A 542,083-nucleotide genomic window follows, 5' to 3' on the forward strand; every position below is an offset into this window, starting at 1 on the left:
AACCTTGGGAAGAGCTCGGAAGGCCACATAATCATCACGTGTGATTTGGGCCTCTAGGCAAACGAAGCAGACATGTGTGTCTCCTCTTCAGGGAGTCTTCGTGCACACATGGTTCACTTCAATATTCATTCGCCATCATTACATTCCACTGTCAGGAGCTTTCTCGCTGAGTTGAAAAAGGAGAAAGTGCGGCGGGTGCTTCCCGCCTTTATAGGAAGTGGACTGCCCCCTGCTGGGTGGCGAGTTCATTAAGCTTTCTCAGAGACGAGGCGGTGCCTCGGGGTAAACCAATAGCGAAGCCGTTAGAGGGCGGAGCACCAATGACGTAGAACAAACCAACTCACATTTCAATTTTCTCCTTCTTCTGCTGTGTTCAATAACAATAACACAATTAACATTGATTGTTGGCTCACTGCTGTACGTATTAATGATCTTAACCATCCTCTCTTCCTATTTCACATTGTCAATTGATCAACTCACAATTGGTCACATTGAGTGTAACTTTGTTGTTTTGTGTTGCTAATACTGCTTATCTAAAACAAGTGTGTCACTGACTGCTTGCACGTGTGTACGTTTGTTGATATCTAGTTCCTGTTTTCTCTTCTTCTTCTCTCAATTTCTGATCTTTGGTGTTGTATTTGATATGCTGCCCCCTGCTGGTTTTCTCTTTGCTTGATCCTTAATTGACTTTTGTTCTGACTCAATTGGTTTAATTATTTAATTATTAATTAATTGAATCAATTGCAGTTTATTCTGTTTTCTTAGTTTTTCAATTATTACTTTAAATACATTTTATTATTTTAACAATTAGTCATAAATGTACTATTTTATTATTTTTAGTAAATTAGGGATTAGATTTTTATCTTTTTAATTATTGGAGGAATATTAACTTATGTGTTGTATTTGGTCTTTAGACAGTCACTCTTATTCCTCTTTGTCAATTGTGCTAAATATATATGCAACTAATTAGGAAGTTAAATAAATAAAAATTAATTGATACTAAGTTGTTAATTGACAATTGTTTTGACTTGAATAATTGTAATTGATTAGTATACATTTGATTAGATCTAATTGAATTTATTATTTTCAAATTATTCCATTTTATTTTTTTTATTTTTTATTATTAATATCTTAGTTTACTATTTGTTTTATTTTTATTATTATCTCGGATTTTATAATGGATTTTAATTAGTTAATTGAAGTTTTGGTTCTTAATTTAGATTTTTAAATTCTTCATCTTTTATATTTTCATTTAATTTTTTTTTGATAATCGCTTCTTTACTTATTATTATTTTTAGCATTATTATTAATATTATTAATATAATTATTAATTTGTTCTATTCATTTATTGACCTCCTCTTTTTTAAGACAAAGGTAAGTTTTACTACAGGTGACAAGTTAAAGCTCCTGACAGGGAAGAAAATAAGAAACTTTAAACTCTGTTTTTTAATTTAATGGTAAATCTTATGAGTGTGTTACTCACATCAATGATTTATGAGAATTCATAATAAATAAAATAGTTAAACAAAGTGCTCTTATTGAGCTCTTGAGCTAGCTTGATACAGCTAATTAGGATTCAACTTAAAGACTTAAAAGAGCTTCTCTAAAAAATAGAGAAGATGATAGTTGATGATAGTTCTAGGGTCCTATCATAGCTCCCTATTGGCCACTGGCTGGAGTGCATGGGTGTGGCAGGAGAAGAGCACGAGGGGATGGAAACAAACAAAGAATTTTGGTCAACAATGGCACATTTTTGGCTTTTAGTCCAGGAACTTTGGTCCAGTTCCCTATTGATGACACCTACAGTTGAAGCAATCTTTCTGAGCTGAACAAACAAGAACTCAACCTCAACAACTCTCCACCAAGAATGAACTTCTGCTCCAGAGAGGGAGGAGCTGTACTGGTTCAACGTGATTGAACATCTGATTTCTCTGATCTTGAAAAGACTTTTGAGACTTCATTCCTATGATCCACCTTTGGACCCCCCACGCTGCACTAAGAACTATATCTGGGATGATGATGAACGTGATTATGAAGACAAATGGCACGATCTGGTCGCAAACATGAACTTGACTCTTGTCTGCGGTGACATTTTTGTGGTCCTGATGGTGAGGCTGCAGAACTAACAAACGAACAAGGTTCTCTATGCTCTCTGACACTTCTGTCCCTCGTGTTGCTCTTGCTGTGGTTGCTGGTGGAGAAGCTACGGCCCTGAGACACATGATTAAGAAATGCAAAGTTGTTTGCGATTTGACGAAAAAAGCATACAAATCTAGCCTGTTAGAGACATGATATCTTAAGATGTAACAGTAAAAAATTAATCCCAGAATAACATACTCTGATTGCTCCACTCAGAGCTATGATGAAAGCAGCCATAAGAAAACAAAACGAAAACGTGTGAGGTCGACAGAATTTTATTTAAACTAATTAAAAGTGACTCTGTCTAGAGCTGCTGACTTGTCACCTCCAGAAACTAGACTATAGAGAATAGACAATAAAGAATATACTATAGAGATTAGACTATACTATACTAAGCCACTCCATATTGATGCGAGTGAAATTTATGTTATTGTTCTTTGGTAATTAGACTTAAAATAGTGAAAATGGAAAAAATAGAGACTAAAATACTGTAGGAGGAAAGGTCAAAGAAAAAAAATAGATTAAGAGATAAATTAAAAGAAACACTGAGAAATATTAATATGACATTCTTCTCTCAAACAACTATAGACCAAGAGGAAATCTCCTTGAAGTGAATATTGATTAAAGAAACTAGTCAAGATAAGCAAAATAGTAATCTAGAATAGATACTGTATTTCTGTTGTGGGTAAATAATCAAAGAGGTCTGACTGACACCTGATCTAATTAACTATAACATTCATAAACAGATTTGAACTCACACAACACTCTCAGACATTCACATAGATATTACAAATAACACACTGATCTCAGAGACAAACAAAGAAACACATGACTTACATTTTAAATTGAATAAGATAAAAAAGTGTCTCTGCTACGACCTGCTCCCTGTGTGTGTGAGAGAGTGAAAGAATTCTCTCGAACCTCCGCCTCTGTTTCTCTCTTCTCCATGAAGTCAAAACATTCTGATCATTTGAACTCTGCTAACTTCAAGGTTTATTCAAATAAAACACATGACAAACTTTAACAGACATCCACAGATCAAAGTTATGAATACACAACTCATGACACACACACAATATCCTCATCACCACCTGAATAGATGCATAACTGACCTTCTCATAACTTCTGATCATTCTTATCCTGTTAGAGGTGGTGTTGAGAAGCTCCAGTGAGGGAGAAATAAGAAGCCACTGTCCACTGCAGACTTAAATATATCAAAAGATCTCCTTCTTAGAAGGTGAACAAGAAACATGAGCCAACATGAGTAAAGCTAAAAACTTGACTAGCATACTTTTAAATATATATATGAACAAATGTAGTTTTAGGAAACTACTCTTTGGACATGTGGTGAAATAGATAAGATGTTTAAATTACCAAACACAAGAAATCATGATTTAAGATAAATACAACTTCCCACAAACTAATAAGACTTTACTTAAAGCTAAAAGAAGGAACATATTGGTTTTATATATTTAAAAGGACAATCAAATGGGCTGGAAAATGTCCAAACATTGAGGAAGTTTCAAAGAACAGAAAACATATTGTTATGATTAAACATATTTCTCAGAATTAATCATTAATCAATTTAAGAAGATGTATTTTTTAAATAAATTAAAATAGAATACTTTTATCTACATCAATAGCAGCCAATGATACAATAGACAATATGAAAAGTGAAACTTGAAATTAAAAATAATTAAATTGATTTATTGAAAAAGTTCAATAAGAAATGGAAATATGTTTCTAAAGCTGCTTCTAACGTTCTAAGACAACTATAAACATTAAACAAAATATAAAGCAGGGAAAATAATTGACTTTGAAAAATATAAGACCCATCAGAAAAAATAAATAAATGATGCCTTCAGGAAAGAAAATAATAAATAATCTATTTAGAAATTACAGAATCATATCAATCTTTAAATTAACTTTGTTAAAGATAAATATACCTTAAATCTAAGTTGAAGAAAAAAAAAGAACTAGAGCAAGAGATTGATAGAAAATAAACAAGTTGAATTCTAAAATTGACAACATATGGACTTGCAAGTGTAATTTATTGAAGGAATTGAATTACATAAGCATTGAAAATTACTAGTCTTCATCTACATAACAAAATTAACCTGAATAAACCTAAAATAAATACCAATTTGAAATACTAGAGTTTAACAGTTATTTGGGGAACTTTAAAATAAAGATAATAAATTGGTTGTAACGATAAGACACTTAAAATTAAATTAAATTGAATTGGTTAATAATTAAAAATAAGGTTACAAATTTTAGTGGAGTTCTATATCTAACAAAGGAGAAGAAAAGAAAAGAAAAGAATGAATCATTATAATTATAATCGGAAAAAATATTTTATAGAGTAGATTTTTACTTTTTTTATTTTAAATTTTAAATTTTTAAATTTTTAAATTATTCATAAATTAAGTCTTGGTTAGTCTTTTATTAATTGGTTAAACTTAGGTCCGGAAATCCAACAATAGAAATGCTAATATAGAAAAAACAAAATTGAATAAATAAACGGATGCAGAAATGGTCACTTTTTTCTATTTGATATTATCCATTTACTTTAGCAATAGACTTTCAAACCAAATCTAAGAGGAATAATAAAGATTAAACAAAGCTTAGAATATTTTTTTTAGCTAATAATGTCATATATTTTAATTTAATTAAATTAATAATTAATTAATCTAATTTAAGAGAGTTAATACAAAGAGTATTATGATTTATTAAATGATTTGACAATAGATTTGGATATAAAGTTATTCAAGAAAACATTTTTTAAATACAAATAAATAAGGTTGTTTATTTGTCCCTCAGGGGGAGGACTTAGATAGATACTTAGCTGGATAATAGGTTTGTTACGTGATGGTGATTCTTGTTGCACGGTTCTGCCGATCAACACTGCTGAAGGGAGCTCTGTCCAGATTGCATTCAATTAGTTTAAATTTTTGGTGTAGAAAACAGCTCGAGAATAAGGTACGACTGTGTTTGACTATCTCTCTGACTTGGGTAGTAAATAGGAAGGGGTTAATTTTGTCTGCATGAAGTAGTATGAGTCAATTCTAAATAAAAAGCATGATTTAAAGATGTATTGTTTCTCATTTGTCTCAAGAATGCGATGCTGTTCATGTCTTTCCTATGTTGCAGGACGAGCTCAATGATGCACTGTTGACGGGGGAGTACGTCAACAACACCTCACACGAGCCCACATCCAAGTCGCCGACAACAGGGCTGCTGCTTTCTTTTTACCTCGTTAAAGAGGTTTTTCAAAGCAGTGGATACTGGCTCCATATCAATATATATTTTATCAAAATCTCTACTTCAAAATAGACTTATTAGATTTGAGTTAGTTATTGTGAATATGTTTTTTGATGATTTGGCATTCTATTACTTCAGTTTTAATTCATAGCATAATTAGGAATTATTATTATTATTATTATTTTTTGGATTTTTTCTTTTTTTTTGTGATTTGAGAGAAATGCTCATAATGTATAATTGTTTCCATTAAATGAATCTGTGTTTCCTCTGTTGCTTTCTCACCATATGTAATCTTTGTGTGGCACTATACGGATGATAGTTTAGCATGTTTAGTTTATAATCAGATTCGCGATTATTTTGAAATCAGACTTGTCTTTGTTTTATTGCATCATTAGTTCATGATGCAATCAGGGGGAATGTAAGGAAATGACAACTTTACTGTAATCAATCATCTAGATTTAACACACATTTCAAATAGTCACTTGATTAACTGATGATCTTTCATATTTAATTCATATTAAATCATCATTGTCTTGCAGTGCATTCACTTAAACTGAACTCAGGTTCACAACTCAAAGGCCGAGGTCACAAACCCTCACACACACAGAAAGATTAAACAATCCCAGATTCCAGGAAGTCTGGACACCTGTCTGAGAATTCACTCTGAAGGACACAAGTCGCTGGGAACAGATTCGAGAAGAAAACAACTTTGGTAAATTTCCACTACGATCACGTGCGACCGGCCATTTTAGAATCAAGTGTTTACAGTTACTGACCAATCCTACATTCACATTTGACTAGAGGTGTTAACCTGAATATTCTACTATAAAGATCCACCATTTTGTCTTATCTTTGTGTTCACGTAAGTTTGTCTCTGACTTTTGCATAATTCACTAAACGAGCATTTTTCTTAAACTCATCCATGTGTCTGTCCTTCATTCCATCACCACGTACGAGGCTGGGGAGGGGTCGGTTCATCGGAACACAAAAAAAACCCTAACACTATGTTTAATAATGAGATCGGCCTGTCGTCTTCACACTTCTCACTGGTTTTCTTTTTTGGGATAACTGAGATGATAGCTTCGCTCCAAGACGGAGGAATCACACCCTGTTCAAGAGTGTAGTTAAATGATGTGTGTAGCATCGGGGTCAGCTGTTCATTGAATGTTTTATACCATTCAGACGGTAAACCGTCACTACCTGGTGATTTATTTGATTTGAACCTTCCAATTGCTCGCTCTATTTCCACTTTTGTTATCGGTGTTGTTAGGAGGTCATTTTGCTTTGTGCCGATGCATGGTAGATCTAGTGAGTTAAGAAAAGTTTTGATTTGACTTATGTCGGCAGAAGGTGGTTGTTTATACAAATTCTCATAATAATTTCTAAATTTAGTTTCTATTTCCTCTAAATCAAAAGTGGCTTCATTTGTTAAAGCATCTCTAATTTTATGAACGGAGCGGTCGATCTGCTGTTTTTTAAGTCTTCTTGCCAAAAGTCTCGTTCTCTTGACCCCATCTCGTAATATGACTCTTTTAAATACCTAGTTCTTTTTTCTACTTCTGAATTTAATTGTCTTTTTATGTTATCCCTGGTTTCTTGTTGGTTGGTTTCTTGGATTCTGTCATGTGTATACAATAACCTTATATGCAATCGCCCCAAAAAGTATAAAAACACACAGAACAATGAAAAAAAACCTTAAACAAACATATAACACACTGACTTCAAAAGGATGGGGTGTAAAAGCCCATTCCTTGAGTTCCCTGTTGGAGGGAGGAGGGAAGTGAGCCCCAGAAGTGTGGGGGGCCTCCCTAGTAAAAGAAAAAGACAGAATAACTGCTATTCCTATACTAGAATTGTCCAACATTAGGTGTTTAGTCGAGCTCCTTCCCCGTCTACTTTGTAAACATTGATCTACATTTGGTGAAGTCTTATTTAACATGTGATCGTTAATAACCCAGTGAAGTGTTTCAAACGACATTATTAGAATGTGCCGAACATGAACTTAAGGAATAATAGTTTTAACAAGAACTATGATTTACACGAGTTCCACTTATCTCTTAAACCGTGGCGAAGTTATTGCTGAGATGCGTGTCTGAACTCGCTCAGCCTCTCTCGTGCGCGGCGCGTTGTTTCTCTGGCGTCGACTGGTTTCCATGGTGACGGGGCTGTCAATCGCTGCTCCGCTGTGATCAGGGGGCGGGGGGTCTTCGTCACCTTCACCTGAATCCCGCGTCCGTTCAAAGCCTCGGCCGCCTCCTCCGCGCTGTCGTAGATGTGTAGTCCCGAGTCCCAGAAGATGTTGATTTTGGTGAAGGGCGTCTGGTACCTGATCCCCCTCTCGTCTGGTACCTGATCCCCCTCTCGTCTGGTACCTGATCCCCCTCTCGTCTGGTACCTGATCCCCCTCTCGTCTGGTACCTGATCCCCCTCTCGTCTGGTACCTGATCCCCCTCTCGTCTGGTACCTGATCCCCCTCTCGTCTGGTACCTGATCCCCCTCTCGTCTGGTACCTGATCCCCCTCTCGTCTGGTACCTGATCCCCCTCTCGTCTGGTACCTGATCCCCCTCTCGTCTGGTACCTGATCCCCCTCTCGTCTGGTACCTGATCCCCCTCTCGTCTGGTACCTGATCCCCCTCTCGTCTGGTACCTGATCCCCCTCTCGTCTGGTACCTGATCCCCCTCTCGTCTGGTACCTGATCCCCCTCTCGTCTGGTACCTGATCCCCCTCTCGTCTGGTACCTGATCCAACTCTCGTCTGGTACCTGATCCCCCTCTCGTCTGGTACCTGATCCCCCTCTCGTCTGGTACCTGATCCCCCTCTCGTCTGGTACCTGATCCAACTCTCGTCTGGTACCTGATCCCCCCCTCTTCCTTGTGCAGTATTGAGAGGAATATGATCAGAGTGGTTGTGTTGTCAAAGATAAATGTACACTTATCAGACAATAAAATAGTTTGAATGAAGGTTTATTCAACATGTAAATTAAAAGTGCTCACACTCATTTGTTTCAAGGTGAGATGAGACATCAAACTTTTCCATACATTTGCTATTGGGTGTCAATCTTTCATTTGAAATAATGTCACAATATGTTTTGCATTTTTTTTAAATGAAATGTTATTTTTAAAATGTTTTGTATGTTTTATTTGTATCTGTATTGCAAAAACAAAGCAGGAGTCATTCATGATGAAGTGGAAAAAGCGAGCCATCTGCGGCGCCATCTAGATGTTACTAATGAAGTCCTGAGGTCGTCAGTCAACAAGATGTTTGCCAAGATTGTTCGATGGTCTGCTAGTGTTTAGTTTTAGTCCTCTTGACTCTTTTGTCTCAAAAAGGCACAAATCCACTTATTAATCTGATCAACAATTAAATTGATTATTGTTGTGGAAAATAATAAAAAATAAGTTTTTTTACATTTGTTGTTAAAATGAATATTATTTTCAGTTAAATGACATTTGTATGTATTGTCTTCTAAAAAAGTAAAAAAAAATATATAGAAAATTGAAAATATAATTTTACAGGAAAAAAAACTGAGATTTAATTATATTGTAAATGAAATTGTAATTTATTAACGTTTTGAACAGAACTCAAATCAGAAATAATATGCTTCAATTTTATTTTACTTTATTCCACATATTTAATTTAAAATATTTTAAAGCTTGACTAATGTAACTAACGTTTTTTATTTAAACATGTTCATTATAGAATCATATTATTACTACTATATACATTAAAATACATCAATGACAATTTCCACTTTTGGCACAGTCTCGTTTCAAAATAATTATGTCAAATGTAGAAAAAAGAACCAACCTTAATATTATTCCACAACATAATTTATTATTTGTATTGACCATTAGTAATGTATTTATTCATAGTTTCAGTTTTCTTTGAAGAAATAAATAACTATTTCTACATTCATATAGTTTTATTTTGTTATTATATAACAATTTACAAACAAGTAGATCAATCGCATTTTTTAACACTAAAGTGTTTATATTAACAATATTTTATTGATCAATTGTGACAGGACAATATTTAACTTATCTGAAATGTAAACGCCTTTAAAAGAGTCGTTGAAGTTATAAATTCCAATATTGATCCAAGATTTCAAGTAAAATGGCATCTTGCTCGGACGGTACAAGCTTGACAACAGCGCCACCAAGCGGAGAGAGGAAGAAAGAAAAAGACGACTACCATTCTCCACTTTTCATGCACTTCTTTAATATATCAGTTTTCCATATTCACAACAAATACATTAAGCTCTTTCTCCGTATGATACAGCCTTAAATATTTGTACACGCAACTGTTTTTCTTTTGCCTATCAAAATGTCTCTTAAATTGAACATTTTATAATTTGTTACATTTGTAGTTTCCATGCCTTCTAGCAAACTTGACAGTATTTCCTTTGTACAACTATTTACAGGTGGAACGAAACAAAAGAGAAAACGTCATGATCATTTTCAATTGAAAGGTTTTTGTGTTTGTGTGCGAGTGTAGGGAGTTTAAGGTGCAGGCAACAGGTCGAGAGAGAGGGAATGTTCCAGAAGAGTTGGTGACTGGAGCAGAGCTCAAGAGATATACAAGTCAAAAAAAAAGATAGAATGAGGCCGATGTGCGTCTAGCCCTGCACAGGTAGATATCCCGGCTGATACTGATGTGTGGAGGAGGCGACCACTTTCTTTTCAACTCATGTCAGCTCGTGACAACTTGGCTGTGACTTATGAAACATGAGTGATATCAGTGAACACGACCCAGGCCAGCTTCTCCCCGTGAGTCCAGGATGAACATGTGACCCGACTTCATCCATATGTGTATCCGACAAACCATTCATTTTTACATTGAATTGTTTTTGTGGATTTTTGCGACACTATGTCACGATGAGTTTCTTTCGAGAGGAACCTTTTGATTAGAGCTCCAATGTATTTGAAAACCCATTTAAATGTTACAAAAATGTGATTAAAAATATTGTTTTAGGTGTTTGTAAACTTTTGATAAAGTTGAATTAAAACAAACACAGAAGGTGTCGGAGACGTTTCTGATTCACTTTGATGATTCATAATTCAACATTTCATTTCAAAGTCGACCGAATCATTGTCATCAATCCATCAAAATATGAATCACACATCTTAACAAACAAAGATCACTCATCATGAATGTGCGAAAGGTAAACTTGCGATGTTGCTCAACCGTAAACACAGTAGCCATGTCACGATACTTGGATATGAAAAACTTCACCGGAAGCAGCGTTCATGGATCAGCAGCCAAGAAAACCCTGAAAGGACGTGGATGTTATTTTCCTCATCTTGACTTGTCATCTGAATTCAATTGAAGGGAACTCTTGTTGTGTATGGTTTTGGGCGATGAATATCAGTGGACGACGCTAAGACAAGTGTAACTTTGAGGTGTAAACTTCAGCAGGATAAGAGCTGATCATGCAACAACCAGCAGCAGCCAATCATTGAAGTAAGTGACAACAAAAAGACCTTTTAAGAAGAGAATATCTTACTTTCTTTCTTCATGTACACACACTTTCATCTGTAAACCTTTTGCTGATATTAAAAAAAAAAAAAAGTAAGACTTACTGTTGTTATCAACTGATTGTTTAAATGAGGGTAGAAAACATAGTTAGCATTCAGTCAGCTAAGTGCTAAGCTACGCTAAGCTAAGCTGAGAGAAAACAAGAGTGTAAAACTCCACACCAGAAGCAAAATATGTCGTAATGATGTTGCAAAGGGGGTCAAGGTAGACGTGTACGATGGACGACCACCTCTCTGTCCGTGTTTGAACACCTCTCATCAAGCTAGCAGTTGTTTTAGCTCTCATTGCTGTAGGAATGTTCACCCTCCCTTTTAAAAAAACAAGAGCCTCCTCCGGTTCATCATCAGCTCTTCGTCTCGGGACTCATGTTCCGATCAAAAAGGCTTCAATGCATTTTCTACAAAGTGCAAAGTACACAAGCGTCCAAAAGAAAGACTTGTTAGCTTAGATTCTGAAAGATTAGCTCATAAAACAAACCAAAAAAGTCACTTTAAATATGTAGGTATCTGCAGGCCTGCCTGTACAGAAAAAAAGGCAAAAATAAAACAACAGGTGGATTCTAATCAGGACACATGCCGGGATGAGCAACGTAAAGAAGTGTGGACGATAGAGAATGTTTCAGTGAGTAGCAGAGTGCAATATTAAAGCCATGTGATCCAAGAGAAGCTTTTCTCGTCACATGAAGTTAAAGGAGGCGAAGCAGGACTCGTCAGTGCCACATTTTGTGCTGCACAGAACCTTCTCTTGAAAAGGCAAAACACAAATTGAAAGATGAAGGAGATTCAAGTCATAGTTACAGGGTGAACCCCCCTCGCCGGGTCTCAGGACATCCGCCTCCGACAGACGCCGTCGTCATCGCCGTGCAGGCTCTGTCCTGAGTCGGCCTCAGTGCAGTGGAGATGACCGACCTTCGACCTGGCCCGGGGAAGAACCATCCCAAAACCTCTTTTCTGCCGTCTCCCGTGTCCTTCTTCAGCGGAGCGCTCCAGTCCTCCTCACAGCCTCGACCACCGGTCCTGTGTCTGAGTGTGCTGGGCGGTGTTCGGTGGACGGACTCCTCCAGCAGGTGGTCAGAGGGAGGAACACATTCTGCTAATATTCACTTGTTGGTGATGAATGGATCCACCGAAGGGACTTTTGAGAGGTGAAGAAGAAGGAGGGATGAACTGGTGTGAAACAGCACACATTACTTAAATGCCGAAAACTCCCCTGGGAAGGTAAAAAACAAAGGAGACAGAATTTTAGTGATGGATTGACGAGCATATGTCAGCAGTTATTCAGCTGGTTCTTGAAATAACCCAATAGACATTTTGAATTGTCAGGTTTGGACAAAACTTCTGAGATTCATGGCAAACTGAAGTGAACATGTAACATTCTGTCGTAAGCTTGGGACAAGAGACAGAGGACACCCTGGACAGATCTCAACTTCTATACATTTAAACCATCACACGGATATCAAATCATAAACACTTCAATAATCCGCCATTAAGTGACGCTAACCTGCTGTTGACCAATGGCGTTTGTGTTTCTGTCATGTGACGTGTGACTTACCTCCACAACTTTATCGACACCACAATAGAACAATTTAATTCGTACAAGTTTTATTTATTTATTTTTTAATTCACAAACATTTTAAACCTTGTACAATTACAATTAAGTGCAGCATCGTAGTATATCTCCATGAGGTGCATTATTATGGAGCCTCACATTTTGACCTTATTTTGAGCAGCATAATTCATTAATAAAGCTTTAAAGGAACTCTGTCGATTTATGAGAAAATGTATGTTATTCAAGTTTGCCTTATAGTCCCAAAAATATGGTACACTAGTTTATGTGAGTCATTTGTTAACTTAATTTAGTACCTGAAATGGGTCTACAAGAATAAATCATTTTGGTCTGGTAATTATTGGAAAGGCTTTGCTGTGATGGGATTAGTTTTTTTTTATTAAACGGATACAGAACAGTGGTTATATAGGGCAACTGCAAGTAACTAGTTACACATGCCTCGACTGCGTAGAAAGAATAGTGTGGTATCTAGAGACTAGGGGTGTCGATGTTTGCAGACACGCCTACAGTAAGAATCAGTTACGAACATGCTTCTCTGAACTGTGGGAGGAAAGTCGAGTGCAGAGACGCAAATAAAACCTACCATAGCCACCGGCCTGTATTGGGGTCTTGGGTGACGCGCAGGCATACAAGCTGAAGTCCTCCGTCTGGAAACCAGCTCTGTTTAACGACGGCTCCGAGGCGCTGCGGTGGATTTTGGGGAGCGAGCGAGCCAGCAGCTCGATGGACGCCAGGATCTCAAAAGAACAATGAGACTCACAATAAGTCTTACTTCCTTGAACTCCTTAAGGAGCTACTTTCTGTCACAACTATTGTGACATGGTCAACATCACTTTCAAAAATACTGATATAGCTTGAACAAGTGTGTGATCCCACCTGGGGGAAAAGGGGGCGCTCTTCTCTCTTCTTCTTCAGGCAGTCGGCCATCAGCCTCTTCATGGCCTTGGGACAGTTGCTGCGCACCTTGCTGAGGTCCGGCGACAGGTAACCTGGACCCACCATGAATATTATCTGCAGCAGAAACCGTTTCATTACATCTTTGAGAGGACTCTGCTTTATTATAGAAAAAGACTGGAGTGTGACGAACAAACATCTGACCTGGTCTCGGTTGTTGATGTTGGAGTAGGGCAGAGCTCCGGACATGAGCTCATACAGCACGATGCCGAAGGCGTAGACGTCGGACTGGAAGCTGTAGGGATTCTTGTCCTGCAGTCTGATGACCTCAGGAGCCTGAAAGAGCAGTCCTGTCAGGAGGGAGTTCAGGTGAGTCGCGAGGGGCAGCTTCACACTCACCATCCACAGGATAGACCCAGACAGCTGCTCAAACTGGTGTGAGCCGCTCCAGCGGGACTTCACTGTGGCCAGACCGAAGTCACCGATCTTTACCGTCAGGTCCTCGTGGAGGAAAATATCTGGAGGAGAAGTCGTCAAGGACACTTCCTGGGAAGAATGCTCTTCATTTCTGGAGAAAAGATATTCTTACAATTGTAATTCTTTTGTTAGACGTTTGATAAACCAAAGATTATTCAATAGTTATCCACAATCAAAATGGGACACCTGTCACTCAAGGAGCTAATGAGTGATAGGAATAACACGAGTTTCAATGCTTTTGATTTTTCTTTTAAAGTAGTTTCATGTAACTTTCAATAACTCCAGACTGGTTGATCTCTCTTAGGATACTGTTGCTCTTCAGATCCCGGTGGATGATTGATTTGGCGTGAAGATAACTGTTCAGGAAAAAACACAAAGCAACATAAGCGAGAAGCACAAACAACAACAAACAAGTGTAGCGACTCACTCCATGCCCTGAGCCGTCTGCCGGGCAATGTCGATGAGCTTGATCATCTCGAACTTGGTCTCCATGATGTGCAGGTGATGGTAGAGACTGGAGCCTTCGCACCACTGGGTGACGATGGCCAGCTGGGGCTTGGTGGTGTAGCCCATGAACAGCAATATGTTCACGTGACGCGTTTTCCTGTCGCACACAAACACAGATGTTTAAGTCCAAGGCAGAGGTCAAAGGTTCGAGTTAGTGACATGAGCTACCTGAGGACTCCCACTTCATTCTTGAAGGCTTGAAGCTGTTGAGGGGTGGGTGCCGTCACGTTCAACATCTTCACAGCAACATCGCCTGAAATTGAAGATTAATAAAATAAGCTGCTTGTTCTAATTCACATGTGTCACACATTCACGGGCAGGAGGGGCCAATACATGCTCGTGTTGATATGTTGACTGATAAAGATGACAGTAGTTAAGATGAGGAATAGAGATTATCAAAAATAAAAGCAAAATTGAGGATGATGAAAGGTTTGTTTGATTAAAATGTAAAAATAAAAAGATAATTCAGACATGATCCTAATCAGAGACATGCTTACTGTTAAATACAGCAAAATGTTAATATTAAAATAAAATAAAATAAAATCGTTTCCTGACTCCCATCGTATATATATGCAAAAAATACACACAAAAAAAGGGTGTGTCGTCCACGTTGTCTGGTACAACTTTTAGCCATCATGAAACATTTTGGCTAGAAAAAAACTCAATAAATTCACACTTTCCCATAATGCCCAGAGACAATTTCTCTTAATGAAGTTTCAACATAAAGCATGTTGAAGTAGAACCTCAATGTAAATCAGCTCTGATAGTCCCTGGTTCAAATTGTATTTCAATGCAAACAAAGGCCTTATCATTAGATTCTTGAATGTACTGTAGTACCTTTAAATACTTTTTAAGGATTCTAGGGAACCCTAGCAAATCTACATGTTGTTAGACCCACAACCTCAACTGCTAGAAGATTTGTGTGATTGAGTTTGACACCACTTCTCTATTGAGTCTGGTCGAACTATTTAAGCTCGTTTTTATCTTCCCTGTAACATGTTTACAAAGGACCAGGGATTAGTAAAGACACTCGCCACGATAATGATATAAATGGCAGTTACCAAACAGTGTTCGGTTTTGCTGCCATTTTCTTTCTGATTTTGTTTAAAATATATATATTAGGGATAAGGATGTAACGTTCCAAATGTATCCTATTAGTAACAATGTCATAAAAATCATTCACATTGGTATAAAACCTTAATAATCTCCATCCCTTATAAAAGAAACGTCATTAACACTAGTCTGTAGACTCTAGCAGCGTTAAACTAAACTATTTAGACCGACTCTTACCGTGCCACTTTCCCTTGAAGACCGTTCCAAATGAACCAGATCCTATCCTCTGACCCAGAGTGATCTGGCCCTCAGATATCTCCCAGTCGTTGCTGGAGTCCCTCCTCCCGAGAGTTTTCTGTTTCACGGCACATCACCATCACCTTCATCATCACCACAGCAACGTTCATCAAAGCACAAAGACGGTCTCTTACCATTTTATTGCGATCTTCAGACGAGGACGACGACTTGCGCTCTCTTTGTGGACACGGGGACTTCTGCGGGACCTTGACGTTGGTCAGAGAGCCGGGTAGAGATGCAGGAGGAGTGGCGGACAGACCTGTGGTGGTACCTGGACAGCAGGGGAAACAGAGAAAAAGCATTTGGAGCTTGAAAAAGTGAGTTAAGGCAGAAGAGGAGAGAAGAAGAAAGTTGACTTTAAAGAGTGCGTTTGCCGTTTGAATGTGCAGAAGAGGTCATGCAGTGGCAAATAATGTTTGTTACCCTATGATTTATTATTTTTTCATTTTACATCATGAATGAAACTCATTCGTACTTTGACTCTCAATTGTGAATACTTTCAAGAATGATTTATACAAGTTAAAAGCCTTAATAATTACAAATCTAAAACTAATTATTTTATTGACTTGCAGTCACGTTTATGCAATTCGATGAAAGAGGTCATATATATATAAATAAATAGCTCAGTTAGACTATTCTTATTTATAAGGCCAAATATTTTTTAATGGAGCTACACTGGTAAATGATACATGGACATTTTAAATACTACATTCATTATCAAAAGGCTTGACTTATCTAAGGAATCTCTTAAAAACAGCATCATTTATTTGCATATATTTACCATACAATGATGAAGAAAACGACTCTTTTGAAGTCTGTGTGTAACAAAAGTGCATCACAGTGTTTGAAACAGTAAGATTGAAGTGAATCCCACAACCATGAGAGAGAACATGTGAAAACATAAAGAGGGAAACACACACAGTGGACTTGACACAAGGTAAAGGGGCTGTTGTGCTGGGGTGGAGGTGTAGGTGAAGGAGGAAGAGGATGGGGGAAGAGAGGAAGAACACAGGAACACACAGAGGCCTAACTACCTCGGAAAACAGGCTCGGGCTCAAAATCAAAGACTATGTCATTGGGGTAGGAGTATAATGAGGAGTTTGAATGAAAATCCTTAACAGGTTATGGGCCCAGACAGCTTCGGTCACCGCTAGTGACTAATGACGGACAGAAGTGGCAGAGAATGAGAGCCACCTTGAAGATAAGTACCGGGCAAAGTTACGAGGAGCGTCGCGACGCAATACGCGAACGCTAGAGCTAAGAGCTAAGTGCTAACAAGCTAGCAGAAGAAAAGACCGCAAAACACGTGTAGAGATGACGGACAGAGGAGCCGCAGGGATGCTATCGCCGCAACTGTTTTTTGACGGAACAGATGATAAGCATGACCTTTGGGAAACGAGATTGCTTGGTCACTTGCATATCTTAAACCTGACAGAGACTATTTTGCATGAGCCCACGGATGCTAGTGAAGAGCAGTTAGCTCTAGACGGAAGGAAGAATGCTGACTGCTATGCCGAACTGATAAGACTGATAGATGATAAAAGTCTATCTCTAATCAGACATGACGCTGCTGATAAAGGCAGGGAGGCACTGAAGTTATTGAAAGAACATTATTCTGGAAAAAGCAAGCCAAGAATAATAAGTTTATACACATCGTTGACCAAGCTGCGGATGGCAGACAACGAAAGTGTCACAGGCTATATTATAAGAGCGGAAAATATTATCACTGCTTTGAGAAATGCAGGTGAAGCTATGAGTGATGGACTAATCATAGCCATGATACTTGGTGGACTACCGGACATGTTCAGGCCTCTAGCTGTCCATGTGACACAAAATGAAGACCAAGTTACATTCACAGACTTTAAGAGGAGGCTGAGAATCTATGAAGAAGCTGAAAAGATGAAAACGGCTGAATCAACGGACAATGTAATGAAAACACACATAAAACATAGCAAGCAAAATATGAATAAAGAATCCCTGTGCAAGAAAAAGGGAGATCAAGATGGTGCCAGAAAAGTTGCAGAGAAAGAGCAAGAAGGTGATGACGACCATCTCTTCATGGCGAAACATACAAAGACTGAGAGACCAGCTGACAACATAAAGATGAAAAGCATCATGGTGGATGGAGGAGCAACCTCTCACATCGTGAACGACATGAGCAAGTTTGTGAGTTTCGACGCCACATTTCAGCCAGAGACCCACGCAGTCGAGCTGGCAGATGGGACCGAGTGCAACGGAATCGCCCAACGCAGAGGGACCGCTGTGATTCATCTCCTGGACAGCACCGGACGACAACACAGAGCACAGCTTCGGCAAGCACTCTACATGCCAACGTACCCCCAAGACATCTTCTCAGTGGTGAGAGCAGCGAATGGAGGAGCAACAGTCAGGTTCAAGAAAAAGAACAGTCACATGATCACAAAAGATGGCAGCAGGTTTGACATTCATGAAAGTGGCAATTTGTATTATTTATCAACTGTTGAACAGAGTGTTGATAAATGTAAAGTGTCCCACGACATACAAACCTGGCATGAGATTATGGGTCATTGCAATTATGAAGATGTACAAAAATTACAAGGTGTTGTAAAAGGCATGGTGATAAATGGGAGTGTGGTCAGACCAACACAGACATGTGAAGTGTGTACGAAAGGAAAATTCACACAGAGTAGAAATAGGGAGCCAGACAGAAAAGCTACAAAACCATTACAGCTAGTCCACACTGATCTAGCAGGTCCAATGCGAACCCCGAGCATAGAGGGACACAGATACGCTCAATCTTTTACAGATGACTACTCAGGTACAATGTTTGTGTACTTCCTTAAAGCTAAAAGTGATGCAGTTCATGCCACAGAAAGATTCTTGGCAGACATAGCACCTTATGGTGAAGTCAAGTGCGTCCGTTCAGACAACGGCACTGAGTTTACAACTCAAGTTTTCCAAGAACTGTTGACCAAGAATAGGATAAGGCATGAAAAGTCAGCGCCCTGTTCGCCACACCAAAATGGCACAGCAGAGAGAGGTTGGCGAACTCTCTATGACATGGGCAGGTGTTTACTGTTAGAGAGTAACTTACCAGATAAACTATGGAACTATGCTGTACAGACAGCTGCTTACGTTAGAAACAGGTGCTACAGCAGACGCACAAGAAAAACTCCATATGAGATGTTTACAGGCGTGAAACCGGATGTTTCCAAACTGCAGAAGTTCGGGTCCATCTGTTTTGCCTACAAACAAGAGAAAGGGAAGTTGGATTCCAGGTGCCAGCAAGGTGTTTTTATAGGATATGATAAAAACAGCCCAGCTTATCTGGTGTACTATCCAGACACAGAAAAAGTCCAAAAGCACAGGTTAGTGAAATTCACAACCAAAACAGCAAATGAAAAAGAGACACAAACATCTGAAGCACACATTGAGTATTGTGATAGAGATGTACAGCCAAAAAGTCATGACAATGGAGAAATGGTTGATGAAAACAAAGAAAATGCATCAAGTCATGATAAGGAAAGTGATGTTTCGGAGACTGCTCCAAAACAGACTGAAGTGTCTCAGCAAGAAGACGATGCTGAGAGAACAAGGCGGAACCCAAAGAGGGAAAGAAAGAAACCAACTTACCTACAGGACTTTGAAACGGAAGAAAAGGTAGACAAACTACAAACATGTATTGACTTCTGTTACAGAGCAGTGTGTGACATTCCTCAGACTTACAAGGATGCCATTGCTTCAACCAACTCAAGGCAGTGGATCAATGCTATGAAGGAGGAGATGCAGTCACTGGAGGAAAATGAAACATTCAGCCTCACCCATCTTCCACCAGGCAAACGAGCAGTGGGGGGCAGATGGGTGTACGCACTCAAGAGTAACACTGATGGAACAGAAAAGTACAAAGCAAGATACGTAGCAAAAGGCTACAGTCAAAAACAAGGAACTGATTACGAAGAGACATTCTCACCTACTGCTGATATGACCAGTGTGAGGGTGATCATGCAGAAGGCAGCGCAGGAGAATCTGCTGCTGCATCAGATGGACGTTAAGACAGCATATTTACATGCACCTATTGATTTTGAACTTTACATTGAGCAACCAGATGGTTACGAGACATGGTCAGACACAGGTGAGAAACTGGTGTGTAAACTGCATAAGTCTCTCTATGGTCTCAAGCAGTCCGGAAGAAACTGGAATGCTATGTTACATGCATGTTTGATCAGAAATGATTTCACACAGAACCCTGCTGATCATAGTGTGTATACAAAAGAAAAACATGATGAAAAGGTAATCCTCATTATATGGGTTGATGATTTGATAATAGCAGCCAGCAATGAAAGTGTATTAACAAATGTGAAAACAATGCTAACTGAAAAGATCAAAATGAAAGATCTGGGAAGACTCAGACATTTTCTGGGAATAGACTTTGAGCAAACAGAAGGCCAAGTTGTTATGTCACAGAAAAGATATGTGAACAAAATACTGAAAAGATTTGAAATGGAAGACTGTAGGGCAAGAGAGACCCCATGTGAACCAAAACTTGACTATTCAGAAAATGCTGAAAAAATGACAAATTCAAGAAAGTACAGAGAGGCAGTGGGAAGTTTAATATATTTGTCCACATGCACTAGACCAGACATAAGTTTTGTGGTCAGTAAACTCTCACAGCATTTTGATGATCCAACTGAAGAACACTGGAGCACTGTAAAACATGTCTTTAGGTACCTTAAAGGTACAGCAGAACAAGGTTTATGCTTCAAAAGAAATGACACAAGTAAACTAGGTTTGAAAGTGTACAGTGATGCAGACTGGGCATCAGAGAGAGCAGACAGGCGCAGTATCTCAGGTTATTGTGTCAGTTTATGTGAAGGAAGCTCTCTAATTTGATGGAAATCAAGAAAACAACCAACGGTTGCACTTTCTACATGTGAAGCAGAATACATTGCCTTAGCATCAGCTATACAGGAATGTATATATTTGAAACAGCTACTTAAAGGAATGGACAAGTACCAGTATGCACAAACAAAAGTGTACGAAGACAACCAAGGTACTATTGCACTTGCCAAGAACCCTGTAAACAGGCAAAGATGTAAGCACATAGACATCAAGTATCATTTCATCAGGGAGATTGTAAACACTGGCAAGATACATCTGGAGTATTGTCCTACTGAGCAAATGCTTGCTGATGTAATGACAAAACCAGCAACTAAACTGAAACTGAAAAGGTTTGTCAAAGATATGTTTGGTACATAAAAGTACATACAATTTTGTGTTCTCGGGAAACCCATTAAGTGTATACATACATGTGTACCAATTGTTATTATAGTTACATATTTAACCAAGTAGCTGAGTGTGTAGAAGCTGTTGGATGAATCATTTTATCATATTTGGTTGTTCAAGCAAAGCAAACTACACAAAATTAAATGTATATGGTATTGTCTTTTTCAACATTCCATTTATATTCATATTCATTATTGGGTCTCACACAAACACACACACACACACACACACACACACACACACACACACACACACACACACACAAAAGACTAAGAGCACGCAGACGCGGAATGGTTGGAAAGAAAGCCACAGGATGTTTGGGAAATGTTGCGTGTTGATCTTCATAATAATAATAATAATCTCTATTTATATAGCGCCTTTATAGACCAGGGTCACAAAGCGCTTTGACAGCCATTCACACATACTGATGGGAGTAGGCTGCACCACATGGCACCGAATCTGCCATCAGGGTAAAGTGTCTTGCTCAGGGACACAACGACACAAGCTTGTCTGGAGCTGGGATTGAACCTGCAACCTTTTGGACTGCAGGCAACCACTCTACCATCTGAGCTATGACGCCCCTTATGACCTCCCTCCGACCTCGGTAAGCACTGATCACGAATCAGATCCTGTATAGAATCAACATTTGTGTTACTATTATTATAGATAAATAGTTTAAGGAAAGAATATACAACGTCGGATGAAATCATTTGAACATTCATCCATTTTTTTCAGATGCAGGCAGAACCTCTGACTACTTGGTTTCACATTCTTACATCAAAAATCAAGTCATTTATATCAACAACTGTTGCATCTCACATCAATGTTGACAGGCTCGATGGTGTTGATATGGACGTTGGGTGCGGACGACGAGCGGTCCCGCTGCCCAAACTGGTTACGGTGGTCTTCCTCATTGGGCCGGAAACTAGGTGGGATGGGTATGGACTTGGACGGGGACACAGTGGCGTGGCATATGGATCTGGAAAGGTTTGAAGCCATCAATAAGAGAGAGCACAGAGACGAACACGCAGAAAGGGAGAGAGCGGGGATTACCCTGTGGAGTCTGATGGGGGGAGTGAAGGACAGACTTCGGACACGGGGGTCGTCCCTTCTGAAGAAACTTCCTCCTGAGTGAAGGGGTGGTGCTCGAAGAACTTGGAAACTAGCAATGAGCTTGAACCACAAAAGAAAATGTTATTAAAATCAAGTTTAAATGAAGGTTTTTTACTGAATGTTATCCTGCTTATATATTAATCTATAACTGCACACATGTTTATAGATGCATCAGGTTAAAAACAATACTTTCTTTATATTAAATTGTTAATTATTTAGACGAGCTTAAACTGATCATGACCTCAGTGAAGAGTCAACACTTTAAATCACAGCTTAATTTAAGATTTTGTACAACTTCTCAAGTGACACAACTTACTGTAACTGGTCGTAGTTGACACACATAAGAGGAACCTCGGTGCTGCAGCGCTGGTGGAACTTGTACCCCCATGTCTGGCAGCGGAACCCCTGGAAAAGCAGCTTCCTGCAGAAGTCGCAGAAGGCCAGAGTGAAGAAAGTCTTCCTCACCTAAAACTGATCAACTTTAATGCCTAAACAATTTAGAGTCATGAAGATGGAGGAGAACTTAGGTCTGTATCTGATGTGCTGATAAAGTACAATTTATAGTAATAATACCTTTCATTCTTAGTCATTATTATTAATGATTTGAACTGATAAACATGTACAGATTCCAGTCAAGCTGCTTTTTTACTAAATAGATTCATATCATATAAAATATAAGGAATAAGTTACTAACACACATTGGACAGCAGGTGGCAGTGTCATTTCAGAGATTGCTTAAACGACATTATATTGTTTAGGTTTTATATGATACAACTTTTAAAATATATAATGGAATATAACAAAAAAAAGTGTACCTTGCTACAGACTTTTGTGTTTTTAGTATTAATATGGAACCTTGCAAACATAAGTGAAGTCAATCGCTCACACACGACTGACCACAATGCATCTGATTACAATAATTCAATAATGCTGTTTCACTTTCAAGGGCCACAAACATGTTTTCAATACAAAAATAAACCTTTACTTTGGGATACTTTTGTGTTTTTATGTGTGTAATTCATTGCTTCTTGGACAGATCCGTTTAGTCTGTCAATTTCAACAAAGACAAAGACATATGAGCTTCAGTCTTTACATTAAAATGAAAATACTTTTGTTTCTTTTTGTTAAAATTTAAAAAGACAATTACAGTAAAACTTTCCTTGATAGTTTATTGTCTTGAACACAACAACCACTCTGATCATATTCCTCTCAATACTGCACAAGGAAGTAAAGAAGGATCATCAATGACAGAGAACATATGAAGTGAATCATTATTCTCTGTCTGCTTCACACTCAGGAAGGAATATCACAACTCTTCATCATGGTTAGTGACACCAAACACTTTACAAACACATTTCTTAAGTTAAGAACTATAGAAACGATCCCTGAAAGTATAGTCTTAACTTAACTCTGCACCAACATCACACTCCATCCTCACACCAAACTACTAAAGTGATGGTTAATTAAAAACATTTTTCATTCATTAAATTGCAAGTATATGAGCAACAAAAGACTGTGTTTTAGAGTAAATACAAACATGAATGTAAAATGTATCTAAAAATGTAACTGACACTCCACAGTGACATTTACAGGAAGACTATACATTCATTAAAAAACACAATCAAGAAATACCTCATGAGAAGTGTTTGTTTATGAAACAAATTTAAAAAAGGTATTTGAATATTAATTTGGATTAAATTATATTTTACAAATAATTTTACTTTCTTTCTTTCTGAAATATTGTTCAAGTTATATTTTTGTCCATTTTTAGTGTCTGTATGAAAAAAAAATCCAACAGTTGATCTTTGTCTTTTGTTAAACTGCACTGCCAGTGAAGACATGTGACCATGTGATGTAGTTTCATTCTTTGACTGACAGCAGTTAAGACTATACTTTCAGGGATCATTTCTATAGTTCTTAACTTAAGAAATGTGTTTGTAAAGTGTTTGGTGTCACTAACCATGATGAAGAGTTGTGATATTCCTTCCTGAGTGTGAAGCAGACAGAGAATAATGATTCACTTCATATGTTCTCTGTCATTGATGATCCTTCTTTACTTCCTTGTGCAGTATTGAGAGGAATATGATCAGAGTGGTGATTGAATGTCAAAGTTAAACATAAACAATTGTCAGGAGCATCTGGGTGAACATCAATGTGATGTTGTGAAGAAGCTCTCAATAGAACCGGATAAATTTACTAAATAACCCCCACAAACAGAGACATTTCTAAATAATTCACATTTTAAACAAAGGGGTCAAGCATTCTTCCGTGATTTGGACCCGAAAGACGTGTTTCGAAGGACAGAGAAAACACCTGTAGCGGCGCAGACAACGAAGCTAGGAGCCAACATGGCCGACATGGATCTCATCCTGCAAGAACTGAGAGGGTTCTGACAGGAAAGTAAAACTCAATTTCAATCATTAAAAGAAGAGATGTCGGAGCTAAATACAAGGATGGAAGAGGCAGAGGGACGGATGGTGACGGCAGAAGAAAGGCTTCAGAACGTTGAGGAAGTTTATACGGAGATGCTAAAGCTACACGCGAGAGTCGAGGAGAAGATGGTGGACTTGGAAAGTCGATCTAGAAGAGAAAAGAAGAAAAGAATACGGATCTATGGCGTTCCGGAGGAGGCTGAGGAGTCATCCTCCATGATAACTTTTGTGGAGAACTTGCTTCGTGAAGGACTTGGGATGACAGAAAGCAGAGGAGCTGAGGATGGAGAGAGCGCACCGGTCCACTAGACCTCCATCATCGTCAAGTTTCTGAGTTTCTCAACGAAAGAGTCGATTCTTCCCAAGGTGTGGCAGAGCAGAGGATTCTCCTGGAAATCTAACCAAATAAACATGGATCAAGATTATCCTCCAGCCATCATCAAACAGCGGTGCGAGTATGCAGAGGTGCGCAAAGTCCTGAAGGAAAACCAAGTTCAATTTCAGACTCTCTTCACGGCCAGACTACGAGTGAAATACAAAGACGGAACCAGAACCTACGCTACAGTGGAGGAAGCAACGGAGGATCTGAGAAAATGGAGATACGACGTCACACTTGCATGTCAGTTCCTGAGACCCTCCTTTGAGAGTCACTCAAGTTGTTTATTAAGTTGAATGTAATATTGAGTTTGTTAGATTTTCTGGCTTTGTTTATTTGTTTTTGGTTTTTGAGGGGGGAGGGAGCATACCAGTTTTGTGAAATTGTTCAAAAAGGACACCAGTAATGGATAAAAGATCAATAAATATTGTTTTGTTCAATATTAACAGCGTACTCAACGCAGTTAAAAGGGCGAAGATATTGTCAAAACTTGAGAAAGATAAAATGCACATTGCTTTCTTACAAGAAACACATCTTGATGACATAGAACATGGTAAACTGAATAAATCAGGATTTAAACACGTCTATTATGCTTCTCACAGTTCAGGAAGAAGGAGGGGAGTGACAATCCTCATAAATAACACAGTCAATTACCAGCACATCTCAGAGTATAAAGATAATGAAGGTAGATTTATAACAATTACAGGTAAAGTTGAAGATGATTTGGTGAGTTTCTTTAACGTGTATGTTCCACCTGGGAGTGACTAGTCCTTCTTTAAACGTTTACTTGAAATAATGACAACAAAAAGCCAAGGGATGTTGATTTGTGGGGGCGACTTCAATCTTCCACTTAACCCCAAAATGGACTCATCTAATGGCAAGTCAGACACAAGAAAGATCAACAATAAGTTCAACAATATTATGGAAGAAGTGGGAATTATTGATACTTGGAGAGAGTTGAACTCAAAAAGTCGAGAATATACACATTACTCAGCAGCTCATAATGTTTACTCTCGTGATCTGTTGTTATCTGTGAAATAGGCCCTAGTAGTGTTTCTGACCACGGTCAGAAATCAGCTCAGGAGAACCAGGACAACAAAGGCCCCTGGACCAGACGGCATCGGTGGCAAAGTACTCAGGACGTGCTCTGACCAGTTAAGTGAAATTGTTGGACTTCTGTTCAACATGAGCTTGACCCTGGGAAGAGTTCCACTACTGTGGAAGACGTCCTGTGTGGTACCGGTGCCGAAGACTCAGCACCCTAAGGATCCCAGCTGCTACAGACCTGTGGCCTTGACATCCCACCTTATGAAGGCTCTGGAGCGGCTGGTCCTTAGTTACCTGAGTCCTCTGGTGCGCTCCTCCATGGATCCGTTGCAGTTTGCCTACCAACCTGACATCGGCGTGGAGGACGCCATCATCTTCCTTCTCCACCGAGCACTTTCTCACCTGGAGTCGCCTGGAAGCACTGTGAGGATCCTTTTCCTGGATCTAAGCAGTGCTTTCAATACCATCAGGTCAAACATCCTGAGGGACAAGCTGGAGCTGTCTGGAGCGGACACTCACCTCTCGACACCGTTTGGTGTCCGGGGGCCACTCCTGAAGTCATTCTATGACTCAATAGTGGCCTCTGCCATCTTCAACGGTGTGGTCTGCTGGGGGAGCAGCATGACAGCAAAGGATAGGGCTAAACTGGACAGCCTTATTAAGAAGGCCGGTTACGTCCTAGGGCGCCCCCTGGATCCTGTGGAGGAAGTGACTGGAGGGAGGATACGGAGCAAGCTGGGCTCCATGAGGAGGAACTTGTCTCACCCTCTCCAGCACACACTGAGGGCATTGAGGAGCTCCATCAGTGATAGGATGCTCCATCCCAGGTGTGTGAGGGAGAGGTACCGCAGGTCCTTCCTCCTGCTGCCATCAGACTCCACAACAAGAACACACCAAGATAACTATTTAACCGCACCTCTTGTTATTTATGTAAATATGATTGTATATATATTATATAGCGCAGATGTATTTCTTATTCTATTTAGATTTTCTTTCTCGTTTTTATTTCTGGGTGTTTTTATTTCTCTTGCTGTTGTTAAACCGAATTTCCCCTCGCGGGACTAATAAAGGTTTTCTGATTCTGATTCTGATTCTGGTCCTGTCTATATATATGGGATGCTCTAAACAAAGGCTGTGTTGAGGAGTAAAATAATTTCTATCTTTTCATAGGAGAAGAAACTCAGACTCAACAAGAACTTATGGAATTAGAAGACAAACTGAGGACAACTCAAATGAAACACTCTCAGTCCTTAGATGATGACACTCAATTGAAAGTTCAAAAACTAAGAAAAGAAATAGATCAAATAAATACACATGAAATACAAAAAAAACTACTTTTCACCAAGCAAAAATACTACGAGGCTGGTGGAAAATCTATGAGCCTCCTGTCCTACAAATTGAGAAAACAGCAAGCTGACCGGTCTATACACAAAATCAGAGACCCCACAACTAAAAAAGTGGAAACTAATCAACAAAACATTCAGAAATGTTTCTTAAAATGTTATGAAAAGCTCTATTCTCAACCTCAAACAGCTAATGTCCACCAGATTGACAAATTATTATCCCATATTGAGCTTCTAATGGTTAACAATGAACAAAACTAAAAATTAACATAAAAAATGAACTTTGATCAGCAATTAAAAGATTAAAAGGAGGGAAATCCCCCTGAACAGATGGATTTACCTCCGAGTGGTGCAAAATAATGCAAGATCAACTAACTTCTACACTCCTGAGAACATTTAACTGGGTTTTAGAACATAAAGTTGTACCTCATGGAGCGAGGCGATCATATCTGTCATTCCCAAAGAAGGGAAAGATAATATGTAATCTGGGAATTACTGTCCAGTGAGCGTTTTGAACATTAATCATAAACTGTCCACCTCCATACTAACAAGAAGAATTGAACCAATCTTACCTAAATTAATTCATGAGGACCAGACAGGCTTTGTTGGAAATAGACAAACTCAAGATAGCATCAGGAGAGCATTACACATTATAAGACAAGCTGGGAATCAAAACTTGGAAACGCTGTTACTGAGTCTGGACGCAGAAAAGGCGTTCGACTCAGTAAGTTGGTCATTTTTATATTAAGTTTTAGCAAAAATTGGATTTCATGATACTATAATTGATACTTTTGCAGCATTGTACAAAACACCAATGGCTCGAATTAAATGAATTGAGATTTAACAAAATCATTTGTTCTGAAGAGAGGAAACTGACAGGGGTGTTGTGCGTCACTATTGTTTGCCATTTTCATAGAACCTCTGGGTCAATGGATAAGGCAGAGGACAGAAATCCAAGGAGTCATGATGTCCACGGGGGAGCAAAAGCTTGCGTTGTTTGCTGATGATTTATTGTTGACCATAACACAACCTTCTCAGACACAAGTGATGGAGATGCTAAAAGAATACGGTTTACTATCAGGCTACAAAATTAATATTGATAAAATCAAGTTCTAACACTGAACTATGACCCACCATGAAAAATCAGGAATATGTATAACTGGAAATGGGATGCAAAATTCGAATATTTAGGGGTGTCACTACCTAGAGACTTGCTGAGACTGTATGACATCAACTATGGACCTTTGAGTGAAAGAATTAAGTTGGATTTACAAAGATGGGCAACTATACCATATTTAAATCTTCACTCAAGGATAGACTCCATCAGGATGAATATTCTGCCACGAATATTATATCATTTTCAATGTCTCCTGGTCAAAATTCCACCAAAACAATTTATAGAATGGGACAGATTAATTTCAAGATTTATGTGGGAGGAGAACAAACCCAGGGTCAGATATAAAACACTGCAATTAAGTAAAGAGAAGGGAGGTATGGGCCTGCCCTGCCTTCAACATTATTACCATGCAGCACAGTTGAGGCCCTTAATCTGTCTCTGTTCAAGATCTTACACTGCAGGTTGGAAGAACTTGGAAGGTTCTAGCGTAAATGGTGTTCCATTGATTGCTCTCATAGCAGAGAACAAGCTACAGGATGAAATGAAGGTTGCAGATCATACTTTTACTACTTACTCCTTTTTTACTACTATACTTTTTAAGGATTTTCCTAAAATCTTGGCAAGAATTGGTCAAGTCCTGCCACCTAGGGCTTCCCCGAGGATCTTGAGGTGGTGTGCTTTTGACTCCGATTTTGTGCCCAATAAAAGGGACGGCAGATTTAAGACTTGGATCTCAAAAGGTTTAACTGATTATCAATCATTTATTCACAAAGGGAATTTTCAGAGTTTTGAAAACCTTAAGAAAAAGAGGATTTTTACAGATACTTACAAGTCAGAAATTATTTTAATCAAAATTTGAAAAAGCCAATTGATGCATGTGGACAAGGATTACTAGAGATTTTCATTTCATTATTGGAGGCAAATAATAGCAATAAAATAGTATCTAAATTGTACAAAGGAATTCGACAATCTAAACAAGAGAACACAGGATATATAAAGCAGCGATGGGAAAAAGATGGAGATATATCAATCACAAATGAGAGCTGGGAAAAAAATGTATCATCTACAATGGTTTTCAACAAGATCAAATACATGGCGGGAGTTCTGTTGGAAGAATATTATTCCATTTTTTATCACACCCATTCAAAAATACACATGGGCACGGATGAAGCATGTTGGAGACTTTGCGGGTATAATGGAGCAAATCACTGGCATGTGTTTTGGAGCTGCAGTGGAATCAAAGCTTTTTGGACAGAGATCCACAGCCATTTAAACAACATTTTTGGTGTGAATCTTCCCTGTAAAGGTGAAAACATGTACCTGGGTGACTAACCAATAGAAAACTGTAATAATGGAGACAAGAAATTGCTTTTCATATTGTTGGCAGCAAGTAAAAAATGTATCACGAGGAAGTGGTTACAAGTTGAACCACCCACGACAGAACTGGATAGACATCGTTTACGACATCTATAAGATGGAGAAGTTTTCCTTTGCACTCCAAACAGATATGAACAAGTTCTACAAGATATGGACCAAATGGACAGAATATGTCAAACCAATTAGAAGCAATTTAATTAAAGGAAATATGTCATTTTATTTTCCATATTTGCCCTGCTTCAATGCATTTATTGATTTTCTTTTTCTAACTCTTGAAAAATATAAGTATTTTGTAAAGTAACTAGTTTGATGGGTATGTTCCCTGGGGTGTGTTTTTTTTAAATATATTTTATTTTATTATTATTTCGCATTTCTTCATATATTTCATCTTTCTTTTCCACTCAATACTTTATACTTGAATGTACCATTTTGTTCTGAAAAATTAAAAAAAAGAAAAATCCATTAGTATCGGTGGATCCAGATGGTAATGCACAACAAACTCCAACAACAACAAAACCTCATAGGCAAAGATTAGAAGAAAAAGTTCAAGTTAACACTTTATTTCTTTAAAAAAGTTTAAAATCAATCATTGTGGACAACTTGTGTTATAGTAGCTCTATTTTACAAAGTATTTCAGCACCAACTGTATTTAAATTGATGTCATGTCATTTCCCAACTTTGAATGAACGACTTTAGAATGACCTTCAGTGGAGAAACAACACAAACTTTCACCAAGGAAGGTCACATTACTTCTTCCCAAGTATTTTATTTAAACAGAAGAACTTTGATGTTTCTTTAGCTGGAGTCGAACCCACAACTGGATCACAACCACCAGAACAATTGTACTGAAAGCAAGAGTGTTCTGAACTTGACAATCCTTGAGCAGTTCTATCTAGATTACATTTGAAATGGTGTCTCAAAGCATTTGTTTCGTTTCTCGACAATCGATTAAATGATTTGTTCCAAAAATTGATTTTTTTTTTACTCATGAATTGAGCAGAGTGCAGGAGCAGAAAATTCAAATGCCAAACAATTCATATACAAGGGCCTTAAAAGATCTCCATGATCCAGAACATCACTAGAACTAAATGATAAAAGTTGAATGCAAACTTTTTTATTTATTCAGATTAAGACCCTGTAAATATTTAGAATTGGTTTAATCTTCAATCAACATGTTCATTTAAATTACAAGGTAAAGCTCTGTCTAAATACAGCAGTGATACAGGAGGGATTGATTTTGTCTTGACCTTTATTTTTCATTGTTTTATGTGTTTTTTTTGTTTCTATATGTACACTCTGTTGTTGTTGTTTCTTTGGTATTGCAATAGATTATTTTTCTGAATTTACTGTCTCTTGAAAAAAAAAGAAAAAAAAAGAGCATATACGTAACATTGCTGTGTCTGCATATTTACATAGTTGCCTTTACATCAGACCAACATTGCCTGGAATGCCTGTATTGCATACTTGTGCTCGATACAAATATTTTAAATTTAAAAAGTAATATCACGCTCCTCAAGAATTTATCAGCAGGATTCTACATACATAGAACACATTTAATACTTGATGGTCAGACAAAACTGAGTTCTGAGGAGAGACATTTGTTGTTTTAACTTCAGGTCTGTTTGCTAGAACAAGATCTAAGGTGTGGTTGAAACAGTGAGTCAGGGCCAAGAGATCCATAAAATCCTCCTATAGAGAGTGTCACATGTCTTTGTAGAACCATGGAAACAAAAATAACCTGTTGATTTTGAAACCGTGTGAAACGTACAAAGTATGTTTGTCTCATATATGGGCAATAAAATCAACCGCTATCAGTGAAAAAATGATAATGCAGAGAATAATGATTCACTTCATATGTTCACTGTCATTGATGATCAGCGCTATATAAATACAAATTACTTACTTCTTTACTTCCTTTAGGAGTATTGAGAGGAGGAATACGATCAGAGTGGTTGTTTGTTCTGCTAAATGGTAAAAGCAATTTAGTTCAGGTGAAATACTAATTTTCTACTCAGCCTCATGTTGTTCAACAGTTGTGATTCATTTTAGAATAATGGGTTCCTTTTCAGAGTTATAGTAAAAAAAATGATGTTCATTTTAAAGAAGCAAATGACGCTCAATGGTCTTTGTCCACATCTTGTTCCAAAATGACAAACTTAAAATATCCAAATACTAGTGATGGTCTGGTGAAGCTTCATGAAACAGTGTCTTTTCATTTTTCCAGAACAATTGTTGTCGTCAAGGCTTCAGTACAAGAGAGATGTTACAGACGAGCACCACAGAGGTTTGGATATTTTTTAATATCAATTTCAACAAAGACAAAAAGACCTACAAACTATAGTCTTTACATTAATATGAAAATACATTTTTATTTTTGTTAAAAGTTATAAAGAATTACATTAAAAATGTCGCTTAATAGTATATTGTCTTGAACACAACAACCACTCTGATCATATTCCTCTCAATACTGCACAAGGAAGTAAAGAAGGATCATCAATGACAGAGAACATATGAAGTGAATCATTATTCTCTGTCTGCTTCACACTCAGGAAGGAATATCACAACTCTTCATCATGGTTAGTGACACCAAACACTTTACAAACACATTTCTTAAGTTAAGAACTATAGAAATGATCCCTGAAAGTATAGTCTTAACTTAACTCTGCACCAACATCACACTCCATCCTCACACCAAACCATTACAGTGACGGATGCATAGTTTTTGAATTTTAAAATGTTACTGTCATTCATTTGATTGCAAAGAGATGAGACTAGAAAACATAATTGTAGTTTCATAGTTTATACACAACATGTATTCAAAATCACTACGTTCAATTCCATAATTCATCTAAACTGTGATTATTGATCACCATGACATTAAAACAACTATATCAGGTTATTTTATTATGCATTACAAACAATTGTAAACATTAAACAATATAGTTTAATACAAGGGAAAATACATTTGAACAAGAGTTGTGTTTGATGTTAAAATGAAAACGTTTTTTCAATTATTAACATTCTGACTTAGGTGAGCGACTCACAGCTAGGGGGCGATCTAGGTGGATTGTTGTGGTGTCCTCTTCCACGCTGCAAACAGAAAGCAGTTGAGTGCAGTGAGGGCGTGACACACAAGTCTCATAGAGGCACACCTGACTGGTGCAGGTGCTCGGGGGGCGGAGTCAAACATCCACACTGGGCGTCTCACCACACCTGTCCAAATGTGTCGTCAGTGTTGCACATTTGAGCTCTGGCGGGATCTAAGATGGCGGCACAGGTGTGGCGTGAGATCGGCGTCTCATGGTTGTGTAACCTGATGAAGTTTGACTTGAGAGAAGCAGGTCAGAGAGCAAACCTCCACAAACACATTCAGCCGACTCAGCAGGAAACTTTGAATCAAGTTTCTACATGTGAATTGTCGGCACAAGCTCTTCTGGATTTTTCTTCTACACAAAAGTGGACACAACTTATGTGCACCTGTTCAGCACAAGACGAGTTGATCAAAGCAATACAGTCATATTTAGGACATGAGTTGATCAGGAAACAGAAGGAGAGGTCAGAGATGTTGACCTTTCATAACAGCTGCACAAATGGATTCTTTCTGAGCCTCCACTGACCCTCAATGACAAGTGACTTTACTGAACATTTGGAGTCCAAACACATGTGGACGTTTTCTGTCCATTTATTTGAAGATCAAAACACACAAGAAATGAAGCAGCAGTTCAACTATGTTTGACAAGATTCTTCACCTCTGACATCACAACTGACGCTTCATTAACTAGTGTCTACACACCAGGAAGAAAACACAAACTATTACATGAACACAAAACTGTCTGTGCGTGTACTTGTGTGTGTGTGTGTGTGTGTGTGTGCGTGTGTGTGTGTGTCTACACATTCATAAATTTGTCACTGTGTGTCTGATTTTTTTTCCATTTTGGTTTTTGCATGTTTGTACTTCTGTTTGTTATTTGATGTGTAAATACATGTGTTTGTTATCTTTTTATTTGTGTGTGCGCCTATTTTCAGGTTTGTTCAACTGTTTCCGTGAGTGTGTTTGGGTATGTGTACCTGATTTTGTGTGTCAGTACCTGTTTTTAGACTCTGTTTGTCTGTATATATTTTCCGTGTGTGTATCATTTTGTCTACAGAGACATGTGTGTGTGCGTTAGTTATTGTGTGTTAGTGCTTTTGTTGCGCCAGAGAAGCATGTGTTTAAGTATTTATGTGTGTGCATTTCTGTGTAGTAGTAAAGCACATGTGTGTGTGTTTGTCATTGTGTGAGATTGCTTTTTTGTGTGTGTGCGTGTTTGTGCATTTTTTGCTTTGGTAAAGCATGCGTGTGTGTGTTTGCAGTTGTTTGTGAGTGCATTTTTGTGTGTCAGAGATGCATGTGTGTGCATCCTTGTGTGATGGTGAAGCATGTGTGTGTTTGTGTGTGATTGTGTGTGATTGTGAGTGAGTGCATTATTGTGTTTTAGAGAAGCATGTTTGTGAGTGTTTGTGTGTGTGCATTTATTTGTGTTAAAGTGAAGCATGTGTGTGTGTGTTTGTGTGTGTTTGTGTGTGATTGTGAGTGAGTGCATTATTGTGTTTTAGAGAAGCATGTTTGTGAGTGTTTGTGTGTGTGCATTTATTTGTGTTAAAGTGAAGCATGTGTGTGAGTGTTTGTGTGTGTGAGTGTATTTGTGTGGTACAGAATCGTGTGTGTGCATTTATCTGTGTGTGTGTGTAGTTTTCATAACGGCTCAGATCACATGACATCCTGATGTGAGTTTCAAACACATTTCCAGTGAAGGAACAAAGATCAGCAGCTCTGACGTCTGCAGAGTCTCAGAAGAAAAAGACGTTTCTTGGTCGATTCCTCCTGAAACACGGAGACAGAAAAATGTATCAACTTGTAAAATCATGCGTGAAGTGAGTCTTGAAGAAAAGTGACAATTATCATCCACTGACTTTAGTCTCTGTCCACTGGCGGATCCTTCAGATGGTCCAGCTCCGAGCTGGGGGCCGCTGTAAGATCACAAACCCTGTTAGCTTGTGTGCTTCTCACCAGCAGATGAAACTAGTGTCAACACTGATGCTAGCATGCTAGCACTCTGTCACATGGTCAACATCTGAGCTGAGACAAGATCATGTACTTACAAGACGAGTCAGAGTCGCCTGAAATGGAAAGAAAGAGGACAAATTACACCTGAAGAAGATGAACATAGAAGAGTTCCTCTGACCTCTTCTCATCTCTGCTGACCTTCTTTGACCTTCTATTCTTTCTCTCCAGTATCTGGAGATGATCTGGATCAAATCACAAACTCTCACCTTTCTTCTTCTTCTTGTAGATGAAGTATCCAACCACTGTGAGCACCAGAGCGGAGGCAGCGACGGCGGCCATGATGATGTACAAGGTCAGGAAAGTCCTGGCTGTGGATGGAGAGCAAAGTAAGTGGAGACATGATCAGGTGACCAGTGTTAGAGACGTGGTGGGGCCTCATTCAGCAGATCCATGCTGACCACACCTGGACTCTCATCTGGATGAAAGAAACCTCTGGAGACACCAAGAAGGTTCTGAAGACTCTTACCATTGGTCAGGATGTTTGACGGATCCAGTTTGGTGACCACGTCTTCCGGAATGCCGTCCAGTTGAAACACACACTCGTACCTGGACCAGTCGTCAGACGGGAGTTTCAGGTCCACCATGTTCTGGAAGGTTCCGTCAGGGTTGGGGAGGATCTCTCCGTGTTCCACGTCCTCGTGCAGCTCCTCTCCGTCTTTGGTCCAGAACAACATGGCTCTGTCGGGGTAGAAGCCTGTAGCGTGGCAGGTGACCGGAGAGCTGGCTGTCTTCTGGAGGAGAGACACTCGTGGACGCTCTGAAGGGAGAGACACCACACTTCAGAGAGAAAGTCAAAGGATGGACAGAGAATGAAGGAGAGGAGGAGGAGGGAGGACAGGGGTGGAGGTGAGGAAAAGAAGGTAAGAGGAGAGAGAGAGAGAGAGGACATGAGGAGAGAGAGGAGGGAGAGAAGGAGGAAGGAGAGCAGAAGGAGAAGAAGGTCATGGAACTACCTGTTCTCATCAAGGTTTTGCTCCCAAACTTCACAAACTTCTTCAGATCATTTGGACATTCCTGGGTGTAAAAGAACTTTTTCACTTTCTTCATGCCTTCATTCTGGTCCCACTTGTGTTTGGTGATGACGGCCTGAGGACTCGGAGCGACCCAGGTCAGAGTCTGAAGGTCAAACACGATGAAGTCTTCTCCATCATAGCCGTACTGTAGGTAACCTTTGACCTCTCCAGTCTCATCGTCCCACTCACAACCGTCCATCGTCTGAACGATGTGAACACCTGAGAGAGAAACCAGAGTGAGACCTGATCTACTCCACTGTTTAATACTCCACTGTGATCTACTCCACTGTTTAATACTCCACTGTGATCTACTCCACTGTTTAATACTCCACTGTGATCTACTCCTCTGTTTAATACTCCACTGTGGTCTACTCCACTGTGATCTACTTCACTGTTTAATACTCCACTGTGATCTACTCCACTGTTTAATACTCCACTGTGATCTACTCCACTGTGATCTACTCCACTGTTTAATACTCCACTGTGGTCTACTCCACTGTGATCTACTCCACTGTGATCTACTCCACTGTTTAATACTCCACTGTGATCTACTCCACTGTTTAATACTCCACTGTGGTCTACTCCACTGTGATCTACTCCACTGTGATCTACTCCACTGTGGTCTACTCCACTGTTTAATACTCCACTGTGATCTACCTCACTGTTTAATACTCCACTGTGATCTACCTCACTGTTTAATACTCCACTGTGATCTACTCCACTGTGGTCTACTCCACTGTTTAATACTCCACTGTGGTCTACTCCACTGTTTAATACTCCACTGTTTAATACTCCACTGTTTAATACTCCACTGTGATCTACTCCACTGTGGTCTACTCCACTGTTTAATACTCCACTGTGGTCTACTCCACTGTTTAATACTCCACTGTTTAATACTCCACTGTGATCTACTCCACTGTGGTCTACTCCACTGTTTAATACTCCACTGTTTAATACTCCACTGTTTAATACTCCACTGTTTAATACTCCACTGTGATCTACTCCACTGTGATCTACTCCACTGTGATCTACTCCACTGTGATCTACTTCACTGTTTAATACTCCACTGTGATCTACTCCACTGTTTAATACTCCACTGTGATCTATTCCACTGTTTAATACTCCACTGTGATCTACTCCACTGTTTAATACTCCACTGTGATCTACTCCACTGTGATCTACTCCACTGTTTAATACTCCACTGTGATCTACTCCACTGTGATCTACTCCACTGTGATCTACTCCACTGCGATCTACTCCACTGTTTAATACTCCACTGTGATCTACTCCACTGTTTAATACTCCACTGTTTAATACTCCACTGTGGTCTACTCCACTGTTTAATACTCCACTGTTTAATACTCCACTGTTTAATACTCCACTGTGGTCTACTCCACTGTTTCATACTCCACTGTGATCTACTCCACTGTTTAATACTCCACCGTGGTCTACTCCACTGTTTAATACTCCACTGTGATCTACTCCACTGTTTAATACTCCACTGTGGTCTACTCCACTGTTTAATACTCCACTGTGATCTACTCCACTGTTTAATACTCCACTGTGATCTACTCCACTGTTTAATACTCCACTGTGATCTACTCCACTGTTTAATACTCCACTGTGATCTACTCCACTGTTTAATACTCCACTGTGATCTACTCCACTGTTTAATACTCCACTGTGGTCTACTCCACTGTTTAATACTCCACTGTGGTCTACTCCACTGTTTAATACTCCACTGTGATCTACTCCACTGTGGTCTACTCCACTGTTTAATACTGCATTGCGATCTACTCCACTGTTTAATACTCCACTGTGATCTACTCCACTGTTTAATACTCAACTGTGGTCTACTCCACTGTTTAATACTCCACTGTGATCTACTCCACTGTTTAATACTCCACTGTGATCTACTCCACTGTTTAATACTCCACTGTGATCTACTCCACTGTTTAATACTCCACTGTGATCTACTCCACTGTGGTCTACTCCACTGTTTAATACTCCATTGCGATCTACTCCACTGTTTAATACTCCACTGTGATCTACTCCACTGTTTAATACTCCACTGTGATCTACTCCACTGTTTAATACTCCGCTGTGATCTACTCCTCTGTTTAATACTCCACTGTGGTCTACTCCACTGTGATCTACTCCACTGTTTAATACTCCACTGTGATCTACTCCACTGTTTAATACTCCACTGTGATCTACTCCACTGTTTAATACTCCACTGTGATCTACTCCACTGTGATCTACTCCACTATTTAATACTCCACTGTTTAATACTCCACTGTGATCTACTCCACTGTTTAATACTCCACTGTGATCTACTCCACTATTTAATACTCCACTGTGATCTACTCCACTGTTTAATACTCCACTGTGATCTACTCCACTGTGATCTACTCCACTGTTTAATACTGCACTGTGGTCTACTCCACTGTGATCTACTCCACTGTGATCTACTCCACTGTTTAATACTCCACTGTGGTCTACTCCACTGTGATCTACTTCACTGTTTAATACTCCACTGTGATATACTCCACTGTGATCTACTTCACTGTTTAATACTCCACTGTGATCTACTCCACTGTTTAATACTCCACTGTGATCTACTCCACTGTTTCATACTCTACTGTGATCTACTCCACTGTTTAATACTCCACTGTGGTCTACTCCACTGTATAATACTCCACTGTGGTCTACTCCACTGTTTAATACTCAACTGTGGTCTACTCCACTGTTTAATACGCCACTGTGGTCTACTCCACTGTTTAATACTCCACTGTGATCTACTCCACTGTTTCATACTCCACTGTGATCTACTCCACTGTTTCATACTCCACTGTGATCTACTCCACTGTTTCATACTCCACTGTGGTCTACTCCACTGTTTAAAACTCCACTGTGGTCTACTCCACTGTTTAATACTCCACTGTGATCTACTCCACTATTTAATACTCCACTGTTTAATACTCCACTGTGATCTACTCCACTGTTTAATACTCCACTGTGATCTACTCCACTATTTAATACTCCACTGTGATCTACTCCACTGTTTAATACTCCACTGTGATCTACTCCACTGTGATCTACTCCACTGTTTAATACTCCACTGTGATCTACTCCACTGTGATCTACTCCACTGTGATCTACTCCACTGTTTAATACTCCACTGTGATCTACTCCACTGTGATCTACTCCACTGTTTAATACTCCACTGTGGTCTACTCCACTGTGATCTACTCCACTGTGATCTACTCCACTGTGGTCTACTCCACTGTTTAATACTCCACTGTGATCTACCTCACTGTTTAATACTCCACTGTGATCTACCTCACTGTTTAATACTCCACTGTGATCTACTCCACTGTGATCTACTCCACTGTTTAATATTCCACTGTGGTCTACTCCACTGTGATCTACTCCACTGTGATCTACTCCACTGTGATCTACTCCACTGTTTAATACTCCACTGTGATCTACTCCACTGTGATCTACTCCACTGTTTAATACTCCACTGTGGTCTACTCCACTGTGATCTACTCCACTGTGGTCTACTCCACTGTTTAATACTCCACTGTGATCTACCTCACTGTTTAATACTCCACTGTGATCTACCTCACTGTTTAATACTCCACTGTGATCTACTCCACTGTGGTCTACTCAACTGTTTAATACTCCACTGTGATCTACTCCACTGTGGTCTACTCCACTGTTTAATACTCCACTGTGGTCTACTCCACTGTTTAATACTCCACTGTTTAATACTCCACTGTGATCTACTCCACTGTGATCTACTCCACTGTGATCTACTTCACTGTTTAATACTCCACTGTGATCTACTCCACTGTTTAATACTCCACTGTGATCTATTCCACTGTTTAATACTCCACTGTGATCTACTCCACTGTTTAATACTCCACTGTGATCTACTCCACTGTGATCTACTCCACTGTTTAATATTCCACTGTGATCTACTCCACTGTGATCTACTCCACTGTTTAATACTCCACTTTGATCTACTCCACTGTTTAATACTCCACTGTGGTCTACTCCACTGTTTAATACTCCACTGTTTAATACTCCACTGTTTAATACTCCACTGTGGTCTACTCCACTGTTTCATACTCCACTGTGATCTACTCCACTGTTTAATACTCCACTGTGGTCTACTCCACTGTTTAATACTCCACTGTGATCTACTCCACTGTTTAATACTCCACTGTGATCTACTCCACTGTGGTCTACTCCACTGTGATCTACTCCACTGTTTAAAACTCCACTGTGATCTACTCCACTGTTTCACACTCCACTGTGGTCTACTCCACTGTGATCTACTCCACTGTTTAATACTCCACTGTGGTCTACTCCACTGTTTAATACTCCACTGTGGTCTACTCCACTGTTTAATACTCCAGTGTGGTCTACTCCACTGTTTAATACTCCACTGTGATCTACTTCACTGTTTAATACTCCACTGTGATCTACTACACTGTTTAATACTCCACTGTGATCTACTTCACTGTTTAATAGTCCACTGTGATCTACTTCACTGTTTAATACTCCACTGTGATCTACTCCACTGTTTCATACTCCAATGTGATCTACTCCACTGTTTAATACTCCACTGTGATCTACTTCACTGTTTAATACTCCACTGTGATCTACTCCACTGTTTCATACTCCACTGTGATCTACTCCACTGTTTAATACTCCAGTGTGGTCTACTCCACTGTTTAATACTCCTCTGTGGTCTACTCCACTGTTTAATACTCCACTGTGGTCTACTCCACTGTTTAATACTCCACTGTGATCTACTTCACTGTTTAATACGCCACTGTGATCTACTCCACTGTTTCCTACTCCACTGTGATCTACTCCACTGTTTAATACTCTACTGTGATCTACTCCACTGTTTAATACGCCACTGTGATCTACTCCACTGTTTCATACTCCACTGTGATCTACTCCCCTGTTTAATACTCCACTGTGGTCTACTCCACTGTTTAATACTCCACTGTGGTCTACTCCACTGTGATCTACTCCACTGGGATCTACTCCACTGTGATCTACTTCACTGTTTAATACGCCACTGTGATCTACTTCACTGTTTAAAACGCCACTGTGATCTACTCCACTGTGATCTACTCCACTGTTTAATAATCCACTGTGATCTACTTCACTGTTTAATACGCCACTGTGATCTACTCCACTGTTTCATACTCCACTGTGATCTACTTCACTGTTTAATACTCCACTGTGGTTTACTCCACTGTTTAATACTCCACTGTGGTCTACTCCACTGTGTAATACTCCACTGTGATCTACTCCACTGTTTAATACTCCACTGTGGTCTACTCCACTGTTTAATACTCCACTGTGATCTACTCCACTGTTTAATACTCCACTGTGGTCTACTCCACTGTTTAATACTCCACTGTGATCTACTCCACTGTTTAATACTCCACTGTGATCTACTCCACTGTTTAATACTCCACTGTGGTCTACTCCACTCTTTAATACTCCACTGTGGTCTACTCCACTGTTTAATACTCCACTGTGATCTACTTCACTGTTTCATACTCCCCTGTGGTCTGCTCCACTGTTTAATACTCCACTGTGGTCTACTCCACTGTTTAATACTCCACTGTGATCTACTCCACTGTTTAATACTCCACTGTGGTCTACTCCACTGTTTAATACTCCACTGTGATCTACTCCACTGTTTAATACTCCACTGTGATCTACTCCACTGTTTAATACTCCACTGTGATCTACTCCACTGTTTAATACTCCACTGTGGCTTACTCCACTGTGATCTACTCCACTGTTTAATACTCCACTGTGATCTACTCCACTGTTTAATACTCCACTGTGGTCTACTCCACTGTGATCTACTCCACTGTTTAATACTCCACTGTGATCTACTCCACTGTGATCTACTCCACTGTTTCACACTCCACTGTTTAATACTCCACTGTGATCTACTCCACTGTTTAATACTCCACTGTGGTCTACTCCACTGTTTAATACTCCACTGTGATCTACTCCACTGTGATCTACTCCACTGTTTCACACTCCACTGTGATCTATTCCACTGTTTAATACTCCACTGTGGTCTACTCCACTGTTTAATACTCCACTGTGGTTTACTCCACTGTGATCTACTCCACTGTTTAATACTCCACTGTGATCTACTCCACTGTTTAATACTCCACTGTGGTCTACTCCACTGTGATCTACTCCACTGTTTAATACTCCACTGTGATCTACTCCACTGTGATCTACTCCACTGTTTAATACTCCACTGTGGTCTACTCCACTGTGATCTACTCCACTGTTTAATACTCCACTGTGATCTACTCCACTGTTTAATACTCCACTGTGATCTACTCCACTGTTTAATACTCCACTGTGGCTTACTCCACTGTGGTCTACTCCACTGTTTAATACTCCACTGTGATCTACTCCACTGTTTAATACTCCACTGTGGTCTACTCCACTGTGATCTACTCCACTGTTTAATACTCCACTGTGATCTACTCCACTGTTTAATACTCCACTGTGATCTACTCCACTGTGATCTACTCCACTGTTTAATACTCCACTGTGATCTACTCCACTGTTTAATACTCCACTGTGGCTTACTCCACTGTGATCTACTCCACTGTTTAATACTCCACTGTGATCTACTCCACTGTTTAATACTCCACTGTGGTCTACTCCACTGTGATCTACTCCACTGTTTAATACTCCACTGTGATCTACTCCACTGTTTAATACTCCACTGTGATCTACTCCACTGTTTAATACTCCACTGTGGTTTACTCCACTGTGATCTACTCCACTGTTTAATACTCCACTGTGATCTACTCCACTGTTTAATACTCCACTGTGATCTACTCCACTGTGGTCTACTCCACTGTGGTCTACTCCACTGTTTAATACTCCACTGTGTTCTACTCCACTGTGGTTTACTCCACTGTTTAATACTCCACTGTGATCTACTCCACTGTTTAATACTCCACTGTGATCTACTCCACTGTTTAATACTCCACTGTGATCTACTCCACCGTTTAATACTCCACTGTGGTCTACTCCACTGCTTAATACTCCACTGTGATCTACTCCACCGTTTAATACTCCACTGTGGTCTACTCCACTGTATAATACTCCACTGTTTAATACTCCACTGTATAATACTCCACTGTGATCTACTCCACTGTTTAATACTCCACTGTGATCTACTCCACTGTTTCATACTCCACTGTGATCTACTCCACTGTGGTCTACTCCACTGTTTAATACTCCACTGTGATCTACTTCACTGTTTAATACTCCACTGTGATCTACTCCACTGTTTCATACTCCACTGTGATCTACTCCACTGTTTAATACTCCACTGTGGTCTACTCCACTGTTTCATACTCCACTGTGATCTACTCCACTGTGGTCTACTCCACTGTTTAATACTCCACTGTGATCTACTCCACTGTTTAATACTCCACTGTGATCTACTCCACTGTTTAATACTCCACTGTGATCTACTCCACTGTTTAATACTCCACTGTGGCTTACTCCACTGTGATCTACTCCACTGTTTAAGACTCCACTGTGATCTACTCCACTGTTTAATACTCCACTGTGGTCTACTCCACTGTGATCTACTCCACTGTTTAATACTCCACTGTGATCTACTCCACTGTGATCTACTCCACTGTTTAATACTCCACTGTGGTTTACTCCACTGTGATCTACTCCACTGTTTAATACTCCACTGTGATCTACTCCACTGTTTAATACTCCACTGTGATCTACTCCACTGTGGTCTACTCCACTGTTTAATACTCCATTGCGATCTACTCCACTGTTTAATACTCCACTGTGATCTACTCCACTGTGGTCTACTCCACTGTTTAATACTCCACTGTGATCTACTCCACTGTTTAATACTCCACTGTGGTCTACTCCACTGTTTCATACTCCACTGTGATCTACTCCACTGTTTAATACTCCACTGTGATCTACTCCACTGTTTAATACTCCACTGTGATCTTCTCTTCTTCTCTGAACTTGTATGATCTACTCCAGTTTCCTCCTCTGATCTACTCTGTATACAAGATTGATGGTTCAGGATGTAAAAAGGTTGAACATGATTCAGTTTAAGGTCAAACATTGATTTTAAAGACAACAAACCTCCAGTTTGGTTGAATCTCTGTTTTACTATTTCAATGTTGTTCTTGTGGACCTGCTGATGGTTATTTAAGATATTTGTGTTTCTCTCCCAGTACTGAGGATCATCTGCTGTGACCTGGATCATCCAGTCTTGTTTGGGTACATTTCTCCTGGTGTTGCTGTCGTAGTGTTCCACTTCAACTCCGTCCACATAAGTGACAAAAACAAACTCTGGGAAGTTTTTAACTCCAGCAGACGCAGTGATGAAAAACTGCATTGTGTGAATCACTGTGAGACACAAAAACAAAGTTTAGATCTTCTCTGGTTCTGATGACACAACGTTGTGATGCAGCAGAACAATCACATCTTCTACAAAGACAAAGAGGTGAAGAACAGAGGGACAGTCAGCAGTGACACAAAGTTCACGTCCACACACGGACACCAGCAGAACATCCTTCACACTTCACTCTCCAAGAACCCTGGCTAACTGGGACACAACTATAGAAGAAGAAGAAGAAGAAAGAAGAAAAAACGATTAATATTAATAACAATCTGAAATGTAATAAATATTTATAATAAAACAAATAAGGAATAAAGAGAATTAAAAGAATAAATGGATGAATTAAGAAGAAACAGGAGCAACAATGTTGAAAAAGATCAAACAACTAAATTGAAATTGTTTTTAAAAAACGCATAGATAATAAAATATTAAAACCAAGTTCATGGAACAAATCTAAGAATGATTGATAGAATAAAGATCATTGAAGGACATTAAGGTTAATGATGAACTTAAATAACATGAGTTTATATCAGTTTATAAATAACATGTTTCTGAAGATTACTGTTCAACATGATTGTAAATGTTTCATTTAGATATTTTAAGTCCAAACACAAGTTCAGAGCAGCTGCTTCACTGAGTTGCTCCAATAAACTGTGAGATGTGATAATATGTTGAAGTGAGCTGAGCTACAAGGTTGTCTGAACATGCGCACTTAAGAAATGCGACACTTTCTTTGTTTTTATTTCCTCATTTTAGTTCATGATAGACTTGTTTACTAAAGTCAAATCAATGAAAATTGTAAAAGCTCTTCTTGTGAGTCAATGAATCTCCTGATGGCAGCATCGTTTAAAAACAAGTGATCAGCTCATGAAGCAAAACTCTGGAGTCACTTTCTGTTCAGCGTCAAACAAGTTCCTCCGTCAATCAACAGAAGTGACTCAACAGCGCCACCAGGTGAGCACCTGACATTGAGCTCGGATCTACTTTTCTGTGTACGACTTCTTCACGGTTCTGAGATGAAAAGTGAATCAGTGAAACACTTTGACTCCTCTGAGAGTGAAAAGGTCATGAAGGTTGTAGTGAAGAGTATTTGGAGAAATAAAAGGTGACGCAGGTGTGAACACATGAAAGTGGAGGAAGGAGACTCACTCGCAGTTGAGCTGTGGATCCACACAACAAGCACAAACAACACCTTCTTCATCTTCAGCTCTTTTCTGGAGACTAGGATCCAACAAGTCTTCAGGTCGACGAACGAAGTACAAGTGAAAGTAAACAACAGACGCAGGAAGAAATATCTGAGCCAATGAGGATTCAGTGTGACGTCACGTCCAGATGGAAAGTCAAAGTAAACCAAACATGTTATTACGACTATTTTCTGTGACAAAAACTCCACTTTAAACTTTATTATTATTTCTTAGAGTCGTTCTTCTGAACCTTAAAGTCACGCAGAATGTGAACTATGGAATACCAGGAGTGTCAAATTAAAGTGAAGAGAAATAAAAGTGGATTGAATTACTTTTTATTTTGACATATATACGTATAAACTTTCTTTCCTTCCTTTCTATTCTCTTTTATTCAGAAAAAAAAGTTTTTCTAAAATATTACTATGAAAGTAAAAAATAAACGAGTTTTTTGTGGAGACGAGAAAAGCTTCTAGTTCCCTCTAGTGGTTCAAACATGACATTGATCCCAAACAGTAAGTAAGTAAGTAAGTAATGTTTATTTATATAGCGCTTTTAAATACATTTGAATGATTTTCAGTCATTTTCATCAATTCAAGAACCATTTTTATCATTATTTTATGGACAGACTTTCTGTAGTTAAAAAAACACTTGAACTATCTTCAGTTCCCTCCTGGTCAGTGAGCTCTTGGTGCTCTACGATCTCTCCAACATTGTATGGTCTCACAGGAAGTAAAACTGCCTGTTCTTGGTACTATTTACCCACAAACCTTAGCATGAACTGGCCCTCAAAAGTAAACCTGTCAGAGAAAGTAAAGGTCTCAGGCAACAGCAGGTTGAAAGTGGGGATATAAGCAGTGGAGAAAATAAAAAAAGTAACTTTCAGGTTGAATTATAGAATTAAAATATATCATTTTTACTTAAAGTATACAATATTTGATTGTTTTTTTAGTTGATAAATCTCATACAGAAATAAAGTTGTGTGATGAGCTACATTATTTAACTTCATCAAAATGTCTTTAAATCCATTTTAATTAACATTTTCAATCAGGTTTTGTTTTTACACACAAATAAATGTGATCAGTATCCGTTCATGGTGATTGTCCTTATCTGCCACAATGATTCTTCCCTGACTGAATATCTTTTGAGCGTGTTGTGTTGAGTCTGTAATGCTGCCAACAAAGTTATGAATCTACAAGTTTCCTGACACACTTCGACTAGAAATTGTTCTTGATGATAGTTTATTGAAAATAATTCTTCTCACTTTTGTTTCTTTGTCAAGATGAAACATTAAACATTTCCACATGGTTGGTTTAAACACTCAATGTGAACATTTTGGTGCATGTGTTGAACTTTCATTTGGATTAATATGTAAGTTCACAGTATTGAGGGGAGGAATATGATCAGAGTGTTGGTTTTCCATTTTAAAAGTGTAAATATTGTCTCATTCTGCACTTTGTCCAGGACGAGAACACAGTCTTCTCTTTCAGTCAGACAAGCCTACTCTTGGGATGAAGGTTTTTGATCATCCATTGTGCCGACCAAGGCTTTTCTATGGTTTTCCACCAGTGTTTCCTCTTTCCTCTTGAGAACAGTGAGGCTCGAGGGTTTGAGGTTGATTTTAGTGGCACCAGAAGCTCCAACAAATCACTGGTTCCTCAACTGGTTGGCTCTACAACAAACTGAAGAAATGCTGACTCTGCTCTCTGTTCTAATGTTGACCACAAACTGTTCTTTGTACTGTAGTTCACAGAAATAAATAATATTTTACTCAACATTATTCATTAAATGACATTTGTTTCTTATAATATTAACTTTACTCCATGTTTTGTAATAATGTAGGAACTTACTTTGAAAGCTTTATGGTTCATGTGTTTGATATAAACATACATTTCATGTTGTGTGTTTAATAGTGATGTGTTGATAAAGGCAAATGAAACAGTGTCATGTTGTTTAGAGGTCAGTAGGTGGCGCCATCAGTTTAAAAATGATGTAATGTTTCATTAGAAAAATTGTTCAAAACAATGGAGAATAGTGCAGAGACCGCCATCTAGTGGAAAAATAATGACACTGCTTCATGAAGAATACTTACAAAGTATATTATTAATTGACATTTGTTTATTCTAATATTGACTTTACGACGTGTGTTTTTTAAATAATGTAGAAACCTAGTTTGAAAGTATTGTGGTGCATGTGTTTGATTTGTAAATACATTTCAAGTTGTGTATTTAACGTGAATCACACAGTATCATGTTTGTTCAACTAAAATAAAAAATCAACCATCACTATAATAGTTTGGTGTGAGGATGGAGTGTGATGTTGGTGCAGAGTTAAGTTAAATTAAGACTAAGTTAAATTTCTATAGTTCTTAACTTAAGAAATGTGTTTGTAAAGTGTTTGGTGTCACTAACCATGATGAAGAGTTGTGATATTCCTTCCTGAGTGTGAAGCAGACAGAGAATAATGATTGACTTCATATGTTCTCTGTCATTGATGATCCTTCTTTACTTCCTTGTGCAGTATTGAGAGGAATATGATCAGAGTGGTTGTTATGTTCAATACAATATATGAAAACATTTGTATCTATTAATCTACATCTCTACTGTCTCCTTGAGCAGATACATACAACTCTCCACTGGAGGTAGATGCTCTTGCTCATTCATTGTGGTCACTTTAATCTTTTCCACTACAGTGTTTCCTCCTCCTGCTCTTGAGGAGAGTGAGAGGTTTAAGGTTCATTTAGTGGCTCCAGCAAAAACAAGCCCTCATCTCTGTGACAGACTGCTTTGACCAGAAGAGTGGTGAAGGTCTGATGAAGCTTCATGAAGCAGTGTCATTATTTTCCACTAGATGGTGCTCTCTGCAATATTTTCCTTTGTTTTGAACAACTGTTTTAATTAAACATCATTTTTTTTCTTCTTTCGTTTAGACAGTATTTATATTCTTACACAATTGACACCAGAGAGTTTAGTCTGAATAATTTACTAGTTTACTGTAAATCTATTGAATTCCTAAAAAATCAGGCATCCTGGAGAAAAAAGTTCTGTTCATAAACAATGCATTTATTTATCTGATTAATTTCACAACAAAGTTATCAGCAAAAATATATCTCAACAACCATATCAGTAATAGTTGTACGTGTGTTTAAATATTCAGGTTTTTAACAAAATACAAACACATATCTCTACTAGTCTCACAAATCAATGAATCTGACAAATAAAAGTTTCTGCTTCTGTATCCTTTAAGCAGAAATGATGCCAAACTTGATGGTTTGTTAGAGCAAATGAATCCTAAAGCTTTAGTTAAGGATGAACTACTCTAATGGAAGTCTTCAGTGGTTCATGAGGCTTAATCTCACCATTACTGCTAAACTCATAGAAACGTTTGAAATTTAACCATCTTGTTATGAACCAACAACCACTCTGATCATATTCCTCTCAATACTGCACAAGGAAGTAAAGAAGGATCATCAATGACAGAGAACATATGAAGTGAATCATTATTCTCTGTCTGCTTCACACTCAGGAAGGAATATCACAACTCTTCATCATGGTTAGTGACACCAAACACTTTAGTAACACATTTCTTAAGTTAAGAACTATAGAAATGATCCCTGAAAGTATAGTCTTAACTTAACTCTGCACCAACATCACACTCCATCCTCACACCAAACTATTATAATGACGGTTGAATCATTGTTTTTTTTCATTTCACAGTTTATAAACAACATCTATACAAAAACAACAGGTTACCTATGTAACCTTGGTTCTACAAATGATTGTGACACTCTCTATAGGATGATTCTATGGATAACCTCTCTTGGCCCTGACTCTGAAAAAGAACAAAGCACTCACCACCTCTTTACATGTGACCTGCACTGAAACACACCAGCAATATATTCGTGCCTCTGACTTTCTTCACCGTCCTCAACTAGCAGACAAGTGGACACACTGGACAGAGTAGATGAAGATTCATCCACTCTGGACCAGAGTGAAGGGGTGGGTAGAAAGCCCAGAAGGAGACCACTCTGGTCCTCACAGTGCAGGTATGAACCTTCTAAAGAAAGAGGGTTCAAACATAGCATGACAGTTGCAATCCGTCTGATGGACAAACCAAACATGTCATCAGTACAATTAGCTGACACTGACGTGAGCAGCAGAAGCATCTTGAGGGACAAAATGTCCAAATGTCATCTGAGGCCAGAGTCTCAGTGGTCCATGAAGAAAACACTTCAGCAGTGGTAAGTAGTGATGGTCTGATGAAGCTTTATGAAGCAGTGTCATTATTTTCAGAGAACACTAGATGACGGTCTCTGCACTATTTTCTTTTTTTTCAAACTTAAGTTTTATTAGAATTTTCCACATTAAGGCAAACACACATACATCACAGAAAATAAAAAACCAACAACGCAAAAACACAAAACAAAAATAAAAAAATAAAAAAATAAAAATGGGGGTTGTTCATGTTTCTTACATGCATCTTTCAATATATAAAGTACACACTGATACAGTCCAAGTATTTCACAGGTGTCGTTGTTGTGTAAACAGAGTCCACTTTTTCCATTTTTCTATAAATTTGTCTTCTTGTGTCCTTATCCTGTGGGTTAAAAGTTCCATTTCAAAAACTCCTTTGACAATGTGAGTCCATTCTTCCACTGGTTTTCGTATTGTGCCATTTTTTGGTAATGGCCTTTTTAGCGGCTGCCACTAGTATTTTAAATAAATATTTGTCTTCCTTGTTTACAATGTTTGAATTTAAGCCCAGGTACAAAATTGAACATGCAGGTGGAATATTATAGCCCAAGATGTTTTCAACTGCTTCATGCACATCCTTCCAATATTTCCTGATTTTAGAGCAATACCAGAAAACATGAGCATCGACATTGACTTCGTTACAATCTCTCCAACACGACTGGTCCGATGACAGTTGTCTGCTTTTAATTTTTGGTGTAATGAAATATCTTATTACATTTTTCCAGCAGTGTTCCCTCCAGATACGAGAAGATGTCGTAGAATGCTGCGTCTTCCAAATATGTGACCATTCTTCTTGACTTATACTGATATGGAACTCTTTTTCACACTTTTCCTTTACATCATTTGTTGTCTTTCCCTTAGTTTCCATCATTTGCTTGTATAATGTTGAGACAATTTTACACTTCTTGCCGTTATAGGTTCCAATCAAAGTTTGGATTATACCATTTCTGTTTTCATTCATGTTTGGTTTAATTTGTTTGTCATAGAAATCCCGTAATTGTAAGAATCTAAAGTGGTCTCTGTTATTTAGAGAGTATATTTGTTTCAGTTCTTGGAAGCTCATCATTTTGCCATGTTTTGTGTCTGTGCATATTGCAGTTAAACCTGGATCCACTGCCTGAACTGTAAATCCAGATTATTTGGAGTGAAACTTTTATTGTATGCTATCCAACTGAATATTTTAATTTCATTTTCCAATTTGTGTTTTCTGACCACCTTGAACCACATTTCACGTGTGAATTGACTTATTGTATCTAATTGGTTACTATATTCCTTCATGGTTTTTCTGTCTCCAATTAGACTTCGAATTTCCTGATCTCTACATTTTTCTTCTAGATTTTTCCATTTTGCGTCAAAGTGTTGGTCACACCAACTTATAATTGGTCCTATCTGGGCCGCAAGATAGTATCCTCTCATGTTTGGTAAAGCCATCCCACCTCCCTCTTTACTAATCTGTAAGGTTTCAAATGTTACTCTCGGGTTTTGTCCATTCCATATAAATCTAGAGAACAATTTGTCCCACACTCTGAATAGAATCTCTGGTACCTCAACTGGTAATGCTTGAAACAGGTAAAGTAATCTAGGTAGGATGTTCATCTTGATTGTATCTATTCTTGAACTCAAATCCAGTGTAAGGGGACCCCACTTTTCTAGGTCAGTTTTAATTTCTTTATGTAGTTTGCTATAATTTTCTTCAGACAGTTTCTTGTATTGCTTGGTCAAGGTGACCCCTAGGTATGTTATTTTTTTGGCAAACCAATTTGTGTTTAATATTATTTTGAGATTCTCAGATGGAGTAAAATTCATTGCCATAATTTGCGTTTTTGCTCAATTTAATTTGTAGCCAGAACAGGAGCCAAATGCTTCCATGTGTTGTATTACTTTTGGAATACTAGTTTCTGGTTCTTGTAAATAACATATTATGTCATCTGCAAAAAGTCCAATAATTTGTTTTTCGTGATTCATTTCTATACCTTTAAGTTCCTTGTTTTGTCGGATTGCTTGGGCCAATGGTTCGATACAAATAGCAAAAAGAGTTGGTGAGAGGCAACAACCTTGTCTTGTAGATCTTTCTAAGGTAATAGGGTCTGATAGACTAGCATTTATTCTTATTCTTGCGGTCGGCTTTTGATTGAGCGATCTAATGCATCGTATTGCTTTACTATTTAGTCCAAATTTCTCTAGTACAAGATACAGGAATGACCAATTAACGCAATCAAACGCTTTTTCTGCATCAAAGCTTATGAGGACAGCTGAGATGTTGTTACGTTCCACATGATCTATTACATGCATAGTCCTCCTAATATTGTCATGCGTTTGACGGCCCTTGATAAATCCGGTCTGATCCTCATCAATTATCTCTGTCATGAATGTGCTGTATCTTTTTGCTATGATGGAAGTGTAAAGTTTATAATCTATGTTTAATAATGAGATCGGCCTGTCGTCTTCACACTTCTCACTGGTTTTCTTTTTTGGGATAACTGAGATGATAGCTTCGCTCCAAGACGGAGGAATCACACCCTGTTCAAGAGTGTAGTTAAATGATGTGTGTAGCATCGGGGTCAGCTGTTCATTGAATGTTTTATACCATTCAGACGGTAAACCGTCACTACCTGGTGATTTATTTGATTTGAACCTTCCAATTGCTCGCTCTATTTCCACTTTTGTTATCGGTGTTGTTAGGAGGTCATTTTGCTTTGTGCCGATGCATGGTAGATCTAGTGAGTTAAGAAAAGTTTTGATTTGACTTATGTCGGCAGAAGGTGGTTGTTTATACAAATTCTCATAATAATTTCTAAATTTAGTTTCTATTTCCTCTAAATCAAAAGTGGCTTCATTTGTTAAAGCATCTCTAATTTTATGAACGGAGCGGTCGATCTGCTGTTTTTTAAGTCTTCTTGCCAAAAGTCTCGTTCCTCTTGACCCCATCTCGTAATATGACTCTTTTAAATACCTAGTTCTTTTTTCTACTTCTGAATTTAATTGTCTTTTTATGTTATCCCTGGTTTCTTGTATCTTTGGAAGTAGAGTGGGGTCCTGGCTGTTTTTGTGTTGTCGTTCTAACCTTAGTCGTTTTTCTTTCTCGTCCTTATATGCTGCTTCTCTTGTTTTTTTCAGTAAAGAGCACTTTGCTATAATATTTCCCCGCATAACTGCTTTAAGAGCATCCCACACTATTGCAGGGTTAACCTCACCATTTTCCTTTTCTTTTTGATATGTGAAAATATCATTTTTGATTTCTTCAACTATTTTTTTCTTGTTCAGAATACCAATATTCAACCTCCACATTGTTTTTTTAACTCGTGATTTTAGTTTAATTTTGAATATTACTGGGCTGTGGTCAGATATATCCGCTTCTCCTATTACACACTGTTCTACTTTGTAAAAATCTTCTTGATTTAGAAAGAAATAGTCGATCCTTGCATAGCTTCCGTTAGGTGCAGAGTAGTGTGTGTAATCCCTGTTTTTTGGATGTAACCTTCTCCATAGATCCATCATACCGTAGTCTCTTAACATGTTTTTCATTGTTTTTGTAACATGGTTCATATTTCTTCTATTGTTGGATGGATCTAATGTACTGTTTAATACCACATTGAAGTCTCCTCCACAAATAAGTGTCCCATTCATTTCTGTTACAATATTGTCAAATACCTGTATATATATACACCAATTATTATCTTTTATATATACATATATATACTTTATATGTGTATATATAAAATATAATAATATAACAACAACAACACTTCATCAATGCTGAGGCATTATAGAGCCCTGCATGAGAGCTTGGAGACCAACGAGACAATTGAACCAACGTCAGGCAAGCTAGATGGCTTCTTTCAAATTCATTTATTTACTATACTACTGTTTGTTATTTATTTTATGTGGTCACTTACATGCAGCTTTTCTGTTTTAGGAAGCAAACTCTGGCATCGTTTAGATGCCACAGTACAGCAGACCAGGCCGAGGAATGAAACGGTTGATGCTACGGTGGCGGTGAAGACCTACCTCAACGAACACAATATTCCTAGAAACGAGGACCCCCTACAGTACTGGGCGAAATGTAAAAATATACACCCATCTCTCTTTCAGCTGGCCATGAAAATACTGTGTACCCCGGCTTCATCCGTCCCCTGCGAAAGGATTTTTTCCAAAGCCGGGGAAATAATCAGTAAAAAAAGAAACCGGCTAAAGCCCAGTACTGTGGGAAAATTGCTTTTTTAAATAAAAAGGAATAATTATTTTAAAAAAACAAGGTTGTCAAGCACATTTTTTAATATCAGAATCATTTGCGCACAAATATGCAATGCTCCCAATTGTCCACGTGATGGCATGGTCGTGCAAATGAAGCCTCACGAGGCTTTGCTCCAAAGATGAACTACTCGGCTGGGAGGCTTCGGTGCTTCATGAGGCTTCATCTCACCATCACTACCATAGGATGTTTATATTAAACTTTGACAGAACCAACAACCACTCTGATCATATTCCTCTCAATACTGCACAAGGAAGTAAAGAAGGATCATCAATGACAGAGAACATATGAAGTCAATCATTATTCTCTGTCTGCTTCACACTCAGGAAGGAATATCACAACTCTTCATCATGGTTAGTGACACCAAACACTTTACAAACACATTTCTTAAGTTAAGAACTATAGAAATGATTCCTGAAAGTATAGTCTTAACTTAACTCAGCACCAACATCACACTCCATCCTCACACCAAACCATTACAGTGACGATCCAAAGGTGACCTTTGTGTTGAAGGAATGGCTTCATAAAAATCATTGTAAGGACCTGGAGTCTCTTAGTCAGTCTCCAGATCTAAACCTCATAGATCACAGATGTCAAATAAGTCCAGAAAAGTGCTTGTTCTTTGTAGTGTAGTTCACAGAAATAAAGAATTTTTTACTCAAAATGATTCAATAAATGACATTTGTTTCTTATAATATTGACTTTACTCCATGTGTGTGCAAGCTTTATGGTTCATGTGTTTGATATAAACATACATTTCATGTTGTGTATTTAATAGTGATGTGTTGATGAAGCCAAATGAAACAGTGTCATGTTGTTTAGAGGTCAGTAGGTGGCGCCATCAGTTTAAAAATGATGTGATGTTTCATTAGAAAAATTGTTCAAAACAATGGAGAATAGTGCAGAGACCGCCATCTAGTGGAAAAATAATGACACTGCTTCATGAAGAATACTTACAAAGTATATTATTAATTAACATTTGTTTATTCTAATATTGACTTCACTACGTGGGTTTTTTAAATAATGTAGAAACCTAGTTTGAAAGTATTGTGGTGCATGATCTGATCCAGCCTTACACCCCAGCTCGGGCTCTGAGGTCTGTGGATCAGAATCTACTTATGGTTCCACGCACACGGCTCAGGACCAGAGGAGAGAAATCTTTTCAGGCTGTTGCTCCTAAGCTTTGGAACGATCTTCTCTCTCTTTGCGCTTGATGGATCTACTGATCTCCTTTAAGAAACATCTTAAGACGTTTCTATTTGTTCAGGCTTTTCCTTGAATTTCTCGAACTCCTGTGTTGTTCTCAGTATTATCTTGATCTTTAAAGTATGTACTGTTTTGAGTATTGTTTTGATTGTTTAAGCGCTTTGTGACCCTGGTCTCGAAAAGCGCTATATAAATAAATATTACTTACTTACTTACTATGTGTTTGATTTGTAAATACATTTCAAGTTGTGTATTTAATGTGAATCACACAGTATCATGTTTGTTCAACTAAAATAAAAAATCAACCATCACTGTAATGGTTTGGTGTGAGGATGGAGTGTGATGTTGGTGCAGAGTTAATTAAGACTATACTTTCAGGGATCATTTCTATAGTTCTTAACTTAAGAAATGTGTTTGTAAAGTGTTTGGTGTCACTAACCATGATGAAGAGTTGTGATATTCCTTCCTGAGTGTGAAGCAGACAGAGAATAATGATTGACTTCATATGTTCTCTGTCATTGATGATCCTTCTTTACTTCCTTGTGCAGTATTGAGAGGAATATGATCAGAGTGGTTGTGTTGTCAAAGATAAATTACACTTATCAGACAATAAAATAGTTTGAATGAAGGTTTATTCAACATGTAAATTAAAAGTGCTCACACTCATTTGTTTCAAGGTGAGATGAGACATCAAACTTTTCCATGCATTTGCTATTGGGTGTCAATCTTTCATTTGAAATAATGTCACAATATGTTTTGCATTTTTTTTAAATGAAATGTTATTTTTAAAATGTTTTGTATGTTTTATTTGTATCTGTATTGCAAAAACAAAGCAGGAGTCATTCATGATGAAGTGGAAAAAGCGAGCCATCTGCGGCGCCATCTAGATGTTACTAATGAAGTCCTGAGGTCGTCAGTCAACAAGATGTTTGCCAAGATTGTTCGATGGTCTGCTAGTGTTTAGTTTTAGTCCTCTTGACTCTTTTGTCTCAAAAAGGCACAAATCCACTTATTAATCCGATCAACAATTAAATTGATTATTGTTGTGGAAAATAATTTAAAAAAAGTTTTTTTACATTTGTTGTTAAAATGAATATTATTTTCAGTAAAATGACATTTGTATGTATTGTCTTCTAAAAAAGTAAAAAAAAAAATTGTAGAAAATTGAAAATATAATTTTACAGGAAAAAAAACTGAGATTTAATTATATTGTAAATGAAATTGTAATTTATTAACGTTTTGAACAGAACTCAAATCAGAAATAATATGCTTCAATTTTATTTTACTTTATTCCACATATTTAATTTAAAATATTTTAAAGCTTGACTAAAGTAACTTACGTTTTTTATTTAAACATGTTCATTATAGAATCATATTATTACTACTACATACATTAAAATACATAAATGACAATTTCCACTTTTGGCACAGTCTCGTTTCAAAATAATTATGTCAAATGTAGAAAAAAGAACCAACCTTAATATTATTCCACAACATCATTTATTATTTGTATTGACCATTAGTAATGTATTTATTCATAGTTTCAGTTTTCTTTGAAGAAATAAATAACAATTTCTACATTCATATAGTTTTATTTTGTTATTATATAACATTTTACAAACAAGTAGATCAATCGCATTTTTTAACACTAAAGTGTTTATATTAACAATATTTTATTGATCAATTGTGACAGGACAATATTTAACTTATCTGAAATGTAAACGCCTTTAAAAGAGTCGTTGAAGTTATAAATTCCAATATTAATCCAAGATTTCAAGTAAAATGGCATCTTGCTCGGACGGTACAAGCTTGACAACAGCGCCACCAAGCGGAGAGAGGAAGAAGAAAGAAAAAAGACGACCATTCTCCACTTTTCATGCACTTCTTTAATATATCAGTTTTCCATATTCACAACAAATACATTAAGCTCTTTCTCCGTATGATACAGCCTTAAATATTTGTACACGCAACTGTTTTTCTTTTGCCTATCAAAATGTCTCTTAAATTGAACATTTTATAATTTGTTACATTTGTAGTTTCCATGCCTTCTAGCAAACTTGACAGTATTTCCTTTGTACAACTATTTACAGGTGGAACGAAACAAAAGAGAAAACGTCATGATCATTTTCAATTGAAAGGTTTTTGTGTTTGTGTGCGAGTGTAGGGAGTTTAAGGTGCAGGCAACAGGTCGAGAGAGAGGGAATGTTCCAGAAGAGTTGGTGACTGGAGCAGAGCTCAAGAGATATACAAGTCAAAAAAAAAGATAGAATGAGGCCGATGTGCGTCTAGCCCTGCACAGGTAGATATCCCGGCTGATACTGATGTGTGGAGGAGGCGACCACTTTCTTTTCAACTCATGTCAGCTCGTGACAACTTGGCTGTGACTTATGAAACATGAGTGATATCAGTGAACACGACCCAGGCCAGCTTCTCCCCGTGAGTCCAGGATGAACATGTGACCCGACTTCATCCATATGTGTCTCCGACAAACCATTCATTTTTACATTGAATTGTTTTTGTGGATTTTTGCGACACTATGTCACGATGAGTTTCTTTCGAGAGGAACCTTTTGATTAGAGCTCCAATGTATTTGAAAACCTATTTAAATGTTACAAATATGTGATTAAAAATAATGTTTTAGGTGCTAAAGTTGAATAAAAAAACAAACACAGAAGGTGTCGGAGACGTTTCTGATTCACTTTGATGATTCATAATTCAACATTTCATTTCAAAGTCGACCGAATCATTGTCATCAATCCATCAAAATATGAATCACACATCTTAACAAACAAAGATCACTCATCATGAATGTGCGAAAGGTAAACTTGCGATGTTGCTCAACCGTAAACACAGTAGCCATGTCACGATACTTGGATATGAAAAACTTCACCGGAAGCAGCGTTCATGGATCAGCAGCCAAGAAAACCCTGAAAGGACGTGGATGTTATTTTCCTCATCTTGACTTGTCATCTGAATTCAATTGAAGGGAACTCTTGTTGTGTATGGTTTTGGGCGATGAATATCAGTGGACGACGCTAAGACAAGTGTAACTTTGAGGTGTAAACTTCAGCAGGATAAGAGCTGATCATGCAACAACCAGCAGCAGCCAATCATTGAAGTAAGTGACAACAAAAAGACCTTTTAAGAAGAGAATATCTTACTTTCTTTCTTCATGTACACACACTTTCATCTGTAAACCTTTTGCTGATATAAAAAAAAAAAAGTAAGACTTACTGTTGTTATCAACTGATTGTTTAAATGAGGGTAGAAAACATAGTTAGCATTCAGTCAGCTAAGTGCTAAGCTACGCTAAGCTAAGCTGAGAGAAAACAAGAGTGTAAAACTCCACACCAGAAGCAAAATATGTCGTAATGATGTTGCAAAGGGGGTCAAGGTAGACGTGTACGATGGACGACCACCTCTCTGTCCGTGTTTGAACACCTCTCATCAAGCTAGCAGTTGTTTTAGCTCTCATTGCTGTAGGAATGTTCACCCTCCCTTTTAAAAAAACAAGAGCCTCCTCCGGTTCATCATCGGCTCTTCGTCTCGGGACTCATGTTCCGATCAAAAAGGCTTCAATGCATTTTCTACAAAGTGCAAAGTACACAAGCGTCCAAAAGAAAGACTTGTTAGCTTAGATTCTGAAAGATTAGCTCATAAAACAAACAAAAAAGTCACTTTAAATATGTAGGTATCTGCAGGCCTGCCTGTACAGAAAAAAAGGCAAAAATAAAACAACAGGTGGATTCTAATCAGGACACATGCCGGGATGAGCAACGTAAAGAAGTGTGGACGATAGAGAATGTTTCAGTGAGTAGCAGAGTGCAATATTAAAGCCATGTGATCCAAGAGAAGCTTTTCTCGTCACATGAAGTTAAAGGAGGCGAAGCAGGACTCGTCAGTGCCACATTTTGTGCTGCACAGAACCTTCTCTTGAAAAGGCAAAACACAAATTGAAAGATGAAGGAGATTCAAGTCATAGTTACAGGGTGAACCCCCCTCGCCGGGTCTCAGGACATCCGCCTCCGACAGACGCCGTCGTCATCGCCGTGCAGGCTCTGTCCTGAGTCGGCCTCAGTGCAGTGGAGATGACCGACCTTCGACCTGGCCCGGGGAAGAACCATCCCAAAACCTCTTTTCTGCCGTCTCCCGTGTCCTTCTTCAGCGGAGCGCTCCAGTCCTCCTCACAGCCTCGACCACCGGTCCTGTGTCTGAGTGTGCTGGGCGGTGTTCGGTGGACGGACTCCTCCAGCAGGTGGTCAGAGGGAGGAACACATTCTGCTAATATTCACTTGTTGGTGATGAATGGATCCACCGAAGGGACTTTTGAGAGGTGAAGAAGAAGGAGGGATGAACTGGTGTGAAACAGCACACATTACTTAAACGCCGAAAACTCCCCTGGGAAGGTAAAAAACAAAGGAGACAGAATTTTAGTGATGGATTGACGAGCATATGTCAGCAGTTATTCAGCTGGTTCTTGAAATAACCCAATAGACATTTTGAATTCTCAGGTTTGGACAAAACTTCTGAGATTCAAGGAAAACTGAAGTGAACATGTAACATTCTGTCGTAAGCTTGGGACAAGAGACAGAGGACACCCTGGACAGATCTCAACTTCTATACATTTAAACCATCACACGGATATCAAATCATAAACACTTCAATAATCCGCCATTAAGTGACGCTAACCTGCTGTTGACCAATGGCGTTTGTGTTTCTGTCATGTGACGTGTGACTTACCTCCACAACTTTATTGACACCACAATAGAACAATTTAATTTGCAAGAGTGTTTATTTATTTTTTAATTTAATAATATTTTAAACCTTGTATAATTACAATTAAGTGCAGCATCGTAGTATATCTCCATGAGGTGCATTATTATGGAGCCTCACATTTTGACCTTATTTTGAGCAGCATAAATCATAAATAAAGCTTTAAAGGAACTCTGTCGATTTATGAGAAAATGTATGTTATTCAAGTTTGCCTTATAGTCCCAAAAATATGGTACACTAGTTTATGTGAGTCATTTGTTAACTTTAATTTAGTTCCTGAAATGGGTCTACAAGAATAAATCATTTTGGTCTGATAATTACTGTAAGGGCTTTGCTGTGATGGGATTAGGAGGTTTATTAAACGGATACAGAACAGTGGTTATATAGGGCAACTGCAAGTAACTAGTTACACATGCCTCGACTGCGTAGAAAGAATAGTGTGGTATCTAGAGACTAGGGGTGTCGATGTTTGCAGACACGCCTACAGTAAGAATCAGTTACGAACATGCTTCTCTGAACTGTGGGAGGAAAGTCGAGTGCAGAGACGCAAATAAAACCTACCATAGCCACCGGCCTGTATTGGGGTCTTGGGTGACGCGCAGGCATACAAGCTGAAGTCCTCCGTCTGGAAACCAGCTCTGTTTAACGACGGCTCCGAGGCGCTGCGGTGGATTTTGGGGAGCGAGCGAGCCAGCAGCTCGATGGACGCCAGGATCTCAAAAGAACAATGAGACTCACAATAAGTCTTACTTCCTTGAACTCCTTAAGGAGCTACTTTCTGTCTATTGTGACATGGTCAACATCACTTTCAAAAATACTGATATAGCTTGAACAAGTGTGTGATCCCACCTGGGGGAAAAGGGGGCGCTCTTCTCTCTTCTTCTTCAGGCAGTCGGCCATCAGCCTCTTCATGACCTTGGGACAGTTGCTGCGCACCTTGCTGAGGTCCGGCGACAGGTAACCTCGACCCACCATGAATATTATCTGCAGCAGAAACCGTTTCATTACATCTTTGAGAGGACTCTGCTTTATTATAGAAAAAGACTGGAGTGTGACGAACAAACATCTGACCTGGTCTCGGTTGTTGATGTTGGAGTAGGGCAGAGCTCCGGACATGAGCTCATACAGCACGATGCCGAAGGCGTAGACGTCGGACTGGAAGCTGTAGGGATTCTTGTCCTGCAGTCTGATGACCTCAGGAGCCTGAAAGAGCAGTCCTGTCAGGAGGGAGTTCAGGTGAGTCGCGAGGGGCAGCTTCACACTCACCATCCACAGGATAGACCCAGACAGCTGCTCAAACTGGTGTGAGCCGCTCCAGCGGGACTTCACTGTGGCCAGACCGAAGTCACCGATCTTTACCGTCAGGTCCTCGTGGAGGAAAATATCTGGAGGAGAAGTCGTCAAGGACACTTCCTGGGAAGAATGCTCTTCATTTCTGGAAAAAAGATATTCTTACAATTGTAATTATTTTGTTAGACGTTTGATAAACCAAAGATCAATGGTTGTCTTATCCACAATCAAAATGGGACACCTGTCACTCAAGGAGCTAATGAGTGATAGGAATAACACGAGTTTCAATGCTTTTGATTTTTCTTTTAAAGTAGTTTCATGTAACTTTCAATAACTCCAGACTGGTTGATCTCTCTTAGGATACTGTTGCTCTTCAGATCCCGGTGGATGATTGATTTGGCGTGAAGATAACTGTTCAGGAAAAAACACAAAGCAACATAAGCGAGAAGCACAAACAACAACAAACAAGTGTAGCGACTCACTCCATGCCCTGAGCCGTCTGCCGGGCAATGTCGATGAGCTTGATCATCTCGAACTTGGTCTCCATGATGTGCAGGTGATGGTAGAGACTGGAGCCTTCGCACCACTGGGTGACGATGGCCAGCTGGGGCTTGGTGGTGTAGCCCATGAACAGCAATATGTTCACGTGACGCGTTTTCCTGTCGCACACAAACACAGATGTTTAAGTCCAAGGCAGAGGTCAAAGGTTCGAGTTAGTGACATGAGCTACCTGAGGACTCCCACTTCATTCTTGAAGGCTTGAAGCTGTTGAGGGGTGGGTGCCGTCACGTTCAACATCTTCACAGCAACATCGCCTGAAATTGAAGATTAATAAAATAAGCTGCTTGTTCTAATTCACATGTGTCACACATTCACGGGCAGGAGGGGCCAATACATGCTCGTGTTGATATGTTGACTGATAAAGATGACAGTAGTTAAGATGAGGAATAGAGATTATCAAAAATAAAAGCAAAACTGAGGATGATGAAAGGTTTGTTTGATTAAAATGTAAAAATAAAAAGATAATTCAGACATGATCCTAATCAGAGACATGCTTACTGTTAAATACAGCAAAATGTTAATATTAAAATAAAATAAAATAAAATAGTTTCCTGACTCCCATCGAATATATATGCAAAAAATACACAAAAAAAGGGTGTGTCGTCCACGTTGTCTGGTACAACTTTTAGCCATCATGAAACATTTTGGCTAGAAAAAAACTCAATAAATTCACACTTTCCCATAATGCCCAGAGACAATTTCTCTTAACGAAGTTTCAACATAAAGCATGTTGAAGTAGAACCTCAATGTAAATCAGCTCTGATAGTCTCTGGTTCAAATTGTATTTCAATGCAAACAAAGGCCTTATCATTAGATTCTTGAATGTACTGTAGTACCTTTAAATACTTTTATGGATTCTAGGGAACCCTAGCAAATCTACATGTTGTTAGACCCACAACCTCAACTGCTGGAAGATTTGTGTGATTGAGTTTGACACCACTTCTCTATTGAGTCTGGTTGAACTATTTAAGCTCATTTTTATCTTCCCTGTAACATGTTTACAAAGGACCAGGGATTAGTAAAGACACTCGCCACGATAATGATATAAATGGCAGTTACCAAACAGTGTTCGGTTTTGCTGCCATTTTCTTTCTGATTTTGTTTAAAATATATATATTAGGGATAAGGATGTAACGTTCCAAATGTATCCTATTAGTAACAATTTCATTAAAGTTATTGACATTGGTATAAAACCTTAATAATTGGAATAAAAAAAAAAATCCATCCCTTATAAAAGAAACGTCATTAACACTAGTCTGTAGACTCTAGCAGCGTTAAACTAAACTATTTAGACCGACTCTTACCGTGCCACTTTCCCTTGAAGACCGTTCCAAATGAACCAGATCCTATCCTCTGACCCAGAGTGATCTGGCCCTCAGATATCTCCCAGTCGTCGCTGGAGTCCCTCCTCCCGAGAGTTTTCTGTTTCACGGCACATCACCATCACCTTCATCATCACCACAGCAACGTTCATCAAAGCACAAAGACGTTTTTTTTTAATCATAAGGCCAAATATTTTTTAATGGAGCTACACTGGTAAATGATACATTTTAAATACTACATTCATTATCAAAAGGCTTGACTTATCTAAGGAATCTCTTAAAAACAGCATCATTTATTTGCATATATTTACCATACAATGATGAAGAAAACGACTCTTTTGAAGTCTGTGTGTAACAAAAGTGCATCACAGTGTTTGAAACAGTAAGATTGAAGTGAATCCCACAACCATGAGAGAGAACATGTGAAAACATAAAGAGGGAAACACACACAGTGGACTTGACACAAGGTAAAGGGGCTGTTGTGCTGGGGTGGAGGTGTAGGTGAAGGAGGAAGAGGATGGGGGAAGAGAGGAAGAACACAGGAACACACAGAGGCCTAACTACCTCGGAAAACAGGCTCGGGCTCAAAATCAAAGACTATGTCGTTGGGGTAGGAGTATAGGAGGGGGCTTGAGGTCCGTGTTCGGTGCTTCCTCAAGCAGCGGGCGGGGTGGGTCGGGGGGGCTGCAGGGCAAAAAGAGACAGACACACCATCACTGCTACTCACCCGGCCCCTCTAACCACCAACTGTCCATGGTTTTGCTCATGGCTTTACTGGAGCATTCATCTTACAACTATCACAGTTCACTTCATATTTTTAAACATTACCAGTTCAGTGAAGACGATTCTCTGAGACCAATCGTGGCAGAAACTAATACTGGCAACTCTTGATCCTTCTTAACATTTATAGTTAGAAAAATAAGTTTTTCACATTTCCATATTTTTATATTGAAGCAATCATTAACTGTAATTACATCTGTTAAGCAATGTCAGAGAAAACTCCTTTACTCATTGTGTTATGCACAGTACTTTTATTTTGAAGGATGTGTATTGTTCGATCCCGGATGTGATGTGTGACTTGCTCTGGGAAAAGTTGATTAACGCTTGTGTGTTCCAGCCGTTGTTTAACGAAGAAAATAAAGCAATGATTGAAGCTGTACTGAAGTGGAGTTTGAATGAAAATCCTTAACAGGTTATGGGCCCAGACAGCTTCGGTCACCGCTAGTGACTAATGACGGACAGAAGTGGCAGAGAATGAGAGCCAACTTGAAGATAAGTACCGGGCAAAGTTACGAGGAGCGTCGCGACGCAATACGCGAACGCTAGAGCTAAGAGCTAAGTGCTAACAAGCTAGCAGAAGAAAAGACCGCAAAACACGTGTAGAGATGAAGAACAGAGGAGCCGCAGGGATGCTATCGCCGCAACTGTTTTTTGACGGAACAGATGATAAGCATGACCTTTGGGAAACGAGATTGCTTGGTCACTTGCATATCTTAAACCTGAAAGAGACTATTTTGCATGAGCCCACGGATGCTAGTGAAGAGCAGTTAGCTCTAGACGGAAGGAAGAATGCTGACTGCTATGCCGAACTGATAAGACTGATGATAAAAGTCCATCTCTAATCAGACATGACGCTGCTGATAAAGGCAGGGAGGCACTGAAGATATTGAAAGAACATTATTCGGGAAAAAGCAAGCCAAGAATAATAAGTTTATACACATCGTTGACCAAGCTGCGGATGGCAGACAACGAAAGTGTCACAGGCTATATTATAAGAGCGGAAAATATTATCACTGCTTTGAGAAATGCAGGTGAAGCTATGAGTGATGGACTAATCATAGCCATGATACTTGGTGGACTACCGGACATGTTCAGGCCTCTAGCTGTCCATGTGACACAAAATGAAGACCAAGTTACATTCACAGACTTTAAGAGGAGGCTGAGAATCTATGAAGAAGCTGAAAAGATGAAAACGGCTGAATCAACGGACAATGTAATGAAAACACACATAAAACATAGCAAGCAAAATATGAATACACACTTTAATAACAAAAGACATGAAGATGTAAGTGTGACATGCTACAGGTGTGGAATAAAAGGACACATAGCAAGACAATGTACGCGAAAAGTGTGGTGCAGTTACTGTAAAAGCAACACACATAAAGAATCCCTGTGCAAGAAAAAGGGAGATCAAGATGGTGCCAGAAAAGTTGCAGAGAAAGAGCAAGAAGGTGATGACGACCATCTCTTCATGGCGAAACATACAAAGACTGAGAGACCAGCTGACAACATCAAGATGAAAAGCATCATGGTGGATGGAGGAGCAACCTCTCACATCGTGAACGACATGAGCAAGTCTGTGAGTTTCGACGCCACATTTCAGCCAGAGACCCACGCAGTCGAGCTGGCAGATGGGACCGAGTGCAACGGAATCGCCCAACGCAGAGGGACCGCTGTGATTCATCTCCTGGACAGCACCGGACGACAACACAGAGCACAGCTTCGGCAAGCACTCTACATGCCAACGTACCCCCAAGACATCTTCTCAGTGGCGAGAGCAGCGAATGGAGGAGCAACAGTCACGTTCAAGAAAAAGAACAGTCACATGATCACAAAAGATGGCAGCAGGTTTGACATTCATGAAAGTGGCAATTTGTATTATTTATCAACTGTTGAACAGAGTGTTGATAAATGTAAAGTGTCCCACGACATACAAACCTGGCATGAGATTATGGGTCATTGCAATTATGAAGATGTACAAAAATTACAAGGTGTTGTAAAAGGCATGGTGATAAATGGGAGTGTGGTCAGACCAACACAGACATGTGAAGTGTGTACGAAAGGAAAATTCACACAGAGTAGAAATAGGGAGCCAGACAGAAAAGCTACAAAACCATTACAGCTAGTCCACACTGATCTAGCAGGTCCAATGCGAACCCCGAGCATAGAGGGACACAGATACGCTCAATCTTTTACAGATGACTACTCAGGTACAATGTTTGTGTACTTCCTTAAAGCTAAAAGTGATGCAGTTCATGCCACAGAAAGATTCTTGGCAGACATAGCACCTTATGGTGAAGTCAAGTGCGTCCGTTCAGACAACGGCACTGAGTTTACAACTCAAGTTTTCCAAGAACTGTTGACCAAGAATAGGATAAGGCATGAAAAGTCAGCGCCCTATTCGCCACACCAAAATGGCACAGCAGAGAGAGGTTGGCGAACTCTCTATGACATGGGCAGGTGTTTACTGTTAGAGAGTAACTTACCAGATAAACTATGGAACTATGCTGTACAGACAGCTGCTTACGTTAGAAACAGGTGCTACAGCAGACGCACAAGAAAAACTCCATATGAGATGTTTACAGGCGTGAAACCGGATGCTTCCAAACTGCAGAAGTTCGGGTCCATCTGTTTTGCCTACAAACAAGAGAAAGGGAAGTTGGATTCCAGGTGCCAGCAAGGTGTTTTTATAGGATATGATAAAAACAGCCCAGCTTATCTGGTGTACTATCCAGACACAGAAAAAGTCCAAAAGCACAGGTTAGTGAAATTCACAACCAAAACAGCAAATGAAAAAGAGACACAAACATCTGAAGCACACATTGAGTATTGTGATAGAGATGTACAGCCAAAAAGTCAGGAGAAATGGTTGATGAAAACAAAGAAAATGCATCAAGTCATGATAAGGAAAGTGATGTTTCGGAGACTGCTCCAAAACAGACTGAAGTGTCTCAGCAAGAAGACGATGCTGAGAGAACAAGGCGGAACCCAAAGAGGGAAAGAAAGAAACCAACTTACCTACAGGACTTTGAAACGGAAGAAAAGGTAGACAAACTACAAACATGTATTGACTTCTGTTACAGAGCAGTGTGTGACATTCCTCAGACTTACAAGGATGCCATTGCTTCAACCAACTCAAGGCAGTGGATCAATGCTATGAAGGAGGAGATGCAGTCACTGGAGGAAAATGAAACATTCAGCCTCACCCATCTTCCACCAGGCAAACGAGCAGTGGGGGGCAGATGGGTGTACGCACTCAAGAGTAACACTGATGGAACAGAAAAGTACAAAGCAAGATACGTAGCAAAAGGCTACAGTCAAAAACAAGGAACTGATTACGAAGAGACATTCTCACCTACTGCTGATATGACCAGTGTGAGGGTGATCATGCAGAAGGCAGCGCAGGAGAATCTGCTGCTGCATCAGATGGACGTTAAGACAGCATATTTACATGCACCTATTGATTTTGAACTTTACATTGAGCAACCAGATGGTTACGAGACATGGTCAGACACAGGTGAGAAACTGGAGTGTAAACTGCATAAGTCTCTCTATGGTCTCAAGCAGTCCGGAAGAAACTGGAATGCTATGTTACATGCATGTTTGATCAGAAATGATTTCACACAGAACCCTGCTGATCATTGTGTGTATACAAAAGAAAAACATGATGAAAAGGTAATCCTCATTATATGGGTTGATGATTTGATAATAGCAGCTAGCAATGAAAGTGTATTAACAAATGTGAAAACAATGCTAACTGAAAAGTTCAAAATGAAAGATCTGGGAAGACTCAGACATTTTCTGGGAATAGACTTTGAGCAAACAGAAGGCCAAGTTGTTATGTCACAGAAAAGATATGTGAACAAAATACTGAAAAGATTTGAAATGGAAGACTGTAGGGCAAGAGAGACCCCATGTGAACCAAAACTTGACTATTCAGAAATTGCAGAAAAAATGACAAATTCAAGAAAGTACAGAGAGGCAGTGGGAAGTTTAATATATTTGTCCACATGCACTAGACCAGACATAAGTTTTGTGGTCAGTAAACTCTCACAGCATTTTGATGATCCAACTGAAGAACACTGGAGCACTGTAAAACATGTCTTTAGGTACCTTAAAGGTACAGCAGAACAAGGTTTATGCTTCAAAAGAAATGACACAAGTAAACTAGGTTTGAAAGTGTACAGTGATGCAGACTGGGCATCAGAGAGAGCAGACAGGCGCAGTATCTCAGGTTATTGTGTCAGTTTATGTGAAGGAAGCTCTCTAATTTCATGGAAATCAAGAAAACAACCAACGGTTGCACTTTCTACATGTGAAGCAGAATACATTGCCTTAGCATCAGCTATACAGGAATGTATATATTTGAAACAGCTACTTAAAGGAATGGACAAGTACCAGTATGCACAAACAAAAGTGTACGAAGACAACCAAGGTACTATTGCACTTGCCAAGAACCCTGTAAACAGGCAAAGATGTAAGCACATAGACATCAAGTATCATTTCATCAGGGAGATTGTAAACACTGGCAAGATACATCTGGAGTATTGTCCTACTGAGCAAATGCTTGCTGATGGAATGACAAAACCAGCAACTAAACTGAAACTGAAAAGGTTTGTCAAAGATATGTTTGGTACATAAAAGTACATACAATTTTGTGTTCTCGGGAAACCCATTAAGTTAAAGACGAGTGGGGGTGTTAAGCAATGTCAAAGAAAACGCCTTTACTCATTGTGTTATGCACAGTACTTTTATTTTGAAGGATGTGTATTGTTCGATCCCGGATGTGATGTGTGACTTGCTCCGGGAAAAGATGATTAACGCTTGTGTGTGTGTTCCAGCCGTTGTTTAATGAAGAAAATAAAGCAATGATTGAAGCTGTACTGAAGTGGAGTTTGAATGAAAATCCTTAACAACATCTATCTTGGATTATTATCATTACTATCATTTATATTACAAATGCATTGTTATTCAAAAGTACAAGACAATATTAGCTTTATTTTTAGTCATGTACGTACTGGAATGGTTCTAACCATCTGTTTATTCATTTATATTTTGGGGTTTATTTAACAAAATAATACAGTTACATAGTTTATGTTACAACATTGCTAATGTTTCTAAACTGCTAATTAATGCAAGTCAAGTGTCGTTTAAGCTACTTTTTTATTGCAGCTAAATCTGCAAAAGGGAAATATATTGAGAGGTGCAGGCTTGTTAAACTGATATATAGATATATATTTATATATGTATATACTGTATGAGTCACTTGACAACTTTATTTAACCTGATTACTATGAATTATGAATGAGGAGCTAATGAGGCTCATAAACATTGTTGCTAAATTGCTAATGAAGTTATATTTTATTTTACACACTAGCTTACAGTCAATATTTGAAAAGTACGGCAGAAATACATTAGATAAACAAATACATAAATATGGCTGATATGAAAAGATTACTAACGGTTTGTTTTTTTAATTTACCCTAAAACATGACTATTGACATGTGTACCAATTGTTATTATAGTTACTTATTTAACCAAGTAGCTGAGTTTGTAGAAGCTGTTGGATGAATCATTTTATCATATTTGGTTGTTCAAGCAAAGCGAACAACACACAATTAAATATTATATATGGTATATGGTATTGTCTTTTTCAACATTCCATTTATATTTATATTAATTATTGGGTCTCTCACACACACACACACACACACACACACACACACACACACACACACACACACAAAACACTAAGAGCACGCAGACGCGGAATGGTTGGAAAAAAAGCCACAGGATGTTTGGGAAATGTTGCGTGTTGATCTTTACCTCCCTCCGACCTCGGTAAGCACTGATCACGAATCAGATCCTGTATAGAATCAACATTTGTGTTACTATTATTATAGATAAATAGTTTAAGGAAAGAATATACAACGTCGGATGAAATCATTTGAACATTCATCCATTTTTTTCAGATGCAGGCAGAACCTCTGACTACTTGGTTTCACATTCTTACATCAAAAATCAAGTCATTTATATCAACAACTGTTGCATCTCACATCAATGTTGACAGGCTCGATGGTGTTGATATGGACGTTGGGTGCGGACGACGAGCGGTCCCGCTGCCCAAACTGGTTACGGTGGTCTTCCTCATTGGGCCGGAAACTAGGTGGGATGGGTATGGACTTGGACGGGGACACAGTGGCGTGGCATATGGATCTGGAAAGGTTTGAAGCCATCAATAAGAGAGAGCACAGAGACGAACACGCAGAAAGGGAGAGAGCGGGGATTACCCTGTGGAGTCTGATGGGGGGAGTGAAGGACAGACTTCGGACACGGGGGTCGTCCCTTCTGAAGAAACTTCCTCCTGAGTGAAGGGGTGGTGCTCGAAGAACTTGGAAACTAGCAATAAGCTTGAACCACAAAAGAAAATGTTATTAAAATCAAGTTTAAATGAAGGTTTTTTACTGAATGTTATCCTGCTTATATATTAATCTATAACTGCACACATGTTTATAGATGCATCAGGTTAAAAACAATACTTTCTTTATATTAAATTGTTAATTATTTAGACGCGCTTAAACTGACCATGACCTCAGTGAAGAGTCAACACTTTAAATCACAGCTTAATTTAAGATTTTGTACAACTTCTCAAGTGACACAACTTACTGTAACTGGTCGTAGTTGACACACATAAGAGGAACCTCGGTGCTGCAGCGCTGGTGGAACTTGTACCCCCATGTCTGGCAGCGGAACCCCTGGAAAAGCAGCTTCCTGCAGAAGTCGCAGAAGGCCAGAGTGAAGAAAGTCTTCCTCACCTAAAACTGATCAACTTTAATGCCAAAACAATTTAGAGTCATGAAGATGGAGGAGAACTTAGGTCTGTATCTGATGTGCTGATAAAGTACAATTTATAGTAATAATACCTTTCATTATTAGTCATTATTATTAATGATTTGAACTGATAAACATGTACAGACTCCAGTCAAGCTGGTTTTTTACTAACTAACAAAATTCATATCATATGAAATATAAGGAATAAGTTACTAACACACATTGGACAGCAGGTGGCAGTGTCATTTCAGAGATTGCTTAAACGACATTATATTGTTTAGGTTTTATATGATACAACTTTTAAAATACATAATGGAATATAACAAAAAAAAAGTGTTCCTTTAGATATATGGAGGGAGGATTGTGTTCTCCTCCGAACTTGTCCAGGAGAGCTTCCAAGTGTTCTTGTGTCAGCTTGATCATGTGTTTGATATTCCAGATCTGAGGAGAAACACAAAGGTTTGTTCAAATTCTGATCCAACAGAGTTCAGAGAATCGTCTCACCACCCTCTAATAAACATGATGGAGATTAGGATCTGCTTTTCTCTTCAAGAAAAGAAAAACGAAAACATCTAGAAGTATTAAACCCGTCACGAGCTGCTGCCGAGAGATGCGAGCTTTGTAACGTCTTAAACATGTAGCTCTTAAAGAAGAATTTCCATCAGTAAACATTCAACTTTCTTTTAAAAAGGTAAAACCAAAGTCCACCTAACATGTATAGATCAGATAGCACTGAGAACATGGACGTCACCTTCCTACTCATTTAAATCCATGTTGTTTCATTGTATTATCAAGTCCATAAATATCTTTTTAGGATTGTCAAAAATAGTCACACAAACTAATCCTTTAGTATCGGTGGATCCAGATGGTAATGAGCAACAAACTCCAACAACAACAAAACCTCATAGGCAAAGATTAGAAGAAAAAGTTCAAGTTAACACTTTATTTCTTTAAAAAGTTTAAAATCAATCATTCTGGACAACTTGTGTTATAGTAGCTCTATTTTACAAAGTATTTCAGCACCAACTGTATTTAAATTGATGTCATGTCATTTCCCAACTTTTAATGAACGACTTTAGAATGACCTTCAGTGGAGAAACAACACAAACTTTCACCAAGGAAGGTCACATTACTTCTTCCCAAGTATTTTATTTAAACCGAAGAACTTTGATGTTTCTTGGGCTGGAGTCGAACCCACAACTGGATCACAACCACCAGAACAATTGTACTGAAAGCAAGAGTGTTCTGAACTTGACAATCCTTGAGCAGTTCTATCTAGATTACATTTGAAATGGTGTCTCAAAGCATTTGTTTCGTTTCTCGACAATCGATTAAATGATTTGTTCCAAAAATTGATTTTTTTTTTACTCATGAATTGAGCAGAGTGCAGGAGCAGAAAATTCAAATGCCAAACAATTCATATACAAGGGCCTTAAAAGATCTCCATGATCCAGAACATCACTAGAACTAAATGATAAAAGTTGAATGCAAACTTTTTTATTTATTCAGATTAAGACCCTGTAAATATTTACAATTGGTTTAATCTTCAATCAACATGTTGATTTAAATTACAAGGTAAAGCTCTGTCTAAATACAGCAGTGATACAGGAGGGATTGATTTTGTCTTGACCTTTATTTTTCATTGTTTTATGTGTTTTTTTTGTTTCTATATGTACACTCTGTTGTTGTTGTTTCTTTGGTATTGCAATAGATTATTTTTCTGAATTTACTGTCTCTTGAAAAGAGCATATACGTAACATTGCTGTGTCTGCATATTTACATAGTTGCCTTTACATCAGACCAACATTGCCTGGAATGCCTGTATTGCATACTTGTGCTCGATACAAATATTTTAAATTTAAAAAGTAATATCACACTCCTCAAGAATTTATCAGCAGGATTCTACATACATAGAACACATTTAATACTTGATGGTCAGACAAAAGTGAGTTCTGAGGAGAGACATTTGTTGTTTTAACTTCAGGTCTGTTTGCTAGAACAAGATCTAAGGTGTGGTTGAAACAGTGAGTCAGGGCCAAGAGATCCATAAAATCCTCCTATAGAGAGTGTCACATGTCTTTGTAGAACCATGGAAACAAAAATAACCTGTTGATTTTGAAACCGTGTGAAACGTACAAAGTATGTTTGTCTCATATATGGGCAATAAAATCAACCGCTATCAGTGAAAAAATGATAATGCAGAGAATAATGATTCACTTCATATGTTCACTGTCATTGATGATCAGCGCTATATAAATACAAATGACTTACTTCTTTACTTCCTTTAGGAGTATTGAGAGGAGGAATACGATCAGAGTGGTTGTTTGTTCTGCTAAATGGTAAAAGCAATTTAGTTCAGGTGAAATACTAATTTTCTACTCAGCCTCATGTTGTTCAACAGTTGTGATTCATTTTAGAATAAGGTAAGGTAAGGTAAGGTAAAACTTTATTGATCCCTCAGGAGGTCTCCTTTGGGAAATTGTTTTTTACCAATAGCCAGCAATTTTTCATAAACAATAAAAAATAATACATAAAAAATAAAATAAGAAGAACATAAAGAGGAAGAACAAGATGACACAATCTAAGTCTAAAGACAAAGGTCAAGGAAAGAAAAACAACAAAGACAAAGATACAGAGACTAACATGGAACAGAACATCCAGATACTTTCACTCCACTCCTGCCCCCGAACTCAGAATTGTACAATTTAATAGCCCGAGGGATGAATGAGTCCCTGAGTCTGTTTGTTTTGCACCTGGGTAGGAGCATTCGTGCACTCATTCTGCTTCTCTGCTCACTGATGACAGTGTTCAGAGGATGACTGTCATCATCCATGATGGACAGCAGTTTGTTCAACGACATCCTCTCAGCAACTGTCACCAGTGAGTCCAGCTTCATTCCAACCACAGAACCAGCCCTCCTGATCAACCTGTCCAACCTGTTGACACTCCTCTTTGGACACATTTCCACCCCAACACACCACAGCATCGAACATGACACTGGCCACCACAGACTGGTAGAACATGCAGAGGAGCTTCTTGCAGATGTTAAATGATCGAAGCCTCCTCAGAAAGTACAGTCTACTCTGAACCTTCTTATACACATGGTCTGTGTTGCAGGACCAGTCCAGTTTACTGTCCATCCACACACCGAGGTACTTATAGTTGTCCACTATCTCCACCTCGTCGCCTCTGATGGACACTGGACGTGGCTTTGTCCTGGACCTCCCGAAATCCAAGACCAGCTCCTTGGTTTTTGAGGTGTTCAGCTGCAAGTGGTTCCTCTCACTCCAGTCCACAAAGTCACATATCAGACTCCTGTACTCGTCTTCGCTGTTGTCCCTGATGCATCCAACAATGGCAGTGTCGTCAGCATACTTCTGGACGAGACTCAGCTCTGAGTTGTAGCAGAAGTCTGAAGTGTAGATGGTGAAGAGGAGAGGGGCCAGTACTGTCCCCTGAGGTGCTCCTGTACTGCACACCATAGTGTCAGACTTGATGTCCTTCAGCCTGACATACTGTGGTCGATCAGTAAGATAGTCCGTAATCCAGGAGACCAGACCAGGGTCCACATGCATCTTAGTCAGTTTGTCCTGCAGCAGAGTGGGTTGGATAGTGTTGAAGGCACTAGAAAAGTCCAGGAACAGGATTCTCACTGAACCGCTTCCTTTATCCAAGTGGGAGTAGGTCCGATGCAGGAGGTGAAGGATGGCATCTTCCACACCAACTGCTGGCTGGTAGGCAAACTGCTGGGGGTCTTGCGCGTGCTGGACTTGTGGCGTGAGATGTTTGAGGACCAGCCGCTCCAGTGACTTCATCAGCTGCATACTTCATCAGCTCCGGAGTCAGTTGAGTGAGCCACGTCTCCGTGAAGATCAACAAGCTGCTCTCTCTGTAGATCCGCTGGTTGTTGAGGGCAGACAGCTCGTCGATCTTATTCGTCAGTGAATTGACGTTCCCCATCGTGATCGTTGGGATCGTTGGTCTGTGACGTCTCCGATTGTCCGATAGCTTAGCCTTTAGCCTCCTCCCTGCCCGACAGCCTCTGTAACGGCGCTGAAGTTCGATCGGGATCTTGTGGCGATCTCCAGCCCGTGCCATTGACTTCAGCGACAGTAGATCCTCTCTTGAGTAAACAAGACGATTCTTTCCATGTTCAAAAGTATCCATTTAAAAAGATTATAGTAAAAAATTAATAAAAAACAGAAAATTATAGAAATTGCTGCGGAGCTACTGGAAGAGGCAGCCGTCCTCGTCGGCGCCTTTAATGAGTCATGTGAATAATGGGTCCCTTTTCAGAGTTATAGTAAAAAAAATGTTTGTTCATTTTAAAGAAGCAAATGACGCTCAATGGTCTTTGTCCACATCTTGTTCCAAAATGACAAACTTAAAATATCCAAATACTAGTGATGGTCTGGTGAAGCTTCATGAAACAGTGTCTTTTCATTTTTCCAGAACAATTGTTGTCGTCAAGGCTTCAGTACAAGAGAGATGTTACAGACGAGCACCACAGAGGTTTGGATATTTTTTAATATCAATTTCAACAAAGACAAAAAGACCTACAAACTATAGTCTTTACATTCATATGAAAATACATTTTTATTTTAGTTAAAAGTTATAAAGAATTAAATTAAAAATGTCGCTTAATAGTATATGAATTAGGAAGTAAAGAAGGATCATCAATGACAGAGAACATATGAAGTGAATCATTATTCTCTGTCTGCTTCACACTCAGGAAGGAATATCACAACTCTTCATCATGGTTAGTGACACCAAACACTTTACAAACACATTTCTTAAGTTAAGAACTATAGAAATGATCCCTGAAAGTATAGTCTTAACTTAACTCTGCACCAACATCACACTCCATCCTCACACCAAACCATTACAGTGACGGATGCATAGTTTTTGAATTTTAAAATGTTACTGTCATTCATTTGATTGCAAAGAGATGAGACTAGAAAACATAATTGTAGTTTCATAGTTTATACACAACATGTATTCAAAATCACTACGTTCAATTCCATAATTCATCTAAACTGTGATTATTGATCACCATGACATTAAAACAACTATATCAGGTTATTTTATTATGCATTACAAACAATTGTAAACATTAAACAATATAGTTTAATACAAGGGAAAATACATTTGAACAAGAGTTGTGTTTGATGTTAAAATGAAAATATTTATTCAATTATAAAAATGTTGACTTAGGTGAGCGACTCACAGCTAGGGGGCGATCTAGGTGGATTGTTGTGGTGTCCTCTTCCACGCTGCAAACAGAAAGCAGTTGAGTGCAGTGAGGGCGTGACACACAAGTCTCATAGAGGCACACCTGACTGGTGCAGGTGCTCGGGGGGCGGAGTCAAACATCCACACTGGGCGTCTCACCACACCTGTCCAAATGTGTCGTCAGTGTTGCACATTTGAGCTCTGGCGGGATCTAAGATGGCGGCACAGGTGTGGCGTGAGATCGGCGTCTCATGGTTGTGTAACCTGATGAAGTTTGACTTGAGAGAAGCAGGTCAGAGAGCAAACCTCCACAAACACATTCAGCCGACTCAGCAGGAAACTTTGAATCAAGTTTCTACATGTGAATTGTCGGCACAAGCTCTTCTGGATTTTTCTTCTACACAAAAGTGGACACAACTTATGTGCACCTGTTCAGCACAAGACGAGTTGATCAAAGCAATACAGTCATATTTAGGACATGAGTTGATCAGGAAACAGAAGGAGAGGTCAGAGATGTTGACCTTTCATAACAGCTGCACAAATGGATTCTTTCTGAGCCTCCACTGACCCTCAATGACAAGTGACTTTACTGAACATTTGGAGTCCAAACACATGTGGACGTTTTCTGTCCATTTATTTGAAGATCAAAACACACAAGAAATGAAGCAGCAGTTCAACTATGTTTGACAAGATTCTTCACCTCTGACATCACAACTGACGCTTCATTAACTAGTGTCTACACACCAGGAAGAAAACACACAAACTATTACATGAACACAAAACTGTCTGTGCGTGTGTGTGTGTGTGTGTGTGTGTGTCTGCGTCTACACAAATTTGTCACTGTGTGTCTGATTTTTTTCCGTTTTGGTTTTTGCATGTTTGTACTTCTGTTTGTTATTTGATGTGTAAATACATGTGTTTGTTATCTTTTTATTTGTGTGTGCGCCTATTTTCAGGTTTGTTCAACTGTTTCCGTGAGTGTGTTTGGGCATGTGTGCCTGATTTTGTGTGTCAGTACCTGTTTTTAGACTCTGTTTGTCTGTATATATTTTCCGTGTGTGTATCATTTTGTCTACAGAGACATCTGTGTGTGTGCGTTAGTTATTGTGTGTTAGTGCTTTTGTTGCGCCAGAGAAGCATGTGTTTAAGTATTTATGTGTGTGCATTTCTGTGTAGTAGTAAAGCACAGGTGTGTGTGTTTGTCATTGTGTGTGATTGCTTTTTTTTTGTGTGTGCGTGTTTGTGCATTTTTTGCTTTGGTAAAGCATGCGTGTGTGTGTTTGCAGTTGTTTGTGAGTGCATTTTTGTGTGTCAGAGATGCATGTGTGTGCATCCTTGTGTGATGGTGAAGCATGTGTGTGTTTGTGTGTGATTGTGAGTGAGTGCATTATTGTGTTTTAGAGAAGCATGTTTGTGAGTGTTTGTGTGTGTGCATTTATTTGTGTTAAAGTGAAGCATGTGTGTGAGTGTATTTGTGTGTTCCAGAATCGTGTGTGTGCATTTATCTGTGTGTGTGTGTAGTTTTCATAACGGCTCAGATCACATGACATCCTGATGTGAGTTTCAAACACATTTCCAGTGAAGGAACAAAGATCAGCAGCTCTGACGTCTGCAGAGTCTCAGAAGAAAAAGACGTTTCTTGGTCGATTCCTCCTGAAACACGGAGACAGAAAAATGTATCAACTTGTAAAATCATGCGTGAAGTGAGTCTTGAAGAAAAGTGACAATTATCATCCACTGACTTTAGTCTCTGTCCACGGGCGGATCCTTCAGATGGTCCAGCTCCGAGCTGGGGGCCGCTGTAAGATCACAAACCCTGTTAGCTTGTGTGCTTCTCACCAGCAGATGAAACTAGTGTCAACACTGATGCTAGCATGCTAGCACTCTGTCACATGGTCAACATCTGAGCTGAGACAAGATCATGTACTTACAAGACGAGTCAGAGTCGCCTGAAATGGAAAGAAAGAGGACAAATTACACCTGAAGAAGATGAACATAGAAGAGTTCCTCTGACCTCTTCTCATCTCTGCTGACCTTCTTTGACCTTCTATTCTTTCTCTCCAGTATCTGGAGATGATCTGGATCAAATCACAAACTCTCACCTTTCTTCTTCTTCTTGTAGATGAAGTATCCAACCACTGTGAGCACCAGAGCGGAGGCAGCGACGGCGGCCATGATGATGTACAAGGTCAGGAAAGTCCTGGCTGTGGATGGAGAGCAAAGTAAGTGGAGACATGATCAGGTGACCAGTGTTAGAGACGTGGTGGGGCCTCATTCAGCAGATCCATGCTGACCACACCTGGACTCTCATCTGGATGAAAGAAACCTCTGGAGACACCAAGAAGGTTCTGAAGACTCTTACCGTTGGTCAGGATGTTTGACGGATCCAGTTTGGTGACCACGTCTTCCGGAATGCCGTCCAGTTGAAACACACACTCGTACCTGGACCAGTCGTCAGACGGGAGTTTCAGGTCCACCATGTTCTGGAAGGTTCCGTCAGGGTTGGGGAGGATCTCTCCGTGTTCCACGTCCTCGTGCAGCTCCTCTCCGTCTTTGGTCCAGAACAACATGGCTCTGTCGGGGTAGAAGCCTGTAGCGTGGCAGGTGACCGGAGAGCTGGCTGTCTTCTGGAGGAGAGACACTCGTGGACGCTCTGAAGGGAGAGACACCACACTTCAGAGAGAAAGTCAAAGGATGGACAGAGAATGAAGGAGAGGAGGAGGAGGGAGGACAGGGGTGGAGGTGAGGAAAAGAAGATAAGAGGAGAGAGAGAGAGAGAGGACATGAGGAGAGAGAGGAGGGAGAGAAGGAGGAAGGAGAGCAGAAGGAGAAGAAGGTCATGGAACTACCTGTTCTCATCAAGGTTTTGCTCCCAAACTTCACAAACTTCTTCAGTTCATTTGGACATTCCTGTGTGTAAAAGAACTGATTATATTTATTCATGCCTTCATTCTGGTCCAACTTGTGTTTGGTGATGACGGCCTGAGGACTCGGAGCGACCCAGGTCAGAGTCTGAAGGTCAAACACGATGAAGTCTTCTCCATCATAGCCGTACTGTTCATAACCTTTGACCTCTCCAGTCTCATCGTCCCACTCACAACTGCTCATCCTCTGATTGATGTGAACACCTGAGAGAGAAACCAGAGTGAGACCTGATCTACTCCACTGTTTAATACTCCACTGTGATCTACTCCACTGTTTAATACTCCACTGTGATCTACTCCACTGTTTAATACTCCACTGTGATCTACTCCACTGTGATCTACTCCACTGTTTAATACTCCACTGTGATCTACTCCACTGTTTAATACTCCACTGTGATCTACTCCACTGTTTAATACTCCAATGTGATCTACTCCTCTGTTTAATACTCCACTGTGGTCTACTCCACTGTTTAATACTCCAATGTGATCTACTCCACTGTTTAATACTCCAATGTGATCTACTCCACTGTTTAATACTCCAATGTGATCTACTCCAGTGTTTAATACTCCACTGTTTAATACTCCAATGTGATCTACTTCACTGTTTAATACTCCACTGTTTCATACTCCACTGTGATCTACTCCACTGTTTAATACTCCACTGTGATCTACTCCACTGTTTCATACTCCACTGTGGTCTACTCCTCTGTTAAATACTCCACTGTGGTCTACACCACTGTGATCTACTTCACTGTGATCTACTCCACTGTTTAATACTCCAATGTGATCTACTCCACTGTTTAATACTCCAATGTGATCTACTCCACTGTTTAATACTCCACTGTTTAATACTCCAATGTGATCTACTTCACTGTTTAATACTCCACTGTTTAATACTCCAATGTGATCTACTTCACTGTTTAATACTCCACTGTTTCATACTCCACTGTGATCTACTCCACTGTTTCATACTCCACTGTGATCTACTCCACTGTTTAATACTCCAATGTGATCTACTCCACTGTTTAATACTCCAATGTGATCTACTCCACTGTTTAATACTCCACTGTTTAATACTCCAATGTGATCTACTTCACTGTTTAATACTCCACTGTTTCATACTCCACTGTGATCTACTCCACTGTTTAATACTCCACTGTGATCTACTCCACTGTGGTCTACTCCTCTGTTAAATACTCCACTGTGGTCTACACCACTGTGATCTACTTCACTGTTTAATACTCCACTGTGATCTACTTCACTGTTTAATACTCCACTGTGATCTACTCCACTGTTTAATACTCCACTGTGATCTACTCCACTGTTTCATACTCTACTGTGATCTACTCCACTGTTTAATACTCCACTGTGGTCTACTCCACTGTATAATACTCCACTGTGGTCTACTCCACTGTTTAATACTCAACTGTGGTCTACTCCACTGTTTAATACGCCACTGTGGTCTACTCCACTGTTTAATACTCCACTGTGATCTACTCCACTGTTTCATACTCCACTGTGATCTACTCCACTGTTTCATACTCCACTGTGATCTACTCCACTGTTTCATACTCCAGTGTGGTCTACTCCACTGTTTAAAACTCCACTGTGGTCTACTCCACTGTTTAATACTCCACTGTGATCTACTCCACTGTTTAATACTCCACTGTGATCTACTCCACTATTTAATACTCCACTGTGATCGACTCCACTGTGATCTACTCCACTGTTTAATACCCCACTGTGATCTACTCCACTGTGATCTACTCCACTGTTTAATACTCCACTGTGGTCTACTCCACTGTGATCTACTCCACTGTGATCTACTCCACTGTGATCTACTCCACTGTGATCTACTCCACTGTTTAATACTCCACTGTGATCTACCTCACTGTTTAATACTCCACTGTGATCTACCTCACTGTTTAATACTCCACTGTGATCTACTCCACTGTGATCTACTCCACTGTTTAATACTCCACTGTGGTCTACTCCACTGTTTAATACTCCACTGTTTAATACTCCACTGTGGTCTACTCCACTGTTTCATACTCCACTGTGATCTACTCCACTGTTTAATACTCCACTGTGGTCTACTCCACTGTTTAATACTCCACTGTGATCTACTCCACTGTTTAATACTCCACTGTGGTCTACTCCACTGTTTAATACTCCACTGTGATCTACTCCACTGTTTAATACTCCACTGTGATCTACTCCACTGTTTAATACTCCACTGTGATCTACTCCACTGTTTAATACTCCACTGTGATCTACTCCACTGTTTAATACTCCACTGTGATCTACTCCACTGTTTAATACTCCACTGTGGTCTACTCCACTGTTTAATACTCCACTGTGATCTACTCCACTGTGGTCTACTCCACTGTTTAATACTCCATTGCGATCTACTCCACTGTTTAATACTCCACTGTGATCTACTCCAATGTTTAATACTCCACTGTGGTCTACTCCACTGTTTAATACTCCACTGTGATCTACTTCACTGTTTAATACTCCACTGTGATCTACTCCACTGTTTAATACTCCACTGTGATCTACTCCACTGTTTAATACTCCACTGTGGTCTACTCCACTGTTTAATACTCCACTGTGGTCTACTCCACTGTTTAATACTCCACTGTGATCTACTCCACTGTGGTCTACTCCACTGTTTAATACTCCATTGCGATCTACTCCACTGTTTAATACTCCACTGTGATCTACTCCACTGTTTAATACTCCACTGTGGTCTACTCCACTGTTTAATACTCCATTGTGATCTACTCCACTGTTTAATACTCCACTGTGATCTACTCCACTGTTTAATACTCCACTGTGATCTACTCCACTGTTTAATACTCCACTGTGGTCTACTCCACTGTTTAATACTCCACTGTGGTCTACTCCACTGTTTAATACTCCACTGTGATCTACTCCACTGTGGTCTACTCCACTGTTTAATACTCCACTGTGATCTACTCCACTGTGGTCTACTCCACTGTTTAATACTCCACTGTGATCTACTCCACTGTGGTCTACTCCACTGTTTAATACTCCACTGTGATCTACTCCACTGTGATCTACTCCACTGTTTAATACTCCACTGTGGTCTACTCCACTGTTTAATACTCCACTGTGGTCTACTCCACTGTTTAATACTCCACTGTGATCTACTCCACTGTGGTCTACTCCACTGTTTAATACTCCATTGCGATCTACTCCACTGTTTAATACTCCACTGTGATCTACTCCACTGTTTAATACTCCACTGTGGTCTACTCCACTGTTTAATACTCCATTGTGATCTACTCCACTGTTTAATACTCCACTGTGATCTACTCCACTGTTTAATACTCCACTGTGATCTACTCCACTGTTTAATACTCCACTGTGGTCTACTCCACTGTTTAATACTCCACTGTGGTCTACTCCACTGTTTAATACTCCACTGTGATCTACTCCACTGTGGTCTACTCCACTGTTTAATACTCCACTGTGATCTACTCCACTGTGGTCTACTCCACTGTTTAATACTCCACTGTGATCTACTCCACTGTGGTCTACTCCACTGTTTAATACTCCACTGTGATCTACTCCACTGTGGTCTACTCCACTGTTTAATACTCCACTGTGATCTACTCCACTGTGGTCTACTCCACTGTTTAATACTCCACTGTGATCTACTCCACTGTTTAATACTCCACTGTTTAATACTCCACTGTTTAATACTCCACTGTGATCTACTCCACTGTTTAATACTCCACTGTGATCTACTCCACTGTTTAATACTCCACTGTGATCTTCTCTTCTTCTCTGAACTTGTATGATCTACTCCAGTTTCCTCCTCTGATCTACTCTGTATACAAGATTGATGGTTCAGGATGTAAAAAGGTTGAACATGATTCAGTTTAAGGTCAAACATTGATTTTAAAGACAACAAACCTCCAGTTTGGTTGAATCTCTGTTTTGCTATTTCAATGTTGATCTTCTGGACCTGCTGATGGTTATTTAAGATATTTGTGTTTCTCTCCCAGTACTGAGGATCATCTGCTGTGACCTGGATCATCCAGTCTTGTTTGGGTGCAAGTCTCCTGGTGTTGCTGTCGTAGTGTTCCACTTCAACTCCGTCCACATAAGTGACAGAAACAAACTCTGGGAAGTTTTTAACTCCAGCAGACGCAGTGTCGAAAAACTGCATTGTGTGAATCACTGTGAGACACAAAAACAAAGTTTAGATCTTCTCTGGTTCTGATGACACAACGTTGTGATGCAGCAGAACAATCACATCTTCTACAAAGACAAAGAGGTGAAGAACAGAGGGACAGTCAGCAGTGACACAAAGTTCACGTCCACACACGGACACCAGCAGAACATCCTTCACACTTCACTCTCCAAGAACCCTGGCTAACTGGGACACAACTATAGAAGAAGAAGAAGAAGAAAGAAGAAAAAACGATTAATATTAATAACAATCTGAAATGTAATAAATATTTATAATAAAACAAATAAGGAATAAAGAGAATTAAAAGAATAAATGGATGAATTAAGAAGAAACAGGAGCAACAATGTTGAAAAAGATCAAACAACTAAATTGAAATTGTTTTTAAAAAACACAGATAATGTTGCTTATTTTTATTATTTCTCTCTAATAACACATTTTCTATATTTTAATGAAAATTAAAACCAAGTTCATGGAACAAATCTAAGAATGATTGATAGAATAAAGATCATTGAAGGACATTAAGGTTAATGATGAACTTAAATAACATGAGTTTATATCAGTTTATAAATAACATGTTTCTGAAGATTACTGTTCAACATGATTGTAAATGTTTCATTTAGATATTTTAAGTCCAAACACAAGTTCAGAGCAGCTGCTTCACTGAGTTGCTCCAATAAACTGTGAGATGTGATAATATGTTGAAGTGAGCTGAGCTACAAGGTTGTCTGAACATGCGCACTTAAGAAATGCGACACTTTCTTTGTTTTTATTTCCTCATTTTAGTTCATGATAGACTTGTTTACTAAAGTCAAATCAATGAAAATTGTAAAAGCTCTTCTTGTGAGTCAATGAATCTCCTGATGGCAGCATCGTTTAAAAACAAGTGATCAGCTCATGAAGCAAAACTCTGGAGTCACTTTCTGTTCAGCGTCAAACAAGTTCCTCCGTCAATCAACAGAAGTGACTCAACAGCGCCACCAGGTGAGCACCTGACATTGAGCTCGGATCTACTTTTCTGTGTACGACTTCTTCACGGTTCTGAGATGAAAAGTGAATCAGTGAAACACTTTGACTCCTCTGAGAGTGAAAAGGTCATGAAGGTTGTAGTGAAGAGTATTTGGAGAAATAAAAGGTGACGCAGGTGTGAACACATGAAAGTGGAGGAAGGAGACTCACTCGCAGTTGAGCTGTGGATCCACACAACAAGCACAAACAACACCTTCTTCATCTTCAGCTCTTTTCTGGAGACTAGGATCCAACAAGTCTTCAGGTCGACGAACGAAGTACAAGTGAAAGTAAACAACAGACGCAGGAAGAAATATCTGAGCCAATGAGGATTCAGTGTGACGTCACGTCCAGATGGAAAGTCAAAGTAAACCAAACATGTTATTACGACTATTTTCTGTGACAAAAACTCCACTTTAAACTTTATTATTATTTCTTAGAGTCGTTCTTCTGAACCTTAAAGTCACGCAGAATGTGAACTATGGAATACCAGGAGTGTCAAATTAAAGTGAAGAGAAATAAAAGTGGATTGAATTGCTTTTTATTTTGACATACGATGATTTATATGTATAAACTTTCTTTCCTTCCTTTCTATTCTCTTTTATTCAGAAAAAAAAGTTTTTCTAAAATATTACTATGAAAGTAAAAAAAAAACGAGTTTTTTGTGGAGACGAGAAAAGCTTCTAGTGCCCTCTAGTGGTTCAAACATGACATTGAGCTCAAACAGTAAATACATTTGAATGATTTTCAGTCATTTTCATCAATTCAAGAACCATTTTTATCATTATTTTACGGACAGACTTTCTGTAGTTAAAAAAACACTTGAACTATCTTCAGTTCCCTCCTGGTCAGTGAGCTCTTGGTGCTCTACGATCTCTCCAACATTGTATGGTCTCACAGGAAGTAAAACTGCCTGTTCTTGGTACTATTTACCCACAAACCTTAGCATGAACTGGCCCTCAAAAGTAAACCTGTCAGAGAAAGTAAAGGTCTCAGGCAACAGCAGGTTGAAAGTGGGGATATAAGCAGTGGAGAAAATAAAAAAAGTAACTTTCAGGTTCAATTATTCGATTCAAATATATAATTTTTACTAGGATATAGATAGATTAAGATACAATATTTGATTGTTTTTTTAGTTGATAAATCTCATACAGAAATAAAGTTGTCTAATAAGCTACATTATTTAACTTCATCAAAATGTCTTTAAATCCATTTTAATTAACATTTTCAATCAGGTTTTGTTTTTACACACAAATGAATGTGATCAGTATCCGTTCATGGTGATTGTCCTTATCTGCCACAATGATTCTTCCCTGACTGAATATCTTTTGAGCGTGTTGTGTTGAGTCTGTAATGCTGCCAACGTTCCCGGACGGCTGCGGCCCCATTGCCCCCGCCCTGCCCGCACAACCGTGGCCCCCCTGTGACCCGGGGGACCTGGGCCGGTGCCTGGCCATTGCTCCCCCGGGCTCATGCGGTGGCACTCAACCCGGCTACTGGCCGTGTCCGCAGGGTATTGGGGGGGGTTCCGCCGCCGCTGCTATGGTGGGTCCCCATCTCCTTGACTCGGTCCCCTGCTATGGACTTGTTGGCGGCCTGACGGTCTGGGGGTCCTCCGTCGCCCGGCCTGGCCCCGGGGCGCTATCCCCTGACTGGTTCTTCTGGCTGCCCCTCTGCCCCGGTGCCTGCGCCTGGTGCCTCCCCGTCTCTGCTTCCTCGGTCGTCCTCGCCTGTGCTCGCCCTCTCGCGCCCCCGGTGGTGGTCCGCCTTCTCGCTGGTGTTTGGGGTCGGCTCTGGTGGTTATCTCGCCTGCCGGGTCCTGGTCTCCCGCGGGTTCCTGCCGCGGCTTGGGCCCCTGTGTCTGGATCTGCTGTGCTAGGTATGTGCCCTCTGGCCTGGCTATTTCAACCCCCCCCCCCTCCCCTCTATATATCTTCACCCGTCACCGGAGTCTGTATACCTGTGTATTGTCTACATTTGTCCCAAACCCACACCTTTTTATTTCTCTCCCGGAGCCCCAGGGATCCACCTCCAGAGCTGCTGCTGATCCAGGGATCCACCTCCAGAGCTGCTGCTGATCCAGGGATCCACCTCCAGAGCTGCTGCTGATCCAGGGATCCACCTCCAGAGCTGTTGCTGATCCAGGGATCCACCTCCAGAGCTGCTGCTGATCCAGGGATCCACCTCCAGAGCTGTTGCTGATCCAGGGATCCACCTCCAGAGCTGCTGCTGATCCAGGGATCCACCTCCAGAGCTGTTGCTGATCCAGGGATCCACCTCCAGAGCTGTTGCTGATCCAGGGATCCACCTCCAGAGCTGCTGCTGATCCAGGGATCCACCTCCAGAGCTGTTGCTGATCCAGGGATCCACCTCCAGAGCTGCTGCTGATCCAGGATCTTCACCACGTCATCAGATCCCGAGTTCTCTCCAGCACCCCCATGGACCCTCCTACACTCTCCTCTTTTCTCTCACTATATCCTCCCTCACTCCTCTCCTTATCCATCTGTCTACCCCCCCATCCTTCCTCCCAGCCGGTCAAAGCGGCAGGCCGTCAACAATGAGTCGGGTTCCGCTCGAGGTTTCTGCTTCTAAAAGGAAGTTTTTCCTCGCCATAGCTCACTGTACAGTGTTTTGTTTCTTGCTCTTTGTTGAATTGCTGGGATCTATTTTTCCTTAATCAACTGTAGTCTTATTTCAACTGTATAGTGTCTTGAGATAACTTTGTTATGATAAGACACTTTAAATAAAATTGAATTGAATTGAATTGAACAAAGTTATGAATCTACAAGTTTCCTGACACACTTCGACTAGAAATTGTTCTTGATGATAGTTTATTGAAAATAATTCTTCTCACTTTTGTTTCTTTGTCAAGATGAAACATTAAACATTTCCACATGGTTGGTTTAAACACTCAATGTGAACATTTTGGTGCATGTGTTGAACTTTCATTTGGATTAATATGTAAGTTCACAGTATTGAGGGGAGGAATATGATCAGAGTGTTGGTTTTCCATTTTAAAAGTGTAAATATTGTCTCATTCTGCACTTTGTCCAGGACGAGAACACAGTCTTCTCTTTCAGTCAGACAAGCCTACTCTTGGGATGAAGGTTTTTGATCATCCATTGTGCCGACCAAGGCTTTTCTATGGTTTTCCACCAGTGTTTCCTCTTTCCTCTTGAGAACAGTGAGGCTCGAGGGTTTGAGGTTGATTTTAGTGGCACCAGAAGCTCCAACAAATCACTGGTTCCTCAACTGGTTGGCTCTACAACAAACTGAAGAAATGCTGACTCTGCTCTCTGTTCTAATGTTGACCACAAACTGTTCTTTGTACTGTAGTTGACAGAAATAAATAATATTTTACTCAACATTATTCATTAAATGACATTTGTTTCTTATAATATTAACTTTACTCCATGTTTTGTAATAATGTAGGAACTTACTTTGAAAGCTTTATGGTTCATGTGTTTGATATAAACATACATTTCATGTTGTGTGTTTAATAGTGATGTGTTGATGAAGCCAAATGTAACAGTGTCATGTTGTTTAGAGGTCAGTAGGTGGCGCCATCAGTTTAAAAATGATGTGATGTTTCATTAGAAAAATTGTTCAAAACAATAGAGAATAGTGCAGAGACCGCCATCTAGTGGAAAAATAATGACACTGCTTCATGAAGAATACTTACAAAGTATATTATTAATTGACATTTGTTTATTCTAATATTGACTTTACTACGTGTGTTTTTTAAATAATGTAGAAACCTAGTTTGAAAGTATTGTGGTGCATGTGTTTGATTTGTAAATACATTTCATGTTGTGTATTTAATGTGAATCACACAGTATCATGTTTGTTCAACTAAAATAAAAAATCAACCATCACTATAATAGTTTGGTGTGAGGATGGAGTGTGATGTTGGTGCAGAGTTAAGTTAAATTAAGACTAAGTTAAATTTCTATAATTCTTAACTTAAGAAATGTGTTTGTAAAGTGTTTGGTGTCACTAACCATGATGAAGAGTTGTGATATTCCTTCCTGAGTGTGAAGCAGACAGAGAATAATGATTGACTTCATATGTTCTCTGTCATTGATGATCCTTCTTTACTTCCTTGTGCAGTATTGAGAGGAATATGATCAGAGTGGTTGTTATGTACAATACAATATATGAAAACATTTGTATCTGTTAATCTACATCTCTACTGTCTCCTTGAGCAGATACATACAACTCTCCACTGGAGGTAGATGCTCTTGCTCATTCATTGTGGTCACTTTAATCTTTTCCACTACAGTGTTTCCTCCTCCTGCTCTTGAGGAGAGTGAGAGGTTTAAGGTTCATTTAGTGGCTCCAGCAAAAACAAGCCCTCATCTCTGTGACAGACTGCTTTGACCAGAAGAGTGGTGAAGGTCTGATGAAGCTTCATGAAGCAGTGTCATTATTTTCCACTAGATGGTGCTCTCTGCAATATTTTCCTTTGTTTTGAACAACTGTTTTAATTAAACATCACTTTTTTTTCTTCTTTCGTTTAGACAGTATTTATATTCTTACACAATTGACACCAGAGAGTTTAGTCTGAAGAATTTACTAGTTTACTGTAAATCTATTGAATTCCTAAAAAATCAGGCATCCTGGAGAAAAAAGTTCTGTTCATAAACAATGCATTTATTTATCTGATTAATTTCACAACAAAGTTATCAGCAAAAATATATCTCAACAACCATATCAGTAATAGTTGTACGTGTGTTTAAATATTCAGGTTTTTAACAAAATACAAACACATATCTCTACTAGTCTCACAAATCAATGAATCTGACAAATAAAAGTTTCTGCTTCTGAATCCTTTAAGCAGAAATGATGCCAAACTTGATGGTTTGTTAGAGCAAATGAATCCTAAAGCTTTAGTTAAGGATGAACTACTCTAATGGAAGTCTTCAGTGGTTCATGAGGCTTAATCTCACCATTACTGCTAAACTCATAGAAACGTTTGAAATTTAACCATGTTGTTATGAACCAACAACCACTCTGATCATATTCCTCTCAATACTGCACAAGGAAGTAAAGAAGGATCATCAATGACAGAGAACATATGAAGTCAATCATTATTCTCTGTCTGCTTCACACTCAGGAAGGAATATCACAACTCTTCATCATGGTTAGTGACACCAAACACTTTACAAACACATTTCTTAAGTTAAGAACTATAGAAATGATCCCTGAAAGTATAGTCTTAACTTAACTCTGCACCAACATCACACTCCATCCTCACACCAAACTATTATAATGACGGTTGAATCGTTGTTTTTTTTCATTTCACAGTTTATAAACAACATCTATACAAAAACAACAGGTTACCTATGTAACCTTGGTTCTACAAATGATTGTGACACTCTCTATAGGATGATTCTATGGATAACCTCTCTTGGCCCTGACTCTGAAAAAGAACAAAGCACTCACCACCTCTTTACATGTGACCTGCACTGAAACACACCAGCAATATATTCGTGCCTCTGACTTTCTTCACCGTCCTCAACTAGCAGACAAGTGGACACACTGGACAGAGTAGATGAAGATTCATCCACTCTGGACCAGAGTGAAGGGGTGGGTAGAAAGCCCAGAAGGAGACCACTCTGGTCCTCACAGTGCAGGTATGAACCTTCTAAAGAAAGAGGGTTCAAACATAGCATGACAGTTGCAATCCGTCTGATGGACAAACCAAACATGTCATCAGTACAATTAGCTGACACTGACGTGAGCAGCAGAAGCATCTTGAGGGACAAAATGTCCAAATGTCATCTGAGGCCAGAGTCTCAGTGGTCCATGAAGAAAACACTTCAGCAGTGGTAAGTAGTGATGGTCTGATGAAGCTTTATGAAGCAGTGTCATTATTTTCAGAGAACACTAGATGACGGTCTCTGCACTATTTTCTTTTTTTTCAAACTTAAGTTTTATTAGAATTTTCCACATTAAGGCAAACACACATACATCACAGAAAATAAAAAACACAAAACAAAAATAAAAAAATAAAAAAATAAAAATGGGGGTTGTTCATGTTTCTTACATGCATCTTTCAATATATAAAGTACACACTGATACAGTCCAAGTATTTCACAGGTGTCGTTGTTGTGTAAACAGAGTCCACTTTTTCCATTTTTCTATAAATTTGTCTTCTTGTGTCCTTATCCTGTGGGTTAAAAGTGCCATTTCAAAAACTCCTTTGACAATGTAAGTCCATTCTTCCACTGGTTTTCGTATTGTGCCATTTTTTGGTAATGGCCTTTTTAGCGGCTGCCACTAGTATTTTAAATAAATATTTGTCTTCCTTGTTTACAATGTTTGAATTTAAGCCCAGGTACAAAATTGAACATGCAGGTGGAATATTATAGCCCAAGATGTTTTCAACTGCTTCATGCACATCCTTCCAATATTTCCTGATTTTAGAGCAATACCAGAAAACATGAGCATCGACATTGACTTCGTTACAATCTCTCCAACACGACTGGTCCGATGACAGTTGTCTGCTTTTAATTTTTGGTGTAATGAAATATCTTATTACATTTTTCCAGCAGTGTTCCCTCCAGATACGAGAAGATGTCGTAGAATGCTGCGTCTTCCAAATATGTGACCATTCTTCTTGACTTATACTGATATGGAACTCTTTTTCCCACTTTTCCTTTACATCATTTGTTGTCTTTCCCTTAGTTTCCATCATTTGCTTGTATAATGTTGAGACAATTTTACACTTCTTGCCGTTATAGGTTCCAATCAAAGTTTGGATTATACCATTTCTGTTTTCATTCATGTTTGGTTTAATTTGTTTGTCATAGAAGTCCCGTAATTGTAAGAATCTAAAGTGGTCTCTGTTATTTAGAGAGTATATTTGTTTCAGTTCTTGGAAGCTCATCATTTTGCCATGTTTTGTGTCTGTGCATATTGCAGTTAAACCTGGATCCACTGCCTGAACTGTAAATCCAGATTATTTGGAGTGAAATTTTTATTGTATGCTATCCAACTGAATATTTTAATTTCATTTTCCAATTTGTGTTTTCTGACCACCTTGAACCACATTTCAAGTGTGAATTGACTTATTGTATCTAATTGGTTACTATATTCCTTCATGGTTTTTCTGTCTCCAATTAGACTTCGAATTTCCTGATCTCTACATTTTTCTTCTAGATTTTTCCATTTTGCGTCAAAGTGTTGGTCACACCAACTTATAATTGGTCCTATCTGGGCCGCAAGATAGTATCCTCTCATGTTTGGTAAAGCCATCCCACCTCCCTCTTTACTAATCTGTAAGGTTTCAAATGTTACTCTCGGGTTTTGTCCATTCCATATAAATCTAGAGAACAATTTGTCCCACACTCTGAATAGAATCTCTGGTACCTCAACTGGTAATGCTTGAAACAGGTAAAGTAATCTAGGTAGGATGTTCATCTTGATTGTATCTATTCTTGAACTCAAATCCAGTGTAAGGGGACCCCACTTTTCTAGGTCAGTTTTAATTTCTTTATGTAGTTTGCTATAATTTTCTTCAGACAGTTTCTTGTATTCCTTGGTCAAGGTGACCCCTAGGTATGTTATTTTTTTGGCAAACCAATTTGTGTTTAATATTATTTTGAGATTCTCAGATGGAGTAAAATTCATTGCCATAATTTGCGTTTTTGCTCAATTTAATTTGTAGCCAGAACAGGAGCCAAATGCTTCCATGTGTTGTATTACTTTTGGAATACTAGTTTCTGGTTCTGGTAAATAACATATTATGTCATCTGCAAAAAGTCCAATAATTTGTTTTTGGTGATTCATTTCTATACCTTTAAGTTCCTTGTTTTGTCGGATTGCTTGGGCCAATGGTTCGATACAAATAGCAAAAAGAGTTGGTGAGAGGCAACAACCTTGTCTTGTAGATCTTTCTAAGGTAATAGGGTCTGATAGACTAGCATTTATTCTTATTCTTGCGGTCGGCTTTTGATTGAGCGATCTAATGCATCGTATTGCTTTACTATTTAGTCCAAATTTCTCTAGTACAAGATACAGGAATGACCAATTAACGCAATCAAACGCTTTTTCTGCATCAAAGCTTATGAGGACAGCTGAGATGTTGTTACGTTCCACATGATCTATTACATGCATAGTCCTCCTAATATTGTCATGCGTTTGACGGCCCTTGATAAATCCGGTCTGATCCTCATCAATTATCTCTGTCATGAATGTGCTGTATCTTTTTGCTATGATGGAAGTGTAAAGTTTATAATCTATGTTTAATAATGAGATCGGCCTGTCGTCTTCACACTTCTCACTGGTTTTCTTTTTTGGGATAACTGAGATGATAGCTTCGCTCCAAGACGGAGGAATCACACCCTGTTCAAGAGTGTAGTTAAATGATGTGTGTAGCATCGGGGTCAGCTGTTCATTGAATGTTTTATACCATTCAGACGGTAAACCGTCACTACCTGGTTATTTATTTGATTTGAACCTTCCAATTGCTCGCTCTATTTCCACTTTTGTTATCGGTGTTGTTAGGAGGTCATTTTGCTTTGTGCCGATGCATGGTAGATCTAGTGAGTTAAGAAAAGTTTTGATTTGACTTATGTCGGCAGAAGGTGGTTGTTTATACAAATTCTCATAATCATTTCTAAATTTAGTTTCTATTTCCTCTAAATCAAAAGTGGCTTCATTTGTTAAAGCATCTCTAATTTTATGAACGGAGCGGTCGATCTGCTGTTTTTTAAGTCTTCTTGCCAAAAGTCTCGTTCCTCTTGACCCCATCTCGTAATATGACTCTTTTAAATACCTAGTTCTTTTTTCTACTTCTGAATTTAATTGTCTTTTTATGTTCTCCCTGGTTTCTTGTATCTTTGGAAGTAGAGTGGGGTCCTGGCTGTTTTTGTGTTGTCGTTCTAACCTTAGTAGTTTTTCTTTCTCGTCCTTATATGCTGCTTCTCTTGTTTTTTTCAGTAAAGAGCACTTTGCTATAATATTTCCCCGCATAACTGCTTTAAGAGCATCCCACACTATTGCAGGGTTAACCTCACCATTTTCCTTTTCTTTTTGATATGTGAAAATATCATTTTTGATTTCTTCAACTATTTTTTTCTTGTTCAGAATACCAATATTCAACCTCCACATTGTTTTTTTAACTCGTGATTTTAGTTTAATTTTGAATATTACTGGGCTGTGGTCAGATATATCCGCTTCTCCTATTACACACTGTTCTACTTTGTAAAAATCTTCTTGATTTAGAAAGAAATAGTCGATCCTTGCATAGCTTCCGTTAGGTGCAGAGTAGTGTGTGTAATCCCTGTTTTTTGGATGTAACCTTCTCCATAGATCCATCATACCGTAGTCTCTTAACATGTTTTTCATTGTTTTTGTAACATGGTTCATATTTCTTCTATTGTTGGATGGATCTAATGTACTGTTTAATACCACATTGAAGTCTCCTCCACAAATAAGTGTCCCATTCATTTCTGTTACAATATTGTCAAATACCTGTATATATATACACCAATTATTATCTTTTATATATACATATATATACTTTATATGTGTATATATAAAATATAATAATATAACAACAACAACACTTCATCAATGCTGAGGCATTATAGAGCCCTGCATGAGAGCTTGGAGACCAACGAGACAATTGAACCAACGTCAGGCAAGCTAGATGGCTTCTTTCAAATTCATTTATTTACTATACTACTGTTTGTTATTTATTTTATGTGGTCACTTACATGCAGCTTTTCTGTTTTAGGAAGCAAACTCTGGCATCGTTTAGATGCCACAGTACAGCAGACCAGGCCGAGGAATGAAACGGTTGATGCTACGGTGGCGGTGAAGACCTACCTCAACGAACACAATATTCCTAGAAACGAGGACCCCCTACAGTACTGGGCGAAATGTAAAAATATACACCCATCTCTATTTCAGCTGGCCATGAAAATACTGTGTACCCCGGCTTCATCCGTCCCCTGCGAAAGGATTTTTCCCAAAGCCGGGGAAATAATCAGTAAAAAAAGAAACCGGCTAAAGCCCAGTACTGTGGGAAAATTGCTTTTTTTAAATAAAAATGAATAATTATTTTTTAAAAAAACAAGGTTGTCAAGCACATTTTTTAATATCAGAATCATTTGCGCACAAATATGCAATGCTCCCAATTGTCCACATGATGGCATGGTCGTGCAAATGAAGCCTCACGAGGCTTTGCTCCAAAGATGAACTACTCGGCTGGGAGGCTTCGGTGCTTCATGAGGCTTCATCTCGCCATCACTACCATAGGATGTTTATATTAAACTTTGACAGAACCAACAACCACTCTGATCATATTCCTCTCAATACTGCACAAGGAAGTAAAGAAGGATCATCAATGACAGAGAACATATGAAGTGAATCATTATTCTCTGTCTGCTTCACACTCAGGAAGGAATATCACAACTCTTCATCATGGTTAGTGACACCAAACACTTTACAAACACATTTCTTAAGTTAAGAACTATAGAAATGATCCCTGAAAGTATAGTCTTAACTTAACTCTGCACCAACATCACACTCCATCCTCACACCAAACCATTACAGTGACGATCCAAAGGTGACCTTTGTGTTGAAGGAATGGCTTCATAAAAATCATTGTAAGGACCTGGAGTCTCTTAGTCAGTCTCCAGATCTAAACCTCATAGATCACAGATGTCAAATCAGTCCAGAAAAGTGCTTGTTCTTTGTAGTGTAGTTCACAGAAATAAAGAATATTTTACTCAAAATGATTCAATAAATGACATTTGTTTCTTATAATATTGACTTTACCCCATGTGTGTGAAAGCTTTATGGTTCATGTGTTTGATATAAACATACATTTCATGTTGTGTATTTAATAGTGATGTGTTGATGAAGCCAAATGAAACAGTGTCATGTTGTTTAGAGGTCAGTAGGTGGCGCCATCAGTTTAAAAATTATGTTTCATTAGAAAAGTTGTTCAAAACAATGGAAAATAGTGCAGAGACCGCCATCTAGTGGACACTTAAAAATAATGACACTGCTTCATCAAGCTAAGAAGTACAAAGCACTTTCAATACTTACAAAGTATTTTATTAATTGACTTTTGTTTATTATAATATTGACTTTACTTTTTGTGTTTTTTAAATAATGTAGAAACCTAGTTTGAAAGTATTGTGGTGCATGTGTTTGATTTGTAAATACATTTCATGTTGTGTATTTAATGTGAATCACACAGTATCATGTTTGTTCAAATGAATGAATGCAGAAGAAAAATAATAAATACAAAATCAACCATCACTATAATAGTTTGGTGTGAGGATGGAGTGTGATGTTGGTGCAGAGATAAGTTAAGACTATACTTTCAGGGATCATTTCTATAGTTCTTAACTTAAGAAATGTGTTTGTAAAGTGTTTGGTGTCACTAACCATGATGAAGAGTTGTGATATTCCTTCCTGAGTGTGAAGCAGACAGAGAATAATGATTGACTTCATATGTTCTCTGTCATTGATGATCCTTCTTTACTTCCTTGTGCAGTATTGAGAGGAATATGATCAGAGTGGTTGTTGGTTCATAACAACTAAATGTTAAACCTTTATGAGTTTAGCAGTAATGGTGAGATTAAGCCTCATGAACCACTGAAGACTTCCATTAGAGTAGTTCATCCTTAACTAAAGCTTTAGGATTCATTTGCTCTAACAAACCATCAAGTTTGGCATCATTTCTGCTTAAAGGATTCAGAAGCAGAAACTTTTATTTGTCAGATTCATTGATTTGTGAGACTAGTAGAGATATGTGTTTGTATTTTGTTAAAAACCTGAATATTTAGGGGCGCTGTTGAGCATAGCAATGGAGTAGACATGTTTTTTGGAGCTCCACAGAACGACTATATAAAAGTAATTTTTTCAGCGCACTTTTTGGAAAACATTCGAATTTTACCTTTGCTAAACCATATGCCTAAAAACCGAAACTTTGAAATGGCTGGTAAATCAAGCAAAGGTGGGCAAACAGCGACTCAAGCCACGAGGCCTTCGCCTTCGACGCCGACTTTAGCCCCGAGCTCCATTGAAGTAGCTTTCCTGAGAAGGAGTGTCTCCGCACCCGACGCGTCGGTCACTGAATCGCTCAAGATGGAACTACTATCTTCGGTGCGCAAGGATTTACTTGAAATCCTTCAAACAGAAGTTGGCGCAGTGTTGGAAAGTGAGATGGCGGTGATTCCAGCGGATATTGGTGCAGCGAGAGCGGAGCTCAAAGAATACAGGTCGACGATCAACTCTGAACTCTGACCTCTGAACTCTCCGCCATGAAAGCTACGGTGAAGGATGTGGAAGAAAGTTTGTCAACGTGCACGGATGATGTTGTTTCACTCAAGAAGGAGGTGAAGCGGCTCACGGGGGTCGTGGACCAACTTCACAATAAATGCGAGGACTTGGAGGCGAGGTCGCGGAGGAACAATGGAAGGATCGTCGGAATCCCGGAGACCCGTGAATGCAACACCGAGTCTGTGTCCTTCTGCAGCCTTTGATCTGAAGGACGCTCCTGGACAGAACCGTCTCTCCCCGCCTGGATCTACAGAGGGACGCCGGTCAAACACCATCATAGCCCGCGTTCACTACTTCCAAGACTGTGAAAACATCCTGAGACTCGCTCGGATCAAACAACGCATCAGTGTGGACGGAGTCAGCATCTCAGTGTTTCCTGACCCGACAAGTGTTGCCAAAGCACGCGCGGCGTTCAATGACGTCAAGAGTCGGTTTCGTGGAGTGGACGGGGTTCGCTTCGGATTTGCTTATCCTGCCCGCTTCAGAATCACCTACAAGAATGTGGAGAAATCCTTCTACTGCTGCAGAGGCGCGAGTATGTCAACAAAAACATCAGTGGAGCCTTAATTGTATTAAGTCAAGTTCTGTTGGGGCCAACTTTAGCTTCCTGAGCGTGTTAGTGCAGATACCTTTTATGGTAGGTTTATTTGTTGATGTTGTTTTTGTTTGTTTATGTTTACTCCATACAGTTACAAGTGTATTTACACCCATGTTAAAATATGAGTCACAACCCACTGTCTTTAGGTTCAACACGTTTTATAAGCTGGAACGTAAAAGGAGTGAACCGAAACACTGGTGATTGCTCCTGATGATAAGATTCCAGGGTTGAGTCAGTACTTGGGTGACTTAGGTCAGTCTGTCAAACTGAGCCTGAGAAACCTGGGTGTTGTATTTGATAAAGACATGTCTCTTGTTCAACACTGTAGAAAACTGACCAGAAACTGTTTCCTTCAACTGAGAAAAATCTCTAAACTTGGGAAAATGTTGTTGGAACATGATCTGGATCTTATAATCCATGCGTTTGTTTCTTCTCGTCTGGACTATTGTAACAGTTTGTTTTCATGTCTTAACAAGAAGGATCGTCTCGTCTGCAGTTGATTCAGAACTCTGCAGCCAGAATTCTGACCCGCTCTAGTAGAAGAACTCACATTTCTCCGATCCTTAAAACTCTTCACTGGCTTCCAGTTTCTTTCAGGATCAACTTTAAAATTCTGGTTCTTACTTTCAGATCTATTCATGGTCAGGCTCCTCCTTACATCACTGATCTGATCCAGCCTTACACCCCAGCTCGGGCTCTGAGGTCTGTGGATCAGAATCTACTGATGGTTCCACGCACACGATTCACGACCAGAGGAGAGAAATCTTTTCAGGCTGTTGCTCCTAAGCTTTGGAACGATCTTCTCTCTCTTTGCTCTTGATGGATCTACTGACTCCTTTAAGAAACATCTTAAGACGTTTCTATTTGTTCAGGCTTTTCCTTGAATTTCTCGAACTCCTGTGTTGTTCTCAGTATTATCTTTATCTTTAAAGTATGTACTTTTTTGAGTATTGTTTTGATTGTTTAAGCGCTTTGTGACCCTGGTCTCGAAAAGCGCTATATAAATAAATATTACTTACTTACTTACTATTAAGCGTAACAAAGCTCTTACACACCTGAAGTCATTAGGTGGAGAGATAATTTTCTTACAAGAGACACACTTACGTCCAGAAGAACACTCAAAGTTAAAGAGGGGATGATAGAACATCACTCTGATTATGGGGATAGGTCAAGAGGAGCTGCCATACTTATTAGAAAAGGAGTCTGTTTTCAACTAAACAATTTCATATCTGATAACAAGGGAAGATATATCATAGTCGTGGGTAGATTGTCTGGAACTGAGGCGGCACTAGTTAATGTTTATGGCCCTAACTGATCCTCACTTCTTCTCTAGACTAATAGCAACTATTCCAGATCCTAACAAATATAACATCATTTTAGGAGGTGACTTTAATCTCGTACCTGAGCCAACGTTAGATAGATCCTCCACAAAACTTCAAAATAATTGATCAAAATCAGCAAATACAGTAAATCTCATTAAACAATCTTATGCACTTACTGACCCCTGGAGGAAATTAAACCTCACTACCAAACAATATTCTTTTTTTTCACATGTCCACCAATCGTTTTCGAGGATAGACTTTTTTCTGATAGACAACAGAATTTTGCCGTGTGTAACAAAATGCCAATACCACAGTATTGTGATTTCCCATCATGCACCAGTCCAACTGGACAAAGCATTTCCAGACAGTGCACCAGTTCAACGCACATGGCGTCTTGACCCGCTCTTATTGTCAAGCAAAAACTTTCAACATTTTCTCTCGGATCAAATTGATTTCTTTCTTGACATCAATATTACTCCCGGGATGTCCTACACTTCAATCTGGGAGGCACTCAAAGCTTATCTAAGGGGACAAATGATTTCATTTTCAGCAAATGTCAAGAAAGAAAGAACTAAACGCCTCAATGAGATACAGCAGAAATGATTACAATTAGATAAAAAATGTGCATCTCAGCCTAATCCGTCCTTATTCAATGAAAGACAATTATTACAAGCCGAATACAATCATTTAACCACTGTCCAAATTGAGAAACTCCTCCTGAAAACAAAACAAACCTACTATGAACACAGTGACAAAGTGGCTCGACTACTGTCACCAAATCAAACAATCGGCAGCAAATCGTATCATTTCTGAAATGAATACAGCTGAGGGTTTGACATCTGTACATCCACAAACTATTAATGACCAGTTCAGAACATTTTATAGTAACCTTTATACCTCTGAGACTTCTGCAACATCATTGGAGATTGAGGACTTTTTAGAAAATATGCAAATTCCCCAAATGAATAAACAAGAACAATCTGTTATAGACTCCAGAATAACAACAGAGGAAATAACTCTAGCTATAAACTCAATGCAAAGCGGAAAAGCACCTGGTCCAGATGGATTCCCCACTGAATTTTATCAAATGTTTTCAAATAAACTTTCACCTATTTTAAGTAAATTATTTGAAGAAACACGTATAACTTTAAAACTACCACCAAAAATGAATCAGGCAACTATTACAGTTATACCTAAAAAAGGAAAAGACCCGCGAGAATGTGGCTCGTACCTTACCTTACCTTACCTTACCTTACCTTACCTTACCTTACCGGCCCATAAGCCTTCTCTGCTGCGACTATAAAATTCTCACTAAAGTTCTGTCTCGTCGTCTGGAAACAGTGACCAAAATAATCCACCCTGACCAGACTTGTTCTGTGCCAGGTAGGCAATCTTTCTTTAACATGCGACGTTTACTTAATATTTTATATAATTCCCATTCCACTGAAATGCCAGAAGTTGTTATCTCACTTGACGCTGAAAAAGCATTTGATCGGGTGGAGTGGAAATACTTATTTACAGTGTTGGGAAAATTTGGTTTTGGTTGGAACTTTATATCTTGGATCAAAATAATATATTCCACACCAGTGGCTGCAGTACACACTAACTCAATAACATCAACGTATTTTAAACTTTACAGAGGAACAAGACAGGGTTGTTGTCTCACCTTTTCTTTTTGATTTAGCTATTGAGCCTCTGGCTCTGAGGAAAGAGGAGGAAATCTTTGGAGTGTTGAGGAACAAGGAAATTCATAAATGTTCACTATATGCTGATGACCTTTTGCTATATTTGTCTAATCCAGTTGTTTCAATACCTGGAGTTATTGAAATATTACAAATATTTGGTCACATTTCAGGTTACAAATTACATTTTTCAAAAAGTGCTGTATTTCCAATCAATGATCTGGCAAAATCAATCGACTATAATATCTTCCCCTTTCAGTTAACAAACAAATGTACCTACTTGGGTTTAAAGATGACACATGTATACCAAGATTTCTTCCACAATCACTTCAAAACTCTGTTTGAACCAAAAATGACCTTTTAAGGTGGAGCCACTTACCAATCTCATTAGCAGGAAGGGTGAACACTATAAAGATGACTGTTCTTCCCCGTTTCCTCTATTTCTTTCAAATGATTCCTTATTATTTACCCAAATCTGTTTTTAAGGAACTTGACAGTTTAATTTCTGCATTTATATGGAACCGATCGGTGCCAAGAATGAAAAAATGTTTTCTGGAAATTCCAAGGTTGGAGGGAGGACTTGGTCTTCCTAACTTTATGTTCTATTACTGGGCAGCAAATGTGTGCAAATTTGCATTTTGTGTTGGTGCATGGCGGGAAAAACGAGGTCCACTTTGGGCTAATTTGGAAATAAATAATAATAATGCCATTTCTCTGCTAAGTGCTACACTACCAATAGGCCAGCACCAGATCTCCAACCCTGTTGTGAAAAATACTATAAAGATTTGGAATCAATTTCGGAAACATTTTAATTTAAAAGATTTAAGTACATTCTCTCCCTTATTGAATAACCATCTTTTCCCCCCATCCGAGATGGACACTGGTTTCCAGGTCTGGCACAGTAGTGGACTGGTATTTCTAAAAGACTTGATTCAAAATAATCATTTTCTAACATTTGAGAATCTACAACAAAAACACAATCTTCATAAAAGTAATTTCTTCAGATATCTCCAAGTCAGGAGTTTTGCCAATAAATATCTTAAATTTCCACTTGTGCAATCCAACAACACATGCAATGAGATTCTTTCCTTAAATCCACACATAAAAGGTAATATTTCCAAAATATAGAGGATCATGCAAAATGTCAAACCTCTGTCATGGGACAAAACTAAGCCTGGGAACACGATTTAAACATTAAATGATCATCAAGTTTCTGGCAGCGTAGCTTAGAGTGTATCCATTCGTCATCTTACTGCATAAAGCAACGTCTCATACAATTTAAAGTGTTACATCGTTTGCATTATTCAAATGAGAGACTTGCTAAAATCTACCCAGACGTCAGTCCACATTGTTTAAGATGTTCTCACAGACCAGCTACTTTGGGTCATATGTTCTGGCATTGTCCATCACTCAAAGGTTTCTGGAGTAGAATATTTGAATGTATTTCCCGCATGTGTAAAAAAGCAATAACACCTTCTCCACACATGTGTATATTTGTCGACCTCCACCTGACCTCTCTGTAAATACAGCACATGCAAACGCAATTGCATTTTCCTCATTGATGGCAGCAGACTTGTTCTTCTGCAGTGGAAGTCAGACAAGCCACCATCATTTAAGAGTTGGGTTCAAGAACTTCTCTCTATGTTGCAGTTAGAGAAAATAAAATACAGTCGGTCAAATTGTCTGGAGAAGTTTCATGAAACCTGGTCTCCTTTCATGCAGCATGTTAAAGAGCTGAACCTTACATAATACTTGAACAGTTTGGCTTATATTTTTATTTTTACCACCATATGTATGGAGTATTGTTTTTTCTTTTGTTTTGTTTTTGTTTTTGTCTATTTGTATCAATGTATACTATTATGCATCATTGTTCCTTTTTGAGTTGATTTTGATTTTTTGTTGATTTTGGTTTTCTGAGACCGCGGGGTGGTTTTCTACGGGGGTGGAGGGTGGGATCTTTCTTTGTTTTTGTATTATACCTTTTATTTTACTTATTTTGTGTGTGTGTTTCAAAATGTATGTCTTAATATCTGAAAATCAATAAAAAGATGTTTAAAATATATATATATATATATATTTTTAGTCCATTGAAAACGTTTTCTTGACTCCCGTCTGGTACAACTTTTAGCCATCATGAAACATTTTGTCTAGAAAAAAGCTCAATAAATTCACACTTTCCCATAATGCCCAGAGACAATTTCTCTTAACGAAGTTTCAACATAAAGCATGTTGAAGTAGAACCTCAATGTAAATCAGCTCTGATAGTCTCTGGTTCAAATTGTATTTCAAGGCAAACAAAGGCCTTATCATTAGATTCTTGAATGTACTGTAGTACCTTTAAATACTTTTATGGATTCTAGGGAACCCTAGCAAATCTACATGTTGTTAGACCCACAACCTCAACTGCTGGAAGATTTGTGTGATTGAGTTTGACACCACTTCTCTATTGAGTCTGGTCGAACTATTTAAGCTCATTTTTATCTTCCCTGTAACATGTTTACAAAGGACCAGGGATTAGTAAAGACACTCGCCACGATAATGATATAAATGGCAGTTACCAAACGTTCGGTTTTGCTGCCATTTTCTTTCTGATTTTGTTTAAAATATATATATTAGGGATAAGGATGTAACGTTCCAAATGTATCCTATTAGTAACAATTTCATTAAAGTTATTGACATTGGTATAAAACCTTAATAATTGGAATAAAAAAAAAAATCCATCCCTTAGAAAAGAAACATTCATTAACACTAGTCTGTAGACTCTAGCAGCGTTAAACTAAACTATTTAGACCGACTCTTACCGTGCCACTTTCCCTTGAAGACCGTTCCAAATGAACCAGATCCTATCCTCTGACCCAGAGTGATCTGGCCCTCAGATATCTCCCAGTCGTCGCTGGAGTCCCTCCTCCCGAGAGTTTTCTGTTTCACGGCACATCACCATCACCTTCATCATCACCACAGCAACGTTCATCAAAGCACAAAGACGGTCTCTTACCATTTTATTGCGATCTTCAGACGAGGACGACGACTTGCGCTCTCTTTGTGGACACGGGGACTTCTGCGGGACCTTGACGTTGGTCAGAGAGCCGGGTAGAGATGCAGGAGGAGTGGCGGACAGACCTGTGGTGGTACCTGGACAGCAGGGGAAACAGAGAAAAAGCATTTGGAGCTTGAAAAAGTGAGTTAAGGCAGAAGAGGAGAGAAGAAGAAAGTTGACTTTAAAGAGTGCGTTTGCCGTTTGAATGTGCAGAAGAGGTCATGCAGTGGCAAATAATGTTTGTTACCCTATGATTTATTATTTTTTCATTTTACATCATGAATGAAACTCATTCGTACTTTAACTCTCAATTGTGAATACTTTCAAGAATGATTTATACAAGTTAAAAGCCTTAATAATTACAAATCTAAAACTAATTATTTTATTGACTTGCAGTCACGTTTATGCAATTTAATGAAAGAGGTCATATATATATAAATAAATAGCTCAGTTAGACTATTCTTATTTATAAGGCCAAATATGTTTTAATGGAGCTACACTGGTAAATGATACATGGACATTTTAAATACTACATTCATTATCAAAAGGCTTGACTTATCTAAGGAATCTCTTAAAAACAGCATCATTTATTTGCATATATTTACCATACAATGATGAAGAAAACGACTCTTTTGAAGTCTGTGTGTAACAAAAGTGCATCACAGTGTTTGAAACAGTAAGATTGAAGTGAATCCCACAACCATGAGAGAGAACATGTGAAAACATAAAGAGGGAAACACACACAGTGGACTTGACACAAGGTAAAGGGGCTGTTGTGCTGGGGTGGAGGTGTAGGTGAAGGAGGAAGAGGATGGGGGAAGAGAGGAAGAACACAGGAACACACAGAGGCCTAACTACCTCGGAAAACAGGCTCGGGCTCAAAATCAAAGACTATGTCATTGGGGTAGGAGTATAGGAGGGGGCTTGAGGTCCGTGTTCGGTGCTTCCTCAAGCAGCGGGCGGGGTGGGTCGGGGGGGCTGCAGGGCAAAAAGAGACAGACACACCATCACTGCTACTCACCCGGCCCCTCTAACCACCAACTGTCCATGGTTTTGCTCATGGCTTTACTGGAGCATTCATCTTACAACTATCACAGTTCCACTTCCTATTTTTAAACATTACCAGTTCAGTGAAGACGATTCTCTGAGACCAATCATGGCAGAAACTAATACTGGCAACTCTTGATCCTTCTTAATATTTATAGTTAGAAAAATATGTTTTTTCACGTTTCCATTAATTCATATTTTTATATTGAAGCAATCATTAACTGTAATTACATCTGTTAAGCAATGTCAAAGAAAACACCTTTACTCATTGTGTTATGCACAGTACTTTTATTTTGAAGGATGTGTATTGTTCGATCCCGGATGTGATGTGTGACTTGCTCCGGGAAAAGTTGATTAAGGCTTGTGTGTTCCAGCCGTTGTTTAATGAAGAAAATAAAGCAATGATTGAAGCTGTACTGAAGTGGAGTTTGAATGAAAATCCTTAACAGGTTATGGGCCCAGACAGCTTCGGTCACCGCTAGTGACTAATGACGGACAGAAGTGGCAGAGAATGAGAGCCAACTTGAAGATAAGTACCGGGCAAAGTTACGAGGAGCGTCGCGACGCAATACGCGAACGCTAGAGCTAAGAGCTAAGTGCTAACAAGCTAGCAGAAGAAAAGACCGCAAAACACGTGCAGAGATGACGAACAGAGGAGCCGCAGGGATGCTATCGCCGCAACTGTTTTTTGACGGAACAGATGATAAGCATAACCTTTGGGAAACGAGATTGCTTGGTCACTTGCATATCTTAAACCTGAAAGAGACTATTTTCCATGAGCCCACGGATGCTAGTGAAGAGCAGTTAGCTCTAGACGGAAGGAAGAATGCTGACTTCTATGCCGAACTGATAAGACTGATAGATGATAAAAGTCTATCTCTAATAAGACATGACGCTGCTGATAAAGGCAGGGAGGCACTGAAGATATTGAAAGAACATTATTCGGGAAAAAGCAAGCCAAGAATAATAAGTTTATACACATCGTTGACCAAGCTGCGGATGGCAGACAACGAAAGTGTCACAGGCTATATTATAAGAGCGGAAAATATTATCACTGCTTTGAGAAATGCAGGTGAAGCTATGAGTGATGGACTAATCATAGCCATGATACTTGGTGGACTACCGGACATGTTCAGGCCTCTAGCTGTCCATGTGACACAAAATGAAGACCAAGTTACATTCACAGACTTTAAGAGGAGGCTGAGAATCTATGAAGAAGCTGAAAAGATGAAAACGGCTGAATCAACGGACAATGTAATGAAAACACACATAAAACATAGCAAGCAAAATATGAATACACACTTTAATAACAAAAGACATGAAGATGTAAGTGTGACATGCTACAGGTGTGGAATAAAAGGACACATAGCAAGACAATGTATGCGAAAAGTGTGGTGCAGTTACTGTAAAAGCAACACACATAAAGAATCCCTGTGCAAGAACGAGGGAGATCAAGATGGTGCCAGAAAAGTTGCAGAGAAAGAGCAAGAAGGTGATGACGACCATCTCTTCATGGCGAAACATAAAAAGACTGAGAGACCAGCTGACAACATAAAGATTAAAAGCATCATGGTGGATGGAGGAGCAACCTCTCACATTGTGAACGACATGAGCAAGTTTGTGAGTTTCGACGCCACATTTCAGCCAGAGACCCACGCAGTCGAGCTGGCAGATGGGAGCGAGTGCAACGGAATCGCCCAACGCAGAGGGACCGCTGTGATTCATCTCCTGGACAGCACCGGACGACAACACAGAGCACAGCTTCGGCAAGCACTCTACATGCCAACGTACCCCCAAGACATCTTCTCAGTGGCGAGAGCAGCGAATGGAGGAGCAACAGTCACGTTCAAGAAAAAGAACAGTCACATGATCACAAAAGATGGCAGCAGGTTTGACATTCATGAAAGTGGCAATTTGTATTATTTATCAACTGTTGAACAGAGTGTTGATAAATGTAAAGTGTCCCACGACATACAAACCTGGCATGAGATTATGGGTCATTGCAATTATGAAGATGTACAAAAATGACAAGGTGTTGTAAAAGGCATGGTGATAAATGGGAGTGTGGTCAGACCAACACAGATATGTGAAGTGTGTACGAAAGGAAAATTCACACAGAGTAGAAATAGGGAGCCAGACAGAAAAGCTACAAAACCATTACAGCTAGTCCACACTGATCTAGCAGGTCCAATGCGAACCCCGAGCATAGAGGGACACAGATACGCTCAATCTTTTACGGATGACTACTCAGGTACAATGTTTGTGTACTTCCTTAAAGCTAAAAGTGATGCAGTTCATGCCACAGAAAGATTCTTGGCAGACATAGCACCTTATGGTGAAGTCAAGTGCGTCCGTTCAGACAACGGCACTGAGTTTACAACTCAAGTTTTCCAAGAACTGTTGACCAAGAATAGGATAAGGCATGAAAAGTCAGCGCCCTGTTCGCCACACCAAAATGGCACAGCAGAGAGAGGTTGGCGAACTCTCTATGACATGGGCAGGTGTTTACTGTTAGAGAGTAACTTACCAGATAAACTATGGAACTATGCTGTACAGACAGCTGCTTACGTTAGAAACAGGTGCTACAGCAGACGCACAAGAAAAACTCCATATGAGATGTTTACAGGCGTGAAACCGGATGTTTCCAAACTGCAGAAGTTCGGGTCCATCTGTTTTGCCTACAAACAAGAGAAAGGGAAGTTGGATTCCAGGTGCCAGCAAGGTGTTTTTATAGGATATGATAAAAACAGCCCAGCTTATCTGGTGTACTATCCAGACACAGAAAAAGTCCAAAAGCACAGGTTAGTGAAATTCACAACCAAAACAGCAAATGAAAAAGAGACACAAACATCTGAAGCACACATTGAGTATTGTGATAGAGATGTACAGCCAAAAAGTCATGACAATGGAGAAATGGTTGATGAAAACAAAGAAAATGCATCAAGTCATGATAAGGAAAGTGATGTTTCGGAGACTGCTCCAAAACAGACTGAAGTGTCTCAGCAAGAAGACGATGCTGAGAGAACAAGGCGGAACCCAAAGAGGGAAAGAAAGAAACCAACTTACCTACAGGACTTTGAAACGGAAGAAAAGGTAGACAAACTACAAACATGTATTGACTTCTGTTACAGAGCAGTGTGTGACATTCCTCAGACTTACAAGGATGCCATTGCTTCAACCAACTCAAGGCAGTGGATCAATGCTATGAAGGAGGAGATGCAGTCACTGGAGGAAAATGAAACATTCAGCCTCACCCATCTTCCACCAGGCAAACGAGCAGTGGGGGCAGATGGGTGTACGCACTCAAGAGTAACACTGATGGAACAGAAAAGTACAAAGCAAGATACGTAGCAAAAGGCTACAGTCAAAAACAAGGAACTGATTACGAAGAGACATTCTCACCTACTGCTGATATGACAAGTGTGAGGGTGATCATGCAGAAGGCAGCGCAGGAGAATCTGCTGCTGCATCAGATGGACGTTAAGACAGCATATTTACATGCACCTATTGATTTTGAACTTTACATTGAGCAACCAGATGGTTACGAGACATGGTCAGACACAGGTGAGAAACTGGTGTGTAAACTGCATAAGTCTCTCTATGGTCTCAAGCAGTCCGGAAGAAACTGGAATGCTATGTTACATGCATGTTTGATCAGAAATGATTTCACACAGAACCCTGCTGATCATTGTGTGTATACAAAAGAAAAACATGATGAAAAGGTAATCCTCATTATATGGGTTGATGATTTGATAATAGCAGCTAGCAATGAAAGTGTATTAACAAATGTGAAAACAATGCTAACTGAAAAGTTCAAAATGAAAGATCTGGGAAGACTCAGACATTTTCTGGGAATAGACTTTGAGCAAACAGAAGGCCAAGTTGTTATGTCACAGAAAAGATATGTGAACAAAATACTGAAAAGATTTGAAATGGAAGACTGTAGGGCAAGAGAGACCCCATGTGAACCAAAACTTGACTATTCAGAAAATGCTGAAAAAATGACAAATTCAAGAAAGTACAGAGAGGCAGTGGGAAGTTTAATATATTTGTCCACATGCACTAGACCAGACATACGTTTTGTGGTCAGTAAACTCTCACAGCATTTTGATGATCCAACTGAAGAACACTGGAGCACTGTAAAACATGTCTTTAGGTACCTTAAAGGTACAGCAGAACAAGGTTTATGCTTCAAAAGAAATGACACAAGTAAACTAGGTTTGAAAGTGTACAGTGATGCAGACTGGGCATCAGAGAGAGCAGACAGGCGCAGTATCTCAGGTTATTGTGTCAGTTTATGTGAAGGAAGCTCTCTAATTTCATGGAAATCAAGAAAACAACCAACGGTTGCACTTTCTACATGTGAAGCAGAATACATTGCCTTAGCATCAGCTATACAGGAATGTATATATTTGAAACAGCTACTTAAAGGAATGGACAAGTACCAGTATGCACAAACAAAAGTGTACGAAGACAACCAAGGTACTATTGCACTTGCCAAGAACCCTGTAAACAGGCAAAGATGTAAGCACATAGACATCAAGTATCATTTCATCAGGGAGATTGTAAACACTGGCAAGATACATCTGGAGTATTGTCCTACTGAGCAAATGCTTGCTGATGTAATGACAAAACCAGCAACTAAACTGAAACTGAAAAGGTTTGTCAAAGATATGTTTGGTACATAAAAGTACATACAATTTTGTGTTCTCGGGAAACCCATTAAGTGTATACATACATGTGTACCAATTGTTATTATAGTTACATATTTAACCAAGTAGCTGAGTGTGTAGAAGCTGTTGGATGAATCATTTTATCATATTTGGTTGTTCAAGCAAAGCAAACTACACAAAATTAAATGTATATGGTATATGGTATTGTCTTTTTCAACATTCCATTTATATTCATATTCATTATTGGGTCTCACACACACACACACACACATAGAATAGAATAGAAAGGCTTTATTCATCCCCAGAGGGGAAACACACTTTTACAACAGCGCAGTTGGAAGAAAATAAAGTGCAAGGAGAAAGAAATAGTACAAGAGATAATACAAAATAAAATAAAAACGATCTTAAAAATATACAAATTATTTACAAAATTAGAAATTGACACTATTAACAAAATAAAATAGAATAAAAATAAAATAAAATAGAAATAAAAAACGGAAAAAAAATAAAATAAAAAGCACACAAGAAGAAAAACACGCTACGGATTAGCATCAGGATATTTAAAGTAGAGAGTTAAATATCCTGACACCAGTTGGGATGAAGGACCTTCTATAACGCTCCGTCCTACACTGGGGGTGCCTGAGCCACTGAAGGAGCTGGCCAGCTCCTCCACGGTCAGGTGCAGTGGGTGGAGAGCGTTGTCCCTGATGGAGGAGAGTCTGGAGAGTGTCCTCCTCTCTCCCACCTCCTCCACCTCCTCCAGCGAGCGGCCCAGGACAGAGCCGGCCCTCGTGACCAGCCTGTTCAGTCTCTTCCTGTCCCGGTCCGTGCTGCTGCTCCCCAGCAGACCACAGCGTAGTGGATAGCAGAGGCTACCACGGAGTCATAAAAGGTCCTTAAAAGTGGTCTGCACACTCCGAAGGACCTCAGTCTCCCCAGGAGGTGGAGGCGACTTCGGCCCTTCTTGTACACGGCGTTGATGTGTGTGGACCAGTTCAGTTTATTGTTGAGGTGAACACCCAGGTATTTGAAGCTGTCCACCAGCTCAATGTCCGAGCCCTGGATGCTCACCGGTTGATGTGGTGGGGACTTTTTCCTGAAGTCAATCACCATCTCCCTTGTCTTACCGGTGTTTAAGCAAAGGTAGTTGCTCTCACACCAGTCAACAAAGTCCTTGATGACTGACCTGTACTCCAGCTCGCCCCCCCCAGACACGCAGCCTACAATGGCCGAGTCGTCAGAAAACTTCTGGAGGTGACAGCTGCTGGAGTCATAGGTAAAGTCCGCCGTGTAGAGGGAAAAAAGGAAAGGTGACAGCACTGTCCCTTGAGGCACCCCGGTGCTGCAGATGGTCACCTCAGACCTGCAGTCCTGCAGCCTCACATACTGCGGCCTGTTGGTGAGGTAGTCCATCGTCCATGCTGCCAGCTGTGTCCCAACTCCTGCGTCCTCCATCTTCTTCCTTAGCAGCGCCGGCTGGATGGTGTTGAAAGCACTTGAGAAGTCAAAAAACATGACTCTCACAGTGCTACCGGCGGCTTCCAGATGAGTCAGTGCCCGGTGCTGCAGGTAGATGACGGCGTCGTCCACCCCCATCTTTGGCCTGTAGGCGAACTGCAGCGGATCCAACGCAGAGCTCACCGTCGTGCGTAGCTCGCGGAGTACCAGCCTCTCCAAGGTCTTCATCAGATGGGAGGTCAGGGCGACTGGTCTGAAGTGGCTCGGCTCCTTCGCGTGTACCGCCTTGGGAACCGGAACCACACAGGAGGTCTTCCACTGGACCGGGACCTTCTCCAGTTTGAGGCTCAGGTTGAAGATGTGTGTGACCAACTCACAAAGTTGATCAGCACAGTCCCTGAGCAGTCTGGGGCTGAGTCCATCTGGTCCAGCAGCTTTCCTGATCTTTAGTCGCCTTAATTCTCTCCTCACCTGTTCCGATGTAACAGAGAGAGGTGGCTGTGGGGGGTTGGGCAGCTGAGGCAGTAGGGCTAAGACTAAGAGCACGCAGACGCGGAATGGTTGGAAAGAAAGCCACAGGATGTTTGGGAAATGTTGCGTGTTGATCTTTATAATAATAATAATCTCTATTTATATAGCGCCTTTATAGACCAGGGTCACAAAGCGCTTTGACAGCCATTCACACATACTGATGGGAGTAGGCTGCACCACATGGCACCGAATCTGCCATCAGGGTAAAGTGTCTTGCTCAGGGACACAACGACACAAGCTTGTCTGGAGCTGGGATTGAACCTGCAACCTTTTGGACTGCAGGCAACCACTCTACCATCTGAGCTATGACGCCCCTTATGACCTCCCTCCGACCTCGGTAAGCACTGATCACGAATCAGATCCTGTAAAGAATCAACATTTGTGTTACTATTATTATAGATAAATAGTTTTGGAAAGAATATACAACGTCGGATGAAATCATTTGAACATTCATCCATTTTTTTCAGATGCAGGCAGAACCTCTGACTACTTGGTTTCACATTCTTACATCAAAAATCAAGTCATTTATATCAACAACTGTTGCATCTCACATCAATGTTGACAGGCTCGATGGTGTTGATATGGACGTTGGGTGCGGACGACGAGCGGTCCCGCTGCCCAAACTGGTTACGGTGGTCTTCCTCATTGGGCCGGAAACTAGGTGGGATGGGTATGGACTTGGACGGGGACACAGTGGCGTGGCATATGGATCTGGAAAGGTTTGAAGCCATCAATAAGAGAGAGCACAGAGACGAACACGCAGAAAGGGAGAGAGCGGGGATTACCCTGTGGAGTCTGATGGGGGGAGTGAAGGACAGACTTCGGACACGGGGGTCGTCCCTTCTGAAGAAACTTCCTCCTGAGTGAAGGGGTGGTGCTCGAAGAACTTGGAAACTAGCAATAAGCTTGAACCACAAAAGAAAATGTTATTAAAATCAAGTTTAAATGAAGGTTTTTTTACTGAATGTTATCCTGCTTATATATTAATCTATAACTGCACACATGTTTATAGATGCATCAGGTTAAAAACAATACTTTCTTTATATTAAATTGTTAATTATTTAGACGCGCTTAAACTGACCATGACCTCAGTGAAGAGTCAACACTTTAAATCACAGCTTAATTTAAGATTTTGTACAACTTCTCAAGTGACACAACTTACTGTAACTGGTCGTAGTTGACACACATAAGAGGAACCTCGGTGCTGCAGCGCTGGTGGAACTTGTACCCCCATGTCTGGCAGCGGAACTCCTGGAAAAGCAGCTTCCTGCAGAAGTCGCAGAAGGCCAGAGTGAAGAAAGTCTTCCTCACCTAAAACTGATCAACTTTAATGCCTAAACAATTTAGAGTCATGAAGATGGAGGAGAACTTAGGTCTGTATCTGATGTGCTGATAAAGTACAATTTATAGTAATAATACCTTTCATTATTAGTCATTATTATTAATGATTTGAACTGATAAACATGTACAGACTCCAGTCAAGCTGCTTTTTTGCTAACTAACTAGATTCATATCATATGAAATATAAGGAATACGTTACTAAGACACATTGGACAGCAGGTGGCAGTGTCATTTCAGAGATTGCTTGCACGACATTATAGTGTTTAGGTTTAATATGATACAACTTTTAAAATACATAATGGAATATAACAAAAAAAAAGTGTTCCTTTAGATATATGGAGGGAGGATTGTGTTCTCCTCCGAACTTGTCCAGGAGAGCTTCCAAGTGTTCTTGTGTCAGCTTGATCATGTGTTTGATATTCCAGATCTGAGGAGAAACACAAAGGTTTGTTCAAATTCTGATCCAACAGAGTTCAGAGAATCGTCTCACCACCCTCTAATAAACATGATGGAGATTAGGATCTGCTTTTCTCTTCAAGAAAAGAAAAAAGAAAACATCTAGAAGTATTAAACCCGTCACGAGCTGCTGCCGAGAGATGCTAGCTTTGTAACGTCTTAAACATGTAGCTCTTAAAGAAGAATTTCCATCAGTAAACATTCAACTTTCTTTTAAAAAGGTAAAACCAAAGTCCACCTAACATGTATAGATCAGATAGCACTGAGAACATGGACGTCACCTTCCTACTCATTTAAATCCATGTTGTTTCATTGTATTATCAAGTCCATAAATATCTTTTTAGGATTGTCAAAAATAGTCACACAAAATAATCCTTTAGTATTGGTGGATCCAGATGGTAATGAGCAACAAACTCCAACAACAACAAAACCTCATAGGCAAAGATTAGAAGAAAAAGTTCAAGTTAACACTTTATTGTTACAATTCATATACAAGGGCCTTAAAAGATCTCCATGATCCAGAACATCACTAGAACTAAATGACAAAAGTTGAATGCAAACTTTTTAATTTATTCAGATTAAGACCCTGTAAATATTTACAATTGGTTTAATCTTCAATCAACATGTTCATTTAAATTACAAGGTAAAGCTCTGTCTAAATACAGCAGTGATACAGGAGGGATTGATTTTGTCTTGACCTTTAGTTTCCATTATTTTATGTTGTTTTTTTTGTTTCTATATGTACACTCTTTTGTTGTTGTTTCGTTTGTATTGCAATAGATTAATTTTCTGAATTTACTGTGTCTCTTGAAAAAAAAGAGCATATACGTAACATTGCTGTGTCTGCATATTTACATAGTTTGTTGCATTTAAACCGAACCAACATTGCCTGGAATGCCTGTATTGCTTACTTGTGCTCGATAAAAATATTTTGAATTAAAAAATTAATATCATGCTCCATTGATTCTATAATGGAATTTAACCTGGTTGTCAAGCTTTCGTGAACCATATCCACATGGATGTTAAAGTCATTCATTCATGATTCAAGCACCAGGCTGCTGAGAGAATAATGATTCACTTCATATGTTCTCTGTCATTGATGATCCTTCTTTACTTCCTTGTGCAGTATTGAGAGGAATATGATCAGAGGATTTGTGTTGTGCTAAATGGTAAAAGCAGTAGGTGGCGCCATCAGTTTAAAAATGATGTAATGTTTCATTAGAAACAATTGTTCAAAACAAAGTAAGAGACGGCTATCTAGTTGTCTCTGAAAATAATGACACTGCTTCATGAAGCTTCATAAAACCTTCACTACCAATTATAGATCAGTGGTGCTTGTCTGTAATGTCTGGCTTGTGTTGAAGCCTTGATGAGAGGAATTGTTCTGGAATAATATTGTAAGTGCTTCTAGAACGCTCGTAGTTTACTGTCTATGATATTTAGCTGGAGTACCTTTGGTCTATATCGGTTGTTATTGTTTAAAAGACTGCTGCAAATGAGAGTAAATTCTTGTTGTCGGGGCTTCAGTACAAGAGAGATGTTACAGACGAGCGCCACAGAGGTTTGGCTTTTTTTAGTCTCAATTTCAACAAAGACTAAGTTTCAGTTGTGACATAAAAATGAACATACATTTTTGTCTATAACTCAAAAAAGGAAAAGTTTTAAAGAGAGCTAGACTAAACTCTCCTTGATAGTATATTATTTTGAACACAACAACCACTCTGATCATATTCCTCTCAATACTGCACAAGGAAGTAAAGAAGGATCATCAATGACAGAGAACATATGAAGTGAATCATTATTCTCTGTCTGCTTCACACTCAGGAAGGAATATCACAACTCTTCATCATGGTTAGTGACACCAAACACTTTAGTAACACATTTCTTAAGTTAAGAACTATAGAAATGATCCCTGAAAGTATAGTCTTAACTTAACTCTGCACCAACATCACACTCCATCCTCACACCAAACCATTACAGTGACGGATGCATAGTTTTTTAATTTTAAAATGTTACTGTCATTCATTTGATTTCAAAGATATGAGACTAGAAAACATACTTTGTAGTTTCACAGTTTATACACAACATGTATTTATAATCAAAAGGTTATCTCTGTAACCAAGGTTCTACAATGATGTGTGACACTCTCTATATGATGATATATATGATTCTATGGATAACCTCTCTTGACCCTGACTCTGAAAAAGAACGATGCATTCACCAATGCTTTCCATGTGACCTGCACTGAAACACACCAGTAATATATTCATGCAGCCTGGTGCTTGAATCATGTCAAGTTATAATTGTTGTTGACTTTAACATCCATGTGGATATGGTTCATGACAGCTTGACAACTACGTTCAATTCCATGATAGAATCAATTGTCTTGATTGTTGACTGTTTCAACCACACCTTAGATCTTGTTCTAGCAAACAGACCCTGAAGTTAAAAATCGCAAATGTTTCTCCTCAGAACTCAGTTAATCTGACCATTAAGTATTAAATTGTTAAAAACAAAGGAAGGAACGAAGTGGAGAGACTGCCATCTAATGGACTCTGAAAATAATCACACTGCTTCATGAAGCTTCATCAGAACATCTCTGCTCTTCTGGTCACATCAGCCTGTCACAGAGATCAGGGATTAGTTTTGCTGGAGTTCCCTGTCAGAGACTCACACAATCCTCAGGTCTGGGTTTATTTCTTTTAAGTCTTTGTCAGTTTACTTCTCCTCTGGATCCGCAACTTGAATACTGGGTATGATCTTTGACCTCTTGTGTCCCGGCAGCTCCAGGTTCTGCTCCGTGATGCTGCTTTCATCCTCAGAATCCCACGACTCTGAAGAGTCTATAGTCACTCTCAGACCCACTTAGTTCCACCAACGCCACCTCCTGAAGATGTTCACACAAGTCATGAGATTTAGAGTGAGCTCCACGTTTGAATTCAAGAACACAAATCAACACTAACCATCTCAACTCTTCCATCTGCTGCTTCAGTCTCTTGTCTTCTCTGCCATTTGTGGAAGGAAACTCTGCAGCCGGCTCAGAGAAACATCTGTATATATTGATGTATCAACTTTTTCTCACACCCCGAGTGGTTTGTAAACATGCAAGATGGACATAAACGATGTATTTAAAACAGGAAATTATACTTTTATTTTGTCCATCAGTCTGAGGCGACCTACCTGAGCGACGTGGCGGCAGATAAAGGCGAGGAGGAGCCGTGCAGAAGCTGACCCGTCCAGTGCAGCTGCCAGGACCAGACCTCAGCTCTGTCCTGTGACGACTGCAGAGCTAATGGCTTCAGCCACACACACACTCTGGAGAAGGAACGTTCACCATCTCTAAACGCTTTATCTGACTTGTCGTGAATCCAACTATGAACATGTGACTGAGAACGACTACGACTTCCTGTTGACGATCTATTCTATTTCCTGTGATTCTGGTGAAACGTGTGCCTGAGAATGTTTTCTGTCTGAATTGTGGAACTAAAGCATTTGCTCAGTCTTCACCAGGACCAGATTAAAAGTATCTTGTATCACAGTTGTCTTGGTTTGGACCTGCATGATGATGAACTCACGTTTGTAAATGACTTGTAACGTAACACATCCATATCACAGCAAATAAAAAAACACGTCTTGACCAGCGGTGGACAATTTATAATGAGGTCAAATTAAATACTGTTGACGAAACAAAATGTAGAATAAAAAACGAAATTAATCTAAATTATGATCATTGCCATGACATTAAAACAACTATATCAGGTTATTTTATTATGCATTACAAACAATTGTAAACATTAAACAATATATTTTAATACAAGGGAAAATACATTTTAACAAGAGTTGTGTTTGATGTTAAAATGAAAATATTTATTCAATTATAAAAATGTTGACTTAGGTGAGCGACTCACAGCTAGGGGGCGATCTAGGTGGATTGTTGTGGTGTCCTCTTCCACGCTGCAAACAGAAAGCAGTTGAGTGCAGTGAGGGCGTGACACACAAGTCTCATAGAGGCACACCTGACTGGTGCAGGTGCTCGGGGGGCGGAGTCAAACATCCACACTGGGCGTCTCACCACACCTGTCCAAATGTGTCGTCAGTGTTGCACATTTGAGCTCTGGCGGGATCTAAGATGGCGGCACAGGTGTGGCGTGAGATCGGCGTCTCATGGTTGTGTAACCTGATGAAGTTTGACTTGAGAGAAGCAGGTCAGAGAGCAAACCTCCACAAACACATTCAGCCGACTCAGCAGGAAACTTTGAATCAAGTTTCTACATGTGAATTGTCGGCACAAGCTCTTCTGGATTTTTCTTCTACACAAAAGTGGACACAACTTATGTGCACCTGTTCAGCACAAGACGAGTTGATCAAAGCAATACAGTCATATTTAGGACATGAGTTGATCAGGAAACAGAAGGAGAGGTCAGAGATGTTGACCTTTCATAACAGCTGCACAAATGGATTCTTTCTGAGCCTCCACTGACCCTCAATGACAAGTGACTTTACTGAACATTTGGAGTCCAAACACATGTGGACGTTTTCTGTCCATTTATTTGAAGATCAAAACACACAAGAAATGAAGCAGCAGTTCAACTATGTTTGACAAGATTCTTCACCTCTGACATCACAACTGACGCTTCATTAACTAGTGTCTACACACCAGGAAGAAAACACACAAACTATTACATGAACACAAAACTGTCTGTGCGTGTACTTGTGTGTGTGTGTGTGTGTGTGTGTGTGTGTGTGCGTGTACTTGTGTGTGTGTGTGTGTGTGTGTGTGTGTGTCTACACATTCATAAATTTGTCACTGTGTGTCTGATTTTTTTTCCATTTTGGTTTTTGCATGTTTGTACTTCTGTTTGTTATTTGATGTGTAAATACATGTGTTTGTTATCTTTTTATTTGTGTGTGCGCCTATTTTCAGGTTTGTTCAACTGTTTCTGTGAGTGTGTTTGGGCATGTGTGCCTGATTTTGTGTGTCAGTACCTGTTTTTAGACTCTGTTTGTCTGTATATATTTTCCGTGTGTGTATCATTTTGTCTACAGAGACATCTGTGTGTGTGTGTTAGTTATTGTGTGTTAGTGCTTTTGTTGCGCCAGAGAAGCATGTGTTTAAGTATTTATGTGTGTGCATTTCTGTGTAGTAGTAAAACACATGTGTGTGTGTTTGTCATTGTGTGTGATTGCTTTTTTGTGTGTGTGCGTGTTTGTGCATTTTTTGCTTTGGTAAAGCATGCGTGTGTGTGTTTGCAGTTGTTTGTGAGTGCATTTTTGTGTGTCAGAGATGCATGTGTGTGCATCCTTGTGTGATGGTGAAGCATGTGTGTGTTTGTGTGTGATTGTGAGTGAGTGCATTATTGTGTTTTAGAGAAGCATGTTTGTGAGTGTTTGTGTGTGTGCATTTATTTGTGTTAAAGTGAAGCATGTGTGTGAGTGTTTGTGTGTGTGAGTGTATTTGTGTGGTACAGAATCGTGTGTGTGCATTTATCTGTGTGTGTGTGTAGTTTTCATAACGGCTCAGATCACATGACATCCTGATGTGAGTTTCAAACACATTTCCAGTGAAGGAACAAAGATCAGCAGCTCTGACGTCTGCAGAGTCTCAGAAGAAAAAGACGTTTCTTGGTCGATTCCTCCTGAAACACGGAGACAGAAAAATGTATCAACTTGTAAAATCATGCGTGAAGTGAGTCTTGAAGAAAAGTGACAATTATCATCCACTGACTTTAGTCTCTGTCCACGGGCGGATCCTTCAGATGGTCCAGCTCCGAGCTGGGGGCCGCTGTAAGATCACAAACCCTGTTAGCTTGTGTGCTTCTCACCAGCAGATGAAACTAGTGTCAACACTGATGCTAGCATGCTAGCACTCTGTCACATGGTCAACATCTGAGCTGAGACAAGATCATGTACTTACAAGACGAGTCAGAGTCGCCTGAAATGGAAAGAAAGAGGACAAATTACACCTGAAGAAGATGAACATAGAAGAGTTCCTCTGACCTCTTCTCATCTCTGCTGACCTTCTTTGACCTTCTATTCTTTCTCTCCAGTATCTGGAGATGATCTGGATCAAATCACAAACTCTCACCTTTCTTCTTCTTCTTGTAGATGAAGTATCCAACCACTGTGAGCACCAGAGCGGAGGCAGCGACGGCGGCCATGATGATGTACAAGGTCAGGAAAGTCCTGGCTGTGGATGGAGAGCAAAGTAAGTGGAGACATGATCAGGTGACCAGTGTTAGAGACGTGGTGGGGCCTCATTCAGCAGATCCATGCTGACCACACCTGGACTCTCATCTGGATGAAATAAACCTCTGGAGACACCAAGAAGGTTCTGAAGACTCTTACCGTTGGTCAGGATGTTTGACGGATCCAGTTTGGTGACCACGTCTTCCGGAATGCCGTCCAGTTGAAACACACACTCGTACCTGGACCAGTCGTCAGACGGGAGTTTCAGGTCCACCATGTTCTGGAAGGTTCCGTCAGGGTTGGGGAGGATCTCTCCGTGTTCCACGTCCTCGTGCAGCTCCTCTCCGTCTTTGGTCCAGAACAACATGGCTCTGTCGGGGTAGAAGCCTGTAGCGTGGCAGGTGACCGGAGAGCTGGCTGTCTTCTGGAGGAGAGACACTCGTGGACGCTCTGAAGGGAGAGACACCACACTTCAGAGAGAAAGTCAAAGGATGGACAGAGAATGAAGGAGAGGAGGAGGAGGGAGGACAGGGGTGGAGGTGAGGAAGAGAAGATAAGAGGAGAGAGAGAGAGAGAGGACATGAGGAGAGAGAGGAGGGAGAGAAGGAGGAAGGAGAGCAGAAGGAGAAGAAGGTCATGGAACTACCTGTTCTCATCAAGGTTTTGCTCCCAAACTTCACAAACTTCTTCAGATCATTTGGACATTCCTGGGTGTAAAAGAACTGTATATATTTATTCCAGCCTTCATCCTGGTCCCACTTGTGTTTGGTGATGACGGCCTGAGGACTCGGAGCGACCCAGGTCAGAGTCTGAAGGTCAAACACGATGAAGTCTTCTCCATCATAGCCGTGCTGATGGTGACCTTTGACCTCTCCAGTCTCATCGTCCCACTCACAACCGTTCATCATCTGAAAGATGTGAACACCTGAGAGAGAAACCAGAGTGAGACCTGATCTACTCCACTGTTTAATACTCCACTGTGATCTACTCCACTGTTTAATACTCCACTGTGATCTACTCCACTGTTTAATACTCCACTGTGGTCTACTCAACTGTTTAATACTCCACTGTGATCTACTCCACTGTTTAATACTCCACTGTGGTCTACTCCACTGTTTAATACTCCACTGTGGTCTACTCCACTGTTTAATACTCCACTGTGATCTACTCCACTGTTTAATACTCCACTGTGGTCTACTCCACTGTTTAATACTCCACTGTGGTCTACTCCACTGTTTAATACTCCATTGCGATCTACTCCACTGTTTAATACTCCACTGTTTAATACTCCACTGTGATCTACTCCACTGTTTAATACTCCACTGTGGTCTACTCCACTGTTTAATACTCCACTGTGGTCTACTCCACTGTTTAATACTCCACTGTGATCTACTCCACTGTTTAATACTCCACTGTGATCTACTCCACTGTTTAATACTCCACTGTGGTCTACTCCACTGTTTAATACTCCACTGTGGTCTGCTCCACTGTTTAATACTCCACTGTGGTCTGCTCCACTGTTTAATACTCCACTGTGGTCTACTCCATTTTTTTTTAACTCCACGCTGGTCATCTCCACTGTTTAATATTCCAATGTGGTCTACTCCACTGTTTAATACTCCACTGTGGTCTACTCCACTGTTTAATACTCCACTGTGGTCTACTCCACTGTTTAATACTCCACTGTGGTCTACTCCACTGTTTAATACTCCACTGTGGTCTGCTCCACTGTTTAATACTCCACTGTGGTCTACTCCATTTTTTTTTAACTCCACGCTGGTCATCTCCACTGTTTAATATTCCAATGTGGTCTACTCCACTGTTTAATACTCCACTGTGGTCTACTCCACTGTTTAATACTCCACTGTGGTCTACTCCACTGTTTAATACTGCACTGTGATCTACTCCACTGTTTAATACTCCACTGTGATCTACTCCACTGTTTAATACTCCACTGTGGTCTACTCCAATCTTTAATACTCCACTGTGGTTTACTCCACTGTTTAATACTCCACTGTGATCTACTCCACTGTTTAATACTCCACTGTGATCTACATTTTTTTCCGCTTCCGGTGAGCCTTTGATCGGCTGCTTGAAACGTGAGCTCCTGCAATAATTGCCAAAAACAGTCGTTTTAACGACTACTTGTCCGGATATTATGCTCATATCACTTAAGATATGTCTCAAGCATCTCGGATCTATGATCGTGATGCTCTTTTCAACATCAGAGAGTCGATGGAGGACTTCACTCGCGACCGTTACCAACGTCCGGTGAACGTGTTTCCGGCTCCGCTTCTCATCGACTCGGACTCTGTGGAATATCGTTTGATCTCTCGAGTACCGGGCGATTTCCACAAGGGATCGAGTCGGGCTGGAGTACAGGTCAGGATGAGACGTGCAGGTGCGATCGCTCGGAACAACTCTGACGTCATCGAACGTCATCGATGTTTGATCGACATCCCTCTCACTGTGTGTGACGACACATCAGCGCTGCCGTCTGTCCAGACCTCAACGAAAGGTGGTAAGATTTTTTCATTTCCTCTCTTTAATTCGACTTTTACAACCGAGTTGAACTTCAGTGACAGCTGGTACCCACGTGACCGCTGTTCGCTTCAAAAGATCCCGCTCTGCGCGCCTGTCAGTGACGCGGCGTCGTCAGTGACGTCATCGGTGCTGAATGTGGGACTTCTTAATGTTCGCTCCATTACTAATAAATCCTTTATTCTTAATGATCTTTTCACAAGAGTTAATTTGGATTTATTATGTCTTTCTGAGACTTGGCAGAGAGAGGAAGAGTTTATTCATCTGAACGAACTCTGTCCAGTAGGGAGCGCTGTCCTGGGGAAGCCTCGCCTCTCTGGTCGTGGAGGAGGTCTTGCTACTGTTTTTAGGGAGAGTTGTTCTTGCAAAGTGATTCAGACACAAGAATTCACTTCTTTTGAGTCTCAGATGATCTTGGTTGGTTCTACAAGACCTTTCTATTGTGTGTCAATCTACCGTCCGCCTGGTCCTGCGGCGATGTTCTTGAAAGACTTTTGTGACTTCTTATCTTCCATTATTCAGATGGAATCTGTTCTTATTCTTGGAGACTTTAATCTTCATGTTGATGACGTCACATCTTGTTCTGCTAAAGAACTTTTAACTTTAACTTAGTTTTTACTCTTGGCCTGAACATTTCTAATGTATCTGTACATGATGTCCATCTGAGTGATCATTCTCTTGTCTTGTTCAACCTGGACTTCATCCCTGAACCTAAGCCTTTGAAAGTTAGGTCTCAGAGGCGTGTCATCTCAGCCGATACTGCAGACAGTTTTTCTGCTATGTTTGACCGTCTTTCCTTTGATGACTGTCCAGATGTGGACAGTTTGATTCACTGTTTTACTGATCATTGTGTTGAAATACTGGATCAAGTGGCACCTGTTAAATCGAACTTGAAAATTCAGAAAAAACGGTGCCCTTGGACAAATGAAGATCTCCTGAGTCTGAAGAGACTTTGTCGAAAGACTGAGCGTCTCTGGAAGTCTACTAAACTTGAGGTGCACAGACTTCACCTCAGGGATCTGTTGACTTCTTACAATGAGATGGTAGAAACTGCTAGATCTGATTACATCAGAAAACTGGTAGCAGAAAATAGGAAAAACTACAAAGTTTTGTTTGACACGATTAATTCTCTCATGTCTCCTGCTCCTCAAATCACGCCTGTCTTCTGTGAAGCTGACAGCAATGCATTGTTGAGATTTTTCATTGACAAAATTAAATTGATCAAAGAGAAAATCTCTCCCCCTTTGTTGGGAACCCCTACTGTCTCTGAGCCCATCTCCTCCTCTTGGTCATCCTTCACTGCTGTATCTTTGGGTGATATTTCAGCACTAGTGAACAAGATGAAACCCTCCTCTTGCTCAGATGACGTCCTTCCTTGTAGGCTTTTTATCAAAGTATTTGATGTAATTGGCCCCTGGGTTACCAATATGGTGAACCTCTCCCTTTCCACAGGGGTTTTTCCCAATGCATTTAAACATGCCATTGTGGAGCCTCTGCTCAAAAAACCAGGCTTAGACCCAACTGACCTCAGTAATTTCAGGCCTATTTCTAAGCTCCCTTTCTTGTCCAAGATCTTGGAGAAGGTGGTGTCCGAGCAGCTGTCTTTGTTCTTGGATCAGAGCGACATCCATGAGAAGTTTCAGTCTGGCTTCCGTAAACATCACTCTACGGAGACAGCTTTACTGAAAGTGTCCAGTGACATCATGATGTCGGCTGACTCTGGTAAATTCACTGTTCTGGTTCTCTTGGATCTGTCGTCAGCCTTTGACACAGTTGATCACCAGATCCTGCTGAGAAGACTAAGGGATGAAGTGGGACTGTCTGGGTCTGTGTTAGAATGGTTCTCATCTTACCTTTCTGGGCGCAGTTTTAGTGTATCTGCCAATCAAATGAGGTCTGAATCGGCAGATCTGTTGTGTGGAGTCCCTCAAGGTTCTGTTCTGGGTCCTTTATTGTTTTTGCTGTACTTGATTCCCCTTGGTAAAATCATTCAGAGATTTCCAGATGTTTCTTATCACATTTTTGCTGATGACATCCAGCTCTACTGCTCTTTTGACCCAACTGAGCCCCAAAGGCTGAACAGCTTAGTCAATTGTTTGCTAGAAATCAAACAATGGCTGAGTGAAAACACTTTACAGCTTAATGTGGACAAAACTGAAACTCTGGTGATTGCTCCTGATGATACGATTCCAGGGTTGAGTCAGTACTTGGGTGACTTAGGTCAGTCTGTCAAACTGAGCCTGAGAAACCTGGGTGTTGTATTTGATAAAGACATGTCTCTTGTTCAACACTGTAGAAAACTGACCAGAAACTGTTTCCTTCAACTGAGAAAAATCTCTAAACTTGTATTGTATTGTATTGTAACAGTTTGTTTTCATGTCTTAACAAGAAGGAGCTGTCTCGTCTGCAGTTGATTCAGAACTCTGCAGCGAGAATTCTGACCCGCTCTAGTAGAAGAACTCACATTTCTCCGGTCCTTAAAACTCTTCACTGGCTTCCAGTTTCTTTCAGGATCAACTTTAAAATTCTGGTTCTTACTTTCAGAGCTATTCATGGTCAGGCTCCTCCTTACATCACTGATCTGATCCAGCCTTACACCCCAGCTCGGTCTCTGAGGTCTGTGGATCAGAATCTACTTATGGTTCCACGCACACGGCTCAGGACCAGAGGAGAGAAATCTTTTCAGGCTGTTGCTCCTAAGCTTTGGAACAATCTTCCTCTCTCTTTGCGCTTGATGGAGTCTACTGACTCCTTTAAGAAACATCTTAAGACGTTTCTATTTGTGCAGGCTTTTCCTTGAATTTCTCGAACTCCTGTGTTGTTCTCGGTGTTGTCTTGATCTTTGAAGTATGTACTGTTTTGAATATTGTTTTGATTGTTAAAGCGCTTTGTGACCCTGGTCTCGAAAAGCGCTATATAAATATATATTACTTACTTACTTACTTACTTACTTAATACTCCACTGTGGTCTACTCCACTCTTTAATACTCCACTGTGGTTTACTCCACTGTTTAATACTCCACTGTGATCTACTCCACTGTTTAATACTCCACTGTGGTCTACTCCACTGTTTCATACTCCACTGTGATCTTCTCTTCTTCTCTGAACTTGTATGATCTACTCCAGTTTCCTCCTCTGATCTACTCTGTATACAAGATTGATGGTTCAGGATGTAAAAAGGTTGAACATGATTCAGTTTAAGGTCAAACATTGATTTTAAAGACAACAAACCTCCAGTTTGGTTGAATCTCTGTTTTACTATTTCAATGTTGTTCTTCTGGACCTGCAGGTAATTATTCAACTTATTTGTGTCTCTCTCCCAGTACTGAGGATCATCTGCTGTGACCTGGATCATCCAGTCTTGTTTGGGTACTTTTCTCCTGGTGTTGCTGTCGTAGTGTTCCACTTCAACTCCGTCCACATAAGTGACAGAAACAAACTCTGGGAAGTTTTTAACTCCAGCAGACGCAGTGTCGAAAAACTGCATTGTGTGAATCACTGTGAGACACAAAAACAAAGTTTAGATCTTCTCTGGTTCTGATGACACAACGTTGTGATGCAGCAGAACAATCACATCTTCTACAAAGACAAAGAGGTGAAGAACAGAGGGACAGTCAGCAGTGACACAAAGTTCACGTCCACACACGGACACCAGCAGAACATCCTTCACACTTCACTCTCCAAGAACCCTGGCTAACTGGGACACAACTATAGAAGAAGAAGAAGAAGAAAGAAGAAAAAACTATTAATATTAATAACAATCTGAAATGTAATAAATATTTATAATAAAACAAATAAGGAATAAAGAGAATTAAAAGAATAAATGGATGAATTAAGAAGAAACAGGAGCAACAATGTTGAAAAAGATCAAACAACTAAATTGAAATTGTTTTTAAAAAACGCATCGATAATAAAATATTAAAACCAAGTTCATGGAACAAATCTAAGAATGATTGATAGAATAAAGATCATTGAAGGACATTAAGGTTAATGATGAAGTTAAATAACATGAGTTTATATCAGTTTATAAATAACATGTTTCTGAAGATTACTGTTCAACATGATTGTAAATGTTTCATTTAGATATTTTAAGTCCAAACACAAGTTCAGAGCAGCTGCTTCACTGAGTTGCTCCAATAAACTGTGAGATGTGATAATATGTTGAAGTGAGCTGAGCTACAAGGTTGTCTGAACATGCGCACTTAAGAAATGCGACACTTTCTTTGTTTTTATTTCCTCATTTTAGTTCATGATAGACTTGTTTACTAAAGTCAAATCAATGAAAATTGTAAAAGCTCTTCTTGTGAGTCAATGAATCTCCTGATGGCAGCATCGTTTAAAAACAAGTGATCAGCTCATGAAGCAAAACTCTGGAGTCACTTTCTGTTCAGCGTCAAACAAGTTCCTCCGTCAATCAACAGAAGTGACTCAACAGCGCCACCAGGTGAGCACCTGACATTGAGCTCGGATCTACTTTTCTGTGTACGACTTCTTCACGGTTCTGAGATGAAAAGTGAATCAGTGAAACACTTTGACTCCTCTGAGAGTGAAAAGGTCATGAAGGTTGTAGTGAAGAGTATTTGGAGAAATAAAAGGTGACGCAGGTGTGAACACATGAAAGTGGAGGAAGGAGACTCACTCGCAGTTGAGCTGTGGATCCACACAACAAGCACAAACAACACCTTCTTCATCTTCAGCTCTTTTCTGGAGACTAGGATCCAACAAGTCTTCAGGTCGACGAACGAAGTACAAGTGAAAGTAAACAACAGACGCAGGAAGAAATATCTGAGCCAATGAGGATTCAGTGTGACGTCACGTCCAGATGGAAAGTCAAAGTAAACCAAACATGTTATTACGACTATTTTCTGTGACAAAAACTCCACTTTAAACTTTATTATTATTTCTTAGAGTCGTTCTTCTGAACCTTAAAGTCACGCAGAATGTGAACTATGGAATACCAGGAGTGTCAAATTAAAGTGAAGAGAAATAAAAGTGGATTGAATTGCTTTTTATTTTGACATACGATGATTTATATGTATAAACTTTCTTTCCTTCCTTTCTATTCTCTTTTATTCAGAAAAAAAAGTTTTTCTAAAATATTACTATGAAAGTAAAAAAAAAACGAGTTTTTTGTGGAGACGAGAAAAGCTTCTAGTTCCCTCTAGTGGTTCAAACATGACATTGAGCTCAAACAGTAAATACATTTGAATGATTTCCAGTCATTTTCATCAATTCAAGAACCATTTTTATCATTATTTTACGGACAGACTTTCTGTAGTTAAAAAAACACTTGAACTATCTTCAGTTCCCTCCTGGTCAGTGAGCTCTTGGTGCTCTACGATCTCTCCAACATTGTATGGTCTCACAGGAAGTAAAACTGCCTGTTCTTGGTACTATTTACCCACAAACCTTAGCATGAACTGGCCCTCAAAAGTAAACCTGTCAGAGAAAGTAAAGGTCTCAGGCAACAGCAGGTTGAAAGTGGGGATATAAGCAGTGGAGAAAATAAAAAAATTAACTTTCAGGTTGAATTATAGAATTAAAATATATCATTTTTACTTAAAGTATACAATATTTGATTGTTTTTTTAGTTGATAAATCTCATACAGAAATAAAGTTGTGTGATGAGCTACAATATTTAACTTCATCAAAATGTCTTTAAATCCATTTTAATTAACATTTTCAATCAGGTTTTGTTTTTACACACAAATAAATGTGATCAGTATCCGTTCATGGTGATTGTCCTTATCTGCCACAATGATTCTTCCCTGACTGAATATCTTTTGAGCGTGTTGTGTTGAGTCTGTAATGCTGCCAACAAAGTTATGAATCTACAAGTTTCCTGACACACTTCGACTAGAAATTGTTCTTGATGATAGTTTATTGAAAATAATTCTTCTCACTTTTGTTTCTTTGTCAAGATGAAACATTAAACATTTCCACATGGTTGGTTTAAACACTCAATGTGAACATTTTGGTGCATGTGTTGAACTTTCATTTGGATTAATATGTAAGTTCACAGTATTGAGGGGAGGAATATGATCAGAGTGTTGGTTTTCCATTTTAAAAGTGTAAATATTGTCTCATTCTGCACTTTGTCCAGGACGAGAACACAGTCTTCTCTTTCAGTCAGACAAGCCTACTCTTGGGATGAAGGTTTTTGATCATCCATTGTGCCGACCAAGGCTTTTCTATGGTTTTCCACCAGTGTTTCCTCTTTCCTCTTGAGAACAGTGAGGCTCGAGGGTTTGAGGTTGATTTTAGTGGCACCAGAAGCTCCAACAAATCACTGGTTCCTCAACTGGTTGGCTCTACAACAAACTGAAGAAATGCTGACTCTGCTCTCTGTTCTAATGTTGACCACAGTGTTGGACAAATCTGTGATCAACACCTTAGAGAGCATGAGCTCCATCATCACATAACTTATGCTATTTATCCCAAAGCTTTCATGTATATATTACCCATTGAATTAAAATGCCATAGGATAGTGATGTTACCGACTGTGTCGAGGCTTCGAAGCGTGTGTCGAGTAATCCAGGAATTTTTTCATGAAGCGTGTATCGAGGCGTGTGTTGGTTACGTAGGTGATGACGTTCGAGGCCTCGCGAACCGAACCGTCACGTGACTGGTTCGAGCAGCGCTGCTTGAACGAGTCACGTGACCGGCTCGAGAAGCGCCGAGTGAACCAGCCCGTCACGTGACCGGTTCGGTAATCGCTCGTGAACTTCCCGCGGAACTCAGAATAAAAGTGGCCTCAAAACGCAATGGATCTTCCCCCACATCTCTTGGATTGGCGGATTGTTGACTATAGCAAACTTTGGTTTACTAGTAGTATCATGGAACCAGCGAGAAAAAGGCGTTTTTCCCCCGTGTGGCAGCATTTTGAGCAGATCTCTCCTATTAAGGTATAATAATGTTGGAATATAGGCTGTGAATTACAGCCTGTGATTAATATATTCTCACAGACACATACACACACCCATTATTATATATACTATATATATATATATATATATACAGACCCATTATTATATTTTATATATACACATATAAAGTATATATATGTATATATAAAAGATAATAATTGGTGTATATATATATATATTGGACACGCCTTGTACTTATATCCATCTTTTTTTTTGTCTGTTGTGTCTGTTCTGTTCCAAGGAAATTGGATACAACAACAACACTTCATCAATGCTGAGGCATTATAGAGCCCTGCATGAGAGCTTGGAGACCAACGAGACAATTGAACCAACGTCAGGCAAGCTAGATGGCTTCTTTCAAATTCATTTATTTACTATACTACTGTTTGTTATTTATTTTATGTGGTCACTTACATGCAGCTTTTCTGTTTTAGGAAGCAAACTCTGGCATCGTTTAGATGCCACAGTACAGCAGACCAGGCCGAGGAATGAAACGGTTGATGCTACGGTGGCGGTGAAGACCTACCTCAACGAACACAATATTCCTAGAAACGAGGACCCCCTACAGTACTGGGCGAAATGTAAGAATATACACCCATCTCTCTTTCAGCTGGCCATGAAAATACTGTGTACCCCGGCTTCATCCGTCCCCTGCGAAAGGATTTTTTCCAAAGCCGGGGAAATAATCAGTAAAAAAAGAAACCGGCTAAAGCCCAGTACTGTGGGAAAATTGCTTTTTTAAAATAAAAATGAATAATTATTTTAAAAAAAACAAGGTTGTCAAGCACATTTTTTAATATCAGAATCATTTGCGCACAAAGATGCAATGCTCCCAATTGTCCACATGATGGCATGGTCGTGCAAATGAAGCCTCACGAGGCTTTGCTCCAAAGATGAACTACTCGGCTGGGAGGCTTCGGTGCTTCATGAGGCTTCATCTCGCCATCACTACCATAGGATTTTTATATTAAACTTTGACAGAACCAACAACCACTCTGATCATATTCCTCTCAATACTGCACAAGGAAGTAAAGAAGGATCATCAATGACAGAGAACATATGAAGTGAATCATTATTCTCTGTCTGCTTCACACTCAGGAAGGAATATCACAACTCTTCATCATGGTTAGTGACACCAAACACTTTACAAACACATTTCTTAAGTTAAGAACTATAGAAATGATCCCTGAAAGTATAGTCTTAACTTAACTCTGCACCAACATCACACTCCATCCTCACACCAAACCATTACAGTGACGGATGCATAGTTTTTGAATTTTAAAATGTTACTGTCATTCATTTGATTGCAAAGATATGAGACTAGAAAACATACTTTGTAGTTTCACAGTTTATACACAACATGTATTTATAATCAAAAGGTTATCTCTGTAACCAAGGTTCTACGATGATGTGTGACACTCTCTATATGATGATATATATGATTCTATGGATAACCTCTCTTGACCCTGACTCTGAAAAAGAACGATGCATTCACCAATGCTTTCCATGTGACCTGCACTGAAACACACCAGTAATATATTCATGCAGCCTGGTGCTTGAATCATGTCAAGTTATAATTGTTGTTGACTTTAACATCCATGTGGATATGGTTCATGACAGCTTGACAACTACGTTCAATTCCATAATAGAATCAATTGTCTTGATTGTTGACTGTTTCAACCACACCTTGGATCTAGTTCTAGCAAACAGACCCTGAAGTTAAAAATCACAAATGTTTCTCCTCAGAACTCAGTTAATCTGACCATTAAGTATTAAATTGTTAAAAACAAAGGAAGGAACGAAGTGCAGAGACTGCCATCTAATGGACTCTGAAAATAATGACACTGCTTCATGAAGCTTCATCAGAACATCTCTGCTCTTCTGGTCACATCAGCCTGTCACAGAGATCAGGGATTAGTTTTGCTGGAGTTCCCTGTCAGAGACTCACACAATCCTCAGGTCTGGGTTTATTTCTTTTAAGTCTTTGTCAGTTTACTTCTCCTCTGGATCCACAACTTGAATACTGGGTATGATCTTTGACCTCTTGTGTCCCGGCAGCTCCAGGTTCTGCTCCGTGATGCTGCTTTCACCCTCAGAATCCCACGACTCTGAAGAGTCTACATCATATGTGTCAAACTCAAGGCCCGCGGGCCAAATGTGGCCCGCCTGCCTTACCTTGACCAATGAGCAAAAAAAACAACTTGAAAAAACACACACACACACACACACACACACACACACACAGGTGAAGGCGAATACATGTTTGTGCTTCAAGGAGAAAGGCCTGTATGTCTTTTGTGTTATGAGGCAGTGTCGGTTGTCAAAGAGTACAATCTACGCCGGCATTTTGACACCAAACACGGAGCCAAGTATGCCACATTTACTTATTTTAAGAACATGACCAATGGATGGTGGAGAGGATCCACTTGGTGTGTTCAGGATCTACTCATCCACAAGAATTGACAGCCAATATATAAGCTAGGGAACCAAAAAACGTGACCAATAACTGGTTGTGAACTGAGACTTTCTTTCTTGTTGGGACATATAAAGACTCAACAATCTGATTTTCCTGCAATTGATTTATTTTTTGCTTGTGATGACAATTGTGACGACACATGTGCATCAACAAGGAAAAAGTTGCTTGTCAGACTTATTTTAGTTGCAACTTATTAGTCTTGAGCTGTAAGTTTTGACTTGTTTTTATGTGTAGAAATGTATTTAGTACCACATGCAAGGCTGAGTGCAGCCATTTTTATTTTATTGTAAAATGCTACATCACACATGTTGTTAGCAGCTCACAATTGTTGGTTTTACAGTAGCTATGACCTCAAGTAATACATTCAAAGTCATTTAACATTAAGGAGTAGTTACATTTATTTTACATTAGCTTACATTTAGCTACTGTTGTGAATTTGGAAATCAGGCAGTCGGAGAATTTTAAAAGTTTAAAAACAAAATGCTTTATTTCAAGCTTAAGAGCAGATATATGCCGGCAGTCCAACGTGCACGGACCTAAGCGGAACAACCTCTCAGGTGAGCTGATGTTCAGAAAAGGATACCTAAGCAGAGTGCGCAGACTCGTTTGTACGAGAATCTTGAGATTAACATTGGTCAAAATCAAAGATGCAGGCGGGCGTTGTTTAGCGATACGCGGCCTGGTTGGAGCACTTGGATCCTTCCTTCGCCGTTGCTCCCCCTTACAGGTGGGTCCATCGGTGTCTCTCGGTGTCAAGCCCCAAGTCTAATTGTCATGTTCCTGTTCTGACGGTTACCAGGGTACCGTTATCAACTGACATGCCGATGGTTATGAAACAGGGAGGTTCCTCTCGCTGACCTCGGATCCTTCGGTGCAGTGACGGGGCTGAGTGGCAATGTTCGTGTGTTTGATCACCTCAGTAGTTTTCCAGAAAACATAATGTTGCATAGTATTGCAGTTATATAAGCATAGCACGTATAACACATTTGTATGAATAAATTAAAAGAATATCCCCTTTAATGATTAAGACCCGCATATGTATTTTACTCATTACTACATTTATAAGTTACATCTGGCCCTTTGAGGGCAGCCATTATGATGATGTGGCCCCTGGTGAAAACCAGTTTGACACCCCTGGTCTACATAGTCACTCTCAGACCCACTTAGTTCCACCAACGCCACCTCCTGAAGATGTTCACACAAGTCATGAGATTTAGAGTGAGCTCCACGTTTGAATTCAAGAACACAAATCAATTAACATGTGACTGAGAACGACTACGACTTCCTGTTGACGATCTATTCTATTTCCTGTGATTCTGGTGAAACGTGTGCCTGAGAATGTTTTCTGTCTGAATTGTGGAACTAAAGCATTTGCTCAGTCTTCACCAGGACCAGATTAAAAGTATCTTGTATCACAGTTGTCTTGGTTTGGACCTGCATGATGATGAACTCACGTTTGTAAATGACTTGTAACGTAACACATCCATATCACAGCAAATAAAAAAACACGTCTTGACCAGCGGTGGACAATTTATAATGAGGTCAAATTAAATACTGTTGACGAAACAAAATGTAGAATAAAAAACTAAATTAATCTAAACTGTGATCATTGCCATGACATTAAAACAACTATATCAGGTTATTTTATTATGCATTACAAACAATTGTAAACATTAAACAATATATTTTAATACAAGGGAAAATACATTTTAACAAGAGTTGTGTTTGATGTTAAAATGAAAATATTTATTCAATTATAAAAATGTTGACTTAGGTGAGCGACTCACAGCTAGGGGGCGATCTAGGTGGATTGTTGTGGTGTCCTCTTCCACGCTGCAAACAGAAAGCAGTTGAGTGCAGTGAGGGCGTGACACACAAGTCTCATAGAGGCACACCTGACTGGTGCAGGTGCTCGGGGGGCGGAGTCAAACATCCACACTGGGCGTCTCACCACACCTGTCCAAATGTGTCGTCAGTGTTGCACATTTGAGCTCTGGCGGGATCTAAGATGGCGGCACAGGTGTGGCGTGAGATCGGCGTCTCATGGTTGTGTAACCTGATGAAGTTTGACTTGAGAGAAGCAGGTCAGAGAGCAAACCTCCACAAACACATTCAGCCGACTCAGCAGGAAACTTTGAATCAAGTTTCTACATGTGAATTGTCGGCACAAGCTCTTCTGGATTTTTCTTCTACACAAAAGTGGACACAACTTATGTGCACCTGTTCAGCACAAGACGAGTTGATCAAAGCAATACAGTCATATTTAGGACATGAGTTGATCAGGAAACAGAAGGAGAGGTCAGAGATGTTGACCTTTCATAACAGCTGCACAAATGGATTCTTTCTGAGCCTCCACTGACCCTCAATGACAAGTGACTTTACTGAACATTTGGAGTCCAAACACATGTGGACGTTTTCTGTCCATTTATTTGAAGATCAAAACACACAAGAAATGAAGCAGCAGTTCAACTATGTTTGACAAGATTCTTCACCTCTGACATCACAACTGACGCTTCATTAACTAGTGTCTACACACCAGGAAGAAAACACACAAACTATTACATGAACACAAAACTGTCTGTGCGTGTACTTGTGTGCGTGTACTTGTGTGTGTGTGTGTGTGTGTGTGTGTGTGCATGTGTGTGTGTGTCTACACATTCATAAATTTGTCACTGTGTGTCTGATTTTTTTTCCATTTTGGTTTTTGCATGTTTGTACTTCTGTTTGTTATTTGATGTGTAAATACATGTGTTTGTTATCTTTTTATTTGTGTGTGCGCCTATTTTCAGGTTTGTTCAACTGTTTCCGTGAGTGTGTTTGGGCATGTGTGCCTGATTTTTTGTGTCAGTACCTGTTTTTAGACTCTGTTTGTCTGTATATATTTTCCGTGTGTGTATCATTTTGTCTACAGAGACATCTGTGTGTGTGTGTTAGTTATTGTGTGTTAGTGCTTTTGTTGCGCCAGAGAAGCATGTGTTTAAGTATTTATGTGTGTGCATTTCTGTGTAGTAGTAAAGCACATGTGTTTGTGTTTGTCATTGTGTGTGATTGCTTTTTTGTGTGTGTGCGTGTTTGTGCATTTTTTGCTTTGGTAAAGCATGCGTGTGTGTGTTTGCAGTTGTTTGTGAGTGCATTTTTTTGTGTCAGAGATGCATGTGTGTGCATCCTTGTGTGATGGTGAAGCATGTGTGTGTTTGTGTGTGATTGTGAGTGAGTGCATTATTGTGTTTTAGAGAAGCATGTTTGTGAGTGTTTGTGTGTGTGCATTTATTTGTGTTAAAGTGAAGCATGTGTGTGTGTGTTTGTGTGTGATTGTGAGTGAGTGCATTATTGTGTTTTAGTGAAGCATGTGTGTGAGTGTTTGTGTGTGTGCATTTATTTGTGTTAAAGTGAAGCATGTGTGTGAGTGTTTGTGTGTGTGAGTGTATTTGTGTGGTACAGAATCGTGTGTGTGCATTTATCTGTGTGTGTGTGTAGTTTTCATAACGGCTCAGATCACATGACATCCTGATGTGAGTTTCAAACACATTTCCAGTGAAGGAACAAAGATCAGCAGCTCTGACGTCTGCAGAGTCTCAGAAGAAAAAGACGTTTCTTGGTCGATTCCTCCTGAAACACGGAGACAGAAAAATGTATCAACTTGTAAAATCATGCGTGAAGTGAGTCTTGAAGAAAAGTGACAATTATCATCCACTGACTTTAGTCTCTGTCCACGGGCGGATCCTTCAGATGGTCCAGCTCCGAGCTGGGGGCCGCTGTAAGATCACAAACCCTGTTAGCTTGTGTGCTTCTCACCAGCAGATGAAACTAGTGTCAACACTGATGCTAGCATGCTAGCACTCTGTCACATGGTCAACATCTGAGCTGAGACAAGATCATGTACTTACAAGACGAGTCAGAGTCGCCTGAAATGGAAAGAAAGAGGACAAATTACACCTGAAGAAGATGAACATAGAAGAGTTCCTCTGACCTCTTCTCATCTCTGCTGACCTTCTTTGACCTTCTATTCTTTCTCTCCAGTATCTGGAGATGATCTGGATCAAATCACAAACTCTCACCTTTCTTCTTCTTCTTGTAGATGAAGTATCCAACCACTGTGAGCACCAGAGCGGAGGCAGCGACGGCGGCCATGATGATGTACAAGGTCAGGAAAGTCCTGGCTGTGGATGGAGAGCAAAGTAAGTGGAGACATGATCAGGTGACCAGTGTTAGAGACGTGGTGGGGCCTCATTCAGCAGATCCATGCTGACCACACCTGGACTCTCATCTGGATGAAAGAAACCTCTGGAGACACCAAGAAGGTTCTGAAGACTCTTACCGTTGGTCAGGATGTTTGACGGATCCAGTTTGGTGACCACGTCTTCCGGAATGCCGTCCAGTTGAAACACACACTCGTACCTGGACCAGTCGTCAGACGGGAGTTTCAGGTCCACCATGTTCTGGAAGGTTCCGTCAGGGTTGGGGAGGATCTCTCCGTGTTCCACGTCCTCGTGCAGCTCCTCTCCGTCTTTGGTCCAGAACAACATGGCTCTGTCGGGGTAGAAGCCTGTAGCGTGGCAGGTGACCGGAGAGCTGGCTGTCTTCTGGAGGAGAGACACTCGTGGACGCTCTGAAGGGAGAGACACCACACTTCAGAGAGAAAGTCAAAGGATGGACAGAGAATGAAGGAGAGGAGGAGGAGGGAGGACAGGGGTGGAGGTGAGGAAAAGAAGATAAGAGGAGAGAGAGAGAGAGGACATGAGGAGAGAGAGGAGGGAGAGAAGGAGGAAGGAGAGCAGAAGGAGAAGAAGGTCATGGAACTACCTGTTCTCATCAAGGTTTTGCTCCCAAACTTCACAAACTTCTTCAGATCATTTGGACATTCCTGGGTGTAAAAGAACTGATTATATTTCTTCATGCCTTCATTCTGGTCCCACTTGTGTTTGGTGATGACGGCCTGAGGACTCGGAGCGACCCAGGTCAGAGTCTGAAGGTCAAACACGATGAAGTCTTCTCCATCATAGCCGTACTGTAGGTAACCTTTGACCTCTCCAGTCTCATCGTCCCACTCACAACCGTCCATTATCTGAAAGATGTGAACACCTGAGAGAGAAACCAGAGTGAGACCTGATCTACTCCACTGTTTAATACTCCACTGTGATCTACTCCTCTGTTTAATACTCCACTGTGGTCTACTCCACTGTTTCATACTCCACTGTGATCTACTCCTCTGTTTAATACTCCACTGTGATCTACTCCTCTGTTGAATACTCCACTGTGGTCTACTCCACTGTTTCATACTCCACTGTGGTCTACTCCTCTGTTTAATACTCCACTGTGGTCTACTCCACTGTTTCATACTCCACTGTGATCTACTTCACTGTTTAATACTCCACTGTGATCTACTCCACTGTTTCATACTCCACTGTGGTCTACTCCTCTGTTTAATACTCCACTGTGGTCGACTCCACTGTGATCTACTTCACTGTTTAATACTCCACTGTGGTCTACTTCACTGTTTAATACTCCATTGTGATCTACTTCACTGTTTAATACTCCACTGTGGTCTACTCCACTGTTTCATACTCCACTGTGATCTACTCCACTGTTTAATACTCCACTGTGATCTACTCCTCTGTTTAATACTCCACTGTGATCTACTCCACTGTTTCATACTCCACTGTGATCTACTCCACTGTTTAATACTCCACTGTGATCTACTCCACTGTTTAATACTCCACTGGGATCTACTCCACTGTTTAATACTCCACTGTGATCTACTCCACTGTTTAACACTCCACTGTGATCTACTCCACTGTTTAATACTCCACTGTGATCTACTCCACTGTTTAATACTCCACTGTGATCTACTCCACTGTTTAACACTCCACTGTGATCTACTCCACTGTTTCATACTCCACTGGGATCTACTCCACTGTTTAATACTCCACTGTGATCTACTCCACTGTGATCTACTCCACTGTGATCTACTCCACTGTGATCTACTCCACTGTTTAATACTCCAATGTGATCTACTTCACTGTTTAATACTCCACTGTGATCTACTCCACTGTTTAATTCTCCCCTTTGATCTACTCCACTGTTTAATACTCCCCTTTGATCTACTCCACTGTTTAATACTCCACTGTGATCTACTCCACTGTGATCTACTCCACTGTGATCTACTCCACTGTTTAATACTCCAATGTGATCTACTTCACTGTTTAATACTCCACTGTGATCTACTTCACTGTGATCTACTCCACTGTGATCTACTCCACTGTTCAATACTCCAATGTGATCTACTCCACTGTTTAATACTCCACTGTGATCTACTCCACTGTTTAATACTCCACTGTGGTTTACTCCACTGTTTAATACTCCATTGTGATCTACTCCACTGTTTAATACTCCATTGCGATCTACTCCACTGTTTAATACTCCACTGTGGTCTACTCCACTGTTTAATACTCCATTGCGATCTACTCCACTGTTTAATACTTCACTGTGGTCTACTCCACTGTGGTCTACTCCACTGTTTAATACTCCACTGTGGTCTACTCCACTGTTTAATACTCCATTGCGATCTACTCCACTGTTTAATACTTCACTGTGGTCTACTCCACTGTGGTCTACTCCACTGTTTAATACTCCACTGTGATCTACTCCACTGTTTAATACTCCACTGTGGTCTACTCCACTGTTTAATACTCCACTGTGATCTACTCCACTGTTTAATACTCCACTGTGATCTACTCCACTGTTTAATACTCCACTGTGGTCTACTCCACTGTTTAATACTCCACTGTGATCTACTCCACTGTTTAATACTCCATTGCGATCTACTCCACTGTTTTATACTCCACTGTGGTCTACTCCACTGTTTAATACTCCACTGTGGTCTACTCCACTGTTTAATACTCCATTGCGATCTACTCCACTGTTTAATACTCCACTGTGGTCTACTCCACTGTTTAATACTCCACTGTGATCTACTCCACTGTTTAATACTCCATTGCGATCTACTCCACTGTTTAATACTCCACTGTGATCTACTCCACTGTTTAATACTCCACTGTGATCTACTCCACTGTGATCTTCTCTCCTTCTCTGAACTTGTATGATCTACTCCAGTTTCCTCCTCTGATCTACTCTGTATACAAGATTGATGGTTCAGGATGTAAAAAGGTTGAACATGATTCAGTTTAAGGTCAAACATTGATTTTAAAGACAACAAACCTCCAGTTTGGTTGAATCTCTGTTTTGCTATTTCAATGTTGTTCTTCTGGACCTGCTGATGGTTATTTAATATATTTGTCTCTCTCTCCCAGTACTGAGGATCATCTGCTGTGACCTGGATCATCCAGTCTTGTTTGGGTACATTTCTCCTGGTGTTGCTGTCGTAGTGTTCCACTTCAACTCCGTCCACATAAGTGACAAAAACAAACTCTGGGAAGTTTTTAACTCCAGCAGACGCAGTGATGAATTGCTGATATGTGTGAATCACTGTGAGACACAAAAACAAAGTTTAGATCTTCTCTGGTTCTGATGACACAACGTTGTGATGCAGCAGAACAATCACATCTTCTACAAAGACAAAGAGGTGAAGAACAGAGGGACAGTCAGCAGTGACACAAAGTTCACGTCCACACACGGACACCAGCAGAACATCCTTCACACTTCACTCTCCAAGAACCCTGGCTAACTGGGACACAACTATAGAAGAAGAAGAAGAAGAAAGAAGAAAAAACGATTAATATTAATAACAATCTGAAATGTAATAAATATTTATAATAAAACAAATAAGGAATAAAGAGAATTAAAAGAATAAATGGATGAATTAAGAAGAAACAGGAGCAACAATGTTGAAAAAGATCAAACAACTAAATTGAAATTGTTTTTAAAAAACGCATAGATAATAAAATATTAAAACCAAGTTCATGGAACAAATCTAAGAATGATTGATAGAATAAAGATCATTGAAGGACATTAAGGTTAATGATGAACTTAAATAACATGAGTTTATATCAGTTTATAAATAACATGTTTCTGAAGATTACTGTTCAACATGATTGTAAATGTTTCATTTAGATATTTTAAGTCCAAACACAAGTTCAGAGCAGCTGCTTCACTGAGTTGCTCCAATAAACTGTGAGATGTGATAATATGTTGAAGTGAGCTGAGCTACAAGGTTGTCTGAACATGCGCACTTAAGAAATGCGACACTTTCTTTGTTTTTATTTCCTCATTTTAGTTCATGATAGACTTGTTTACTAAAGTCAAATCAATGAAAATTGTAAAAGCTCTTCTTGTGAGTCAATGAATCTCCTGATGGCAGCATCGTTTAAAAACAAGTGATCAGCTCATGAAGCAAAACTCTGGAGTCACTTTCTGTTCAGCGTCAAACAAGTTCCTCCGTCAATCAACAGAAGTGACTCAACAGCGCCACCAGGTGAGCACCTGACATTGAGCTCGGATCTACTTTTCTGTGTACGACTTCTTCACGGTTCTGAGATGAAAAGTGAATCAGTGAAACACTTTGACTCCTCTGAGAGTGAAAAGGTCATGAAGGTTGTAGTGAAGAGTATTTGGAGAAATAAAAGGTGACGCAGGTGTGAACACATGAAAGTGGAGGAAGGAGACTCACTCGCAGTTGAGCTGTGGATCCACACAACAAGCACAAACAACACCTTCTTCATCTTCAGCTCTTTTCTGGAGACTAGGATCCAACAAGTCTTCAGGTCGACGAACGAAGTACAAGTGAAAGTAAACAACAGACGCAGGAAGAAATATCTGAGCCAATGAGGATTCAGTGTGACGTCACGTCCAGATGGAAAGTCAAAGTAAAACAAACATGTTATTACGACTATTTTCTGTGACAAAAACTCCACTTTAAACTTTATTATTATTTCTTAGAGTCGTTCTTCTGAACCTTAAAGTCACGCAGAATGTGAACTATGGAATACCAGGAGTGTCAAATTAAAGTGAAGAGAAATAAAAGTGGATTGAATTGCTTTTTATTTTGACATATATATGTATAAACTTTCTTTCCTTCCTTTCTATTCTCTTTTATTCAGAAGTTTTTCTAAAATATTACTATGAAAGTAAAAAATAAACGAGTTTTTTGTGGAGACGAGAAAAGCTTCTAGTGCCCTCTAGTGGTTCAAACATGACATTGAGCTCAAACAGTAAATACATTTGAATGATTTTCAGTCATTTTCATCAATTCAAGAACCATTTTTATCATTATTTTACGGACAGACTTTCTGTAGTTAAAAAAACACTTGAACTATCTTCAGTTCCCTCCTGGTCAGTGAGCTCTTGGTGCTCTACGATCTCTCCAACATTGTATGGTCTCACAGGAAGTAAAACTGCCTGTTCTTGGTACTATTTACCCACAAACCTTAGCATGAACTGGCCCTCAAAAGTAAACCTGTCAGAGAAAGTAAAGGTCTCAGGCAACAGCAGGTTGAAAGTGGGGATATAAGCAGTGGAGAAAATAAAAAAAAATAACTTTCAGGTTGAATTATAGAATTAAAATATATCATTTTTACTTAAAGTATTAAATATTTGATTGTTTTTTTAGTTGATAAATCTCATACAGAAATAAAGTTGTGTGATGAGCTACAATATTTAACTTCATCAAAATGTCTTTAAATCCATTTTAATTAACATTTTCAATCAGGTTTTGTTTTTACACACAAATGTTGATGTTGGTGCAGAGTTAAGTTAAGACTATACTTTCAGGGATCATTTCTATAGTTCTTAACTTAAGTGTTTGTAAAGTGTTTGGTGTCACTAACCATGATGAAGAGTTGTGATATTCCTTCCTGAGTGTGAAGCAGACAGAGAATAATGATTGACTTCATATGTTCTCTGTCATTGATGATCCTTCTTTACTTCCTTGTGCAGTATTGAGAGGAATATGATCAGAGTGGTTGTTATGTACAATACAATATATGAAAACATTTGTATATGTTAATCTACATCTCTACTGTCTCCTTGAGCAGATACATACAACTCTCCACTGGAGGTAGATGCTCTTGCTCATTCATTGTGGTCACTTTAATCTTTTCCACTACAGTGTTTCCTCCTCCTGCTCTTGAGGAGAGTGAGAGGTTTAAGGTTCATTTAGTGGCTCCAGCAAAAACAAGCCCTCATCTCTGTGACAGACTGCTTTGACCAGAAGAGTGGTGAAGGTCTGATGAAGCTTCATGAAGCAGTGTCATTATTTTCCACTAGATGGTGCTCTCTGCAATATTTTCCTTTGTTTTGAACAACTGTTTTATTTAAACATCACTTTTTTCTTCTTCTTTCGTTTAGACAGTATTTATATTCTTACACAATTGACACCAGAGAGTTTAGTCTGAAGAATTTACTAGTTTACTGTAAATCTATTGAATTCCTAAAAAATCAGGCATCCTGGAGAAAAAAGTTCTGTTCATAAACAATGCATTTATTTATCTGATTAATTTCACAACAAAGTTATCAGCAAAAATATATCTCAACAACCATATCAGTAATAGTTGTACGTGTGTTTAAATATTCAGGTTTTTAACAAAATACAAACACATATCTCTACTAGTCTCACAAATCAATGAATCTGACAAATAAAAGTTTCTGCTTCTGAATCCTTTAAGCAGAAATGATGCCAAACTTGATGGTTTGTTAGAGCAAATGAATCCTAAAGCTTTAGTTAAGGATGAAATACTCTAATGGAAGTCTTCAGTGGTTCATGAGGCTGAATCTCACCATTACTGCTAAACTCATAGAAACGTTTGAAATGTAACCATCTTGTTATGAACCAACAACCACTCTGATCATATTCCTCTCAATACTGCACAAGGAAGTAAAGAAGGATCATCAATGACAGAGAACATATGAAGTCAATCATTATTCTCTGTCTGCTTCACACTCAGGAAGGAATATCACAACTCTTCATCATGGTTAGTGACACCAAACACTTTACAAACACATTTCTTAAGTTAAGAACTATAGAAATGATCCCTGAAAGTATAGTCTTAACTTAACTCTGCACCAACATCACACTCCATCCTCACACCAAACCATTACAGTGACGATCCAAAGGTGACCTTTGTGTTGAAGGAATGGCTTCATAAAAATCATTGTAAGGACCTGGAGTCTCTTAGTCAGTCTCCAGATCTAAACCTCATAGATCACAGATGTCAAATCAGTCCAGAAAAGTGCTTGTTCTTTGTAGTGTAGTTCACAGAAATAAAGAATTTTTTACTCAAAATGATTCAATAAATGACATTTGTTTCTTATAATATTGACTTTACCCCATGTGTGTGAAAGCTTTATGGTTCATGTGTTTGATATAAACATACATTTCATGTTGTGTATTTAATAGTGATGTGTTGATGAAGCCAAATGAAACAGTGTCATGTTGTTTAGAGGTCAGTAGGTGGCGCCATCAGTTTAAAAATTATGTTTCATTAGAAAAGTTGTTCAAAACAATGGAAAATAGTGCAGAGACCGCCATCTAGTGGACACTTAAAAATAATGACACTGCTTCATCAAGCTAAGAAGTACAAAGCACTTTCAATACTTACAAAGTATTTTATTAATTGACTTTTGTTTATTATAATATTGACTTTACTTTTTGTGTTTTTTAAATAATGTAGAAACCTAGTTTGAAAGTATTGTGGTGCATGTGTTTGATTTGTAAATACATTTCATGTTGTGTATTTAATGTGAATCACACAGTATCATGTTTGTTCAAATTAATGAATGCAGAAGAAAAATAATAAATACAAAATCAACCATCACTATAATAGTTTGGTGTGAGGATGGAGTGTGATGTTGGTGCAGAGTTAAGTTAAGACTATACTTTCAGGGATCATTTCTATAGTTCTTAACTTAAGAAATGTGTTTGTAAAGTGTTTGGTGTCACTAACCATGATGAAGAGTTGTGATATTCCTTCCTGAGTGTGAAGCAGACAGAGAATAATGATTCACTTCATATGTTCTCTGTCATTGATGATCCTTCTTTACTTCCTTGTGCAGTATTGAGAGGAATATGATCAGAGTGGTTGTTGGTTCATAACAACTAAATGTTAAACCTTTATGAGTTTAGCAGTAATGGTGAGATTAAGCCTCATGAACCACTGAAGACTTCCATTAGAGTAGTTCATCCTTAACTAAAGCTTTAGGATTCATTTGCTCTAACAAACCATCAAGTTTGGCATCATTTCTGCTTAAAGGATTCAGAAGCAGAAACTTTTATTTGTCAGATTCATTGATTTGTGAGACTAGTAGAGATATGTGTTTGTATTTTGTTAAAAACCTGAATATTTAGGGGCGCTGTTGAGCATAGCAATGGAGTAGACATGTTTTTTGGAGCTCCACAGAACGACTATATAAAAGTCATTTTAATGACGGTTGAATCGTTTTTTTTTTCATTTCACAGTTTATAAACAACATCTATAGAAAAACAACAGGTTACCTATGTAACCTTGGTTCTACAAATGATTGTGACACTCTCTATAGGATGATTCTATGGATAACCTCTCTTGGCCCTGACTCTGAAAAAGAACAAAGCACTCACCACCTCTTTACATGTGACCTGCACTGAAACACACCAGCAATATATTCGTGCCTCTGACTTTCTTCACCGTCCTCAACTAGCAGACAAGTGGACACACTGGACAGAGTAGATGAAGATTCATCCACTCTGGACCAGAGTGAAGGGGTGGGTAGAAAGCCCAGAAGGAGACCACTCTGGTCCTCACAGGTATGAACCTTCTAAAGAAAGAGGGTTCAAACATAGCATGACAGTTGCAATCCGTCTGATGGACAAACCAAACATGTCATCAGTACAATTAGCTGACACTGACGTGAGCAGCAGAAGCATCTTGAGGGACAAAATGTCCAAATGTCATCTGAGGCCAGAGTCTCAGTGGTCCATGAAGAAAACACTTCAGCAGTGGTAAGTAGTGATGGTCTGATGAAGCTTTATGAAGCAGTGTCATTATTTTCAGAGAACACTAGATGACGGTCTCTGCACTATTTTCTTTTTTTTCAAACTTAAGTTTTATTAGAATTTTCCACATTAAGGCAAACACACATACATCACAGAGAATAAAAAACACAAAACAAAAATAAAAAAATAAAAAAATAAAAATGGGGGTTGTTCATGTTTCTTACATGCATCTTTCAATATATAAAGTACACACTGATACAGTCCAAGTATTTCACAGGTGTCGTTGTTGTGTAAACAGAGTCCACTTTTTCCATTTTTCTATAAATTTGTCTTCTTGTGTCCTTATCCTGTGGGTTAAAAGTTCCATTTCAAAAACTCCTTTGACAATGTGAGTCCATTCTTCCACTGGTTTTCGTATTGTGCCATTTTTTGGTAATGGCCTTTTTAGCGACTGCCACTAGTATTTTAAATAAATATTTGTCTTCCTTGTTTACAATGTTTGAATTTAAGCCCAGGTACAAAATTGAACATGCAGGTGGAATATTATAGCCCAAGATGTTTTCAACTGCTTCATGCACATCCTTCCAATATTTCCTGATTTTAGAGCAATACCAGAAAACATGAGCATCGACATTGACTTCGTTACAATCTCTCCAACACGACTGGTCCGATGACAGTTGTCTGCTTTTCATTTTTGGTGTAATGAAATATCTTATTACATTTTTCCAGCAGTGTTCCCTCCAGATACGAGAAGATGTCGTAGAATGCTGCGTCTTCCAAATATGTGACCATTCTTCTTGACTTATACTGATATGGAACTCTTTTTCCCACTTTTCCTTTACATCATTTGTTGTCTTTCCCTTAGTTTCCATCCTTTGCTTGTATAATGTTGAGACAATTTTACACTTCTTGCCGTTATAGGTTCCAATCAAAGTTTGGATTATACCATTTCTGTTTTCATTCATGTTTGGTTTAATTTGTTTGTCATAGAAGTCCCGTAATTGTAAGAATCTAAAGTGGTCTCTGTTATTTAGAGAGTATATTTGTTTCAGTTCTTGGAAGCTCATCATTTTGCCATGTTTTGTGTCTGTGCATATTGCAGTTAAACCTGGATCCACTGCCTGAACTGTAAATCCAGATTATTTGGAGTGAAATTGTTATTGTATGCTATCCAACTGAATATTTTAATTTCATTTTCCAATTTGTGTTTTCTGACCACCTTGAACCACATTTCAAGTGTGAATTGACTTATTTTATCTAATTGGTTACTATATTCCTTCATGGTTTTTCTGTCTCCAATTAGACTTCGAATTTCCTGATCTCTACATTTTTCTTCTAGATTTTTCCATTTTGCGTCAAAGTGTTGGTCACACCAACTTATAATTGGTCCTATCTGGGCCGCAAGATAGTATCCTCTCATGTTTGGTAAAGCCATCCCACCTCCCTCTTTACTAATCTGTAAGGTTTCAAATGTTACTCTCGGGTTTTGTCCATTCCATATAAATCTAGAGAACAATTTGTCCCACACTCTGAATAGAATCTCTGGTACCTCAACTGGTAATGCTTGAAACAGGTAAAGTAATCTAGGTAGGATGTTCATCTTGATTGTATCTATTCTTGAACTCAAATCCAGTGTAAGGGGACCCCACTTTTCTAGGTCAGTTTTAATTTCTTTATGTAGTTTGCTATAATTTTCTTCAGACAGTTTCTTGTATTCCTTGGTCAAGGTGACCCCTAGGTATGTTATTTTTTTGGCAAACCAATTTGTGTTTAATATTATTTTGAGATTCTCAGATGGAGTAAAATTCATTGCCATAATTTGCGTTTCTGGCTCAATTTAATTTGTAGCCAGAACAGGAGCCAAATGCTTCCATGTGTTGTATTACTTTTGGAATACTAGTTTCTGGTTCTTGTAAATAACATATTATGTCATCTGCAAAAAGTCCAATAATTTGTTTTTGGTGATTCATTTCTATACCTTTAAGTTCCTTGTTTTGTCGGATTGCTTGGGCCAATGGTTCGATACAAATAGCAAAAAGAGTTGGTGAGAGGCAACAACCTTGTCTTGTAGATCTTTCTAAGGTAATAGGGTCTGATAGACTAGCATTTATTCTTATTCTTGCGGTCGGCTTTTGATTGAGCGATCTAATGCATCGTATTGCTTTACTATTTAGTCCAAATTTCTCTAGTACAAGATACAGGAATGACCAATTAACGCAATCAAACGCTTTTTCTGCATCAAAGCTTATGAGGACAGCTGAGATGTTGTTACGTTCCACATGATCTATTACATGCATAGTCCTCCTAATATTGTCATGCGTTTGACGGCCCTTGATAAATCCGGTCTGATCCTCATCAATTATCTCTGTCATGAATGTGCTGTATCTTTTTGCTATGATGGAAGTGTAAAGTTTATAATCTATGTTTAATAATGAGATCGGCCTGTCGTCTTCACACTTCTCACTGGTTTTCTTTTTTGGGATAACTGAGATGATAGCTTCGCTCCAAGACGGAGGAATCACACCCTGTTCAAGAGTGTAGTTAAATGATGTGTGTAGCATCGGGGTCAGCTGTTCATTGAATGTTTTATACCATTCAGACGGTAAACCGTCACTACCTGGTGATTTATTTGATTTGAACCTTCCAATTGCTCGCTCTATTTCCACTTTTGTTATCAGTGTTGTTAGGAGGTCATTTTGCTTTGTGCCGATGCATGGTAGATCTAGTGAGTTAAGAAAAGTTTTGATTTGACTTATGTCGGCAGAAGGTGGTTGTTTATACAAATTCTCATAATAATTTCTAAATTTAGTTTCTATTTCCTCTAAATCAAAAGTGGCTTCATTTGTTAAAGCATCTCTAATTTTATGAACGGAGCGGTCGATCTGCTGTTTTTTAAGTCTTCTTGCCAAAAGTCTCGTTCCTCTTGACCCCATCTCGTAATATGACTCTTTTAAATACCTAGTTCTTTTTTCTACTTCTGAATTTAATTGTCTTTTTATGTTATCCCTGGTTTCTTGTATCTTTGGAAGTAGAGTGGGGTCCTGGCTGTTTTTGTGTTGTCGTTCTAACCTTAGTCGTTTTTCTTTCTCGTCCTTATATGCTGCTTCTCTTGTTTTTTTCAGTAAAGAGCACTTTGCTATAATATTTCCCCGCATAACTGCTTTAAGAGCATCCCACACTATTGCAGGGTTAACCTCACCATTTTCCTTTTCTTTTTGATATGTGAAAATATCATTTTTGATTTCTTCGACTATTTTTTTCTTGTTCAGAATACCAATATTCAACCTCCACATTGTTTTTTTAACTCGTGATTTTAGTTTAATTTTGAATATTACTGGGCTGTGGTCAGATATATCCGCTTCTCCTATTACACACTGTTCTACTTTGTAAAAATCTTCTTGATTTAGAAAGAAATAGTCGATCCTTGCATAGCTTCCGTTAGGTGCAGAGTAGTGTGTGTAATCCCTGTTTTTTGGATGTAACCTTCTCCATAGATCCATCATACCGTAGTCTCTTAACATGTTTTTGATTGTTTTTGTAACATGGTTCATATTTCTTCTATTGTTGGATGGATCTAATGTACTGTTTAATACCACATTGAAGTCTCCTCCACAAATAAGTGTCCCATTCATTTCTGTTACAATATTGTCAAATACCTGTATATATATACACCAATTATTATCTTTTATATATACATATATATACTTTATATGTGTATATATAAAATATAATAATATAACAACAACAACACTTCATCAATGCTGAGGCATTATAGAGCCCTGCATGAGAGCTTGGAGACCAACGAGACAATTGAACCAACGTCAGGCAAGCTAGATGGCTTCTTTCAAATTCATTTATTTACTATACTACTGTTTGTTATTTATTTTATGTGGTCACTTACATGCAGCTTTTCTGTTTTAGGAAGCAAACTCTGGCATCGTTTAGATGCCACAGTACAGCAGACCAGGCCGAGGAATGAAACGGTTGATGCTACGGTGGCGGTGAAGACCTACCTCAACGAACACAATATTCCTAGAAACGAGGACCCCCTACAGTACTGGGCGAAATGTAAAAATATACACCCATCTCTCTTTCAGCTGGCCATGAAAATACTGTGTACCCCGGCTTCATCCGTCCCCTGCGAAAGGATTTTTTTCCAAAGCCGGGGAAATAATCAGTAAAAAAAGAAACCGGCTAAAGCCCAGTACTGTGGGAAAATTGCTTTTTTTAAATAAAAATGAATAATTATTTTAAAAAAAACAAGGTTGTCAAGCACATTTTTTAATATCAGAATCATTTGCGCACAAATATGCAATGCTCCCAATTGTCCACATGATGGCATGGTCGTGCAAATGAAGCCTCACGAGGCTTTGCTCCAAAGATGAACTACTCGGCTGGGAGGCTTCGGTGCTTCATGAGGCTTCATCTCGCCATCACTACCATAGGATGTTTATATTAAACTTTGACAGAACCAACAACCACTCTGATCATATTCCTCTCAATACTGCACAAGGAAGTAAAGAAGGATCATCAATGACAGAGAACATATGAAGTCAATCATTATTCTCTGTCTGCTTCACACTCAGGAAGGAATATCACAACTCTTCATCATGGTTAGTGACACCAAACACTTTACAAACACATTTCTTAAGTTAAGAACTATAGAAATGATCCCTGAAAGTATAGTCTTAACTTAACTCTGCACCAACATCACACTCCATCCTCACACCAAACCATTACAGTGACGATCCAAAGGTGACCTTTGTGTTGAAGGAATGGCTTCATAAAAATCATTGTAAGGACCTGGAGTCTCTTAGTCAGTCTCCAGATCTAAACCTCATAGATCACAGATGTCAAATCAGTCCAGAAAAGTGCTTGTTCTTTGTAGTGTAGTTCACAGAAATAAAGAATTTTTTACTCAAAATGATTCAATAAATGACATTTGTTTCTTATAATATTGACTTTACCCCATGTGTGTGAAAGCTTTATGGTTCATGTGTTTGATATAAACATACATTTCATGTTGTGTATTTAATAGTGATGTGTTGATGAAGCCAAATGAAACAGTGTCATGTTGTTTAGAGGTCAGTAGGTGGCGCCATCAGTTTAAAAATTATGTTTCATTAGAAAAGTTGTTCAAAACAATGGAAAATAGTGCAGAGACCGCCATCTAGTGGACACTTAAAAATAATGACACTGCTTCATCAAGCTAAGAAGTACAAAGCACTTTCAATACTTACAAAGTATTTTATTAATTGACTTTTGTTTATTATAATATTGACTTTACTTTTTGTGTTTTTTAAATAATGTAGAAACCTAGTTTGAAAGTATTGTGGTGCATGTGTTTGATTTGTAAATACATTTCATGTTGTGTATTTAATGTGAATCACACAGTATCATGTTTGTTCAAATTAATGAATGCAGAAGAAAAATAATAAATACAAAATCAACCATCACTATAATAGTTTGGTGTGAGGATGGAGTGTGATGTTGGTGCAGAGTTAAGTTAAGACTATACTTTCAGGGATCATTTCTATAGTTCTTAACTTAAGAAATGTGTTTGTAAAGTGTTTGGTGTCACTAACCATGATGAAGAGTTGTGATATTCCTTCCTGAGTGTGAAGCAGACAGAGAATAATGATTCACTTCATATGTTCTCTGTCATTGATGATCCTTCTTTACTTCCTTGTGCAGTATTGAGAGGAATATGATCAGAGTGGTTGTTGGTTCATAACAACTAAATGTTAAACCTTTATGAGTTTAGCAGTAATGGTGAGATTAAGCCTCATGAACCACTGAAGACTTCCATTAGAGTAGTTCATCCTTAACTAAAGCTTTAGGATTCATTTGCTCTAACAAACCATCAAGTTTGGCATCATTTCTGCTTAAAGGATTCAGAAGCAGAAACTTTTATTTGTCAGATTCATTGATTTGTGAGACTAGTAGAGATATGTGTTTGTATTTTGTTAAAAACCTGAATATTTAGGGGCGCTGTTGAGCATAGCAATGGAGTAGACATGTTTTTTGGAGCTCCACAGAACGACTATATAAAAGTCATTTTTTCAGCGCACTTTTTGGAAAACATTCCAATTTTACCTTTGCTAAACCATATGCCTAAAAACCGAAACTTTGAAATGGCTGGTAAATCAAGCAAAGGTGGGCAAACAGCGACTCAAGCCACGAGGCCTTCGCCTTCGACGCCGACTTTAGCCCCGAGCTCCATTGAAGTAGCTTTCCTGAGAAGGAGTGTCTCCGCACCCGACGCGTCGGTCACTGAATCGCTCAAGATGGAACTACTATCTTCGGTGCGCAAGGATTTACTTGAAATCCTTCAAACAGAAGTTGGCGCAGTGTTGGAAAGTGAGATGGCGGTGATTCCAGCGGATATTGGTGCAGCGAGAGCGGAGCTCAAAGAATACAGGTCGACGATCAACTCTGAACTCTGACCTCTGAACTCTCCGCCATGAAAGCTACGGTGAAGGATGTGGAAGAAAGTTTGTCAACGTGCACGGATGATGTTGTTTCACTCAAGAAGGAGGTGAAGCGGCTCACGGGGGTCGTGGACCAACTTCACAATAAATGCGAGGACTTGGAGGCGAGGTCGCGGAGGAACAATGGAAGGATCGTCGGAATCCCGGAGACCCGTGAATGCAACACCGAGTCTGTGTCCTTCTGCAGCCTTTGATCTGAAGGACGCTCCTGGACAGAACCGTCTCTCCCCGCCTGGATCTACAGAGGGACGCCGGTCAAACACCATCATAGCCCGCGTTCACTACTTCCAAGACTGTGAAAACATCCTGAGACTCGCTCGGATCAAACAACGCATCAGTGTGGACGGAGTCAGCATCTCAGTGTTTCCTGACCCGACAAGTGTTGCCAAAGCACGCGCGGCGTTCAATGACGTCAAGAGTCGGTTTCGTGGAGTGGACGGGGTTCGGATTTGCTTATCCTGCCCGCTTCAGAATCACCTACAAGAATGTGGAGAAATCCTTCTACTGCTGCAGAGGCGCGAGTATGTCAACAAAAACATCAGTGGAGCCTTAATTGTATTAAGTCAAGTTCTGTTGGGGCCAACTTTAGCTTCCTGAGCGTGTTAGTGCAGATACCTTTTATGGTAGGTTTATTTGTTGATGTTGTTTTTGTTTGTTTATGTTTACTCCATACAGTTACAAGTGTATTTACACCCATGTTAAAATATGAGTCACAACCCACTGTCTTTAGGTTCAACACGTTTTGCTACAAATTTTAAAAGCCTTTAAAATTATCGCCTGAGAAACATGCAAGCGTATTACATGTCGAGGAATACTGGTAGCCATGGGTAATACTAAGTGTGCAACAGCTAAATTATTAAAAATGCGAGAGAACGCAACGAAACTCAAAGAGTGCAAAATGAAACAGTGGATTCAAGGAGGTCTTGCACCTTTTCTTGATCAGGACAGTGTTCAGTGCTCAGTGTGTGGGAAAAAACCTGCGGCACTTGTTGATGCAGGGAAAATTCCTCACACGACTCTTGGTGCCATGCCAAGCAGTCAGACGTTAGACAGTGATGACGGGGGTGATGAAGGATTGTCCAGGTTGACGGGGACAACGTTGGTGGGGGGCAGGGTTGTAGATGGGGTGTGGGCGTTGACTTTGAGGAGGGGTTTGTCACAGCTCTCGGGGTCAGCTGCACACTGCTTCAGGTGGAACCAGGTGTCTCCTTTGCCTTCCAGCCGGAGGGCGTGAGACGTCCTTTCCAGTATGCGATGAGGACCAGTCCAACGTGGTTCCGTCCACTTTCGCTTGAGCGCCTTCAGGTAGACACACGGGGTGACCTGCAGTGGGACGGGTTGCTTGGGGACCTCTTCAGTCTGCTTGGAGAACCCTTTAGGTTTGATATTGGTAATGGAGCGTGGGGTCCTGGAAAACAGCGACCTGTGTGGAGTTCGAATGGAGAGTAGCCCGTCCGGGTATTAACAGACATTCGAACACTTATCAGTGCCATTGGTAGTGCCGCGAGCCAGTTGACTCCGGTACTTATTATGACTCGGTTGAGGTTGTCCTTCAATGTCCTGTTCATTTTCTCCACCTGTGCCTGTGACTGGGGGTGGTAAACAGAACCAAACTTGTGTTTGAGGCCCAATTGGCGCTCCACCTGTTGTAAGTGGGTGTTCTTGAAATGCGTGCCATTGTCACTTTTCAGACAATGGGGAAAACCATGAGTTGGAATGTAATGTTTAACCAAATGTTTAGAGACGCTTTTTGCATCTTCTTTCTGGCAAGGATATGCTTCTGGCCATCCTGAGTAGGCGTCCACCATCACCAACAGGTACCTGTATCCAGAAACTGGGACCAACATGTCAGTATAGTCGATAACAACCATTTGTCCTGGAAAGAAAACTGAAGGGTGTGTTAGTCCTGGTAGTGGTTTGAGAGTAGGCCTAATTGCAGCTTGATTGCAAACATTACACGAGATTAGTGCTTGTTTCACCATTTGGTTTTTAAATGGATGCCACCAATTGTCCAATCTTCGAATTGTTTCTTCTCTGCCTACATGTGTAGGACCATGTGCCTCAAGGATTAGAGATTTCAGATAGGCTACTGGTGCAGCCGGGCGTCCCCTTTTACACCAGACACCTTCTTCTGTTTTCCCTGAGCCTTGATTTATCCACATTGAAATTTCTTCAGGTGATGCTTGAGATTGAATGTGAAGAATTTTTGACCAAGATGACTGCTCATCCATTTCTTCAGCTGGAACCACCATCATTTGCCCTTGTGGCTGATAACCCGCGGTTTGTTTTGCCAATGCATCTGCCGCGCGATTACCTTTTGATATTTTGTCCGATTGAATGTCCTTTTAAATATATAACACCACTATGTTCCTTCTTTTAGCATTAAGTAAAGTCTTATTAGTTTGAGGGAAGTTGTATTTATCTTAAATCATGATTTCTTGTGTTTGGTAATTTACACATCTTAACTATATCACCACATGTCCAAAGAGTAGTTTCCTAAACTACATTTAAACTTGCTAGTCAAGTTTTAGCTTTACTCATGCTGGCTCATGTTTCTTGTTTACCTTCTATGATATATTTAAGTCTGCAGTGGACAGTGGCTTCTTATTTCTCCCTCTCTGGAGCTTCTCAACACCACCTCTAACAGGATAAGAATGATCAGAAGTTATGAGAAGGTCAGTTTTGAATCTATTCAGGTGATGATGAGGATATTGTGTGTGTGTCACGAGTTGTGTATTCATAACTTTGATCTGTGGATGTCTGTTAAAGTTTGTCATGTGTTTGTTTTTTTTATCTCTGAGCTCAGTGTTATTTGTAATACCTATGTGAATGTCCGAGAGTATTGTGTGAGTTCAAATGTGTTTTATGAATGTAATGGTTAATTAGATCAGGTGTCAGTCAGACCTCTTTAATTATTTACCCACAACAGAAATACAGTATCTATTCTAGATTACTCTTTTGCTTATCTTAACTAGTTTCAAATATTCACTTCAAGGAGATTTCCTATTAGTCTATAGTTATTTGGTTTATTCTTCTAGAGAGAAGAATGTCATATTTATATTTCTCAGTGTTTCTTTTAATTTATCTCTTAATCTATTATTTTTTTCTTTGACCTTTCCTCCTACAGTATTTTAGTCTCTATAGTCTAGTCTCTGGAGGTGACAAGTCAGCAGCTCTAGACAGAGTCACTTTTAATTAGTTTAAATACAATTCTGCATCAGTCGACCACACAAGTTTTTGTTTAGTTTTCTTATGGCTGCTTTCATCATAGCTCTGAGTGGAGCAATCAGAGTATGTTATTTTGGGATTTACTTTTTTACTGTTACATTTTAGACTCAGGAAGATATGTCTCTTACAGGCTAGATTTGTCTACTTTTTCGTCAAATCACAAACAACTTTGCATTTCTTAATCATTTATCTCAGGGCCCTGTTATAATATCTATATAATATATATATATATATATAATATATAGAACCTAGCTTCTCCACCAGCAACCACAGCAAGAGCAACACGAGGGACAGAAGTGTCAGAGAGCATAGAGAACCTTGTTCGTTTGTTAGTTCTGCAGCCTCACCATCAGGACCCACAAAAATGTCACTGCAGACAAGAGTCAAGTTCATGTTTGTGACCAGATCGTGCCATTTGTCTTCATAATCACGTTCATCATCATCCCAGACATAGTTCTTAGTGCAGTGTGGGGGGTCCAAAGGTGGATCATAGGAATGAAGTCTCAAAAGTCTTTTCAAGATCAGAGAAATCAGATGTTCAATCACGTTGAACCAGTACAGCTCCTCCCTCTCTGGAGCAGAAGTTCATTCTTGGTGGAGAGTTGTTGAGGTTGAGTTCTTGTTTGTTCAGCTCAGAAAGATTGCTTCAACTGTAGGTGTCATCAATAGGGAACTGGACCAAAGTTCCTGGACTAAAAGCCAAAAATGCGCCATTGTTGAACAAAATTCTTTGTTTGTTTCCATCCCCTCGTGCTCTTCTCCTGCCACACCCATGCACTCCAGCCAGTGGCCAATAGGGAGCTATGATAGGAGCCTAGAACTATCATCAACTATCATCTCTCTATTTTTAGAGAAGCTCTTTTAAGTCTTTAAGTTGAATCCTAATTAGCTGTATCTGGCTAGCTCAAGAGCTCAATAAGGGCACTTTGTGTAATTAATTACCATTAAGTTAAAACAGAGTTTAAAGTTTCTTATTTTTCTTCCCTGTCAGGAGCTTTAACTTGTCACCTGTAGTAATAGTTACTTTTGTCTTGTCAATAAATGAATAGAACAAATGAATAATAATATTAATGATATTAATAATAATGCTAAAAATAATAATAATAATAATAAGTAAAGAAGCGATTATCAAAAAATAATTAAATGAAAATATAAAAGAGGAAGAATTTAAAAATCTAAATTAAGAACCAAAACTTCAATTAACTAATTAAAATCCATTATAAAATCCGAGATAATAATAAAAATAAAATGGAATAATTTGAAAATAATAAATGCAATTAGATCTAATCACATATATACTAATTAATTAAAATGATTCAAGTCAAAACAATTGTCAATTAACAACTTAGTATTTATTTTTTATTATTTATTTAACTTCCTAATTAGTTGCATATATATATAGCACAATTGACAAAGAGGAATAAGAGTGACCGTCTAAAGACCAAATACAAGATCTAACTTAATATTCCTCAAATAATTAAAAGATAAAAATCCAATCCTTAATTTACTAATAATAGTAAATTTATGACTAATTGTTAAAATAATAAAATTGATTTAAAGTAATAATTGAAAAATTAAGAAAACAGAATAAACTGCAATTGATTAAATTAATTAGTAATTAAATAATTACACCAATTGAGTCAGAACAGAAGTCAACTAAGAAGTAAACAAAGAGAAAACCAGCAGGGGGCAGCATAGCAAATACCACACCAAAGATCAGAAATTGAGAGAAGAAGAAGAGAAAACAGGAACTAGATATCAACAAACGTACACACGTGCAAGCAGTCAGTGACACACTTGTTTTAGATAAGCAGTATTAGCTTTAGACAAAACACAAAAGTTACACGCAATGTGACCAATTGTGAGTTGATCGATTGACGATGTAGCAGAAGGAGAAAATTGAAATGTGAGTTGGTTTGTTTTTCTTCTTAAACCCATTATACCACTAATTAACTGTATATTCATATATACCATAATTAAGTAATCAAACCCAATAGTGAATAGAATTCAAGATGACGTAAGAATGTGTGTTTAAAGAAGACATGAATACAACGGGAGGGTCGGTGAGGAAAAGAAGGAAGTCTTAGAAGTTCAACCTCCAAGCGAAACCACTCCCACCAACAAGGAAAAAACTCTTTCGGAGCTCATTCGAACTTGAAGCAGCTGACAAGTAACAACGTCTGCCAAGAAGCAGTGTTCTTATCAGCAAGAGATAGTGTCCAAAGACACACGAACCTGGACTCTCAGCTGAGTCACAGAAAGTCAGAGATCTCACACAAATGAATGATCATTTTTACAAGTATCGCAGCGAGAAAAATATTCAAAAGATACAAACATACAGACACAGACAATTTAAACAAACAACACGACGACAACAGTATTTTACCAAAACAGGCCAGAGAGACAAACTATGCTACGTGGAACGAGACTCTAGTCCTGCCTGTCGTGTCTAAAGTGTTGAAGTCATAATGGCAGGAGAACCCCTCGACCGCTCAATTAGCTTCCAAACACCCTGGATAGGAGACCCCTCAACTCATCCATTCTATTTCAACCCCCGTCGAACTAACTCTAAACTAATCACCAATGAGAATTTATCGATCACCGTGATGGTTCGGAAAAATTAACTAGCCCTAACTATACTGCCAAATTTTTGTGGAGCCCCTCGACACCGAACACAATGATATCTAACTGGCCTACACACCGGCTGGCAGAGTCTTCAGAACAGGATATTGGGAGAGACCCCTCCATCACCACATATCCCCCAATTTATGATAGCTACTTGGCTTACTGAAAAAGTACGTCTACCATAATCACCCATTGGCCAAGCATCCTAACTAGTTTAGGAATCTGGAAAAACGTCAGATGCCCTGTAGAGGGAGCCAGCTACACTCCACCCCTACTCAGAATTCCCCAGGGTTACCCGGTCGTGTAACCGTCTCCTCTGCCCATCAATTCAACTTAAAATCTAATCAACGTTTTTTTCCTTTTTTCAACGATGCTTCTTCTTCCCGGGACACGATAATGTCGTCTACACTTAATACAACAACAAACAACACTGACCATGCAATACCCCAAAAAACGAGCATCAGCTTGAGAAAGCACTATTGAAAAATATAATCTAAATTTGTGACAGAACCAGAGACTTACGTTTATTCTTCCAGGCAACCAAAACTAATATAAAATATATATGTAATCTTTTCCTAACCAAATATAAACTTAATTTTAGATCATAAATCTATGAGGAAAATAAGATACAATCTTTCTCCCCTGATTCTTGAAGTAAGGTATCGTGGGATCCCTGGTTGCCTGGAGAACAATCAGCTCAGAGTTCGTCTCGGAATCGAAAAGGCCTTGTTTCAACTTTCCTTTCCAATCTTCCCCCGCCTCTTTCTCAGAGGGCGGGATTGACTCCACCCTTTGATACCAGCAGCTGTACTTCCTGTAACTGATTTAGTCACAAGCAGAGCAGTGGACAGATGCAACCATCTTACCAAACATTTTGTGTCTTGAAGATTTTTCACTCTTCCTGCTCTATTTCTCCCTTTCAATGTTAATTTCGAAGTGCCTTCCGCCTCCATTTCGTTTATTCTTCCGATAAGCTTGTGTTCTACTCTATTCAACACATCAGTTAGAAGATGAATGGAACTGTTTTGAGGAAGGTAACCTGCATTTTGAGTCTCTGTAAACCATTTCACCATTTTTGCTTTTTTTTCATCTCGTTCATTTGGCGCAAAATTTCCACTATAGACCTGAACTGCGGCCTGTAACTGATCTGACAAAGACATTTTTTGAGGATGCGGGACACATCTCGACCAATCAATCCAATTTGTAGAAAGATTAAATTCTTTCTGTAATTTACTCGACATTTTAGTTTGGATTTATTTTTATAGTACTTCTAAAATTTTAACAGTTTTTCTTAGTCTAGTTATGATACCAATGAGACCAGTATTTCCGGACTACGCCCTAGTTCCTGTTTTTTTTTTATGTTCAAAATTGTATATTTATCCTACAATTATTTTCACATACAACAATACAATATTTAAAAACCTTTTATTTATCAATTTGTCCCCCGACCACGACGGTATTCAACACGAGAATATGGGACCAGTTAACTTTTCCTCCGAACACGACGGTATTCAACACGAGAATATGGGACCAGTTAACTTTTCCTCCGAACACGACGGTATTCAACACGAGAATATGGGACCAGTTAACTTTTCCTCCGAACACGACGGTATTCAACACGAGAATATGGGACCAGTTAACTTTTCCTCCGACCACGACGGTATTCAACACGAGAATATGGGACCAGTTAACTTTTCCTCCGAACACGACGGTATTCAACACGAGAATATGGGACCAGTTAACTTTTCCTCCGAACACGACGGTATTCAACACGAGAATATGGGACCAGTTAACTTTTCCTCCGAACACGACGGTATTCAACACGAGAATATGGGACCAGTTAACTTTTCCTCCGAACACGACGGTATTCAACACGAGAATATGGGACCAGTTAACTTTTCCTCCGAACACGACGGTATTCAACACGAGAATATGGGACCAGTTAACTTTTCCTCCGAGCACGACGGTATTCAACACGAGAATATGGGACCAGTTAACTTTTCCTCCGAACACGACGGTATTCAACACGAGAATATGGGACCAGTTAACTTTTCCTCCGAACACGACGGTATTCAACACGAGAATATGGGACCAGTTAACTTTTCCTCCGAACACGACGGAATTCAACACGAGAATTACGGAACAAGCCAACACCTCTAATCTTCTATTCAATATTTTTCAACAATTGTTCACCTCGAGGACTTCTAAAAATTTAAAAAACTTGCCACAATAATACTTGTACCACTATTCCAACACGAGGATATAGTATTCCCACTACTCCAACACGAGGACGTAGTATTTTCAAAAACACAAGAAGTCTTCACAACTATTCCAACACGAGGATATAGTAATTTCACAATTCTCACTACTCCAACACGAGGACGTAGTATTTTCAAAAACACAAGAAATTTTCACAACTATTCCAACACGAGGATATAGTAATTTCACAATTCTCACTACTCCAACATGAGGACGTAGTATTTTTCAAAAACACAAGAAATTTTCACAACTATTCCAACACGAGGATATAGTAATTTATTTTAGACACTTTTCATCACATACATTCAATACCTTAACACATTTTGACAGACCTTGGAGATAGTAAAACCTTTACCCACCCAGAAAGAGGTAAAGACTCGTTTAAAAATAAATGAATTCGATGGTTTTTTACCTTATCTTACTCGGCGCCTCGAGTCCACCTCCCCCGGAATGGGATCCGGCTCCTCCGAACCCTCTCTCTCAAAGGATCCTGTTCGTGACGCCAATTGAAGTAGTCGAGCAGATTCGTTGGATCCTTTGGGTAGAGAGACAGAGTCCGGTCCGTGAAGTCAGTCAAAAAGGTTTATTAAGAAGTTACACAAGATGTATAACAACGAGAGGTGCGCAGAGCTCTGAGTTACGAGTGTGAACAAACGCACATATATTCTTACAAGGCCGTTGTCTGTCTACTGTTGCACACAAGTCCTTATAAGGTAACATCCAGATGGTGTTATGTCTGACTAATGGGGTGAAAGTTACAGACAGAAGTTATTGACACGTTTCCTGAGTGTTCGGGCTTGACCTTTATTGAATAGAACACTCAGTGCGTGTCACCCGAACAAATACAGGTGATAAGGATATGCAAACAGATTGACAGAAATATAATGAGGCTTCAGTTCCTTTTCAGAGTTATAGTAAAAAAAATGTTTGTTCATTTTAAAGAAGCAAATGACGCTCAATGGTCTTTGTCCACATCTTGTTCCAAAATGACAAACTTAAAATATCCAAATACTAGTGATGGTCTGGTGAAGCTTCATGAAACAGTGTCTTTTCATTTTTCCAGAACAATTGTTGTCGTCAAGGCTTCAGTACAAGAGAGATGTTACAGACGAGCACCACAGAGGTTTGGATATTTTTTAATATCAATTTCAACAAAGACAAAAAGACCTACAAACTATAGTCTTTACATTAATATGAAAATACATTTTTATTTTTGTTAAAAGTTATAAAGAATTACATTAAAAATGTCGCTTAATAGTATATTGTCTTGAACACAACAACCACTCTGATCATATTCCTCTCAATACTGCACAAGGAAGTAAAGAAGGATCATCAATGACAGAGAACATATGAAGTCAATCATTATTCTCTGTCTGCTTCACACTCAGGAAGGAATATCACAACTCTTCATCATGGTTAGTGACACCAAACACTTTACAAACACATTTCTTAAGTTAACTATAGAAATGATCCCTGAAAGTATAGTCTTAACTTAACTCTGCACCAACATCACACTCCATCCTCACACCAAACCATTACAGTGACGGATGCATAGTTTTTGAATTTTAAAATGTTACTGTCATTCATTTGATTGCAAAGAGATGAGACTAGAAAACATAATTGTAGTTTCATAGTTTATACACAACATGTATTCAAAATCACTACGTTCAATTCCATAATTCATCTAAACTGTGATTATTGATCACCATGACATTAAAACAACTATATCAGGTTATTTTATTATGCATTACAAACAATTGTAAACATTAAACAATATAGTTTAATACAAGGGAAAATACATTTGAACAAGAGTTGTGTTTGATGTTAAAATGAAAACGTTTTTTCAATTATTAACATTCTGACTTAGGTGAGCGACTCACAGCTAGGGGGCGATCTAGGTGGATTGTTGTGGTGTCCTCTTCCACGCTGCAAACAGAAAGCAGTTGAGTGCAGTGAGGGCGTGACACACAAGTCTCATAGAGGCACACCTGACTGGTGCAGGTGCTCGGGGGGCGGAGTCAAACATCCACACTGGGCGTCTCACCACACCTGTCCAAATGTGTCGTCAGTGTTGCACATTTGAGCTCTGGCGGGATCTAAGATGGCGGCACAGGTGTGGCGTGAGATCGGCGTCTCATGGTTGTGTAACCTGATGAAGTTTGACTTGAGAGAAGCAGGTCAGAGAGCAAACCTCCACAAACACATTCAGCCGACTCAGCAGGAAACTTTGAATCAAGTTTCTACATGTGAATTGTCGGCACAAGCTCTTCTGGATTTTTCTTCTACACAAAAGTGGACACAACTTATGTGCACCTGTTCAGCACAAGACGAGTTGATCAAAGCAATACAGTCATATTTAGGACATGAGTTGATCAGGAAACAGAAGGAGAGGTCAGAGATGTTGACCTTTCATAACAGCTGCACAAATGGATTCTTTCTGAGCCTCCACTGACCCTCAATGACAAGTGACTTTACTGAACATTTGGAGTCCAAACACATGTGGACGTTTTCTGTCCATTTATTTGAAGATCAAAACACACAAGAAATGAAGCAGCAGTTCAACTATGTTTGACAAGATTCTTCACCTCTGACATCACAACTGACGCTTCATTAACTAGTGTCTACACACCAGGAAGAAAACACACAAACTATTACATGAACACAAAACTGTCTGTGCGTGTACGTGTGTGTGTGTGTGTGTGTGTGTGTGTGTGTGTGTGTGTGTGTGTGTGTGTGTGTGTCTACACATTCATAAATTTGTCAACGTGTGTCTGGTTTTTTCCCATTTTGGTTTTTGCATGTTTGTACTTCTGTTTGTTATTTGATGTGTAAATACATGTGTTTGTTATCTTTTTATTTGTGTGTGCGCTAATTCTTAGGTTTGTTCAACTGTTTTCTTGAGTGTGTTTGGGCATGTGTGCCTGATTTTGTGTGTCAGTACCTGTTTTTAGACTCTGTTTGTCTGTATATATTTTCCGTGTGTGTATCATTTTGTCTACAGAGACATCTGTGTGTGTGCGTTAGTTATTGTGTGTTAGTGCTTTTGTTGCGCCAGAGAAGCATGTGTTTAAGTATTTATGTGTGTGCATTTCTGTGTAGTAGTAAAACACATGTGTGTGTGTTTGTCATTGTGTGTGATTGCTTTTTTGTGTGTGTGCGTGTTTGTGCATTTTTTGCTTTGGTAAAGCATGCGTGTGTGTGTTTGCAGTTGTTTGTGAGTGCATTTTTGTGTGTCAGAGATGCATGTGTGTGCATCCTTGTGTGATGGTGAAGCATGTGTGTGTTTGTGTGTGATTGTGAGTGAGTGCATTATTGTGTTTTAGAGAAGCATGTTTGTGAGTGTTTGTGTGTGTGCATTTATTTGTGTTAAAGTGAAGCATGTGTGTGAGTGTTTGTGTGTGTGAGTGTATTTGTGTGGTACAGAATCGTGTGTGTGCATTTATCTGTGTGTGTGTGTGTAGTTTTCATAACGGCTCAGATCACATGACATCCTGATGTGAGTTTCAAACACATTTCCAGTGAAGGAACAAAGATCAGCAGCTCTGACGTCTGCAGAGTCTCAGAAGAAAAAGATGTTTCTTGGTCGATTCCTCCTGAAACACGGAGACAGAAAAATGTATCAACTTGTAAAATCATGCGTGAAGTGAGTCTTGAAGAAAAGTGACAATTATCATCCACTGACTTTAGTCTCTGTCCACGGGCGGATCCTTCAGATGGTCCAGCTCCGAGCTGGGGGCCGCTGTAAGATCACAAACCCTGTTAGCTTGTGTGCTTCTCACCAGCAGATGAAACTAGTGTCAACACTGATGCTAGCATGCTAGCACTCTGTCACATGGTCAACATCTGAGCTGAGACAAGATCATGTACTTACAAGACGAGTCAGAGTCGCCTGAAATGGAAAGAAAGAGGACAAATTACACCTGAAGAAGATGAACATAGAAGAGTTCCTCTGACCTCTTCTCATCTCTGCTGACCTTCTTTGACCTTCTATTCTTTCTCTCCAGTATCTGGAGATGATCTGGATCAAATCACAAACTCTCACCTTTCTTCTTCTTCTTGTAGATGAAGTATCCAACCACTGTGAGCACCAGAGCGGAGGCAGCGACGGCGGCCATGATGATGTACAAGGTCAGGAAAGTCCTGGCTGTGGATGGAGAGCAAAGTAAGTGGAGACATGATCAGGTGACCAGTGTTAGAGACGTGGTGGGGCCTCATTCAGCAGATCCATGCTGACCACACCTGGACTCTCATCTGGATGAAAGAAACCTCTGGAGACACCAAGAAGGTTCTGAAGACTCTTACCGTTGGTCAGGATGTTTGACGGATCCAGTTTGGTGACCACGTCTTCCGGAATGCCGTCCAGTTGAAACACACACTCGTACCTGGACCAGTCGTCAGACGGGAGTTTCAGGTCCACCATGTTCTGGAAGGTTCCGTCAGGGTTGGGGAGGATCTCTCCGTGTTCCACGTCCTCGTGCAGCTCCTCTCCGTCTTTGGTCCAGAACAACATGGCTCTGTCGGGGTAGAAGCCTGTAGCGTGGCAGGTGACCGGAGAGCTGGCTGTCTTCTGGAGGAGAGACACTCGTGGACGCTCTGAAGGGAGGGACACCACACTTCAGAGAGAAAGTCAAAGGATGGACAGAGAATGAAGGAGAGGAGGAGGAGGGAGGACAGGGGTGGAGGTGAGGAAAAGAAGATAAGAGGAGAGAGAGAGAGAGAGGACATGAGGAGAGAGAGGAGGGAGAGAAGGAGGAAGGAGAGCAGAAGGAGAAGAAGGTCATGGAACTACCTGTTCTCATCAAGGTTTTGCTCCCAAACTTCACAAACTTCTTCAGATAGTTTGGACATTCTTGGGTGTAAAATAACTGATTATATTTCTTCCAGCCTTCATTCTGGTCCCACTTGTGTTTGCTGATGACGGCCTGAGGACTCGGAGCGACCCAGGTCAGAGTCTGAAGGTCAAACACGATGAAGTCTTCTCCATCATAGCCGTACTGTTGGTGACCGTTGACCTCTCCAGTCTCATCGTCCCACTCACAACCGCTCATCCTCTGAAAGATGTGAACACCTGAGAGAGAAACCAGAGTGAGACCTGATCTACTCCACTGTTTAATACTCCACTGTGATCTACTCCACTGTTTAATACTCCACTGTGATCTACTCCACTGTGATCTACTCCACTGTTTAATACTCCACTGTGATCTACTCCACTGTTTAATACTCCACTGTGATCTACTCCACTGTTTAATACTCCACTGTGGTCTACTCCACTGTTTAATACTCCACTGTGGTCTACTCCACTGTTTAATACTCCACTGTTTAATACTCCACTGTTTAATACTCCACTGTTTAATACTCCACTGTGATCTACTCCACTGTTTAATACTCCACTGTGGTCTACTCCACTGTTTAATACTCCACTGTGGTCTACTCCACTGTTTAATACTCCACTGTGATCTACTCCACTGTTTAATACTCCACTGTGATCTACTCCACTGTTTAATACTCCACTGTGATCTACTCCACTGTTTAATACTCCACTGTGATCTACTCCACTGTTTAATACTCCACTGTGGTCTACTCCACTGTTTAATACTCCACTGTGATCTACTCCACTGTTTAATACTCCACTGTGGTCTACTCCACTGTTTAATACTCCACTGTGGTCTACTCCACTGTTTAATACTCCACTGATCTACTCCACTGTGGTCTACTCCACTGTTTAATACTCCATTGCGATCTACTCCACTGTTTAATACTCCACTGTGATCTACTCCACTGTTTAATACTCCACTGTGGTCTACTCCACTGTTTAATACTCCACTGTGATCTACTTCACTGTTTAATACTCCACTGTGATCTACTCCACTGTTTAATACTCCACTGTGATCTACTCCACTGTTTAATACTCCACTGTGGTCTACTCCACTGTTTAATACTCCACTGTGGTCTACTCCACTGTTTAATACTCCACTGTGATCTACTCCACTGAGGTCTACTCCACTGTTTAATACTCCATTGCGATCTACTCCACTGTTTAATACTCCACTGTGATCTACTCCACTGTTTAATACTCCACTGTGGTCTACTCCACTGTTTAATACTCCACTGTGATCTACTCAACTGTTTAATACTCCACTGTGATCTACTCCACTGTTTAATACTCCACTGTGGTCTAATCCACTGTTTAATACTCCACTGTGGTCTACTTCACTGTTTAATACTCCACTGTGGTCTACTCCACTGTTTAATACTCCACTGTGATCTACTCAACTGTTTAATACTCCACTGTGATCTACTCCACTGTTTAATACTCCACTGTGGTCTAATCCACTGTTTAATACTCCACTGTGATCTACTCCTCTGTTTAATACTCCACTGTGATCTACTCCACTGTTTAATACTCCACTGTGGTCTACTCCACTGTTTAATACTCCACTGTGGTCTACTCCACTGTTAAATACTCCACTGTGATCTACTCCACTGTTTAATACTCCACTGTGATCTACTCCACTGTTTAATACTCCACTGTGGTCTACTCCACTGTTTAATACTCCACTGTGATCTACTCCACTGTGATCTACTCCACTGTTTAATACTCCACTGTGATCTACTCCACTGTTTAATACTCCACTGTGGTCTACTCCACTGTTTCATACTCCACTGTGGTTTACTCCACTGTTTAATACTCCACTGTGATCTACTCCACTGTGATCTACTCCACTGTTTAATACTCCACTGTGATCTACTCCACTGTGATCTACTCCACTGTTTAATACTCCACTGTGGTCTACTCCACTGTTTAATACTCCACTGTGATCTTCTCTTCTTCTCTGAACTTGTATGATCTACTCCAGTTTCCTCCTCTGATCTACTCTGTATACAAGATTGATGGTTCAGGATGTAAAAAGGTTGAACATGATTCAGTTTAAGGTCAAACATTGATTTTAAAGACAACAAACCTCCAGTTTGGTTGAATCTCTGTTTTACTATTTCAATGTTGATCTTGTGGACCTGCTGTTGGTTATTTAAGATATTTGTGTCTCTCTCCCAGTACTGAGGATCATCTGCTGTGACCTGGATCATCCAGTCTTGTTTGGGTACTTTTCTCCTGGTGTTGCTGTCGTAGTGTTCCACTTCAACTCCGTCCACATAAGCGACAGAAACAAACTCTGGGAAGTTTTTAACTCCAGCAGACGCAGTTTGGAAAAACTGCATCGTGTGAATCACTGTGAGACACAAAAACAAAGTTTAGATCTTCTCTGGTTCTGATGACACAACGTTGTGATGCAGCAGAACAATCACATCTTCTACAAAGACAAAGAGGTGAAGAACAGAGGGACAGTCAGCAGTGACACAAAGTTCACGTCCACACACGGACACCAGCAGAACATCCTTCACACTTCACTCTCCAAGAACCCTGGCTAACTGGGACACAACTATAGAAGAAGAAGAAGAAGAAAGAAGAAAAAACGATTAATATTAATAACAATCTGAAATGTAATAAATATTTATAATAAAACAAATAAGGAATAAAGAGAATTAAAAGAATAAATGGATGAATTAAGAAGAAACAGGAGCAACAATGTTGAAAAAGATCAAACAACTAAATTGAAATTGTTTTTAAAAAACGCATAGATAATAAAATATTAAAACCAAGTTCATGGAACAAATCTAAGAATGATTGATAGAATAAAGATCATTGAAGGACATTAAGGTTAATGATGAACTTAAATAACATGAGTTTATATCAGTTTATAAATAACATGTTTCTGAAGATTACTGTTCAACATGATTGTAAATGTTTCATTTAGATATTTTAAGTCCAAACACAAGTTCAGAGCAGCTGCTTCACTGAGTTGCTCCAATAAACTGTGAGATGTGATAATATGTTGAAGTGAGCTGAGCTACAAGGTTGTCTGAACATGCGCACTTAAGAAATGCGACACTTTCTTTGTTTTTATTTCCTCATTTTAGTTCATGATAGACTTGTTTACTAAAGTCAAATCAATGAAAATTGTAAAAGCTCTTCTTGTGAGTCAATGAATCTCCTGATGGCAGCATCGTTTAAAAACAAGTGATCAGCTCATGAAGCAAAACTCTGGAGTCACTTTCTGTTCAGCGTCAAACAAGTTCCTCCGTCAATCAACAGAAGTGACTCAACAGCGCCACCAGGTGAGCACCTGACATTGAGCTCGGATCTACTTTTCTGTGTACGACTTCTTCACGGTTCTGAGATGAAAAGTGAATCAGTGAAACACTTTGACTCCTCTGAGAGTGAAAAGGTCATGAAGGTTGTAGTGAAGAGTATTTGGAGAAATAAAAGGTGACGCAGGTGTGAACACATGAAAGTGGAGGAAGGAGACTCACTCGCAGTTGAGCTGTGGATCCACACAACAAGCACAAACAACACCTTCTTCATCTTCAGCTCTTTTCTGGAGACTAGGATCCAACAAGTCTTCAGGTCGACGAACGAAGTACAAGTGAAAGTAAACAACAGACGCAGGAAGAAATATCTGAGCCAATGAGGATTCAGTGTGACGTCACGTCCAGATGGAAAGTGAAAGTAAACCAAACATGTTATTACGACTATTTTCTGTGACAAAAACTCCACTTTAAACTTTATTATTATTTCTTAGAGTCGTTCTTCTGAACCTTAAAGTCACGCAGAATGTGAACTATGGAATACCAGGAGTGTCAAATTAAAGTGAAGAGAAATAAAAGTGGATTGAATTGCTTTTTATTTTGACATACGATGATTTATATGTATAAACTTTCTTTCCTTCCTTTCTATTCTCTTTTATTCAGAAAAAAAAGTTTTTCTAAAATATTACTATGAAAGTAAAAAATAAACGAGTTTTTTGTGGAGACGAGAAAAGCTTCTAGTTCCCTCTAGTGGTTCAAACATGACATTGAGCTCAAACAGTAAATACAGTTGAATGATTTTCAGTCATTTTCATCAATTCAAGAACCATTTGTATCATTATTTTACGGAAAGACTTTCTGTAGTTAAAAAAACACTTGAACTATCTTCAGTTCCCTCCTGGTCAGTGAGCTCTTGGTGCTCTACGATCTCTCCAACATTGTATGGTCTCACAGGAAGTAAAACTGCCTGTTCTTGGTACTATTTACCCACAAACCTTAGCATGAACTGGCCCTCAAAAGTAAACCTGTCAGAGAAAGTAAAGGTCTCAGGCAACAGCAGGTTGAAAGTGGGGATATAAGCAGTGGAGAAAATAAAAAAAAATAACTTTCAGGTTGAATTATAGAATTAAAATATATCATTTTTACTTAAAGTATACAATATTTGATTGTTTTTTAAGTTGATAAATCTCATACAGAAATAAAGTTGTCTAATAAGCTACAATATTTAACTTCATCAAAATGTCTTTAAATCCATTTTAATTAACATTTTCAATCAGGTTTTGTTTTTACACACAAATAAATGTGATCAGTATCCGTTCATGGTGATTGTCCTTATCTGCCACAATGATTCTTCCCTGACTGAATATCTTTTGAGCGTGTTGTGTTGAGTCTGTAATGCTGCCAACAAAGTTATGAATCTACAAGTTTCCTGACACACTTCGACTAGAAATTGTTCTTGATGATAGTTTATTGAAAATAATTCTTCTCACTTTTGTTTCTTTGTCAAGATGAAACATTAAACATTTCCACATGGTTGGTTTAAACACTCAATGTGAACATTTTGGTGCATGTGTTGAACTTTCATTTGGATTAATATGTAAGTTCACAGTATTGAGGGGAGGAATATGATCAGAGTGTTGGTTTTCCATTTTAAAAGTGTAAATATTGTCTCATTCTGCACTTTGTCCAGGACGAGAACACAGTCTTCTCTTTCAGTCAGACAAGCCTACTCTTGGGATGAAGGTTTTTGATCATCCATTGTGCCGACCAAGGCTTTTCTATGGTTTTCCACCAGTGTTTCCTCTTTCCTCTTGAGAACAGTGAGGCTCGAGGGTTTGAGGTTGATTTTAGTGGCACCAGAAGCTCCAACAAATCACTGGTTCCTCAACTGGTTGGCTCTACAACAAACTGAAGAAATGCTGACTCTGTTCTCTGTTCTAATGATGACCACAGTGTTGGACAAATCTGTGATCAACACCTTAGAGAGCATGAGCTCCATCATCACATAACTTATGCTATTTATCCCAAAGCTTTCATGTATATATTACCCATTGAATTAAAATGCCATAGGATAGTGATGTTACCGACTGTGTCGAGGCTTCGAAGCGTGTGTCGAGTAATCCAGGATTTTGTTCATGAAGCGTGTATCGAGGCGTGTGTTGGTTACGTAGGTGATGACGTTCGAGGCCTCGCGAACCGAACCGTCACGTGACGGTTCGGTAATCGCTCGTGAACTTCCCGCGAAACTCAGAATAAAAGTGGCCTCAAAACGCAATGGAGCTTCCCCCACATCTCTTGGATTGGCGGATTGTTGACTATAGCAAACTTTGGTTTACTAGTAGTATCATGGAACCAGCGAGAAAAAGGCGTTTTTCCCCCGTGTGGCAGCATTTTGAGCAGATCTCTCCTATTAAGGTATAATAATGTTGGAATATAGGCTGTGAATCACAGCCTGTGATTAATATATTCTCACAGACACATACACACACCCATTATTATATATACTATATACTATATACAGACCCATTATTATATTTTATATATACACATATAAAGTATATATATGTATATATAAAAGATAATAATTGGTGTATATATATATAGTTTCCATTGGACACGCCTTGTACTTATATCCATCTTTTTTTTTCATTTTGAAAAGGTGAAGTGTCTGTTGTGTTCCAAGGAAATTGGATTCAACAACAACACTTCATCAATGCTGAGGCATTATAGAGCCCTGCATGAGAGCTTGGAGACCAACGAGACAATTGAACCAACGTCAGGCAAGCTAGATGGCTTCTTTCAAATTCATTTATTTACTATACTACTGTTTGTTATTTATTTTATGTGGTCACTTACATGCAGCTTTTCTGTTTTAGGAAGCAAACTCTGGCATCGTTTAGATGCCACAGTACAGCAGACCAGGCCGAGGAATGAAACGGTTGATGCTACGGTGGCGGTGAAGACCTACCTCAACGAACACAATATTCCTAGAAACGAGGACCCCCTACAGTACTGGGCGAAATGTAAAAATATACACCCATCTCTCTTTCAGCTGGCCATGAAAATACTGTGTACCCCGGCTTCATCCGTCCCCTGCGAAAGGATTTTTTCCAAAGCCGGGGAAATAATCAGTAAAAAAAGAAACCGGCTAAAGCCCAGTACTGTGGGAAAATTGCTTTTTTAAATAAAAAGGAATAATTATTAAAAAAAAACAAGGTTGTCAAGCACATTTTTTAATATCAGAATCATTTGCGCACAAAGATGCAATGCTCCCAATTGTCCACATGATGGCATGGTCGTGCAAATGAAGCCTCACGAGGCTTTGCTCCAAAGATGAACTACTCGGCTGGGAGGCTTCGCTGCTTCATGAGGCTTCATCTCGCATCACTACCATAGGATGTTTATATTAAACTTTGACAGAACCAACAACCACTCTGATCATATTCCTCTCAATACTGCACAAGGAAGTAAAGAAGGATCATCAATGACAGAGAACATATGAAGTGAATCATTATTCTCTGTCTGCTTCACACTCAGGAAGGAATATCACAACTCTTCATCATGGTTAGTGACACCAAACACTTTACAAACACATTTCTTAAGTTAAGAACTATAGAAATGATCCCTGAAAGTATAGTCTTAACTTAACTCTGCACCAACATCACACTCCATCCTCACACCAAACCATTACAGTGACGATCCAAAGGTGACCTTTGTGTTGAAGGAATGGCTTCATAAAAATCATTGTAAGGACCTGGAGTCTCTTAGTCAGTCTCCAGATCTAAACCTCATAGATCACAGATGTCAAATCAGTCCAGAAAAGTGCTTGTTCTTTGTAGTGTAGTTCACAGAAATAAAGAATTTTTTACTCAAAATGATTCAATAAATGACATTTGTTTCTTATAATATTGACTTTACTCCATGTGTGTGCAAGCTTTATGGTTCATGTGTTTGATATAAACATACATTTCATGTTGTGTATTTAATAGTGATGTGTTGATGAAGCCAAATGAAACAGTGTCATGTTGTTTAGAGGTCAGTAGGTGGCGCCATCAGTTTAAAAAATATGTTTCATTAGAAAAGTTGTTCAAAACAATGGAAAATAGTGCAGAGACCGCCATCTAGTGGACACTTAAAAATAATGACACTGCTTCATCAAGCTAAGAAGTACAAAGCACTTTCAATACTTACAAAGTATTTTATTAATTGACTTTTGTTTATTATAATATTGACTTTACTTTTTGTGTTTTTTAAATAATGTAGAAACCTAGTTTGAAAGTATTGTGGTGCATGTGTTTGATTTGTAAATACATTTCATGTTGTGTATTTAATGTGAATCACACAGTATCATGTTTGTTCAAATTAATGAATGCAGAAGAAAAATAATAAATACAACATCAACCATCATTATAATAGTTTGTGTGAGGATGGAGTGTGATGTTGGTGCAGAGATAAGTTAAGACTATACTTTCAGGGATCATTTCTATAGTTCTTAACTTAAGAAATGTGTTTGTAAAGTGTTTGGTGTCACTAACCATGATGAAGAGTTGTGATATTCCTTCCTGAGTGTGAAGCAGACAGAGAATAATGATTCACTTCATATGTTCTCTGTCATTGATGATCCTTCTTTACTTCCTTGTGCAGTATTGAGAGGAATATGATCAGAATGGTTGTTGGTTCATAACAACTAAATGTTAAACCTTTATGAGTTTAGCAGTAATGGTGAGATTAAGCCTCATGAACCACTGAAGACTTCCATTAGAGTAGTTCATCCTTAACTAAAGCTTTAGGATTCATTTGCTCTAACAAACCATCAAGTTTGGCATCATTTCTGCTTAAAGGATTCAGAAGCAGAAACTTTTATTTGTCAGATTCATTGATTTGTGAGACTAGTAGAGATATGTGTTTGTATTTTGTTAAAAACCTGAATATTTAGGGGCGCTGTTGAGCATAGCAATGGAGTAGACATGTTTTTTGGAGCTCCACAGAACGACTATATAAAAGTAATTTTTTCAGCGCACTTTTTGGAAAACATTCCAATTTTACCTTTGCTAAACCATATGCCTAAAAACCGAAACTTTGAACTGGCTGGTAAATCAAGCAAAGGTGGGCAAACAGCGACTCAAGCCACGAGGCCTTCGCCTTCGACGCCGACTTTAGCCCCGAGCTCCATTGAAGTAGCTTTCCTGAGAAGGAGTGTCTCCGCACCCGACGCGTCGGTCACTGAATCGCTCAAGATGGAACTACTATCTTCGGTGCGCAAGGATTTACTTGAAATCCTTCAAACAGAAGTTGGCGCAGTGTTGGAAAGTGAGATGGCGGTGATTCCAGCGGATATTGGTGCAGCGAGAGCGGAGCTCAAAGAATACAGGTCGACGATCAACTCTGAACTCTGACCTCTGAACTCTCCGCCATGAAAGCTACGGTGAAGGATGTGGAAGAAAGTTTGTCAACGTGCACGGATGATGTTGTTTCACTCAAGAAGGAGGTGAAGCGGCTCACGGGGGTCGTGGACCAACTTCACAATAAATGCGAGGACTTGGAGGCGAGGTCGCGGAGGAACAATGGAAGGATCGTCGGAATCCCGGAGACCCGTGAATGCAACACCGAGTCTGTGTCCTTCTGCAGCCTTTGATCTGAAGGACGCTCCTGGACAGAACCGTCTCTCCCCGCCTGGATCTACAGAGGGACGCCGGTCAAACACCATCATAGCCCGCGTTCACTACTTCCAAGACTGTGAAAACATCCTGAGACTCGCTCGGATCAAACAACGCATCAGTGTGGACGGAGTCAGCATCTCAGTGTTTCCTGACCCGACAAGTGTTGCCAAAGCACGCGCGGCGTTCAATGACGTCAAGAGTCGGTTTCGTGGAGTGGACGGGGTTCGCTTCGGATTTGCTTATCCTGCCCGCTTCAGAATCACCTACAAGAATGTGGAGAAATCCTTCTACTGCTGCAGAGGCGCGAGTATGTCAACAAAAACATCAGTGGAGCCTTAATTGTATTAAGTCAAGTTCTGTTGGGGCCAACTTTAGCTTCCTGAGCGTGTTAGTGCAGATACCTTTTATGGTAGGTTTATTTGTTGATGTTGTTTTTGTTTGTTTATGTTTACTCCATACAGTTACAAGTGTATTTACACCCATGTTAAAATATGAGTCACAACCCACTGTCTTTAGGTTCAACACCTTTTATAAGCTGGAACGTAAAAGGAGTGAACATCCTATTAAGCGTAACAAAGCTCTTACACACCTGAAGTCATTAGGTGGAGAGATAATGTTCTTACAAGAGACACACTTACGTCCAGAAGAACACTCAAAGTTAAAGAGGGGATGATAGAACATCACTCTGATTATGGGGATAGGTCAAGAGGAGCTGCCATACTTATTAGAAAAGGAGTCTGTTTTCAACTAAACAATTTCATATCTGATAACAAGGGAAGATATATCATAGTCGTGGGTAGATTGTCTGGAACTGAGGCGGCACTAGTTAATGTTTATGGCCCTAACTGATCCTCACTTCTTCTCTAGACTAATAGCAACTATTCCAGATCCTAACAAATATAACATCATTTTAGGAGGTGACTTTAATCTCGTACCTGAGCCAACGTTAGATAGATCCTCCACTAAACTTCAAAATAATTGATCAAAATCAGCAAATACAGTAAATCTCATTAAACAATCTTATGCACTTACTGACCCCTGGAGGAAATTAAACCTCACTACCAAACAATATTCTTTTTTTTCACATGTCCACCAATCGTTTTCGAGGATAGACTTTTTTCTGATAGACAACAGAATTTTGCCATGTGTAACAAAATGCCAATACCACAGTATTGTGATTTCCCATCATGCACCAGTCCAACTGGACATAGCATTTCCAGACAGTGCACCAGTTCAACGCACATGGCGTCTTGACCCGCTCTTATTGTCAAGCAAAAACTTTCAACATTTTCTCTCGGATCAAATTGATTTCTTTCTTGACATCAATATTACTCCCGGGATGTCCTACACTTCAATCTGGGAGGCACTCAAAGCTTATCTAAGGGGACAAATGATTTCATTTTCAGCAAATGTCAAGAAAGAAAGAACTAAACGCCTCAATGAGATACAGCAGAAATGATTACAATTAGATAAAAAATGTGCATCTCAGCCTAATCCATCCTTATTCAATGAAAGACAATTATTACAAGCCGAATACAATCATTTAACCACTGTCCAAATTGAGAAACTCCTCCTGAAAACAAAACAAACCTACTATGAACACAGTGACAAAGTGGCTCGACTACTGTCACCAAATCAAACAATCGGCAGCAAATCGTATCATTTCTGAAATGAATACAGCTGAGGGTTTGACATCTGTACATCCACAAACTATTAATGACCAGTTCAGAACATTTTATAGTGACCTTTATACCTCTGAGACTTCTGCAACATCATTGGAGATTGAGGACTTTTTAGAAAATATGCAAATTCCCCAAATGAATAAACAAGAACAATCTGTTATAGACTCCAGAATAACAACAGAGGAAATAACTCTAGCTATAAACTCAATGCAAAGCGGAAAAGCACCTGGTCCAGATGGATTCCCCACTGAATTTTATCAAATGTTTTCAAATAAACTTTCACCTATTTTAAGTAAATTATTTGAAGAAACACGTATAACTTTAAAACTACCACCAAAAATGAATCAGGCAACTATTACAGTTATACCTAAAAAAGGAAAAGACCCGCGAGAATACCTTACCTTACCTTACCTTACCTTTCCTTATCTTACCTTACCTTACCTTACCTTACCTTACCTTACCTTACCTTACCTTACCTTACCTTACCGGCCCATAAGCCTTCTCTGCTGCGACTATAAAATTCTCACTAAAGTTCTGTCTCGTCGTCTGGAAACAGTGACCAAAATAATCCACCCTGACCAGACTTGTTCTGTGCCAGGTAGGCAATCTTTCTTTAACATGCGACGTTGACTTAATATTTTATATAATTCCCATTCCACTGAAATGCCAGAAGTTGTTATCTCACTTGACGCTGAAAAAGCATTTGATCGGGTGGAGTGGAAATACTTATTTACAGTGTTGGGAAAATTTGGTTTTGGTTCGAACTCTATATCTTGGATCAAAATAATCTATTCCACACCAGTGGCTGCAGTACACACTAACTCAATAACATCAACGTATTTTAAACTTTACAGAGGAACAAGACAGGGTTGTTGTCTCACCTTTTCTTTTTGATTTAGCTATTGAGCCTCTGGCTCTGAGGAAAGAGGAGGAAATCTTTGGAGTGTTGAGGAACAAGGAAATTCATAAATGTTCACTATATGCTGATGACCTTTTGCTCTATTTGTCTAATCCAGTTGTTTCAATACCTGGAGTTATTGAAATATTACAAATATTTGGTCACATTTCAGGTTACAAATTACATTTTTCAAAAAGTGCTGTATGTCCAATCAATGATCTGGCAAAATCAATCGACTATAATATCTTCCCCTTTCAGTTAACAAACAAATGGACCTACTTGGGTTTAAAGATGACACATGTATACCAAGATTTCTTCCACAATCACTTCAAAACTCTGTTTGAACCAAAAATGACCTTTTAAGGTGGAGCCACTTACCAATCTCATTAGCAGGAAGGGTGAACACTATAAAGATGACTGTTCTTCCCCGTTTCCTCTATTTCTTTCAAATGATTCCTTATTATTTACCCAAATCTGTTTTTAAGGAACTTGACAGTTTAATTTCTGCATTTATATGGAACCGATCGGTGCCAAGAATGAAAAAATGTTTTCTGGAAATTCCAAGGTTGGAGGGAGGACTTGGTCTTCCTAACTTTATGTTCTATTACTGGGCAGCAAATGTGTGCAAATTTGCATTTTGTGTTGGTGCATGGCGGGAAAAACGAGGTCCACTTTGGGCTAATTTGGAAATAAATAATAATAATGCCATTTCTCTGCTAAGTGCTACATTACCAATAGGCCAGCACCAGATCTCCAACCCTGTTGTGAAAAATTCTATAAAGATTTGGAATCAATTTCGGAAACATTTTAATTTAAAAGATTTAAGTACATTCTCTCCCTTATTGAATAACCATCTTTTCCCCCCATCCGAGATGGACACTGGTTTCCAGGTCTGGCACAGTAGTGGACTGGTATTTCTAAAAGACTTGATTCAAAATAATCATTTTCTAACATTTGAGTATCTACAACAAAAACACAATCTTCATAAAAGTAATTTCTTCAGATATCTCCAAGTCAGGAGTTTTGCCAATAAATATCTTAAATTTCCACTTGTGCAATCCAACAACACATGCAATGAGATTCTTTCCTTAAATCCACACATAAAAGGTCATATTTCCAAAATATATAGGATCATGCAAAATGTCAAACCTCTGTCATGGGACAAAACTAAGCCTGGGAACACGATTTAAACATTAAATGATCTGCAAGTTTCTGGCAGCGTAGCTTAGAGTGTATCCATTCGTCATCTTACTGCATAAAGCAACGTCTCATACAATTTAAAGTGTTACATCGTTTGCATTATTCAAATGAGAGACTTGCTAAAATCTACCCAGACGTCAGTCCACATTGTTTAAGATGTTCTCACAGACCAGCTACTTTGGGTCATATGTTCTGGCATTGTCCATCACTCAAAGGTTTCTGGAGTAGAATATTTGAATGTATTTCCCGCATGTGTAAAAAAGCAATAACACCTTCTCCACACATGTGTATATTTGTCGACCTCCACCTGACCTCTCTGTAAATACAGCACATGCAAACGCAATTGCATTTTCCTCATTGATGGCAGCAGACTTGTTCTTCTGCAGTGGAAGTCAGACAAGCCACCATCATTTAAGAGTTGGGTTCAAGAACTTCTCTCTATGTTGCAGTTAGAGAAAATAAAATACAGTCGGTCAAATTGTCTGGAGAAGTTTCATGAAACCTGGTCTCCTTTCATGCAGCATGTTAAAGAGCTGAACCTTACATAATACTTGAACAGTTTGGCTTATATTTTTATTTTTACCACCATATGTATGGAGTATTTTTTTTCTTTTGTTTTTTTTTGTTTTTGTCTGTTTGTATCAATGTATACTATTATGCATCATTGTTCCTTTTTGAGTTGATTTTGGTTTTCTGAGACCGCGGGGTGGTTTTCTACGGGGGTGGAGGGTGGGATCTTTCTTTGTTTTTGTATTATACCTTTTATTTTACTTATTTTGTGTGTGTGTTTCAAAATGTATGTCTTAATATCTGAAAATCAATGAAAAGATGTTTAAAATATATATATATATATATATATATATTTTTTTAGTTCATTGTAAACGTTTTCTTGACTCCCGTCTGGCACAACTTTTAGCCATCATGAAACATTTTGTCTAGAAAAAAACTCAATAAATTCACACTTTCCCATAATGCCCAGAGACAATTTATCTTAATGAAGTTTCAACATAAAGCATGTTGAAGTAGAACCTCAATGTAAATCAGCTCTGATAGTCCCTGGTTCAAATTGTATTTCAATGCAAACAAAGGCCTTATCATTAGATTCTTGAATGTACTGTAGTACCTTTAAATACTTTTATGGATTCTAGGGAACCCTAGCAAATCTACATGTTGTTAGACCCACAACCTCAACTGCTGGAAGATTTGTGTGATTGAGTTTGACACCACTTCTCTATTGAGTCTGGTCGAACTATTTAAGCTCGTTTTTATCTTCCCTGTAACATGTTTACAAAGGACCAGGGATTAGTAAAGACACTCGCCACGATAATGATATAAATGGCAGTTACCAAACAGTGTTCGGTTTTGCTGCCATTTTCTTTCTGATTTTGTTTAAAATATATATATTAAGGATAAGGATGTAACGGTCCAAATGTATCCTATTAGTAACAATTTCATAAAAATCATTCACATTGGTATAAAACCTTAATAATCTCCATCCCTTAGAAAAGAAACTTCATTAACACTAGTCTGTAGACTCTAGCAGCGTTAAACTAAACTATTTAGACCGACTCTTACCGTGCCACTTTCCCTTGAAGACCGTTCCAAATGAACCAGATCCTATCCTCTGACCCAGAGTGATCTGGCCCTCAGATATCTCCCAGTCGTCGCTGGAGTCCCTCCTCCCGAGAGTTTTCTGTTTCACGGCACATCACCATCACCTTCATCATCACCACAGCAACGTTCATCAAAGCACAAAGACGGTCTCTTACCATTTTATTGCGATCTTCAGACGAGGACGACGACTTGCGCTCTCTTTGTGGACACGGGGACTTCTGCGGGACCTTGACGTTGGTCAGAGAGCCGGGTAGAGATGCAGGAGGAGTGGCGGACAGACCTGTGGTGGTACCTGGACAGCAGGGGAAACAGAGAAAAAGCATTTGGAGCTTGAAAAAGTGAGTTAAGGCAGAAGAGGAGAGAAGAAGAAAGTTGACTTTAAAGAGTGCGTTTGCCGTTTGAATGTGCAGAAGAGGTCATGCAGTGGCAAATAATGTTTGTTACCCTATGATTTATTATTTTTTCATTTTACATCATGAATGAAACTCATTCGTACTTTGACTCTCAATTGTGAATACTTTCAAGAATGATTTATACAAGTTAAAAGCCTTAATAATTACAAATCTAAAACTAATTATTTTATTGACTTGCAGTCACGTTTATGCAATTTAATGAAAGAGGTCATATATATATAAATAAATAGCTCAGTTAGACTATTCTTATTTATAAGGCCAAATATTTTTTAATGAAGCTACACTGGTAAATGATACATGGACATTTTAAATACTACATTCATTATCAAAAGGCTTGACTTATCTAAGGAATCTCTTAAAAACAGCATCATTTATTTGCATATATTTACCATACAATGATGAAGAAAACGACTCTTTTGAAGTCTGTGTGTAACAAAAGTGCATCACAGTGTTTGAAACAGTAAGATTGAAGTGAATCCCACAACCATGAGAGAGAACATGTGAAAACATAAAGAGGGAAACACACACAGTGGACTTGACACAAGGTAAAGGGGCTGTTGTGCTGGGGTGGAGGTGTAGGTGAAGGAGGAAGAGGATGGGGGAAGAGAGGAAGAACACAGGAACACACAGAGGCCTAACTACCTCGGAAAACAGGCTCGGGCTCAAAATCAAAGACTATGTCATTGGGGTAGGAGTATAGGAGGGGGCTTGAGGTCCGTGTTCGGTGCTTCCTCAAGCAGCGGGCGGGGTGGGTCGGGGGGGCTGCAGGGCAAAAAGAGACAGACACACCATCACTGCTACTCACCCGGCCCCTCTAACCACCAACTGTCCATGGTTTTGCTCATGGCTTTACTGGAGCATTCATCTTACAACTATCACAGTTCCACTTCCTATTTTTAAACATTACCAGTTCAGTGAAGACGATTCTCTGAGACCAATCGTGGCAGAAACTAATACTGGCAACTCTTGATCCTTCTTAACATTTATAGTTAGAAAAATATGTTTTTTCACGTTTCCATTAATTCATATTTTTATATTGACGCAATCATTAACTGTAATTACATCTATCTTGGATTATTAACATTACTATCATTTATATTACAAATGCATTGTTATTTAAAAATACAAGACAATATTGGCTTTATTTTTAGTCATGTTTGTACTGGAATGGTTCTAACCATCTGTTTTTGTTTAACAAAATAATACAGTTAAAGAGTTTATGTTACAAAATTTCTAAACTGCTAATAAATGCAAGTCAAGTGTTGTTTAAGCTAGTTTTTAATTACATGTAAATCTCCAAAAGGGAAATATATTGAGAGGTGCAGGCTTGTTAAACTGATATATAGATATAATATATATATAAATATATATATATATGAGTCACTTGACAACTGTATTTAACCTAATTACTATGAATTATGAATGAGGAGCTAATGAGGCTCATAAACATTGTTGCTAAATTGCTAATGAAGTTATAGTTTATTTTACACACTAGCTAACAGGCAATATTTGAAAAGCACTGCAGGAATACACTAGAAAAACAAATACATAAATATGGCTGATATGACAAGATTACTAACAGGTTTTTTTTATTCACCCTAAAACATGACTATTGACATGTTTACCAATTGTTATTATAGTTACTTATTTAACCAAGTAGCTGAGTGTGTAGAAGCTGTTGGATGAATCATTTTTATCATATTTGGTTGTTCAAGCAAAGCGAACAACACACAATTAAATATTATATATGGTATATGGTATTGTCTTTTTCAACATTCCATTTATATTCATATTCATTATTGGGTCTCACACACACACACACACACACGCACGCACGCACGCACACACACACACACACACACACACACACACACACACGCACACACGCACACACGCACACACACAAAAGACTAAGAGCACGCAGACGCGGAATGGTTGGAAAAAAAGCCACAGGATGTTTGGGAAATGTTGCGTGTTGATCTTCATAATAATAATATCTATTTATATAGCGCCTTTATAGACCAGGGTCACAAAGCGCTTTGACAGCCATTCACACATACTGATGGGAGTAGGCTGCACCACATGGTGCTGAATCTGCCATCAGGGTAAAGTGTCTTGCTCAGGGACACAACGACACAAACTTGTCTGGAGCTGGGATTGAACCTGCAACCTTTTGGACTGCAGGCAACCACTCTACCATCTGAGCTATGACGCCCCTTATGACCTCCCTCCGACCTCGGTAAGCACTGATCACAAATCAGATCCTGTAAAGAATCAACATTTGTGTTACTATTATTATAGATAAATAGTTTAAGGAAAGAATATACAACGTCGGATGAAATAATTTGAACATTCATCCATTTTTTTCAGATGCAGGCAGAACCTCTGACTACTTGGTTTCACATTCTTACATCAAAAATCAAGTCATTTATATCAACAACTGTTGCATCTCACATCAATGTTGACAGGCTCGATGGTGTTGATATGGACGTTGGGTGCGGACGACGAGCGGTCCCGCTGCCCAAACTGGTTACGGTGGTCTTCCTCATTGGGCCGGAAACTAGGTGGGATGGGTATGGACTTGGACGGGGACACAGTGGCGTGGCATATGGATCTGGAAAGGTTTGAAGCCATCAATAAGAGAGAGCACAGAGACGAACACGCAGAAAGGGAGAGAGCGGGGATTACCCTGTGGAGTCTGATGGGGGGAGTGAAGGACAGACTTCGGACACGGGGGTCGTCCCTTCTGAAGAAACTTCCTCCTGAGTGAAGGGGTGGTGCTCGAAGAACTTGGAAACTAGCAATAAGCTTGAACCACAAAAGAAAATGTTATTAAAATCAAGTTTAAATGAAGGTTTTTTACTGAATGTTATCCTGCTTATATATTAATCTATAACTGCACACATGTTTATAGATGCATCAGGTTAAAAACAATACTTTCTTTATATTAAATTGTTAATTATTTAGACGCGCTTAAACTGACCATGACCTCAGTGAAGAGTCAACACTTTAAATCACAGCTTAATTTAAGATTTTGTACAACTTCTCAAGTGACACAACTTACTGTAACTGGTCGTAGTTGACACACATAAGAGGAACCTCGGTGCTGCAGCGCTGGTGGAACTTGTACCCCCATGTCTGGCAGCGGAACCCCTGGAAAAGCAGCTTCCTGCAGAAGTCGCAGAAGGCCAGAGTGAAGAAAGTCTTCCTCACCTAAAACTGATCAACTTTAATGCCTAAACAATTTAGAGTCATGAAGATGGAGGAGAACTTAGGTCTGTATCTGATGTGCTGATAAAGTACAATTTATAGTAATAATACCTTTCATTATTAGTCATTATTATTAATGATTTGAACTGAAAAACATGTACAGACTCCAGTCAAGCTGCTTTTTTACCAACTAACTAGATTCATATCATAAAAAATATAAGGAATAAGTTACTAAGACTCATTGGACAGCAGGTGGCAGTGTCATTTCAGAGATTGCTTGCACAACATTATAGTGTTTAGGTTTTATATGATACAACTTTTAAAATACATAATGGAATATAACAAAAAAAAGTGTACCTTGCTACAGACTTTTGTGTTTTTAGTATTAATATGGAACCTTGCAAACATAAGTGAAGTCAATCGCTCACACACGACTGACCACAATGCATCTGATTACAATAATTCAATAATGCTGTTTCACTTTCAAGGGACACAAACATGTTTTCAATACAAAAATAAACCTTTACTTTGGGATACTTTTGTGTTTTTATGTGTGTAATTCATTGCTTCTTGGACAGATCCGTTTAGTCTGTCAATCTCAACAAAGACAAAGACCTATGAGCTTCAGTCTTAACATTAAAATGAAAATACTTGTTTCTTTTTGTTAAAATTAAAAGAGACAATTACATTAAAACCTTCCTTGATAGTTTATTGTCTTGAACACAACAACCACTCTGATCATATTCCTCTCAATACTGCACAAGGAAGTAAAGAAGGATCACCAATGACAGAGAACATATGAAGTGAATCATTATTCTCTGTCTGCTTCACACTCAGGAAGGAATATCACAACTCTTCATCATGGTTAGTGACACCAAACACTTTACAAACACATTTCTTAAGTTAAGAACTATAGAAATGATCCCTGAAAGTATAGTCTTAACTTAACTCTGCACCAACATCACACTCCATCCTCACACCAAACCATTACAGTGACGGATGCATAGTTTTTGAATTTTAAAATGTTACTGTCATTCATTTGATTGCAAAGAGATGAGACTAGAAAACATAATTGTAGTTTCATAGTTTATACACAACATGTATTCAAAATCACTACGTTCAATTCCATAATTCATCTAAACTGTGATTATTGATCACCATGACATTAAAACAACTATATCAGGTTATTTTATTATGCATTACAATCAATTGTAAACATTAAACAATATAGTTTAATACAAGGGAAAATACATTTGAACAAGAGTTGTGTTTGATGTTAAAATGAAAACGTTTTTTCAATTATTAACATTCTGACTTAGGTGAGCGACTCACAGCTAGGGGGCGATCTAGGTGGATTGTTGTGGTGTCCTCTTCCACGCTGCAAACAGAAAGCAGTTGAGTGCAGTGAGGGCGTGACACACAAGTCTCATAGAGGCACACCTGACTGGTGCAGGTGCTCGGGGGGCGGAGTCAAACATCCACACTGGGCGTCTCACCACACCTGTCCAAATGTGTCGTCAGTGTTGCACATTTGAGCTCTGGCGGGATCTAAGATGGCGGCACAGGTGTGGCGTGAGATCGGCGTCTCATGGTTGTGTAACCTGATGAAGTTTGACTTGAGAGAAGCAGGTCAGAGAGCAAACCTCCACAAACACATTCAGCCGACTCAGCAGGAAACTTTGAATCAAGTTTCTACATGTGAATTGTCGGCACAAGCTCTTGTGGATTTTTCTTCTACACAAAAGTGGACACAACTTATGTGCACCTGTTCAGCACAAGACGAGTTGATCAAAGCAATACAGTCATATTTAGGACATGAGTTGATCAGGAAACAGAAGGAGAGGTCAGAGATGTTGACCTTTCATAACAGCTGCACAAATGGATTCTTTCTGAGCCTCCACTGACCCTCAATGACAAGTGACTTTACTGAACATTTGGAGTCCAAACACATGTGGACGTTTTCTGTCCATTTATTTGAAGATCAAAACACACAAGAAATGAAGCAGCAGTTCAACTATGTTTGACAAGATTCTTCACCTCTGACATCACAACTGACGCTTCATTAACTAGTGTCTACACACCAGGAAGAAAACACACAAACTATTACATGAACACAAAACTGTCTGTGCGTGTACTTGTGTGTGTATGTGTGTATGTGTATGTGTGTGTGTGTGTGTGTGTGTGTGTGTGTGTGTGGGGGTGTGTGTGTGTGTGTGTGTGTCTACACATTCATAAATTTGTCACTGTGTGTCTGATTTTTTTTCCATTTTGGTTTTTGCATGTTTGTACTTCTGTTTGTTATTTGATGTGTAAATACATGTGTTTGTTATCTTTTTATTTGTGTGTGCGCTTATTTTCAGGTTTGTTCAACTGTTTTCGTGAGTGTGTTTGGGCATGTGTGCCTGATTTTGTGTGTCAGTACCTGTTTTTAGACTCTGTTTGTCTGTATATATTTTCCGTGTGTGTATCATTTTGTCTACAGAGACATCTGTGTGTGTGCGTTAGTTATTGTGTGTTAGTGCTTTTGTTGCGCCAGAGAAGCATGTGTTTAAGTATTTATGTGTGTGCATTTCTGTGTAGTAGTAAAGCACATGTGTGTGTGTTTGTCATTGTGTGCGATTGCTTTTTTGTGTGTGTGCGTGTTTGTGCATTTTTTGCTTTGGTAAAGCATGCGTGTGTGTGTTTGCAGTTGTTTGTGAGTGCACTTTTGTGTGTCAGAGATGCATGTGTGTGCATCCTTGTGTGATGGTGAAGCATGTGTGTTTTTGTGTGTGATTGTGAGTGAGTGCATTATTGTGTTTTAGAGAAGCATGTTTGTGAGTGTTTGTGTGTGTGCATTTATTTGTGTTAAAGTGAAGCATGTGTGTGAGTGTATTTGTGTGTTCCAGAATCGTGTGTGTGCATTTATCTGTGTGTGTGTGTAGTTTTCATAACGGCTCAGATCACATGACATCCTGATGTGAGTTTCAAACACATTTCCAGTGAAGGAACAAAGATCAGCAGCTCTGACGTCTGCAGAGTCTCAGAAGAAAAAGACGTTTCTTGGTCGATTCCTCCTGAAACACGGAGACAGAAAAATGTATCAACTTGTAAAATCATGCGTGAAGTGAGTCTTGAAGAAAAGTGACAATTATCATCCACTGACTTTAGTCTCTGTCCACGGGCGGATCCTTCAGATGGTCCAGCTCCGAGCTGGGGGCCGCTGTAAGATCACAAACCCTGTTAGCTTGTGTGCTTCTCACCAGCAGATGAAACTAGTGTCAACACTGATGCTAGCATGCTAGCACTCTGTCACATGGTCAACATCTGAGCTGAGACAAGATCATGTACTTACAAGACGAGTCAGAGTCGCCTGAAATGGAAAGAAAGAGGACAAATTACACCTGAAGAAGATGAACATAGAAGAGTTCCTCTGACCTCTTCTCATCTCTGCTGACCTTCTTTGACCTTCTATTCTTTCTCTCCAGTATCTGGAGATGATCTGGATCAAATCACAAACTCTCACCTTTCTTCTTCTTCTTGTAGATGAAGTATCCAACCACTGTGAGCACCAGAGCGGAGGCAGCGACGGCGGCCATGATGATGTACAAGGTCAGGAAAGTCCTGGCTGTGGATGGAGAGCAAAGTAAGTGGAGACATGATCAGGTGACCAGTGTTAGAGACGTGGTGGGGCCTCATTCAGCAGATCCATGCTGACCACACCTGGACTCTCATCTGGATGAAAGAAACCTCTGGAGACACCAAGAAGGTTCTGAAGACTCTTACCGTTGGTCAGGATGTTTGACGGATCCAGTTTGGTGACCACGTCTTCCGGAATGCCGTCCAGTTGAAACACACACTCGTACCTGGACCAGTCGTCAGACGGGAGTTTCAGGTCCACCATGTTCTGGAAGGTTCCGTCAGGGTTGGGGAGGATCTCTCCGTGTTCCACGTCCTCGTGCAGCTCCTCTCCGTCTTTGGTCCAGAACAACATGGCTCTGTCGGGGTAGAAGCCTGTAGCGTGGCAGGTGACCGGAGAGCTGGCTGTCTTCTGGAGGAGAGACACTCGTGGACGCTCTGAAGGGAGAGACACCACACTTCAGAGAGAAAGTCAAAGGATGGACAGAGAATGAAGGAGAGGAGGAGGAGGGAGGACAGGGGTGGAGGTGAGGAAAAGAAGATAAGAGGAGAGAGAGAGAGAGAGGACATGAGGAGAGAGAGGAGGGAGAGAAGGAGGAAGGAGAGCAGAAGGAGAAGAAGGTCATGGAACTACCTGTTCTCATCAAGGTTTTGCTCCCAAACTTCACAAACTTCTTCAGATCATTTGGACATTCCTGGGTGTAATAGAACTGTCTATATTTCTTCATGCCTTCATTCTGGTCCCACTTGTGTTTGGTGATGACGGCCTGAGGACTCGGAGCGACCCAGGTCAGAGTCTGAAGGTCAAACACGATGAAGTCTTCTCCATCATAGCCGTACTGTAGGTAACCTTTGACCTCTCCAGTCTCATCGTCCCACTCACAACCGTTCATCTTCTGAAAGATGTGAACACCTGAGAGAGAAACCAGAGTGAGACCTGATCTACTCCACTGTTTAGTACTCCACTGTTTAATACTCCACTGTTTAATACTCCACTGTGATCTACTCCACTGTTTAATACTCCACTGTGATCTACTCCACTGTTTAATACTCCACTGTGATCTACTCCACTGTTTAATACTCCACTGTGGTCTACTTCACTGTTTAATACTCCACTGTGATCTACTCCACTGTGATCTACTTCACTGTTTAATACTCCACTGTGATCTACTCCACTGTTTAATACTCCACTGTGATCTACTCCACTGTTTAATACTCCACTGTGATCTACTCCACTGTTTAATACTCCACTGTGATCTACTCCACTGTTTCATACTACACTGTGATCTACTCCACTGTTTAATACTCCACTGTGGTCTACTCCACTGTTTCATACTCCACTGTGATCTACTCCACTGTGATCTACTCCACTGTGATCTACTCCACTGTGATCTACTCCACTGTTTCATACTCCACTGTTTAATACTCCACTGTGGTCTACTCCACTGTGGTCTACTCCACTGTTTAATACTCCACTGTGATCTACTCCACTGTTTAATACTCCACTGTGATCTACTCCACTGTTTCATACTCCACTGTGATCTACTCCACTGTGATCTACTTCACTGTTTAATACTCCACTGTGATCTACTCCACTGTTTAATACTCCACTGTGATCTACTCCACTGTTTCATACTCCACTGTGATCTACTCCACTGTTTAATACTCCACTGTGGTCTATTCCACTGTTTAATACTCCACTGTGGTCTACTCCACTGTTTAATACTCCACTGTGTTCTACTCCTCTGTTTAATACTCCACTGTGATCTAATCCATTGTTTAATACTCCACTGTGGTCTACTCCACTGTTTAATACTCCACTGTGGTCTACTCCACTGTTTAATACTCCACTATGATCTACTTCACTGTTTAATACTCCACTGGGATCTACTCCACTGTTTAATACTCCACTGTGATCTAGTCCACTGTTTAATACTCCACTGTGGTCTACTCCACTGTTTAATACTCCACTGTGATCTACTTCACTGTTTAATACTCCACTGTGATCGACTCCACTGTTTCATACTCCACTGTGATCTACTCCACTGTTTAATACTCCACTGTGGTCTACTCCACTGTTTAATACTCCACTGTGGTTTACTCCACTGTTTAATACTCCACTGTGATCTACTCCACTGTTTAATACTCCACTGTGATCTACTCCACTGTTTAATACTCCACTGTGATCTACTCCACTGTTTCATACTCCACTGTGATCTACTCCACTGTGGTCTACTCCACTGTGATCTACTCCACTGTTTAATACTCCACTGTGATCTACTCCACTGTTTCACACTCCACTGTGGTCTACTCCACTGTGATCTACTCCACTGTGATCTACTCCACTGTGATCTACTCCACTGTTTCATACTCCACTGTTTAATACTCCACTGTGGTCTACTCCACTGTGGTCTACTCCACTGTTTAATACTCCACTGTGATCTACTCCACTGTTTAATACTCCACTGTGATCTACTCCACTGTTTCATACTCCACTGTGATCTACTCCACTGTGATCTACTTCACTGTTTAATACTCCACTGTGATCTACTCCACTGTTTAATACTCCACTGTGATCTACTCCACTGTTTCATACTCCACTGTGATCTACTCCACTGTTTAATACTCCACTGTGGTCTATTCCACTGTTTAATACTCCACTGTGGTCTACTCCACTGTTTAATACTCCACTGTGTTCTACTCCTCTGTTTAATACTCCACTGTGATCTAATCCATTGTTTAATACTCCACTGTGGTCTACTCCACTGTTTAATACTCCACTGTGGTCTACTCCACTGTTTAATACTCCACTGTGATCTACTTCACTGTTTAATACTCCACTGGGATCTACTCCACTGTTTAATACTCCACTGTGATCTAGTCCACTGTTTAATACTCCACTGTGGTCTACTCCACTGTTTAATACTCCACTGTGATCTACTCCGCTGTTTCATACTCCACTGTGATCTACTCCACTGTTTAATACTCCACTGTGGTCTACTCCACTGTTTAATACTCCACTGTGATCGACTCCACTGTTTCATACTCCACTGTGATCTACTCCACTGTTTAATACTCCACTGTGGTCTACTCCACTGTTTAATACTCCACTGTGGTTTACTCCACTGTTTAATACTCCACTGTGATCTACTCCACTGTTTAATACTCCACTGTGATCTACTCCACTGTTTAATACTCCACTGTGATCTACTCCACTGTTTCATACTCCACTGTGATCTACTCCACTGTGGTCTACTCCACTGTGATCTACTCCACTGTTTAATACTCCACTGTGATCTACTCCACTGTTTCACACTCCACTGTGGTCTACTCCACTGTGATCTACTCCACTGTTTAATACTCCACTCTGGTCTACTCCACTGTTTAATACTCCACTGTGGTCTACTTCACTGTTTCATACTCCACTGTGATCTACTCCACTGTTTAATACTCCACTGTGATCTACTCCACTGTTTAATACTCCACTGTGATCTACTCCACTGTTTAATACTCCACTGTGATCTACTCCACTGTTCAATACTCCACTGTGATCTACTCCACTGTTTCATACTCCACTGTGATCTACTCCACTGTGGTCTACTCCACTGTGATCTACTCCACTGTTTAATACTCCACTGTGATCTACTCCACTGTTTCACACTCCACTGTGGTCTACTCCACTGTGATCTACTCCACTGTTTAATACTCCACTCTGGTCTACTCCACTGTTTAATACTCCACTGTGGTCTACTCCACTGTTTCATACTCCACTGTGGTCTACTCCACTGTTTAATACTCCACTGTGATCTACTCCCCTGTTTAATACTCCACTGTGATCTACTCCACTGTTTAATACTCCACTGTGATCTACTCCACTGTTTAATACTCCACTGTGGTCTACTCCACTGTTTAATACCCCACTGTGGTCTACTCCACTGTTTAACACTCCACTGTGATCTACTCCACTGTGATCTACTTCACTGTTTAATACTCCACTGTGATCTACTCCACTGTTTAATACTCCATTGCGATCTACTCCTCTGTTTAATACTCCACTGTGATCTACTCCTCTGTTTAATACTCCACTGTGATCTACTCCACTGTTTAATACTCCACTGTGATCTACTCCACTGTTTAATACTCCACTGTGATCTACTCCACTGTTTAATACTCCACTGTGATCTTCTCTTCTTCTCTGAACTTGTATGATCTACTCCAGTTTCCTCCTCTGATCTACTCTGTATACAAGATTGATGGTTCAGGATGTAAAAAGGTTGAACATGATTCAGTTTAAGGTCAAACATTGATTTTAAAGACAACAAACCTCCAGTTTGGTTGAATCTCTGTTTTGCTATTTCAATGTTGATCTTCTGGACCTGCTGGTCATTATTTAAGTTATTTGTCTCTCTCTCCCAGTACTGAGGATCATCTGCTGTGACCTGGATCATCCAGTCTTGTTTGGGTACTTTTCTCCTGGTGTTGCTGTCGTAGTGTTCCACTTCAACTCCGTCCACATAAGCGACAGAAACAAACTCTGGGAAGTTTTTAACTCCAGCAGACGCAGTTTGGAAAAACTGCATCGTGTGAATCACTGTGAGACACAAAAACAAAGTTTAGATCTTCTCTGGTTCTGATGACACAACGTTGTGATGCAGCAGAACAATCACATCTTCTACAAAGACAAAGAGGTGAAGAACAGAGGGACAGTCAGCAGTGACACAAAGTTCACGTCCACACACGGACACCAGCAGAACATCCTTCACACTTCACTCTCCAAGAACCCTGGCTAACTGGGACACAACTATAGAAGAAGAAGAAGAAGAAAGAAGAAAAAACGATTAATATTAATAACAATCTGAAATGTAATAAATATTTATAATAAAACAAATAAGGAATAAAGAGAATTAAAAGAATAAATGGATGAATTAAGAAGAAACAGGAGCAACAATGTTGAAAAAGATCAAACAACTAAATTGAAATTGTTTTTAAAAAACGCATAGATAATAAAATATTAAAACCAAGTTCATGGAACAAATCTAAGAATGATTGATAGAATAAAGATCATTGAAGGACATTAAGGTTAATGATGAACTTAAATAACATGAGTTTATATCAGTTTATAAATAACATGTTTCTGAAGATTACTGTTCAACATGATTGTAAATGTTTCATTTAGATATTTTAAGTCCAAACACAAGTTCAGAGCAGCTGCTTCACTGAGTTGCTCCAATAAACTGTGAGATGTGATAATATGTTGAAGTGAGCTGAGCTACAAGGTTGTCTGAACATGCGCACTTAAGAAATGCGACACTTTCTTTGTTTTTATTTCCTCATTTTAGTTCATGATAGACTTGTTTACTAAAGTCAAATCAATGAAAATTGTAAAAGCTCTTCTTGTGAGTCAATGAATCTCCTGATGGCAGCATCGTTTAAAAACAAGTGATCAGCTCATGAAGCAAAACTCTGGAGTCACTTTCTGTTCAGCGTCAAACAAGTTCCTCCGTCAATCAACAGAAGTGACTCAACAGCGCCACCAGGTGAGCACCTGACATTGAGCTCGGATCTACTTTTCTGTGTACGACTTCTTCACGGTTCTGAGATGAAAAGTGAATCAGTGAAACACTTTGACTCCTCTGAGAGTGAAAAGGTCATGAAGGTTGTAGTGAAGAGTATTTGGAGAAATAAAAGGTGACGCAGGTGTGAACACATGAAAGTGGAGGAAGGAGACTCACTCGCAGTTGAGCTGTGGATCCACACAACAAGCACAAACAACACCTTCTTCATCTTCAGCTCTTTTCTGGAGACTAGGATCCAACAAGTCTTCAGGTCGACGAACGAAGTACAAGTGAAAGTAAACAACAGACGCAGGAAGAAATATCTGAGCCAATGAGGATTCAGTGTGACGTCACGTCCAGATGGAAAGTCAAAGTAAACCAAACATGTTATTACGACTATTTTCTGTGACAAAAACTCCACTTTAAACTTTATGATTATTTCTTAGAGTCGTTCTTCTGAACCTTAAAGTCACGCAGAATGTGAACTATGGAATACCAGGAGTGTCAAATTAAAGTGAAGAGAAATAAAAGTGGGTTGAATTGCTTTTTATTTTGACATATATATGTATAAACTTTCTTTCCTTCCTTTCTATTCTCTTTTATTCAGAAGTTTTTCTTAAATATTACTATGAACGTAAAAAATAAACGAGTTTTTTTGTGGAGACGAGAAAAGCTTCTAGTTCCCTCTAGTGGTTCAAACATGACATTGAGCTCAAACAGTAAATACAGTTGAATGATTTTCAGTCATTTTCATCAATTCAAGAACCATTTTTATCATTATTTTACGGACAGACTTTCTGTAGTTAAAAAAACACTTGAACTATCTTCAGTTCCCTCCTGGTCAGTGAGCTCTTGGTGCTCTACGATCTCTCCAACATTGTATGGTCTCACAGGAAGTAAAACTGCCTGTTCTTGGTACTATTTACCCACAAACCTTAGCATGAACTGGCCCTCAAAAGTAAACCTGTCAGAGAAAGTAAAGGTCTCAGGCAACAGCAGGTTGAAAGTGGGGATATAAGCAGTGGAGAAAATAAAAAAAGTAACTTTCAGGTTGAATTATAGAATTAAAATATATCATTTTTACTTAAAGTATACAATATTTGATTGTTTTTTTAGTTGATAAATCTCATACAGAAATAAAGTTGTGTGATGAGCTACAATATTTAACTTCATCAATATGTCTTTAAATCCATTTTAATTAACATTTTCAATCAGGTTTTGTTTTTACACACAAATGAATGTGATCAGTATCCGTTCATGGTGATTGTCCTTATCTGCCACAATGATTCTTCCCTGACTGAATATCTTTTGAGCGTGTTGTGTTGAGTCTGTAATGCTGCCAACAAAGTTATGAATCTACAAGTTTCCTGACACACTTCGACTAGAAATTGTTCTTGATGATAGTTTATTGAAAATAATTCTTCTCACTTTTGTTTCTTTGTCAAGATGAAACATTAAACATTTCCACATGGTTGGTTTAAACACTCAATGTGAACATTTTGGTGCATGTGTTGAACTTTCATTTGGATTAATATGTAAGTTCACAGTATTGAGGGGAGGAATATGATCAGAGTGTTGGTTTTCCATTTTAAAAGTGTAAATATTGTCTCATTCTGCACTTTGTCCAGGACGAGAACACAGTCTTCTCTTTCAGTCAGACAAGCCTACTCTTGGGATGAAGGTTTTTGATCATCCATTGTGCCGACCAAGGCTTTTCTATGGTTTTCCACCAGTGTTTCCTCTTTCCTCTTGAGAACAGTGAGGCTCGAGGGTTTGAGGTTGATTTTAGTGGCACCAGAAGCTCCAACAAATCACTGGTTCCTCAACTGGTTGGCTCTACAACAAACTGAAGAAATGCTGACTATGCTCTCTGTTCTAATGTTGACCACAAACTGTTCTTTGTACTGTAGTTCACAGAAATAAATAATATTTTACTCAACATTATTCATTAAATGACATTTGTTTCTTATAATATTAACTTTACTCCATGTTTTGTAATAATGTAGGAACTTACTTTGAAAGCTTTATGGTTCATGTGTTTGATATAAACATACATTTCATGTTGTGTGTTTAATAGTGACGTGTTGATGAAGCCAAATGAAACAGTGTCATGTTGTTTAGAGGTCAGTAGGTGGCGCCATCAGTTTAAAAATGATGTGACGTTTCATTAGAAAAATTGTTCAAAACAATGGAGAATAGTGCAGAGACCGCCATCTAGTGGAAAAATAATGACACTGCTTCATGAAGAATACTTACAAAGTATATTATTAATTGACATTTGTTTATTCTAATATTGACTTTACTACGTGTGTTTTTTAAATAATGTAGAAACCTAGTTTGAAAGTATTGTGGTGCATGTGTTTGATTTGTAAATACATTTCATGTTGTGTATTTAATGTGAATCACACAGTATCATGTTTGTTCAACTAAAATAAAAAATCAACCATCACTATAATAGTTTGGTGTGAGGATGGAGTGTGATGTTGGTGCAGAGTTAAGTTAAATTAAGACTAAATTAAATCTTAATTTCTTTAAGGTTCATTTAGTGGCTCCAGCAAAAACAAGCCCTCATCTCTGTGACAGACTGCTTTGACCAGAAGAGTGGTGAAGGTCTGATGAAGCTTCATGAAGCAGTGTCATTATTTTCCACTAGATGGTGCTCTCTGCAATATTGTCCTTTGTTTTGAACAACTGTTTTAATTAAACATCACTTTGTTTTCTTCTTTCGTTTAGACAGTATTTATATTCTTACACAATTGACACCAGAGAGTTTAGTCTGAAGAATTTACTAGTTTACTGTAAATCTATTGAATTCCTAAAAAATCAGGCATCCTGGAGAAAAAAGTTCTGTTCATAAACAATGCATTTATTTATCTGATTAATTTCACAACAAAGTTATCAGCAAAAATATATCTCAACAACCATATCAGTAATAGTTGTACGTGTGTTTAAATATTCAGGTTTTTAACAAAATACAAACACATATCTCTACTAGTCTCACAAATCAATGAATCTGACAAATAAAAGTTTCTGCTTCTGAATCCTTTAAGCAGAAATGATGCCAAACTTGATGGTTTGTTAGAGCAAATGAATCCTAAAGCTTTAGTTAAGGATGAACTACTCTAATGGAAGTCTTCAGTGGTTCATGAGGCTTAATCTCACCATTACTGCTAAACTCATAGAAACGTTTGAAATTTAACCATGTTGTTATGAACCAACAACCACTCTGATCATATTCCTCTCAATACTGCACAAGGAAGTAAAGAAGGATCATCAATGACAGAGAACATATGAAGTCAATCATTATTCTCTGTCTGCTTCACACTCAGGAAGGAATATCACAACTCTTCATCATGGTTAGTGACACCAAACACTTTACAAACACATTTCTTAAGTTAAGAACTATAGAAATGATCCCTGAAAGTATAGTCTTAACTTAACTCTGCACCAACATCACACTCCATCCTCACACCAAACTATTATGATGACGGTTGAATCTGGGTTTTTTTTAATTTCACAGTTTATAAACAACATCTATACAAAAACAACAGGTTACCTATGTAACCTTGGTTCTACAAATGATTGTGACACTCTCTATAGGATGATTCTATGGATAACCTCTCTTGGCTCTGACTCTGAAAAAGAACAAAGCACTCACCACCTCTTTACATGTGACCTGCACTGAAACACACCAGCAATATATTCGTGCCTCTGACTTTCTTCACCGTCCTCAACTAGCAGACAAGTGGACACACTGGACAGAGTAGATGAAGATTCATCCACTCTGGACCAGAGTGAAGGGGTGGGTAGAAAGCCCAGAAGGAGACCACTCTGGTCCTCACAGTGCAGGTATGAACCTTCTAAAGAAAGAGGGTTCAAACATAGCATGACAGTTGCAATCCGTCTGATGGACAAACCAAACATGTCATCAGTACAATTAGCTGACACTGACGTGAGCAGCAGAAGCATCTTGAGGGACAAAATGTCCAAATGTCATCTGAGGCCAGAGTCTCAGTGGTCCATGAAGAAAACACTTCAGCAGTGGTAAGTAGTGATGGTCTGATGAAGCTTTATGAAGCAGTGTCATTATTTTCAGAGAACACTAGATGACGGTCTCTGCACTATTTTCTTTTTTTTTCAAACTTAAGATTTATTAGAATTTTCCACATTAAGGCAAACACACATACATCACAGAAAATGAAAAACACAAAACAAAAATAAAAAAATAAAAAAATAAAAATGGGGGTTGTTCATGTTTCTTACATGCATCTTTCAATATATAAAGTACACACTGATACAGTCCAAGTATTTCACAGGTGTCGTTGTTGTGTAAACAGAGTCCACTTTTTCCATTTTTCTATAAATTTGTCTTCTTGTGTCCTTATCCTGTGGGTTAAAAGTTCCATTTCAAAAACTCCTTTGACAATGTGAGTCCATTCTTCCACTGGTTTTCGTATTGTGCCATTTTTTGGTAATGGCCTTTTTAGCGGCTGCCACTAGTATTTTAAATAAATATTTGTCTTCCTTGTTTACAATGTTTGAATTTAAGCCCAGGTACAAAATTGAACATGCAGGTGGAATATTATAGCCCAAGATGTTTTCAACTGCTTCATGCACATCCTTCCAATATTTCCTGATTTTAGAGCAATACCAGAAAACATGAGCATCGACATTGACTTCGTTACAATCTCTCCAACACGACTGGTCCGATGACAGTTGTCTGCTTTTAATTTTTGGTGTAATGAAATATCTTATTCCTTTTTTCCAGCAGTGTTCCCTCCAGATACGAGAAGATGTCGTAGAATGCTGCGTCTTCCAAATATGTGACCATTCTTCTTGACTTATACTGATATGGAACTCTTTTTCCCACTTTTCCTTTACATCATTTGTTGTCTTTCCCTTAGTTTCCATCATTTGCTTGTATAATGTTGAGACAATTTTACACTTCTTGCCGTTATAGGTTCCAATCAAAGTTTGGATTATACCATTTCTGTTTTCATTCATGTTTGGTTTAATTTGTTTGTCATAGAAGTCCCGTAATTGTAAGAATCTAAAGTGGTCTCTGTTATTTAGAGAGTATATTTGTTTCAGTTCTTGGAAGCTCATCATTTTGCCATGTTTTGTGTCTGTGCATATTGCAGTTAAACCTGGATCCACTGCCTGAACTGTAAATCCAGATTATTTGGAGTGAAATTGTTATTGTATGCTATCCAACTGAATATTTTAATTTCATTTTCCAATTTGTGTTTTCTGACCACCTTGAACCACATTTCAAGTGTGAATTGACTTATTGTATCTAATTGGTTACTATATTCCTTCATGGTTTTTCTGTCTCCAATTAGACTTCGAATTTCCTGATCTCTACATTTTTCTTCTAGATTTTTCCATTTTGCGTCAAAGTGTTGGTCACACCAACTTATAATTGGTCCTATCTGGGCCGCAAGATAGTATCCTCTCATGTTTGGTAAAGCCATCCCACCTCCCTCTTTACTAATCTGTAAGGTTTCAAATGTTACTCTCGGGTTTTGTCCATTCCATATAAATCTAGAGAACAATTTGTCCCACACTCTGAATAGAATCTCTGGTACCTCAACTGGTAATGCTTGAAACAGGTAAAGTAATCTAGGTAGGATGTTCATCTTGATTGTATCTATTCTTGAACTCAAATCCAGTGTAAGGGGACCCCACGTTTCTAGGTCAGTTTTAATTTCTTTATGTAGTTTGCTATAATTTTCTTCAGACAGTTTCTTGTATTCCTTGGTCAAGGTGACCCCTAGGTATGTTATTTTTTTGGCAAACCAATTTGTGTTTAATATTATTTTGAGATTCTCAGATGGAGTAAAATTCATTGCCATAATTTGCGTTTTTGCTCAATTTAATTTGTAGCCAGAACAGGAGCCAAATGCTTCCATGTGTTGTATTACTTTTGGAATACTAGTTTCTGGTTCTTGTAAATAACATATTATGTCATCTGCAAAAAGTCCAATAATTTGTTTTTGGTGATTCATTTCTATACCTTTAAGTTCCTTGTTTTGTCGGATTGCTTGGGCCAATGGTTCGATACAAATAGCAAAAAGAGTTGGTGAGAGGCAACAACCTTGTCTTGTAGATCTTTCTAAGGTAATAGGGTCTGATAGACTAGCATTTATTCTTATTCTTGCGGTCGGCTTTTGATTGAGCGATCTAATGCATCGTATTGCTTTACTATTTAGTCCAAATTTCTCTAGTACAAGATACAGGAATGACCAATTAACGCAATCAAACGCTTTTTCTGCATCAAAGCTTATGAGGACAGCTGAGATGTTGTTACGTTCCACATGATCTATTACATGCATAGTCCTCCTAATATTGTCATGCGTTTGACGGCCCTTGATAAATCCGGTCTGATCCTCATCCATTATCTCTGTCATGAATGTGCTGTATCTTTTTGCTATGATGGAAGTGTAAAGTTTATAATCTATGTTTAATAATGAGATCGGCCTGTCGTCTTCACACTTCTCACTGGTTTTCTTTTTTGGGATAACTGAGATGATAGCTTCGCTCCAAGACGGAGGAATCACACCCTGTTCAAGAGTGTAGTTAAATGATGTGTGTAGCATCGGGGTCAGCTGTTCATTGAATGTTTTATACCATTCAGACGGTAAACCGTCACTACCTGGTGATTTATTTGATTTGAACCTTCCAATTGCTCGCTCTATTTCCACTTTTGTTATCGGTGTTGTTAGGAGGTCATTTTGCTTTGTGCCGATGCATGGTAGATCTAGTGAGTTAAGAAAAGTTTTGATTTGACTTATGTCGGCAGAAGGTGGTTGTTTATACAAATTCTCATAATAATTTCTAAATTTAGTTTCTATTTCCTCTAAATCAAAAGTGGCTTCATTTGTTAAAGCATCTCTAATTTTATGAACGGAGCGGTCGATCTGCTGTTTTTTAAGTCTTCTTGCCAAAAGTCTCGTTCCTCTTGACCCCATCTCGTAATATGACTCTTTTAAATACCTAGTTCTTTTTTCTACTTCTGAATTTAATTGTCTTTTTATGTTCTCCCTGGTTTCTTGTATCTTTGGAAGTAGAGTGGGGTCCTGGCTGTTTTTGTGTTGTCGTTCTAACCTTAGTCGTTTTTCTTTCTCGTCCTTATATGCTGCTTCTCTTGTTTTTTTCAGTAAAGAGCACTTTGCTATAATATTTCCCCGCATAACTGCTTTAAGAGCATCCCACACTATTGCAGGGTTAACCTCACCATTTTCCTTTTCTTTTTGATATGTGAAAATATCATTTTTGATTTCTTCAACTATTTTTTTCTTGTTCAGAATACCAATATTCAACCTCCACATTGTTTTTTTAACTCGTGATTTTAGTTTAATTTTTAATATTACTGGGCTGTGGTCAGATATATCCGCTTCTCCTATTACACACTGTTCTACTTTGTAAAAATCTTCTTGATTTAGAAAGAAATAGTCGATCCTTGCATAGCTTCCGTTAGGTGCAGAGTAGTGTGTGTAATCCCTGTTTTTTGGATGTAACCTTCTCCATAGATCCATCATACCGTAGTCTCTTAACATGTTTTTCATTGTTTTTGTAACATGGTTCATATTTCTTCTATTGTTGGATGGATCTAATGTACTGTTTAATACCACTGTTGCGGCTTCCAAACACAAACTTTTCGCCGCTGAGAGTATGAGGTTGGGTCCTCAGGTACGTAGATTTATGACGCGCTTTGGTTTCCTTGTGATAACAGATACGCCGAGATCCAGATATGCTTTTGGTGCATTTATTGTTATCCAAACAGCACAGTGTAGCGTGTAGCGTGCAGCGCTTTCCAAAGTCTTTCTGATAGGACGGCGAGTATCCGTTGATGCACTGCTGATCACACTTGGGGGTGTCCGTCTCGCCCTGGCAGGGAGGTCGTGTTCCTTTGACGTGGTGTTCGCATGGAGCAATGGTGTAGCTTGTAGCTTGTAGCGTGTAGCGTTGAAGCCTGTAGCGTTGAAGCCTGTAGCGGTCAACAAAAATGACGGCTACTTCCAACCTTGACTCTCTCTCTCTCTCTCTCATCTGCGTCACCTGTGAGTGCCACCTTTACGCACACACCTCCGCACGCACACGCCTACTCCCATGTGAACCGCCCCCTCTGCAATACACACACACTCAAACACACCGTGCAGCACATCTTCAGCCTGTATGTCTCTTACACCGTAGTCTCTTAACATGTTTTTGATTGTTTTTGTAACATGGTTCATATTTCTTCTATTGTTGGATGGATCTAATGTACTGTTTAATACCACATTGAAGTCTCCTCCACAAATAAGTGTCCCATTCATTTCTGTTACAATATTGTCAAATACCTGTATATATATACACCAATTATTATCTTTTATATATACATATATATACTTTATATGTGTATTTATATAAGATAATAATTGGTGTATATATATATATATATATATATATATATATATATACACCAATTATTATCTTTTATATATACATATATATACTTTATATGTGTATATATAAAATATAATAATATAACAACAACAACACTTCATCAATGCTGAGGCATTATAGAGCCCTGCATGAGAGCTTGGAGACCAACGAGACAATTGAACCAACGCCAGGCAAGCTAGATGGCTTCTTTCAAATTCATTTATTTACTATACTACTGTTTGTTATTTATTTTATGTGGTCACTTACATGCAGCTTTTCTGTTTTAGGAAGCAAACTCTGGCATCGTTTAGATGCCACAGTACAGCAGACCAGGCCGAGGAATGAAACGGTTGATGCTACGGTGGCGGTGAAGACCTACCTCAACGAACACAATATTCCTAGAAACGAGGACCCCCTACAGTACTGGGCGAAATGTAAAAATATACACCCATCTCTCTTTCAGCTGGCCATGAAAATACTGTGTACCCCGGCTTCATCCGTCCCCTGCGAAAGGATTTTTTCCAAAGCCGGGGAAATAATCAGTAAAAAAAGAAACCGGCTAAAGCCCAGTACTGTGGGAAAATTGCTTTTTTTAAATAAAAATGAATAATTATTTAAAAAAAACAAGGTTGTCAAGCACATTTTTTAATATCAGAATCATTTGCGCACAAATATGCAATGCTCCCAATTGTCCACATGATGGCATGGTCGTACAAATGAAGCCTCACGAGGCTTTGCTCCAAAGATGAACTACTCGGCTGGGAGGCTTCGGTGCTTCATGAGGCTTCATCTCGCCATCACTACCATAGGATGTTTATATTAAACTTTGACAGAACCAACAACCACTCTGATCATATTCCTCTCAATACTGCACAAGGAAGTAAAGAAGGATCATCAATGACAGAGAACATATGAAGTGAATCATTATTCTCTGTCTGCTTCACACTCAGGAAGGAATATCACAACTCTTCATCATGGTTAGTGACACCAAACACTTTACAAACACATTTCTTAAGTTAAGAACTATAGAAATGATCCCTGAAAGTATAGTCTTAACTTAACTCTGCACCAACATCACACTCCATCCTCACACCAAACCATTACAGTGACGATCCAAAGGTGACCTTTGTGTTGAAGGAATGGCTTCATAAAAATCATTGTAAGGACCTGGAGTCTCTTAGTCAGTCTCCAGATCTAAACCTCATAGATCACAGATGTCAAATCAGTCCAGAAAAGTGCTTGTTCTTTGTAGTGTAGTTCACAGAAATAAAGAATTTTTTACTCAAAATTATTCAATAAATGACATTTGTTTCTTATAATATTGACTTTACTCCATGTGTGTGCAAGCTTTATGGTTCATGTGTTTGATATAAACATACATTTCATGTTGTGTATTTAATAGTGATGTGTTGATGAAGCCAAATGAAACAGTGTCATGTTGTTTAGAGGTCAGTAGGTGGCGCCATCAGTTTAAAAATTATGTTTCATTAGAAAAGTTGTTCAAAACAATGGAAAATAGTGCAGAGACCGCCATCTAGTGGACACCTAAAAATAATGACACTGCTTCATCAAGCTAAGAAGTACAAAGCACTTTCAATACTTACAAAGTATTTCATTAATTGACTTTTGTTTATTATAATATTGACTTTACTTTTTGTGTTTTTTAAATAATGTAGAAACCTAGTTTGAAAGTATTGTGGTGCATGTGTTTGATTTGTAAATACATTTCATGTTGTGTATTTAATGTGAATCACACAGTATCATGTTTGTTCAACTAAAATAAAAAATCAACCATCACTATAATAGTTTGGTGTGAGGATGGAGTGTGATGTTTGTTGTATGTTTTATTTGTATCTGTATTGCAAAAACAAAGCAGGAGTCATTCATGATGAAGTGGAAAAAGCGAGCCATCTGCGGCGCCATCTAGATGTTACTAATGAAGTCCTGAGGTCGTCAGTCAACAAGATGTTTGCCAAGATTGTTCGATGGTCTGCTAGTGTTTAGTTTTAGTCCTCTTGACTCTTTTGTCTCAAAAAGGCACAAATCCACTTATTAATCTGATCAACAATTAAATTGATTATTTTTGTGGAAAATAATAAAAAAAAAGTTTTTTTACATTTGTTGTTAAAAAAACTGAGATTTAATTATATTGTAAATGAAATTGTAATTTATTAACGTTTTGAACAGAACTCAAATCAGAAATAATATGCTTCAATTTCATTTTACTTTATTCCACATATTTAATTTAAAATATTTTAAAGCTTGACTAATGTAACTAACGTTTTTTATTTAAACATGTTCATTATAGAATCATATTATTACTACTACATACATTAAAATACATCAATGACAATTTCCACTTTTGGCACAGTCTCGTTTCAAAATAATTATGTCAAATGTAGAAAAAAGAACCAACCTTAATATTATTCCACAACATCATTTATTATTTGTATTGACCATTAGTAATGTATTTATTCATAGTTTCAGTTTTCTTTGAAGAAATAAATAACTATTTCTACATTCATATAGTTTTATTTTGTTATTATATAACAATTTACAAACAAGTAGATCAATCGCATTTTTTAACACTAAAGTGTTTATATTAAGAATATTTTATTGATCAATTGTGACAGGACAATATTTAACTTATCTGAAATGTAAACGCCTTTAAAAGAGTCGTTGAAGTTATAAATTCCAATATTAATCCAAGATTTCAAGTAAAATGGCATCTTGCTCGGACGGTACAAGCTTGACAACAGCGCCACCAAGCGGAGAGAGGAAGAAAGAAAAAAGACGACTACCATTCTCCACTTTTCATGCATTTCTTTAATACATCAGTTTTCCATATTCACAACAAATACATTAAGCTCTTTCTCCGTATGATACAGCCTTAAATATTTGTACACGCAACTGTTTTTCTTTTGCCTATCAAAATGTCTCTTAAATTGAACATTTTATAATTTGTTACATTTGTAGTTTCCATGCCTTCTAGCAAACTTGACAGTATTTCCTTTGTACAACTATTTACAGGTGGAACGAAACAAAAGAGAAAACGTCATGATCATTTTCAATTGAAAGGTTTTTGTGTTTGTGTGCGAGTGTAGGGAGTTTAAGGTGCAGGCAACAGGTCGAGAGAGAGGGAATGTTCCAGAAGAGTTGGTGACTGGAGCAGAGCTCAAGAGATATACAAGTCAAAAAAAAAGATAGAATGAGGCCGATGTGCGTCTAGCCCTGCACAGGTAGATATCCCGGCTGATACTGATGTGTGGAGGAGGCGACCACTTTCTTTTCAACTCATGTCAGCTCGTGACAACTTGGCTGTGACTTATGAAACATGAGTGATATCAGTGAACACGACCCAGGCCAGCTTCTCCCCGTGAGTCCAGGATGAACATGTGACCCGACTTCATCCATATGTGTATCCGACAAACCATTCATTTTTACATTGAATTGTTTTTGTGGATTTTTGCGACACTATGTCACGATGAGTTTCTTTCGAGAGGAACCTTTTGATTAGAGCTCCAATGTATTTGAAAACCTATTCAAATGTTACAAAAATGTGATTAAAAATAATGTTTTAGGTGCTAAAGTTGAATAAAAAAACCAACACAGAAGGTGTCGGAGACGTTTCTGATTCACTTTGATGATTCATAATTCAACATTTCATTTCAAAGTCGACCGAATCATTGTCATCAATCCATCAAAATATGAATCACACATCTTAACAAACAAAGATCACTCATCATGAATGTGCGAAAGGTAAACTTGCGATGTTGCTCAACCGTAAACACAGTAGCCATGTCACGATACTTGGATATGAAAAACTTCACCGGAAGCAGCGTTCATGGATCAGCAGCCAAGAAAACCCTGAAAGGACGTGGATGTTATTTTCCTCATCTTGACTTGTCATCTGAATTCAATTGAAGGGAACTCTTGTTGTGTATGGTTTTGGGCGATGAATATCAGTGGACGACGCTAAGACAAGTGTAACTTTGAGGTGTAAACTTCAGCAGGATAAGAGCTGATCATGCAACAACCAGCAGCAGCCAATCATTGAAGTAAGTGACAACAAAAATACCTTTTAAGAAGAGAATATCTTACTTTTTTTCTTCATGTACACACACTTTCATCTGTAAACCTTTTGCTGATATTAAAAAAAAAAAAAAGTAAGACTTACTGTTGTTATCAACTGATTGTTTAAATGAGGGTAGAAAACATAGTTAGCATTCAGTCAGCTAAGTGCTAAGCTACGCTAAGCTAAGCTGAGAGAAAACAAGAGTGTAAAACTCCACACCAGAAGCAAAATATGTCGTAATGATGTTGCAAAGGGGGTCAAGGTAGACGTGTACGATGGACGACCACCTCTCTGTCCGTGTTTGAACACCTCTCATCAAGCTAGCAGTTGTTTTAGCTCTCATTGCTGTAGGAATGTTCACCCTCCCTTTTAAAAAAACAAGAGCCTCCTCCGGTTCATCATCGGCTCTTCGTCTCGGGACTCATGTTCCGATCAAAAAGGCTTCAATGCATTTTCTACAAAGTGCAAAGTACACAAGCGTCCAAAAGAAAGACTTGTTAGCTTAGATTCTGAAAGATTAGCTCATAAAACAAACCAAAAAAGTCACTTTAAATATGTAGGTATCTGCAGGCCTGCCTGTACAGAAAAAAAGGCAAAAATAAAACAACAGGTGGATTCTAATCAGGACACATGCCGGGATGAGCAACGTAAAGAAGTGTGGACGATAGAGAATGTTTCAGTGAGTAGCAGAGTGCAATATTAAAGCCATGTGATCCAAGAGAAGCTTTTCTCGTCACATGAAGTTAAAGGAGGCGAAGCAGGACTCGTCAGTGCCACATTTTGTGCTGCACAGAACCTTCTCTTGAAAAGGCAAAACACAAATTGAAAGACGAAGGAGATTCAAGTCATAGTTACAGGGTGAACCCCCCTCGCCGGGTCTCAGGACATCCGCCTCCGACAGACGCCGTCGTCATCGCCGTGCAGGCTCTGTCCTGAGTCGGCCTCAGTGCAGTGGAGATGACCGACCTTCGACCTGGCCCGGGGAAGAACCATCCCAAAACCTCTTTTCTGCCGTCTCCCGTGTCCTTCTTCAGCGGAGCGCTCCAGTCCTCCTCACAGCCTCGACCACCGGTCCTGTGTCTGAGTGTGCTGGGCGGTGTTCGGTGGACGGACTCCTCCAGCAGGTGGTCAGAGGGAGGAACACATTCTGCTAATATTCACTTGTTGGTGATGAATGGATCCACCGAAGGGACTTTTGAGAGGTGAAGAAGAAGGAGGGATGAACTGCTGTGAAACAGCGCACATTACTTAAACGCCGAAAACTCCCCTGGGAAGGTAAAAAACAAAGGAGACAGACTTTTAGTGATGGATTGACGAGCATATGTCAGCAGTTATTCAGCTGGTTCTTGAAATAACCCAATAGACATTTTGAATTGTCAGGTTTGGACAAAACTTCTGAGATTCATGGCAAACTGAAGTGAACATGTAACATTCTGTCGTAAGCTTGGGACAAGAGACAGAGGACACCCTGGACAGATCTCAACTTCTATACATTTAAACCATCACACGGATATCAAATCATAAACACTTCAATAATCCGCCATTAAGTGACGCTAACCTGCTGTTGACCAATGGCGTTTGTGTTTCTGTCATGTGACGTGTGACTTACCTCCACAACTTTATTGACACCACATTAGAACAATTTAATTCGTACAAGTGTTATTTATTTATTTTTTAATTCACAAACATTTTAAACCTTGTACAATTACAATTAAGTGCAGCATCGTAGTATATCTCCATGAGGTGAATTATTATGGAGCCTCACATTTTGACCTTATTTTGAGCAGCATAAATCATTAATAAAGCTTTAAAGGAACTCTGTCGATTTATGAGAAAATGTATGTTATTCAAGTTTGCCTTATAGTCCCAAAAATATAGTACACTAGTTTATGTGATTCATTTGTTAACTTTAATTTAGTTCCTGAAATGGGTCTACAAGAATAAATCATTTTGGTCTGGTAATTATTGGAAAGGCTTTGCTGTGATGGGATTAGTTTTTTTTTATTAAACGGATACAGAACAGTGGTTATATAGGGCAACTGCAAGTAACTAGTTACACATGCCTCGACTGCGTAGAAAGAATAGTGTGGTATCTAGAGACTAGGGGTGTCGATGTTTGCAGACACGCCTACAGTAAGAATCAGTTACGAACATGCTTCTCTGAACTGTGGGAGGAAAGTCGAGTGCAGAGACGCAAATAAAACCTACCATAGCCACCGGCCTGTATTGGGGTCTTGGGTGACGCGCAGGCATACAAGCTGAAGTCCTCCGTCTGGAAACCAGCTCTGTTTAACGCTGCGGTGGATTTTGGGGAGCGAGCGAGCCAGCAGCTCGATGGACGCCAGGATCTCAAAAGAACAATGAGACTCACAATAAGTCTTACTTCACTTTCAAAGGTAAAACTTCTTTGAGATCCTTGGAAAAACATAAACAAACTCTTTTGAAATAAAATACTGATATAGCTTGAACAAGTGCAGACCGGGCGGCATTGGCGGGCATTGGGGGGCCGTGGCCGCCCCCAGGGTCAGCCGTGACCGCCCTGGCAGGAAGGGAGTTATTTTTACGTAAGAGTTCAACCCTCTGCCCTGTCGAACGAAGCCAAAGCGCTGGCCTATCACAGGTGATGTAAATGTACAATGTTGTAGCTCAACTCTTCAGTTATTGCCATGTGAGAACACACAACAACACTAACAGAAATCCGGGATTCAAAATATGTTCGTTTATTATCTTCTTCTATCTCTCAACACACATCCATCAATGTCAAGAGAACAGCGCACCCAAGTGGTCATTAGGTTCCACTACAGTTATTGTTATCATTTGACAATAATGGTTACAGTTGCTTATAGAGTCAGTAATTGGTTTTGGTTTTCAGTATGAACATCCATAATACCCTGACGAGTAAAAAGTAACAAGGAGAGCGAGCAGGAAGCAACGCCATCCATGTCTACTGAAAACACACTGAAGTCAACCTGAACCCTGGAGTGAACCTTCAAACTGAGAGTCGCTGCAGCTAAAGCTTTACTTGAACTCACCAAGTCACCTGTCTTGGACTTGGGCTCAGTTCAGTGTTTTTATTGTACCTTTTAAAAACAAGGCTCCTGTAGAATGACTAAATAGCCTATATTGTGATGATTGTTATTTGGTGCCCTTTAAAAAGACATGTTTTTAAGCAACTGGGCTTCATCAAGTATCAAACACATCACACATCACATGATTTTGTTTAATGAGATGACAACTTATTTGATGTTCAATCCAGTGTTCAGGTTGACTTCAGTGCTTATGTTTTTAGTAGAAGTGAAGCTGTGGTGCTTTAGTTTAATACATGGACACAGCACTAAACTTTGAAAATCACTTTTCAGTAATGGGAGAATGTTTTCTCTATACTGTGTGATTAGTCCCAGAGCCATTTTTCCATTTAGGTTGAAAAGTTTGCCCCCTGAAAAAATGTAATGCCCCCCTTTAAATGTTTTTTCTGCAGCCGGGTCTGAACAAGTGTGTGATCCCACCTGGGGGAAAAGGGGGCGCTCTTCTCTCTCACCATGAATATTATCTGCAGCAGAAACCGTTTCATTACATCTTTGAGAGGACTCTGCTTTATTATAGAAAAAGACTGGAGTGTGACGAACAAACATCTGACCTGGTCTCGGTTGTTGATGTTGGAGTAGGGCAGAGCTCCGGACATGAGCTCATACAGCACGATGCCGAAGGCGTAGACGTCGGACTGGAAGCTGTAGGGATTCTTGTCCTGCAGTCTGATGACCTCAGGAGCCTGAAAGAGCAGTCCTGTCAGGAGGGAGTTCAGGTGAGTCGCGAGGGGCAGCTTCACACTCACCATCCACAGGATAGACCCAGACAGCTGCTCAAACTGGTGTGAGCCGCTCCAGCGGGACTTCACTGTGGCCAGACCGAAGTCACCGATCTTTACCGTCAGGTCCTCGTGGAGGAAAATATCTGGAGGAGAAGTCGTCAAGGACACTTCCTGGGAAGAATGCTCTTCATTTCTGGAGAAAAGATATTCTTACAATTGTAATTATTTTGTTAGACGTTTGCTAAACCAAAGATTATTCAATAGTTATCCACAATCAAAATGGGACACCTGTCACTCAAGGAGCTAATGAGTGATAGGAATAACACGAGTTTCAATGCTTTTGATTTTTCTTTTAAAGTAGTTTCATGTAACTTTCAATAACTCCAGACTGGTTGATCTCTCTTAGGATACTGTTGCTCTTCAGATCCCGGTGGATGATTGATTTGGCGTGAAGATAACTGTTCAGGAAAAAACACAAAGCAACATAAGCGAGAAGCACAAACAACAACAAACAAGTGTAGCGACTCACTCCATGCCCTGAGCCGTCTGCCGGGCAATGTCGATGAGCTTGATCATCTCGAACTTGGTCTCCATGATGTGCAGGTGATGGTAGAGACTGGAGCCTTCGCACCACTGGGTGACGATGGCCAGCTGGGGCTTGGTGGTGTAGCCCATGAACAGCAATATGTTCACGTGACGCGTTTTCCTGTCGCACACAAACACAGATGTTTAAGTCCAAGGCAGAGGTCAAAGGTTCGAGTTAGTGACATGAGCTACCTGAGGACTCCCACTTCATTCTTGAAGGCTTGAAGCTGTTGAGGGGTGGGTGCCGTCACGTTCAACATCTTCACAGCAACATCGCCTGAAATGACAGGTACGTTTGATTAAAATGGAAAAATAAAAAGATAATTCAGACATGATCCTAATCAGAGACATGCTTACTGTTGAATACAACTAAATGTTTATTTAAAAATAAAATAAAAATATTTTTTAGTCCATTGAAAACGTTTTCTTGACTCCCGTCTGGTACAACTTTTAGCCATCATGAAACATTTTAGCTTGAAAAAAACTCAATAAATTCACACTTTCCCATAATGCCCAGAGACAATTTCTCTTAATGAAGTTTCAACATAAAGCATGTTGAAGTAGAACCTCAATGTAAATCAGCTCTGATAGTCTCTGGTTCAAATTGTATTTCAATGCAAACAAAGGCCTTATCATTAGATTCTTGAATGTACTGTAGTACCTTTAAATACTTTTATGGATTCTAGGGAACCCTAGCAAATCTACATGTTGTTAGACCCACAACCTCAACTGCTAGAAGATTTGTGTGATTGAGTTTGACACCACTTCTCTATTGAGTCTGGTCGAACTATTTAAGCTCATTTTTATCTTCCCTGTAACATGTTTACAAAGGACCAGGGATTAGTAAAGACACTCGCCACGATAATGATATAAAAGGCAGTTACCAAACAGTGTTCGGTTTTGCTGCCATTTTCTTTCTGATTTTGTTTAAAATATATATATTAGGGATAAGGATGTAACGGTCCAAATGTATCCTATTAGTAACAATTTCATTAAAGTTATTGACATTGGTATAAAACCTTAATAATTGGAATAAAACAATTTCCCGAAGGAGACCTCCTGAGGGATCAATAAAGTTCTACCAAACCTAAAATCTCCATCCCTTATAAAAGAAACGTCATTAACACTAGTCTGTAGACTCTAGCAGCGTTAAACTAAACTATTTAGACCGACTCTTACCGTGCCACTTTCCCTTGAAGACCGTTCCAAATGAACCAGATCCTATCCTCTGACCCAGAGTGATCTGGCCCTCAGATATCTCCCAGTCGTCGCTGGAGTCCCTCCTCCCGAGAGTTTTCTGTTTCACGGCACATCACCATCACCTTCATCATCACCACAGCAACGTTCATCAAAGCACAAAGACGGTCTCTTACCATTTTATTGCGATCTTCAGACGAGGACGACGACTTGCGCTCTCTTTGTGGACACGGGGACTTCTGCGGGACCTTGACGTTGGTCAGAGAGCCGGGTAGAGATGCAGGAGGAGTGGCGGACAGACCTGTGGTGGTACCTGGACAGCAGGGGAAACAGAGAAAAAGCATTTGGAGCTTGAAAAAGTGAGTTAAGGCAGAAGAGGAGAGAAGAAGAAAGTTGACTTTAAAGAGTGCGTTTGCCGTTTGAATGTGCAGAAGAGGTCATGCAGTGGCAAATAATGTTTGTTACCCTATGATTTATTATTTTTTCATTTTACATCATGAATGAAACTCATTCATACTTTGACTCTCAATTGTGAATACTTTCAAGAATGATTTATACAAGTTAAAAGCCTTAATAATTACAAATCTAAAACGAATTATTTTATTGACTTGCAGTCACGTTTATGCAATTCGATGAAAGAGGTCATATATATATAAATAAATAGCTCAGTTAGACTTTTTTTTTATTTATAAGGCCAAATATTTTTTAATGGAGCTTCACTGGTAAATGATACATGGACATTTTAAATACTACATTCATTATCAAAAGGCTTGACTTATCTAAGGAATCTCTTAAAAACAGCATCATTTATTTGCATATATTTACCATACAATGATGAAGAAAACGACTCTTTTGAAGTCTGTGTGTAACAAAAGTGCATCACAGTGTTTGAAACAGTAAGATTGAAGTGAATCCCACAACCATGAGAGAGAACATGTGAAAACATAAAGAGGGAAACACACACAGTGGACTTGACACAAGGTAAAGGGGCTGTTGTGCTGGGGTGGAGGTGTAGGTGAAGGAGGAAGAGGATGGGGGAAGAGAGGAAGAACACAGGAACACACAGAGGCCTAACTACCTCGGAAAACAGGCTCGGGCTCAAAATCAAAGACTATGTCATTGGGGTAGGAGTATAGGAGGGGGCTTGAGGTCCGTGTTCGGTGCTTCCTCAAGCAGCGGGCGGGGTGGGTCGGGGGGGCTGCAGGGCAAAAAGAGACAGACACACCATCACTGCTACTCACCCGGCCCCTCTAACCACCAACTGTCCATGGTTTTGCTCATGGCTTTACTGGAGCATTCATCTTACAACTATCACAGTTCCACTTCCTATTTTTAAACATTACCAGTTCAGTGAAGACGATTCTCTGAGACCAATCGTGGCAGAAACTAATACTGGCAACTCTTGATCCTTCTTAACATTTATAGTTAGAAAAATAAGTTTTTCACATTTCCATATTTTTATATTGAAGCAATCATTAACTGTAATTACATCTGTTAAGCAATGTCAAAGAAAACGCCTGTAAGAGACATACAGGCTGAAGATGTGCTGCACGGTGTGTTTGAGTGTGTGTGTGTTGCAGAGGGGGCGGTTCACATGGGAGTAGGCGTGTGCGTGCGGAAGGTGTGTGCGTAAAGGTGGCACTCACAGGTGACGCAGAGAGAGAGAGAGAGTCAAGGTTGGAAGTAGCCGTAATTTTTGTTCAACGCTAAACGCTACAGGCTTCAACGCTACAGGCTTCAACGCTGCACGCTACACGCTACACTGTGCTGTTTGGATAACAATAAATGCACCAAAAGCATATCTGGATCTCGGCGTATCTGTTATCACAAGGAAACCAAAGCGCGTCATAAATCTACGTACCTGAGGACCCAACCTCATACTGTCAGCGGCGAAAAGTTTGTGTTTGGAAGCCGCAACATTTGTCAACAAAAAATGGCGTAGAATGAAAATCATCAAGCCGCATCAAAGAACCAAGTCGTCACGCACCGACCAGCCTGAGATAAGTGCCACACCACGCCATCCATTCACCTGGGAACAGGTAGGCCTGAACCTGTTAATGTTTGTGGATTAAGGAATCCGCTTCAATTGGAATGCATTGTGTCAAGTGAGGACAATGTATTAAATGGATGTTACACTGGTTGCATTGATGGTGGCGCATATTCTCTGTGCTTTATTGGATTGTGACGTCAGGACTTTGTGGAATGTGGCGTCTGATGTTGTCTCAAGACCTACTCATTGTTGAAATTCTTGGATCGAATCTGCTCTGTCAATGAATTGAAATGCTATGGATGGATTTGAATACGCTCTTGAATGAAATATGATTGTTTTGCTACATACAAAAATACAATCCAACGGAAATGAGTCAAATAAACGCCGATGCTGAATGTTCAAACATGGAACGTGAAAAGAGGGAAATTAAACTGACGGCCAAAGCTATGGAAAATAAAATCGAACGGTTGCAGAATGAGCGCAAAAGTGCCGTTAATAAAATCAAAGAGCTTATTCCGCAAATTAAAGCGCACATGAAATCAAAAGAAAATGTAACTGAAATCCCATCACAACTGAATAACTTGAATGCACTGTGTAAAAAGGCCACTGACCTGCACAACGAAGTATTGCAACTTCTTCCCGATGATGAACATAAAAAACAAAAAGAGTGGTTTTCTATCATTATGGATTACAGTGATGCATTCAAGGAACGTGTGGAAAAATGGATAAAGGAAAATCCGCATGAAAACTCAAATGAATTACCACTACATACAAATACTTCTGAGCAACCAACAAAGGAAATAAATGATGCAGTACAAATTCCTGTCGAAAAAAGCAAGAATTTGTCTGTTGCTGACCCTCCAGTACCTGTTACCACTGAACAAGATCCTCAGGATGAACTACAGCCCTGTGACAGCATCTCAAATGCAACCAAGAAATCGCGCTCACATCATTCCTCATCTTTAGCTTCACGCTCATCTGCTCGCTTAAAAACGGAAACAAATCTTGCAATTTTGGCAACAAGACAAAAGGCATTAAAGGAAAAACATGCATTGGATGAAGAGGAGTTAAAGTTACGCAAAAGAAGAGAACAGCTTTTACTGGAGAATGAAATCGCTGAGGAAATGGCAAAACTAAGTGTTATAAAATCACAAAGCAGTGTCGGCAGTAAATCAAAGTCAAAGGTTTCAGACGGGATGAACTCATACTATGAAAAGACATGCTCAAAACAACAACTAAAACCCAATGCAATTGAAACCACACAGACAGTTGTGACGCCTAAAGTCACTCACTTACCTGACATAAAACATCTCCCAGATCCTTCTTACATGCTCCAACGTTATCTTACAATTCCTGAAGATCCTGTGACTAATGTCACACAAACTGATGCATCACAAAACGACAGTGTGCTGGACATAATGAGAAAACAAAATGAAATTTCAACACTCTTGATGCAACAACAATGCCTCTCAGCACTCCCAAAAAGGGAAATTCCCATTTTCGATGGTAACCCACTCAAATACCATTCGTTTATTAAAGCATTTAAAAATGGAGTTGAGCGAAACACCAGTAACAACTGTGACAGACTCTACTTCCTTGAACAATACACCAAAGGGCATGCAAAGGGACTAGTGAGGAGCTGTCAGCACATGGAGTCGAGCAGAGGATATGTGAAGGCGAAGGCTCTATTGAAAGAACACTATGGCAATGAGCAAAAGGTGGCAGCCGCATACATGGAGAGAGCTTTGTCATGGCCCACTATTAAAACAGAAGATGGGAAAGCCCTTCAGGAGTACGGCCTCTTTCTGCGTGGATGCTGCAACGCTTTGGAGGATGTGCAGTATTTAAATGATCTGGACACACCCACAAACATGGTGGAAATCATCAAAAAACTGCCGTACAAACTCCGAGACCGCTGGAGGTGCGACGCATGTGACCTGCAGGAAAGGTACAATAGGAGAGCAAGGTTTGTGGACATTACCAATTTTGTTGAAAAACAAGTAAAAATCTTGACAGACCCTGTGTTTGGAAACATTCAGGACACTGTTATGACAACTAAACAAATGAAACACAAACCACCCCCTCGCACCAGCATCAGAGGAACCAGCTTCGCTACCACAGTGAATCATGTGGAGAGAACAGCTCAACCTGTGAATAAAGCTACAAACATAAAACCACCAGCAAGGAAGATCTGTCCCTGCTGCACTGGAGGACACACATTGGATGTGTGTGCTCGGTTGGAAAAAATGGCACACAAGGAGAAAATTGACTTCCTGAAGGAAAATGGTGCTTGTTTTCGCTGCCTGTGTATAGGACACATAAGCAAAAATTGCCAAAGAAAGATTTCCTGCTCGAAGTGTGGCCTAAGACATCCAACTGTGCTCCATAAGGATAGTGTGGCAACAGCAGAACCGGCTGAGAGAAGCATCCAGGTTACAGTGGACGACACTTTGGTTTCCAGTGGGCTTACAGGGGCTGGTGAGACAGATTGCAAGCTTCCTATCGTGCCGATCCAAGTGAAGGCGAAGAAGGGCAATAAAGTCATTCTCACATACGCCTTTTTGGACCCGGGAAGTACTGCAGTGTTCTGTACTGAGAGTCTGAAGCAGAAGCTCAATTTGTCTGGGAAGAGAGCCAACATTCTTCTCAGGACCATGGGGCAGGAGAAGGTGGTCAGTAGCTACATTGTGCCAGAGCTGGAGGTGGCAGCACTTGAAGATGACAGCTTCATTGAGTTGCCAAAAGCGTACACTCAGTTGTCAATGCCAGTCCACAAAGCAAACATACCTTCAAATAAGGATCTGACAAGGTGGCCATATTTAAGACACATCTCCTTACCACAGATTGAGGCTGGAATTGAGTTGCTGATTGGAACGAATGTTCCACGAGCCATGGAACCGCTGGAAGTCATCCGCAGTGAGCACAATGGACCCTACGCTATAAGGACGGTGCTGGGCTGGACGGTAAATGGACCACTGACAGGAAACGGTGGAGAGGCCAATTACTGTGACCAGCCAGTAACGGTGAACCGTGTGTCCATTGTAAATTTGGATGAACTGTGGCAACAGCAATTTAAAATGGACTTTCCAGAATCTGCTGTGGAGGAACAAGTGGGTCTGTCCAGGGAAGACCTGAGGTTCATGGACATGGTCACAAAGTCAGCCAAACGGGTCAATGGGCATTACCAGGTTGCCCTGCCTTTGAAAAATTCAAACGTCTGCATGCCAAATAACAGGAAAGTGGTGGAACAGCGTCAAAACCATCTGAAGAGGAGGCTCCAGAGGGATCCAGTGTATTACAAGGAGTATAACACCTTTATTAATGATCTGCTTGGTAAAGGCTATGCTGAAAGGGTTCCTGATGCAGAGCTGGAAAGAAGTGATGGCAAGGTCTGTTACATACCGCACCATGGTTTCTACCACCCGACAAAGAGAAAACTCAGAGTTGTTTTTGATTGTGGTGCCAGTTACAAAAGACAATCTCCAAATGAAGAGCTGTTGCAAGGGCCCGATCTAACCAGCTCACTGATTGGAGTTGTGACCAGGTTCAGGAGGGAACCTGTCGTCATCATGGCTGACATAGAAGCTATGTTTCACCAGGTGCAAGTGCCCCCAGATGATACTGATCTGCTGCGATTCCTCTGGTGGTCACAAGGAGACTTGAACCAAGCACCATGTGAATACAGGATGAAGGTACATCTTTTGGGAGCTACATCCTCCCCTAGCTGCGCCAACTTTGCCCTCAAGAAATGTGCAGAGGATTTTGGACATGAGCATAAGGAGGAGACAGTGGAAAAGCTGCAGCACTGCTTTTATGTGGATGATTGTTTGGTGGCAGTTGCAACAGAGGAGGAAGCACTGACCCTCTGCCATGAGCTCATGTCTCTGTGCGCTAAAGGGGGATTCTGTTTGACCAAGTGGCACAGTAACAGATCTGTTCTGGAAGCGCTGGACAAAGGAGTACCTGCCTCTGTTACAGGAGCGACAGAGATGGACTGGAGTCCAGAGAAACCTTGTCGCAGGAGATCTAATTTTGCTTATGGACAGTACTGCACCTCGTAATTCTTGGATTATGGGACGTGTCTTGCAAACTTTTCCGGATTGCAAGGGATTTGTGCGTCAAATTCGGATTAAGACGAGAACAAATTGTTTGGACAGACCCGTATCCAAGGTGTGTTTGTTGCTGGAGAAGGAGGAGGCAGCATGAGGACATTGCTGACCTCTATATGGACTTTGTGTTTTGTTTTTGTTTTTGTCTTTATTACTTGTGCTGGACTTTGCACTAATTGGTCATGACGACCAGAAGAAGTAATATTTGGTATAATGACTTTTCATGGACTTGAGCAATTTATTAGACATTTTTTGCATTTTCATTGAAATTGATATGATTTATTATGTCTCCTATTGTGTTTGAAATGTGAATTATTATGTGAGTCCTAATAATTAGGGGCTGGTGTGAAAGAGACATACAGGCTGAAGATGTGCTGCACGGTGTGTTTGAGTGTGTGTGTATTGCAGAGGGGGCGGTTCACATGGGAGTAGGCGTGTGTGCGTGCGGAGGTGTGTGCGTAAAGGTGGCACTCACAGGTGACGCAGATGAGAGAGAGAGAGAGTCAAGGTTGGAAGTAGCCGTAATTTTTGTTGACCGCTACACGCTTCAACGCTACAGGCTTCAACGCTACACGCTTCAACGCTACAGGCTTCAACGCTACAGGCTTCAACGCTACAGGCTTCAACGCTACACGCTTCAACGCTACAGGCTTCAACGCTACACGCTTCAACGCTACAGGCTTCAACGCTACAGGCTTCAACGCTACAACGCTACACGCTACAAGCTACACCATTGCTCCATGCGAACACCACGTAAACGGAACACGACCTCCCTGCCAGGGCGAGACGGACACCCCCAAGTGTGATCAGCAGTGCATCAACGGATACTCGCCGTCCTATCAGAAAGACTTTGGAAAGCGCTGCACGCTACACGCTACACTGTGCTGTTTGTATAACAATAAATGCACCAAAAGCATATCTGGATCTCGGCGTATCTGTTATCACAAGGAAACCAAAGCGCGTCATAAATCTACGTACCTGAGGACCCAACCTCATACTCTCAGCGGCGAAAAGTTTGTGTTTGGAAGCCGCAACAATATGTTAAAGGTTTTTGTTAGTCTTCACTAGGTTTTCACACTGTTACTGTTATTTTGTTTCATTCCTCCTGCTGATCTCCTCTAGAGATGTAACACAAAGCGACAGCCTGTAGAGGGCGTTGCACGCTTCTTAGAACCTCAGTTACAAGGGTAATGGAGATTATCAGATGTTTAGATGTTTTATCAAGCGTCTTTGAGTGACCTCCAAAAAAGCGCTATACAATCAATTATTATTATTATTATTATTATCATGAACCTAAACACCATTGAAGGGACATTGTGAATTAAGAGATTATTAAATGTGTAAATGAAAATCAAAGTGTTCACACTTTTGGGCTGGAGTCGAACCCACAACTGGATCACAACCACCAGAACAATTGTACTGAAAGCAAGAGTGTTCTGAACTTGACAATCCTTGAGCAGTTCTATCTAGATTACATTTGAAATGGTGTCTCAAAGCATTTGTTTCGTTTCTCGACAATCGATTAAATGATTTGTTCCAAAAATTGATTTTTTTTTTACTCATGAATTGAGCAGAGTGCAGGAGCAGAAAATTCAAATGCCAAACAATTCATATACAAGGGCCTTAAAAGATCTCCATGATCCAGAACATCACTAGAACTAAATGATAAAAGTTGAATGCAAACTTTTTTATTTATTCAGATTAAGACCCTGTAAATATTTACAATTGGTTTAATCTTCAATCAACATGTTCATTTAAATTACAAGGTAAAGCTCTGTCTAAATACAGCAGTGATACAGGAGGGATTGATTTTGTCTTGACCTTTATTTTTCATTGTTTTATGTGTTTTTTTTGTTTCTATATGTACACTCTGTTGTTGTTGTTTCTTTGGTATTGCAATAGATTATTTTTCTGAATTTACTGTCTCTTGAAAAAAAAAGAGCATATACGTAACATTGCTGTGTCTGCATATTTACATAGTTGCCTTTACATCAGACCAACATTGCCTGGAATGCCTGTATTGCATACTTGTGCTCGATACAAATATTTTAAATTTAAAAAGTAATATCACGCTCCTCAAGAATTTATCAGCAGGATTCTACATACATAGAACACATTTAATACTTGATGGTCAGACAAAACTGAGTTCTGAGGAGAGACATTTGTTGTTTTAACTTCAGGTCTGTTTGCTAGAACAAGATCTAAGGTGTGGTTGAAACAGTGAGTCAGGGCCAAGAGATCCATAAAATCCTCCTATAGAGAGTGTCACATGTCTTTGTAGAACCATGGAAACAAAAATAACCTGTTGATTTTGAAACCGTGTGAAACGTACAAAGTATGTTTGTCTCATATATGGGCAATAAAATCAACCGCTATCAGTGAAAAAATGATAATGCAGAGAATAATGATTCACTTCATATGTTCACTGTCATTGATGATCAGCGCTATATAAATACAAATGACTTACTTCTTTACTTCCTTTAGGAGTATTGAGAGGAGGAATACGATCAGAGTGGTTGTTTGTTCTGCTAAATGGTAAAAGCAATTTAGTTCAGGTGAAATACTAATTTTCTACTCAGCCTCATGTTGTTCAACAGTTGTGATTCATTTTAGAATAATGGGTTCCTTTTCAGAGTTATAGTAAAAAAAAGGTTTGTTCATTTTAAAGAAGCAAATGACGCTCAATGGTCTTTGTCCACATCTTGTTCCAAAATGACAAACTTAAAATATCCAAATACTAGTGATGGTCTGGTGAAGCTTCATGAAACAGTGTCTTTTCATTTTTCCAGAACAATTGTTGTCGTCAAGGCTTCAGTACAAGAGAGATGTTACAGACGAGCACCACAGAGGTTTGGATATTTTTTAATATCAATTTCAACAAAGACAAAAATACCTACAAACTATAGTCTTTACATTAATATGAAAATACATTTTTATTTTATTTTTGTTAAAAGTTATAAAGAATTACATTAAAAATGTCACTTGATAGTATATTGTCTTGAACACAACAACCACTCTGATCATATTCCTCTCAATACTGCACAAGGAAGTAAAGAAGGATCATCAATGACAGAGAACATATGAAGTCAATCATTATTCTCTGTCTGCTTCACACTCAGGAAGGAATATCACAACTCTTCATCATGGTTAGTGACACCAAACACTTTACAAACACATTTCTTAAGTTAAGAACTATAGAAATGATCCCTGAAAGTATAGTCTTAACTTAACTCTGCACCAACATCACACTCCATCCTCACACCAAACCATTACAGTGACGGATGCATAGTTTTTGAATTTTAAAATGTTACTGTCATTCATTTGATTGCAAAGAGATGAGACTAGAAAACATACTTTGTAGTTTCATAGTTTATACACAACATGTATTCAAAATCACTACGTTCAATTCCATAATTCATCTAAACTGTGATTATTGATCACCATGACATTAAAACAACTATATCAGGTTATTTTATTATGCATTACAAACAATTGTAAACATTAAACAATATAGTTTAATACAAGGGAAAATACATTTGAACAAGAGTTGTGTTTGATGTTAAAATGAAAACGTTTTTTCAATTATTAACATTCTGACTTAGGTGAGCGACTCACAGCTAGGGGGCGATCTAGGTGGATTGTTGTGGTGTCCTCTTCCACGCTGCAAACAGAAAGCAGTTGAGTGCAGTGAGGGCGTGACACACAAGTCTCATAGAGGCACACCTGACTGGTGCAGGTGCTCGGGGGGCGGAGTCAAACATCCACACTGGGCGTCTCACCACACCTGTCCAAATGTGTCGTCAGTGTTGCACATTTGAGCTCTGGCGGGATCTAAGATGGCGGCACAGGTGTGGCGTGAGATCGGCGTCTCATGGTTGTGTAACCTGATGAAGTTTGACTTGAGAGAAGCAGGTCAGAGAGCAAACCTCCACAAACACATTCAGCCGACTCAGCAGGAAACTTTGAATCAAGTTTCTACATGTGAATTGTCGGCACAAGCTCTTCTGGATTTTTCTTCTACACAAAAGTGGACACAACTTATGTGCACCTGTTCAGCACAAGACGAGTTGATCAAAGCAATACAGTCATATTTAGGACATGAGTTGATCAGGAAACAGAAGGAGAGGTCAGAGATGTTGACCTTTCATAACAGCTGCACAAATGGATTCTTTCTGAGCCTCCACTGACCCTCAATGACAAGTGACTTTACTGAACATTTGGAGTCCAAACACATGTGGACGTTTTCTGTCCATTTATTTGAAGATCAAAACACACAAGAAATGAAGCAGCAGTTCAACTATGTTTGACAAGATTCTTCACCTCTGACATCACAACTGACGCTTCATTAACTAGTGTCTACACACCAGGAAGAAAACACACAAACTATTACATGAACACAAAACTGTCTGTGTACTGTGTGTGTGTGTGTGTGTGTGTGTGTGTGTGTGTGTGTGTGTGTGTGTGTCTACACATTCATAAATTTGTCACTGTGTGTCTGATTTTTTTTCCATTTTGGTTTTTGCATGTTTGTACTTCTGTTTGTTATTTGATGTGTAAATACATGTGTTTGTTATCTTTTTATTTGTGTGTGCGCTTATTTTCAGGTTTGTTCAACTGTTTCCGTGAGTGTGTTTGGGCATGTGTGCCTGATTTTGTGTGTCAGTACCTGTTTTTAGACTCTGTTTGTCTGTATATATTTTCCGTGTGTGTATCATTTTGTCTACAGAGACATCTGTGTGTGTGCGTTAGTTATTGTGTGTTAGTGCTTTTGTTGCGCCAGAGAAGAATGTGTTTAAGTATTTATGTGTGCGCATTTCTATGTAGTAGTAAAGCACATGTGTGTGTGTTTGTCATTGTGTGTGATTGCTTTTTTGTGTGTGTGCGTGTTTGTGCATTTTTTGCTTTGGTAAAGCATGCGTGTGTGTGTTTGCAGTTGTTTGTGAGTGCATTTTTGTGTGTCAGAGATGCATGTGTGTGCATCCTTGTGTGATGGTGAAGCATGTGTGTGTTTGTGTGTGATTGTGAGTGAGTGCATTATTGTGTTTTAGAGAAGCATGTTTGTGAGTGTTTGTGTGTGTGCATTTATTTGTGTTAAAGTGAAGCATGTGTGTGTGTGTTTGTGTGTGATTGTGAGTGAGTGCATTATTGTGTTTTAGAGAAGCATGTTTGTGAGTGTTTGTGTGTGTGCATTTATTTGTGTTAAAGTGAAGCATGTGTGTGAGTGTTTGTGTGTGTGAGTGTATTTGTGTGGTACAGAATCGTGTGTGTGCATTTATCTGTGTGTGTGTGTAGTTTTCATAACGGCTCAGATCACATGACATCCTGATGTGAGTTTCAAACACATTTCCAGTGAAGGAACAAAGATCAGCAGCTCTGACGTCTGCAGAGTCTCAGAAGAAAAAGACGTTTCTTGGTCGATTCCTCCTGAAACACGGAGACAGAAAAATGTATCAACTTGTAAAATCATGCGTGAAGTGAGTCTTGAAGAAAAGTGACAATTATCATCCACTGACTTTAGTCTCTGTCCACGGGCGGATCCTTCAGATGGTCCAGCTCCGAGCTGGGGGCCGCTGTAAGATCACAAACCCTGTTAGCTTGTGTGCTTCTCACCAGCAGATGAAACTAGTGTCAACACTGATGCTAGCATGCTAGCACTCTGTCACATGGTCAACATCTGAGCTGAGACAAGATCATGTACTTACAAGACGAGTCAGAGTCGCCTGAAATGGAAAGAAAGAGGACAAATTACACCTGAAGAAGATGAACATAGAAGAGTTCCTCTGACCTCTTCTCATCTCTGCTGACCTTCTTTGACCTTCTATTCTTTCTCTCCAGTATCTGGAGATGATCTGGATCAAATCACAAACTCTCACCTTTCTTCTTCTTCTTGTAGATGAAGTATCCAACCACTGTGAGCACCAGAGCGGAGGCAGCGACGGCGGCCATGATGATGTACAAGGTCAGGAAAGTCCTGGCTGTGGATGGAGAGCAAAGTAAGTGGAGACATGATCAGGTGACCAGTGTTAGAGACGTGGTGGGGCCTCATTCAGCAGATCCATGCTGACCACACCTGGACTCTCATCTGGATGAAAGAAACCTCTGGAGACACCAAGAAGGTTCTGAAGACTCTTACCGTTGGTCAGGATGTTTGACGGATCCAGTTTGGTGACCACGTCTTCCGGAATGCCGTCCAGTTGAAACACACACTCGTACCTGGACCAGTCGTCAGACGGGAGTTTCAGGTCCACCATGTTCTGGAAGGTTCCGTCAGGGTTGGGGAGGATCTCTCCGTGTTCCACGTCCTCGTGCAGCTCCTCTCCGTCTTTGGTCCAGAACAACATGGCTCTGTCGGGGTAGAAGCCTGTAGCGTGGCAGGTGACCGGAGAGCTGGCTGTCTTCTGGAGGAGAGACACTCGTGGACGCTCTGAAGGGAGAGACACCACACTTCAGAGAGAAAGTCAAAGGATGGACAGAGAATGAAGGAGAGGAGGAGGAGGGAGGACAGGGGTGGAGGTGAGGAAGAGAAGATAAGAGGAGAGAGAGAGAGAGAGGACATGAGGAGAGAGAGGAGGGAGAGAAGGAGGAAGGAGAGCAGAAGGAGAAGAAGGTCATGGAACTACCTGTTCTCATCAAGGTTTTGCTCCCAAACTTCACAAACTTCTTCAGATCATTTGGACATTCCTGGGTGTAAAAGAACTTTCTATATTTATTCATGCCTTCATTCTGGTCCCACTTGTGTTTGGTGATGACGGCCTGAGGACTCGGAGCGACCCAGGTCAGAGTCTGAAGGTCAAACACGATGAAGTCTTCTCCATCATAGCCGTACTGTTCATAACCTTTGACCTCTCCAGTCTCATCGTCCCACTCACAACCGCTCATCATCTGAAAGATGTGAACACCTGAGAGAGAAACCAGAGTGAGACCTGATCTACTCCACTGTTTAATACTCCACTGTGATCTACTCCACTGTGGTCTACTCCACTGTTTAATACTCCACTGTGATCTACTCCACTGTGGTCTACTCCACTGTTTAATACTCCACTGTGATCTACTCCACTGTGGTCTACTCCACTGTTTAATACTCCACTGTGATCTACTCCACTGTGATCTACTCCACTGTTTAATACTCCACTGTGATCTACTCCACTGTGATCTACTCCACTGTGGTCTACTCCACTGTTTAATACTCCACTGTGATCTACTCCACTGTGATCTACTCCACTGTGATCTACTCCACCGTGGTCTACTCCACTGTTTAATACTCCACTGTGATCTACTCCACTATTTAATACTCCACTGTGATCTACTCCACTGTGATCTACTCCACTGTTTAATACTCCACTGTGATCTACTCCACTATTTAATACTCCACTGTGATCTACTCCACTATTTAATACTCCACTGTGATCTACTCCACTGTGATCTACTCCACTGTTTAATACTCCACTGTTGTCTACTCCACTGTTTAATACTCCACTGTGGTCTACTCCACTGTGATCTACTCCACTGTGATCTACTCCACTGTGGTCTACTCCACTGTTTCATACTCCACTGTGATCTACTCCACTGTGATCTACTCCACTGTTTAATACTCCACTGTGATCTACTCCACTGTTTAATACTCCACTGTGATCTACTCCACTGTGATCTACTCCACTGTTTCATACTCCACTGTGATCTACTCCACTGTTTAATACTCCACTGTTTCATACTCCACTGTGATCTACTCCACTGTGGTCTACTACACTGTTTAATACTCCACTGTGATCTACTCCACTGTGATCTACTCCACTGTTTAATACTCCACTGTGATCTACTCCACTGTTTTATACTCCACTGTGATCTACTCCACTGTTGTCTACTCCACTGTGGTCTACTCCACTGTTTCATACTCCACTGTGGTCTACTCCACTGTTTAATACTCCACTGTGTTCTACTCCACTGTTTCATACTCCACTGTTTAATACTCCACTGTTGTCTACTCCACTGTTTAATACTCCACTGTGATCTACTCCACTGTTTAATACTCCACTGTGGTCTACTCCACTGTTTAATACTCCACTGTGATCTACTCCACTGTTTAATACTCCACTGTTGTCTACTCCACTGTTTAATACTCCACTGTGATCTACTCCACGGTTTAATACTCCACTGTGATCTACTCCACTGTTTAGTACTCCACTGTTGTCTACTCCACTGTTTCATACTCCACTGTTGTCTACTCCACTGTTTAATACTCCACTGTGATCTACTCCACTGTTTAATACTCCACTGTTGTCTACTCCACTGTTGTCTACTCCACTGTTTAATACTTCACTGTGATCTACTCCACTGTTTAATACTCCACTGTGGTCTGCTCCACTGTTTCATACTCCACTGTTTAATACTCCACTGTGATCTACTCCACTGTTTAATACTCCACTGTGGTCTACTCCACTGTGGTCTACTCCACTGTGATCTACCCCACTGTGGTCTACTCCACTTTGATCTACTCCACTGTTTAATACTCCACTGTGATCTACTCCACTGTTTAATACTCCACTGTGATCTACTCCACTGTTTCATACTCCACTGTGATCTACTCCACTGTTTAATACTCCACTGTGGTCTACTTCACTGTTTAATACTCCACTTTGATCTACTCCACTGTTTAATACTCCACTGTGGTCTACTCCACTGTTTAATACTCCACTGTGGTCTACTCCACTGTTTAATACTCCATTGTGATCTACTCCACTGTTTAATACTCCACTGTGGTTTACTCCACTGTTTAATACTCCACTGTGATCTACTCCACTATTTCATACTCCACTGTGATCTACTCCACTGTTTAATACTCCACTGTGGTCTACTCCACTGTTTAATACTCCACTGTGATCTACTCCACTGTTTAATACTCCACTGTGATCTACTCCACTGTTTAATACTCCACTGTGATCCACTCCACTGTTTAATACTCCACTGTGATCTACTCCACTGTGATCTACTCCACTGTTTAATACTCCACTGTGGTCTACTCCACTGTGGTCTACTCCACTGTTTAATACTCCACTGTGGTCTACTCCACTGTTTAATACTCCACTGTGATCAACTCCACTGTTTAATACTCCACTGTGATCAACTCCACTGTGATCTACTCCACTGTTTAATACTCCACTGTGATCTACTCCACTATTTCATACTCCACTGTGATCTACTCCACTGTTTAATACTCCACTGTGGTCTACTCCACTGTTTAATACTCCACTGTGATCTACTCCACTGTTTAATACTCCACTGTGATCTACTCCACTATTTCATACGCCACTGTGGTCTACTCCACTGTTTAATACTCCACTGTGATCTACTCCACTGTGATCTACTCCACTGTTTAATACTCCACTGTTGTCTACTCCACTGTTTAATACTCCACTGTGGTCTACTCCACTGTGATCTACTCCACTGTTTAATACTCCACTGTGATCTACTCCACTGTGGTCTACTCCACTGTGATCTACTCTACTGTGATCTACTCCACTGTTTAATACTCCACTGTGATCTACTCCACTATTTAATACTCCACTGTGATCTACTCCACTGTGATCTACTCCACTGTGATCTACTCCACTGTTTAATACTGCACTGTGATCTACTCCACTGTGATCTACTCCACTGTGGTCTACTCCACTGTTTAATACTCCACTGTTTCATACTCCACTGTGGTCTACTCCACTGTTTAATACTCCACTGTGATCTACTCCACTGTGATCTACTCCACTATTTCATACTCCACTGTGATCTACTCCACTGTTTAATACTCCACTGTGGTCTACTCCACTGTTTAATACTCCACTGTGATCTACTCCACTGTTTAATACTCCACTGTGATCTACTCCACTATTTCATACGCCACTGTGGTCTACTCCACTGTTTAATACTCCACTGTGATCTACTCCACTGTGATCTACTCCACTGTTTAATACTCCACTGTTGTCTACTCCACTGTTTAATACTCCACTGTGGTCTACTCCACTGTGATCTACTCCACTGTTTAATACTCCACTGTGATCTACTCCACTGTGGTCTACTCCACTGTGATCTACTCTACTGTGATCTACTTCACTGTTTAATACTCCACTGTGATCTACTCCACTATTTAATACTCCACTGTGATCTACTCCACTGTGGTCTACTCCACTGTTTAATACTCCACTGTGATCTACTCCACTGTGGTCTACTCCACTGTTTAATACTCCACTGTAATCTACTCCACTGTGATCTACTCCACTGTTTAATACTCCACTGTGATCTACTCCACTGTGATCTACTCCACTGTGGTCTACTCCACTGTTTAATACTCCACTGTGATCTACTCCACGGTGATCTACTCCACTGTGATCTACTCCACCGTGGTCTACTCCACTGTTTAATACTCCACTGTGATCTACTCCACTATTTAATACTCCACTGTGATCTACTCCACTGTGATCTACTCCACTGTTTAATACTCCACTGTGATCTACTCCACTGTTCAATACTCCACTGTGATCTACTCCACTATTTAATACTCCACTGTGATCTACTCCACTGTGATCTACTCCACTGTTTAATACTCCACTGTTGTCTACTCCACTGTTTAATACTCCACTGTGGTCTACTCCACTGTGATCTACTCCACTGTGATCTACTCCACTGTGGTCTACTCCACTGTGGTCTACTCCACTGTTTAATACTCCACTGTGATCTACTCCACTATTTAATACTCCACTGTGATCTACTCCACAGTGATCTACTCCACTGTGATCTACTCCACTGTTTAATACTCCACTGTGATCTACTCCACTGTTTAATACTCCACTGTGATCTACTCCACTGTGATCTACTCCACTGTTTCATACTCCACTGTGATCTACTCCACTATTTAATACTCCACTGTTTCATACTCCACTGTGATCTACTCCACTGTGGTCTACTCCACTGTTTAATACTCCACTGTGATCTACTCCACTGTGATCTACTCCACTGTTTAATACTCCACTGTGATCTACTCCACTGTTTTATACTCCACTGTGATCTACTCCACTGTTTAATACTCCACTGTTGTCTACTCCACTGTGGTCTACTCCACTGTTTCATACTCCACTGTGGTCTACTCCACTGTTTAATACTCCACTGTGTTCTACTCCACTGTTTCATACTCCACTGTTTAATAATCCACTGTTGTCTACTCCACTGTTTAATACTCCACTGTGATCTACTCCACTGTTTAATACTCCACTGTGGTCTACTCCACTGTTTAATACTCCACTGTGATCTACTCCACTGTTTAATACTCCACTGTTGTCTACTCCACTGTTTAATACTCCACTGTGATCTACTCCACGGTTTAATACTCCACTGTGATCTACTCCACTGTTTAATACTCCACTGTTTCATACTCCACTGTTGTCTACTCCACTGTGATCTACTCTACTGTTTAATACTCCACTGTTTAATACTCCACTGTTGTCTACTCCACTGTTGTCTACTCCACTGTTTAATACTTAACTGTGATCTACTCCACTGTTTAATACTCCACTGTGGTCTGCTCCACTGTTTCATACTCCACTGTTTAATACTCCACTGTGGTCTACTCCACTGTGGTCTACTCCACTGTGATCTACTCCACTGTGGTCTACTCCACTTTGATCTACTCCACTGTTTAATACTCCACTGTGATCTACTCCACTGTTTAATACTCCACTGTGATCTACTCCACTGTTTCATACTCCACTGTGATCTACTCCACTGTGGTCTACTCCACTGTTTAATACTCCACTGTGATCTACTCCACTGTGATCTACTCCACTGTTTAATACTCCACTGTGATCTACTCCACTGTTTTATACTCCACTGTGATCTACTCCACTGTTTAATACTCCACTGTTGTCTACTCCACTGTGGTCTACTCCACTGTTTCATACTCCACTGTGGTCTACTCCACTGTTTAATACTCCACTGTGTTCTACTCCACTGTTTCATACTCCACTGTTTAATAATCCACTGTTGTCTACTCCACTGTTTAATACTCCACTGTGATCTACTCCACTGTTTAATACTCCACTGTGGTCTACTCCACTGTTTAATACTCCACTGTGATCTACTCCACTGTTTAATACTCCACTGTTGTCTACTCCACTGTTTAATACTCCACTGTGATCTACTCCACGGTTTAATACTCCACTGTGATCTACTCCACTGTTTAATACTCCACTGTTGTCTACTCCACTGTTTCATACTCCACTGTTGTCTACTCCACTGTTTAATACTCCACTGTGATCTACTCTACTGTTTAATACTCCACTGTTTAATACTCCACTGTTGTCTACTCCACTGTTGTCTACTCCACTGTTTAATACTTCACTGTGATCTACTCCACTGTTTAATACTCCACTGTGGTCTGCTCCACTGTTTCATACTCCACTGTTTAATACTCCACTGTGATCTACTCCACTGTTTAATACTCCACTGTGGTCTACTCCACTGTGGTCTACTCCACTGTGATCTACTCCACTGTGGTCTACTCCACTTTGATCTACTCCACTGTTTAATACTCCACTGTGATCTACTCCACTGTTTAATACTCCACTGTGATCTACTCCACTGTTTCATACTCCACTGTGATCTACTCCACTGTTTATTACTCCACTGTGGTCTACTTCACTGTTTAATACTCCACTTTGATCTACTCCACTGTTTAATACTCCACTGTGGTCTACTCCACTGTTTAATACTCCACTGTGGTCTACTCCACTGTTTAATACTCCATTGTGATCTACTCCACTGTTTAATACTCCACTGTGGTTTACTCCACTGTTTAATACTCCACTGTGATCTACTCCACTATTTCATACTCCACTGTGATCTACTCCACTGTTTAATACTCCACTGTGGTCTACTCCACTGTTTAATACTCCACTGTGATCTACTCCACTGTTTAATACTCGACTGTGATCTACTCCACTGTTTAATACTCCACTGTGATCCACTCCACTGTTTAATACTCCACTGTGATCTACTCCACTATTTCATACTCCACTGTGATCTACTCCACTGTTTAATACTCCACTGTGATCTACTCCACTGTGATCTACTCCACTATTTCATACTCCACTGTGATCTACTCCACTGTTTAATACTCCACTGTGGTCTACTCCACTGTTTAATACTCCACTGTGATCTACTCCACTGTGATCTACTCCACTGTTTAATACTCCACTGTGGTCTACTCCACTGTTTAATACTCCACTGTGGTCTACTCCACTGTTTAATACTCCACTGTGATCTACTCCACTGTTTAATACTCCACTGTGATCAACTCCACTGTGATCTACTCCACTGTTTAATACTCCACTGTGGTCTACTCCACTGTTTAATACTCCACTGTGATCTACTCCACTGTTTAATACTCCACTGTGATCTACTCCACTATTTCATACGCCACTGTGGTCTACTCCACTGTTTAATACTCCACTGTGATCTACTCCACTGTTTAATACTCCACTGTGGTCTACTCCACTGTTTAATACTCCACTGTGATCTACTCCACTGTTTAATACTCCACTGTGATCTACTCCACTGTTTAATACTCCACTGTGATCCATTCCACTGTTTAATACTCCACTGTGATCTACTCCACTATTTCATACTCCACTGTGATCTACTCCACTTTTTAATACTCCCCTGTGGTCTACTCCACTGTTTAATACTCCACTGTGATCTACTCCACTGTTTAATACTCCACTGTGATCTACTCCACTGTTTAATACTCCACTGTGATCCACTCCACTGTTTAATACTCCACTGTGATCTACTCCACTATTTCATACTCCACTGTGATCTACTCCACTGTTTCATACTCCCCTGTGGTCTACTCCACTGTTTAATACTCCACTGTGGTCTACTCCTCTGTTTAATACTCCACTGTGGTCTACTCAACTGTTTAATACTCCACTGTGATCTACTCCTCTGTTTAATACTCCACTGTGGTCTACTCCACTGTTTAATACTCCACTGTGGTCTACTCCACTGTTTAATACTCCACTGTGGTCTACTCAACTGTTTAATACTCCACTGTGATCTACTCCACTGTTTAATACTCCACTGTGGTCTACTCCACTGTTTAATACTCCACTGTGGTCTACTCCACTGTTTAATACTCCATTGCGATCTACTCCACTGTTTCATACTCCCCTGTGGTCTACTCCACTGTTTAATACTCCACTGTGGTCTACTCCACTGTTTAATACTCCACTGTGGTTTACTCCACTGTGGTTTACTCCACTGTGATCTACTCCACCGTTTAATACTCCACTGTGGTCTACTCCACTGTTTAATACTCCACTGTGGTCTACTCCACTGTTTAATACTCCACTGTGATCTACTCCACTATTTCATACTCCACTGTGATCTACTCCACTGTTTAATACTCCACTGTGGTTTACTCCACTGTTTAATACTCCACTGTGATCTACTCCACTGTTTAATACTCCACTGTGGTCTACTCCACTGTTTAATACTCCACTGTGGTCTACTCCACTGTTTAATACTCCATTGCGATCTACTCCACTGTTTCATACTCCACTGTGATCTACTCCACTGTTTAATACTCCACTGTGGTCTACTCCACTGTTTAATACTCCACTGTGATCTACTCCACTATTTCATACTCCACTGTGATCTACTCCACTGTTTAATACTCCACTGTGGTTTACTCCACTGTTTAATACTCCACTGTGGTCTACTCAACTGTTTAATACTCCACTGTGATCTACTCCACTGTTTAATACTCCACTGTGGTCTACTCCACTGTTTAATACTCCACTGTGATCTACTCCTCTGTTTAATACTCCATTGCGATCTACTCCACTGTTTAATACTCCACTGTGGTCTACTCCACTGTTTAATACTCCATTGCGATCTACTCCACTGTTTAATACTCCACTGTGGTCTACTCCACTGTTTAATACTCCACTGTGATCTACTCCTCTGTTTAATACTCCATTGCGATCTACTCCACTGTTTAATACTCCACTGTGATCTACTCCACTGTTTAATACTCCATTGCGATCTACTCCACTGTTTAATACTCCACTGTTTAATACTCCACTGTGATCTTCTCTGAACTTGTATGATCTACTCCAGTTTCCTCCTCTGATCTACTCTGTATACAAGATTGATGGTTCAGGATGTAAAAAGGTTGAACATGATTCAGTTTAAGGTCAAACATTGATTTTAAAGACAACAAACCTCCAGTTTGGTTGAATCTCTGTTTTACTACTTCAATGTTGATCTTGTGGACCTGCTGGTCATTATTTAAGATATTTGTCTCTCTCTCCCAGTACTGAGGATCATCTGCTGTGACCTGGATCATCCAGTCTTGTTTGGGTACAAATCTCCTGGTGTTGCTGTCGTAGTGTTCCACTTCAACTCCGTCCACATAAGTGACATAAACAAACTCTGGGAAGTTTTTAACTCCAGCAGACGCAGTGTCGAAAAACTGCATTGTGTGAATCACTGTGAGACACAAAAACAAAGTTTAGATCTTCTCTGGTTCTGATGACACAACGTTGTGATGCAGCAGAACAATCACATCTTCTACAAAGACAAAGAGGTGAAGAACAGAGGGACAGTCAGCAGTGACACAAAGTTCACGTCCACACACGGACACCAGCAGAACATCCTTCACACTTCACTCTCCAAGAACCCTGGCTAACTGGGACACAACTATAGAAGAAGAAGAAGAAGAAAGAAGAAAAAACGATTAATATTAATAACAATCTGAAATGTAATAAATATTTATAATAAAACAAATAAGGAATAAAGAGAATTAAAAGAATAAATGGATGAATTAAGAAGAAACAGGAGCAACAATGTTGAAAAAGATCAAACAACTAAATTGAAATTGTTTTTAAAAAACGCATAGATAATAAAATATTAAAACCAAGTTCATGGAACAAATCTAAGAATGATTGATAGAATAAAGATCATTGAAGGACATTAAGGTTAATGATGAACTTAAATAACATGAGTTTATATCAGTTTATAAATAACATGTTTCTGAAGATTACTGTTCAACATGATTGTAAATGTTTCATTTAGATATTTTAAGTCCAAACACAAGTTCAGAGCAGCTGCTTCACTGAGTTGCTCCAATAAACTGTGAGATGTGATAATATGTTGAAGTGAGCTGAGCTACAAGGTTGTCTGAACATGCGCACTTAAGAAATGCGACACTTTCTTTGTTTTTATTTCCTCATTTTAGTTCATGATAGACTTGTTTACTAAAGTCAAATCAATGAAAATTGTAAAAGCTCTTCTTGTGAGTCAATGAATCTCCTGATGGCAGCATCGTTTAAAAACAAGTGATCAGCTCATGAAGCAAAACTCTGGAGTCACTTTCTGTTCAGCGTCAAACAAGTTCCTCCGTCAATCAACAGAAGTGACTCAACAGCGCCACCAGGTGAGCACCTGACATTGAGCTCGGATCTACTTTTCTGTGTACGACTTCTTCACGGTTCTGAGATGAAAAGTGAATCAGTGAAACACTTTGACTCCTCTGAGAGTGAAAAGGTCATGAAGGTTGTAGTGAAGAGTATTTGGAGAAATAAAAGGTGACGCAGGTGTGAACACATGAAAGTGGAGGAAGGAGACTCACTCGCAGTTGAGCTGTGGATCCACACAACAAGCACAAACAACACCTTCTTCATCTTCAGCTCTTTTCTGGAGACTAGGATCCAACAAGTCTTCAGGTCGACGAACGAAGTACAAGTGAAAGTAAACAACAGACGCAGGAAGAAATATCTGAGCCAATGAGGATTCAGTGTGACGTCACGTCCAGATGGAAAGTGAAAGTAAACCAAACATGTTATTACGACTATTTTCTGTGACAAAAACTCCACTTTAAACTTTATTTTTATTTCTTAGAGTCGTTCTTCTGAACCTTAAAGTCACGCAGAATGTGAACTATGGAATACCAGGAGTGTCAAATTAAAGTGAAGAGAAATAAAAGTGGATTGAATTGCTTTTTATTTTGACATACGATGATTTATATGTATAAACTTTCTTTCCTTCCTTTCTATTCTCTTTTATTCAGAAAATAAGTTTTTCTTAAATATTACTATGAACGTAAAAAATAAACGAGTTTTTTGTGGAGACGAGAAAAGCTTCTAGTTCCCTCTAGTGGTTCAAACATGACATTGAGCTCAAACAGTAAATACATTTGAATGATCTCAGGCAACAGCAGGTTGAAAGTGGGGATATAAGCAGTGGAGAAAATAAAAAAAGTAACTTTCAGGTTGAATTATAGAATTAAAATATATCATTTTTACTTAAAGTATACAATATTTGATTGTTTTTTTAGTTGATAAATCTCATACAGAAATAAAGTTGTGTGATGAGCTACAATATTTAACTTCATCAAAATGTCTTTAAATCCATTTTAATTAACATTTTCAATCAGGTTTTGTTTTTACACAAATAAATGTGATCAGTATCCGTTCATGGTGATTGTCCTTATCTGCCACAATGATTCTTCCCTGACTGAATATCTTTTGAGCGTGTTGTGTTGAGTCTGTAATGCTGCCAACAAAGTTATGAATCTACAAGCTTCCTGACACACTTCGACTAGAAATTGTTCTTGATGATAGTTTATTGAAAATAATTCTTCTCACTTTTGTTTCTTTGTCAAGATGAAACATTAAACATTTCCACATGGTTGGTTTAAACACTCAATGTGAACATTTTGGTGCATGTGTTGAACTTTCATTTGGATTAATATGTAAGTTCACAGTATTGAGGGGAGGAATATGATCAGAGTGTTGGTTTTCCATTTTAAAAGTGTAAATATTGTCTCATTCTGCACTTTGTCCAGGACGAGAACACAGTCTTCTCTTTCAGTCAGACAAGCCTACTCTTGGGATGAAGGTTTTTGATCATCCATTGTGCCGACCAAGGCTTTTCTATGGTTTTCCACCAGTGTTTCCTCTTTCCTCTTGAGAACAGTGAGGCTCGAGGGTTTGAGGTTGATTTTAGTGGCACCAGAAGCTCCAACAAATCACTGGTTCCTCAACTGGTTGGCTCTACAACAAACTGAAGAAATGCTGACTCTGCTCTCTGTTCTAATGTTGACCACAGTGTTGGACAAATCTGTGATCAACACCTTAGAGAGCATGAGCTCCATCATCACATAACTTATGCTATTTATCCCAAAGCTTTCATGTATATATTACCCATTGAATTAAAATGCCATAGGATAGTGATGTTACTGTATTGTTGACTATAGCAAACTTTGGTTTACTAGTATCATGGAACCAGCGAGAAAAAGGCGTTTTTCCCCCGTGTGGCAGCATTTTGAGCAGATCTCTCCTATTAAGGTATAATAATGTCGGAATATAGGCTGTGAATCACAGCCTGTGATTAATATATTCTCACAGACACATACACACACCCATTATTATATATACTATATATATATATATACACCAATTATTATCTTTTATATATACATATATATACTTTATATGTGTATATATAAAATATAATAATATAACAACAACAACACTTCATCAATGCTGAGGCATTATAGAGCCCTGCATGAGAGCTTGGAGACCAACGAGACAATTGAACCAACGTCAGGCAAGCTAGATGGCTTCTTTCAAATTCATTTATTTACTATACTACTGTTTGTTATTTATTTTATGTGGTCACTTACATGCAGCTTTTCTGTTTTAGGAAGCAAACTCTGGCATCGTTTAGATGCCACAGTACAGCAGACCAGGCCGAGGAATGAAACGGTTGATGCTACGGTGGCGGTGAAGACCTACCTCAACGAACACAATATTCCTAGAAACGAGGACCCCCTACAGTACTGGGCGAAATGTAAAAATATACACCCATCTCTCTTTCAGCTGGCCATGAAAATACTGTGTACCCCGGCTTCATCCGTCCCCTGCGAAAGGATTTTTTCCAAAGCCGGGGAAATAATCAGTAAAAAAAGAAACCGGCTAAAGCCCAGTACTGTGGGAAAATTGCTTTTTTTTTTAATAAAAATTAATAATTATTTAAAAAAAACAAGGTTGTCAAGCACATTTTTTAAATATCAGAATCATTTGCGCACAAATATTGGCTCCTATAATATATATAATAAATAATAAATAAATATATCACAAATATTGGCTCCTCCTTACATCACTGATCTGATCCAGCCTTACACCCCAGCTCGGTCTCTGAGGTCTGTGGATCAGAATCTACTTATGGTTCCACGCACACGGCTCAGGACCAGAGGAGAGAAATCTTTTCAGGCTGTTGCTCCTAAGCTTTGGAACAATCTTCTCTCTCTTTGCGCTTGATGGATCTACTGACTCCTTTAAGAAACATCTTAAGACGTTTCTATTTGTTCAGGCTTTTCCTTGAATTTCTCGAACTCCTGTGTTGTTCTCGGTGTTGTCTTGATCTTTGAAGTATGTACTGTTTTGAGTATTGTTTTGATTGTTAAAGCGCTTTGTGACCCTGGTCTCGAAAAGCGCTATATAAATATATATTACTTACTTACTTACTTACTTACAAATATGCAATGCTCCCAATTGTCCACATGATGGCATGGTCGTGCAAATGAAGCCTCACGAGGCTTTGCTCCAAAGATGAACTACTCGGCTGGGAGGCTTCGGTGCTTCATGAAGCTCCTGGACAGAACCGTCTCTCCCCGCCTGGATCTACAGAGGGACGCCGGTCAAACACCATCATAGCCCGCGTTCACTACTTCCAAGACTGTGAAAACATCCTGAGACTCGCTCGGATCAAACAACGCATCAGTGTGGACGGAGTCAGCATCTCAGTGTTTCCTGACCCGACAAGTGTTGCCAAAGCACGCGCGGCGTTCAATGACGTCAAGAGTCGGTTTCGTGGAGTGGACGGGGTTCGCTTCGGATTTGCTTATCCTGCCCGCTTCAGAATCACCTACAAGAATGTGGAGAAATCCTTCTACTGCTGCAGAGGCGCGAGTATGTCAACAAAAACATCAGTGGAGCCTTAATTGTATTAAGTCAAGTTCTGTTGGGGCCAACTTTAGCTTCCTGAGCGTGTTAGTGCAGATACCTTTTATGGTAGGTTTATTTGTTGATGTTGTTTTTGTTTGTTTATGTTTACTCCATACAGTTACAAGTGTATTTACACCCATGTTAAAATATGAGTCACAACCCACTGTCTTTAGGTTCAACACGTTTTGCTACAAATTTTAAAAGCCTTTAAAATTATCGCCTGAGAAACATGCAAGTGTATTACATGTCGAGGAATACTGGTAGCCATGGGTAATACTAAGTGTGCAACATCTAAATTATTAAAAATGCGAGAGAACGCAACGAAACTCAAAGAGTGCAAAATGAACCAGCGGATTCAAGGAGGTCTTGCACCTTTTCTTGATCAGGACAGTGTTCAGTGCTCAGTGTGTGGGAAAAAACCTGCGGCACTTGTTGATGCAGGGAAAATTCCTCACACGACTCTTGGTGCCATGCCAAGCAGTCAGACGTTAGACAGTGATGACGGGGGTGATGAAGGATTGTCCAGGTTGACGGGGACGACGTTGGTGGGGGGCAGGGTTGTAGATGGGGTGTGGGCGTTGACGTTGAGGAGGGGTTTGTCACAGCTCTCGGGGTCAGCTGCACACTGCGTCAGGTGGAACCAGGTGTCTCCTTTGCCTTCCAGCCGGAGGGCGTGAGACGTCCTTTCCAGTACGCGATGAGGACCAGTCCAGCGTGGTTCTGTCCACTTTCGCTTGAGCGCCTTCAGGTAGACACACGGGGTGACCTGCAGTGGGACGGGTTGCTTGGGGACCTCTTCAGTCTGCTTGGAGAACCCTTTAGGTTTGATATTGGTAATGGAGCGTGGGGTCCTGGAAAACAGCGACCTGTGTGGAGTTCGAATGGAGAGTAGCCCGTCCGGGTATTAACAGACATTCGGACACTTATCAGTGCCATTGGTAGTGCCGCGAGCCAGTTGACTCCGGTACTTATCATGACTCGGTTGAGGTTGTCCTTCAACGTCCTGTTCATTTTCTCCACCTGTGCCTGTGACTGGGGGTGGTAAACAGAACCAAACTTGTGTTTGAGGCCCAATTGGCGCTCCACCTGTTGTAAGTGGGTGTTCTTGAAATGCGTGCCATTGTCACTTTTCAGACAATGGGGAAAACCATGAGTTGGAATGTAATGTTTAACCAAATGTTTAGAGACGCTTTTTGCATCTTCTTTCTGGCAAGGATATGCTTCTGGCCATCCTGAGTAGGCGTCCACCATCACCAACAGGTACCTGTATCCAGAAACTGGGACCAACATGTCCTGGAAAGAAAACTGAAGGGTGTGTTAGTCCTGGTAGTGGTTTGAGAGTAGGCCTAATTGCAGCTTGATTGCAAACATTACACGAGATTAGTGCTTGTTTCACCATTTGGTTTTTAAATGGATGCCACCAATTGTCCAATCTTCGAATTGTTTCTTCTCTGCCTACATGTGTAGGACCATGTGCCTCAAGGATTAGAGATTTCAGATAGGCTACTGGTGCAGCCGGGCGTCCCCTTTTACACCAGACACCTTCTTCTGTTTTCCCTGAGCCTTGATTTATCCACATTGAAATTTCTTCAGGTGATGCTTGAGATTGAATGTGAAGAATTTTTGACCAAGATGACTGCTCATCCATTTCTTCAGCTGGAACCACCATCATTTGCCCTTGTGGCTGATAACCCGCGGTTTGTTTTGCCAATGCATCTGCCGCGCGATTACCTTTTGATATTTTGTCCGATTGAATGTCCTTTTAAATATATAACACCACTATGTTCCTTCTTTTAGCATTAAGTAAAGTCTTATTAGTTTGAGGGAAGTTGTATTTATCTTAAATCATGATTTCTTGTGTTTGGTAATTTACACATCTTAACTATATCACCACATGTCCAAAGAGTAGTTTCCTAAACTACATTTAAACTTGCTAGTCAAGTTTTAGCTTTACTCATGCTGGCTCATGTTTCTTGTTTACCTTCTATGATATATTTAAGTCTGCAGTGGACAGTGGCTTCTTATTTCTCCCTCTCTGGAGCTTCTCAACACCACCTCTAACAGGATAAGAATGATCAGAAGTTATGAGAAGGTCAGTTTTGAATCTATTCAGGTGATGATGAGGATATTGTGTGTGTGTCACGAGTTGTGTATTCATAACTTTGATCTGTGGATGTCTGTTAAAGTTTGTCATGTGTTTTTTTTTTTATCTCTGAGCTCAGTGTTATTTGTAATATCTATGTGAATGTCCGAGAGTATTGTGTGAGTTCAAATGTGTTTTATGAATGTAATGGTTAATTAGATCAGGTGTCAGTCATAGCTCTTTAATTATTTACCCACAACAGAAATACAGTATCTATTCTAGATTACTCTTTTGCTTATCTTAACTAGTTTCAAATATTCACTTCAAGGAGATTTCCTATTAGTCTATAGTTATTTGGTTTATTCTTCTAGAGAGAAGAATGTCATATTTATATTTCTCAGTGTTTCTTTTAATTTATCTCTTAATCTATTATTTTTTTCTTTGACCTTTCCTCCTACAGTATTTTAGTCTCTATAGTCTAGTCTCTGGAGGTGACAAGTCAGCAGCTCTAGACAGAGTCACTTTTAATTAGTTTAAATAAAATTCTGCATCAGTCGACCTCACAAGTTTTTGTTTAGTTTTCTTATGGCTGCTTTCTTCATAGCTCTGAGTGGAGCAATCAGAGTATGTTATTCTGGGATTTACTTTTTTACTGTTACATTTTAGACTCAGGAAGATATGTCTCTTACAGGCTAGATTTGTATGCTTTTTCGTCAAATCACAAACAACTTTTGTGCATTTCTTAATCATTTATCTCAGGGCCCTGTTATAATATCTATATAATATATATATATATATATAATATATAGAACCTAGCTTCTCCACCAGCAACCACAGCAGAGCAACATGAGGGACAGAAGTGTCAGAGAGCATAGAGAACCTTGTTTGTTTGTTAGTTCAGCAGCCACACCATCAGGACCACAAAAATGTCACTGCAGACAAGAGTCAAGTTCATGTTTGCGACCAGATCGTTTGTCTTCATCATCACGTTCATCATCATCCCAGATATAGTTCATAGTGCAGTGTGGGGGGTCCAAAGGTGGATCATAGGAATGAAGTCTCAAAAGTCTTTTCAAGATCAGAGAAATCAGATGTTCAATCATGTTGAACCAGTACAGCTCCTCCCTCTCTGGAGCAGAAGTTCATTCTTGGTGGAGAGTTGTTGAGGTTGAGTTCTTGTTTGTTCAGCTCAGAAAGATTGCTTCAACTGTAGGTGTCATCAATAGGGAACTGGACCAAAGTTCCTGGACTAAAAGCCAAAAATGCGCCATTGTTGAACACAATTCTTTGTTTGTTTCCATCCCCTCGTCCTCTTCTCCTGCCACACCCATGCACTCCAGCCAGTGGCCAATAGGGAGCTATGATAGGAGCCTAGAACTATCATCAACTATCATCTCTCTATTTTTAGAGAAGCTCTTTTAAGTCTTTAAGTTGAATCCTAATTAGCTGTATCTGGCTAGCTCAAGAGCTCAATAAGGGCACTTTGTGTAATTAATTACCATTAAGTTAAAACAGAGTTTAAAGTTTCCTATTTTTCTTCCCTGTCAGGAGCTTTAACTTGTCACCTGTAGTAATAGTTACTTTTGTCTTGTCAATAAATGAATAGAACAAATTAATAATAATATTAATGATATTAATAATAATGCTAAAAATAATAATAATAATAATAAGTAAAGAAGCGATTATCAAAAAATAATTAAATGAAAATATAAAAGAGGAAGAATTTAAAAATCTAAATTAAGAACCAAAACTTGAATTAACTAATTAAAATCCATTATAAAATCCGAGATAATAATAAAAATAAAACAAATAGTAAGCTAAGATATTAATAATAAAAAAATAAAAATAAAAATAAAATGGAATAATTTGAAAATAATAAATGCAATTAGATCTAATCACATATATACTAATTAATTAAAATGATTCAAGTCAAAACAATTGTCAATTAACAACTTAGTATTTATTTTTATTATTTATTTAACTTCCTAATTAGTTGCATATATATATAGCACAATTGACAAAGAGGAATAAGAGTGACCGTCTAAAGACCAAATACAACATCTTACTTAATATTCCTCCAATAATTAAAAGATAAAAATCCAATCCTTAATTTACTAAAAATAGTAAATTTATGACTAATTGTTAAAATAATAAAATTGATTTAAAGTAATAATTGAAAAATTAAAAAAAACAGAATAAACTGCAATTGATTAAATTAATTAGTAATTAAATAACTACACCAATTGAGTCAGAACAAAAGTCAATTAGGAAGTAAACAAAGAGCAAACCAGCAGGGGGCAGCATAGCAAATACAACACCAAAGATCAGAAATTGAGAGAAGAAGAAGAGAAAACAGGAACTAGATATCAACAAACGTACACGCGTGCAAGCAGTCAGTGACACACTTGTTTTAGATAAGCAGTATTAGCAACACAAAACAACCAAGTTACACTCAATGTGACCAATTGTATGTTGATCAATTGACAATGTGAAATATGAAGAGAGGATGATCAAGATCATTAATACATACAACAGTGAGCCAACAATCAATGTCAATTGTGTTATTGTTATTGAACACAGCAGAAGAAGGAGAAAATTGAAATGTGAGTTGGTTTGTTTTTCTTCTTAAACCAATTATACCACTAATTAACTGTATATATTCATATATACCTCAATTAAGTAATCAAACCCAATAGTGAATAGAATTCAAGATGACGTAAGAATGTGTGTTTAAAGAAGACATGAATACAACGGGAGGGTCGGTGAGGAAAAGAAGGAAGTCTTAAAAGTTCAACCTCCAAGCGAAACCACTCCCACCAACAAGGAAACACTTTCGGAGCTCAGTTGACTTGCAGCAGCTGAAGAGACAAGTCTGCCAAGCAGCAGTTCTTATCAGCAAGAGATAGTGTCCAAAGACACACACACACGCGGACTCAGCTGAGTCACAAAAAGTCAGAGATCTCACACAAATGAATGATAATTTTTAGTACTGCAGCGAGAAAAAATTATTCAAAAGATACAAACATACAGACACAGACAATTTTAACAGAACAATATGTCATGACAATACGACGACAACAGTATTTTACCAAAACAGGCCAGAGAGACACACTATGCTACGTGGAACGAGACTCTTGACCAGCCTGTCGTGTCTAAAGTGTCGAAATCAGATTGGAGAGCCTCTCGATCCGTAATCAGTTTCAAAACACCCTGGATAGGAGACCCCTCAACTCATCCATTCTATTTCAACCCCCGTCGAACTAACTCTAAACTAATCATCAATGAGACTTTATCCATCACCGTGATGGTTCGGAAAAATTAACTAGCCCTAACTATACTGCCAAATACCTGTGGAGCCCCTCGACACAGAAACACAATGAGATCTAACTGGCCTACACACCGGCTGGCAGAGTCTTCAGACCAGGATATTGGGAGAGACCCCTCCATCACCACATATCCCCCAATTTATGATAGCTACTTGGCTTACTGAAAAAGTACGTCTACTATAATCACCCATTGGCCAAGCATCCTAACTAGTTTAGGAATCTGGAAAAACGTCAGATGCCCCGTAGAGGGAACTGGTTATATTCCACCCCTACTCAGAATTCTCAAGGGTTACCCAGTCGTGTAACCGTCTCCTCTGCCTATCAATTCAACTTAAATTCTAATCAACGTTTTTTTCCTTTTTTCAACGATGCTTCTTCTTCCCGAACACGATAATGTCGTCTCCACTTAATACAACAACAAACAGCAACAGACAATGCAATACCTCAAAAACGAGCATCAGCTTTAAGAAAGCACTATTAAAAAATATAATCTAAATTTGTGACAGAACCAGAGACTTACGTTTATTCGTCCAGGCAACCAAAACTAAAAAATATCTAATCTTTCCTAACTTACAATATAAAAAAATAAATAAAATAAAATAAAATAAAATCTATGTAAAAAATAAGATAAAATCTTTCTCACCTGATTCTTGAAGTAAGGTATAGTGGCGCGCCTGGTTGCCTGGAGAACAATCAGCTCAGAGTTCGTCTCGGAATCGAAAAGGCCTTCAAACCATCAGTCCACGCCAAGGGTCACGTGCACCAAATTGTTAGGGGTTTTTGTGTTTCCATGAAGCGACCCCTCCCCAGCCTCGTACGTGGTGATGGAATGAAGGACAGACACATGGATGAGTTTAAGAAAAATGCTCGTTTAGTGAATTATGCAAAAGTCAGAGACAAACTAACGTGAACACGGGCGCTAGCAAGCAGAGAGATCTATCGCAGACGTCTTCTGATGCCAGAACGCAAAGATCAGACAAAATGGTGGATCTTTATAGTAGAATATTCAGGTTAACGCCTCTAGTCAAATGTGAATGTAGGATTGGTCAGTAAGTGTAAACATTTGATTCTAAGATGGCCGGTCGCACGTGATCGTAGTGGAAATTTACCAAAAGTTGTTGTTTTCAAGAATCTGTTCCCAGCGACTTGTGTCCTTCAGAGTGAATTCTCAAACAGGTGTCCAGACGTCCTGGAATCTGGGATTGTTTAATCTTTCTGTGTGTGAGGCTTTGTGACCTCGGCCTTTGAGTTGTGAACCTGAGTTTAGTTTAAGTGAATGCAATGCAAGAATAGGATTATTTAATATGAATTAAATATGTAAGATTATCAGTTAATCAAGTGACTATTTGAAATGTGTGTTAAATCTAGATGATTGATTACAGTAAAGTTGTCATTTCCTTACACAGTAGAACCTCAATGTAAATCAGCTCTGATAGTCCCTGGTTCAAATTGTATTTCAATGCAAACAAAGGCCTTATCATTAGATTCTTGAATGTACTGTAGTACCTTTAAATACTTTTATGGATTCTAGGGAACCCTAGCAAATCTACATGTTGTTAGACCCACAACCTCAACTGCTGGAAGATTTGTGTGATTGAGTTTGACACCACTTCTCTATTGAGTCTGGTCGAACTATTTAAGCTCGTTTTTATCTTCCCTGTAAAATGTTTACAAAGGACCAGGGATTAGTAAAGACACTCGCCACGATAATGATATAAATGGCAGTTACCAAACAGTGTTCGGTTTTGCTGCCATTTTCTTTCTGATTTTGTTTAAAATATATATATTAAGGATAAGGATGCAACGGTCCAAATGTATCCTATTAGTAACAATTTCATTAAAGTTATTGACATTGGTATAAAACCTTAATAATTGGAAGAAAAAAAAAATCCATCCCTTAGAAAAGAAACTTCATTAACACTAGTCTGTAGACTCTAGCAGCGTTAAACTAAACTATTTAGACCGACTCTTACCGTGCCACTTTCCCTTGAAGACTGTTCCAAATGAACCAGATCCTATCCTCTGACCCAGAGTGATCTGGCCCTCAGATATCTCCCAGTCGTCGCTGGAGTCCCTCCTCCCGAGAGTTTTCTGTTTCACGGCACATCACCATCACCTTCATCATCACCACAGCAACGTTCATCAAAGCACAAAGACGGTCTCTTACCATTTTATTGCGATCTTCAGACGAGGACGACGACTTGCGCTCTCTTTGTGGACACGGGGACTTCTGCGGGACCTTGACGTTGGTCAGAGAGCCGGGTAGAGATGCAGGAGGAGTGGCGGACAGACCTGTGGTGGTACCTGGACAGCAGGGGAAACAGAGAAAAAGCATTTGGAGCTTGAAAAAGTGAGTTAAGGCAGAAGAGGAGAGAAGAAGAAAGTTGACTTTAAAGAGTGCGTTTGCCGTTTGAATGTGCAGAAGAGGTCATGCAGTGGCAAATAATGTTTGTTACCCTATGATTTATTATTTTTTCATTTTACATCATGAATGAAACTCATTCGTACTTTGACTCTCAATTGTGAATACTTTCAAGAATGATTTATACAAGTTAAAAGCCTTAATAATTACAAATCTAAAACTAATTATTTTATTGACTTGCAGTCACGTTTATACAATTTAATGAAAGAGGTCATATATATATAAATAAATAGCTCAGTTAGACTTTTTTTATTTATAAGGCCAAATATTTTTTAATGGAGCTACACTGGTAAATGATACATGGACATTTTAAATACTACATTCATTATCAAAAGGCTTGACTTATCCAAGGAATCTCTTAAAAACAGCATCATTTATTTGCATATATTTACCATACAATGATGAAGAAAACGACTCTTTTGAAGTCTGTGTGTAACAAAAGTGCATCACAGTGTTTGAAACAGTAAGATTGAAGTGAATCCCACAACCATGAGAGAGAACATGTGAAAACATAAAGAGGGAAACACACACAGTGGACTTGACACAAGGTAAAGGGGCTGTTGTGCTGGGGTGGAGGTGTAGGTGAAGGAGGAAGAGGATGGGGGAAGAGAGGAAGAACACAGGAACACACAGAGGCCTAACTACCTCGGAAAACAGGCTCGGGCTCAAAATCAAAGACTATGTCATTGGGGTAGGAGTATAGGAGGGGGCTTGAGGTCCGTGTTCGGTGCTTCCTCAAGCAGCGGGCGGGGTGGGTCGGGGGGGCTGCAGGGCAAAAAGAGACAGACACACCATCACTGCTACTCACCCGGCCCCTCTAACCACCAACTGTCCATGGTTTTGCTCATGGCTTTACTGGAGCATTCATCTTACAACTATCACAGTTCCACTTCCTATTTTTAAACATTACCAGTTCAGTGAAGACGATTCTCTGAGACCAATCGTGGCAGAAACTAATACTGGCAACTCTTGATCCTTCTTAACATTTATAGTTAGAAAAATATGTTCTTTCACGTTTCCATTAATTCATATTTTTATATTGAAGCAATCATTAACTGTAATTACATCTACCTTTGATTATTATCGTTACTATCATTTATATTACAAATGCATTGATATTTAAAAATACAAGACAATATTTGCTTTATTTTTAGTCATGTTTGTACTGGAATGGTTCTAACCATCTGTTTTTATTTAACAAAATAATACAGTTAAAGAGTTTATGTTACAAAATTTCTAAACTGCTAATAAATGCAAGTCAAGTGTTGTTTAAGCTAGTTTTTAATTGCATGTAAATCTCCAAAAGGGAAATATATTGAGAGGTGCAGGCTTGTTAAACTGATATATAGATATAATATATATATATAAATATATATATATATTATTCACTTGACAACTTTATTTAACCTAATTACTGTGAATTATGAATGAGGAGCTAATGAGGCTCATAAACATTGTTGCTAAATTGCTAATGAAGTTATAGTTTATTTTACACACTAGCTTACAGGCAATATTTGAAAAGCACTGCAGAAATACATTAGATAAACAAATACATAAATATGGCTGATATGACAAGATTACTAACAGGTTTTTTTTATTCACCCTAAAACATGACTATTGACATGTGTACCAATTGTTATTATAGTTACTTATTTAACCAAGTAGCTGAGTGTGTAGAAGCTGTTGGATGAATCATTTTATCATATTTGGTTGTTCAAGCAAAGCGAACAACACACAATTAAATATTATATATGGTATATGGTATTGTCTTTTTCAACATTCCATTTATATTCATATTCATTATTGGGTCTCACACACACACACACACACACACACACACACACACACACACACACACACACACGCACACACACAAAAGACTAAGAGCACGCAGACGCGGAATGGTTGGAAAGAAAGCCACAGGATGTTTGGGAAATGTTGCGTGTTGATCTTTATAATAATAATCTCTATTTATATAGCGCCTTTATAGACCAGGGTCACAAAGCGCTTTGACAGCCATTCACACATACTGATGGGAGTAGGCTGCACCACATGGCGCCGAATCTGCCATCAGGGTAAAGTGTCTTGCTCAGGGACACAACGACACAAGCTTGTCTGGAGCTGGGATTGAACCTGCAACCTTTTGGACTGCAGGCAACCACTCTACCATCTGAGCTATGACGCCCCTTATGACCTCCCTCTGACCTCGGTAAGCACTGATCACGAATCAGATCCTGTAAAGAATCAACATTTGTGTTACTATTATTATAGATAAATAGTTTAAGGAAAGAATATACAATTTCAGAAGAAATAATTTGAACATTCATCCATTTTTTTCAGATGCAGGCAGAACCTCTGACTACTTGGTTTCACATTCTTACATCAAAAATCAAGTCATTTATATCAACAACTGTTGCATCTCACATCAATGTTGACAGGCTCGATGGTGTTGATATGGACGTTGGGTGCGGACGACGAGCGGTCCCGCTGCCCAAACTGGTTACGGTGGTCTTCCTCATTGGGCCGGAAACTAGGTGGGATGGGTATGGACTTGGACGGGGACACAGTGGCGTGGCATATGGATCTGGAAAGGTTTGAAGCCATCAATAAGAGAGAGCACAGAGACGAACACGCAGAAAGGGAGAGAGCGGGGATTACCCTGTGGAGTCTGATGGGGGGAGTGAAGGACAGACTTCGGACACGGGGGTCGTCCCTTCTGAAGAAACTTCCTCCTGAGTGAAGGGGTGGTGCTCGAAGAACTTGGAAACTAGCAATAAGCTTGAACCACAAAAGAAAATGTTATTAAAATCAAGTTTAAATGAAGGTTTTTTACTGAATGTTATCCTGCTTATATATTAATCTATAACTGCACACATGTTTATAGATGCATCAGGTTAAAAACAATACTTTCTTTATATTCAATTGTTAATTATTTAGACGAGCTTAAACTGACCATGACCTCAGTGAAGAGTCAACACTTTAAATCACAGCTTAATTTAAGATTTTGTACAACTTCTCAAGTGACACAACTTACTGTAACTGGTCGTAGTTGACACACATAAGAGGAACCTCGGTGCTGCAGCGCTGGTGGAACTTGTACCCCCATGTCTGGCAGCGGAACCCCTGGAAAAGCAGCTTCCTGCAGAAGTCGCAGAAGGCCAGAGTGAAGAAAGTCTTCCTCACCTAAAACTGATCAACTTTAATGCCTAAACAATTTAGAGTCATGAAGATGGAGGAGAACTTAGGTCTGTATCTGATGTGCTGATAAAGTACAATTTATAGTAATAATACCTTTCATTATTAGTCATTATTATTAATGATTTGAACTGATAAACATGTACAGACTCCAGTCAAGCTGCTTTTTTACCAACTAACTAGATTCATATCATATAAAATATAAGGAATAAGTTACTAAGACACATTGGACAGCAGGTGGCAGTGTCATTTCAGAGATTGCTTAAACGACATTATAGTGTTTAGGTTTTATATGATACAACTTTTAAAATACATAATGGAATATAACAAAAAAAAGTGTTCCTTTAGATATATGGAGGGAGGATTGTGTTCTCCTCCGAACTTGTCCAGGAGAGCTTCCAAGTGTTCTTGTGTCAGCTTGATCATGTGTTTGATATTCCAGATCTGAGGAGAAACACAAAGGTTTGTTCAAATTCTGATCCAACAGAGTTCAGAGAATCGTCTCACCACCCTCTAATAAACATGATGGAGATTAGGATCTGCTTTTCTCTTCAAGAAAAGAAAAAAGAAAACATCTAGAAGTATTAAACCCGTCACGAGCTGCTGCCGAGAGATGCTAGCTTTGTAACGTCTTAAACATGTAGCTCTTAAAGAAGAATTTCCATCAGTAAACATTCAACTTTCTTTTAAAAAGGTAAAACCAAAGTCCACCTAACATGTATAGATCAGATAGCACTGAGAACATGGACGTCACCTTCCTACTCATTTAAATCCATGTTGTTTCATTGTATCATCAAGTCCATAAATATCTTTTTAGGATTGTCAAAAATAGTCACGCAAAATAATCCTTTAGTATCGGTGGATCCAGATGGTAATGAGCAACAAACTCCAACAACAACAAAACCTCATAGGCAAAGATTAGAAGAAAAAGTTCAAGTTAACACTTTATTTCTTTAAAAAAGTTTAAAATCAATCATTGTGGACAACTTGTGTTATAGTAGCTCTATTTTACAAAGTATTTCAGCACCAACTGTATTTAAATTGATGTCATGTCATTTCCCAACTTTTAATGAACGACTTTAGAATGACCTTCAGTGGAGAAACAACACAAACTTTCACCAAGGAAGGTCACATTACTTCTTCCCAAGTATTTTATTTAAACCGAAGAACTTTGATGTTTCTTGGGCTGGAGTCGAACCCACAACTGGATCACAACCACCAGAACAATTGTACTGAAAGCAAGAGTGTTCTGAACTTGACAATCCTTGAGCAGTTCTATCTAGATTACATTTGAAATGGTGTCTCAAAGCATTTGTTTCGTTTCTCGACAATCGATTAAATGATTTGTTCCAAAAATTGATTTTTTTTTTACTCATGAATTGAGCAGAGTGCAGGAGCAGAAAATTCAAATGCCAAACAATTCATATACAAGGGCCTTAAAAGATCTCCATGATCCAGAACATCACTAGAACTAAATGATAAAAGTTGAATGCAAACTTTTTTATTTATTCAGATTAAGACCCTGTAAATATTTAGAATTGGTTTAGTCTTCAATCAACATGTTCATTTAAATTACAAGGTAAAGCTCTGTCTAAATACAGCAGTGATACAGGAGGGATTGATTTTGTCTTGACCTTTATTTTTCATTGTTTTACGTGTTTTTTTTGTTTCTATATGTACACTCTGTTGTTGTTGTTTCTTTGGTATTGCAATAGATTTTTTTTCTCAATTTACTGTCTCTTGAAAAAAAAAGAGCATATACGTAACATTGCTGTGTCTGCATATTTACATAGTTGCCTTTACATCAGACCAACATTGCCTGGAATGCCTGTATTGCATACTTGTGCTCGATACAAATATTTTAAATTTAAAAAGTAATATCACGCTCCTCAAGAATTTATCAGCAGGATTCTACATACATAGAACACATTTAATACTTGATGGTCAGACAAAACTGAGTTCTGAGGAGAGACATTTGTTGTTTTAACTTCAGGTCTGTTTGCTAGAACAAGATCTAAGGTGTGGTTGAAACAGTGAGTCAGGGCCAAGAGATCCATAAAATCCTCCTATAGAGAGTGTCACATGTCTTTGTAGAACCATGGAAACAAAAATAACCTGTTGATTTTGAAACCGTGTGAAACGTGCAAAGTATGTTTGTCTCATATATGGGCAATAAAATCAACCGCTATCAGTGAAAAAATGATAATGCAGAGAATAATGATTCACTTCATATGTTCACTGTCATTGATGATCAGCGCTATATAAATACAAATGACTTACTTCTTTACTTCCTTTAGGAGTATTGAGAGGAGGAATACGATCAGAGTGGTTGTTTGTTCTGCTAAATGGTAAAAGCAATTTAGTTCAGGTGAAATACTAATTTTCTACTCAGCCTCATGTTGTTCAACAGTTGTGATTCATTTTAGAATAATGGGTTCCTTTTCAGAGTTATAGTAAAAAAAATGTTTGTTCATTTTAAAGAAGCAAATGACGCTCAATGGTCTTTGTCCACATCTTGTTCCAAAATGACAAACTTAAAATATCCAAATACTAGTGATGGTCTGGTGAAGCTTCATGAAACAGTGTCTTTTCATTTTTCCAGAACAATTGTTGTCGTCAAGGCTTCAGTACAAGAGAGATGTTACAGACGAGCACCACAGAGGTTTGGATATTTTTTAATATCAATTTCAACAAAGACAAAAAGACCTACAAACTATAGTCTTTACATTAATATGAAAATACATTTTTATTTTTGTTAAAAGTTATAAAGAATTACATTAAAAATGTTGCTTGATGGTATATTGTCTTGAACACAACAACCACTCTGATCATATTCCTCTCAATACTGCACAAGGAAGTAAAGAAGGATCATCAATGACAGAGAACATATGAAGTGAATCATTATTCTCTGTCTGCTTCACACTCAGGAAGGAATATCACAACTCTTCATCATGGTTAGTGACACCAAACACTTTACAAACACATTTCTTAAGTTAAGAACTATAGAAATGATCCCTGAAAGTATAGTCTTAACTTAACTCTGCACCAACATCACACTCCATCCTCACACCAAACCATTACAGTGACGGATGCATAGTTTTTGAATTTTAAAATGTTACTGTCATTCATTTGATTGCAAAGAGATGAGACTAGAAAACATAATTGTAGTTTCATAGTTTATACACAACATGTATTCAAAATCACTACGTTCAATTCCATAATTCATCTAAACTGTGATTATTGATCACCATGACATTAAAACAACTATATCAGGTTATTTTATTATGCATTACAAACAATTGTAAACATTAAACAATATAGTTTAATACAAGGGAAAATACATTTGAACAAGAGTTGTGTTTGATGTTAAAATGAAAACGTTTTTTCAATTATTAACATTCTGACTTAGGTGAGCGACTCACAGCTAGGGGGCGATCTAGGTGGATTGTTGTGGTGTCCTCTTCCACGCTGCAAACAGAAAGCAGTTGAGTGCAGTGAGGGCGTGACACACAAGTCTCATAGAGGCACACCTGACTGGTGCAGGTGCTCGGGGGGCGGAGTCAAACATCCACACTGGGCGTCTCACCACACCTGTCCAAATGTGTCGTCAGTGTTGCACATTTGAGCTCTGGCGGGATCTAAGATGGCGGCACAGGTGTGGCGTGAGATCGGCGTCTCATGGTTGTGTAACCTGATGAAGTTTGACTTGAGAGAAGCAGGTCAGAGAGCAAACCTCCACAAACACATTCAGCCGACTCAGCAGGAAACTTTGAATCAAGTTTCTACATGTGAATTGTCGGCACAAGCTCTTCTGGATTTTTCTTCTACACAAAAGTGGACACAACTTATGTGCACCTGTTCAGCACAAGACGAGTTGATCAAAGCAATACAGTCATATTTAGGACATGAGTTGATCAGGAAACAGAAGGAGAGGTCAGAGATGTTGACCTTTCATAACAGCTGCACAAATGGATTCTTTCTGAGCCTCCACTGACCCTCAATGACAAGTGACTTTACTGAACATTTGGAGTCCAAACACATGTGGACGTTTTCTGTCCATTTATTTGAAGATCAAAACACACAAGAAATGAAGCAGCAGTTCAACTATGTTTGACAAGATTCTTCACCTCTGACATCACAACTGACGCTTCATTAACTAGTGTCTACACACCAGGAAGAAAACACACAAACTATTACATGAACACAAAACTGTCTGTGCGTGTACTTGTGTGTGTGTGTGTGTGTGTGTCTACACATTCATAAATTTGTCAATGTGTGTCTGATTTTTTTTCCATTTTGGTTTTTGCATGTTTGTACTTCTGTTTGTTATTTGATGTGTAAATACATGTGTTTGTTATCTTTTTATTTGTGTGTGCGCCTATTTTCAGGTTTGTTCAACTGTTTCCGTGAGTGTGTTTGGGCATGTGTGCCTGATTTTGTGTGTCAGTACCTGTTTTTAGACTCTGTTTGTCTGTATATATTTTCCGTGTGTGTATCATTTTGTCTACAGAGACATCTGTGTGTGTGCGTTAGTTATTGTGTGTTAGTGCTTTTGTTGCGCCAGAGAAGCATGTGTTTAAGTATTTATGTGTGTGCATTTCTGTGTAGTAGTAAAGCACGTGTGTGTGTTTATCATTGTGTGTGATTGCTTTTTTGTGTGTGTGCGTGTTTGTGCATTTTTTGCTTTGGTAAAGCATGCGTGTGTGTGTTTGCAGTTGTTTGTGAGTGCACTTTTGTGTGTCAGAGATGCATGTGTGTGCATCCTTGTGTGATGGTGAAGCATGTGTGTGTTTGTGTGTGATTGTGTGTGATTGTGAGTGAGTGCATTATTGTGTTTTAGAGAAGCATGTTTGTGAGTGTTTGTGTGTGTGCATTTATTTGTGTTAAAGTGAAGCATGTGTGTGAGTGTTTGTGTGTGTGAGTGTATTTGTGTGGTACAGAATCGTGTGTGTGCATTTATCTGTGTGTGTGTGTAGTTTTCATAACGGCTCAGATCACATGACATCCTGATGTGAGTTTCAAACACATTTCCAGTGAAGGAACAAAGATCAGCAGCTCTGACGTCTGCAGAGTCTCAGAAGAAAAAGACGTTTCTTGGTCGATTCCTCCTGAAACACGGAGACAGAAAAATGTATCAACTTGTAAAATCATGCGTGAAGTGAGTCTTGAAGAAAAGTGACAATTATCATCCACTGACTTTAGTCTCTGTCCACGGGCGGATCCTTCAGATGGTCCAGCTCCGAGCTGGGGGCCGCTGTAAGATCACAAACCCTGTTAGCTTGTGTGCTTCTCACCAGCAGATGAAACTAGTGTCAACACTGATGCTAGCATGCTAGCACTCTGTCACATGGTCAACATCTGAGCTGAGACAAGATCATGTACTTACAAGACGAGTCAGAGTCGCCTGAAATGGAAAGAAAGAGGACAAATTACACCTGAAGAAGATGAACATAGAAGAGTTCCTCTGACCTCTTCTCATCTCTGCTGACCTTCTTTGACCTTCTATTCTTTCTCTCCAGTATCTGGAGATGATCTGGATCAAATCACAAACTCTCACCTTTCTTCTTCTTCTTGTAGATGAAGTATCCAACCACTGTGAGCACCAGAGCGGAGGCAGCGACGGCGGCCATGATGATGTACAAGGTCAGGAAAGTCCTGGCTGTGGATGGAGAGCAAAGTAAGTGGAGACATGATCAGGTGACCAGTGTTAGAGACGTGGTGGGGCCTCATTCAGCAGATCCATGCTGACCACACCTGGACTCTCATCTGGATGAAAGAAACCTCTGGAGACACCAAGAAGGTTCTGAAGACTCTTACCGTTGGTCAGGATGTTTGACGGATCCAGTTTGGTGACCACGTCTTCCGGAATGCCGTCCAGTTGAAACACACACTCGTACCTGGACCAGTCGTCAGACGGGAGTTTCAGGTCCACCATGTTCTGGAAGGTTCCGTCAGGGTTGGGGAGGATCTCTCCGTGTTCCACGTCCTCGTGCAGCTCCTCTCCGTCTTTGGTCCAGAACAACATGGCTCTGTCGGGGTAGAAGCCTGTAGCGTGGCAGGTGACCGGAGAGCTGGCTGTCTTCTGGAGGAGAGACACTCGTGGACGCTCTGAAGGGAGAGACACCACACTTCAGAGAGAAAGTCAAAGGATGGACAGAGAATGAAGGAGAGGAGGAGGAGGGAGGACAGGGGTGGAGGTGAGGAAAAGAAGATAAGAGGAGAGAGAGAGAGAGAGGACATGAGGAGAGAGAGGAGGGAGAGAAGGAGGAAGGAGAGCAGAAGGAGAAGAAGGTCATGGAACTACCTGTTCTCATCAAGGTTTTGCTCCCAAACTTCACAAACTTCTTCAGATCATTTGGACATTCCTGGGTGAAAAAGAACTTTTTCTCTTTCTTTATGCCTTCATTCTGGTCCCACTTGTGTTTGGTGATGACGGCCTGAGGACTCGGAGCGACCCAGGTCAGAGTCTGAAGGTCAAACACGATGAAGTCTTCTCCATCATAGCCGTACTGTTGGTGACCGTTGACCTCTTCAGTCTCATCGTCCCACTCACAACTGCTCATCCATTGAACGATGTGAACACCTGAGAGAGAAACCAGAGTGAGACCTGATCTACTCCACTGTTTAATACTCCACTGTGATCTACTCCACTGTGATCTACTCCACTGTTTAATACTCCACTGTGGTCTACTCCACTGTTTCATACTCCACTGTGATCTACTCCACTGTTTCATACTCCACTGTGGTCTACTCCACTGTTTCATACTCCACTGTGATCTACTCCACTGTTTCATACTCCACTGTGATCTACTCCTCTGTTTAATACTCCACTGTGGTCTACTCCACTGTGATCTACTTCACTGTTTAATACTCCACTGTGATCTACTCCACTGTGATCTACTTCACTGTTTAATACTCCACTAAAATCTACTTCACTGTGTAATACTCCACTGTGATCTACTCCACTGTTTAATACTCCACTGTGATCTACTTCACTGTTTAATACTCCACTGTGATCTACTCCACCATTTAATACTCCACTGTGATCTACTCCACTGTTTAATACTCCACTGTGATCTACTCCACTGTTTAATACTCCACTGTGATCTACCCCACTGTTTCATACTCCACTGTTTAATACTCCACTGTGATCTACTCCACTGTTTAATACTCCACTGTGATCTACTCCACTGTTTAATACTCCACTGTGATCTACTCCACTATTTAATACTCCACTGTGATCTACTCCACTGTGATCTACTCCACTGTTTAATACTCCACTGTGGTCTACTCCTCTGTTTAATACTCCACTGTGATCTACTCCACTGTTTCATACTCCACTGTGGTCTACTCCACTGTTTCATACTCCACTGTGATCTACTCCACTGTTTCCTACTCCACTGTGATCTACTCCACTGTTTCATACTCCACTGTGGTCTACTCCACTGTTTCATACTCCACTGTGATCTACTCCACTGTTTCATACTCCACTGTGATCTACTCCTCTGTTTAATACTCCACTGTGGTCTACTCCACTGTGATCTACTCCACTGTTTCATACTCCACTGTGATCTACTCCTCTGTTTAATACTCCACTGTGATCTACTCCACTATTTAATACTCCACTGTGATCTACTCCACTGTTTAATACTCCACTGTGATCTACTCCACTGTTTCATACTCCACTGTGGTCTACTCCACTGTTTCATACTCCACTGTGATCTACTCCACTGTTTCATACTCCACTGTGATCTACTCCACTGTTTCATACTCCACTGTGGTCTACTCCACTGTTTCATACTCCACTGTGATCTACTCCACTGTTTCATACTCCACTGTGATCTACTCCTCTGTTTAATACTCCACTGTGGTCTACTCCACTGTGATCTACTCCACTGTGATCTACTCCACTGTTTAATACTCCACTGTGGTCTACTCCTCTGTTTAATACTCCACTGTGATCTACCCCACTGTTTAATACTCCACTGTGATCTACTCCACTGTTTAATACTCCACTGTGATCTACTCCACTATTTAATACTCCACTGTGATCTACTCCACTGTTTAATACTCCACTGTGATCTACTCCACTGTAATCTACTCCACTGTTTAATACTCCACTGTGATATACTCCACTATTTAATACTCCACTGTGATCTACTCCACTGTGATCTACTCCACTATTTAATACTCCACTGTGATCTACTCCACTGTTTAATACTCCACTGTGATCTACTCCACTGTTTAATACTCTACTGTGATCTACTCCACTGTGATCTACTCCACTCTTTAATACTCCACTGTGATCTACTCCACTGTTTAATACTCCACTGTGATCTACACCGCTGTGATCTACTCCACTGTTTAATACTCCACCGTGATCTACTCCACTGTGGTCTACTCCACTGTGATCTACTCCACTGTTTAATACTCCACTGTGATCTACACCGCTGTGATCTACTCCACTGTTTAATACTCCACCGTGATCTACTCCACTGTGGTCTACTCCACTGTTTAATATTCCACTGTGATCTACTCCACTGTGATCTACTCCACTGTGATCTACTCCACTGTTTAATACTCCACTGTGATCTACTCCACTGTTTTATACTCCACTGTGATCTACTCCACTGTTGTCTACTCCACTGTGGTCTACTCCACTGTTTCATACTCCACTGTGGTCTACTCCACTTTGGTCTACTCCACTGTTTAATACTCCACTGTGATCTACTCCACTGTTTAATACTCCACTGTGATCTACTCCACTGTTTAATACTCCACTGTGATCTACTCCACTGTTTAATACTCCACTGTGATCTACTCCACTGTTTAATACTCCATTGTTGTCTACTCCACTGTTTAATACTCCACTGTGATCTACTCCACTGTTTAATACTCCACTGTGGTCTACTCCACTGTGGTTTACTCCACTGTTTAATACTCCACTGTGATCTACTCCACTGTTTAATACTCCACTGTGGTCTACTCCACTGTTTAATACTCCACTGTTGTCTACTCCACTGTTTAATACTCCACTGTGATCTACTCCACTGTTTAATACTCCACTGTGATCTACTCCACTGTGATCTACTCCACTGTTTAATACTCCACTGTGATCTACTCCACTGTTTCATACTCCACTGTGATCTAGTCCACTGTGATCTACTCCACCGTTTAATACTCCACTGTGATCTACTCCACTGCTTAATACTCCACTGTGGTCTACTCCACTGTTTAATACTCCACTGTGATCTACTCCACTGTTTCATACTCCACTGTGATCTACTCCACTGTTTAATACTCCACTGTGATCTACTCCACTGTTTAATACTCCACTGTGATCTACTCCACTGTTTAATACTCCACTGTGATCTACTCCACTGTTTAATACTCCACTGTGATCTACTCCACCGTTTAATACTCCACTGCTTAATACTCCACTGTGGTCTACTCCACTGTTTAATACTCCATTGCGATCTACTCCACTGTTTAATACTCCACTGTTTAATACTCCACTGTGATCTACTCCACTGTGATCTACCCCACTGTTTAATACTCCACTGTGATCTACTCCACTGTTTAATACTCCACTGTGGTCTACTCCACTGTTTCATACTCCACTGTGGTCTACTCCACTGTTTAATTCTCCACTGTGGTCTACTCCACTGTTTAATACTCCACTGTGATCTACTCCACTGTTTAATACTCCATTGAGATCTACTCCACTGTTTAATACTCCACTGTATAATATTCCACTGTGGTCTACTCCACTGTTTAATACTCCATTGCGATCTACTCCACTATTTAATACTCCACTGTTTAATATTCCACTGTGGTCTACTCCACTGTTTAATACTCCATTGCGATCTACTCCACTGTTTAATACTCCACTGTTTAATACTCCATTGCGATCTACTCCACTGTTTAATACTCCACTGTGATCTACTCCACTGTTTAATACTCCATTGAGATCTACTCCACTGTTTAATACTCCACTGTATAATATTCCACTGTGGTCTACTCCACTGTTTAATACTCCATTGCGATCTACTCCACTATTTAATACTCCACTGTTTAATATTCCACTGTGGTCTACTCCACTGTTTAATACTCCATTGCGATCTACTCCACTGTTTAATACTCCACTGTTTAATACTCCATTGCGATCTACTCCACTGTTTCATACTCCACTGTGGTCTACTCCTCTGTTTAATACTCCACTGTGGTCTACTCCACTGTTTAATACTCCACTGTTTAATACTCCACTGTGATCTACTCCACTGTTTAATACTCCACTGTGGTCTACTCCACTGTTTAATACTCCACTGTTGTCTACTCCACTGTTTAATACTCCACTGTGATCTACTCCACTGTTTATTACTCCACTGGGATCTACTCCACTGTGATCTACTCCACTGTTTAATACTCCACTGTGATCTACTTCACTGTTTAATACTCCACTGTGATCTACTCCACTGTGATCTACTCCTCTGTTTAATACTCCACTGTGATCTACTCCACTGTGATCTACTCCACTGTTTAATACTCCACTGTGATCTACTCCACTGTTTAATACTCCACTGTGGTCTACTCCACTGTTTAATACTCCATTGTGATCTACTCCTCTGTTTAATACTCCACTGTGATCTACTCCACTGTGATCTACTCCACTGTTTAATACTCCACTGTGATCTACTCCACTGTTTAATACTCCACTGTGGTCTACTCCACTGTGATCTACTCCACTGTTTAATACTCCACTGTGATCTACTCCACTGTTTAATACTCCACTGTGGTTTACTCCACTGTTTAATACTCCACTGTGGTCTACTCCACTGTTTCATACTCCACTGTGGTTTACTCCACTGTTTAATACTCCACTGTGGTCTACTCCACTGTTTCATACTCCACTGTGGTTTACTCCACTGTTTAATACTCCACTGTGATCTACTCCACTGTTTAATACTCCACTGTGGTCTACTCCACTGTGATCTACTCCACTGTTTAATACTCCACTGTGGTTTACTCCACTGTTTAATACTCCACTGTGGTCTACTCCACTGTTTCATACTCCACTGTGGTTTACTCCACTGTTTAATACTCCACTGTGATCTACTCCACTGTTTAATACTCCACTGTGATCTTCTCTTCTTCTCTGAACTTGTATGATCTACTCCAGTTTCCTCCTCTGATCTACTCTGTATACAAGATTGATGGTTCAGGATGTAAAAAGGTTGAACATGATTCAGTTTAAGGTCAAACATTGATTTTAAAGACAACAAACCTCCAGTTTGGTTGAATCTCTGTTTTACTATTTCAATGTTGTTCTTGTGGACCTGCTGATGGTTATTTAAGATATTTGTGTTTCTCTCCCAGTACTGAGGATCATCTGCTGTGGCCTGGATCATCCAGTCTTGTTTGGGTACTTTTCTCCTGGTGTTGCTGTCGTAGTGTTCCACTTCAACTCCGTCCACATAAGTGACAGAAACAAACTCTGGGAAGTTTTTAACTCCAGCAGACGCAGTGTCGAAAAACTGCATTGTGTGAATCACTGTGAGACACAAAAACAAAGTTTAGATCTTCTCTGGTTCTGATGACACAACGTTGTGATGCAGCAGAACAATCACATCTTCTACAAAGACAAAGAGGTGAAGAACAGAGGGACAGTCAGCAGTGACACAAAGTTCACGTCCACACACGGACACCAGCAGAACATCCTTCACACTTCACTCTCCAAGAACCCTGGCTAACTGGGACACAACTATAGAAGAAGAAGAAGAAGAAAGAAGAAAAAACGATTAATATTAATAACAATCTGAAATGTAATAAATATTTATAATAAAACAAATAAGGAATAAAGAGAATTAAAAGAATAAATGGATGAATTAAGAAGAAACAGGAGCAACAATGTTGAAAAAGATACTTTTTTACAAACTAAATTGAAATTGTTTTTAAAAAACACATAGATAATAAAATATTAAAACCAAGTTCATGGAACAAATCTAAGAATGATTGATAGAATAAAGATCATTGAAGGACATTAAGGTTAATGATGAACTTAAATAACATGAGTTTATATCAGTTTATAAATAACATGTTTCTGAAGATTACTGTTCAACATGATTGTAAATGTTTCATTTAGATATTTTAAGTCCAAACACAAGTTCAGAGCAGCTGCTTCACTGAGTTGCTCCAATAAACTGTGAGATGTGATAATATGTTGAAGTGAGCTGAGCTACAAGGTTGTCTGAACATGCGCACTTAAGAAATGCGACACTTTCTTTGTTTTTATTTCCTCATTTTAGTTCATGATAGACTTGTTTACTAAAGTCAAATCAATGAAAATTGTAAAAGCTCTTCTTGTGAGTCAATGAATCTCCTGATGGCAGCATCGTTTAAAAACAAGTGATCAGCTCATGAAGCAAAACTCTGGAGTCACTTTCTGTTCAGCGTCAAACAAGTTCCTCCGTCAATCAACAGAAGTGACTCAACAGCGCCACCAGGTGAGCACCTGACATTGAGCTCGGATCTACTTTTCTGTGTACGACTTCTTCACGGTTCTGAGATGAAAAGTGAATCAGTGAAACACTTTGACTCCTCTGAGAGTGAAAAGGTCATGAAGGTTGTAGTGAAGAGTATTTGGAGAAATAAAAGGTGACGCAGGTGTGAACACATGAAAGTGGAGGAAGGAGACTCACTCGCAGTTGAGCTGTGGATCCACACAACAAGCACAAACAACACCTTCTTCATCTTCAGCTCTTTTCTGGAGACTAGGATCCAACAAGTCTTCAGGTCGACGAACGAAGTACAAGTGAAAGTAAACAACAGACGCAGGAAGAAATATCTGAGCCAATGAGGATTCAGTGTGACGTCACGTCCAGATGGAAAGTCAAAGCAAACCAAACATGTTATTACGACTATTTTCTGTGACAAAAACTCCACTTTAAACTTTATTATTATTTCTTAGAGTCGTTCTTCTGAACCTTAAAGTCACGCAGAATGTGAACTATGGAATACCAGGAGTGTCAAATTAAAGTGAAGAGAAATAAAAGTGGATTGAATTGCTTTTTATTTTGACATACGATGATTTATATGTATAAACTTTCTTTCCTTCCTTTCTATTCTCTTTTATTCAGAAAAAAAAGTTTTTCTAAAATATTACTATGAAAGTAGAAAAATAAACGAGTTTTTTGTGGAGACGAGAAAAGCTTCTAGTTCCCTCTAGTGGTTCAAACATGACATTGAGCTCAAACAGTAAATACAGTTGAATGATTTTCAGTCATTTTCATCAATTCAAGAACCATTTTTATCATTATTTTACGGACAGACTTTCTGTAGTTAAAAAAACACTTGAACTATCTTCAGTTCCCTCCTGGTCAGTGAGCTCTTGGTGCTCTACGATCTCTCCAACATTGTATGGTCTCACAGGAAGTAAAACTGCCTGTTCTTGGTACTATTTACCCACAAACCTTAGCATGAACTGGCCCTCAAAAGTAAACCTGTCAGAGAAAGTAAAGGTCTCAGGCAACAGCAGGTTGAAAGTGGGGATATAAGCAGTGGAGAAAATAAAAAAAGTAACTTTCAGGTTGAATTATAGAATTAAAATATATCATTTTTACTTAAAGTATACAATATTTGATTGTTTTTTTAGTTGATAAATCTCATACAGAAATAAAGTTGTCTAATAAGCTACATTATTTAACTTCATCAAAATGTCTTTAAATCCATTTTAATTAACATTTTCAATCAGGTTTTGTTTTTACACACAAATAAATGTGATCAGTATCCGTTCATGGTGATTGTCCTTATCTGCCACAATGATTCTTCCCTGACTGAATATCTTTTGAGCGTGTTGTGTTGAGTCTGTAATGCTGCCAACAAAGTTATGAATCTACAAGTTTCCTGACACACTTCGACTAGAAATTGTTCTTGATGATAGTTTATTGAAAATAATTCTTCTCACTTTTGTTTCTTTGTCAAGATGAAACATTAAACATTTCCACATGGTTGGTTTAAACACTCAATGTGAACATTTTGGTGCATGTGTTGAACTTTCATTTGGATTAATATGTAAGTTCACAGTATTGAGGGGAGGAATATGATCAGAGTGTTGGTTTTCCATTTTAAAAGTGTAAATATTGTCTCATTCTGCACTTTGTCCAGGACGAGAACACAGTCTTCTCTTTCAGTCAGACAAGCCTACTCTTGGGATGAAGGTTTTTGATCATCCATTGTGCCGACCAAGGCTTTTCTATGGTTTTCCACCAGTGTTTCCTCTTTCCTCTTGAGAACAGTGAGGCTCGAGGGTTTGAGGTTGATTTTAGTGGCACCAGAAGCTCCAACAAATCACTGGTTCCTCAACTGGTTGGCTCTACAACAAACTGAAGAAATGCTGACTCTGCTCTCTGTTCTAATGTTGACCACAAACTGTTCTTTGTACTGTAGTTCACAGAAATAAATAATATTTTACTCAACATTATTCATTAAATGACATTTGTTTCTTATAATATTAACTTTACTCCATGTTTTGTAATAATGTAGGAACTTACTTTGAAAGCTTTATGGTTCATGTGTTTGATATAAACATACATTTCATGTTGTGTGTTTAATAGTGATGTGTTGATGAAGCCAAATGAAACAGTGTCATGTTGTTTAGAGGTCAGTAGGTGGCGCCATCAGTTTAAAAATGATGTGATGTTTCAATAGAAAAATTGTTCAAAACAATGGAGAATAGTGCAGAGACCGCCATCTAGTGGAGAAATAATGACACTGCTTCATGAAGAATACTTACAAAGTATATTATTAATTGACATTTGTTTATTCTAATATTGACTTTACTACGTGTGTTTTTTAAATAATGTAGAAACCTAGTTTGAAAGTATTGTGGTGCATGTGTTTGATTTGTAAATACATTTCAAGTTGTGTATTTAATGTGAATCACACAGTATCATGTTTGTTCAACTAAAATAAAAAATCAACCATCACTATAATAGTTTGGTGTGAGGATGGAGTGTGATGTTGGTGCAGAGTTAAGTTAAGACTATACTTTCAGGGATCATTTCTATAGTTCTTAACTTAAGAAATGTGTTTGTAAAGTGTTTGGTGTCACTAACCATGATGAAGAGTTGTGATATTCCTTCCTGAGTGTGAAGCAGACAGAGAATAATGATTCACTTCATATGTTCTCTGTCATTGATGATCCTTCTTTACTTCCTTGTGCAGTATTGAGAGGAATATGATCAGAGTGGTTGTTATGTACAATACAATATATGAAAACATTTGTATCTGTTAATCTACATCTCTACTGTCTCCTTGAGCAGATACATACAACTCTCCACTGGAGGTAGATGCTCTTGCTCATTCATTGTGGTCACTTTAATCTTTTCCACTACAGTGTTTCCTCCTCCTGCTCTTGAGGAGAGTGAGAGGTTTAAGGTTCATTTAGTGGCTCCAGCAAAAACAAGCCCTCATCTCTGTGACAGACTGCTTTGACCAGAAGAGTGGTGAAGGTCTGATGAAGCTTCATGAAGCAGTGTCATTATTTTCCACTAGATGGTGCTCTCTGCAATATTTTCCTTTGTTTTGAACAACTGTTTTAATTAAACATCACTTTTTTTTCTTCTTTCGTTTAGACAGTATTTATATTCTTACACAATTGACACCAGAGAGTTTAGTCTGAAGAATTTACTAGTTTACTGTAAATCTATTGAATTCCTAAAAAATCAGGCATCCTGGAGAAAAAAGTTCTGTTCATAAACAATGCATTTATTTATCTGATTAATTTCACAACAAAGTTATCAGCAAAAATATATCTCAACAACCATATCAGTAATAGTTGTACGTGTTTAAATATTCAGGTTTTTAACAAAATACAAACACATATCTCTACTAGTCTCACAAATCAATGAATCTGACAAATAAAAGTTTCTGCTTCTGAATCCTTTAAGCAGAAATGATGCCAAACTTGATGGTTTGTTAGAGCAAATGAATCCTAAAGCTTTAGTTAAGGATGAACTACTCTAATGGAAGTCTTCAGTGGTTCATGAGGCTTAATCTCACCATTACTGCTAAACTCATAAAGGTTTAACATTTAGTTGTTATGAACCAACAACCACTCTGATCATATTCCTCTCAATACTGCACAAGGAAGTAAAGAAGGATCATCAATGACAGAGAACATATGAAGTGAATCATTATTCTCTGTCTGCTTCACACTCAGGAAGGAATATCACAACTCTTCATCATGGTTAGTGACACCAAACACTTTACAAACACATTTCTTAAGTTAAGAACTATAGAAATGATCCCTGAAAGTATAGTATGGACCAACATCACACTCCATCCTCACACCAAACTATTATAATGACGGTTGAATCGGATTTTTTTTTCATTTCACAGTTTATAAACAACATCTATAGAAAAACAACAGGTTACCTATGTAACCTTGGTTCTACAAATGATTGTGACACTCTCTATAGGATGATTCTATGGATAACCTCTCTTGGCCCTGACTCTGAAAAAGAACAAAGCACTCACCACCTCTTTACATGTGACCTGCACTGAAACACACCAGCAATATATTCGTGCCTCTGACTTTCTTCACCGTCCTCAACTAGCAGACAAGTGGACACACTGGACAGAGTAGATGAAGATTCATCCACTCTGGACCAGAGTGAAGGGGTGGGTAGAAAGCCCAGAAGGAGACCACTCTGGTCCTCACAGTGCAGGTATGAACCTTCTAAAGAAAGAGGGTTCAAACATAGCATGACAGTTGCAATCCGTCTGATGGACAAACCAAACATGTCATCAGTACAATTAGCTGACACTGACGTGAGCAGCAGAAGCATCTTGAGGGACAAAATGTCCAAATGTCATCTGAGGCCAGAGTCTCAGTGGTCCATGAAGAAAACACTTCAGCAGTGGTAAGTAGTGATGGTCTGATGAAGCTTTATGAAGCAGTGTCATTATTTTCAGAGAACACTAGATGACGGTCTCTGCACTATTTTCTTTTTTTTCAAACTTAAGTTTTATTAGAATTTTCCACATTAAGGCAAACACACATACATCACAGAAAATAAAAAACCAACAACACAAAAACACAAAACACAAAACAAAAATAAAAAAATAAAAATGGGGGTTGTTCATGTTTCTTACATGCATCTTTCAATATATAAAGTACACACTGATACAGTCCAAGTATTTCACAGGTGTCGTTGTTGTGTAAACAGACTCCACTTTTTCCATTTTTCTATAAATTTGTCTTCTTGTGTCCTTATCCTGTGGGTTAAAAGTTCCATTTCAAAAACTCCTTTGACAATGTGAGTCCATTCTTCCACTGGTTTTCGTATTGTGCCATTTTTTGGTAATGGCCTTTTTAGCGGCTGCCACTAGTATTTTAAATAAATATTTGTCTTCCTTGTTTACAATGTTTGAATTTAAGCCCAGGTACAAAATTGAACATGCAGGTGGAATATTATAGCCCAAGATGTTTTCAACTGCTTCATGCACATCCTTCCAATATTTCCTGATTTTAGAGCAATACCAGAAAACATGAGCATCGACATTGACTTCGTTACAATCTCTCCAACACGACTGGTCCGATGACAGTTGTCTGCTTTTAATTTTTGGTGTAATGAAATATCTTATTACATTTTTCCAGCAGTGTTCCCTCCAGATACGAGAAGATGTCGTAGAATGCTGCGTCTTCCAAATATGTGACCATTCTTCTTGACTTATACTGATATGGAACTCTTTTTCCCACTTTTCCTTTACATCATTTGTTGTCTTTCCCTTAGTTTCCATCATTTGCTTGTATAATGTTGAGACAATTTTACACTTCTTGCCGTTATAGGTTCCAATCAAAGTTTGGATTATACCATTTCTGTTTTCATTCATGTTTGGTTTAATTTGTTTGTCATAGAAGTCCCGTAATTGTAAGAATCTAAAGTGGTCTCTGTTATTTAGAGAGTATATTTGTTTCAGTTCTTGGAAGCTCATCATTTTGCCATGTTTTGTGTCTGTGCATATTGCAGTTAAACCTGGATCCACTGCCTGAACTGTAAATCCAGATTATTTGGAGTGAAATTTTTATTGTATGCTATCCAACTGAATATTTTAATTTCATTTTCCAATTTGTGTTTTCTGACCACCTTGAACCACATTTCAAGTGTGAATTGACTTATTGTATCTAATTGGTTACTATATTCCTTCATGGTTTTTCTGTCTCCAATTAGACTTCGAATTTCCTGATCTCTACATTTTTCTTCTAGATTTTTCCATTTTGCGTCAAAGTGTTGGTCACACCAACTTATAATTGGTCCTATCTGGGCCGCAAGATAGTATCCTCTCATGTTTGGTAAAGCCATCCCACCTCCCTCTTTACTAATCTGTAAGGTTTCAAATGTTACTCTCGGGTTTTGTCCATTCCATATAAATCTAGAGAACAATTTGTCCCACACTCTGAATAGAATCTCTGGTACCTCAACTGGTAATGCTTGAAACAGGTAAAGTAATCTAGGTAGGATGTTCATCTTGATTGTATCTATTCTTGAACTCAAATCCAGTGTAAGGGGACCCCACTTTTCTAGGTCAGTTTTAATTTCTTTATGTAGTTTGCTATAATTTTCTTCAGACAGTTTCTTGTATTCCTTGGTCAAGGTGACCCCTAGGTATGTTATTTTTTTGGCAAACCAATTTGTGTTTAATATTATTTTGAGATTCTCAGATGGAGTAAAATTCATTGCCATAATTTGCGTTTTTGCTCAATTTAATTTGTAGCCAGAACAGGAGCCAAATGCTTCCATGTGTTGTATTACTTTTGGAATACTAGTTTCTGGTTCTTGTAAATAACATATTATGTCATCTGCAAAAAGTCCAATAATTTGTTTTTCGTGATTCATTTCTATACCTTTAAGTTCCTTGTTTTGTCGGATTGCTTGGGCCAATGGTTCGATACAAATAGCAAAAAGAGTTGGTGAGAGGCAACAACCTTGTCTTGTAGATCTTTCTAAGGTAATAGGGTCTGATAGACTAGCATTTATTCTTATTCTTGCGGTCGGCTTTTGATTGAGCGATCTAATGCATCGTATTGCTTTACTATTTAGTCCAAATTTCTCTAGTACAAGATACAGGAATGACCAATTAACGCAATCAAACGCTTTTTCTGCATCAAAGCTTATGAGGACAGCTGAGATGTTGTTACGTTCCACATGATCTATTACATGCATAGTCCTCCTAATATTGTCATGCGTTTGACGGCCCTTGATAAATCCGGTCTGATCCTCATCAATTATCTCTGTCATGAATGTGCTGTATCTTTTTGCTATGATGGAAGTGTAAAGTTTATAATCTATGTTTAATAATGAGATCGGCCTGTCGTCTTCACACTTCTCACTGGTTTTCTTTTTTGGGATAACTGAGATGATAGCTTCGCTCCAAGACGGAGGAATCACACCCTGTTCAAGAGTGTAGTTAAATGATGTGTGTAGCATCGGGGTCAGCTGTTCATTGAATGTTTTATACCATTCAGACGGTAAACCGTCACTACCTGGTGATTTATTTGATTTGAACCTTCCAATTGCTCGCTCTATTTCCACTTTTGTTATCGGTGTTGTTAGGAGGTCATTTTGCTTTGTGCCGATGCATGGTAGATCTAGTGAGTTAAGAAAAGTTTTGATTTGACTTATGTCGGCAGAAGGTGGTTGTTTATACAAATTCTCATAATCATTTCTAAATTTAGTTTCTATTTCCTCTAAATCAAAAGTGGCTTCATTTGTTAAAGCATCTCTAATTTTATGAACGGAGCGGTCGATCTGCTGTTTTTTAAGTCTTCTTGCCAAAAGTCTCGTTCCTCTTGACCCCATCTCGTAATATGACTCTTTTAAATACCTAGTTCTTTTTTCTACTTCTGAATTTAATTGTCTTTTTATGTTATCCCTGGTTTCTTGTATCTTTGGAAGTAGAGTGGGGTCCTGGCTGTTTTTGTGTTGTCGTTCTAACCTTAGTCGTTTTTCTTTCTCGTCCTTATATGCTGCTTCTCTTGTTTTTTTCAGTAAAGAGCACTTTGCTATAATATTTCCCCGCATAACTGCTTTAAGAGCATCCCACACTATTGCAGGGTTAACCTCACCATTTTCCTTTTCTTTTTCATATGTGAAAATATCATTTTTGATTTCTTCAACAAATTTTTTTGTTGTTCAGAATACCAATATTCAACCTCCACATTGTTTTTTTAACTCGTGATTTTAGTTTAATTTTGAATATTACTGGGCTGTGGTCAGATATATCCGCTTCTCCTATTACACACTGTTCTACTTTGTAAAAATCTTCTTGATTTAGAAAGAAATAGTCGATCCTTGCATAGCTTCCGTTAGGTGCAGAGTAGTGTGTGTAATCCCTGTTTTTTGGATGTAACCTTCTCCATAGATCCATCATACCGTAGTCTCTTAACATGTTTTTCATTGTTTTTGTAACATGGTTCATATTTCTTCTATTGTTGGATGGATCTAATGTACTGTTTAATACCACATTGAAGTCTCCTCCACAAATAAGTGTCCCATTCATTTCTGTTACAATATTGTCAAATACCTGTATATATATACACCAATTATTATGTTTTATATATACATATATATACTTTATATGTGTATATATAAAATATAATAATATAACAACAACAACACTTCATCAATGCTGAGGCATTATAGAGCCCTGCATGAGAGCTTGGAGACCAACGAGACAATTGAACCAACGTCAGGCAAGCTAGATGGCTTCTTTCAAATTCATTTATTTACTATACTACTGTTTGTTATTTATTTTATGTGGTCACTTACATGCAGCTTTTCTGTTTTAGGAAGCAAACTCTGGCATCGTTTAGATGCCACAGTACAGCAGACCAGGCCGAGGAATGAAACGGTTGATGCTACGGTGGCGGTGAAGACCTACCTCAACGAACACAATATTCCTAGAAACGAGGACCCCCTACAGTACTGGGCGAAATGTAAAAATATACACCCATCTCTCTTTCAGCTGGCCATGAAAATACTGTGTACCCCGGCTTCATCCGTCCCCTGCGAAAGGATTTTTTCCAAAGCCGGGGAAATAATCAGTAAAAAAAGAAACCGGCTAAAGCCCAGTACTGTGGGAAAATTGCTTTTTTTAAATAAAAAGGAATAATTATTAAAAAAAAAACAAGGTTGTCAAGCACATTTTTTAATATCAGAATCATTTGCGCACAAATATGCAATGCTCCCAATTGTCCACATGATGGCATGGTCGTGCAAATGAAGCCTCACGAGGCTTTGCTCCAAAGATGAACTACTCGGCTGGGAGGCTTCGGTGCTTCATGAGGCTTCATCTCACCATCACTACCATAGGATGTTTATATTAAACTTTGACAGAACCAACAACCACTCTGATCATATTCCTCTCAATACTGCACAAGGAAGTAAAGAAGGATCATCAATGACAGAGAACATATGAAGTGAATCATTATTCTCTGTCTGCTTCACACTCAGGAAGGAATATCACAACTCTTCATCATGGTTAGTGACACCAAACACTTTACAAACACATTTCTTAAGTTAAGAACTATAGAAATGATCCCTGAAAGTATAGTCTTAACTTAACTCTGCACCAACATCACACTCCATCCTCACACCAAACCATTACAGTGACGATCCAAAGGTGACCTTTGTGTTGAAGGAATGGCTTCATAAAAATCATTGTAAGGACCTGGAGTCTCTTAGTCAGTCTCCAGATCTAAACCTCATAGATCACAGATGTCAAATCAGTCCAGAAAAGTGCTTGTTCTTTGTAGTGTAGTTCACAGAAATAAAGAGCATTTTACTCAAAATGATTCAATAAATGACATTTGTTTCTTATAATATTGACTTTACCCCATGTGTGTGCAAGCTTTATGGTTCATGTGTTTGATATAAACATACATTTGATGTTGTGTATTTAATAGTGATGTGTTGATGAAGCCAAATGAAACAGTGTCATGTTGTTTAGAGGTCAGTAGGTGGCGCCATCAGTTTAAAAATTATGTTTCATTAGAAAAGTTGTTCAAAACAATGGAAAATAGTGCAGAGACCGCCATCTAGTGGACACTTAAAAATAATGACACTGCTTCATCAAGCTAAGAAGTACAAAGCACTTTCAATACTTACAAAGTATTTTATTAATTGACTTTTGTTTATTATAATATTGACTTTACTTTTTGTGTTTTTTAAATAGGTAGAAACCTAGTTTGAAAGTATTGTGGTGCAAACAAATGTCATTTATTGAATCATTTTGAGTAAAATGCTCTTTATTTCTGTGAACTACACTACAAAGAACAAGCACTTTTCTGGACTGATTTGACATCTGTGATCTATGAGGTTTAGATCTGGAGACTGACTAAGAGACTCCAGGTCCTTACAATGATTTTTATGAAGCCATTCCTTCAACACAAAGGTCACCTTTGGATCGTCACTGTAATGGTTTGGTGTGAGGATGGAGTGTGATGTTGGTGCAGAGTTAAGTTAAGACTATACTTTCAGGGATCATTTCTATAGTTCTTAACTTAAGAAATGTGTTTGTAAAGTGTTTGGTGTCACTAACCATGATGAAGAGTTGTGATATTCCTTCCTGAGTGTGAAGCAGACAGAGAATAATGATTGACTTCATATGTTCTCTGTCATTGATGATCCTTCTTTACTTCCTTGTGCAGTATTGAGAGGAATATGATCAGAGTGGTTGTTGGTTCATAACAACTAAATGTTAAACCTTTATGAGTTTAGCAGTAATGGTGAGATTAAGCCTCATGAACCACTGAAGACTTCCATTAGAGTAGTTCATCCTTAACTAAAGCTTTAGGATTCATTTGCTCTAACAAACCATCAAGTTTGGCATCATTTTTGCTTAAAGGATTCAGAAGCAGAAACTTTTATTTGTCAGATTCATTGATTTGTTTGACTAGTAGAGATATGTGTTTGTATTTTGTTAAAAACCTGAATATTTAGGGGCGCTGTTGAGCATAGCAATGGAGTAGACATGTTTTTTGGAGCTCCACAGAACGACTATATAAAAGTAATTTTTTCAGCGCACTTTTTGGAAAACATTCGAATTTTACCTTTGCTAAACCATATGCCTAAAAACCGAAACTTTGAAATGGCTGGTAAATCAAGCAAAGGTGGGCAAACAGCGACTCAAGCCACGAGGCCTTCGCCTTGGACGCCGACTTTAGCCCCGAGCTCCATTGAAGTAGCTTTCCTGAGAAGGAGTGTCTCCGCACCCGACGCGTCGGTCACTGAATCGCTCAAGATGGAACTACTATCTTCGGTGCGCAAGGATTTACTTGAAATCCTTCAAACAGAAGTTGGCGCAGTGTTGGAAAGTGAGATGGCGGTGATTCCAGCGGATATTGGTGCAGCGAGAGCGGAGCTCAAAGAATACAGGTCGACGATCAACTCTGAACTCTGACCTCTGAACTCTCCGCCATGAAAGCTACGGTGAAGGATGTGGAAGAAAGTTTGTCAACGTGCACGGATGATGTTGTTTCACTCAAGAAGGAGGTGAAGCGGCTCACGGGGGTCGTGGACCAACTTCACAATAAATGCGAGGACTTGGAGGCGAGGTCGCGGAGGAACAATGGAAGGATCGTCGGAATCCCGGAGACCCGTGAATGCAACACCGAGTCTGTGTCCTTCTGCAGCCTTTGATCTGAAGGACGCTCCTGGACAGAACCGTCTCTCCCCGCCTGGATCTACAGAGGGACGCCGGTCAAACACCATCATAGCCCGCGTTCACTACTTCCAAGACTGTGAAAACATCCTGAGACTCGCTCGGATCAAACAACGCATCAGTGTGGACGGAGTCAGCATCTCAGTGTTTCCTGACCCGACAAGTGTTGCCAAAGCACGCGCGGCGTTCAATGACGTCAAGAGTCGGTTTCGTGGAGTGGACGGGGTTCGCTTCGGATTTGCTTATCCTGCCCGCTTCAGAATCACCTACAAGAATGTGGAGAAATCCTTCTACTGCTGCAGAGGCGCGAGTATGTCAACAAAAACATCAGTGGAGCCTTAATTGTATTAAGTCAAGTTCTGTTGGGGCCAACTTTAGCTTCCTGAGCGTGTTAGTGCAGATACCTTTTATGGTAGGTTTATTTGTTGATGTTGTTTTTGTTTGTTTATGTTTACTCCATACAGTTACAAGTGTATTTACACCCATGTTAAAATATGAGTCACAACCCACTGTCTTTAGGTTCAACACGTTTTGCTACAAATTTTAAAAGCCTTTAAAATTATCGCCTGAGAAACATGCAAGCGTATTACATGTCGAGGAATACTGGTAGCCATGGGTAATACTAAGTGTGCAACAGCTAAATTATTAAAAATGCGAGAGAATGCAACGAAACTCAAAGAGTGCAAAATGAAACAGCGGATTCAAGGAGGTCTTGCACCTTTTCTTGATCAGGACAGTGTTCAGTGCTCAGTGTGTGGGAAAAAACCTGCGGCACTTGTTGATGCAGGGAAAATTCCTCACACGACTCTTGGTGCCATGCCAAGCAGTCAGACGTTAGACAGTGATGACGGGGGTGATGAAGGATTGTCCAGGTTGACGGGGACGACGTTGGTGGGGGGCAGGGTTGTAGATGGGGTGTGGGCGTTGACGTTGAGGAGGGGTTTGTCACAGCTCTCGGGGTCAGCTGCACACTGCGTCAGGTGGAACCAGGTGTCTCCTTTGCCTTCCAGCCGGAGGGCGTGAGACGTCCTTTCCAGTACGCGATGAGGACCAGTCCAACGTGGTTCCGTCCACTTTCGCTTGAGCACATTCAGGTAGACACACGGGGTGACCTGCAGTGGGACGGGTTGCTTGGGGACCTCTTCAGTCTGCTTGGAGAACCCTTTAGGTTTGATATTGGTAATGGAGCGTGGGGTCCTGGAAAACAGCGACCTGTGTGGAGTTCGAATGGAGAGTAGCCCGTCCGGGTATTAACAGACATTCGAACACTTATCAGTGCCATTGGTAGTGCCGCGAGCCAGTTGACTCCGGTACTTATCATGACTCGGTTGAGGTTGTCCTTCAACGTCCTGTTCATTTTCTCCACCTGTGCCTGTGACTGGGGGTGGTAAACAGAACCAAACTTGTGTTTGAGGCCCAATTGGCGCTCCACCTGTTGTAAGTGGGTGTTCTTGAAATGCGTGCCATTGTCACTTTTCAGACAATGGGGAAAACCATGAGTTGGAATGTAATGTTTAACCAAATGTTTAGAGACGCTTTTTGCATCTTCTTTCCGGCAAGGATATGCTTCTGGCCATCCTGAGTAGGCGTCCACCATCACCAACAGGTACCTGTATCCAGAAACTGGGACCAACATGTCAGTATAGTCGATAACAACCATTTGTCCTGGAAAGAAAACTGAAGGGTGTGTTAGTCCTGGTAGTGGTTTGAGAGTAGGCCTAATTGCAGCTTGATTGCAAACATTACACGAGATTAGTGCTTGTTTCACCATTTGGTTTTTAAATGGATGCCACCAATTGTCCAATCTTCGAATTGTTTCTTCTCTGCCTACATGTGTAGGACCATGTGCCTCAAGGATTAGAGATTTCAGATAGGCTACTGGTGCAGCCGGGCGTCCCCTTTTACACCAGACACCTTCTTCTGTTTTCCCTGAGCCTTGATTTATCCACATTGAAATTTCTTCAGGTGATGCTTGAGATTGAATGTGAAGAATTTTTGACCAAGATGACTGCTCATCCATTTCTTCAGCTGGAACCACCATCATTTGCCCTTGTGGCTGATAACCCGCGGTTTGTTTTGCCAATGCATCTGCCGCGCGATTACCTTTTGATATTTTGTCCGATTGAATGTCCTTTTAAATATATAACACCACTATGTTCCTTCTTTTAGCATTAAGTAAAGTCTTATTAGTTTGAGGGAAGTTGTATTTATCTTAAATCATGATTTCTTGTGTTTGGTAATTTACACATCTTAACTATATCACCACATGTCCAAAGAGTAGTTTCCTAAACTACATTTAAACTTGCTAGTCAAGTTTTAGCTTTACTCATGCTGGCTCATGTTTCTTGTTTACCTTCTATGATATATTTAAGTCTGCAGTGGACAGTGGCTTCTTATTTCTCCCTCACTGGAGCTTCTCAACACCACCTCTAACAGGATAAGAATGATCAGAAGTTATGAGAAGGTCAGTTTTGAATCTATTCAGGTGATGATGAGGATATTGTGTGTGTGTCACGAGTTGTGTATTCATAACTTTGATCTGTGGATGTCTGTTAAAGTTTGTCATGTGTTTGTTTTTTTTATCTCTGAGCTCAGTGTTATTTGTAATATCTATGTGAATGTCCGAGAGTATTGTGTGAGTTCAAATGTGTTTTATGAATGTAATGGTTAATTAGATCAGGTGTGAGTCATAGCTCTTTAATTATTTACCCACAACAGAAATACAGTATCTATTCTAGATTACTCTTTTGCTTATCTTAACTAGGTTCAAATATTCACTTCAAGGAGATTTCCTATTAGTCTATAGTTATTTGGTTTATTCTTCTAGAGAGAAGAATGTCATATTTATATTTCTCAGTGTTTCTTTTAATTTATCTCTTAATCTATTATTTTTTTCTTTGACCTTTCCTCCTACAGTATTTTAGTCTCTATAGTCTAGTCTCTGGAGGTGACAAGTCAGCAGCTCTAGACAGAGTCACTTTTAATTAGTTTAAATAAAATTCTGCATCAGTCGACCACACAAGTTTTTGTTTAGTTTTCTTATGGCTGCTTTCTTCATAGCTCTGAGTGGAGCAATCAGAGTATGTTATTCTGGGATTTACTTTTTTACTGTTACATTTTAGACTCAGGAAGATATGTCTCTTACAGGCTAGATTTGTCTACTTTTTCGTCAAATCACAAACAACTTTGCATTTCTTAATCATGTGTCTCAGGGCCCTGTTATAATATCTATATAATATATATATATATATATAATATATAGAACCTAGCTTCTCCACCAGCAACCACAGCAGAGCAACACGAGAGACAGAAGTGTCAGAGAGCATAGAGAACCTTGTTCGTTTGTTAGTTCTGCAGCCTCACCATCAGGACCACAAAAATGTCACGCAGACAAGAGTCAAGTTCATGTTTGTGACCAGATCGTGCCATTTGTCTTCATAATCACGTTCATCATCATCCCAGACATAGTTCTTAGTGCAGTGTGGGGGGTCCAAAGGTGGATCATAGGAATGAAGTCTCAAAAGTCTTTTCAAGATCAGAGAAATCAGATGTTCAATCACGTTGAACCAGTACAGCTCCTCCCTCTCTGGAGCAGAAGTTCATTCTTGGTGGAGAGTTGTTGAGGTTGAGTTCTTGTTTGTTCAGCTCAGAAAGATTGCTTCAACTGTAGGTGTCATCAATAGGGAACTGGACCAAAGTTCCTGGACTAAAAGCCAAAAATGCGCCATTGTTGACCAACATTCTTTGTTTGTTTCCATCCCCTCGTCCTCTTCTCCTGCCACACCCATGCACTCCAGCCAGTGGCCAATAGGGAGCTATGATAGGAGCCTAGAACTATCATCAACTATCATCTCTCTATTTTTAGAGAAGCTCTTTTAAGTCTTTAAGTTGAATCCTAATTAGCTGTATCTGGCTAGCTCAAGAGTTCAATAAGGGCACTTTGTGTAATTAATTACCATTAAGTTAAAACAGAGTTTAAAGTTTCCTATTTTTCTTCCCTGTCAGGAGCTTTAACTTGTCACCTGTAGTAATAGTTACTTTTGTCTTGTCAATAAATGAATAGAACAAATTAATAATAATATTAATGATATTAATAATAATGCTAAAAATAATAATAATAATAATAAGTAAAGAAGCGATTATCAAAAAATAATTAAATGAAAATATAAAAGAGGAAGAATTTAAAAATCTAAATTAAGAACCAAAACTTCAATTAACTAATTAAAATCCATTATAAAATCCGAGATAATAATAAAAATAAAACAAATAAAAATAAAATGGAATAATTTGAAAATAATAAATGCAATTAGATCTAATCACATATATACTAATTAATTAAAATGATTCAAGTCAAAACAATTGTCAATTAACAACTTAGTATTTATTTTTTATTATTTATTTAACTTCCTAATTAGTTGCATATATATATAGCACAATTGACAAAGAGGAATAAGAGTGACCGTCTAAAGACCAAATACAAGATCTAACTTAATATTCCTCCAATAATTAAAAGATAAAAATCCCATCCTTAATTTACTAAAAATAGTAAATTTATGACTAATTGTAAAAATAATAAAATTGATTTAAAGTAATAATTGAAAAATTAAGAAAACAGAATAAACTGCAATTGATTAAATTAATTAGTAATTAAATAATTACACCAATTGAGTCAGAACAGAAGTCAATTAAGAAGTAAACAAAGAGCAAACCAGCAGGGGGCAGCATAGCAAATACAACACCAAAGATCAGAAATTGAGAGAAGAAGAAGAGAAAACAGGAACTAGATATCAACAAACGTACACACGTGCAAGCAGTCAGTGACACACTTGTTTCAGATAAGCAGTATTAGCTTTAGACAAAACACAAAAGTTACACACAATGTGACCAATTGTGAGTTGATCGATTGACGATGTAGCAGAAGGAGAAAATTGAAATGTGAGTTGGTTTGTTTTTCTTCTTAAACCCATTATACCACTAATTAACTGTATATTCATATATACCATAATTAAGTAATCAAACCCAATAGTGAATAGAATTCAAGATGACGTAAGAATGTGCGTCTAGAGACACATGAATACAACGGGAGGGTCGGTGAGGAAAAGAAGGAAGTCTTAGAAGTTCAACCTCCAAGCGAAACCACTCCCACCAACAAGGAAAAAACTCTTTCGGAGCTCATTCGAACTTGAAGCAGCTGACAAGTAACAACGTCTGCCAAGCAGCAGTGTTCTTATCAGCAAGAGATAGTGTCCAAAGACACACGAACCTGGACTCTCAGCTGAGTCACAGAAAGTCAGAGATCTCACACAAATGAATGCTAATTTTTACAAGTATCGCAGCGAGAAAAATATTCAAAAGATACAAACATACAGACACAGACAATTTAAACAAACAACACGACGACAACAGTATTTTACCAAAACAGGCCAGAGAGACAAACTATGCTACGTGGAACGAGACTCTAGTCCTGCCTGTCGTGTCTAAAGTGTTGAAGTCATAATGGCAGGAGAACCCCTCGACCGCTCAATTAGCTTCCAAACACCCTGGATAGGAGACCCCTCAACTCATCCATTCTATTTCAACCCCTGTCGAACTAACTCTAAACTAATCACCAATGAGAATTTATCCATCACCGTGATGGTTCGGAAAAATTAACTAGCCCTAACTATACTGCCAAATTTTTGTGGAGACCCCTCGACACCGAACACAATGAGATCTAACTGGCCTACACACCGGCTGGCAGAGTCTTCAGAACAGGATATTGGGAGAGACCCCTCCATCACCACATATCCCCCAATTTATGATAGCTACTTGGCTTACTGAAAAAGTACGTCTACCATAATCACCCATTGGCCAAGCATCCTAACTAGTTTAGGAATCTGGAAAAACGTCAGATGCCCTGTAGAGGGAGCCAGCTACACTCCACCCCTACTCAGAATTCCCCAGGGTTACCCGGTCGTGTAACCGTCTCCTCTGCCCATCAATTCAACTTAAAATCTAATCAACGTTTTTTTTTTTTTTCCTTTTTTCAACGATGCTTCTTCTTCCCGAACACGATAATGTCGTCTACACTTAATACAACAACAAACAGCAACAGACAATGCAATACCTCAAAAACCAGCATCAGCTTTAAGAAAGCACTATTAAAAAATATAATCTAAATTTGTGACAGAACCAGAGACTTACGTTTATTCTTCCAGGCAACCAAAACTAATATAAAATATATATGTAATCTTTTCCTAACCAAATATAAACTTAATTTTAGATTATAAATCTATGAGGAAAATAAGATACAATCTTTCTCCCCTGATTCTTGAAGTAAGGTATCGTGGGATCCCTGGTTGCCTGGAGAACAATCAGCTCAGAGTTCGTCTCGGAATCGAAAAGGCCTTGTTTCAACTTTCCTTTCCAATCTTCCCCCGCCTCTTTCTCAGAGGGCGGGATTGACTCCACCCCTTTGATACCAGCAGCTGTACTTCCTGTAACTGATTTAGTCACAAGCAGAGCAGTGGACAGATGCAACCATCTTACCAAACATTTTGTGTCTTGAAGATTTTTCACTCTTCCTGCTCTATTTCTCCCTTTCAATGTTAATTTCGAAGTGCCTTCCGCCTCCATTTCGTTTATTCTTCCGATAAGCTTGTGTTCTACTCTATTCAACACATCAGTTAGAAGATGAATAGAACTGTTTTGAGGAAGGTAACCTGCATTTTGAGTCTCTGTAAACCATTTCACCATTTTTGCTTTTTTTTTCATCTCGTTCATTTGGCGCAAAATTTCCACTATAGACCTGAACTGCGGCCTGTAACTGATCTGACAAAGACATTTTTTGAGGATGCGGGACACATCTCGACCAATCAATCCAATTTGTAGAAAGATTAAATTCTTTCTGTAATTTACTCGACATTTTAGTTTGGATTTATTTTTATAGTACTTCTAAAATTTTAACAGTTTTTCTTAGTCTAGTTATGATACCAATGAGACCAGTATTTCCGGACTACGCCCTAGTTCCTGTTTTTTTTTTATGTTCAAAATTGTATATTTATCCTACAATTATTTTCACATACAACAATACAATATTTAAAAACCTTTTATTTATCAATTTGTCCCCCGAGCACGACGGTATTCAACACGAGAATATGGGACCAGTTAACTTTTCCTCCGACCACGACGGTATTCAACACGAGAATATGGGACCAGTTAACTTTTCCTCCGAACACGACGGTATTCAACACGAGAATATGGGACCAGTTAACTTTTCCTCCGAACACGACGGTATTCAACACGAGAATATGGGACCAGTTAACTTTTCCTCCGAACACGACGGTATTCAACACGAGAATATGGGACCAGTTAACTTTTCCTCCGAACACGACGGTATTCAACACGAGAATATGGGACCAGTTAACTTTTCCTCCGAACACGACGGAATTCAACACGAGAATATGGGACCAGTTAACTTTTCCTCCGAACACGACGGTATTCAACACGAGAATATGGGACCAGTTAACTTTTCCTCCGAACACGACGGTATTCAACACGAGAATATGGGACCAGTTAACTTTTCCTCCGAACACGACGGAATTCAACACGAGAATATGGGACCAGTTAACTTTTCCTCCGAACACGACGGTATTCAACACGAGAATATGGGACCAGTTAACTTTTCCTCCGAACACGACGGAATTCAACACGAGAATATGGGACCAGTTAACTTTTCCTCCGAACACGACGGTATTCAACACGAGAATATGGGACCAGTTAACTTTTCCTCCGAACACGACGGAATTCAACACGAGAATATGGGACCAGTTAACTTTTCCTCCGAACACGACGGTATTCAACACGAGAATATGGGACCAGTTAACTTTTCCTCCGACCACGACGGTATTCAACACGAGAATATGGGACCAGTTAACTTTTCCTCCGAACACGACGGTATTCAACACGAGAATATGGGACCAGTTAACTTTTCCTCCGAACACGACGGTATTCAACACGAGAATATGGGACCAGTTAACTTTTCCTCCGAACACGACGGTATTCAACACGAGAATATGGGACCAGTTAACTTTTCCTCCGAACACGACGGAATTCAACACGAGAATATGGGACCAGTTAACTTTTCCTCCGAACACGACGGTATTCAACACGAGAATATGGGACCAGTTAACTTTTCCTCCGACCACGACGGTATTCAACACGAGAATATGGGACCAGTTAACTTTTCCTCCGAACACGACGGTATTCAACACGAGAATATGGGACCAGTTAACTTTTCCTCCGAACACGACGGAATTCAACACGAGAATATGGGACCAGTTAACTTTTCCTCCGAACACGACGGTATTCAACACGAGAATATGGGACCAGTTAACTTTTCCTCCGAACACGACGGAATTCAACACGAGAATATGGGACCAGTTAACTTTTCCTCCGAACACGACGGAATTCAACACGAGAATATGGGACCAGTTAACTTTTCCTCCGAACACGACGGAATTCAACACGAGAATATGGGACCAGTTAACTTTTCCTCCGAACACGACGGAATTCAACACGAGAATATGGGACCAGTTAACTTTTCCTCCGAACACGACGGAATTCAACACGAGAATATGGGACCAGTTAACTTTTCCTCCGAACACGACGGAATTCAACACGAGAATATGGGACCAGTTAACTTTTCCTCCGAACACGACGGAATTCAACACGAGAATATGGGACCAGTTAACTTTTCCTCCGAACACGACGGTATTCAACACGAGAATATGGGACCAGTTAACTTTTCCTCCGAACACGACGGAATTCAACACGAGAATATGGGACCAGTTAACTTTTCCTCCGAGCACGACGGTATTCAACACGAGAATATGGGACCAGTTAACTTTTCCTCCGAACACGACGGAATTCAACACGAGAATATGGGACCAGTTAACTTTTCCTCCGAACACGACGGAATTCAACACGAGAATATGGGACCAGTTAACTTTTCCTCCGAACACGACGGAATTCAACACGAGAATATGGGACCAGTTAACTTTTCCTCCGAACACGACGGAATTCAACACGAGAATATGGGACCAGTTAACTTTTCCTCCGAACACGACGGAATTCAACACGAGAATATGGGACCAGTTAACTTTTCCTCCGAACACGACGGTATTCAACACGAGAATATGGGACCAGTTAACTTTTCCTCCGAACACGACGGTATTCAACACGAGAATATGGGACCAGTTAACTTTTCCTCCGAACACGACGGAATTCAACACGAGAATATGGGACCAGTTAACTTTTCCTCCGAGCACGACGGTATTCAACACGAGAATATGGGACCAGTTAACTTTTCCTCCGAACACGACGGAATTCAACACGAGAATATGGGACCAGTTAACTTTTCCTCCGAGCACGACGGTATTCAACACGAGAATATGGGACCAGTTAACTTTTCCTCCGAACACGACGGTATTCAACACGAGAATATGGGACCAGTTAACTTTTCCTCCGAACACGACGGAATTCAACACGAGAATATGGGACCAGTTAACTTTTCCTCCGAGCACGACGGTATTCAACACGAGAATATGGGACCAGTTAACTTTTCCTCCGACCACGACGGTATTCAACACGAGAATATGGGACCAGTTAACTTTTCCTCCGAACACGACGGTATTCAACACGAGAATATGGGACCAGTTAACTTTTCCTCCGACCACGACGGTATTCAACACGAGAATATGGGACCAGTTAACTTTTCCTCCGACCACGACGGTATTCAACACGAGAATATGGGACCAGTTAACTTTTCCTCCGAACACGACGGTATTCAACACGAGAATATGGGACCAGTTAACTTTTCCTCCGAACACGACGGTATTCAACACGAGAATATGGGACCAGTTAACTTTTCCTCCGACCACGACGGTATTCAACACGAGAATATGGGACCAGTTAACTTTTCCTCCGAACACGACGGTATTCAACACGAGAATATGGGATCAGTTAACTTTTCCTCCGAACACGACGGAATTCAACACGAGAATATGGGACCAGTTAACTTTTCCTCCGAACACGACGGAATTCAACACGAGAATATGGGACCAGTTAACTTTTCCTCCGACCACGACGGTATTCAACACGAGAATATGGGACCAGTTAACTTTTCCTCCGAACACGACGGTATTCAACACGAGAATATGGGACCAGTTAACTTTTCCTCCGAACACGACGGTATTCAACACGAGAATATGGGACCAGTTAACTTTTCCTCCGAACACGACGGTATTCAACACGAGAATATGGGACCAGTTAACTTTTCCTCCGAACACGACGGTATTCAACACGAGAATATGGGACCAGTTAACTTTTCCTCCGAACACGACGGAATTCAACACGAGAATATGGGACCAGTTAACTTTTCCTCCGAACACGACGGTATTCAACACGAGAATATGGGACCAGTTAACTTTTCCTCCGACCACGACGGTATTCAACACGAGAATATGGGACCAGTTAACTTTTCCTCCGAACACGACGGAATTCAACACGAGAATATGGGACCAGTTAACTTTTCCTCCGACCACGACGGTATTCAACACGAGAATATGGGACCAGTTAACTTTTCCTCCGAACACGACGGTATTCAACACGAGAATATGGGACCAGTTAACTTTTCCTCCGAACACGACGGTATTCAACACGAGAATATGGGACCAGTTAACTTTTCCTCCGAACACGACGGTATTCAACACGAGAATATGGGACCAGTTAACTTTTCCTCCGAACACGACGGAATTCAACACGAGAATATGGGACCAGTTAACTTTTCCTCCGAACACGACGGTATTCAACACGAGAATATGGGACCAGTTAACTTTTCCTCCGAACACGACGGTATTCAACACGAGAATATGGGACCAGTTAACTTTTCCTCCGAACACGACGGAATTCAACACGAGAATATGGGACCAGTTAACTTTTCCTCCGAACACGACGGAATTCAACACGAGAATATGGGACCAGTTAACTTTTCCTCCGAACACGACGGTATTCAACACGAGAATATGGGACCAGTTAACTTTTCCTCCGAACACGACGGAATTCAACACGAGAATATGGGACCAGTTAACTTTTCCTCCGAACACGACGGAATTCAACACGAGAATATGGGACCAGTTAACTTTTCCTCCGAACACGACGGAATTCAACACGAGAATATGGGACCAGTTAACTTTTCCTCCGAACACGACGGAATTCAACACGAGAATATGGGACCAGTTAACTTTTCCTCCGAGCACGACGGAATTCAACACGAGAATATGGGACCAGTTAACTTTTCCTCCAAACACGACGGAATTCAACACGAGAATATGGGACCAGTTAACTTTTCCTCCGAACACGACGGAATTCAACACGAGAATATGGGACCAGTTAACTTTTCCTCCGAACACGACGGAATTCAACACGAGAATATGGGACCAGTTAACTTTTCCTCCGAACACGACGGAATTCAACACGAGAATATGGGACCAGTTAACTTTTCCTCCGAACACGACGGAATTCAACACGAGAATATGGGACCAGTTAACTTTTCCTCCGAACACGACGGTATTCAACACGAGAATATGGGACCAGTTAACTTTTCCTCCGAACACGACGGAATTCAACACGAGAATATGGGACCAGTTAACTTTTCCTCCGAACACGACGGAATTCAACACGAGAATATGGGACCAGTTAACTTTTCCTCCGAACACGACGGAATTCAACACGAGAATATGGGACCAGTTAACTTTTCCTCCGAACACGACGGAATTCAACACGAGAATTACGGAACAAGCCAACACCTCTAATCTTCTATTCAATATTTTTCAACAATTGTTCACCTCGAGGACTTCTAAAAATTTAAAAAACTTGCCACAATAATACTTGTACCACTATTCCAACACGAGGATATAGTAATATTTCACAATTCTCACTACTCCAACACGAGGACGTAGTATTTTCAAAAACACAAGAAGTCTTCACAACTATTCCAACACGAGGATATAGTAATATTTCACAATTCTCACTACTCCAACACGAGGACGTAGTATTTTCAAAAACACAAGAAATTTTCACAACTATTCCCACACGAGGATATAGTAATTTCTTTTAGACACTTTTCATCACATACATTCAATACCTTAACACATTTTGACAGACCTTGGAGATAGGAAAACCTTTACCCACACAGAGAGAGGTAAAGACTCGTTTAAAAGTAAATGAATTCGATGGTTTTTTACCTTATCTTACTCGGCACCTCGAGTCCACCTCCCCCAGAATGGGATCCGGCTCCTCCGAACCCTCTCTCTCAAAGGATCCTGTTCGTGACGCCAATTGAAGTAGTCGAGCAGATTCGTTGGATCCTTTGGGTAGAGAGACAGAGTCCGTGAAGTCAGGCAAAAAGGTTTATTAAGAAGTTACACAAGATGTATAACAACGAGAGGTGCGCAGAGCTCTGAGTTACGAGTGTGAACAAACGCACATATATTCTTACAAGGCCGTTATCTTACAAGGCCGTTGTCTGTCTACTGTTGCACACAAGTCCTTATAAGGTAACATCCAGATGGTGTTATGTCTGACTAATGGGGTGAAAGTTACAGACAGAAGTTATTGACACGTTTCCTGAGTGTTCGGGCTTGACCTTTATTGAATAGAACACTCAGTGCGTGTCACCCGAACAAATACAGGTGATAAGGATATGCAAACAGATTGACAGAAATATAATGAGGCTTCAATATCTTAAACCTGAAAGAGACTATTTTGCATGAGCCCACGGATGCTAGTGAAGAGCAGTTAGCTCTAGACGGAAGGAAGAATGCTGACTTCTATGCCGAACTGATAAGACTGATAGATGATAAAAGTCTATCTCTAATCAGACATGACGCTGCTGATAAAGGCAGGGAGGCACTGAAGATATTGAAAGAACATTATTCTGGAAAAAGCAAGCCAAGAATAATAAGTTTATACACATCGTTGACCAAGCTGCGGATGGCAGACAACGAAAGTGTCACAGGCTATATTATAAGAGCGGAAAATATTATCACTGCTTTGAGAAATGCAGGTGAAGCTATGAGTGATGGACTAATCATAGCCATGATACTTGGTGGACTACCGGACATGTTCAGGCCTCTAGCTGTCCATGTGACACAAAATGAAGACCAAGTTACATTCACAGACTTTAAGAGGAGGCTGAGAATCTATGAAGAAGCTGAAAAGATGAAAACGGCTGAATCAACGGACAATGTAATGAAAACACACATAAAACATAGCAAGCAAAATATGAATACACACTTTAATAACAAAAGACATGAAGATGTAAGTGTGACATGCTACAGGTGTGGAATAAAAGGACACATAGCAAGACAATGTACGCGAAAATTGTGGTGCAGTTACTGTAAAAGCAACACACATAAAGAATCCCTGTGCAAGAACGAGGGAGATCAAGATGGTGCCAGAAAAGTTGCAGAGAAAGAGCAAGAAGGTGATGACGACCATCTCTTCATGGCGAAACATACAAAGACTGAGAGACCAGCAGACAACATAAAGATGAAAAGCATCATGGTGGATGGAGGAGCAACCTCTCACATCTTGAACGACATGAGCAAGTCTGTGAGTTTCGACGACACATTTCAGCCAGAGACCCACGCAGTCGAGCTGGCAGATGGGACCGAGTGCAACGGAATCGCCCAACGCAGAGGGACCGCTGTGATTCATCTCCTGGACAGCACCGGACGACAACACAGAGCACAGCTTCGGCAAGCACTCTACATGCCAACGTACCCCCAAGACATCTTCTCAGTGGCGAGAGCAGCGAATGGAGGAGCAACAGTCACGTTCAAGAAAAAGAACAGTCACATGATCACAAAAGATGGCAGCAGGTTTGACATTCATGAAAGTGGCAATTTGTATTATTTATCAACTGTTGAACAGAGTGTTGATAAATGTAAAGTGTCCCACGACATACAAACCTGGCATGAGATTATGGGTCATTGCAATTATGAAGATGTACAAAAATTACAAGGTGTTGTAAAAGGCATGGTGATAAATGGGAGTGTGGTCAGACCAACACAGATATGTGAAGTGTGTACGAAAGGAAAATTCACACAGAGTAGAAATAGGGAGCCAGACAGAAAAGCTACAAAACCATTACAGCTAGTCCACACTGATCTAGCAGGTCCAATGCGAACCCCGAGCATAGAGGGACACAGATACGCTCAATCTTTTACAGATGACTACTCAGGTACAATGTTTGTGTACTTCCTTAAAGCTAAAAGTGATGCAGTTCATGCCACAGAAAGATTCTTGGCAGACATAGCACCTTATGGTGAAGTCAAGTGCGTCCGTTCAGACAACGGCACTGAGTTTACAACTCAAGTTTTCCAAGAACTGTTGACCAAGAATAGGATAAGGCATGAAAAGTCAGCGCCCTATTCGCCACACCAAAATGGCACAGCAGAGAGAGGTTGGCGAACTCTCTATGACATGGGCAGGTGTTTACTGTTAGAGAGTAACTTACCAGATAAACTATGGAACTATGCTGTACAGACAGCTGCTTACGTTAGAAACAGATGCTACAGCAGACGCACAAGAAAAACTCCATATGAGATGTTTACAGGCGTGAAACCGGATGTTTCCAAACTGCAGAAGTTCGGGTCCATCTGTTTTGCCTACAAACAAGAGAAAGGGAAGTTGGATTCCAGGTGCCAGCAAGGTGTTTTTATAGGATATGATAAAAACAGCCCAGCTTATCTGGTGTACTATCCAGACACAGAAAAAGTCCAAAAGCACAGGTTAGTGAAATTCACAACCAAAACAGCAAATGAAAAAGAGACACAAACATCTGAAGCACACATTGAGTATTGTGATAGAGATGTACAGCCAAAAAGTCATGACAATGGAGAAATGGTTGATGAAAACAAAGAAAATGCATCAAGTCATGATAAGGAAAGTGATGTTTCGGAGACTGCTCCAAAACAGACTGAAGTGTCTCAGCAAGAAGACGATGCTGAGAGAACAAGGCGGAACCCAAAGAGGGAAAGAAAGAAACCAACTTACCTACAGGACTTTGAAACGGAAGAAAAGGTAGACAAACTACAAACATGTTTTGACTTCTGTTACAGAGCAGTGTGTGACATTCCTCAGACTTACAAGGATGCCATTGCTTCAACCAACTCAAGGCAGTGGATCAATGCTATGAATGAGGAGATGCAGTCACTGGAGGAAAATGAAACATTCAGCCTCACCCATCTTCCACCAGGCAAACGAGCAGTGGGGGGCAGATGGGTGTACGCACTCAAGAGTAACACTGATGGAACAGAAAAGTACAAAGCAAGATACGTAGCAAAAGCCTACAGTCAAAAACAAGGAACTGATTACGAAGAGACATTCTCACCTACTGCTGATATGAACAGTGTGAGGGTGATCATGCAGAAGGCAGCGCAGGAGAATCTGCTGCTGCATCAGATGGACATTAAGACAGCATATTTACATGCACCTATTGATTTTGAACTTTACATTGAGCAACCAGATGGTTACGAGACATGGTCAGACACAGGTGAGAAACTGGTGTGTAAACTGCATAAGTCTCTCTATGGTCTCAAGCAGTCCGGAAGAAACTGGAATGCTATGTTACATGCATGTTTGATCAGAAATGATTTCACACAGAACCCTGCTGATCATTGTGTGTATACAAAAGAAAAACATGATGAAAAGGTAATCCTCATTATATGGGTTGATGATTTGATAATAGCAGCTAGCAATGAAAGTGTATTAACAAATGTGAAAACAATGCTAACTGAAAAGTTCAAAATGAAAGATCTGGGAAGACTCAGACATTTTCTGGGAATAGACTTTGAGCAAACAGAAGGCCAAGTTGTTATGTCACAGAAAAGATATGTGAACAAAATACTGAAAAGATTTGAAATGGAAGACTGTAGGGCAAGAGAGACCCCATGTGAACCAAAACTTGACTATTCAGAAAATGCTGAAAAAATGACAAATTCAAGAAAGTACAGAGAGGCAGTGGGAAGTTCAATATATTTGTCCACATGCACTAGACCAGACATAAGTTTTGTGGTCAGTAAACTCTCACAGCATTTTGATGATCCAACTGAAGAACACTGGAGCACTGTAAAACATGTCTTTAGGTACCTTAAAGGTACAGCAGAACAAGGTTTATGCTTCAAAAGAAATGACACAAGTAAACTAGGTTTGAAAGTGTACAGTGATGCAGACTGGGCATCAGAGAGAGCAGACAGGCGCAGTATCTCAGGTTATTGTGTCAGTTTATGTGAAGGAAGCTCTCTAATTTCATGGAAATCAAGAAAACAACCAACGGTTGCACTTTCTACATGTGAAGCAGAATACATTGCCTTAGCATCAGCTTTACAGGAATGTATATATTTGAAACAGCTACTTAAAGGAATGGACAAGTACCAGTATGCACAAACAAAAGTGTACGAAGACAACCAAGGTACTATTGCACTTGCCAAGAACCCTGTAAACAGGCAAAGATGTAAGCACATAGACATCAAGTATCATTTCATCAGGGAGATTGTAAACACTGGCAAGATACATCTGGAGTATTGTCCTACTGAGCAAATGCTTGCTGATGTAATGACAAAACCAGCAACTAAACTGAAACTGAAAAGGTTTGTCAAAGATATATGGTACATAAAAGTACATACAATTTTGTGTTCTCGGGAAACCCATTAAGTTAAAGACGAGTGGGGGTGTTAAGCAATGTCAAAGAAAACGCCTTTACTCATTGTGTTATGCACAGTACTTTTATTTTGAAGGATGTGTATTGTTCGATCCCGGATGTGATGTGTGACTTGCTCCGGGAAAAGATGATTAACGCTTGTGTGTTCCAGCCGTTGTTTAATGAAGAAAATAAAGCAATGATTGAAGCTGTACTGAAGTGGAGTTTGACTGAAAATCCTTAACAACATCTATCTTGGATTATTATCATTACTATCATTTATATTACAAATGCATTGTTATTCAAAAGTACAAGACAATATTAGCTTTATTTTTAGTCATGTACGTACTGGAATGGTTCTAACCATCTGTTTATTCATTTATATTTTGGGGTTTATTTAACAAAATAATACAGTTACATGTTACAACATTGCTAATGTTTCTAAACTGCTAATTAATGCAAGTCAAGTGTCGTTTAAGCTACTTTTTTATTGCAGCTAAATCTGCAAAAGGGAAATATATTGAGAGGTGCAGGCTTGTTAAACTGATATATAGATATATATTTATATATGTATATACTGTATGAGTCACTTGACAACTTTATTTAACCTGATTACTATGAATTATGAATGAGGAGCTAATGAGGCTCATAAACATTGTTGCTAAATTGCTAATGAAGTTATATTTTATTTTACACACTAGCTTACAGTCAATATTTGAAAAGTACGGCAGAAATACATTAGATAAACAAATACATAAATATGGCTGATATGAAAAGATTACTAACGGTTTGTTTTTTTAATTTACCCTAAAACATGACTATTGACATGTGTACCAATTGTTATTATAGTTACTTATTTAACCAAGTAGCTGAGTGTGTAGAAGCTGTTGGATGAATCATTTTATCATATTTGGTTGTTCAAGCAAAGCGAACTACACACAATTAAATATTATATATGGTATATGGTATTGTCTTTTTCAACATTCCATTTATATTTATAGTCATTATTGGGTCTCTCACACACACACACACACACACACACACACACACACACACACACACACCCACACACACACACACACACACACACACACACAAAACACTAAGAGCACGCAGACGCGGAATGGTTGGAAAAAAAGCCACAGGATGTTTGGGAAATGTTGCGTGTTGATCTTTACCTCCCTCCGACCTCGGTAAGCACTGATCACGAATCAGATCCTGTAAAGAATCAACATTTGTGTTACTATTATTATAGATAAATAGTTTAAGGAAAGAATATACAACGTCGGATGAAATCATTTGAACATTCATCCATTTTTTTCAGATGCAGGCAGAACCTCTGACTACTTGGTTTCACATTCTTACATCAAAAATCAAGTCATTTATATCAACAACTGTTGCATCTCACATCAATGTTGACAGGCTCGATGGTGTTGATATGGACGTTGGGTGCGGACGACGAGCGGTCCCGCTGCCCAAACTGGTTACGGTGGTCTTCCTCATTGGGCCGGAAACTAGGTGGGATGGGTATGGACTTGGACGGGGACACAGTGGCGTGGCATATGGATCTGGAAAGGTTTGAAGCCATCAATAAGAGAGAGCACAGAGACGAACACGCAGAAAGGGAGAGAGCGGGGATTACCCTGTGGAGTCTGATGGGGGGAGTGAAGGACAGACTTCGGACACGGGGGTCGTCCCTTCTGAAGAAACTTCCTCCTGAGTGAAGGGGTGGTGCTCGAAGAACTTGGAAACTAGCAATAAGCTTGAACCACAAAAGAAAATGTTATTAAAATCAAGTTTAAATGAAGGTTTTTTACTGAATGTTATCCTGCTTATATATTACTCTATAACTGCACACATGTTTATAGATGCATCAGGTTAAAAACAATACTTTCTTTATATTAAATTGTTAATTATTTAGACGAGCTTAAACTGATCATGACCTCAGTGAAGAGTCAACACTTTAAATCACAGCTTAATTTAAGATTTTGTACAACTTCTCAAGTGACACAACTTACTGTAACTGGTCGTAGTTGACACACATAAGAGGAACCTCGGTGCTGCAGCGCTGGTGGAACTTGTACCCCCATGTCTGGCAGCGGAACCCCTGGAAAAGCAGCTTCCTGCAGAAGTCGCAGAAGGCCAGAGTGAAGAAAGTCTTCCTAAAACTGATCAACTTTAATGCCAAAACAATTTAGAGTCATGAAGATGGAGGAGAACTTAGGTCTGTATCTGATGTGCTGATAAAGTACAATTTATAGTAATAATACCTTTCATTATTAGTCATTATTATTAATGATTTGAACTGATAAACATGTACAGACTCCAGTCAAGCTGCTTTTTTACCAACTAACTTGATTTATATCATATTAAATATAAGAAATAAGTTACTAAGACTCATTGGACAGCAGGTGGCAGTGTCATTTCAGAGATTGCTTGCACGACATTATAGTGTTTAGGTTTTATATGATACAACTTTTAAAATACATAATGGAATATAACAAAAAAAAAGTGTACCTTGCTACAGACTTTTGTGTTTTTAGTATTAATATGGAACCTTGCAAACATAAGTGAAGTCAATCGCTCACACACGACTGACCACAATGCATCTGATTACAATAATTCAATAATGCTGTTTCACTTTCAAGGGACACAAACATGTTTTCAATACAAAAATAAACCTTTACTTTGGGATACTTTTGTGTTTTTATGTGTGTAATTCATTGCTTCTTGGACAGATCCGTTTAGTCTGTCAATTTCAACAAAGACAAAGACCTATGAGCTTCAGTCTTTACATTAAAATGAAAATACTTGTTTCTTTTTGTTAAAATTAAAAAAGACAATTACATTAAAACTTTCTTTGATAGTTTATTGTCTTGAACACAACAACCACTCTGATCATATTCCTCTCAATACTGCACAAGGAAGTAAAGAAGGATCATCAATGACAGAGAACATATGAAGTCAATCATTATTCTCTGTCTGCTTCACACTCAGGAAGGAATATCACAACTCTTCATCATGGTTAGTGACACCAAACACTTTACAAACACATTTCTTAAGTTAAGAACTATAGAAATGATCCCTGAAAGTATAGTCTTAACTTAACTCTGCACCAACATCACACTCCATCCTCACACCAAACTACTAAAGTGATGGTTTATTAAAAACATTTTTCATTCATTAAATTGCAAGTATATGAGCAACAAAAGACTGTGTTTTAGAGTAAATACAAACATGAATGTAAAATGTATCTAAAAATGTAACTGACACTCCACAGTGACATTTACAGGAAGACTATACATTCATTAAAAAACACAATCAAGAAATACCTCATGAGAAGTGTTTGTTTATGAAACAAATTTAAAAAAGGTATTTGAATATTAATTTGGATTAAATAATATTTTACAAATAATTTGACTTTCTTTCTTTCTGAAATATTGTTCAAGTTATCTTTTTGTCCATTTTTAGTGTCTGTATGAAAAAAAAAATCAAACAGTTGATCTTTGTCTTTTGTTAAACTGCACTGTCAGTGAAGACATGTGACCATGTGATGTAGTTTCATTCTTTGACTGACAGCAGTTAAGACTATACTTTCAGGGATCATTTCTATAGTTCTTAACTTAAGAAATGTGTTACTAAAGTGTTTGGTGTCACTAACCATGATGAAGAGTTGTGATATTCCTTCCTGAGTGTGAAGCAGACAGAGAATAATGATTGACTTCATATGTTCTCTGTCATTGATGATCCTTCTTTACTTCCTTTTGCAGTATTGAGAGGAATATGATCAGAGTGGTGATTGAATGTCAAAGTTAAACATAAACAATAAGCATTGTCAGGAGCTTCTGGGTGAACATCAATGTGATGTTGTGAAGAAGCTCTCAATAGAACCTGATAAATTTACTAAATAACCCCCACAAACACAGACATTTCTAAATAATTCACATTTTAAACAAAGGGGTCAAGCATTCTTCCGTGATTTGGACCCGAAAGACGTGTTTCGAAGGACAGAGAAAACACCTGTAGCGGCGCAGACAACGAAGCTAGGAGCCAACATGGCCGACATGGATCTCATCCTGCAAGAACTGAGAGGGTTCTGACAGGAAAGTAAAACTCAAGTTCAATCATTAAAAGAAGAGATGTCGGAGCTAAATACAAGGATGGAAGAGGCAGAGGGACGGATGGTGACGGCAGAAGAAAGGCTTCAGAACGTCGAGGAAGTTTATACGGAGATGCTAAAGCTACACGCGAGAGTCGAGGAGAAGATGGTGGACTTGGAAAGTCGATCTAGAAGAGAAAAGAAGAAAATATACGGATCTATGGCGTTCCGGAGGGGGCTGAGGAGTCATCCTCCATGATAACTTTTGTGGAGAACTTGCTTCATGAAGGACTTGGGATGACAGAAAGCAGAGGAGCTGAGGATGGAGAGAGCGCACCGGTCCACTAGACCTCCATCATCGTCAAGTTTCTGAGTTTCTCAACGAAAGAGTCGATTCTTCCCAAGGTGTGGCAGAGCAGAGGATTCTCCTGGAAATCTAACCAAATAAACATGGATCAAGATTATCCTCCAGCCATCATCAAACAGCGGTGCGAGTATGCAGAGGTGCGCAAAGTCCTGAAGGAAAACCAAGTTCAATTTCAGACTCTCTTCACGGCCAGACTACGAGTGAAATACAAAGACGGAACCAGAACCTACGCTACAGTGGAGGAAGCAACGGAGGATCTGAGAAAATGGAGATACGACGTCACACTTGCATGTCAGTTCCTGAGACCCTCCTTTGAGAGTCACTCAAGTTGTTTATTAAGTTGAATGTAATATTGAGTTTGTTAGATTTTCTGGCTTTGTTTATTTGTTTTTGGTTTTTGAGGGGGGAGGGAGCATACCAGTTTTGTGAAATTGTTCAAAAAGGACACCAGTAATGGATAAAAGATCAATAAATATTGTTTTGTTCAATATTAACGGCGTACTCAACGCAGTTAAAAGGGCGAAGATATTCTCAAAAACTTGAGAAAGATAAAATGCACATTGCTTTCTTACAAGAAACACATCTTGATGACATAGAACATGGTAAACTGAATAAATCAGGATTTAAACACGTCTATTATGCTTCTCACAGTTCAGGAAGAAGGAGGGGAGTGACAATCCTCATAAATAACACAGTCAATTACCAGCACATCTCAGAGTATAAAGATAATGAAGGTAGATTTATAACAATTACAGGTAAAGTTGAAGATGATTTGGTGAGTTTCTTTAACGTGTATGTTCCACCTGGGAGTGACTAGTCCTTCTTTAAACGTTTACTTGAAATAATGACAACAAAAAGCCAAGGGATGTTGATTTGTGGGGGCGACTTCAATCTTCCACTTAACCCCAAAATGGACTCATCTAATGGCAAGTCAGACACAAGAAAGATCAACAATAAGTTCAACAATATTATGGAAGAAGTGGGAATTATTGTTACTTGGAGAGAGTTGAACTCAAAAAGTCGAGAATATACACATTACTCAGCAGCTCATAATGTTTACTCTCGTGATCTGTTGTTATCTGTGAAATAGGCCCTAGTAGTGTTTCTGACCACGGTCCTGTCTATATGACGTTTGTCTGGTCAAAAGCTTAGATCTACAGTTTGGAGACTAAATTCAAAAATGTTAAATAGCCACGCTATTAAAGATAAACTGAAAGCTGAAATTGAAGATTATTTAGAATTAAATGATAAAAAGGAAGTATAAACACCAATATTATGGGATGCTCTAAACAAAGGCTGTGTTGAGGAGTAAAATAATTTCTATCTTTTCATAGGAGAAGAAACTCAGACTCAACAAGAACTTATGGAATTAGAAGACAAACTGAGGACAACTCAAATGAAACTCTCTCAGTCCTTAGATGATGACACTCAATTGAAAGTTCAAAAACTAAGAAAAGAAATAGATGAAATAAATACACATGAAATACAAAAAAAACTACTTTCCACCAAGCAAAAATACTATGAGGCTGGTGGAAAATCTATGAGGCTCCTGTCCTACAAATTGAGAAAACAGCAAGCTGACCGGTCTATAGACAAAATCAGAGACCCCACAACTAAAAAAGTGGAAACTAATCAACAAAACATTCAGAAATGTTTCTTAAAATGTAATGAAAAGCTCTATTCTCAACCTCAAACAGCTAATGTCCACCAGATTGACAAATTATTATCCCATATTGAGCTTCTAATGGTTAACAATGAACAAAACTAAAAATTAACATAAAAAATGAACTTTGATCAGCAATTAAAAGATTAAAAGGAGGGAAATCCCCCTGAACAGATGGATTTACCTCCGAGTGGTGCAAAATAATGCAAGATCAACTAACTACTACACTCCTGAGAACATTTAACTGGGTTTTAGAACATAAAGTTGTACCTCATGGAGCGAGGCGATCATATCTGTCATTCCCAAAGAAGGGAAAGATAATATGGAATCTGGGAATTACTGTCCAGTGAGCGTTTTGAACATTAATCATAAACTGTCCACCTCCATACTAACAAGAAGAATTGAACCAATCTTACCTAAATTAATTCATGAGGACCAGACAGACTTTGTTGGAAATAGACAAACTCAAGATAGCATCAGGAGAGCATTACACATTATAAGACAAGCTGGGAATCAAAACTTGGAAACGCTGTTACTGAGTCTGGACGCAGAAAAGGCGTTCGACTCAGTAAGTTGGTCATTTTTATATAAAGTTTTATCAAAATTTGGATTTCATGATACTATAATTGATACTTTTGCAGCATTGTACAAAACACCAATGGCTCGAATTAAATGAATGGCGATTTAACAAAATCATTTGTTCTGAAGAGAGGAAACTGACAGGGGTGTTGTGCGTCACTATTGTTTGCCATTTTCATAGAACCTCTGGGTCAATGGATAAGGCAGAGGACAGAAATCCAAGGAGTCATGATGTCCACGGGGGAGCAAAAGCTTGCGTTGTTTGCTGATGATTTATTGTTGACCATAACACAACCTTCTCAGACACAAGTGATGGAGATGCTAAAAGAATACGGTCTACTATCAGGCTACAAAATTAATATTGATAAAATCAAGTTCTAACACTGAACTATGACCCACCATGAAAAATCAGGAATATGTATAACTGGAAATGGGATGCAAAATTCTAATATTTAGGGGTGTCACTACCTAGAGACTTGCTGAGACTGTATGACCTCAACTATGGACCTTTGAGTGAAAGAATTAAGTTGGATTTACAAAGATGGGCAACTATACCATATTTAAATCTTCACTCAAGGATAGACTCCATCAGGATGAATATTCTGCCACGAATATTATATCATTTTCAATGTCTCCTGGTCAAAATTCCATCAAAACAATTTATAGAATGGGACAGATTAATTTCAAGATTTGTGTGGGAGGGGAACAAACCCAGGGTCAGATATAAAACACTGCAATTAAGTAAAGAGAAGGGAGGTATGGGCCTGCCCTGCCTTCAACATTATTACCATGCAGCACAGTTGAGGCCCTTAATCTGTCTCTGTTCAAGATCTTACACTGCAGGTTGGAAGAACTTGGAAGGTTCTAGCGTAAATGGTGTTCCATTGATTGCTCTCATAGCAGAGAACAAGCTACAGGATGAAATGAAGGTTGCAGATCATACTTTTACTACTTACTACTTTTTTACTACTATACTTTTTAAGGATTTTCCTAAAATCTTGGCAAGAATTGGTCAAGTCCTGCCACCTAGGGGATTCCCCGAGGATCTTGAGGTGGTGTGCTTTTGACTCCGATTTTGTGCCCAATAAAAGGGACGGCAGATTTAAGACTTGGATCTCAAAAGGTTTAACTGATTATCAATCATTTATTCACAAAGGGAATTTTCAGAGTTTTGAAAACCTTAAGAAAAAGAGGATTTTTACAGATACTTACAAGTCAGAAATTATTTTAATCAACATTTGAAAAAGCCAATTGATGCATGTGGAAAAGGATTACTAGAGATTTTCATTTCATTATTGGAGGCAAATAATAGCAATAAAATAGTATCTAAATTGTACAAAGGAATTCGACAATCTAAACAAGAGAACACAGGATATATAAAGCAGCGATGGGAAAAAGATGGAGATATATCAATCACAAATGAGAGCTGGGAAAAAAATGTATCATCTACAATGGTTTTCAACAAGATCAAATACATGGCGGGAGTTCTGTTGGAAGAATATTATTCGATTTTTTATCACACCCATTCAAAAATACACATGGGCACGGATGAAGCATGTTGGAGACTTTGCGGGTATAATGGAGCAAATCACTGGCATGTGTTTTGGAGCTGCAGTGGAATCAAAGCTTTTTGGACAGAGATCCACAGCCATTTAAACAACATTTTTGCTGTGAATCTTCCCTGTAAAGGTGAAAACATGTACCTGGGTGACTAACCAATAGAAAACTGTAATAATGGAGACAAGAAATTGCTTTTCATATTGTTGGCAGCAAGTAAAAAATGTATCACGAGGAAGTGGTTACAAGTTGAACCACCCACGACAGAACTGGATAGACATCGTTTACGACATCTATAAGATGGAGAAGTTATCCTTTGCACTCCAAACAGATATGAACAAGTTCTACAAGATATGGACCAAATGGACAGAAGATGTCAAACCAATTAGAAGCAATTTAATTAAAGGAAATATGTCATTTTATTTTCCATATTTGCCCTGCTTCAATGCATTTATTGATTTTCTTTTTCTAACTCTTGAAAAATATAAGTATTTTGTAAAGTAACTAGTTTGATGGGTATGCTCCCTGGGGTGTGTTTTTTTTAATATATTTTATTTTATTATTATTTCGCATTTCTTCATATATTTCATCTTTCTTTTCCACTCAATACTTTATACTTGAATGTACCATTTTGTTCTGAAAAATAAAAAAATAAAAAATAATCCATTAGTATCGGTGGATCCAGATGGTAATGAGCAACAAACTCCAACAACAACAAAACCTCATAGGCAAAGATTAAAAGAAAAAGTTCAAGTTAACACTTTATTTCTTTAAAAAAGTTTAAAATCAATCATTGTGGACAACTTGTGTTATAGTAGCTCTATTTTACAAAGTATTTCAGCACCAACTGTATTTAAATTGATGTCATGTCATTTCCCAACTTTTAATGAACGACTTTAGAATGACCTTCAGTGGAGAAACAACACAAACTTTCACCAAGGAAGGTCACATTACTTCTTCCCAAGTATTTTATTTAAACCGAAGAACTTTGATGTTTCTTGGGCTGGAGTCGAACCCACAACTGGATCACAACCACCAGAACAATTGTACTGAAAGCAAGAGTGTTCTGAACTTGACAATCCTTGAGCAGTTCTATCTAGATTACATTTGAAATGGTGTCTCAAAGCATTTGTTTCGTTTCTCGACAATCGATTAAATGATTTGTTCCAAAAATTGATTTTTTTTTTACTCATGAATTGAGCAGAGTGCAGGAGCAGAAAATTCAAATGCCAAACAATTCATATACAAGGGCCTTAAAAGATCTCCATGATCCAGAACATCACTAGAACTAAATGATAAAAGTTGAATGCAAACTTTTTTATTTATTCAGATTAAGACCCTGTAAATATTTACAATTGGTTTAATCTTCAATCAACATGTTCATTTAAATTACAAGGTAAAGCTCTGTCTAAATACAGCAGTGATACAGGAGGGATTGATTTTGTCTTGACCTTTATTTTTCATTGTTTTATGTGTTTTTTTTGTTTCTATATGTACACTCTGTTGTTGTTGTTTCTTTGGTATTGCAATAGATTATTTTTCTGAATTTACTGTCTCTTGAAAAAAAAAGAGCATATACGTAACATTGCTGTGTCTGCATATTTACATAGTTGCCTTTACATCAGACCAACATTGCCTGGAATGCCTGTATTGCATACTTGTGCTCGATACAAATATTTTAAATTTAAAAAGTAATATCACGCTCCTCAAGAATTTATCAGCAGGATTCTACATACATAGAACACATTTAATACTTGATGGTCAGACAAAACTGAGTTCTGAGGAGAGACATTTGTTGTTTTAACTTCAGGTCTGTTTGCTAGAACAAGATCTAAGGTGTGGTTGAAACAGTGAGTCAGGGCCAAGAGATCCATAAAATCCTCCTATAGAGAGTGTCACATGTCTTTGTAGAACCATGGAAACAAAAATAACCTGTTGATTTTGAAACCGTGTGAAACGTACAAAGTATGTTTGTCTCATATATGGGCAATAAAATCAACCGCTATCAGTGAAAAAATGATAATGCAGAGAATAATGATTCACTTCATATGTTCACTGTCATTGATGATCAGCGCTATATAAATACAAATTACTTACTTACTTCTTTACTTCCTTTAGGAGTATTGAGAGGAGGAATACGATCAGAGTGGTTGTTTGTTCTGCTAAATGGTAAAAGCAATTTAGTTCAGGTGAAATACTAATTTTCTACTCAGCCTCATGTTGTTCAACAGTTGTGATTCATTTTAGAATAATGGGTTCCTTTTCAGAGTTATAGTAAAAAAAATGTTTGTTCATTTTAAAGAAGCAAATGACGCTCAATGGTCTTTGTCCACATCTTGTTCCAAAATGACAAACTTAAAATATCCAAATACTAGTGATGGTCTGGTGAAGCTTCATGAAACAGTGTCTTTTCATTTTTCCAGAACAATTGTTGTCGTCAAGGCTTCAGTACAAGAGAGATGTTACAGACGAGCACCACAGAGGTTTGGATATTTTTTAATATCAATTTCAACAAAGACAAAAAGACCTACAAACTATAGTCTTTACATTAATATGAAAATACATTTTTATTTTTGTTAAAAGTTATAAAGAATTACATTAAAAATGTCGCTTAATAGTATATTGTCTTGAACACAACAACCACTCTGATCATATTCCTCTCAATACTGCACAAGGAAGTAAAGAAGGATCATCAATGACAGAGAACATATGAAGTGAATCATTATTCTCTGTCTGCTTCACACTCAGGAAGGAATATCACAACTCTTCATCATGGTTAGTGACACCAAACACTTTACAAACACATTTCTTAAGTTAAGAACTATAGAAATGATCCCTGAAAGTATAGTCTTAACTTAACTCTGCACCAACATCACACTCCATCCTCACACCAAACCATTACAGTGACGGATGCATAGTTTTTGAATTTTAAAATGTTACTGTCATTCATTTGATTGCAAAGAGATGAGACTAGAAAACATAATTGTAGTTTCATAGTTTATACACAACATGTATTCAAAATCACTACGTTCAATTCCATAATTCATCTAAACTGTGATTATTGATCACCATGACATTAAAACAACTATATCAGGTTATTTTATTATGCATTACAAACAATTGTAAACATTAAACAATATAGTTTAATACAAGGGAAAATACATTTGAAAACGAGTTGTGTTTGATGTTAAAATTCAAACGTTTTTTCAATTATTAACATTCTGACTTAGGTGAGCGACTCACAGCTAGGGGGCGATCTAGGTGGATTGTTGTGGTGTCCTCTTCCACGCTGCAAACAGAAAGCAGTTGAGTGCAGTGAGGGCGTGACACACAAGTCTCATAGAGGCACACCTGACTGGTGCAGGTGCTCGGGGGGCGGAGTCAAACATCCACACTGGGCGTCTCACCACACCTGTCCAAATGTGTCGTCAGTGTTGCACATTTGAGCTCTGGCGGGATCTAAGATGGCGGCACAGGTGTGGCGTGAGATCGGCGTCTCATGGTTGTGTAACCTGATGAAGTTTGACTTGAGAGAAGCAGGTCAGAGAGCAAACCTCCACAAACACATTCAGCCGACTCAGCAGGAAACTTTGAATCAAGTTTCTACATGTGAATTGTCGGCACAAGCTCTTCTGGATTTTTCTTCTACACAAAAGTGGACACAACTTATGTGCACCTGTTCAGCACAAGACGAGTTGATCAAAGCAATACAGTCATATTTAGGACATGAGTTGATCAGGAAACAGAAGGAGAGGTCAGAGATGTTGACCTTTCATAACAGCTGCACAAATGGATTCTTTCTGAGCCTCCACTGACCCTCAATGACAAGTGACTTTACTGAACATTTGGAGTCCAAACACATGTGGACGTTTTCTGTCCATTTATTTGAAGATCAAAACACACAAGAAATGAAGCAGCAGTTCAACTATGTTTGACAAGATTCTTCACCTCTGACATCACAACTGACGCTTCATTAACTAGTGTCTACACACCAGGAAGAAAACACACAAACTATTACATGAACACAAAACTGTCTTTTTTTCCGTTTTGGTTTTTGCATGTTTGTACTTCTGTTTGTCTTTTGATGTGTAAATACATGTGTTTGTTATCTTTTATTTGTGTGTGCGCTTATTTTCAGGTTTGTTCAACTGTTTCCGTGAGTGTGTTTGGGCATGTGTGCCTGATTTTGTGTGTCAGTACCTGTTTTTAGACTCTGTTTGTGTGTATATATTTTCCGTGTGTGTATCATTTTGTCTACAGAGACATCTGTGTGTGTGCGTTAATTATTGTGTGTTAGTGCTTTTGTTGCGCCAGAGAAGCATGTGTTTAAGTATTTATGTGTGTGCATTTCTGTGTAGTAGTAAAGCACGTGTGTGTGTTTGTCATTGTGTGTGATTGCTTTTTTGTGTGTGTGCGTGTTTGTGCATTTTTTGCTTTGGTAAAGCATGCGTGTGTGTGTTTGCAGTTGTTTGTGAGTGCATTTTTGTGTGTCAGAGATGCATGTGTGTGCATCCTTGTGTGATGGTGAAGCATGTGTGTGTTTGTGTGTGATTGTGAGTGAGTGCATTATTGTGTTTTAGAGAAGCATGTTTGTGAGTGTTTGTGTGTGTGCATTTATTTGTGTTAAAGTGAAGCATGTGTGTGAGTGTTTGTGTGCGTGAGTGTATTTGTGTGGTACAGAATCGTGTGTGTGCATTTATCTGTGTGTGTGTGTAGTTTTCATAACGGCTCAGATCACATGACATCCTGATGTGAGTTTCAAACACATTTCCAGTGAAGGAACAAAGATCAGCAGCTCTGACGTCTGCAGAGTCTCAGAAGAAAAAGACGTTTCTTGGTCGATTCCTCCTGAAACACGGAGACAGAAAAATGTATCAACTTGTAAAATCATGCGTGAAGTGAGTCTTGAAGAAAAGTGACAATTATCATCCACTGACTTTAGTCTCTGTCCACGGGCGGATCCTTCAGATGGTCCAGCTCCGAGCTGGGGGCCGCTGTAAGATCACAAACCCTGTTAGCTTGTGTGCTTCTCACCAGCAGATGAAACTAGTGTCAACACTGATGCTAGCATGCTAGCACTCTGTCACATGGTCAACATCTGAGCTGAGACAAGATCATGTACTTACAAGACGAGTCAGAGTCGCCTGAAATGGAAAGAAAGAGGACAAATTACACCTGAAGAAGATGAACATAGAAGAGTTCCTCTGACCTCTTCTCATCTCTGCTGACCTTCTTTGACCTTCTATTCTTTCTCTATTTCTCTATGATCTGGATCAAATCACAAACTCTCACCTTTCTTCTTCTTCTTGTAGATGAAGTATCCAACCACTGTGAGCACCAGAGCGGAGGCAGCGACGGCGGCCATGATGATGTACAAGGTCAGGAAAGTCCTGGCTGTGGATGGAGAGCAAAGTAAGTGGAGACATGATCAGGTGACCAGTGTTAGAGACGTGGTGGGGCCTCATTCAGCAGATCCATGCTGACCACACCTGGACTCTCATCTGGATGAAAGAAACCTCTGGAGACACCAAGAAGGTTCTGAAGACTCTTACCGTTGGTCAGGATGTTTGACGGATCCAGTTTGGTGACCACGTCTTCCGGAATGCCGTCCAGTTGAAACACACACTCGTACCTGGACCAGTCGTCAGACGGGAGTTTCAGGTCCACCATGTTCTGGAAGGTTCCGTCAGGGTTGGGGAGGATCTCTCCGTGTTCCACGTCCTCGTGCAGCTCCTCTCCGTCTTTGGTCCAGAACAACATGGCTCTGTCGGGGTAGAAGCCTGTAGCGTGGCAGGTGACCGGAGAGCTGGCTGTCTTCTGGAGGAGAGACACTCGTGGACGCTCTGAAGGGAGAGACACCACACTTCAGAGAGAAAGTCAAAGGATGGACAGAGAATGAAGGAGAGGAGGAGGAGGGAGGACAGGGGTGGAGGTGAGGAAAAGAAGATAAGAGGAGAGAGAGAGAGAGAGGACATGAGGAGAGAGAGGAGGGAGAGAAGGAGGAAGGAGAGCAGAAGGAGAAGAAGGTCATGGAACTACCTGTTCTCATCAAGGTTTTGCTCCCAAACTTCACAAACTTCTTCAGATAGTTTGGACATTCTTGGGTGTAAAATAACTGATTATATTTCTTCCAGCCTTCATTCTGGTCCCACTTGTGTTTGCTGATGACGGCCTGAGGACTCGGAGCGACCCAGGTCAGAGTCTGAAGGTCAAACACGATGAAGTCTTCTCCATCATAGCCGTACTGTTGGTGACCGTTGACCTCTCCAGTCTCATCGTCCCACTCACAACCGCTCATCCTCTGAAAGATGTGAACACCTGAGAGAGAAACCAGAGTGAGACCTGATCTACTCCACTGTTTAATACTCCACTGTGATCTACTCCACTGTTTAATACTCCACTGTGATCTACTCCACTGTGATCTACTCCACTGTTTAATACTCCACTGTGATCTACTCCACTGTTTAATACTCCACTGTGATCTACTCCACTGTTTAATACTCCACTGTGGTCTACTCCACTGTTTAATACTCCACTGTGGTCTACTCCACTGTTTAATACTCCACTGTTTAATACTCCACTGTTTAATACTCCACTGTGATCTACTCCACTGTTTAATACTCCACTGTGGTCTACTCCACTGTTTAATACTCCACTGTGGTCTACTCCACTGTTTAATACTCCACTGTGATCTACTCCACTGTTTAATACTCCACTGTGATCTACTCCACTGTTTAATACTCCACTGTGATCTACTCCACTGTTTAATACTCCACTGTGATCTACTCCACTGTTTAATACTCCACTGTGGTCTACTCCACTGTTTAATACTCCACTGTGATCTACTCCACTGTTTAATACTCCACTGTGGTCTACTCCACTGTTTAATACTCCACTGTGGTCTACTCCACTGTTTAATACTCCACTGATCTACTCCACTGTGGTCTACTCCACTGTTTAATACTCCATTGCGATCTACTCCACTGTTTAATACTCCACTGTGATCTACTCCACTGTTTAATACTCCACTGTGGTCTACTCCACTGTTTAATACTCCACTGTGATCTACTTCACTGTTTAATACTCCACTGTGATCTACTCCACTGTTTAATACTCCACTGTGATCTACTCCACTGTTTAATACTCCACTGTGGTCTACTCCACTGTTTAATACTCCACTGTGGTCTACTCCACTGTTTAATACTCCACTGTGATCTACTCCACTGAGGTCTACTCCACTGTTTAATACTCCATTGCGATCTACTCCACTGTTTAATACTCCACTGTGATCTACTCCACTGTTTAATACTCCACTGTGGTCTACTCCACTGTTTAATACTCCACTGTGATCTACTCAACTGTTTAATACTCCACTGTGGTCTAATCCACTGTTTAATACTCCACTGTGGTCTACTTCACTGTTTAATACTCCACTGTGGTCTACTCCACTGTTTAATACTCCACTGTGATCTACTCAACTGTTTAATACTCCACTGTGATCTACTCCACTGTTTAATACTCCACTGTGGTCTAATCCACTGTTTAATACTCCACTGTGGTCTAATCCACTGTTTAATACTCCACTGTGATCTACTCCACTGTTTAATACTCCACTGTGGTCTACTCCACTGTTTAATACTCCACTGTGGTCTACTCCACTGTTAAATACTCCACTGTGATCTACTCCACTGTTTAATACTCCACTGTGATCTACTCCACTGTTTAATACTCCACTGTGGTCTACTCCACTGTTTAATACTCCACTGTGATCTACTCCACTGTGATCTACTCCACTGTTTAATACTCCACTGTGATCTACTCCACTGTTTAATACTCCACTGTGGTCTACTCCACTGTTTCATACTCCACTGTGGTTTACTCCACTGTTTAATACTCCACTGTGATCTACTCCACTGTGATCTACTCCACTGTTTAATACTCCACTGTGATCTACTCCACTGTGATCTACTCCACTGTTTAATACTCCACTGTGGTCTACTCCACTGTTTAATACTCCACTGTGATCTTCTCTTCTTCTCTGAACTTGTATGATCTACTCCAGTTTCCTCCTCTGATCTACTCTGTATACAAGATTGATGGTTCAGGATGTAAAAAGGTTGAACATGATTCAGTTTAAGGTCAAACATTGATTTTAAAGACAACAAACCTCCAGTTTGGTTGAATCTCTGTTTTACTATTTCAATGTTGATCTTGTGGAGCTGCTGTTGGTTATTTAAGATATTTGTGTCTCTCTCCCAGTACTGAGGATCATCTGCTGTGACCTGGATCATCCAGTCTTGTTTGGGTACAAGTCTCCTGGTGTTGCTGTCGTAGTGTTCCACTTCAACTCCGTCCACATAAGCGACATAAACAAACTCTGGGAAGTTTTTAACTCCAGCAGACGCAGTGTGGAAAAACTGCATTGTGTGAATCACTGTGAGACACAAAAACAAAGTTTAGATCTTCTCTGGTTCTGATGACACAACGTTGTGATGCAGCAGAACAATCACATCTTCTACAAAGACAAAGAGGTGAAGAACAGAGGGACAGTCAGCAGTGACACAAAGTTCACGTCCACACACGGACACCAGCAGAACATCCTTCACACTTCACTCTCCAAGAACCCTGGCTAACTGGGACACAACTATAGAAGAAGAAGAAGAAGAAAGAAGAAAAAACTATTAATATTAATAACAATCTGAAATGTAATAAATATTTATAATAAAACAAATAAGGAATAAAGAGAATTAAAAGAATAAATGGATGAATTAAGAAGAAACAGGAGCAACAATGTTGAAAAAGATCAAACAACTAAATTGAAATTGTTTTTAAAAAACGCATAGATAATAAAATATTAAAACCAAGTTCATGGAACAAATCTAAGAATGATTGATAGAATAAAGATCATTGAAGGACATTAAGGTTAATGATGAACTTAAATAGCATGAGTTTATATCAGTTTATAAATAACATGTTTCTGAAGATTACTGTTCAACATGATTGTAAATGTTTCATTTAGATATTTTAAGTCCAAACACAAGTTCAGAGCAGCTGCTTCACTGAGTTGCTCCAATAAACTGTGAGATGTGATAATATGTTGAAGTGAGCTGAGCTACAAGGTTGTCTGAACATGCGCACTTAAGAAATGCGACACTTTCTTTGTTTTTATTTCCTCATTTTAGTTCATGATAGACTTGTTTACTAAAGTCAAATCAATGAAAATTGTAAAAGCTCTTCTTGTGAGTCAATGAATCTCCTGATGGCAGCATCGTTTAAAAACAAGTGATCAGCTCATGAAGCAAAACTCTGGAGTCACTTTCTGTTCAGCGTCAAACAAGTTCCTCCGTCAATCAACAGAAGTGACTCAACAGCGCCACCAGGTGAGCACCTGACATTGAGCTCGGATCTACTTTTCTGTGTACGACTTCTTCACGGTTCTGAGATGAAAAGTGAATCAGTGAAACACTTTGACTCCTCTGAGAGTGAAAAGGTCATGAAGGTTGTAGTGAAGAGTATTTGGAGAAATAAAAGGTGACGCAGGTGTGAACACATGAAAGTGGAGGAAGGAGACTCACTCGCAGTTGAGCTGTGGATCCACACAACAAGCACAAACAACACCTTCTTCATCTTCAGCTCTTTTCTGGAGACTAGGATCCAACAAGTCTTCAGGTCGACGAACGAAGTACAAGTGAAAGTAAACAACAGACGCAGGAAGAAATATCTGAGCCAATGAGGATTCAGTGTGACGTCACGTCCAGATGGAAAGTCAAAGTAAACCAAACATGTTATTACGACTATTTTCTGTGACAAAAACTTCACTTTAAACTTTATTATTATTTCTTAGAGTCGTTCTTCTGAACCTTAAAGTCACGCAGAATGTGAACTATGGAATACCAGGAGTGTCAAATTAAAGTGAAGAGAAATAAAAGTGGATTGAATTGCTTTTTATTTTGACATACGATGATTTATATGTATAAACTTTCTTTCCTTCCTTTCTATTCTCTTTTATTCAGAAAAAAAGTTTTTCTAAAATATTACTATGAAAGTAAAAAATAAACGAGTTTTTTGTGGAGACGAGAAAAGCTTCTAGTGCCCTCTAGTGGTTCAAACATGACATTGAGCTCAAACAGTAAATACATTTGAATGATTTTCAGTCATTTTCATCAATTCAAGAACCATTTTTATCATTATTTTACGGACAGACTTTCTGTAGTTAAAAAAACACTTGAACTATCTTCAGTTCCCTCCTGGTCAGTGAGCTCTTGGTGCTCTACGATCTCTCCAACATTGTATGGTCTCACAGGAAGTAAAACCCCTGAGTTATCTATTATAACCTCAGGTTCTGCGAGTTGGTGCGAAGCCCTCCAACGGCTTCGCTATTGGTTTACCCCGAGGCACCGCCTCGTCTCTGAGAAAGCTTAATGAACTCGCCACCCAGCAGGGGGCAGTACCTTCCTATAAAGGCGGGCAGCACCCGCCGCACTTTCTCCAACTGAAAACTCAGCGAGAAGGGCGGCCGCTGGGCGACGAGGTTGGAGGGCTTCGCACCAACTCGCAGAACCTGAGGTTATAATAGATAACTCAGGGGTTCTGCGTCATTGGTGCTCCGCCCTCCAACGGCTTCGCTATGGGTTTACCCAAAAGGCGAAGCCTGACGGGATAAATGTACCCCCAGCTGGACGCCGCTCCTGGAGCAGCATCACTAGGGCCCCGCCGGCCCAGGGTCCAAACCCACTTGAGCCGTGGGCCCTGAGGGGGGCACAACAGCGCTCAAGACAGTATGAGCTACTGATCCCGCCGTTACGTCGAGGAGATAGGCCTTAGCGAAGGTAGACGTGGACGCCCAAGAGGCAGCAGAGCAGATATCCTCTGCTGCCACACCCCGCAAAAGAGCCACTGAGGCTGCCACGCCACGGGTGGAATGTGCCCTCAGACCGCTAGGAGCGGATCCACCCGCTGCTCGGTAGGCACGGATAATGGCCGATCTCACCCAATGAGAGAACCTCTGGGGGGAGAGCGCCTCTCCCCGCCGGCATCTACCGTGGCAGACAAAAAGGGCATCAGAGCGCCTAAACTCGGCCACCCGCCGCAAGTAACAGGCCAACGCCCTCACTGGACACAACAGGTGGAGACGCTCCTGACCCGGGTCCGAGTGAGGCGGCGGGTGAAGGCCCGCAGCGTGAAGGTCGTCGCCCGGAACAAGGAACTCAGAATCTTCGGGCGGAACGCTGGGTTAGGACGCAAAGACACCGAAGACTCCTCGACGCCAAAGGAAAGACACTCAGGGCTAATGGAGAGGGCACAAAGCTCACTTGCTCTCTTCGTGGTTGTTAGTGCCAGAAGGAGCGATACCTTGAAAGACAAGATATCCAGTGGGACTTGGTCAAGAGGCTCGAAGGTCGGCCCTGTGAGAGAGTCCAGTACCAACTGGAGATCCCACTGAGGGCTGGAAGGCCTTGCAGGAGGTCGAAGCCTGCAGGCACCCCGCAGGAAACGCGCCACCAAAGGGTGGGCGCGAACCGAAGCACCCTCAAAACCGACATGCCTTGTCGCTATGGCTGATGCGAACACTCTGTGTCGCCACAGTCCGCCCGTTATCCAGCAAAAGTTGCAGGAAAGACAGGATAGCGGAGACCAAACAAGAGCTGGGGTCCAAGGACCTGTCTGAACACCAGCGGGAGAATATCCCCCACTTTGAGGCATAAAGCCTACGTGTTGATGGGGCCCGGGCGTTCTCCAGCGTGTGGAGAACGTCCGGGTCCAGGGTCCCGATCAGCTCGTCCCGTGCAGGAGCCACACCTTGAGAGGCCGGCCCAGCACCGGGGGCGCTGTCAGTGTCCCCCCCCCGCCTGACACAGGGCAGCGGGGCCCCAAGGGATGGCCCACGGGGCCCCGACCGCCATGCGCACCAGCTCTGGGAACCAGAGCGCCCCCGGGGAGTCTGGTGCCACTAGAATTAACCTCAGCCCCCCCCGCCTCGTCCTCCGAATCAGGGGGAGAAGGAGCCGCGGAGGAGGGAAGGCAAACAGCAGACCGACCGGCCACCTCGAATGGGCTAAAGCGTCCACGCCTAGTGGGGGGCGGTCCGAAGCCCTGAGGGAGAACCAAAGAGGGCATTTGAAGTTCTCCTTGCTGGCGAAGAGGTCTGCAACCGGGTGACCGAATCGAGACCAGATCTCGCTTGCCACTGCCTCGGACAGACCCCATTCGTCCTGGACGGCTCCCCTCGACAGTCTGTCCGCTACTGCATTCAGCTCGCCCAGGACGTGCTGGGCTCTGAGCGAAAGCAGGTGACAGTCCGCCCACAGCCAAATCTTCCTTGCCACACACAGAAGGGCTGGGGATCTGACTCCACCTTGGCGATTTACGTACGCCACGGCGGTGGAGCTGTCTGAAAATACTAGGACGTTGGACTGTGACAGTTGGGGAGAGAGGTGAAGCAGGACATTGTGAATCGCCTTCAGCTCTAGCCAGTTTATGTGTCTGAGCACCGGACTGCTCCAGACCCCACTGGCATAGGCCTGACCCGAGGTGCCTCCCCAACCTGTCAGGGAAGCGTCTGTGAACACTTGAGTGTAACGAAGGACGCAACCCAATGGAACTCTCCGCCTGAGGTTGGCGTGAGAGTTCCAGAACTGGATGTCCTGCAAAACCCGAGCGGGAAGGCGCACTTTCCGACCTCTTTCCCGCTTGAGGTCTAGCTTGAGACGACCAAACCATCTCTGAAGCTCCCTCATGTGCAGCAAGCCCAGCCGAACAACCGTGTGGGCTGCCGCCATGAGCCCCAGGAGGGACATAACAGTGCCTGCTGTTGTCACGTGACACCGAGCTTCCAGCAACTGTGTTGTCAGTCGGAGAATGGGCTGGATACGCACGTCCGGGAGGCGCGCGTATCCTTCCTCCGAGTTCAACAGTACCCCCAGGTAAACTAACTGTTGAACTGGAGTCAGAGCGCTCTTGCTGAGGTTCACTGTGAACCCCAGGGTGGCAATATGGCTCAACACCTTCTGTGTGTGAGCGTAACTTTCTGCCTCTGACCTGGCAAGGATCAACCAGTCGTCCAGATAGGTCAAGATCCTTACCCCACTCACTCTCAAAGGCTCCACTGCCGCTTCCACACACTTGGTGAAGGTCCTGGGTGCCAGAGAGTAGCCGAACGGAAGTCGAGTGTACTGAAACACCCGACCCTCGAGGGCGAAACGCAAGTACTTTCGATGTCTCTTGACTATCGGTATGTGAAAGTACGCGTCGGTCAGGTCGATAGATGTCATCCAATCTCCTGGACATACACCTGAAAGCAGTTTCTTGACCGTCAACATGCGAAACGGGCGGGTAGCTATGAACTTGTTCAAATAGCTGAGGTCCAGAATGGGCCTCCAACCCCCGGTCTTCTTCGCCACGAGGAAGTACCGGGAGTAAAACCCTGTCATCATCTCGGCTGCAGGGACCAGTTCTACGACCTCCTTCTGCAGCAGAGTAGACACCTCGTTTCTCAAACAGGATAGTTTCTCCTGCTCCACCATACGCGTCCAGAGAATCCCTGAAAAACGCGGGGGTTGACGGGCAAACTGCAGCGCATAGCCCCGCCTGATTACTCCCCCCAGCCAAGTGGGTCCTAGAAGTAAAACCAGGCGACTCCAAGCCGAATAATGTTCTGTCAGAACCGCAGCCCTGGCGAACCTTGGGTAGTCTTCCGGCCCGCCCCCTATGGACGGACCTGTTCGTCACTCGTGAGATCCGACCGCCACGCACCTCTCCAGTTGATCGACCAGACGGGACGGAAGTTCCTCGCCCTCGCCTGGTCTCAGAACGGCGAAAAAACTCGCGCGTAAAAACACCAGGTTGCGTCAGTTCCATGGCGCTTCTCCGCCGCCAAACGTGACGTCCTCCACGGTGCCAGTGCTTGTAGACAGCGCTGTGGGGGAAGGAACAACCTCCGGTTAACATAGACATGTCCGGACAAGTTCCACTCACCTCATCAGCTGTCACGCTCTGTCGGGCACGAGCGCTGGTCGACGCGGAAGTAAACACAGCTGACTCAGCCGGTCTCGCGGACCTCTGCTCGTCTGTAAACAAAACACATGTGGTTGGAGTCTGCCCCTCATTCGTGTGGACAGACTCCGTTATTGCAGTCTCGGTATGACCCGGACGAAGGGGTTTAAAACCTCCTTCGGACTGTGTTATGAGAGGAAAATCACGCCGTCTATGACCGGCGGAGCATGTTAGCTTAGCATTAGCTGCGAAAGTTTCTAATCACGTCATCACGCCAAACGTGACGTCATCCATGGCGCCGGGATTTTCTTGACAACGCTCATCGGCGGTCAAACCCCGCCAGCGCATGTCAACACGGAAGTAAACACAGCTGATCAAGCCGGTCTCGTGGACATTTGCTTATCAGGCCGACGAACGGGATCTTCTCCGCGTATCCTCGTCGCGCCTCGTCATCACGCCCATGCAGGTGATGGCGGAGCCTCCTGCCGGGCCATTCCTCTCAATGGTGCGTCCGTTCCATGGCGTTTCTCCGCCAAACGTGACGTCATCCATGACGTTTCTCCGCCAACGTGACGTCATCCATGGCGCCGGGATTTTTTTGACAACGCTCATCGGCGGTCAAACCCCGTCAGCGCATGTCAACACGGAAGTGAAGTAAACACAGCTGATCAAGCCGGTCTCGTGGACATTTGCTTATCTGGAAACAAAGCACATGGTTGAGTCTGCCCTTCATTCGTGTGGACAGACTCCGTTATTACAGTCTCGGCATGACCCGGACGAAGGGGTTTAAAACCTCCTCCGAACTGTGTTCTGAGAGGAAACTCTCGCCGTCTATGAACGGCGGAGCATGTTAGCTTAGCATTAGCGGCGAAAGTCTCTAATGACGCCTGTGAATACGTCACACTCACAGGCGGAGCCACATGCACACTAATACCTCTCAAGTGAACCCGTCGAGTGCGCTGCAGGAGGGCCATGAGACCTGCAAGAGATACTCACCTGATCGCTCTCGCATACCCCATGGTCGACTCCATGCAGCGAGCCAGTCGTCCTCCTCGTCGGCATCTGTTCATGATCGATGGACGACTCAGCTCGACTCATCAGGGCCCAACACGTTGGAACGTGAGCTTGTCGAGTGCAGCGCACAGGACTGCCGTGTTGTTATTTTAAACAACACGGCAGTCCTGTGTTGATCATAATCATGATCTGAGGCGGCGTGGGTCGACAAACCTCGAACGCTTCCCAACACTGTCAAAAGCCGTGGGAAGCGCTCGGAAGGCCACATAATCATCCCGTGTCATTTGGGCCTCTAGGCAAAACGAAGCAGACATGTGTGTCTCCTCTTCAGGGAGTCTTCGTGCACACATGGTTCACTTCAATATTCATTCGCCATCATTACATTCCACTGTCAGGAGCTTTCTCGCTGAGTTGAAAAAGGAGAAAGTGCGGCGGGTGCTTCCCGCCTTTATAGGAAGGTACTGCCCCCTGCTGGGTGGCGAGTTCATTAAGCTTTCTCAGAGACGAGGCGGTGCCTCGGGGTAAACCCATAGCGAAGCCGTTGGAGGGCGGAGCACCAATGAAGCAGAACTGCCTGTTCTTGGTACTATTTACCCACAAACCTTAGCATGAACTGGCCCTCAAAAGTAAACCTGTCAGAGAAAGTAAAGGTCTCAGGCAACAGCAGGTTGAAAGTGGGGATATAAGCAGTGGAGAAAATAAAAAATAAATGTGATCAGTATCCGTTCATGGTGATTGTCCTTATCTGCCACAATGATTCTTCCCTGACTGAATATCTTTTGAGCGTGTTGTGTTGAGTCTGTAATGCTGCCAACAAAGTTATGAATCTACAAGTTTCCTGACACACTTCGACTAGAAATTGTTCTTGATGATAGTTTATTGAAAATAATTCTTCTCACTTTTGTTTCTTTGTCAAGATGAAACATTAAACATTTCCACATGGTTGGTTTAAACACTCAATGTGAACATTTTGGTGCATGTGTTGAACTTTCATTTGGATTAATATGTAAGTTCACAGTATTGAGGGGAGGAATATGATCAGAGTGTTGGTTTTCCATTTTAAAAGTGTAAATATTGTCTCATTCTGCACTTTGTCCAGGACGAGAACACAGTCTTCTCTTTCAGTCAGACAAGCCTACTCTTGGGATGAAGGTTTTTGATCATCCATTGTGCCGACCAAGGCTTTTCTATGGTTTTCCACCAGTGTTTCCTCTTTCCTCTTGAGAACAGTGAGGCTCGAGGGTTTGAGGTTGATTTTAGTGGCACCAGAAGCTCCAACAAATCACTGGTTCCTCAACTGGTTGGCTCTACAACAAACTGAAGAAATGCTGACTCTGCTCTAATGTTGACCACAAACTGTTCTTTGTACTGTAGTTCACAGAAATAAATAATATTTTACTCAACATTATTCATTAAATGACATTTGTTTCTTATAATATTAACTTTACTCCATGTTTTGTAATAATGTAGGAACTTACTTTGAAAGCTTTATGGTTCATGTGTTTGATATAAACATACATTTCATGTTGTGTGTTTAATAGTGATGTGTTGATGAAGCCAAATGAAACAGTGTCATGTTGTTTAGAGGTCAGTAGGTGGCGCCATCAGTTTAAAAATGATGTGATGTTTCATTAGAAAAATTGTTCAAAACAATGGAGAATAGTGCAGAGACCGCCATCTAGTGGAAAAATAATGACACTGCTTCATGAAGAATACTTACAAAGTATATTATTAATTGACATTTGTTTATTCTAATATTGACTTTACTACGTGTGTTTTTTAAATAATGTAGAAACCTAGTTTGAAAGTATTGTGGTGCATGTGTTTGATTTGTAAATACATTTCAAGTTGTGTATTTAATGTGAATCACACAGTATCATGTTTGTTCAACTAAAATAAAAAATCAACCATCACTATAATAGTTTGGTGTGAGGATGGAGTGTGATGTTGGTGCAGAGTTAAGTTAAGACTATACTTTCAGGGATCATTTCTATAGTTCTTAACTTAAGAAATGTGTTTGTAAAGTGTTTGGTGTCACTAACCATGATGAAGAGTTGTGATATTCCTTCCTGAGTGTGAAGCAGACAGAGAATAATGATTGACTTCATATGTTCTCTGTCATTGATGATCCTTCTTTACTTCCTTGTGCAGTATTGAGAGGAATATGATCAGAGTGGTTGTGTTGTCAAAGATAAATGTACAATTATCAGACAATAAAGTAGTTTGAATGAAGGTTTATTCAACATGTAAATTAAAAGTGCTCACACTCATTTGTTTCAAGGTGAGATGAGACATCAAACTTTTCCATGCATTTGCTATTGGGTGTCAATCTTTCATTTGAAATAATGTCACAATATGTTTTGCATTTTTTTTAAATGAAATGTTATTTTTAAAATGTTTTGTATGTTTTATTTGTATCTGTATTGCAAAAACAAAGCAGGAGTCATTCATGATGAAGTGGAAAAAGCGAGCCATCTGCGGCGCCATCTAGATGTTACTAATGAAGTCCTGAGGTCGTCAGTCAACAAGATGTTTGCCAAGATTGTTCGATGGTCTGCTAGTGTTTAGTTTTAGTCCTCTTGACTCTTTTGTCTCAAAAAGGCACAAATCCACTTATTAATCTGATCAACAATTAAATTGATTATTGTTGTGGAAAATAATTAAAAAAAAGTTTTTTTACATTTGTTGTTAAAATGAATATTATTTTCAGTTAAATGACATTTGTATGTATTGTCTTCTAAAAAAGTAGAAAAATATATAGAAAATTGTAGAAAATTGAAAATATAATTTTACAGGAAAAAAAAACTGAGATTTAATTATATTGTAAATGAAATTGTAATTTATTAACGTTTTGAACAGAACTCAAATCAGAAATAATATGCTTCAATTTCATTTTACTTTATTCCACATATTTAATTTAAAATATTTTAAAGCTTGACTAATGTAACTAACGTTTTTTATTTAAACATGTTCATTATAGAATCATATTATTACTACTATATACATTAAAATACATCAATGACAATTTCCACTTTTGGCACAGTCTCGTTTCAAAATAATTATGTCAAATGTAGAAAAAAGAACCAACCTTAATATTATTCCACAACATCATTTATTATTTGTATTGACCATTAGTAATGTATTTATTCATAGTTTCAGTTTTCTTTGAAGAAATAAATAACAATTTCTACATTCATATAGTTTTATTTTGTTATTATATAACAATTTACAAACAAGTAGATCAATCGCATTTTTTAACACTAAAGTGTTTATATTAACAATATTTTATTGATCAATTGTGACAGGACAATATTTAACTTATCTTAAATGTAAACGCCTTTAAAAGAGTCGTTGAAGTTATAAATTCCAATATTAATCCAAGATTTCAAGTAAAATGGCATCTTGCTCGGACGGTACAAGCTTGACAACAGCGCCACCAAGCGGAGAGGGGAAGAAAGAAAAAAGACGACTACCATTCTCCACTTTTCATGCACTTCTTTAATATATCAGTTTTCCATATTCACAACAAATACATTAAGCTCTTTCTCCGTATGATACAGCCTTAAATATTTGTACACGCAACTGTTTTTCTTTTGCCTATCAAAATGTCTCTTAAATTGAACATTTTATAATTTGTTACATTTGTAGTTTCCATGCCTTCTAGCAAACTTGACAGTATTTCCTTTGTACAACTATTTACAGGTGGAACGAAACAAAAGAGAAAACGTCATGATCATTTTCAATTGAAAGGTTTTTGTGTTTGTGTGCGAGTGTAGGGAGTTTAAGGTGCAGGCAACAGGTCGAGAGAGAGGGAATGTTCCAGAAGAGTTGGTGACTGGAGCAGAGCTCAAGAGATATACAAGTCAAAAAAAAAGATAGAATGAGGCCGATGTGCGTCTAGCCCTGCACAGGTAGATATCCCGGCTGATACTGATGTGTGGAGGAGGCGACCACTTTCTTTTCAACTCATGTCAGCTCGTGACAACTTGGCTGTGACTTATGAAACATGAGTGATATCAGTGAACACGACCCAGGCCAGCTTCTCCCCGTGAGTCCAGGATGAACATGTGACCCGACTTCATCCATATGTGTCTCCGACAAACCATTCATTTTTACATTGAATTGTTTTTGTGGATTTTTGCGACACTATGTCACGATGAGTTTCTTTCGAGAGGAACCTTTTGATTAGAGCTCCAATGTATTTGAAAACCCATTTAAATGTTACAAATATGTGATTAAAAATAATGTTTTAGGTGCTAAAGTTGAATAAAAAAAAAAACACAGAAGGTGTCGGAGACGTTTCTGATTCACTTTGATGATTCATAATTCAACATTTCATTTCAAAGTCGACAGAATCATTGTCATCAATCCATCAAAATATGAATCACACATCTTAACAAAACAAAGATCACTCATCATGAATGTGCGAAAGGTAAACTTGCGATGTTGCTCAACCGTAAACACAGTAGCCATGTCACGATACTTGGATATGAAAAACTTCACCGGAAGCAGCGTTCATGGATCAGCAGCCAAGAAAACCCTGAAAGGACGTGGATGTTATTTTCCTCATCTTGACTTGTCATCTGAATTCAATTGAAGGGAACTCTTGTTGTGTATGGTTTTGGGCGATGAATATCAGTGGACGACGCTAAGACAAGTGTAACTTTGAGGTGTAAACTTCAGCAGGATAAGAGCTGATCATGCAACAACCAGCAGCAGCCAATCATTGAAGTAAGTGACAACAAAAAGACCTTTTAAGAAGAGAATATCTTACTTTTTTTCTTCATGTACACACACTTTCCTCTGTAAACCTTTTGCTGATGTTTAAAAAAAAAAGTAAGACTTACTGTTGTTATCAACTGATTGTTTAAATGAGGGTAGAAAACATAGTTAGCATTCAGTCAGCTAAGTGCTAAGCTACGCTAAGCTAAGCTGAGAGAAAACAAGAGTGTAAAACTCCACACCAGAAGCAAAATATGTCGTAATGATGTTGCAAAGGGGGTCAAGGTAGACGTGTACGATGGACGACCACCTCTCTGTCCGTGTTTGAACACCTCTCATCAAGCTAGCAGTTGTTTTAGCTCTCATTGCTGTAGGAATGTTCACCCTCCCTTTTAAAAAAACAAGAGCCTCCTCCGGTTCATCATCGGCTCTTCGTCTCGGGACTCATGTTCCGATCAAAAAGGCTTCAATGCATTTTCTACAAAGTGCAAAGTACACAAGCGTCCAAAAGAAAGACTTGTTAGCTTAGATTCTGAAAGATTAGCTCATAAAACAAACCAAAAAAGTCACTTTAAATATGTAGGTATCTGCAGGCCTGCCTGTACAGAAAAAAAGGCAAAAATAAAACAACAGGTGGATTCTAATCAGGACACATGCCGGGATGAGCAACGTAAAGAAGTGTGGACGATAGAGAATGTTTCAGTGAGTAGCAGAGTGCAATATTAAAGCCATGTGATCCAAGAGAAGCTTTTCTCGTCACATGAAGTTAAAGGAGGCGAAGCAGGACTCGTCAGTGCCACATTTTGTGCTGCACAGAACCTTCTCTTGAAAAGGCAAAACACAAATTGAAAGATGAAGGAGATTCAAGTCATAGTTACAGGGTGAACCCCCCTCGCCGGGTCTCAGGACATCCGCCTCCGACAGACGCCGTCGTCATCGCCGTGCAGGCTCTGTCCTGAGTCGGCCTCAGTGCAGTGGAGATGACCGACCTTCGACCTGGCCCGGGGAAGAACCATCCCAAAACCTCTTTTCTGCCGTCTCCCGTGTCCTTCTTCAGCGGAGCGCTCCAGTCCTCCTCACAGCCTCGACCACCGGTCCTGTGTCTGAGTGTGCTGGGCGGTGTTCGGTGGACGGACTCCTCCAGCAGGTGGTCAGAGGGAGGAACACATTCTGCTAATATTCACTTGTTGGTGATGAATGGATCCACCGAAGGGACTTTTGAGAGGTGAAGAAGAAGGAGGGATGAACTGGTGTGAAACAGCACACATTACTTAAACGCCGAAAACTCCCCTGGGAAGGTAAAAAACAAAGGAGACAGAATTTTAGTGATGGATTGACGAGCATATGTCAGCAGTTATTCAGCTGGTTCTTGAAATAACCCAATAGACATTTTGAATTGTCAGGTTTGGACAAAACTTCTGAGATTGATGGCAAACTGAAGTGAACATGTAACATTCTGTCGTAAGCTTGGGACAAGAGACAGAGGACACCCTGGACAGATCTCAACTTCTATACATTTAAACCATCACACGGATATCAAATCATAAACACTTCAATAATCCGCCATTAAGTGACGCTAACCTGCTGTTGACCAATGGCGTTTGTGTTTCTGTCATGTGACGTGTGACTTACCTCCACAACTTTATTGACACCACATTAGAACAATTTAATTTGCAAGAGTGTTTATTTATTTTTTAATTTAAGAATATTTTAAACCTTGTACAATTACAATTAAGTGCAGCATCGTAGTATATCTCCATGAGGTGCATTATTATCGAGCCTCACATTTTGACCTTATTTTGAGCAGCATAATTCATTAATAAAGCTTTAAAGGAACTCTGTCGATTTATGAGAAAATGTATGTTATTCAAGTTTGCCTTATAGTCCCAAAAATATGGTACACTAGTTTATGTGATTCATTTGTTAACTTTAATTTAGTTCCTGAAATGGGTCTACAAGAATAAATCATTTTGGTCTGGTAATTATTGGAAAGGCTTTGCTGTGATGGGATTAGTTTTTTTTTATTAAACGGATACAGAACAGTGGTTCTACGTCATTGGTGCTCCGCCCTCCAACGGCTTCGCTATGGGTTTACCCCGAGGCACCGCCTCGTCTCTGAGAAAGCTTAATGAACTCGCCACCCAGCAGGGGACAGTACCTTCCTATAAAGGCGGGCAGCACCCGCCGCACTTCCTCCTTTTTCAACTCAGCGAGAAAGCTCCTGACAGTGGAATGTAATGATGGCGAATGAATATTGAAGTGAACCATGTGTGCACGAAGACTCCCTGAAGAGGAGACACACATGTCTGCTTCGTTTTGCCTAGAGGCCCAAATCACACGGGATGATTATGTGGCCTTCCGAGCGCTTCCCACGGCTTTTGACAGTGTTGGGAAGCGTTCGAGGCTTGTCGACCCACGCCGCCTCAGATCATGATTATGATCAACACAGGACTGCCGTGTTGTTTAAAATAACAACACGGCAGTCCTGTGCGCTGCACTCGACAAGCTCACGTTCCAACGTGTTGGGCCCTGATGAGTCGAGCTGAGTCGTCCATCGGTCATGAACAGATGTCGACGAGGAGGACGACTGGCTCGCTGCATGGAGTCGACCATGGGGTATGCGAGAGCGATCAGGTGAGTATCTCTTGCAGGTCTCATGGCCCTCCTGCAGCACTCGACGGGTTCACTTGAGAGGTATTAGTGTGCATGTGGCTCCGCCTGTGAGTGTGACGTATTCACAGGCGTCATTAGAGACTTTCGCCGCTAATGCTAAGCTAACATGCTCCGCCGTTCATAGACGGCGAGAGTTTCCTCTCAGAACACAGTTCGGAGGAGGTTTTAAACCCCTTCGTCCGGGTCATGCCGAGACTGTAATAACGGAGTCTGTCCACACGAATGAAGGGCAGACTCAACCATGTGCTTTGTTTCCAGATAAGCAAATGTCCACGAGACCGGCTTGATCAGCTGTGTTTACTTCACTTCCGTGTTGACATGCGCTGACGGGGTTTGACCGCCGATGAGCGTTGTCAAAAAAATCCCGGCGCCATGGATGACGTCACGTTGGCGGAGAAACGTCATGGATGACGTCACGTTGGCGGAGAAACGTCATGGATGACGTCACGTTTGGCGGAGAAACGCCATGGAACGGACGCACCATTGAGAGGAATGGCCCGGCAGGAGGCGGCGCAGTTCCGCCATCACCTGCATGGGCGTGATGACGAGGCGCGACGGGGATACGCGGAGAAGATCCCGTTCGTCGGCCTGATAAGCAAATGTCCACGAGACCGGCTTGATCAGCTGTGTTTACTTCCGTGTTGACATGCGCTGACGGGGTTTGACCGCCGATGAGCGTTGTCAAGAAAATCCCGGCGCCATGGATGACGTCACGTTTGGCGGAGAAACGTCATGGATGACGTCACGTTTGGCGTGATGACGATGCGCGACGGGGATACGCGGAGACCGAGATCCCGTTCGTCGGCATCATCATCTGGTGCTGGGGGGAAGCGTCACCAGAGACCAGCCACCCCAGCAGCACCAACAACATCGGCAACAGCGGCGGCGTGCGACGAGTGAGCGTCGCCAAGATCCGCAGCGCGAGCCGGGGAGCCAGCAGCCGCAGCAGAGTCGACGGCCGAGGGCTCCTCCACCCTATTCATTCAAGGGAATGTGTCGGGAATAAAACAAGAGAACGTATGACGTTTTCTGTGGTTCGTTCTGAGAGAGATGTTGGTAGCGTGCATGTGTTTCCGCCTGTGAGTGTGACGTATTCACAGGCGTCATTAGAAACTTTCGCCGCTAATGCTAAGCTAACATGCTCCGCCGGTCATAGACGGCGTGATTTTCCTCTCATAACACAGTCCGAAGGAGGTTTTAAACCCCTTCGTCCGGGTCATACCGAGACTGCAATAACGGAGTCTGTCCACACGAATGAGGGGCAGACTCCAACCACATGTGTTTTGTTTACAGACGAGCAGAGGTCCGCGAGACCGGCTGAATCAGCTGTGTTTACTTCCGCGTCGACCAGCGCTCGTGCCCGACAGAGCGTGACAGCTGATGAGGTGAGTGGAACTTGTCCGGACATGTCTATGTTAACCGGAGGTTGTTCCTTCCCCCACAGCGCTGTCTACAAACACTGGCACCGTGGAGGACGTCACGTTTGGCGGCGGAGAAGCGCCATGGAACTGACGCAACCTGGTGCTTTTACGCGCGAGTTTTTTTTCGCCGTTCTGAGACCAGGCGAGGGCGAGGGACTTCCGTCCCGTCTGGTCGATCAACTGGAGAGGTGCGTGGCGGTCGGATCTCACGAGTGACGAACAGGTCGGGACCGCCAGCGGGGCTGGAGAATGTACGGGACCGGGTGAGTGATGCGGTGCCGACGCGCGCGCGACCTAACTCACTTCAGCTCCGGGTTAATTCTCCAGCGCTTTCCTCCACATCGCGGGTTTTGTCAGCTCCGGTGACACTAAGAAGTGCTCAGGGAGTTGGGAAGACTTCCGGGGGGGGAAGGGAACACGCACGACGCGCATCTGAGGTGTCTCACGCGCACTTGCGCGCTTCTCCCACAGAGCCGGCTTTATGTATGAGAGTGGGGGTTCTAGTGAATCCAACTCGAGTACATGCTCTGTGGATTCAAGAGATAGAGACGCGGCTTGTGTGATGCCCTTTCGTCTACGGCCCGTCCTTGGGGGGCGGGCCGGAGGACTACCCAAGGTTCGCCAGGGCTGCGGTTCTGACAGAACATTATTCGGCTTGGAGTCGCCTGGTTTTACTTCTAGGACCCACTTGGCTGGGGGGAGTAATCAGGCGGGGCTATGCGCTACAGTTTGCCCGTCAACCCCCGCGTTTTTCAGGGATTCTCTGGACGCGTATGGCGGAGCAGGAGAAACTATCCTGTTTGAGAAACGAGGTGTCTACTCTGCTGCAGAAGGAGGTCGTAGAACTGGTCCCTGCAGCCGAGATGATGACAGGGTTTTACTCCCGGTACTTCCTCGTGGCGAAGAAGACCGGGGGTTGGAGGCCCATTTTGGACCTCAGCTATTTGAACAAGTTCATAGCTACCCGCCCGTTTCGCATGTTGACGGTCAAGAAACTGCTTTCAGGTGTATGTCCAGGAGATTGGATGACATCTATCGACCTGACCGACGCGTACTTTCACATACCGATAGTCAAGAGACATCGAAAGTACTTGCGTTTCGCCCTCGAGGGTCGGGTGTTTCAGTACACTCGACTTCCGTTCGGCTACTCTCTGGCACCCAGGACCTTCACCAAGTGTGTGGAAGCGGCAGTGGAGCCTTTGAGAGTGAGTGGGGTAAGGATCTTGACCTATCTGGATGACTGGTTGATCCTTGCCAGGTCAGAGGCAGAAAGTTACGCTCACACACAGAAGGTGTTGAGCCATATTGCCACCCTGGGGTTCACAGTGAACCTCAGCAAGAGTGCTCTGACTCCAGTTCAACAGTTAGTTTACCTGGGAGTACTGTTGAACTCGGAGGAAGGATACGCGCGCCTCCCGGACGTGCGTATCCAGCCCATTCTCCGACTGACAACACAGTTGCTGGAAGCTCGGTGTCACGTGACAACAGCAGGCACTGTTATGTCCCTCCTGGGGCTCATGGCGGCAGCCCACACGGTTGTTCGGCTGGGCTTGCTGCACATGAGGGAGCTTCAGAGATGGTTTGGTCGTCTCAAGCTAGACCTCAAGCGGGAAAGAGGTCGGAAAGTGCGCCTTCCCGCTCGGGTTTTGCAGGACATCCAGTTTGGAACTCTCACGCCAACCTCAGGCGGAGAGTTCCATTGGGTTGCGTCCTTCGTTACACTCAAGTGTTCACAGACGCTTCCCTGACAGGTTGGGGAGGCACCTCGGGTCAGGCCTACGCCAGTGGGGTCTAGAGCAGTCCGGTGCTCAGACACATAAACTGGCTAGAGCTGAAGGCGATTCACAATGTCCTGCTTCACCTCTCTCCCCAACTGTCACAGTCCAACGTCCTAGTATTTTCAGACAGCTCCACCGCTGTGGCGGACGTAAATCGCCAAGGTGGAGTCAGATCCCCAGCCCTTCTGTGTGTGGCAAGGAAGATTTGGCTGTGGGCGGACTGTCACCTGCTTTCGCTCAGAGCCCAGCACGTCCCGGGCGAGCTGAATGCAGTAGCGGACAGACTGTCGAGGGGGACCGTCCAGGACGAATGGGGTCTGTCCGAGGCAGTGGCAAGTCTCGATTCAGTCTCGATTCGGTCACCCGGTTGCAGACCTCTTCGCCAGCAAGGAGAACTTCAAATGCCCTCTTTGGTTCTCCCTCAGGGCTTCGGACCGCCCCCCACTAGGCGTGGACGCTTTAGCCCATTCGAGGTGGCCGGTCGGTCTGCTGTTCGCCTTCCCTCCTCCGCGGCTCCTTCTCCCCTTGTTTCGGAGGACGAGGCGGGGGGGGCTGAGGTTAATTCTAGTGGCACCAGACTCCCCGGGGGCGCTCTGGTTCCCAGAGCTGGTGCGCATGGCGGTCGGGGCCCCGTGGGCCATCCCTTGGGGCCCCGCTGCCCTGTGTCAGGCGGGGGGGACACTGACAGCGCCCCCGGTGCTGGGCCGGCCTCTCAAGGTGTGGCTCCTGCACGGGACGAGCTGATCGGGACCTTGGACCCGGACGTTCTCCACACGCTGGAGAACGCCCGGGCCCCATCAACACGTAGGCTTTATGCCTCAAAGTGGGGGATATTCTCCCGCTGGTGTTCAGACAGGTCCTTGGACCCCAGCTCTTGTTTGGTCTCCGCTATCCTGTCTTTCCTGCAACATTTGCTGGATAACGGGCGGACTGTGGCGACACTGAGAGTGTTCGCATCAGCCATAGCGACGAGGCATGTCGGTTTGAGGGTGCTTCGGTTCGCGCCCACCCCTTGGTGGCGCGTTTCCTGCGGGGTGCCTGCAGGCTTCGACCTCCTGCAAGGCCTTCCAGCCCTCAGTGGGATCTCCAGTTGGTACTGGACTCTCTCACAGGCCCGACCTTCGAGCCTCTTGACCAAGTCCCACTGGATATCTTGTCTTTCAAGGTATCGCTCCTTCTGGCACTAACAACCACGAAGAGAGCAAGTGAGCTTTTTGCCCTCTCCATTAGCCCTGAGTGTCTTTCCTTGGCGTCGAGGACTCTTCGGTGTCTTTGCGTCCTAACCCAGCGTTCCGCCCGAAGATTCTGAGTTCCTTGTTCCGGGCGACGACCTTCACGCTGCGGGCCTTTCACCCGCCGCCTCACTCGGACCCGGGTCAGGAACGTCTCCACCTGTTGTGTCCAGTGAGGGCGTTGGCCTGTTACTTGCAGCGGGTGGCCGAGTTTAGGCGCTCTGATGCCCTTTTTGTCTGCCACGGTAGATGCCGGCGGGGAGAGGCGGTCTCCCCCCAGAGGTTCTCTCATTGGGTGAGATCGGCCATTATCCGGGCCTACCGAGCAGCGGGTGGATCCGCTCCTAGCGGTCTGAGGGCACATTCCACCCGTGGCATGGCAGCCTCAGTGGCTCTTTTGCGGGGTGTGGCAGCAGAGGATATCTGCTCTGCTGCCTCTTGGGCGTCCACGTCTACCTTCGCTAAGGCCTATCTCCTCGACGTAACGGCGGGATCAGTAGCTCATACTGTTTTGAGCGCTGTTGTGCCCCCCTCAGGGCCCACGGCTCAAGTGGGTTTGGACCCTGGGCCGGCGGGGCCCTAATGATGCTGCTCCAGGAGCGGCGTCCAGCTGGGGGTACATTTATCCCGTCAGGCTTCGCCTTTTGGGTAAACCCATAGCGAAGCCGTTGGAGGGCGGAGCACCAATGACGTAGAACCCCTGAGTTATCTATCATAACCTCAGGTTCTACGAGTTGGTGCGAAGCCCTCCAACCTCGTCGCCCAGCGGCCGCCCTTCTCGCTGAGTTTTCAGTTGGAGAAAGTGCGGCGGGTGCTGCCCGCCTTTATAGGAAGGTACTGCCCCCTGCTGGGTGGCGAGTTCATTAAGCTTTCTCAGAGACGAGGCGGTGCCTCGGGGTAAACCCATAGCGAAGCCGTTGGAGGGCTTCGCACCAACTCGTAGAACCTGAGGTTATGATAGATAACTCAGGGGTTCCTCCGTCAATCAACAGAAGTGACTCAACAGCGCCACCAGGTGAGCACCTGACATTGAGCTCGGATCTACTTTTCTGTGTACGACTTCTTCACGGTTCTGAGATGAAAAGTGAATCAGTGAAACACTTTGACTCCTCTGAGAGTGAAAAGGTCATGAAGGTTGTAGTGAAGAGTATTTGGAGAAATAAAAGGTGACGCAGGTGTGAACACATGAAAGTGGAGGAAGGAGACTCACTCGCAGTTGAGCTGTGGATCCACACAACAAGCACAAACAACACCTTCTTCATCTTCAGCTCTTTTCTGGAGACTAGGATCCAACAAGTCTTCAGGTCGACGAACGAAGTACAAGTGAAAGTAAACAACAGACGCAGGAAGAAATATCTGAGCCAATGAGGATTCAGTGTGACGTCACGTCCAGATGGAAAGTCAAAGTAAACCAAACATGTTATTACGACTATTTTCTGTGACAAAAACTCCACTTTAAACTTTATTATTATTTCTTAGAGTCGTTCTTCTGAACCTTAAAGTCACGCAGAATGTGAACTATGGAATACCAGGAGTGTCAAATTAAAGTGAAGAGAAATAAAAGTGGATTGAATTGCTTTTTATTTTGACATACGATGATTTATATGTATAAACTTTCTTTCCTTCCTTTCTATTCTCTTTTATTCAGAAAAAAAGTTTTTCTAAAATATTACTATGAAAGTAAAAAATAAACGAGTTTTTTGTGGAGACGAGAAAAGCTTCTAGTTCCCTCTAGTGGTTCAAACATGACATTGAGCTCAAACAGTAAATACATTTGAATGATTTTCAGTCATTTTCATCAATTCAAGAACCTTTTTTATCATTATTTTACGGACAGACTTTCTGTAGTTAAAAAAACACTTGAACTATCTTCAGTTCCCTCCTGGTCAGTGAGCTCTTGGTGCTCTACGATCTCTCCAACATTGTATGGTCTCACAGGAAGTAAAACTGCCTGTTCTTGGTACTATTTACCCACAAACCTTAGCATGAACTGGCCCTCAAAAGTAAACCTGTCAGAGAAAGTAAAGGTCTCAGGCAACAGCAGGTTGAAAGTGGGGATATAAGCAGTGGAGAAAATAAAAAAAATAACTTTCAGGTTGAATTATAGAATTAAAATATATCATTTTTACTTAAAGTATACAATATTTGATTGTTTTTTTAGTTGATAAATCTCATACAGAAATAAAGTTGTGTGATGAGCTACAATATTTAACTTCATCAAAATGTCTTTAAATCCATTTTAATTAACATTTTCAATCAGGTTTTGTTTTTACACACAAATAAATGTGATCAGTATCCGTTCATGGTGATTGTCCTTATCTGCCACAATGATTCTTCCCTGACTGAATATCTTTTGAGCGTGTTGTGTTGAGTCTGTAATGCTGCCAACAAAGTTATGAATCTACAAGTTTCCTGACACACTTCGACTAGAAATTGTTCTTGATGATAGTTTATTGAAAATAATTCTTCTCACTTTTGTTTCTTTGTCAAGATGAAACATTAAACATTTCCACATGGTTGGTTTAAACACTCAATGTGAACATTTTGGTGCATGTGTTGAACTTTCATTTGGATTAATATGTAAGTTCACAGTATTGAGGGGAGGAATATGATCAGAGTGTTGGTTTTCCATTTTAAAAGTGTAAATATTGTCTCATTCTGCACTTTGTCCAGGACGAGAACACAGTCTTCTCTTTCAGTCAGACAAGCCTACTCTTGGGATGAAGGTTTTTGATCATCCATTGTGCCGACCAAGGCTTTTCTATGGTTTTCCACCAGTGTTTCCTCTTTCCTCTTGAGAACAGTGAGGCTCGAGGGTTTGAGGTTGATTTTAGTGGCACCAGAAGCTCCAACAAATCACTGGTTCCTCAACTGGTTGGCTCTACAACAAACTGAAGAAATGCTGACTCTGCTCTCTGTTCTAATGTTGACCACAAACTGTTCTTTGTACTGTAGTTCACAGAAATAAATAATATTTTACTCAACATTATTCATTAAATGACATTTGTTTCTTATAATATTAACTTTACTCCATGTTTTGTAATAATGTTGGAACTTACTTTGAAAGCTTTATGGTTCATGTGTTTGATATAAACATACATTTCATGTTGTGTGTTTAATAGTGATGTGTTGATGAAGCCAAATGAAACAGTGTCATGTTGTTTAGAGGTCAGTAGGTGGCGCCATCAGTTTAAAAATGATGTGATGTTTCATTAGAAAAATTGTTCAAAACAATGGAGAATAGTGCAGAGACCGCCAACTAGTGGAAAAATAATGACACTGCTTCATGAAGAATACTTACAAAGTATATTATTAATTGACATTTGTTTATTCTAATATTGACTTTACTACGTGTGTTTTTTAAATAATGTAGAAACCTAGTTTGAAAGTATTGTGGTGCATGTGTTTGATTTGTAAATACATTTCATGTTGTGTATTTAATGTGAATCACACAGTATCATGTTTGTTCAACTAAAATAAAAAATCAACCATCACTATAATAGTTTGGTGTGAGGATGGAGTGTGATGTTGGTGCAGAGTTAAGTTAAGACTATACTTTCAGGGATCATTTCTATAGTTCTTAACTTAAGAAATGTGTTTGTAAAGTGTTTGGTGTCACTAACCATGATGAAGAGTTGTGATATTCCTTCCTGAGTGTGAAGCAGACAGAGAATAATGATTGACTTCATATGTTCTCTGTCATTGATGATCCTTCTTTACTTCCTTGTGCAGTATTGAGAGGAATATGATCAGAGTGGTTGTTATGTACAATATATGAAAACATTTGTATCTGTTAATCTACATATCTACTGTCTCCTTGAGCAGATACATACAACTCTCCACTGGAGGTAGATGCTCTTGCTCATTCATTGTGGTCACTTTAATCTTTTCCACTACAGTGTTTCCTCCTCCTGCTCTTGAGGAGAGTGAGAGGTTTAAGGTTCATTTAGTGGCTCCAGCAAAAACAAGCCCTCATCTCTGTGACAGACTGCTTTGACCAGAAGAGTGGTGAAGGTCTGATGAAGCTTCATGAAGCAGTGTCATTATTTTCCACTAGATGGTGCTCTCTGCAATATTTTCCTTTGTTTTGAACAACTGTTTTAATTAAACATCACTTTTTTTTCTTCTTTCGTTTAGACAGTATTTATATTCTTACACAATTGACACCAGAGAGTTTAGTCTGAAGAATTTACTAGTTTACTGTAAATCTATTGAATTCCTAAAAAATCAGGCATCCTGGAGAAAAAAGTTCTGTTCATAAACAATGCATTTATTTATCTGATTAATTTCACAACAAAGTTATCAGCAAAAATATATCTCAACAACCATATCAGTAATAGTTGTACGTGTGTTTAAATATTCAGGTTTTTATCAAAATACAAACACATATCTCTACTAGTCTCACAAATCAATGAATCTGACAAATAAAAGTTTCTGCTTCTGTATCCTTTAAGCAGAAATGATGCCAAACTTGATGGTTTGTTAGAGCAAATGAATCCTAAAGCTTTAGTTAAGGATGAACTACTCTAATGGAAGTCTTCAGTGGTTCATGAGGCTTAATCTCACCATTACTGCTAAACTCATAGAAACGTTTGAAATTGAACCATATTGTTATGAACCAACAACCACTCCGATCATATTCCTCTCAATACTGCACAAGGAAGTAAAGAAGGATCATCAATGACAGAGAACATATGAAGTGAATCATTATTCTCTGTCTGCTTCACACTCAGGAAGGAATATCACAACTCTTCATCATGGTTAGTGACACCAAACACTTTACAAACACATTTCTTAAGTTAAGAACTATAGAAATGATCCCTGAAAGTATAGTCTTAACTTAACTCTGCACCAACATCACACTCCATCCTCACACCAAACCATTACAGTGACGGATGCATAGTTTTTGAATTTTAAAATGTTACCGTCATTCATTTGATTTCAAAGATATGAGACTAGAAAACATACTTTGTAGTTTCACAGTTTATACACAACATGTATTTATAATCAAAAGGTTATCTCTGTAACCAAGGTTCTACAATGATGTGTGACACTCTCTATATGATGATATATATGATTCTATGGATAACCTCTCTTGACCCTGACTCTGAAAAAGAACGATGCATTCACCAATGCTTTCCATGTGACCTGCACTGAAACACACCAGTAATATATTCATGCAGCCTGGTGCTTGAATCATGTCAAGTTATAATTGTTGTTGACTTTAACATCCATGTGGATATGGTTCATGACAGCTTGACAACTACGTTCAATTCCATAATAGAATCAATTGTCTTGATGGTTGACTGTTTCAACCACACCTTAGATCTTGTTCTAGCAAACAGACCCTGAAGTTAAAAATCGCAAATGTTTCTCCTCAGAACTCAGTTAATCTGACCATTAAGTATTAAATTGTTAAAAACAAAGGAAGGAACGAAGTGGAGAGACTGCCATCTAATGGACTCTGAAAATAATCACACTGCTTCATGAAGCTTCATCAGAACATCTCTGCTCTTCTGGTCACATCAGCCTGTCACAGAGATCAGGGATTAGTTTTGCTGGAGTTCCCTGTCAGAGACTCACACAATCCTCAGGTCTGGGTTTATTTCTTTTAAGTCTTTGTCAGTTTACTTCTCTTCTGGATCCACAACTTGAATACTGGGTATGATCTTTGACCTCTTGTGTCCTGGCAGCTCCAGGTTCTGCTCCGTGATGCTGCTTTCATCCTCAGAATCCCACGACTCTGAAGAGTCTACATCATATGTGTCAAACTCAAGGCCCGCGGGCCAAATGTGGCCCGCCTGCCTTACCTTGACCAATGAGCATGTTTGTGCTTCAAGGAGAAAGGCCTGTATGTCTTTTGTGTTATGAGGCAGTGTCGGTTGTCAAAGAGTACAATCTACGCCGGCATTTTGACACCAAACACAGAGCTAAGTATGCCACATTTACTTATTTTAAGAACATGACCAATGGATGGTGGAGAGGATCCACTTGGTGTGTTCAGGATCTACTCATCCACAAGAATTGACAGCCAATATATAAGCTGGGGAACCTAAAAACGTGACCAATAACTGGTTGTGAACTGAGACTGTCTTTCTTGTTGGGACATATAAAGACTCAACAATCTGATTTTCCTGCAATTGATTTATTTTTTGCTTGTGATGACAATTGTGACGACACATGTGCATCAACAAGGAAAAAGTTGCTTGTCAGACTTATTTTAGTTGCAACTTATTAGTCTTGAGCTGTAAGTTTTGACTTGTTTTTATGTGTAGAAATGTATTTAGTACCACATGCAAGGCTGAGTGCAGCCATTTTTATTTTATTGTAAAATGCTACATCACACATGTTGTTAGCAGCTCACAATTGTTGGTTTTACAGTAGTTATGCCTCTCAAGTAATACATTCAAAGTCATTTAACATTAAGGAGTAGTTACATTTATTTTACATTAGCTTACATTTAGCTACTGTTGTGAATTTGGAAATCAGGCAGTCGGAGAATTTTAAAAGTTTAAAAACAAAATGCTTTATTTCAAGCTTAAGAGCAGATATATGCCGGCAGTCCAACGTGCACGGACCTAAACGGAACAACCTCTCAGGTGAGCTGATGTTCAGAAAAGGATACCTAAGCAGAGTGCGCAGACTCGTTTGTACGAGAATCTTGAGATTAACATTGGTCAAAATCAAAGATGCAGGCGGTCGTTGTTTAGCGATACGCGGCCTGGTTGGAGCACTTGGATCCTTCCTTCGCCGTTGCTCCCCGTTACGGGTGGGTCCATCGGTGTCTCTCGGTGTCAAGCCCCAAGTCTAATTGTCATGTTCCTGTTCTGACGGTTACCAGGGTACCGTTATCAACTGACATGCCGATGGTTATGAAACAGGGAGGTTCCTCTCGCTGACCTCGGATCCTTCGGTGCAGTGTCGGGGCTGAGTGGCAATGTTCATGTGTGTGTTCACCTCAGTAGTTTTCCAGAAAACATAATGTTGCATAGTATTGCAGTTATATAAGCATAGCACGTATAACACATTTGTATGAATAAATTAAAAGAATATCCCCTTTAATGATTAAGACCCGCACATGTATTTTACTCATTAAATCCCCCTTTTGCTACCCGCGCTTAAGAACGTGAGTCAAAATACATATCTGTGAATAAATGTTACCAGCGCTAAGTATGTGAGTCAAAAAATACATATCTGTGAAAAAACGCTACCAGCGCTAAGTATGTGAGTCAAAAAATATATGAAATTAATGCCATCCATTGTCATAAGTGCTGTCATGCATGGGTTCAGGTTCTATGTCTGATCCATCATACGGTAGGCGTTCAGGGGGTGGGTTGACAACCACTCCATCGATGGTAAGGAACGCCCCGTCAATGGTGGACACATCACTGCTCTCAGCGTCACTGTTGTCAGCATCCCCATCAGAGTTCTGAGGGAGTAAAGGAAATAGGCCACCAGGTGGGTCGGTGGGCTTCTCCTTGGACACGGCAGTGACGATCAGGCGGCTGGACAGCTCAATTTTGAACTAGCACAAACCTTAGCTATCTTAGCTTTAAGTGTCTGATTAGCTCTTTCAACGAGGCCTTGAGATTGAGGATGATAGACTGACCCATAACTGTGAGTAATCCCTAGGCTTTGTTCGATCTCATGCAACATGGAGTTATTGAAATGTGTTCCATTATCGGACCGAATGCGTCTAGGAACCCCATATCTGGGGATGAGTTCTGTTTGTAGCCATTTAACAACTGTTTTGGCATCTTCATGTCTGGTGGGAATAGCTTCCACCCATCGAGAAAATCTGTCTACCATTTCCAACATGTATCTCTTACCCTGCACCCTTTGTTCTATTCCCATATCAGTATAGTCTATACTAATATCTTGGAAACAAGCTGTAGGTACTGGATAAGAGCCCATTGGTGTTTTAAATGGTTTCTTTGGGTTGTGTTGACCACAAATAGTGCATTCTTCACAGAACAGTTTAGAGATGCTTTCTAAATGTTGGTGCCACCACAGGGCACTTATGCGCAAGAATGTCTGTCTTTGCCCTTCATGGGTCTTTCCATGCGCTTCTGGTAGGAGTAGTTGGACAAGTTTGGCAGGTGCAACGATTCTTCCATCATGTGACCTCCACAAGCCTGTGGGGTCTTTGGTTCCACCTTTTCTTGTCCATTCTGACCATTCATATGGACCTGCAGCTTCTTGGAGTTCCTTGAGTTGTTTCAGCGTTAGCCTGTTGTCGTCTGGTTCTGTTGGTTTGAGAATCATAATACCTGCTCCATAGCCTCCGGCTTTCTTGGCTTCGTCCGCATAGTCATTGCCTCTGGCTATTCTAGAGTTACTGTAACGATCATGACCTTTGCACTTCATGACAGCAACTTCTTTGGGCTGCGACACTGCTTTGACCAGTCTTTGAATGGCATCTTGGTGGCGAATGGGAGTGTTGTTAGCAGTCATGAATCCTCTTCTTTCCCATATTGGTGTATCTACATGAATTGCTCCATGAGCGTAGGCTGAGTCAGTGTAAACATTAGCAGTCTGTCCTTCTGCATAAGTGAGTGCTTGAATGAGAGCCTCGATTTCAGCCAACTGAGCTGATGCTAGTTGTGGAATAACTCCTTCTTTGACAGTGTGGATCGAGCCATCCGGCATTTGTTGAACTACTGCATATGAGGCTCTGTTCAGGCCATCACTTCCTCTGTAGCAACATCCATCTGTGTAAAGCCACATATCTGGTGCCTCTAAAGGGGTGTTTGTTTTCCATTATGGCGAGTTCTTCACAGACATGTGGTTCACCTGTTCCAAAGTTACCTGCCATGTTTCTGTCGGCTGTGACATAGGTGATGTGGGGTTGAGTGCATGTACGCTGGATTTTTGTTTTTCTTGCTGTGGAGAAAGTAAACTCTTTGCTTGTTAGGAAGGCTGACACTCCATGGTCAGTGTGGATCTCAAGAGGGTGGCACAAAACAATATGTGCTGTTTTAGCAATGTTTTTTGCTAGTGCTGCAATGTACCTTGTACAGGCCGGCTGGCCTGCTTCGATGGCGTCCAGTTTTGATGAGTGATATAATAACACTCTTCTTTCTCCCCCTTTTTTTCTGATACAATACTCCATGAAGATGAGAGTATTGTTCAGAAACATCAAGATGAAATGGTAACTTGTAGTCCGGGGGCATGAGAGCTGCTGCTTGGGCCAATACCTGTTTGATATCCGTAAAGGCCTTTTCCGCCTCAACTGTCCAGTTGAGGTCTGCAGTCAAGTTTCTTGCGCCAACCTCACTGATCAAAGCTCTCAGCGGGGCAGTTCTTGGTGAGTAGTCAGGAATATGGGACCTGCTGTATCCTGTCAGACCCAAGAACGAGAGCATACCTGAGACAGTGGTGGGCTTAGGGTGATGCAGGATAGATTGTCTGTGTGCTGAAGATACGCCAAGTCCTTCCGCGGAGATGAGTCGTCCCAGGAATGTCACTTCTCTGCGGCATAACTGGACTTTTTCTTTCTTTAACTTGTAACCCTTCTTCTGTAGCAGTTTAAGCAGATCTTCGGAGGCAGACAAGCAAAGTTCAGCCGTCCTTCTTGCTGGAAGATCCATTGTGTCTCGGGTCCTGCTGGTAGAAATGCTGAGAAGAGAAATTCGGCTGCCGTGTGTATCTGGTACGACTAGCGTCTTCATTGGACCTACTTCTTCTCCTTGGGACACGGTTCGCTGAGTTATTCTGTAAATGATGAGCAATTGTTTCATCCCTTAGTTCTTTTGTAACAGTCTTCCAGAAAAGTGTTGGGGCATATTTGTGTCGGGGGCGTGTCTGGGAGGTGGGGGTGTTATTGAGTAGAGACAGGTGTGGAGAGGTGCCTGCGAGCACGCTGGAGAGAGGAAAGTAAGAAGAGAGAATAAAGACTGTTTGGAGGACTGGCATCAAGAACTCTGCGTTTTACATCATTTGGGACCGCTCGGTTACATTGGTGGCAGCGGTGGGATATCGCGACCGAGACGTGAGACATGTGGAATCACGAGGATCCCTTCAAGACGAGCACACCGAACGGTAACGGTTTTAAAGTGGATTTACCGCCACCCTTTTCCGGCGATGGAGGGCAAAGTTTTTTAAGCTGGAGCAGACGATTGGAAGTTGCAGTGGAGGCAGCCACGGGTAGGCATGAATCTCAGAGCGAACTTGTAAGAATTCTGCCAACTCGCCTCAGCCATGCAGCATTTTTATTATGGGACAGTTTACCTTGGACAATAAAACAAGACTATGAGGCGGTTAAAGAAAGACTTGCCTCCGCGTTTGGTCAACGACAATTTATGGAGCGATTCAAGACTAATCTAGCCGCACGGGTGAGGGCTCCAGGCGAGAGTTTGGAGGTATATGCTGCGGACGTGAGCCGGCTCGTGATGGAGGCCTTCCCTGACTACGGAGAAACCGCACACCGTGAAGAAAAGTTCCGGAGGTTTCTAGCCGGGTTGGAACCTGGTTTAAAAGCCAAATGCCTGGAACAAGGTGCGACCGACTTGGACGAGGCCCTCATTATTGCTGAGCGGTGTGAGAATGCCCGTGCGGCCCTCCAACGAGACTCCATGCCAGACAAGAACGCCATGTTTGCCAACTTGAGTCCTGCGGTTCATTCCGTATCCCCTTCTCCATATCTTCAAAAGGCGGTGGAGCGGCTGACTGAGGAAATGTATGGTATGAAGATGGAGATGAAGGATATATGTGCAGAAAACCAGAGGTTGAAGGCAGTTCGTGAGGACAACCAAGACCAGAGACGGTACGAGAGGGATGGACGGTGTGGATGTCGCTGTGGAGAGAGAGGCTGTGCTTCCCGGTTTTTCCAGGCTGGATGGCGAGGGCGTTCACCCGACAAAGCACGTTCTCCAGGAGCACACCGTAACACGGGGCAAGACCAGGCCTCATGGGGCTCCCATGGACCGGCATCAGAAGGAAGACGCATGGGAAGGAGAAGCCCCAGCCCGGCATGGAGAGCGAGAACCGAGCCGGAAGCAAGAAGAAGGAGTGTGTCCTTTCAGGTCCAGAGAACGGAGCCAACCCCCGAGGTACAGGGAAACGAGTGGTAGCTGGTGTCGGGGCCCAGACATCAGCGATGGAGACGGAGGGCCCACGTCCAACAGCTCCCCGCAAAGTTCCTGCGGAAGATGATGGATTTACTTCCTACGTTCGAGGTATCATGGAAGGCACCGAGGTATCCATCTTGATTGATTCAGGAGCTACTGTGTCACTGTTGAGTGAAGATTTCCGTATGTCGGTTCCTGCTCTACGGAATCGACCCTTAAAAAGGAACATTATTGACACGAGGGCAGTGAATGGACAAACTTTGGATGTTTTAGGGACAATTGATGCCACCGTTCGCTTTGGTGCAGTGTCGTTGAGACATACTTTCCATGTCCTTCGTGACTCCACACAACAGGTCCTGCTTGGGCTGGATTTCCTGACCAAGAACAATGCTTTGCTGGACTTGGATAAAGGCATATTACAACTATGGGACATTCTGGTGCCGCTTTTGAAGACTGCTGATATGGTTCCTGAATGCTGCAACGTATCGTTGGCCAATATGAGTACGATTCCACCCTGGAGTGAAGGTTACATAGAGCCCAATTGTCCTGAAAGAATGGGAGTGGTAGTAGCCCATACAGTTAACATGGTCAGAAAGGGGGTTACTATGGCTCGAGTTCTGAATCCTACAGCGGAGGCAATTGAGCTAAAAGTCGGATTCCATTTGGGCGAATTCTATGCGGTTGGGTGTAATGAAGTAATGACCCCTGAAATCTGTTCAGTCGCCGGTCAGCAGGAGGTGAACAGAATCCCTCTCAACCTCGATGATTCAGCCCTGACTCCAGCTCGTAGGAGTCAACTATCGACTTTACTCTCTCAGTTTCCAGACATATTTTCAGGGAATGTGAGTACACGGGGTAAATGTTCCTTAATACAGCATCACATCAGGACAGACTCTCCACCAGTAAATCAGCGGGCTTATAGAACCTGCCCAGGAAAACGGGCAGAGATCGAGCGCCAGGTAACTCAACTGTTGACTGATGGTCTGATTGAGGAAAGCTCAAGCCCCTGGGCTTCTCCTGTGGTACTAGTCAAAAAGAAGGGCGGCAAGTGGCGGTTTTGTGTTGATTACCGGCGGCTCAACTCCGTCACAGTGAAAGATTCGCATCCACTTCCCCGGGTGGATGACAGTTTAGATTCTCTAGCAGGGTCGTGCTGGTTCACCACACTGGATTTTTCGGATGGATATTGGCAGGTTGAAATGGCTGAGGAGGATCGTGAAAAGACAGCGTTTACCACAGGAAGAGGCCTTTATCAATGGCGCGTAATGCCCATGGGGTTGTCTAACTCCCCAGCCACTTTTCAACGTATGATGGAGTTGATACTACGTGGCCTTCCTTGGCACATCTGTATGGTCTATTTAGACGATATTTTGATTTACAGTCGGACCTTCGAGGAACACATGACACATTTGAAGCAAGTGTTGTCTAGAATTCAAGAAGCAGGCCTTCGATTGAATCCGCAGAAGTGTAATTTTGCTTGCGACCAGGTCGTATTCTTGGGTCATACGGTGTCCAGACAGGGTCTACAACCTGACCCCCAGAACATCAATAAAGTGAGGGATTGGCCCACATCCCAAACCCCATCTGAAGTGCGTGCTTTTGTGGGCCTTTGCTCGTATTACAGGCGCTTTGTTAGGAATTTTTCCCGGCATGCTGCCCCACTTCATTATTTGACTGGAAAGAATGTTTGCTTTGAGTGGACTCCGGAATGCGATGCAGCTTTCTCATATTTGAAACAGGTCTTGACTTCTTCTCCTGTCATGACACTCACAAATTTTGAACAGCCATTTAAGATTTACACGGACGCTTCTAAGAACGCAGTTGGGGCAGTATTGGCGCAAGACAGTAAGGGACTAGAGAGGGTTGTTGCATATGCTAGTCAGGCTCTTACAGCCACCCAGAAACGCTGGTCAACGTTCGATCGTGAGTTATGGGCAGTAGTGTGGGCTGTTCGGGAGTTTAAACATTATGTGGGTTTCTCGTCCTTCACCATTATCACTGACCATCGTCCTTTGTTGGGCCTGCGGCACATGTCTTTGGATAACGACCCAACAGGGCGCCGGAGTCGATGGGTGTTGGAGTTGGACCCGTATGACTGGACTATGGTTCACAAAGAGGGCTCGCAGCATAAGAATGCAGATGCATTGTCGCGTCGCCCGGGGTCCGAGAGTGGAGCAAGTGCAGAGGTGCGTGCAGTCTCACCGGCAGATGGGCAAAGGCAAGATGTTAGCGACCCCCTTCAAAGTGACATGGAGATGATATTAAGGCAGAAAGAAGACTCGGACATCAGTACAGTAATTGAGTGGTTAGATAAAGGAAGGCCTCGACCACCGCGACCATTTTTGCGGGGGTCATCACTTTCTCTAAGAAAGCTGTGGGCTGAGTTCAGTAGGCTTCTGATGAAGGATGGGCTGCTGTGTCGCACAATACGGGTGATGCACACTGGGGAATCGAGGACCCAAGTTGTGCTCCCTGCAAAATTGGTACCCGAACTCCTGCAACATTTGCATGGGGGTCCAATGGCCGCCCATTTTTCAGCTGAGCGGGTATGGGAAAAAGCCAGGCAATCCTTTTATTGGCCCTTCATGCTGCGAGACATAAGGCTGTGGTGTGAGCAGTGTGAACCTTGTCAAACTCGCAGGTGTCCAACACCCAAACATAAAGCTCCGATGGGTGGCTCTGAGGTCATGAGACCTTTGCAGAGAGTGGCAACTGACATTTTGGAGTTACCGGTGACTACTCGGGGCAGTCGGTACATTTTAGTGGTGGAGGACTACTTTACGAAGTATGTGTCTTTGTATTCACTGCCGGATCAGACAGCTTGCACAGTAGCACAGTGTTTATTTGAGGACTTTGTTCTTGTGCACGGTGTCCCAGAGGTTTTGCATAGCGATCAAGGTCGTCAGTTTGAGTCGGAGATCATACAGAACTTATGTCGGTGGTCGGGGGTGAAGAAGACCCGCACCACGGCGTACAATCCCAAATCAGACGGTATGGTGGAACGGCATAACCGTACACTGATTGACCAACTAGCAAAGATTCTGTTGGCCTGCGGCGGTGAATGGGATATGTATGTCAAACAAGTGGCCTTTGCATATAACACCTCAGTTCATTCAACCACTCGTTTTTCCCCATATTTTCTGATGCACGGGCGTGAGGCCAGAGTTCCAGTGGATCTGTTGTTGCCGCCATCCTTGCAGAATACAAAGACTTTCAGCTCGATATCTGATTATGCCTCATCTCTTACAGGTCGTTTGACGAAGGCATTCAGTTGTGCCAGGATGGCTGCGGCAGAGGCCCACGAAAGACAACAGCTTTATCACAATGAGGGATCACAGTTTAGGCCCTACGGGGTAGGTTCGCTGGTGTGGCTTAACAATCCGACTGAGAGTCGCACCAAATTAGCCCCTCATTGGAAAGGACCGTATAAGGTGATGGAGGTTTTGAATGCTGGGGGGGTTCCGGGTATGGTCTACCGCATTGGGGACCCGTACGACATTAGGGAGGGGTCTCAGGTTGTTCACCACAATCGACTGAAGCCTTATACTCTTCCGTTACATGCTGCTGGACATCCGGCTACTGTCTCGCTAGAGACAGATGGATCTGCTGAGGACAGTTTTGAGCAGGAAACGGGGGTGGCCAATCAGTCACAAAGTTCCCCAAATGTGAGTCAAGTTAGATCCCGAAGAGGACGAGTTGTTCATCCACCTACATATCTAAGGGATTATTCGATGTTCTAATTGTTTGCATGTGTTATTTGTAAAAATTTGTACTGTTCGATTTAATGTTTCATCACTTTGTTTGACGAAGTTGTATATATATACTGTATATATGTATGTGTGTATATGTATATATATATATATATATATATATTTTTTTTTTTTATATGTTCAATTGGTGAAACGGGGACGTTTCTTCTGTGAGGGGGGGACATATGTAACAGTCTTCCAGAAAAGTGTTGGGGCATATTTGTGTCGGGGGCGTGTCTGGGAGGTGGGGGTGTTATTGAGTAGAGACAGGTGTGGAGAGGTGCCTGCGAGCACGCTGGAGAGAGGAAAGTAAGAAGAGAGAATAAAGACTGTTTGGAGGACTGGCATCAAGAACTCTGCGTTTTACATCATTTGGGACCGCTCGGTTACACTTTTATGGTTAAATTCCCACACGTTATATTTCCTGTCTCTCCTGTGGTTCCCTCCAACCTGCTCAAAAATCTTCCCATTTCATGCACTCTGGTCTTCATGTCATTCAAAGTTATGACTTCCTCAATGCAAACTGTACCAGTGGTGGTTTGCAGTATCGGGGCTTGGACAGCAGATGGCGCTGTTGGCTGGATCTGGACTTGCTCAAGAAATGGATTGTGGGCGGAGAGGTGAGTGGGTGTACCAAGTGTAGTATATGGAGGCGGAGGAGGTGGAGTAACATCGGAGGTATCAGGTTGCGTGATGTAATCATCAAGACTGGTTGTTGGCGCGGGTGCAGATGTAGAAATCTTTAGTTTAGCGAGGGTGGGGTACAACCCAGCATGGGCGTATCCGGCTTTTTTGTCTTTCTGGGAGGGTGCGTCTGCAGTTTTTGCTTTGGGCTGTAAGTGGCGCTGTTCATAGCACGTCTGAATTATTACTCCTCCTACTCTTGATTCTGCTTTTACCATCTCAAAATGTTTTCTGGCAGATGTCTTTTTTATTATTCCACCAGCAGATTCCTCTTCTGTTGCATCTATTTTTGCTTTAAGATGCCTTTCTCTGAGATCTTTAGCTATGATCTCGAGGGCTTTTTGATTGAGGGGCCCTCCAGCTCCCATCCAGCCTTCAACCGTCCATCTATTTAACAGTTTATCCACTACTTTCCCATCCCCCTTTTCATAATCCTTACTTACTTTAACCTTAGCCTTTATTCTTTTAGCCCACTGATCCCCCACATTCGCCATTTAAGGTGTGCTCGGTGGACAACACAATCACCGTGTTTTTTTTGTTTTTTTTAAGTAACTTGCTGTGTCCCGAACACCCTACGCACACACAAATTAAGCAAACAGTAAATCTGTTTTTTTTTTGTTTTTTTTAAACAGATTATTGTTTCTTGAACTCACACAATCCGCACAGTTTGTCACAATCCGCACTGTTAATTTAGTTTTTGTTAAATCCCAGCACTAATCCAATAAGAATGCTTAGAATAGCGACCATGAATATTACGAAAATTAGTAAATTTGTTTTCCACACACTCCGCAAATCTTTCTTCAACCCTTCAATCTGATCAAAAATCAATTCAAGTGTAACTTCACCGTTTCCTTCTTCTTCAGTCAAACCAAATCTACTCCAAAATCTTTCTTCTGCTACTAGATCAGAATCTATAACAACAGCTTGTGATTCGGAACTTAATTCTTGTTGATTTACTAGAAATGTGTTCAATTTCTGGGTTTAATTCAATTTCAAACAACTCCATGCCATGTTAAATTTTGATGAATCAAACTAATTCCACGCTTCTCCCATGTCTCTGTCAAAAAGTAAATCGTCAACTCCCAATTCAATGATATTCCCGTCTCCTTCAACCTCAACCTCAATATTTTCAACTATAACCTCTTGGACTTGTTCCGGAACTGGTTCCACTCATTTACCAAATTTGAAATATATTGTATCACAACCACTGCCACCGCACTGTTTTCTCTTACAGCTACGCCTGGTCTTGAAAGAATTGTGTGTCGTCAAATATTTTCTAATGTATTACAACCGCAGCCAACGCCCTGTTTTCTTAACAACCAGGTCTGGTCCCGAAGGAGTTGTAAGACCACCGCCTCTCTATCGGCAGACCACGGTGGGTCCCGGAGGACACTTTATTTCTCTTATTCTTCTTCTCTTAGTATTTGATTTCCTTTGTCTTTCAAACTCTCTTTTAAACCTTAAATAAACAGGACATTCAGAATTTATCTGCTCAAAATTTATCCTTAGCACGTTTAACTTTTAACTTAAGTCTTCATACTCACACTCAGTACTATTGATCACACAATTTGGTATATTCAATCACAGAATTTGATTATAACAGGTTTCTGCTTACCTCTTTTAGTAGAGCTCTGGTGATCAAGTTCCCGAGTATGGGCAGAATCCTCTCCGGATCTCGGCTGGCCTTCTGGCTCGTTCCGACTCCGTCTGGACGGGACGCCGATCTTTGAGTCGAGTCCTCGGTCCGTTCGATCGTTATCAAACCATCCTCTGCTACCAAAGTTTGTTGTGAATTTGGAAATCAGGCAGTCGGAGAATTTTAAAAGTTTAAAAACAAAATGCTTTATTTCAAGCTTAAGAGCAGATATATGCCGGCAGTCCAACGTGCACGGACCTAAACGGAACAACCTCTCAGGTGAGCTGATGTTCAGAAAAGGATACCTAAGCAGAGTGCGCAGACTCGTTTGTACGAGAATCTTGAGATTAACATCGGTCAAAATCAAAGATGCAGGCGGGCGTTGTTTAGCGATACGCGGCCTGGTTGGAGCACTTGGATCCTTCCTTCGCCGTTGCTCCCCCTTACGGGTGGGTCCATCGGTGTCTCTCGGTGTCAAGCCCCAAGTCTAATTGTCATGTTCCTGTTCTGACGGTTACCAGGGTACCGTTATCAACTGACATGCCGATGGTTATGAAACAGGGAGGTTCCTCTCGCTGACCTCGGATCCTTCGGTGCAGTGTCGGGGCTGAGTGCCAATGTTCATGTGTTTGATCACCTCAGTAGTTTTCCAGAAAACATAATGTTGCATAGTATTGCAGTTATATAAGCATAGCACGTATAACACATTTGTATGAATAAATTAAAAGAATATCCCCTTTAATGATTAAGACCCGCACATGTATTTTACTCATTACTACATTTATAAGTTACATCTGGCCCTTTGAGGGCAGCCATTATGATGATGTGGCCCCTGGTGAAAACCAGTTTGACACCCCTGGTCTACATAGTCACTCTCAGACCCACTTAGTTCCACCAACGCCACCTCCTGAAGATGTTCACACAAGTCATGAGATTTAGAGTGAGCTCCACGTTTGAATTCAAGAACACAAATCAACACTAACCATCTCAACTCTTCCATCTGCTGCTTCAGTCTCTTGTCTTCTCTGCCATTTGTGGAAGGAAACTCTGCAGCCGGCTCAGAGAAACATCTGTATATATTGATGTATCAACTTTTTCTCACACCCCGAGTGGTTTGTAAACATGCAAGACGGACATAAACGATGTATTTAAAACAGGAAATTATACTTTTATTTTGTCCATCAGTCTGAGGCGACCTACCTGAGCGACGTGGCGGCAGATAAAGGCGAGGAGGAGCCGTGCAGAAGCTGACCCGTCCAGTGCAGCTGCCAGGACCAGACCTCAGCTCTGTCCTGTGACGACTGCAGAGCTAATGGCTTCAGCCACACACACACTCTGGAGAAGGAACGTTCACCATCTCTAAACGCTTTATCTGACTTGTCGTGAATCCAACTATGAACATGTGACTGAGAACGACTACGACTTCCTGTTGACGATCTATTCTATTTCCTGTGATTCTGGTGAAACGTGTGCCTGAGAATGTTTTCTGTCTGAATTGTGGAACTAAAGCATTTGCTCAGTCTTCACCAGGACCAGATTAAAAGTATCTTGTATCACAGTTGTCTTGGTTTGGACCTGCATGATGATGAACTCACGTTTGTAAATGACTTGTAACGTAACACATCCATATCACAGCAAATAAAAAAACACGTCTTGACCAGCGGTGGACAATTTATAATGAGGTCAAATTAAATACTGTTGACGAAACAAAATGTAGAATAAAAAACGAAATTAATCTAAACTGTGATCATTGCCATGACATTAAAACAACTATATCAGGTTATTTTATTATGCATTACAAACAATTGTAAACATTAAACAATATAGTTTAATACAAGGGAAAATACATTTGAACAAGAGTTGTGTTTGATGTTAAAATTCAAACGTTTTTTCAATTATTAACATTCTGACTTAGGTGAGCGACTCACAGCTAGGGGGCGATCTAGGTGGATTGTTGTGGTGTCCTCTTCCACGCTGCAAACAGAAAGCAGTTGAGTGCAGTGAGGGCGTGACACACAAGTCTCATAGAGGCACACCTGACTGGTGCAGGTGCTCGGGGGGCGGAGTCAAACATCCACACTGGGCGTCTCACCACACCTGTCCAAATGTGTCGTCAGTGTTGCACATTTGAGCTCTGGCGGGATCTAAGATGGCGGCACAGGTGTGGCGTGAGATCGGCGTCTCATGGTTGTGTAACCTGATGAAGTTTGACTTGAGAGAAGCAGGTCAGAGAGCAAACCTCCACAAACACATTCAGCCGACTCAGCAGGAAACTTTGAATCAAGTTTCTACATGTGAATTGTCGGCACAAGCTCTTCTGAATTTTTCTTCTACACAAAAGTGGACACAACTTATGTGCACCTGTTCAGCACAAGACGAGTTGATCAAAGCAATACAGTCATATTTAGGACATGAGTTGATCAGGAAACAGAAGGAGAGGTCAGAGATGTTGACCTTTCATAACAGCTGCACAAATGGATTCTTTCTGAGCCTCCACTGACCCTCAATGACAAGTGACTTTACTGAACATTTGGAGTCCAAACACATGTGGACGTTTTCTGTCCATTTATTTGAAGATCAAAACACACAAGAAATGAAGCAGCAGTTCAACTATGTTTGACAAGATTCTTCACCTCTGACATCACAACTGACGCTTCATTAACTAGTGTCTACACACCAGGAAGGAAACACACAAACTATTACATGAACACAAAACTGTCTGTGCGTGTACTTGTGTGTGTGTGTGTGCGTGTGTATGTGTGTGTGTGTGTGTGTGTGTGTGTGTGTGTGTGTGTGTGTGTGTGTGTGTGTGTGTTTGTGTGTGTGTGTGTCTACACATTCATAAATTTGTCACTGTGTGTCTGATTTTTTTTCCATTTTGGTTTTTGCATGTTTGTACTTCTGTTTGTTATTTGATGTGTAAATACATGTGTTTGTTATCTTTTTATATGTGTGTGCGCCTATTTTCAGGTTTGTTCAACTGTTTCTGTGAGTGTGTTTGGGCATGTGTGCCTGATTATGTGTGTCAGTACCTGTTTTTAGACTCTGTTTGTCTGTATATATTTTCCGTGTGTGTATCATTTTGTCTACAGAGACATCTGTGTGTGTGCGTTAGTTATTGTGTGTTAGTGCTTTTGTTGCACCAGAGAAGCATGTGTTTAAGTATTTATGTGTGTGCATTTCTGTGTAGTAGTAAAGCACATGTGTGTGTGTTTGTCATTGTGTGTGATTGCTTTTTTGTGTGTGTGCGTGTTTTTGCTTTGGTAAAGCATGCGTGTGTGTGTTTGCAGTTGTTTGTGAGTGCATTTTTGTGTGTCAGAAATGCATGTGTGTGCATCCTTGTGTGATGGTGAAGCATGTGTGTGTGATTGTGTGTGATTGTGAGTGAGTGCATTATTGTGTTTTAGAGAAGCATGTTTGTGAGTGTTTGTGTGTGTGCATTTATTTGTGTTAAAGTGAAGCATGCGTGTGAGTGTTTGTGTGTGTGAGTGTATTTGTGTGGTACAGAATCGTGTGTGTGCATTTATCTGTGTGTGTGTGTAGTTTTCATAACGGCTCAGATCACATGACATCCTGATGTGAGTTTCAAACACATTTCCAGTGAAGGAACAAAGATCAGCAGCTCTGACGTCTGCAGAGTCTCAGAAGAAAAAGACGTTTCTTGGTCGATTCCTCCTGAAACACGGAGACAGAAAAATGTATCAACTTGTAAAATCATGCGTGAAGTGAGTCTTGAAGAAAAGTGACAATTATCATCCACTGACTTTAGTCTCTGTCCACGGGCGGATCCTTCAGATGGTCCAGCTCCGAGCTGGGGGCCGCTGTAAGATCACAAACCCTGTTAGCTTGTGTGCTTCTCACCAGCAGATGAAACTAGTGTCAACACTGATGCTAGCATGCTAGCACTCTGTCACATGGTCAACATCTGAGCTGAGACAAGATCATGTACTTACAAGACGAGTCAGAGTCGCCTGAAATGGAAAGAAAGAGGACAAATTACACCTGAAGAAGATGAACATAGAAGAGTTCCTCTGACCTCTTTTCATCTCTGCTGACCTTCTTTGACCTTCTATTCTTTCTCTCCAGTATCTGGAGATGATCTGGATCAAATCACAAACTCTCACCTTTCTTCTTCTTCTTGTAGATGAAGTATCCAACCACTGTGAGCACCAGAGCGGAGGCAGCGACGGCGGCCATGATGATGTACAAGGTCAGGAAAGTCCTGGCTGTGGATGGAGAGCAAAGTAAGTGGAGACATGATCAGGTGACCAGTGTTAGAGACGTGGTGGGGCCTCATTCAGCAGATCCATGCTGACCACACCTGGACTCTCATCTGGATGAAAGAAACCTCTGGAGACACCAAGAAGGTTCTGAAGACTCTTACCGTTGGTCAGGATGTTTGACGGATCCAGTTTGGTGACCACGTCTTCCGGAATGCCGTCCAGTTGAAACACACACTCGTACCTGGACCAGTCGTCAGACGGGAGTTTCAGGTCCACCATGTTCTGGAAAGTTCCGTCAGGGTTGGGGAGGATCTCTCCGTGTTCCACGTCCTCGTGCAGCTCCTCTCCGTCTTTGGTCCAGAACAACATGGCTCTGTCGGGGTAGAAGCCTGTAGCGTGGCAGGTGACCGGAGAGCTGGCTGTCTTCTGGAGGAGAGACACTCGTGGACGCTCTGAAGGGAGAGACACCAAACTTCAGAGAGAAAGTCAAAGGATGGACAGAGAATGAAGGAGAGGAGGAGGAGGGAGGACAGGGGTGGAGGTGAGGAAAAGAAGATAAGAGGAGAGAGAGAGAGAGAGGACATGAGGAGAGAGAGGAGGGAGAGAAGGAGGAAGGAGAGCAGAAGGAGAAGAAGGTCATGGAACTACCTGTTCTCATCAAGGTTTTGCTCCCAAACTTCACAAACTTCTTCAGATCATTTGGACATTCCTGGGTGAAATAGAACTGATTATATTTCTTCATGCCTTCATTCTGGTCCCACTTGTGTTTGGTGATGACGGCCTGAGGACTCGGAGCGACCCAGGTCAGAGTCTGAAGGTCAAACACGATGAAGTCTTCTCCATCATAGCCGTACTGTCCATAACCTTTGACCTCTCCAGTCTCATCGTCCCACTCACAACCGCTCATTATCTGATTGATGTGAACACCTGAGAGAGAAACCAGAGTGAGACCTGATCTACTCCACTGTTTAATACTCCACTCTGATCTACTCCACTGTTTAATACTCCACTGTGATCTACTCCTCTGTTTAATACTCCACTGTGATCTACTCCACTGTTTAATACTCCACTGTGGTCTACTCCACTGTTTAATACTCCACTGTGATCTACTCCACTGTTTAATACTCCACTGTGATCTACTCCACTGTTTAATACTCCACTGTGGTCTACTCCACTGTTTAATACTCCACTGTGATCTACTCCACTGTTTAATACTCCACTGTGGTCTACTCCACTGTTTAATACTCCACTGTGGTCTACTCCACTGTTTAATACTCCACTGTGGTCTACTCCACTGTTTAATACTCCACTGTTATCTACTCCACTGTTTAATACTCCACTGTGATCTACTCCACTGTTTAATACTCCACTGTGGTCTACTCCACTGTTTAATACTCCACTGTGATCTACTCCACTGTTTAATACTCCACTGTGATCTACTCCACTGTTTAATACTCCACTGTGATCTACTCCACTGTTTAATACTCCACTGTGGTCTACTCCACTGTTTAATACTCCACTGTGATCTACTCCACTGTTTAATACTCCACTGTGATCTACTCCACTGTTTAATACTCCACTGTGATCTACTCCACTGTTTAATACTCCACTGTGATCTACTCCACTGTTTCATACTCCACTGTGATCTACTCCACTGTGGTCTACTCCACTGTTTAATACTCCACTGTGATCTACTCCACTGTTTAATACTCCACTGTGATCTACTCCACTGTTTCACACTCCACTGTGGTCTACTCCACTGTTTAATACTCCATTGTGATCTACTCCACTGTTTAATACTCCACTGTGGTCTACTCCACTGTTTAATACTCCACTGTGATCTACTCCACTGTTTAATACTCCACTGTGATCTACTCTACTCCATTGTGATCTACTCCACTGTTTAATACTCCACTGTGGTCTACTCCACTGTTTCACACTCCACTGTGATCTACTCCACTGTTTAATACTCCACTGTGATCTACTCTACTCCATTGTGATCTACTCCACTGTTTAATACTCCACTGTGATCTACTCCACTGTTTAATACTCCACTGTGATCTACTCTACTCCATTGTGATCTACTCCACTGTTTAATACTCCACTGTGGTCTACTCCACTGTTTAATACTCCACTGTGATCTACTCCACTGTTTAATACTCCACTGTGATCTACTCTACTCCATTGTGATCTACTCCACTGTTTAATACTCCACTGTGGTCTACTCCACTGTTTAATACTCCACTGTGATCTACTCCACTGTTTAATACTCCACTGTGATCTACTCCACTGTTTAATACTCCACTGTGATCTACTCCACTGTTTAATACTCCACTGTGATCTACTCCACTGTTTCATACTCCACTGTGATCTACTCCACTGTGGTCTACTCCACTGTTTAATACTCCACTGTGATCTACTCCACTGTTTAATACTCCACTGTGATCTACTCCACTGTTTCACACTCCACTGTGGTCTACTCCACTGTTTAATACTCCATTGTGATCTACTCCACTGTTTAATACTCCACTGTGGTCTACTCCACTGTTTAATACTCCACTGTGATCTACTCCACTGTTTAATACTCCACTGTGATCTACTCTACTCCATTGTGATCTACTCCACTGTTTAATACTCCACTGTGGTCTACTCCACTGTTTCACACTCCACTGTGGTCTACTCCACTGTTTAATACTCCACTGTGATCTACTCTACTCCATTGCGATCTACTCCACTGTTAAATACTCCACTGTGGTCTTCTCTCCTTCTCTGAACTTGTATGATCTACTCCAGTTTCCTCCTCTGATCTACTCTGTATACAAGATTGATGGTTCAGGATGTAAAAAGGTTGAACATGATTCAGTTTAAGGTCAAACATTGATTTTAAAGACAACAAACCTCCAGTTTGGTTGAATCTTTGTTTTGCTATTTCAATGTTGATCTTCTGGACCTGCTGGTAATTATTTAACATATTTGTGTTTCTCTCCCAGTACTGAGGATCATCTGCTGTGACCTGGATCATCCAGTCTTGTTTGGGTACTTTTCTCCTGGTGTTGCTGTCGTAGTGTTCCACTTCAACTCCGTCCACATAAGTGACAGAAACCAACTCTGGGAAGTTTTTAACTCCAGCAGACGCAGTGATGAACATCTGCATTGTGTGAATCACTGTGAGACACAAAAACAAAGTTTAGATCTTCTCTGGTTCTGATGACACAACGTTGTGATGCAGCAGAACAATCACATCTTCTACAAAGACAAAGAGGTGAAGAACAGAGGGACAGTCAGCAGTGACACAAAGTTCACGTCCACACACGGACACCAGCAGAACATCCTTCACACTTCACTCTCCAAGAACCCTGGCTAACTGGGACACAACTATAGAAGAAGAAGAAGAAGAAAGAAGAAGAAAAAACTATTAATATTAATAACAATCTGAAATGTAATAAATATTTATAATAAAACAAATAAGGAATAAAGAGAATTAAAAGAATAAATGGATGAATTAAGAAGAAACAGGAGCAACAATGTTGAAAAAGATCAAACAACTAAATTGAAATTGTTTTTAAAAAACGCATAGATAATAAAATATTAAAACCAAGTTCATGGAACAAATCGAAGAATGATTGATAGAATAAAGATCATTGAAGGACATTAAGGTTAATGATGAACTTAAATAACATGAGTTTATATCAGTTTATAAATAACATGTTTCTGAAGATTACTGTTCAACATGATTGTAAATGTTTCATTTAGATATTTTAAGTCCAAACACAAGTTCAGAGCAGCTGCTTCACTGAGTTGCTCCAATAAACTGTGAGATCTGATAATATGTTGAAGTGAGCTGAGCTACAAGGTTGTCTGAACATGCGCACTTAAGAAATGCGACACTTTCTTTGTTTTTATTTCCTCATTTTAGTTCATGATAGACTTGTTTACTAAAGTCAAATCAATGAAAATTGTAAAAGCTCTTCTTGTGAGTCAATGAATCTCCTGATGGCAGCATCGTTTAAAAACAAGTGATCAGCTCATGAAGCAAAACTCTGGAGTCACTTTCTGTTCAGCGTCAAACAAGTTCCTCCGTCAATCAACAGAAGTGACTCAACAGCGCCACCAGGTGAGCACCTGACATTGAGCTCGGATCTACTTTTCTGTGTACGACTTCTTCACGGTTCTGAGATGAAAAGTGAATCAGTGAAACACTTTGACTCCTCTGAGAGTGAAAAGGTCATGAAGGTTGTAGTGAAGAGTATTTGGAGAAATAAAAGGTGACGCAGGTGTGAACACATGAAAGTGGAGGAAGGAGACTCACTCGCAGTTGAGCTGTGGATCCACACAACAAGCACAAACAACACCTTCTTCATCTTCAGCTCTTTTCTGGAGACTAGGATCCAACAAGTCTTCAGGTCGACGAACGAAGTACAAGTGAAAGTAAACAACAGACGCAGGAAGAAATATCTGAGCCAATGAGGATTCAGTGTGACGTCACGTCCAGATGGAAAGTGAAAGTAAACCAAACATGTTATTACGACTATTTTCTGTGACAAAAACTCCACTTTAGACTTTATTATTATTTCTTAGAGTCGTTCTTCTGAACCTTAAAGTCACGCAGAATGTGAACTATGGAATACCAGGAGTGTCAAATTAAAGTGAAGAGAAATAAAAGTGGATTGAATTGCTTTTTATTTTGACATACGATGATTTATATGTATAAACTTTCTTTCCTTCCTTTCTATTCTCTTTTATTCAGAAAAAAAGTTTTTCTAAAATATTACTATGAAAGTAAAAAAAAAACGAGTTTTTTGTGGAGACGAGAAAAGCTTCTAGTTCCCTCTAGTGGTTCAAACATGACATTGAGCTCAAACAGTAAATACATTTGAATGATTTTCAGTCATTTTCATCAATTCAAGAACCATTTTTATCATTATTTTACGGACAGACTTTCTGTAGTTAAAAAAACACTTGAACTATCTTCAGTTCCCTCCTGGTCAGTGAGCTCTTGGTGCTCTACGATCTCTCCAACATTGTATGGTCTCACAGGAAGTAAAACCCCTGAGTTATCTATTATAACCTCAGGTTCTGCGAGTTGGTGCGAAGCCCTCCAACGGCTTCGCTATGGGTTTACCCCGAGGCACCGCCTCGTCTCTGAGAAAGCTTAATGAACTCGCCACCCAGCAGGGGGCAGTACCTTCCTATAAAGGCGGGCAGCACCCGCCGCACTTTCTCCAACTGAAAACTCAGCGAGAAGGGCGGCCGCTGGGCGACGAGGTTGGAGGGCTTCGCACCAACTCGCAGAACCTGAGGTTATAATAGATAACTCAGGGGTTCTGCGTCATTGGTGCTCCGCCCTCCAACGGCTTCGCTATGGGTTTACCCAAAAGGCGAAGCCTGACGGGATAAATGTACCCCCAGCTGGACGCCGCTCCTGGAGCAGCATCACTAGGGCCCCGCCGGCCCAGGGTCCAAACCCACTTGAGCCGTGGGCCCTGAGGGGGGCACAACAGCGCTCAAGACAGTATGAGCTACTGATCCCGCCGTTACGTCGAGGAGATAGGCCTTAGCGAAGGTAGACGTGGACGCCCAAGAGGCAGCAGAGCAGATATCCTCTGCTGCCACACCCCGCAAAAGAGCCACTGAGGCTGCCACGCCACGGGTGGAATGTGCCCTCAGACCGCTAGGAGCGGATCCACCCCCTGCTCGGTAGGCACGGATAATGGCCGATCTCACCCAATGAGAGAACCTCTGGGGGGAGAGCGCCTCTCCCCGCCGGCATCTACCGTGGCAGACAAAAAGGGCATCAGAGCGCCTAAACTCGGCCACCCGCCGCAAGTAACAGGCCAACGCCCTCACTGGACACAACAGGTGGAGACGCTCCTGACCCGGGTCCGAGTGAGGCGGCGGGTGAAGGCCCGCAGCGTGAAGGTCGTCGCCCGGAACAAGGAACTCAGAATCTTCGGGCGGAACGCTGGGTTAGGACGCAAAGACACCGAAGACTCCTCGACGCCAAAGGAAAGACACTCAGGGCTAATGGAGAGGGCACAAATCTCACTTGCTCTCTTCGTGGTTGTTAGTGCCAGAAGGAGCGATACCTTGAAAGACAAGATATCCAGTGGGACTTGGTCAAGAGGCTCGAAGGTCGGCCCTGTGAGAGAGTCCAGTACCAACTGGAGTTCCCACTGAGGGCTGGAAGGCCTTGCAGGAGGTCGAAGCCTGCAGGCACCCCGCAGGAAACGCGCCACCAAAGGGTGGGCGTGAACCGAAGCACCCTCAAAACCGACATGCCTTGTCGCTATGGCTGATGCGAACACTCTGTGTCGCCACAGTCCGCCCGTTATCCAGCAAAAGTTGCAGGAAAGACAGGATAGCGGAGACCAAACAAGAGCTGGGGTCCAAGGACCTGTCTGAACACCAGCGGGAGAATATCCCCCACTTTGAGGCATAAAGCCTACGTGTTGATGGGGCCCGGGCGTTCTCCAGCGTGTGGAGAACGTCCGGGTCCAGGGTCCCGATCAGCTCGTCCCGTGCAGGAGCCACACCTTGAGAGGCCGGCCCAGCACCGGGGGCGCTGTCAGTGTCCCCCCCCCGCCTGACACAGGGAAGCGGGGCCCCAAGGGATGGCCCACGGGGCCCCGACCGCCATGCGCACCAGCTCTGGGAACCAGAGCGCCCCCGGGGAGTCTGGTGCCACTAGAATTAACCTCAGCCCCCCCCGCCTCGTCCTCCGAATCAGGGGGAGAAGGAGCCGCGGAGGAGGGAAGGCAAACAGCAGACCGACCGGCCACCTCGAATGGGCTAAAGCGTCCACGCCTAGTGGGGGGCGGTCCGAAGCCCTGAGGGAGAACCAAAGAGGGCATTTGAAGTTCTCCTTGCTGGCGAAGAGGTCTGCAACCGGGTGACCGAATCGAGACCAGATCTCTCTTGCCACTGCCTCGGACAGACCCCATTCGTCCTGGACGGCTCCCCTCGACAGTCTGTCCGCTACTGCATTCAGCTCGCCCGGGACGTGCTGGGCTCTGAGCGAAAGCAGGTGACAGTCCGCCCACAGCCAAATCTTCCTTGCCACACACAGAAGGGCTGGGGATCTGACTCCACCTTGGCGATTTACGTACGCCACGGCGGTGGAGCTGTCTGAAAATACTAGGACGTTGGACTGTGACAGTTGGGGAGAGAGGTGAAGCAGGACATTGTGAATCGCCTTCAGCTCTAGCCAGTTTATGTGTCTGAGCACCGGACTGCTCCAGACCCCACTGGCATAGGCCTGACCCGAGGTGCCTCCCCAACCTGTCAGGGAAGCGTCTGTGAACACTTGAGTGTAACGAAGGACGCAACCCAATGGAACTCTCCGCCTGAGGTTGGCGTGAGAGTTCCAGAACTGGATGTCCTGCAAAACCCGAGCGGGAAGGCGCACTTTCTGACCTCTTTCCCGCTTGAGGTCTAGCTTGAGACGACCAAACCATCTCTGAAGCTCCCTCATGTGCAGCAAGCCCAGCCGAACAACCGTGTGGGCTGCCGCCATGAGCCCCAGGAGGGACATAACAGTGCCTGCTGTTGTCACGTGACACCGAGCTTCCAGCAACTGTGTTGTCAGTCGGAGAATGGGCTGGATACGCACGTCCGGGAGGCGCGCGTATCCTTCCTCCGAGTTCAACAGTACCCCCAGGTAAACTAACTGTTGAACTGGAGTCAGAGCGCTCTTCCTGAGGTTCACTGTGAACCCCAGGGTGGCAATATGGCTCAACACCTTCTGTGTGTGAGCGTAACTTTCTGCCTCTGACCTGGCAAGGATCAACCAGTCGTCCAGATAGGTCAAGATCCTTACCCCACTCACTCTCAAAGGCTCCACTGCCGCTTCCACACACTTGGTGAAGGTCCTGGGTGCCAGAGAGTAGCCGAACGGAAGTCGAGTGTACTGAAACACCCGACCCTCGAGGGCGAAACGCAAGTACTTTCGATGTCTCTTGACTATCGGTATGTGAAAGTACGCGTCGGTCAGGTCGATAGATGTCATCCAATCTCCTGGACATACACCTGAAAGCAGTTTCTTGACCGTCAACATGCGAAACGGGCGGGTAGCTATGAACTTGTTCAAATAGCTGAGGTCCAGAATGGGCCTCCAACCCCCGGTCTTCTTCGCCACGAGGAAGTACCGGGAGTAAAACCCTGTCATCATCTCGGCTGCAGGGACCAGTTCTACGACCTCCTTCTGCAGCAGAGTAGACACCTCGTTTCTCAAACAGGATAGTTTCTCCTGCTCCACCATACGCGTCCAGAGAATCCCTGAAAAACGCGGGGGTTGACGGGCAAACTGTAGCGCATAGCCCCGCCTGATTACTCCCCCCAGCCAAGTGGGTCCTAGAAGTAAAACCAGGCGACTCCAAGCCGAATAATGTTCTGTCAGAACCGCAGCCCTGGCGAACCTTGGGTAGTCTTCTGGCCCGCCCCCTATGGACGGGCCGTAGACGAAAGGGCATCACACAAGCCGCGTCTCTATCTCTTGAATCCACAGAGCATGTACTCGAGTTGGATTCACTAGAACCCCCACTCTCATACATAAAAGCCGGCCCTGTGGGAGAAGCGCGCAAGTGCGCGTGAGACACCTCAGATGCGCGTCGTGCGTGTTCCCTTCCCCCCCCCGGAAGTATTCCCAACTCCCTGAGCACTTCTTAGTGTCACCGGAGCTGACAAAACCCGCGATGTGGAGGAAAGCGCTGGAGAATTAACCCGGAGCTGAAGTGAGTTAGGTCGCGCGCGCGTCGGCACCGCATCACTCACCCGGTCCCGTACATTCTCCAGCCCCGCTGGCGGTCCCGACCTGTTCGTCACTCGTGAGATCCGACCGCCACGCACCTCTCCAGTTGATCGACCAGACGGGACGGAAGTTCCTCGCCCTCGCCACAGTCCGCCCGTTATCCAGCAAAAGTTGCAGGAAAGACAGGATAGCGGAGACCAAACAAGAGCTGGGGTCCAAGGACCTGTCTGAACACCAGCGGGAGAATATCCCCCACTTTGAGGCATAAAGCCTACGTGTTGATGGGGCCCGGGCGTTCTCCAGCGTGTGGAGAAAGTCCGGGTCCAGGGTCCCGATCAGCTCGTCCCGTGCAGGAGCCACACCTTGAGAGGCCGGCCCAGCACCGGGGGCGCTGTCAGTGTCCCCCCCCCGCCTGACACAGGGCAGCGGGGCCCCAAGGGATGGCCCACGGGGCCCCGACCGCCATGCGCACCAGCTCTGGGAACCAGAGCGCCCCCGGGGAGTCTGGTGCCACTAGAATTAACCTCAGCCCCCCCCGCCTCGTCCTCCGAATCAGGGGGAGAAGGAGCCGCGGAGGAGGGAAGGCAAACAGCAGACCGACCGGCCACCTCGAATGGGCTAAAGCGTCCACGCCTAGTGGGGGGCGGTCCGAAGCCCTGAGGGAGAACCAAAGAGGGCATTTGAAGTTCTCCTTGCTGGCGAAGAGGTCTGCAACCGGGTGACCGAATCGAGACCAGATCTCGCTTGCCACTGCCTCGGACAGACCCCATTCGTCCTGGACGGCTCCCCTCGACAGTCTGTCCGCTACTGCATTCAGCTCGCCCGGGACGTGCTGGGCTCTGAGCGAAAGCAGGTGACAGTCCGCCCACAGCCAAATCTTCCTTGCCACACACAGAAGGGCTGGGGATCTGACTCCACCTTGGCGATTTACGTACGCCACGGCGGTGGAGCTGTCTGAAAATACTAGGACGTTGGACTGTGACAGTTGGGGAGAGAGGTGAAGCAGGACATTGTGAATCGCCTTCAGCTCTAGCCAGTTTATGTGTCTGAGCACCGGACTGCTCCAGACCCCACTGGCATAGGCCTGACCCGAGGTGCCTCCCCAACCTGTCAGGGAAGCGTCTGTGAACACTTGAGTGTAACGAAGGACGCAACCCAATGGAACTCTCCGCCTGAGGTTGGCGTGAGAGTTCCAGAACTGGATGTCCTGCAAAACCCGAGCGGGAAGGCGCACTTTCCGACCTCTTTCCCGCTTGAGGTCTAGCTTGAGACGACCAAACCATCTCTGAAGCTCCCTCATGTGCAGCAAGCCCAGCCGAACAACCGTGTGGGCTGCCGCCATGAGCCCCAGGAGGGACATAACAGTGCCTGCTGTTGTCACGTGACACCGAGCTTCCAGCAACTGTGTTGTCAGTCGGAGAATGGGCTGGATACGCACGTCCGGGAGGCGCGCGTATCCTTCCTCCGAGTTCAACAGTACCCCCAGGTAAACTAACTGTTGAACTGGAGTCAGAGCGCTCTTGCTGAGGTTCACTGTGAACCCCAGGGTGGCAATATGGCTCAACACCTTCTGTGTGTGAGCGTAACTTTCTGCCTCTGACCTGGCAAGGATCAACCAGTCGTCCAGATAGGTCAAGATCCTTACCCCACTCACTCTCAAAGGCTCCACTGCCGCTTCCACACACTTGGTGAAGGTCCTGGGTGCCAGAGAGTAGCCGAACGGAAGTCGAGTGTACTGAAACACCCGACCCTCGAGGGCGAAACGCAAGTACTTTCGATGTCTCTTGACTATCGGTATGTGAAAGTACGCGTCGGTCAGGTCGATAGATGTCATCCAATCTCCTGGACATACACCTGAAAGCAGTTTCTTGACCGTCAACATGCGAAACGGGCGGGTAGCTATGAACTTGTTCAAATAGCTGAGGTCCAGAATGGGCCTCCAACCCCCGGTCTTCTTCGCCACGAGGAAGTACCGGGAGTAAAACCCTGTCATCATCTCGGCTGCAGGGACCAGTTCTACGACCTCCTTCTGCAGCAGAGTAGACACCTCGTTTCTCAAACAGGATAGTTTCTCCTGCTCCACCATACGCGTCCCTCGTCACTCGTGAGATCCGACCGCCACGCACCACGGACAAGTTCCACTCACCTCATCAGCTGTCACGCTCTGTCGGGCACGAGCGCTGGTCGACGCGGAAGTAAACACAGCTGATTCAGCCGGTCTCGCGGACCTCTGCTCGTCTGTAAACAAAACACATGTGGTTGGAGTCTGCCCCTCATTCGTGTGGACAGACTCCGTTATTGCAGTCTCGGTATGACCCGGACGAAGGGGTTTAAAACCTCCTTCGGACTGTGTTATGAGAGGAAAATCACGCCGTCTATGACCGGCGGAGGATGTTAGCTTAGCATTAGCGGCGAAAGTTTCTAATGACGCCTGTGAATACGTCACACTCACAGGCGGAAACACATGCACGCTACCAACATCTCTCTCAGAACGAACCACAGAAACGTCATACGTTCTCTTGTTTTATTCCCGACACATTCCCTTGAATGAATAGGGAGGGGGAGGAGCCCTCGGCCGTCGACTCTGCTGCGGCTGCTGGCTCCCCGGCTCGCGCTGCGGATCTTGGCGACGCTCACTCGTCGCACGCCGCCGCTGTTGCCGATGTTGTTGGTGCTGCTGGGGTGGCTGGTCTCTGGTGACGCTTCCCCCCAGCACCAGATGATGATGCCGACGAACGGGATCTCCGTCTCCGCGTATCCCCGTCGCGCATCGTCATCACGCCAAACGTGACGTCATCCATGGCGCCGGGATTTTCTTGACAACGCTCATCGGCGGTCAAACCCCGCCAGCGCATGTCAACACGGAAGTAAACACAGCTGATCAAGCCGGTCTCGTGGACATTTGCTTATCACGCCGACGAACGGGATCTTCTCCGCGTATCCTCGTCGCGCCTCGTCATCACGCCCATGCAGGTGATGGCGGAGCTGCGCCGCCTCCTGCCGGGCCATTCCTCTCAATGGTGCGTCCGTTCCATGGCGTTTCTCCGCCAAACGTGACGTCATCCATGACGTTTCTCCGCCAACGTGACGTCATCCATGACGTTTCTCCGCCAACGTGACGTCATCCATGGCGCCGGGATTTTTTTGACAACGCTCATCGGCGGTCAAACCCCGTCAGCGCATGTCAACACGGAAGTGAAGTAAACACAGCTGATCAAGCCGGTCTCGTGGACATTTGCTTATCTGGAAACAAAGCACATGGTTGAGTCTGCCCTTCATTCGTGTGGACAGACTCCGTTATTACAGTCTCGGCATGACCCGGACGAAGGGGTTTAAAACCTCCTCCGAACTGTGTTCTGAGAGGAAACTCTCGCCGTCTATGAACGGCGGAGCATGTTAGCTTAGCATTAGCGGCGAAAGTCTCTAATGACGCCTGTGAATACGTCACACTCACAGGCGGAGCCACATGCACACTAACACCTCTCAAGTGAACCCGTCGAGTGCTGCAGGAGGGCCATGAGACCTGCAAGAGATACTCACCTGATCGCTCTCGCATACCTCATGGTCGACTCCATGCAGCGAGCCAGTCGTCCTCCTCGTCGGCATCTGTTCATGACCGATGGACGACTCAGCTCGACTCATCAGGGCCCAACACGTTGGAACGTGAGCTTGTCGAGTGCAGCGCACAGGACTGCCGTGTTGTTATTTTAAACAACACGGCAGTCCTGTGTTGATCATAATCATGATCTGAGGCGGCGTGGGTCGACAAGCCTCGAACGCTTCCCAACACTGTCAAAAGCCGTGGGAAGCGCTCGGAAGGCCACATAATCATCCCGTGTGATTTGGGCCTCTAGGCAAAACGAAGCAGACATGTGTGTCTCCTCTTCAGGGAGTCTTCGTGCACACATGGTTCACTTCAATATTCATTCGCCATCATTACATTCCACTGTCAGGAGCTTTCTCGCTGAGTTTTCAGTTGGAGAAAGTGCGGCGGGTGCTGCCCGCCTTTATAGGAAGGTACTGCCCCCTGCTGGGTGGCGAGTTCATTAAGCTTTCTCAGAGACGAGGCGGTGCCTCGGGGTAAACCCATAGCGAAGCCGTTGGAGGGCGGAGCACCAATGAAGCAGAACTCCACTTTAAACTTTATGATTATTTCTTAGAGTCGTTCTTCTGAACCTTAAAGTCACGCAGAATGTGAACTATGGAATACCAGGAGTGTCAAATTAAAGTGAAGAGAAATAAAAGTGGATTGAATTGCTTTTTATTTTGACATACGATGATTTATATGTATAAACTTTCTTTCCTTCCTTTCTATTCTCTTTTATTCAGAAAAAAAGTTTTTCTAAAATATTACTATGAAAGTAAAAAATAAAGTTTTTTGTGGAGACGAGAAAAGCTTCTAGTTCCCTCTAGTGGTTCAAACATGACATTGAGCTCAAACAGTAAATACATTTGAATGATTTTCAGTCATTTTCATCAATTCAAGAACCATTTTTTTCATTATTTTACGGACAGACTTTCTGTAGTTAAAAAAACACTTGAACTATCTTCAGTTCCCTCCTGGTCAGTGAGCTCTTGGTGCTCTACGATCTCTCCAACATTGTATGGTCTCACAGGAAGTAAAACTGCCTGTTCTTGGTACTATTTACCCACAAACCTTAGCATGAACTGGCCCTCAAAAGTAAACCTGTCAGAGAAAGTAAAGGTCTCAGGCAACAGCAGGTTGAAAGTGGGGATATAAGCAGTGGAGAAAATAAAAAAAATAACTTTCAGGTTGAATTATAGAATTAAAATATATCATTTTTACTTAAAGTATACAATATTTGATTGTTTTTTTAGTTGATAAATCTCATACAGAAATAAAGTTGTGTGATGAGCTACAATATTTAACTTCATCAAAATGTCTTTAAATCCATTTTAATTAACATTTTCAATCAGGTTTTGTTTTTACACACAAATGAATGTGATCAGTATCCGTTCATGGTGATTGTCCTTATCTGCCACAATGATTCTTCCCTGACTGAATATCTTTTGAGCGTGTTGTGTTGAGTCTGTAATGCTGCCAACAAAGTTATGAATCTACAAGTTTCCTGACACACTTCGACTAGAAATTGTTCTTGATGATAGTTTATTGAAAATAATTCTTCTCACTTTTGTTTCTTTGTCAAGATGAAACATTAAACATTTCCACATGGTTGGTTTAAACACTCAATGTGAACATTTTGGTGCATGTGTTGAACTTTCATTTGGATTAATATGTAAGTTCACAGTATTGAGGGGAGGAATATGATCAGAGTGTTGGTTTTCCATTTTAAAAGTGTAAATATTGTCTCATTCTGCACTTTGTCCAGGACGAGAACACAGTCTTCTCTTTCAGTCAGACAAGCCTACTCTTGGGATGAAGGTTTTTGATCATCCATTGTGCCGACCAAGGCTTTTCTATGGTTTTCCACCAGTGTTTCCTCTTTCCTCTTGAGAACAGTGAGGCTCGAGGGTTTGAGGTTGATTTTAGTGGCACCAGAAGCTCCAACAAATCACTGGTTCCTCAACTGGTTGGCTCTACAACAAACTGAAGAAATGCTGACTCTGCTCTCTGTTCTAATGTTGACCACAAACTGTTCTTTGTACTGTAGTTCACAGAAATAAATAATATTTTACTCAACATTATTCATTAAATGACATTTGTTTCTTATGATATTAACTTTACTCCATGTTTTGTAATAATGTAGGAACTTACTTTGAAAGCTTTATGGTTCATGTGTTTGATATAAACATACATTTCATGTTGTGTGTTTAATAGTGATGTGTTAATGAAGCCAAATGAAACAGTGTCATGTTGTTTAGAGGTCAGTAGGTGGCGCCATCAGTTTAAAAATGATGTGATGTTTCATTAGAAAAATTGTTCAAAACAATGGAGAATAGTGCAGAGACCGCCATCTATTATTAATTGACATTTGTTTATTCTAATATTGACTTTACTACGTGTGTTTTTTAAATAATGTAGAAACCTAGTTTGAAAGTATTGTGGTGCATGTGTTTGATTTGTAAATACATTTCAAGTTGTGTATTTAATGTGAATCACACAGTATCATGTTTGTTCAACTAAAATAAAAAATCAACCATCACTATAATAGTTTGGTGTGAGGATGGAGTGTGATGTTGGTGCAGAGTTAAGTTAAGACTATACTTTCAGGGATCATTTCTATAGTTCTTAACTTAAGAAATGTGTTTGTAAAGTGTTTGGTGTCACTAACCATGATGAAGAGTTGTGATATTCCTTCCTGAGTGTGAAGCAGACAGAGAATAATGATTCACTTCATATGTTCTCTGTCATTGATGATCCTTCTTTACTTCCTTGTGCAGTATTGAGAGTCCACTTTTTCCATTTTTCTATAAATTTGTCTTCTTGTGTCCTTATCCTGTGGGTTAAAAGTTCCATTTCAAAAACTCCTTTGACAATGTGAGTCCATTCTTCCACTGGTTTTCGTATTGTGCCATTTTTTGGTAATGGCCTTTTTAGCGGCTGCCACTAGTATTTTAAATAAATATTTGTCTTCCTTGTTTACAATGTTTGAATTTAAGCCCAGGTACAAAATTGAACATGCAGGTGGAATATTATAGCCCAAGATGTTTTCAACTGCTTCATGCACATCCTTCCAATATTTCCTGATTTTAGAGCAATACCAGACAACATGAGCATCGACATTGACTTCGTTACAATCTCTCCAACACGACTGGTCCGATGACAGTTGTCTGCTTTTAATTTTTGGTGTAATGAAATATCTTATTACATTTTTCCAGCAGTGTTCCCTCCAGATACGAGAAGATGTCGTAGAATGCTGCGTCTTCCAAATATGTGACCATTCTTCTTGACTTATACTGATATGGAACTCTTTTTCCCACTTTTCCTTTACATCATTTGTTGTCTTTCCCTTAGTTTCCATCATTTGCTTGTATAATGTTGAGACAATTTTACACTTCTTGCCGTTATAGGTTCCAATCAAAGTTTGGATTATACCATTTCTGTTTTCATTCATGTTTGGTTTAATTTGTTTGTCATAGAAGTCCCGTAATTGTAAGAATCTAAAGTGGTCTCTGTTATTTAGAGAGTATATTTGTTTCAGTTCTTGGAAGCTCATCATTTTGCCATGTTTTGTGTCTGTGCATATTGCAGTTAAACCTGGATCCACTGCCTGAACTGTAAATCCAGATTATTTGGAGTGAAATTTTTATTGTATGCTATCCAACTGAATATTTTAATTTCATTTTCCAATTTGTGTTTTCTGACCACCTTGAACCACATTTCAAGTGTGAATTGACTTATTGTATCTAATTGGTTACTATATTCCTTCATGGTTTTTCCGTCTCCAATTAGACTTCGAATTTCCTGATCTCTACATTTTTTTCTAGATTTTTCCATTTTGCGTCAAAGTGTTGGTCACACCAACTTATAATTGGTCCTATCTGGGCCGCAAGATAGTATCCTCTCATGTTTGGTAAAGCCATCCCACCTCCCTCTTTACTAATCTGTAAGGTTTCAAATGTTACTCTCGGGTTTTGTCCATTCCATATAAATCTAGAGAACAATTTGTCCCACACTCTGAATAGAATCTCTGGTACCTCAACTGGTAATGCTTGAAACAGGTAAAGTAATCTAGGTAGGATGTTCATCTTGATTGTATCTATTCTTGAACTCAAATCCAGTGTAAGGGGACCCCACTTTTCTAGGTCAGTTTTAATTTCTTTATGTAGTTTGCTATAATTTTCTTCAGACAGTTTCTTGTATTCCTTGGTCAAGGTGACCCCTAGGTATGTTATTTTTTTGGCAAACCAATTTGTGTTTAATATTATTTTGAGATTCTCAGATGGAGTAAAATTCATTGCCATAATTTGCGTTTTTGCTCAATTTAATTTGTAGCCAGAACAGGAGCCAAATGCTTCCATGTGTTGTATTACTTTTGGAATACTAGTTTCTGGTTCTTGTAAATAACATATTATGTCATCTGCAAAAAGTCCAATAATTTGTTTTTCGTGATTCATTTCTATACCTTTAAGTTCCTTGTTTTGTCGGATTGCTTGGGCCAATGGTTCGATACAAATAGCAAAAAGAGTTGGTGAGAGGCAACAACCTTGTCTTGTAGATCTTTCTAAGGTAATAGGGTCTGATAGACTAGCATTTATTCTTATTCTTGCGGTCGGCTTTTGATTGAGCGATCTAATGCATCGTATTGCTTTACTATTTAGTCCAAATTTCTCTAGTACAAGATACAGGAATGACCAATTAACGCAATCAAACGCTTTTTCTGCATCAAAGCTTATGAGGACAGCTGAGATGTTGTTACGTTCCACATGATCTATTACATGCATAGTCCTCCTAATATTGTCATGCGTTTGACGGCCCTTGATAAATCCGGTCTGATCCTCATCAATTATCTCTGTCATGAATGTGCTGTATCTTTTTGCTATGATGGAAGTGTAAAGTTTATAATCTATGTTTAATAATGAGATCGGCCTGTCGTCTTCACACTTCTCACTGGTTTTCTTTTTTGGGATAACTGAGATGATAGCTTCGCTCCAAGACGGAGGAATCACACCCTGTTCAAGAGTGTAGTTAAATGATGTGTGTAGCATCGGGGTCAGCTGTTCATTGAATGTTTTATACCATTCAGACGGTAAACCGTCACTACCTGGTGATTTATTTGATTTGAACCTTCCAATTGCTCGCTCTATTTCCACTTTTGTTATCGGTGTTGTTAGGAGGTCATTTTGCTTTGTGCCGATGCATGGTAGATCTAGTGAGTTAAGAAAAGTTTTGATTTGACTTATGTCGGCAGAAGGTGGTTGTTTATACAAATTCTCATAATAATTTCTAAATTTAGTTTCTATTTCCTCTAAATCAAAAGTGGCTTCATTTGTTAAAGCATCTCTAATTTTATGAACGGAGCGGTCGATCTGCTGTTTTTTAAGTCTTCTTGCCAAAAGTCTCGTTCCTCTTGACCCCATCTCGTAATATGACTCTTTTAAATACCTAGTTCTTTTTTCTACTTCTGAATTTAATTGTCTTTTTATGTTCTCCCTGGTTTCTTGTATCTTTGGAAGTAGAGTGGGGTCCTGGCTGTTTTTGTGTTGTCGTTCTAACCTTAGTAGTTTTTCTTTCTCGTCCTTATATGCTGCTTCTCTTGTTTTTTTCAGTAAAGAGCACTTTGCTATAATATTTCCCCGCATAACTGCTTTAAGAGCATCCCACACTATTGCAGGGTTAACCTCACCATTTTCCTTTTCTTTTTCATATGTGAAAATATCATTTTTGATTTCTTCAACTATTTTTTTCTTGTTCAGAATACCAATATTCAACCTCCACATTGTTTTTTTAACTCGTGATTTTAGTTTAATTTTGAATATTACTGGGCTGTGGTCAGATATATCCGCTTCTCCTATTACACACTGTTCTACTTTGTAAAAATCTTCTTGATTTAGAAAGAAATAGTCGATCCTTGCATAGCTTCCGTTAGGTGCCGAGTAGTGTGTGTAATCCCTGTTTTTTGGATGTAACCTTCTCCATAGATCCATCATACCGTAGTCTCTTAACATGTTTTTGATTGTTTTTGTAAGATGGTTCATATTTCTTCTATTGTTGGATGGATCTAATGTACTGTTTAATACCACATTGAAGTCTCCTCCACAAATAAGTGTCCCATTCATTTCTGTTACAATATTGTCAAATACCTGTATATATACACCAATTATTAACTTTTATATATACATAAATATACTTTATATGTGTATATATAAAATATAATAATATAACAACAACAACACTTCATCAATGCTGAGGCATTATAGAGCCCTGCATGAGAGCTTGGAGACCAACGAGACAATTGAACCAACGTCAGGCAAGCTAGATGGCTTCTTTCAAATTCATTTATTTACTATACTACTGTTTGTTATTTATTTTATGTGGTCACTTACATGCAGCTTTTCTGTTTTAGGAAGCAAACTCTGGCATCGTTTAGATGCCACAGTACAGCAGACCAGGCCGAGGAATGAAACGGTTGATGCTACGGTGGCGGTGAAGACCTACCTCAACGAACACAATATTCCTAGAAACGAGGACCCCCTACAGTACTGGGCGAAATGTAAAAATATACACCCATCTCTCTTTCAGCTGGCCATGAAAATACTGTGTACCCCGGCTTCATCCGTCCCCTGCGAAAGGATTTTTTCCAAAGCCGGGGAAATAATCAGTAAAAAAAGAAACCGGCTAAAGCCCAGTACTGTGGGAAAATTGCTTTTTTTAAATAAAAATGAATAATTATTCTAAAAAAACAAGGTTGTCAAGCACATTTTTTATGCAATGCTCCCAATTGTCCACATGATGGGATGGTCGCGCAAATGAAGCCTCACGAGGCTTTGCTCCAAAGATGAACTACTCGGCTGGGAGGCTTCGGTGCTTCATGAGGCTTCATCTCGCATCACTACCATAGGATGTTTATATTAAACTTTGACAGAACCAACAACCACTCTGATCATATTCCTCTCAATACTGCACAAGGAAGTAAAGAAGGATCATCAATGACAGAGAACATATGAAGTGAATCATTATTCTCTGTCTGCTTCACACTCAGGAAGGAATATCACAACTCTTCATCATGGTTAGTGACACCAAACACTTTACAAACACATTTCTTAAGTTAAGAACTATAGAAATGATCCCTGAAAGTATAGTCTTAACTTAACTCTGCACCAACATCACACTCCATCCTCACACCAAACCATTACAGTGACGATCCAAAGGTGACCTTTGTGTTGAAGGAATGGCTTCATAAAAATCATTGTAAGGACCTGGAGTCTCTTAGTCAGTCTCCAGATCTAAACCTCATAGATCACAGATGTCAAATCAGTCCAGAAAAGTGCTTGTTCTTTGTAGTGTAGTTCACAGAAATAAAGAATTTTTTACTCAAAATGATTCAATAAATGACATTTGTTTCTTATAATATTGACTTTACCCCATGTGTGTGCAAGCTTTATGGTTCATGTGTTTGATATAAACATACATTTCATGTTGTGTATTTAATAGTGATGTGTTGATGAAGCCAAATGAAACAGTGTCATGTTGTTTAGAGGTCAGTAGGTGGCGCCATCAGTTTAAAAATTATGTTTCATTAGAAAAGTTGTTCAAAACAATGGAAAATAGTGCAGAGACCGCCATCTAGTGGACACTTAAAAATAATGACACTGCTTCATCAAGCTAAGAAGTACAAAGCACTTTCAATACTTACAAAGTATTTTATTAATTGACTTTTGTTTATTATAATATTGACTTCACTTTTTGTGTGTTTTAAATAATGTAGAAACCTAGTTTGAAAGTATTGTGGTGCATGTGTTTGATTTGAAAATACATTTCATGTTGTGTATTTAATGTGAATCACACAGTATCATGTTTGTTCAAATTAATGAATGCAGAAGAAAAATAATAAATACAAAATCAACCGTCACTATAATAGTTTGGTGTGAGGATGGAGTGTGATGTTGGTGCAGAGATAAGTTAAGACTATACTTTCAGGGATCATTTCTATAGTTCTTAACTTAAGAAATGTGTTACTAAAGTGTTTGGTGTCACTAACCATGATGAAGAGTTGTGATATTCCTTCCTGAGTGTGAAGCAGACAGAGAATAATGATTCACTTCATATGTTCTCTGTCATTGATGATCCTTCTTTACTTCCTTGTGCAGTATTGAGAGGAATATGATCAGAGTGGTTGTTGGTTCATAACAACATGGTTAAATTTCAAACGTTTCTATGAGTTTAGCAGTAATGGTGAGATTAAGCCTCATGAACCACTGAAGACTTCCATTAGAGTAGTTCATCCTTAACTAAAGCTTTAGGATTCATTTGCTCTAACAAACCATCAAGTTTGGCATCATTTCTGCTTAAAGGATTCAGAAGCAGAAACTTTTCTTTGTCAGATTCATTGATTTGTGAGACTAGTAGAGATATGTGTTTGTATTTTGTTAAAAACCTGAATATTTAGGGGCGCTGTTGAGCATAGCAATGGAGTAGACATGTTTTTTGGAGCTCCACAGAACGACTATATAAAAGTAATTTTTTCAGCGCACTTTTTGGAAAACATTCGAATTTTACCTTTGCTAAACCATATGCCTAAAAACCGAAACTTTGAAATGGCTGGTAAATCAAGCAAAGGTGGGCAAACAGCGACTCAAGCCACGAGGCCTTCGCCTTCGACGCCGACTTTAGCCCCGAGCTCCATTGAAGTAGCTTTCCTGAGAAGGAGTGTCTCCGCACCCGACGCGTCGGTCACTGAATCGCTCAAGATGGAACTACTATCTTCGGTGCGCAAGGATTTACTTGAAATCCTTCAAACAGAAGTTGGCGCAGTGTTGGAAAGTGAGATGGCGGTGATTCCAGCGGATATTGGTGCAGCGAGAGCGGAGCTCAAAGAATACAGGTCGACGATCAACTCTGAACTCTGACCTCTGAACTCTCCGCCATGAAAGCTACGGTGAAGGATGTGGAAGAAAGTTTGTCAACGTGCACGGATGATGTTGTTTCACTCAAGAAGGAGGTGAAGCGGCTCACGGGGGTCGTGGACCAACTTCACAATAAATGCGAGGACTTGGAGGCGAGGTCGCGGAGGAACAATGGAAGGATCGTCGGAATCCCGGAGACCCGTGAATGCAACACCGAGTCTGTGTCCTTCTGCAGCCTTTGATCTGAAGGACGCTCCTGGACAGAACCGTCTCTCCCCGCCTGGATCTACAGAGGGACGCCGGTCAAACACCATCATAGCCCGCGTTCACTACTTCCAAGACTGTGAAAACATCCTGAGACTCGCTCGGATCAAACAACGCATCAGTGTGGACGGAGTCAGCATCTCAGTGTTTCCTGACCCGACAAGTGTTGCCAAAGCACGCGCGGCGTTCAATGACGTCAAGAGTCGGTTTCGTGGAGTGGACGGGGTTCGCTTCGGATTTGCTTATCCTGCCCGCTTCAGAATCACCTACAAGAATGTGGAGAAATCCTTCTACTGCTGCAGAGGCGCGAGTATGTCAACAAAAACATCAGTGGAGCCTTAATTGTATTAAGTCAAGTTCTGTTGGGGCCAACTTTAGCTTCCTGAGCGTGTTAGTGCAGATACCTTTTATGGTAGGTTTATTTGTTGATGTTGTTTTTGTTTGTTTATGTTTACTCCATACAGTTACAAGTGTATTTACACCCATGTTAAAATATGAGTCACAACCCACTGTCTTTAGGTTCAACACGTTTTGCTACAAATTTTAAAACCCTTTAAAATTATCGCCTGAGAAACATGCAAGCGTATTACATGTCGAGGAATACTGGTAGCCATGGGTAATACTAAGTGTGCAACAGCTAAATTATTAAAAATGCGAGAGAACGCAACGAAACTCAAAGAGTGCAAAATGAAACAGCGGATTCAAGGAGGTCTTGCACCTTTTCTTGATCAGGACAGTGTTCAGTGCTCAGTGTGTGGGAAAAAACCTGCGGCACTTGTTGATGCAGGGAAAATTCCTCACACGACTCTTGGTGCCATGCCAAGCAGTCAGACGTTAGACAGTGATGACGGGGTCGATGAAGGATTGTCCAGGTTGACGGGGACGACGTTGGTGGGGGGCAGGGTTGTAGATGGGGTGTGGGCGTTGACGTTGAGGAGGGGTTTGTCACAGCTCTCGGGGTCAGCTGCACACTGCGTCAGGTGGAACCAGGTGTCTCCTTTGCCTTCCAGCCGGAGGGCGTGAGACGTCCTTTCCAGTACGCGATGAGGACCAGTCCAGCGTGGTTCCGTCCACTTTCGCTTGAGCGCCTTCAGGTAGACACACGGGGTGACCTGCAGTGGGACGGGTTGCTTGGGGACCTCTTCAGTCTGCTTGGAGAACCTGGAGCCAAGAAACTGTACAGTTGAGACAAATGGCGTGTGTGTTGTCTTACCCTTTAGGTTTGATATTGGTAATGGAGCGTGGGGTCCTGGAAAACAGCGACCTGTGTGGAGTTCGAATAGAGAGTAGCCCGTCCGGGTATTAACAGACATTCGAACACTTATCAGTGCCATTGGTAGTGCCGCGAGCCAGTTGACTCCGGTACTTATCATGACTCGGTTGAGGTTGTCCTTCAACGTCCTGTTCATTTTCTCCACCTGTGCCTGTGACTGGGGGTGGTAAACAGAACCAAACTTGTGTTTGAGGCCCAATTGGCGCTCCACCTGTTGTAAGTGGGTGTTCTTGAAATGCGTGCCATTGTCGCTTTTCAGACAATGGGGAAAACCATGAGTTGGAATGTAATGTTTAGCCAAATGTTTAGAGACGCTTTTTGCATCTTCTTTCTGGCAAGGATATGCTTCTGGCCATCCTGAGTAGGCGTCCACCATCACCAACAGGTACCTGTATCCAGAAACTGGGACCAACATGTCAGTATAGTCGATAACAACCATTTGTCCTGGAAAGAAAACTGAAGGGTGTGTTAGTCCTGGTAGTGGTTTGAGAGTAGGCCTAATTGCAGCTTGATTGCAAACATTACACAAGATTAGTGCTTGTTTCACCATTTGGTTTTTAAATGGATGCCACCAATTGTCCAATCTTCGAATTGTTTCTTCTCTTTCTACATGTGTAGGACCATGTGCCTCAAGGATTAGAGATTTCAGATAGGCTACTGGTGCAGCCGGGCGTCCCCTTTTACACCAGACACCTTCTTCTGTTTTCCCTGAGCCTTGATTTATCCACATTGAAATTTCTTCAGGTGATGCTTGAGATTGAATGTGAAGAATTTTTGACCAAGATGACTGCTCATCCATTTCTTCAGCTGGAACCACCATCATTTGCCCTTGTGGCTGATAACCCGCGGTTTGTTTTGCCAATGCATCTGCCGCGCGATTACCTTTTGATATTTTGTCCGATTGAATGTCCTTTTAAATATATAACACCACTATGTTCCTTCTTTTAGCATTAAGTAAAGTCTTATTAGTTTGAGGGAAGTTGTATTTATCTTAAATCATGATTTCTTGTGTTTGGTAATTTACACATCTTAACTATATCACCACATGTCCAAAGAGTAGTTTCCTAAACTACATTTAAACTTGCTAGTCAAGTTTTAGCTTTACTCATGCTGGCTCATGTTTCTTGTTTACCTTCTATGATATATTTAAGTCTGCAGTGGACAGTGGCTTCTTATTTCTCCCTCTCTGGAGCTTCTCAACACCACCTCTAACAGGATAAGAATGATCAGAAGTTATGAGAAGGTCAGTTTTGAATCTATTCAGGTGATGATGAGGATATTGTGTGTGTGTCACGAGTTGTGTATTCATAACTTTGATCTGTGGATGTCTGTTAAAGTTTGTCATGTGTTTGTTTTTTTTATCTCTGAGCTCAGTGTTATTTGTAATATCTATGTGAATGTCCGAGAGTATTGTGTGAGTTCAAATGTGTTTTATGAATGTAATGGTTAATTAGATCAGGTGTCAGTCATAGCTCTTTAATTATTTACCCACAACAGAAATACAGTATCTATTCTAGATAACTCTTTTGCTTATTTTAACTAGTTTCAAATATTCACTTCAAGGAGATTTCCTATTAGTCTATAGTTATTTGGTTTATTCTTCTAGAGAGAAGAATGTCATATTTATATTTCTCAGTGTTTCTTTTAATTTATCTCTTAATCTATTATTTTTTTCTTTGACCTTTCCTCCTACAGTATTTTAGTCTCTATAGTCTAGTCTCTGGAGGTGACAAGTCAGCAGCTCTAGACAGAGTCACTTTTAATTAGTTTAAATAAAATTCTGCATCAGTCGACCACACAAGTTTTTGTTTAGTTTTCTTATGGCTGCTTTCATCATAGCTCTGAGTGGAGCAATCAGAGTATGTTATTTTGGGATTTACTTTTTTACTGTTACATTTTAGACTCAGGAAGATATGTCTCTTACAGGCTAGATTTGTCTACTTTTTCGTCAAATCACAAACAACTTTGCATTTCTTAATCATGTATCTCAGGGCCCTGTTATAATATCTATATAATATATATATATATATAATATATAGAACCTAGCTTCTCCACCAGCAACCACAGCAGAGCAACACGAGGGACAGAAGTGTCAGAGAGCATAGAGAACCTTGTTCGTTTGTTAGTTCTGCAGCCTCACCATCAGGACCACAAAAATGTCACGCAGACAAGAGTCAAGTTCATGTTTGTGACCAGATCGTTTGTCTTCATCATCACGTTCATCATCATCCCAGATATAGTTCTTAGTGCAGCGTGGGGGGTCCAAAGGTGGATCATAGGAATGAAGTCTCAAAAGTCTTTTCAAGATCAGAGAAATCAGATGTTCAATCACGTTGAACCAGTACAGCTCCTCCCTCTCTGGAGCAGAAGTTCATTCTTGGTGGAGAGTTGTTGAGGTTGAGTTCTTGTTTGTTCAGCTCAGAAAGATTGCTTCAATCGTAGGTGTCATCAATAGGGAACTGGACCAAAGTTCCTGGACTAAAAGCCAAAAATGCGCCATTGTTGACCAACATTCTTTGTTTGTTTCCATCCCCTCGTCCTCTTCTCCTGCCACACCCATGCACTCCAGCCAGTGGCCAATAGGGAGCTATGATAGGACCCTAGAACTATCATCAACTATCATCTTCTCTATTTTTAGAGAAGCTCTTTTAAGTCTTTAAGTTGAATCCTAATTAGCTGTATCTGGCTAGCTCAAGAGCTCAATAAGGGCACTTTGTGTAATTAATTACCATTAAGTTAAAACAGAGTTTAAAGTTTCTTATTTTTCTTCCCTGTCAGGAGCTTTAACTCACCTGTAGTAATAGTTACTTTTGTCTTGTCAATAAATGAATAGAACAAATTAATAATAATATTAATGATATTAATAATAATGCTAAAAATAATAATAATAATAATAATAAGTAAAGAAGCGATTATCAAAAAATAATTAAATGAAAATATAAAAGAGGAAGAATTTAAAAATCTAAATTAAGAACCAAAACTTCAATTAACTAATTAAAATCCATTATAAAATCCGAGATAATAATAAAAATAAAATGGAATAATTTGAAAATAATAAATGCAATTAGATCTAATCACATATATACTAATTAATTAAAATGATTCAAGTCAAAACAATTGTCAATTAACAACTTAGTATTTATTTTTTATTATTTATTTAACTTCCTAATTAGTTGCATATATATATAGCACAATTGACAAAGAGGAATAAGAGTGACCGTCTAAAGACCAAATACAACATCTTACTTAATATTCCTCCAATAATTAAAAGATAAAAATCCAATCCTTAATTTACTAAAAATAGTAAATTTATGACTAATTGTTAAAATAATAAAATTGATTTAAAGTAATAATTGAAAAATTAAGAAAACAGAATAAACTGCAATTGATTAAATTAATTAGTAATTAAATAATTACACCAATTGAGTCAGAACAGAAGTCAACTAAGAAGTAAACAAAGAGAAAACCAGCAGGGGGCAGCATAGCAAATACAACACCAAAGATCAGAAATTGAGAGAAGAAGAAGAGAAAACAGGAACTAGATATCAACAAACGTACACACGTGCAAGCAGTCAGTGACACACTTGTTTCAGATAAGCAGTATTAGCTTTAGACAAAACACAAAAGTTACACGCAATGTGACCAATTGTGAGTTGATCGATTGACGATGTAGCAGAAGAAGGAGAAAATTGAAATGTGAGTTGGTTTGTTTTTCTTCTTAAACCCATTATACCACTAATTAACTGTATATTCATATATACCATAATTAAGTAATCAAACCCAATAGTGAATAGAATTCAAGATGACGTAAGAATGTGCGTCTAGAGAACACATGAATACAACGGGAGGGTCGGTGAGGAAAAGAAGGAAGTCTTAGAAGTTCAACCTCCAAGCGAAACCACTCCCACCAACAAGGAAAAAACTCTTTCGGAGCTCATTCGAACTTGAAGCAGCTGACAAGTAACAACGTCTGCCAAGAAGCAGTGTTCTTATCAGCAAGAGATAGTGTCCAAAGACACACGAACCTGGACTCTCAGCTGAGTCACAGAAAGTCAGAGATCTCACACAAATGAATGCTAATTTTTACAAGTATCGCAGCGAGAAAAATATTCAAAAGATACAAACATACAGACACAGACAATTTAAACAAACAACACGACGACAACAGTATTTTACCAAAACAGGCCAGAGAGACAAACTATGCTACGTGGAACGAGACTCTAGTCCTGCCTGTCGTGTCTAAAGTGTTGAAGTCATAATGGCAGGAGCCCCTCGACCGCTCAATTAGCTTCCAAACACCCTGGATAGGAGACCCCTCAACTCATCCATTCTATTTCAACCCCCGTCGAACTAACTCTAAACTAATCACCAATGAGAATTTATCCATCACCGTGATTGTTCGGAAAAATTAACTAGCCCTGACTATACTGCCAAATACCTGTGGAGCCCCTCGACACCGAACACAATGAGATCTAACTGGCCTACACACCGGCTGGCAGAGTCTTCAGAACAGGATATTGGGAGAGACCCCTCCATCACCACATATCCCCCAATTTATGATAGCTACTTGGCTTACTGAAAAAGTACGTCTACCATAATCACCCATTGGCCAAGCATCCTAACTAGTTTAGGAATCTGGAAAAACGTCAGATGCCCTGTAGAGGGAGCCAGCTACACTCCACCCCTACTCAGAATTCCCCAGGGTTACCCGGTCGTGTAACCGTCTCCTCTGCCTATCAATTCAACTTAAATTCTAATCAACGTTTTTTTTTTTTTTCCTTTTTTCAACGATGCTTCTTCTTCCCGGGACACGATAATGTCGTCTACACTTAATACAACAACAAACAACACTGACCATGCAATACCCCAAAAAACGAGCATCAGCTTGAGAAAGCACTATTGAAAAATATAATCTAAATTTGTGACAGAACCAGAGACTTACGTTTATTCTTCCAGGCAACCAAAACTAATATAAAATATATATGTAATCTTTTCCTAACCAAATATAAACTTAATTTTAGATTATAAATCTATGAGGAAAATAAGATACAATCTTTCTCCCCTGATTCTTGAAGTAAGGTATCGTGGGATCCCTGGTTGCCTGGAGAACAATCAGCTCAGAGTTCGTCTCGGAATCGAAAAGGCCTTGTTTCAACTTTCCTTTCCAATCTTCCCCCGCCTCTTTCTCAGAGGGCGGGATTGACTCCACCCCTTTGATACCAGCAGCTGTACTTCCTGTAACTGATTTAGTCACAAGCAGAGCAGTGGACAGATGCAACCATCTTACCAAACATTTTGTGTCTTGAAGATTTTTCACTCTTCCTGCTCTATTTCTCCCTTTCAATGTTAATTTCGAAGTGCCTTCCGCCTCCATTTCGTTTATTCTTCCGATAAGCTTGTGTTCTACTCTATTCAACACATCAGTTAGAAGATGAATGGAACTGTTTTGAGGAAGGTAACCTGCATTTTGAGTCTCTGTAAACCATTTCACCATTTTTGCTTTTTTTTCATCTCGTTCATTTGGCGCAAAATTTCCACTATAGACCTGAACTGCGGCCTGTAACTGATCTGACAAAGACATTTTTTGAGGATGCGGAACACATCTCGACCAATCAATCCAATTTGTAGAAAGATTAAATTCTTTCTGTAATTTACTCGACATTTTAGTTTGGATTTATTTTTATAGTACTTCTAAAATTTTAACAGTTTTTCTTAGTCTAGTTATGATACCAATGAGACCAGTATTTCCGGACTACGCCCTAGTTCCTGTTTTTTTTTTATGTTCAAAATTGTATATTTATCCTACAATTATTTTCCCATACAACAATACAATATTTAAAAACCTTTTATTTATCAATTTGTCCCCCGAGCACGACGGAATTCAACACGAGAATATGGGACCAGTTAACTTTTCCTCCGAACACGACGGTATTCAACACGAGAATATGGGACCAGTTAACTTTTCCTCCGAACACAACGGTATTCAACACGAGAATATGGGACCAGTTAACTTTTCCTCCGAGCACGACGGTATTCAACACGAGAATATGGGACCAGTTAACTTTTCCTCCGAACACAACGGTATTCAACACGAGAATATGGGACCAGTTAACTTTTCCTCCGAACACGACGGAATTCAACACGAGAATATGGGACCAGTTAACTTTTCCTCCGAACACAACGGAATTCAACACGAGAATTACGGAACAAGCCAACACCTCTAATCTTCTATTCAATATTTTTCAACAATTGTTCACCTCGAGGACTTCTAAAAATGTAAAAAACTTGCCACAATAATACTTGTACCACTATTCCAACACGAGGATATAGTATTTTCTTTAAAACCTGTTAAAACAACACTTGTACCACTATTCCAACACGAGGATATAGTATTCCCACTACTCCAACACGAGGACGTAGTATTTTCAAAAACACAAGAAGTCTTCACAACTATTCCAACACGAGGATATAGTAATTTCTTTTAGACACTTTTCATCACATACATTCAATACCTTAACACATTTTGACAGACCTTGGAGATAGGAAAACCTTTACCCACACAGAGAGAGGTAAAGACTCGTTTAAAAATAAATGAATTCGATGGTTTTTTACCTTATCTTACTCGGCGCCTCGAGTCCACCTCCCCCGGAATGGGATCCGGCTCCTCCGAACCCTCTCTCTCAAAGGATCCTGTTCGTGACGCCAATTGAAGTAGTCGAGCAGATTCGTTGGATCCTTTGGGTAGAGAGACAGAGTCCGGTCCGTGAAGTCAGTCAAAAAGGTTTATTAAGAAGTTACACAAGATGTATAACAACGAGAGGTGCGCAGAGCTCTGAGTTACGAGTGTGAACAAACGCACATATATTCTTACAAGGCCGTTATCTTACAAGGCCGTTGTCTGTCTACTGTTGCACACAAGTCCTTATAAGGTAACATCCAGATGGTGTTATGTCTGACTAATGGGGTGAAAGTTACAGACAGAAGTTATTGACACGTTTCCTGAGTGTTCGGGCTTGACCTTCATTGAATAGAACACTCAGTGCGTGTCACCCGAACAAATACAGGTGATAAGGATATGCAAACAGATTGACAGAAATATAATGAGGCTTCAATATCTTAAACCTGAAAGAGACTATTTTGCATGAGCCCACGGATGCTAGTGAAGAGCAGTTAGCTCTAGACGGAAGGAAGAATGCTGACTTCTATGCCGAACTGATAAGACTGATAGATGATAAAAGTCTATCTCTAATAAGACATGACGCTGCTGATAAAGGCAGGGAGGCACTGAAGATATTGAAAGAACATTATTCGGGAAAAAGCAAGCCAAGAATAATAAGTTTATACACATCGTTGACCAAGCTGCGGATGGCAGACAACGAAAGTGTCACAGGCTATATTATAAGAGCGGAAAATATTATCACTGCTTTGAGAAATGCAGGTGAAGCTATGAGTGATGGACTAATCATAGCCATGATACTTGGTGGACTACCGGACATGTTCAGGCCTCTAGCTGTCCATGTGACACAAAATGAAGACCAAGTTACATTCACAGACTAATGAAGAAGCTGAAAAGATGAAAACGGCTGAATCAACGGACAATGTAATGAAAACACACATAAAACATAGCAAGCAAAATATGAATACACACTTTAATAACAAAAGACATGAAGATGTAAGTGTGACATGCTACAGGTGTGGAATAAAAGGACACATAGCAAGACAATGTATGCGAAAAGTGTGGTGCAGTTACTGTAAAAGCAACACACATAAAGAATCCCTGTGCAAGAACGAGGGAGATCAAGATGGTGCCAGAAAAGTTGCAGAGAAAGAGCAAGAAGGTGATGACGACCATCTCTTCATGGCGAAACATACAAAGACTGAGAGACCAGCTGACAACATAAAGATGAAAAGCATCATGGTGGATGGAAGAGCAACCTCTCACATCGTGAACGACATGAGCAAGTTTGTGAGTTTCGACGACACATTTCAGCCAGAGACCCACGCAGTCGAGCTGGCAGATGGGAGCGAGTGCAACGGAATCGCCCAACGCAGAGGGACCGCTGTGATTCATCTCCTGGACAGCACCGGACGACAACACAGAGCACAGCTTCGGCAAGCACTCTACATGCCAACGTACCCCCAAGACATCTTCTCAGTGGCGAGAGCAGCGAATGGAGGAGCAACAGTCAGGTTCAAGAAAAAGAACAGTCACATGATCACAAAAGATGGCAGCAGGTTTGACATTCATGAAAGTGGCAATTTGTATTATTTATCAACTGTTGAACAGAGTGTTGATAAATGTAAAGTGTCCCACGACATACAAACCTGGCATGAGATTATGGGTCATTGCAATTATGAAGATGTACAAAAATTACAAGGTGTTGTAAAAGGCATGGTGATAAATGGGAGTGTGGTCAGACCAACACAGATATGTGAAGTGTGTACGAAAGGAAAATTCACACAGAGTAGAAATAGGGAGCCAGACATAAAAGCTACAAAACTAGTCCACACTGATCTAGCAGGTCCAATGCGAACCCCGAGCATAGAGGGACACAGATACGCTCAATCTTTTACAGATGACTACTCAGGTACAATGTTTGTGTACTTCCTTAAAGCTAAAAGTGATGCAGTTCATGCCACAGAAAGATTCTTGGCAGACATAGCACCTTATGGTGAAGTCAAGTGCGTCCGTTCAGACAACGGCACTGAGTTTACAACTCAAGTTTTCCAAGAACTGTTGACCAAGAATAGGATAAGGCATGAAAAGTCAGCGCCCTATTCGCCACACCAAAATGGCACAGCAGAGAGAGGTTGGCGAACTCTCTATGACATGGGCAGGTGTTTACTGTTAGAGAGTAACTTACCAGATAAACTATGGAACTATGCTGTACAGACAGCTGCTTACGTTAGAAACAGATGCTACAGCAGACGCACAAGAAAAACTCCATATGAGATGTTTACAGGCGTGAAACCGGATGCTTCCAAACTGCAGAAGTTCGGGTCCATCTGTTTTGCTTACAAACAAGAGAAAGGGAAGTTGGATTCCAGGTGCCAGCAAGGTGTTTTTATAGGATATGATAAAAACAGCCCAGCTTATCTGGTGTACTATCCAGACACAGAAAAAGTCCAAAAGCACAGGTTAGTGAAATTCACAACCAAAACAGCAAATGAAAAAGAGACATGTAAGGAAATGACAACTTTACTGTAATCAATCATCTAGATTTAACACACATTTCAAATAGTCACTTGATTAACTGATAATCTTACATATTTAATTCATATTAAATAATCCTATTCTTGCATTGCATTCACTTAAACTAAACTCAGGTTCACAACTCAAAGGCCGAGGTCACAAAGCCTTGCACACACAGAAAGATTAAACAATCCCAGATTCCAGGACGTCTGGACACCTGTCTGAGAATTCACTCTGAAGGACACAAGTCGCTGGGAACAGATTCTTGAAAACAACAACTTTTGGTAAATTTCCACTACGATCACGTGCGACCGGCCATCTTAGAATCAAATGTTTACACTTACTGACCAATCCTACATTCACATTTGACTAGAGGCGTTAACCTGAATATTCTACTATAAAGATCCACCATTTTGTCTGATCTTTGCGTTCTGGCATTCGAAGACGTCTGCGATAGATCTCTCTGCTTGCTAGCGCCCGTGTTCACGTTAGTTTGTCTCTGACTTTTGCATAATTCACTAAACGAGCATTTTTCTTAAACTCATCCATGTGTCTGTCCTTCATTCCATCACCACGTACGAGGCTGGGGAGGGGTCGCTTCATGGAAACACAAAAACCCCTAACAGACACAAACATCTGAAGCACACATTGAGTATTGTGATAGAGATGTACAGCCAAAAAGTCATGACAATGGAGAAATGGTTGATGAAAACAAAGAAAATGCATCAAGTCATGATAAGGAAAGTGATGTTTCGGAGACTGCTCCAAAACAGACTGAAGTGTCTCAGCAAGAAGACGATGCTGAGAGAACAAGGCGGAACCCAAAGAGGGAAAGAAAGAAACCAACTTACCTACAGGACTTTGAAACGGAAGAAAAGGTAGACAAACTACAAACATGTATTGACTTCTGTTACAGAGCAGTGTGTGACATTCCTCAGACTTACAAGGATGCCATTGCTTCAACCAACTCAAGGCAGTGGATCAATGCTATGAAGGAGGAGATGCAGTCACTGGAGGAAAATGAAACATTCAGCCTCACCCATCTTCCACCAGGCAAACGAGCAGTGGGGGGCAGATGGGTGTACGCACTCAAGAGTAACACTGATGGAACAGAAAAGTACAAAGCAAGATACGTAGCAAAAGGCTACAGTCAAAAACAAGGAACTGATTACGAAGAGACATTCTCACCTACTGCTGATATGACCAGTGTGAGGGTGATCATGCAGAAGGCAGCGCAGGAGAATCTGCTGCTGCATCAGATGGACGTTAAGACAGCATATTTACATGCACCTATTGATTTTGAACTTTACATTGAGCAACCAGATGGTTACGAGACATGGTCAGACACAGGTGAGAAACTGGTGTGTAAACTGCATAAGTCTCTCTATGGTCTCAAGCAGTCCGGAAGAAACTGGAATGCTATGTTACATGCATGTTTGATCAGAAATGATTTCACACAGAACCCTGCTGATCATTGTGTGTATACAAAAGAAAAACATGATGAAAAGGTAATCCTCATTATATGGGTTGATGATTTGATAATAGCAGCCAGCAATGAAAGTGTATTAACAAATGTGAAAACAATGCTAACTGAAAAGTTCAAAATGAAAGATCTGGGAAGACTCAGACATTTTCTGGGAATAGACTTTGAGCAAACAGAAGGCCAAGTTGTTATGTCACAGAAAAGATATGTGAACACAATACTGAAAAGATTTGAAATGGAAGACTGTAGGGCAAGAGAGACCCCATGTGAACCAAAACTTGACTATTCAGAAATTGCAGAAAAAATGACAAATTCAAGAAAGTACAGAGAGGCAGTGGGAAGTTTAATATATTTGTCCACATGCACTAGACCAGACATACGTTTTGTGGTCAGTAAACTCTCACAGCATTTTGATGATCCAACTGAAGAACACTGGAGCACTGTAAAACATGTCTTTAGGTACCTTAAAGGTACAGCAGAACAAGGTTTATGCTTCAAAAGAAATGACACAAGTAAACTAGTGTACAGTGATGCAGACTGGGCATCAGAGAGAGCAGACAGGCGCAGTATCTCAGGTTATTGTGTCAGTTTATGTGAAGGAAGCTCTCTAATTTCATGGAAATCAAGAAAACAACCAACGGTTGCACTTTCTACATGTGAAGCAGAATACATTGCCTTAGCATCAGCTATACAGGAATGTATATATTTGAAACAGCTACTTAAAGGAATGGACAAGTACCAGTATGCACAAACAAAAGTGTACGAAGACAACCAAGGTACTATTGCACTTGCCAAGAACCCTGTAAACAGGCAAAGATGTAAGCACATAGACATCAAGTATCATTTCATCAGGGAGATTGTAAACAACATAAAAGTAAGTACAATTTTGTGTTCTCGGGAAACCCATTAAGTGTATACATACATGTGTACCAATTGTTATTATAGTTACATATTTAACCAAGTAGCTGAGTGTGTAGAAGCTGTTGGATGAATCATTTTATCATATTTCGTTGTTCAAGCAAAGCGAACTACACAAAATTAAATGTATATGGTATTGTCTTTTTCAACATTCCATTTATATTCATATTCATTATTGGGTCTCACACACACACACACACACACACACACACACACAAAAGACTAAGAGCACGCAGACGCGGAATGGTTGGAAAGAAAGCCACAGGATGTTTGGGAAATGTTGCGTGTTGATCTTTATAATAATAATCTCTATTTATATAGCGCCTTTATAGACCAGGGTAACAAAGCGCTTTGACAGCCATTCACACATACTGATGGGAGTAGGCTGCACCACATGGCGCCGAATCTGCCATCAAAAGACACAATGACACAAGCTTGTCTGGAGCTGGGATTGAACCTGCAACCTTTTGGACTGCAGGCAACCACTCTACCATCTGAGCTATGACGCCCCTTATGACCTTCCTCCGACCTCGGTAAGCAGTGATCACGAATCAGATCCTGTAAAGAATCAACATTTGTGTTACTATTATTATAGATAAATAGTTTAAGGAAAGAATATACAACGTCGGATGAAATCATTTGAACATTCATCCATTTTTTTCAGATGCAGGCAGAACCTCTGACTACTTGGTTTCACATTCTTACATCAAAAATCAAGTCATTTATATCAACAACTGTTGCATCTCACATCAATGTTGACAGGCTCGATGGTGTTGATATGGACGTTGGGTGCGGACGACGAGCGGTCCCGCTGCCCAAACTGGTTACGGTGGTCTTCCTCATTGGGCCGGAAACTAGGTGGGATGGGTATGGACTTGGACGGGGACACAGTGGCGTGGCATATGGATCTGGAAAGGTTTGAAGCCATCAATAAGAGAGAGCACAGAGACGAACACGCAGAAAGGGAGAGAGCGGGGATTACCCTGTGGAGTCTGATGGGGGGAGTGAAGGACAGACTTCGGACACGGGGGTCGTCCCTTCTGAAGAAACTTCCTCCTGAGTGAAGGGGTGGTGCTCGAAGAACTTGGAAACTAGCAATAAGCTTGAACCACAAAAGAAAATGTTATTAAAATCAAGTTTAAATGAAGGTTATTTACTGAATGTTATCCTGCTTATATATTAATCTATAACTGCACACATGTTTATAGATGCATCAGGTTAAAAACAATACTTTCTTTATATTAAATTGTTAATTATTTAGACGCGCTTAAACTGACCATGACCTCAGTGAAGAGTCAACACTTTAAATCACAGCTTAATTTAAGATTTTGTACAACTTCTCAAGTGACACAACTTACTGTAACTGGTCGTAGTTGACACACATAAGAGGAACCTCGGTGCTGCAGCGCTGGTGGAACTTGTACCCCCATGTCTGGCAGCGGAACCCCTGGAAAAGCAGCTTCCTGCAGAAGTCGCAGAAGGCCAGAGTGAAGAAAGTCTTCCTCACCTAAAACTGATCAACTTTAATGCCTAAACAATTTACAGTCATGAAGATGGAGGAGAACTTAGGTCTGTATCTGATGTGCTGATAAAGTACAATTTATAGTAATAATACCTTTCATTATTAGTCATTATTATTAATGATTTGAACTGATAAACATGTACAGACTCCAGTCAAGCTGCTTTTTTACCAACTAACTTGATTTATATCATATTAAATATAAGAAATAAGTTACTAAGACTCATTGGACAGCAGGTGGCAGTGTCACTTCAGAGATTGCTTGCACGACATTATAGTGTTTAGGTTTTATATGATACAACTTTTAAAATACATAATGGAATATAAAAAAAAAGAAGTGTACCTTGCTACAGACTTTTGTGTTTTTAGTATTAATATGGAACCTTGCAAACATAAGTGAAGTCAATCGCTCACACACGACTGACCACAATGCATCTGATTACAATAATTCAATAATGCTGTTTCACTTTCAAGGGCCATAAACATGTTTTCAATACAAAAATAAACCTTTACTTTGGGATACTTTTGTGTTTTTATGTGTGTAATTCATTGCTTCTTGGACAGATCCGTTTAGTCTGTCAATTTCAACAAAGACAAAGACATATGAGCTTCAGTCTTTACATTAAAATGAAAATACTTTTGTTTCTTTTAGTTAACATTTAAAAGGAAATTACATTAAAAATGTCACTTAATAGTTTATTGTCTTGAACACAACAACCACTCTGATCATATTCCTCTCAATACTGCACAAGGAAGTAAAGAAGGATCATCAATGACAGAGAACATATGAAGTGAATCATTATTCTCTGTCTGCTTCACACTCAGGAAGGAATATCACAACTCTTCATCATGGTTAGTGACACCAAACACTTTACAAACACATTTCTTAAGTTAAGAACTATAGAAATGATCCCTGAAAGTATAGTCTTAACTTAACTCTGCACCAACATCACACTCCATCCTCACACCAAACCATTACAGTGACGGATGCATAGTTTTTGAATTTTAAAATGTTACTGTCATTCATTTGATTGCAAAGAGATGAGACTAGAAAACATAATTGTAGTTTCATAGTTTATACACAACATGTATTCAAAATCACTACGTTCAATTCCATAATTCATCTAAACTGTGATTATTGATCACCATGACATTAAAACAACTATATCAGGTTATTTTATTATGCATTACAAACAATTGTAAACATTAAACAATATAGTTTAATACAAGGGAAAATACATTTGAACAAGAGTTGTGTTTGATGTTAAAATGAAAACGTTTTTTCAATTATTAACATTCTGACTTAGGTGAGCGACTCACAGCTAGGGGGCGATCTAGGTGGATTGTTGTGGTGTCCTCTTCCACGCTGCAAACAGAAAGCAGTTGAGTGCAGTGAGGGCGTGACACACAAGTCTCATAGAGGCACACCTGACTGGTGCAGGTGCTCGGGGGGCGGAGTCAAACATCCACACTGGGCGTCTCACCACACCTGTCCAAATGTGTCGTCAGTGTTGCACATTTGAGCTCTGGCGGGATCTAAGATGGCGGCACAGGTGTGGCGTGAGATCGGCGTCTCATGGTTGTGTAACCTGATGAAGTTTGACTTGAGAGAAGCAGGTCAGAGAGCAAACCTCCACAAACACATTCAGCCGACTCAGCAGGAAACTTTGAATCAAGTTTCTACATGTGAATTGTCGGCACAAGCTCTTCTGGATTTTTCTTCTACACAAAAGTGGACACAACTTATGTGCACCTGTTCAGCACAAGACGAGTTGATCAAAGCAATACAGTCATATTTAGGACATGAGTTGATCAGGAAACAGAAGGAGAGGTCAGAGATGTTGACCTTTCATAACAGCTGCACAAATGGATTCTTTCTGAGCCTCCACTGACCCTCAATGACAAGTGACTTTACTGAACATTTGGAGTCCAAACACATGTGGACGTTTTCTGTCCATTTATTTGAAGATCAAAACACACAAGAAATGAAGCAGCAGTTCAACTATGTTTGACAAGATTCTTCACCTCTGACATCACAACTGACGCTTCATTAACTAGTGTCTACACACCAGGAAGAAAACACACAAACTATAACATGAACACAAAACTGTCTGTGCGTGTACTTGCGTGTGTGTGTGTGTGTGTGTGTGTGTGTGTCTACACATTCATAAATTTGTCACTGTGTGTCTGATTTTTTTTCCATTTTGGTTTTTGCATGTTTGTACTTCTGTTTGTTATTTGATGTGTAAATACATGTGTTTGTTATCTTTTTATTTGTGTGTGCGCCTATTTTCAGGTTTGTTCAACTGTTTCCGTGAGTGTGTTTGGGCATGTGTGCCTGATTTTGTGTGTCAGTACCTGTTTTTAGACTCTGTTTGTCTGTATATATTTTCCGTGTGTGTATCATTTTGTCTACAGAGACATCTGTGTGTGTGCGTTAGTTATTGTGTGTTAGTGCTTTTGTTGCGCCAGAGAAGCATGTGTTTAAGTATTTATGTGTGTGCATTTCTGTATAGTAGTAAAACACATGTGTGTGTGTTTGTCATTGTGTGTGATTGCTTTTTTGTGTGTGTGCGTGTTTGTGCATTTTTTGCTTTGGTAAAGCATGCGTGTGTGTTATTGCAGTTGTTTGTGAGTGCATTTTTGTGTGTCAGAGATGCATGTGTGTGCATCCTTGTGTGATGGTGAAGCATGTGTGTGTTTGTGTGTGATTGTGAGTGAGTGCATTATTGTGTTTTAGAGAAGCATGTTTGTGAGTGTTTGTGTGTGTGCATTTATTTGTGTTAAAGTGAAGCATGTGTGTGAGTGTTTGTGTGTGTGAGTGTATTTGTGTGGTACAGAATCGTGTGTGTGCATTTATCTGTGTGTGTGTGTAGTTTTCATAACGGCTCAGATCACATGACATCCTGATGTGAGTTTCAAACACATTTCCAGTGAAGGAACAAAGATCAGCAGCTCTGACGTCTGCAGAGTCTCAGAAGAAAAAGACGTTTCTTGGTCGATTCCTCCTGAAACACGGAGACAGAAAAATGTATCAACTTGTAAAATCATGCGTGAAGTGAGTCTTGAAGAAAAGTGACAATTATCATCCACTGACTTTAGTCTCTGTCCACGGGCGGATCCTTCAGATGGTCCAGCTCCGAGCTGGGGGCCGCTGTAAGATCACAAACCCTGTTAGCTTGTGTGCTTCTCACCAGCAGATGAAACTAGTGTCAACACTGATGCTAGCATGCTAGCACTCTGTCACATGGTCAACATCTGAGCTGAGACAAGATCATGTACTTACAAGACGAGTCAGAGTCGCCTGAAATGGAAAGAAAGAGGACAAATTACACCTGAAGAAGATGAACATAGAAGAGTTCCTCTGACCTCTTCTCATCTCTGCTGACCTTCTTTGACCTTCTATTCTTTCTCTCCAGTATCTGGAGATGATCTGGATCAAATCACAAACTCTCACCTTTCTTCTTCTTCTTGTAGATGAAGTATCCAACCACTGTGAGCACCAGAGCGGAGGCAGCGACGGCGGCCATGATGATGTACAAGGTCAGGAAAGTCCTGGCTGTGGATGGAGAGCAAAGTAAGTGGAGACATGATCAGGTGACCAGTGTTAGAGACGTGGTGGGGCCTCATTCAGCAGATCCATGCTGACCACACCTGGACTCTCATCTGGATGAAAGAAACCTCTGGAGACACCAAGAAGGTTCTGAAGACTCTTACCGTTGGTCAGGATGTTTGACGGATCCAGTTTGGTGACCACGTCTTCCGGAATGCCGTCCAGTTGAAACACACACTCGTACCTGGACCAGTCGTCAGACGGGAGTTTCAGGTCCACCATGTTCTGGAAGGTTCCGTCAGGGTTGGGGAGGATCTCTCCGTGTTCCACGTCCTCGTGCAGCTCCTCTCCGTCTTTGGTCCAGAACAACATGGCTCTGTCGGGGTAGAAGCCTGTAGCGTGGCAGGTGACCGGAGAGCTGGCTGTCTTCTGGAGGAGAGACACTCGTGGACGCTCTGAAGGGAGAGACACCACACTTCAGAGAGAAAGTCAAAGGATGGACAGAGAATGAAGGAGAGGAGGAGGAGGGAGGACAGGGGTGGAGGTGAGGAAAAGAAGATAAGAGGAGAGAGAGAACGAGAGGACATGAGGAGAGAGAGGAGGGAGAGAAGGAGGAAGGAGAGCAGAAGGAGAAGAAGGTCATGGAACTACCTGTTCTCATCAAGGTTTTGCTCCCAAACTTCACAAACTTCTTCAGATCATTTGGACATTCCTGGGTGTAAAAGAACTGTATATATTTATTCCAGCCTTCATTCTGGTCCCACTTGTGTTTGCTGATGACGGCCTGAGGACTCGGAGCGACCCAGGTCAGAGTCTGAAGGTCAAACACGATGAAGTCTTCTCCATCATAGCCGTACTGTTGGTGACCGTTGACCTCTCCAGTCTCATCGTCCCACTCACAACCGCTCATCATCTGAAAGATGTGAACACCTGAGAGAGAAACCAGAGTGAGACCTGATCTACTCCACTGTTTAATACTCCACTGTGATCTACTCCACTGTTTAATACTCCACTGTTGTCTACTCCACTGTGATCTACTCCACTGTTTAATACTCCCCTGTGATCTACTCCACTGTTTAATACTCCACTGTGGTCTACTCCTCTGTTTAATACTCCACTGTGATCTACTCCACTGTTTAATACTCCACTGTGGTCTACTCCTCTGTTTAATACTCCACTGTGATCTACTCCACTGTTTAATACTCCACTGTGATCTACTCCACTGTTTAATACTCCACTGTGATCTACTCCACTGTTTAATACTCCACTGTGATCTACTCCTCTGTTTAATACTCCACTGTGGTCTACTCCACTGTTTCATACTCCACTGTGGTCTACTCCTCTGTTTAATACTCCACTGTGATCTACTCCTCTGTTTAATACTCCACTGTGGTCTACTCCACTGTTTCATACTCCACTGTGGTCTACTCCACTGTTTAATACGCCACTGTGGTCTACTCCTCTGTTTAATACTCCACTGTGGTCTACTCCACTGTTTAATACTCCACTGTGGTCTACTCCACTGTTTAATACTCCACTGTGGTCTACTCCACTGTTTAATACTCCACTGTGATCTACTCCACTGTTTAATACTCCACTGTGATCTACTCCTCTGTTTAATACTCCACTGTGGTCTACTCCTCTGTTTCATACTCCACTATGGTCTACTCCTCTGTTTAATACTCCACTGTGATCTACTCCACTGTTTAATACTCCACTGTGATCTACTCCTCTGTTTAATACTCCACTGTGATCTACTCCACTGTTTAATACTCCACTGTGATCTACTCCACTGTTTAATACTCCACTGTGATCTACTCCACTGTTTAATACTCCACTGTGATCTACTCCTCTGTTTAATACTCCACTGTGGTCTACTCCACTGTGATCTACTTCACTGTTTAATACTCCACTGTTTCATACTCCACTGTGATCTACTCCACTGTTTCATACTCCACTGTGGTCTACTCCTCTGTTAAATACTCCACTGTGGTCTACACCACTGTGATCTACTTCACTGTTTAATACTCCACTGTGATCTACTCCACTGTGATCTACTTCACTGTTTAATACTCCACTGTGATCTACTCCACTGTTTAATACTCCACTGTGATCTACTCCACTGTTTCATACTCTACTGTGATCTACTCCACTGTTTAATACTCCACTGTGGTCTACTCCACTGTATAATACTCCACTGTGGTCTACTCCACTGTTTAATACTCAACTGTGGTCTACTCCACTGTTTAATACGCCACTGTGGTCTACTCCACTGTTTAATACTCCACTGTGATCTACTCCACTGTTTCATACTCCACTGTGATCTACTCCACTGTTTCATACTCCACTGTGATCTACTCCACTGTTTCATACTCCACTGTGGTCTACTCCACTGTTTAAAACTCCACTGTGGTCTACTCCACTGTTTAATACTCCACTGTGATCTACTCCACTGTTTAATACTCCACTGTGATCTACTCCACTATTTAATACTCCACTGTGATCTACTCCACTGTGATCTACTCCACTGTTTAATACCCCACTGTGATCTACTCCACTGTGATCTACTCCACTGTTTAATACTCCACTGTGGTCTACTCCACTGTGATCTACTCCACTGTGATCTACTCCACTGTTTGATACTCCACTGTGGTCTACTCCACTGTGATCTACTCCACTGTGGTCTACTCCACTGTTTAATACTCCACTGTGATCTACCTCACTGTTTAATACTCCACTGTGATCTACCTCACTGTTTAATACTCCACTGTGATCTACTCCACTGTGATCTACTCCACTGTTTAATACTCCACTGTGGTCTACTCCACTGTGATCTACTCCACTGTGATCTACTCCACTGTGATCTACTCCACTGTTTAATACTCCACTGTGGTCTACTCCACTGTGATCTACTCCACTGTTTAATACTCCACTGTGGTCTACTCCACTGTTTAATACTCCACTGTGATCTACTCCACTGTTTAATACTCCACTGTGATCTACTCCACTGTTTAATACTCCACTGTGATCTACTCCACTGTTTAATACTCCACTGTGGTCTACTCCACTGTTTAATACTCCACTGTGGTCTACTCCACTGTTTAATACTCCACTGTGATCTACTCCACTGTGGTCTACTCCACTGTTTAATACTCCATTGCGATCTACTCCACTGTTTAATACTCCACTGTGATCTACTCCACTGTTTAATACTCCACTGTGGTCTACTCCACTGTTTAATACTCCACTGTGATCTACTTCACTGTTTAATACTCCACTGTGATCTACTCCACTGTTTAATACTCCACTGTGGTCTACTCCAATGTTTAATACTCCACTGTGGTCTACTCCACTGTTTAATACTCCATTGCGATCAACTCCACTGTTTAATACTCCACTGTGATCTACTCCACTGTTTAATACTCCACTGTGGTCTACTCCACTGTTTAATACTCCATTGTGATCTACTCCACTGTTTAATACTCCACTGTGATCTACTCCACTGTTTAATACTCCACTGTGATCTACTCCACTGTTTAATACTCCACTGTGGTCTACTCCACTGTTTAATACTCCACTGTGATCTACTCCACTGTTTAATACTCCACTGTGGTCTACTCCACTGTTTAATACTCCACTGTGGTCTACTCCACTGTTTAATACTCCACTGTGGTCTACTCCACTGTTTAATACTCCACTGTGATCTACTCCACTGTTTAATACTCCACTGTGATCTACTCCACTGTGGTCTACTCCACTGTTTAATACTCCACTGTGATCTACTCCACTGTTTAATACTCCACTGTGATCTACTCCACTGTTTAATACTCCACTGTGATCTACTCCACTGTTTAATACTCCACTGTGATCTACTCCACTGTGATCTACTTCACTGTTTATTACTCCACTGTGGTCTACTCCACTGTTTAATACTCCACTGTGATCTACTCCACTGTTTCATACTCCACTGTGATCTACTCCACTGTTTAATACTCCACTGTGATCTACTCCACTGTTTAATACTCCACTGTGATCTTCTCTTCTTCTCTGAACTTGTATGATCTACTCCAGTTTCCTCCTCTGATCTACTCTGTATACAAGATTGATGGTTCAGGATGTAAAAAGGTTGAACATGATTCAGTTTAAGGTCAAACATTGATTTTAAAGACAACAAACCTCCAGTTTGGTTGAATCTCTGTTTTGCTATTTCAATGTTGTTCTTGTGGACCTGCTGTGCATTATTTAAGATATTTGTCTCTCTCTCCCAGTACTGAGGATCATCTGCTGTGACCTGGATCATCCAGTCTTGTTTGGGTACTTTTCTCCTGGTGTTGCTGTCGTAGTGTTCCACTTCAACTCCGTCCACATAAGTGACAGAAACCAACTCTGGGAAGTTTTTAACTCCAGCAGACGCAGTGTAGAAAAACTGCATTGTGTGAATCACTGTGAGACACAAAAACAAAGTTTAGATCTTCTCTGGTTCTGATGACACAACGTTGTGATGCAGCAGAACAATCACATCTTCTACAAAGACAAAGAGGTGAAGAACAGAGGGACAGTCAGCAGTGACACAAAGTTCACGTCCACACACGGACACCAGCAGAACATCCTTCACACTTCACTCTCCAAGAACCCTGGCTAACTGGGACACAACTATAGAAGAAGAAGAAGAAGAAAGAAGAAAAAACGATTAATATTAATAACAATCTGAAATGTAATAAATATTTATAATAAAACAAATAAGGAATAAAGAGAATTAAAAGAATAAATGGATGAATTAAGAAGAAACAGGAGCAACAATGTTGAAAAAGATCAAACAACTAAATTGAAATTGTTTTTAAAAAACGCATAGATAATAAAATATTAAAACCAAGTTCATGGAACAAATCGAAGAATGATTGATAGAATAAAGATCATTGAAGGACATTAAGGTTAATGATGAAGTTAAATAACATGAGTTTATATCAGTTTATAAATAACATGTTTCTGAAGATTACTGTTCAACATGATTGTAAATGTTTCATTTAGATATTTTAAGTCCAAACACAAGTTCAGAGCAGCTGCTTCACTGAGTTGCTCCAATAAACTGTGAGATGTGATAATATGTTGAAGTGAGCTGAGCTACAAGGTTGTCTGAACATGCGCACTTAAGAAATGCGACACTTTCTTTGTTTTTATTTCCTCATTTTAGTTCATGATAGACTTGTTTACTAAAGTCAAATCAATGAAAATTGTAAAAGCTCTTCTTGTGAGTCAATGAATCTCCTGATGGCAGCATCGTTTAAAAACAAGTGATCAGCTCATGAAGCAAAACTCTGGAGTCACTTTCTGTTCAGCGTCAAACAAGTTCCTCCGTCAATCAACAGAAGTGACTCAACAGCGCCACCAGGTGAGCACCTGACATTGAGCTCGGATCTACTTTTCTGTGTACGACTTCTTCACGGTTCTGAGATGAAAAGTGAATCAGTGAAACACTTTGACTCCTCTGAGAGTGAAAAGGTCATGAAGGTTGTAGTGAAGAGTATTTGGAGAAATAAAAGGTGACGCAGGTGTGAACACATGAAAGTGGAGGAAGGAGACTCACTCGCAGTTGAGCTGTGGATCCACACAACAAGCACAAACAACACCTTCTTCATCTTCAGCTCTTTTCTGGAGACTAGGATCCAACAAGTCTTCAGGTCGACGAACGAAGTACAAGTGAAAGTAAACAACAGACGCAGGAAGAAATATCTGAGCCAATGAGGATTCAGTGTGACGTCACGTCCAGATGGAAAGTCAAAGTAAACCAAACATGTTATTACGACTATTTTCTGTGACAAAAACTCCACTTTAAACTTTATTATTATTTCTTAGAGTCGTTCTTCTGAACCTTAAAGTCACGCAGAATGTGAACTATGGAATACCAGGAGTGTCAAATTAAAGTGAAGAGAAATAAAAGTGGATTGAATTGCTTTTTATTTTGACATATATACGTATAAACTTTCTTTCCTTCCTTTCTATTCTCTTTTATTCAGAAAAAAAGTTTTTCTAAAATATTACTATGAAAGTAAAAAATAAACGAGTTTTTTGTGGAGACGAGAAAAGCTTCTAGTTCCCTCTAGTGGTTCAAACATGACATTGAGCTCAAACAGTAAATACATTTGAATGATTTTCAGTCATTTTCATCAATTCAAGAACCATTTTTATCATTATTTTACGGACAGACTTTCTGTAGTTAAAAAAACACTTGAACTATCTTCAGTTCCCTCCTGGTCAGTGAGCTCTTGGTGCTCTACGATCTCTCCAACATTGTATGGTCTCACAGGAAGTAAAACTGCCTGTTCTTGGTACTATTTACCCACAAACCTTAGCATGAACTGGCCCTCAAAAGTAAACCTGTCAGAGAAAGTAAAGGTCTCAGGCAACAGCAGGTTGAAAGTGGGGATATAAGTAGTGGAGAAAATAAAAAAAATAACTTTCAGGTTGAATTATAGAATTAAAATATATCATTTTTACTTAAAGTATACAATATTTGATTGTTTTTTTAGTTGATAAATCTCATACAGAAATAAAGTTGTGTGATGAGCTACAATATTTAACTTCATCAAAATGTCTTTAAATCCATTTTAATTAACATTTTCAATCAGGTTTTGTTTTTACACACAAATAAATGTGATCAGTATCCGTTCATGGTGATTGTCCTTATCTGCCACAATGATTCTTCCCTGACTGAATATCTTTTGAGCGTGTTGTGTTGAGTCTGTAATGCTGCCAACAAAGTTATGAATCTACAAGTTTCCTGACACACTTCGACTAGAAATTGTTCTTGATGATAGTTTATTGAAAATAATTCTTCTCACTTTTGTTTCTTTGTCAAGATGAAACATTAAACATTTCCACATGGTTGGTTTAAACACTCAATGTGAACATTTTGGTGCATGTGTTGAACTTTCATTTGGATTAATATGTAAGTTCACAGTATTGAGGGGAGGAATATGATCAGAGTGTTGGTTTTCCATTTTAAAAGTGTAAATATTGTCTCATTCTGCACTTTGTCCAGGACGAGAACACAGTCTTCTCTTTCAGTCAGACAAGCCTACTCTTGGGATGAAGGTTTTTGATCATCCATTGTGCCGACCAAGGCTTTTCTATGGTTTTCCACCAGTGTTTCCTCTTTCCTCTTGAGAACAGTGAGGCTCGAGGGTTTGAGGTTGATTTTAGTGGCACCAGAAGCTCCAACAAATCACTGGTTCCTCAACTGGTTGGCTCTACAACAAACTGAAGAAATGCTGACTCTGCTCTCTGTTCTAATGTTGACCACAGTGTTGGACAAATCTGTGATCAACACCTTAGAGAGCATGAGCTCCATCATCACATAACTTATGCTATTTATCCCAAAGCTTTCATGTATATATTACCCATTGAATTAAAATGCCATAGGATAGTGATGTTACCAACTGTGGCTTCGAAGCGTGTGTCGAGTAATCCAGGAATTTTTTCATGAAGCGTGTATCGAGGCGTGTGTTGGTTACGTAGGTGATGACGTTCGAGGCCTCGCGAACCGAACCGTCACGTGACGGTTCGGTAATCGCTCGTGAACTTCCCGCGAAACTCAGAATAAAAGTGGCCTCAAAACGCAATGGAGCTTCCCCCACATCTCTTGGATTGGCGGATTGTTGACTATAGCAAACTTTGGTTTACTAGTAGTATCATGGAACCAGCGAGAAAAGGGTGTTTTTCCCCCGTGTGGCAGCATTTTGAGCAGATCTCTCATATTAAGGTATTGTAGCGAGCTTCAGTGAGCGTCAGGCAAGAAGAACATGGGTGCCTCTTATTTAACAGCACCTGTACAGGTTTGTCTAAACATGTAAAACATGGTGAACCAGACTAATTCTCCCACACCTCTCACTCATGGTGCCGAACTTGAGGACCCATAATGCACCAGTCGCTACATAGCCCCCACCTGAGGGGTCAGTCGTCCCCGACAACCCCAACATCTAGCACAAAGTCTCTAAACCTCCCAGGTCGCCGATGCTGTCGGGTAGGCTGTCTAGGTGCGACAGGTGTAGATGGAGAGCAAGGGTCCATGGGGCTCAAGGTGCCGTCTTCAGGAACATCACAACCGGCTGGGGAAGGACTCAGGGGACGATATGGTGAAAGTCTTTCCTGGTGCAGTACCACCATGCGTCTTCTGTTTGGCAGCCGCACCCGATACACCACTTCAGACAAGCGGTCAATTACTTCACCAGGTCCTTGCCAGTGACTGCGGAGCTTAGGGGAAACTCCCTTTTTGCGGACCGGACAGTAAACCCACACCTTGTCTCCCGGCTCAAAGGCACGCCCTCGACAGCGTGTATCATAGGTCCTCTTTTGCCGGGCACCAGCACTGTCTTGAGACTGCCGACTGTAGTCGTGTACCACCTGTAGTCGGTCCTTCAGTCTGCGGAGGTAATCCATCTCCTTTCCTCCAGGAATCTCAGGTTCTGGCGGGGCACCAAATACCAAATCCACTGGTGTCCGCAGCTCTCTCCCGAACATCAGAGCAGCAGGAGTGCATTGGCTGGATTCCTGCACAGCACATCGGTATGACCACAGAACCAGGGGTAAGTGACGATCCCAGTCCTTTTGATGTTCACTCGTCAAGATAGCAAGCTGAGTGGCAAGAGTGCGATTAAATCGCTCCACCAAACCGTCGCTCTGTGGGTGGAGCGGCGTGGTCCTTGTCTTCCTCACCCCCAGCCGTCTGCAGACCTCCTGGAACACCCGGGACTCAAAGTTTCGCCCTTGGTCACTGTGGAGCTCGTCAGGAACTCCAAACCGAGAGAACATCTCGTCCACCAACTTCTCTGCTGTTGTGATGGCACTTTGATCTGGTACTGCGTAGGCCTCTGGCCACTTGGTGAAATAATCCATGGCCACCAAGACATAGCGATTGCCAGAGTCTGACACCGGAAAGGGACCAAGAATGTCCACTCCAACTCTCTCCATCGGAGCCCCCACCAAGTACTGTTGGAGTGGGGCATGGGACCGCTGTGTTGGCCCCTTCTGGGCAGTGCAGGCATCACAGCAGTGGACATACAGCTCCACATCTCTTCTGCATCCTGGCCAGTAGAACCGGCTCCGAAGGCGATGTAGGGTCTTTGTATTTCCATAGTGTCCTGCCCCCACCGAGCCGTGTACATGCTGAAGTACTTTGGGCCGGAGAGCCTTGGGCACCATGAGCTGCAGGAGGTCTCTTCCTCCCCCTGGTGCTTTCCACCGCCGGTACATCACACCAGTGTGGACCTCGAAGTTGCCCCATTGGGAGTGGTATGCCTTCACCTCGGGTCCTAAAGCCGACACCTCCGACCAGCTTGGACGTTGTCCGGCCTCCAACCAACCCTTCACCGATGCCAAGGTTGCGTCAGCGGCGTGTTGTTGCTTCAGCTCTGGAGATGTAAGTTCCAACCCATCCTCTTCCCCGCTGCTGGCGCGCACCGATATCACCCTTTGTGCCACATGGTCCCGTTCTTCCTGTCGGCAACAGTACCGACACTCAGCTTCAGCACAGGGGCGCCGTCGAAGTCAGCGGCATGCACCAGCAGATCATCCAGGTACACCACACAGCGGTCACGGGGCACGTTAGCCAGAACTCTCTCCATCAGTCGCTCGAACGTAGCAGGTGCATTGCAGAGTCCAAAAGGCATAACCCTGAATTGCCACAGTCCTTGTCCAATGGTGAAGGCTGTCTTTGGTCTTGCCTCCGGGGCCAATTCCACCTGCCAGTATCCACTGCGGAGGTCAAGGGAGCTGAACCAACTGGACCCAGCAATGTTGTCAAGCGCATCATCAATGCGAGGAAGAGGATACGAGTCTTTCTTGGTGACTGCATTCACGCGCCGATAGTCCACGCAGAACCTCCAAGTACCGTTCTTCTTCTTGACCAAGACAACAGGGGCTGCCCAGGGGCTATCTGATGGTTCAATTACTCCAGCATTGTACATCTCCTGGATCTTTTCAACTGCGACCTTCCGCTTGGAGAGGGCTAACCGATGGGGGCGTAGACGTATGGGTTGAGCGTTACCAGTCTCAATAGCGTGCTGGACAAGTCCAGTCCGCCCACAGTCCTCATCCCTGGCAGCAAAAATGTCTTTATACTCATCAAGCAGACATTTCAACTGCTGGCCTTGCTGAGGTTCCATGCCGTCACTACTGCGCTGCCAAAGTTGGTGGATTGCTTCCGCAGGCTCTGCAGAGGAAGAAGCTGGTAGGGTTGGTGCTAATGCCGTTTGTGGAGCACAAGATCTTGGCATCTCTTGAACTGCTGCTGTCATCCTCCGATGATCAGGCTGTGCCTTCTCCTCCCTACTAGACTTGAGCTCCACTTTTTCCTTGCCCAGGATTATGGTCTTTCCTACTACGTCGACTTGAGCTTCCCAACGACTCAACAGGTCCAGCCCAATGATACACGGATCATGGATGTTGGCAAGCCAAAACTCATGCTCCAACACTTGGTCTCCCACTCGAACTGTCACCATCATTTTCCCTAAAATTTTTAACTTTTCTCCAGTTACTGACATCAATTTGGTGTTGGTTGGGGCCCACATTTCGGAAACTCGGCTATTGGCCTCAAGGAGGGTGCCTGGACGGACCAAAGAGATGGTGGACCCAGTGTCCACCAAGGCTTGACATGGCTGACCATCCAGTTGGCAGTACAGGTACAATCCTTGTGTATGTCCACAACGTCCAACCAATGTCCATCTGCCTTGGAGGGAAAGTGGATTTTGGAGTGGGCGGTCCCTCATTGCGCCACTCCACTGCAGTTTCCCACCACCCTGGTAATAGGGGTCGGAGCAGGGCAATCTCTTGCGAAGTGGCCGAGCTGGTCACACCGAAGGCATCGATCTGTCGGACGGGGTCGTCGTCTGGATTGTGGCGGCACTGAGGACAGGCGGACCTCCTCAACATCTTCATCATAGTCCAACATCTTGACCTGCGCCTGCGGACTAGGAGCCCTTGATGGTGTATGTTGAGCAGCGAAGATCCCTTGTGCTCGTTCAGCTTCCCTCAGTGCCTCGGTTAGGGACACCGGCATGGAGAGACGAACATGCTGTCGTAGTTTTTCTGGTGCCAGCCCTCGTAGAAAAGCGTGGAGTGCTAGTTCTTCTTGGGATGTAGCATTGAAATGCGGATACCCTTGCCGGGCATACTGCTGCACGTCAGCGGCGAAGGTGCCCAAATTCTCCCCTTCTCGTAGATGGCGACTAGTCAGCTGCTCTCTGCTCTGGTCGGCATGACACGGCTGGCCAAACCGTCTCTGAAGTGCAGTGGTCAGGTTGGGGAAGTCGATGGTTTCCACTGGGGCTAGGTCTAGAAGCACTTGTGTCGCCTTTCCTTCCAAAGCCAGAGCCAAATGGGTCACAGCTTCAGCATTGCTCCACCCATTATGCCGCATTGTTAGTTGCACCTGTGCCAGGTATGGCACAAGTGGTACCAGTCCATTGTACTTGGGCAGCTTAACCGTTTGCGTGTGTGGAGGCGTACTCATCTGTATCATTGTGTCCGGGCCATCATCTGCATGTAGTCTTGTTCTTTCTGCCAACAGGTGACACTTGCCAGGCGGCTCCTCTGCTCCAACCCGCTCTTCTGGTGGTAGAGAATGCTGATCCAATCTTCTATCCGCCGGTGGCCAAGTCCTCCCTACCCCCAGGGGGCAGTGCGCAGGCGGCTCCTCCTCTCTGGTCTTCTCTTCCAGTAGAGGGCGGTGTTTCCGTATGGCACTTGCTCCATCAGTGCTGTGTCTCAAATCGCATACTAATCTTAGTATGCTAGAAGTTAGTATGCATCAGTTTAGTATGCATACTAACTAGTACGCAAATTCTCCGCAGATAGTATGTCTCAAATCAAACCCTGAAGCTACACACTAACCGGAAATCACATGACAGCTTCTTCTTCTACTTCTATTTAACGATGTTTCAAGCAGCTGTTTGAACGCTATCGCCGACACCTGCTGGCAGCACGTATTGCAACTTTGGAAAAAGAAATAAAGAAAAAATATGAGAATCTAAATAATCGCGAGATATTTAAGCTGGTATCAGCAGCGAAGATGTGTTTATCCTCCTACTGCTGCTGAAAATACACATTTAATTATATGCATATATATGCATTTATATATGACGTAACTTCCGTTTAAAACGTCACTAAAATGGCGGCTGTTTAGTATGGTTAGTGTCCATCGAACCATGCTAGTTTTGTGGGCGTGTTAGTATGCCAATTTAGTATGCATGGCGCACTAAATTTCGCATACTAAGAATTGAGACACACTAACGTACTAAAAATACTAACTTTTAGTACGCTAGTATGCGATTTGAGACACAGCACAGGTCTGTCTTTCCTCAGAAGCCGGGCTCCTCCAGCCACCAGGGGGCGATCAGAAATCATCTTTGGCGTTGCTCTCTTCTCCATCAGTGGAGGACGGTGACGGTGTAGGTACAATTTCGGTCCCCCCTACAATATCGGTCCCCCACTTCCTATGTGATGACGTCACACGCGTCATATGCGAACGTCTCTTTAAAATATTTTTTATGGGTTAAAGAAACATCAACAGAACGTTTACATGATACTTTTAACCACATAAAACATTTATATTGACAAAAAGACGATCTTCGTCAACATAATCACTTTTCGTTCTTTCATTTCCTGGTCTGACGACACACGTGACTTTGAGACCAACGGAAGGGTCCGCGCTACATGTGACGAAGCCGCTGATTGGCCGAAGCTGTTTTACTAATAATAAAGCACAACTGTATAATGAAATAAAAATCATTCGAGTTCCGAAATAATTCGTTTCTCAAAAAAAAAAAAGTTAGAATATTCCCCTTTCAATAACTTGTCTGTAGTTCGGATCATAAACACCTCAGTAATTATTTAGGTTTTCGATTTTTTTAAAATCAATTAAATCAATTATTAAATGTACATATGCCCACTTTATTGAACGAGTCTTTTTTTTTAATTGTCATATTTGTATAATGTATGCACTACAAAAAAAATCGTGCTTTTTTAACACTACTGGCAATAAACATTTTCTAATTTTCACACTATTGAGATTTGTTCTCTTCATAATACTGTTGGAATATACCCTCCTATATTGCTTTTTGTTCTCAATTGTAAACGGGCTTGTAGAACAATGAAACATGTTTAGGCTGATTATTCCAGTTGCATAATACGTACAATTCTACAGTTAAGTCTGTTTATGTACACTGCAACACAAATAAATGACAGAAACAATGATAAAATGACAACAACATTTAATAATTACGGCCTTTCAGTATATTCATGAGCATGTGGCCTCTAGGTCACAACACTCAACAAACAGTAATAAACTGTCTGACCGCCAATGGTTCATAAAACGATCAAAACACGACACTTCCGTCGCTCCAACACAAAGAGTGTGTAACGGGTCGTTTATTCGCCTCTTCAAGTCAAAGAAAATACAAGCTTTCAATTCAATTCAATTTTATTTAAAGTGTCTTATCATTACAACATTATCTCAAGACACTTCACAGTTGAAGTAAGACTATAGTTAATTAAGTAAAAACAGATCCCAGCAATTCAACAAAGAGCAAGAAGCGAAACACTGTGCAGTGGACTATGGCGAGGAAAAACTTCCTTTTAGAAGGCAGAAACCTCGAGCGGAACCAGACTCATTGTTGACGGCCTGCCGCTTTGACCGGCTGGGAGGAAGGATGGAGGGGTAGACAGATGGATAAAGAGAAGAGTGAGGGAGGATATAGTGAGAAAAAAAGAGGACAGTGTAGGAGGGTCCATGGAGGTGCTGGAGAGAACTCTGGATCTGATGACGTCTTGGAGATCCTGGATCAGCAGCAGCTCTGGAGGTCCTGGGGCTCTGGGAGAGAAATAAAAAGGTGTTTAAACTGCACAGGTGATGAATGTAATGCAGAAAAGGAAGGATATACAGAGCTCTTAAAGGTTAAGAGAAGAATTTTAAATTATATTCTAAATTCTACAGGAAGCCAATGTTCAGACACAATACTCACCTGAATCCTCCAACTCGGGAACAATTGGAAAAAAGCCACCTTACCAGAATGGACAATGGAGACTGGATGTGTGCCTATAGGAAAATAACAGTGAAATCAGAGATACATGGTAGGGAGTGCAACTACTCTACACTATGAAAATCTAAAAACAACTTACTTTTGCCTATGGCATTAGACTGCAAAAATGACTGCAGTATGCGGAACCTTCTGAGTAAAAGGCCTGCAGAGCTCCCCTTTTTCCGGTCCCAGTGTAACCTATGGAAATGAATATAAAGGTTATCCATTTTTATGTTCAAAGAATGACCTTAATGTACATGTGTGAGTGAATATAAGCCATATAATTGAACACGTTTACCTGGTAAACTGTTTTTGAATTCCAGGTCACACCCTCTGCAGGAGTCGATTGTGTACATCCTGTATAACTCTTTTCTAAAGGATGCAGAGTTTGTGCTCCAGGTATTAATGCCTCAGGAAATATGTAAAAAAGAAAAGTCGTAAGAAAAAGGAGTTGGATAGGATTTGTGAATACATGCATGTTGTACTTACTATCAAGCCACTGAAAATGTGCCCGTATTCTGAAGAAATCTGCAGAAACGGTGTCTCTGAAAGTGGTCACACCAGGCTCAATGTAAGGTATGCACCATCTCCCACCAGTAGGATAACCTCAAGGAGGATTTCTGAGAGGATCTCCTTTGGCAACTGCAAAATAATTGTTGCAATAAATGATGCAATCCAGAGATTGAATGTTATTGAAAATAATTTAAAAAAAATTACATGAAACAAATACATATGTTTTTGACATGAAGCATCAACTATGTTTTTTTCTTTGCAATTTCTGTTTTTCAGAGCAACATAATATGAATTACAATTACCTCCAGTATGAGACACCTGTCAGCCTTTTCAGTCCGAACCTTTAAACGATAACAGTTTCAGTGAATCAATGTGCAGAAAAACAAAAGTTGAATGCAAGCCACTTTTCCATTATCTTGCTTACCATGTGCATCTTCTTTTGGGACTTAGGGACCCTGTATATTGGTTTCAGTGTCCCTTGAAGCAGAACTCTGGCTTCATTGGTCCAGTAGGCAAATCTCCGTCCATGGCTTTAAATTTTGATAGAGAGCAGAGATAGTGTAAATAGGGTTCATTTATTGAAATCTTAGGAAAAAAAGGTATTCAGTCTTACCCTTCAGTCTCAAATCTTTGCATCAGAGTTATACACCACCACTTTCTGATACGTGGTATGTCCTCCTATTAACATAACATTTTTGTTATACCCATTACATGTTCAGTACTAATCATTTTAATATCATATTTTATACATAAGATGCTGACCTCATTAAACCAGAATGGAGATCCGGTGGTTAGATGGAGTGCGTACTGTGAAGATAATAGGTCAAGTTTCTGATAATCCAAAAAATAAAATAGTGATACTAGTTTACCATCAACATGAAAATTCCACAGGAATTCCCAGATGTTTGTTGAGGAAAGCCCTGTGAGACAATACATTAAAAGTTGAGTGCTGTTGTTAGGGGTTATAAAATAAAATACTAGTGACAGAAGAAATGCACCTCCAGGTCTCGTCCAAACTTTGTTGTCCACTGGCCAGGAGCAATGTGTTGAGCAAGGTAACTGTAATTATTACAAGAAATAAAAGTTATAAAATAGTCAATAGAATGCAAAAAATATAACAAACAACTTATGTAAGCCTTTCAAACGAGGCAAAAGCCTTTCAAACGAGGCAAAAGCCTTTCAAACGAGGCAAAAGCCTTTCAAACGAGGCATCTATTAAGGACAGGGCAGTATTTATCCTATGTATGACTTTATATTTATAAAGTTATGAATTATTTTAGTTCTTTAAAATTGACATGCAAAGCAAGCCACTGAACAGGGCTTTAGTAAATTTACGAAACCTAATAATGCTCTGGTAGGAACTGTCACCAATCCCATCAGGTTTAATGGAGTCAAGAAAGAAAATCTCTTTCTTTGCTGGGTTCAGGACCTGAAATCATTGTGAGAAATAAATGGAATTTCATGCATTCAGAAGCATTTAGGTAGTATTTAGCAAGTAATAAGTATAGCAGGATTACAATAAGATTAATTAATATATTTTTAAATTGACTCACTGCGAGCAAATAGTGATCTGCTCTCCCTGTCTGTCGGCTCCAGGCAGGAATGACAATCATATCTTTTAAAGACAGATCATCCTATAATTGTAAACAACAGAATTAGATATATCATGTCACAGGTAAAAACAGGACTGTGGATAACTTACAGGAAATGTACTTTTTCCTATCTTCATTGTTGGCACCACATACAAATCTATAACATGGATAGGTTTCCCCTGTTGATTAAACACACATTCAGTATTTATGCTGCTTAAAAAATAAAAATAAGAAAACCGAAAGTAGAAAAGTATTAAGTGGCTTATGTCTTTCTCAATAAGAGTGGAAAAACCTACATGACGTCGAGCAGCTTCCTCAACAAGCTTAAAGCATCCATTTCCAATCTGTCACAGGGTAAAGAAGAAACAAGTGATGCATTTGTCAAGAATGCAATACAATTTTAAAGTTCACTTACATTGGCTTCCAAACATTTAGGAAGGCCCAGGTTCCAAAAGTCCTCTCTGGTAAGGCACACGGATTGGTCCTTTACAATGATCTCCGCGGGTGGTCTGAGCTCGTCCAGCACGTAGTCAAGAAATAATAGTTTAGGGGAAAAAAATCACACATACATCACAATATAGATATATTGCAATTGTAACATTTTTATACATACCAGCAGGACTTGGTCAGGTTGCATCTCTCTTAAATATCCAACACCTGACCAGTAATCATGGCCATGCATTGAACCTGGTGATGGCTAATGCTCCGATGTGGATACTTTTGAACAAATCAAAATATAGCAAATATTTGTTATTCCATATTCTTTACATACATCATCTCACCTAACCAATACATAAAAATGTATTAGTTAATCTTATTGTAACCATTGTTAACTTGCTTTTCTTATTACTTGCTACATATTAGCTAAATGCTTCAGTATGCATGAAATTCCATTCTATTAAAGGTAAACTTTTATAAATGTACCTTGTATGCTGTTCTCTCTGTTGTTAATGGATGCTGCGGACAAAAAGACATCAGGTCAATATGTAAATATAATTCAGACTGTAACTACTCTTGTAATAAAGAAATTACTTCTACCTCTTAATTCTGGTCTGATGAAGGGTTTGAGCTGGGAAATGTTAACACTCTGTTTCAGGAGAGATCCTGCAGTGTTCGCCAGCATTGCCACACCTTTCCCTGAAATGGAGGCAATGACATAGGGTCCAGACCAGTTGCACTCCAAACGCCCTCCTTTGCGGCCTTCCTTCCGCTTGTTCGCCTTAAGGACCTCATCGCCGACGTCGAATTGGAAAGACTTCACGTTTCTTCCTTTCCGAGCCTCATATGCCTTCTTTTGGCTCTCTTGGGCTGTCTTGATGTTTTGGTAGATCTAAAAAAACATACAAAACCAAATGTTATTGTTACTTGACATTCTTTGCTTCAATACATGAAGTTTTCAGATGATCATTACATTAACCTTGGCATGTAACTCCGCAACTGTTGCAGCCTTTGCCTCCAGGTGTTCTTCTGAGATTTCAACAGACACGGATGTAGTTTCCATCTCACTTGGCATCGCATTAATTACACCTGGAGTACGGGGGTGTCTTCCAAACAGAGCGAAAAACGGTGTGTACTTGATTGACCTCTATAAAAAAAACATTTGATCTATTTAGATTTTGTTTTTGTCCACCAGAGTACTTTGTGGCATGTTACCTGTTTGGATGTGTTAATGCTTGCAACAACTCCCCGGAGATGAACATCCCAGTCATTCTGTTCATCTCCACAGTACTTGGCCAGCGCTGTTTTTATGTTTTTATTTGTCCTCTCATCCTGACCATTGGCTTGTGGATGGTAGGCAGAGGTGATGCAGTGCTTCACGCCAAGAGCCTTAAAAACACTGCTGTTGAGCTGAACACAGATAGACATAGAAAGATTGTAGGGATGATCCATTACTCACATTAATTGCCATATATATATATATCACGTACTTCATTGACGAATTCTCGGCCTTGGTCTGTAATAATCTTTTCAACAAGTCCAAATTCCAGAAGAATGTTCACAATCTTCTTGGACACTTCATGGGCACTTTTAGTATAAAGTGTTTTAGCCACCACCTACTTGGTGAATAAATCTGTGGCCGTCAATATTAACCTACAAGATAAATCAAACATTTTTAGTAAGACACGCTGAAGGTCGTATGGCAATTACTCTTATTTGTAAGTATCGGTCTACCGTTTTCCCTTTGCGGTGGTTGGGAGCGGACCAATCAAGTCTATCCCAAGAACAGTCCAGCCTCCTTTACTTCAATGGGATGAAGTACTGGAGCAACAGTCTTCAAAACCTCATGATGCTGGCAGCGGGGACACTCATCGACCTTTGGAAAAATATATTACAGACCTATCTTATGTTGACTAAAATGTCACCAATTCTCAAAAAATCTCACCCATTTGTCCACATCTTGTCGAAGATTAGTCCAGTGATATGATGCCGTAACCTTTTCATAAGTTCGGCGTTTACCTGCGTGATCAGATCATTGGGTGTCATTAGTACGAGAGTTAGGCATGTTGGAGAAATACAGAAGGAGTGGAGTAAGAAAAACAATTAGGTTAAAGAATATTGGACATACAAAAGAATAAGAACAAAATATTTACCTGGGTGACCCCCGGTACCAAGGTCGTCATGGCACATCTTCAAGACTTCACACACCTGGTCCCGTGTGAACAATACCAGGCGTAGAACATCATTGAAGCAGTTATACAACTGGCCATCTTTTAGATAAAAATAGATAGTAAATTAGTTAAGGTGAATATTAACAAATGTCCCCATTTTCTCATACATATACAATAAAAAAAACAATCAGATACAACTTTTGGAGTGAATTAGAAAGATTTTCACTACATTAATATTTGTTTATTAGAAATCAAAAATTAAACATATATTAAAATCATTTTCTCATACACATACAATCATAAAGCAATCGGATGAAAACGTTTTGGGTGAATTAGAAAGATTTTCACTACATTTATATTTGTTTATTAGAAATCAAAAATTAAACATATATTAAAATCATTTTCTCATTCATATACAATAAAAAGCAATCAGATAAACCTTTTAACGGTGGTTAACTAAGATGTTCACTATATTTGCATTTATTTATTAGAAAAAAAATGCAGATAACTTAAAAACTAGTCATTAAGATACATGTAATTAGTGCTTACCTTTGATGGTGTATTTCTTGGCTGCTCTCCTAATTATCCTCCTTCTGTTCTTAGGATTATCAAAGTCAAGAGTCAGGTTGTTGTAGTCGTTATTCAGCAAGAAATGGCGAACTTCATCGTGAATGTTGTCCATTTTTCGGTATTTGATCACTTACAAGTAATCAAAGGGAATAATTTTGAATATCGCCGATATTTATATAGACAGGTTCAGCCAATCAACTGCTAGACGTGAGAATGTCGCTGATTGGCCACTTTAATGTTACAATTAAGACCATAAACCCTAATATATTACAACCGTTTTTCAATAATATGACAACAAATCTCAATAGTGTGAAAATTAGAAAATGTTTATTGCCAGTAGTGTTAAAAAAACACGATTTTTTTTGTAGTGCATACATTATACAAATATGACAATTAAAAAAAATGACTCGTTCAATAAAGTGGGCATATGTACATTTAATAATTGATTTAATTGATTTAAAAAAATCGAATATATATATATATATATATATATATATATATATATATATAGTTTCCATTGGACACGCCTTGTACTTATATTCCTATTTTTTTTTTCATTTTGAAAAGGTGAAGTGTCTGTTCTGTTCCAAGGAAATTGGATACAACAACAACACTTCATCAATGCTGAGGCATTATAGAGCCCTGCATGAGAGCTTGGAGACCAACGAGACAATTGAACCAACGTCAGGCAAGCTAGATGGCTTCTTTCAAATTCATTTATTTACTATACTACTGTTTGTTATTTATTTTATGTGGTCACTTACATGCAGCTTTTCTGTTTTAGGAAGCAAACTCTGGCATCGTTTAGATGCCACAGTACAGCAGACCAGGCCGAGGAATGAAACGGTTGATGCTACGGTGGCGGTGAAGACCTACCTCAACGAACACAATATTCCTAGAAACGAGGACCCCCTACAGTACTGGGCGAAATGTAAAAATATACACCCATCTCTATTTCAGCTGGCCATGAAAATACTGTGTACCCCGGCTTCATCCGTCCCCTGCGAAAGGATTTTTTCCAAAGCCGGGGAAATAATCAGTAAAAAATGAAACCGGCTGAAGCCCAGTACTGTGGGAAAATTGCTTTTTTTAAATAAAAATGAATAATTATTTTTAAAAAAAAACAAGGTTGTCAAGTACATTTTTTAATATCAGAATCATTTGCGCACAAAGATGCAATGCTACCAATTGACCACATGATGGCATGGTCGTGCAAATGAAGCCTCACAAGGCTTTGCTCCAAAGATGAACTACTCGGCTGGGAGGCTTCGGTGCTTCATGAGGCTTCATCTCGCCATCACTACCATAGGATGTTTATATTAAACTTTGACAGAACCAACAACCACTCTGATCATATTCCTCTCAATACTGCACAAGGAAGTAAAGAAGGATCATCAATGACAGAGAACATATGAAGTGAATCATTATTCTCTGTCTGCTTCACACTCAGGAAGGAATATCACAACTCTTCATCATGGTTAGTGACACCAAACACTTTACAAACACATTTCTTAAGTTAAGAACTATAGAAATGATCCCTGAAAGTATAGTCTTAACTTAACTCTGCACCAACATCACACTCCATCCTCACACCAAACCATTACAGTGACGATCCAAAGGTGACCTTTGTGTTGAAGGAATGGCTTCATAAAAATCATTGTAAGGACCTGGAGTCTCTTAGTCAGTCTCCAGATCTAAACCTCATAGATCACAGATGTCAAATCAGTCCAGAAAAGTGCTTGTTCTTTGTAGTGTAGTTCACAGAAATAAAGAGCATTTTACTCAAAATTATTCAATAAATGACATTTGTTTCTTATAATATTGACTTTACTCCATGTGTGTGCAAGCTTTATGGTTCATGTGTTTGATATAAACATACATTTCATGTTGTGTATTTAATAGTGATGTGTTGATGAAGCCAAATGAAACAGTGTCATGTTGTTTAGAGGTCAGTAGGTGGCGCCATCAGTTTAAAAATTATGTTTCATTAGAAAAGTTGTTCAAAACAATAAAGGTTAAGAGAAGAATTTTAAATTATATTCTAAATTCTACAGGAAGCCAATGTTCAGACACAATACTCACCTGAATCCTCCAACTCGGGAACAATTGGAAAAAAGCCACCTTACCAGAATGGACAATGGAGACTGGATGTGTGCCTATAGGAAAATAACAGTGAAATCAGAGATACATGGTAGGGAGTGCAACTACTCTACACTATGAAAATCTAAAAACAACTTACTTTTGCCTATGGCATTAGACTGCAAAAATGACTGCAGTATGCGGAACCTTCTGAGTAAAAGGCCTGCAGAGCTCCCCTTTTTCCGGTCCCAGTGTAACCTATGGAAATGAATATAAAGGTTATCCATTTTTATGTTCAAAGAATGACCTTAATGTACATGTGTGAGTGAATATAAGCCATATAATTGAACACGTTTACCTGGTAAACTGTTTTTGAATTCCAGGTCACACCCTCTGCAGGAGTCGATTGTGTACATCCTGTATAACTCTTTTCTAAAGGATGCAGAGTTTGTGCTCCAGGTATTAATGCCTCAGGAAATATGTAAAAAAGAAAAGTCGTAAGAAAAAGGAGTTGGATAGGATTTGTGAATACATGCATGTTGTACTTACTATCAAGCCACTGAAAATGTGCCCGTATTCTGAAGAAATCTGCAGAAACGGTGTCTCTGAAAGTGGTCACACCAGGCTCAATGTAAGGTATGCACCATCTCCCACCAGTAGGATAACCTCAAGGAGGATTTCTGAGAGGATCTCCTTTGGCAACTGCAAAATAATTGTTGCAATAAATGATGCAATCCAGAGATTGAATGTTATTGAAAATAATTTAAAAAAAATTACATGAAACAAATACATATGTTTTTGACATGAAGCATCAACTATGTTTTTTTCTTTGCAATTTCTGTTTTTCAGAGCAACATAATATGAATTACAATTACCTCCAGTATGAGACACCTGTCAGCCTTTTCAGTCCGAACCTTTAAACGATAACAGTTTCAGTGAATCAATGTGCAGAAAAACAAAAGTTGAATGCAAGCCACTTTTCCATTATCTTGCTTACCATGTGCATCTTCTTTTGGGACTTAGGGACCCTGTATATTGGTTTCAGTGTCCCTTGAAGCAGAACTCTGGCTTCATTGGTCCAGTAGGCAAATCTCCGTCCATGGCTTTAAATTTTGATAGAGAGCAGAGATAGTGTAAATAGGGTTCATTTATTGAAATCTTAGGAAAAAAAGGTATTCAGTCTTACCCTTCAGTCTCAAATCTTTGCATCAGAGTTATACACCACCACTTTCTGATACGTGGTATGTCCTCCTATTAACATAACATTTTTGTTATACCCATTACATGTTCAGTACTAATCATTTTAATATCATATTTTATACATAAGATGCTGACCTCATTAAACCAGAATGGAGATCCGGTGGTTAGATGGAGTGCGTACTGTGAAGATAATAGGTCAAGTTTCTGATAATCCAAAAAATAAAATAGTGATACTAGTTTACCATCAACATGAAAATTCCACAGGAATTCCCAGATGTTTGTTGAGGAAAGCCCTGTGAGACAATACATTAAAAGTTGAGTGCTGTTGTTAGGGGTTATAAAATAAAATACTAGTGACAGAAGAAATGCACCTCCAGGTCTCGTCCAAACTTTGTTGTCCACTGGCCAGGAGCAATGTGTTGAGCAAGGTAACTGTAATTATTACAAGAAATAAAAGTTATAAAATAGTCAATAGAATGCAAAAAATATAACAAACAACTTATGTAAGCCTTTCAAACGAGGCAAAAGCCTTTCAAACGAGGCAAAAGCCTTTCAAACGAGGCAAAAGCCTTTCAAACGAGGCATCTATTAAGGACAGGGCAGTATTTATCCTATGTATGACTTTATATTTATAAAGTTATGAATTATTTTAGTTCTTTAAAATTGACATGCAAAGCAAGCCACTGAACAGGGCTTTAGTAAATTTACGAAACCTAATAATGCTCTGGTAGGAACTGTCACCAATCCCATCAGGTTTAATGGAGTCAAGAAAGAAAATCTCTTTCTTTGCTGGGTTCAGGACCTGAAATCATTGTGAGAAATAAATGGAATTTCATGCATTCAGAAGCATTTAGGTAGTATTTAGCAAGTAATAAGTATAGCAGGATTACAATAAGATTAATTAATATATTTTTAAATTGACTCACTGCGAGCAAATAGTGATCTGCTCTCCCTGTCTGTCGGCTCCAGGCAGGAATGACAATCATATCTTTTAAAGACAGATCATCCTATAATTGTAAACAACAGAATTAGATATATCATGTCACAGGTAAAAACAGGACTGTGGATAACTTACAGGAAATGTACTTTTTCCTATCTTCATTGTTGGCACCACATACAAATCTATAACATGGATAGGTTTCCCCTGTTGATTAAACACACATTCAGTATTTATGCTGCTTAAAAAATAAAAATAAGAAAACCGAAAGTAGAAAAGTATTAAGTGGCTTATGTCTTTCTCAATAAGAGTGGAAAAACCTACATGACGTCGAGCAGCTTCCTCAACAAGCTTAAAGCATCCATTTCCAATCTGTCACAGGGTAAAGAAGAAACAAGTGATGCATTTGTCAAGAATGCAATACAATTTTAAAGTTCACTTACATTGGCTTCCAAACATTTAGGAAGGCCCAGGTTCCAAAAGTCCTCTCTGGTAAGGCACACGGATTGGTCCTTTACAATGATCTCCGCGGGTGGTCTGAGCTCGTCCAGCACGTAGTCAAGAAATAATAGTTTAGGGGAAAAAAATCACACATACATCACAATATAGATATATTGCAATTGTAACATTTTTATACATACCAGCAGGACTTGGTCAGGTTGCATCTCTCTTAAATATCCAACACCTGACCAGTAATCATGGCCATGCATTGAACCTGGTGATGGCTAATGCTCCGATGTGGATACTTTTGAACAAATCAAAATATAGCAAATATTTGTTATTCCATATTCTTTACATACATCATCTCACCTAACCAATACATAAAAATGTATTAGTTAATCTTATTGTAACCATTGTTAACTTGCTTTTCTTATTACTTGCTACATATTAGCTAAATGCTTCAGTATGCATGAAATTCCATTCTATTAAAGGTAAACTTTTATAAATGTACCTTGTATGCTGTTCTCTCTGTTGTTAATGGATGCTGCGGACAAAAAGACATCAGGTCAATATGTAAATATAATTCAGACTGTAACTACTCTTGTAATAAAGAAATTACTTCTACCTCTTAATTCTGGTCTGATGAAGGGTTTGAGCTGGGAAATGTTAACACTCTGTTTCAGGAGAGATCCTGCAGTGTTCGCCAGCATTGCCACACCTTTCCCTGAAATGGAGGCAATGACATAGGGTCCAGACCAGTTGCACTCCAAACGCCCTCCTTTGCGGCCTTCCTTCCGCTTGTTCGCCTTAAGGACCTCATCGCCGACGTCGAATTGGAAAGACTTCACGTTTCTTCCTTTCCGAGCCTCATATGCCTTCTTTTGGCTCTCTTGGGCTGTCTTGATGTTTTGGTAGATCTAAAAAAACATACAAAACCAAATGTTATTGTTACTTGACATTCTTTGCTTCAATACATGAAGTTTTCAGATGATCATTACATTAACCTTGGCATGTAACTCCGCAACTGTTGCAGCCTTTGCCTCCAGGTGTTCTTCTGAGATTTCAACAGACACGGATGTAGTTTCCATCTCACTTGGCATCGCATTAATTACACCTGGAGTACGGGGGTGTCTTCCAAACAGAGCGAAAAACGGTGTGTACTTGATTGACCTCTATAAAAAAAACATTTGATCTATTTAGATTTTGTTTTTGTCCACCAGAGTACTTTGTGGCATGTTACCTGTTTGGATGTGTTAATGCTTGCAACAACTCCCCGGAGATGAACATCCCAGTCATTCTGTTCATCTCCACAGTACTTGGCCAGCGCTGTTTTTATGTTTTTATTTGTCCTCTCATCCTGACCATTGGCTTGTGGATGGTAGGCAGAGGTGATGCAGTGCTTCACGCCAAGAGCCTTAAAAACACTGCTGTTGAGCTGAACACAGATAGACATAGAAAGATTGTAGGGATGATCCATTACTCACATTAATTGCCATATATATATATATCACGTACTTCATTGACGAATTCTCGGCCTTGGTCTGTAATAATCTTTTCAACAAGTCCAAATTCCAGAAGAATGTTCACAATCTTCTTGGACACTTCATGGGCACTTTTAGTATAAAGTGTTTTAGCCACCACCTACTTGGTGAATAAATCTGTGGCCGTCAATATTAACCTACAAGATAAATCAAACATTTTTAGTAAGACACGCTGAAGGTCGTATGGCAATTACTCTTATTTGTAAGTATCGGTCTACCGTTTTCCCTTTGCGGTGGTTGGGAGCGGACCAATCAAGTCTATCCCAAGAACAGTCCAGCCTCCTTTACTTCAATGGGATGAAGTACTGGAGCAACAGTCTTCAAAACCTCATGATGCTGGCAGCGGGGACACTCATCGACCTTTGGAAAAATATATTACAGACCTATCTTATGTTGACTAAAATGTCACCAATTCTCAAAAAATCTCACCCATTTGTCCACATCTTGTCGAAGATTAGTCCAGTGATATGATGCCGTAACCTTTTCATAAGTTCGGCGTTTACCTGCGTGATCAGATCATTGGGTGTCATTAGTACGAGAGTTAGGCATGTTGGAGAAATACAGAAGGAGTGGAGTAAGAAAAACAATTAGGTTAAAGAATATTGGACATACAAAAGAATAAGAACAAAATATTTACCTGGGTGACCCCCGGTACCAAGGTCGTCATGGCACATCTTCAAGACTTCACACACCTGGTCCCGTGTGAACAATACCAGGCGTAGAACATCATTGAAGCAGTTATACAACTGGCCATCTTTTAGATAAAAATAGATAGTAAATTAGTTAAGGTGAATATTAACAAATGTCCCCATTTTCTCATACATATACAATAAAAAAAACAATCAGATACAACTTTTGGAGTGAATTAGAAAGATTTTCACTACATTAATATTTGTTTATTAGAAATCAAAAATTAAACATATATTAAAATCATTTTCTCATACACATACAATCATAAAGCAATCGGATGAAAACGTTTTGGGTGAATTAGAAAGATTTTCACTACATTTATATTTGTTTATTAGAAATCAAAAATTAAACATATATTAAAATCATTTTCTCATTCATATACAATAAAAAGCAATCAGATAAACCTTTTAACGGTGGTTAACTAAGATGTTCACTATATTTGCATTTATTTATTAGAAAAAAAATGCAGATAACTTAAAAACTAGTCATTAAGATACATGTAATTAGTGCTTACCTTTGATGGTGTATTTCTTGGCTGCTCTCCTAATTATCCTCCTTCTGTTCTTAGGATTATCAAAGTCAAGAGTCAGGTTGTTGTAGTCGTTATTCAGCAAGAAATGGCGAACTTCATCGTGAATGTTGTCCATTTTTCGGTATTTGATCACTTACAAGTAATCAAAGGGAATAATTTTGAATATCGCCGATATTTATATAGACAGGTTCAGCCAATCAACTGCTAGACGTGAGAATGTCGCTGATTGGCCACTTTAATGTTACAATTAAGACCATAAACCCTAATATATTACAACCGTTTTTCAATAATATGACAACAAATCTCAATAGTGTGAAAATTAGAAAATGTTTATTGCCAGTAGTGTTAAAAAAACACGATTTTTTTTGTAGTGCATACATTATACAAATATGACAATTAAAAAAAATGACTCGTTCAATAAAGTGGGCATATGTACATTTAATAATTGATTTAATTGATTTAAAAAAATCGAATATATATATATATATATATATATATATATATATATATATAGTTTCCATTGGACACGCCTTGTACTTATATTCCTATTTTTTTTTTCATTTTGAAAAGGTGAAGTGTCTGTTCTGTTCCAAGGAAATTGGATACAACAACAACACTTCATCAATGCTGAGGCATTATAGAGCCCTGCATGAGAGCTTGGAGACCAACGAGACAATTGAACCAACGTCAGGCAAGCTAGATGGCTTCTTTCAAATTCATTTATTTACTATACTACTGTTTGTTATTTATTTTATGTGGTCACTTACATGCAGCTTTTCTGTTTTAGGAAGCAAACTCTGGCATCGTTTAGATGCCACAGTACAGCAGACCAGGCCGAGGAATGAAACGGTTGATGCTACGGTGGCGGTGAAGACCTACCTCAACGAACACAATATTCCTAGAAACGAGGACCCCCTACAGTACTGGGCGAAATGTAAAAATATACACCCATCTCTATTTCAGCTGGCCATGAAAATACTGTGTACCCCGGCTTCATCCGTCCCCTGCGAAAGGATTTTTTCCAAAGCCGGGGAAATAATCAGTAAAAAATGAAACCGGCTGAAGCCCAGTACTGTGGGAAAATTGCTTTTTTTAAATAAAAATGAATAATTATTTTTAAAAAAAAACAAGGTTGTCAAGTACATTTTTTAATATCAGAATCATTTGCGCACAAAGATGCAATGCTACCAATTGACCACATGATGGCATGGTCGTGCAAATGAAGCCTCACAAGGCTTTGCTCCAAAGATGAACTACTCGGCTGGGAGGCTTCGGTGCTTCATGAGGCTTCATCTCGCCATCACTACCATAGGATGTTTATATTAAACTTTGACAGAACCAACAACCACTCTGATCATATTCCTCTCAATACTGCACAAGGAAGTAAAGAAGGATCATCAATGACAGAGAACATATGAAGTGAATCATTATTCTCTGTCTGCTTCACACTCAGGAAGGAATATCACAACTCTTCATCATGGTTAGTGACACCAAACACTTTACAAACACATTTCTTAAGTTAAGAACTATAGAAATGATCCCTGAAAGTATAGTCTTAACTTAACTCTGCACCAACATCACACTCCATCCTCACACCAAACCATTACAGTGACGATCCAAAGGTGACCTTTGTGTTGAAGGAATGGCTTCATAAAAATCATTGTAAGGACCTGGAGTCTCTTAGTCAGTCTCCAGATCTAAACCTCATAGATCACAGATGTCAAATCAGTCCAGAAAAGTGCTTGTTCTTTGTAGTGTAGTTCACAGAAATAAAGAGCATTTTACTCAAAATTATTCAATAAATGACATTTGTTTCTTATAATATTGACTTTACTCCATGTGTGTGCAAGCTTTATGGTTCATGTGTTTGATATAAACATACATTTCATGTTGTGTATTTAATAGTGATGTGTTGATGAAGCCAAATGAAACAGTGTCATGTTGTTTAGAGGTCAGTAGGTGGCGCCATCAGTTTAAAAATTATGTTTCATTAGAAAAGTTGTTCAAAACAATGGAAAATAGTGCAGAGACCGCCATCTAGTGGACACTTAAAAATAATGACACTGCTTCATCAAGCTAAGAAGTACAAAGCACTTTCAATACTTACAAAGTATTTTATTAATTGACTTTTGTTTATTATAATATTCACTTTACTTTTTGTGTTTTTTAAATAATGTAGAAACCTAGTTTGAAAGTATTGTGGTGCATGTGTTTGATTTGTAAATACATTTCATGTTGTGTATTTAATGTGAATCACACAGTATCATGTTTGTTCAACTAAAATAAAAAATCAACCATCACTATAATAGTTTGGTGTGAGGATGGAGTGTGATGTTGGTGCAGAGTTAAGTTAAATTAAGACTAAATTAAATTTCTATAGTTCTTAACTTAAGAAATGTGTTTGTAAAGTGTTTGGTGTCACTAACCATGATGAAGAGTTGTGATATTCCTTCCTGAGTGTGAAGCAGACAGAGAATAATGATTGACTTCATATGTTCTCTGTCATTGATGATCCTTCTTTACTTCCTTGTGCAGTATTGAGAGGAATATGATCAGAGTGGTTGTTGGTTCATAACAAGATGACTAAATGTTAAACCTTTATGAGTTTAGCAGTAATGGTGAGATTAAGCCTCATGAACCACTGAAGACTTCCATTAGAGTAGTTCATCCTTAACTAAAGCTTTAGGATTCATTTGCTCTAACAAACCATCAAGTTTGGCATCATTTCTGCTTAAAGGATTCAGAAGCAGAAACTTTTATTTGTCAGATTCATTGATTTGTGAGACTAGTAGAGATATGTGTTTGTATTTTGTTAAAAACCTGAATATTTAGGGGCGCTGTTGAGCATAGCAATGGAGTAGACATGTTTTTTGGAGCTCCACAGAACGACTATATAAAAGTAATTTTTTCAGCGCACTTTTTGGAAAACATTCGAATTTTACCTTTGCTAAACCATATGCCTAAAAACCGAAACTTTGAAATGGCTGGTAAATCAAGCAAAGGTGGGCAAACAGCGACTCAAGCCACGAGGCCTTCGCCTTCGACGCCGACTTTAGCCCCGAGCTCCATTGAAGTAGCTTTCCTGAGAAGGAGTGTCTCCGCACCCGACGCGTCGGTCACTGAATCGCTCAAGATGGAACTACTATCTTCGGTGCGCAAGGATTTACTTGAAATCCTTCAAACAGAAGTTGGCGCAGTGTTGGAAAGTGAGATGGCGGTGATTCCAGCGGATATTGGTGCAGCGAGAGCGGAGCTCAAAGAATACAGGTCGACGATCAACTCTGAACTCTGACCTCTGAACTCTCCGCCATGAAAGCTACGGTGAAGGATGTGGAAGAAAGTTTGTCAACGTGCACGGATGATGTTGTTTCACTCAAGAAGGAGGTGAAGCGGCTCACGGGGGTCGTGGACCAACTTCACAATAAATGCGAGGACTTGGAGGCGAGGTCGCGGAGGAACAATGGAAGGATCGTCGGAATCCCGGAGACCCGTGAATGCAACACCGAGTCTGTGTCCTTCTGCAGCCTTTGATCTGAAGGACGCTCCTGGACAGAACCGTCTCTCCCCGCCTGGATCTACAGAGGGACGCCGGTCAAACACCATCATAGCCCGCGTTCACTACTTCCAAGACTGTGAAAACATCCTGAGACTCGCTCGGATCAAACAACGCATCAGTGTGGACGGAGTCAGCATCTCAGTGTTTCCTGACCCGACAAGTGTTGCCAAAGCACGCGCGGCGTTCAATGACGTCAAGAGTCGGTTTCGTGGAGTGGACGGGGTTCGCTTCGGATTTGCTTATCCTGCCCGCTTCAGAATCACCTACAAGAATGTGGAGAAATCCTTCTACTGCTGCAGAGGCGCGAGTATGTCAACAAAAACATCAGTGGAGCCTTAATTGTATTAAGTCAAGTTCTGTTGGGGCCAACTTTAGCTTCCTGAGCGTGTTAGTGCAGATACCTTTTATGGTAGGTTTATTTGTTGATGTTGTTTTTGTTTGTTTATGTTTACTCCATACAGTTACAAGTGTATTTACACCCATGTTAAAATATGAGTCACAACCCACTGTCTTTAGCTTCAACACGTTTTGCTATAAATTTTAAAAGCCTTTAAAATTATCGCCTGAGAAACATGCAAGCGTATTACATGTCGAGGAATACTGGTAGCCATGGGTAATACTAAGTGTGCAACAGCTAAATTATTAAAAATGCGAGAGAACGCAACGAAACTCAAAGAGTGCAAAATGAAACAGCGGATTCAAGGAGGTCTTGCACCTTTTCTTGATCAGGACAGTGTTCAGTGCTCAGTGTGTGGGAAAAAACCTGCGGCACTTGTTGATGCAGGGAAAATTCCTCACACGACTCTTGGTGCCATGCCAAGCAGTCAGACGTTAGACAGTGATGACGGGGGTGATGAAGGATTGTCCAGGTTGACGGGGACAACGTTGGTGGGGGGCAGGGTTGTAGATGGGGTGTGGGCGTTGACTTTGAGGAGGGGTTTGTCACAGCTCTCGGGGTCAGCTGCACACTGCGTCAGGTGGAACCAGGTGTCTCCTTTGCCTTCCAGCTGGAGGGCGTGAGACGTCCTTTCCAGTACGCGATGAGGACCAGTCCAGCGTGGTTCCGTCCACTTTCGCTTGAGCGCCTTCAGGTAGACACACGGGGTGACCTGCAGTGGGACGGGTTGCTTGGGGACCTCTTCAGTCTGCTTGGAGAACCTGGAGCCAAGAAACTGTACAGTTGAGACAAATGGCGTGTGTGTTGTCTTACCCTTTAGGTTTGATATTGGTAATGGAGCGTGGGGTCCTGGAAAACAGCGACCTGTGTGGAGTTCGAATGGAGAGTAGCCCGTCCGGGTATTAACAGACATTCGAACACTTATCAGTGCCATTGGTAGTGCCGCGAGCCAGTTGACTCCGGTACTTATCATGACTCGGTTGAGGTTGTCCTTCAACGTCCTGTTCATTTTCTCCACCTGTGCCTGTGACTGGGGGTGGTAAACAGAACCAAACTTGTGTTTGAGGCCCAATTGGCGCTCCACCTGTTGTAAGTGGGTGTTCTTGAAATGCGTGCCATTGTCACTTTTCAGACAATGGGGAAAACCATGAGTTGGAATGTAATGTTTAACCAAATGTTTAGAGACGCTTTTTGCATCTTCTTTCCGGCAAGGATATGCTTCTGGCCATCCTGAGTAGGCGTCCACCATCACCAACAGGTACCTGTATCCAGAAACTGGGACCAACATGTCCGTATAGTCGATAACAACCATTTGTCCTGGAAAGAAAACTGAAGGGTGTGTTAGTCCTGGTAGTGGTTTGAGAGTAGGCCTAATTGCAGCTTGATTGCAAACATTACACGAGATTAGTGCTTGTTTCACCATTTGGTTTTTAAATGGATGCCACCAATTGTCCAATCTTCGAATTGTTTCTTCTCTGCCTACATGTGTAGGACCATGTGCCTCAAGGATTAGAGATTTCAGATAGGCTACTGGTGAAGCCGGGCGTCCCCTTTTACACCAGACACCTTCTTCTGTTTTCCCTGAGCCTTGATTTATCCACATTGAAATTTCTTCAGGTGATGCTTGAGATTGAATGTGAAGAATTTTTGACCAAGATGACTGCTCATCCATTTCTTCAGCTGGAACCACCATCATTTGCCCTTGTGGCTGATAACCCGCGGTTTGTTTTGCCAATGCATCTGCCGCGCGATTACCTTTTGATATTTTGTCCGATTGAATGTCCTTTTAAATATATAACACCACTATGTTCCTTCTTTTAGCATTAAGTAAAGTCTTATTAGTTTGAGGGAAGTTGTATTTATCTTAAATCATGATTTCTTGTGTTTGGTAATTTAAACATGTCCAAAGAGTAGTTTCCTAAACTACATTTAAACTTGCTAGTCAAGTTTTAGCTTTACTCATGCTGGCTCATGTTTCTTGTTTACCTTCTATGATATATTTAAGTCTGCAGTGGACAGTGGCTTCTTATTTCTCCCTCACTGGAGCTTCTCAACACCACCTCTAACAGGATAAGAATGATCAGAAGTTATGAGAAGGTCAGTTTTGAATCTATTCAGGTGATGATGAGGATATTGTGTGTGTGTCACGAGTTGTGTATTCATAACTTTGATCTGTGGATGTCTGTTAAAGTTTGTCATGTGTTTTTTTTTTATCTCTGAGCTCAGTGTTATTTGTAATATCTATGTGAATGTCCGAGAGTATTGTGTGAGTTCAAATGTGTTTTATGAATGTAATGGTTAATTAGATCAGGTGTCAGTCATAGCTCTTTAATTATTTACCCACAACAGAAATACAGTATCTATTCTAGATTACTCTTTTGCTTATCTTAACTAGTTTCAAATATTCACTTCAAGGAGATTTCCTATTAGTCTATAGTTATTTGGTTTATTCTTCTAGAGAGAAGAATGTCATATTTATATTTCTCAGTGTTTCTTTTAATTTATCTCTTAATCTATTATTTTTTTCTTTGACCTTTCCTCCTACAGTATTTTAGTCTCTATAGTCTAGTCTCTGGAGGTGACAAGTCAGCAGCTCTAGACAGAGTCACTTTTAATTAGTTTAAATAAAATTCTGCATCAGTCGACCACACAAGTTTTTGTTTAGTTTTCTTATGGCTGCTTTCTTCATAGCTCTGAGTGGAGCAATCAGAGTATGTTATTCTGGGATTTACTTTTTTACTGTTACATTTTAGACTCAGGAAGATATGTCTCTTACAGGCTAGATTTGTATGCTTTTTCGTCAAATCACAAACAACTTTTGTGCATTTCTTAATCATTTATCTCAGGGCCCTGTTATAATATCTATATAATATATATATATATATATAATATATAGAACCTAGCTTCTCCACCAGCAACCACAGCAAGAGCAACATGAGGGACAGAAGTGTCAGAGAGAGCATAGAGAACCTTGTTCGTTTGTTAGTTCTGCAGCCTCACCATCAGGACCACAAAAATGTCACGCAGACAAGAGTCAAGTTCATGTTTGTGACCAGATCGTGCCATTTGTCTTCATAATCACGTTCATCATCATCCCAGATATAGTTCTTAGTGCAGCGTGGGGGGTCCAAAGGTGGATCATAGGAATGAAGTCTCAAAAGTCTTTTCAAGATCAGAGAAATCAGATGTTCAATCACGTTGAACCAGTACAGCTCCTCCCTCTCTGGAGCAGAAGTTCATTCTTGGTGGAGAGTTGTTGAGGTTGAGTTCTTGTTTGTTCAGCTCAGAAAGATTGCTTCAACTGTAGGTGTCATCAATAGGGAACTGGACCAAAGTTCCTGGACTAAAAGCCAAAAATGCGCCATTGTTGACCAAAATTCTTTGTTTGTTTCCATCCCCTCGTCCTCTTCTCCTGCCACACCCATGCACTCCAGCCAGTGGCCAATAGGGAGCTATGATAGGAGCCTAGAACTATCATCAACTATCATCTCTCTATTTTTAGAGAAGCTCTTTTAAGTCTTTAAGTTGAATCCTAATTAGCTGTATCTGGCTAGCTCAAGAGCTCAATAAGGGCACTTTGTGTAATTAATTACCATTAAGTTAAAACAGAGTTTAAAGTTTCTTATTTTTCTTCCCTGTCAGGAGCTTTAACTTGTCACCTGTAGTAATAGTTACTTTTGTCTTGTCAATAAATGAATAGAACAAATGAATAATAATATTAATGATATTAATAATAATGCTAAAAATAATAATAATAATAATAAGTAAAGAAGCGATTATCAAAAAATAATTAAATGAAAATATAAAAGAGGAAGAATTTAAAAATCTAAATTAAGAACCAAAACTTCAATTAACTAATTAAAATCCATTATAAAATCCGAGATAATAATAAAAATAAAACAAATAAAAATAAAATGGAATAATTTGAAAATAATAAATGCAATTAGATCTAATCACATATATACTAATTAATTAAAATGATTCAAGTCAAAACAATTGTCAATTAACAACTTAGTATTTATTTTTTATTATTTATTTAACTTCCTAATTAGTTGCATATATATATAGCACAATTGACAAAGAGGAATAAGAGTGACCGTCTAAAGACCAAATACAAGATCTAACTTAATATTATCCAAGATAAAAATCCAATCCTTAATTTACTAAAAATAGTAAATTTATGACTAATTGTAAAAATAATAAAATTGATTTAAAGTAATAATTGAAAAATTAAAAAAACAGAATAAACTGCAATTGATTAAATTAATTAGTAATTAAATAATTACACCAATTGAGTCAGAACAGAAGTCAATTAAGAAGTAAACAAAGAGCAAACCAGCAGGGGGCAGCATAGCAAATACAACACCAAAGATCAGAAATTGAGAGAAGAAGAAGAGAAAACAGGAACTAGATATCAACAAACGTACACACGTGCAAGCAGTCAGTGACACACTTGTTTCAGATAAGCAGTATTAGCTTTAGACAAAACACAAAAGTTACACGCAATGTGACCAATTGTGAGTTGATCGATTGACGATGTAGAAGAAGGAGAAAATTGAAATGTGAGTTGGTTTGTTTTTCTTCTTAAACCCATTATACCACTAATTAACTGTATATTCATATATACCATAATTAAGTAATCAAACCCAATAGTGAATAGAATTCAAGATGACGTAAGAATGTGTGTTTAAAGAAGACATGAATACAACGGGAGGGTCGGTGAGGAAAAGAAGGAAGTCTTAGAAGTTCAACCTCCAAGCGAAACCACTCCCACCAACAAGGAAAAAACTCTTTCGGAGCTCATTCGAACTTGAAGCAGCTGACAAGTAACAACGTCTGCCAAGAAGCAGTGTTCTTATCAGCAAGAGATAGTGTCCAAAGACACACGAACCTGGACTCTCAGCTGAGTCACAGAAAGTCAGAGATCTCACACAAATGAATGCTAATTTTTACAAGTATCGCAGCGAGAAAAATATTCAAAAGATACAAACATACAGACACAGACAATTTAAACAAACAACACGACGACAACAGTATTTTACCAAAACAGGCCAGAGAGACAAACTATGCTACGTGGAACGAGACTCTAGTCCTGCCTGTCGTGTCTAAAGTGTTGAAGTCATAATGGCAGGAGAACCCCTCGACCGCTCAATTAGCTTCCAAACACCCTGGATAGGAGACCCCTCAACTCATCCATTCTATTTCAACCCCTGTCGAACTAACTCTAAACTAATCACCAATGAGAATTTATCCATCACCGTGATGGTTCGGAAAAATTAACTAGCCCTAACTATACTGCCAAATTTTTGTGGAGACCCCTCGACACAGAAACAATGATATCTAACTGGCCTACACACCGGCTGGCAGAGTCTTCAGAACAGGATATTGGGAAAGACCCCTCCATCACCACATATCCCCCAATTTATGATAGCTACTTGGCTTACTGAAAAAGTACGTCTACTATAATCACCCATTGGCCAAGCATCCTAACTAGTTTAGGAATCTGGAAAAACGTCAGATGCCCTGTAGAGGGAGCCAGCTACACTCCACCCCTACTCAGAATTCTCAAGGGTTACCCGGTCGTGTAACCGTCTCCTCTGCCCATCAATTCAACTTAAAATCTAATCAACGTTTTTTTTTTTTTCCTTTTTTCAACGATGCTTCTTCTTCCCGGGACACGATAATGTCGTCTACACTTAATACAACAACAAACAACACTGACCATGCAATACCCCAAAAAACGAGCATCAGCTTGAGAAAGCACTATTGAAAAATATAATCTAAATTTGTGACAGAACCAGAGACTTACGTTTATTCTTCCAGGCAACCAAAACTAATATAAAATATATACGTAATCTTTTCCTAACCAAATATAAACTTAATTTTAGATTATAAATCTATGAGGAAAATAAGATACAATCTTTCTCCCCTGATTCTTGAAGTAAGGTATCGTGGGATCCCTGGTTGCCTGGAGAACAATCAGCTCAGAGTTCGTCTCGGAATCGAAAAGGCCTTGTTTCAACTTTCCTTTCCAATCTTCCCCCGCCTCTTCCTCAGAGGGCGGGATTGACTCCACCCCTTTGATACCAGCAGCTGTACTTCCTGTAACTGATTTAGTCACAAGCAGAGCAGTGGACAGATGCAACCATCTTACCAAACATTTTGTGTCTTGAAGATTTTTCACTCTTCCTGCTCTATTTCTCCCTTTCAATGTTAATTTCGAAGTGCCTTCCGACTCCATTTCGTTTATTCTTCCGATAAGCTTGTGTTCTACTCTATTCAACACATCAGTTAGAAGATGAATGGAACTGTTTTGAGGAAGGTAACCTGCATTTTGAGTCTCTGTAAACCATTTCACCATTTTTGCTTTTTTTTCATCTCGTTCATTTGGCGCAAAATTTCCACTATAGACCTGAACTGCGGCCTGTAACTGATCTGACAAAGACATTTTTTGAGGATGCGGGACACATCTCGACCAATCAATCCAATTTGTAGAAAGATTAAATTCTTTCTGTAATTTACTCGACATTTTAGTTTGGATTTATTTTTATAGTACTTCTAAAATTTTAACAGTTTTTCTTAGTCTAGTTATGATACCAATGAGACCAGTATTTCCGGACTACGCCCTAGTTCCTGTTTTTTTTTTATGTTCAAAATTGTATATTTATCCTACAATTATTTTCACATACAACAATACAATATTTAAAAACCTTTTATTTATCAATTTGTCCCCCGACCACGACGGTATTCAACACGAGAATATGGGACCAGTTAACTTTTCCTCCGAGCACGACGGAATTCAACACGAGAATTACGGAACAAGCCAACACCTCTAATCTTCTATTCAATATTTTTCAACAATTGTTCACCTCGAGGACTTCTAAAAATTTAAAAAACTTGCCACAATAATACTTGTACCACTATTCCAACACGAGGATATAGTATTTTCTTTAAAACCTGTTAAAACAACACTTGTACCACTATTCCAACACGAGGATATAGTATTTTCTTTAAAACCTGTTAAAACAACACTTGTACCACTATTCCAACACGAGGATATAGTATTTTCTTTAAAACCTGTTAAAACAACACTTGTACCACTATTCCAACACGAGGATTTAGTATTCCCACTACTCCAACACGAGGACGTAGTATTTTCAAAAACACAAGAAGTCTTCACAACTATTCCAACACGAGGATATAGTAATATTTCACAATTCTCACTACTCCAACACGAGGACGTAGTATTTTCAAAAACACAAGAAGTCTTCACAACTATTCCAACACGAGGATATAGTAATATTTCACAATTCTCACTACTCCAACACGAGGACGTAGTATTTTTCAAAAACACAAGAAATTTTCACAACTATTCCAACACGAGGATATAGTAATATTTCACAATTCTCACTACTCCAACACGAGGACGTAGTATTTTCAAAAACACAAGAAATTTTCACAACTATTCCAACACGAGGATATAGTAATTTCTTTTAGACACTTTTCATCACATACATTCAATACCTTAACACATTTTGACAGACCTTGGAGATAGGAAAACCTTTACCCACACAGAGAGAGGTAAAGACTCGTTTAAAAATAAATGAATTCGATGGTTTTTTACCTTATCTTACTCGGCGCCTCGAGTCCACCTCCCCCGGAATGGGATCCGGCTCCTCCGAACCCTCTCTCTCAAAGGATCCTGTTCGTGACGCCAATTGAAGTAGTCGAGCAGATTCGTTGGATCCTTTGGGTAGAGAGACAGAGTCCGGTCCGTGAAGTCAGGCAAAAAGGTTTATTAAGAAGTTACACAAGATGTATAACAACGAGAGGTGCGCAGAGCTCTGAGTTACGAGTGTGAACAAACGCACATATATTCTTACAAGGCCGTTATCTTACAAGGCCGTTGTCTGTCTACTGTTGCACACAAGTCCTTATAAGGTAACATCCAGATGGTGTTATGTCTGACTAATGGGGTGAAAGTTACAGACAGAAGTTATTGACACGTTTCCTGAGTGTTCGGGCTTGACCTTTATTGAATAGAACACTCAGTGCGTGTCACCCGAACGAATACAGGTGATAAGGATATGCAAACAGATTGACAGAAATATAATGAGGCTTCAGTTCCTTTTCAGAGTTATAGTAAAAAAAATGTTTGTTCATTTTAAAGAAGCAAATGACGCTCAATGGTCTTTGTCCACATCTTGTTCCAAAATGACAAACTTAAAATATCCAAATACTAGTGATGGTCTGGTGAAGCTTCATGAAACAGTGTCTATTGTTGTCGTCAAGGCTTCAGTACAAGAGAGATGTTACAGACGAGCACCACAGAGGTTTGGATATTTTTTAACATCAATTTCAACAAAGACAAAAAGACCTACAAACTATAGTCTTTACATTAATATGAAAATACATTTTTATTTTATTTTTGTTAAAAGTTATAAAGAATTACATTAAAAATGTCGCTTAATAGTATATTGTCTTGAACACAACAACCACTCTGATCATATTCCTCTCAATACTGCACAAGGAAGTAAAGAAGGATCATCAATGACAGAGAACATATGAAGTGAATCATTATTCTCTGTCTGCTTCACACTCAGGAAGGAATATCACAACTCTTCATCATGGTTAGTGACACCAAACACTTTACAAACACATTTCTTAAGTTAAGAACTATAGAAATGATCCCTGAAAGTATAGTCTTAACTTAACTCTGCACCAACATCACACTCCATCCTCACACCAAACCATTACAGTGACGGATGCATAGTTTTTGAATTTTAAAATGTTACTGTCATTCATTTGATTGCAAAGAGATGAGACTAGAAAACATAATTGTAGTTTCATAGTTTATACACAACATGTATTCAAAATCACTACGTTCAATTCCATAATTCATCTAAACTGTGATTATTGATCACCATGACATTAAAACAACTATATCAGGTTATTTTATTATGCATTACAAACAATTGTAAACATTAAACAATATAGTTTAATACAAGGGAAAATACATTTGAACAAGAGTTGTGTTTGATGTTAAAATGAAAACGTTTTTTCAATTATTAACATTCTGACTTAGGTGAGCGACTCACAGCTAGGGGGCGATCTAGGTGGATTGTTGTGGTGTCCTCTTCCACGCTGCAAACAGAAAGCAGTTGAGTGCAGTGAGGGCGTGACACACAAGTCTCATAGAGGCACACCTGACTGGTGCAGGTGCTCGGGGGGCGGAGTCAAACATCCACACTGGGCGTCTCACCACACCTGTCCAAATGTGTCGTCAGTGTTGCACATTTGAGCTCTGGCGGGATCTAAGATGGCGGCACAGGTGTGGCGTGAGATCGGCGTCTCATGGTTGTGTAACCTGATGAAGTTTGACTTGAGAGAAGCAGGTCAGAGAGCAAACCTCCACAAACACATTCAGCCGACTCAGCAGGAAACTTTGAATCAAGTTTCTACATGTGAATTGTCGGCACAAGCTCTTCTGGATTTTTCTTCTACACAAAAGTGGACACAACTTATGTGCACCTGTTCAGCACAAGACGAGTTGATCAAAGCAATACAGTCATATTTAGGACATGAGTTGATCAGGAAACAGAAGGAGAGGTCAGAGATGTTGACCTTTCATAACAGCTGCACAAATGGATTCTTTCTGAGCCTCCACTGACCCTCAATGACAAGTGACTTTACTGAACATTTGGAGTCCAAACACATGTGGACGTTTTCTGTCCATTTATTTGAAGATCAAAACACACAAGAAATGAAGCAGCAGTTCAACTATGTTTGACAAGATTCTTCACCTCTGACATCACAACTGACGCTTCATTAACTAGTGTCTACACACCAGGAAGAAAACACACAAACTATTACATGAACACAAAACTGTCTTTTTTTCCATTTTGGTTTTTGCATGTTTGTACTTCTGTTTGTTATTTGATGTGTAAATACATGTGTTTGTTATCTTTTTATTTGTGTGTGCGCCTATTTTCAGGTTTGTTCAACTGTTTCCGTGAGTGTGTTTGGGCATGTGTGCCTGATTTTGTGTGTCAGTACCTGTTTTTAGACTCTGTTTGTCTGTATATATTTTCCGTGTGTGTATCATTTTGTCTACAGAGACATCTGTGTGTGTGCGTTAGTTATTGTGTGTTAGTGCTTTTGTTGCGCCAGAGAAGCATGTGTTTAAGTATTTATGTGTGTGCATTTCTGTGTAGTAGTAAAACACATGTGTGTGTGTTTGTCATTGTGTGTGATTGCTTTTTTGTGTGTGTGCGTGTTTGTGCATTTTTTGCTTTGGTAAAGCATACGTGTGTGTGTTTGCAGTTGTTTGTGAGTGCATTTTTGTGTGTCAGAGATGCATGTGTGTGCATCCTTGTGTGATGGTGAAGCATGTGTGTTTTTGTGTGTGATTGTGAGTGAGTGCATTATTGTGTTTTAGAGAAGCATGTTTGTGAGTGTTTGTGTGTGTGCATTTATTTGTGTTAAAGTGAAGCATGTGTGTGAGTGTTTGTGTGTGTGAGTGTATTTGTGTGTTCCAGAATCGTGTGTGTGCATTTATCTGTGTGTGTGTGTAGTTTTCATAACGGCTCAGATCACATGACATCCTGATGTGAGTTTCAAACACATTTCCAGTGAAGGAACAAAGATCAGCAGCTCTGACGTCTGCAGAGTCTCAGAAGAAAAAGACGTTTCTTGGTCGATTCCTCCTGAAACACGGAGACAGAAAAATGTATCAACTTGTAAAATCATGCGTGAAGTGAGTCTTGAAGAAAAGTGACAATTATCATCCACTGACTTTAGTCTCTGTCCACGGGCGGATCCTTCAGATGGTCCAGCTCCGAGCTGGGGGCCGCTGTAAGATCACAAACCCTGTTAGCTTGTGTGCTTCTCACCAGCAGATGAAACTAGTGTCAACACTGATGCTAGCATGCTAGCACTCTGTCACATGGTCAACATCTGAGCTGAGACAAGATCATGTACTTACAAGACGAGTCAGAGTCGCCTGAAATGGAAAGAAAGAGGACAAATTACACCTGAAGAAGATGAACATAGAAGAGTTCCTCTGACCTCTTCTCATCTCTGCTGACCTTCTTTGACCTTCTATTCTTTCTCTCCAGTATCTGGAGATGATCTGGATCAAATCACAAACTCTCACCTTTCTTCTTCTTCTTGTAGATGAAGTATCCAACCACTGTGAGCACCAGAGCGGAGGCAGCGACGGCGGCCATGATGATGTACAAGGTCAGGAAAGTCCTGGCTGTGGATGGAGAGCAAAGTAAGTGGAGACATGATCAGGTGACCAGTGTTAGAGACGTGGTGGGGCCTCATTCAGCAGATCCATGCTGACCACACCTGGACTCTCATCTGGATGAAAGAAACCTCTGGAGACACCAAGAAGGTTCTGAAGACTCTTACCGTTGGTCAGGATGTTTGACGGATCCAGTTTGGTGACCACGTCTTCCGGAATGCCGTCCAGTTGAAACACACACTCGTACCTGGACCAGTCGTCAGACGGGAGTTTCAGGTCCACCATGTTCTGGAAGGTTCCGTCAGGGTTGGGGAGGATCTCTCCGTGTTCCACGTCCTCGTGCAGCTCCTCTCCGTCTTTGGTCCAGAACAACATGGCTCTGTCGGGGTAGAAGCCTGTAGCGTGGCAGGTGACCGGAGAGCTGGCTGTCTTCTGGAGGAGAGACACTCGTGGACGCTCTGAAGGGAGAGACACCACACTTCAGAGAGAAAGTCAAAGGATGGACAGAGAATGAAGGAGAGGAGGAGGAGGGAGGACAGGGGTGGAGGTGAGGAAAAGAAGATAAGAGGAGAGAGAGAACGAGAGGACATGAGGAGAGAGAGGAGGGAGAGAAGGAGGAAGGAGAGCAGAAGGAGAAGAAGGTCATGGAACTACCTGTTCTCATCAAGGTTTTGCTCCCAAACTTCACAAACTTCTTCAGATCATTTGGACATTCCTGGGTGTAAAAGAACTGTATATATTTATTCCAGCCTTCATCCTGGTCCCACTTGTGTTTGCTGATGACGGCCTGAGGACTCGGAGCGACCCAGGTCAGAGTCTGAAGGTCAAACACGATGAAGTCTTCTCCATCATAGCCGTACTGTAGGTAACCTTTGACCTCTCCAGTCTCATCGTCCCACTCACAACCGCTCATTATCTGATTGATGTGAACACCTGAGAGAGAAACCAGAGTGAGACCTGATCTACTCCACTGTTTAGTACTCCACTGTGATCTACTCCACTGTTTAATACTCCACTGTTTAATACTCCACTGTGATCTACTCCACTGTTTAATACTCCACTGTGATCTACTCCACTGTTTAATACTCCACTGTGGTCTACTTCACTGTTTAATACTCCACTGTGATCTACTCCACTGTGATCTACTTCACTGTTTAATACTCCACTGTGATCTACTCCACTGTTTAATACTCCACTGTGATCTACTCCACTGTTTAATACTCCACTGTGATCTACTCCACTGTTTAATACTCCACTGTGATCTACTCCACTGTTTCATACTACACTGTGATCTACTCCACTGTTTAATACTCCACTGTGGTCTACTCCACTGTTTCATACTCCACTGTGATCTACTCCACTGTGATCTACTCCACTGTGATCTACTCCACTGTTTCATACTCCACTGTTTAATACTCCACTGTGGTCTACTCCACTGTGGTCTACTCCACTGTTTAATACTCCACTGTGATCTACTCCACTGTTTAATACTCCACTGTGATCTACTCCACTGTTTCATACTCCACTGTGATCTACTCCACTGTGATCTACTTCACTGTTTAATACTCCACTGTGATCTACTCCACTGTTTAATACTCCACTGTGATCTACTCCACTGTTTCATACTCCACTGTGATCTACTCCACTGTTTAATACTCCACTGTGGTCTATTCCACTGTTTAATACTCCACTGTGGTCTACTCCACTGTTTAATACTCCACTGTGGTCTATTCCACTGTTTAATACTCCACTGTGATCTACTCCACTGTTTAATACTCCACTGTGTTCTACTCCTCTGTTTAATACTCCACTGTGATCTAATCCATTGTTTAATACTCCACTGTGGTCTACTCCACTGTTTAATACTCCACTGTGGTCTACTCCACTGTTTAATACTCCACTGTGATCTACTTCACTGTTTAATACTCCACTGGGATCTACTCCACTGTTTAATACTCCACTGTGATCTAGTCCACTGTTTAATACTCCACTGTGGTCTACTCCACTGTTTAATACTCCACTGTGATCTACTTCACTGTTTAATACTCCACTGTGATCGACTCCACTGTTTCATACTCCACTGTGATCTACTCCACTGTTTAATACTCCACTGTGGTCTACTCCACTGTTTAATACTCCACTGTGGTTTACTCCACTGTTTAATACTCCACTGTGATCTACTCCACTGTTTAATACTCCACTGTGATCTACTCCACTGTTTAATACTCCACTGTGATCTACTCCACTGTTTCATACTCCACTGTGATCTACTCCACTGTGGTCTACTCCACTGTGATCTACTCCACTGTTTAATACTCCACTGTGATCTACTCCACTGTTTCACACTCCACTGTGGTCTACTCCACTGTGATCTACTCCACTGTGATCTACTCCACTGTGATCTACTCCACTGTTTCATACTCCACTGTTTAATACTCCACTGTGGTCTACTCCACTGTGGTCTACTCCACTGTTTAATACTCCACTGTGATCTACTCCACTGTTTAATACTCCACTGTGATCTACTCCACTGTTTCATACTCCACTGTGATCTACTCCACTGTGATCTACTTCACTGTTTAATACTCCACTGTGATCTACTCCACTGTTTAATACTCCACTGTGATCTACTCCACTGTTTCATACTCCACTGTGATCTACTCCACTGTTTAATACTCCACTGTGGTCTATTCCACTGTTTAATACTCCACTGTGATCTACTCCACTGTTTAATACTCCACTGTGGTCTATTCCACTGTTTAATACTCCACTGTGGTCTACTCCACTGTTTAATACTCCACTGTGTTCTACTCCTCTGTTTAATACTCCACTGTGATCTAATCCATTGTTTAATACTCCACTGTGGTCTACTCCACTGTTTAATACTCCACTGTGGTCTACTCCACTGTTTAATACTCCACTGTGATCTACTTCACTGTTTAATACTCCACTGGGATCTACTCCACTGTTTAATACTCCACTGTGATCTAGTCCACTGTTTAATACTCCACTGTGGTCTACTCCACTGTTTAATACTCCACTGTGATCTACTTCACTGTTTAATACTCCACTGTGATCGACTCCACTGTTTCATACTCCACTGTGATCTACTCCACTGTTTAATACTCCACTGTGGTCTACTCCACTGTTTAATACTCCACTGTGGTTTACTCCACTGTTTAATACTCCACTGTGATCTACTCCACTGTTTAATACTCCACTGTGATCTACTCCACTGTTTAATACTCCACTGTGATCTACTCCACTGTTTCATACTCCACTGTGATCTACTCCACTGTGGTCTACTCCACTGTGATCTACTCCACTGTTTAATACTCCACTGTGATCTACTCCACTGTTTCACACTCCACTGTGGTCTACTCCACTGTGATCTACTCCACTGTTTAATACTCCACTCTGGTCTACTCCACTGTTTAATACTCCACTTTGGTCTACTTCACTGTTTCATACTCCACTGTGATCTACTCCACTGTTTAATACTCCACTGTGATCTACTCCACTGTTTAATACTCCACTGTGATCTACTCCACTGTTTAATACTCCACTGTGATCTACTCCACTGTTCAATACTCCACTGTGATCTACTCCACTGTTTCATACTCCACTGTGATCTACTCCACTGTGGTCTACTCCACTGTGATCTACTCCACTGTTTAATACTCCACTGTGATCTACTCCACTGTTTCACACTCCACTGTGGTCTACTCCACTGTGATCTACTCCACTGTTTAATACTCCACTCTGGTCTACTCCACTGTTTAATACTCCACTGTGGTCTACTCCACTGTTTCATACTCCACTGTGGTCTACTCCACTGTTTAATACTCCACTGTGATCTACTCCCCTGTTTAATACTCCACTGTGATCTACTCCACTGTTTAATACTCCACTGTGATCTACTCCACTGTTTAATACTCCACTGTGGTCTACTCCACTGTTTAATACCCCACTGTGGTCTACTCCACTGTTTAACACTCCACTGTGATCTACTCCACTGTGATCTACTTCACTGTTTAATACTCCACTGTGATCTACTCCACTGTTTAATACTCCATTGCGATCTACTCCTCTGTTTAATACTCCACTGTGATCTACTCCTCTGTTTAATACTCCACTGTGATCTACTCCACTGTTTAATACTCCACTGTGATCTACTCCACTGTTTAATACTCCACTGTGGTCTACTCCACTGTTTAATACTCCACTGTGATCTACTCCACTGTTTAATACTCTACTGTGGTCTACTCCACTGTTTAATACTCCACTGTGGTCTACTCCACTGTTTAATACTCCACTGTGATCTACTCCACTGTTTAATACTCCACTGTGATCTACTCCACTGTTTAATACTCCACTGTGGTCTACTCCACTGTTTAATACTCCACTGTGATCTACTCCACTGTTTAATACTCCACTGTGATCTTCTCTTCTTCTCTGAACTTGTATGATCTACTCCAGTTTCCTCCTCTGATCTACTCTGTATACAAGATTGATGGTTCAGGATGTAAAAAGGTTGAACATGATTCAGTTTAAGGTCAAACATTGATTTTAAAGACAACAAACCTCCAGTTTGGTTGAATCTCTGTTTTACTATTTCAATGTTGATCTTCTGGACCTGCTGTGCATTATTTAACTTATTTGTCTCTCTCTCCCAGTACTGAGGATCATCTGCTGTGACCTGGATCATCCAGTCTTGTTTGGGTACTTTTCTCCTGGTGTTGCTGTCGTAGTGTTCCACTTCAACTCCGTCCACATAAGCGACAGAAACAAACTCTGGGAAGTTTTTAACTCCAGCAGACGCAGTTTGGAAAAACTGCATTGTGTGAATCACTGTGAGACACAAAAACAAAGTTTAGATCTTCTCTGGTTCTGATGACACAACGTTGTGATGCAGCAGAACAATCACATCTTCTACAAAGACAAAGAGGTGAAGAACAGAGGGACAGTCAGCAGTGACACAAAGTTCACGTCCACACACGGACACCAGCAGAACATCCTTCACACTTCACTCTCCAAGAACCCTGGCTAACTGGGACACAACTATAGAAGAAGAAGAAGAAGAAAGAAGAAAAAACGATTAATATTAATAACAATCTGAAATGTAATAAATATGTATAATAAAACAAATAAGGAATAAAGAGAATTAAAAGAATAAATGGATGAATTAAGAAGAAACAGGAGCAACAATGTTGAAAAAGATCAAACAACTAAATTGAAATTGTTTTTAAAAAACGCATAGATAATAAAATATTAAAACCAAGTTCATGGAACAAATCGAAGAATGATTGATAGAATAAAGATCATTGAAGGACATTAAGGTTAATGATGAACTTAAATAACATGAGTTTATATCAGTTTATAAATAACATGTTTCTGAAGATTACTGTTCAACATGATTGTAAATGTTTCATTTAGATATTTTAAGTCCAAACACAAGTTCAGAGCAGCTGCTTCACTGAGTTGCTCCAATAAACTGTGAGATGTGATAATATGTTGAAGTGAGCTGAGCTACAAGGTTGTCTGAACATGCGCACTTAAGAAATGCGACACTTTCTTTGTTTTTATTTCCTCATTTTAGTTCATGATAGACTTGTTTACTAAAGTCAAATCAATGAAAATTGTAAAAGCTCTTCTTGTGAGTCAATGAATCTCCTGATGGCAGCATCGTTTAAAAACAAGTGATCAGCTCATGAAGCAAAACTCTGGAGTCACTTTCTGTTCAGCGTCAAACAAGTTCCTCCGTCAATCAACAGAAGTGACTCAACAGCGCCACCAGGTGAGCACCTGACATTGAGCTCGGATCTACTTTTCTGTGTACGACTTCTTCACGGTTCTGAGATGAAAAGTGAATCAGTGAAACACTTTGACTCCTCTGAGAGTGAAAAGGTCATGAAGGTTGTAGTGAAGAGTATTTGGAGAAATAAAAGGTGACGCAGGTGTGAACACATGAAAGTGGAGGAAGGAGACTCACTCGCAGTTGAGCTGTGGATCCACACAACAAGCACAAACAACACCTTCTTCATCTTCAGCTCTTTTCTGGAGACTAGGATCCAACAAGTCTTCAGGTCGACGAACGAAGTACAAGTGAAAGTAAACAACAGACGCAGGAAGAAATATCTGAGCCAATGAGGATTCAGTGTGACGTCACGTCCAGATGGAAAGTCAAAGTAAACCAAACATGTTATTACGACTATTTTCTGTGACAAAAACTCCACTTTAAACTTTATTATTATTTCTTAGAGTCGTTCTTCTGAACCTTAAAGTCACGCAGAATGTGAACTATGGAATACCAGGAGTGTCAAATTAAAGTGAAGAGAAATACAAGTGGATTGAATTGCTTTTTATTTTGACATACGATGATTTATATGTATAAACTTTCTTTCCTTCATATGGGTTACACACTCATTCTTATTTTTTATTCACAACTTTATTCACAAAATATGGCCCTCGTGTAGTTTTACAGACAAGTTTTTCTAAAATATAACGATGAAAGTAAAAAATAAAGTTTTTTGTGCGGACGAGAAAAGCTTCTAGTTCCCTCTAGTGGTTCAAACATGACATTGAGCTCAAACAGTAAATACATTTGAATGATTTTCAGTCATTTTCATCAATTCAAGAACCATTTTTAACATTATTTTACGGACAGACTTTCTGTAGTTAAAACACTTGAACTATCTTCAGTTCCCTCCTGGTCAGTGAGCTCTTGGTGCTCTACGATCTCTCCAACATTGTATGGTCTCACAGGAAGTAAAACTGCCTGTTCTTGGTACTATTTACCCACAAACCTTAGCATGAACTGGCCCTCAAAAGTAAACCTGTCAGAGAAAGTAAAGGTCTCAGGCAACAGCAGGTTGAAAGTGGGGATATAAGCAGTGGAGAAAATAAAAAAAGTAACTTTCAGGTTGAATTATAGAATTAAAATATATCATTTTTACTTAAAGTATACAATATTTGATTGTTTTTTTAGTTGATAAATCTCATACAGAAATAAAGTTGTGTGATGAGCTACATTATTTAACTTCATCAAAATGTCTTTAAATCCATTTTAATTAACATTTTCAATCAGGTTTTGTTTTTACACACAAATAAATGTGATCAGTATCCGTTCATGCTGATTGTCCTTATCTGCCACAATGATTCTTCCCTGACTGAATATCTTTTGAGCGTGTTGTGTTGAGTCTGTAATGCTGCCAACAAAGTTATGAATCTACAAGTTTCCTGACACACTTCGACTAGAAATTGTTCTTGATGATAGTTTATTGAAAATAATTCTTCTCACTTTTGTTTCTTTGTCAAGATGAAACATTAAACATTTCCACATGGTTGGTTTAAACACTCAATGTGAACATTTTGGTGCATGTGTTGAACTTTCATTTGGATTAATATGTAAGTTCACAGTATTGAGGGGAGGAATATGATCAGAGTGTTGGTTTTCCATTTTAAAAGTGTAAATATTGTCTCATTCTGCACTTTGTCCAGGACGAGAACACAGTCTTCTCTTTCAGTCAGACAAGCCTACTCTTGGGATGAAGGTTTTTGATCATCCATTGTGCCGACCAAGGCTTTTCTATGGTTTTCCACCAGTGTTTCCTCTTTCCTCTTGAGAACAGTGAGGCTCGAGGGTTTGAGGTTGATTTTAGTGGCACCAGAAGCTCCAACAAATCACTGGTTCCTCAACTGGTTGGCTCTACAACAAACTGAAGAAATGCTGACTCTGCTCTCTGTTCTAATGTTGACCACAAACTGTTCTTTGTACTGTAGTTCACAGAAATAAATAATATTTTACTCAACATTATTCATTAAATGACATTTGTTTCTTATAATATTAACTTTACTCCATGTTTTGTAATAATGTAGGAACTTACTTTGAAAGCTTTATGGTTCATGTGTTTGATATAAACATACATTTCATGTTGTGTGTTTAATAGTGATGTGTTGATGAAGCCAAATGAAACAGTGTCATGTTGTTAAGAGGTCAGTAGGTGGCGCCATCAGTTTAAAAATGATGTGATGTTTCATTAGAAAAATTGTTCAAAACAATGGAGAATAGTGCAGAGACCGCCATCTAGTGGAAAAATAATGACACTGCTTCATGAAGAATACTTACAAAGTATATTATTAATTGACATTTGTTTATTCTAATATTGACTTTACTACGTGTGTTTTTTAAATAATGTAGAAACCTAGTTTGAAAGTATTGTGGTGCATGTGTTTGATTTGTAAATACATTTCAAGTTGTGTATTTAATGTGAATCACACAGTATCATGTTTGTTCAACTAAAATAAAAAATCAACCATCACTATAATAGTTTGGTGTGAGGATGGAGTGTGATGTTGGTGCAGAGTTAAGTTAAGACTATACTTTCAGGGATCATTTCTATAGTTCTTAACTTAAGAAATGTGTTTGTAAAGTGTTTGGTGTCACTAACCATGATGAAGAGTTGTGATATTCCTTCCTGAGTGTGAAGCAGACAGAGAATAATGATTCACTTCATATGTTCTCTGTCATTGATGATCCTTCTTTACTTCCTTGTGCAGTATTGAGAGGAATATGATCAGAGTGGTTGTTGGTTCATAACAACTAAATGTTAAACCTTTATGAGTTTAGCAGTAATGGTGAGATTAAGCCTCATGAACCACTGAAGACTTCCATTAGAGTAGTTCATCCTTAACTAAAGCTTTAGGATTCATTTGCTCTAACAAACCATCAAGTTTGGCATCATTTCTGCTTAAAGGATTCAGAAGCAGAAACTTTTATTTGTCAGATTCATTGATTTGTGAGACTAGTAGAGATATGTGTTTGTATTTTGTTAAAAACCTGAATATTTAGGGGCGCTGTTGAGCATAGCAATGGAGTAGACATGTTTTTTGGAGCTCCACAGAACGACTATATAAAAGTAATTTTTTCAGCGCACTTTTTGGAAAACATTCCAATTTTACCTTTGCTAAACCATATGCCTAAAAACCGAAACTTTGAAATGGCTGGTAAATCAAGCAAAGGTGGGCAAACAGCGACTCAAGCCACGAGGCCTTCGCCTTCGACGCCGACTTTAGCCCCGAGCTCCATTGAAGTAGCTTTCCTGAGAAGGAGTGTCTCCGCACCCGACGCGTCGGTCACTGAATCGCTCAAGATGGAACTACTATCTTCGGTGCGCAAGGATTTACTTGAAATCCTTCAAACAGAAGTTGGCGCAGTGTTGGAAAGTGAGATGGCGGTGATTCCAGCGGATATTGGTGCAGCGAGAGCGGAGCTCAAAGAATACAGGTCGTCGATCAACTCTGAACTCTGACCTCTGAACTCTCCGCCATGAAAGCTACGGTGAAGGATGTGGAAGAAAGTTTGTCAACGTGCACGGATGATGTTGTTTCACTCAAGAAGGAGGTGAAGCGGCTCACGGGGGTCGTGGACCAACTTCACAATAAATGCGAGGACTTGGAGGCGAGGTCGCGGAGGAACAATGGAAGGATCGTCGGAATCCCGGAGACCCGTGAATGCAACACCGAGTCTGTGTCCTTCTGCAGCCTTTGATCTGAAGGACGCTCCTGGACAGAACCGTCTCTCCCCGCCTGGATCTACAGAGGGACGCCGGTCAAACACCATCATAGCCCGCGTTCACTACTTCCAAGACTGTGAAAACATCCTGAGACTCGCTCGGATCAAACAACGCATCAGTGTGGACGGAGTCAGCATCTCAGTGTTTCCTGACCCGACAAGTGTTGCCAAAGCACGCGCGGCGTTCAATGACGTCAAGAGTCGGTTTCGTGGAGTGGACGGGGTTCGCTTCGGATTTGCTTATCCTGCCCGCTTCAGAATCACCTACAAGAATGTGGAGAAATCCTTCTACTGCTGCAGAGGCGCGAGTATGTCAACAAAAACATCAGTGGAGCCTTAATTGTATTAAGTCAAGTTCTGTTGGGGCCAACTTTAGCTTCCTGAGCGTGTTAGTGCAGATACCTTTTATGGTAGGTTTATTTGTTGATGTTGTTTTTGTTTGTTTATGTTTACTCCATACAGTTACAAGTGTATTTACACCCATGTTAAAATATGAGTCACAACCCACTGTCTTTAGGTTCAACACCTTTTATAAGCTGGAACGTAAAAGGAGTGAACCGAAACACTGGTGATTGCTCCTGATGATAAGATTCCAGGGTTGAGTCAGTACTTGGGTGACTTAGGTCAGTCTGTCAAACTGAGCCTGAGAAACCTGGGTGTTGTATTTGATAAAGACATGTCTCTTGTTCAACACTGTAGAAAACTGACCAGAAACTGTTTCCTTCAACTGAGAAAAATCTCTAAACTTAGGAAAATGTTGTCACAACATGATCTGGATCTTATCCATGCGTTTGTTTCTTCTCGTCTGGACTATTGTAACAGTTTGTTTTCATGTCTTAACAAGAAGGATGTGTCTCGTCTGCAGTTGATTCAGAACTCTGCAGCCAGAATTCTGACCCGCTCTAGTAGAAGAACTCACATTTCTCCGATCCTTAAAACTCTTCACTGGCTTCCAGTTTCTTTCAGGATCAACTTTAAAATTCTGGTTCTTACTTTCAGATCTATTCATGGTCAGGCTCCTCCTTACATCACTGATCTGATCCAGCCTTACACCCCAGCTCGGGCTCTGAGGTCTGTGGATCAGAATCTACTTATGGTTCCACGCACACGATTCACGACCAGAGGAGAGAAATCTTTTCAGGCTGTTGCTCCTAAGCTTTGGAACGATCTTCTCTCTCTTTGCTCTTGATGATCTACTGACTCCTTTAAGAAACATCTTAAGACGTTTCTATTTGTTCAGGCTTTTCCTTGAATTTCTCGAACTCCTGTGTTGTTCTCAGTATTATCTTGATCTTTAAAGTATGTACTTTTTTGAGTATTGTTTTGATTGTTTAAGCGCTTTGTGACCCTGGTCTCGAAAAGCGCTATATGAATAAATATTACTTACTTACTTACTTACTATTAAGCGTAACAAAGCTCTTACACACCTGAAGTCATTAGGTGGAGAGATAATGTTCTTACAAGAGACACACTTACGTCCAGAAGAACACTCAAAGTTAAAGAGGGGATGATAGAACATCACTCTGATTATGGGGATAGGTCAAGAGGAGCTGCCATACTTATTAGAAAAGGAGTCTGTTTTCAACTAAACAATTTCATATCTGATAACAAGGGAAGATATATCGTAGTCGTGGGTAGATTGTCTGGAACTGAGGCGGCACTAGTTAATGTTTATGGCCCTAACTGATCCTCACTTCTTCTCTAGACTAATAGCAACTATTCCAGATCCTAACAAATATAACATCATTTTAGGAGGTGACTTTAATCTCGTACCTGAGCCAACGTTAGATAGATCCTCCACTAAACTTCAAAATAATTGATCAAAATCAGCAAATACAGTAAATCTCATTAAACAATCTTATGCACTTACTGACCCCTGGAGGAAATTAAACCTCACTACCAAACAATATTCTTTTTTTTCACATGTCCACCAATCGTTTTCGAGGATAGACTTTTTTCTGATAGACAACAGAATTTTGCCGTGTGTAACAAAATGCCAATACCACAGTATTGTGATTTCCCATCATGCACCAGTCCAACTGGACATAGCATTTCCAGACAGTGCAGCAGTTCAACGCACATGGCGTCTTGACCCGCTCTTATTGTCAAGCAAAAACTTTCAACATTTTCTCTCGGATCAAATTGATTTCTTTCTTGACATCAATATTACTCCCGGGATGTCCTACACTTCAATCTGGGAGGCACTCAAAGCTTATCTAAGGGGACAAATTATTTCATTTTCAGCAAATGTCAAGAAAGAAAGAACTAAACGCCTCAATGAGATACAGCAGAAATGATTACAATTAGATAAAAAATGTGCATCTCAGCCTAATCCATCCTTATTCAATGAAAGACAATTATTACAAGCCGAATACAATCATTTAACCACTGTCCAAATTGAGAAACTCCTCCTGAAAACAAAACAAACCTACTATGAACACAGTGACAAAGTGGCTCGACTACTGTCACCAAATCAAACAATCGGCAGCAAATCGTATCATTTCTGAAATGAATACAGCTGAGGGTTTGACATCTGTACATCCACAAACTATTAATGACCAGTTCAGAACATTTTATAGTGACCTTTATACCTCTGAGACTTCTGCAACATCATTAGAGATTGAGGACTTTTTAGAAAATATGCAAATTCCCCAAATGAATAAACAAGAACAATCTGTTATAGACTCCAGAATAACAACAGAGGAAATAACTCTAGCTATAAACTCAATGCAAAGCGGAAAAGCACCTGGTCCAGATGGATTCCCCACTGAATTTTATCAAATGTTTTCAAATAAACTTTCACCTATTTTAAGTCAATTATTTGAAGAAACACGTATAACTTTAAAACTACCACCAAAAATGAATCAGGCAACTATTACAGTTATACCTAAAAAAGGAAAAGACCCGCGAGAATGTGGCTCGTACCTTACCTTACCTTACCTTACCTTACCTTACCTTACCTTACCTTACCTTACCTTACCTTACCTTACCTTACCTTACCGGCCCATAAGCCTTCTCTGCTGCGACTATAAAATGTTCACTAAAGTTCTGTCTCGTCGTCTGGAAACAGTGACCAAAATAATCCACCCTGACCAGACTTGTTCTGTGCCAGGTAGGCAATCTTTCTTTAACATGCGACGTTTACTTAATATTTTATATAATTCCCGTTCCACTGAAATGCCAGAAGTTGTTATCTCACTTGACGCTGAAAAAGCATTTGATCGGGTGGAGTGGAAATACTTATTTACAGTGTTGGGAAAATTTGGTTTTGGTTGGAACTTTATATCTTTGATCAAAATAATCTATTCCACACCAGTGGCTGCAGTACACACTAACTCAATAACATCAACGTATTTTAAACTTTACAGAGGAACAAGACAGGGTTGTTGTCTCACCTTTTCTTTTTGATTTAGCTATTGAGCCTCTGGCTCTGAGGAAAGAGGAGGAAATCTTTGGAGTGTTGAGGAACAAGGAAATTCATAAAGTTCACTATATGCTGATGACCTTTTGCTCTATTTGTCTAATCCAGTTGTTTCAATACCTGGAGTTATTGAAATATTAAAAATATTTGGTCACATTTCAGGTTACAAATTACATTTTTCAAAAAGTGCTGTATTTCCAATCAATGATCTGGCAAAATCAATCGACTATAATATCTTCCCCTTTCAGTTAACAAACAAATGTACCTACTTGGGTTTAAAGATTACACATGTATACCAAGATTTCTTCCACAATCACTTCAAAACTCTGTTTGAACCAAAAATGACCTTTTAAGGTGGAGCCACTTACCAATCTCATTAGCAGGAAGGGTGAACACTATAAAGATGACTGTTCTTCCCCGTTTCCTCTATTTCTTTCAAATGATTCCTTATTATTTACCCAAATCTGTTTTTAAGGAACTTGACAGTTTAATTTCTGCATTTATATGGAACCGATCGGTGCCAAGAATGAAAAAATGTTTTCTGGAAATTCCAAGGTTGGAGGGAGGACTTGGTCTTCCTAACTTTATGTTCTATTACTGGGCAGCAAATGTGTGCAAATTTGCATTTTGTGTTGGTGCATGGCGGGAAAAACGAGGTCCACTTTGGGCTAATTTGGAAATAAATAATAATAATGCCATTTCTCTGCTAAGTGCTACACTACCAATAGGCCAGCACCAGATCTCCAACCCTGTTGTGAAAAATTCTATAAAGATTTGGAATCAATTTCGGAAACATTTTAATTTAAAAGATTTAAGTACATTCTCTCCCTTATTGAATAACCATCTTTTCCCCCCATCCGAGATGGACACTGGTTTCCAGGTCTGGCACAGTAGTGGACTGGTATTTCTAAAAGACTTGATTCAAAATAATCATTTTCTAACATTTGAGTATCTACAACAAAAACACAATCTTCATAAAAGTAATTTCTTCAGATATCTCCAAGTCAGGAGTTTTGCCAATAAATATCTTAAATTTCCACTTGTGCAATCCAACAACACATGCAATGAGATTCTTTCCTTAAATCCACACATAAAAGGTCATATTTCCAAAATATAGAGGATCATGCAAAATGTCAAACCTCTGTCATGGGACAAAACTAAGCCTGGGAACACGATTGAAACATTAAATGATGTGCAAGTTTCTGGCAGCGTAGCTTAGAGTGTATCCATTCGTCATCTTACTGCATAAAGCAACGTCTCATACAATTTAAAGTGTTACATCGTTTGCATTATTCAAATGAGAGACTTGCTAAAATCTACCCAGACGTCAGTCCACATTGTTTAAGATGTTCTCACAGACCAGCTACTTTGGGTCATATGTTCTGGCATTGTCCATCACTCAAAGGTTTCTGGAGTAGAATATTTGAATGTATTTCCCGCATGTGTAAAAAAGCAATAACACCTTCTCCACACATGTGTATATTTGTCGACCTCCACCTGACCTCTCTGTAAATACAGCACATGCAAACGCAATTGCATTTTCCTCATTGATGGCAGCAGACTTGTTCTTCTGCAGTGGAAGTCAGACAAGCCACCATCATTTAAGAGTTGGGTTCAAGAACTTCTCTCTATGTTGCAGTTAGAGAAAATAAAATACAGTCGGTCAAATTGTCTGGAGAAGTTTCATGAAACCTGGTCTCCTTTCATGCAGCATGTTAAAGAGCTGAACCTTACATAATACTTGAACAGTTTGGCTTATATTTTTATTTTTACCACCATATGTATGGAGTATTGTTTTTTCTTTTGTTTCTTTTTGTTTTTGTCTGTTTGTATCAATGTATACTATTATGCATCATTGTTCCTTTTTGAGTTGATTTTGATTTTTTGTTGATTTTGGTTTTCTGAGACCGGGGGGTGGTTTTCTACGGGGGTGGAGGGTGGGATCTTTCTTTGTTTTTGTATTATACCTTTTATTTTACTTATTTTGTGTGTGTGTTTCAAAATGTATGTCTTAATATCTGAAAATCAATAAATAGATGTTTAAAATATATATATATATATATATATATATATATATATATTTTAAAATTATATATAAATTATATATTTATTTTTTTAGTCCATTGAAAACGTTTTCTTGACTCCCGTCTGGTACAACTTTTAGACATCATGAAACATTTTGGCTAGAAAAAAACTCAATAAATTCACATTTCCCATAATGCCCAGAGACAATTTCTCTTAATGAAGTTTCAACATAAAGCATGTTGAAGTAGAACCTCAATGTAAATCAGCTCTGATAGTCCCTGGTTCAAATTGTATTTCAATGCAAACAAAGGCCTTATCATTAGATTCTTGAATGTACTGTAGTACCTTTAAATACTTTTATGGATTCTAGGAAACCCTAGCAAATCTACATGTTGTTAGACCCACAACCTCAACTGCTGGAAGATTTGTGTGATTGAGTTTGACACCACTTCTCTATTGAGTCTGGTCGAACTATTTAAGCTCGTTTTTATCTTCCCTGTAACATGTTTACAAAGGACCAGGGATTAGTAAAGACACTCGCCACGATAATGATATAAATGGCAGTTACCAAACAGTGTTCGGTTTTGCTGCCATTTTCTTTCTGATTTTGTTTAAAATATATATATTAGGGATAAGGATGTAACGTTCCTAATGTATCCTATTAGTAACAATTTCATTAAAGTTATTGACATTGGTATAAAACCTTAATAATCTCCATCCCTTATAAAAGAAACTTCATTAACACTAGTCTGTAGACTCTAGCAGCGTTAAACTAAACTATTTAGACCGACTCTTACCGTGCCACTTTCCCTTGAAGACCGTTCCAAATGAACCAGATCCTATCCTCTGACCCAGAGTGATCTGGCCCTCAGATATCTCCCAGTCGTCGCTGGAGTCCCTCCTCCCGAGAGTTTTCTGTTTCACGGCACATCACCATCACCTTCATCATCACCACAGCAACGTTCATCAAAGCACAAAGACGGTCTCTTACCATTTTATTGCGATCTTCAGACGAGGACGACGACTTGCGCTCTCTTTGTGGACACGGGGACTTCTGCGGGACCTTGACGTTGGTCAGAGAGCCGGGTAGAGATGCAGGAGGAGTGGCGGACAGACCTGTGGTGGTACCTGGACAGCAGGGGAAACAGAGAAAAAGCATTTGGAGCTTGAAAAAGTGAGTTAAGGCAGAAGAGGAGAGAAGAAGAAAGTTGACTTTAAAGAGTGCGTTTGCCGTTTGAATGTGCAGAAGAGGTCATGCAGTGGCAAATAATGTTTGTTACCCTATGATTTATTATTTTTTCATTTTACATCATGAATGAAACTCATTCGTACTTTGACTCTCAATTGTGAATACTTGAAGAATGATTTATACAAGTTAAAAGCCTTAATAATTACAAATCTAAAACGAATTATTTTATTGACTTGCAGTCACGTTTATGCAATTCGATGAAAGAGGTCATATATATATAAATAAATAGCTCAGTTAGACTATTCTTATTTATAAGGCCAAATATTTTTTAATGGAGCTACACTGGTAAATGATACATGGACATTTTAAATACTACATTCATTATCAAAAGGCTTGACTTATCTAAGGAATCTCTTAAAAACAGCATCATTTATTTGCATATATTTACCATACAATGATGAAGAAAACGACTCTTTTGAAGTCTGTGTGTAACAAAAGTGCATCACAGTGTTTGAAACAGTAAGATTGAAGTGAATCCCACAACCATGAGAGAGAACATGTGAAAACATAAAGAGGGAAACACACACAGTGGACTTGACACAAGGTAAAGGGGCTGTTGTGCTGGGGTGGAGGTGTAGGTGAAGGAGGAAGAGGATGGGGGAAGAGAGGAAGAACACAGGAACACACAGAGGCCTAACTACCTCGGAAAACAGGCTCGGCCTCAAAATCAAAGACTATGTCATTGGGGTAGGAGTATAGGAGGGGGCTTGAGGTCCGTGTTCGGTGCTTCCTCAAGCAGCGGGCGGGGTGGGTCGGGGGGGCTGCAGGGCAAAAAGAGACAGACACACCATCACTGCTACTCACCCGGCCCCTCTAACCACCAACTGTCCATGGTTTTGCTCATGGCTTTACTGGAGCATTCATCTTACAACTATCACAGTTCACTTCCTATTTTTAAACATTACCAGTTCAGTGAAGACGATTCTCTGAGACCAATCGTGGCAGAAACTAATACTGGCAACTCTTGATCCTTCTTAATATTTATAGTTAGAAAAATAAGTTTTTCACATTTCCATATTTTTATATTGAAGCAATCATTAACTGTAATTACATCTACCTTTGATTATTAACATTACTATCATTTATATTACAAATGCATTGATATTTTAAAAAAAAAGACAATATTGGCTTTATTTTTAGTCATGTATGTACTGGAATGGTTCTAACCATCTGTTTATTTATTTATATTTTGGGGTTTATTTATCAAAATAATACAGTTAAAGAGTTTATGTTACATAATTGCTAATGTTTCTAAACTGCTAATAAATGCAAGTCAAGTGTCGTTTAAGCTAGTTTTTTATTGCAGGTAAATCTCCAAAAGGGCAATATTGAGAGGTGCAGGCTTGTTAAACTGATATATATATATATATATATATATATATATATATATATATGATATGAAATATATGAGTCACTTGACAACTTTATTTAACCTAATTATTAGTTATGAATGAGGAGCTAATGAGGCTCATAAACATTGTTGCTAAATTGCTAATGAAGTTATAGTTTATTTTACACACTAGCTAACAGTCAATATTTGAAAAGCACTACAGAATTACACTAGATAAACAAATACATAAATATGGCTGATATGACAAGATTACTAACGTTTTTTTATTTTTTTTATTCACCCTAAAACATGACTATTGACATGTGTACCAATTGTTATTATAGTTACTTATTTAACCAAGTAGCTGAGTGTGTAGAAGCTGTTGGATGAATCATTTTATCATATTTGGTTGTTCAAGCAAAGCGAACTACACAAAATTAAATATTATATATGGTATATGGTATTGTCTTTTTCAACATTCCATTTATATTCATATTCATTATTGGGTCTCTCACACACACACACACACACACACACAAAAGACTAAGAGCACGCAGACGCGGAATGGTTGGAAAGAAAGCCACAGGATGTTTGGGAAATGTTGCGTGTTGATCTTTATAATAATAATCTCTATTTATATAGCGCCTTTATAGACCAGGGTCACAAAGCGCTTTGACAGCCATTCACACATACTGATGGGAGTAGGCTGCACCACATGGCGCTGAATCTGCCATCAGGGTAAAGTGTCTTGCTCAGGGACACAACGACACAAGCTTGTCTGGAGCTGGGATTGAACCTGCAACCTTTTGGACTGCAGGCAACCACTCTACCATCTGAGCTATGACGCCCCTTATGACCTCCCTCTGACCTCGGTAAGCACTGATCACGAATCAGATCCTGTAAAGAATCAACATTTGTGTTACTATTATTATAGATAAATAGTTTAAGGAAAGAATATACAACGTCGGATGAAATCATTTGAACATTCATCCATTTTTTTCAGATGCAGGCAGAACCTCTGACTACTTGGTTTCACATTCTTACATCAAAAATCAAGTCATTTATATCAACAACTGTTGCATCTCACATCAATGTTGACAGGCTCGATGGTGTTGATATGGACGTTGGGTGCGGACGACGAGCGGTCCCGCTGCCCAAACTGGTTACGGTGGTCTTCCTCATTGGGCCGGAAACTAGGTGGGATGGGTATGGACTTGGACGGGGACACAGTGGCGTGGCATATGGATCTGGAAAGGTTTGAAGCCATCAATAAGAGAGAGCACAGAGACGAACACGCAGAAAGGGAGAGAGCGGGGATTACCCTGTGGAGTCTGATGGGGGGAGTGAAGGACAGACTTCGGACACGGGGGTCGTCCCTTCTGAAGAAACTTCCTCCTGAGTGAAGGGGTGGTGCTCGAAGAACTTGGAAACTAGCAATAAGCTTGAACCACAAAAGAAAATGTTATTAAAATCAAGTTTAAATGAAGGTTTTTTACTGAATGTTATCCTGCTTATATATTAATCTATAACTGCACACATGTTTATAGATGCATCAGGTTAAAAACAATACTTTCTTTATATTAAATTGTTAATTATTTAGACGCGCTTAAACTGACCATGACCTCAGTGAAGAGTCAACACTTTAAATCACAGCTTAATTTAAGATTTTGTACAACTTCTCAAGTGACACAACTTACTGTAACTGGTCGTAGTTGACACACATAAGAGGAACCTCGGTGCTGCAGCGCTGGTGGAACTTGTACCCCCATGTCTGGCAGCGGAACCCCTGGAAAAGCAGCTTCCTGCAGAAGTCGCAGAAGGCCAGAGTGAAGAAAGTCTTCCTCACCTAAAACTGATCAACTTTAATGCCAAAACAATTTAGAGTCATGAAGATGGAGGAGAACTTAGGTCTGTATCTGATGTGCTGATAAAGTACAATTTATAGTAATAATACCTTTCATTATTAGTCATTATTATTAATAATTTGAACTGATAAACATGTACAGACTCCAGTCAAGCTGCTTTTTTACTAACTAACTAGATTCATAACATATAAAATATAATAAGTTACTAACACACATTGGACAGCAGGTGGTAGTGTCATTTCAGAGATTGCTTGCACGACATTATAGTGTTTAGGTTTTATATGATACAACTTTTAAAATACATAATGGAATATAACAAAAAAAGTGTACCTTGCTACAGACTTTTGTGTTTTTAGTATTAATATGGAACCTTGCAAACATAAGTGAAGTCAATCGCTCACACACGACTGACCACAATGCATCTGATTACAATAATTCAATAATGCTGTTTCACTTTCAAGGGACACAAACATGTTTTCAATACAAAAATAAACCTTTACTTTGGGATACTTTTGTGTTTTTATGTGTGTAATTCATTGCTTCTTGGACAAATCCGTTTAGTCTGTCAATTTCAACAAAGACTAAGACATATGAGCTTCAGTCTTTACATTAAAATCAAAATACTTTTGTTTCTTTTTGTTAAAATTTAAAAAGACAATTACAATAAAACTTTCCTTGATAGTTTATTGTCTTGAACACAACAACCACTCTGATCATATTCCTCTCAATACTGCACAAGGAAGTAAAGAAGGATCATCAATGACAGAGAACATATGAAGTCAATCATTATTCTCTGTCTGCTTCACACTCAGGAAGGAATATCACAACTCTTCATCATGGTTAGTGACACCAAACACTTTACTAACACATTTCTTAAGTTAAGAACTATAGAAATGATCCCTGAAAGTATAGTCTTAACTTAACTCTGCACCAACATCACACTCCATCCTCACACCAAACTACTAAAGTGATGGTTAATTAAAAACATTTTTCATTCATTAAATTGCAAGTATATGAGCAAAAAAAGACTCTGTTTTAGAGTAAATACAAACATGAATGTAAAATCTAAAAATGTAACTGACACTCCACAGTGACATTTACAGGAAGACTATACATTCATTAAAAAACACAATCAAGAAATACCTCATGAGAAGTGTTTGTTTATGAAACAAATTTAAAAAAGGTATTTGAATATTAATTTGGATTAAATTATATTTTACAAATAATTTTACTTTCTTTCTTTCTGAAATATTGTTCAAGTTATATTTTTGTCCATTTTTAGTGTCTGTATGAAAAAAAAATCCAACAGTTGATCTTTGTCTTTTATTAAACTGCACTGTCAGTGAAGACATGTGACCATGTGATGTAGTTTCATTCTTTGACTGACAGCAGTTAAGACTATACTTTCAGGGATCATTTCTATAGTTCTTAACTTAAGAAATGTGTTTGTAAAGTGTTTGGTGTCACTAACCATGATGAAGAGTTGTGATATTCCTTCCTGAGTGTGAAGCAGACAGAGAATAATGATTCACTTCATATGTTCTCTGTCATTGATGATCCTTCTTTACTTCCTTGTGCAGTATTGAGAGGAATATGATCAGAGTGGTGATTGAATGTCAAAGTTAAACATAAACAATAAGCATTGTCAGGAGCATCTGGGTGAACATCAATGTGATGTTGTGAAGAAGCTCTCAATAGAACCTGATAAATTTACTAAATAACCCCCACAAACAGAGACATTTCTAAATAATTCACATTTTAAACAAAGGGGTCAAGAATTCTTCCGTGATTTGGACCCGAAAGACGTGTTTCGAAGGACAGAGAAAACACCTGTAGCGGCGCAGACAACGAAGCTAGGAGCCAACATGGCCGACATGGATCTCATCCTGCAAGAACTGAGAGGGTTCTGACAGGAAAGTAAAACTCAATTTCAATCATTAAAAGAAGAGATGTCGGAGCTAAATACAAGGATGGAAGAGGCAGAGGGACGGATGGTGACGGCAGAAGAAAGGCTTCAGAACGTCGAGGAAGTTTATACGGAGATGCTAAAGCTACACGCGAGAGTCGAGGAGAAGATGGTGGACTTGGAAAGTCGATCTAGAAGAGAAAAGAAGAAAAGAATACGGATCTATGGCGTTCCGGAGGAGGCTGAGGAGTCATCCTCCATGATAACTTTTGTGGAGAACTTGCTTCGTGAAGGACTTGGGATGACAGAAAGCAGAGGAGCTGAGGATGGAGAGAGCGCACCGGTCCACTAGACCTCCATCATCGTCAAGTTTCTGAGTTTCTCAACGAAAGAGTCGATTCTTCCCAAGGTGTGGCAGCATTCTCCTGGAAATCTAACCAAATAAACATGGATCAAGATTATCCTCCAGCCATCATCAAACAGCGGTGCGAGTATGCAGAGGTGCGCAAAGTCCTGAAGGAAAACCAAGTTCAATTTCAGACTCTCTTCACAGCCAGACTACGAGTGAAATACAAAGACGGAACCAGAACCTACGCTACAGTGGAGGAAGCAACGGAGGATCTGAGAAAATGGAGATACGACGTCACACTTGCATGTCAGTTCCTGAGACCCTCCTTTGAGAGTCACTCAAGTTGTTTATTAAGTTGAATGTAATATTGAGTTTGTTAGATTTTCTGGCTTTGTTTATTCGTTTTTGGTTTTTGAGGGGGGAGGGAGCATACCAGTTTTGTGAAATTGTTCAAAAAGGACACCAGTAATGGATAAAAGATCAATAAATATTGTTTTGTTCAATATTAACGGCGTACTCAACGCAGTTAAAAGGGTGAAGATATTGTCAAAAACTTGAGAAAGATAAAATGCACATTGCTTTCTTACAAGAAACACATCTTGATGACATAGAACATGGTAAACTGAATAAATCAGGATTTAAACACGTCTATTATGCTTCTCACAGTTCAGGAAGAAGGAGGGGAGTGACAATCCTCATAAATAACACAGTCAATTACCAGCACATCTCAGAGTATAAAGATAATGAAGGTAGATTTATAACAATTACAGGTAAAGTTGAAGATGATTTGGTGAGTTTCTTTAACGTGTGTGTTCCACCTGGGAGTGACTAGTCCTTCTTTAAACGTTTACTTGAAATAATGACAACAAAAAGCCAAGGGATGTTGATTTGTGGGGGCGACTTCAATCTTCGACTTAACCCCAAAATGGACTCATCTAATGGCAAGTCAGACACAAGAAAGATCAACAATAAGTTCAACAATATTATGGAAGAAGTGGGAATTATTGATACTTGGAGAGAGTTGAACTCAAAAAGTCGAGAATATACACATTACTCAGCAGCTCATAATGTTTACTCTCGTGATCTGTTGTTATCTGTGAAATAGGCCCTAGTAGTGTTTCTGACCACGGTCCTGTCTATATGACGTTTGTCTGGTCAAAAGCTTAGATCTACAGTTTGGAGACTAAATTCAAAAATGTTAAATAGCCACGCTATTAAAGATAAACTGAAAGCTGAAATTGAAGACTATTTAGAATTAAATGATAAAAAGGAAGTATAACCAACAATATCTATGAGGCTCCTGTCCTACAAATTGAGAAAACAGCAAGCTGACCGGTCTATACACAAAATCAGAGACCCCACAACTAAAAAAGTGGAAACTAATCAACAAAACATTCAGAAATGTTTCTTAAAATGTTATGAAAAGCTCTATTCTCAACCTCAAACAGCTAATGTCCACCAGATTGACAAATTATTATCCCATATTGAGCTTCTAATGGTTAACAATGAACAAAACTAAAAATTAACATAAAAATGAACTTTGATCAGCAATTAAAAGATTAAAAGGAGGGAAATCCCCCTGAACAGATGGATTTACCTCCGAGTGGTGCAAAATAATGCAAGATCAACTAACTACTACACTCCTGAGAACATTTAACTGGGTTTTAGAACATAAAGTTGTACCTCATGGAGCGAGGCGATCATATCTGTCATTCCCAAAGAAGGGAAAGATAATATGGAATCTGGGAATTACTGTCCAGTGAGCGTTTTGAATATTAATCATAAACTGTCCACCTCCATACTAACAAGAAGAATTGAACCAATCTTACCTAAATTAATTCATGAGGACCAGACAGACTTTGTTGGAAATAGACAAACTCAAGATAGCATCAGGAGAGCATTACACATTATAAGACAAGCTGGGAATCAAAACTTGGAAACGCTGTTACTGAGTCTGGACGCAGAAAAGGCGTTCGACTCAGTAAGTTGGTCATTTTTATATAAAGTTTTATCAAAATTTGGATTTCATGATACTATAATTGATACTTTTGCAGCATTGTACAAAACACCAATGGCTAGAATTAAATGAATGGATATTTAACAAAATCATTTGTTCTGAAGAGAGGAAACTGACAGGGGTGTTGTGCGTCACCACTATTGTTTGCCATTTTCATAGAACCTCTGGGTCAATGGATAAGGCAGAGGACAGAAATCCAAAGAGTCATGATGTCCACGGGGGAGCAAAAGCTTGCGTTGTTTGCTGATGATTTATTGTTGACCATAACACAACCTTCTCAGACACAAGTGATGGAGATGCTAAAAGAATACGGTCTACTATCAGGCTACAAAATTAATATTGATAAAATCAAGTTCTAACACTGAACTATGACCCACCATGAAAAATCAGGAATATGTATAACTGGAAATGGGATGCAAAATTCTAATATTTAGGGGTGTCACTACCTAGAGACTTGCTGAGACTGTATGACCTCAACTATGGACCTTTGAGTGAAAGAATTAAGTTGGATTTACAAAGATGGGCAACTATACCATATTTAAATCTTCACTCAAGGATAGACTCCATCAGGATGAATATTCTGCCGCGAATATTATATCATTTTCAATGTCTCCCGGTCAAAATTCCACCAAAACAATTTATAGAATGGGACAGATTAATTTCAAGATTTATGTGGGAGGGGAACAAACCCAGGGTCAGATATAAAACACTGCAATTAAGTAAAGAGAAGGGAGGTATGGGCCTGCCCTGCCTTCAACATTATTACCATGCAGCACAGTTGAGGCCCTTAATCTGTCTCTGTTCAAGATCTTACACTGCAGGTTGGAAGAACTTGGAAGGTTCTAGCGTAAATGGTGTTCCATTGATTGCTCTCATAGCAGAGAACAAGCTACAGGATACGCAGATCATACTTTTACAACTTACTCCTTTTTTACTACTATACTTTTTAAGGATTTTCCTAAAATCTTGGCAAGAATTGGTCAAGTCCTGCCACCTAGGGGATTCCCCGAGGATCTTGAGGTGGTGTGCTTTTGACTCCGATTTTGTGCCCAATAAAAGGGACGGCAGATTTAAGACTTGGATCTCAAAAGGTTTAACTGATTATCAATCATTTATTCACAAAGGGAATTTTCAGAGTTTTGAAAACCTTAAGAAAAAGAGGATTTTTACAGTTACTTACAAGTCAGAAATTATTTTAATCAACATTTGAAAAAGCCAATTGATGCATGTGGAAAAGGATTACTAGAGATTTTCATTTCATTATTGGAGGCAAATAATAGCAATAAAATAGTATCTAAATTGTACAAAGGAATTCGACAATCTAAACAAGAGAACACAGGATATATAAAGCAGCGATGGGAAAAAGATGGAGATATATCAATCACAAATGAGAGCTGGGAAAAAAATGTATCATCTACAATGGTTTTCAACAAGATCAAATAAATGGCGGGAGTTCTGTTGGAAGAATATTATTTGATTTTTTATCACACCCATTCAAAAATACACATGGGCACGGATGAAGCATGTTGGAGACTTTGCGGGTATAATGGAGCAAATCACTGGCATGTGTTTTGGAGCTGCAGTGGAATCAAAGCTTTTTGGACAGAGATCCACAGCCATTTAAACAACATTTTTGGTGTGAATCTTCCCTGTAAAGGTGAAAACATGTACCTGGGTGACTAACCAATAGAAAACTGTAATAATGGAGACAAGAAATTGCTTTTCATATTGTTGGCAGCAAGTAAAAAATGTATCACGAGGAAGTGGTTACAAGTTGAACCACCCACGACAGAACTGGATAGACATCGTTTACGACATCTATAAGATGGAGAAGTTATCCTTTGCACTCCAAACAGATATGAACAAGTTCTACAAGATATGGACCAAATGGACAGAATATGTCAAACCAATTAGAAGCAATTTAATTAAAGGAAATATGTCATTTTATTTTCCATATTTGCCCTGCTTCAATGCATTTATTGATTTTCTTTTTCTAACTCTTGAAAAATATAAGTATTTTGTAAAGTAACTAGTTTGATGGGTATGTTCCCTGGGGTGTGTTTTTTTAAAATATATTTTATTTTATTATTATGTCGCATTTCTTCATATATTTCATCTTTCTTTTCCACTCAATACTTTATACTTGAATGTACCATTTTGTTCTGAAAAATTAAATAAATAAAAAAAAATCCATTAGTATCGGTGGATCCAGATGGTAATGAGCAACAAACTCCAACAACAACAAAACCTCATAGGCAAAGATTAGAAGAAAAAGTTCAAGTTAACACTTAAATTCTTTAAAAAAGTTTAAAGTCAATCATTGTGGACAACTTGTGTTATAGTAGCTCTATTTTACAAAGTATTTCAGCACCAACTGTATTTAAATTGATGTCATGTCATTTCCCAACTTTTAATGAACGACTTTAGAATGACCTTCAGTGGAGAAACAACACAAACTTTCACCAAGGAAGGTCACATTACTTCTTCCCAAGTATTTTATTTAAACCGAAGAACTTTGATGTTTCTTGGGCTGGAGTCGAACCCACAACTGGATCACAACCACCAGAACAATTGTACTGAAAGCAAGAGTGTTCTGAACTTGACAATCCTTGAGCAGTTCTATCTAGATTACATTTGAAATGGTGTCTCAAAGCATTTGTTTCGTTTCTCGACAATCGATTAAATGATTTGTTCCAAAAATTGATTTTTTTTTTACTCATGAATTGAGCAGAGTGCAGGAGCAGAAAATTCAAATGCCAAACAATTCATATACAAGGGCCTTAAAAGATCTCCATGATCCAGAAAATCACTAGAACTAAATGATAAAAGTTGAATGCAAACTTTTTTATTTATTCAGATTAAGACCCTGTAAATATTTACAATTGGTTTAATCTTCAATCAACATGTTCATTTAAATTACAAGGTAAAGCTCTGTCTAAATACAGCAGTGATACAGGAGGGATTGATTTTGTCTTGACCTTTATTTTTCATTGTTTTATGTGATTTTTTGTTTCTATATGTACACTCTGTTGTTGTTGTTTCTTTGGTATTGCAATAGATTATTTTTCTGAATTTACTGTCTCTTGAAAAAAAAAGAAAAAAAAAGAGCATATACGTAACATTGCTGTGTCTGCATATTTACATAGTTGTCTTTACATCAGACCAACATTGCCTGGAATGCCTGTATTGCATACTTGTGCTCGATACAAATATTTTAAATTTAAAAAGTAATATCACGCTCCTCAAGAATTTATCAGCAGGATTCTACATACATAGAACACATTTAATACTTGATGGTCAGACAAAAGTGAGTTCTGAGGAGAGACATTTGTTGTTTTAACTTCAGGTCTGTTTGCTAGAACAAGATCTAAGGTGTGGTTGAAACAGTGAGTCAGGGCCAAGAGATCCATAAAATCCTCCTATAGAGAGTGTCACATGTCTTTGTAGAACCATGGAAACAAAAATAACCTGTTGATTTTGAAACCGTGTGAAACGTACAATGTATGTTTGTCTCATATATGGGCAATAAAATCAACCGCTATCAGTGAAAAAATGATAATGCAGAGAATAATGATTCACTTCATATGTTCACTGTCATTGATGATCAGCGCTATATAAATACAAATGACTTACTTCTTTACTTCCTTTAGGAGTATTGAGAGGAGGAATACGATCAGAGTGGTTGTTTGTTCTGCTAAATGGTAAAAGCAATTTAGTTCAGGTGAAATACTAATTTTCTACTCAGCCTCATGTTGTTCAACAGTTGTGATTCATTTTAGAATAATGGGTTCCTTTTCAGAGTTATAGTAAAAAAAATGTTTGTTCATTTTAAAGAAGCAAATGACGCTCAATGGTCTTTGTCCACATCTTGTTCCAAAATGACAAACTTAAAATATCCAAATACTAGTGATGGTCTGGTGAAGCTTCATGAAACAGTGTCTTTTCATTTTTCCAGAACAATTGTTGTCGTCAAGGCTTCAGTACAAGAGAGATGTTACAGACGAGCACCACAGAGGTTTGGATATTTTTTAATAACAATTTCAACAAAGACAAAAAGACCTACAAACTATAGTCTTTACATTAATATGAAAATACATTTTTATTTTTGTTAAAAGTTATAAAGAATTACATTAAAAATGTCGCTTAATAGTATATTGTCTTGAACACAACAACCACTCTGATCATATTCCTCTCAATACTGCACAAGGAAGTAAAGAAGGATCATCAATGACAGAGAACATATGAAGTGAATCATTATTCTCTGTCTGCTTCACACTCAGGAAGGAATATCACAACTCTTCATCATGGTTAGTGACACCAAACACTTTACAAACACATTTCTTAAGTTAAGAACTATAGAAATGATCCCTGAAAGTATAGTCTTAACTTAACTCTGCACCAACATCACACTCCATCCTCACACCAAACCATTACAGTGACGGATGCATAGTTTTTGAATTTTAAAATGTTACTGTCATTCATTTGATTGCAAAGAGATGAGACTAGAAAACATAATTGTAGTTTCATAGTTTATACACAACATGTATTCAAAATCACTACGTTCAATTCCATAATTCATCTAAACTGTGATTATTGATCACCATGACATTGCAAACAGAAAGCAGTTGAGTGCAGTGAGGGCGTGACACACAAGTCTCATAGAGGCACACCTGACTGGTGCAGGTGCTCGGGGGGCGGAGTCAAACATCCACACTGGGCGTCTCACCACACCTGTCCAAATGTGTCGTCAGTGTTGCACATTTGAGCTCTGGCGGGATCTAAGATGGCGGCACAGGTGTGGCGTGAGATCGGCGTCTCATGGTTGTGTAACCTGATGAAGTTTGACTTGAGAGAAGCAGGTCAGAGAGCAAACCTCCACAAACACATTCAGCCGACTCAGCAGGAAACTTTGAATCAAGTTTCTACATGTGAATTGTCGGCACAAGCTCTTCTGGATTTTTCTTCTACACAAAAGTGGACACAACTTATGTGCACCTGTTCAGCACAAGACGAGTTGATCAAAGCAATACAGTCATATTTAGGACATGAGTTGATCAGGAAACAGAAGGAGAGGTCAGAGATGTTGACCTTTCATAACAGCTGCACAAATGGATTCTTTCTGAGCCTCCACTGACCCTCAATGACAAGTGACTTTACTGAACATTTGGAGTCCAAACACATGTGGACGTTTTCTGTCCATTTATTTGAAGATCAAAACACACAAGAAATGAAGCAGCAGTTCAACTATGTTTGACAAGATTCTTCACCTCTGACATCACAACTGACGCTTCATTAACTAGTGTCTACACACCAGGAAGAAAACACACAAACTATTACATGAACACATGTGTGTGTGTGTGTGTGTGTGTGTGTGTGTGTGTGTGTGTGTGTGTGTGTGTGTGTGTGTGTGTGTCTACACATTCATAAATTTGTCATTTTTTGCTTTGGTAAAGCATGCGTGTGTGTGTTTGCAGTTGTTTGTGAGTGCATTTTTGTGTGTCAGAGATGCATGTGTGTGCATCCTTGTGTGATGGTGAAGCATGTGTGTGTTTGTGTGTGATTGTGAGTGAGTGCATTATTGTGTTTTAGACAAGCATGTTTGTGAGTGTTTGTGTGTGTGCATTTATTTGTGTTAAAGTGAAGCATGTGTGTGAGTGTTTGTGTGTGTGAGTGTATTTGTGTGGTACAGAATCGTGTGTGTGCATTTATCTGTGTGTGTGTGTAGTTTTCATAACGGCTCAGATCACATGACATCCTGATGTGAGTTTCAAACACATTTCCAGTGAAGGAACAAAGATCAGCAGCTCTGACGTCTGCAGAGTCTCAGAAGAAAAAGACGTTTCTTGGTCGATTCCTCCTGAAACACGGAGACAGAAAAATGTATCAACTTGTAAAATCATGCGTGAAGTGAGTCTTGAAGAAAAGTGACAATTATCATCCACTGACTTTAGTCTCTGTCCACGGGCGGATCCTTCAGATGGTCCAGCTCCGAGCTGGGGGCCGCTGTAAGATCACAAACCCTGTTAGCTTGTGTGCTTCTCACCAGCAGATGAAACTAGTGTCAACACTGATGCTAGCATGCTAGCACTCTGTCACATGGTCAACATCTGAGCTGAGACAAGATCATGTACTTACAAGACGAGTCAGAGTCGCCTGAAATGGAAAGAAAGAGGACAAATTACACCTGAAGAAGATGAACATAGAAGAGTTCCTCTGACCTCTTCTCATCTCTGCTGACCTTCTTTGACCTTCTATTCTTTCTCTCCAGTATCTGGAGATGATCTGGATCAAATCACAAACTCTCACCTTTCTTCTTCTTCTTGTAGATGAAGTATCCAACCACTGTGAGCACCAGAGCGGAGGCAGCGACGGCGGCCATGATGATGTACAAGGTCAGGAAAGTCCTGGCTGTGGATGGAGAGCAAAGTAAGTGGAGACATGATCAGGTGACCAGTGTTAGAGACGTGGTGGGGCCTCATTCAGCAGATCCATGCTGACCACACCTGGACTCTCATCTGGATGAAAGAAACCTCTGGAGACACCAAGAAGGTTCTGAAGACTCTTACCGTTGGTCAGGATGTTTGACGGATCCAGTTTGGTGACCACGTCTTCCGGAATGCCGTCCAGTTGAAACACACACTCGTACCTGGACCAGTCGTCAGACGGGAGTTTCAGGTCCACCATGTTCTGGAAGGTTCCGTCAGGGTTGGGGAGGATCTCTCCGTGTTCCACGTCCTCGTGCAGCTCCTCTCCGTCTTTGGTCCAGAACAACATGGCTCTGTCGGGGTAGAAGCCTGTAGCGTGGCAGGTGACCGGAGAGCTGGCTGTCTTCTGGAGGAGAGACACTCGTGGACGCTCTGAAGGGAGAGACACCACACTTCAGAGAGAAAGTCAAAGGATGGACAGAGAATGAAGGAGAGGAGGAGGAGGGAGGACAGGGGTGGAGGTGAGGAAAAGAAGGTAAGAGGAGAGAGAGAGAGAGAGGACATGAAGAGAGAGAGGAGGGAGAGAAGGAGGAAGGAGAGCAGAAGGAGAAGAAGGTCATGGAACTACCTGTTCTCATCAAGGTTTTGCTCCCAAACTTCACAAACTTCTTCAGATCATTTGGACATTGCTGGGTGTAAAAGAACTGACTATATTTCTTCAAGCCTTCATTCTGGTCCCACTTGTGTTTGGTGATGACGGCCTGAGGACTCGGAGCGACCCAGGTCAGAGTCTGAAGGTCAAACACGATGAAGTCTTCTCCATCATAGCCGTACTGTAGGTAACCTTTGACCTCTCCAGTCTCATCGTCCCACTCACAACCGTCCATTATCTGAAAGATGTGAACACCTGAGAGAGAAACCAGAGTGAGACCTGATCTACTCCACTGTTTAATACTCCACTGTGATCTACTCCACTGTTTAAAACTCCACTGTGATCTACTCCACTGTGATCTACTTCACTGTTTAATACTCCACTGTGATCTACTCCACTGTTTAATACTCCACTGTGATCTACTCCACTGTTTCATACTCCACTGTGGTCTACTCCTCTGTTAAATACTCCACTGTAGTCTACTCCACTGTTTAATACTCCACTGTGATTTACTTCACTGTTTAATACTCCACTGTGATCTACTCCACTGTGATCTACTTCACTGTTTCATACTCCACTGTGGTCTACTCCTCTGTTTAATACTCCACTGTGATCTACTCCACTGTTTCATACTCCACTGTGGTCTACTCCTCTGTTTAATACTCCACTGTGATCTACTCCACTGTTTAATACGCCACTGTGGTCTACTCCACTGTTTAATACTCCACTGTGGTCTACTCCACTGTTTCATACTCCACTGTGGTCTACTCCTCTGTTTAATACTCCACTGTGATCTACTCCACTGTTTAATACGCCACTGTGGTCTACTCCACTGTTTAATACTCCACTGTGATCTACTCCACTGTTTAATACTCCACTGTGGTCTACTCCACTGTTTAATACTCCACTGTGGTCTACTCCACTGTTTAATACTCCACTGTGGTCTACTCCACTGTTTAATACTCCACTGTGATCTACTTCACTGTTTAATACTCCACTGTGATCTACTCCACTGTTTAATACTCCACTGTTTAATACTCCACTGTGGTCTACTCCACTGTTTCATACTCCACTGTTTAATACTCCACTGTGGTCTACTCCACTGTTTAATACTCCACTGTGATCTACTCCACTGTTTCATACTCCACTGTGATCTACTCCACTGTTTAATACTCCACTGTGGTCTACTCCACTGTTTAATACTCCACTGTGGTCTACTCCACTGTTTAATACTCCACTGTGATCTACTCCACTGTTTCATACTCCACTGTGGTCTACTCCACGGTTTAATACTCCACTGTGGTCTACTCCACTGTTTAATACTCCACTGTGATCTACTCCACTGTTTCATACTCCACTGTGGTCTACTCCACTGTTTAATACTCCACTGTGATCTACTCCACTGTTTAATACTCCACTGTGGTCTACTCCACTGTTTAATACTCCACTGTGATCTACTCCACTGTTTAATACTCCACTGTGATCTACTCCACTGTTTAATACTCCACTGTGATCTACTCCACTGTTTAATACTCCACTGTGATCTACTCCACTGTTTAATACTCCACTGTGGTCTACTCCACTGTTTAATACTCCACTGTGGTCTTCTCCACTGTTTAATACTCCACTGTGGTCTACTCCACTGTTTAATACTCCACTGTGGTCTACTTCACTGTTTCATACTCCACTGTGATTTACTCCACTGTTTAATACTCCACTGTGGTCTACTCCACTGTTTAATACTCCACTGTGGTCTACTCCACTGTTTAATACTCCACTGTGATCTACTCCACTGTTTAATACTTCACTGTGATCTACTCCACTGTTTAATACTCCACTGTGGTCTACTCCACTGTTTAATACTCCACTATGGTCTACTCCACTCTTTAATACGCCACTGTGGTCTACTCCACTGTTTAATACTCCACTGTGATCTACTCCACTATTTAATACTCCACTGTGATCTACTCCACTGTTTCATACTCCACTGTGATCTACTCCACTGTTTAATACTCCACTGTGGTCTACTCCACTGTTTAATACTCCACTGTGGTCTACTCCACTGTTTCATACTCCACTGTGGTCTACTCCTCTGTTTAATACTCCACTGTGATCTACTCCACTGTTTAATACTCCACTGTGGTCTACTCCTCTGTTTAATACTCCACTGTGATCTACTCCTCTGTTTAATACTCCACTGTGATCTACTCCTCTGTTTAATACTCCACTGTGATCTACTCCTCTGTTTAATACTCCACTGTGATCTACTCCTCTGTTTAATACTCCACTGTGATCTACTCCACTGTTTAATACTCCACTGTGGTCTACTCCACTGTTTAATACTCCACTGTGGTCTACTCCACTGTTTAATACTCCATTGCGATCTACTCCACTGTTTAATACTCCACTGTGGTCTACTCCACTGTTTAATACTCCACTGTGATCTACTCCACTGTTTAATACTCCATTGCGATCTACTCCACTGTTTAATACTCCACTGTGATCTACTCCACTGTTTAATACTCCACTGTGATCTACTCCACTGTGATCTACTCCACTGTGATCTTCTCTCCTTCTCTGAACTTGTATGATCTACTCCAGTTTCCTCCTCTGATCTACTCTGTATACAAGATTGATGGTTCAGGATGTAAAAAGGTTGAACATGATTCAGTTTAAGGTCAAACATTGATTTTAAAGACAACAAACCTCCAGTTTGGTTGAATCTCTGTTTTACTATTTCAATGTTGTTCTTGTGGACCTGCTGATGGTTATTTAAGTTATTTGTCTCTCTCTCCCAGTACTGAGGATCATCTGCTGTGACCTGGATCATCCAGTCTTGTTTGGGTACTTTTCTCCTGGTGTTGCTGTCGTAGTGTTCCACTTCAACTCCGTCCACATAAGTGACAGAAACAAACTCTGGGAAGTTTTTAACTCCAGCAGACCCAGTTTGGAAAAACTGCATTGTGTGAATCACTGTGAGACACAAAAACAAAGTTTAGATCTTCTCTGGTTCTGATGACACAACGTTGTGATGCAGCAGAACAATCACATCTTCTACAAAGACAAAGAGGTGAAGAACAGAGGGACAGTCAGCAGTGACACAAAGTTCACGTCCACACACGGACACCAGCAGAACATCCTTCACACTTCACTCTCCAAGAACCCTGGCTAACTGGGACACAACTATAGAAGAAGAAGAAGAAGAAAGAAGAAAAAACGATTAATATTAATAACAATCTGAAATGTAATAAATATTTATAATAAAACAAATAAGGAATAAAGAGAATTAAAAGAATAAATGGATGAATTAAGAAGAAACAGGAGCAACAATGTTGAAAAAGATCAAACAACTAAATTGAAATTGTTTTTAAAAAACGCATAGATAATAAAATATTAAAACCAAGTTCATGGAACAAATCGAAGAATGATTGATAGAATAAAGATCATTGAAGGACATTAAGGTTAATGATGAACTTAAATAACATGAGTTTATATCAGTTTATAAATAACATGTTTCTGAAGATTACTGTTCAACATGATTGTAAATGTTTCATTTAGATATTTTAAGTCCAAACACAAGTTCAGAGCAGCTGCTTCACTGAGTTGCTCCAATAAACTGTGAGATGTGATAATATGTTGAAGTGAGCTGAGCTACAAGGTTGTCTGAACATGCGCACTTGAGAAATGCGACACTTTCTTTGTTTTTATTTCCTCATTTTAGTTCATGATAGACTTGTTTACTAAAGTCAAATCAATGAAAATTGTAAAAGCTCTTCTTGTGAGTCAATGAATCTCCTGATGGCAGCATCGTTTAAAAACAAGTGATCAGCTCATGAAGCAAAACTCTGGAGTCACTTTCTGTTCAGCGTCAAACAAGTTCCTCCGTCAATCAACAGAAGTGACTCAACAGCGCCACCAGGTGAGCACCTGACATTGAGCTCGGATCTACTTTTCTGTGTACGACTTCTTCACGGTTCTGAGATGAAAAGTGAATCAGTGAAACACTTTGACTCCTCTGAGAGTGAAAAGGTCATGAAGGTTGTAGTGAAGAGTATTTGGAGAAATAAAAGGTGACGCAGGTGTGAACACATGAAAGTGGAGGAAGGAGACTCACTCGCAGTTGAGCTGTGGATCCACACAACAAGCACAAACAACACCTTCTTCATCTTCAGCTCTTTTCTGGAGACTAGGATCCAACAAGTCTTCAGGTCGACGAACGAAGTACAAGTGAAAGTAAACAACAGACGCAGGAAGAAATATCTGAGCCAATGAGGATTCAGTGTGACGTCACGTCCAGATGGAAAGTCAAAGTAAACCAAACATGTTATTACGACTATTTTCTGTGACAAAAACTCCACTTTAAACTTTATTATTATTTCTTAGAGTCGTTCTTCTGAACCTTAAAGTCACGCAGAATGTGAACTATGGAATACCAGGAGTGTCAAATTAAAGTGAAGAGAAATAAAAGTGGATTGAATTACTTTTTATTTTGACATACGATGATTTATATGTAGAAACTTTCTTTCCTTCCTTTCTATTCTCTTTTATTCAGAAAAAAAGTTTTTCTAAAATATTACTATGCAAGTAAAAAATAAACGAGTTTTTTGTGGAGACGAGAAAAGCTTCTAGTTCCCTCTAGTGGTTCAAACATGACATTGAGCTCAAACAGTAAATACATTTGAATGATTTTCAGTCATTTTCATCAATTCAAGAACCATTTGTATCATTATTTTACGGAAAGACTTTCTGTAGTTAAAAAAACACTTGAACTATCTTCAGTTCCCTCCTGGTCAGTGAGCTCTTGGTGCTCTACGATCTCTCCAACATTGTATGGTCTCACAGGAAGTAAAACTGCCTGTTCTTGGTACTATTTACCCACAAACCTTAGCATGAACTGGCCCTCAAAAGTAAACCTGTCAGAGAAAGTAAAGGTCTCAGGCAACAGCAGGTTGAAAGTGGGGATATAAGCAGTGGAGAAAATAAAAAAAATAACTTTCAGGTTGAATTATAGAATTAAAATATATCATTTTTACTTAAAGTATACAATATTTGATTGTTTTTTTAGTTGATAAATCTCATACAGAAATAAAGTTGTGTGATGAGCTACAATATTTAACTTCATCAAAATGTCTTTAAATCCATTTTAATTAACATTTTCAATCAGGTTTTGTTTTTACACACAAATAAATGTGATCAGTATCCGTTCATGGTGATTGTCCTTATCTGCCACAATGATTCTTCCCTGACTGAATATCTTTTGAGCGTGTTGTGTTGAGTCTGTAATGCTGCCAACAAAGTTATGAATCTACAAGTTTCCTGACACACTTCGACTAGAAATTGTTCTTGATGATAGTTTATTGAAAATAATTCTTCTCACTTTTGTTTCTTTGTCAAGATGAAACATTAAACATTTCCACATGGTTGGTTTAAACACTCAATGTGAACATTTTGGTGCATGTGTTGAACTTTCATTTGGATTAATATGTAAGTTCACAGTATTGAGGGGAGGAATATGATCAGAGTGTTGGTTTTCCATTTTAAAAGTGTAAATATTGTCTCATTCTGCACTTTGTCCAGGACGAGAACACAGTCTTCTCTTTCAGTCAGACAAGCCTACTCTTGGGATGAAGGTTTTTGATCATCCATTGTGCCGACCAAGGCTTTTCTATGGTTTTCCACCAGTGTTTCCTCTTTCCTCTTGAGAACAGTGAGGCTCGAGGGTTTGAGGTTGATTTTAGTGGCACCAGAAGCTCCAACAAATCACTGGTTCCTCAACTGGTTGGCTCTACAACAAACTGAAGAAATGCTGACTCTGCTCTCTGTTCTAATGTTGACCACAAACTGTTCTTTGTACTGTAGTTCACAGAAATAAATAATATTTGACTCAACATTATTCATTAAATGACATTTGTTTCTTATAATATTAACTTTACTCCATGTTTTGTAATAATGTAGGAACTTACTTTGAAAGCTTTATGGTTCATGTGTTTGATATAAACATACATTTCATGTTGTGTGTTTAATAGTGATGTGTTGATGAAGCCAAATGAAACAGTGTCATGTTGTTTAGAGGTCAGTAGGTGGCGCCATCAGTTTAAAAATGATGTGATGTTTCATTAGAAAAATTGTTCAAAACAATGGAGAATAGTGCAGAGACCGCCATCTAGTGGAAAAATAATGACACTGCTTCATGAAGAATACTTACAAAGTATATTATTAATTGACATTTGTTTATTCTAATATTGACTTTACGACGTGTGTTTTTTAAATAATGTAGAAACCTAGTTTGAAAGTATTGTGGTGCATGTGTTTGATTTGTAAATACATTTCAAGTTGTGTATTTAATGTGAATCACACAGTATCATGTTTGTTCAACTAAAATAAAAAATCAACCATCACTATAATAGTTTGGTGTGAGGATGGAGTGTGATGTTGGTGCAGAGTTAAGTTAAGACTATACTTTCAGGGATCATTTCTATAGTTCTTAACTTAAGAAATGTGTTACTAAAGTGTTTGGTGTCACTAACCATGATGAAGAGTTGTGATATTCCTTCCTGAGTGTGAAGCAGACAGAGAATAATGATTCACTTCATATGTTCTCTGTCATTGGTGATCCTTCTTTACTTCCTTGTGCAGTATTGAGAGGAATATGATCAGAGTGGTTGTGTTGTCAAAGATAAATGTACACTTATCAGACAATAAAATAGTTTGAATGAAGGTTTATTCAACATGTAAATTAAAAGTGCTCACACTCATTTGTTTCAAGGTGAGATGAGACATCAAACTTTTCCATGCATTTGCTATTGGGTGTCAATCTTTCATTTGAAATAATGTCACAATATGTTTTGCATTTTTTTTAAATGAAATGTTATTTTTAAAATGTTTTGTATGTTTTATTTGTATCTGTATTGCAAAAACAAAGCAGGAGTCATTCATGATGAAGTGGAAAAAGCGAGCCATCTGCGGCGCCATCTAGATGTTACTAATGAAGTCCTGAGGTCGTCAGTCAACAAGATGTTTGCCAAGATTGTTCGATGGTCTGCTAGTGTTTAGTTTTAGTCCTCTTGACTCTTTTGTCTCAAAAAGGCACAAATCCACTTATTAATCTGATCAACAATTAAATTGATTATTGTTGTGGAAAATAATAATAAAAAAAGTTTTTTTACATTTGTTGTTAAAATGAATATTATTTTCAGTTAAATGACATTTGTATGTATTGTCTTCTAAAAAAGTAAAAAAAATATAGAAAATTGTAGAAAATTGAAAATATAATTTTACAGGAAAAAAAACTGAGATTTAATTATATTGTAAATGAAATTGTAATTTATTAACGTTTTGAACAGAACTCAAATCAGAAATAATATGCTTCAATTTTATTTCACTTTATTCCACATATTTAATTTAAAATATTTTAAAGCTTGACTAATGTAACTAACGTTTTTTATTTAAACATGTTCATTATAGAATCATATTATTACTACTACATACATTAAAATACATAAATGACAATTTCCACTTTTGGCACAGTCTCGTTTCAAAATAATTATGTCAAATGTAGAAAAAAGAACCAACCTTAATATTATTCCACAACATCATTTATTATTTGTATTGACCATTAGTAATGTATTTATTCATAGTTTCAGTTTTCTTTGAAGAAATAAATAACAATTTCTACATTCATATAGTTTTATTTTGTTATTATATAACAATTTACAAACAAGTAGATCAATCGCATTTTTTAACACTAAAGTGTTTATATTAACAATATTTTATTGATCAATTGTGACAGGACAATATTTAACTTATCTGAAATGTAAACGCCTTTAAAAGAGTCGTTGAAGTTATAAATTCCAATATTAATCCAAGATTTCAAGTAAAATGGCATCTTGCTCGGACGGTACAAGCTTGACAACAGCGCCACCAAGCGGAGAGAGGAAGAAGAAAGAAAAAAGACGACTACCATTCTCCACTTTTCATGCACTTCTTTAATATATCAGTTTTCCATATTCACAACAAATACATTAAGCTCTTTCTCCGTATGATACAGCCTTAAATATTTGTACACGCAACTGTTTTTCTTTTGCCTATCAAAATGTCTCTTAAATTGAACATTTTATAATTTGTTACATTTGTAGTTTCCATGCCTTCTAGCAAACTTGACAGTATTTCCTTTGTACAACTATTTACAGGTGGAACAAAACAAGAGAAAACGTCATGATCATTTTCAATTGAAAGGTTTTTGTGTTTGTGTGCGAGTGTAGGGAGTTTAAGGTGCAGGCAACAGGTCGAGAGAGAGGGAATGTTCCAGAAGAGTTGGTGACTGGAGCAGAGCTCAAGAGATATACAAGTCAAAAAAAAAGATAGAATGAGGCCGATGTGCGTCTAGCCCTGCACAGGTAGATATCCCGGCTGATACTGATGTGTGGAGGAGGCGACCACTTTCTTTTCAACTCATGTCAGCTCGTGACAACTTGGCTGTGACTTATGAAACATGAGTGATATCAGTGAACACGACCCAGGCCAGCTTCTCCCCGTGAGTCCAGGATGAACATGTGACCCGACTTCATCCATATGTGTCTCCGACAAACCATTCATTTTTACATTGAATTGTTTTTGTGGATTTTTGCGACACTATGTCACGATGAGTTTCTTTCGAGAGGAACCTTTTGATTAGAGCTCCAATGTATTTGAAAACCTATTTAAATGTTACAAATATGTGATTAAAAATAATGTTTTAGGTGTTTGTAAACTTTTGATAAAGTTGAATTAAAACAAACACAGAAGGTGTCGGATACGTTTCTGATTCACTTTGATGATTCATAATTCAACATTTCATTTCAAAGTCGACCGAATCATTGTCATCAATCCATCAAAATATGAATCACACATCTTAAGAAAACAAAGATCACTCATCATGAATGTGCGAAAGGTAAACTTGCGATGTTGCTCAACCGTAAACACAGTAGCCATGTCACGATACTTGGATATGAAAAACTTCACCGGAAGCAGCGTTCATGGATCAGCAGCCAAGAAAACCCTGAAAGGACGTGGATGTTATTTTCCTCATCTTGACTTGTCATCTGAATTCAATTGAAGGGAACTCTTGTTGTGTATGGTTTTGGGCGATGAATATCAGTGGACGACGCTAAGACAAGTGTAACTTTGAGGTGTAAACTTCAGCAGGATAAGAGCTGATCATGCAACAACCAGCAGCAGCCAATCATTGAAGTAAGTGACAACAAAAAGACCTTTTAAGAAGAGAATATCTTACTTTTTTTCTTCATGTACACACACTTTCATCTGTAAACCTTTTGCTGATATTAAAAAAAATAAAAAGTAAGACTTACTGTTGTTATCAACTGATTGTTTAAATGAGGGTAGAAAACATAGTTAGCATTCAGTCAGCTAAGTGCTAAGCTACGCTAAGCTAAGCTGAGAGAAAACAAGAGTGTAAAACTCCACACCAGAAGCAAAATATGTCGTAATGATGTTGCAAAGGGGGTCAAGGTAGACGTGTACGATGGACGACCACCTCTCTGTCCGTGTTTGAACACCTCTCATCAAGCTAGCAGTTGTTTTAGCTCTCATTGCTGTAGGAATGTTCACCCTCCCTTTTAAAAAAACAAGAGCCTCCTCCGGTTCATCATCGGCTCTTCGTCTCGGGACTCATGTTCCGATCAAAAAGGCTTCAATGCATTTTCTACAAAGTGCAAAGTACACAAGCGTCCAAAAGAAAGACTTGTTAGCTTAGATTCTGAAAGATTAGCTCATAAAACAAACCAAAAAAGTCACTTTAAATATGTAGGTATCTGCAGGCCTGCCTGTACAGAAAAAAAGGCAAAAATAAAACAACAGGTGGATTCTAATCAGGACACATGCCGGGATGAGCAACGTAAAGAAGTGTGGACGATAGAGAATGTTTCAGTGAGTAGCAGAGTGCAATATTAAAGCCATGTGATCCAAGAGAAGCTTTTCTCGTCACATGAAGTTAAAGGAGGCGAAGCAGGACTCGTCAGTGCCACATTTTGTGCTGCACAGAACCTTCTCTTGAAAAGGCAAAACACAAATTGAAAGACGAAGGAGATTCAAGTCATAGTTACAGGGTGAACCCCCCTCGCCGGGTCTCAGGACATCCGCCTCCGACAGACGCCGTCGTCATCGCCGTGCAGGCTCTGTCCTGAGTCGGCCTCAGTGCAGTGGAGATGACCGACCTTCGACCTGGCCCGGGGAAGAACCATCCCAAAACCTCTTTTCTGCCGTCTCCCGTGTCCTTCTTCAGCGGAGCGCTCCAGTCCTCCTCACAGCCTCGACCACCGGTCCTGTGTCTGAGTGTGCTGGGCGGTGTTCGGTGGACGGACTCCTCCAGCAGGTGGTCAGAGGGAGGAACACATTCTGCTAATATTCACTTGTTGGTGATGAATGGATCCACCGAAGGGACTTTTGAGAGGTGAAGAAGAAGGAGGGATGAACTGGTGTGAAACAGCACACATTACTTAAACGCCGAAAACTCCCCTGGGAAGCTAAAAAACAAAGGAGACAGAATTTTAGTGATGGATTGACGAGCATATGTCAGCAGTTATTCAGCTGGTTCTTGAAATAACCCAATAGACATTTTGAATTGTCAGGTTTGGACAAAACTTCTGAGATTCAAGGAAAACTGAAGTGAACATGTAACATTCTGTCGTAAGCTTGGGACAAGAGACAGAGGACACCCTGGACAGATCTCAACTTCTATACATTTAAACCATCACACGGATATCAAATCATAAACACTTCAATAATCCGCCATTAAGTGACGCTAACCTGCTGTTGACCAATGGCGTTTGTGTTTCTGTCATGTGACGTGTGACTTACCTCCACAACTTTATTGACACCACAATAGAACAATTTAATTCGTACAAGTGTTATTTATTTATTTTTTAATTCACAAACATTTTAAACATTGTACAATTACAATTAAGTGCAGCATCGTAGTATATCTCCATGAGGTGAATTATTATGGAGCCTCACATTTTGACCTTATTTTGAGCAGCATAAATCATTAATAAAGCTTTAAAGGAACTCTGTCGATTTATGAGAAAATGTATGTTATTCAAGTTTGCCTTATAGTCCCAAAAATATGGTACACTAGTTTATGTGAGTCATTTGTTAACTTTAATTTAGTTCCTGAAATGGGTCTACAAGAATAAATCGTTTTGGTCTGATAATTACTGTAAGGGCTTTGCTGTGATGGGATTAGGAGGTTTATTAAACGGATACAGAACAGTGGTTATATAGGGCAACTGCAAGTAACTAGTTACACATGCCTCGACTGCGTAGAAAGAATAGTGTGGTATCTAGAGACTAGGGGTGTCGATGTTTGCAGACACGCCTACAGTAAGAATCAGTTACGAACATGCTTCTCTGAACTGTGGGAGGAAAGTCGAGTGCAGAGACGCAAATAAAACCTACCATAGCCACCGGCCTGTATTGGGGTCTTGGGTGACGCGCAGGCATACAAGCTGAAGTCCTCCGTCTGGAAACCAGCTCTGTTTAACGACGGCTCCGAGGCGCTGCGGTGGATTTTGGGGAGCCAGGATCTCAAAAGAACAATGAGACTCAGAATAAGTCTTACTTCACTTTCAAAGGTAAAACTTCTTTGAGATCCTTGGATAAACATAAACAAACTCTTTTGAAATAAAATTAAAAAATACTGATATAGCTTGAACAAGTGTGTGATCCCACCTGGGGGAAAAGGGGGCGCTCTTCTCTCTTCTTCTTCAGGCAGTCGGCCATCACTGTGGCCAGGCCGAAGTCACCGATCTTTACCGTCAGGTCCTCGTGGAGGAAAATATCTGGAGGAGAAGTCGTCAAGGACACTTCCTGGGAAGAATGCTCTTCATTTCTGGAAAAAAGATATTCTTACAATTGTAATTCTTTTGTTAGACGTTTGATAAACCAAAGATCAATGGTTGTCTTATCCACAATCAAAATGGGACACCTGTCACTCAAGGAGCTAATGAGTGATAGGAATAACACGAGTTTCAATGCTTTTGATTTTTCTTTTAAAGTAGTTTCATGTAACTTTCAATAACTCCAGACTGGTTGATCTCTCTTAGGATACTGTTGCTCTTCAGATCCCGGTGGATGATTGATTTGGCGTGAAGATAACTGTTCAGGAAAAAACACAAAGCAACATAAGCGAGAAGCACAAACAACAACAAACAAGTGTAGCGACTCACTCCATGCCCTGAGCCGTCTGCCGGGCAATGTCGATGAGCTTGATCATCTCGAACTTGGTCTCCATGATGTGCAGGTGATGGTAGAGACTGGAGCCTTCGCACCACTGGGTGACGATGGCCAGCTGGGGCTTGGTGGTGTAGCCCATGAACAGCAATATGTTCACGTGACGCGTTTTCCTGTCGCACACAAACACAGATGTTTAAGTCCAAGGCAGAGGTCAAAGGTTCGAGTTAGTGACATGAGCTACCTGAGGACTCCCACTTCATTCTTGAAGGCTTGAAGCTGTTGAGGGGTGGGTGCCGTCACGTTCAACATCTTCACAGCAACATCGCCTGAAATTGAAGATTAATAAAATAAGCTGCTTGTTCTAATTCACATGTGTCACACATTCACGGGCAGGAGGGGCCAATACATGCTCGTGTTGATATGTTGACTGATAAAGATGACAGTAGTTAAGATGAGGAATAGAGATTATCAAAAATAAAAGCAAAATTGAGGATGATGAAAGGTTTGTTTGATTAAAATGTAAAAATAAAAAGATAATTCAGACATGATCCTAATCAGAGACATGCTTACTGTTAAATACAGCAAAATGTTAATATTAAAATAAAATAAAATAAAATTGTTTCCTGACTCCCATCGTATATATATGCAAAAAATACACACAAAAAAAGGGTGTGTCGTCCACGTTGTCTGGTACAACTTTTAGCCATCATGAAACATTTTGGCTAGAAAAAAACTCAATAAATTCACACTTTCCCATAATGCCCAGAGACAATTTCTCTTAACGAAGTTTCAACATAAAGCATGTTGAAGTAGAACCTCAATGTAAATCAGCTCTGATAGTCTCTGGTTCAAATTGTATTTCAATGCAAACAAAGGCCTTATCATTAGATTCTTGAATGTACTGTAGTACCTTTAAATACTTTTATGGATTCTAGGGAACCCTAGCAAATCTACATGTTGTTAGACCCACAACCTCAACTGCTAGAAGATTTGTGTGATTGAGTTTGACACCACTTCTCTATTGAGTCTGGTCGAACTATTTAAGCTCATTTTTATCTTCCCTGTAACATGTTTACAAAGGACCAGGGATTAGTAAAGACACTCGCCACGATAATGATATAAATGGCAGTTACCAAACAGTGTTCGGTTTTGCTGCCATTTTCTTTCTGATTTTGTTTAAAATATATATATTAGGGATAAGGATGCAACGTTCCTAATGTATCCTATTAGTAACAATTTCATTAAAGTTATTGACATTGGTATAAAACCTTAATAATTGGAATAAAAAAAAAAATCCATCCCTTAGAAAAGAAACTTCATTAACACTAGTCTGTAGACTCTAGCAGCGTTAAACTAAACTATTTAGACCGACTCTTACCGTGCCACTTTCCCTTGAAGACCGTTCCAAATGAACCAGATCCTATCCTCTGACCCAGAGTGATCTGGCCCTCAGATATCTCCCAGTCGTCGCTGGAGTCCCTCCTCCCGAGAGTTTTCTGTTTCACGGCACATCACCATCACCTTCATCATCACCACAGCAACGTTCATCAAAGCACAAAGACGGTCTCTTACCATTTTATTGCGATCTTCAGACGAGGACGACGACTTGCGCTCTCTTTGTGGACACGGGGACTTCTGCGGGACCTTGACGTTGGTCAGAGAGCCGGGTAGAGATGCAGGAGGAGTGGCGGACAGACCTGTGGTGGTACCTGGACAGCAGGGGAAACAGAGAAAAAGCATTTGGAGCTTGAAAAAGTGAGTTAAGGCAGAAGAGGAGAGAAGAAGAAAGTTGACTTTAAAGAGTGCGTTTGCCGTTTGAATGTGCAGAAGAGGTCATGCAGTGGCAAATAATGTTTGTTACCCTATGATTTATTATTTTTTCATTTTACATCATGAATGAAACTCATTCGTACTTTGACTCTCAATTGTGAATACTTTCAAGAATGATTTATACAAGTTAAAAGCCTTAATAATTACAAATCTAAAACTAATTATTTTATTGACTTGCAGTCACGTTTATGCAATTTAATGAAAGAGGTCATATATATATAAATAAATGGCTCAGTTAGACTATTCTTATTTATAAGGCCAAATATTTTTTAATGGAGCTACACTGGTAAATGATACATGGACATTTTAAATACTACATTCATTATCAAAAGGCTTAACTTATCTAAGGAATCTCTTAAAAACAGCATCATTTATTTGCATATATTTACCATACAATGATGAAGAAAACGACTCTTTTGAAGTCTGTGTGTAACAAAAGTGCATCACAGTGTTTGAAACAGTAAGATTGAAGTGAATCCCACAACCATGAGAGAGAACATGTGAAAACATAAAGAGGGAAACACACACAGTGGACTTGACACAAGGTAAAGGGGCTGTTGTGCTGGGGTGGAGGTGTAGGTGAAGGAGGAAGAGGATGGGGGAAGAGAGGAAGAACACAGGAACACACAGAGGCCTAACTACCTCGGAAAACAGGCTCGGGCTCAAAATCAAAGACTATGTCATTGGGGTAGGAGTATAGGAGGGGGCTTGAGGTCCGTGTTCGGTGCTTCCTCAAGCAGCGGGCGGGGTGGGTCGGGGGGGCTGCAGGGCAAAAAGAGACAGACACACCATCACTGCTACTCACCCGGCCCCTCTAACCACCAACTGTCCATGGTTTTGCTCATGGCTTTACTGGAGCATTCATCTTACAACTATCACAGTTCCACTTCCTATTTTTAAACATTACCAGTTCAGTGAAGACGATTCTCTGAGACCAATCGTGGCAGAAACTAATACTGGCAACTCTTGATCCTTCTTAACATTTATAGTTAGAAAAATAAGTTTTTCACATTTCCATATTTTTATATTGAAGCAATCATTGACTGTAATTACATCTGTTAAGCAATGTCAAAGAAAACGCCTTTACTCATTGTGTTATGCACAGTACTTTTATTTTGAAGGATGTGTATTGTTCGATCCCGGATGTGATGTGTGACTTGCTCCGGGAAAAGATGATTAACGCTTGTGTGTTCCAGCCGTTGTTTAATGAAGAAAATAAAGCAATGATTGAAGCTGTACTGAAGTGGAGTTTGAATGAAAATCCTTAACAGGTTATGGGCCCAGACAGCTTCGGTCACCGCTAGTGACTAATGACGGACAGAAGTGGCAGAGAATGAGAGCCAACTTGAAGATAAGTACCGGGCAAAGTTACGAGGAGCGTCGCGACGCAATACGCGAACGCTAGAGCTAAGAGCTAAGTGCTAACAAGCTAGCAGAAGAAAAGACCGCAAAACACGTGTAGAGATGAAGAACAGAGGAGCCGCAGGGATGCTATCGCCGCAACTGTTTTTTGACGGAACAGATGATAAGCATGACCTTTGGGAAACGAGATTGCTTGGTCACTTGCATATCTTAAACCTGACAGAGACTATTTTGCATGAGCCCACGGATGCTAGTGAAGAGCAGTTAGCTCTAGACGGAAGGAAGAATGCTGACTGTATTGCCGAACTGATATGACTGATAGATGATAAAAGTCTATCTCTAATCAGACATGACGCTGCTGATAAAGGCAGGGAGGCACTGAAGATATTGAAAGAACATTATTCTGGAAAAAGCAAGCCAAGAATAATAAGTTTATACACATCGTTGACCAAGCTGCGGATGGCAGACAACGAAAGTGTCACAGTTTATATTATAAGAGCGGAAAATATTATCACTGCTTTGAGAAATGGAGGTGAAGCTATGAGTGATGGACTAATCATAGCCATGATACTTGGTGGACTACCGGACATGTTCAGGCCTCTAGCTGTCCATGTGACACAAAATGAAGACCAAGTTACATTCACAGACTTTAAGAGGAGGCTGAGAATCTATGAAGAAGCTGAAAAGATGAAAACGGCTGAATCAACGGACAATGTAATGAAAACACACATAAAACATAGCAAGCAAAATATGAATACACACTTTAATAACAAAAGACATGAAGATGTAAGTGTGACATGCTACAGGTGTGGAATAAAAGGACACATAGCAAGACAATGTACGCCAAAAGTGTGGTGCAGTTACTGTAAAAGCAACACACATAAAGAATCCCTGTGCAAGAAAAAGGGAGATCAAGATGGTGCCAGAAAAGTTGCAGAGAAAGAGCAAGAAGGTGATGACGACCATCTCTTCATGGCGAAACATACAAAGACTGAGAGACCAGCTGACAACATAAAGATGAAAAGCATCATGGTGGATGGAGGAGCAACCTCTCACATCGTGAACCACATGAGCAAGTTTGTGAGTTTCGACGACACATTTCAGCCAGAGACCCACGCAGTCGAGCTGGCAGATGGGACCGAGTGCAACGGAATCGCCCAACGCAGAGGGACCGCTGTGATTCATCTCCTGGACAGCACCGGACGACAACACAGAGCACAGCTTCGGCAAGCACTCTACATGCCAACGTACCCCCAAGACATCTTCTCAGTGGCGAGAGCAGCGAATGGAGGAGCAACAGTCAGGTTCAAGAAAAAGAACAGTCACATGATTACAAAAGATGGCAGCAGGTTTGACATTCATGAAAGTGGCAATTTGTATTATTTATCAACTGTTGAACAGAGTGTTGATAAATGTAAAGTGTCCCACGACATACAAACCTGGCATGAGATTATGGGTCATTGCAATTATGAAGATGTACAAAAATTACAAGGTGTTGTAAAAGGCATGGTGATAAATGGGAGTGTGGTCAGACCAACACAGATATGTGAAGTGTGTACGAAAGGAAAATTCACACAGAGTAGAAATAGGGAGCCAGACAGAAAAGCTACAAAACCATTACAGCTAGTCCACACTGATCTAGCAGGTCCAATGCGAACCCCGAGCATAGAGGGACACAGATACGCTCAATCTTTTACAGATGACTACTCAGGTACAATGTTTGTGTACTTCCTTAAAGCTAAAAGTGATGCAGTTCATGCCACAGAAAGATTCTTGGCAGACATAGCACCTTATGGTGAAGTCAAGTGCGTCCGTTCAGACAACGGCACTGAGTTTACAACTCAAGTTTTCCAAGAACTGTTGACCAAGAATAGGATAAGGCATGAAAAGTCAGCGCCCTATTCGCCACACCAAAATGGCACAGCAGAGAGAGGTTGGCGAACTCTCTATGACATGGGCAGGTGTTTACTGTTAGAGAGTAACTTACCAGATAAACTATGGAACTATGCTGTACAGACAGCTGCTTACGTTAGAAACAGGTGCTACAGCAGACGCACAAGAAAAACTCCATATGAGATGTTTACAGGCGTGAAACCGGATGTTTCCAAACTGCAGAAGTTCGGGTCCATCTGTTTTGCCTACAAACAAGAGAAAGGGAAGTTGGATTCCAGGTGCCAGCAAGGTGTTTTTATAGGATATGATAAAAACAGCCCAGCTTATCTGGTGTACTATCCAGACACAGAAAAAGTCCAAAAGCACAGGTTAGTGAAATTCACAACCAAAACAGCAAATGAAAAAGAGACACAAACATCTGAAGCACACATTGAGTATTGTGATAGAGATGTACAGCCAAAAAGTCATGACAATGGAGAAATGGTTGATGAAAACAAAGAAAATGCATCAAGTCATGATAAGGAAAGTGATGTTTCGGAGACTGCTCCAAAACAGACTGAAGTGTCTCAGCGAGAAGACGATGCTGAGAGAACAAGGCGGAACCCAAAGAGGGAAAGAAAGAAACCAACTTACCTACAGGACTTTGAAACGGAAGAAAAGGTAGACAAACTACAAACATGTATTGACTTCTGTTACAGAGCAGTGTGTGACATTCCTCAGACTTACAAGGATGCCATTGCTTCAACCAACTCAAGGCAGTGGATCAATGCTATGAATGAGGAGATGCAGTCACTGGAGGAAAATGAAACATTCAGCCTCACCCATCTTCCACCAGGCAAACGAGCAGTGGGGGGCAGATGGGTGTACGCACTCAAGAGTAACACTGATGGAACAGAAAAGTACAAAGCAAGATACGTAGCAAAAGGCTACAGTCAAAAACAAGGAACTGATTACGAAGAGACATTCTCACCTACTGCTGATATGACCAGTGTGAGGGTGATCATGCAGAAGGCAGCGCAGGAGAATCTGCTGCTGCATCAGATGGACGTTAAGACAGCATATTTACATGCACCTATTGATTTTGCACTTTACATTGAGCAACCAGATGGTTACGAGACATGGTCAGACACAGGTGAGAAACTGGTGTGTAAACTGCATAAGTCTCTCTATGGTCTCAAGCAGTCCGGAAGAAACTGGAATGCTATGTTACATGCATGTTTGATCAGAAATGATTTCACACAGAACCCTGCTGATCATTGTGTGTATACAAAAGAAAAACATGATGAAAAGGTAATCCTCATTATATGGGTTGATGATTTGATAATAGCAGCTAGCAATGAAAGTGTATTAACAAATGTGAAAACAATGCTAACTGAAAAGTTCAAAATGAAAGATCTGGGAAGACTCAGACATTTTCTGGGAATAGACTTTGAGCAAACAGAAGGCCAAGTTGTTATGTCACAGAAAAGATATGTGAACAAAATACTGAAAAGATTTGAAATGGAAGACTGTAGGGCAAGAGAGACCCCATGTGAACCAAAACTTGACTATTCAGAAAATGCTGAAAAAATGACAAATTCAAGAAAGTACAGAGAGGCAGTGGGAAGTTTAATATATTTGTCCACATGCACTAGACCAGACATAAGTTTTGTGGTCAGTAAACTCTCACAGCATTTTGATGATCCAACTGAAGAACACTGGAGCACTGTAAAACATGTCTTTAGGTACCTTAAAGGTACAGCAGAACAAGGTTTATGCTTCAAAAGAAATGACACAAGTAAACTAGGTTTGAAAGTGTACAGTGATGCAGACTGGGCATCAGAGAGAGCAGACAGGCGCAGTATCTCAGGTTATTGTGTCAGTTTATGTGAAGGAAGCTCTCTAATTTCATGGAAATCAAGAAAACAACCAACGGTTGCACTTTCTACATGTGAAGCAGAATACATTGCTTTAGCATCAGCTATACAGGAATGTATATATTTGAAACAGCTACTTAAAGGAATGGACAAGTACCAGTATGCACAAACAAAAGTGTACGAAGACAACCAAGGTACTATTGCACTTGCCAAGAACCCTGTAAACAGGCAAAGATGTAAGCACATAGACATCAAGTATCATTTCATCGGGGAGATTGTAAACACTGGCAAGATACATCTGGAGTATTGTCCTACTGAGCAAATGCTTGCTGATGTAATGACAAAACCAGCAACTAAACTGAAACTGAAAAGGTTTGTCAAAGATATGTTTGGTACATAAAAGTAAGTACAATTTTGTGTTCTCGGGAAACCCATTAAGTGTATACATACATGTGTACCAATTGTTATTATAGTTACATATTTAACCAAGTAGCTGAGTGTGTAGAAGCTGTTGGATGAATCATTTTATCATATTTGGTTGTTCAAGCAAAGCGAACTACACAAAATTAAATGTATATGGTATTGTCTTTTTCAACATTCCATTTATATTCATATTCATTATTGGGTCTCACACACACACACACACACACACAAAAGACTAAGAGCACGCAGACGCGGAATGGTTGGAAAGAAAGCCACAGGATGTTTGGGAAATGTTGCGTGTTGATCTTCATAATAATAATAATAATCTCTATTTATATAGCGCCTTTATAGACCAGGGTCACAAAGCGCTTTGACAGCCATTCACACATACTGATGGGAGTAGGCTGCACCACATGGCGCTGAATCTGCCATCAGGGTAAAGCGTCTTGCTCAGGGACACAACAACACAAGCTTGTCTGGAGCTGGGATTGAACCTGCAACCTTTTGGACTGCAGGCAACCACTCTACCATCTGAGCTATGACGCCCCTTATGACCCCTAGGGATCATTTCTATAGTTCTTAACTTAAGAAATGTGTTTGTAAAGTGTTTGGTGTCACTAACCATGATGAAGAGTTGTGATATTCCTTCCTGAGTGTGAAGCAGACAGAGAATAATGATTGACTTCATATGTTCTCTGTCATTGATGATCCTTCTTTACTTCCTTGTGCAGTATTGAGAGGAATATGATCAGAGCGGTGATTGAATGTCAAAGTTAAACATAAACAATAAGCATTGTCAGGAGCATCTGGGTGAACATCAATGTGATGTTGTGAAGAAGCTCTCAATAGAACCTGATACATTTACTAAATAACCCCCACAAACAGAGACATTTCTAAATAATTCACATTTTAAACAAAGGGGTCAAGCATTCTTCCGTGATTTGGACCCGAAAGACGTGTTTCGAAGGACAGAGAAAACACCTGTAGCGGCGCAGACAACGAAGCTAGGAGCCAACATGGCCGACATGGATCTCATCCTGCAAGAACTGAGAGGGTTCTGACAGGAAAGTAAAACTCAATTTCAATCATTAAAAGAAGAGATGTCGGAGCTAAATACAAGGATGGAAGAGGCAGAGGGACGGATGGTGACGGCAGAAGAAAGGCTTCAGAACGTCGAGGAAGTTTATACGGAGATGCTAAAGCTACACGCGAGAGTCGAGGAGAAGATGGTGGACTTGGAAAGTCGATCTAGAAGAGAAAAGAAGAAAAGAATACGGATCTATGGCGTTCCGGAGGAGGCTGAGGAGTCATCCTCCATGATAACTTTTGTGGAGAACTTGCTTCGTGAAGGACTTGGGATGACAGAAAGCAGAGGAGCTGAGGATGGAGAGAGCGCACCGGTCCACTAGACCTCCATCATCGTCAAGTTTCTGAGTTTCTCAACGAAAGAGTCGATTCTTCCCAAGGTGTGGCAGAGCAGAGGATTCTCCTGGAAATCTAACCAAATAAACATGGATCAAGATTATCCTCCAGCCATCATCAAACAGCGGTGCGAGTATGCAGAGGTGCGCAAAGTCCTGAAGGAAAACCAAGTTCAATTTCAGACTCTCTTCACGGCCAGACTACGAGTGAAATACAAAGACGGAACCAGAACCTACGCTACAGTGGAGGAAGCAACGGAGGATCTGAGAAAATGGAGATACGACGTCACACTTGCATGTCAGTTCCTGAGACCCTCCTTTGAGAGTCACTCAAGTTGTTTATTAAGTTGAATGTAATATTGAGTTTGTTAGATTTTCTGGCTTTGTTTATTTGTTTTTGGTTTTTGAGGGGGGAGGGAGCATACCAGTTTTGTGAAATTGTTCAAAAAGGACACCAGTAATGGATAAAAGATCAATAAATATTGTTTTGTTCAATATTAACGGCGTACTCAACGCAGTTAAAAGGGCGAAGATATTGTCAAAAACTTGAGAAAGATAAAATGCACATTGCTTTCTTACAAGAAACACATCTTGATGACATAGAACATGGTAAACTGAATAAATCAGGATTTAAACACGTCTATTATGCTTCTCACAGTTCAGGAAGAAGGAGGGGAGTGACAATCCTCATAAATAACACAGTCAATTACCAGCACATCTCAGAGTATAAAGATAATGAAGGTAGATTTATAACAATTACAGGTAAAGTTGAAGATGATTTGGTGAGTTTCTTTAACGTGTATGTTCCACCTGGGAGTGACTAGTCCTTCTTTAAACGTTTACTTGAAATAATGACAACAAAAAGCCAAGGGATGTTGATTTGTGGGGGCGACTTCAATCTTCCACTTAACCCCAAAATGGACTCATCTAATGGCAAGTCAGACACAAGAAACATCAACAATAAGTTCAACAATATTATGGAAGAAGTGGGAATTATTGTTACTTGGAGAGAGTTGAACTCAAAAAGTCGAGAATATACACATTACTCAGCAGCTCATAATGTTTACTCTCGTGATCTGTTGTTATCTGTGAAATAGGCCCTAGTAGTGTTTCTGACCACGGTCCTGTCTATATGACGTTTGTCTGGTCAAAAGCTTAGATCTACAGTTTGGAGACTAAATTCGAAAATTTTAAATAGCCACGCTATTAAAGATAAACTGAAAGCTGAAATTGAAGATTATTTAGAATTAAATGATAAAAAGGAAGTATAACCACCAATATTATGGGATGCTCTAAACAAAGGCTGTGTTGAGGAGTAAAATAATTTCTATCTTTTCATAGGAGAAGAAACTCAGACAACAAAAACTTATGGAATTAGAAGACAAACTGAGGACAACTCAAATGAAACACTCTCAGTCCTTAGATGATGACACTCAATTGAAAGTTCAAAAACTAAGAAAAGAAATAGATCAAATAAATACACATGAAATACAAACAAAAACTACTTTTCACCAAGCAAAAATACTACGAGGCTGGTGGAAAATCTATGAGGCTCCTGTCCTACAAATTGAGAAAACAGCAAGCTGACCGGTCTATACACAAAATCAGAGACCCCACAACTAAAAAAGTGGAAACTAATCAACAAAACATTCAGAAATGTTTCTTAAAATGTTATGAAAAGCTCTATTCTCAACCTCTAACAGCTAATGTCCACCAGATTGACAAATTATTATCCCATATTGAGCTTCTAATGGTTAACAATGAACAAAACTAAAAATTAACATAAAAAAAATGAACTTTGATCAGCAATTAAAAGATTAAAAGGAGGGAAATCCCCCTGAACAGATGGATTTACCTCCGAGTGGTGCAAAATAATGCAAGATCAACTAACTACTACACTCCTGAGAACATTTAACTAGGTTTTAGAACATAAAGTTGTACCTCATGGAGCGAGGCGATCATATCTGTCATTCCCAAAGAAGGGAAAGATAATATGGAATCTGGGAATTACTGTCCAGTGAGCGTTTTGAACATTAATCATAAACTGTCCACCTCCATACTAACAAGAAGAATTGAACCAATCTTACCTAAATTAATTCATGAGGACCAGAAAGGCTTTGTTGGAAATAGACAAACTCAAGATAGCATCAGGAGAGCATTACACATTATAAGACAAGCTGGGAATCAAAACTTGGAAACGCTGTTACTGAGTCTGGACGCAGAAAAGGCGTTCGACTCAGTAAGTTGGTCATTTTTATATTAAGTTTTAGCAAAAATTGGATTTCATGATACTATAATTGATACTTTTGCAGCATTATACAAAACACCAATGGCTCGAATTAAATGAATGGAGATTTAACAAAATCATTTGTTCTGAAGAGAGGAAACTGACAGGGGTGTTGTGCGTCACTATTGTTTGCCATTTTCATAGAACCTCTGGGTCAATGGATAAGGCAGAGGACAGAAATCCAAGGAGTCATGATGTCCACGGGGGAGCAAAAGCTTGCGTTGTTTGCTGATGATTTATTGTTGACCATAACACAACCTTCTCAGACACAAGTGATGGAGATGCTAAAAGAATATGGTCTACTATCAGGCTACAAAATTAATATTGATAAAACCCAACTTCTAACACTGAACTATGACCCACCATGAAAAATCAGGAATATGTATAACTGGAAATGGGATGCAAAATTCTAATATTTAGGGGTGTCACTACCTAGAGACTTGCTGAGACTGTATGACCTCAACTATGGACCTTTGAGTGAAAGAATTAAGTTGGATTTACAAAGATGGGCAACTATACCATATTTAAATCTTCACTCAAGGATAGACTCCATCAGGATGAATATTCTGCCACGAATATTATATCATTTTCAATGTCTCCTGGTCAAAATTCCATCAAAACAATTTATAGAATGGGACAGATTAATTTCAAGATTTATGTGGGAGGAGAACAAACCCAGGGTCAGATATAAAACACTGCAATTAAGTAAAGAGAAGGGAGGTATGGGCCTGCCCTGCCTTCAACATTATTACCATGCAGCACAGTTGAGGCCCTTAATCTGTCTCTGTTCAAGATCTTACACTGCAGGTTGGAAGAACTTGGAAGGTTCTAGCGTAAATGGTGTTCCATTGATTGCTCTCATAGCAGAGAACAAGCTACAGGATGAAATGAAGGTTGCAGATCATACTTTTACTACTTACTCCTTTTTTACTACTATACTTTTTAAGGATTTTCCTAAAATCTTGGCAAGAATTGGTCAAGTCCTGCCACCTAGGGGATTCCCCGAGGATCTTGAGGTGGTGTGCTTTTGACTCCGATTTTGTGCCCAATAAAAGGGACGGCAGATTTAAGACTTGGATCTCAAAAGGTTTAACTGATTATCAATCATTTATTCACAAAGGGAATTTTCAGAGTTTTGAAAACCTTAAGAAAAAGAGGATTTTTACAGATACTTACAAGTCAGAAATTATTTTAATCAAAATTTGAAAACGCCAATTGATGCATGTGGAAAAGGATTACTAGAGATTTTCATTTCATTATTGGAGGCAAATAATAGCAATAAAATAGTATCTAAATTGTACAAAGGAATTCGACAATCTAAACAAGAGAACACAGGATATATAAAGCAGCGATGGGAAAAAGATGGAGATATATCAATCACAAATGAGAGCTGGGAAAAAAATGTATCATCTACAATGGTTTTCAACAAGATCAAATACATGGCGGGAGTTCTGTTGGAAGAATATTATTCGATTTTTTATCACACCCATTCAAAAATACACATGGGCACGGATGAAGCATGTTGGAGACTTTGCGGGTATAATGGAGCAAATCACTGGCATGTGTTTTGGAGCTGCAGTGGAATCAAAGCTTTTTGGACAGAGATCCACAGCCATTTAAACAACATTTTTGGTGTGAATCTTCCCTGTAAAGGTGAAAACATGTACCTGGGTGACTAACCAATAGAAAACTGTAATAATGGAGACAAGAAATTGCTTTTCATATTGTTGGCAGCAAGTAAAAAATGTATCACGAGGAAGTGGTTACAAGTTGAACCACCCACGACAGAACTGGATAGACATCGTTTACGACATCTATAAGATGGAGAAGTTATCCTTTGCACTCCAAACAGATATGAACAAGTTCTACAAGATATGGACCAAATGGACAGAATATGTCAAACCAATTAGAAGCAATTTAATTAAAGGAAATATGTCATTTTATTTTCCATATTTGCCCTGCTTCAATGCATTTATTGATTTTCTTTTTCTAACTCTTGAAAAATATAAGTATTTTGTAAAGTAACTAGTTTGATGGGTATGCTCCCTGGGGTGTGTTTTTTTTAAATATATTTTATTTTATTATTATTTCGCATTTCTTCATATATTTCATCTTTCTTTTCCACTCAATACTTTATACTTGAATGTACCATTTTGTTCTGAAAAATTAAAAAAAAAAAAAATCCATTAGTATCGGTGGATCCAGATGGTAATGAACAACAAACTCCAACAACAACAAAACCTCATAGGCAAAGATTAGAAGAAAAAGTTCAAGTTAACACTTAAATTCTTTAAAAAAGTTTAAAATCAATCATTGTGGACAACTTGTGTTATAGTAGCTCTATTTTACAAAGTATTTCAGCACCAACTGTATTTAAATTGATGTCATGTCATTTCCCAACTTTTAATGAACGACTTTAGAATGACCTTCAGTGGAGAAACAACACAAACTTTCACCAAGGAAGGTCACATTACTTCTTCCCAAGTATTTTATTTAAACCGAAGAACTTTGATGTTTCTTGGGCTGGAGTCGAACCCACAACTGGATCACAACCACCAGAACAATTGTACTGAAAGCAAGAGTGTTCTGAACTTGACAATCCTTGAGCAGTTCTATCTAGATTACATTTGAAATGGTGTCTCAAAGCATTTGTTTCGTTTCTCGACAATCGATTAAATGATTTGTTCCAAAAATTGATTTTTTTTTTACTCATGAATTGAGCAGAGTGCAGGAGCAGAAAATTCAAATGCCAAACAATTCATATACAAGGGCCTTAAAAGATCTCCATGATCCAGAACATCACTAGAACTAAATGATAAAAGTTGAATGCAAACTTTTTTATTTATTCAGATTAAGACCCTGTAAATATTTACAATTGGTTTAATCTTCAATCAACATGTTCATTTAAATTACAAGGTAAAGCTCTGTCTAAATACAGCAGTGATACAGGAGGGATTGATTTTGTCTTGACCTTTATTTTTCATTGTTTTATGTGTTTTTTTTGTTTCTATATGTACACTCTGTTGTTGTTGTTTCTTTGGTATTGCAATAGATTATTTTTCTGAATTTACTGTCTCTTGAAAAACAAAGAAAAAAAAGAGCATATACGTAACATTGCTGTGTCTGCATATTTACATAGTTGCCTTTACATCAGACCAACATTGCCTGGAATGCCTGTATTGCATACTTGTGCTCGATACAAATATTTTAAATTGAAAAAGTAATATCACGCTCCTCAAGAATTTATCAGCAGGATTCTACATACATAGAACACATTTAATACTTGATGGTCAGACAAAAGTGAGTTCTGAGGAGAAACATTTGTTGTTTTAACTTCAGGTCTGTTTGCTAGAACAAGATCTAAGGTGTGGTTGAAACAGTGAGTCAGGGCCAAGAGATCCATAAAATCCTCCTATAGAGAGTGTCACATGTCTTTGTAGAACCATGGAAACAAAAATAACCTGTTGATTTTGAAACCGTGTGAAACGTACAAAGTATGTTTGTCTCATATATGGGCAATAAAATCAACCGCTATCAGTGAAAAAATGATAATGCAGAGAATAATGATTCACTTCATATGTTCACTGTCATTGATGATCAGCGCTATATAAATACAAATGACTTACTTCTTTACTTCCTTTAGGAGTATTGAGAGGAGGAATACGATCAGAGTGGTTGTTTGTTCTGCTAAATGGTAAAAGCAATTTAGTTCAGGTGAAATACTAATTTTCTACTCAGCCTCATGTTGTTCAACAGTTGTGATTCATTTTAGAATAATGGGTTCCTATTCAGAGTTATAGTAAAAAAAATGTTTGTTCATTTTAAAGAAGCAAATGACGCTCAATGGTCTTTGTCCACATCTTGTTCCAAAATGACAAACTTAAAATATCCAAATACTAGTGATGGTCTGGTGAAGCTTCATGAAACAGTGTCTTTTCATTTTTCCAGAACAATTGTTGTCGTCAAGGCTTCAGTACAAGAGAGATGTTACAGACGAGCACCACAGAGGTTTGGATATTTTTTAATATCAATTTCAACAAAGACAAAAAGACCTACAAACTATAGTCTTTACATTAATATGAAAATACATTTTTATTTTTGTTAAGAGTTATAAAGAATTACATTAAAAATGTCACTTAATAGTATATTGTCTTGAACACAACAACCACTCTGATCATATTCCTCTCAATACTGCACAAGGAAGTAAAGAAGGATCATCAATGACAGAACATATGAAGTGAATCATTATTCTCTGTCTGCTTCACACTCAGGAAGGAATATCACAACTCTTCATCATGGTTAGTGACACCAAACACTTTACAAACACATTTCTTAAGTTAAGAACTATAGAAATGATCCCTGAAAGTATAGTCTTAACTTAACTCTGCACCAACATCACACTCCATCCTCACACCAAACCATTACAGTGACGGATGCATAGTTTTTGAATTTTAAAATGTTACTGTCATTCATTTGATTGCAAAGATATGAGACTAGAAAACATACTTTGTAGTTTCACAGTTTATACACAACATGTATTTATAATCAAAAGGTTATCTCTGTAACCAAGGTTCTACAATGATGTGTGACACTCTCTATATGATGATATATATGATTCTATGGATAACCTCTCTTGACCCTGACTCTGAAAAAGAACGATGCATTCACCAATGCTTTCCATGTGACCTGCACTGAAACACACCAGTAATATATTCATGCAGCCTGGTGCTTGAATCATGTCAAGTTATAATTGTTGTTGACTTTAACATCCATGTGGATATGGTTCATGACAGCTTGACAACTACGTTCAATTCCATAATAGAATCAATTGTCTTGATGGTTGACTGTTTCAACCACACCTTAGATCTAGTTCTAGCAAACAGACCCTGAAGTTAAAAATCGCAAATGTTTCTCCTCAGAACTCAGTTAATCTGACCATTAAGTATTAAATTGTTAAAAACAAAGGAAGGAACGAAGTGGAGAGACTGCCATCTAATGGACTCTGAAAATAATGACACTGCTTCATGAAGCTTCATCAGAACATCTCTGCTCTTCTGGTCACATCAGCCTGTCACAGAGATCAGGGATTCGTTTTGCTGGAGTTCCCTGTCAGAGACTCACACAATCCTCAGGTCTGGGTTTATTTCTTTTAAGTCTTTGTCAGTTTACTTCTCCTCTGGATCCACAACTTGAATACTGGGTATGATCTTTGACCTCTTGTGTCCCGGCAGCTCCAGGTTCTGCTCCGTGATGCTGCTTTCATCCTCAGAATCCCACGACTCTGAAGAGTCTACATCATATGTGTCAAACTCAAGGCCCGCGGGCCAAATGTGGCCCGCCTGCCTTACCTTGACCAATGAGCAAAAAAAAAAACTTGAAAAAACACACACACACACACACACACACACACACACACACACACACACACACACACACACACACACACACACACACACCAGCACGAACAGGTGGAAATTAGAAATACAAAAACATCCTCGCAAAATGTCCAAGAAGAGAAAAGTTGATGCAGAGGGAAGGCTATTTCAAGAAAGGTGTGAAGAATACATGTTTGTGCTTCAAGGAGAAAGGCCTGTATGTCTTTTGTGTTATGAGGCAGTGTCGGTTGTCAAAGAGTACAATCTACGCCGGCATTTTGACACCAAACACAGAGCCAAGTATGCCACATTTACTTATTTTAAGAACATGACCAATGGATGGTGGAGAGGATCCACTTGGTGTGTTCAGGATCTACTCATCCACAAGAATTGACAGCCAATATATAAGCTGGGGAACCTAAAAACGTGACCAATAACTGGTTGTGAACTGAGACTTTCTTTCTTGTTGGGACATATAAAGACTCAACAATCTGATTTTCCTGCAATTGATTTATTTTTTGCTTGTGATGACAAGTGTGACGACACATGTGCATCAACAAGGAAAAAGTTGCTTGTCAGACTTATTTCAGTTGCAACTTATTAGTCTTGAGCTGTAAGTTTTGACTTATTTTTATGTGTAGAAATGTATTTAGTACCACATGCAAGGCTGAGTGCAGCCATTTTTATTTTATTGTAAAATGCTACATCACACATGTTAGCAGCTCACAATTGTTGGTTTTACAGTAGCTATGACCTCAAGTAATACATTCAAAGTCATTTAACATTAAGGAGTAGTTACATTTATTTTACATTAGCTTACATTTAGCTACATTTATAAGTTACATCTGGCCCTTTGAGGGCAGCCATTATGATGATGTGGCCCCTGGTGAAAACCAGTTTGACACCCCTGGTCTACATAGTCACTCTCAGACCCACTTAGTTCCACCAACGCCACCTCCTGAAGATGTTCACACAAGTCATGAGATTTAGAGTGAGCTCCACGTTTGAATTCAAGAACACAAATCAACACTAACCATCTCAACTCTTCCATCTGCTGCTTCAGTCTCTTGTCTTCTCTGCCATTTGTGGAAGGAAACTCTGCAGCCGGCTCAGAGAAACATCTGTATATATTGATGTATCAACTTTTTCTCACACCCCGAGTGGTTTGTAAACATGCAAGACGGACATAAACGATGTATTTAAAACAGGAAATTATACTTTTATTCTGTCCATCAGTCTGAGGCGACCTACCTGAGCGACGTGGCGGCAGATAAAGGCGAGGAGGAGCCGTGCAGAAGCTGACCCGTCCAGTGCAGCTGCCAGGACCAGACCTCAGCTCTGTCCTGTGACGACTGCAGAGCTAATGGCTTCAGCCACACACACACTCTGGAGAAGGAACGTTCACCATCTCTAAACGCTTTATCTGACTTGTCGTGAATCCAACTATGAACATGTGACTGAGAACGACTACGACTTCCTGTTGACGATCTATTCTATTTCCTGTGATTCTGGTGAAACGTGTGCCTGAGAATGTTTTCTGTCTGAATTGTGGAACTAAAGCATTTGCTCAGTCTTCACCAGGACCAGATTAAAAGTATCTTGTATCACAGTTGTCTTGGTTTGGACCTGCATGATGATGAACTCACGTTTGTAAATGACTTGTAACGTAACACATCCATATCACAGCAAATAAAAAAACACGTCTTGACCAGCGGTGGACAATTTATAATGAGGTCAAATTAAATACTGTTGACGAAACAAAATGTAGAATAAAAAACGAAATTCATCTAAATTATGATCATTGCCATGACATTAAAACAACTATATCAGGTTATTTTATTATGCATTACAAACAATTGTAAACATTAAACAATATATTTTAATACAAGGGAAAATACATTTGAACAAGAGTTGCGTTTGATGTTAAAATTAAAACGTTTTTTCAATTATTAACATTCTGACTTAGGTGAGCGACTCACAGCTAGGGGGCGATCTAGGTGGATTGTTGTGGTGTCCTCTTCCACGCTGCAAACAGAAAGCAGTTGAGTGCAGTGAGGGCGTGACACACAAGTCTCATAGAGGCACACCTGACTGGTGCAGGTGCTCGGGGGGCGGAGTCAAACATCCACACTGGGCGTCTCACCACACCTGTCCAAATGTGTCGTCAGTGTTGCACATTTGAGCTCTGGCGGGATCTAAGATGGCGGCACAGGTGTGGCGTGAGATCGGCGTCTCATGGTTGTGTAACCTGATGAAGTTTGACTTGAGAGAAGCAGGTCAGAGAGCAAACCTCCACAAACACATTCAGCCGACTCAGCAGGAAACTTTGAATCAAGTTTCTACATGTGAATTGTCGGCACAAGCTCTTCTGGATTTTTCTTCTACACAAAAGTGGACACAACTTATGTGCACCTGTTCAGCACAAGACGAGTTGATCAAAGCAATACAGTCATATTTAGGACATGAGTTGATCAGGAAACAGAAGGAGAGGTCAGAGATGTTGACCTTTCATAACAGCTGCACAAATGGATTCTTTCTGAGCCTCCACTGACCCTCAATGACAAGTGACTTTACTGAACATTTGGAGTCCAAACACATGTGGACGTTTTCTGTCCATTTATTTGAAGATCAAAACACACAAGAAATGAAGCAGCAGTTCAACTATGTTTGACAAGATTCTTCACCTCTGACATCACAACTGACGCTTCATTAACTAGTGTCTACACACCAGGAAGAAAACACACAAACTATTACATGAACACAAAACTGTCTGTGCGTGTACTTGTGTGTGTGTGTGTGTGTGTGTCTACACATTCATAAATTTGTCAATGTGTGTCTGATTTTTTTTCCATTTTGGTTTTTGCATGTTTGTACTTCTGTTTGTTATTTGATGTGTAAATACATGTGTTTGTTATCTTTTTATTTGTGTGTGCGCCTATTTTCAGGTTTGTTCAACTGTTTCCGTGAGTGTGTTTGGGCATGTGTGCCTGATTTTGTGTGTCAGTACCTGTTTTTAGACTCTGTTTGTCTGTATATATTTTCCGTGTGTGTATCATTTTGTCTACAGAGACATCTGTGTGTGTGCGTTAGTTATTGTGTGTTAGTGCTTTTGTTGCGCCAGAGAAGCATGTGTTTAAGTATTTATGTGTGTGCATTTCTGTGTAGTAGTAAAGCACATGTGTGTGCGTTTGTCATTGTGTGTGATTGCTTTTTTTTTGTGTGTGCGTGTTTGTGCATTTTTTGCTTTGGTAAAGCATGCGTGTGTGTGTTTGCAGTTGTTTGTGAGTGCATTTTTGTGTGTCAGAGATGCATGTGTGTGCATCCTTGTGAGATGGTGAAGCATGTGTGTGTTTGTGTGTGATTGTGAGTGAGTGCATTATTGTGTTTTAGAGAAGCATGTTTGTGAGTGTTTGTGTGTGTGCATTTATTTGTGTTAAAGTGAAGCATGTGTGTGAGTGTTTGTGTGTGTGAGTGTATTTGTGTGGTACAGAATCGTGTGTGTGCATTTATCTGTGTGTGTGTGTAGTTTTCATAACGGCTCAGATCACATGACATCCTGATGTGAGTTTCAAACACACTTCCAGTGAAGGAACAAAGATCAGCAGCTCTGACGTCTGCAGAGTCTCAGAAGAAAAAGACGTTTCTTGGTCGATTCCTCCTGAAACACGGAGACAGAAAAATGTATCAACTTGTAAAATCATGCGTGAAGTGAGTCTTGAAGAAAAGTGACAATTATCATCCACTGACTTTAGTCTCTGTCCACGGGCGGATCCTTCAGATGGTCCAGCTCCGAGCTGGGGGCCGCTGTAAGATCACAAACCCTGTTAGCTTGTGTGCTTCTCACCAGCAGATGAAACTAGTGTCAACACTGATGCTAGCATGCTAGCACTCTGTCACATGGTCAACATCTGAGCTGAGACAAGATCATGTACTTACAAGACGAGTCAGAGTCGCCTGAAATGGAAAGAAAGAGGACAAATTACACCTGAAGAAGATGAACATAGAAGAGTTCCTCTGACCTCTTCTCATCTCTGCTGACCTTCTTTGACCTTCTATTCTTTCTCTCCAGTATCTGGAGATGATCTGGATCAAATCACAAACTCTCACCTTTCTTCTTCTTCTTGTAGATGAAGTATCCAACCACTGTGAGCACCAGAGCGGAGGCAGCGACGGCGGCCATGATGATGTACAAGGTCAGGAAAGTCCTGGCTGTGGATGGAGAGCAAAGTAAGTGGAGACATGATCAGGTGACCAGTGTTAGAGACGTGGTGGGGCCTCATTCAGCAGATCCATGCTGACCACACCTGGACTCTCATCTGGATGAAAGAAACCTCTGGAGACACCAAGAAGGTTCTGAAGACTCTTACCGTTGGTCAGGATGTTTGACGGATCCAGTTTGGTGACCACGTCTTCCGGAATGCCGTCCAGTTGAAACACACACTCGTACCTGGACCAGTCGTCAGACGGGAGTTTCAGGTCCACCATGTTCTGGAAGGTTCCGTCAGGGTTGGGGAGGATCTCTCCGTGTTCCACGTCCTCGTGCAGCTCCTCTCCGTCTTTGGTCCAGAACAACATGGCTCTGTCGGGGTAGAAGCCTGTAGCGTGGCAGGTGACCGGAGAGCTGGCTGTCTTCTGGAGGAGAGACACTCGTGGACGCTCTGAAGGGAGAGACACCACACTTCAGAGAGAAAGTCAAAGGATGGACAGAGAATGAAGGAGAGGAGGAGGAGGGAGGACAGGGGTGGAGGTGAGGAAAAGAAGATAAGAGGAGAGAGAGAACGAGAGGACATGAGGAGAGAGAGGAGGGAGAGAAGGAGGAAGGAGAGCAGAAGGAGAAGAAGGTCATGGAACTACCTGTTCTCATCAAGGTTTTGCTCCCAAACTTCACAAACTTCTTCAGATCATTTGGACATTCCTGGGTGTAAAAGAACTGTATATATTTCTTCATGCCTTCATTCTGGTCCCACTTGTGTTTGCTGATGACGGCCTGAGGACTCGGAGCGACCCAGGTCAGAGTCTGAAGGTCAAACACGATGAAGTCTTCTCCATCATAGCCGTACTGTCCATAACCTTTGACCTCTCCAGTCTCATCGTCCCACTCACAACCGCTCATTATCTGAAAGATGTGAACACCTGAGAGAGAAACCAGAGTGAGACCTGATCTACTCCACTGTTTAGTACTCCACTGTGATCTACTCCACTGTTTCATACTCCACTATGATCTACTCCACTGTTTGATACTCCACTGTGATCTACTTCACTGTTTAATACTCCACTGTGATCTACTCCACTGTTTAATACTCCACTGTGATCTACTTCACTGTTTAATACTCCACTGTGATCTACTCCACTGTTTAATACTCCACTGTGATCTACTCCACTGTTTAATACTCCACTGTGATCTACTCCACTGTTTAATACTCCACTGTGATCTACTCCACTGTTTAATACTCCACTGTGATCTTCTCTTCTTCTCTGAACTTGTATGATCTACTCCAGTTTCCTCCTCTGATCTACTCTGTATACAAGATTGATGGTTCAGGATGTAAAAAGGTTGAACATGATTCAGTTTAAGGTCAAACATTGATTTTAAAGACAACAAACCTCCAGTTTGGTTGAATCTCTGTTTTGCTATTTCAATGTTGTTCTTCTGGACCTGCTGTTGGTTATTTAACCTATTTGTGTTTCTCTCCCAGTACTGAGGATCATCTGCTGTGACCTGGATCATCCAGTCTTGTTTGGGTACTTTTCTCCTGGTGTTGCTGTCGTAGTGTTCCACTTCAACTCCGTCCACATAAGTGACAGAAACAAACTCTGGGAAGTTTTTAACTCCAGCAGACGCAGTGTCGAAAAACTGCATTGTGTGAATCACTGTGAGACACAAAAACAAAGTTTAGATCTTCTCTGGTTCTGATGACACAACGTTGTGATGCAGCAGAACAATCACATCTTCTACAAAGACAAAGAGGTGAAGAACAGAGGGACAGTCAGCAGTGACACAAAGTTCACGTCCACACACGGACACCAGCAGAACATCCTTCACACTTCACTCTCCAAGAACCCTGGCTAACTGGGACACAACTATAGAAGAAGAAGAAGAAGAAAGAAGAAAAAACGATTAATATTAATAACAATCTGAAATGTAATAAATATTTATAATAAAACAAATAAGGAATAAAGAGAATTAAAAGAATAAATGGATGAATTAAGAAGAAACAGGAGCAACAATGTTGAAAAAGATCAAACAACTAAATTGAAATTGTTTTTAAAAAACGCATAGATAATAAAATATTAAAACCAAGTTCATGGAACAAATCGAAGAATGATTGATAGAATAAAGATCATTGAAGGACATTAAGGTTAATGATGAACTTAAATAACATGAGTTTATATCAGTTTATAAATAACATGTTTCTGAAGATTACTGTTCAACATGATTGTAAATGTTTCATTTAGATATTTTAAGTCCAAACACAAGTTCAGAGCAGCTGCTTCACTGAGTTGCTCCAATAAACTGTGAGATGTGATAATATGTTGAAGTGAGCTGAGCTACAAGGTTGTCTGAACATGCGCACTTAAGAAATGCGACACTTTCTTTGTTTTTATTTCCTCATTTTAGTTCATGATAGACTTGTTTACTAAAGTCAAATCAATGAAAATTGTAAAAGCTCTTCTTGTGAGTCAATGAATCTCCTGATGGCAGCATCGTTTAAAAACAAGTGATCAGCTCATGAAGCAAAACTCTGGAGTCACTTTCTGTTCAGCGTCAAACAAGTTCCTCCGTCAATCAACAGAAGTGACTCAACAGCGCCACCAGGTGAGCACCTGACATTGAGCTCGGATCTACTTTTCTGTGTACGACTTCTTCACGGTTCTGAGATGAAAAGTGAATCAGTGAAACACTTTGACTCCTCTGAGAGTGAAAAGGTCATGAAGGTTGTAGTGAAGAGTATTTGGAGAAATAAAAGGTGACGCAGGTGTGAACACATGAAAGTGGAGGAAGGAGACTCACTCGCAGTTGAGCTGTGGATCCACACAACAAGCACAAACAACACCTTCTTCATCTTCAGCTCTTTTCTGGAGACTAGGATCCAACAAGTCTTCAGGTCGACGAACGAAGTACAAGTGAAAGTAAACAACAGACGCAGGAAGAAATATCTGAGCCAATGAGGATTCAGTGTGACGTCACGTCCAGATGGAAAGTCAAAGTAAACCAAACATGTTATGACGACTATTTTCTGTGACAAAAACTCCACTTTAAACTTTATTATTATTTCTTAGAGTCGTTCTTCTGAACCTTAAAGTCACGCAGAATGTGAACTATGGAATACCAGGAGTGTCAAATTAAAGTGAAGAGAAATAAAAGTGGATTGAATTGCTTTTTATTTTGACATACGATGATTTATATGTATAAACTTTATTTCCTTCCTTTCTATTCTCTTTTATTCAGAAAAAAAAGTTTTTCTAAAATATTACTATTAAAGTAAAAAATAAACGAGTTTTTTGTGGAGACGAGAAAAGCTTCTAGTTCCCTCTAGTGGTTCAAACATGACATTGAGCTCAAACAGTAAATACATTTGAATGATTCACAGGAAGTAAAACTGCCTGTTCTTGGTACTATTTACCCACAAACCTTAGCATGAACTGGCCCTCAAAAGTAAACCTGTCAGAGAAAGTAAAGGTCTCAGGCAACAGCAGGTTGAAAGTGGGGATATAAGCAGTGGAGAAAATAAAAAAAGTAACTTTCAGGTTGAATTATAGAATTAAAATATATCATTTTTACTTAAAGTATACAATATTTGATTGTTTTTTTAGTTGATAAATCTCATACAGAAATAAAGTTGTGTAATTAGCTACAATATTTAACTTCATCAAAATGTCTTTAAATCCATTTTAATTAACATTTTCAATCAGGTTTTGTTTTTACACACAAATGAATGTGATCAGTTCATGGTGATTGTCCTTATCTGCCACAATGATTCTTCCCTGACTGAATATCTTTTGAGCGTGTTGTGTTGAGTCTGTAATGCTGCCAACAAAGTTATGAATCTACAAGTTTCCTGACACACTTCGACTAGAAATTGTTCTTGATGATAGTTTATTGAAAATAATTCTTCTCACTTTTGTTTCTTTGTCAAGATGAAACATTAAACATTTCCACATGGTTGGTTTAAACACTCAATGTGAACATTTTGGTGCATGTGTTGAACTTTCATTTGGATTAATATGTAAGTTCACAGTATTGAGGGGAGGAATATGATCAGAGTGTTGGTTTTCCATTTTAAAAGTGTAAATATTGTCTCATTCTGCACTTTGTCCAGGACGAGAACACAGTCTTCTCTTTCAGTCAGACAAGCCTACTCTTGGGATGAAGGTTTTTGATCATCCATTGTGCCGACCAAGGCTTTTCTATGGTTTTCCACCAGTGTTTCCTCTTTCCTCTTGAGAACAGTGAGGCTCGAGGGTTTGAGGTTGATTTTAGTGGCACCAGAAGCTCCAACAAATCACTGGTTCCTCAACTGGTTGGCTCTACAACAAACTGAAGAAATGCTGACTCTGCTCTCTGTTCTAATGTTGACCACAGTGTTGGACAAATCTGTGATCAACACCTTAGAGAGCATGAGCTCCATCATCACATAACTTATGCTATTTATCCCAAAGCTTTCATGTATATATTACCCATTGAATTAAAATGCCATAGGATAGTGATGTTACTGTATTGTTGACTATAGCAAACTTTGGTTTACTAGTAGTATCATGGAACCAGCGAGAAAAAGGCATTTTTCCCCCGTGTGGCAGCATTTTGAGCAGATCTCTCCTATTAAGGTATAATAATGTTGGAATATAGGCTGTGAATCACAGCCTGTGATTAATATATTCTCACAGACACATACACACACCCATTATTATATATACTATATATATATATATATATATATATATATATATATATATATATATATATATATATATATATATATATATATATATATATATATACAGACCCATTATTATATTTTTATATATACACATATAAAGTATATATATGTATATATAAAAGATAATATATATATATATATATATATATATATATATATATATATATATATATATATATATATATATATATATCGTTTCCATTGGACACGCCTTGTACTTATATCCATCTTTTTTTTTCATTTTGAAAAGGTGAAGTGTCTGTTGTGTTCCAAGGAAATTGGATACAACAACAACACTTCATCAATGCTGAGGCATTATAGAGCCCTGCATGAGAGCTTGGAGACCAACGAGACAATTGAACCAACGTCAGGCAAGCTAGATGGCTTCTTTCAAATTCATTTATTTACTATACTACTGTTTGTTATTTATTTTATGTGGTCACTTACATGCAGCTTTTCTGTTTTAGGAAGCAAACTCTGGCATCGTTTAGATGCCACAGTACAGCAGACCAGGCCGAGGAATGAAACGGTTGATGCTACGGTGGCGGTGAAGACCTACCTCAACGAACACAATATTCCTAGAAACGAGGACCCCCTACAGTACTGGGCGAAATGTAAAAATATACACCCATCTCTCTTTCAGCTGGCCATGAAAATACTGTGTACCCCGGCTTCATCCGTCCCCTGCGAAAGGATTTTTTCCAAAGCCGGGGAAATAATCAGTAAAAAAAGAAACCGGCTAAAGCCCAGTACTGTGGGAAAATTGCTTTTTTAAATAAAAAGGAATAATTATTAAAAAAAAACAAGGTTGTCAAGCACATTTTTTAATATCAGAATCATTTGCGCACAAATATGCAATGCTCCCAATTGTCCACATGATGGCATGGTCGTGCAAATGAAGCCTCACGAGGCTTTGCTCCAAAGATGAACTACTCGGCTGGGAGGCTTCGGTGCTTCATGAGGCTTCATCTCACCATCACTACCATAGGATGTTTATATTAAACTTTGACAGAACCAACAACCACTCTGATCATATTCCTCTCAATACTGCACAAGGAAGTAAAGAAGGATCATCAATGACAGAGAACATATGAAGTCAATCATTATTCTCTGTCTGCTTCACACTCAGGAAGGAATATCACAACTCTTCATCATGGTTAGTGACACCAAACACTTTACAAACACATTTCTTAAGTTAAGAACTATAGAAATGATCCCTGAAAGTATAGTCTTAACTTAACTCTGCACCAACATCACACTCCATCCTCACACCAAACCATTACAGTGACGATCCAAAGGTTAACTTTTGTGTTGAAGGAATGGCTTCATAAAAATCATTGTAAGGACCTGGAGTCTCTTAGTCAGTCTCCAGATCTAAACCTCATAGATCACAGATGTCAAATTAGTCCAGAAAAGTGCTTGTTCTTTGTAGTGTAGTTCACAGAAATAAAGAATTTTTTACTCAAAATGATTCAATAAATGACATTTGTTTCTTATAATATTGACTTTACTCCATGTGTGTGCAAGCTTTATGGTTCATGTGTTTGATATAAACATACATTTCATGTTGTGTATTTAATAGTGATGTGTTGATGAAGCCAAATGAAACAGTGTCATGTTGTTTAGAGGTCAGTAGGTGGCGCCATCAGTTTAAAAATTATGTTTCATTAGAAAAGTTGTTCAAAACAATGGAAAATAGTGCAGAGACCGCCATCTAGTGGACACTTAAAAATAATGACACTGCTTCATCAAGCTAAGAAGTACAAAGCACTTTCAATACTTACAAAGTATTTTATTAATTGACTTTTGTTTATTATAATATTGGCTTTACTTTTTGTGTTTTTTAAATAATGTAGAAACCTAGTTTGAAAGTATTGTGGTGCATGTGTTTGATTTGTAAATACATTTCATGTTGTGTATTTAATGTGAATCACACAGTATCATGTTTGTTCAAATTAATGAATGCAGAAGAAAAATAATAAATACAAAATCAACCATCACTATAATAGTTTGGTGTGAGGATGGAGTGTGATGTTGGTGCAGAGATAAGTTAAGACTATACTTTCAGGGATCGTTTCTATAGTTCTTAACTTAAGAAATGTGTTGGTAAAGTGTTTGGTGTCACTAACCATGATGAAGAGTTGTGATATTCCTTCCTGAGTGTGAAGCAGACAGAGAATAATGATTCACTTCATATGTTCTCTGTCATTGATGATCCTTCTTTACTTCCTTGTGCAGTATTGAGAGGAATATGATCAGAGTGGTTGTTGGTTCATAACAACTAAATGTTAAACCTTTATGAGTTTAGCAGTAATGGTGAGATTAAGCCTCATGAACCACTGAAGACTTCCATTAGAGTAGTTCATCCTTAACTAAAGCTTTAGGATTCATTTGCTCTAACAAACCATCAAGTTTGGCATCATTTCTGCTTAAAGGATTCAGAAGCAGAAACTTTTATTTGTCAGATTCATTGATTTGTGAGACTAGTAGAGATATGTGTTTGTATTTTGTTAAAAACCTGAATATTTAGGGGCGCTGTTGAGCATAGCAATGGAGTAGACATGTTTTTTGGAGCTCCACAGAACGACTATATAAAAGTAATTTTTTCAGCGCACTTTTTGGAAAACATTCGAATTTTACCTTTGCTAAACCATATGCCTAAAAACAGAAACTTTGAAATGGCTGGTAAATCAAGCAAAGGTGGGCAAACAGCGACTCAAGCCACGAGGCCTTCGCCTTCGACGCCGACTTTAGCCCCGAGCTCCATTGAAGTAGCTTTCCTGAGAAGGAGTGTCTCCGCACCCGACGCGTCGGTCACTGAATCGCTCAAGATGGAACTACTATCTTCGGTGCGCAAGGATTTACTTGAAATCCTTCAAACAGAAGTTGGCGCAGTGTTGGAAAGTGAGATGGCGGTGATTCCAGCGGATATTGGTGCAGCGAGAGCGGAGCTCAAAGAATACAGGTCGACGATCAACTCTGAACTCTGACCTCTGAACTCTCCGCCATGAAAGCTACGGTGAAGGATGTGGAAGAAAGTTTGTCAACGTGCACGGATGATGTTGTTTCACTCAAGAAGGAGGTGAAGCGGCTCACGGGGGTCGTGGACCAACTTCACAATAAATGCGAGGACTTGGAGGCGAGGTCGCGGAGGAACAATGGAAGGATCGTCGGAATCCCGGAGACCCGTGAATGCAACACCGAGTCTGTGTCCTTCTGCAGCCTTTGATCTGAAGGACGCTCCTGGACAGAACCGTCTCTCCCCGCCTGGATCTACAGAGGGACGCCGGTCAAACACCATCATAGCCCGCGTTCACTACTTCCAAGACTGTGAAAACATCCTGAGACTCGCTCGGATCAAACAACGCATCAGTGTGGACGGAGTCAGCATCTCAGTGTTTCCTGACCCGACAAGTGTTGCCAAAGCACGCGCGGCGTTCAATGACGTCAAGAGTCGGTTTCGTGGAGTGGACGGGGTTCGGATTTGCTTATCCTGCCCGCTTCAGAATCACCTACAAGAATGTGGAGAAATCCTTCTACTGCTGCAGAGGCGCGAGTATGTCAACAAAAACATCAGTGGAGCCTTAATTGTATTAAGTCAAGTTCTGTTGGGGCCAACTTTAGCTTCCTGAGCGTGTTAGTGCAGATACCTTTTATGGTAGGTTTATTTGTTGATGTTGTTTTTGTTTGTTTATGTTTACTCCATACAGTTACAAGTGTATTTACACCCATGTTAAAATATGAGTCACAACCCACTGTCTTTAGGTTCAACACCTTTTATAAGCTGGAACGTAAAAGGAGTGAACCGAAACACTGGTGATTGCTCCTGATGATAAGGTTCCAGGGTTGAGTCAGTACTTGGGTGACTTAGGTCAGTCTGTCAAACTGAGCCTGAGAAACCTGGGTGTTGTAATTGATAAAGACATGTCTCTTGTTCAACACTGAAGAAAACTGACCAGAAACTGTTTCCTTCAACTGAGAAAAATCTCTAAACTTAGGAAAATGTTGTCGGAACATGATCTGGATCTTATAATCCATGCGTTTGTTTCTTCTCGTCTGGACTATTGTAACAGTTTGTTTTCATGTCTTAACAAGAAGGATCTTGTCTCGCCTGCAGTTGATTCAAAACTCTGCAGCCAGAATTCTAACCTGCTCTAGTAGAAGAACTCACATTTCTCCGATCCTTAAAACTCTTCACTGGCTTCCAGTTTCTTTCAGGATCAACTTTAAAATTCTGGTTCTAACTTTCAGATCTATTCATGGTCAGGCTCCTCCTTACATCACTGATCTGATCCAGCCTTACACCCCAGCTCGGGCTCTGAGGTCTGTGGATCAGAATCTACTTATGGTTCCACGCACACGACTCAGGACCAGAGGAGAGAAATCTTTTTAGGCTGTTGCTCCTAAGCTTTGGAACGATCTTCTCTCTCTTTGCTCTTGATGGATCTACTGACTCCTTTAAGAAACATCTTAAGACGTTTCTATTTGTTCAGGCTTTTCCTTGAATTTCTCGAACTCCTGTGTTGTTCTCAGTATTATCTTGATCTTTAAAGTATGTACTTTTTTGAGTATTGTTTTGATTGTTTAAGCGCTTTGTGACCCTGGTCTCGAAAAGCGCTATATAAATAAATATTACTTACTTACTTACTTACTATTAAGCGTAACAAAGCTCTTACACACCTGAAGTCATTAGGTGGAGAGATAATGTTCTTACAAGAGACACACTTACGTCCAGAAGAACACTCAAAGTTAAAGAGGGGATGATAGAACATCACTCTGATTATGGGGATAGGTCAAGAGGAGCTGCCATACTTATTAGAAAAGGAGTCTGTTTTCAACTAAACAATTTCATATCTGATAACAAGGGAAGATATATCATAGTCGTGGGTAGATTGTCTGGAACTGAGGCGGCACTAGTTAATGTTTATGGCCCTAACTGATCCTCACTTCTTCTCTAGACTAATAGCAACTATTCCAGATCCTAACAAATATAACATCATTTTAGGAGGTGACTTTAATCTCGTACCTGAGCCAACGTTAGATAGATCCTCCACTAAACTTCAAAATAATTGATCAAAATCAGCAAATACAGTAAATCTCATTAAACAATCTTATGCACTTACTGACCCCTGGAGGAAATTAAACCTCACTACCAAACAATATTCTTTTTTTTCACATGTCCACCAATCGTTTTCGAGGATAGACTTTTTTCTGATAGACAACAGAATTTTGCCGTGTGTAACAAAATGCCAATACCACAGTATTGTGATTTCCCATCATGCACCAGTCCAACTGGACATAGCATTTCCAGACAGTGCACCAGTTCAACGCACATGGCGTCTTGACCCGCTCTTATTGTCAAGCAAAAACTTTCAACATTTTCTCTCGGATCAAATTGATTTCTTTCTTGACATCAATATTACTCCCGGGATGTCCTACACTTCAATCTGGGAGGCACTCAAAGCTTATCTAAGGGGACAAATGATTTCATTTTCAGCAAATGTCAAGAAAGAAAGAACTAAACGCCTCAATGAGATACAGCAGAAATGATTACAATTAGATAAAAAATGTGCATCTCAGCCTAATCCATCCTTATTCAATGAAAGACAATTATTACAAGCCGAATACAATCATTTAACCACTGTCCAAATTGAGAAACTCCTCCTGAAAACAAAACAAACCTACTATGAACACAGTGACAAAGTGGCTCGACTACTGTCACCAAATCAAACAATCGGCAGCAAATCGTATCATTTCTGAAATGAATACAGCTGAGGGTTTGACATCTGTACATCCACAAACTATTAATGACCAGTTCAGAACATTTTATAGTGACCTTTATACCTCTGAGACTTCTGCAACATCATTGGAGATTGAGGACTTTTTAGAAAATATGCAAATTCCCCAAATGAATAAACAAGAACAATCTGTTATAGACTCCAGAATAACAACAGAGGAAATAACTCTAGCTATAAACTCAATGCAAAGCGGAAAAGCACCTGGTCCAGATGGATTCCCACTGAAGTTTATCAAATGTTTTCAAATAAACTTTCACCTATTTTAAGTCAATTATTTGAAGAAACACGTATAACTTTAAAACTACCACCAAAAATGAATCAGGCAACTATTACAGTTATACCTAAAAAAGGAAAAGACCCGCGAGAATGTGGCTCGTACCTTACCTTACCTTACCTTACCTTACCTTACCTTACCTTATTTTACCTTACCTTACCTTACCTTACTTTACCTTACTTTACCTTACCTTACCTTACTTTACCTTACCTTACCTTATTTTACCTTACCTTATCTTATCTTATCTTATCTTATCTTATCTTATCTTATCTTACCTTACCTTACCTTACCTTACCTTACCTTATTTTACCTTACCTTACCTTACCTTACCTTATTTTACCTTACCTTACCTTACCTTATTTTACCTTACCTTACCTTACCTTATTTTACCTTACCTTATCTTACCTTACCTTACCTTACCTTACCTTACCTTACCTTATCTTACCTTACCTTACCTTACCTTACCTTACCTTATCTTACCTTACCTTATTTTACCTTACCTTACCTTACCTTACCTTACCTTACCTTATTTTACCTTACCTTACCTTACCTTACCTTACCTTACCTTACCTTACCTTACCTTATTTTACCTTACCTTACCTTACCTTACCTTACCTTACCTTACCGGCCCATAAGCCTTCTCTGCTGCGACTATAAAATTCTCACTAAAGTTCTGTCTCGTCGTCTGGAAACAGTGACCAAAATAATCCACCCTGACCAGACTTGTTCTGTGCCAGGTAGGCAATCTTTCTTTAACATGCGACGTTGACTTAATATTTTATATAATTCCCATTCCACTGAAATGCCAGAAGTTGTTATCTCACTTGACGCTGAAAAAGCATTTGATCGGGTGGAGTGGAAATACTTATTTACAGTGTTGGGAAAATTTGGTTTTGGTTGGAACTTTATATCTTGGATCAAAATAATCTATTCCACACCAGTGGCTGCAGTACACACTAACTCAATAACATCAACGTATTTTAAACTTTACAGAGGAACAAGACAGGGTTGTTGTCTCACCTTTTCTTTTTGATTTAGCTATTGAGCCTCTGGCTCTGAGGAAAGAGGAGGAAATCTTTGGAGTGTTGAGGAACAAGGAAATTCATAAATGTTCACTATATGCTGATGACCTTTTGCTCTATTTGTCTAATCCAGTTGTTTCAATACCTGGAGTTATTGAAATATTACAAATATTTGGTCACATTTCAGGTTACAAATTACATTTTTCAAAAAGTGCTGTATTTCCAATCAATGATCTGGCAAAATCAATCGACTATAATATCTTCCCCTTTCAGTTAACAAACAAATGGACCTACTTGGGTTTAAAGATTACACATGTATACCAAGATTTCTTCCACAATCACTTCAAAACTCTGTTTGAACCAAAAATGACCTTTTAAGGTGGAGCCACTTACCAATCTCATTAGCAGGAAGGGTGAACACTATAAAGATGACTGTTCTTCCCCGTTTCCTCTATTTCTTTCAAATGATTCCTTATTATTTACCCAAATCTGTTTTTAAGGAACTTGACAGTTTAATTTCTGCATTTATATGGAACCGATCGGTGCCAAGAATGAAAAAATGTTTTCTGGAAATTCCAAGGTTGGAGGGAGGACTTGGTCTTCCTAACTTTATGTTCTATTACTGGGCAGCAAATGTGTGCAAATTTGCATTTTGTGTTGGTGCATGGCGGGAAAAACGAGGTCCACTTTGGGCTAATTTGGAAATAAATAATAATAATGCCATTTCTCTGCTAAGTGCTACACTACCAATAGGCCAGCACCAGATCTCCAACCCTGTTGTGAAAAATTCTATAAAGATTTGGAATCAATTTCGGAAACATTTTAATTTAAAAGATTTAAGTACATTCTCTCCCTTATTGAATAACCATCTTTTCCCCCCATCCGAGATGGACACTGGTTTCCAGGTCTGGCACAGTAGTGGACTGGTATTTCTAAAAGACTTGATTCAAAATAATCATTTTCTAACATTTGAGTATCTACAACAAAAACACAATCTTCATAAAAGTAATTTCTTCAGATATCTCCAAGTCAGGAGTTTTGCCAATAAATATCTTAAATGTCCACTTGTGCAATCCAACAACACATGCAATGAGATTCTTTCCTTAAATCCACACATAAAAGGTAATATTTCCAAAATATAGAGGATCATGCAAAATGTCAAACCTCTGTCATGGGACAAAACTAAGCCTGGGAACACGATTTAAACATTAAATGATCTGCAAGTTTCTGGCAGCGTAGCTTAGAGTGTATCCATTCGTCATCTTACTGCATAAAGCAACGTCTCATACAATTTAAAGTGTTACATCGTTTGCATTATTCAAATGAGAGACTTGCTAAAATCTACCCAGACGTCAGTCCACATTGTTTAAGATGTTCTCACAGACCAGCTACTTTGGGTCATATGTTCTGGCATTGTCCATCACTCAAAGGTTTCTGGAGTAGAATATTTGAATGTATTTCCCGCATGTGTAAAAAAGCAATAACACCTTCTCCACACATGTGTATATTTGTCGACCTCCACCTGACCTCTCTGTAAATACAGCACATGCAAACGCAATTGCATTTTCCTCATTGATGGCAGCAGACTTGTTCTTCTGCAGTGGAAGTCAGACAAGCCACCATCATTTAAGAGTTGGGTTCAAGAACTTCTCTCTATGTTGCAGTTAGAGAAAATAAAATACAGTCGGTCAAATTGTCTGGAGAAGTTTCATGAAACCTGGTCTCCTTTCATGCAGCATGTTAAAGAGCTGAACCTTACATAATACTTGAACAGTTTGGCTTATATTTTTATTTTTACCACCATATGTATGGAGTATAGTTTTTTCTTTTGTTTTTTTTTTGTTTTTGTCTGTTTGTATCAATGTATACTATTATGCATCATTGTTCCTTTTTGAGTTGATTTTGATTTTTTGTTGATTTTGGTTTTCTGAGACCGCGGGGTGGTTTTCTACGGGGGTGGAGGGTGGGATCTTTCTTTGTTTTTGTATTATACCTTTTATTTTACTTATTTTGTGTGTGTGTTTCAAAATGTATGTCTTAATATCTGAAAATCAATAAAAAGATGTTTAAAATATATATATATTATTTTTTTTTAGTCCATTGTAAACGTTTTCTTGACTCCCGTCTGGCACAACTTTTAGACATCATGAAACATTTTGTCTAGAAAAAAACCTCAATAAATTCACACTTTCCCATAATGCCCAGAGACAATTTCTCTTAACGAAGTTTCAACATAAAGCATGTTGAAGTAGAACCTCAATGTAAATCAGCTCTGATAGTCTCTGGTTCAAATTGTATTTCAATGCAAACAAAGGCCTTATCATTAGATTCTTGAATGTACTGTAGTACCTTTAAATACTTTTATGGATTCTAGGGAACCCTAGCAAATCTACATGTTGTTAGACCCACAACCTCAACTGCTGGAAGATTTGTGTGATTGAGTTTGACACCACTTCTCTATTGAGTCTGGTCGAACTATTTAAGCTCGTTTTTATCTTCCCTGTAACATGTTTACAAAGGACCAGGGATTAGTAAAGACACTCGCCACGATAATGATATAAATGGCAGTTACCAAACAGTGTTCGGTTTTGCTGCCATTTTCTTTCTGATTTTGTTTAAAATATATATATTAGGGATAAGGATGTAACGGTCCAAATGTATCCTATTAGTAACAATTTCATAAAAATCATTCACATTGGTATAAAACCTTAATAATCTCCATCCCTTATAAAAGAAACTTCATTAACACTAGTCTGTAGACTCTAGCAGCGTTAAACTAAACTATTTAGACCGACTCTTACCGTGCCACTTTCCCTTGAAGACCGTTCCAAATGAACCAGATCCTATCCTCTGACCCAGAGTGATCTGGCCCTCAGATATCTCCCAGTCGTCGCTGGAGTCCCTCCTCCCGAGAGTTTTCTGTTTCACGGCACATCACCATCACCTTCATCATCACCACAGCAACGTTCATCAAAGCACAAAGACGGTCTCTTACCATTTTATTGCGATCTTCAGACGAGGACGACGACTTGCGCTCTCTTTGTGGACACGGGGACTTCTGCGGGACCTTGACGTTGGTCAGAGAGCCGGGTAGAGATGCAGGAGGAGTGGCGGACAGACCTGTGGTGGTACCTGGACAGCAGGGGAAACAGAGAAAAAGCATTTGGAGCTTGAAAAAGTGAGTTAAGGCAGAAGAGGAGAGAAGAAGAAAGTTGACTTTAAAGAGTGCGTTTGCCGTTTGAATGTGCAGAAGAGGTCATGCAGTGGCAAATAATGTTTGTTACCCTATGATTTATTATTTTTTCATTTTACATCATGAATGAAACTCATTCGTACTTTAACTCTCAATTGTGAATACTTTCAAGAATGATTTATACAAGTTAAAAGCCTTAATAATTACAAATCTAAAACTAATTATTTTATTGACTTGCAGTCACGTTTATGCAATTTAATGAAAGAGGTCATATATATATAAATAAATAGCTCAGTTAGACTATTCTTATTTATAAGGCCAAATATTTTTTAATGGAGCTACACTGGTAAATGATACATGGACATTTTAAATACTACATTCATTATCAAAAGGCTTGACTTATCTAAGGAATCTCTTAAAAACAGCATCATTTATTTGCATATATTTACCATACAATGATGAAGAAAACGACTCTTTTGAAGTCTGTGTGTAACAAAAGTGCATCACAGTGTTTGAAACAGTAAGATTGAAGTGAATCCCACAACCATGAGAGAGAACATGTGAAAACATAAAGAGGGAAACACACACAGTGGACTTGACACAAGGTAAAGGGGCTGTTGTGCTGGGGTGGAGGTGTAGGTGAAGGAGGAAGAGGATGGGGGAAGAGAGGAAGAACACAGGAACACACAGAGGCCTAACTACCTCGGAAAACAGGCTCGGGCTCAAAATCAAAGACTATGTCATTGGGGTAGGAGTATAGGAGGGGGCTTGAGGTCCGTGTTCGGTGCTTCCTCAAGCAGCGGGCGGGGTGGGTCGGGGGGGCTGCAGGGCAAAAAGAGACAGACACACCATCACTGCTACTCACCCGGCCCCTCTAACCACCAACTGTCCATGGTTTTGCTCATGGCTTTACTGGAGCATTCATCTTACAACTATCACAGTTCCACTTCCTATTTTTAAACATTACCAGTTCAGTGAAGACGATTCTCTGAGACCAATCGTGGCAGAAACTAATACTGGCAACTCTTGATCCTTCTTAACATTTATAGTTAGAAAAATAAGTTTTTCACATTTCCACTAATTCATATTTTTATATTGAAGCAATCATTGACTTTAATTACATCTACCTTTGATTATTATCGTTACTATCATTTATATGACAAATGCATTGTTATTTAAAAGTACAAGACAATATTGGCTTTATTTTTAGTCATGTATGTACTGGAATGGTTCTAACCATCTGTTTATTTATTTATATTTTGGGGTTTATTTATCAAAATAATACAGTTAAAGAGTTTATGTTACATAATTGCTAATGTTTCTAAACTGCTAATAAATGCAAGTCAAGTGTCGTTTAAGCTACTTTTTTATTGCAGGTAAATCTCCAAAAGGGCAATATATTGAGAGGTGCAGGCTTGTTAAACTTTTATATATATATAATATATATCTATATATATATATATATGAGTCACTTGACAACTTTATTTAACCTAATTATTAGTTATGAATGAGGAGCTAATGAGGCTCATAAACATTGTTGCTAAATTGCTAAGGAAGTTATATTTTATTTCACACACTAGCTTACAGTCAATATTTGAAAAGCACTGCAGAAATACATTAGATAAACAAATACATAAATATGGCTGATATGACAAGATTACTAACGTTTTTTTTATTTATTATTTTTTTTATAGTTACTTATTTAACCAAGTAGCTGAGTGTGTAGAAGCTGTTGGATGAATCATTTTATCATATTTGGTTGTTCAAGCAAAGCGAACAACACACAATTAAATATTATATATGGTATATGGTATTGTCTTTTTCAACATTCCATTTATATTTATATTCATTATTGGGTCTCACACACACACACACACACACACACACACACACACACACACACACACACACACACACACACACACACACACACACACACACACACACACACACACACAAAACACTAAGAGCACGCAGACGCGGAATTGTTGGAAAAAAAGCCACAGGATGTTTGGGAAATGTTGCGTGTTGATCTTTATAATAATAATCTCTATTTATATAGCGCCTTTATAGATCAGGGTCACAAAGCGCTTTGACAGCCATTCACACATACTGATGGGAGTAGGCTGCACCACATGGCGCCGAATCTGCCATCAGGGTAAAGTGTCTTGCTCAGGGACACAACGACACAAGCTTGTCTGGAGCTGGGATTGAACCTGCAACCTTTTGGACTGCAGGCAACCACTCTGAGCTATGACGCCCCTTATGACCTCCCTCCGACCTTTGTGTTACTATTATTATAGATAAATAGTTTAAGGAAAGAATATACAACGTCGGATGAAATCATTTGAACATTCATCCATTTTTTTCAGATGCAGGCAGAACCTCTGACTACTTGGTTTCACATTCTTACATCAAAAATCAAGTCATTTATATCAACAACTGTTGCATCTCACATCAATGTTGACAGGCTCGATGGTGTTGATATGGACGTTGGGTGCGGACGACGAGCGGTCCCGCTGCCCAAACTGGTTACGGTGGTCTTCCTCATTGGGCCGGAAACTAGGTGGGATGGGTATGGACTTGGACGGGGACACAGTGGCGTGGCATATGGATCTGGAAAGGTTTGAAGCCATCAATAAGAGAGAGCACAGAGACGAACACGCAGAAAGGGAGAGAGCGGGGATTACCCTGTGGAGTCTGATGGGGGGAGTGAAGGACAGACTTCGGACACGGGGGTCGTCCCTTCTGAAGAAACTTCCTCCTGAGTGAAGGGGTGGTGCTCGAAGAACTTGGAAACTAGCAATAAGCTTGAACCACAAAAGAAAATGTTATTAAAATCAAGTTTAAATGAAGGTTTTTTACTGAATGTTATCCTGCTTATATATTAATCTATAACTGCACACATGTTTATAGATGCATCAGGTTAAAAACAATACTTTCTTCATATTAAATTGTTAATTATTTAGACGCGCTTAAACTGACCATGACCTCAGTGAAGAGTCAACACTTTAAATCACAGCTTAATTTAAGATTTTGTACAACTTCTCAAGTGACACAACTTACTGTAACTGGTCGTAGTTGACACACATAAGAGGAACCTCGGTGCTGCAGCGCTGGTGGAACTTGTACCCCCATGTCTGGCAGCGGAACCCCTGGAAAAGCAGCTTCCTGCAGAAGTCGCAGAAGGCCAGAGTGAAGAAAGTCTTCCTCACCTAAAACTGATCAACTTTAATGCCTAAACAATTTAGAGTCATGAAGATGGAGGAGAACTTAGGTCTGTATCTGATGTGCTGATAAAGTACAATTTATAGTAATAATACCTTTCATTATTATTAATGATTTGAACTGATAAACATGTACAGACTCCAGTCAAGCTGTTTTTTTTACCAACTAACTAGATTCATATCATATACAATATAAGGAATAAGTTACTAACACTCATTGGACAGCAGGTGGCAGTGTCATTTCAGAGATTGCTTGCACGACATTATAGTGTTTAGGTTTTATATGATACAACTTTTAAAATACATAATGGAATATAACAAAAAAAAAAGTGTACCTTGCTACAGACTTTTGTGTTTTTAGTATTAATATGGAACCTTGCAAACATAAGTGAAGTCAATCGCTCACACACGACTGACCACAATGCATCTGATTACAATAATTCAATAATGCTGTTTCACTTTCAAGGGACACAAACATGTTTTCAATACAAAAATAAACCTTTACTTTGGGATACTTTTGTGTTTTTATGTGTGTAATTCATTGCTTCTTGGACAGATCCGTTTAGTCCGTCAATTTCAACAAAGACCTATGAGCTTCAGTCTTTACATTAAAATGAAAATACTCGTTTCTTTTTGTTAAAATTAAAAAAGACAATTAGATTAAAACTTTCCTTGATAGTTTATTGTCTTGAACACAACAACCACTCTGATCATATTCCTCTCAATACTGCACAAGGAAGTAAAGAAGGATCATCAATGACAGAGAACATATGAAGTGAATCATTATTCTCTGTCTGCTTCACACTCAGGAAGGAATATCACAACTCTTCATCATGGTTAGTGACACCAAACACTTTACAAACACATTTCTTAAGTTAAGAACTATAGAAATGATCCCTGAAAGTATAGTCTTAACTTAACTCTGCACCAACATCACACTCCATCCTCACACCAAACTACTAAAGTGATGGTTTATTAAAAACATTTTTCATTCATTAAATTGCAAGTATATGAGCAACAAAAGACTGTGTTTTAGAGTAAATACAAACATGAATGTAAAATGTATCTAAAAATGTAACTGACACTCCACAGTGACATTTACAGGAAGACTATACATTCATTAAAAAACACAATCAAGAAAATACCTCATGAGAAGTGTTTGTTTATAAAAACACATTTAAAAAAGGTATTTGAATACTAATTTGGATTACATTATATTTTACAAATAATTTGACTTTCTTTCTTTCTGAAATATTGTTCAAGTTATCTTTTTTTCAATTTTTAGTGTCTGTATGAAAAAAAAATCCAACAGTTGATCTTTGTCTTTTATTAAACTGCACTGCCAGTGAAGACATGTGACCATGTGATGTAGTTTCATTCTTTGACTGACAGCAGTTAAGACTATACTTTCAGGGATCATTTCTATAGTTCTTAACTTAAGAAATGTGTTTGTAAAGTGTTTGGTGTCACTAACCATGATGAAGAGTTGTGATATTCCTTCCTGAGTGTGAAGCAGACAGAGAATAATGATTCACTTCATATGTTCTCTGTCATTGATGATCCTTCTTTACTTCCTTGTGCAGTATTGAGAGGAATATGATCAGAGTGGTGATTGAATGTCAAAGTTAAACATAAACAATTGTCAGGAGCATCTGGGTGAACATCAATGTGATGTTGTGAAGAAGCTCTCAATAGAACCTGATAAATTTACTAAATAACCCCCACAAACAGAGACATTTCTAAAGAACTCACATTTTAAACAAAGGGGTCAAGCATTCTTCCGTGATTTGGACCCGAAAGACGTGTTTCGAAGGACAGAGAAAACACCTGTAGCGGCGCAGACAACGAAGCTAGGAGCCAACATGGCCGACATGGATCTCATCCTGCAAGAACTGAGAGGGTTCTGACAGGAAAGTAAAACTCAATTTCAATCATTAAAAGAAGAGATGTCGGAGCTAAATACAAGGATGGAAGAGGCAGAGGGACGGATGGTGACGGCAGAAGAAAGGCTTCAGAACGTCGAGGAAGTTTATACGGAGATGCTAAAGCTACACGCGAGAGTCGAGGAGAAGATGGTGGACTTGGAAAGTCGATCTAGAAGAGAAAAGAAGAAAAGAATACGGATCTATGGCGTTCCGGAGGAGGCTGAGGAGTCATCCTCCATGATAACTTTTGTGGAGAACTTGCTTCGTGAAGGACTTGGGATGACAGAAAGCAGAGGAGCTGAGGATGGAGAGAGCGCACCGGTCCACTAGACCTCCATCATCGTCAAGTTTCTGAGTTTCTCAACGAAAGAGTCGATTCTTCCCAAGGTGTGGCAGAGCAGAGGATTCTCCTGGAAATCTAACCAAATAAACATGGATCAAGATTATCCTCCAGCCATCATCAAACAGCGGTGCGAGTATGCAGAGGTGCGCAAAGTCCTGAAGGAAAACCAAGTTCAATTTCAGACTCTCTTCACGGCCAGACTACGAGTGAAATACAAAGACGGAACCAGAACCTACGCTACAGTGGAGGAAGCAACGGAGGATCTGAGAAAATGGAGATACGACGTCACACTTGCATGTCAGTTCCTGAGACCCTCCTTTGAGAGTCACTCAAGTTGTTTATTAAGTTGAATGTAATATTGAGTTTGTTAGATTTTCTGGCTTTGTTTATTTGTTTTTGGTTTTTGAGGGGGGAGGGAGCATACCAGTTTTGTGAAATTGTTTGAAAAGGACACCAGTAATGGATAAAAGATCAATAAATATTGTTTTGTTCAATATTAACGGCGTACTCAACGCAGTTAAAAGGGCGAAGATATTGTCAAAACTAGAGAAAGATAAAATGCACATTGCTTTCTTACAAGAAACACATCTTGATGACATAGAACATGGTAAACTGAATAAATCAGGATTTAAACACGTCTATTATGCTTCTCACAGTTCAGGAAGAAGGAGGGGAGTGACAATCCTCATAAATAACACAGTCAATTACCAGCACATCTCAGAGTATAAAGATAATGAAGGTAGATTTATAACAATTACAGGTAAAGTTGAAGATGATTTGGTGAGTTTCTTTAACGTGTATGTTCCACCTGGGAGTGACTAGTCCTTCTTTAAACGTTTACTTGAAATAATGACAACAAAAAGCCAAGGGATGTTGATTTGTGGGGGCGACTTCAATCTTCGACTTAACCCCAAAATGGACTCATCTAATGGCAAGTCAGACACAAGAAACATCAACAATAAGTTCAACAATATTATGGAAGAAGTTGGAATTATTGTTACTTGGAGAGAGTTGAACTCAAAAAGTCGAGAATATACACATTACTCAGCAGCTCATAATGTTTACTCTCGTGATCTGTTGTTATCTGTGAAATAGGCCCTAGTAGTGTTTCTGACCACGGTCCTGTCTATATGACGTTTGTCTGGTCAAAAGCTTAGATCTACAGTTTGGAGACTAAATTCAAAAATTTTAAATAGCCACGCTATTAAAGATAAACTGAAAGCTGAAATTGAAGATTATTTAGAATTAAATGATAAAAAGGAAGTATAACCACCAATATTATGGGATGCTCTAAACAAAGGCTGTGTTGAGGAGTAAAATAATTTCTATCTTTTCATAGGAGAAGAAACTCTCAAAAACGTATGGAATTAGAAGACAAACTGAGGACAACTCAAATGAAACTCTCTCAGTCCTTAGATGATGACACTCAATTGAAAGTTCAAAAACTAAGAAAAGAAATAGATCAAATAAATACACATGAAATACAAAAAAAACTACTTTTCACCAAGAAAAAATACTACGAGGCTGGTGGAAAATCTATGAGGCTCCTGTCCTACAAATTGAGAAAACAGCAAGCTGACCGGTCTATACACAAAATCAGAGACCCCACAACTAAAAAAGTGGAAACTAATCAACAAAACATTCAGAAATGTTTCTTAAAATGTTATGAAAAGCTCTATTCTCAACCTCTAACAGCTAATGTCCACCAGATTGACAAATTATTATCCCATATTGAGCTTCTAATGGTTAACAATGAACAAAACTAAAAATTAACATAAAAAATGAACTTTGATCAGCAATTAAAAGATTAAAAGGAGGGAAATCCCCCTGAACAGATGGATTTACCTCCGAGTGGTGCAAAATAATGCAAGATCAACTAACTACTACACTCCTGAGAACATTTAACTGGGTTTTAGAACATAAAGTTGTACCTCATGGAGCGAGGCGATCATATCTGTCATTCCCAAAGAAGGGAAAGATAATATGGAATCTGGGAATTACTGTCCAGTGAGCGTTTTGAACATTAATCATAAACTGTCCACCTCCATACTAACAAGAAGAATTGAACCAATCTTACCTAAATTAATTCATGAGGACCAGACAGACTTTGTTGGAAATAGACAAACTCAAGATAGCATCAGGAGAGCATTACACATTATAAGACAAACTGGGAATCAAAACTTGGAAACGCTGTTACTGAGTCTGGACGCAGAAAAGGCGTTCGACTCAGTAAGTTGGTCATTTTTATATTAAGTTTTAGCAAAAATTGGATTTCATGATACTATAATTGATACTTTTGCAGCATTGTACAAAACACCAATGGCTCGAATTAAATGAATGGAGATTTAACAAAATCATTTGTTCTGAAGAGAGGAAACTGACAGGGGTGTTGTGCGTCACTATTGTTTGCCATTTTCATAGAACCTCTGGGTCAATGGATAAGGCAGAGGACAGAAATCCAAGGAGTCATGATGTCCACGGGGGAGCAAAAGCTTGCGTTATTTGCTGATGATTTATTGTTGACCATAACACAACCTTCTCAGACACAAGTGATGGAGATGCTAAAAGAATACGGTCTACTATCAGGCTACAAAATTAATATTGATAAAATCAAGTTCTAACACTGAACTATGACCCACCATCAAAAATCAGGAATATGTATAACTGGAAATGGGATGCAAAATTCTAATATTTAGGGGTGTCACTACCTAGAGACTTGCTGAGACTGTATGACATCAACTATGGACCTTTGAGTGAAAGAATTAAGTTGGATTTACAAAGATGGGCAACTATACCATATTTAAATCTTCACTCAAGGATAGACTCCATCAGGATGAATATTCTGCCACGAATATTATATCATTTTCAATGTCTCCTGGTCAAAATTCCACCAAAACAATTTATAGAATGGGACAGATTAATTTCAAGATTTATGTGGGAGGAGAACAAACCCAGGGTCAGATATAAAACACTGCAATTAAGTAAAGAGAAGGGAGGTATGGGCCTGCCCTGCCTTCAACATTATTACCATGCAGCACAGTTGAGGCCCTTAATCTGTCTCTGTTCAAGATCTTACACTGCAGGTTGGAAGAACTTGGAAGGTTCTAGCGTAAATGGTGTTCCATTGATTGCTCTCATAGCAGAGAACAAGCTACAGGATGAAATGAAGGTGGCAGATCATACTTTTACTACTTACTCCTTTTTTACTACTATACTTTTTAAGGATTTTCCTAAAATCTTGGCAAGAATTGGTCAAGTCCTGCCACCTAGGGGATTCCCCGAGGATCTTGAGGTGGTGTGCTTTTGACTCCGATTTTGTGCCCAATAAAAGGGACGGCAGATTTAAGACTTGGATCTCAAAAGGTTTAACTGATTATCAATCATTTATTCACAAAGGGAATTTTCAGAGTTTTGAAAACCTTAAGAAAAAGAGGATTTTTACAGATACTTACAAGTCAGAAATTATTTTAATCAAAATTTGAAAAAGCCAATTGATGCATGTGGAAAAGGATTACTAGAGATTTTCATTTCATTATTGGAGGCAAATAATAGCAATAAAATAGTATCTAAATTGTACAAAGGAATTCGACAATCTAAACAAGAGAACACAGGATATATAAAGCAGCGATGGGAAAAAGATGGAGATATATCAATCACAAATGAGAGCTGGGAAAAAAATGTATCATCTACAATGGTTTTCAACAAGATCAAATACATGGCGGGAGTTCTGTTGGAAGAATATTATTCGATTTTTTATCACACCCATTCAAAAATACACATGGGCACGGATGAAGCATGTTGGAGACTTTGCGGGTATAATGGAGCAAATCACTGGCATGTGTTTTGGAGCTGCAGTGGAATCAAAGCTTTTTGGACAGAGATCCACAGCCATTTAAACAACATTTTTGGTGTGAATCTTCCCTGTAAAGGTGAAAACATGTACCTGGGTGACTAACCAATAGAAAACTGTAATAATGGAGACAAGAAATTGCTTTTCATATTGTTGGCAGCAAGTAAAAAATGTATCACGAGGAAGTGGTTACAAGTTGAACCACCCACGACAGAACTGGATAGACATCGTTTACGACATCTATAAGATGGAGAAGTTATCCTTTGCACTCCAAACAGATATGAACAAGTTCTACAAGATATGGACCAAATGGACAGAATATGTCAAACCAATTAGAAGCGATTTAATTAAAGGAAATATGTCATTTTATTTTCCATATTTGCCCTGCTTCAATGCATTTATTGATTTTCTTTTTCTAACTCTTGAAAAATATAAGTATTTTGTAAAGTAACTAGTTTGATGGGTATGCTCCCTGGGGTGTGTTTTTTTTTAATATATTTTATTTTATTATTATGTCGCATTTCTTCATATATTTCATCTTTCTTTTCCACTCAAAACTTTATACTTGAATGTACCATTTTGTTCTGAAAAATTAAAATAAAAAAAATCCATTAGTATCGGTGGATCCAGATGGTAATGCACAACAAACTCCAACAACAACAAAACCTCATAGGCAAAGATTAGAAGCAAAAGTTCAAGTTAACACTTAAATTCTTTAAAAAAGTTTAAAGTCAATCATTGTGGACAACTTGTGTTATAGTAGCTCTATTTTACAAAGTATTTCAGCACCAACTGTATTTAAATTGATGTCATGTCATTTCCCAACTTTGAATGAACGACTTTAGAATGACCTTCAGTGGAGAAACAACACAAACTTTCACCAAGGAAGGTCACATTACTTCTTCCCAAGTATTTTATTTAAACCGAAGAACTTTGATGTTTCTTGGGCTGGAGTCGAACCCACAACTGGATCACAACCACCAGAACAATTGTACTGAAAGCAAGAGTGTTCTGAACTTGACAATCCTTGAGCAGTTCTATCTAGATTACATTTGAAATGGTGTCTCAAAGCATTTGTTTCGTTTCTCGACAATCGATTAAATGATTTGTTCCAAAAATTGATTTTTTTTTTACTCATGAATTGAGCAGAGTGCAGGAGCAGAAAATTCAAATGCCAAACAATTCATATACAAGGGCCTTAAAAGATCTCCATGATCCAGAACATCACTAGAACTAAATGATAAAAGTTGAATGCAAACGTTTTTATTTATTCAGATTAAGACCCTGTAAATATTTACAATTGGTTTAATCTTCAATCAACATGTTCATTTAAATTACAAGGTAAAGCTCTGTCTAAATACAGCAGTGATACAGGAGGGATTGATTTTGTCTTGACCTTTATTTTTCATTGTTTTATGTGTTTTTTTTTGTTTCTATATGTACACTCTGTTGTTGTTGTTTCTTTGGTATTGCAATAGATTATTTTTCTGAATTTACTGTCTCTTGAAAAAAAAAGAGCATATACTGTATGTAACATTGCTGTGTCTGCATATTTACATAGTTGCCTTTACATCAGACCAACATTGCCTGGAATGCCTGTATTGCATACTTGTGCTCGATACAAATATTTTAAATTGAAAAAGTAATATCACGCTCCTCAAGAATTTATCAGCAGGATTCTACATACATAGAACACATTTAATACTTGATGGTCAGACAAAACTGAGTTCTGAGGAGAGACATTTGTTGTTTTAACTTCAGGTCTGTTTGCTAGAACAAGATCTAAGGTGTGGTTGAAACAGTGAGTCAGGGCCAAGAGATCCATAAAATCCTCCTATAGAGAGTGTCACATGTCTTTGTAGAACCATGGAAACAAAAATAACCTGTTGATTTTGAAACCGTGTGAAACGTACAAAGTATGTTTGTCTCATATATGGGCAATAAAATCAACCGCTATCAGTGAAAAAATGATAATGCAGAGAATAATGATTCACTTCATATGTTCACTGTCATTGATGATCAGCGCTATATAAATACAAATTACTTACTTACTTCTTTACTTCCTTTAGGAGTATTGAGAGGAGGAATACGATCAGAGTGGTTGTTTGTTCTGCTAAATGGTAAAAGCAATTTAGTTCAGGTGAAATACTAATTTTCTACTCAGCCTCATGTTGTTCAACAGTTGTGATTCATTTTAGAATAATGGGTTCCTTTTCAGAGTTATAGTAAAAAAAATGTTTGTTCATTTTAAAGAAGCAAATGACGCTCAATGGTCTTTGTCCACATCTTGTTCCAAAATGACAAACTTAAAATATCCAAATACTAGTGATGGTCTGGTGAAGCTTCATGAAACAGTGTCTTTTCATTTTTCCAGAACAATTGTTGTCGTCAAGGCTTCAGTACAAGAGAGATGTTACAGACGAGCACCACAGAGGTTTGGATATTTTTTAATATCAATTTCAACAAAGACAAAAAGACCTACAAACTATAGTCTTTACATTAATATGAAAATACATTTTTATTTTTGTTAAAAGTTATAAAGAATTACATTAAAAATGTCGCTTAATAGTATATTGTCTTGAACACAACAACCACTCTGATCATATTCCTCTCAATACTGCACAAGGAAGTAAAGAAGGATCATCAATGACAGAGAACATATGAAGTGAATCATTATTCTCTGTCTGCTTCACACTCAGGAAGGAATATCACAACTCTTCATCATGGTTAGTGACACCAAACACTTTACAAACACATTTCTTAAGTTAAGAACTATAGAAATGATCCCTGAAAGTATAGTCTTAACTTAACTCTGCACCAACATCACACTCCATCCTCACACCAAACCATTACAGTGACGGATGCATAGTTTTTGAATTTTAAAATGTTACTGTCATTCATTTGATTGCAAAGAGATGAGACTAGAAAACATAATTGTAGTTTCATAGTTTATACACAACATGTATTCAAAATCACTACGTTCAATTCCATAATTCATCTAAACTGTGATTATTGATCACCATGACATTAAAACAACTATATCAGGTTATTTTATTATGCATTACAAACAATTGTAAACATTAAACAATATAGTTTAATACAAGGGAAAATACATTTGAACAAGAGTTGTGTTTGATGTTAAAATGAAAACGTTTTTTCAATTATTAACATTCTGACTTAGGTGAGCGACTCACAGCTAGGGGGCGATCTAGGTGGATTGTTGTGGTGTCCTCTTCCACGCTGCAAACAGAAAGCAGTTGAGTGCAGTGAGGGCGTGACACACAAGTCTCATAGAGGCACACCTGACTGGTGCAGGTGCTCGGGGGGCGGAGTCAAACATCCACACTGGGCGTCTCACCACACCTGTCCAAATGTGTCGTCAGTGTTGCACATTTGAGCTCTGGCGGGATCTAAGATGGCGGCACAGGTGTGGCGTGAGATCGGCGTCTCATGGTTGTGTAACCTGATGAAGTTTGACTTGAGAGAAGCAGGTCAGAGAGCAAACCTCCACAAACACATTCAGCCGACTCAGCAGGAAACTTTGAATCAAGTTTCTACATGTGAATTGTCGGCACAAGCTCTTCTGGATTTTTCTTCTACACAAAAGTGGACACAACTTATGTGCACCTGTTCAGCACAAGACGAGTTGATCAAAGCAATACAGTCATATTTAGGACATGAGTTGATCAGGAAACAGAAGGAGAGGTCAGAGATGTTGACCTTTCATAACAGCTGCACAAATGGATTCTTTCTGAGCCTCCACTGACCCTCAATGACAAGTGACTTTACTGAACATTTGGAGTCCAAACACATGTGGACGTTTTCTGTCCATTTATTTGAAGATCAAAACACACAAGAAATGAAGCAGCAGTTCAACTATGTTTGACAAGATTCTTCACCTCTGACATCACAACTGACGCTTCATTAACTAGTGTCTACACACCAGGAAGAAAACACACAAACTATTACATGAACACAAAACTGTCTGTGCGTGTACTTGCGTGTGTGTGTGTGTGTGTGTGTGTGTGTGTGTGTGTGTGTGTGTGTGTCTACACATTCATAAATTTGTCACTGTGTGTCTGATTTTTTTCCGTTTTGGTTTTTGCATGTTTGTACTTCTGTTTGTTATTTGATGTGTAAATACATGTGTTTGTTATCTTTTTATTTGTGTGTGCGCTTATTTTCAGGTTTGTTCAACTGTTTTCGTGAGTGTGTTTGGGCATGTGTGCCTGATTTTGTGTGTCAGTACCTGTTTTTAGACTCTGTTTGTCTGTATATATTTTCCGTGTGTGTATCATTTTGTCTACAGAGACATCTGTGTGTGTGCGTTAATTATTGTGTGTTAGTGCTTTTGTTGCGCCAGAGAAGCATGTGTTTAAGTATTTATGTGTGTGCATTTCTGTGTAGTAGTAAAGCACATGTGTGTGTGTTTGTCATTGTGTGTGATTGCTTTTTTGTGTGTGTGCGTGTTTGTGCATTTTTTGCTTTGGTAAAGCATCCGTGTGTGTGTTTGCAGTTGTTTGTGAGTGCACTTTTGTGTGTCAGAGATGCATGTGTGTGCATCCTTATGTGATGGTGAAGCATGTGTGTGTTTGTGTGTGATTGTGAGTGAGTGCATTATTGTGTTTTAGAGAAGCATGTTTGTGAGTGTTTGTGTTTGTGCATTTATTTGTGTAAAAGTGAAGCATGTGTGTGAGTGTTTGTGTGTGTATGTGTATTTGTGTGGTACAGAATCGTGTGTGTGCATTTATCTGTGTGTGTGTGTAGTTTTCATAACGGCTCAGATCACATGACATCCTGATGTGAGTTTCAAACACATTTCCAGTGAAGGAACAAAGATCAGCAGCTCTGACGTCTGCAGAGTCTCAGAAGAAAAAGACGTTTCTTGGTCGATTCCTCCTGAAACACGGAGACAGAAAAATGTATCAACTTGTAAAATCATGCGTGAAGTGAGTCTTGAAGAAAAGTGACAATTATCATCCACTGACTTTAGTCTCTGTCCACGGGCGGATCCTTCAGATGGTCCAGCTCCGAGCTGGGGGCCGCTGTAAGATCACAAACCCTGTTAGCTTGTGTGCTTCTCACCAGCAGATGAAACTAGTGTCAACACTGATGCTAGCATGCTAGCACTCTGTCACATGGTCAACATCTGAGCTGAGACAAGATCATGTACTTACAAGACGAGTCAGAGTCGCCTGAAATGGAAAGAAAGAGGACAAATTACACCTGAAGAAGATGAACATAGAAGAGTTCCTCTGACCTCTTCTCATCTCTGCTGACCTTCTTTGACCTTCTATTCTTTCTCTCCAGTATCTGGAGATGATCTGGATCAAATCACAAACTCTCACCTTTCTTCTTCTTCTTGTAGATGAAGTATCCAACCACTGTGAGCACCAGAGCGGAGGCAGCGACGGCGGCCATGATGATGTACAAGGTCAGGAAAGTCCTGGCTGTGGATGGAGAGCAAAGTAAGTGGAGACATGATCAGGTGACCAGTGTTAGAGACGTGGTGGGGCCTCATTCAGCAGATCCATGCTGACCACACCTGGACTCTCATCTGGATGAAAGAAACCTCTGGAGACACCAAGAAGGTTCTGAAGACTCTTACCGTTGGTCAGGATGTTTGACGGATCCAGTTTGGTGACCACGTCTTCCGGAATGCCGTCCAGTTGAAACACACACTCGTACCTGGACCAGTCGTCAGACGGGAGTTTCAGGTCCACCATGTTCTGGAAGGTTCCGTCAGGGTTGGGGAGGATCTCTCCGTGTTCCACGTCCTCGTGCAGCTCCTCTCCGTCTTTGGTCCAGAACAACATGGCTCTGTCGGGGTAGAAGCCTGTAGCGTGGCAGGTGACCGGAGAGCTGGCTGTCTTCTGGAGGAGAGACACTCGTGGACGCTCTGAAGGGAGAGACACCACACTTCAGAGAGAAAGTCAAAGGATGGACAGAGAATGAAGGAGAGGAGGAGGAGGGAGGACAGGGGTGGAGGTGAGGAAAAGAAGATAAGAGGAGAGAGAGAGAGAGGACATGAGGAGAGAGAGGAGGGAGAGAAGGAGGAAGGAGAGCAGAAGGAGAAGAAGGTCATGGAACTACCTGTTCTCATCAAGGTTTTGCTCCCAAACTTCACAAACTTCTTCAGATCATTTGGACATTCCTGGGTGTAAGAGAACTTTTTCTCTTTCTTTATGCCTTCATTCTGGTCCCACTTGTGTTTGGTGATGACGGCCTGAGGACTCGGAGCGACCCAGGTCAGAGTCTGAAGGTCAAACACGATGAAGTCTTCTCCATCATAGCCGTACTGTAGGTAACCTTTGACCTCTCCAGTCTCATCGTCCCACTCACAACCGTCCATTATCTGAAAGATGTGAACACCTGAGAGAGAAACCAGAGTGAGACCTGATCTACTCCACTGTTTAATACTCCACTGTGATCTACTCCTCTGTTTAATACTCCACTGTGATCTACTCCTCTGTTTAATACTCCACTGTGATCTACTCCACTGTTTCACACTCCACTGTGATCTACTCCACTGTGATCTACTCCACTGTTTAATACTCCACTGTGATCTACTCCACTGTTTCATACTCCACTGTGGTCTACTCCAGTATTTAATACGCCACTGTGATCTACTCCACTGTTTAATACTCCACTGTGATCTACTCCACTGTTTAATACTCCACTGTGATCTACTCCTCTGTTTAATACTCCACTGTGGTCTACTCCTCTGTTTAATACTCCACTGTGGTCTATTCCACTGTTTAATACTCCACTGTGGTCTACTCCACTGTTTAATACTCCACTGTGGTCTAACTCTGTTTAATACTCCACTGTGATCTACTTCACTGTTTAATACTCCACTGTGATCGACTACACTGTTTAATACTCCACTGTGATCTACTCCACTGTTTCATACTCCACTGTGATCTACTCCACTGTTTAATACTCCATTGTGGTCTACTCCACTGTGATCTACTCCACTGTGATCTACTTCACTGTTTAATACGCCACTGTGATCTACTCCACTGTTTCATACTCCACTGTGATCTACTTCACTGTTTAATACTCCACTGTGGTCTACTCCACTGTTTAATACTCCACTGTGGTCTACTCCACTGTTTAATACTCGACTGTGATCTACTCCACTGTTTAATACTCCACTGTGGTCTACTCCACTGTTTAATACTCCACTGTGATCTACTCCACTGTTTAATACTCCACTGTGATCTACTCCACTGTTTAATACTCCACTGTGGTCTACTCCACTGTTTAATACTCCACTGTGGTCTACTCCACTGTTTAATACTCCACTGTGATCTACTCCACTGTGATCCACTCCACTGTTTAATACTCCACTGTGGTCTACTCCACTGTTTAATACTCCAATGTGGTCTACTCCACTGTTTAATACTCCACTGTGGTCTACTCCACTGTTTAATACGCCACTGTGGTCTACTCCACTGTGGTCTACTCCACTGTTTAATACGCCACTGTGATCTACTCCACTGTTTAATACTCCACTGTGATCTACTCCACTTTTTAATACTCCACTGTGATCTACTCCACTGTGATCTACTCCACTGTTTCATACTCCACTGTGGTCTACTCCACTGTTTAATACTCCACTGTGATCTACTCCACTGTTTCATACTCCACTGTGATCTACTCCACTGTTTAATACTCCACTCTGGTCTTCTCCACTGTTTAATACTCCACTGTGGTCTACTCCACTGTTTAATACTCCACTGTGGTCTACTCCTCTGTTTAATTCTCCACTGTGGTCTACTCCACTGTTTAATACGCCACTGTGGTCTTCTCCACTGTTTAATACTCCACTGTGATCTACTCCACTGTTTAATACTCCACTGTGGTCTACTCCTCTGTTTAATACTCCACTGTGGTCTACTCCACTGTTTAATACGCCACTGTGGTCTGCTCCACTGTTTAATACTCCACTGTGGTCTACTCCATTTTTTTTAACTCCACGTTGGTCATCTCCACTGTTTAATATTCCAATGTGGTCTACTCCACTGTTTAATACTCCACTGTGGTCTACTCCACTGTTTAATACTCCACTGTGATCTACTCCACTGTTTAATACTCCACTGTGATCTACTCCACTGTTTAATACTCCACTGTTGTCTACTCCACTGTTTCATACTCCACTGTTTAATACTCCACTGTTGTCTACTCCACTGTTTAATACTCCACTGTGATCTACTCCACTGTTTAATACTCCACTGTTTAATACTCCACTGTTGTCTACTCCACTGTTTAATACTCCACTGTGATCTACTCCACTGTTTAATACTCCACTGTGATCTACTCCACTGTTTAATACTCCACTGTGATCTACTCCACTGTTTAATACTCCACTGTGATCTACTCCACTGTTTAATACTCCACTGTGATCTACTCCACTGTTGTCTACTCCACTGTTGTCTACTCCACTGTTTAATACTCCACTGTGATCTACTCCACTGTTTAATACTCCATTGTGATCTACTCCACTGTTTAATACTCCACTGTAGTCTACTCCACTGTTTAATACTCCACTGTGGTCTACTCCACTGTGATCTACTCCACTGTGGTCTACTCCACTGTGATCTACTCCACTGTTTAATACTCCACTGTGATCTACTCCACTGTTTAATACTCCACTGTGATCTACTCCACTGTGATCTACTCCACTGTGATCTACTCCACTGTTTCATACTCCACTGTGATCTACTCCACTGTTTAATACTCCACTGTGATCTACTCCACTGTTTCATACTCCACTGTGATCTACTCCACTGTGGTCTACTCCACTGTTTAATACTCCACTGTGATCTACTCCACTGTTTCATACTCCACTGTGGTCTACTCCACTGTTTAATACTCCACTGTGATCTACTCCACTGTTTAATACTCCACTGTTTAATACTCCACTGTGATCTACTCCACTGTTTAATACTCCACTGTGGTCTACTCCACTGTGGTCTACTCCACTGTGGTCTACTCCACTGTTTAATACTCCACTGTGATCTACTCCACTGTTTAATACTCCACTGTGGTCTACTCCACTGTTTCATACTCCACTGTGATCTACTCCACTGTTTAATACTCCACTGTTGTCTACTCCACTGTTTCATACTCCACTGTTTAATACTCCACTGTTGTCTACTCCACTGTTTAATACTCCACTGTGATCTACTCCACTGTGATCTACTCCACTGTTTAATACTCCACTGTTTAATACTCCACTGTTGTCTACTCCACTGTTTAATACTCCACTGTGATCTACTCCACTGTTTAATACTCCACTGTGATCTACTCCACTGTTTAATACTCCACTGTGATCTACTCCACTGTTTAATACTCCACTGTGATCTACTCCACTGTTTAATACTCCACTGTTGTCTACTCCACTGTTTAATACTCCACTGTGATCTACTCCACTGTTTAATACTCCACTGTGATCTACTCCACTGTTTAATACTCCACTGTAGTCTACTCCACTGTTTAATACTCCACTGTGGTCTACTCCACTGTGATCTACTCCACTGTGGTCTACTCCACTGTGATCTACTCCACTGTTTAATACTCCACTGTGATCTACTCCACTGTTTAATACTCCACTGTTTAATACTCCACTGTGGTCTACTCCACTGTGATCTACTCCACTGTGGTCTACTCCACTGTGATCTACTCCACTGTTTCATACTCCACTGTGATCTACTCCACTGTGGTCTACTCCACTGTTGAATACTCCACTGTGATCTACTCCACTGTTTCATACTCCACTGTGGTCTACTCCACTGTTTAATACTCCACTGTTTAATACTCCACTGTGATCTACTCCACTGTTTAATACTCCACTGTGGTCTACTCCACTGTGGTCTACTCCACTGTGGTCTACTCCACTGTTTAATACTCCACTGTGATCTACTCCACTGTTTAATACTCCACTGTGGTCTACTCCACTGTTTCATACTCCACTGTGATCTACTCCACTGTTTAATACTCCACTGTTGTCTACTCCACTGTTTCATACTCCACTGTTTAATACTCCACTGTTGTCTACTCCACTGTTTAATACTCCACTGTGATCTACTCCACTGTGATCTACTCCACTGTTTAATACTCCACTGTTTAATACTCCACTGTTGTCTACTCCACTGTTTAATACTCCACTGTGATCTACTCCACTGTTTAATACTCCACTGTGATCTACTCCACTGTTTAATACTCCACTGTGATCTACTCCACTGTTTAATACTCCACTGTGATCTACTCCACTGTTTAATACTCCACTGTGATCTACTCCACTGTTTAATACTCCACTGTTGTCTACTCCACTGTTTAATACTCCACTGTGATCTACTCCACTGTTTAATACTCCACTGTGATCTACTCCACTGTTTAATACTCCACTGTAGTCTACTCCACTGTTTAATACTCCACTGTGGTCTACTCCACTGTGATCTACTCCACTGTGGTCTACTCCACTGTGATCTACTCCACTGTTTAATACTCCACTGTGATCTACTCCACTGTTTAATACTCCACTGTGATCTACTCCACTGTGATCTACTCCACTGTGATCTACTCCACTGTTTCATACTCCACTGTGATCTACTCCACTGTTTAATACTCCACTGTGATCTACTCCACTGTTTCATACTCCACTGTGATCTACTCCACTGTGGTCTACTCCACTGTTTAATACTCCACTGTGATCTACTCCACTGTTTCATACTCCAATGTGGTCTACTCCACTGTTTAATACTCCACTGTGATCTACTCCACTGTTTAATACTCCACTGTTTAATACTCCACTGTGATCTACTCCACTGTTTAATACTCCACTGTGGTCTACTCCACTGTTTAATACTCCACTGTGATCTACTCCACTGTTTAATACTCCACTGTAGTCTACTCCACTGTTTAATACTCCACTGTGGTCTACTCCACTGTGATCTACTCCACTGTGGTCTACTCCACTGTGATCTACTCCACTGTTTAATACTCCACTGTGATCTACTCCACTGTTTAATACTCCACTGTGATCTACTCCACTGTGATCTACTCCACTGTGATCTACTCCACTGTTTCATACTCCACTGTGATCTACTCCACTGTTTAATACTCCACTGTGATCTACTCCACTGTTTCATACTCCACTGTGATCTACTCCACTGTGGTCTACTCCACTGTTTAATACTCCACTGTGATCTACTCCACTGTTTCATACTCCAATGTGGTCTACTCCACTGTTTAATACTCCACTGTGATCTACTCCACTGTTTAATACTCCACTGTTTAATACTCCACTGTGATCTACTCCACTGTTTAATACTCCACTGTGGTCTACTCCACTGTTTCATACTCCACTGTGGTCTACTCCACTGTTTAATACTCCACTGTGATCTACTCCACTGTTTAATACTCCACTGTGGTCTACTCCACTGTTTCATACTCCACTGTGGTCTACTCCACTGTTAAATACTCCACTGTGATCTACTCCACTGTTTAATACTCCACTGTGGTCTACTCCACTGTTTCATACTCCACTGTGGTCTACTCCACTGTTAAATACTCCACTGTGATCTACTCCACTGTTTAATACTCCACTGTGGTCTACTCCACTGTTTCATACTCCACTGTGGTCTACTCCACTGTTGTCTACTCCACTGTTTAATACTCCACTGTGATCTACTCCACTGTTTAATACTCCACTGTGATCTACTCCACTGTTTAATACTCCACTGTGATCTACTCCACTGTTTAATACTCCACTGTGATCTACTCCACTGTTTAATACTCCACTGTGATCTACTCCACTGTTGTCTACTCCACTGTTGTCTACTCCACTGTTTAATACTCCACTGTGATCTACTCCACTGTTTAATACTCCATTGTGATCTACTCCACTGTTTAATACTCCACTGTAGTCTACTCCACTGTTTAATACTCCACTGTGGTCTACTCCTCTGTTTAATACTCCACTGTGATCTACTCCACTGTTTAATACTCCACTGTGATCTACTCCACTGTGGTCTACTCCACTGTGATCTACTCCACTGTTTAATACTCCACTGTGATCTACTCCACTGTTTAATACTCCACTGTGATCTACTCCACTGTGATCTACTCCACTGTTTCATACTCCACTGTGATCTACTCCACTGTTTAATACTCCACTGTGATCTACTCCACTGTTTCATACTCCACTGTGATCTACTCCACTGTGGTCTACTCCACTGTTTAATACTCCACTGTGATCTACTCCACTGTTTCATACTCCACTGTGGTCTACTCCACTGTTTAATACTCCACTGTGATCTACTCCACTGTTTAATACTCCACTGTTTAATACTCCACTGTGATCTACTCCACTGTTTAATACTCCACTGTGGTCTACTCCACTGTGGTCTACTCCACTGTGGTCTACTCCACTGTTTAATACTCCACTGTGATCTACTCCACTGTTTAATACTCCACTGTGGTCTACTCCACTGTTTCATACTCCACTGTGATCTACTCCACTGTTTAATACTCCACTGTTGTCTACTCCACTGTTTCATACTCCACTGTTTAATACTCCACTGTTGTCTACTCCACTGTTTAATACTCCACTGTGATATACTCCACTGTGATCTACTCCACTGTTTAATACTCCACTGTTTAATACTCCACTGTTGTCTACTCCACTGTTTAATACTCCACTGTGATCTACTCCACTGTTTAATACTCCACTGTGATCTACTCCACTGTTTAATACTCCACTGTGATCTACTCCACTGTTTAATACTCCACTGTGATCTACTCAACTGTTTAATACTCCACTGTGATCTACTCCACTGTTTAATACTCCACTGTAGTCTACTCCACTGTTTAATACTCCACTGTGGTCTACTCCACTGTGATCTACTCCACTGTGGTCTACTCCACTGTGATCTACTCCACTGTTTAATACTCCACTGTGATCTACTCCACTGTTTAATACTCCACTGTTTAATACTCCACTGTGGTCTACTCCACTGTGATCTACTCCACTGTGGTCTACTCCACTGTGATCTACTCCACTGTTTCATACTCCACTGTGATCTACTCCACTGTGGTCTACTCCACTGTTGAATACTCCACTGTGATCTACTCCACTGTTTCATACTCCACTGTGGTCTACTCCACTGTTTAATACTCCACTGTGATCTACTCCACTGTTTAATACTCCACTGTTTAATACTCCACTGTGATCTACTCCACTGTTTAATACTCCACTGTGGTCTACTCCACTGTGGTCTACTCCACTGTGGTCTACTCCACTGTTTAATACTCCACTGTGATCTACTCCACTGTTTAATACTCCACTGTGGTCTACTCCACTGTTTCATACTCCACTGTGATCTACTCCACTGTTTAATACTCCACTGTTGTCTACTCCACTGTTTCATACTCCACTGTTTAATACTCCACTGTTGTCTACTCCACTGTTTAATACTCCACTGTGATCTACTCCACTGTGATCTACTCCACTGTTTAATACTCCACTGTTTAATACTCCACTGTTGTCTACTCCACTGTTTAATACTCCACTGTGATCTACTCCACTGTTTAATACTCCACTGTGATCTACTCCACTGTTTAATACTCCACTGTGATCTACTCCACTGTTTAATACTCCACTGTGATCTACTCCACTGTGATCTACTCCACTGTTTAATACTCCACTGTGATCTACTCCACTGTTTAATACTCCACTGTGATCTACTCCACTGTTTAATACTCCACTGTGATCTACTCCACTGTTTAATACTCCACTGTTGTCTACTCCACTGTTTAATACTCCACTGTGATCTACTCCACTGTTTAATACTCCACTGTGATCTACTCCACTGTTTAATACTCCACTGTAGTCTACTCCACTGTTTAATACTCCACTGTGGTCTACTCCACTGTGATCTACTCCACTGTGGTCTACTCCACTGTGATCTACTCCACTGTTTAATACTCCACTGTGATCTACTCCACTGTTTAATACTCCACTGTGATCTACTCCACTGTGATCTACTCCACTGTGATCTACTCCACTGTTTCATACTCCACTGTGATCTACTCCACTGTTTCATACTCCACTGTGATCTACTCCACTGTGGTCTACTCCACTGTGATCTACTCCACTGTGGTCTACTCCACTGTTTAATACTCCACTGTGATCTACTCCACTGTTTCATACTCCAATGTGGTCTACTCCACTGTTTAATACTCCACTGTGATCTACTCCACTGTTTAATACTCCACTGTTTAATACTCCACTGTGATCTACTCCACTGTTTAATACTCCACTGTGGTCTACTCCACTGTTTCATACTCCACTGTGGTCTACTCCACTGTTTAATACTCCACTGTGATCTACTCCACTGTTTAATACTCCACTGTGGTCTACTCCACTGTTTCATACTCCACTGTGGTCTACTCCACTGTGGTCTACTCCACTGTTAAATACTCCACTGTGATCTACTCCACTGTTTAATACTCCACTGTGGTCTACTCCACTGTTTCATACTCCACTGTGGTCTACTCCACTGTTAAATACTCCACTGTGATCTACTCCACTGTTTAATACTCCACTGTGGTCTACTCCACTGTTTCATACTCCACTGTGGTCTACTCCACTGTGGTCTACTCCACTGTGATCTACTCCACTGTTTAATACTCCACTGTGATCTACTCCACTGTGATCTACTCCACTGTTTAATACTCCACTGTGATCTACTCCACTGTTAAATACTCCACTGTGATCTACTCCACTGTTTAATACTCCACTGTGATCTACTCCACTGTTTAATACTCCACTGTGATCTACTCCACTGTTAAATACTCCACTGTGATCTACTCCACTGTTTCATACTCCACTGTGATCTACTCCACTGTTTAATACTCCACTGTTTAATACTCCACTGTGATCTACTCCACTGTTTAATACTCCACTGTGATCTACTCCACTGTTTAATACTCCACTGTGATCTACTCCACTGTGGTCTACTCCACTGTTTCATACTCCACTGTTGTCTTCTCCACTGTGGTCTACTCCACTGTTTAATACTTCACTGTGTTCTACTCCACTGTTTAATACTTCACTGTGTTCTACTCCACTGTTGTCTACTCAACTGTTTAATACTCCACTGTGATCTACTCCACTGTTTAATACTCCACTGTGGTCTACTCCACTGTTTAATACTCCACTGTGATCTACTCCACTGTTTAATACTCCACTGTGATCTTCTCTTCTTCTCTGAACTTGTATGATCTACTCCACTGTGATCTACTCCACTGTTTAATACTCCACTGTGGTCTACTCCACTGTTTAATACTCCACTGTGATCTACTCCACTGTTTAATACTTCACTGTGGTCTACTCCACTGTTTAATACTCCACTGTGATCTACTCCACTGTTTAATACTCCACTGTGGTCTACTCCACTGTTTAATACTCCACTGTGATCTACTCCACTGTTTAATACTCCACTGTGGTCTACTCCACTGTTTAATACTCCACTGTGATCTACTCCACTGTTTAATGCTCCACTGTGATCTTCTCTTCTTCTCTGAACTTGTATGATCTACTCCAGTTTCCTCCTCTGATCTACTCTGTATACAAGATTGATGGTTCAGGATGTAAAAAGGTTGAACATGATTCAGTTTAAGGTCAAACATTGATTTTAAAGACAACAAACCTCCAGTTTGGTTGAATCTCTGTTTTGCTATTTCAATGTTGTTCTTCTGGACCTGCTGGTCATTATTTAATATATTTGTGTTTCTCTCCCAGTACTGAGGATCATCTGCTGTGACCTGGATCATCCAGTCTTGTTTGGGTACTTTTCTCCTGGTGTTGCTGTCGTAGTGTTCCACTTCAACTCCGTCCACATAAGTGACAGAAACAAACTCTGGGAAGTTTTTAACTCCAGCAGACGCAGTTTTGAAAAGCTGCATTGTGTGAATCACTGTGAGACACAAAAACAAAGTTTAGATCTTCTCTGGTTCTGATGACACAACGTTGTGATGCAGCAGAACAATCACATCTTCTACAAAGACAAAGAGGTGAAGAACAGAGGGACAGTCAGCAGTGACACAAAGTTCACGTCCACACACGGACACCAGCAGAACATCCTTCACACTTCACTCTCCAAGAACCCTGGCTAACTGGGACACAACTATAGAAGAAGAAGAAGAAGAAAGAAGAAAAAACGATTAATATTAATAACAAACTGAAATGTAATAAATATTTATAATAAAACAAATAAGGAATAAAGAGAATTAAAAGAATAAATGGATGAATTAAGAAGAAACAGGAGCAACAATGTTGAAAAAGATCAAACAACTAAATTGAAATTGTTTTTAAAAAACGCATAGATAATAAAATATTAAAACCAAGTTCATGGAACAAATCGAAGAATGATTGATAGAATAAAGATCATTGAAGGACATTAAGGTTAATGATGAACTTAAATAACATGAGTTTATATCAGTTTATAAATAACATGTTTCTGAAGATTACTGTTCAACATGATTGTAAATGTTTCATTTAGATATTTTAAGTCCAAACACAAGTTCAGAGCAGCTGCTTCACTGAGTTGCTCCAATAAACTGTGAGATGTGATAATATGTTGAAGTGAGCTGAGCTACAAGGTTGTCTGAACATGCGCACTTAAGAAATGCGACACTTTCTTTGTTTTTATTTCCTCATTTTAGTTCATGATAGACTTGTTTACTAAAGTCAAATCAATGAAAATTGTAAAAGCTCTTCTTGTGAGTCAATGAATCTCCTGATGGCAGCATCGTTTAAAAACAAGTGATCAGCTCATGAAGCAAAACTCTGGAGTCACTTTCTGTTCAGCGTCAAACAAGTTCCTCCGTCAATCAACAGAAGTGACTCAACAGCGCCACCAGGTGAGCACCTGACATTGAGCTCGGATCTACTTTTCTGTGTACGACTTCTTCACGGTTCTGAGATGAAAAGTGAATCAGTGAAACACTTTGACTCCTCTGAGAGTGAAAAGGTCATGAAGGTTGTAGTGAAGAGTATTTGGAGAAATAAAAGGTGACGCAGGTGTGAACACATGAAAGTGGAGGAAGGAGACTCACTCGCAGTTGAGCTGTGGATCCACACAACAAGCACAAACAACACCTTCTTCATCTTCAGCTCTTTTCTGGAGACTAGGATCCAACAAGTCTTCAGGTCGACGAACGAAGTACAAGTGAAAGTAAACAACAGACGCAGGAAGAAATATCTGAGCCAATGAGGATTCAGTGTGACGTCACGTCCAGATGGAAAGTGAAAGTAAACCAAACATGTTATTATGACTATTTTCTGTGACAAAAACTCCACTTTAAACTTTATTATTATTTCTTAGAGTCGTTCTTCTGAACCTTAAAGTCACGCAGAATGTGAACTATGGAATACCAGGAGTGTCAAATTAAAGTGAAGAGAAATAAAAGTGGATTGAATTGCTTTTTATTTTGACATACGATGATTTATATGTATAAACTTTCTTTCCTTCCTTTCTATTCTCTTTTATTCAGAAAAAAAGTTTTTCTAAAATATTACTATGAAAGTAAAAAATAAACGAGTTTTTTGTGGAGACGAGAAAAGCTTCTAGTTCCCTCTAGTGGTTCAAACATGACATTGAGCTCAAACAGTAAATACATTTGAATGATTTTCAGTCATTTTCATCAATTCAAGAACCATTTTTATCATTATTTTACGGACAGACTTTCTGTAGTTAAAAAAACACTTGAACTATCTTCAGTTCCCTCCTGGTCAGTGAGCTCTTGGTGCTCTACGATCTCTCCAACATTGTATGGTCTCACAGGAAGTAAAACTGCCTGTTCTTGGTACTATTTACCCACAAACCTTAGCATGAACTGGCCCTCAAAAGTAAACCTGTCAGAGAAAGTAAAGGTCTCAGGCAACAGCAGGTTGAAAGTGGGGATATAAGCAGTGGAGAAAATAAAATAATTAACTTTCAGGTTGAATTATTGGATTCAAATATATAATTTTTACTTAAAAGATACAATATTTGATTGTTTTTTTAGTTGATAAATCTCATACAGAAATAAAGTTGTGTGATGAGCTACAATATTTAACTTCATCAAAATGTCTTTAAATCCATTTTAATTAAAATTTTCAATCAGGTTTTGTTTTTACACACAAATGAATGTGATCAGTATCCGTTCATGGTGATTGTCCTTATCTGCCACAATGATTCTTCCCTGACTGAATATCTTTTGAGCGTGTTGTGTTGAGTCTGTAATGCTGCCAACAAAGTTATGAATCTACAAGTTTCCTGACACACTTCGACTAGAAATTGTTCTTGATGATAGTTTATTGAAAATAATTCTTCTCACTTTTGTTTCTTTGTCAAGATGAAACATTAAACATTTCCACATGGTTGGTTTAAACACTCAATGTGAACATTTTGGTGCATGTGTTGAACTTTCATTTGGATTAATATGTAAGTTCACAGTATTGAGGGGAGGAATATGATCAGAGTGTTGGTTTTCCATTTTAAAAGTGTAAATATTGTCTCATTCTGCACTTTGTCCAGGACGAGAACACAGTCTTCTCTTTCAGTCAGACAAGCCTACTCTTGGGATGAAGGTTTTTGATCATCCATTGTGCCGACCAAGGCTTTTCTATGGTTTTCCACCAGTGTTTCCTCTTTCCTCTTGAGAACAGTGAGGCTCGAGGGTTTGAGGTTGATTTTAGTGGCACCAGAAGCTCCAACAAATCACTGGTTCCTCAACTGGTTGGCTCTACAACAAACTGAAGAAATGCTGACTCTGCTCTCTGTTCTAATGTTGACCACAGTGTTGGACAAATCTGTGATCAACACCTTAGAGAGCATGAGCTCCATCATCACATAACTTATGCTATTTATCCCAAAGCTTTCATGTATATATTACCCATTGAATTAAAATGCCATAGGATAGTGATGTTACTGTATTGTTGACTATAGCAAACTTTGGTTTACTAGTAGTATCATGGAACCAGCGAGAAAAAGGCATTTTTCCCCCGTGTGGCAGCATTTTGAGCAGATCTCTCCTATTAAGGTATAATAATGTTGGAATATAGGCTGTGAATCACAGCCTGTGATTAATATATTCTCACAGACACATACACACACCCATTATTATATATACTATATATATATATATATATATATATATATATATATATATATATATATATATATATATATATATATATATATATATATATATATACAGACCCATTATTATATTTTTATATATACACATATAAAGTATATATATGTATATATAAAAGATAATATATATATATATATATATATATATATATATATATATATATATATATATATATATATATATATATATATATATCGTTTCCATTGGACACGCCTTGTACTTATATCCATCTTTTTTTTTCATTTTGAAAAGGTGAAGTGTCTGTTGTGTTCCAAGGAAATTGGATACAACAACAACACTTCATCAATGCTGAGGCATTATAGAGCCCTGCATGAGAGCTTGGAGACCAACGAGACAATTGAACCAACGTCAGGCAAGCTAGATGGCTTCTTTCAAATTCATTTATTTACTATACTACTGTTTGTTATTTATTTTATGTGGTCACTTACATGCAGCTTTTCTGTTTTAGGAAGCAAACTCTGGCATCGTTTAGATGCCACAGTACAGCAGACCAGGCCGAGGAATGAAACGGTTGATGCTACGGTGGCGGTGAAGACCTACCTCAACGAACACAATATTCCTAGAAACGAGGACCCCCTACAGTACTGGGCGAAATGTAAAAATATACACCCATCTCTCTTTCAGCTGGCCATGAAAATACTGTGTACCCCGGCTTCATCCGTCCCCTGCGAAAGGATTTTTTCCAAAGCCGGGGAAATAATCAGTAAAAAAAGAAACCGGCTGAAGCCCAGTACTGTGGAAAATTGCTTTTTTTGAATAAAAATGAATAATTATTTAAAAAAAAACAAGGTTGTCAAGCACATTTTTTAATATCAGAATCATTTGCGCACAAATATGCAATGCTCCCAATTGTCCACGTGATGGCATGGTCGTGCAAATGAAGCCTCACGAGGCTTTGCTCCAAAGATGAACTACTCGGCTGGGAGGCTTCGGTGCTTCATGAGGCTTCATCTCGCCATCACTACCATAGGATGTTTATATTAAACTTTGACAGAACCAACAACCACTCTGATCATATTCCTCTCAATACTGCACAAGGAAGTAAAGAAGGATCATCAATGACAGAGAACATATGAAGTGAATCATTATTCTCTGTCTGCTTCACACTCAGGAAGGAATATCACAACTCTTCATCATGGTTAGTGACACCAAACACTTTACAAACACATTTCTTAAGTTAAGAACTATAGAAATGATCCCTGAAAGTATAGTCTTAACTTAACTCTGCACCAACATCACACTCCATCCTCACACCAAACCATTACAGTGACGATCCAAAGGTGACCTTTGTGTTGAAGGAATGGCTTCATAAAAATCATTGTAAGGACCTGGAGTCTCTTAGTCAGTCTCCAGATCTAAACCTCATAGATCACAGATGTCAAATCAGTCCAGAAAAGTGCTTGTTCTTTGTAGTGTAGTTCACAGAAATAAAGATTTTTTTACTCAAAATTATTCAATAAATGACATTTGTTTCTTATAATATTGACTTTACTCCATGTGTGTGCAAGCTTTATGGTTCATGTGTTTGATATAAACATACATTTCATGTTGTGTATTTAATAGTGATGTGTTGATGAAGCCAAATGAAACAGTGTCATGTTGTTTAGAGGTCAGTAGGTGGCGCCATCAGTTTAAAAATTATGTTTCATTAGAAAAGTTGTTCAAAACAATGGAAAATAGTGCAGAGACCGCCATCTAGTGGACACTTAAAAATAATGACACTGCTTCATCAAGCTAAGAAGTACAAAGCACTTTCAATACTTACAAAGTATTTTATTAATTGACTTTTGTTTATTATAATATTGGCTTTACTTTTTGTGTTTTTTAAATAATGTAGAAACCTAGTTTGAAAGTATTTTTTTTTTTTTTTTTTTTTTTAGAATCCCTTATTAGTCCCGCGAGGGGAAATTCAACCATTCACACATACTGATGGGAGTAGGCATGCACACTTGCGCCAATGCATGTGTTTGATTTGTAAATACATTTCATGTTGTGTATTTAATGTGAATCACACTGTATCATGTTTGTTCAAATTAATGAATGCAGAAGAAAAATAATAAATACAAAATCAACCATCACTATAATAGTTTGGTGTGAGGATGGAGTGTGATGTTGGTGCAGAGTTAAGTTAAGACTATACTTTCAGGGATCATTTCTATAGTTCTTAACTTAAGAAATGTGTTTGTAAAGTGTTTGGTGTCACTAACCATGATGAAGAGTTGTGATATTCCTTCCTGAGTGTGAAGCAGACAGAGAATAATGATTGACTTCATATGTTCTCTGTCATTGATGATCCTTCTTTACTTCCTTGTGCAGTATTGAGAGGAATATGATCAGAGTGGTTGTTGGTTCATAACAACTAAATGTTAAACCTTTATGAGTTTAGCAGTAATGGTGAGATTAAGCCTCATGAACCACTGAAGACTTCCATTAGAGTAGTTCATCCTTAACTAAAGCTTTAGGATTCATTTGCTCTAACAAACCATCAAGTTTGGCATCATTTCTGCTTAAAGGATTCAGAAGCAGAAACTTTTATTTGTCAGATTCATTGATTTGTGAGACTAGTAGAGATATGTGTTTGTATTTTGTTAAAAACCTGAATATTTAGGGGCGCTGTTGAGCATAGCAATGGAGTAGACATGTTTTTTGGAGCTCCACAGAACGACTATATAAAAGTAATTTTTTCAGCGCACTTTTTGGAAAACATTCGAATTTTACCTTTGCTAAACCATATGCCTAAAAACCGAAACTTTGAAATGGCTGGTAAATCAAGCAAAGGTGGGCAAACAGCGACTCAAGCCACGAGGCCTTCGCCTTCGACGCCGACTTTAGCCCCGAGCTCCATTGAAGTAGCTTTCCTGAGAAGGAGTGTCTCCGCACCCGACGCGTCGGTCACTGAATCGCTCAAGATGGAACTACTATCTTCGGTGCGCAAGGATTTACTTGAAATCCTTCAAACAGAAGTTGGCGCAGTGTTGGAAAGTGAGATGGCGGTGATTCCAGCGGATATTGGTGCAGCGAGAGCGGAGCTCAAAGAATACAGGTCGACGATCAACTCTGAACTCTGACCTCTGAACTCTCCGCCATGAAAGCTACGGTGAAGGATGTGGAAGAAAGTTTGTCAACGTGCACGGATGATGTTGTTTCACTCAAGAAGGAGGTGAAGCGGCTCACGGGGGTCGTGGACCAACTTCACAATAAATGCGAGGACTTGGAGGCGAGGTCGCGGAGGAACAATGGAAGGATCGTCGGAATCCCGGAGACCCGTGAATGCAACACCGAGTCTGTGTCCTTCTGCAGCCTTTGATCTGAAGGACGCTCCTGGACAGAACCGTCTCTCCCCGCCTGGATCTACAGAGGGACGCCGGTCAAACACCATCATAGCCCGCGTTCACTACTTCCAAGACTGTGAAAACATCCTGAGACTCGCTCGGATCAAACAACGCATCAGTGTGGACGGAGTCAGCATCTCAGTGTTTCCTGACCCGACAAGTGTTGCCAAAGCACGCGCGGCGTTCAATGACGTCAAGAGTCGGTTTCGTGGAGTGGACGGGGTTCGCTTCGGATTTGCTTATCCTGCCCGCTTCAGAATCACCTACAAGAATGTGGAGAAATCCTTCTACTGCTGCAGAGGCGCGAGTATGTCAACAAAAACATCAGTGGAGCCTTAATTGTATTAAGTCAAGTTCTGTTGGGGCCAACTTTAGCTTCCTGAGTGTGTTAGTGCAGATACCTTTTATGGTAGGTTTATTTGTTGATGTTGTTTTTGTTTGTTTATGTTTACTCCATACAGTTACAAGTGTATTTACACCCATGTTAAAATATGAGTCACAACCCACTGTCTTTAGGTTCAACACCTTTTATAAGCTGGAACGTAAAAGGAGTGAACCGAAACTCTGGTGATTGCTCCTGATGATAAGGTTCCAGGGTTGAGTCAGTACTTGGGTGACTTAGGTCAGTCTGTCAAACTGAGCCTGAGAAACCTGGGTGTTGTATTTGATAAAGACATGTCTCTTGTTCAACATTGCAGAAAACTGACCAGAAACTGTTTCCTTCAACTGAGAAAAATCTCTAAACTTAGGAAAATGTTGTCGGAACATGATCTGGATCTTGTAATCCATGCGTTTGTTTCTTCTCGTCTGGACTATTGTAACAGTTTGTTTTCATGTCTTAACAAGAAGGATCTTGTCTCGTCTGCAGTTGATTCCGAACTCTGCAGCCAGAATTCTGACCCGCTCTAGTAGAAGAACTCACATTTCTCCGGTCCTTAAAACTCTTCACTGGCTTCCAGTTTCTTTCAGGATCAACTTTAAAATTCTGGTTCTTACTTTCAGATCTATTCATGGTCAGGCTCCTCCTTACATCACTGATCTGATCCAGCCTTACACCCCAGCTCGGGCTCTGAGGTCTGTGGATCAGAATCTACTTATGGTTCCACGCACACGATTCACGACCAGAGGAGAGAAATCTTTTCAGGCTGTTGCTCCTAAGCTTTGGAACGATCTTCTCTCTCTTTGCTCTTGATGGATCTACTGACTCCTTTAAGAAACATCTTAAGACGTTTCTATTTGTTCAGGCTTTTCCTTGAATTTCTCGAACTCCTGTGTTGTTCTCAGTATTATCTTGATCTTTAAAGTATGTACTTTTTTGAGTATTGTTTTGATTGTTTAAGCGCTTTGTGACCCTGGTCTCGAAAAGCGCTATATAAATAAATATTACTTACTTACTTACTTACTATTAAGCGTAACAAAGCTCTTACACACCTGAAGTCATTAGGTGGAGAGATAATGTTCTTACAAGAGACACACTTACGTCCAGAAGAACACTCAAAGTTAAAGAGGGGATGATAGAACATCACTCTGATTATGGGGATAGGTCAAGAGGAGCTGCCATACTTATTAGAAAAGGAGTCTGTTTTCAACTAAACAATTTCATATCTGATAACAAGGGAAGATATATCATAGTCGTGGGTAGATTGTCTGGAACTGAGGTGGCACTAGTTAATGTTTATGGCCCTAACTGATCCTCACTTCTTCTCTAGACTAATAGCAACTATTCCAGATCCTAACAAATATAACATCATTTTAGGAGGTGACTTTAATCTCGTACCTGAGCCAACGTTAGATCCTCCACTAAACTTCAAAATAATTGATCAAAATCAGCAAATACAGTAAATCTCATTAAACAATCTTATGCACTTACTGACCCCTGGAGGAAATTAAACCTCACTACCAAACAATATTCTTTTTTTTCACATGTCCACCAATCGTTTTCGAGGATAGACTTTTTTCTGATAGACAACAGAATTTTGCCGTGTGTAACAAAATGCCAATACCACAGTATTGTGATTTCCCATCATGCACCAGTCCAACTGGACATAGCATTTCCAGACAGTGCACCAGTTCAACGCACATGGCGTCTTGACCCGCTCTTATTGTCAAGCAAAAACTTTCAACATTTTCTCTCGGATCAAATTGATTTCTTTCTTGACATCAATATTACTCCCGGGATGTCCTACACTTCAATCTGGGAGGCACTCAAAGCTTATCTAAGGGGACAAATGATTTCATTTTCAGCAAATGTCAAGAAAGAAAGAACTAAACGCCTCAATGAGATACAGCAGAAATGATTACAATTAGATAAAAAATGTGCATCTCAGCCTAATCCATCCTTATTCAATGAAAGACAATTATTACAAGCCGAATACAATCATTTAACCACTGTCCAAATTGAGAAACTCCTCCTGAAAACAAAACAAACCTACTATGAACACAGTGACAAAGTGGCTCGACTACTGTCACCAAATCAAACAATCGGCAGCAAATCGTATCATTTCTGAAATTAATACAGCCGAGGGTTTGACATCTGTACATCCACAAACTATTAATGACCAGTTCAGAACATTTTATAGTGACCTTTATACCTCTGAGACTTCTGCAACATCATTGGAGATTGAGGACTTTTTAGAAAATATGCAAATTCCCCAAATGAATAAACAAGAACAATCTGTTATAGACTCCAGAATAACAACAGAGGAAATAACTCTAGCTATAAACTCAATGCAAAGCGGAAAAGCACCTGGTCCAGATGGATTCCCCACTGAATTTTATCAAATGTTTTCAAATAAACTTTCACCTATTTTAAGTCAATTATTTGAAGAAACACGTATAACTTTAAAACTACCACCAAAAATGAATCAGGCAACTATTACAGTTATACCTAAAAAAGGAAAAGACCCGCGAGAATGTGGCTCGTACCTTACCTTACCTTACCTTACCTTACCTTACCTCACCTTACCTTACCTTACCTTATCTTACCTTACCTTACCTTACCTTACCTTACCTTACCTTACCTTACCTTACCTTACCTTACCTTACCTTACCTTACCTTACCTTACCTTACCTTACCTTACCTTACCTTACCTTACCTTACCTTACCTTACCTTACCTTACCTTACCTTACCTTACCGGCCCATAAGCCTTCTCTGCTGCGACTATAAAATTCTCACTAAAGTTCTGTCTCGTCGTCTGGAAACAGTGACCAAAATAATCCACCCTGACCAGACTTGTTCTGTGCCAGGTAGGCAATCTTTCTTTAACATGCGACGTTTACTTAATATTTTATATAATTCCCATTCCACTGAAATGCCAGAAGTTGTTATCTCACTTGACGCTGAAAAAGCATTTGATCGGGTGGAGTGGAAATACTTATTTACAGTGTTGGGAAAATTTGGTTTTGGTTGGAACTTTATATCTTGGATCAAAATAATCTATTCCACACCAGTGGCTGCAGTACACACTAACTCAATAACATCAACGTATTTTAAACTTTACAGAGGAACAAGACAGGGTTGTTGTCTCACCTTTTCTTTTGGATTTAGCTATTGAGCCTCTGGCTCTGAGGAAAGAGGAGGAAATCTTTGGAGTGTTGAGGAACAAGGAAATTCCTAAATGTTCACTATATGCTGATGACCTTTTGCTCTATTTGTCTAATCCAGTTGTTTCAATACCTGGAGTTATTGAAATATTAAAAATATTTGGTCACATTTCAGGTTACAAATTAAATTTCCAATCAATGATCTGGCAAAATCAATCAACTATAATATCTTCCCCTTTCTGTTAACAAACAAATGGACCTACTTGGGTTTAAAGATGACACATGTATACCAAGATTTCTTCCACAATCACTTCAAAACTCTGTTTGAACCAAAAATGACCTTTTAAGGTGGAGCCACTTACCAATCTCATTAGCAGGAAGGGTGAACACTATAAAGATGACTGTTCTTCCCCGTTTCCTCTATTTCTTTCAAATGATTCCTTATTATTTACCCAAATCTGTTTTTAAGGAACTTGACAGTTTAATTTCTGCATTTATATGGAACCGATCGGTGCCAAGAATGAAAAAATGTTTTCTGGAAATTCCAAGGTTGGAGGGAGGACTTGGTCTTCCTAACTTTATGTTCTATTACTGGGCAGCAAATGTGTGCAAATTTGCATTTTGTGTTGGTGCATGGCGGGAAAAACGAGGTCCACTTTGGGCTAATTTGGAAATAAATAACAATAATGCCATTTCTCTGCTAAGTGCTACACTACCAATAGGCCAGCACCAGATCTCCAACCCTGTTGTGAAAAATTCTATAAAGATTTGGAATCAATTTCGGAAACATTTTAATTTAAAAGATTTAAGTACATTCTCTCCCTTATTGAATAACCATCTTTTCCCCCCATCCGAGATGGACACTGGTTTCCAGGTCTGGCACAGTAGTGGACTGGTATTTCTAAAAGACTTGATTCAAAATAATCATTTTCTAACATTTGAGTATCTACAACAAAAACACAATCTTCATAAAAGTAATTTCTTCAGATATCTCCAAGTCAGCAGTTTTGCCAATAAATATCTTAAATTTCCACTTGTGCAATCCAACAACACATGCAATGAGATTCTTTCCTTAAATCCACACATAAAAGGTAATATTTCCAAAATATAGAGGATCATGCAAAATGTCAAACCTCTGTCATGGGACAAAACTAAGCCTGGGAACACGATTGAAACATTAAATGATCTGCAAGTTTCTGGCAGCGTAGCTTAGAGTGTATCCATTCGTCATCTTACTGCATAAAGCAACGTCTCATACAATTTAAAGTGTTACATCGTTTGCATTATTCAAATGAGAGACTTGCTAAAATCTACCCAGACGTCAGTCCACATTGTTTAAGATGTTCTCACAGACCAGCTACTTTGGGTCATATGTTCTGGCATTGTCCATCACTCAAAGGTTTCTGGAGTAGAATATTTGAATGTATTTCCCGCATGTGTAAAAAAGCAATAACACCTTCTCCACACATGTGTATATTTGTCGACCTCCACCTGACCTCTCTGTAAATACAGCACATGCAAACGCAATTGCATTTTCCTCATTGATGGCAGCAGACTTGTTCTTCTGCAGTGGAAGTCAGACAAGCCACCATCATTTAAGAGTTGGGTTCAAGAACTTCTCTCTATGTTGCAGTTAGAGAAAATAAAATACAGTCGGTCAAATTGTCTGGAGAAGTTTCATGAAACCTGGTCTCCTTTCATGCAGCATGTTAAAGAGCTGAACCTTACATAATACTTGAACAGTTTGGCTTATATTTTTATTTTTACAACCATATGTATGGAGTATTGTTTTTTCTTTTGTTTTGTTTTTGTTTTTGTCTGTTTGTATCAATGTATACTATTATGCATCATTGTTCCTTTTTGAGTTGATTTAGATTTTTTGTTGATTTTGGTTTTCTGAGACCGCGGGGTGGTTTTCTACGGGGGTGGAGGGTGGGATCTTTCTTTGTTTTTGTATTATACCTTTTATTTTACTTATTTTGTGTGTGTGTTTCAAAATGTATGTCTTAATATCTGAAAATCAATAAAAAGATGTTTAAAATATATATATATATATATTTTTAGTCCATTGAAAACGTTTTCTTGACTCCCGTCTGGTACAACTTTTAGACATCATGAAACATTTTGTCTAGAAAAAAACTCAATAAATTCACATTTCCCATAATGCCCAGAGACAATTTCTCTTAATGAAGTTTCAACATAAAGCATGTTGAAGTAGAACCTCAATGTAAATCAGCTCTGATAGTCTCTGGTTCAAATTGTATTTCAATGCAAACAAAGGCCTTATCATTAGATTCTTGAATGTACTGTAGTACCTTTAAATACTTTTATGGATTCGAGGAAACCCTAGCAAATCTACATGTTGTTAGACCCACAACCTCAACTGCTAGAAGATTTGTGTGATTGAGTTTGACACCACTTCTCTATTGAGTCTGGTCGAACTATTTAAGCTCATTTTTATCTTCCCTGTAACATGTTTACAAAGGACCAGGGATTAGTAAAGACACTCGCCACGATAATGATATAAATGGCAGTTACCAAACGTTCGGTTTTGCTGCCATTTTCTTTCTGATTTTGTTTAAAATATATATATTAAGGATAAGGATGCAACGTTCCAAATGTATCCTATTAGTAACAATTTCATTAAAATCATTCACATTGGTATAAAACCTTAATAATCTCCATCCCTTATAAAAGAAACGTCATTAACACTAGTCTGTAGACTCTAGCAGCGTTAAACTAAACTATTTAGACCGACTCTTACCGTGCCACTTTCCCTTGAAGACCGTTCCAAATGAACCAGATCCTATCCTCTGACCCAGAGTGATCTGGCCCTCAGATATCTCCCAGTCGTCGCTGGAGTCCCTCCTCCCGAGAGTTTTCTGTTTCACGGCACATCACCATCACCTTCATCATCACCACAGCAACGTTCATCAAAGCACAAAGACGGTCTCTTACCATTTTATTGCGATCTTCAGACGAGGACGACGACTTGCGCTCTCTTTGTGGACACGGGGACTTCTGCGGGACCTTGACGTTGGTCAGAGAGCCGGGTAGAGATGCAGGAGGAGTGGCGGACAGACCTGTGGTGGTACCTGGACAGCAGGGGAAACAGAGAAAAAGCATTTGGAGCTTGAAAAAGTGAGTTAAGGCAGAAGAGGAGAGAAGAAGAAAGTTGACTTTAAAGAGTGCGTTTGCCGTTTGAATGTGCAGAAGAGGTCATGCAGTGGCAAATAATGTTTGTTACCCTATGATTTATTATTTTTTCATTTTACATCATGAATGAAACTCATTCGTACTTTAACTCTCAATTGTGAATACTTTCAAGAATGATTTATACAAGTTAAAAGCCTTAATAATTACAAATCTAAAACTAATTATTTTATTGACTTGCAGTCACGTTTATGCAATTTGATGAAAGAGGTCATATATATATAAATAAATAGCTCAGTTAGACTATTCTTATTTATAAGGCCAAATATTTTTTAATGGAGCTTCACTGGTAAATGATACATGGACATTTTAAATACTACATTCATTATCAAAAGGCTTGACTTATCTAAGGAATCTCTTAAAAACAGCATCATTTATTTGCATATATTTACCATACAATGATGAAGAAAACGACTCTTTTGAAGTCTGTGTGTAACAAAAGTGCATCACAGTGTTTGAAACAGTAAGATTGAAGTGAATCCCACAACCATGAGAGAGAACATGTGAAAACATAAAGAGGGAAACACACACAGTGGACTTGACACAAGGTAAAGGGGCTGTTGTGCTGGGGTGGAGGTGTAGGTGAAGGAGGAAGAGGATGGGGGAAGAGAGGAAGAACACAGGAACACACAGAGGCCTAACTACCTCGGAAAACAGGCTCGGGCTCAAAATCAAAGACTATGTCATTGGGGTAGGAGTATAGGAGGGGGCTTGAGGTCCGTGTTCGGTGCTTCCTCAAGCAGCGGGCGGGGTGGGTCGGGGGGGCTGCAGGG

General features: G+C 40.0%; 20 protein-coding genes, 2 long non-coding RNA genes, 56 other non-coding genes and 4 pseudogenes across 78 annotated transcripts; 24 read left to right on the forward strand and 58 right to left on the reverse strand.

Annotated features, from left to right (window-relative positions):
- Positions 1-12,123: 12,123 nt before the first annotated feature.
- LOC148074847 (serine/threonine-protein kinase B-raf-like) lies at positions 12,124-24,465 on the reverse strand. Its single transcript, XM_087796135.1, has 17 exons — positions 24,436-24,465; positions 22,423-22,571; positions 22,047-22,166; positions 21,813-21,972; positions 21,580-21,622; positions 18,307-18,344; positions 16,766-16,844; positions 15,866-16,002; positions 15,672-15,789; positions 14,550-14,634; positions 14,302-14,478; positions 14,184-14,230; positions 13,797-13,915; positions 13,602-13,733; positions 13,380-13,514; positions 13,087-13,240; positions 12,124-12,146 (listed from the first exon to the last, which is right to left on the reverse strand). Exons 1-17 carry the CDS (start codon positions 24,463-24,465, stop codon positions 12,124-12,126), a joined length of 1,746 nt encoding a protein of 581 aa, XP_087652261.1.
- On the reverse strand, positions 23,295-23,507 carry LOC148074848 (small nucleolar RNA U3). The gene has a single exon (XR_015711989.1). It is a non-coding gene; the product is annotated as a small nucleolar RNA U3 (small nucleolar RNA).
- Positions 23,990-24,202, forward strand: LOC148074849 (small nucleolar RNA U3). The gene has a single exon (XR_015711893.1). It is a non-coding gene; the product is annotated as a small nucleolar RNA U3 (small nucleolar RNA).
- Positions 24,466-32,238: 7,773 nt separating the features above from the next.
- LOC148074850 (small nucleolar RNA U3) lies at positions 32,239-32,451 on the reverse strand. Its single transcript, XR_015711894.1, has one exon. It is a non-coding gene; the product is annotated as a small nucleolar RNA U3 (small nucleolar RNA).
- Positions 32,452-34,752: 2,301 nt separating this feature from the next.
- Positions 34,753-44,394, reverse strand: LOC148074851 (major histocompatibility complex class I-related protein 1-like; the record flags this gene model as incomplete). Its single annotated transcript, XM_087796136.1, has 5 exons — positions 34,753-34,808; positions 35,112-35,213; positions 35,372-35,662; positions 35,859-36,137; positions 44,124-44,394. Coding segments are annotated over 5 exons (999 nt in total), but the record flags the coding sequence as incomplete, so codon positions are not given.
- A 3,506-nt stretch (positions 44,395-47,900) lies between these two features.
- On the forward strand, positions 47,901-48,110 carry LOC148074852 (small nucleolar RNA U3). The gene has a single exon (XR_015712019.1). It is a non-coding gene; the product is annotated as a small nucleolar RNA U3 (small nucleolar RNA).
- Positions 48,111-48,979: 869 nt separating this feature from the next.
- On the reverse strand, positions 48,980-49,192 carry LOC148074853 (small nucleolar RNA U3). The gene has a single exon (XR_015712045.1). It is a non-coding gene; the product is annotated as a small nucleolar RNA U3 (small nucleolar RNA).
- Positions 49,193-54,285: 5,093 nt separating this feature from the next.
- On the reverse strand, positions 54,286-54,498 carry LOC148074854 (small nucleolar RNA U3). The gene has a single exon (XR_015711976.1). It is a non-coding gene; the product is annotated as a small nucleolar RNA U3 (small nucleolar RNA).
- Positions 54,499-55,636: 1,138 nt separating this feature from the next.
- Positions 55,637-55,849, forward strand: LOC148074855 (small nucleolar RNA U3). The gene has a single exon (XR_015711960.1). It is a non-coding gene; the product is annotated as a small nucleolar RNA U3 (small nucleolar RNA).
- Positions 55,850-57,309: 1,460 nt separating this feature from the next.
- Positions 57,310-112,383, reverse strand: LOC148074856 (serine/threonine-protein kinase B-raf-like). The gene is made up of 16 exons (XM_087796137.1): positions 112,375-112,383; positions 112,034-112,182; positions 111,657-111,776; positions 111,423-111,582; positions 111,194-111,233; positions 104,021-104,140; positions 103,121-103,257; positions 102,927-103,044; positions 62,068-62,152; positions 61,820-61,996; positions 61,702-61,748; positions 61,314-61,432; positions 61,119-61,250; positions 60,897-61,031; positions 60,609-60,762; positions 57,310-59,672 (listed from the first exon to the last, which is right to left on the reverse strand). Exons 1-16 carry the CDS (start codon positions 112,381-112,383, stop codon positions 59,650-59,652), a joined length of 1,725 nt encoding a protein of 574 aa, XP_087652263.1. The 3' UTR covers positions 57,310-59,649.
- LOC148074857 (serine/threonine-protein kinase B-raf-like) lies at positions 70,036-71,016 on the reverse strand. The gene is made up of 4 exons (XM_087796034.1): positions 71,008-71,016; positions 70,667-70,815; positions 70,291-70,410; positions 70,036-70,216 (listed from the first exon to the last, which is right to left on the reverse strand). The coding sequence occupies exons 1-4, from the start codon at positions 71,014-71,016 to the stop codon at positions 70,036-70,038; spliced, it is 459 nt and encodes a 152-aa protein (XP_087652160.1).
- On the reverse strand, positions 75,468-75,667 carry LOC148074858 (small nucleolar RNA U3; annotated as a pseudogene).
- Positions 78,220-83,203, reverse strand: LOC148074859 (class I histocompatibility antigen, F10 alpha chain-like; the record flags this gene model as incomplete). The annotated part of the gene is made up of 3 exons (XM_087796041.1): positions 78,220-78,716; positions 78,913-79,191; positions 82,933-83,203. Coding segments are annotated over 3 exons (951 nt in total), but the record flags the coding sequence as incomplete, so codon positions are not given.
- LOC148074860 (small nucleolar RNA U3) lies at positions 88,156-88,354 on the forward strand (annotated as a pseudogene).
- Positions 89,225-89,437, reverse strand: LOC148074861 (small nucleolar RNA U3). Its single transcript, XR_015711961.1, has one exon. It is a non-coding gene; the product is annotated as a small nucleolar RNA U3 (small nucleolar RNA).
- LOC148074862 (small nucleolar RNA U3) lies at positions 94,519-94,731 on the reverse strand. Its single transcript, XR_015711895.1, has one exon. It is a non-coding gene; the product is annotated as a small nucleolar RNA U3 (small nucleolar RNA).
- On the forward strand, positions 95,550-95,762 carry LOC148074863 (small nucleolar RNA U3). Its single transcript, XR_015711962.1, has one exon. It is a non-coding gene; the product is annotated as a small nucleolar RNA U3 (small nucleolar RNA).
- Positions 112,384-112,538: 155 nt separating the features above from the next.
- On the reverse strand, positions 112,539-116,367 carry LOC148074864 (uncharacterized). Its single transcript, XR_015711829.1, has 3 exons — positions 115,849-116,367; positions 115,632-115,718; positions 112,539-112,639 (listed from the first exon to the last, which is right to left on the reverse strand). It is a non-coding gene; the product is annotated as an uncharacterized LOC148074864 (long non-coding RNA).
- On the reverse strand, positions 114,384-114,596 carry LOC148074865 (small nucleolar RNA U3). The gene has a single exon (XR_015712062.1). It is a non-coding gene; the product is annotated as a small nucleolar RNA U3 (small nucleolar RNA).
- Positions 116,368-118,763: 2,396 nt separating the features above from the next.
- Positions 118,764-131,617, reverse strand: LOC148074866 (class I histocompatibility antigen, F10 alpha chain-like). The gene is made up of 4 exons (XM_087796138.1): positions 131,602-131,617; positions 124,627-124,893; positions 119,501-119,779; positions 118,764-119,304 (listed from the first exon to the last, which is right to left on the reverse strand). Exons 1-4 carry the CDS (start codon positions 131,615-131,617, stop codon positions 118,904-118,906), a joined length of 963 nt encoding a protein of 320 aa, XP_087652264.1. The 3' UTR covers positions 118,764-118,903.
- LOC148074867 (small nucleolar RNA U3) lies at positions 129,311-129,523 on the reverse strand. Its single transcript, XR_015711896.1, has one exon. It is a non-coding gene; the product is annotated as a small nucleolar RNA U3 (small nucleolar RNA).
- Positions 131,618-134,909: 3,292 nt separating the features above from the next.
- Positions 134,910-140,831, reverse strand: LOC148074868 (class I histocompatibility antigen, F10 alpha chain-like). Its single transcript, XM_087796140.1, has 4 exons — positions 140,795-140,831; positions 138,016-138,282; positions 135,601-135,879; positions 134,910-135,406 (listed from the first exon to the last, which is right to left on the reverse strand). Exons 1-4 carry the CDS (start codon positions 140,829-140,831, stop codon positions 135,006-135,008), a joined length of 984 nt encoding a protein of 327 aa, XP_087652266.1. The 3' UTR covers positions 134,910-135,005.
- LOC148074869 (small nucleolar RNA U3) lies at positions 140,508-140,715 on the forward strand. The gene has a single exon (XR_015711993.1). It is a non-coding gene; the product is annotated as a small nucleolar RNA U3 (small nucleolar RNA).
- Positions 140,832-141,586: 755 nt separating the features above from the next.
- Positions 141,587-141,799, reverse strand: LOC148074870 (small nucleolar RNA U3). The gene has a single exon (XR_015711963.1). It is a non-coding gene; the product is annotated as a small nucleolar RNA U3 (small nucleolar RNA).
- Positions 141,800-142,617: 818 nt separating this feature from the next.
- Positions 142,618-142,830, forward strand: LOC148074871 (small nucleolar RNA U3). The gene has a single exon (XR_015711897.1). It is a non-coding gene; the product is annotated as a small nucleolar RNA U3 (small nucleolar RNA).
- A 5,366-nt stretch (positions 142,831-148,196) lies between these two features.
- LOC148074872 (small nucleolar RNA U3) lies at positions 148,197-148,409 on the reverse strand. The gene has a single exon (XR_015711964.1). It is a non-coding gene; the product is annotated as a small nucleolar RNA U3 (small nucleolar RNA).
- An 818-nt stretch (positions 148,410-149,227) lies between these two features.
- Positions 149,228-149,440, forward strand: LOC148074873 (small nucleolar RNA U3). The gene has a single exon (XR_015711898.1). It is a non-coding gene; the product is annotated as a small nucleolar RNA U3 (small nucleolar RNA).
- Positions 149,441-159,601: 10,161 nt separating this feature from the next.
- On the reverse strand, positions 159,602-159,811 carry LOC148074874 (small nucleolar RNA U3). The gene has a single exon (XR_015711996.1). It is a non-coding gene; the product is annotated as a small nucleolar RNA U3 (small nucleolar RNA).
- Positions 159,812-162,350: 2,539 nt separating this feature from the next.
- LOC148074875 (major histocompatibility complex class I-related gene protein-like) lies at positions 162,351-165,543 on the reverse strand. The gene is made up of 4 exons (XM_087796141.1): positions 165,285-165,543; positions 163,081-163,390; positions 162,521-162,935; positions 162,351-162,464 (listed from the first exon to the last, which is right to left on the reverse strand). Exons 1-4 carry the CDS (start codon positions 165,538-165,540, stop codon positions 162,351-162,353), a joined length of 1,095 nt encoding a protein of 364 aa, XP_087652267.1. The 5' UTR covers positions 165,541-165,543.
- Positions 165,544-169,895: 4,352 nt separating this feature from the next.
- LOC148074876 (small nucleolar RNA U3) lies at positions 169,896-170,108 on the reverse strand. The gene has a single exon (XR_015711899.1). It is a non-coding gene; the product is annotated as a small nucleolar RNA U3 (small nucleolar RNA).
- Positions 170,109-170,925: 817 nt separating this feature from the next.
- Positions 170,926-171,138, forward strand: LOC148074877 (small nucleolar RNA U3). The gene has a single exon (XR_015711927.1). It is a non-coding gene; the product is annotated as a small nucleolar RNA U3 (small nucleolar RNA).
- A 10,734-nt stretch (positions 171,139-181,872) lies between these two features.
- LOC148074878 (small nucleolar RNA U3) lies at positions 181,873-182,085 on the reverse strand. Its single transcript, XR_015711982.1, has one exon. It is a non-coding gene; the product is annotated as a small nucleolar RNA U3 (small nucleolar RNA).
- Positions 182,086-184,651: 2,566 nt separating this feature from the next.
- On the reverse strand, positions 184,652-204,064 carry LOC148074879 (major histocompatibility complex class I-related gene protein-like). Its single transcript, XM_087796142.1, has 6 exons — positions 204,013-204,064; positions 203,675-203,966; positions 198,102-198,307; positions 189,087-189,353; positions 185,397-185,675; positions 184,652-185,200 (listed from the first exon to the last, which is right to left on the reverse strand). Exons 1-6 carry the CDS (start codon positions 204,062-204,064, stop codon positions 184,800-184,802), a joined length of 1,497 nt encoding a protein of 498 aa, XP_087652268.1. The 3' UTR covers positions 184,652-184,799.
- LOC148074880 (small nucleolar RNA U3) lies at positions 193,538-193,750 on the reverse strand. Its single transcript, XR_015711965.1, has one exon. It is a non-coding gene; the product is annotated as a small nucleolar RNA U3 (small nucleolar RNA).
- Positions 199,586-199,798, reverse strand: LOC148074881 (small nucleolar RNA U3). Its single transcript, XR_015711900.1, has one exon. It is a non-coding gene; the product is annotated as a small nucleolar RNA U3 (small nucleolar RNA).
- On the reverse strand, positions 204,064-260,953 carry LOC148074882 (serine/threonine-protein kinase B-raf-like; annotated as a pseudogene).
- Positions 215,220-230,046, reverse strand: LOC148074883 (class I histocompatibility antigen, F10 alpha chain-like; the record flags this gene model as incomplete). The annotated part of the gene is made up of 5 exons (XM_087796042.1): positions 215,220-215,281; positions 220,382-220,483; positions 220,642-220,932; positions 221,129-221,407; positions 229,776-230,046. Coding segments are annotated over 5 exons (1,005 nt in total), but the record flags the coding sequence as incomplete, so codon positions are not given.
- Positions 217,519-217,731, reverse strand: LOC148074884 (small nucleolar RNA U3). Its single transcript, XR_015711966.1, has one exon. It is a non-coding gene; the product is annotated as a small nucleolar RNA U3 (small nucleolar RNA).
- Positions 248,407-248,619, reverse strand: LOC148074885 (small nucleolar RNA U3). The gene has a single exon (XR_015711902.1). It is a non-coding gene; the product is annotated as a small nucleolar RNA U3 (small nucleolar RNA).
- LOC148074886 (small nucleolar RNA U3) lies at positions 260,625-260,837 on the forward strand. The gene has a single exon (XR_015711903.1). It is a non-coding gene; the product is annotated as a small nucleolar RNA U3 (small nucleolar RNA).
- A 745-nt stretch (positions 260,954-261,698) lies between the features above and the next one.
- On the reverse strand, positions 261,699-261,911 carry LOC148074887 (small nucleolar RNA U3). Its single transcript, XR_015712008.1, has one exon. It is a non-coding gene; the product is annotated as a small nucleolar RNA U3 (small nucleolar RNA).
- Positions 261,912-266,994: 5,083 nt separating this feature from the next.
- Positions 266,995-267,207, reverse strand: LOC148074888 (small nucleolar RNA U3). The gene has a single exon (XR_015711904.1). It is a non-coding gene; the product is annotated as a small nucleolar RNA U3 (small nucleolar RNA).
- A 906-nt stretch (positions 267,208-268,113) lies between these two features.
- Positions 268,114-268,326, forward strand: LOC148074889 (small nucleolar RNA U3). The gene has a single exon (XR_015711968.1). It is a non-coding gene; the product is annotated as a small nucleolar RNA U3 (small nucleolar RNA).
- A 20,618-nt stretch (positions 268,327-288,944) lies between these two features.
- Positions 288,945-289,157, reverse strand: LOC148074890 (small nucleolar RNA U3). Its single transcript, XR_015711969.1, has one exon. It is a non-coding gene; the product is annotated as a small nucleolar RNA U3 (small nucleolar RNA).
- Positions 289,158-289,640: 483 nt separating this feature from the next.
- LOC148074891 (small nucleolar RNA U3) lies at positions 289,641-289,853 on the forward strand. Its single transcript, XR_015711923.1, has one exon. It is a non-coding gene; the product is annotated as a small nucleolar RNA U3 (small nucleolar RNA).
- Positions 289,854-296,960: 7,107 nt separating this feature from the next.
- On the reverse strand, positions 296,961-297,173 carry LOC148074892 (small nucleolar RNA U3). Its single transcript, XR_015711905.1, has one exon. It is a non-coding gene; the product is annotated as a small nucleolar RNA U3 (small nucleolar RNA).
- A 2,394-nt stretch (positions 297,174-299,567) lies between these two features.
- On the reverse strand, positions 299,568-302,759 carry LOC148074893 (class I histocompatibility antigen, F10 alpha chain-like; the record flags this gene model as incomplete). The annotated part of the gene is made up of 4 exons (XM_087796143.1): positions 299,568-299,715; positions 299,874-300,164; positions 300,361-300,639; positions 302,489-302,759. Coding segments are annotated over 4 exons (957 nt in total), but the record flags the coding sequence as incomplete, so codon positions are not given.
- An 8,533-nt stretch (positions 302,760-311,292) lies between these two features.
- On the forward strand, positions 311,293-311,505 carry LOC148074894 (small nucleolar RNA U3). The gene has a single exon (XR_015711970.1). It is a non-coding gene; the product is annotated as a small nucleolar RNA U3 (small nucleolar RNA).
- A 13,194-nt stretch (positions 311,506-324,699) lies between these two features.
- Positions 324,700-324,912, forward strand: LOC148074895 (small nucleolar RNA U3). Its single transcript, XR_015711971.1, has one exon. It is a non-coding gene; the product is annotated as a small nucleolar RNA U3 (small nucleolar RNA).
- An 865-nt stretch (positions 324,913-325,777) lies between these two features.
- Positions 325,778-325,990, reverse strand: LOC148074896 (small nucleolar RNA U3). The gene has a single exon (XR_015711932.1). It is a non-coding gene; the product is annotated as a small nucleolar RNA U3 (small nucleolar RNA).
- A 14,851-nt stretch (positions 325,991-340,841) lies between these two features.
- On the reverse strand, positions 340,842-345,673 carry LOC148074897 (major histocompatibility complex class I-related protein 1-like). The gene is made up of 7 exons (XM_087795087.1): positions 345,413-345,673; positions 343,163-343,441; positions 342,676-342,966; positions 342,416-342,517; positions 342,245-342,262; positions 342,056-342,112; positions 340,842-341,966 (listed from the first exon to the last, which is right to left on the reverse strand). The coding sequence occupies exons 1-6, from the start codon at positions 345,666-345,668 to the stop codon at positions 342,057-342,059; spliced, it is 1,002 nt and encodes a 333-aa protein (XP_087651213.1). The 5' UTR covers positions 345,669-345,673; the 3' UTR covers positions 340,842-341,966; position 342,056.
- An 11,764-nt stretch (positions 345,674-357,437) lies between these two features.
- On the forward strand, positions 357,438-357,633 carry LOC148074898 (small nucleolar RNA U3; annotated as a pseudogene).
- A 4,143-nt stretch (positions 357,634-361,776) lies between these two features.
- LOC148074899 (small nucleolar RNA U3) lies at positions 361,777-361,989 on the reverse strand. Its single transcript, XR_015711906.1, has one exon. It is a non-coding gene; the product is annotated as a small nucleolar RNA U3 (small nucleolar RNA).
- Positions 361,990-362,807: 818 nt separating this feature from the next.
- On the forward strand, positions 362,808-363,020 carry LOC148074900 (small nucleolar RNA U3). The gene has a single exon (XR_015711890.1). It is a non-coding gene; the product is annotated as a small nucleolar RNA U3 (small nucleolar RNA).
- A 16,095-nt stretch (positions 363,021-379,115) lies between these two features.
- Positions 379,116-379,328, reverse strand: LOC148074901 (small nucleolar RNA U3). Its single transcript, XR_015711907.1, has one exon. It is a non-coding gene; the product is annotated as a small nucleolar RNA U3 (small nucleolar RNA).
- Positions 379,329-381,037: 1,709 nt separating this feature from the next.
- On the reverse strand, positions 381,038-386,389 carry LOC148074902 (major histocompatibility complex class I-related protein 1-like). Its single transcript, XM_087795088.1, has 7 exons — positions 386,129-386,389; positions 382,604-382,882; positions 382,117-382,407; positions 381,857-381,958; positions 381,686-381,703; positions 381,497-381,553; positions 381,038-381,407 (listed from the first exon to the last, which is right to left on the reverse strand). Exons 1-6 carry the CDS (start codon positions 386,382-386,384, stop codon positions 381,498-381,500), a joined length of 1,002 nt encoding a protein of 333 aa, XP_087651214.1. The 5' UTR covers positions 386,385-386,389; the 3' UTR covers positions 381,038-381,407; position 381,497.
- Positions 386,390-398,733: 12,344 nt separating this feature from the next.
- LOC148074903 (uncharacterized) lies at positions 398,734-401,420 on the reverse strand. The gene is made up of 7 exons (XM_087796146.1): positions 401,288-401,420; positions 400,513-400,586; positions 399,905-399,977; positions 399,547-399,656; positions 399,168-399,459; positions 399,054-399,086; positions 398,734-398,846 (listed from the first exon to the last, which is right to left on the reverse strand). Exons 1-7 carry the CDS (start codon positions 401,418-401,420, stop codon positions 398,827-398,829), a joined length of 735 nt encoding a protein of 244 aa, XP_087652272.1. The 3' UTR covers positions 398,734-398,826.
- A 1,229-nt stretch (positions 401,421-402,649) lies between these two features.
- LOC148074904 (small nucleolar RNA U3) lies at positions 402,650-402,862 on the reverse strand. The gene has a single exon (XR_015711908.1). It is a non-coding gene; the product is annotated as a small nucleolar RNA U3 (small nucleolar RNA).
- Positions 402,863-406,156: 3,294 nt separating this feature from the next.
- LOC148074905 (uncharacterized) lies at positions 406,157-408,843 on the reverse strand. The gene is made up of 7 exons (XM_087796150.1): positions 408,711-408,843; positions 407,936-408,009; positions 407,328-407,400; positions 406,970-407,079; positions 406,591-406,882; positions 406,477-406,509; positions 406,157-406,269 (listed from the first exon to the last, which is right to left on the reverse strand). Exons 1-7 carry the CDS (start codon positions 408,841-408,843, stop codon positions 406,250-406,252), a joined length of 735 nt encoding a protein of 244 aa, XP_087652276.1. The 3' UTR covers positions 406,157-406,249.
- Positions 408,844-410,072: 1,229 nt separating this feature from the next.
- On the reverse strand, positions 410,073-410,285 carry LOC148074906 (small nucleolar RNA U3). The gene has a single exon (XR_015711909.1). It is a non-coding gene; the product is annotated as a small nucleolar RNA U3 (small nucleolar RNA).
- A 795-nt stretch (positions 410,286-411,080) lies between these two features.
- LOC148074907 (small nucleolar RNA U3) lies at positions 411,081-411,290 on the forward strand. Its single transcript, XR_015712020.1, has one exon. It is a non-coding gene; the product is annotated as a small nucleolar RNA U3 (small nucleolar RNA).
- A 9,885-nt stretch (positions 411,291-421,175) lies between these two features.
- LOC148074908 (small nucleolar RNA U3) lies at positions 421,176-421,388 on the reverse strand. The gene has a single exon (XR_015711910.1). It is a non-coding gene; the product is annotated as a small nucleolar RNA U3 (small nucleolar RNA).
- A 1,833-nt stretch (positions 421,389-423,221) lies between these two features.
- On the reverse strand, positions 423,222-428,774 carry LOC148074909 (major histocompatibility complex class I-related protein 1-like). Its single transcript, XM_087795091.1, has 7 exons — positions 428,514-428,774; positions 424,584-424,862; positions 424,097-424,387; positions 423,837-423,938; positions 423,666-423,683; positions 423,477-423,533; positions 423,222-423,387 (listed from the first exon to the last, which is right to left on the reverse strand). The coding sequence occupies exons 1-6, from the start codon at positions 428,767-428,769 to the stop codon at positions 423,478-423,480; spliced, it is 1,002 nt and encodes a 333-aa protein (XP_087651217.1). The 5' UTR covers positions 428,770-428,774; the 3' UTR covers positions 423,222-423,387; position 423,477.
- Positions 428,775-432,302: 3,528 nt separating this feature from the next.
- Positions 432,303-432,515, forward strand: LOC148074910 (small nucleolar RNA U3). The gene has a single exon (XR_015711911.1). It is a non-coding gene; the product is annotated as a small nucleolar RNA U3 (small nucleolar RNA).
- Positions 432,516-444,096: 11,581 nt separating this feature from the next.
- Positions 444,097-444,309, reverse strand: LOC148074911 (small nucleolar RNA U3). Its single transcript, XR_015711945.1, has one exon. It is a non-coding gene; the product is annotated as a small nucleolar RNA U3 (small nucleolar RNA).
- Positions 444,310-444,787: 478 nt separating this feature from the next.
- On the forward strand, positions 444,788-445,000 carry LOC148074912 (small nucleolar RNA U3). The gene has a single exon (XR_015711913.1). It is a non-coding gene; the product is annotated as a small nucleolar RNA U3 (small nucleolar RNA).
- A 6,836-nt stretch (positions 445,001-451,836) lies between these two features.
- On the reverse strand, positions 451,837-452,049 carry LOC148074913 (small nucleolar RNA U3). Its single transcript, XR_015711914.1, has one exon. It is a non-coding gene; the product is annotated as a small nucleolar RNA U3 (small nucleolar RNA).
- Positions 452,050-452,270: 221 nt separating this feature from the next.
- On the reverse strand, positions 452,271-454,993 carry LOC148074914 (major histocompatibility complex class I-related protein 1-like). Its single transcript, XM_087795092.1, has 6 exons — positions 454,719-454,993; positions 454,232-454,522; positions 453,972-454,073; positions 453,801-453,818; positions 453,612-453,668; positions 452,271-453,522 (listed from the first exon to the last, which is right to left on the reverse strand). Exons 1-5 carry the CDS (start codon positions 454,975-454,977, stop codon positions 453,613-453,615), a joined length of 726 nt encoding a protein of 241 aa, XP_087651218.1. The 5' UTR covers positions 454,978-454,993; the 3' UTR covers positions 452,271-453,522; position 453,612.
- A 6,199-nt stretch (positions 454,994-461,192) lies between these two features.
- On the forward strand, positions 461,193-461,405 carry LOC148074915 (small nucleolar RNA U3). Its single transcript, XR_015711928.1, has one exon. It is a non-coding gene; the product is annotated as a small nucleolar RNA U3 (small nucleolar RNA).
- A 4,947-nt stretch (positions 461,406-466,352) lies between these two features.
- LOC148074916 (serine/threonine-protein kinase B-raf-like) lies at positions 466,353-507,743 on the reverse strand. The gene is made up of 13 exons (XM_087796153.1): positions 507,714-507,743; positions 505,710-505,858; positions 505,334-505,453; positions 505,100-505,259; positions 503,661-503,678; positions 500,967-500,979; positions 468,543-468,679; positions 468,349-468,466; positions 467,212-467,296; positions 466,964-467,140; positions 466,846-466,892; positions 466,467-466,576; positions 466,353-466,388 (listed from the first exon to the last, which is right to left on the reverse strand). Exons 1-13 carry the CDS (start codon positions 507,741-507,743, stop codon positions 466,353-466,355), a joined length of 1,200 nt encoding a protein of 399 aa, XP_087652279.1.
- On the forward strand, positions 474,880-475,092 carry LOC148074917 (small nucleolar RNA U3). Its single transcript, XR_015712015.1, has one exon. It is a non-coding gene; the product is annotated as a small nucleolar RNA U3 (small nucleolar RNA).
- On the reverse strand, positions 482,207-482,417 carry LOC148074918 (small nucleolar RNA U3). The gene has a single exon (XR_015712002.1). It is a non-coding gene; the product is annotated as a small nucleolar RNA U3 (small nucleolar RNA).
- LOC148074919 (uncharacterized) lies at positions 484,159-485,187 on the reverse strand. The gene is made up of 3 exons (XR_015711828.1): positions 484,669-485,187; positions 484,452-484,538; positions 484,159-484,375 (listed from the first exon to the last, which is right to left on the reverse strand). It is a non-coding gene; the product is annotated as an uncharacterized LOC148074919 (long non-coding RNA).
- On the reverse strand, positions 486,233-489,282 carry LOC148074920 (major histocompatibility complex class I-related protein 1-like). The gene is made up of 7 exons (XM_087795090.1): positions 489,022-489,282; positions 488,272-488,550; positions 487,785-488,075; positions 487,525-487,626; positions 487,354-487,371; positions 487,165-487,221; positions 486,233-487,075 (listed from the first exon to the last, which is right to left on the reverse strand). The coding sequence occupies exons 1-6, from the start codon at positions 489,275-489,277 to the stop codon at positions 487,166-487,168; spliced, it is 1,002 nt and encodes a 333-aa protein (XP_087651216.1). The 5' UTR covers positions 489,278-489,282; the 3' UTR covers positions 486,233-487,075; position 487,165.
- On the reverse strand, positions 493,377-493,589 carry LOC148074921 (small nucleolar RNA U3). The gene has a single exon (XR_015711972.1). It is a non-coding gene; the product is annotated as a small nucleolar RNA U3 (small nucleolar RNA).
- Positions 494,409-494,621, forward strand: LOC148074922 (small nucleolar RNA U3). Its single transcript, XR_015711985.1, has one exon. It is a non-coding gene; the product is annotated as a small nucleolar RNA U3 (small nucleolar RNA).
- Positions 506,571-506,783, reverse strand: LOC148074923 (small nucleolar RNA U3). Its single transcript, XR_015711915.1, has one exon. It is a non-coding gene; the product is annotated as a small nucleolar RNA U3 (small nucleolar RNA).
- On the forward strand, positions 507,268-507,480 carry LOC148074924 (small nucleolar RNA U3). Its single transcript, XR_015711916.1, has one exon. It is a non-coding gene; the product is annotated as a small nucleolar RNA U3 (small nucleolar RNA).
- A 6,835-nt stretch (positions 507,744-514,578) lies between the features above and the next one.
- On the reverse strand, positions 514,579-514,791 carry LOC148074925 (small nucleolar RNA U3). Its single transcript, XR_015711917.1, has one exon. It is a non-coding gene; the product is annotated as a small nucleolar RNA U3 (small nucleolar RNA).
- Positions 514,792-515,613: 822 nt separating this feature from the next.
- On the reverse strand, positions 515,614-527,963 carry LOC148074926 (major histocompatibility complex class I-related protein 1-like). The gene is made up of 7 exons (XM_087796154.1): positions 527,708-527,963; positions 518,082-518,360; positions 517,597-517,887; positions 517,337-517,438; positions 517,166-517,183; positions 516,977-517,033; positions 515,614-516,887 (listed from the first exon to the last, which is right to left on the reverse strand). The coding sequence occupies exons 1-6, from the start codon at positions 527,961-527,963 to the stop codon at positions 516,978-516,980; spliced, it is 1,002 nt and encodes a 333-aa protein (XP_087652280.1). The 3' UTR covers positions 515,614-516,887; position 516,977.
- A 4,260-nt stretch (positions 527,964-532,223) lies between these two features.
- LOC148074927 (small nucleolar RNA U3) lies at positions 532,224-532,436 on the reverse strand. Its single transcript, XR_015711918.1, has one exon. It is a non-coding gene; the product is annotated as a small nucleolar RNA U3 (small nucleolar RNA).
- Positions 532,437-533,351: 915 nt separating this feature from the next.
- Positions 533,352-533,564, forward strand: LOC148074928 (small nucleolar RNA U3). Its single transcript, XR_015711973.1, has one exon. It is a non-coding gene; the product is annotated as a small nucleolar RNA U3 (small nucleolar RNA).
- The last annotated feature ends 8,519 nt before the right edge of the window (positions 533,565-542,083 follow it).

Source organism: Callionymus lyra, chromosome 7 (genome assembly GCF_982586985.1).
Source record: "Callionymus lyra chromosome 7, fCalLyr1.hap1.1, whole genome shotgun sequence".
Taxonomy (NCBI): domain Eukaryota; kingdom Metazoa; phylum Chordata; class Actinopteri; order Syngnathiformes; family Callionymidae; genus Callionymus; species Callionymus lyra.

Excerpts from the sequence above, each read along its gene's own strand:
- LOC148074847 (XM_087796135.1), bottom strand. The coding sequence starts at position 24,465 with ATGTCGGCCATGTTGGCTCCTAGCTTCGTT. Across the intron at positions 13,916-14,183 it reads CCGGGATCTGAAGAGCAACA|ATATTTTCCTCCACGAGGAC; the intron begins GTATCCTAAGAG and ends CTTCTCCTCCAG. Across the intron at positions 13,734-13,796 it reads CTGGGTCTATCCTGTGGATG|GCTCCTGAGGTCATCAGACT; the intron begins GTGAGTGTGAAG and ends CTGCTCTTTCAG.
- LOC148074857 (XM_087796034.1), bottom strand. Across the intron at positions 70,411-70,666 it reads GTCAACTACGACCAGTTACA|CTTATTGCTAGTTTCCAAGT; the intron begins GTAAGTTGTGTC and ends TTGTGGTTCAAG. Across the intron at positions 70,217-70,290 it reads CCCCCATCAGACTCCACAGG|ATCCATATGCCACGCCACTG; the intron begins GTAATCCCCGCT and ends AAACCTTTCCAG.
- LOC148074856 (XM_087796137.1), bottom strand. Across the intron at positions 111,777-112,033 it reads GTCAACTACGACCAGTTACA|CTTATTGCTAGTTTCCAAGT; the intron begins GTAAGTTGTGTC and ends TTGTGGTTCAAG. Across the intron at positions 60,763-60,896 it reads AGCGCCCCCTTTTCCCCCAG|ATCCTGGCGTCCATCGAGCT; the intron begins GTGGGATCACAC and ends TGTTCTTTTGAG.
- LOC148074866 (XM_087796138.1), bottom strand. Across the intron at positions 119,780-124,626 it reads GAGATTCAACCAAACTGGAG|GTGTTCACATCTTTCAGATG; the intron begins GTTTGTTGTCTT and ends TTTCTCTCTCAG. Across the intron at positions 119,305-119,500 it reads CAAAACCTTGATGAGAACAG|AGCGTCCACGAGTGTCTCTC; the intron begins GTAGTTCCATGA and ends CTCTCCCTTCAG.
- LOC148074868 (XM_087796140.1), bottom strand. The coding sequence starts at position 140,831 with ATGAATGAGCAAGAGCATCTACCTCCAGTGGAGAGTT. Across the intron at positions 138,283-140,794 it reads TCTACCTCCAGTGGAGAGTT|TGATTCACACATATCAGCAA; the intron begins GTATGTATCTGC and ends TGTGTCTCACAG. Across the intron at positions 135,407-135,600 it reads CAAAACCTTGATGAGAACAG|AGCGTCCACGAGTGTCTCTC; the intron begins GTAGTTCCATGA and ends CTCTCCCTTCAG.
- LOC148074875 (XM_087796141.1), bottom strand. The coding sequence starts at position 165,540 with ATGCAGTTTTTCCAAACTGCGTCTGCTGGAGTTAAAAACTTCCCAGAG. Across the intron at positions 163,391-165,284 it reads GAGATTCAACCAAACTGGAG|GTGTTCACATCTTTCAGAGG; the intron begins GTTTGTTGTCTT and ends TTTCTCTCTCAG. Across the intron at positions 162,936-163,080 it reads ACCTTCTTCTCCTTCTGCTC|TGTGGTGTCCCTCCCTTCAG; the intron begins TCCTTCCTCCTT and ends TTCTCTCTGAAG.
- LOC148074879 (XM_087796142.1), bottom strand. The coding sequence starts at position 204,064 with ATGTGCGCTGTTTCACAGCAGTTCATCCCTCCTTCTTCTTCACCTCTC. Across the intron at positions 198,308-203,674 it reads CGGCGAGGGGGGTTCACCCT|GCTTCAACGCTACAGGCTTC; the intron begins GTAACTATGACT and ends TGACCGCTACAG. Across the intron at positions 189,354-198,101 it reads GCTACACGCTACACTGTGCT|TGATTCACACGATGCAGTTT; the intron begins GTTTGGATAACA and ends TGTGTCTCACAG.
- LOC148074897 (XM_087795087.1), bottom strand. The coding sequence starts at position 345,668 with ATGCAGATGTTCATCACTGCGTCTGCTGGAGTTAAAAACTTCCCAGAG. Across the intron at positions 343,442-345,412 it reads AAGATTCAACCAAACTGGAG|GTGTTCACATCAATCAGATA; the intron begins GTTTGTTGTCTT and ends TTTCTCTCTCAG. Across the intron at positions 342,967-343,162 it reads CAAAACCTTGATGAGAACAG|AGCGTCCACGAGTGTCTCTC; the intron begins GTAGTTCCATGA and ends CTCTCCCTTCAG.
- LOC148074902 (XM_087795088.1), bottom strand. The coding sequence starts at position 386,384 with ATGCAGTTTTTCTACACTGCGTCTGCTGGAGTTAAAAACTTCCCAGAG. Across the intron at positions 382,883-386,128 it reads GAGATTCAACCAAACTGGAG|GTGTTCACATCTTTCAGATG; the intron begins GTTTGTTGTCTT and ends TTTCTCTCTCAG. Across the intron at positions 381,959-382,116 it reads GTCAAACATCCTGACCAACG|CCAGGACTTTCCTGACCTTG; the intron begins GTAAGAGTCTTC and ends CTCCATCCACAG.
- LOC148074903 (XM_087796146.1), bottom strand. The coding sequence starts at position 401,420 with ATGGACAACATTCACGATGAAGTTCGCCATTTCTTGCTGAATAACGAC. Across the intron at positions 399,657-399,904 it reads CTACCATCCACAAGCCAATG|GTGTAATTAATGCGATGCCA; the intron begins GTCAGGATGAGA and ends CCCGTACTCCAG. Across the intron at positions 399,460-399,546 it reads TTGCGGAGTTACATGCCAAG|ATCTACCAAAACATCAAGAC; the intron begins GTTAATGTAATG and ends ATGTTTTTTTAG.
- LOC148074905 (XM_087796150.1), bottom strand. The coding sequence starts at position 408,843 with ATGGACAACATTCACGATGAAGTTCGCCATTTCTTGCTGAATAACGAC. Across the intron at positions 407,080-407,327 it reads CTACCATCCACAAGCCAATG|GTGTAATTAATGCGATGCCA; the intron begins GTCAGGATGAGA and ends CCCGTACTCCAG. Across the intron at positions 406,883-406,969 it reads TTGCGGAGTTACATGCCAAG|ATCTACCAAAACATCAAGAC; the intron begins GTTAATGTAATG and ends ATGTTTTTTTAG.
- LOC148074909 (XM_087795091.1), bottom strand. The coding sequence starts at position 428,769 with ATGCAGTTTTTCCAAACTGCGTCTGCTGGAGTTAAAAACTTCCCAGAG. Across the intron at positions 424,388-424,583 it reads CAAAACCTTGATGAGAACAG|AGCGTCCACGAGTGTCTCTC; the intron begins GTAGTTCCATGA and ends CTCTCCCTTCAG. Across the intron at positions 423,939-424,096 it reads GTCAAACATCCTGACCAACG|CCAGGACTTTCCTGACCTTG; the intron begins GTAAGAGTCTTC and ends CTCCATCCACAG.
- LOC148074914 (XM_087795092.1), bottom strand. The coding sequence starts at position 454,977 with ATGGACGGTTGTGAGTGGGACGATGAGACTGGAGAGGTCAAAGGTTAC. Across the intron at positions 454,523-454,718 it reads CAAAACCTTGATGAGAACAG|AGCGTCCACGAGTGTCTCTC; the intron begins GTAGTTCCATGA and ends CTCTCCCTTCAG. Across the intron at positions 454,074-454,231 it reads GTCAAACATCCTGACCAACG|CCAGGACTTTCCTGACCTTG; the intron begins GTAAGAGTCTTC and ends CTCCATCCACAG.
- LOC148074920 (XM_087795090.1), bottom strand. The coding sequence starts at position 489,277 with ATGCAGTTTTTCGACACTGCGTCTGCTGGAGTTAAAAACTTCCCAGAG. Across the intron at positions 488,551-489,021 it reads GAGATTCAACCAAACTGGAG|GTGTTCACATCTTTCAGATA; the intron begins GTTTGTTGTCTT and ends TTTCTCTCTCAG. Across the intron at positions 488,076-488,271 it reads CAAAACCTTGATGAGAACAG|AGCGTCCACGAGTGTCTCTC; the intron begins GTAGTTCCATGA and ends CTCTCCCTTCAG.
- LOC148074916 (XM_087796153.1), bottom strand. The coding sequence starts at position 507,743 with ATGTCGGCCATGTTGGCTCCTAGCTTCGTT. Across the intron at positions 505,454-505,709 it reads GTCAACTACGACCAGTTACA|CTTATTGCTAGTTTCCAAGT; the intron begins GTAAGTTGTGTC and ends TTGTGGTTCAAG. Across the intron at positions 466,893-466,963 it reads CAGACGGCTCAGGGCATGGA|TTATCTTCACGCCAAATCAA; the intron begins GTGAGTCGCTAC and ends TTTCCTGAACAG.
- LOC148074926 (XM_087796154.1), bottom strand. The coding sequence starts at position 527,963 with ATGCAGCTTTTCAAAACTGCGTCTGCTGGAGTTAAAAACTTCCCAGAG. Across the intron at positions 518,361-527,707 it reads GAGATTCAACCAAACTGGAG|GTGTTCACATCTTTCAGATA; the intron begins GTTTGTTGTCTT and ends TTTCTCTCTCAG. Across the intron at positions 517,888-518,081 it reads CAAAACCTTGATGAGAACAG|AGCGTCCACGAGTGTCTCTC; the intron begins GTAGTTCCATGA and ends CTCTCCCTTCAG.